Here is a 498,985-nt window from a genome sequence, read left to right as displayed (position 1 = left end):
ACTATGAAAAAGATAAGTCACCCCAAAAAAAAAGAGAAAGAAAAAGAGAACTATAAAAGACTAACTAAAAATTTCATTTTGGACTAGGGTAATCCACTCACAGGTTTCAAACAAAAAATATGAGGAGGTTTATCTCTGTGCTCCCTCAGCTCAGTTGGATTCTTCACAGGTGACACTGTCACAGCTCTCCTATTTACCCTTCAGATAACTTGAAGGCACACATGCGCTAATCAAATGTATCTTCTTTATTTGCTGTTCTTTTGTGAACAATTGGTTGCATACTCTACATCTTCTGCCTCTTGATTTTGCTTTTTCATTTAATACATGTTGGAGATGGAAAGACTGATGACTTTAAAAGAGCACTAGATGTGGACTCTGGAGAATTGTATCTAAATCTTATTACTGTGTTTATTTATAGCATAATAATATTATTGCCTGCTTATATTTTTTACCTATTTATTGTTTTAAAGATTTTTAAAAAAATTTATTTGAGGGAGACACAGAGAGAGAGAGAAATAGAGAGAAAGAGAGGGAGGATGGAGCAGGGAGCTTGACTTGGGCTGGGTCCCAAGCTCCTGGGATCATGACCTGAACAGAAGGCAGATTTTTGATTGAGCCACCAAAGTGCCCCTATCACCTGCTTTTAATAAGTGATGAAGTAAAAAAAAAAAAAAAAAAAAAGGTAAATGCTGGGTCACTACTTAAATGATCTTCAGCCACAGCTATTCAGTTTTCTTCTTGGCAGTTCTCTTTACTTTTTATCCATGTAAGTCATAGTTCTTGTAGAAACATCAGAAAATAGAAATAAGCAAAAAGAAATAAATCATCCATAATTGTTATCTCTCAAAAATATCCATTTACATCTTGGTGTTTAATCAAATCTTTCCTTTCTCCTCTTTGTCTTTTTCTCTGTGTACACATACACACATATTCAAAGATACATGCAGATATAATATTTTAAAAATGAGATCACATTATACTTCTAGTTCTGTAACCTGCTTTTCTTCTTACCTAACAAGTTTCCATGTCAGTGAAAACAGGTCTATATACCATAGGTTTAAGTCACAGCAAACTATTTCATTGTGTGGATAGTCTATAAAATATTTAACCAATCCCCTGTGGTTGAACACTTCACCAACTTCAAGTATTTGCTATCGTAAATGACTCACACTCTGTAACATTTTTCCCTGCCTCATGCCTTATTGAGAGATTTTCAGATACTTTGCTGAAGACGTTTATCATTCTTAGATTTCTTTTCTTTCATTTTCTTCCCTCCCCCACTCTGTGTCTTTCTTTCTTTTTGATGGGGGTGGTGGGAGAGGGGAAAGTTTCCATCAGTGAGGTATTTAGTTCTGTCCTGGTAAGATAATGGGCTGAAATCAGAGTGGGCAGCTGGCAAAGAGTCTAAGAGAAAGCTTTAACAGCTGGTGGAAGAGAAGAGAGGTTTCTGCCTCTGTAAACTTTCCATGAGCAATAAGGCACCATTCAGCCCTGTCAGCACATGCCTTCCATATAGTATTTTGTTTTGCTTTGTTTTGTTTTTTGTTTTTAGATTTTATTTATTTATTCATGAGAGACACACAGAGAGAGGCAGAGACACAGGCAGAGGGAGAAACAGGCTCCCTGGGGAAGCCTGATGTGGGACTCAATCCCGGGACTCCAGGATCATGTGGCTCCACCACTGAACTACCTAGGCGTCTCTCCCATATAGTATTTTTGATACAGTGTTTGATATAGTGGTTTTTCTTATATAATATTTTAATGAGAGTTCACTGGTATCAAAATGCTGCTGTGTGGACTATTTAGCCTTCCAAGGTGCTTCTTTAGAAAGACAAGACTTTATTTGGATGCAGAAGTTCTGAATGTTTGTTTAAATCCAAATGCCTTCCTATCTTATGATGATGTTAGGCATTTCAACAGGGTAGAGTCCATGGGTGACAAAAGGTAGGAGATAGAGTAGGAGGCTGGAAGCTAAACAAAAAAAGTCACATACCTGAACCTGTTGGAGAAGAAGAATACATTTGAATAGGGTGAGAGCAGCCATAATTACATTATGTCTTAATTTGCATCTCATCTTCCAGGCAGGTCATGCAGGATAGCAAAAACAATTAGCATTTCATAATGTAGTAATCCTGTATTCTAGAAAAACAACCCATATGTGAAAACCAAATTAATTCACAGAATTAAGACGCTGAACTCACAGACATCATCTTTGGTTCAGCCTTTGCATGTTTTGTATGTTCTGAAGCAGAGGAAGCAGACAAGATTTTGGCGATAAGGGCTTCCTTACTTTGAGAAAGATAGGCATGCTGTTGTAGCTTTCCTTCTGCTCTTTCACGGTGGTGTTTTATACATGTGTGAGTTGCATCAAGGCTCCAGGCTTTCTCAATTAAGTCACAGTTTCCGTGAGCACAAGATCACAGAGGAATGAGACTGTCACAGACAGTGAGGTGCCAGGGCAGGTTTGGTCCGATTGTGATAACTGACTTCTTCATCTCCCAAATCACCCAGGCTTAAGGTTCAAGAATTGGGATGTTATTTCCAAGCTGCAGGTTGTTAAAGTAAAAAAAAAAAATCTATATCTATATCTATATATCTATATCTATCTATATATCTTTCTTACCTCAAATGCAATTAGTATATGTCTTTCTTATTAAGTAGTTCAAAGTTCTCCATAAAAAAAAATGAAAGAAGTCCTAGGTTATATATGTAAGAGTCATTGATATTCAAGATCTTGTCTTTCTAGCCATTTTATTTTATTTTACTTTGTTTTTTTATTTTTAAAGATTTCATTTATTTATTCATGAGAGACACACAGAGAGAGGCAGAGACATAGGCAGAGGGAGAAGCAAGCTCCCCTTGGGGAGCCCGATGCAGTACTTGATCTCAGGACCCTGGGATCATGACCTGAGCCAAAGGCAGACGCTCAACCACTGAACCACCCAGGGATCCCCTTTCTAGCCATTTTAATATGGCATCACATTTCCTAAACTACACTTGAGCCTAAGAATTTTCTGGAGTCTGATTTTAAAGGTTTTCAGGACATTCTGGCTAGATAGTTTGTGTTTGCCTCTCTGGACCACTTTCTTTGGCTCTTCTCCATTTAGCTCCACATCCCAGGAGGGTGTCCTCTATTAACATTTTACTGGGCCCCTCTCCCTTCTGGCTTCTGGTTGGGTTCAGTCAGTAAGAGATTGGAAGGAGGGAAGTTGGGGTACTTCCTTCCTACAGGCCTCAGTGAGGGCTGGTAGGTAATGGCTGAGGCTAGTCTGGGGTATGGCACTATCCGTTGTGCTTTCCCTGCCACATCTTTGTGGAAAAAAAGTTATGGGTTGATTTGTATCTCCTCAAAGTCATTAAAAGTCCTAACCCCATAACCTGTGAATGTGTGACTTTTGGAAATTTGGAAGGTCTTTGGAAACAGGGTCTTCACAGATGATCAAGTTAGCTGAGGTTGTTAAGGGTGGGCCTTACTCCAATGTGCCTGGTGTCTTTACAGCAAAGAAAAATTTGGACCCAGAGACATACATGCAGGGAGAATGTCATGTGAAGATGAAGTTAGAAATTCGAGTGATGCATCTATAAGCCAAGGAACATCAAAGATGGCCAGCAAGCCACGAGCGGCTGGACAGAGGCATGGAACAGATCCCACAGCTCAGAAGGAATTTCCCTTCCAGCCTCCAGAACGTGAGACAATACATTTCTGTTGGTTAAGCCACCTGGTTTGTGATACTTTGTTATGGCAGCCCCAGGCAACTCATACAGTTCCTTTATTAAATTCTCCTAAAATTAGCCAATTTGTATGTACAGTCTCTTTTATGGGGGGCTCCATCTGATCCTCCTCCTATAGGTTTCTGAAATTGGGAGGTAGTCCTAGGGATCTGTACATTAACAAGCAGTCAGGTGACTCTTCAGAGCAGGTTTGGGGAGCCTACTGGACTCATTAGGAATATAGGCTTTGAGTCAAACTGATGGGGCGGGGGTGGGGGGGAGGTCAGAAACTGACTCTTTCCAGCTGGGGAAGCTTGGGTATGTTACTTAACCACTCTGAGCTTCAATTTCTTCATCTATGAAATGTTTACTATTTCAATCTAATGTTGTGCCCTGTTCCTTTTGCTTGTTCTGACCTGATCACCTGGCCACTTATCCCTGGTCCTCAAAGGTGGCAAACACTTTCCTGGTTTAGGGTGTTTGCAGATGTCATCCTCCGTCTGCAAATCTCTCTCCCCTGGTTTCCTCCAACTCATGTACCAGGCTTTAGGTCAGATGTCACTCATTTAGAAGACCTTCTTTGATTTTTATAACAGAAATTACATCTTCCACCTCATCTGACTTACTTTCTTACATAATTTATTTTCCTTCATTGCCTTCTCTTTTCTCTTCTTTGAAAAAAAAAATACATACATTATGTATACATAGGGTAGGGAAGGGCAGAGGGAAAGGGAAAGAATCTTAAGCAGGCTCCATGCCTATTTGGAGCCTGACGTGGACTCAATTTTGCCACCCTGAGATCATGACCTGAGCTGAAATCAAAAGTTGGATGCCTAACCAGCTGAGTCACCCACATACCCCAATTCAATCTTATTTAAAACACATGGCAGATTATTTGGCAGATCCAAATAAATAAATTTTTGATTGAATATTTTCATTCACATCTTTAATATGCCAAATATTAAACTCAGCATGCTTATAACCAAACTATTCAGTTTCTTTCCAAATTTAATCCCTGATTTCTTTGAGATTCCCTAGATACACCATTATTTTTTCAGCCAAATGAGTGAGAACCTTATAGTATTCTTTGGTTCCCTCTCTTTCCTCTTATTCCTTCCTACCATTAATTATTCTGATTCCATTACCATCATACTCTTGGCTCTTATTCCTTTCCTCTTTCTTTAATCACATTCTGATATATTCCCTAAATTCTGCCTCTCTTCCCTCCCAAGTGTCCTGTAGTTTCCTAGAAGAGAAATGTGTCTGGAATTCTCTTTAATGATTTTTCATTTCTTACAGAATTCCAGCTCTCTGACCTGATTTTCCAGCCTTCCTCAGGCTGCCCCCAACCCACAATTCCAATCTCATTTCTTCTGCTTTCTTACATGTGCGTCAGATTTACCTATTCACTGTTTCATGATGCTGTGCTTCCTTTCAGTAAAAGTGGCTCACTAAATTCCTTTAATATCTTCTCTTGCCTCAAGGGCACCTGGAAGTCTCCCTTTGTAGATGGCTCTGTCCTAGACCTAATGAAGATTTACAGAATGAGGTAGACATGTTCCTTGACCTTGAGAAGCTGTTGGGAAAATGAGGAGAAATGGATAGAGTTTATCTCTTTGCTTTAGCTGTCTTCATGATCAATATCTGTTTCTACTAAGTCAATTTTATGGAGCCTGGAACTGGTGGTTAAAGACCAGATTGAAAACTGCAACCAGATTATATATGTCCATTCATATTTTCCATGTTGGCTGGGCCAAGGGCCATGCATTCTGTGTGGTACCATCACTGAGTTAAACTTACATAAAAGTCATCCTTGAAATGGATTATTATTCTTCATAAACATTTTTCCATTATAAAGTAAACACTCTGGTTTCATTACAACAGAAGAAAAAGGAATCACAAACTTATGGTCCAAAGACAGTGATCATAAGACATAGGTAAAGTTTCACTAAAATTTTGATACTGTCATTTACTTATTTTTTCATCCACTATAGCAACTAATAAAAACATTAAAGCAACAACAACAACAACAAGTCTCTGTAGTTATCTTTGGGAAATGGTGGTGAGTTGGTACTGATGTTACTAAAGTAGAGCTTCTCATTTTTCTTTTTCATGTTACTTGATTGCTTCTTCACTATTTGTAATATTGTGTTTTCTCAATTCTCCTTTTTCTCTCTCATGTAAATTTCATAAGGGCAGTGGATATATTTGCTTTTTTCCTTGCTGAATCTCCAGAGCCCACCGAAATGCCTGGCTAGGGTGGGTCTCCTAGAAGTTTCCTACTTCCCTTCTTCTTTTCAGTTGTTTTTAGAAAAGTGTAGTAGGAAGAGCTAAACTCTGCACATATTTTTGTCTCTATCTGAAATAAGGTAACATTCTTTATTTTTTCACCAGGATGCTTGTAATCTTACTTGATATCATCTTCATTTGGTTATTATATTTTTCTTTTTAATTACTCTTAAGGGAATGTGTTTGAGATAGTCTTGCACTTAATTTTTATATTTCAGCTTTAATATTAAATATTGCACTCATAATACCTTTTGTAGAATAACATAAAGACTCATTTATAGAAAGGAATAAATTAATTTACTTTGTTTAAATCATACATTATGATTTTTGCATTAATCATACATTATGTATACATGTTTGAGATTGACTCACAGAAGATTATTTCTGAAGTAAAACCCTCAGGAACATACTGTATATTAAAAATATAATTATACTGCTAAACTACAAGCAAGTGTGTTCTCTTCCAATCTAACCATGTATGGCTCTCAGCTTTTATTTTTCATTTTGTTTCAAGATGTATTTGTTTAGTAAAGAACTCAAAGAATCATGATACATAAAAAAATGTATTTTTTGGGTACCTGGGTGGCTTATTGGTTAAGCTCTTACCTCTTGATTTTGACTCAGGTCATAAACTCAGGTTTGTAAGGTTGAGCCCTATAAGCAGCACTGAGCATGGAGCCTGCCTGAGGGTCTCTCTTGCCCTCTGCCCTCCAACTCTCTCTTTCTTTTATTATTTTTTAAAGATTTTATTTATTTATTCATGAGAGACAGAGAGAGAGAGAGAGAGAGAGGCAGAGACACAGGCAGAGACACAGGCAGAGGGAGAGGCAGGCTCCATGCAGGGAGCCCAACGTTGGACTCAATCCGGGTCTCCAGTATCACACCCACGGCCAAAGGCAGCACTAAACCGCTGAGCCACCCAGGCTGCCCAAATGTCTCTTTCTTATTAAAAAAAAAAAAAAAAAAAAAAAAGGTTTTGGTTTTGTTGCTAAAGCACCATAAGGCCAAAAATTACTTGTATCTTAGTGGTGACAGTGTATCTATTCAGGCATTTTTAGAAGCAGGGGATATTAGAATTTCTAAAAAAAAAAAAAAATCCTTGAAAATTATATGAAATATAATTCATCTTAAAAACTGTATTGATACCACTAATTTCACCTGTCATTTATACTATTAACTCCACTGAGGCATGTATGCAAAAAGGCATTTTCTTTTCCTTTTTTAGCCGAGGTATAATTGACTTATTATATTACAGAAATGCATTTTCCATATGAAAATCTTGTACTACCACACTGACAACCATAATGTGGTTTTCACATTTTTTTTTTCTTGAAGATTAGCTCGATGGGTTCATTTTTAATGATTAGCAATAACCTGGGCTGAATTACAAGCTCCCACTGAAATAAGTCCTTTTACACTGGAATCTATTTTTCTTGATACGGAGTCTCTCTCTAATGCATAAGGATTAACAGAGGTAAGACCACTCAAGGCCGGATGGATCAGTATTGCTGAATGGTTAGAGGCACCTAAACAGCCAAGGATGCTCTTGGTTGGCATGAGAAAAACTATGCACAAATCTTCCTCAGCCTGGAGTACTCATCCCTTCTTTGTCTAGTTTGATCCTGCTTTTCTATGCTGCTCGACACCTGCAGGCTCCCAAATATTTGCCTATAGAATGAGTACATTCAATGATTAGTGAGAGAGCAGGTTTCTGAGTTAGCCTTTAGATAATAATAAAAAAAATTGGTAAAAATGTGTTCATTAATATTATACACCAATTATATTTAAATAAAGTTGTCTGGAGAGTAAAGGGAGCTGGCATTATTTATCTTCTCCAGGTTATTGGAGATAGACTCCTATAACTGTCAGAGCCATGGTGGGAAAAATCTAGTATAGTCAAGGAAGTGTTGTGAAAGAGTTAAAAGGATGTGTCTTTCACTTCCCCTTTCTGCTGCTGGTTGTTGGTGCTCATCACTGATACTGATAAGGGCCCTGGCATGGGCCCCTGACAGCAGTGTCTGAGGTGTTATCTCCAAGCCTAGTGGGAGCTTGTTGTAATTGATTCTGTAAATTTGCTTAATCAGATAGAATTTATTCTCTAGTATATTTACTTCGGTAGTTTTTGGGAAATAATAATTTATCTTATGTTTAAAAATGATCAAGATCTAAGGGTGTCTGGGTGGCTCAGTCAGTTAATTGTCTGACTCTTGGTTTTGGCTCACATTGTGATCTTTGGATTGTGGGAAGGAGTCCCATATGTGGCTCTGTGCTTGTGCCAGAGACTGCTTCAGACTTTCTCCCTTTCCTTCCACCTCTCCCCACTCTCATGCACTCTCTCTCTCATAAATAAAATCTTAAAAAGAATGATCAATATTTATATATGAATTCTGATTATAGATGTGAAATTTACTTGGATTTTCACTGTAACTAACAGCAGTAATCTGGGACTGGAGAAAATATTCTTAGAGAGGATTTTAATATTAAACCAGAAAAAAAAAGGTAAGTGACCCCTAGGGTATTAGAAGAGACTTGAAAGTCCCCAGTGGGTTCAGCATAACATGGTTTTTACTCTTTGACTCTACACATAGTAGTTGCTGAACAAATGGTTGCTGTTTTTGTTATTTCCAAGTGCTAAATTTTAAATTGCCTTTGGGCTATACAGTTATGGTCTCAAAAACAATATGGTAAATATTTGTACATTTTTAAAAACAATTTATTTATTTGAGAGAGAGAGAGAGAATGAGAGCATGTATAAGCAGGAGGGGCAGAGGGAGAGGGAGAGAGAATCTTAAGCAGACTCTGTGCTGAGAAAGGAGCCAGACACAGGGCTCAATCTCATGACCCCAAGATCACAACTTGAGTGGGAACCAAAAGTTGGATGCTTATGAAGTGAGCCACCCAGGCATCTCAATATTTGTATATTTTAAAAGAATATTAACATTTCTATTTTTTATTTAAGAGAAGGAACTAAAAACAAGCTCTATTACTTATGCTTATTCTCCCTCAAACCTAGAATCACACTTTGATTACACAAAATACTTTGGGATTATTTGTTAAATTATTCTTCAAGCTCTTATTCGTTGGAGGAGGGCAGAGGGATATAGTGCATCATTTTATTTTTATTTTTTATTTTTATTTTTTAAAAATTATTTATTTATTCATGAGAGACAGAGAGAGAGATAGAGAGAGGCAGAGACACAGGTAGGGGGAGAAGCAGGGTCCATGCAGGGAGCCCAACATGGGACTCGAACCCGGGTCTCCAGGATCATACCCTGGGCCGAAGGTGGCGCTAAACTGCTGAGCCACCCAGGCTACCCTAGTGCATCATTTTAAAAGAAACCATAGAGTGACTTTTGATCTTGGGTTGTGAACAATGGGTTACTCTCTCTTCACTTGGCTACTGCTATCATTAGAAGCATATACTATCTTTTGAATAAAAAGACAATTATAATAATGTTGATGTATATTGATTTGCCCAGGAGATGTTAATTTTTTATAACCCAGATATTGAGAAGAGAGGATACTGTGGAAGCAGAGATAGTATTTAAAATAAAGTTTCTTAAATTCACTGATCTCAACTTGTCATTCTTATTTGAGATAATAAAAAGATACCTTAGGGAAGAATGCAGATTCTGACTAATGATTAAATCTGAAGGCAGCATGGGACAGGGGAGTTTGAAACTCATATCATTTTATTATTGTCAATAGCAGTCACACAGACTGACAAGAACACCTAATAGATACCTCCTTCAATAAACTTATGAGCTAATCTGAATTAATCTTTGTAAAATCCCATGAGCCATCTATACCTGGACACTATACCAAGCAATCCATAAGAGGCCACATGGCTTTCTCATAATTAGAAAAGAGAGTTAGAGCCTAGTGTATTCTATGCAATCATAAAAAAGCCTCAATTCACTCTGCTGTGATTAAGACTCCAAGATATACAGAGAAGGAACAAAAAGCTCTATATTGGAATTCTCTAGCATGTTTAAGAATGAATTGAGTGGCTCAGACCTAAAGCCATCATACACAACATTGATTAATCAAAGCACAAATGTGAACAGGTCCCAGGCTGTTAAAAAGAAGACAGCACTGAAACTTGGCTGAGGGTACTAGGCACCTTGACTCAATTATGAACCAGGCAAAGTGTGAGACTCAGTTTCCCTGTTTCTGACATACGTTTTTTGGATTTAGATGAACTGATAAGCATCTTTTAGGCTTAAAATGTCATGAGGCCATAAATCTAAAATTTAGGGATGGTCCATTTTCTTGCCTCTATACTGTCTTTGGAGCACTTCCTTCATCTACTAGATGTCAGCCTTTTCTTCACAACTCAGACCTAACTAGAGGGCCTCATTCAGCTCTGTCTCTTAGGAGCTCTAGGTGATTTTTCCCCCTTTTGTACTCTTTTCCTGTTGCATATCCTTCTTCAAGACCTCCTAGACCAACAACCTAATTTGTGCAAATGATAATTTTAATATGTTACCTCTTCCCTGGTACATTTGCATGTATAGAGGGATATTTCAAAATATTTATCTATGTCCTTTTACCCTTCCTTATTATCTTTAGCCCTTGCAGCATTAAAATTAAACAGTGAGGTTGAATCTTACAGTCCCAGGGAAGGAAGAATAATACAAGGAAGCACAGAGAGAAGAAAATATTTCATTGAGTTTCTATCTCGACTGAATAATACCACTACTGCTAGAAGCAATAGACACAAAATGCCTGGATTTTCATAGCAAGTGCTAGTTTCTGCTTTTGGTAATTGCTTAGTAACTTTTCTCAGAATAATCCTTCCACAAATAACTGTAAACTTTGCATAAAATAAAAAACACAACCATCTGAAGGCATCAGAAAGCAAAATGAAGTGGGCACATAATGTGTGTATTTTATGTGAACATTTGGAGGAAAAGAGCAGTACTGAGTGGGCTTCCAATTACTTACAGGTTTTAGCCTGAAGGTAAGTCCCAGTTGTCACATTAGGAAACCAAAACATGGGTAGAAAACCCACAGCCTTGCTTAGTATAGAGTTTGAGGCAAGCACAACAGTTGAAATGTAAAGGGGGAATCCTTGAAAAGAGAGAGTCACAGGGAGGGAGCCTAAATTCTTTCTATCAGTTGCCCAAATACCTGAAAGACACATATATAGCAAGACTCCACACTTCCTGGCCAAGCCTAAAAGAACTGAACTGAGGAGATTCCTGCGTTTGAGATCAGCCTAGTTAACTTTTTGTCAAATAAACAAAAATAAAACTCTTTGGAGAAATATAGTAGAATCCATTTTTTAAATGTTGAAATTGAACAGTATATAAAAGTGCATAGAACCTCTTTGTACAGTTGAACAAATTGTCTGGGTTAAGAAATAGGACACTACTAGTAATTGAGAATCATTCAGTATGCTCATTCATGATCACAGATCCCTTCCTTCCTCCTAATGGCAGACACTCTTTTGATGATTAGTTATTGTTTCTTTTTTTTTTTAAATGATTCTAAAAATTCCACCTACTATAAGAGGAATCATGCCATAATTTTTCTTGTATTGGATCACAATTATAGGCACACACATTTCTGTAAGATAAATACCTAGGAATGGCATTGCTAGGTCATAGGATATGTACATCTTTGCCTTTCCTGAATGTCACATTGGTCCTACCAATTTTCATGCCCATCAGTAGTGTATGAAAATTTCTGTTGTTTAATATCCTTGATGACTCCTTTTTTTGTACCAGACTTTAATTTTTTGTCAGTAATGCTCGCACCATTTTGCAGTTCTCATTCTCAACAGGTGACTTTCCCTCCTGTTTCCCCAAGAAAATAAAACAATTGGAATGGACATTCAACAATTCCCAGTTCCCAACTTCCACTTGCCTACTTGCATCAGGGCCCCTGTGCACGCATTTTCTCCTATTATTATGGAGGAATGGTTAGCTGCAGCAATCATCCCACTTTGTGCCCTAGATCTCATTCTTTATTATCTACTCAAGGTCATTGCTCTATTAATTCTGTCCTTTCTCCTGCATCATCATTTTGCCTTTCTCTAGATAGTTTCCATTAGCATACAGACATGCAACTGTTTCTCCCAACTTAAAACAAATCAACATCATGTTGGTTAACACAACAGCTGGCAACTACTCCCATTCTCTCTTAACTCATCCCATCAAGCTTTCTGCCCTATTATTTCACCAGAACTCGTCTTATTAAAGTCATGGATGATGGCTGGATTTTAACTCCAGGGGTCACAGCTCAGTCCTTACCTTACTTTATCTCTCAGCAGTACTTGATATTACTTTATTCCCCAGGGTACCTCCCAAGTTTCCTCCTACTCCCCACTGTTTGTTCTTTCTCTTCAGCCTAAGCTCTTAACATTGGATACTCTGGACTTCAGTCCTTGGCTCTCTCCTTCATTTTTTCCCCCTCTCTATTGATGAACTTATCCAGTCTCATGGTTTCCAACAGTATAATTAAATTTGCAACTCCCAAGTTATATTTCCTTTCTGGTCCTGTTCAGGGAACTCCAGATTTGTTTATTCAACTGCTTACTTGACCAATTTGCTTGGATGTCTAACAAATCCCTTAACATGCCTGAAACCAAACTTTTGATTTTTCTTAGCATTGCCATAACATCTGCTTTTTCAAATTAGAAAAAGACGTCTTTCTCTAGACAGATGCTGCCGGTGTAGGGTGTGTAGCATTGGCTTCTCTTTTTTGCAGTTTCCCTCATCTTCCTCTTCAAACTGTTCCTTCCATGAGTTTTCATTTCGAGTGATAGCAGCTCTATTCTCCCTGTTGTTTCAGTCCAATATATTGCAGTCATCCTTGACTTTCTTCTTTTTCCCAACCATATCCAATTAACCACTTAGTCCTGATGAATATATTAGATTGGTTGAAGGAGAGGATAATTCTAGCTAAAGGAATAACATGAAGATAGGGAGGTCAAAGAGCAGGTGACACATTTAAGGAGACAGTGTAGCTCTTGAGCCTTGCCAACTTTTTTCATGATATGACTTTTGCCTGGAACGTCCATCTTTCCACCTTTCTTTCATGGCCCAGATCATCTTCTATAGCTTAGCTCAACTAGGATTTACTGTCTTGGAATTTCTTTGACACTTTTTCTATTTATTGCTCTTTCTGTAAGTTTGGTTTTGCCTTAGTTTTCTTGTCTGCATCTGGAGATACTATGAAAACTCAGAGTTTTTATGAGGCTAAATTGAATTAATTCTTGTAAGATGCTTAGAACACTGCCTGTCACATGGGAAATACCAAAAAAGAGTTAGCTCTTATTTTTTTTAAGATTTATTTATTTATTTGAGAGAGAGAGAGACAGAGCACATGGGTGAGTAGGGGGAGGGGAAGAGGAAGAGAATCTTCAAGAAGACCCCCTGCTTATGTTAGAGCCTGATGTGTGGTTCTATCTCATGACCCATGAGATCACCACCTGAGCCGAAACTGAGTCAGATGCTTAACCAACTGAGCCACCCAGGTGCCCCTTAAAAAGTTAGTTCAGTGAGGTTATCTGACTCATCTTTGAATACCCAGGATTTAACATAGTGCTGAGCATTTAGTAGATGATCAATAAATATTTATTGAAGGGATGGATTCATACTACCAGTCATGCAGATGTTGTTGGATAGACATAGATATATGGAGGCAGCAGTGGTGCACTGGAAAAAGGGCTGGGATTAGATTTCTTGGCAAAGCCCTGGCTCAGACTTTATCAGTTGCAGGAATTTGGGTAAACCACTTGACCTTTATTGAACTTTGCTTTTTCAGCTGAAATTAGGGATAATAATATTTGAGGATAATGTTTTAAGGATCACTTGAGTCAACCTCGATGAAAGTCTATAGTTCATGTTGCTATAAGGTTGTTTTGGTATTAAGATTTGTAATTCAAGGTATACTTACTATAATTACAAAGCAGTGAGACTTAAATAAGAAAACCAAATTGTATACAAAAACCAATCCTGACATTTTATTGTATTTTTATTATTTATTTATTTATTTATTTATTTATTTATTTATTTATTTATTTATTTATTTTTAAGATTTTGTTTATTTATTTGAGACAGAGAAAGCAAGGGACAGAGCACAAGTAGAGGGGTTGAAGCAGAGGGAGAGGGAGAAGCAGATTCCTCTCTGAATAGGGATCCCGATGTGGGACTCGATTCCAAGACCCAGAGATCATGACCTGAGCTGAAGGCAGACACTTAATGGACTGAGCCACCCAGGCACCCCAATCTGACATTTTATATTTATCTTTGTTTTATATGCCTATGGATCTTTTTACTTTTTGCATGGGAAGGTGATGTGTGATTATCTGTGCATATACAGTGGAGGCGGTGAGAACATTTCTATTGTCTGCTCCTAGAACATCATTTTCTGGCTTGCTTCAGTCATCATAGTTGAAGTCAACAATTTTCTGCAATCAGCTTCTTAGTCTTCTGTCTCAGAAAATCAGTTTGTGAAAGATAATTTAGGTTAAGTGCAATCAAACATTATTTTGAAATTAATTTGTAGAATTAAAATAAAAAAAACAATTATTAGTTGTTAATAGTTTTTTTTTTTTTTCCAAAATGAATTGCTAGGTGATTAAATCCACACTGAAACCCATGACACTTGAATAGCTTTCTCTTGGGTGCATTTTTATTGAGCAGATTGTGTGTAGTGATGAGCGTTCAGTCGGCTGGAAATTTTAAACAGAACCCCATCTCCCACATTCCTCACTACTGTGCACTCCTCTGCCCGTACTGATATTTGCAGTCTAACTCTCAGCTCTTAGGTCTATTGAAGTCCCTGAGCCAAGAGAGGCTGCTCAATCAAAATGTGTTCTTGCCTGTGAAGCTGCAGTTTGTCCCATTTATTAAGGGTTTCTTCTTCCTCTCTCTCAAAAAAGTACAGAGAAGAACTGTTTTTGTATTCTGTGGTTATCCATTTAAACCCAGCCGTGCTGAAATGTAATAGGCCTAGTTTCTATGTTGTAGTATTGATTACATTTCAGGTCCTGGATATTGGTGATCTGTCTCATCACTTAGTGTTTAGCAACATTGATGAACCTGTTCAAGGAGCCACGTGTGTCAGCAGAGGCAGCTGCCGATCTCACAATCATACTGAAACTTGTACATAATTGGTTTGGTCTGAAAGATGTGACCCAAACCTGACTACCTTGCAACTCTGTATTTTAGTGCTTTTAAACTTATTTTTAGACCATCACTATTAGCTGCAGCTAGGACAGTCTCACAAACATCTCAGTGTTGTTAGAATGACTCTCAGTTAACATACATTTATTTCTTCATTTTACCCAGAAAGAATTATATAGAAGGGTCTCTGCTCTTTTTATGTAAGAAAATTGTATTTAATATGACTAAATATGTAATTTTATTTTTAAAAAATTGAGCCTAAGTTCTCTTGTACTCTGAATAATTCAAATTTGTGATTGCAACATGATATCCAATTTCTATTCATAAAGTCAAATGACTCCTTAGTTCCTGTTGTGTGTGTGTTCTGTTTTCAATGAAGACCACTGACTTGGAGGAGGAAAGTTGAGACAGTCAGCAATGAAAACCTTTATTTTCTTTCCAAATTTTAACCCAATGCAAGTGTCATGGTAGGGGTCTGCTTACAGTGCTATTGGAGTACAAAGGTATATCTTGTAAGTCTACTTCATGAGGTGATAGCTTAACCTAATTTTTGAAGGGTGATGAGTAACTGGATGGAGAAGGTGGAAGATGACCCTGCTGGCTGAGGGAGCTGTGTATTTAAAGAAACATAGTGGGAAATATCACATAAAATTGGGGAGTTGCGTTTGGTCTGCTAGGATCAAAAAGAAAAGTAGGGGAGTAGTGGGAATGAGCCTGGACCCACAATGGTCATCGGGGATCGAATCCCACGTTGGGCTTCCGGTGCATGGAGCCTGCTTCTCCCTCTGCCTGTGTCTCTGCCTCTCTCTCTCTCTCTCTCTCTGTGACTATCATAAATAAATAAAAATTTAAAGTGGAATCAGAGAAAATGTCAGTAGTAGAGAACATTCACTTTTTCTTATTTTTTGTGCCTACTTTGTATAGTCATGTGTTAGCTGCTGCAGATTCAGAAGGGATGGGTGGCTATAACACACAAGGCTATACTAGGTGTTATGAGCAATATGAGATGAATTGGACAGAGTCCTTGTTTCTAAGGAACTCACAGTATATTAGCAGAGAGAGACACACAAGCAATAACAAGAAATAATACAAAGGAGAATAAAATAAGGGCTATAATGGAATAGACTACTCTTGACTGGAATTGGAGCAGGCTTCTTAGAGAGGATAACCCTTAGGTGGAATCTGAAAGCTTGAGTGGAATGTTTCTCAGTGGAAAGGGAGGAAAGAACTTTTTGGGCTGGTGATAGTGCATAAGAGTTATCAGGTGAATTGTGTCCCCCCAACCCCAAATTCATATGTTGAAGCCTTAACCACCAGTGTGACTGCACTGGGAAACAGGGCCTTTAATGAGGTAATTATAGTTGAATGAGGTCATAAAAGTGCAGCTAGTCCAACAGGACTGCTGTCCTTATAAGAAGAGTAACAGATACCAGAGCTCACTTTTGTTCTTTGTGCACAAAGAAAAAAGTCCTTGTAAGGACATAGTCTGACATGATGTGTTTAGACAAAGATGAATAGCTCAATGAGGCTGATGGCAAGAATATATGAAGGGTTGTGGTGGGAAGTGAAAGAGTTACATTCATTCTTTGAGTAACTAGATACCATCAAGGACCTGGCCACTTGGCTTACTACCTCTCGGGTTATAAATATTGATTATGGAGCAAAAGGAGCAGAAAGTTATGTGTGTGTGGTGCCTGCGTGGCTCAGTAAGTTGAGTGTCCTACTCTTGATTTTTGACTCAGATCATGATCTCAGGGTCATGAGATCAAGCCCCGCATGAGGCTCTGCACTCAGCATGGAGTCTACTTGAGATTCTCTATCCTTCTCCTGCTGCCCCTCCCCTGCTCACACCCTCTTTCTCAAATAAATAAATCTTAAAAAAAAAGGAGAGGTGGGAAAAAAATCTTTGGACTCCTTAAGAAGGGTCAGAGCTAATGGTCATAGACTTGTATCACAAAGGCTGTCGGGGTAGCCTCCTCATAATGAAGACCTGCAAAATTAAGACTCAGGTAAAACATGAAGCATTTCCCACAATCCCTAATATATCTGTTGCTATATAGACATTAGCTATGTTTCATTATGTGACTTTGGCTTCTTGGTTAGCAGTATTTGAAAATCAGCTTGAATGTAGTGTTGATAGCACCACCTAGATGGTTGTATTCATTAATCTTCTTGCTGTCAATGAGAAAAATGCTTACACAGGCAGCTTTGCTGACCCATTGTGAAAATGTTCCTTTTCCATCTTCTTGAAACAGCAGGCTTCAGCATTGATGTGTTGGTTGATTGATGCTAGTCCGGGCCAAGCCAAAGTCATGTACAAAGCAGCCAGCTTTTCCCTGAATAATCAACTCTCATTTAGAAGGAAATAGAAAGTTGTTTCAAATTAAACAGTAAATGGAAAGTGGTGACAGATGTTTAATTGGTTGCTTTCTTGTCCCTTCTTAATGTGTGAGAAGCCCTCATGGGAAAGGTTAGAGTAAACAGATGGAATGGCAATAGCCACTTAACTATCCTCTGCTCTCATGCTCATGATAATATTCACTCGTCACTTCTTTTCAATATATTTTATACTTCTCAAAATTTTTTTGGTATCTGATTATAAACAAGGAATTATTGCCCCCATGTATCTGTTACTGGTTGGAAAGATAGTTTTGAGTGAACTTTATACTTGTCACACAAGAAATGTGGAAAGCTGAGCTTGGCCCAGCAGTTCAAAGAACTTGTGTCTTTTACCCGAGGCTCTTTGAATACCTTGACTTGCTCATACCAAGGTCTATTACAAACACTTAGCATCTAGGCACCTTCTATAGAGCTCATATTTTGTAGTGATCATCAAGACAGTCACATGTTCTCTTCTTGTGTCTACCTTCCATTTCTAATCTACCCCCATCTCTGAAACCAACCTTTCTGGCTATGCCTTTTGGCATGATTTGGTGGTTGCCCTCTGGCTTTGTACAACAGTGCCTGCTAGTAAGGGGACATTTGGATCTTCCACCTGGCTTTGGAGTAGTGTGAACAGAGGAATGAATGTTCTAAAGGTACCTGATGAATTGGGTCACATATATTCAGTATCAGGCAGAGAATGTGGCACTCAGTCATGACATATGCTACAGTAAATGATAATTCCTTGCCACTTTTCCTTTCTTAGCATTTTCAGATATCAGAGGAAGGACATGATTATGGGGGAAGTTGAGAATTTTAGGCTATTTGCTAGATGGAATCAGAATTGAGAAGGGAGATTTTGGAGTGTAAAGAGAACATTTTTTTTCCCCTTTCCTTTGACTGTCACAAGATCTAGTATCATGCTAGTCCTTCCTCATAGGCATGGCTGCTGAGGTTGGAAAACATGGGTTCAAATCTAGACTCACTAGCTGTGTGGCCTTGGGAAGATTACTTAATACCTCTGTCCCTTATCTGTGAAATGAAGATATGTGTCATACCCAACTGAGAATTATTTTTAAAAGATTTTATTTATTTATTCATGAGAGACACACACAGAGAGAGAGAGAGAGAGAGAGAGAGAGACAGAGACAGAGACAGAGACAGAGACACAGGCAGAGGGATAAACAGGCTCCATCCAGGGAGCCTGACGTGGGACTCTACTCGATCCTGGGTGTTCCAGGATCAGGCCCTGGGCTGAAGGCGGTGCTAAACTGCTAAGCCACCCAGGCTGCCCCCAACTGAGAATTATTTAGAGTAATAAAGACATCACATGTAAAGCACCTAGAAACAGGGGCTAGTGGTTAACAGCTGCTCAATCAAATTAGCAATCATTTTTGCTATGGTTATTTTGTTGTTCTCCACAAAAAAGTATCTGGCATGTAGCAATGTTTTTATTACTATCATTATTATTGTTACCCATGATAGTTATTTCCTTCAGGCATGACAGATTCAGGGTATAGTTTTGTGCATTATTAGCCTTATTTAAATGACATATACACTTATTCATATGCACTTACTAGATTAATAAAAAATGCAAACTCACTCTTATTTGAGATTTATTTTTGGTGTATCTTTTTCAGAACCACCAAAAGCTGTCTCCTAGACAGGTGAAGCCACTCATCTCTTTGCACCTGTGTGCTGAGACTTGGCAGCCAGTATGTAAGAGGCCCTTGGATGAGACAAATCTTGTATCAGGATCAGATTTACAACATGATATGTCTACTGATGCCATGGACTGAGTCACTTTCCTCCTCAGGCTTTGAGTTTTTTAGTTATTGGGACCTCTATTACTTGCTTCTCCCTACCTGTGGATTGTCCATGTGGATTACTGCTTTCCTGCCTCCCTCTTCCTGTGAATTGTTTGATTCCTGACTCTTGACTGATGGAATCTCATCCTCTGTTCCTGGGTTTAGGGAAATGCTTCCACTTCCCTTGCTGACATGGAAGCTGGCCTTTGCGTCCTGACCTGATTCTTCCCTGCCTTTATATTATTGATGACCTCTCAAGTCTAAAACATCTTAAACTGAGCCATCACAACCTATCATGCCCAAGCGACCAAAGCCTTTCCTGAAAAATTGCTGTGGCTGACATATATCACACCAAGGTAAGCTTCTATTTGGTAGTTTGTTCTAGAGGATTCCAAGAACATTCTATGCCTTGACTCCTATGGTTCACATGGTGAGTCAGTGAATATTGTTTAACCACAAATAAAGAGTGGATTTGAATTTCTATCCTTGAGACTGGATCCTTGCACTGTGGGGGTGGGACAAAGAACAGTTCAGAATCACCTGCCAAATCCACACACATTCTTCCTCCCAAATAGTGAGCACTTCTTATTTTGTTTTCTTCAACCACAAATCTGTATAGCCCTGCGTGATTTTCAACTTCTTGAGAAAGTTTTGTGTCACAAACTCAGAGAGTCCTTGATGACATGTTGACAGGTATTGGAAATGATGGGATTGGAGAGCTGACAGGTGACTCATGCATATGGATGTCTTCTGTGATTATACATAGCAATTTATCTGGGGTTATTTATGGTAGCATTGTCACAGCGATCAATGAGCAGTAAACAAGGCTCTCAAAGCCACGGGGAGAGTTTTTACAGCCTCTGCGACCAATTGCATCACACCCATTTTAAAAAGCAAGTTTGATGATAAGCTTATTGAACTTAAGAGTCTTAATATAATGCTTTCTCTCCCCCAAAACTTAAAAATCATGCTTAACTACAAAAAGTCTGATGAGATGGAAAAGTGCTGGTTTTGTGACTGAATAGAAGCCAGAATTTTAGGCCTCACGGACTGATTGTGGGACCTCAGACAAGTCACCCATTTTGAGTCTTAGTTTCTCCATTCTTTATGGGAGTTTAATAATATTTGTTCTAGCATAATTCACAAGGCTGTTGTAAGGAAGAAATAAAATGATGAATATGAGAGTGTAGCCCAGTGTGCCCAGGAGAAATAAGGCTGCAGACAGCATTTTGGGAGAGAGGCTGTGCATCTGGTTCTGCTCATTTTAGGTAGCAGAATCTTGACTTTATTGTTCAGGAATCCATCCATACACAATAGCACTTTGACGGGGAGGTTCTTAGTTCAGATCTTAGAAAGATGACAAAATGATTAGAGGAGAATGATCGAATCTATGCTTTCTAATGAAACTACATACACTTGACTCTATGTTAGATAAATAATGGCAAATGCAATAGTATACAGGCTACAACAGGGATCCCCTGGCAAATCTAGCTCTTTATGCTAAGCACCTGATAAGAGCAAGTCCTCAGTGTGTCGAAGATGATACTCTCAGGTCTGTTCTGGTGTGGAAGCCTCTGTTCAGCTGTCTTCTGGTGATACTTTCTGTGTTCTGGTCCTGCTGGAATTGGCTGGGATTTTGCAATTGATTATTTTTTCAGGAAAGCATTTCTAATGGCATATTTTTCAATCTCTGATGATGTGATTGATCAAAGGCCACTTTAGTCATAATTTCGTTGATATAGAGACTCTATTTCCTTCTCTGTAAAATGCTGCTTTTCCAAGCTGAAGAAACCCAAGGTTTCTGCATGTTAGCGAGTTGGTAGAATGGAGGCTTTTAAGTAGAGAGAGCAAAGGTTATCTTGGTAAAATAGATAACCTACTGTGTGCTTTCCTTAGTCCATGTGAAAGTTCACTGTGGGTCCTCTGGTTCATATGGGTTGGGGTCCTGCAAGGCAGAGGAGCTCTGACTTCCTCATGCTCATATTTGCATTGTCTTCTGTGTTAGGGTTCTCCAGGGATGCAGAACAAATAAGATCTCTCTCTCTCTCTCAATCTCTCTGTATCTCTATCTCTGTGTCAAGATATAGCTTCAGCAGAGAGAGAGAGTGAATTAGCTCTTCCTCTACCTTTTTGTTCTCTCCAGTAGATTGAATGATGCCCAATACTGGACAGGGCCATCTACTATACCCATTTGAACAATTCAAATGCTAATTTCTTCAAGAAACACCTTCACAGATGTATCCAGAAATGTTTTATCAACTATATGGCCATCCCTTAGCCCAGTCAAGTTGACAGAAAAAATTAACCCTCATATCTTTCAATTCAGGAGGCTACAACATTACACCCTAAACCCAGGCTTAAAACATTGCACTTGTCTTGTGACCACTCCAAAATTCAGGCTTAACTTCTGAGAATTAATAGTAGGGTTTCCAGTTGAGTCACAGGGCTCAGGGCTCCTCAACTTTTATTACAGAGTCTAGTTGAGGGCCCTTCGAAGCTGTAGTGCTGGCTCTGACTTTCCACTGTTGTCATGACTGGGAATGGATTTGTTGATTAATTGCATGAAAGGCTACTTAAAATGCATTAGGTAGAAAAGGATGACAAAATGTTATCAGTGATTAACTCTTGAAGACAGAATAATGGTATATTTTATTTTATTTTATTTTATTTTATTTTAATTTAATTTAATATTATTTTTGTCCTGTCTGCAGCCAAACTTTTATCCCCAGGTCCCAGGGCAGGGGATTCAGAGCCCACAAGCTGCAGGGCTTGCTGTGGCTATTTGGCCAGTTCCCACTATGATGGGAATGGGAGCTGAATTTGACTTGACTGCAGTAATGGTAATGGTATAGTTTTATTTATTTATTTTAAAAAATATTTTATTTATTTATTTCTGAGAGACACAGAGAGAAACAGAGACATAGAGGGGAAAGTAGGCTCCTCACAGGAAGCCTGATGTGGGACTCAATCTCCGGACCAGACTCATGCCCTGAGCCAAAGGCAAATGCTCAACTGCTGAGCCACCCAGATGTCCCAATAGTATTGTTTTATAGCTCTCCCATATTTTGTGATTTTTCTCTCTAATTAGAAGAAATTAAAATTGGTATAAAAAGCCTAATTTGTAAACCTACTGAATTTTAGGAAATCATGTACATTGTTGTTTTTAATGGTCAGGAAGAAAAGCAAAGAATGAAACTTGATAGTTTGCTATAATAGAAGGTCTATATTATTAACATATCAGCAGAAGATTATCAAATTAATCATAAAAATTGACAGCAAAGAAAATTGTTAAGGTCAGCTATAATCCCAGAAAAATAACTCCTGAGATGGCAGATGGCAGTGTAGTGCTTTTAAAGAAAAGTTGCTTCATAAACACTGGACAAGTACTCTATTATTATTATTATTATTTTTTTTAAGAGAGAGAGCGTGGAAGAGTGGACCCACACAAGCAAGCCATGCAAGGGGATGGAGGTAGGGGTGGGAGGGGCAGAGGGAGAGGGAGAGAATCTTAAGCAGTCTCCATGCCCAGCTGGGAGCCAGATGTGGAGCTCGATCCCCCCATCATGACCTAAGCTGAAATCAAGAGTTGCATGTTCAACCCATATTGCCACCCAGGTGCCCTTGGACCAGTACTCTTAAAACAAAACCACAGATAATTCAGTTAGGAAACTTCAGTTCTGATTTCCTTTATCCAAGTTGCATTTATTTTCACCTTAAAGTAAATTCAATTTTTGTTTTCTGATTTGAGAAAAATGGCTGATGTTCTTTATGAGACTAAAATTTCTGTTGTGGTGAATGAGACCAAAATTGTACATTACAGACTTTACATACACACCACAGAGTATATGTTTGTAAGTTCTTTTTTTAAAAAAAGATTTTATTTATTGATTCATGAGAGACACAGAGATAGGCAGAGACACAGGCAGAGGGAGAAGCAGGCTCCCTGCAAGAAACTTGATGCAGGACTCGATCTTGGACCCTGGGATCATGCCCAGAGCCAAAGGCAGACACTTAACCTATGAGCCACCCTGGCATCCCTGTTTGTCAATTCTTTACCCAAAAGTGGTCTTTGCAGCTCTTTTGATATTATAATTAAAAAAAAAAAACCCCTCTCATTTGACCAAGGTTAATAACAAAATCATACTTTGTTAGACCACTAGGAATTTATAATATAGTATAAAAATGGTATAAACACAGAAAACAGGATGAGAAGTTTTTTAAATCATGCACATCTCTATGCTTAAAATGTTACCTTTTTTTAAAAGAAAAAAATCTCTGAACACATGGAGAATGGGAAAGGAAAAATAATTTACAAGAAAGAGTGCAAAACAATTTTCTTTTCATAATACATTATTACTGCATTGTATACCCTGAGGTACTAAATATGAAAGAGGCTTGATGTTACATGTTAAATCCAACAGATAATGGCATATCTCTTGATGTACTATACAAGAAGTACAATTCATTTTGATAGTGTCACTGAAGTAATATTACCTCCAGCATTAGAAACATGATGTTTCTCTGAGCATAAGCAATCGTTTTATAGGAATCAAACTACCGTATGTGGATGTTATAAGATAGTTTCTATCATGTGCCTAGAGTCGTTCTTAAGATTCAAGTAAAAAGCTTGTGAAAATGGCTGAAAACACGCATACCATTTAGCTACCATTTGGAAATACAGATCATAGGTATTAGTGATAATGCTTTGGGGCTAATTTAGGTGCAGCTATGGAATTTTTATTGGTATTTATTGTTTTTCAGAACAGCACATTTTGTCAAATATTTATAAAACAATACTAATAGGGCCAAATAGGCTTTCCTACTTTACTCCGTGATATGTCATTGTGGTGTTACATACTTCCAAAGGAACTAGAAGAAATATCATTATAATGGCAAGGATAATAACATGTTCTTAAGGCAAAACTCACATAGCAGACTCGGTCTTTGCTCAATCTTTCCTTCCTCCCTCCCTCCCTTCTCTCCTTCCTTCCTTCCTCCCTTGTTTTCTTCTTTCAGTAGATATTTACGGAATGTCCACTATGTCTTAAGGGCTATATTGGCTTCTGGGAATAGAGTGGGGAATTAAACAGATATGGTCTCTGTTCTCGTGGAGCTTACAAACCAGAAGAAGAAACAATTATTCATTGATTCAACATATATTTATTGGGCAGCTAATGTACCATACACACTACAGCAGTGAAAGCTACAGACAAGGGCAATGAGGTGGAAAGCACTTGGTATGTTCCAGGAATGATAAGTAGGCTGACACAATCGATTGGATTGGGCCAAAGAGAAAACAGAAAGGAGGCCGTAGCAGGCGTACAAGGGAGAGAAGATGGTGGCTGGAATGAGGGCAGTGGTAGAGGAGATGGAGATAAGGGAAGAATTAAGTTCAGTTAGGTGGTAGAGTTGACAAGACATTCAGAGAGAACCCTCAAAATATTAAAGTGTTTAACTGTGCTGATCCTCCAAAGTCTAGTTCAAATCTGATTATCCATAAATCTATCTCTGATTATTTACAGCTAAGAAAGACCATTATTCATCAGATAATGTGATAAGCTTTATGTCCACTGTAACAAATATATACTAGATTTTGTTTTGTAACATTTTCCTTATCCATCGCCTATTTGCTTTTGAACTCTGTTGCATATATATTTATAAATTATTCTAATTATAATAAACATGTTTACTGACATGGGTCAGTAAACTCGTAAGGATTTGGTAATGATGCTGTTCTCCTCGGATTTTTTTTTTTTTTTTTAATAGGAAGTCAGTTCCACTACCTCTTGGCACCACTTTTAAATGGATCATTTGTTAGGACACAAATCGTATAAGAAATAGGACTAGGGCTTCTCAAGTAAATCATTCTATTTCCTCTACAGCTTTTATACTGTAAATCTTTTATTTGGAACTCAGATAAACCATCAGATATCCCTAATATAGTACAGAGTCCTAGCAATAAGTAGACTTAAGAAAAAGAGGCTTTCCTAACTTCATCTTGCTTTTTGCTTTGTTTGTGGACCTTTGCCATAATTCCTTTGTCCTTGAAATCTTTTTTGGATCTTATTCTATACTTTATGGAAAATAACAAAAGAATTATTCCCAAGAATTATGAGAATAATCTCATCAGCTATCAGCAAGACAGTTTGAAAGAGGGTATACTGAATTCTCTGTCTCAGCAACAACATTTTATCATCCGTTGAATCTTCATTTCTGTGATTTGCAATGGTAGTCATTAAATAATATGAAGGAAAAAGGGACATGGCTGGAGATGAGGCCAAGTAGGGATGGATCTTGACAGATTGGAACGAACTTCAAAAAGAGGAGAAAATTGATTTGGGGTTGTATCAAGTGTACTTGGAAATAGAGGGTGTACTCTTTATTATCTCATGAGTATATTAGTCTTCATATATCACTGAGTCCCCTGGGAAAAATGGCTACTACTGCAAAAGTGCTTGTCACATCAGATTTATCTAACATGTTATTTGCTACAGACTTTTATTCTTCTAGGTCAATGTGGCATATGAATCTATCTTTAGTCTGTGTGTTTTAAGGCCTTATCTCAGTTAAAAAAATCGGTATTAAGGTCACAAAGTCTGTAGAGCAAGCCTTGGAGAACAGCGTATATTGTTCCAGGTTGATCATTACTAGAAGGTAGACGTGGGACTTCCTACTGTGAGATTAATGAAAATACCACCTGCCATTGCTCACATTATTGGGCGATTTATTCTCTCCAGAAGGGATGGGAGTAAAATTCAAAGAACAGCAAAGAATGCTTAAAAGGATTCATTTTTTGGAAATGATGAAATAGTGAGATTTATAAATAGAATCATAAAGGTTACATCTGTAAGAAATCTCAGATGCCATTTAGTCCTATCTTTTCATTTTGCTGAAAATTACAAATGGGGCATAATATCCTTTTGATCAGAATCATAACCCAGAATCACCTGTCTTGGGGGTCCCACTGGTTAGCTCAGAATGGGGCTAAAATTCAGGGAGGGGCATGACTCCCTTTCTCCTGTTCTTTGGGTCCCACTGATCAATCTTGCATCGTGAGCCATTACTTATTAAAACTAACTGTAAGGTGCCTCTTTCTCTGACCTATTTCCTATCACTTCTCACTGTACCCTCTCTGCTTTCTGGTGAATCTAATCATCTCATAGAGCCACATATGTACTAGCTTATGTTGCCTCTTCACTTTGTCATGTCATTACTCATTCCTGGAGAACCCAGTGCCCTTTCCGCGGCTGTCCATGTGTAGTCTACTATACTTGACAGTCTACGTGGCTCAGTCAAACCCCACTTTCACCAGTTTTCCCTGACTGCTCAGCCATGACAGATCTATGGTTTCTGAATTTCTTAAGTCCTTCCAGTTTATAACAGTGGTTCTCAAGTCCAGCTACTGTTCAAAGTAACTGGGTAGGTTTTTTTTAAAATTAAAGATATTAAATTTTATTTTAAATTCAGACTCTTGCACCCTACTTTCAAGATTCTATTTTGAGATAGGTCTGGAGTGGAGCCCGGGAATCTATATTAACCACCTCCCTCCAACACAAAAAAACTCCCCAAATGATTTTGAGGAGCAGATAGACTTGGGAACCAATGATCTAAAATACATAAGAGTTTAAAGTTCGAACACTTTCTTTTCATGTGAGTTTGTTTTATATTCCAACGCATAAAGTGACCTGTAATGTGGTTGAGGACAGCGGGAAAAGGAGGAAGGTGGTAAGACTTGCTTGCAAAAAGGAGTAGGGTTTGCTTGCAAAAGAAGCTTGGAGAAGCACATTCCTTGAAATACTAGCTATTCTGGTGAAATTTAAAATGAAGGGAGACTCCTAAAAAAGATATTTGTTCCACAGAGCTGTTAGTTCTAGAAATATCAAGAAAGAAAAAACCTGTGAAATCTAGCATAGCACATAGAGTATAAATGAGTATGTACTCAGTTTGGGTTTTAGCAAATACTTTTGGGGACTATATCCTTTTCTTTCTTGTCATTTAACTGAAGTATAATTAACCTACAATGTTATATTAGTTTCAGGTGTACAATATAATGATTCAATAATTCTATACATTTCTCAGTGCTCATTATAAGTGTACTTTTTTTTTAAGAAAAGATTTTATTTACTTATTTAAGAAAGAGAGAGAGAGAAAACACAAGAGGGGCATGTGAAGAGGGAGAAGCAGACTCCCCGCTTAACAGGGAGCCTGACATGGGGCTCGATCCCAGAACCCAGGGCTCAAGACCTTGAGCTGAAGGCAGACACTGAACTGACTGAGCCACCCAAGTGCCCCTCATTTATTTTTTCTTAAATTCCACATATGAAGCAAATCATATGGTTTTTGTCTTTCTCTGACTTTTTGCACTTAGCATTATACCTTCTAGGTCTATTCATGTTGTTGCAAATGATAAAAATATCATTCTTTTTTATGGCTAAGTAATATTCCATTATATCTTTATCCATTCATCTATTGATGGAGGCTAGAGCTGCTTCCATAATTTGGCTATTGTAAATAATGCTGTAATAAACACAGGAGTGCATATCTTTTTGAATTAGTGTTTTCATATTTTTTGGGTAAATACCCAATAGTGGAATTACTAGATCATATGGTAATTTTTAAAATTTTTTACTTTTTTGAGGAGCCTCCATACTATTTTCCAAAGTGGCTATACCAATTTGCATTTCCACCCACTGCACAAGGATTCCTTTTTCTCCACATTCTTACCAATACTTGTTTCTTGAGTTTTTGATTTTAGCCATTCAGAAAGGTGGGATATGATATCTCATTATGGTTTTGATTTGCATTTCCCTGATGATTAGTGATATTGAGGATCTTTTCATGTGTCTGTTGGCTAGCTGTATGGTTTTCAAAAAATGTCTGTTCAGATCCTTTGCCCATTTTTAATCAATTATTATTATTTTTGATTTTGAATTATAGAAGTTCTTGATATATTTTGGATATTAACACCTTATCAGATGTATCATTTGCAGATATCTTCTCCCATTTATTAGGCTTCCTTGTCTTTTTGTTGACTTAGACTATACTAGTAAGGATGCAGGAACTATTTGCCGAATGAATACATTTGATAACACACATTTTATGAAAGTGAGACTGAATTGGAAGAAAAAGGAAGAATTGGCTTTAAAGATGAAGAACAATAAGGATTAAATTTTAGAGGGGCTCCTGGGTGGCTCAGTATGTTAAGTGCCTGACTCTTGATTTTGACTCAGGTCGAGATCTCAGAGTGGTAAGTTAGAGCCCCACACTGGGCTCTCTGCTCAGCAAGGAGTCTGCTTGAGATTCCCTCTCCCTCTCACTCTGACCCTCCTACCTCTCTCTTTCTTTCTCTTTCAGATGAAATTAAATTTGGAAATAGAGTACATTGACCATATAGATCAAAGACCTAAACTCAGACACTTTCAGTATTAGCAGAACATCTAAAAGAGTGGAGTGCAGAAAAGACTTTAGTCAGTTGCAAGGATTCTGGTGGCCTGGGAAGTATATCTTAGCCTAGAGGTATTCAAATCCATAACAAAAGAACCACAAACACGGTGCTGGCCAAAAAACCCACTTCTAAATGGAGAGCAGAATTCTGCTCCTGCTGTCAGTTTGCAAGTGCCAATACCATACAAATTCTATGGAAATGCAGTTGTAGTCCTTCTAATTACTTTTATAAACATAAAAATGTGTGGTATAAGTCACAGAAAGTGCACTGACCAAAGAAGGGGTTTGGCCTTTTGGGTTCTGGAAGATTCTCTTCAACTGAACCATCTGTGGCCTTGGACCAACTACTTAGCTGTTGTGGGCTTCAAGTCATTCACCTGTTGGTTGTAGATAAAAATTTCACTTCGTGGGGTACAGACAGATCAATGTTTTTAACTCTCTACAGAAAAGATGCCCTATGAAGTTGAAAATAACTGATATGATATTGTAGAGCATTTAGACTTCTTAGAAAAGTCTCTTTATGCATGTATTTTCACTTTCTTTTTTCTGCCTAAAGTAGACATAGCTTCAACCAAATCTCTCATTTTAATCCATGTCCTATCCATAAGAAATGCATAATGAGTGTATTGATGAATTACCATGCAAGCTGAGAAGCTACATGCTGGCTAGCTTGAGGATTCAATTAAAATTGAGCAATATTATTTTGAATAATCAAATGCTGTTTTGAATAAGTAATTCAAGTAAACAAGGCAATTAGTAAAAAGTGATGGTGATGAAGTTGAGTGGGAGCAATTCTTACATATGTATATATGAAATATAATTTATATATACATTTTAAATATAATTTCAGAATTGAAAAACATAATAGCTTGTTGGAATGGAAAAGTTTATATTGGAAATAATAATTTCCCCAAACAGCTAAGAAGTGCTTTAACAGCCATTCTATAATCCTCTTTGATAAAACAGGTTCAATAAAGTTCATAGTACTATATTTAGTACTAATGTAAAAGATGTCCCTGCCCTGTAGCCAGGTCTAGAGCTAATATGAAAGTTTGGACTGTCTCTATATAAACCACATTAAACAACTGTATGAAAAACAGTCCAAGAAAGTGTTCATGTGATAGGTAGGTAATTCAAACACCTATTCTCTTCCTGTCTGTTTCTGTCTCTCTCTTTCTTAGAATTGGCTCAGGTAATTGTGGAGGCTGGCAGGTCCAAAATCTGCAGGGTAGGCTGGCAGGCTGGAGATGCAGGCAAGAGATGATGCTGCAGTTCAAATCTGAAGGCTGTCTTTTGGCAGAATTTCCTCTCCTTTGGGGAGCTTAGTCTTTTTTATTCTATTTTGTTATTAATTTTTAAAATTTGAGTATAGCTGACATACGATGTTATATTAGTTTCAGGTGCACAACATCATCATTCATTAATTCTATATGTTATGCTAGGCTCACCACAGTATAGCTACCATCTGTCACCATACAATGGTATTATAATATCTTTGACTATATTCCCTATGCTGTACCTCTTAGTCTCATGACTTATTAACTTCATAACTGAAGGCCTGTACCTCCCACTCCCCTTCACCCATTTTGCCAATCTTCCCCACCCTTACCTCTCTGGCAACTACCAGTTTGTTCTCTGTATTCATAGATCTTATTCTGCTTTCTGTTTATCCATTTGTTTTGTTTATTAGACTCCAATTATAAGTGAAATCATATGATATTTGTCTTTCTCTGTCTGACTTATTTCACTTATTTCCTAATACTTTCTAGGTCCATCCAGGTCAGTCTTTTTTATTTTTTTTATTTTTTATTAAGGCCTTCAAATGATTGGAAGAGGCACATACACATTATGGAGGGTAATGTGCTTTACTTCTAGTCTGCTGATTTAAATATTAATTTTATTTAAAGTGCCTTTATAGAATAACTGTGTATTATGGCCCAGCCAAGTTGAAAAATTCACGATCATACTATGCCATACATTTTTGTAGCCTTCCTTCAAATCCTTGTTGAAATGAGGTAGGGTACAGTATGTACCTAAAATTAAACACGGTTTTTCTTTTCAGTTATTTGTAAAAGCATTATCTGGCATGACTTTTCGTTTGCTTAAGCCCTACCCTGTCTTCTTTGGAATGGCTACTTTTTCATCAGTCTGGCACTGAAGAGCTGTATGTAGCCAGAGCTGCAAGCCAACCATCCCTGCCATGGCAAACAGATGCTCCCATTTATGCCTTCCACTGGCTATGCCTCTAAATGGAGATTTAAAAAGCCTGAACATCAATTATGTAAGTATTAAGTAAACACTTAAACTTCAGTTTTATAGTTGTCTTACCCAAGACTTTAGTTGCAAGTATTAGGAACACATTTCTAATTCTTTAAGCAAGAAGAAAATTCATAAGAAGGATTCAAGCAAAATTAGGGTGGCTTGTGTTATTCAAACTAAAAAGAAATAAATAATAGGTAAAAAGCCTGGATGTTAACTGCATACTGTGATTATGAAGGTTCTAAGTATCTCAGAGCAACTAGATCAGGAAGTTCTTCTTTATGTACTACCTAATTTCTTGCTGCTGAAATTTTTCTGTCTAATAGTAGAAGAGAAACTTTTCATCCAAGGGTAGGAAGCATCTCTGGGTCAGGTGTTTATCACAGGGCTAAGAGGCTGTGGCCAGGACACCACATCAGTATTGATAGTAAAAGTATAGATTTTGGGAGCCGTGTGTGTGTGTGTGTGTGTGTGTGTGTGTGTGTGTGTAAGGGTGCATGAGGGGAAGGCAGAGGAGAAGGGAAGGGACAAAGAGACATGAAGGTGAGTATTTCTCAGTGAACAGATGCTTGGACTGGGCAGACAGGATAAACCTTGTGCATGATGGCTTTTTCTCTCATAATTGGAAGTTTTAAGCCACTTAGAATACTAATAAAGAAGAAGTCCTAATATTAGGGTGTGGATGTGTTTTTGAAAGATCTACTAGGCAATTTCCTCACCCTACTTTCCTAAGAAATGTTTTTATTAAAAATTGTACTTACTGACTATGAGAAGGAAGAGTAGCAATATATAAGGTAAAAATAAAACTTCCCCATTCCAATATCAGCCCCCACACCATCACCCCAGTACCATTCACTAGAGGTTAAACTTGCTCTATTTGGAAGGTAGCCTTCAGATATTTACTTTAAATATGTAACTATCTTTTTCTTAAAACATCTGTAACAGATACATAGTATCAATCAGGAACTTTTTAACTGTAAGTGAGGGAAAACTTAAATCAAGCTAGCTAAATCTGTGAAGATATTTATTACCTTAGTAGCAGGAAGTCTGAGGGTAGGGTGTCTCTAGGCACAGCATGATTAGGGGTCTGGGTCAGATTCGTGTGATTTTGTTGTTGTTTTGCTTCCTATATGTGTTGGCTGGTCTTTCCTCATGGTGGCTAGATGGATGTCAATAGCATCTGGGTCCCATGCCTCCTTATTCATAGCCAACCAGGAGGGAGAAAATGTACCGCAGTCATGGAATAATTTGGATCAATTTAAATCTTATGTTAGTCTCTGGGTAAGTAGCAATTGTGGAGCACTGCCACATGTGGATTGGTTTAAGGCTGGATTCCTAACCAATCACTGATGAGGGGGATTGGGTTATCATGGTCAGATTAGACTAATCAGAATCCACCCCCTGGAGATAGGATCAATTTCTGCTGGGTTACATGATCTATGTGGGGGAAAACTTGAATACATGTTGAGATGGAGGCAGTAGAGGACAGCTGTCGTGTAGGCAAACAACAATGCCATTTAAATGTTTGTGAACATATGACATGTATGTTATTTTTTACCCCCACTGGAAGACCATACTGTACATCTGGTTTGCCTTTCTAAGTAGGGAATTATTCTGAAAGTTTTGAGCTAAGAACTGAAGATTAGAATTTACAGATTTAAAAGGGATATAGTTGTTAGGATGTTTATGAAAAGTAGAAATAGATATTTTCATAGAGCCTAGAAACAGGGGCCAGGAAAGGATAATATTTTAGGATATTAGTAATTGATAACTACCTCAGGGCAATGAGAGCCACATAGAAAATGTTTGAAGGGAGGGAGGAATTGCTGCTATTGTGAGTGTGCCTTTGAGGTCTCCTCCTTGCCCTTGCTGCTGACTGGCAACTTTCAACTAGTCATTCTTTCACAATTCCTGCTCAGCCACCTCCCCAGGTCTTGAAATGACCATTTATCAGATGGTAGATGATAGTATGAATTTAACTATGTCTTTATTTTACTGATATACTGATACTGAATACTGATAATATTCACAAAAGTCCGTCTAACTTTTCCAAATGTTGCTGGCTATTAGAAACTGGAATCTCTATGATTTATATTAGTCAAATAGAATTCATTCCAGATACTTGACTATATTGTATAGTCCAGTCATTAGCAAACTGGTACATGTACCAAAAGCTGATTGCACTCCAAGATGCAGGTGGTTCCCGGTGTATCCAAGGTGACACCCACTTTTTCTTCTGCATCATTCTTCAGCAGTTGGAGTGGAACATAGTGATCCTCACACTCACCTTTTATGGGTCTGACTTGGAGGTAGGTAGATGACAGGGTCATGGAAAGCCAGGGATAGTGTCTTAGGTGGCATGTACCTCCTAGGGGCAGTGACTTTTCTGTGAGACTGGAGGAGTGATGGTCTAGAAGAGGTGTTAGGAGCAAGGAATTTCCTGTAACATTCTCATCTCCGAGGGATATGGTACAATGCACAGCCTTTACCTGGTGAGTTGCTAGAGAAGTAGAGTCCTTGGTAGTGAGACAGGAGAAGGAGGCAGGGTTCAGAGAGGCTGTTCTTATGTGATTGATTAGAGAAAAGCAAGCCTCAGCTGGGTCTCAGCACACTGGCTGGCGAGGGTGAGGGAAGAGGTTCTCAAGGCAGTCACCAGTAGTCTGGGCTCTTACTCATACTCTCTGGGCATCAGGTAGAGGTGAAAATACCTAACTGGCAAGGCTGTTGTGAGGATCAACTACAATTGCCAACCCTGGACATACCTTTGTTTTGAAGTTGTTGTTTCCCAACCCTGCATCATAATGTAAAAGTTTATTCTCTAAGTGAAGCTGATCTCATCTATAGGAAAAAAAGATTCTTGGCTTCTACCTTTCCCCTTCCATTGCTGTTCTCTTATGATATACCTCTGCTTAAAGAAAAGGTGTCAGTGATTTGGCCACCCCATTGTCAAACTGTTGCCAACTCTTTTTTATTTCTAGGTTCATAATTCATTGTACAAATTGAGTATCACACGATGAGTTGACATTGGCTTCCCCAGGCATGGGAACTTAACAGATGAGTTACAGGTTAAAGTCCATTTATGCTGCTTTCACAGCTGGTGTTTTTTAAGACCTTAATATATAAGACCATCAAAGCAATGCCTCCGTATGTGGCCAGTACACAGTTCATTCTACCTGTGACAGTAAAAGAGTTGAAATATTTTTTGATACTAGTGAAATGGAATTGGGCATTGGTTTTTGGACCTGCCATGATTTCAATCTCGCAAAAGGCACCAATTCCACTGGTTGTCGAACTGTTGCCAACTCTTGGTATATGCAAAGCACTGTGGAGAACTCCCAAGGCTCCAACTGCTTTATAAAACCTTAAAATCACTTAGTGATGCTTATCAACAACTAATATTAATGGATAATGATGAAAACCACAGATGTCTTCCCAGAACTGACAGCATAAAATCAATTGAGACTGAGCCATCTTTTTTTGTCAGGAAATGTCATAAAATTATGAAAGTAGCGTGTTTTCAACTTTGGTCTTATGAAAAGTTTTCTATATTTTTAGTACTAAATTATCATGCCTACCTGTTTTATAGTAATAACATCTAATGCAATTGATTGAACTATCTGAGGAAAAGAAACATATTAGAAAAGTTTCAAGAACTTTAACAAATTTATAAATTTATTTATTTTTTATTTATTTTTAAGATTTTATTTATTTATTTATTTGAGAGAGAGAGAGAGAGAGAGAGAGAGGAGAGAGAGAATAGGAGCAGGGGGAGGGGCCGAGGATGAAGCAGGCTTCCTGCCACATGGGGAGTCTGGTTCGATTGCATAGTCCTGGGGTCATGACCTGAACCAAAGGCAGACTACCCAACTGAATGAGCCACCCAGGCACCCTTTTTTATAAATGTTTTTAAAAGGTAGTCATAATATTGCTAAACAGGCTACTGCAGAGACTATGATAGAAGTTTTTCAGATTGTGTAGGCACCAACCGTTAAACCTTGAGCTTTGACTATGAAGATTAACACTACAGTGTCATCAGAGCATGCATGGTGGGCTTCAGATAACTACGTTGGAGGGGACTGAGAGAAGAAATTTGTGTTCTATGCTCACTGTGAACTTGATAAACCCTCATGGCCACTTTGGTTTTGTTTTTTAGTTGGAGGCAAGGAGATTTTGCTGAACAGCTTTTGGTTGTTTAGAATTGAACTCCATGTCTGAATATATAGCAGTTAATATTGTATTCTTAGAAGTTTTCTGTTGAGGAGAGCCTGGGTGGCATAGTCTGTTAAGTGTCCAAGTCTTGATTTCAGCTCAGGTTGTGATCTCAGGGCCATGAGACTGAGTTGTCGGGGTTGGTGCTGGGTGTGAAGCCTGCTTAAGATTCTCTCTTCTTCTTCCTCTCCCTCTATCCCTCACCCTGCGCGCTTAAAAAAAAAAAAGTTTTCTTTTTAAATTTAACCAATATCTACTGAGCACTTATTACATGCAAAGATTGACATTATGGGCTGGAAATATGGATAGGATAGAACTCTATCCTCAAGGAGCTTAACATTTAGTGGGAGATACACATGTATTTTCAAATTTCAAACTGGATCTCAACAGCATCCTTATATATGTGTAGGTAGCCAACAACAACATACATGTACAAAATGGTAAAAATATAATCTTTTAAAATAGCTAATAGCAGACTTATATTTAAGAGGGTGATTACTGGGGCCCCTGGGTGGTTCAGTGGTTGAGCGTCTGCCTTTGGCTCAGGTTGTGATCCCAGGGTCCTGAGATTGAGTCCCACATCGGGCTCTCCTTAGGGAGCCTGCTTCTCCCACTGCCTATGTCTCTACCTCTCTCTCTGTGTCTCTCTTGAATAAATAAATAAAACCTTTAAAAAAAAGTGAGGGTGATTACTTTCCCCAAAGAGGAATTTACTGACCTTTTTCTGGAGGCATATAAGCCTGTATTCTCAGAGCTGAATGAAAGAAGCTAGAGGTCCCATTGTTTACAGTGCTGATTTCCACTTTTCCCCCCTGTTTTAGTTATATTTCAAGGTAGATTTGCCTGGAGTACAGACCTCCTCCTGTCAGCCTCTCCAGAAGTAAACCTGTCTGCTAGAAGGAGGGGACCTGGGTCTTTAACCACTCTTGATGCAGAATTTCAATAAATCCTTCTATTGTTACTCCAGGGCCATATCCCACCTATGAGGCAGACTTTGTTTCTCATTCCTGAAAATTTCTTGTCCATCTGCTTATCATCTTCCAAAATTTGTTAACCTTATTTACTGTCATTTCCTTTAGCAGGTTTCTTTAGTATTTGGGATTTATTAATGTTACTTCCTTTACTTTTATTTTTTGGGGCTTTGAAGAAGAAGCAGAGGTAATCTCTTTTGGGAAAAAATTGTGTGCAATCACCTACGTTTAGCCCTGTGGGATCTTTGAACATGGCACCAAAACCTCACACCTTTGTGGCATTGCTTCCAGACCACAGCATGTGTTGGTCAGAATGATTCTTGGCATCTCTCACTCATGCTGTATATCGACCCAGTTGGAAGTTTACAATGAAATAGCATATGCCACATTACAGGTCTAAAGGATGTTACATCACTCTCTGGGCATCTATGTGACATTATCATAATTGAACCCATGTCTGTCGGCCTGATGCACAGTAAAGTTAATCACTAAGACGTCAGGTTTGCAGCAAGGAAAGGACTTACTTGAGAGGCAGCCAAAGGAGGAGACAGGAAAGCAAGACTCAAATCTGCCTCCCTGAAGGGGAAGAGAAAAAATAGTTTATAGTCTTAGGGGTTGTGATTCCACACATATTGATGACAAGAGTGGGGAGACTTACGACTGACTATTCAAGAGGAAAGATGGAGCTTGTGCATTGAGCAAACATACATCCAGTGTTGACTTTGGGGTGGAGACTTAATATCAGAAAGGGTCAAAATTCAGCCCCTGATGTCAAGAGTATATCTTAGGACAAGAAGAAGGGGCTATGGGCATGTTCCAAGAGCTAGTATAAACTGGATGGGGTCTTGGGCACATTATCTCTGGTAAGGCGTGCAAGGCCTTGCTTGCTCATAGGCTGAAACCATATTAGTTGACTTTGAATCTAGGCTTCTGCAGAGATACCTGGTAGATTTGTTAGTGGGTCCAAAAACTGCAATAGCTGATTAAGCAGAAACAGTTCTCTGAAAAACAAGCTTTAAATTTTCTGCTAGTTTCAACCTCATTAACCCTAGGGAGCATGGTTTCAATTCCCCCTAAGATATGATCATTCTTCAATCTTGAAGGAATTAGGATGGTGCCCACTCTAGCTATTTTCCTTATCTCCTCTGGTAAGGTAGGTTTCAGGTAAAGAGCGGTTTTGCAAATCTTAGCTGTAAGCAAAATTCCTTTGATGATTAACATGCCTACATGCAGGGCTAAGTGGGGGTGTCTAATCTGTAGATCACAGAAGCAACATGGAGTCACACATGCTAAGCTTCTCCCTGTTACATTATATACCATAGGGCCTTCCTACATTTGGTAAATATTCAAATGGGCAAAGTAGTATACTAAGTGGGATGTAAGATTTGAATAAGACATGCAATTGGACCTTAAGGATTCTAGTCTCCATATACTATGCTGAGGAAGCTAAGAACACACATAAGTAACTATAATACAATAAAGGAAATGCTAAATGCTGTGGTAGGTCCTGAGAAGGCACTCGGAGAATTCAGGTGAGGAAAAAAATAATTGTGATGGAAAAGACAATGAAGACCAGAGATGGAAAAGACGTGAAGATCTGACCTGGCGCAGAAGGTTGAATAAAAAGGGCATCTCAGATAGAGGGGAAAGTATCAAAAAAGGACAGGAAGCATGAGCACTTCAGCACTGCATTTACCAAATTCCATTGATTTTAAGATGCATATATTGGAAAACACTCAACTATTTTATTTATCATAGGAAAAAAAGACTCACAATTAATCCATGATAGGATTTTTTCTTCATAATTTTAATTTTATGCTATTAAGAGAGTTCTTTTAGATTTATGTAATGTGGATTTTATCATATTTTATTCTTGTGCATTTGTAAAAAGGAAAATATAAACAAAATAATATTCCTAATAGGTTTTTAAATTTAGAATCTGACTCTTCTGAATCACTGTTCCATGTATAATTGATAATATCCTTTCTACACAGTGTTATTTATCCTTGTGTTTTTCAGTGTGCTGGTGATGCTGCAGTTCTTAACAGAGTGCTCTACTCTTGTCTTTGGGATTTTATTCCAAACTCCTGGACACCTAATCTGTACATCTTGACTTTACTGGGAGGTATCAAATAGATACCTTGATCTTACCAGAAGGTGTTCTTTTCTGAAAATGACCAGGACTCATACCTTTGTTTAAATCATCTTCATGTAATTTGTTGGCTGAAATGTCAAGGGGTTGCATGTTGTCTGGTCATAACACTAAGGATATGAACTAAGCACAAATGGATAGTGGCTTCTGTCTTGCATGTGAGGCATAACTGGCCTGGCTGGCAGTGGTTGTAAGATGCTGTTGATAGAAGGCACACATCATGATTTTAGAAATGTTAATATATGAAAAAACTAAACATCTTAGAATTGATGAGATGTAGTACTATGAATTGGCATCAAGAAATCATTTGTGTAATTGAGTACTAGCTGTGTTCCTCAACATTCATAAAGAAAGAGTTGTCTTGGGGCCCCTGGGTGGCTCAGTCAGTTGAGTGTCTGACTCTTGGTTTCAGCTCAGGTCATGATCTCAGGGTCCTGGGATGGATTCAGGCTCCTTACTCAGTGGGTAGTCTGCTTGAGGATTCTCTCCCTCTTCCTCTGCCTCTCTCTCCCTAAAATAAAATAAACAAATCTTAAAAAAAAGAGATGTCTTGTTCACCAAGGCATATGTCTGGCTCAAAGTAGATGGGCAATAAATATTTATGGAATAATGAGTAAAGGGTGGGGAAAGGACAATTAGGTTTCTTCATCTATGGTTACCTTGTCCAATTTGGTAGCCACTAGAGACATTGGTTAGTTAAATTTCAATTAATTGTAGTGAAATTAAACTCAAAATTTAGATCCTCGGTTGAACCTAGTACTTACTAGGCACAAATAGCTAGTGGCTACTATCTTGTGTAGTGCAGATACAATACATTTGCTTCATCACAGAAAATTCTTTAGATAGGGTTGGTCTAGAACAAAGGGAACATGAAAGAAGGTATTGGGAAAGGAAGGAATGGGATTTTGGAGATTGGTGGTGATCTTAGGAAATTAGACAACATGATGCTCCTACAATTAGAGCATGAAAATACGTACCTGAGATGAATCCTTGAAATAGAGTGTCTTTTTAACAAAAGTGAATTTATTAGGTGCTGGACCACTGCAATTCTACATGTGTCCTCCTAGGCTTTTCTTGGATTTTTCTATCTAGCAATAAGCAAACAAACACACTACTATAACTGCTATGTTGCCATGCAGTATTGTAGTTTGTGAATGGCAGTTGTTCACTTGTGCTTTCTTCTGTGATTAACTTGAAAGCTTTGAAAACTTCTTGATGCAGAGATGCATGTGTAGTAGAATATTTAGAATCTTAATAGTCAAATTAGAACAAAGAGGAATAGAGTGGAAATTAGAGGATCTGGAAAATTCAGGGAACCAAATGAGTACTTTTATTAGGAAAAACAGTCTCTCCCTCCTGAGTTAGGAAAACCCAGTGCTCCACCTCCTGTGTCTTTCCTATGTTTCTCCTTTACCCTTACACTACCTCCATACTCACAATGCTTCTATGTGTGTGTGGTTTTCCCAAACCAAGCAATTCTCTGACCACTAGCTGGTGTCCTACAGTTAAATTCAATTCTGTCGCTATCTATCTGGAGATAGCATAAGATCCCACAGGTTGAAAGTTCAGGCCCACAAGCCTGCCTCCCATTTCAGTTGCCAATCTTAAGCCCAGGTTGTCACCTGTGCTTCTGACTGATTGGCTATATCAGAGATTCCCATGATCCCTTCCTCTGGTTTAATTTGCAAGAGTGGCTCACAGAACCCAGGGAAACACTTACCTATGTTTACTAGTTTGTTGAAGAATATGATAAAGGATACAGATAAATAGCTAGATGAAGAGATACATATGGTGAGGTCTGGGAGGGTCCTGAGCACAGGAGCTTCTCTCCCCATGTAGCTGGGGGTGTCATCCCTGCCAGTGTGCATGTGTTTACCAACCTGAGAACTCCTCAAAACCTGTGGTACTGGAATTTTTATGGAGGTTTCTTCATGTAAGCCTGATAGTTATTAACTTCATTTCCAGCTCTACTCCCCTTTCTGGAGAAGTGAGGAAGGGGAAGGAGTTGACAATTCCAAGCTTCTCCAGGCTTAGTATTTTGGGTAGCCATCCAGGAGCCAGCTAGGAGCCCACCCAGAGTTGTGTCATTTGAACAAAAGATGCTCCTAGTGCTCTTATCACTTAGGAATTTAGAGTAGTCCCCTCTTATCTGTGGTTTTGCTTTCTGCGGTTTCAGTTATTCAAGGTCAGCCATGGCCCAGAAGCAGATAATCCTCCGTATGTCAGAAGATCAGTAGTAGCATAAGGCTATGTCATAATGCCTGTGTCATTTACCCCACTTCATCTCATCACACAGGAATTTTATCACCTCGCATCATCACAAGATGAAGGGTGAGTATGGTACAATAAGATATTTAGAGAGAGAGGGAGAGACCACATTCACATAACTACTATTACAGTATACTGTTATAATTGTTCATTACTATTGTTAATATCTTACTGTGTCTAATTTATAAATTAAACTTGTAGGTATGTAGGTATAGGAAAAAACATAGTACAGATTTTCCTTGACCTATGAAGGGCTATGTCTCAATAGACTCATCTTAAGTTGAAAATATCATAACTGAAAGCGCATTTAATACCATCTAACCTACAAAACATCAGAACTTAGCCTAACCTACCTTAAATGTGTTCAGAACACTCACATTTATCATACATTTGGGCAAAATCATCTGACACAAAATCTATTTTATAATAAAGTGTTGAATATCTCATGTAATATATTGAATACTGTGCTTGAAAGTGAAAAGTAGAATGGTTTTAAGTGTATCTCTCTTGGTTGTTTGCTGTCATGATTGTGTGACTGAACGGGAGCTGTAGCTGCTGCTGCCTAGTGTCATGAGAAAGTGTTGTACTGTGTATTGCTAGCCTGAGAAAGCATCAAAATTCTAAATATTTCTAAGTACATGTTCTTTTTCATTGCCTTCACGTGAACTCAGAGCTATTATGACCATGTGTTCTGTACATGGAGATAGCAACAAAGCAGAGTTTTATATTATAACCGCTATTTCCTATACCTTTTTTGGAGTATACAGCCTAGAAAGTAGTGGGTTGTATTTTGCTAGTTTTATGTAACAGAATATTATGGTTAATGATGTAGCTCACAGTTTTTTGGGGGATGGTTTGACATTTGTAGAAGTGAGGTACAGGAATATCACTTAGGAGCCCACAGAGTGTCTTTGGCAGAATCTGCCAAATAAAATTCTAGACAACTGGCATAGATACCAAAGGATAGAGAATCTTCCTGGGCAGCCTTCCCATCTTTCTTTATTTTAGCGCAAGAAGTTATTTACATCCAGAGTATATGGTGCTCTGTGTTGATTTGTGGGTAAAAATACTGGAAGGAAAAATATGGAGGCATTCCATTAGAAACGCTGAGCCTAGATTGTACCATCTCCTTGATTTTGTAAGTCTGTCCCTTATACTTAGTGATTATATAATAAAAACTTGTAAAAATATTTAAAACTTCTGGGTAAATTTATCAAAACACACATTTCATAAGTTCTTTATTGAAACAGAAAGCAGATTGGTGTTTGCCAGAGCCTGGGGGAGGCTGTTGTAGGTTGTAATGGCTGAGTGGGTGCAGGGTTTTATCCTGGGGGTGAGGAAGATGTTTTGAAACTAGATAGAGGTGGTAATTGCACACATTGTGAATGTACTGAGAATGCCACTGAATTGTTCATTATGAAATGGTTAATTTTATGATATATGAATTGCACCTTAATAAAAAGAAAGCAAAAGAAAAGAATGAAAAGACTCAATCCAAAACAAACATACAAAAAACTTCAGGTTCCAACTTTCCCAAGCCATGGCCTCACAAAACATTAGGCCATTTGCTTAGATAACAAAACAAATTAAAACAAAAACCAGAATGGTAACCTTGTTCTTTAACTATTAAAATTATTAGGCATCCTTATTACTTTTCAGAAGGAGCATGGTATATTGCTACCCTCTAAGACTTTATGACTACAAGTTTTTACTGACTTAAGGGAGTGTCAACAATCCTCTTCTCTCATGCTATCCATATAGTTTTCACACATCAGTATGTTGTTTGAACTTAATAAAGGATAACTTTATCTTTATGAGGACAGATTTCATTGTACTACTATGTTATCTTAAACTTGGTTTGGTACATGGGCTTTAATAACTCTCATTGTTCATATTCTTCGGTTTGCTATTGTTTCTCCCCTGTCTCATGTTTTGAGTATGTATTTGTTTAATATGAAAAATGCATCAATGGCATTTATCCTTTTGGTATGATGCTCAAACAAGGACTTTTCCTGTAGCAATAGACAATTGTGAAATGAATGTAATAGCTAAATTGATGATAGTGATTTATATTGGCTCATATTTAATTTATGGGAAGATATAATAGTTCATACAAAAGATTTTAGCAACTAAATTAAAAAAAAATCTTGTAAAGCCCCTGGCTCAGGATCCCTGGGCCTACTAAATGGTGCTACACAGATGAATGTTTTTTTTTGCAACCCAAGGATCTCTGTTGAATTTGCAAATTCAGTTTGTTCCCACCCCCCCACCCCCTTTTTTTCCGCAGTTCAGCTAAAAGTATGCTAAGTTTCTGGAAGAGCAACAGGTGTTTCAGTAAAGCATTTGGCCTATTGCCACAGTCCACCTGAGAAGGGGACTATGAACATTTGAGTGTCAGTCTCCTACTCGACTCATGTAATCTAGGGTTAAATTCAGCTCTGTTGCCTCCTGGCTGTGTAATTTTAGCAAGTTACTTAAGCTTAATCCTCAGGTACTACATCTTTAAAACAGTGCTACCAGAAAAGTGCCTCAGACATAGGAGTATTGCTCAAATTTCATGTAATGAAAAGTACTCTGATTTCATGCAATGAAGTACTTTATACTTATTTCTAGTATATACTTAATATATAGTGCTGTTCTATATGCTGGCAAATTGAATTTAAATAAAATATTAAAAAATAGAATATATAGCATATATTCTAAATATATACTTATTTATAAATATAAAGCACCTAATGAAGTGTCCAGTATACAGTTAGTGCTCATATTATTGTAGCTGCTATTGTTATTTCTGGTTTACCAAAAAAGTAGGCCAGGAATCCAGGCCCATCCTGTTGGCCCTTCCCTAGTTGGTAAGAGATATGGACATTTTACCCTTCGCTGTGAGACATTTGGCACTTACCTGGAGGTCTTTCCCTATTTCCAAATGGTCTTTCCATCTCAAAAGGTGAGGTGTTATAATTGATTGTTCTTTACAATGTCACTGTGAGCTAGAGAGAAAATTTATTCTAAATCTGCAGGTGAAACTATTATAAGCAGCAATCACATGCATCAGAAGTTAATCTTACTCTTATCTGGGAAGAATGGAAGAGGAAGCTTTAAAACTCTGGTTTCAGAGGGAGGCAGGGCAAGATGGCAGAAGAGTAGGGGTCTTCAACTCATCTGGTCCCACAAACTTACCTACATAACTTTTTTTTAATTTATTTTTATTTATTTATTTATTTAAAATTTTTTTTTCATTTATGATAGTCACAGAGAGAGAGAGAGAGATAGGCAGAGACAGGCAGAGGGAGAAGCAGGCTCCATGCACCGGGAGCCCAACGTGGGATTTGATCCCGGGTCTCCAGGATCGCACCCTGGGTCAAAGGCAGGCGCCAAACCGCTGCGCCACCCAGGGATCCCCCTACATAACTTTAAAAACATCCTGAACACCTACGAATTCGACTTGAGATTTAAAGAGAGAACAGCTGGAATTTTACAGAGAGAAAAGTTTTTGCTTCTAACAAGTTTTTTCCTTTTTGACTTTTACAGTTCTACATATATTTTTCACTTCTGGATTCCCTGCAATGTATTCAACTTAATTTTGGTAGATATACGAGATATGGGTATTTGTTTTCTGTTTTTTTTTTTTTTTTTTTTTCCTGCCTCGTTTTGTTTTACAGTGGTGGAAGTCAGTACCTTCTAACACATGACCAAAATACACCCAGAACCAAGTGGAACACCATGTTGGTTCATTCTGTGAGATTATATTATCTATTCCTTCCCATTCTGCCCCCCTTTCTTATCTATTTATGTTTTTGTGGTCAATGTTGTGTCTTTATATAAGTATTGCTGATTTATATAGATTTGAGATTGAGCATCTTCTACATACAGAACAAAATACACTCAGAACCAAGAGGATCACCTTCTAGGACCCCTAAGATAAACTACATTCTTCCTCCACTACCAGTTTCTCACCACCACCATCCAGTCTTTTTTTCTCCATTTTTTTAAATTTTATTTTTTTAAATTTTTTCTTCTTCTTTGTTTTTGGCTTTTTATTTTTATTACTTTGTTTTAAAATTTGTTTTCTTTTTTTTTTACAATTTTTTTATTGTAGTTCAATTTGCCAACATACAGCATAATATCCAGTGCTCATCCCATGAAGTGCCCCCTCAGTGCCCATCACCCAGTCACCCCCACCCCCCACCCTTCCACCACCCCTTGTTGGTTTCCCAGAGTTAGGAGTCTCTTATGTTCTGTCTCCCTTTTTGATATTTCCCACTCATTTTTTCTCCTTTCCCCTTTATTCCCTTTCACTATTTTTATATTTCCCAAATGAATTAGACCATATAATGTTTGTCCTTCTCCGATTGACTTATTTCACTCAGCGTAATATCCTCCATTCCATCCACATCAAAGCAAATGGTGGGTATTTGTCGTTTCTAATGGCTGAGCAATATTCCATTGTATACATAGACCACATCTTCTTTATCCATTCATCTTTTGATGGACACCGAGGCTCCTTCCATAATTTGGCTATTGTGGACATTGCTGCTATAAACATCAGGGTGCAGATGTCCCGGCATTTCACTGCATCTGTATCTTTGGGGTAAATCCCCAGCAGTGCAATTGCTGGGTCGTAGGGCAGATCTATTTTCCCCTTTAGTGGTCCTTTTATTTTGTCTTTTCTTCCTTTTTCTGGACTCTGACCTCTTCAGAATCATCTAGGGTGTATTTCACTTAGGTTGTGGCTGATATTTTTGACTCAGCCCACTCATACAGCCACTCTGCACTGGACAAAGTGACTAGAAGGAAGAATTCACCACAAAAGAAAGAACCGGAAGCAATACTCTCTGCCACAGAGTTTGGATTTAAATATGATACCAGAAATTCAATTCAGCAGTACAATTATAAAGCTACTGGTAGCTCTGGAAAAAAGTGTAAAGGATTCTAGAGACTTCATTACTGCGGAATTGAGATCTGATCAGGCCAAAATTAAAAATAGATTAAATGAGATGCAATCCAAACTGGATGCTCTAACTGCTTGGGTTAATGAGGTGGAAAAGAGAGTGAGCAACATAGAAGACAAGTTGATGGAAAGAAAAGAGACCAAGGGAAAAAGAGAAAAACAATTAAGAGCCCACAAGGAAAGGTTAGAGAAATAAATGATATATTGAGAAGGAAGAATATACATCTAGTTGGATTCCAGAAGAGGCCGAGAGAGAGAGAGAGAGAGAGAGATTGAGAGAGCCACAATGTATATTTGAACAAATCATAGCTGAGAACTTCCCAAATCTGGGGAAGGAAACAGGTATTCAGATCCAAGAGATAGAGAACACCCCCCAAAAATCAATAAAAACCATTCAACACCTCGATATTTAATAGTAAAACTTGCAAATTTCAAAGATAAAGAGAAAATTCTTAAAGCAGCAAGAGACAAGAGATACCTAACCTTTATGGGGAGAAGCCTTAGGATAACAGCAGGCCTCTCCACAGAGACCTGGCAGGCCAGAAAGGGCTGGCAGAATGTATTCAGGGTCCTAAATGAGAAGAACATGCAGCCAAGAATACTTTATCCAGCAAGGCTCTCATTCAGAATAGAAGGAGAGATAAAGAGCTCCCGGGAGAGGCAGAAACTGAAAGAAGATGTGACCACCAAACTGGCTCTGCAAGAATCATTAAGGGTGACCCTGTAAAACTAAGGGGGAGCCCAAAGAAACAATCCACAAAAATGGGGACTGAATAGGCAATACAATGACACTAAATTCGTATCTTGCAATAGTTACTCTGAATGTGAATGGGCTAAATTATCCCATCAAAAGATGCAGGGTTTCTGACTGGATAAAAAAGCAAGACCCATCTATATGCTGTCTATAAGAGAATCATTTTAGACCTAAGGACACCTCCAGCCTGAAAATAAAGGGGGTGGAGAACCATTTACCATTCAAACAGTCCTCAAAAGAAAGCTGGGGTAGCAATCCTCATATCAGATAAATTAAAGTTCATCCCATAGACTATAGTAAGAGATGAAAAGAACACTATATCCTACTTAAAGGGTCTATCCAACAAGAAGATCTAACAATAATGAATATTTATGCCCCTAATTTGGGAATCACCAAGTATATCAATCAATTAATAACCAAAGCAAAGAGATACTTAGATAATAATACACTAATAGTAGTAGATATCAACACAGCACTTTCAGCAAATGACAGATATTCTAAGCACAATATCACCAAAGAAACAAGGGCCTTAAATGATACATTTGACCAAACAGATTTCACAGATATATACAGAACTTTCCATCCGAACACAATTGAATACACATTCTTCTCAAGTGCCCTTTCTCCAGAATAGACCATATACTCAGTCACAAATCAGGTCTCAACCAATACCAAAAGATTAGGTTGTCCCCTGCATATTTTCAGACCACTTTGCTTTGAAACTAGAGTTCAATCACAAGAAGAAATTTGGAAGAAACTCAAACACATGGAGGTTAAAGAACATCCTACTAAAAGATGAATGAGTCAACCAGGAAATTAGAGAAGAATTAAAAAGATTCATGGAAACTAATGAAAATGAAGATACAACTTTTCAAAATCTTTGGGATACAGCAAAAGCAGTCCTAAGAGGGAAATGCATCTCAATACAAGCCTCCTTCAGAAAACTGGAAAAAACTCAAATACACAAGTTAACCTCGCACTTAAAGAAATCTGGGAAAGAACAGCAAGTAAAGCCTACACCAAGCAGAAGAACAGAGATAATAAAGATTTAAGCAGAACTGAATGAAACAGACTAGAAGAACTGTAGAGCAGATCAACAAAACCAGGAGCAGGTTCTTTGAAAGAATTAATAAGATAGATAAACTCCTAGCCAGCCTTATTAAAAAGAAAAAAGACTCAAATTAATAAAATCATGAATGAAAGAGGAGAGAGCACAACCAATACCAAAGAAATAAAAGCAATTTTAAAAATGTATTATGAGCAACTATATGCAAACAAATTAGGCAATCTAGAAGAAATGGATGTAGTTCTGGAAAACCACAAATTACCAAAACTGGAACAGGGGGAAATAGAAAATCTGAACGGCCAATAACCAGGGAGGAAATTGAAGCAGTCATCAAAAACTTCCCAAGATGCAAAAGTCCAGGGCCAAATGGCTTCCCAGGGGAACTCTATCAAATGTTTATTTATTTATTTATTTATTTTTCAATTTTTGAAAAAAGTTTTTATTTATTTATTCGAGAGAGAGAGAGAGAGACAGAGAGAGAGAGAGAGAGAGAGAGAGAGAGAAAGACAGGCAGAGGGAGAAGCAGGCTCCATGCAGGGAGCCTGATGTGGGACTGGATCCCGGGACTCCAGGATCACGCCCTGGGCTGAAGGGAGCGCTAAACCACTGAGCCACCCAGGGATCCCTCTACCAAATGTTTAAAGAAGAAATAATACCTATTCTACTAAAGCTCTTTTGAAGCATAGAAAGGGAGGGAATACTTCCAAACTCGTTTTAGGAGGCCGGCATCACCTTAATTCCAAAACCAAAGACCCCACCAAAAAAGAGAATTGTAGACCAATATCCCTGATGAACACAGATGCAAAAATTCTCAACAAGATACTAGCCAATAGGCTCCAACAGCACATTAAGAAGATTATTCACCATGACCAAGTGGGATTTCTCCCCGATATGCAATGATGGTTCCACACTCATAAAACAATCAACGTGATAGATCATATCAACAAGAGAAAAAACAAGAACCATATGATCCTCTCAATAGATGCAGACAAAGCATTTGACAAAACATAGCATCCATTCCTGATTAAAACTCTTCAAAGTGTAGGGGTAGAGGGAACATTCCTCAATATCTTAAAAGCTATTTATGAAAAGCCCACAGCAAATATTCTCAATGTGGAAAAACTGAGAGCCTTTCCTCTAAGGTCAGGAACACGACAGGGATGTCCACTCTCACCACTGATATTCAACATAGTCCTAGAAGTCCTAGCCTCAGCAATCAGGCAACAAAAAGAAACAAAAGGCATTCAAATGGGCAAAGAAGAAGTCAAACTCTCCCTCTTCACAGACGATATGATACTGTACATAGAAAACCCAAGAGACTCCACCCTAAGATTGCTAGAACTCATACAGCAATTGGTAATGTGGCAGGATACAAAATCAATGCCCAGAAATCAGTTTCTTTTCTATACCCTAACAATGAGACTGAAGAAAAATTAAGGAATCATTCCCATTTACAATTATACCCAAAAGCATAAGATACCTAGAAATAAACCTAACCAAAGAGGTAAAGGATCTATACCCTAAAAACTACAGAGCACTTCTGAAAGAAATTGAGGAAGACCCAAAGAGATGGAAAAACATTCCATGCTCATGGATTGGAAGAATAAATGTGAAAATGTCTATGTTGCGCAGGGCAATTTACACATTCAATGCAACACCTATCAAAATACCATGGACTTTCTTCAGAGAGTTGGAACAATAATCTTAAGATTTGTGTGGAACCAGAAAAGACCCCAAATAGCCAGGGGAATATTGAAAAAGAAAATCAGAGCTAGGGGCATCACAATGCCGGATTTCAAGTTGTACTACAAAGCTGTGATCATCAAGGCAGTGTGGTACTGGCACAAATACAGCCACATAGATCAATGGAACAGAATAGAGAACCCAGAAATGGTCCCTCAGCTCTATGGTCAACTAATATTCGACAAAATAGGAAAAACTATCCACTGGATAAAGGACAGTCACTTCAATAAATGATGCTGGGAAAATTGGACATCCACATGCAGAAGAATGAAACTAGACCATTCTCTTGCACCATACACAAAGATAAACTCAAAATGACTGAAAGATCTAAACTGGAGACAAGAATCCCTCAAAATCCTAGAGGAGAACCCAGGCAACACCCTTTTTGAACTTGGCCATGGTAACTTCTTGCAAGATACATTTATGAAGGCAAGGGAAACAAAAGCAAAAATGAACTATTGGGACTTCATCAAGATAAAAAGCTTCTGCACAGCAAAAGGAACAGTCAACAAAACTAAAAGACAACCTACACAATGGGAGAAGATATTTGCAAATGACATATCAGTTGAAGGGCTAGTGTCCAAGATCTATAAAGAACATATCAAACTCAACACCCAAGAAACAAGAAATCCAATCATGAAATGGGCAAAAGACATGAACAGAAATTTCACCAAAGATGATATACACATGGCCAACAAGCACATGAGAAAATGCTCCGCATCACTTGCCATCAGGGAAATACAAATCAAAACCGCAATGAGATACCACCTCACATCATTGAGAATGGGGAAAATTAACAAGACATCAAACAATAAATGTTGGAGAGGATGTGGAGAAAGGGAACCCTCTTGCACTGTTGGTGGGAATGTGAATTGGTACAGCCACCCTGGAAAACAGCGTGGAGGTTCCTCAAGAAGTTAAAAATAGCGGAATTTCACTGCTGGGGATTTACCCCAAAGATACAGATGCAGTGAAACTCTGCGACACCTGCACCCAATGTTTATAGCAGCAATGTCCACAATAGCCAAACTTTGGAAGGAGCCAGGATTTCCCTCAACAGATAAATGGATAAAGGAAATGTGGTCTATAAATACAATGGAATATTACTCAGCCATTAGAAAGGATGAATATCTACCATTTGCTTCGACATGGAACTGGAGGGTATTATGCTGAGTGAAGTAAGTCAGTTGGAGAAGGACAATCATCATATGGATTCACTCACTTGGGGAATATAAAAAATAGTGAAAGGGATTACAAGGGAAAGGAAAGGAATTGAGTGGGAAAAATTAGAGAGGGAGACAAACCATGAAGAGTCTCCTAACTCTGGGAAACAGTGTTGCAGAAGGGGAGGTGGGTGGAGGGGGATGGGGTAACTGGGTGATGGGCACTGAGGAGGGCACTTGATGGGATGAGTACTGGGTGTTATACTATGTGTTGGCAAATTGAATTTAAATAAAAACAAATGTAAAAAAATAAGTAAAACTGGTTTCTGGAGTTCTCAGGTTATTTTTTTGTTCTTGTCATTTTTCAGCTTTTTAACAGGGGATAGAACTTGCAGAAGTCATTTTGTGACCTTGAGGAAGAAAGTCATACACCAAGAAAGGCAGAGCAAAAACTCAGAATGACTGGAGTTCTTGCTGACATACCAGCTCTGGAGAGATTTCCCCCTAGAGAAGAGGCGTGAAGTGAGTCAATGCCCCTCAGATGACTGAAGCATCTTGGAATGAATGCAGTTTTAACTAACAAATTCCTCAGGTGTCTCCTAGTTGCATTTGACAGGTGCTCGGAAGAGGGTACACTGACTTAATTCCATGAAATGACTCTAATGGTGGATATATTGCTGAGAAACTTTGTTAGGCTAGTTGTCCTTCACCCTTCATCTTGTAGCTGACTCCTGAAGGACTGAACTAACCCTCTATCTGTACAGACCCTGTGATTGCCTGTTAACAGAGCTGCATTTCTCTGCTAATCCTAGCTAATGAAACAAGAAGTCAGTTGAAAATTGTACAAAAAGAAAACAATAGACTTTTTTCACACACACAAAATCTTCCTGTGTATTTAAGCAATGCTTTTTACTGAGATATTTAACTAAGTCTATAGAAAGTCCAGTCCTTTGCAGTTAATGACATTAAAATTAAGTGTTCCCTTTTATGACATTTATTTGATGTCAGTGGATCTGTTTCATCAGTGTTTTCTTCGCACTGCCTAGTATTAAGTCACCATTGTGTTCCACGTGACTTGTGCTCCTAGATTTGTACTGTGGCACTGTTGCTTTTTGTGGGAAATGATAGCTCTTGCCTTGAAACCACATATGACAAAGGCTTTTCTTAAAGTATTTCTCTTTTTTGCTTATAAGGCCACAAAACTGTCCAAATCTAGCCTCTGTTGGTTCCACTTATTCATTATTTTTGGGAATGATCTGTTTTCTGACAAGGATGCACATTAATCTTAGGCAAGTGAAGCTTTTAGTATCTGGGCATCTTAACTCTTTAATCATTTAATCAAATGGTTGGGAAGAATATTGATTACACCTTTTAGCCTGGAGAAAATTAGGACTCCGTCATGGTTTTGGGTGGTATTTCTCTTAGAATTGTCTTCCATGCTTCATTTTCAGTGCTTTCATTATTCGCTATTCTATTTCTCATTCTTAAGGTAGACAGATTTGATATATATTTTATTAGACTAGAATGAGACTCAAGTAACTCTGAATTTCTAATTATTGTGAAATTTTTTTATTACCTCATATGATCCTTTTTTTTCTACAGAGTAATTGCCCTAAGTTGTCAAAACTATTGATTCTTTATTAGTATTCTTATTTAACCTTAAATTATGTGTATCATTTCTTGTTCTCTGACAGAAAATTATTCCCCTTGTACAAACTTTGTTCAGCTTGCATTTAACTCTCTCTCTCTCTCTCTCTCTTTTTTTTTTGTTCCTGCCTTCTGAACAAGTTAGTGTAGAGCTATTGGAAAGAACATAATGAGCTATACTCTGTTTCAATTAGAGATTGTTTAATGTGTTATCCGTCTCTACTTTGACAAATTTCTTGCTTGTACAACATGGAATTATTATTACACAAGTGTATAATATGTAATTTTCATATATTTGGAAACTTAATTTTAATATTATGCAGAAATCTCAAGGTAGCTCCATTTAGCATTAAGACTTTTATTGAATGAATCTCTTTTACCTAATAACAAAAGTCTAATGTTTCCTATTTGTCATTTTAAAAAAGTCTCAGAAACAAATTGATGGCTTTTTGTGTGCGTTTTGTATTAAGGACATTTCAGAACTGCTCCTGAAATCCTTATCTTTTCAAGTTTTGTTAATGCTTTAATTTTAATCTTCTTCACGGAGCATCACAGTGGACAAGTCTCTGAGCACTAAGAAAGAATTAACAATTTACATTTGTTTAACCCATTTTGAGCACTAATGCCTTTTGTGTGTGTGTGTGTGTGTGTATGTGTGCGCGCGCGCTATGGCTATGCTATTTTAAGCTCAATTTTTCATACAACTCATTAATACTTATCAATAATAGATCTTTTAAAATAACACATTTTAATTACAAATGCAGCATACAGTTAAAATGCAAACAAAATGAAGAAAAATAAAATACATCTTTAATTCTACTGCTCAGAGATAATGGTAAATTTATTGTATTTTCTTTTAATGTAATATATTAACATAAGTAATACACATATATGTTATATATATTATACATTATATATATAAAGAATACACAGATTTTCACAAAGATAAGATCACATTATTTTGTGTTGGATTCTTCATATTTAAGCAAACGTATATATCTTTTTGACCATTCTTTTTTAAAACTATCATTAGATAGGAATTAAAACTATCATTTCTTTAATAAAAAATACATGTTTAATGTAGAGAAATGAAGAAATAATGGGAGAATATACAGAGACACATTTTGTTTTTTTTTTTTCAATGAGCATATATTAGTAGAGACACATTTTGATGTCATTTTATTCTATATCTCTCTGAGCTTTTAAAAGTCAGTAGATGTATATACGTATATATATATATATAAATGATATGTATGTTTTTATAAACAATATCATATTTTAGATTCTGTTTTATACATGCATTTTCAGTAAGTTGTATCTACACCTTTTATGTCTTTAGAGATCTAAATCATAATTCTTGAAAATATTTAATTAATTAATTAATTTTAAAGAGAGTATATGAGCATGGGGCAGGAGCAGAAAGGGAAGAAGTGGGTGGGGAGAGAATCTCAAGCAGACTCTGCTGAATGAAGACTCTGATCTCAGGATTCTGAGATCATGACCTGAGCCAAACTGAGTCAGATGCTTAACTGACTGAGCCACCCTGAGCATACGTATTTCAACACTTATTCAATTTCTGCATGGTAAATTGTAAGGCTTTTGATGGAGAGTGTCAAATTATTCTTAGAAAGGTTATACAAGCTGAAACCTGATTGATTACACACACTCCATGTGTTTACATAACATCACTCGATTTTTTTGGGGCACAGTACCTTTGACTGGTTGCAATGGAAACCAGAAAGTGGTATGGGTTCAGTATAGCTTGGTTTCAAATCTTGATTCTGTCACTCACTAGCTGTGTAACACAAGCATGTTTTGAAGTTCTTTAGGTTTCCATTTCCTCATCTGTAAAATACAGAGAATAACAATACCCACCTCATAAGGCTATTCTGAGGATTAAATGAGATAGGTATAAATGCACTTAGAACTATCTTTGGCACATAAAAATCAGTAAACAAATACTGGCTATTTTATTACTTATATAGTTAAAATGATGTGGTGACATGTTGGTCTGATGTCATCTTGCTGGTTTGTATATTGTCCCCTTAATTTATTTATAGACCAAGATTTTTTTTTGTTTGATTCTTATCATCTTAAAAAATCATACTATATATCTATTTTGTTTTCAGATCTTGTAACAGCCCAAAACAATAAAATTCTGACTTAAGATATGAAATATAACACTGCTGTAAGGACTAATCCTGAATACCGTATAGAATGAGCTCCTGAGATTAAACATCTTCAGCAAAGCTAATTAATTTAGAGAGAGAAGAGCAGCTGGAGAGCATATCCTTTGTAAAATTTTAACAGCCATACAATGCTTTATTTGCAAAGCATAACTATGAACTCTAGGATCTAACCCCATCATTCTATTTTTTTTTTTAATTTTTTTTTTAAGTTTTTATTTATTTATGATAGTCACACAGAGAGAAAGAGAGGCAGAGACACAGGCAGAGGGAGAAGCAGGCTCCATGCACCAGGAGCCCGATGTGGGATTCGATCCCGGTTCTCCAGGATCGCGCCCTGGGCCAAAGGCAGGCGCCAAACCGCTGCGCCACCCAGGGATCCCTAACCCCATCATTCTAAATATACAGCTGCACATTTTTGAATAACATGATATAGTTGAGGATTGCTGAGAAATAGTCATTGGTAGACTGAACAGGCACAGATGTTGGTGCAGGTAGGGTGACTTTTTTTTTTAAGGTTTTATTTTTTTATTCATGATAGACAGAGAGAGAGAGAGAGAGAGGCAGAGACATAGGCAGAGAGAGAAGCAGGCTTCCTGCAGTAAGCCCAATGTGAAACTTGATCCTAGGACCCTAAGATCATGACTTGAACCAAAGGGACACTCTCAACAATTGAGCCACCAAGGCACGACCTGGGGTGACTGTTTTTATAGCAGATGCAAAACCGAGTCTTAGTTGAAAATATCAAAAAGAAGCAAAGAATAGTCCATTCTTGGGTGCAATATTGGCAGTATAATATTTGGTTTTGCAAGTGCCAGTCCACTCTGCAAGAGTGCCCTGTTATCAGGAGTGCTGCTTTGATGTGGACGAAATGGGATACTTCAGAGAAAAGCAGTCATGAGAACTGAAGTCCTATCAGTCAAGGAAGAGTAGAAGGATCCTGGGGTGTTCAGCTTAGAGAACAGATTTATGGGAGTTACACGAACAGACTTAAAACAGTTGAGGGATGAGACTTGCCCTATTTCCTTGGATGGTAGCTAGACAAATGGACAGAGTTACAAAGAGGCAGATTCTAGTGATTCAGATTCTATTAGCACTATTTTTTTTTAAAAAAAGATTTTATTTATTATTCATGAGAGACACACAGAGAAAGGCAGAGACACAGGCAGAGGGAGGAGCAGGCTCCATGCAGGGATCCCGATGTGGGACTCGATCCCAATACTCTGGGATCTTGCCCTGAGCAGAAGGCAGAAGCTCAACTGCTGAGCCACCCGGGTGTCCCTCTGTTAGCTCTATTACTGTAAATGGCTTTAAATATTATTTGAACAGAGCCACGCAAGCTATGGTGTGTGTGTGTTTGTGCATGTATTTAAAGTTTATTCTTCTAAAGAGGTAATATATTCAAGAGTTCTGAGGTATTTGTGGGTTTGGTAAATTGGGAGCCTGTTTTTCATAATTTGTGAACTGATCAATTTTCTCATTTGAACACAATCTCTTATTTTTTGAAACACAGATATTTCCTTCCTCCTCTTTTTCTCCTTCCTTCCTTCCTTCCTTCCTTCCTTCCTTCCTTCCTTCCTTCCTTCCTTCCTTCCTTCCTTCCTTCCTTCCTTCCTTCCTCCCTCTCTTTCTTCCCTCCTTTCCTTTCCCCTTCCCTTCTTTCCTGCCCTCCTTTCTTCCAACAGCTTTAGGGGGGATTCAGAGAGCTTATAACGACACTGTGACTGCTAAAGCTAATACAAATGGTCCGATGGAACCCACCAGGTGGACCCTGGGGTGGGATGGGAGAATCTGCTGTCAATACTTCTTAAGCACACAATGCTTTTTTAAAAGACCGTTTACCAACATTACTTATTACCAGCATGTCCTAGGGAGACTAAAGAAAGAGTTCTGCCTCAGACTGCACCTATTTGCTTAGGCAAGCCCAACACCTAAGCATAATGTCTTCAGAAAGTAGACACTCAAAAATATTTAATGCTGAGAAGGATGGGGAGAAATAGAGTGGTCATAAATGCTTATTCTTTTTTTTAAAAAAAGGTTTTATTTGTTTATTCATAAGAGACATACAGAGAGAGGCAGAGATGTAGGCAGAAGGAGAAGCAGGCTCCCTGTGAGGAGCCTGATGCGGGACTCGATCCCAGGACCCTGGGATCATGACCTGAGCTAGAGGCAGATGCTCAACTGCTGTGCCATCCAGGCATCCCAATACTTTAATATTCTTATCTAAAATAAGATTTTTTTTCACTTCACAATATTATTTTATCATGTAATTTTCAAAAGTGATGGAATGAAATAATGAGATTATCTATTACTATGAAAGGAGTTGGAGTATCAAAAATGTAAATGCCCAGGCTCCATTATGTTCATCACTGATCAACTGCAGGATGGAGAAAATGTGGTTTACAGTGTCTCAACTCCAAGAGAGACACTTGTATATCTCAGAGAAGAGTATACAAGGGTTGATTTGGAGCCAAGAGACACATAACTTCACAACTGGTATAATTGGAAGCCATAATTTAGAGTTTCCCAACAGACACAATTGTTCAGTTTTCTCCAATGAATGAATTTAGAAGGCAGATGGTTATATTGGTCCAGAGTTGCAAGTTTGATAGATAGGTATGATAGAAAACAGAGGGCAAGGGAGTTGAAAATTCTGGTGAGAGAGTAATTAAAATTATTCACTGGATAACATAGGTTCTAGATAGATTGAAAAAAAAAAGTAGAAAGGGGCCAGGTGGGGGATTATAGACTGAGAGAAAAACTGAAAGGATCAGAGCAGAAATACTAGGAATGAGGTATTTGTGGAGGGAAGACTTTTTGTGGTTGTGTTTGCAAAATGGAATTCTGGTTGTTAAATAGTTTTTTGAGGGTAGAGAAAGGTTGATAAGAGACCTTTCAGCAGTATCTTTAATGGACCTTAAGTGTCATACATTTAAGTAATGATTGCCAAGTATTTAAATGTATTTAGAAAGAAATATATACTATTTTGTTATATATATAACAACTATATATAAAATATATAAATATAAATATATATATTTTTTAGAGAGAGACAGAGGATAGAGGGGCAGAGGGAGAGGGAGAGAGAATCTCAAGTAGGCTCCATTCTGGGCTCTTTCTCATGATCCTGAGATCATGACCTGAGTTGTAATTGAGTGGGACATTTAACTGGCTAAGCCACCCAAGATACCCCTATACTTTTACTTTAAATTGATAGTGTGGTTCAACCAATAAATTAAAAACATTACTTTGTGTTTGATTTTAGGATTAAAAAGATATTTAAATATAGATTAATTTTTAAAAGTTTGAATGAATATTAAACTTTAGAAGAATTGTAAGAATAGAACAAATAACCTTTTCCCCCTACCATCCCAAGAGCAAGCTGCATCATGATGCCCTATAACATTGTTTAGAGGCATCTGAAATAGAAGAAAATGTGTGCATTTAAAAAAAATCTGATGTTTGGAGTTCTTGCATTTTGTGTTTTAAGTAAAAAGCAATTGCTTTATTTTGTATCTTTTTTTGTGTTTTGTTTGCATGTGATGAGATAGAAAAATTTCTGCCTGCCATTTTGTAAGCCCTTCTCTGTAATGCCTTATGAATATGGATGGCCTTTTTTCCCAGTGAATTAGAAAGCCAAATTTAATGTAATTGTCACTCTATTTTATCTTCATAACTTTACTTTCACAGTATTGGAGACATCTTGAGGTCCTATATAAGAACTTTTATCAGATGAATGCAATTTAGAATTCTGAAAAAGATGACTATGAGGTGAAATTTGAGAATTATCATTACTTTTATGCTCCTATTTAAATTGAGTATTAATGTCGATGCTCCTTAGATTGCCTGAACTTATTTTTTATTTTATGTTATAGTTTAAGATTTTATTTATTCATGAGAGAAACAGAGAGAGGCAAAGACATAGGCAGAGGGAGAAGCAGGCTCCCTGCAGGGAGCCTGATGTGAGACTCGATCCCAGGACCCTGGGATTACCACCCCAGTCAAAGGCAGATGCTCAACCACTGAGCCACCCAGGTGCCCCTATTTTTAATTTTTTAAAAATATTTTGCTTATTCATTTGAAAGGGAGGGAGTACAGGGCTCAATCCCAGGACCCTGAGATCATGACCTGAGCTGAACCCAGGTGCCGCTAAACTTCCTGAATTTAACCAATAGTCCATTATGATGTGGATCAAACAGTTGACTAATAAAAATAAAAGTCCTTTACAACTGTTTAGTGGCCATGTGCACTCTGGCAGCTGGCTGTGTTCAGCTGTGTGGGAAACTGGGTATGGTGCTCTTTGGATCTTCACTTGTACTTGAATCATACTTGGAGGTCCCTCAAAATGCTGTCTGAGAGTAGAAATGTTAATTACTCTTTATTAATTTTTTAAAAAGTCAAAATTGAAACATGCCTCTATCGCTTCCTATAAGCCCCTGAATACCTTTTCAGAAGTATCAGGGATTCACTTTCATTTTTAGTTTTTCTTTCAGAAGGAAGTCATGGAAACTGCTTACATCTGAAAACATAGCTTAATTTTGATCACCTTCAAGATGAAAACACTTTGATTAAAATGTTTCAATAAAAACTATTTTAAAAAAGTGATTTTAAATTAGGCTTTAATTTTCCTGTTTTATAGTAAGCCACATAAATCAGAAAGGGCCAATATTTTGGGCTTTAGGGACAGCCAGGTTCTGAATCTATGGGGAACATGCCTTAGTCTTGGGATTAGTTATGGTGCGCATCCTGGCTTTTAATAGTAATAGGGTGATTTGATGGTTATCCAATTTCAAATGAAAGTGACTTTTGAATTCTACCCAGTGAGCTGATCAATCTGAGAAGGGCTCAGCAATCAGGAGAAAAGGCAGATTTCATACTTTGTCCAGAGTGCCTTTTGGGCTTTGTTTTAAGAACCATGTGCAAAAACTAGTCCATTTAGTAGTGTCAGTCCAATTAGAAAACTCAGGGAAAGGCTGATCTCAGCTTAAAAATCAGCCAAGCCAATTGTTGAGTTCAAAGACAGTGAGATAAAAAAGAGCTAATTATGAAACCGAGTCTTATGGATTTAATAATTAATTATAAACAACAGAATGAACTTTAATTAAAAAGGTATAGAATTTTGCAGATCAATATTAAAAATGCAAAATTAGCCTATTTTTTAAATAATAAAAATCAACAATAGATCTATTATGTGCCAAATATTATTCTAGGTTTCTTGCATATATTATTTACTCTGAATTTTATGATAGTTTCTCAAGAAAGCATTGGCTTTACCATTTTACAGATAAAGAAACTGAGGCTAAATTCAGGCAAGATGGTGGAGGAGTAGGGTCCCCAAGTCACCTGTCCCCACCAACTTACTTAGATCACTTTCAAATCATCCTGAAAACCTATGAATTCGGCCTGGGATTTAACGAGAGAAAAGTTGGAATAGTTGGAATGCTACAGAGAGGAGATTGCACTTCTAACGAGGGAGGAAGGCGGAAAAAAATAAAAAAGAATCCAGTGCAGGAGGGGCCCCGCGAGGAGCCGGGCTAAGGCCTAGGGGTGAGAGCCTCTGGACAGGAAAGCCCAGCCTTGGAAAAGCGGGAATTTTAAAAATCTGCACTGGAGTCTTCCGGATGGAAGGGCGCTCAGCAGGGAACTCGGGCAGAACCGCAGGAGGGGCAGTGAAGCCCCCAAGTTTCCTGGGTCACCAACAGAGGAGGTGCACCTGGGGGACAGCGCGCCGCACACTGCAGGCGGATCTCGGTAACGGGCTGGAGCACGTACCTGGCGGGGCCTCGGGGAGAAGCCGCTGGGTCAGGCGGGGGCTCCGGGCGAGGGGGCTGCGCCCTGCTGCCTTCGGGAGCTGCACCCCAGGGAGCGTGATTCCAGCAGCGCAGGCCCCGGAGCCCAGGGCGCGGGGGGACACAGCCCAGGATCCTGCGCTCCCCCCCGGAACAGGTGGAGGCTAGGAGGGCACAGGACAGTGGGGACACCGAGCTGTGCAGATCAGCGCCCCCCGCCCCCCGGAGCATCCAGGCCACAGCAGACTAGGAGCTGCGGTAGTTACTGGGGGAGCTGACTCCAGGGCTAGAGAGCTGGCTGCTGCCAGTGTTGTTCCTCCTGGTGTCACCCTGTGCCTGGGAGGGGCGGGGCCGCCAGGGAACAGGGGCCTCATGGGGTCAACAGCTCCCACTGAGCCTAGCACCGGGGGGTGCGGGGGCGGGGCAGCTCCCCCAGGTGCACACACCTGGGAGTCAGCACAGCAGGCCCCTCCCCCAGTCTTAGATATATTTTCCACTTCTAGAGTCCCTTTAATATACTCAACTTAATTTTGGGAGATATTTGATATTTTTGTTTTGTTTTGTGTTTTTTGTTTTCTCTGTCTCATTTTGTTCTACAATGGCAGAAGTTAATGCCTTCTAAAACATGACCATAATGTACCCAGAACCAGGTGGTATACTGTGCTGGTTCATTCTGTGAGATTCCTCATTCCAATTCTGCCCCCCTCTTTTATCTCATTTATGTTTTGATGGTCAATGTTGAGGCTCTCTACAAGCATTTCTAACTTATATAAATTTGGGACTGAGCATCTTCTAACATACAGAACTTAATATACTTATAACCAAGAGGATCACCCTCTAGAACCCCTCAGGTAGACTACAATCTCCCTCCACAACAACTTCATCACCACCACTATCTTCCAGTCCCCTCCCTTTTTTTCTTCTTCTCCTTTTCTTCTTCTTTTTTCTTTTTTCCTCTCTATTTCTGCTTTTTTCTCTTCTTGGGATTCTTGGCCTTTTATTTTTACTACTTTGTTTTAAAATTTGTTTTTCACTTTAGTGGTCCTTTTGTTTTGTTTTGTTCTGATCTTTGTTTTCAATTTCTGGTCTCTGACCTCATCAGAATCATCTAGGGTGAAATTGCCTTAGGTTGTGGTTGATATTCTTGACTCAACCCGCTCATACAGCCACTCTACACTGAGCAAAATGACTAGAAGGAAGAACTCACCACAAAAGAAAGAATCATAAGGAGTACTCTCTGTCACAGGGTTACAGAATTTGGATTACAATTTGATGTCAGAAAGCCAATTCAGAAGCACAATTATAAAGCTACTAGTAGCTTTGGAAAAAAGCATAAAGGATTCAAGAGACTTCATGCCTGCAGAATTTAAATCTAATCAGGCCCAAATTAAAAATCAATTAAATGAGTTGCAATCCAAACTGGAGGTTGTAACGATGAGGGTTAATGAGGTGGAATAAAGAGTGAGCAACATAGAAGACAAGTTGATGGCAAGGAAGGAAGCTGAGGAAAAAAGAGAAAAACCATTAAAAGACCATGAGGGAAGGTTAAGGGAAAAAATTATAGCATCAGAAGGAAATATCTACGTATAATTGGGGTTCCAGAGAAGGCCGGAGGGCCAGAGGGCCAGAAAGCATATTTGAACAAATCATAGCTGAGAACTTCTCTAATTTGGGGAAGGAAACAGGCATTCAGATTCAAGAGATAGAGAGGTTCCTCCCACCCCAGTCGATAAAAACCATGCAACACCTCGACATTTAATAGTGAAACTTGCAAATTCCAAAGATAAAGAGAAAATCCTTAAAGCAGCGAGAGACAAGAGATTCCTAACTTATATGGGGAGAAATCTTAGATTAGCAGAAGACATCTCTGCAGAGACCTGGCAGGCCAGAAAGGGCTGGCAGGATATATTCTGGGCCCTAAATGAGAAGATATGCATGAAACTAGAACTCAATCTAGTTGAGAAGAAATTTGGAAGCAACTCAAACACTTGGAAGTTAAAGAACACCCTGCTAAAAGATGAAAGGGTCAATCAGGAAATTAGAGAAGAACTAAAAAGATTCATGGAAACTAATGAAAATGAAGATACAACCATTCAAAATCTTTGGGATACAGCGAAAGCAGTCCTGAGAAGGAAATACATCCCAATATAAGCATCCCTCAAAAAAACTGGAAAAAACTCAAATACACAAGCTAACCTTGCACCAAAAGGAACTGGAGAAAGAACAGCAAATAAAGCCTACACCCAGCAGAAGAGAGATAATAGATTCAAGCAGAACTCAATGAAATAGAGACCAGAAAAACTGTAGAATGGGTTAACAAAACCAGGAACTGATTCTTCGAAAGAATTAATAAGATAGATAAACCATTAGCCAGCATTATTAAAAACAAACAGACTCTAATTAATAAAATCATGAATGAAAGAGGAGAGAGCACAACCAATACCAAGGAAATACAAACGATTTTAAAAACGTATTATGAGCAGCTATATGCCAATAAATTAAGCAATCTAGAGGAAATAGATGTATTTCTGGAAAACCACAAATTACCAAAACCTGAACAGGCCAATAACCAGGGAGGAGGTTGAAGCAGTCATCAAAAACCTCCCAAGATGCAAAAGTCCTGGGTCAAATGGCTTCCCAGGGGAATTCTATCAAATGTTTAAAGAAGAAACCATACCTATTCTACTAAAGCTCTTTTGAAGCATAGAAAGGGAGGGAATACTTCCAAACTCGTTCTACGAAGCCAGCATCACCTTAATTCCAAAACCAGACAAAGACCCCACAAAAAAGGAGAATTATAGACCAATATCCTTGATGAACACAGATGCAAAAATTCTCAACAAGATACTAGCCAATAGGATCCAACAGAGCAATAAAAGGATTATTCACCATGACCAAATGGGATTTCTCCCTGATATGCAATGATGGTTTCACACTCATAAAACAATCAACGTGATAGATCATATCAACAAGAGAAAAAAACAAGAACCATATGATATTCTCAATAGATGCAGACAAAGCATTTGACAAAATATAGCATCCATTCCTGATTAAAACTCTTCAAAGTGTAGGGGTAGAGGGAACATTCCTCAATATTTTAAAAGCTATTTATGAAAAGCCCACAGCAAATCTCATTCTCAATGTGGAAACACTGGGAGCCTTTCCTCTAAGATCAGGAACACGACAGAGATGTCCACTCTCACCACTACTATTCAACATAGTCCTAGAAGTCCTAGCCTCAGCAATCAGGCAACAAAAAGAAATAAAAGGCATTCAAATGGGCAAAGAAGAAGTCAAACTCTCCCTCTTCGCAGACAATATGATACTGTACATAGAAAACCCAAGAGACTCCACCCTAAGATTGCTAGAACTCATACAGCAATTGGTAATGTGACAGGATACAAAAATCAATGCCCAGAAATCAGTTTCATTTCTATATACTAACAATGAGACCGAAGAAAGAGAAATTAAGGAGTCAATCCCATTTACAATTGTACCCAAACGCATAAGATACCTAGGAATAAACCTAACTAAAGAGATAAAGGATCTATATCCTAAAAACTACAGAACACTTCTGAAAGAAATTGAGGAAGACCCAAAGAGATGGAAAAACATTCCATGCTCATGGATTGGAAGAATAAATGTGAAAATGTCTATGTTACACAGGGCAATTTACACATTCAATGCAATCCCTATCAAAATACCATGGACTTTCTTCAGAGAGTTGGAACAATAATCTTAAGATTTGTGTGGAATCAGAAAAGACCCCAATAGACAGGGGAATTGAAAAAAAAAACCAGAGACGTGGGAATCACAATGTTGGATTTCAAGTTGTACTACAAAGCTGTGATCATCAAGGCAGTGTGGTACTGGCACAAAAACAGACACATAGATCAATGGAACAGAATAGAGAACCCAGAAATGGTCCCTCAGCTCTATGGTCAACTAATATTCGACAAAGCGGGAAAGACTCTCCACTGGAAAAAGGACAGTCTCTTCAATAAATAGTGCTGGGAAAATTGGACAGCCATGTACCAAGGAATGAAACTAGACCATTCTCTTATACCACATACGAAGATAAACTCAAAATGGTTGAAAGATCTAAATTGGAGACAAGAATCCCTCAAAATCCTAGAGGAGAACACAGGCAACACCCTTTTTGAACTTGGCCACAGTAACTTCTTGCAAGATATATCTATGAAGGCAAGGGAAACAAAAACAAAAATGAACTATTGGGACTTCATCAAGATTAAAAGCTTCTGCACAGGGCAGCCTGGGTGGCTCAGCGGTTTAGCGCTGCCTTCAGTCCAGGGCCTGATCCTGGAGACCCAGGATTGAGTCCCATGTCGAGCTCCCTGCATGGAGCCTGCTTCTCCCTCTGCCTGTGTCTCTGCCTCTCTCTCTCTCTCTGTGTCTCTCATGAATGAATAAATAGTAAATAAAATCTTAAAAAAAAAAAAGCTTCTGCACAGCAAAAGAAACAGTCAACAAAACTAAAAGAAAATCTACAGAATGGGAGAAGATATTTGCAAATGACCTATCAGATAAAGGCCTAGTATCCAAGATCTATAAAGAACTTATCAAATTCAACAGCAAAGAAACAAAGAATCCAATCATGAAATGGGCAAAAGACATGAACAAAAATTTCACAGAAGAAGACACAGACATGGCCAATAAGCACATGAGAAAATGCTCTGCATCCCTTGCCATCAGGGAAATACAAATAAAAACCACAACGAGATACCACCTCACATCATTGAGAATGGGGAAAATTAACAAGACATTAAACAATAAATGTTGGAGAGGATGTGGAGAAAGGGGAACCCTCTTGCACTGTTGGTGACAATGTGAACTGGTACAGCCACCCTGGAAAACAGTGTGGAGGTTCTTCAAGAAGTTAAAAATAGAGGTATTCTACAACCCAGGAATTTCACTGCTGGGGATTTACCCCAAAGATACAGATGAAGTGAAACGCCAGGACACCCGCACCCCGATGTTTATAGCAGCGACGTCCACAATAGCCAAACTGTGGAAGGAGCCTTAGTGTCCATCGAAAGATGAATGGATAAAGAAGATGTGGTTTATGTATACAATGGAATATTACTCAGCCATTAGAAACGACAAATACCCACCATTTGCTTCGACGTGGATGGACCTGGAGGGTATCATGCTGAGGGAAGTAAGTCATTCGGAGAAGGATAAACATTACATGGTTTCATTCATACAGGGAATATAAAAAATAGTGAAAGGGATTATAGGGGAAAGGAGAGAAAATGAGTGGGAAATATCAGAGGTGACAGAACATGAGAGAAGCCTAACTATGGGAAATAAAGAAGGGGAAGTGAAAGGGGAGGTAGGTGGGGGTATGGGGTGACTGGTTGATGGGCACTGAGAGGGGCACTTGACGGAATGAGCACTGGGTGTTATACTATATGTTGGCAAATCGAACTTCAATAAAAAAATATACAAAAAAAAAAAAAAGAAACTGAGGCTAACGATTAAAAACACAAAGGTAGGAGGTGTCGAAGCAGAAATTTGAACCCAGGACATGCTGGTGTGACTCCAAGCCTAGGTGATTTCCACTCTCTGAGTTACCTCTGTGTAAGGCCTGAATGGTGAATTCTTGGCACTTGTATTTGAATTAGTAATGTTAGTAAGTATTGCTTGTGTTGCATTAGTTACAAATCTTAGTGGCTTACCACAATAGTGAATATTTCCCATTCACTGAAAGCTCAAAGGAGGAGATGCTCTAGGTTGCAGTCATCAGATCCATGCTGCTGGTGGCTCTGCTCACCTTCAGCATGTGACTGCCTCTAAGGTATCTAAGGTATCTAGAGGTTGTGTTGGGGTGGTAGGTTTAGCAAACTAAAACACTTGACACTGTTGGAGGAGGTCATCTGGAGGACATGACATCTCCATGTACCATTTGTGTGTACCATTTGTAACAGTGGGAAGCTTTTTCAAGGATACTGCCTTGAGAGACTGATGTATTAAGACTCCCTGGATGGGATATGTGACTGAACTCAGTTAAGGTCTTTATATGAACTTTTAAGGTTCTGGCCTGTTGTTTCAGAAATCTGCTTGTCTTGCAGCTGCCCAAGAGAAGCCTGCAAGACAAGTTCCCTTGCTTATTAAAGCTACCACCTACCTATCTGGAGTGTCCCTTTTTAAAAAGATTTTATTTATTTATTCATGAGAGATACAGAAAGAGAAGCGGAGACACAGGCAGAGAGGGAGAAGCAGGCTCCTCGCAGGGAGCCCAATGTGGGACTCGATCCCCAGACCTGGGATGATGCCCTGAGCTGAAGGTAGATGCTCAACTGCTGAGCAACCCAGGCGTCCTGACCTGGAGTGTCCTGGATCATTTTTTGGTCTCTTCTTGCCCTCTGTGTATGAGGAGCCAGTTAAATTTGAATTCCAGGTAAATGACACATAATTTCTTAGTATAAGTATATCCCATGCAATGTTCGGGACAGTTACATTTTTGATGCATTTTATGTGCTAAATCTGGCAACCCGAATGTCAATGCCCTGATATATGTCATAGGACATGCTTACACTGACACATTTGGTGTTTTTCTGAAACACAAGATTATCTGGGTTTCCTCCATTTTATCTGACAACCCAGCTGACATCAACTGAAAGATGGGATGGTGAGTGAGTGTAGAGAATCTCATGTAGGAGGTTTTTATGGGCTTGGTTCTGAAAGTGATGTACATCAGCTCTGTCCATACTCCGTTGATAAGTATTACAGCCTCACCTAGATAGAAAGGGGATTAGAAATGTAGTCCCTGAGTGGACATTTACCAGCATCAGCATTATGCATGGAAGGATGGCACAAATTATAGACCCCTACCCATCTTAGCCTCAGCACATTGGCAGCTATTACATGCCAGTTTGCAGGGGGGCCTGGATCTGCACACAGAGGCAACATATATCATGGTAACTGAGCATTTTGGATAGATCTACACTCAAACTGTAGGCCAGTTTCTAACTAGCCATGAGGCGTGGGCAAGCTACTTTACCTCTTTGAGTTTGTTTCCTTGTTGATCAAATGGAAATAATATAGAACATCTTTAGAGAGTGTTTGAGGATTAAATCAGATAATCCATGTAAAGTACTTTGCACAGAGTCTGGGAGCACATAATAGCAGCTACTTCGTCTATGAGTCACAAAATAGAAGTACTTGTCAGTCTATTTACTTCATGTCTTTTCTGCTTCTAATGTTTTCTGATGGCTAAAGGAAAATAAGAATTGCTTTTTAAAATGACACTCTGGACTAGTAAGGCCTGGCTTCTAGGTGCTTGTTTTGTGAATTGTGGCTGAAAACTTGGAATAACTATTAAAAATATATAATAGTGGAAAAAGTTAATATATTTTGTGTTGGTAATTAGAAATTATGGATAAACTGAATATCTGGATAGGAAAACTATTAACAATGAATGCTAAATAATGAGCATGCATTACTTATCAGATGTAAATATTTATGTAGATAGTCTATGCACACACACACAAATTATTACCCTGACTTCTCATTGCACTGCCTTCTAACTTCTGAGTACGCTCAGTTCTTAGAACTAAAATTATGTCATTCTTCAGAATGATGGGTCTTATGAAGACTTATCTGTCAAGTAGCCAGCTGTGTTATGACAGGTCATTCAGATTCTTTCTCCTCTCACTTTAATTTACTTTCTGGAGAGAGATGGCTGGCAAGGTTTAAGCAAGCATGATAAAGACTAATTAAAGAGTTGTTCCTCAAATCTCCTTGAAATTAGAGGTTGATTCACTGAAATAATTCATATTTCATAACCTGAAATAAGCAAAACTTTGAATCTTAGCAAGAAAATTGAAGAGCTATATGGATTACCCAATTCTTTGCTGTGGAATTGTGCAATTGAATTTAGAATATAATAGAATTTGTGTTTCCAATAAAACCAACTTAGAACAGCTTCACATCATGGAACTAAATTAGACCGTAACTCCCTCTAATTAGTTTGGATAGTAATGTTTTTAGTCCTTAATCACACCTTTTAGTGAAGAATTCTGAATTCCTTAGAATAAAGTCTATTGTCCTATATCCTTGGGGGTAGACCTTGAGAGGGGTTAGCTAACAGATACAATGACAAAAAAGGTGACCTAAAGAATATATATATATATTTTTTATACTGTTGGAGAGTTATTGGAGCTACTTTATAACTGCTATGTTTAGTTTTTTGCCAGGTATTGGAGCTACCTTGTCACATTACCCCAGAGTGTGAAGACAACAGAGGGAACATTGCCCCGGGGGGCCCAAAGAGGGATGAACCAGGCAGGACTGGGTGGTGTGCCTCCAGGGATTGGCTGACTTGGATTCACTAGAGCTTCCACCTGCTGCCTAGGACAATTGTGTGATACCTTTTCTTTTCATGAAATGGGCCAGAAAAATGGATGCTTTGGTGAACCAAAAGAAGTGGATAGGTGAGCGGACTATTTAAAATTACTAGAATTGAGGCAGGTGGATTGTGCACAAATTACCCAGTTGATTGCATCAGCCATCCATTGTGTTTTCCAGAACCAGTTTGTGAGATGTTTTAAAATAGAAAACTTGGAAGTGTGGTATCCTATAAACTACTCACATCTATTCTGAAGCACCTTTAATGGTAGAACATGTGATAATGATCAAATATATAATTTTCTGGAAACTTCATGAAGGTTCTGGATATCCATTATACAGATATCCTGTGGTGGCAATAGAAGTAAATAGGGGAAAACACCCTTCTCTCAGATAATTTATTTTCTGTATCCACTCTCCCTTTCTCAAGAACCAGTCAACATTTATAAATTCTTCATTGTGTGTAAACGCTCTTATCGCTTTCCTTTATTGTAGTCTTCAAATCTGCCTCCCCATGACACCTCCTGTCCCTAGATTGAGACAAGAAAGGCATTACTGGATATCATTGAGGTTTGGTTATGGCACTTTTAAAAGCAATGAGGAGATGTGGACATGGTAAGGCGGTTGGAACATCTTCAGCCAGATACTCAGATGGAATCTCCAAGATGATGATTCAAATCAAGGCAATGAGAAATGGCACAGAAATTAATTCTTTGATTTCTGTTCAGTTTAAATCTGAGGACAAGCTTATTGAAAGCAAGTTGTTTACTTTGCAGTTAAAGGCCTGAGTGGAACAATGGGACTTAAATCTCCTCAGCAGTGACATTTTCATCGATGACATTAAGAATTTATTGAAAACCTGAAGGGCACATAAAAACAAACTAGGGAAAAGGGGAAGAGAGTGCATCAATGGGATGGGGTGAGGTGGATTTTGAGGATGGGAACAGCTTGGAGACATGAGATTGGGGCTTCTTAGAAGAGTGGCAGTGATCTGTATAGACCTGTGTGGGGGAAAAAACGATTGTGAAAATTAAGCAGGTTGGCTTCTTATTTGATCTTCCAAATATATTTAAACAATAGGTAACCATGTTAAGGTGGGAGGAACCCTGGCTGATAAATGTGCTTCCTCTTTTCTATTTTGTTGTCATTGAAAAGTTGAATTAAATCACACACTCTGGGCAAACCATTTTAGTATGATTAAAAACATTCATTACATTTCCCTCCTGAAAGCAGCTTCCCTAAAGCACAGAAAAATGTTAAAAATGCATTCGCATTAAACTCTGATTCTTTTTTTAAATTGAAGAACATGAAAGCGCATTAAAATTTTTTTCTAGTGAACAGTCATTAGAGTAATAAGGAATTTGCTGGTGATGAATGTCTAGCAGGAACATGACCTACCTCATCCTTTAGTTTTCTTCTCATAAAAACAACTTTTGGTGATAACCCAATTATGGTTGCAATACAAAGTTTACAGAAAGTAAAGTCCATGGACATTGGGGTTGACTTGACCTCAAAGCAATAATTCTACAGTTCTATATTTCACGAAAACAAACAAACAAACAAAACCCCTTTAAGTATATGCCTCCTTATATCTCATCCATAAGTTCTCTTGTATCTTGGTATGTCCTTGTCTCTTTTTGTACCATTTTATTTCTTGGCAGCACCTTTGCTAGAAATCATTCAGGCAAAGAAAGGTAAGATGTAAAATAGCCAATTTTCCCTGAGGTGTTAAAAGTTCTGATTAAAGTTTGAAGATGGGTAAAGTCTCAAGCTATTTGCTAAAATAAAATTTGATCTACTCTTGGTCTATGTCTAGCTATTCTTAACATGATGGCCTTATCATTATTATAAACATTTTTAGAGTATTATAATATGTTATTTGCAGGGCAAATTTTTAGTAACAAAATGGAGTAAGGTGTGGTTGTCATCCTAATTACAATTCTGCTAGAGAAAGACATTGACAGTTGGATTTATAAAGTAATATCAGCTAGTAAGAGATAAACCTCTGAAGTTAATGGATCAACACAATACCTGTTTTTCTCTCACTCATGTGATGTACAAAGTACTTTCTGTTGTAAGCAGAATAATTCCACCCCTCTACCCCATAAAATGCCCATGTCATAATCCCCAGAGCCTGTGAATGTGTTACCTTATGTGGAAAAGGGATTTTGAAGATGTTATTATGTGAAAGATCTTGAAATGGGAAGATTATCCTGGATCATCTGGGAGGGCCCAATGTAATCACAGGGGTTATTAAAAGGGAAGGAGGGAAGTGTGGGTTGAGTACAGAAGCCACGTGATTACAGAAGCAGAGGAACCAGGAGAGATAACGAAATACTATGTTGCTGGTTTTTCAGATGGAGAATGGGTCTGTGAGCCATGGAGGTGGCCTCTAGAAGCCACAAAGTGTGGGAAACAGAGCCTCCAGAGGGAATGCAGCCCTGCTGAATTGTTTTAGGACTCCAGACTCCAAACATGTAGGAGGCTACATTTGTGTTTTTTTAAGCCACTAAGTTTGTGGTAATTTGTTCCAGTGGCCATGAGAAGCTGATATAGCTCCCGTGGTCAAAGAAAGGGACCCAGTTTCCTTTCTTTTTATGTCTCCACCAGATAGTGGGGCCTGGATTTTACTGCATTTAGCCCGTGGGCAGAGAAAGACAATGAATGAAGGTAGTGGGCAGTTTTTACAGACCCAGATAGAAAGTGGCAAACACAATTTTTGTTCACATTCCATTGTTCTCAGCCATGCCAGGATGTCATACTGAAATTCTCCCTTATGCCCTTATGTCACTCTAGCACTTTTCTTTTTTAAAGCTTTTATTTATTTATTCAATGAGGGACACACAGAGGGAGGCAGATACATAGGCAGAGGGAGAAGTAGGCTCTCTGCAGGGAGCCTGATGTGGGACTTCATCCCAGGATCCCGGGATCATGACCTGAGCCAAAGGCAGATGCTCCACTACTGAGCCACCCAGGCGTCCCACGCTAACACTTTTCTATATGTCCTATAGGATCTTCCTGTCCATGCAGCTTCTCATGTCAGATGCCTGACAGTCATTTTTGATGCCACCTTCTCTCCTTAACTTCCACACCCAGTCTGTGACAGTCCTAGTGATTCTCTCTAGCCTCAAATTCATCACTTTTCTCCATCTCCACTGCCATGTGGCCATGTGGCTGCACCCAGTATAGTCGTGCATCCAGGGAGAACACAAAACGTGTTTGGTGAGTAGAAAGTCAGCATTTTCCGGGGATGCCAAACTGAGTAATCAGATAATGGTCATTAGCTCCTCCTCATAGCCATTATCTGCTATAAATAACATTACTTAGTTTTTCAAAGTGCTGAATGTTTTGAGGTAAGAATATGGTGTTTTCCTCATTTTTAATGAGGGAGCTAAAGGCCTGTAGTGACATGGAGCCCTTTGCGATGAAGGGAGAAAACAACGACTAATAATTAAAAAAAAAGTACAGTCATGCCTCTAATGGTAAAACAACTTGACTTCTATGAGCTAGAAAGCCTGGGGTGGAAGTGAACAAATTCAAATAATTAAGTTGATGAGAAATATGAGAATATGAGAAATATTTTTGCCTTAATTTCTCAGCACTATTGATGAACTATGCTGGGCCCTGAACATCAGCCTGGCTTACTGCTTTCTTCAGTATGGAGGAAGTTAATACCATAGGGAACATAGGAGTAGATGTTGTGAGCCTCAAAATATTACTTTGTTACACTTCACCAGATGAATTCGATCTGAATACCAGATGGTGCTACCTCATTTGTATTTTTACAAAAGTGAAATTCTTTTATTTTTTTAAAATAAGAAATAGGGATCATATTGGTCCCAAAACAATGTAAAAATTGTTGTATTTTTGGTACAATCTCACCTCTTCCTCCTATTTTATATAAGCCTTAATACAACATATATATATACACACACATATATTTGCACATATATGAAGATTTTTTAATAATACTTTGTTTAAAATATCCCTATATTTTTATGTCAAAAAGTAGTATGTGTTCATATCAAAATATTTAGAAAATATAGATAAGTCAAAAAGGCCACTATCCTGATTTAGGAAATGTTAACTATTTGGTGCACATTCTTCTGTAAATATATTGATTCATCCTCTCAAGAGCTCAGCTTTTAAAATGTTCTTAGCTGTACCCAAGATGCCATAATGAATAAAAGTTCTCTTTAGGTTTTATGACCTTATGAAAAGCTATTTATTTGAGAAAAAGAGCGAGAGAGAGAGAAAGAGCACATGCATACAAGCGAGCACGAGCAAGCGGGAGAGGCAGAGGCAGAGGTAGAAGGAGACAGAATCTCAAGCAGACTCCATGCTGATCACGGAGCCTGACAAGGGGCTAATTTCGTGACCTGAGCTGAAATCCAGAGTAGGACGCTTAACTCACTGAGACACCCAGGCACCCTAGACCTTATCAAACACCTTTATCCTATGGTCTAGGACTTTTCTGTGCTCATAATCCTCATGCTAGATATCTGGTAGTCATTTTGGTTTCTTCCCCTCCCTCACCTCTCACATCTTTTTTTTTTTTTAATTTTTTATTTATTTATTTATGATAGTCACACACAGAGAGAGAGAGAGGAAGGCAGAGACACAGGCAGAGGGAGAAGCAGGCTCCATGCACCGGGAGCCCGATGTGGGATTCGATCCCGGATCTCCTCCAGGATCACGCCCTGGGCCAAAGGCAGGCGCCAAACCGCTGCGCCACCCAGGGATCCCACCTCTCACATCTAATTTGTTATCGAGTCCTATTGATTCTACCTAGCTTCATCATTTTTCTTCCTCTCCACTGCTGCCACCTGCTGATACCCTGGGCACATATTTCTTCCTCCCTGGACAACTTCTCTTTCTTCATATCCCTACCCCTTGCTCTCCCAAGGCTACTTTCTTTTTTTCTTTTAAAAAAAGATCTATTTATTTATTTTAGAGAGACAGAGAGTGAGAGCAGGGGGAGGGGCAGAGAGAGGAAGAGGGAGAGAGAGAAGCTCCAACAGACTCTTCGCTGAGCATGGAGCCCAACTCCAGGCTTGATCCCACCACCCTAAGATCATGACCTGAGCCAAAATCAGAGTCCACGCTTAACCGACTGACCCACCCAGACACACCTCCCAAGGCTATTTTCTTGCTCATCCACACCTTCCTAATAACTTCTTGCCCTTTAGATTTCATTTTTGGGTATCATTTCTTCCAGGACACGTTTTCTGATAAACCCATCCAGACTGGATCTGATACATCTTCTGTATGCTTTCTTATCACCATGTATATCTTTCTGTTATACTGCTTATCACAATGGTCCCACATCCTGTTTACTTGTCCGTATTCCTCACTGTGTTCCTAATGCTTAGCAAATGCCTGCCCTTGCATATGATTGATAGACAATGTTGAATGGATGAATGCACATAGTAGGAAATTAGGCTAAAAGGGTAGGGTAAATGGGTTCAGTTTTGGCCTCTGAGAGCCAAATATTGATTTTTGATTTTGGAGTAAAGGAGCAATTCACATATACATGATTTTTAGTACTGGTAGTATTATGGAAGACAAATTGAAAAGAGATGAGATAAACCAAAGAGTACTGCTAGGAGATTGTTGCCTGATCTAATGAGAACATTGACTCTTGTTATTGGGATTTGAAAGTTATGACTATGAGGACCCTCACATAAATAAGCAAAGATCTGCTTCTGGTCACTCTGAGATTAGATAATACAAATACAGCTGTCGGGGGCTCACTCCAAATAGCTCAGAGGCAATTTCAGGAGAAGAGGTGTTGGGTACTGTCTGGAAAGAAAGAAAGGTAGAAGATCACTAAAGCTAGCTTTTTTCTCTCCTATCACCTGCTTTTCAGCAGTGGAGTCACTTAGTTGAACTTCTGATTTGGTTATGTGAACATTTTTTTTTTTCCCACAGAAGATCTTACTGTCCCTCACTGCAGCATATCTATTCTCTCAAGAGGTGCTCTTCAATTTTCTTAGTTTGCATTTTAACATGGTGTAGTTGCAGTAGTAATATAAGGAACAGCACATAACACAATCTGTCATCTAAAAGTTGCAAAACAAAGCCAGGGGGTTAATTCTTGGTGTTTGCAAATACTCTAAAGGCAACATATGTATTTGTATGTAGGTCAAACAATGGATCATAATTATAAACAATAACATTTTTTAATATAAAAGAAAAAAGATGTTAACATAGAGCTGTAATTACTGAGCAATGCTTAAAGTGGGCTTACTGTATTGAATATATTATATATTGAACATGTGGTCTGTGCATGTAAGGAGTACAAAGAATAGTCTGCACGAATGCCATATGATTCCAGTCATAAATGGAATCCAAAAAAAAAAAAAAGAAAAAGAAATAGAATCAGAACTATAAATACAGAGAACCAACTGATTGTTGATAGGGAGCTGGGGAATGAGATGGTGGGGAACTTGGGGGGTAGGGGAGGGCGAGGGTGGAGGGATAGTAGTTTGGGCAAAACAGGTGAGGGGGAAAAGGAGAGACAGGCCTCCAGTTATGGAATGAGCAAGTCATGGAAGTGAAAAAGCAGAGCATAGGACTGCAGTGAATGATAATGTAGGAGCAGTGCTACAGGACAGATTGTGGCTGTACTGGTGGTGCACATAGCATAATGTATAAACCTATCAAATTACTAAACTGTACATCTGAAACTAATGCAACATTGTGTGCCAACTATACTCAAGTTAAAAAAATAAAAAAATAATCTTTGCCCTCAGGAAGCTTATACTTTGGATGAGAAGATGAGCTATAGACCATGCAAGTGTAAATAAAAATACAAGAGTAACTAAGTCAATGTATGGCTATATGATTACTTAAGGCTCTGGGTTTTAGGTAACATGCCAACTTAGGGATTTAAACAACACAGAGGAAGTTATTAGAAGGAAGAGGAACGTACCACAAGAGCAGGAATGCAGCAGGGACTCTGAAAAGGAGCTGGAAGGACTAGAAAGCCACCACTTCCCTTGTCTGTTTCCCACGCCCCCAGCCAGTCCCACCACTGACTCCTTTTCTGAGGCACCCTACCGTGCTCAGGTTGGCACGTTGCTGGCTGGTTACTTGGTTCCAATTCCAAATTTTCAACGGAAGAAATGTGATTATGCTAATTGGATTGAGCACCTGTCCTTAGTCTACCAACCATGATTTACACAATTGTGTAATAGAAATATTGCTGTCAGGGCTCAGAGAGGCCATTTTCAGAGAACATGCCTATGATAGTGTAAATGTATTGTTTGGGAGTATCTATCTTTATTTTACCTCCAGGAGGACGGCTGAACCATTAGGTTCTAACTGGATAACAGTTTCCAGGATTATAAAAATACTGAAGACTTGTCATAACAACCCATGATTTTCTATTTGGTGCTGTAGAGATTTTTCTATTGAAAGGATGTTTGCATGTACATTAATCACAGCTATGCCTGGTTGGAATGTCATTATGCCATCTGTCATATCAGCTAATAGTCAGACTTTCTTTCCTGTATTTCAAAGCTTCCTTTTGGCAAAAAAAAGTCTTTGTAGGATAGTGTAGGATTATATTTTTGTTAATAGTAATTAATTTATTAAGTATAACAAAGACAAATCCAACAATAAAGATAGGTCTATAAATGCTCAGGAGCGCACTGAAATTATGTTACTCCTGTGTGGTTCTCTCCCCAATTTAAAAATTATTTGCATGCTCCCTTGTATTCAGCTTATTTTAATGTACTGTGCTCCATAGAAAAATATCAGGAAACAATAGTTCTTCCAAAACATCTATGTGACATGAGACAAAGTGAATACCATGACAGTACAACATGGAGGACGTGGAATGATACACTGCAGTTCAAATGGCTTGAACTGATCTCTGTGAGAAGATTTTGGATGGTTTTTGAAACCGTCCTTGACATCATTTTGATAAGGAGGTAATATGTGCAGTGAAGTGGCATTTGTTCAAATTTGCTTTTGAGAAGGATTCATTTACCGATTTTATGTTAGTTCCTTAACCCTTTTGCTCATTTATTACTTAAATACACACAGCCAAACTTTTTATCAGAAGAGCTTGTGAGAAATACTGAATATGGCTTCATGTAGGACACATAGGCTACAGGGATTTTTTCATATTATGTTAAAAAATGGCAAGGCCTGGGACTAATGAAAATCAAAGAACTTTTTAGAAACTTCCAATAGGGAATTTAAAAATAGAGATGGCTTTTATACCAGAAATATGTCAGAAATAAAGTCAAGCTACTCTTTTTTTACCTGTAAAAGAAATTTTAAGTTATGAAAAGTTGTTAACTATAGGGTTTAAGTGTGATTGGAGAATGTAATATGAAAAACATTTTATGTTACAGAAATCCAGACATGGGGGCACCTTGGTGGCTCAGTGGTTGAGCATTTGCCTTCAGCTCAGGTTGTGATCCTGGGGTCCTGGAATCTAGTCATGCATCAGGCTCTCCGCAGGGAGCCTGCTTCTCCCTTTGCTTATGGCTCTGCCTCTCTCGGTGTGTCTCTCATGACTAAATAAATAAAATCTTTTTTTTTTTTTTTTAAAAAGAAGGAAGTCCAGAGATGTGTGTTGTAATACAACTTATATGTTCTTGGGTAGAACTCTTATTCATTCATTTTTGGCTTGACCTTGGAAATTCCAGACGCTTACTGATCTCATAGTGTGAAAATGAAAGAAGACTCAATGAGGTGTCTAGTGTAAGGGAGTGATTCTTCTCTGCAATGGCTGTCAGGTGAGTGAAGCTCATGGGTCCTGAGCTGGGACTTTGCTATGAAAGTAAGACCTCAATTTACTACAGCCTCAATGGCAGCAAGTAAGTTCTTTTTTGTAGGCTAATATGTATATAAGTGATTTAGCAGTATCTTGCCTGCTTTTCAGATAAGTGGGGAGACTTGAACGAGCTGGAGGAACAATTAATAATCTTAGTGTGGAAATCAATGCCTGGAGACCGAGTCACATAGCTCAGGCTCTTTCTGGTGTCACTGGACTACTTGCTCATGGCATTCTTCATTCATTCACACGATGCATTTTTATTATGACTCTAGCAGTGGCTCAATACAAATATGTCAAGTAAGCTTGGTGTGCATTGATCTAGGATTCTGTCTGTAGATTTAATCACACCAAAAGCTACCTAAAATAGAGGTAATCGGTGAACAGAAGCCTATGAAAAGGCTGCTGAATCTCAAAAACTCATTGTTATGTTGTCTAGATTTTACAGTTTAGATCTGACTCTTACACTAACTTGCCTTTTTTTTCTTATTAGAGACATAAATTTTTTTTATTTGAAACACAAGATTTAATAGAACATCATTATTTTTCTGTTACAACAGGAGACTTTTTAACATTTTGATACTTGAAAATACTAATTTTGAAATCCATTTGCATCACTAATTTTCAGGTATAAATTCATATATAGTAAGACATAGGTGACTAAGAATGTATACTGTATTATCCTAGCCATAAAGCATATCTTCAAGTTTGGGGTAACTTGCCTTTGGTAAATTCATAAAACGTCTTGCCTCAGTTGATTTCAATGTAAAAATTGTTAAATTTGTTTTAGTCTTAAAAGATTTGTGGTGTAGTTACGCTTGAATTATAATTCATTCCCCATATTGAAAACATATGTGTAAGACATTTTATTAAAATTTTCTGAGGACAAAAAATATGTTTAATATAAGGTATGGTCCTTTCTCTCAAGAAGTTTGTGGTCTAATAATGAAATTGAGATGTATATAAATATAGCAATACCTGACAGAATGTGAAAAATGTATATGTTACAAAATTAAGTTTAGTTATGTGAGTTTATAGTTTCATAATGCCATATTTTGGAATAATTTTAAATTTTTTATAATTATTTTAGATGTAGGCTATAAGGAGAGCCTGTGTGCACAGATAAACATATGTTTATACTAGTGTGCAAATGCAAGCATGTTATTATGTTGATTTGCCTTGCTACTTGCTGTGTGTAATGTAGTAGAATTCAGAAGATCTACTGCCATTCTTTCTCTTTACCTTTCTGTGTGATCTTGGGCTTAACACCAAATATCTTTGGGCACAGATACTTCTCCTGGGTAAAGGATTGTTCTTTAGTTTATATGAGTGATCAGGAAAAATATTCTGGAAATGATAAAGCCACACACTGCAACTCTAAGGAATTATTTTCCTTTGATTTAAGGTACTCTCTCTAATTCTTATGTGAGCATTTAAATATTATGAAGACTAGTTGCTTTATGATGATAAAATGTTATAGTTTGCTTTGTACAGATTAAAAAGGCATAAGTGTTTTTAATTGCACTTAATTCTCCATGGCATGTTCATTTTCATTCTTAATGGCTCCACATGGCTTAAAATTAATTTGCATCCTTACCCAATGTCATATTATGGCTCTTTGATTACTTGCAGAAATTCTTCGACAAAGCTTAAGATGCACAAAGATTTTATGTGCATATTAATAACTAATTACAAGTATGACCCAAATTTTATAATCTTTATACCCTACCTCATTCCCAAAGGATAATCATATATAGCTTTCACATAATGACTAACTACTAGATTCAGTTGAAATAAAACTAATTTTTATAAATGAAAAGATTTACAAATTCTAGTTCAAGGACAACTACTCCTTAGTAACCCCTCATTTAATGCCTGGATTTGACTTAATGCAAAGTTCTTCTGTGAAATGAAGATACATTACCTTATGCATGGCTCCCTTTGTGCTGCAATCTGACATTCCTGGCTTGCTGGGGAAGGAGCAGACGGATCTGAGTTTCAGTAGACTTCATTGTGTGGCTTTATTTTAAAATTGTTACATATGTATTATGATTTTAGACTCAGGAGTCTCAAAGACTTAGCAGAAGATTGGATTCTAACATGGCAAAGTCACATGCAAATGGAAGAGGTAGTGAGCAGGTGACTTTGGAGCTGACTGGGAGAGAAAGGGGCTTCAGTTGTGAAGGAGGAGATAGAATGAGAGGGCTCAGAGTGCTACTGAGCCTGTCAAACTCTGGGATAAATTAAAAGTATCTTTTCTTCGTAGGAGTCATTAATTTCGGAAAGGAGAAATTAGATGGTACCAGTAGGATATTAAAAAAACAATTCTTGCCCTTAATCTGATAATCAAACTAGAATAGGAGAAAAGTGATATTAAACTAAGTAGCCAGGACTTGTTCAGGAGTGACTCTGCAGGGTGAAAAAAAAGATACTCACCTGCTTTTAAGAAAGAGGTTTTCAAGGTTTTTCAGCACCAAACTCCTTATTTCCAAGTGGAATCTTTCATGGTTTTCCACATTCCCTCTGAATCCTCTTCATGCATGCAACAGGTTATAGTAGAGCTGTTGCACTTTGAAGCAGGGGTGCAAGCCTAGCTTCGTCTGATTGTCATCCCCATAGTGGCCCCTCAGGGTAACTCCTGGAGCTCGAGGGTTCCACAGACCACAGTTTGAGAACCACTACTTCAGGGTTATGGAATTACTAACTGTATAGTTTTGGTCAATTCACTTAGTGTCTCTGAACCTCAGGGTTTTGTTTTTGTTTTTGTTTTTTTAAATCTGTAAACTGGGAATAGTAATATCTATTTCAAATGGTGGGCGTGAGGATTAAATTAAATGAGCTAATGGATTTAAAGTCCTTAAGATGCTTGACACATTGTGATTATTAAATAAATGCACGCATGATGCAATTCAACTTCATCTAACAAGACGTTCTTGAACCTCTTCTTTCCAACTGGAATAAGCCATTATGTGTCAGTTTTTAAGCTCTTGTCTCTCAACTCCAAACCTCTTATTCTTCTGTACCCTGTTCTGTGGTGCTGAGGCTCAGAGTCTCTAAACCACATTTCTGTTTGGTCAGCAGTCTCCATGTCATATTCCTTTTATTTCACACTAATTTTTACAACTCATTAGTCTTTTGCTTTCTCACTCAATGAAATAGGGTTATAATAATTGCCCCTATATATGTCAAAGAGATATCCAATATATACATGAATTTACACATTAGATAATATACCTGCAAGTTATTAGAATTAAAAGAAATTAGAGGGCAGCCCCGGTGGCGCAGTGGTTTAGCATCGCCTGCAGCCCAGGGCATGATCCTGGAGACCCTGGATCAAGTCCCACGTCCCTGCATGGAGCCTGCTTCTCCCTCTGCCCGTGTCTCTGCCTCTCTCTCTCTGTCTCTATGAATAAATAAATAAAATCTTAAAAAAATTAAAGAAATTAGAACCAAACATTGTGCTAAGTTTAACATATTTTAAAGACCCCCCCCCAATCTAATTATAACATGGGTTCAAAGTACCAACTATAAAGTAAGCTTAAGCTATGTTGAAAATTTTAGAATGTTCCATTTAACATAAAAAATCCACTGTTTCACCACGTCAATAATATTGACTAAAAGTTGAGAGATTTAGAATTGCATTTATTAAATAATTATTTAACATAATCATGTTTTTTGAGAAGCTATTCCTGTTTGCACATAACTACAACTGAAAAAAGGAGTCTTTGGTGTAAAAAGAATGATGAAACCACTCAATCTCACTAGCATAGAGTTTGGGAGGGCATAAAGAGTTATTTTATTCCTAATGTTGAATGAGTGAAGGAACAGATTGGGTAATGAATTTTAAATTATTTCAGTTTTCATGCTGGATCAATGTTTGCTACCACTGAAATTTTTCTTTTTCTTTAATTTTGGTTTTGAGAAAATTAGAATTGATTTACTTGTAATGTAGAATTCAGAATGGAAACAACTAGAAGCCATGCTGAATAATAAGCTAAAATATAGATTTCTTGTTCCAATATTTAAAAGACTTCACTTTTGAAGAAAAAAAAAGTGAACTCTGGTTAACCCAATTTCTCATCTGGGTAGGTATGATTGATATATATAGTGTGGCAAGAAAAACTTGATACCTATGATGTGCCCGGACAGAGTAAAAAAAAAAAAATTTGATAAAATTCCAGTGAAATCCCAGACCATTCTACCTTTTAGATAAACATAGGAATTGAAATACCATCAAAAGAACTATATTCTACATTCAGTGAACCAGTTATTCCTATTGGAGAAACAAATAACTATACAAGTATCTTCTTTGAGCAGATGGGCAGTTGAATTTTGATGATTTAAACAGCTTTTTCCTCAATTAAAACTGTTATAAAGTTTTGAGGAAACCATATAAAAATAATAAAAATACCTTTGTAGCAGACTCAATAAGTTACTTTCAGATAATGAGATACTGGTAGTTTTCTTTACTGAGGTTCTTTGATATAAGCTCCATCTGAATTGTCATACTTTGTTCTCTTGAGATTTTCTAATGTGTAAGGATTTCTAGGAATATGTATTCATCCGCTTGTAACATTTTTAGCTATAAAGAAATGCTAGTCATATAACAAACATTTATGATATCTACAGTATTCTGGAAACTTCCTAGGTCCTAGGATGGGGTTGGGGCTAGAAGATAGGGAGGAGATACAAGATGGTGAAGGCACCCTGGTCAGATTTCGATTGCAATGAAGTGTGAGAACACTAGAATTTCATAGGTCACCATGGTTCTTAAGGGAAAAATGAAAAAATGGAGATAATTAGAGTAGGAGTTTATTATTTGCTGTGTTGATCACATTCTGACTGTAGTCCTATCGATTTTATATCAGTCCATCAGAATATGTCTGGAAGCCATAACTTAGAACACATGTATGAAATTATCTATATGTTATAATACATCAGTAGCAAAGAGAAGATTACCAAATATCTTCCTTTTAGACTAAACTTTATGGAAACAATTGATACCATTTGGGAGAACTAGAACCTAGTAGATGCTGGCAGGTCTCACCACCTGAAGCACACAGCAACCCTAAGGTCACTCCATGATAACATGGTTAGTTGGGTTAGAAATGGTTCTATCCTTACAAAAATACTAATCTGAAGGGGCACATGCACCTAGATGTTTATAGCAGCATTTTCTGATTGCCAAACTATGGAAGCAGCATAGTGTCCAATGACTGATGAATGGATAAAGAAGAGGTGGTATATATATACACCCTGGAATATTACTCAGCCATAAAAAAGAAAGGTTGAAATCTTGCCATTTGCAATGACATTGATAGCTAGAGAGTGTTATGCTAAGCAAAATAAATCAGTCAGAATTATTTATAAATCTCATATATGATTTCACTCATATATGGAATTTAAGAAACAAATAAATGAGCAAAAGGAAAAAATAAGAGAGAAAGAGAGAGACAAAGTGAAAAACAGACTCTTAATTATAGAAAACAATCTATGGTTACCAGAGGGAAGGCAGGTGGGGGGATAGGATAAATAGGTGGTGAGGATTAAGGAGTACACTTGTGATAAGCACTGGGTGTTGTATGGAAGCATTGAATTACTATATTGTACATCTGAAAGTAATATTACACTGTATGTTAACTAATTGGAATTTAAGTAGAAACTTAAAAAAAAAGAGAGAAGTCGTTCTATTCTGCCCCTTTCTGCTATAAAGAGTGGGGTTGCTCTTTATTTTATTCATTTTATATACTTATGTTTAATAATAAAATACAGAAACCAGAAGCCAGTATTTGACTTTAGTATGAATCCCTCAGGGAAATTCATTTGTTCAGACATTCAACACTAGTCAAGTAGTGAAGCATCTCATGCAGGGGAAGACACACTGGTACCAAATACTGAGGACATAATGAAGAAAGACTTGGTTTTTACCCTCTGAGAATATGGATTCTAGTGAGAGGAATACATTTGCAGTATGGTAAGTGCTTATTGCAGAATGGCTTCTGGCTAAATTTTTTCTAAGAGGTATTTAACTCATTTATGTATTTTGATCAAACTGAGCAGTCTTTTTTTTTTTTTTAGATTTTATTTATTTATTTGAGAGATAGAGAGTGAGAGAAACAGAGCACAAGAAGGGGGAAGGTCAGAGGGAGAAGCGGACTCTCCGCTGAGGGGTGAGCCCGATGTCAGGCTCAACCCTGGGACCCCAGGATCGTGATCTGAGCCAAAGGCAGACTCTTTTTTTTTTTTTTTTTTAAGATTTTATTTATTTATTCATAGACACAGAGAGAGAGAGAGAGAGAGAGAGAGAGAGAGAGAGTCAGAGACACAAGCAGAGTGAGATGTGGAGCAGGCAGGGAGCCTGATGTGGGACTCGATCCAGGGTCTCCAGGTCCATGCCCTGGACCGAAGGCGGCGCTAAACTGCTGACCCACCCGGGCTGCCCCAGGCAGACTCGTAACCAATTGAGCCACCCAGGTGCCCCCAAACTAAGCACCTTTTCCACCAGGTGCTTGACAAAGTTGCAAAACAACTAGCTGACTTGATGGTATGGAGCAATCCACCTCTTGTTTGCCCCTCCTGATCATGACCATAAACTTTAAGGGTTACCCAGTACACCCTCTTTCCCCCAAGACAAAAGTATCTGACAGAAGGCAAAGTCTGCTGAGTAATCTCTGTCTCCCCCTCCCCAGACTCCAATTTTAGGGATGTTAGAGGAAGAAGGATTAGAAATAATTTGAATGAGGAATCCCTGGGTGACGCAGCGGTTTAGCGCCTGCCTTTGGCCCAGGGCGCGATCCTGGAGACCCGGGATCGAATCCCACGTCGGGCTCCCGGTGCATGGAGCCTGCTTCTCCCTCTGCCTGTGTCTCTGCCTCTCTCTCTCTCTCTCTCTGTGTGTGTGACTATCATAAATAATAAAAGTTTAAAAAAAAGAAATAATCTGAATGGGAGAAGTTTAAGTGATCAGGATTCAGACTTCTATATAATGCTCCTCATCTCCTTCCTCCACGTACACACTTATGCTAACTCCTGAGTGGTCCTTCTGAGCTCAAGGCCATTATACCAGAGCTCTATGATAGAATGGAGTGGGCTTGTCACCTATCCATTAATGTCTCTGTAATACACAAAAGAAGGAGGCTAATTGCTCAAGAAGATAGAGTTAGGTTAACAAAACCATTCTAATTTATGTTTTGTCAGGTCGTGTTCGTCAACTCAGTATTTTCTTATCAGATTTGTATAATGTCAATGTATCTTTCATTTCTCCTTCAACATGAGTGATATTAGTAGTATATGGTGAGAAAATGTTCGAAGTAACTGACACCTGTTTTTCTTTCCTCACTTCCAAGATGAGATCGTTATCCAAGAGAGCTTTTAAGAAATGCCTATACCTTATTAAAAGAGATTGCAGCACACTTGCTATAGTCTGAATGTTTGTCCCCTCCATCCAATTCATATGCTGAAATCCTAATCTCAAAGGTGATGGTAAGTGGTGCCTTTGGAAAGTGATTTGGTTATGATGGTGGATACCTCATCAATAGGATTACTGCTCTTCATAGAAGAAACCCAGAGAACTCCCTTGACCCTTCTACCATGTGAGCATACAATTAGAAGAGGGCCCTAACCCAACCATTCTGGCTCTTTGATCTCAGACTTCCAGCCTCCAGAACTATGATAAATAAATTTCTGTTGTTTATAAGCTACCTAGCCTGTGGTATTTTGTTACAGTAGCCTCAACAGATTAAAATATCTCCATTATAACGGTAATTAGAAGCAATCTTGGAATGTATACTTTTATTAGTCTTTTTCTCTCCGTATTGCAGAATGTGTCTACTTAACTTTTTTGTCTGTAGATTCTATGCTTCATGAGGGCAGAGACTATGTCCTATTTATCTTCACAATTCCAGTGCTTGGCACAGGGTCCAGCCTATGGCATGTTTCAATAATTATTTAGTGAGCCAATATTTGTAGAATGAAGGAGTGGATATTAATTTTTTTTCTAGTTATAATGGAATTCCATTGTATGATTTTTGTTTGATGCCCAATTTCAAACAAGTTGTTTTTCTTGTCTGAAAGATCTGATAATGTCATTTTTATAATCTTTTGATTAAATCAAATGTACAGCATTTCCTTTCAAATATGTCAGCTTATTATTCTATAGTTCAGTCATCTCTCTCTGGGTAATGAGGAGCTCTGAACTCTAAGGGACAAGAGCTCTACATAATTCAAATGTATTATACTTGAAGCAACGTTTCTTTTCAGGTTAAAAATTATATTGGATTTTTTTTTTAATCAAGTGAAAGTTAACACTGACATTCACAGGAGAGTTTTTGTTCCCATTACAAGTCTTTGACTTTCATTTATTTGTGACCTATTTTTTTCATAACATTAAGTAGATGATGCCCCCTTTCAATGAGTAACTGGGGAAAAAGAAGTAATGAGGCATACATGAAATGAGTTAATACAGATGGAGGAAGTGATATACTTATGACATTGATATTATCACCATGATCCTTCTAAACATAATGATTTGAGGTAATTTATTAGTATTGATGGCATTTACTCACCTACAACCTGCTAATAAACATAAGGTAGTGAGTCATCACTGCCAGTGTGTGAGCTTCCTTAGGGAATTTTATTTAAATGGCCAGTTACATTTACTATATATTGACATGGTTGCACATAAGATTTGCAAGAATTTTTTCACTGTAAAATGAAAAAGAATAAACTTTTTCCAGGTGATTGCAATGGGAAAATCAAGTTAATTGAATTACATACTTGGTATTTAATGTCAGAGATTAATTTTAATGTAAACAATTATTAGATTTATTTTTAAAGATTTTATTTATTTATTCATGAGAGACAGAGAGAGAGGGGCAGAGACATAGGCAGAGGGAGAAGCAGGCTCCCTGTGGGGAGCCCATCCCGGGAAGCCGGGATCATGACCTGAGCAAAAGGCAGACACTCAACCACTGAGCCACCCAGGTGCCCCCAAAATTATTAGATTTAAAAATTATTCCCCAAGTTATAAAATGATACCCATTTGGGAAATTTTCTTTGATTTACAAATGTACTTTTCAGAATAGGTAATCAAAGTGTGTATTTCATATTTTCCCAAAGTGATGGGCCATTTTTTCCCTTAAGCTTCAATAGAAAAGTAGGAAATTCATAACTCACACAATGACTAAGGATGAAAACTGCCATCCATTTAAGATTTATCCTTTTGCTATTATGTTTGTGTATCTAGTCGAATGCTGGACATTCCATAAATGAGTTGCTTCTACTCTAGCTTGAAGAATTATATTTGGGTTAAGGAGAGAAGGGAGGGAATCCTTGGGTCTGTAAGTATCAAGCTAACAGGTAAAGTCTTGCTCTCTATTTCTTTTTCAGACAGTGAGAGATACTATTGGGATAAAAATAATTTCCTTGGAAAGTAAGCATTTTAATAAAAATGTAAATTATTTTAGCATTAGTATTAAACTTCAGATTAGTAAGTATGGCAGTGATTGATGAAAATGTCGAGCACTGGCAAAAGTGTTAGTAATGGAAAATTTTTTTCAACCTGTCTGCGAGACAGCAATGCATTATTACCTAAAAATCATTTCATTAAAGGTAAACATTTATTTTACTCTCAAGATTCATATTTCATGTAAAGTCAAAGTTGAAAATACGGTAATTAGTCTCGGTGGAATTTGTGTCTCTGCTCTCATAAAGGTCATCTAAATTTTCCCAGATGTTATGATTAGTTTTCATTATTGCTTTTAGCTTATCTTTCTTTTTAGTTCCTCATTTTCTTTTTTTTTTTCTTATCTTTTCCTGTTTTACCAGAACAAATTTCATTTCTCATGTAAGGACCAAGGGAAGATTAGAATTACTTATAATTGAAAAGTTTGATTTGAACCTCTTCTCTCTTTCTTTTTTTGGCCGTGTACCTCAATTTTCTGCTTGTTCAGAGCTGTGCTTGGGTTACTTTTACTATTTTCTTTCACACTGAGCTGTTTGGAAAAATGAAATCTCAGCTCCGAGTCTCTCAAATATTATTCTCGTGGCCCTCAAACTTTGAACGTTAGTCTTTGATTCTTTCATGTCCAAGCTTAATTTGTAGCTGATTCTCCCCTGTACTTTATTATGGATGTTAATGGTATTTTTGAAGTGATTTCACGTGAAATTAGGATTATGAATAGGATATTATGTTGAAAGTTTAGAGAGTACACTGACTTTCCTGATTTATGAGATCATTTAAACTGATTTCTGTAAAGCACATGCTTCACAAAACTGGTTTATTATAAGGCAAAGGACCTAGCAGAGCATACTAAGCAGCAAACCATTAGTCTCCCATGTAGTTAATCCAGTATTCTAATGGTGAAGCAAAGGAACTTTTGAGGGAGGGCAAATTAATGTTGTTTCAAAAGATTAGAGAATATATCCAAAATACCAGGAGATTTCAGAACTGAAAATTGACTAAACATAATGATCGATCCAAACCCATCTTGAGTTAATTTGTATTTTTAGGCAATGTCACTCTTGGATTATGATATTCAAGAAGGCAACTTCATGTTATTTATTAGTTTTTTTCTTTTATTTATCTCCAAACCCATTATTCCAATTATTAAGTAAGGTTCTTTTTTTCTTTTTTAAAGATTTTATTTATTTATTTGACAGAGAGAGAGAGAGAGAGAGAGAGAGAGAGCTAGCACAAATAGGCAGAGTGGCAGGCAGAGGGAGAAGCAGGCTCCCTTCTAAGCAGAGAGCCTGATGCGGGGCTCAATCCCAGGACCCTGGTATCACGACCTGAGCCAAAGGCAGACGCTTAATCAACTGAGCCACCAAGGCACCCCTTAAGCAAGGTTTTGTAGACAATTTTGTTAAACAAGTACATATTTATTTTACTCACATCTTGTGATCAAGCTCGGATTCTAGCCTAGTCTGTATATTTATAACATATTTAAAAATTTTCTCAGTAAGAAATACTTTAGACTTACAAACAATTTTAAGTATAGGTCAAAAATGAAATATTTGAAGAGAGCTTAATGAGGGACTGTTTACCAGGGTTTAGGGAAACCTGGATGATTATTTCAATAAGCCAGGGCTGGTAATAGTCCAGTTATTTTCTCTAGGTTTAAAGGGATGTGGTGTGGAATCTCTAAGGTGGCCCCCACTGATGCCCACCTCCCTGGAAGTGTGATGTTGATGCCCTTATCTATTCCCTTCCTCTTTAATGTGGGCTGAACCTAGTCACTTGCTTTTGGTATGTTCTCTTCAAGAACATATTGAAAATACTGGAATGTCACTTCTAAGATTAGGTTATGAAAAGACTGAATTTTGTCTTGCTTGGTGTCTTGATCACTTGCTCTGAGGGAAGCCATCGCCATGGTTTGAACTTTCTGTGGGGAGACCCTCATGATGAGAAACTCAGAGATGCCTCAGTCCAACAACCTGTGACACCATATGAGCGAGGGAAGTAGATTCTGTCTCATTTAAGCCTTCAGGTGAAACCATAGCTTCAGATGGCACCTTGATTACAGTCTTGTGAGCGACCCTGAAGCAGAAGTTCTCAGAATCTGTGAGACAATAAGTGCTTTCTGTTTTAAGCTGTTGAGTTTTGGGGCCACTGGTTATGCAGCAATAGATAGCTAATACAAAGAGTTAGGGGATGGCACAATTACAACAGAGAAGGCTATGTGGAGCTCTCCTGTTGTGAGCTATGTCTTTCAGTCAACAGTTATGTTCAGTTTTTGAGAAGCTGGGAGAATAAATACCCTGACTCCACTTCTTGTCTCTGGGTGTTTTGGGAGCTCCTCATTTGCCACCCAGGTCAGAAGGTGGGAGGCAAAGGAGCCCTTTAATGTGGTCCATTTTAGTTAACCTCTCATGGCTTGGAGAAGTAGGGAGGAAGGGAAGGGTGTTATTTATTTATTTATTTATTTATTTATTTATTTATTTAAGTATTAAGCCCTACAGGAATCTGACTTTTAAAGGGTTTGGGTTGGGAGCAAGAGCCAGCAAAGGAGCCTTTTAAGAAATATACCTGCCCTACGACCCAGAAATTGCACTGTTGGGGATTTACCCCAAAGATACAAATGCAATGAAACGCCGGGAGACCTGCACCCTGATGTTTATAGCAGCAATGGCCACGATAGCCAAACTGTGGAAGGAGCCTCGGTGTCCAACGAAAGATGAATGGATAAAGAAGATGTGGTTTATGTATACAATGGAATATTCCTCAGCTATTAGAAATGACAAATACCCACCATTTGCTTCAACGTGGATGGAACTGGAGGGTATTATGCTGAGTGAAGTAAGTCAGTCGGAGAAGGACAAACATTATATGTTCTCATTCATTTGGGGAATATAAATAATAGTGAAAGGGAATATAAGGGAAGGGAGAAGAAATGTGTGGGAAATATCAGAAAGGGAGACAGAACGTAAAGACTGCTAACTCTGGGAAACGAACTAGGGGTGGTAGAAGGGGAGGAGGGCGGGGGGTGGGAGTGAATGGGTGACGGGCACTGGGGTTTATTCTGTATGTTAGTAAATTGAACACCAATAAAAAATAAATTAAAAAAAAAGATATCAGGAGACAAGGGAAAAAGAGAAGAGGCTGTATCAGGAAGGGAGTAGCCAGTTGGATCACGAGCTGCTGAGTGATCAAATTAAAAGGGAAGAAAGAGAAATATTATTTAACTTTGTTCTAAATGAGGCACTATGCTAAATGCTTTAATATATGTAATTTGTGTAAAATCATGGGAATAAATTGTTATTTTATAGATGAGGAGACAGAAATTATGTATCATACCTAAGGACAAATGCCCAGTTAGTGGTAGCAGTAATCCAAACCAACATCTCTACTCTCTAGGCTACTGTTTCTTCAAAGATCTCCACTGCAATAGCAGTATTTGCATTCTTCTATGGTTGATCAGCAAGTTTTGATAATTTACATTGAAGAAGATTTTAATTCTTAACTCTAATATCTTAGCCTACTGCTGCTACCTTTTGACCTTGTTATTCCTTGATGGAGGGTGGGAAGAGACAAGATATTTCCCATAAAGATTTTTGAGGGAAGACTGATAAAATTATAACTTGTTAAAAGGAGGCTATAAAATTTAAATGTATGTGACTCCATCCTCTATTAACACAGAAAAATTATGGTAAGTCATAGTTCATCCTGAAGTTTATTGCCACAAATATTGAATAACGCATGTTATAACATTATATTGACATCCTACTTCCACTAATAACCCAGGTACTAAGAAATTTATGCAATGCTGCCAGTCAGGCCACAATTCATGGTATAAATCTCAGTAGGTGTTGAAAAACTGATAGACTAAAGCAACATGATATCATTAAATATTTGAGCAAGGAGGAACTCTTTCATATAGTCACACTATTCTAGAAGGGATTTCCAGTTTGGTTTAAAAAATGAGTCTGGGGCACCTCCTCAGGCAGTTAAGTGTCTGATTCTGGATTTTGGATCAGGTCATGATCTGAGGGTTTTAGGATCCAGCCCTATGTCATCAGGCTTCATGCTCAGCAGGGAGTCTGCTTGAGGATTCTCTCCCTCCCTCTTGCCCTCTCCCCCTGGTTGCATACTCTCTCTCTCTCTCAAATAAATTAATAAATCTTAAAAAAAGAGTCTTACCTCTTTACATATTTTTCTTAGGCTATCTAAGATATTGCAATACACATAGTTTTGGGGTGGCCAGATTGACTAGTGTTGGGTATAACTTCTCAATTTTATCATAGGTAAGCTGCAAAGTAAACTATTACCAGCTGGTGATTCCTATGTGTGCATCATCATTTGATTCTACTGTAAATTATTCAATTATTTCTCAGATGGATATATTTGGCTGCTAAGCTGTGGGTTTTTATAGAATAAATTAACTTAAGATCCTACTACCCAGAAGGCTGAATACTAGGGTATCATTTTAGTTTTGTTTTTACAATAAAAACCCTTTGTTCAAATTTCAGGGCAAGAATATGGAAGAAATGAAATTTTGGCTCTACAACTGGTAAGCTGGATCAATTGTTTTAAAATAGCACAAACTGGCACATAGTGGAAGCTCAATAAACGTAGTGATTGATGCCACTGATATTAGGGAGAGCATTTAGAATTTTAGATGCTCATTCATCTTCTACTCTTCCTAAGAAAAATGTCTCCTGATTTTAGCTATGCTACTTATGGCTTCCAGATGCAACTGCTCTCATTCAAGGGGGGAGGCAATGCAGTATATAAAGTTGGGAGCAAGGATATTGCAGCCAAACTGTCTGGGTTTGAATCTTAGCTTTTGTAGAAAAGCTGTGTGACTTGGGCAAGTTGCTTAACCTCTCTGTGTGTCAGTTTCCTCAACTGTAAAATGAGGATGATGATAATAATAGTTCCTACCTCATAGGGTTATATGCCTGGTATATAATAAATGAAGTCTTCTGAAACTTGCAGTCAATATCCAACCTGGAGTTCCTTTATCCAATTCCATTGTCTGTACCTTCACTCTGCTTCTGAAACCCACTCTCTTGGTCTGGTCACCCCTAGGGACTCCTGTTTTTAGACCTTTTGTCTTTTTAGCTCGCTCTTTCTTTCTTTCTTTCTTTCTTTCTTTCTTTCTTTCTTTCTTTCAAGAGAGAGAGAGAGAATGAACAGAGAGGAGGGGCAGAGGGATGAGTAGATTCTCAACTGAGCAGGGACCGACTCTGGGCTGAATCCCAGGACTCTGGGATCATGACATGAGCCGAAGGCAGACACTTAACTGACTGAGCCGCCCAGGCACCCCATAGCGTTTCACTGTCTGTAGTTTCATCATCTGTAGTTCTTGAATTTGTGAAGACTTCCAATCCTTGACATTTTTTTTTTTGCCTTCTCAGTAACATACCTCTGCTGGATTATTTTTTTTTTCCTTCCTTCATGTTACATCCTTTAAAATTCTCTGACCACCCCTTCCAATTCTCTTCTTTATCCACCATGCGATGTCAAACCTTGAATCAGTTCAACAGAGTCTTCTCTGGTTTTATTCTTGGGCTGCTGAACTTCAGTTGAAACCTAGAGCATTATGGCTCGTTGTCATTATAAAAAGTTTGGCTCTCCAATCCTAAGTAGACCAGAAGGCCCCCAGGTGATTCTTCTAGGTTCTTGTTGTTCAGCTCCCTTTCCTACTTCCTGTATTAAGATATTACAACTTTTATGTCTTTCCTCATGCTTCCTACTCTAAACCTTTCTCCTCATTAGAGCTAGGAGGAATGAATACTCTTGACTTCTACCACTGATTTTTTAGAACAGTCCTTATCTGCACCCATATTTCTCTTCTTCCCATTCTCTTTGAGTTCAAGATTAGTTTCTCTATTAACATTGTGGATCTCTCCTGCATTTTGAACCCCTTCTTCTCCTTTAATGCAATGTTTAAGTTTATTTTAAAAAGAAAACCTCAAGACCCTCAGTTCCCTCTAGCCTTAGGTTCTGTGAAGCATGGATGGATTGTCTTTATGTCCTCATCTCCCATTTATTCCTTAGCCATCTGCAATTTGCCCCCTCTCTTATTCTACCACTAACCATTATTTCTCCCTGAATCCATTGAATTTATTCTTTTTTTTAAAAAAAGATTTATTTATTTATTTAATTTATTTAAGAGAGAGAGGAGGGGGTAGTGGCAGAGGGAGAGAGAATCTCCAGCAGATTCCTCACTGAGCATGGAGCTCAACATGGAGCTTGATCTCACCACCCTGAGATCATGACCTGAACTGAAACAAGAGTCAGATGATGAACTGACTAAGCCACCCAGGCACCCCTGAATTTATTCTTTATCTTACTTCACTTCTCTGCTGCATTGTTAAGGATTTTCTTCTCAAAATCCTTCCTAGTGTGTTCTTCCTCATTACTTTCTGGCTTTCTGTGGTTTTCCTCTTACTTTCTGGCTGCTAATTAAAAAGTTCCTCTCAGACTCTTATTTCTCTTCCTGCTTCTTAAATGATGGTGCTCAAAAGGGCTTGTTTCTCTGCTTCTCTTTTAATTCATAAGCTCTATCTATATCATGTATTCTACTTTTAAATTCAATCCATAAATCAAAGACTCCCAAATTTTATACCTCTAATTCCATTCCCAAATTGATCATGTGATTCCTCAGACTAAAACTCAAACTTATCCTTAGTAATGCATTCAGAGCTCCTTGTGGTCTGATCTCTGCTTACCTCTTTAGCCTGATCTCCTGACACAATTTTATTCTAGCTACATCTAATTTTCTAAATGCAATGTGCTTTTCACTACTTTGAAAGTCCTTTTACTCTTTCTTGTTCACCTAGGCTTCCCACCTATCTGATAAGATTTGGTTCAGTTGTTACTTACTTTGTCAAACTCTGACTCATTCTCTTCTGCTTCTAGATAAATCTTGTAATGTTTCTGTTTTGCAATATCCTGTTCACATGTCTCTTATGTACCCATTCTATTGCATGGTAAGTGTTTACATGTCTTCCTGCTCTAAGAAAGCATGAGCAGCTTGAGGCAGGAATCTAGCTTGTGATTATCTTTATTTTTGTCTATCTATATAGCCCCAGTGCATAGCACAGAGCCAGATACAGAGTACGGGGATAAAAATGTTTATTGAATGAACCAATCAGTGATGCCTTTTATTATTCCAAGTATTATCACCTGCATCTTTTGCCCATCATGGCTCGCCACTACCCTTAAGAATAGTGGATTTAGCATTTCCAATGAACTATAGAGGATTTAAACACAAAGGATTTTAAAATTACCTGGATCAAGAGAATAGTTTTGTACATTTTAGGGAGCTGTGTGTATATTTGTGTAATTAGTGTAAAATATAAGACCTGATCCATACACCAAGGTCTTGAAAGACATCAAAGAATGGTTACTAGAGTGAAGGGTAAATTGCCCATCTAAAGAGAATCAGGCAGCAGGCCTAATAAATTCAGCACACCTTTAGCTTTGTCTTCTGATTCTAAATGGTTTCTGTGGGATTGTTTTGGTTTGATGTTGACACATTGATAAATCTGATTTTTTTCTGCGATAGGTGGGGGTCTGAGCTTGTGCACATTGCCAACTTAATGAGGGGGTCAAGGTGCGGGCATGGGCTGGCCATACCTTTAGCATTAGGGCATTGCATAGTGCTTTACACATACTTCATGTCCAAAATGTATGTGCTGAATGAATAAATCAATGAATCTGTGAACATTTTGGTGGTACTTTTGGTAAAGAGCAAAGAGAAAAGTGTGGTGACAGGATGTGACCATGTGTCATAAAAGTTTAGTCCACGTGTGGTCTTTGGCTCACCTTGATATTTGTGAGGATTCTTCCCCATAGCACAGAGCTCTAAAGAGAGCATGACTTGTTGATGACCTTTGGGCTTGCCTTCTTTGGGGGCACAGGTTTTCTCCTGTGTACTCACGTACAGGCTCATAAAGATAATTGGCCACCTGTTGTTTTGTTATTTAGTGTTCTACAATCTAGGGACAATTCCCTTCCCTTCTCACCTTCTCCTGGCCCATTTCTTTTAGAGAACAGGAATCTCAAGTAAATTAAATGGGATATTATCTCAAACAAACTTCAAATACACTGAGCAAAGCACAAAGGAAATGTATTCAGCTTCTAAGATGGTGTCATTAACAATAAAGAAAATAAGCATTTGAAGAAAATAAGCATTTGAAGTAATGCAGTTAGATGAGAGGCTTTATTTTTATTTAAATAATACATGGTTTTGTTAGATTTTAAAAAGTAATCTCTACTCCAGTATATCAGAATAACTGGGTATTAGGTCACTACAAAATTTCCCGTCCAGAAAAGCTTATAAGATTTATAAAAAAACAGAAATATTCAGTAATTAGATAAATTCTTGACTGTATTAAGTGACAAGCAAATTTACTAACACAGGCAATTTACATGGAAATCAGAGAAATAGTCAACCTAACATGCATCTCACTAGTTTTTTTTTAGACAGAAATGATTAAACATGTAAATTCAAATTTAAATTATTCATAACTACAGCAGCAGCAGTATTAGCTTCAAGCATTATTAAAAGTGTTTTGCTAACTTGATAAACCATATATTAACTTTATGATAAATGAAAATGTTTCAAATCTTAATATGAGTTTTACACCCCAAATATTGCCACCTACCAAATATTGCCACCAAATATTCTATTCTTACATGGTCTGTATATAAGCTTCCTGAATTTTTAATAACACAATGAACACTGGAATCTCCCCAGATAAATCTTCCTTTGTGAAGAAATTCTCTCAGAAGGAAATAAGCCCAGAAACAAAATTAATGCCATCTTGTCCATCATGCTTAATATTTTCATACATCTGTTTTTTGTTTCAAAATTTAAAGCTTAGGCTACTTTTTGTTTTATTACAACCCCAAATAGCTTCGGAAAAAATTCCAACTTTATATAATAATCTTAAATTAGAACTGAGGTGCCTAGTTGATTGGCACAGATGCACGGGAGGAGTGCATTCACCCATGTTTGCAGAGTAAAAACTAATCTGTTCAGCATTTAGCTTAGGAAATAAGACTTCGTATTCAACATTTTTTCTCTTTTTTAAAAGATTTATTTATTTGAGAGAAGGAAAGTGTGCACATGAGCACAAGTGGATGGAGGGACAGAGGGACCCCCACTGAGTGGGGAGTCCAACTTAGAGGTGGATTTCAAGATCCATGCCATCATCACCTGAGCTGAAACCAAGAGTCTGAGGCTTAATCGACTGAGCCACCCAGGCGCCCCTCAACACTTTTTTGACATCATCAGGGACTTTGTCTTGTGTCTATCATGGATAAAGTCACATATCAATTTACATTGCTTTCTAATCAGTACATTCTTTAAAAGATTGATTTTGGGTACCACTTCATTAGAAGAGCCTAGCACATCCAGAGGATATTAGTATTAACTCTTAGCATTGGGAATTATGCACAAATATAGGTGATTATTTTGCTATGTTTAACAAAACTATCGATGTACAAACTAGCTGAGGAATGAAATTAGCTATAGATTTTAGAAATGTATCAGGTAAATAAATAAACATGTAAGTTGAAAACAAAAGTGTCAATACAGGCAAAATATAGTGATTTGCCTAATAGCAATGGGTGTTTGTGTTGCAGACATTAAGCCTGACATTTCTGCTTTTACTATTCATGCTATGTTCATCTGAAACATTCAAGTAGTAGATTTTTTTAAAAACAGAATTATGAGGACAACTTTTGCTTTGTATTTCCATACAATAGATCTATTGTATGGACCTATTGTATGGCTTCACAGGTGAACAAATGAAGTGATGGGATAGTGGATAGTGACAGTTTGGACCTTTGCTGAATTATCAGCTTGGGAGCTTCCTTCGGTTTGTAGACGGTTTTCCACCAGCCTGTAGATTGCGTTTTGTGCTGCTGTGGACTTAAGAGAATGACTATCTTTCTTAACTTGCTTGTTGGCTGACAGGAAGTAGACAAAATTGAACTTAACCAACAAAGTGACTAACTTTAAAGAATTCAGAAAGAAATATATGTGTTGAATATTTAGGAATAATAACAGGGAAGAGTTTAGGGGCAGAGTGCAGTTCATGATTATGGAAGTACAAGTTTCCTGAGGAAGAATATGATTAAAGAAAATAAAAGGCTAAGTGGGGAGCATAAAAATTTACAGGGTCTCCTAAGTGTTGAATCAAACAATGATATCTGAGATTTTATTTTCTCAGCCGCTTATGGCACACACAGCTGAAGAAAGCAATGTAGGAAAGTTCATGCCAACATAGCAGGAAAAAATCTTATTCTTTGGGGTGACAAAAGGTGACACAGTTCTTGGCTGGCTGTTTTGGGTTAGCAGAATTTTGTGAAAGGAAGTTTGAGCTGCTAGGAAATCTATTTTTTTTTTCTTGAAAAGCTGATTTTCCCCATGAAAAACCCTGAGGTGAAAATTGCTACTTTCACACTATCCTTTGCAGAAATATTAATAAATGCCATTCTGTTAAGTATTAATTAAAATAGTACTCATTCGATTTTATTTTATCCCATGTTGTAAAAAGAGTGGAAATAAAGCGCTCACCCTGTCTTTTGGATCTGTTAAATCTCTCTACTGTACATGTGAAAGTATATAGGCAAATTGGATTCTGTAGGGGTTGTTACATTCATTCATTCATTCATTCATTCAGCATTTATTTTTTGAACAGTAGGTACTGGGAATACTAAACAAAACAAAATACTAAATAAAAACTTGAAATATAATGTTAGAGCCCTGCTTGAAATATGTACCAGGCAGTTGAGAATGATTGGGAATGATTGAAACTTACATTTTTACAGGAGACTAAAGGTACTGGCAGTCAAACTAGACCTTCAAAATCAAAGGATTTTGCTGGATGAAAAAATAGGCTAAGTATTCTAGATAGCATAAAACCCTGGAAGCATGAAAAGGCTGATGGGCTGAATGCTGGGAAAGGCTCCCTTTCCTCCTTATGGGATTGCTTCCTGAAGGATACATAATTGAAGCAGAACTTAAATTCTGGCATGGGTTTGGTTAAGGAAGAGAGCAGGAAGATTTGTGTGGCTATAGGGACCCATCTGGGAGGGTAAATTTTCACTGGGGACAGCAAGCAGGCACATAAATATTTGTTGTTTTGTTGTTGTTGAATTTTATTTGTCTAAGTAGAATGGAGAAAAACAGTGCAGGATGATGTCTAGGAAGTAAGGGTGAGGCATTCAGGGAGGGTTTGGGTCCTCACTGGTTTGTGAAAGAGATTATCAGGACCACATCTCTAAAAGAGAAGCAATTCAAATGCCAAACATCATAGTGTTTACCAGCAGGAGATTTAGTTTGTACTGCAAGGGAGTGTGGACTTACCCCCAAAGCAAATATACAATTGTGTGTGTTTTACTCGGCTGAAGGCTCTTGAAATCAATTTCTAACCCATAAAATAGAAGTTTCCCAAACCAAATCCACTATAAAATTTATCTCTGTGGAAAGGCCATAGCTGTTACAGGAGGGCAGGATGGTAGATCAGAAGGCTTTTCTGTTTAAATATTTAAATAGATTTCTATTTGAACAGCTAAATGAAACCAAACTCACTTTCTTATCTCAATAATTAAAAAGAAAATTGCTGAGCTTTCTTTGCCAAGTGCTCATGCCATTTCCCCCGTCTTGAGCATTCGTTGCTTATTCAAGTGCCTGTGGTTTGGTTCCTTTTTGGAATAACTCAAGCGGTCTTTCAGCAAACCACATTTCCGGAGCAACCGTGGGTCTGACTTCATTGGCTTCTTAATGAAGAACAGACTGGCTTAATGATTAATTGCCACACAAATGGGGCTGAACCATGCCTCACCCAGCCTGTTCCTCAAGAGGACAGGCTTCTGGGGCTCAGCACACTTCCTGTAATTGACAGCCATAGATCTGTTTCTGTTAGTGATGATTGCATCAGAAGGTGCCTCTTTTACTTGTGCTAGACAGGATAGTTTTAATTTTGACTTCAGATCTTATCTGTTAATATTTCCCCTGCAACATTAGTTGAGTTTTTCGGTCTTCGTTTTCATTACCCCACTAATTCATGATCATTTCAAAAAAATTAGAAAAATACAGATAAACAGAGAAATTAAGAGCAGCTAAAATTTTTGCCATTTACTTACTGATTACAGTCATTAGCATTTTAACGTTATTCCTGATCTTTCTTCCTACAGATCTATGCATATAAAATATGTATCTATATATTTGAAACACTACAATATATGTAACCATATCTATATCAATATCTATACACATACATGTACACATGCATACACATACTGTTTTAACTTTATTATTAATATATTTCAAGTCAATAAGTATACATTTATTTTATAATTTTGTAGAATCAAAGATTGGCATCATCAGTTGCTTGAAACTCTTCACGTTTCCCTGGGATCATGATTTGGTGGTATTAATATACTACGTTTCTTTGATACAGTTATGTGGTCCTAGCAAAGTTGGAATTATGCCACTTAAAATAATGGGCATAATAAAAACAGTACAAATATTTAAAGCAACTCAGGACTTCTATAAACACCTATGAAGAAATTTACCAGTCTTTATTTCCTGTTTGGTATCCAGCCTATTCTTTACGACTATAAAACAAAAGCGAACATTTTGTACCACTGGCCTTCTGTAAATAGTTTATGACCATGTGGTTATCTGCTGTCTGGCGCGACAGGAGTTTAGAACCACCATTTAGAGAAAGGCCAGCCTTCCGCAGCAGGTACTACGTTTGCACTTGTTTAAACGGACACCAGCAGAGGGCAGCGCATGTCCAGGACATAACCCACTCATAGTAAAGGGCTGCTGAAGAGCCGTGGAGAGCCTTTTAATATTGCTCTAAATGCAAATGACATGCTATTTTACTGGAACATTATTAGTTACTTAGTGAAATATTTTAAGAATTCGAAGTCCTGACATTAGAAGATGGAAGTAACACAGCAAACTTGGAAGTTTTATTCATTTAATAAACTTTTATTGGTCACATACAAATGGCACACGGTAGAAATCTATACATAAGGCCAAATCTCTGCTACGGATCAGCAGGAGATGAAGATGTAAATGTATCCAAGCGCCATGACAACACTCATGCTGGATGAATTAATTCTAGAGAAACTCAGAAGAGACCCATCAGAGGAGTTATATTTGAACTGATTCTTGAAGGATGGGAATTTCCTAGATGGGTGTGGTCAGGGAGGAAGGTAATGATGTGGTTAAAATGTTGGGGTAATGGTGGGTGATTTAATTTTCTATTACCACAAAATTAAGACTGAATCTCCAGAAGAGGGTTCCAGAACATAACACAAAAAATAGTGAGGGACGCCTGGGTGGCTCAACGGTTGAGCATCTGCCTACGGCTCAGGGTGTGATCTGGGGCTTTTAGGATTGAGTGCTGTGTCAGGCTCCCCACCGGGAGCCTGCTTCAGTCTCTGTGTCTTTGCCTCTCTCTGTGTCTCTCATGAATAAATAAAACCTTAAAACAAAACAAAACAATAGTGAAAAAGCTGTTATTTGTTAGTAGACTTTTTGCTATTGTTTAGAGCAAGTGGCTGAAATGTAATAAACACATTCAATCCAAATGCACAGTGATATTTATCATGAGCCATCTTCAGGTAGTGACCAAATTCTATTGCTTTCTTCTGGTGGCTCAATGAGTCATATACATATACTGTGATTTCTTCTGACGTTTAGAGGAAAAGGGGTGGAAAATGTGTTTAACCTCTATCTCTTCATTGTTCTTAGGGCTGGTGGGCAATTGTCACAATTGGTGTCTTAATCAGTGGTAAATTCCTGTGACCTGCCTATTTCATGGATTGATTCACATTCCCTGAGAGCCCATGACACCTTTGGATCTGGATGGGGTCTGGTTTTCCTTTGTCTTTTCCCACAGTGTCGAGCCAACATAATATGCTTATGCAATACAGCCTTCAATGTGGACTGACATTCCCTATAAGGCCACACTCTTCTTGTCTTACACAAAAGAAAATGATGCTAGAGGAAAGGACAATGGAGAATACATAGAGAGGCTATAATTAGTGTTCCACATGACGGGACAATCTTCAGTGTAGACCTGAGTTGAAGCCCAGAGGCAGGAAGATAGTGTATAGAACTTTCCACACTTTCCACTGTGTTTCCAGCTATTCAAGCCTTTTGTTTAATTAACAAATATTTGTATAGAGTGGTGAAGACAATCAACTAGAAGAATGAGTTATTATGATTATTTTATATTAAATCCCACTCTTTCTACAGCTGCTTTAAGTCTGTATTTTGGAAAGCATTCACAGAGAACAAAGAAACTAGAGTGGTTTGTGCTCATGGGTCTGTACTTATACAATATTCCTTTGTTTTTCTTTTTCTTTTTTTGCATCAGGAAGTATCTGGCAAGTAGCTATAACCAAGGTAGCAATATTCTCTTTTGACTAGTCTATTTTTTAAAAAGTATTTATTTAGTTATTTGAGAAAGAGGGAGAGAGAGAGCATTTGTGCACACCTGTGCAAGCAGGGAGGGTGCAGAGAGAGAGGGAGAGAAATCCTCAAGCAGACTCCCTGCTCAGCCTGGAACCAGCGGGCCAATCCCAGGACCCTGAGATCACGACCTGAGCTGAAAGAAGGAGTCAGCCGCTTAACTGACTGAGCCCACCAGGCGCCCTTTGACTAGTCCTCCCCTAATTGGATAGTCATCTGCTAGAGAGTTTTAAATGAAATTTAGAGAATCTTCCTAAGTGAAGCAGGAACCTCAGAAATTATAAAGGAAAGATCAACATATTTGACTCCTGAGTTAGGTAGGATAAAACCAAACTGCTATTGCAAAGAATTTCCCCCTCCAAGTGACTAAAAGATACAAAAGTTTATTAACAGTTCTGAGGCAAGCATTCCAGCTGGTGGGTAGGCTGTGGGGGGACCCTGTGGTCATTCAGGAACTTGGGTTCTTTTCTGAGTAGACAAATAGCAGTGTGTCGGTTCGGTTATCATTTTATTGCCTTTAAGCTCCACATTCACTTTCAGTGCATGCTCTCTGGTAGTGAACAAGATTCCTTTAAGCATCTTTCCTTTATAGTGTGCAAGATGTTAGGCTTTCTCAGTAGAGGGTGCTGGAGGGATGTTGCAGGGAGCAGGGGCTTTTCCTACTGTTTCTGGTGGTTGTATGGTGGGTCAGCAGTGTGGGTGTGAGGATGCCCTGTAGAGTTCTGCCCCAAGTGTGCACGCAGAATGAGAGGTTCTTTGGCTACTTTACAGCCTCAGCCAGGTCTGGTGATGATTTCCTGAGGCCTGCTAACATGAAACTTGGTGCTGAAGTCCTCCTGACTGCAGGGGTGCCATAATTTCCTATGCAGACCTGTGTTCCAGGGGCCCGCTCCTGCATGCCTATGCCTGCCTACACTCTGGAGGGCTGCTTCCTTCTTGTCTGATGGCTATGGACCAACTCTTGCTTGGGCAAACAAGCAAAAGTCTGCTATCCAGTGGGCTGAACTCATTGAGGCCTGAACCCAACCCTTAGAGGAGGAGCTCCTCCTATCACACAGCTGTTCATTTATCTGAGTTTGGTAATTCTTTATATTAAATATCCTCCTGGTTTCTATCTCCTGATTGGATCTTGACTAATACATGTGACTTTGTCATCTCTCACAGTATTGTCCTTTCCATGCTTCAGACTGGGCTGTCATGTCCAAGTTCCACTTGGTGGAAGGAGGAAAAGAGCATGGAGAGGTCATGGCTACTTTTTAAGGCCTAAATCTGGGAAGAGGTACACACTGCTCCTGCGGACATTGCATTGGTGAAAGTTAGTCCCATGCCACACCTCACTGCAAGGGAAGTATAGTCTAGTCACGTGTTGAAGAAGAAACCAGAATGGATTTTGGTAGGCAATTGAGAGTCGCTACCACAATTATCTATTTAAAGACCTATATGGCAAAAGACATCACAAACAAAAGTAAAAACTGTGAACTGGGTTTTCTGAGAAGAAAGTTTGTACCACATGTGGAGATCTGTGAGAGAGTTTTGAGAGATATTAGCCATATGCCAGAAAAAGGGTTAATATCCCTCAAAGATCTCTTACAAATTGACTCCAAAAATAAAACTCAAATTAGGAAACTGAAAAGGCTGAACAATCAATAAAAAAACAAGTATAAGATAAATCCCACAGAGAGGATATTTACCCTCAGGAGTGGTTAGGAAAGTGCAACCAGGAGTTAGAAAGTGCAACTACTTTCCATCTATTAGATTGGCAAAATTTACACACTAAAAATATCCAGTGAGAGAATATGCACTCATTTCTTCCTAGTAGAAATATAATTTACTATAACATTTAAGAAAAGTAGGTTATATATCTAAAAATAAATAATACAGTTACCTTTTTACTCAGGAGTCCTATTTTTGGAAATCCATTCCACTGAAATAAAAAGTCTAGTACATATGAAGTTTATGAATGTATTATTTGTGTAGGAGCAAAACTCTGAAAGTAATTTACATGGGCTTCAATAGGGGAAGATTAATTGTATTACATCCATACTACGGTATCATTCAGCAATTAGTAAGAATGAATTCATCCTATGTTTACTGATCTAGAGTTATATCCATAATATACATAAAACTAGTAAAAGTAAAATGTGTATTAAAAAGTAAAAGTAATATGTAAAAGTAAAATAATATGTATACAAAAGATTCCATTAGTGTATAAATAAATAATCAGGAAAGTCCATACATTTGTATCTGTGTTTTAACATATTTGTAGGAAAAAAGTTGTGGGAGGATGTATACAGGGCTTTCATGTGGATGGAAGGAATAGAGAGGAATTGGGAAGGATAATTAAAAAATAATTTCAAAACTATTTGTTTCACTGCCAATGTGAATCCTTTTCTCCCCCAATTACTTTTGCAAACAACAACAACAACAACAACAAAAACTTACGCATCGACAGGTGAGAATTTCCATCACTCCCCTACAAACCACCAAGGCCTAAAAAGAAAGAGCCAGTCAGTTGTAAAGCTACGATGTGTTTAAGGAATGGTTAGCTTCCCAGAAGTCTGATTCATTGAAACCCTCAGTCCTCAGGAAAGCAAATCAATACCTGTCTGTCTGCCTTGGTGACTGGGTTTGTTGATTGTGTTGTAGTATATTATTTTGCTGATAAGGAGAAAAAGTAAGCATTTTCGAAAAGTAGTGATGACCTAATTGCAGATCCAGGAATGAAACTCTCCATCTTCAGTCTGCTTTTTGGCCTGAGTTACTCTTGGTTTCCAAATTCTTCTCTTAAACACAATGTATGTTCTTACAGGTGAAACAGATCATCAAAGGAACCCTGAGTCATGAAAGGCACGTTTGACATTTTTTTTCTTGATATTGTGGTGATTAAAGGCTTTCCTGTTTTCTAGAATAAGAAGGGGAATTGTTTTGTCAAATGTTTGGCTATAAATTGCACACATAATCATAATGAACTTTAGGTCTTACTTGGGTATTAGTTGTGAGGTAGAGAAAACCTCTTCACCTGGGTGTCTAAGAAGGGCAGTTCCAGTTTCGCTTCTTACTTGATAAACTATTGATACATAATGACTAAAAGTAGGATAATGCTTAAGTCTAGGGGGGCTGGGAGAGGACTTTCATCAAATGGGTGTGTAGCTTCTGGGGTGATGATAATGATGTTATTTCTTGACTAGGTATTTTGTAATTTGTCAAATATACATTTATGTTTTATTCATTTTTGTATATGTGTATTACATAAAAGAAAGAGGAAGGAAGGGATGGAAGGAAGAAGGAATGACGGGGAAAAAAAGGGAATAGTTGGCTTTGACAGGCAAGTGTGACCAAAGGGAGAAGTAATGGCGTTAAAAATGTCTGAGAGACAGTGGTTATAATTATGAATATATGAGTAAGCAGTATATGGCAAAAATGAAAAAAGATATTTTTAACCTAAAATATATAGTAGTACTTGATTATCTGTCTTAGCCTGGGGTCCTTAGGAAATAGTCTGAGGCACAATCTTACATATTAATAGTTAATCGTGGAGTGCAAAGCCAGGATCAGGAGTGAGGGCAGAGAGGTAGTGGCAGGAAAGGAGCGATGGAAAATGCAATGGGGCATGTTAATGAGCTGGCCAGAGCTTTGTGATGTGTGCAGAGGATTACTTGGCTTTACGAGACATCTGCACGGAGGCTGTAGACTAACTGTGCCTCAAATTAGTCTCAGATCGGGGAGAGAAAGCGAAGAAAATATGTGCCAATTCTCACATTTCAATTGTCAAAGTTTGCTCCATAGATATTACCTACCTTACACTTCCATTTTGTGCCTCTTAGTCCCTTCAGCACTGGCTTGGGAATCTGAATTCAAGACATCAGGGGCAGCAAATTCTGTATGAACAGTAGCCCTAGGGAATGAGCAGGTGAAGCAAACCCCAGTCGGGGCATTCTGTCTGCCCAGAGTCTTCAGACTTCTGAGTCTTGACTCTGCATTTGTGTGTGTGTGTGTGTGTGTGTGTGTGTGTGTGTGTACTGAGAAAATCCTCCAGTGTTTGATGCTTCAGGGGCAACAGCGAATCAGATGATGGATGGCAAGAGATAAGGTACTATCAGGGCATGTCTACAAGCAATAGGTAGGAACTGGGACAGACACTTTTGCAGCCTGGCCAGCCATGCAGGTGGAGTATCACGAGGACATGGCCCCACAGCAAATGCAGCAGTGGCCCTTCTGTTGGAGAGCACAACTTTGTATCAGTGGTTTTCAACAGTGCAAGATGATCTAATCGAGTCACTGATAGCGTTGAGCAGAAAACCTTGACTGAGCAAATCCAGGGAGGCATAAGTGGAGTCCAGTACATTATCTGTGTTGAAAACTTAATCTTGCTTTTTTTTTGGTCAGCTATTCAGTACCTTTTTTGAGTAATTTGATATATATTCTAAAAATGCAAATTTAGTAACTTAATAGTGATTTATCCCAACCCAACTCTTCCCTGAATTCCCTCCTAAAAGGAAAAAATATTTATTAAGCTTATGAAAGTTGTGTTTGTCAGTACAATTTTTTTGTATTAGTATCAGTAAATGAGAATAAACCTGAATATTTCTATAACCATTAAAGAAACTGAATCAGTAGTTAAATACCTTCCAATTAAGAAAAGTTCAAAAAAAAAAAAAAAAAAAAAAAAGAAAAGTTCAGGCCCATAAGGCTTTACCTATGATTTCTATCAAACATTTTAATCAGGAAATATTCCTATCTTAAATCAACTATTCCAGAGAATAGACAAAGAGCATTTACGTTTCAACTCATTGTGTGCAGATAGACTAACCTTGATGCCAGAAATGGGCAAACTAAACATATCATTAGGTCTGAATATTTAGGTGGTAAAATTATAAAAAAAAAGTAAGGAAATGGTTATCCTAACAGTCAGATAATGCTTAACTCTAGGAGGGTAGGAATGGTTTTGAATCAAAAAGAGGAATATTCTGGTATGTGTGCTGACAATGATAATGACTTTTGGCAGATTTTTCTTCATTCACCTCACTTCTGGGTATGGGAGTTTTCCTACACATTCTCTGGGTGATCTCCTCTATTTCTAAATGCATATGTCCAACCCAGATGTCCTCTCTGACCTCTAGACTCTTAAAAACCAAAATTCAATTAAGTTTTAAAAATTTTATTCACTTTGTTCAGTGATTCATGAATCAGGCAGCATTCAATCTAGTAGATTCAAAGAAGATCTGAAAAACTACATATGGAAAGAGATTTTATAGGCAGAAGGGAGCAGGAGCAAGGAAGTTGTACTAGACAAAAAAGTGGATTAGTTATCAAAAGTTTACTTTCCTTATAGGGGATGGTAGCGTTTTTCAGGCAGATGACCTAACTAATGCTTATCAGGATATTCTTGATTAACTGGATTAACTTTCCATTTCTAGGAAAGTTACAGTGAAACTGTAATTAAGATAAGTCTTGGTTCGGTGACCTGCTTAGCATAAGTGACTATTTTTGTTGTCTTTTTTTTATTTTTAACAACTCACTCTTTGAGCTCTTTAGTGACAGTTTCACAGGCATTACAAACTTGGCATGCCCTAATCCTAGCTCTTGATCCTCTTTCCCAAACCTACTCCTTCTTCTCTAAGTCAAGGATATTGTCATCTAGCCAGTTGCCAAAGTCACCACACTGGGAGTCATTTTGGGTTCCCCCCTTTTCATCGCTTCTCTATTTCAATCTGTTGTGAATTCCTCTCTGTTCTATCTCAACTACTTCCTGAATATAACCACTTCTCTCATTTCTCACCTAGATTACTCAGAGTCTCTTGTCTTCTGTTTTTCCCCACTTACCGAATATCTAGGGTTTGCCAAGCTCTGTGTTTGTTTATTTTAGAGACTACTTAAAATCTTAAATAATAATAATAAAAAAAGATTGTGGCTTGTCGCTTATTCAACCTTCCATCATGACTGCTTTCAGATGGTCTCAGGGAATCTATACAAGTGCCCAACAGACATGTTATCAAACATGTTTTGGGTCCATTTTTCTTTTCTCATTTTTCTCCTTTGCCTTCCCTTAACCCTAACCCTTCAGTGCTATAACAGTTCAGGCTGAGATATGAACTGGCTCTGAGACTTCTCAAGCAAGAATGCAGCATCTTTGTATAGCAGGAAAGAATTTAGTTTAACTGGTTATAAACCAGCTTCTTACTCATGTTTTCCCTAAATCCACCTTTCCAACCTTTTTCTGTTAATGATATGCCTCATAGTCAACCAGGCTCAGTTATTTTTCACTTATTCTTTTTATTCCTACATGAAATTGTCTAAAACTATGAATTCTATCTCTACTATGCTTGCATTTCTGTCTCTTTTGTTCCTTTCCTATTCCCTCTATATAATTTTCTATTTTACTATTATTGTCGTTTCTTGGACTACTGCAGTAATTTCCTAATTGGTATTCGCTTTTTCCCCCCCAGTTTCTCTCCTTTCCCCAAGTCACCATTCAAACACTGACAAATCAAGCCTTCTAAGCATGGATCTGATCAAATCACATTTCGCTTAAAATAGTTAATAGCTCTTTATTAGTTACAGGTTAAGTCTGAGCTCCTTAAGCTGTCTGCTCAATATGGCTATGTCATATTGTAGTCTTACCTGCTCTACTCCATACACACTTGAGGCACACTGAAATAGGATATCCTGGTGTTTCTCAAGCATGATCTGCCCTTCCCCACAGTTGTTCCTTCCTCATGCAGTCTGTTTACTGGGTTGTCCCCCCTCATCTTCCATCATCTCAACTTATTAAAACCTCATCCTGTTGTTAAGGTACAGATCAATGTTGCTTGCTTCATGCTACTTTCTCCAATTCCCTCAATGCAGCACCATCTCTGTTTCCTGTTCCCATTTTCAAAGCAGGTGTTTTAATTTCCTAGGGTTTCCATAGAAAATTATCACAAACTTGGTGGCTTAAAACAACAGAAGTTTATTGTCTTACAGTTTTGGAGGCTATAAGTCTGAAATCAGGGGGGTGCCAGGGCCATGCCCTCCCTCTCAGGTTCTAAGAGAGGATCCTGCCTTGCCACTTCCTAACTTCTGGTGGTTGCTGGCAATTTTGGTGTTCCTTGGCTTGACCTATCATCCGATCACATGCCATTTCTCTGTGTGTCTTTATATTGTCTTCCTTCTTTGCGTGTGTCTATGTCTCTTCATTTCTGTAAGGACACCAGGCATATGGGATTAGGGACCACCCGAACCCAGTATAACTTCATCTTAACTTGATTACATTTGCAAAAAACTTATATACAGGTACTAAGAATTAATACTTCCATGTATCTTTTTGGGGACACAATATAACCAACAGCTGTAGGAGTATGTTGGTTCTCATTCCTGGTTTAGTGTTGACTTTGGAGGTTCAATGAAGATGCATGCTTTAGACAGGAAATCAGAGTTAGTTAGCTCTATATAGCTCAGAGCACTTTGAGCCCAAAGTATTTTCTTTCTTTTTTTTTTGAAAAATATTTTATTTATTTGAGAGAGGGAGAGAGAGAGAGAGAGAGAGAGAGAGCAGGGGGGAAGGGCAGAGGGAGAAGCAGACTCTCCTGAGCAGGGACCCTGATGCAAGGTTCGATCCCAGGGTCCTGGGATCATGACCTTAGCCGAAGGCAGATGTCTAACCAATTGAGCCACCCAGGCACCCTGAGCCCAAAGTATTTTCTAGCTCCATTTTAATGCACAAAGGCACAGAGTTTGACCCACTCCAAATCAGTGCATAGCACAGCTAATTGGCACCCTGTCTTGACTCCAATAACCCTGACCCACCTTCCTCTCCAAGGAGTCCACAGGTCTAAGGGTATTTTATTAGTCTACAGGTTCTAAGGGTTATTAGAACTTGATCTCTTTTCTTTCAAGACTAAATTGCAAAAACCTCATTTTTGCCTTGTCAACCAATTTGTCTTCTTTTTCTCTTAGCAACAATATTTTTATACCAAAATATTGCATTTCTGTGTTCTGTGTTCACTTTCTGTATTGTTCCAGAAACATTTCTCTGGCCATGACAGAAGTATGCAGACCTCATGGCAGCACTAGAGGGGACCCAGGTGGGTGTGTGGCATGTCACACATGCTGTCCTTGGAGGTACAGTCCAGGAAATTGGCTCCTTCAGTAGCTTTGCTTTTGTCATGACTCAGATTAACATTTTGGAAGGAAAACAAACTAGATGCACAGTTTTAGGTGGGCCTTGGATATCAGAAAAAAATTTTTATTAGTATTCTTTGTTATCAATTTTCAAGAACTATTTGTATATCCCATCTTATGTTTGAAAACTTGATAGGATGCACTGAGTAGAATGGATATTGTTGAATAAGACACAGAGTTCCCTTCCTACTACAAAAATGTACGGTTTTATCATTACGTATTCTAGAAGAGTTACACAGAAATTGGGGTATAATCATACACAAGGACACGGAAACATTCCAGTAGAAAATGAAAACGTATGCCTGATGAAAACAGCAGGAAACATGTCATTCCTTTTTAATAGAAAATTGTTTCAAAATAACTAAAAAAGGGCTTTCACAAGTGTAAACAATGTACAAGTTCTGTTAAAATCAATGGCTTGCATTTTTTGTTTTCATGTTCAGTGACAGTTTAATATCAATTTAAGTTAGCTTCCTGCCTATGACAAGAAGAGGAGTCATTTTATTCTGAACTAAGTATTTTCAGTCTCCTCTTTTTTGGTGTGAATCATTAATATTAAATTTGCTGTTGACAAAATAAAAGCAGAAGTAGGAATGGAATACATTAAGGAAAATGCTATGTTGCACGCATGACATGGAATACTTAAATAGATGAAATAAAGCCGCTCTTTTGCAAAAAGCTATTCTTCATGAAGCTTAGTGCCAGGAAAAGATCAATGTCCTCTATTTTTAGTTCTCTCCATTTTGTTCCTCTAAGGAACAAAGATGCTACACAAGTCCTAATAAAGTGATATAGTAAACCCAATGTAGTCATTTTAGTTTTCTTTTGCACCTCTCCCGGGCAAAATGCCCAAATAAAGACGGCTGACTTTCATATGTCTGGGAGGGCAGATGACCTTTTTATATCTATCAGTTGGCTATTCAGAGTTCTAGAGACCCCAGATGTAACTAATGACCTTTATGAAGAAGGACAGGGGAAGACAATAAAGGAGGTAGTGTGGCTGTTCTACTTTTTCTCATTAGAAGAAACAGCACAACTAGGTTTTGCAGGGATAATCAAATTCATTATGAGTTCACTAGCAATTCTGTTCCTTTGGAAAAATGGATGATAATGGGGTTAGTTAGGATTAAAGGAGTTCTTTTGAATTCCTAGTTTGAATTCAGCAGCCTGGAATGCCAGCCTCAGCACTAGAATTCTATGATCAATCATCTTTAGTCGTCCTCTTTGCGGAATTAAATTTTACTCTCAGATTTAGTTAAAAGGTACCAATATTAGTACTATCAAAGGGACTTGAAAATTACTTTGGAGTTTTGGGATCTAATTTAACAGAGAGATAATAGGATCCAAGAGTAAAATATAAGTGAAACTTAACTTTTTATGAGGCACGAGTACATTTGAAATCCTTTTGAAATCTTTTTTTTTTTAAATTTATTTATATATTTGAGAGAGAGAGAGCACGAGAGAAAGATGAGCAGGGGGAGAGGAGAGGGGCAGAGGGAGAGGGAGAGGGGTAAGCAGACTCTCCGCTGAGCAGGGAGACTGATGTGGGCCTCAATCTCAGGACCCTGAGATCATGAACTGAGGTGAAGGCAGATGCTTAACCGATTGAGCCACCCAGGGGCCCTGAAGTCGTTTCCTCTTAATTTGCTGAAAAATGAGGCACCAAAATTAGAAGAGACCATAGATGATTCTCTTGACAAGTTCCTTTGATAGAAGCTTTGGATTTAAAAAATACATATATATTGTTTCCTAATACCACTGTGTAGTGGATACTGGTTATATGCAGTCTCTTCAGGACTAAAGCACTCATTTTCCCAATTGCTGGGAATGTTGGCAACTGATAATGCTCAGCTGAGTCTCTGGGACTTGCCCTTGGCTGAAGAGAGGTATACCTTGTCCAAGGTTACCCCCATCCCCAGGGGGAGGGCAGCCCACATACAAAGATTGGTCCATGTGAGAGAGAAAGGCTCTGTTTTTCCCAACAAAGGATTGTTGGGGGACAAAGGGCCATTCTAGCTCCAGAACTTCTTATGGACTTAGCTGAGGTTTTTTATTGAGATTGCTACAAAATTCATCTTCTTCCTTTGCGCAGTCCTGCTTTCTTCACTCTCCTACAGGTGTTGATCCTCAATAAACCTCGTCTCCTACCCTTTCTGTCAAATCTGTACTTCAGAGTGTTCTTCCTGGAGATGCAATTAAGTGGAATCTTCTAAGACTGAATATCTTTATGCTGCATATGGAAAGAATCAGTGTTTTATTTACCCAGATGGGTCTGGAGTCTATGTCAGCATCAAGATCTAAAATAGTGTGAAGTTCCTACCTGGTAACTTAATACATTATAAAAAGATACTACCTCTAGAGATTATCTTCAGCAACTTGGTGCCTTAAAGTGTGACACCCTCATTACATTCATAATTTAGCATTGAAGAGAGAAATTATAAAAAGGCCATTAATTAAAAGAGTAAACAGAAGAGCACAGGAGAGAAAAAGAGCTCAACAGCTTGTTTTAAATATAGGAATTCACTTGGCTTTTCTACTAAAAAAGAAACATTCTAGTCTCTATTGCCTTATTTGTATAAATTTCACTGTTATAGCTTAGTGGCTAGGAACCTCAATACTTAATAAACACTGATACATTCTTTTCATCTTCACAAAATCTGAAGTCTATCCATATATATTGGGCCAAGACAGAAGTAGTCTGATATGATCCAAACTTCCATTGCCTAGCCAACATTGTCTGGTGGGACTCATTTACTACCTCACAAACAGCTATGGTTAATTTTGATACTCAAAATAAAACATGTGGAAACAACACCAGAAAAGTGGAAAAGAGAAGTGTCAAAGACAAAGCTTCCTACTCACTTTCTTCCATGCATAATTATGCAAATAAAATGATAATCATGGACTGCCCCTTTTATTTTGACCCAGCCCACACTAGCAAAGTGCAATGAAGAATGGAGGCAATTATCTGTATGATCAAAACAACAGATTATTCTTATCTTTAAAAGACAAATTATCATGATTACTGGGATACTTGTTTCAATTATACTGATTACTCTGTTGATGGAGACCAGGTCAAAAGAATTTCTTTCTTTTATTCTGATTTTCCTACAATCAGAGAAATGGTATTTCCATGACTGTGATTCACCACAGCACAAGATCAGGTCAGGGAGAAGAAGGAACACTTGACGGGATGAGCACTGGGTGTTATTCTATATGTTGGCAAATTGAACATCAATAAAAAATAAATTTATAAGAAAAAAAAAGAAGGAACAATGGTTGGCAAAACATCTAATGTGGACATAAATTCATCTTGTTCAATTAGAAGAATTCAACAATGCACCTTTCTCTTCCAAGTACATTTAACATTTCATTTTAAAAGGGGATCTTCCTCATTGATTTATATATCAGTTCATGACTCTTCTAATTTGAAAGGAAAATGTCCCTCAAATAAACCTCCCCAAATTCTATTTCTCAGGTCACTCCTCTGTCTCTTAAAGTTAAATGAATGTAATCTGTGGTGTTATTATTGTTATTGTCATTCCTAGGTATTTAAAACATGTATTTGTTGCTATTATCAAAGAAAACTTTCCCCTTATCAATTGTAAGCTATTTATTTCTGGTATATAGGAATACTATTAATATTTGTATGTGTATTTTTATCTGGCTATTTATTAAACCCTCCCACTAGTTTTACAAAATTCACAATTCTCTTTTTTTCCTGCCTTTTAAAGGATAATACTCATAGTTCCCCAGCAATGACATAAAGGCTTTTATGATACTGTTTCTCAAAATGTATAAGCCTATAACTCAGGATGAGCTCTTATATCACTATAAACCTCAAATTAGCAAATTAAATACATACTCCTCTTCAGAAAAACCAGTAACTTAAAATTAATGTGATTATTTTTTTTTCTGAAATTAAATTGTTGACAAAATGAACATTTTGTCATTAAGCACTGACTTCTAAGGTACAGATTTTTTTTAAGCTTTTATTTGCTTATTTGACAGAGAAAGACCATAATTTGGGGGTGGGGTGGGGCTGGGTGGGGAGAGACAAACTCCTTGCTGAACAGGGAGCATGCCGTGGGGTTGCACACAGGGCTTCCCAGGATCCTAAGATCATGACCTGAGCTGAAGGCAGATGCCTTTTTTTTTTTTTTTAAGATTTTATTTATTTATTCATGAGAGATGCAGAAAGAAGGCAGAGACATAGGCAAAGGGAGAAGCAGGCTCCCCATAGGGAGACAGATGTGGAACTTGATCCCAAAACTTGGAGATCAAACCCTGAGCTGAAAGCAGACACACATTGGTTGAGCCACTCAGGCATCCCTAAAGGCAGATGCTTAACCGATTGAGCCACCCAGGTACCCCAAGGTACAGATTCAAATGATATCAGTATATCTGTACTGCTATTTGCCACATGATGACAATAGACCATATTTTTAAAAAGTTTTATTATGGTAACCTATTCTTGGGTATTATCTTTTACTCCCCCCCCCTTTTTTACAACAAAAGTAAAAGGAAACAAAGGCAATAATAATATTCAGACCTTAGATAGTAAATATACTTTGGTTTAAAACAATAGATCAAATAATTCAAAAGGACCTGTATATACAAATAATCTGATTTATTGAATGTATCTCCTTAAGCTAGATAAAGTAGTTGAGTAGGTAGGAAATAGCAGATATTCTATCCTTTGTCTGGGTCTTAGGAGTAAATAAACCCTGAGGTAGAGGGATCTGTAAGAAGCTAGGTTTGTTCTATTGGACAGGTGTGTGTGTGTGTGTGTGTGTGTGTGTGTGTATGTTTATGTATGTGTGTGTGTGTGTCTTGTTCCCAGCAGGAGACTGCTGTTATTGGCATTATATCTATTTATTATTATGATGTTATATGTCTTGGCCTGTAATGGGAAAGATGGGGAACCAAGTAGCCAAGCCACACTCAGGAAGAGAAATATGTCTGTAGCCATTAAGGATCTCCTTTTCTGAGACCCATAGTGGAGTTTGTAGGATAGGTCAATTGGTGATAATTTCTATTTCATCCTTTTGTCTGCATACCCAAAATATGGACTCCCCCACCCTCACTTTTTTAAGTACCCAATGTGAGAGTCTGTAATTAAGTTAAAGCATGTAAATAGGCTATAGATAACCAAGATATTTGCACAAATACTGGATTTAGCTATAGAAGTCATTCAGCAGCACATAGTACCAAGAGCGAAGTGGACTTTTATAGAATTGTCATAGTCTAGAGTGAAATGTCTTTAGGACTTCTCTTATTAGTGTGATTGTATTTGTAATCCAGATAATTCAAGTCCTAGTTTGAGAAACACTGGAACTGTTTCAATATGCTTTAGTACAAAAGGCATTTAGGTACATTTAGTACCTAATTTAGTACAAAGGCAGTTAGGTTTATTCTTTCAATCAATATTTATTTAGTCCCTACAATAGCTAGGCTAAATATGGCTTCCAAATGTTGGGGATATAGTAGGGAAGAAAACAAAGTGCCATACCTAGTGGACTTATAGTCTAGGCAATAAACAAGGAGACATATGTAATATAATTTCAGACAGTGGTAAGTGATATGAAGAAAATATTACAGAATGAACACCTGAAACTAATATATGTTAACCAAAGTGGAATTATATAAATTTATATATTATATAAATAATACAAGATCAGAATAGAGAATGGCAAAGATAGTAGTTGTTGTTGTTGTAGTTGTAAGGGAGGTCTTTTTGGGGGGTTGTTTTCCAGCCTTAGTTTTTGGGTAAAGCATGAAAGTTCACCTTTTTCAAGGTTTTCAGTAGTCATATAGAAAGAATTGAGGGGTATATTAAGACCTGGTAGACATTTAAGAAGGGAAATACTTGAACTCATTTTCATGAGTGACTATGTGACTCCTTAATTAATGTATGAAAAATATAAACACGGGATGACTTTATCATGTGTTGTAATAGTAGCAGAGTTAACCCTGGAACTGAGAGATTCTAAATTTCTTGTGTACTCATTTGAACCACATTTTGTCCTCTTCATTTGTCTCTTTTTCATTAAGATCTTTAAAGTAGTCAATGTCTCTTCTTCTTCTGAGTTAGATGATTTCTTCTCATATCTTCCTTGATTCTTTTCTCTGGGCCATTGCTGAGTGGATATGTGCACTGGAATTTGCTGGACCATGAGTTTACACCTTTTGGGGTGCTCTCATGAAGAGCACTTGGCCAGGAAGAAAGATTTCCGTGGGGATAAGAATAGGGCAGATGTTTTTGTCCTAAAGTTAAGATATGTTTTACTTCTACTTCTACCAAAAAGTAGATCAGAGTTATGAAGTTAGTTTCAATTTTCAAAGAAATGTCTGCCTGCAGCTCACATATTTTATGAGCTCTTTGGATATTGTCACATAAAATTGATGTTTCTACAAAATTGCATTTTATAATGGTGATATAACTTATGATATGGGATTTTTGAGATTCACAGTTTTGAATTTTTGTACTGTGTAGCATGAACACATGGATTCAAACGTAGCAGGCAGTTCTAATTCCTGCTTAAATCTTGGCAGTGTCCTTTCAATTCTAATTAGCAGACATCAATCTCTTATGCTACCTTTTAGTTTGGTCATGCCAATCCTGGGCATGGTTATGAATTTTTTATCTTCCAGGATTTCTAGAAAATATTTCCCATAAATGTACAGAATCTTCTCGTGTGTTAATGTGCTCTCATAATTGCTCTCTTTTCCTTTTGCAGAGAAGAGGGGGAAATTGGACAATGAAGTGAAATGAAAAAATTTTCCTTTAATCTTATATTTATCTATTTTTAAAAGTGTATTGATTAAAGGGCAATATAATACTCATTTAAAGACATGCAAAAGGGGGCAGCCCTGGTGGCTTAGTGGTTTAGCACCACCTTCAGCCCACGGCATGATCCTGGAGACCCTGGATCGAGTCCCACGTCAGGCTCCCTGCATGGAATGGAGCCTGCTTCTCCCCCTGCCTCTCTCTCTCTCTGGGTCTCTAATAAATAAATAAAATCTTAAAAAACAAGACATGCAAAAGATGTAATTTTTATTATTAATTTTTTAAAATTTAAATTCAATTAGCCAACATACAGTACATCATTAGTTTCAGATGTAGTGTTCAAGAATTTGTCAGTTGTGTATAACACCTGTTCTCATCTCATCACGTTCCCTCCTTAATACCCATCACCCAGTTACCCCATCCTCCCGCCAACTTCCCCTCCAGCAACCGTTAGTTTGTTTCCTGTAATTAAGAGTCTCTCATGGTTTTTCTCCCTTTCTGATGACTTCCCATTCAGTTTCCCTCCCTTCCCCTATGTTCTCTGCACTGTTTCTTATATCCCACTTAAGTGAAACTGTGTAACCGTATAACTGTCTTTCTCTGGTTGACTTATTTTGCTCAGCATAATACCCTCCAGTTCTATCCATGGCAATGTAAATGGTAAGTATTCATTCTTTCTGATGGTGAATAATATTCCATTGTATAAATTACCACATCTTCTTTTTTCATTCATCTGTTGATGGATATTTCAGCTCTTGCCACAGTTTGGCTGTTGTAGACATTGCTGCTATGAACATTGAGGTGTAGGTGCCCCTTCATATCACAACACTTGTATATTTGAGGTAAATACCTAGTAGTGCAATTGCTGGGTTATAGGGTAGCTCTATTTTTAACTTCCTGAGGAACCTCCATACTCTTTTCTAGAGTGGCTGTACCAGCTTGCATTCCTACCAAGAGTGTAAGAGTGTTCCCTTTTCTCCACATCCTCACCAACATTTGTTGTTTCCTATCTTATTAATTTCCCACTCTGACTGGTGTGAGGTGGTATCTCATTGTGGTTTTGATTTGTATTTCGCTGATGTCGCGTGATGTGGAGCATTTTTTCATGTCTGTTGGCCATTATATATCTTCTTTTGCAAAATGTCTGTTCCTATCTTCTGCCCATTTCTTGACTGAATTCATTCATTTTTGAGTGTTGGGTTTGATAAGTTCTTTGTAGATCTTGAATACTAGCCCTTTATCTGATATGTCACTTGCAAATATCTTTTCCCATTCCATAGATTGCCTTTTAGTTTCGATTAATGTTTCCTTTGCTGTGCAGAAGCTTTTAATCTTGATGAAGTCCCAATAGTTCATTTTTGCTTTTCTTTCCCTTGCTTTTGGGGATGTGTCTAACAAGAAGTTGATGCAGCCAAGGTTGAAGAGTTTGCTGCCTATATTTTCTAGGATTTTGATGGATTCCTGTCTCACATTTAGGACTTTAATAATTTTGAGTTTATTTTTGTGTATGGTGGAAGAAAATGGTCCAGTTTCATTCTTCTATGTGTGGCTGTCCAGTTTTCTCAGCACCATTTATTGAAGATCTTGTCCTTTTTCCATTGGATATTCTTCCCTGCTTTGTTGAAGATTAGTTGACTGTAGAGTTGAGGTCCATTTCTGGGTTATCTATTCTGTTCCATTGATCGATGTGTCTGTTTTTTTTTTTTTTTTTTTTTTTTTTTTTTTTTTTTTTTTGTGCCAGTACCATACTATCTTGATGATTAGAGCTTTGTATTCTAGCTTGAAGTCTGGCATTGTGATGCTACTAGCTTTGGTTTTATTTTTCAACATTCCTCTGGCTAGTTGGGGTTCTTTGTGATTCCACAAAATTTTAGTATTATTTATTCCACCTCTGAAAAATGGTGGTATTTTGATAGAGATTGCATTGAATGTGTAGATTGCTCTGGGTAGCATAGACATTTTAACAACAGTTCTTCCAATACATGAGCATGGAACTTTGTTCTATTTTTTTGTGTTTTCCTCAATTTCTTTCATGAGTGTTCTACAGTTTTCTGTAGATCCTTTACCTTTACCTCATTGGTTAGATTTATTCCTAGGCATCTTACGGTTTTTGGTGCAATTGTGAATAGTATTGATAATGCTTATTCCTCCAATTCATGAGCATGGAATGTTTTTCCATTTCTTCATGTCTTCTCAATTCTTTTCATAAGTGTTCTGTTAGACCACAGATCCTTTTCCTCTTTGGTTAGTTAATTCCAAGGTATCTTATGGTTTTTGGTGCAATTGTAAATGGGCTCTAGTCCTTAATTTCTCTTTCTTCTGTCACATTGTTAGTGTAAAGAAATACAACTGATTTCTGTACTTGATTTTATATCTTGCCAGTTGCTGAATTCCTGTATGAGTTCTAGCAATTTTGGTGTGGAGTCTTTTGGGTTTTCCACGTAAAACATCATGTTATCTTTGAAGAGTGAGAGTTTGACTTCTTCATTGCCAGTTTGAATGCCTTTTATTTCTTCTTGTTGTCTGATTACTGAGATTTTTGATTACTGCTTCAATTTCCTTGCTGGATATGGGTCTGCTCAGGTTTTCTATTTGTTCATGTTTCAGTTTTGGTAATTTATAAGTTTCCAGAAATGCAACCATTTATTCCAGATTGCCTAATTTGTTGGCATATAGTTGCTCATAATATGTTCTTACAATTGTTTGTATTTCCTAGGTGTTGGTCATGACCTCTACTCTTTCATTCATGATTTTATTAATTTGATTCCTTTCTCTTTTCTTTTTGTTAATTCTGGCTAGGGGTTTCTCTATCCTATTAATTCTTTCAAAGAACCAGTTTTTAGTTTCATTGATCTCTTTTAATGTTCTTTTGGTTTCTATTTCATTAATTTCTGCTCTAATCTTTATTATTTCTCTCTCCTGCTGGGCTTAGGCTTTATTTGCTCTTCTTTCTCCAGCTCCTTTAGGTGTAAGGTTAGCTTGTGTGTTTGAGACTTTTCTAATTTTTTGAGAAAGGCTTGTATTGCTATATGTACTTACTTCCCTCTTAGGACTGCCTTTGCTATATCCCAAACATTTTGAACAGTTGTGTTTTCATTGTCATTTGTTTCCATGAACTTAAAAAAAATTCTTCTTTAATTTCCTGGTTGACCCATTCTTTAATAGGATGTTCTTTAACCTCCAAGTACTCGAGTTCCTTCCAAATTTCCTCTTGTGATTGAGTTCACATTTCAAAATATGCAGGGAATAATCCCAGTCTTTTGGGCTTGGTTGAGACCTGATTTGTGACTCAGTATGTGATCTATTCTGGGGAATATTCCATGTGCACTTGAGAAGAATGTGTATTCTGTTGCTTTAGGTTGAGATACTCTGTATATATCTGTGAAGTCCACTTGATTCAGTGCGTTATTCAAAGCCCTTGTTTCCTTGTTCATCTTCTGCTTAGATAATCTGTCCATTGCTGTGAGTGGGGTGTTGAAGTTCCCTACCACTATTGTATTATTATCGATGTGTTTCTTTAATTTTGTTAATAATTGGTTTATCTAATTGGCTCCTCCCAAGTTAGGGGCATAAATATTTATAATTGTTAGATCTTCTTGTTGGTTATGCATGATATAGTGTTACTCCTTATCCCTTACTACAGTCTTCGGTTTAAAATCTAATTTTTCTGATATGAGTATTGCTACCCCAGCTTTCTTTTGAGGTCCATTAGCATAATAAATGTTTCTCCACCCCCTCACTTTCAATCTGGTGGTGTTCTTAGATCTAAAATTAGTCTTTTGTAGATAGTATATGGATACGTCCGTTTTTTTTTTATTCAATCTGATATCCTGTGTCTTTTGATTAAAGCATTTAGTCCATTTACACTCAGAGTAACTATTGAAAGATATGAATTTAGTGCCATTATATTACCTGTAAAGTGTCTGCTTCTGTAGATTGTCTCTGTTTCTTTCTTGTCTATGTTACTTTGATATTTCTTCTGCACTTATAGGAGGATCCCTTTTAATATGTCTCGTAGAGCTGGTCTGTGATCACAAATTCTTTTAGTTTCTGATTGTCCTGAAACTCTTTTACTTATTTTTATTTATTTATTTATTTAATTATTTATTTTTTGTATAGTTTTTTTAATTGGAGTTCAATTTGTCAACATACAGCATAACACCCAGTGCTCATCCCATCAAGTGCCCCCTCAGTGCCCATCACCCAGTCACCCCAACCCCCAACCCACCTCCCCTTCTACCACCCCTTGTTTGTTTCACAGAGTTGGATGTCTCTCATGTTCTGTTACCCTCACTGATATTTCCCACTCATTTCCTCTCCTTTTCCCTTTATTCCCTTTCACTATTTTTATATTCCCCAAATGAGTGAGACCATATAATGTTTATCCTTCTCTGATTGACTTCCTTCACTCAGCATAATACCCTCCAGTTCCATCCACGTTGAAGCAAATGGTGGGTAATTGTCATTTCTAATGGCTGAGTAATATTCCATTGTATATATGCACCACAGCTTCTTTATCCATTCATCTTTTGATGGACACTGAGGCTCTTTCCACAGTTTGGCTATTGTTGTCCTGAAACTCTTTATCTCTCCTTCCATTCGGAATGACAGCCTTGCTGGATTAAGTATTCTTGGCTGCATATTTTTCTCATTTAGTACCCTGAATATATCAGGCCTGCCACACATATCTGTGGACAGGTCTGCTGCCAGCCTGATGGTTCTACCCCTGTATGTTAAGAAACTCTTGTCTCAAGCTGCTTCAGAATTTTTTCTTTATTTCTGATATTTGCAAGCTTCACTATTATATGTTGGGGGCATTGATCTATTTTTATTGATTTTGAGAGGGGTCTTCTCTACCTTTTGGACTTGGATGCCTCTTTCCTTCCCCAGATTAGGGAAATTCTTAGCTATGATTTGCTCAAATATACCATTTCTCTCTGTCTCTCTCTCTCTCTCTCTGTCTCTCTCTCTCTCTCATCTTCCTCAGGGATTCCAGTAATTCTAATATTGTCTTGCTTTATGGTATTGCTGATTTCTCAAAGACTTCCCTCATGGTTGATTAGTTGTTTTTCTCTTTTCCTCAGCTTCCTTCCTTCCCATCAACTTGTCTTTTATATCACTGACTCTTCTGCCTCATTTACCCTAGCTGTTAGAGCATCCAGTTTATACTGCATCTCAGTTAAAAAGCATTTTTAATTTCAGCTTGATTTGATTTGATTTGATTTCTGCATGCATAGATTCTCTAGTGTCTTTTATGCTTTTTTTCAAGGCCAGTTAGTAACTTTATAATCGTTATCCTGAATTCCAGCTGTGACATTTTACTTATATCTATATTGGTTAGATCTGTGGCAAAGAGTACTACTTCTGGTTCTTTCTTTTGTTGTAAATTTCTCCTTCCAAAAAAAAAAAAAAAAAAAAAGAGGGGGCAGAAGAGAGAATATAATCTCCCAGGTGGACAAAGCAGGGTGATCCACTTTGTCCTGGGTGTATTTTGATCTATTTGTTAGAAAACACTAAATTCTAATATTGTAAAGAAAGCAAAAGTTATATGTGTACAAAAATAAAATTGAATACAGTGAAAGGAAGCCAAACATGAAGAATATATCTATATAATATAATGTAAAAAATTAAAGTTAAAAAAGACTTAAGAACAATTGATAAAATAAGAAACTAGTTGAAAAAGGAAAAAAAGAAAAAGAGAAAAGGAAAAAAATTTTTAAAAATTTTATTTATTTATTCATGAGAGACACACAGAGAGAGAGAGAGAGAGAGAGAGAGAGAGAGACAGAGACACAGGCAGAGGGAAAAGCAGGCTCCGTATGCAGGAATCCTGATGTGGGACTTGATCCCAGGTCTCCAGGATCACGCCCTGGGCTGAAGGCAGCACCAAACTACTGAGCCACCCAGGCTGCCCGAGAAAAGGAAAATTTTAAACTGAAAGATAAATGAATCATGAGAAAAATTTCAAATTCTATATACTATTTTTCCCTAGCACTGAAGTTTTGTAGTGCTGTGTGCTCTGTAAACTTGGTGTTCCTTGTTCTTCCAGCTGATCTGGAGGAGGGGCCTGCTGTGCTGATTCTCAGGTGTCTTTGCCTTGGTGGAGTTGTACTGCCCCTTACCAGGTGGCTGGGCTGGGTATAATCTGCTTCTGGTTGCTCTATGTGGCTTTTGTTCCCTGAGGGCTTTCCATGCCTCTTTATAAGATGAAAATAAAAATGGCTGAGCCTGTGTCCAGCCCTGGAGCTGAAAGATCTCAGTCTCCTTTCTTTAGTAAACACTCAAGGATAAGTGGTCTTCACTTCTGTGTGTGCCAAACTCCGCAAACTCCAGAGATGCACACCACACTGATCCTCCCTGTGGAAGGCAGAGGGTTTTCCTGTTTCTGCCCTTTGTAGGACCCTTGCATGGAGAGTGGTTGCTTGATCATGTCAGGGTTCTCAGTTTATGGTGAACCGAGCTGAGAGTCCCCTCCTGGTCTCATTGACCATAACTGGTTTTCTGCTCCAATGCTTGGGAACTCTGTTGGCTCAGGCACTTGCATTATATGACCCTGGGGATACTGAGATCACACTGTCCCACCTAGGATTCTGCCCTCTTTACCACCTTAGCACCTTTCAGGCAGGGACATGTTTCACCAGCAGATTTCTAAAGGTTCTGATTTTGTTTTCTGGGGTTGTATCACTTTCCAGTAGCTGGCTTACAGAAGCTCTGTCCCACTACCTACCATTTATCTTCTGATATATCCCCTCAGATCCACTTCTCTATACCTCCTACTTGCAAAAAGTGGTCACTTTTCTACTTGTAGAGCTCCAGCAATTCTTTTCTTACATCTCAGGTTGAGTTCATAGGTGTTTAGAATAATTTGATAGTTATCTAGCTAAATTCAAATGAGGTCCCCTGCTCTTCTTCCTTCTACCTCTCCTCCCAAAAGATGTAGTTTTTAAAACCCATTAACGGAAATGATGTGTATCTTGGTACCAGATCCTTTTGTGATATGGTTGGGGTTGGGGCAGGTAAGGGGAATAACACAATAAATTTTGGAAATCTGAGTCAAGCTGTAGAATAAAAATTTTTTTCTCAAAATTATCTTAGAATCTTTGGTTATTCTTTCTGGTAATGGCGGTGCAGCCTTATCAGGCTAATTCTTCTGCAGTTAACGATTGAACACTGAATAAGATATGAAAAATAGAGATTTAAAGGCATGGGAGAGCAACTAAGTACAGACAGAAAAATCATTGTTGGAGATTTTTTATAATTGTCTTTTGATAATTGATAGATCAACTAGACAAAATGACTAAGAATAAAAAAGATATAAAAACATTATTAATCAGCATGATCTAATTGACATAGGACACTTCACCCAACAGTAGTAGGGTATGCATTCTTTCCAAAAGCACATATAATAGTTACCACGATAAACCATATGCTAGACCTTAAAATAAGTCTCAATGAATTTGGAAAAATTGAAATTTTACAGCGTATATTCTCTAACCACAGTCAATTAAGTTAGAAAGCAATAGCAATAAGGTTTCTGGGAAATCCTCATTATTTTAAAATTAAATAGCTTCTTCTATGTAACCCATGAATCAAAGAAAAAAGTCACAAGAAAAAATTTAAAAACAAACAATTATGAAAACAATATATTAAAATGTGTGTGATGTGGCTAAAAAACTGCCCAGAGGGAAATCTATAGCTTTACATACTTATATTAGAGAAGAAAAAAACAAGTTTCTACCTTATGAAGCTAGAAAAAGAAAAGAGATTGAAGCTTGAAGTAAATAGAAAGAAAAATAAGATTAAAATTAATTAAATCAAAAGTTGGTTTGTTTAAAAGATTAGTAAAATAAATTAATAAAATTTCTAGTAAAAGTTGCCTGGAAAAAAAGAGAGAAAAAAATCAAAGTAATTGATACCAGGAATGAAAAAGGGGGTATCACTACAGACATTTCATGCATCAAAAGGATACTAAGATAATATAGTAACTAGTTTATTTTAGTGAAGTACAATCTCCTGCATCTTCCTGAGAATGATACATAGAAGGTAATTTATTTTTTGAAAACTTAACGCATTTGAAACCATATTCATGGTTATTATTAATATTTTGGCTCGGTATAGAATTCCTTAATGAACACGATTTCCCAACATATTTAAAAGCATTTCTTCATTGTCATCTAGCTTCTGTTACTGTTAAAAAGTCTGATGGTATTCTTTTTTTAAATATATTTTTTTAAGATTTATTTTTATTTATTTATGATAGACATAGAGAGAGAGAGAGAGAGAGAGAGAGAGGCAGAGATACAGGCAGAGGGAGAAGCAAGCTCCATGCCGGGAGCCCGGGAGCCTGACACGGGACTCGATCTCGGGACTCCAGGATCATGCCCTGGGCCAAAGGCAGGCGGAAACCGCTGGGCCACCCAGGGATCCCCGTCTGATGGTATTCTGATCCTGAACTTTTGTAAATTATTTCTTTTAATTTGGGAGCTATCAGTTTCTGGAAGCTATGCGAGAACTAAAGTCACAAAATGGTGCTCCTTTGTACCAAGTATAATCTTTGAGTTTGAAAATCCATATTCTCAGATTCTGGGAAATTATCTTATTTTTTTGAAAGTTTTTTTTTTTTTTCCCCTGTTCTAATTGTGGATAGTTCCTGATGGCCTTCTTCCTATTGTTCATGTCTTCTTTTTCAAACTTTCTGGAAGAAATATACAAACCTCAAAACACTATCCTTCAGTTTTTTTTGTTTGTTTGTTTGTTAAAACTTAAAATTTTATTTTTTAAAAAAATTTTAAGAAATGCTTTATTATTCTCTGAATTTTTATTTTTTGAAATATATATAGCCTCATGATCTTGTTTTGTGACTGTAATGTTATCTTTTATTTCTCTGAGATTATTCATTATAAATGGTTTCTTACTCTCTTTTTTATTTTTATTATTTTTATTTTTTTTTCTTACTCTCTTTGTATTGTTTCTCTCTACTGAGTTTCTTTCTGAAAAAAAAAAAAAAAGAAACAACCCTGTTATTTTTAGGTTTTTGTTTTTCCTATTGATGGTTTCCTCAAATGGCTAGTGATGCGTGGTTTACTGTTTGCCTCTAAGAGTGAGGCATTAAGAAGCTGATGGTGACATCAAAAAGTTGGCTAAGTTTGCTTATTGGGCAGGGACCTGGTAGTTTACTTGGGGGAAACTCTAGATCTCATAATATCAACTTTCTTGAGTTGATAAAGCTCTCCAAAAAAGAATTCTCCAATTTCGTGACTTGTAGTATTCTAGAAGTTGCTAGCAAGAGGGAAATCCTTGGTTTGATTTTTCTAGAGTTAATCTCTAATTTCCTGATGAAATAGGATGGAGAAAATTGTCTGGCTGAATGGGGCAGGAGAAGGATATGGGAAAATAACTGCTCTCTCAATAGATTTTCAGCCAATACTTTTATTTTCAGTCCCACTGCTCATCTTCCACCCTCTGTACTAAGAAGTGCCTCAAGTTCCTTATACTTTCTGGGGTTCTGGAACACCAATCGGCTTATTTCGTACTGGCTTCCCAACTTCAGGCACTTAGGTTTCATTTGCTAAGTCAGTTGCCACTGATTCATCTACTTTCCATCTTCCAAAATTATAACGTCTCTTATCTGTTATTTCTTCTATTCTTTTTGTTCTATTGTTATTTTGGTGATATCTTAGGACAGAACAGATGTAACCATGTGTATTCAAGCCACTATGTTTGATGAGTAGCCCTACTAGTAAGTCACAAAGAAATTATTACTTAAAAAGCCTCAAGGACCCATCAGTTGTGCATGGATGACATGCAGTGTAGGAATCTTATTTCTTATTGCTCATTTCACCCTCCCTTAGGTACAGATGTGCTAATACTTCTCTCTCTTTACCAGAGGTCTAAGGTCCCACCTTCCTTTTTGATACCCTTTTGGGTACTTGTTATTGGGGTTTAGGGAAAACTGTCCTCACAGAGCCACATGTGGTTAAGGTGCTAGATAGTAATGAAGTGAAACTGGCCAGATGTCAATAGGATCAGTTGGTGCCATGATTGGGCCCAGGCAACAGGACATTTTTGCTGAGAAAGGGTTGTCTGTTGTGTCTGAGCAACCCACCTCCTAGTCAGCTTCTGGGCATCATGGTCCTTTGTCAGTCCACCAGCCTAGCTCCTATGAGGCTGTGGTCCTTTATCTTTCCTGGATAGCTCCTCTGGGACTATTTCCAGACTTTTGAAGTCTTCTTCAATTTACCTGACCCTCACCCCACCTTCTTCCTTTTAATCTAGAGATATTCTTTGTTTCTCTAAAAGTACTTCCTTATTTCTACTGTCTCTTCAATTACAATTCTCTAGATTTTTAGCATTTGAACTAGTGGCCCATTAAATCTGGAACCCAAATTATTAGCTACCTTAAAACAAGCTTTCTTCCTAGGCAACTGTTCTGATCTTTAAATTCTAGGAACTGACGGATATAAGTGCATGCTATTGCCCCCACCACCACCCCCCACCCAAAAAGGGAAGGAAATCCATCAGTTAAGCTCCTATCTTGAAGTGGTCTGAGTGTATACCTGTTGCCATGGGCCTTTGATGAGTTAAAAATCATATTGGATAATATGGATACTCAAGTCATTTGGAGGTCTTGCAACACACAATCAATTATTCTTCAAGTACTAATGTGCCACACTCTGAAAATACGGAAGTGAATGGGAAATGAAGAGTCACTTTCCTTTTTTTTTTAATTTATTTTTTTATTTTTTTATTGGTGTTCAATTTACTAACATACAGAATAACCCCCAGTGCCCGTCACCCATTCACTCCCACCCCCCGCCCTCCTCCCCTTCCAACACCCCTAGTTCGTTTCCCAGAGTTAGCAGTCTTTACGTTCTGTCTCCCTTTCTGATATTTCCCACACATTTCTTCCCCCTTCCCTTATATTCCCTTTCACTATTATTTATATTCCCCAAATGAATGAGAACATATAATGTTTGTCCTTCTCCGACTGGCTTACTTCACTCAGCATAATACCCTCCAGTTCCATCCACGTTGAAGCAAATGGTGGGTATTTGTCGTTTCTAATAGCTGAGTAATATTCCATTGTATACATAAACCACATCTTCTTTATCCATTCATCTTTCGTTGGACACCGAGGTTCCTTCCACAGTTTGGCTATCGTGGCCATTGCTGCTATAAACATCGGGTTGCAGGTGTCCCGGCGTTTCACTGCATCTGTATCTTTGGGGTAAATCCCCGGCAGTGCAATTGCTGGGTCGTAGGGCAGGTATATTTTTAACTGTTTGAGGAACCTCCACACAGTTTTCCAGAGTGGCTGCACCAGTTCACATTCCCACCAACAGTGTATGAGGGTTCCCTTTTCTCCACATCCTCTCCAACATTTGTTGTTTCCTGCCTTGTTAATTTTCCCCATTCTCACTGGTGTGAGGTGGTATCTCATTGTGGTTTTAATTTGTATTTCCCTGATGGCAAGTGATGCAGAGCATTTTCTCGTGTGCATGTTGGCCATGTCTATGTCTTCCTCTGTGAGATTTCTCTTCATGTCTTTTGCCCATTTCATGATTGGATTGTTTGTTTCTTTGGTGTTGAGTTTAAGAAGTTCTTTATAGATCTTGGAAACTAGCCCTTTATCTGATATGTCATTTGCAAATATCTTCTCCCATTCTGTAGGTTGTCTTTGAGTTTTTTTGACTGTATCCTTTGCTGTGCAAAAGCTTCTTATCTTGATGAAGTCCCAATAGTTCATTTTTGCTTTTGTTTCTTTTGCCTTCGTGGATGTATCTTGCAAGAAGTTACTATGGCCGAGTTCAAAAAGGGTGTTGCCTGTGTTCTCCTCTAGGATTTTGATGGAATCTTGTCTCACATTTAGATCTTTCATCCATTTTGAGTTTATCTTTGTGTATGGTGAAAGAGAGTGGTCTAGTTTCATTCTTCTGCATGTGGATGTCCAATTTTCCCAGCACCATTTATTGAAGAGACTGTCTTTCTTCCAATGGATAGTCTTTCCTCCTTTATCGAATATTAGTTGCCCATAAAGTTCAGGGTCCACTTCTGGAGTCTCTATTCTGTTCCACTGATCTATGTGTCTGTTTTTGTGCCAGTACCACACTGTCTTGATGACCACAGCTTTGTAGTACAACATGAAATCTGGCATTGTGATGCCCCCAGATATGGTTTTCTTTTTTAAAATTCCCCTGGCTATTCGGGGTCTTTTCTGATTCCACACAAATCTTAAAATAATTTGTTCTAACTCTCTGTAGAAAGTCCATGGTATTTTGATAGGGATTGCATTAAACGTGTATATTGCCCTGGGTAACATTGACATTTTCACAATATTAATTCTGCCAATCCATGAGCATAGAATATTTTTCCATCTCTTTGTGTCTTCCTCAATTTCTTTCAGAAGTGTTCTATAGTTTTGAGGGTATAGATCCTTTACATCTTTGGTTAGGTTTATTCCTAGGTATCTTATGCTTTTGGGTGCAATTGTAAATGGGATTGACTCCTTAATTTCTCTTTCTTCAGTCTCATTGTTAGTGTATAGAAATGCCACTGACTTCTGGGCATTGATTTTGTATCCTGCCACGCTACCGAATTGCTGTATGAGTTCTAGCAATCTTGGGGTGGAGGCTTTTGGGTTTTCTATGTAGAGTATCATGTCATCGGCGAAGAGGGAGAGTTTGACTTCTTCTTTGCCAATTTGAATGCCTTTAATGTCTTTTTGTTGTCTGATTGCTGAGGCTAGGACTTCCAGTACTATGTTGAACAGCAGTGGTGAGAGTGGACATCCCTGTCTTGTTCCTGATCTTAGGGGAAAGGCTCCCAGTGCTTCCCCATTGAGAATGATATTTGCTGTGGGCTTTTCATAGATGGCTTTTAAGATGTCGAGGAATGTTCCCTCTATCCCTACACTCTGAAGAGTTTTGATCAGGAATGGATGCTGTATTTTGTCAAATGCTTTCTCTGCATCTAATGAGAGGATCATATGGTTCTTGGTTTTTCTCTTGCTGATATGATGAATCACATTGATTGTTTTACGGGTGTTGAACCAGCCTTGTGTCCCAGGGATAAATCCTACTTGGTCATGGTGAATAATTTTTTTAATGTACTGTTGGATCCTATTGGCCAGTATCTTGTTGAGAATTTTTGCATCCATGTTCATCAGGGATATTGGTCTGTAATTCTCCTTTTTGGTGGGGTCTTTGTCTGGTTTTGGAATTAAGGTGATGCTGGCCTCATAGAACAAATTTGGAAGTACTCCATCTCTTTCTATCTTTCCAAACAGCTTTAGGAGAATAGGTATGATTTCTTCTTTAAATGTTTGATAGAATTCCCCTGGGAAGCCATCTGGCCCTGGACTCTTGTGTCTTGGGAGGTTTTTGATGACTGCTTCAATTTCCTCCCTGGTTATTGGCCTGTTCAGGTTTTCTATTTCTTCCTGTTCCAGTTTTGGTAGTTTGTGGCTTTCCAGGAATGCGTCCATTTCTTCTAGATTGCCTAATTTATTGGCGTATAGCTGTTCATAATATGTTTTTAAAATCGTTTGTATTTCCTTGGTGTTGGTAGTGATCTCTCCTTTCTCATTCATGATTTTATTAATTTGAGTCTTCTCTCTCTTCTTTTTAATAAGGCTGGCTAATGGTTTATCTATCTTATTAATTCTTTCAAAGAACCAACTCCTGGTTTTGTTGATCTGTTCCACAGTTCTTCTGGTCTCGATTTTGTTGAGTTCTGCTCGAATCTTTATTAACTCCCTTCTTCTCTTGGGTGTAGGATCTATTTGCTGTTTTTTCTCTAGCTCCTTTATGTGTAAGGTTAGCTTTTGTATTTGAGTTCTTTCCAGTTTTTGGATGGATGCTTGTATTGCGATGTATTTCCCCCTTAGGACTGCTTTTGCTGCATCCCAAAGATTTTGAACGGTTGTATCTTCATTCTCATTAGTTTCCATGAATCTTTTTAATTCTTCCTTAATTTCCTGGTTGACCCTTTTATCTTTTAGCAGGATGGTCCTTAACCTCCACGTGTTTGAGGTCCTTCCAAACTTCTTGTTGTGATTTAGTTCTAATTTCAAGGCATTATGGTCTGAGAATATGCAGGGGACAATCCCAATCTTTTGGTATCGGTTCAGACCCGATTTGTGACCCAATATGTGGTCTATTCTGGAGAAAGTTCCATGTGCGCTTGAGAAGAATGTGTATTCAGTTGAGTTTGGATGTAAAGTTCTGTAGATATCTGTGAAATCCATCTGGTCCAGTGTATCATTTAAAGCTCTCGTTTCTTTGGAGATGTTGTGCTTAGAAGACATATGGAGTATAGAAAGAGCTAGATTGAAGTCACCAAGTATAAGTGTATTATTATCTAAGTATTTCTTCACTTTGGTTAATAATTGATTTATATATTTGGCAGCTCCCACATTCGGGGCATATATATTGAGGATTGTTAAGTCCTCTTGTTGAATAGATCCTTTAAGTATGATATAGTGTCCCTCTTCATCTCTCACTACAGTCTTTGGGGTAAATTTTAGTTTATCTGATATAAGGATGGCTACCCCTGCTTTCTTTTGAGGACCATTCGAATGGTAAATGGTTCTCCAACCTTTTATTTTCAGGCTGTAGGTGTCCTTCTGTCTAAAATGAGTCTCTTGTAGACAGCAAATAGATGGGTCCTGCTTTTTTATCCAGTCTGAAACCCTGCGCCTTTTGATGGGGTCATTAAGCCCGTTCACATTCAGAGTTACTATTGAGAGATATGAGTTTAGTGTCATCATGTTATCTATTCAGTCCTTGTTTTTGTGGACTGTTCCACTGAACTTCTTCTTAAAGGGGAATTTTAAGAGTCCCCCTTAAAATTTCTTGCAGAGCTGGTTTGGAGGTCACATATTCTTTTAGTTGCTGCCTGTCTTGGAAGCTCTTTATCTCTCCTTCCATTTTGAATGAGAGCCTTGCTGGATAAAGTATTCTTGGTTGCATGTTCTTTTCATTTAGGACCCTGAATATATCCTGCCAGCCCTTTCTGGCCTGCCAGGTCTCTGTGGAGAGGTCTGCTGTTACCCTAATACTCCTCCCCATAAAAGTCAGGGATTTCTTGTCTCTTGCTGCTTTAAGGATCATCTCTTTATCTTTGGAATTTGCAAGCTTCACTATTAAATGTCGAGGTGTTGAACGGTTTTTATTGATTTTAGGGGGGGATCTCTCTATTTCCTGGATCTGAATGCCTGTTTCCCTTCCCAGATTAGGAAAGTTTTCAGCTAGAATTTGTTCAAATACATATTCTGGCCCTCTGTCCCTTTCGGCGCCCTCGGGAACCCCAATTAAATGTAGGTTTTTCTTTCTCAGGCTGTCGTTTATTTCCCTTAATCTATCCTCATGGTCTTTTAATTGTTTGTCTCTTTTTTCCTCAGTTTCCCTCTTTGCTATCAACTTGTCTTCTATGTCACTCACTCGTTCTTCCACCTCGTTAACCCTCGTCGTTAGGACTTCTAGTTTGGATTGCATCTCATTCAATTGATTTTTAATTTCTGCCTGATTAGCTCTAAATTCTGCAGTCATGAAGTCTCTTGAGTCCTTTATACTTTTTTCTAGAGCCATCAGTAGCTGTATAATAGTGCTTCTGAATTGGCTTTCTGACATTGAATTGTAATCCAGATTTTGTAACTCTGTGGGAGAGAGGACTGTTTCTGATTCTTTCTTTTTTTTTTTTTTTTTAAAGATTTTATTTATTTATTCATGATAGTCACAGAGAGAGAGAGAGAGAGAGAGGCAGAGACACAGGCAGAGAGAGAAGCGGGCTCCATGCAGGGAGCCCGATGTGGGATTCGATCCCGGGTCTCCAGGATCGCGCCCTGGGCCAAAGGCAGGCGCCAAACCGCTGCGCCACCCAGGGATCCCTGATTCTTTCTTTTGAGGTGAGGTTTTCCTTCTAGTCATTTTGCTCAGTGCAGAGTGGCCAAAAGCAAGTTGTATTGGGAAAAGCAGTCAAAGAGAGGAGAGAAAGAAGGAAAGAATAGAGAAAGAGAAAAAAAAGGAAGAAAAAAACAAAAAAAAAAAAGAAGAAAAAAAGAAAGAAAAAGAAAGAAAGGAGGAAAAAGGGGGGTGGGGGAAGGAAACAAATCAAAAAGCAAAACAAAAAAAAAGAAAAAGAAAGAAAGAAAGAAAGAAAGAAAAAGAAAGAAAGAAAGAAAGAAAGAAAGAAAGAAAGAAAGAAAGAAAGAAAGAAAGAAAGAAAGAAAGAAAAAAAGAACCACCGGGGAGTATCTTCTGATTCTGTGTACTTTAAGTCTCTTGACTTCCCCTGGACCTTGTCCGTCTAGCTGGTCTTCTGGGGGAGGGGCCTGTTGTGCTGATTTTCAGGTGTTAGCACTTGGGGGAGCTGCTCTGCCCCTGCCTGGTGCAGGGCTCAGTGGGGGTTGTTTACCCCGTGAGGCCCCAGGAGAAACCACCGCAGTGGCAGGGCCAGCTCTGGAGCCCTGGAGTCAGCCCCCGCAGGAACTCCGGAGCTCTCCGTCTGCAGGGCCTGGAGGCTCCGGGCGGGGCCGCTGATCTGCTCAGCTGGGGCAGGAGCGTCCTCGCTGTCCTGGGCCCTCCCGGCCTCTGCCTGTCCCGGGGGAGGCGGGATCCTGGGCTGTGTCCCGGCGCCCTGGGCTCCGGACCCTGCGCTGTTGGATTCGCGCTCCCGGGCCGCGCAGCCCCCTCCGCGGAGCCGCCCCCGAGCCCCTCCGAGCTGCTCCTGGAACCGCGCAGCCCCCTCCGCACGGAGCCTCTTCCTCTGCCCGAGCCCCTCCGAGCTGCTCCCGCCCCGCAGCCCCCTCCGCGGAGCCGCCCCCGAGCCCCCCGGAGCTGCTCCGGGTCCCGCCGTGCGCGCTGCAGCCCTTAGGGAGCTCGGCGCATCTCCCGGGCGCAGGTGTCTGTTAGTGTCCCCGGGAACCCGAGGTCACCCCCTCCCTCCTGGGTCCTGCTCCAACTCCCTGCGAGCCCCTTTCCGCCAGGAAGGTTGGTGCAGCTCCTGCGTCTCCGGGACGGGGCTCTCCTGTCCTGGGGACACTCGCCCCGGCCTCAGCCCGGCTCCTCGCGGGCCCCTCCCCCTTGGAGGCCTTTTTTTCCTTTATTTCTTTTTCCCCGTCTTCCTACCTTGATAGAAGCGTGAACTCTTCTCACTGTTGCATTCCAGCTGGTCTCTCTTTAATTCTCAGGCCGAATTCATAGATTTTCAGGATGATTGGAAGGTTTTCTAGGTAATTTGGTGGAGACAGGTGATTTGGGGACCCTACTCTTCCGCCATCTTGCCCCTCCCCCAAGAGTCACTTTCCTAAAGGAGTTGGTGTGTTGGTGTTCTAGAGTTAAACAATGAACATCCAAACCAAAAAAGTATAGAAGAAGCATTTTGTTTATTATTTCACAATATATAAGGGTATCAAATCATCATATTGCATACCTTAAACATACACAATGTCATATGTCAGTTATATCTCAGTAAATCTGGAAAAAAAGTATATAAGCAGAGGAGTTAGGTACCCAATATGGGAGTTTTTAGAGTAGACTTACAGGCCAGAAACCCTAGAGGGGGTAGCAAAACAGCTCAAAAAGAGGAACAATAGAAGGTAAATACAGAAGGTGAGTATTACAGCCTGAGAGATTCAGGTGAAGCCATAGATGCTGACTTTCTTTTCGATCATATCAAATAAGTTGATATATACATTTTTTTCCAAGTCATATTGCTGATATTTCTTGCTGCAAATACAAGGAAATATTGAATTTTTTCCCTATAATAAATCAATTGTTAGTAAAAAATAGAATGAAGAGCTGGAAAGTTCCTCCAGATAGCATATAAATGTCTTTGCAGGAAAGCGCCTTGCTATTAAATCAATCTACGCAGTTGGGCCAGGTAATTCTCCTTTCTAAGTTGATTTTTGGCTGAACTTCCATTATATCTTGAAGCTGATATGTGAGTAAAGACAAATGAAAGACAAGTTTGGATAAGGATGGCATTTGGCATTATGTTCATTTTATGCAGTTAGATTTTTTTTTTCCATTTTACAGTCCTATTCTTATTTGTTCTAACATTCATTTCCTGTCTTCAGAATTTTATTAGGAAACATTCTTGTAACAGATGTTTTACCAAGTCATCTTGTCAAGGTGTTTGTGTTGTAGTGGTTTTTCTAACTGTGGTTAGGTGTGATGTTAAATAATTCTTCATATTAATAATGACATTTGGTTCTCCAGCTTATCTTTTGATATAATTATCCTAGATTTGGCTCATGTTCACTTATCCCTATTTCTCTCATCCTATGCTATTTTTAGCCACTTGCTTCCCAGTGGAGCATCAAAAGAATTATCTTCTGAATCACCTGTGTGACTCAGTGAGATCAGTTTTGATTTGGTCATCTGAGGACAGTCCATAGAGCCAACTCAATACTTTGGGCCAATAACCCCAATGTGTTCTAACTGTAACAAAGGGATTATGTCTGACTGAAGTCTGGAGGAAGACTCTGAGCCAGTGGGAATGCAATTGCTGATAGAATGGCATGGGAACGGGCTTAATGCCTGTCCTCTGTAGAGGAGGGAAGCTTTGGAGTTGCACTCAGTTCAAACTCAGTCTTTGCGATTGGCCAGTTTTGTGACTTTGGGCCAATCTCTCTGAATGTCAATTTCCTTATCTATAAAACAGAGACCTTAACAGAGCCTCTGTACAATGCTGCTGTATTTTTTTTTTTAAATATGGATGACACTAGATCTATAGAATGGTATAAAGTAAGTGCTCACGAAGACAAAAATGGAAAGAGATAGATCCTGTCCTAATATTTTCTGGTTTCCACACTTTCAGTTGTTAATAATGAAAACACTTCAAGGATATTGGCTGAAGGAAACAGGGCTCAAGGCAGGTTAGGCCATATAGCCTCATCAAAGGAGATACAGGAAGACAGCGAACAGGGCTGTATCATACAAGCAGTCAGGGAGCAACTTTTTCTTATAGTCTAAATTGGATTTACCAACCTAAATATCTGGATATTTTCAATACTTCCTTATAAATCAGGCATCTGTAATCTATTATTAGTACTTCAAAGTTGTGTCAATAAAGAAAAAATCAAAATGGAAAGTTCCAGAGGAAAAAAGTTATTCACGGGTTGACATAAAAGACATAAAATCTTATAATGCATCAGATTCAGCTGTTCCCTTTTTTTTCACAAATCACTGAAAGGGCTTTTATTCTGATTTCATAGACTATTTTTCCTTTTGCTTCTCCATCTCAGGCTGTCACAACACTTTGTGGTGTTCAGTGAATATTCATGAAGACCAGTTTCTTCCCAGTGGCAGCACTACCTGTAGACAGAGAGGTTCACACAGAACACTTGTGGTCTGTAGGCCAGAACTTTAAAAAACAGCTTGGTTAATTAACAAACTGAAGAATAATGTGTTTACACAAAACATTGTATTCATCTAGATCTACAAGTCCTTTTTTTTTCTTTCGAAAAAAGAAATATTAAAAAGGAATTTCCTGAATAATGAAAGTAGCTCACCTTTTTTCCCCTGGATATTTATTAGGATGTAGCCTTATATGCAAAAGGGCTGTGTTTATTTTTTCCCAATTTACAGGACAGGAGAATTTTTAGATAAAGTTTCTTTCAGAACTGTTCACACATTAGAATTGTACTTTATACTAAGGTTGAGTGGAAGCGCTGCTGACAGATCTGAAAAAAACTGCATGATGCCAACCTGACAACTAAGAAGATAGTTAAATTAACAGCCAATTATATATTCCAACTACTTATTTGACATGGTATAGATTTTAAAATGCAGATAATAAAAGAATGTCGTAATCCAGCCATTTATACCTGCAATATGAGCTCTGCCTTGGATTCAGAAATGTTCCAAGTAAGAAGAGATGCATCTCTCTCTCGGAGCTCAGGCACACTGAATTTGAAGCAGGTAAAAAGAGGAAAAAGATTTAGAGATACAACTGGGGAGACTAAGCAAGACTGCGTAGGAAATGTGAATGCCAACAAAACCAGTGTGTTTCGTTGAGGTGAGATGTAAATGTCCAAAGAATTTTAGATTTCTTGGTGAATGGCACTATTGCAACACAAAGCTAAAAGGTGTGAAATATGTTGATATTGACATGATGAACATTTGTAGTTCTTTTTCTTTTCTTTTTCATTTGTAGTTCTTTTAAAAGCTTTCAAAATGTCCTACCTCCCAAGGCTTTTTAGTTTTAGTTTTATGTGTGTGTGTGTGCATGTGCATGCATGCATGTGTGCCTGTGCGGGAGTGTATGTGTGTTGGCAGGGGCCAGGAGGTTGGGGAGGCTTTGTCAATAAGTTCCCAGTTCTTTAATTGTAAACAAAACCACACCAGAGCAATATGTTTCAATTAAAAACCTGGAGCCAGAGAGGATTATCTCAGGAAAATATTTATTTTCAGCTCTGTAAGGCTCATAGATCTTACTGGAGAAAACAGGGAAAGACAGAAGAATGTAACAGAAGTATCTAATACTTCTAATACTTCATTTGGAGTAAGAAGAAAGGTTGGAGAAAGTTCTCCAAATCAAAAGTTGATTGTTGTTTGCAAAATATATCTTGAAAACAAATCTTATTAATATTGAGTTTGGAGATTTCATAGCATTTCTCAGATAATAGGCTGAAAGAAATGTATTACCAGTCTCTGATTGAAATAGTGTAGCTTGTAACTATTTTTATTTCTTACCAATAACTTGCTTTTACAAGTTACAAGGAGAAAGAGAACCCACTGATTTAAGTCTGATTTTGTAATAATAAAAATATAAAATATTATAGGCAGTATAGAGAATAACACCCATGCCTTTTTTATATAAATTTAATACATGCCTGATTTGCCTTAATTATCTTTACAGAAATCCATACTGTTAACCCTATTTTCACCTGTATCCATTCCTTTGTCCTTTAACACAGACTAAAGTTGCTGGGTATCATCCATCCATGCTTTTACATTATCAATAAATACTATTTTTTGTCTCATATGCTTTACATCAATGCTATCATATTATGTAGATCATTCTACAGCTTGCTATTTTCACTCATTCTTATGCTTTCATTGTATATGTTAATGCACATGGCTCTAATTCATTTTATTTTTGCATAATATCCCAGTGCATGATTAAACCACAATTTGTTTGTGCATTCCCTTACTGATAGCATACATCTCTTTAGTATGCTAGAGTTCTTTAGGGTATATTCCTATAAGTGTAATTATGTCCTAGGATATAAGCATCTCCAACTTTAGTAGATACTGTCCACTGCAATTGAAAGAAATAATGCCAGCTTATACTCTCTCCAACAGTGTTGGCAAGATTGGGAGTTCCTCTTTCCCCACATCGTTGCCAACACCTGGCTGACATTTATTCTTTTAGCAACAGTTTATTGAGTAGCTTATGTGGTGATATAGCAATAAAGCAGTCCTTTCCCTCATGAAGCCTCATTCCAGTGGGAAACAGACACTATACAAACAAATATGTTTGCAGATGGTTATAAATAAGCAAAGCAAGAGATAGCAAGCCACAGGGATGACATGGGTTGGGTATGGGGAGTTTTTCTGGGTCAGGCAAACCTTCCTAGATGAAGTGACATTTAAACAGAAAATTAATTGAAATGTGGAAGAAAGTCATGTGGACTTATGGGCATAAAAGAAATGGTAAGTACAAAGGCCCTGAGGTGGGAGAATTTTTGTCTTTAAAATTTTTGTCAGCCTCATAAGGTATGAGATAGTATTCTGTTGTTTTGGTGTCTATGTCCCTTATTATGAAGTAATATTGGTCATGCAATTTCCTCTTCTGTGTATGGCCAGTTGCATTTTTCGTTTTTTTCTTATCGTGTTTTTCTTATTGTGTATGGCCAGTTGCATTTTTCGTTTTTTTCTTATTGATCAGCAGAAATTCTTTAGATATTTTGGATACTATTTATCAGTTATATAAATCTTTTAAAATATTAAAATTATTATTTCTTTGCATAGGCTCTATACTCAAAAGAGTTTCCAACAATTTACTTCTGGAAACACACAAATTCCAATAAAGCAAACTTAAATGTAGGACACAGTGTTTCTGTGAAAAAATTTGAGTATAGAACAAAGGTAATCACCTAGATAATTTTTGGACAAACTAGTAATAAAAAGAATTAGTTTTTGGAAAAAATCTGAATTATTTTGAAAATTTTTGTTAATTCTCTACTTTTCAGTTTACATGTATATTCAATCTGTAGAAAGAGTTTACTTAGTCACAATTATCTAGGTCAGCACAGTCCAACAGAAATATAATGTAAACCATAAATGGAAACCACATATGTAATTAAAAATTTTTCCAAGGGCCACATTAAAAAAGGTAAGAAGAAACAGGCAAAATTAAATTTAGTTATTTATATATTTTATTGAACTCACTATATTAGAAATATAGTGAGCTCAATATTAGAAATTTTATAGATTTAAAATATTAGAAATATTTGAAATATTTGATTAGTTCAAATATTAGAAATATTTGGTTTCAACATATAATCAATTTAAAAATTGAGATATTTTATATTATTTAAAAAATACTAATTCTTTGAAATCTGATGTGAATTTATAGTTACAGCATATTTCAGTTGGTATTAACTGGATTTGAGGTGCTCAGTAGACATATGAGGTTTATGGCTGCTGTGTTGGACAGTGTTGTCCTGTATCATTTGACATGATAGAGTGCCCTCTACCCCCAGTTGTCTATGAAGTTGAATAGATCTAAAAGCCCAGAGCTTAACGGGACTCTAAAGTAGGTAGGCTGAAATTTTCTCCCTGTAAGGAGTGATATATACTGCTACTCCAAAAAAAGGATTTGAAATCTGAACTGTTTTACACTGCTAGATAAAAGTGGTTCTTGCCAAGTAAACCAAAAAAATATGGTCTTTTTAAAAAAAATATATTCCTATGATATCATTTGTAAAATTAGCAATGAATAAAGTAAAAGATTGCTTTAAGGACTAGAATGTACAGATGACCAATAAGCGCATGAATAGATGCTTAACATCACTAATCATTAGGAAAATGCAAATCAAACCACAATGAGATACCACTTCACATCCGTTAGGGGGGCTATTATCTAAAAAGTAAAGCAAAACAAAACCCAGAAAACAAGTGTTAAGAAGGATGTGGAGAAATCGGAACCTTTGCACTGCTGTTGGGAATGTAAAATGCTGCACAGCTGCTATGGAAAACAGTCTGGCAGTTTCTCAAAAAAAAAAAAAAAAAAAAAAAAAAAAGAATTACTGTAAGATCTAGCAATTCTACTTCTGGGTACAGACCCCTAAGAACTGAAAGCAGAGTCTCAAAGAGATATGTGTGTACCATATTCAGAGCAGCTCTATTCACAATGGCCAAAAGCTGGAAGCAGGCCAGGTGTCCATCAACAGATGAATGGATAAACAAATAAGATATATCATATGATGGAATATTATTCAGCCTTAAAAAGGCTGGAAATTCTGACACATGCTATAACATGGATGAAGCTTAAGGACATTATGTTAAGTGAAATAAGCTAGTCATAAAGGACAAAATACTCCTTTTACTCTTGAAGTACTTAGAGTAGGTGAATTTAGAGACCGAAAGTAAAATGGTGGTGACTGAGATGGAGGGGAGGGGGAAATGGGAAGACAGTTTTGAATGGGTCCATCATTTCAGTTTTGCAAGCTGAAAAACATTCTGTGGATAAGTGGTGGAGATGGTTACACAAGAGTATTAAAGTACTTAATGCCACTGACCTGTACAATTAAAATGGTAAATTTTATGTTGTGTATATTTTACCACAATTAAAAATAAGTAAACAGTTTTTAAAAAGTATAAGGTTACTTTGAAAACATTCTACATTATTATCTTTTGTCTCTTCTTTGTTTTCTTTTTCCCTCTGTATAAACTCATTATCCTAATTTTCTTAATCCATTGGTCAGTAAGTGATATTTCATAAGAGGAAGGGGTTACTCCTAGAAAATTCTAGGTTTCTTTCCAATAATTCATCTGATATAAAGTCTAAGTAGAAAGGCTTCTTGAAAACATGCACAGAAAGCTGTATGTTCTTTGACATCTTTACTAGAATTACTCTTTGCCTGACATTAGTAACTTATGAATTTCAAAAGAGGTAAATTACGCAGGTTCAGAAAACTTAGAAGTATCAACATGCTAATAACTGATTTTTCTTCTTTTCTCAATATTTTAGGCCATAATTTTGGTATCTTGAAATAATTATCTGAGTTTTCATAAGAAGTGTGGGTTTTTTTTTCTAGGTTATTTGTTCTTTGGTAAGATAAATTTCACATTTTCTTTTTTAGGTCCCGAATTTCCCTGAAAATTTCCCTTATTTCATGTATACCTTGATGTCATTCTTGGGTTCTTAATCTACTTGGTTGAGTACACACTCAAGCAACATTGAGGTTTAGGGCCCTTTTATAAAACATTCTGAAAAGTCCAGATTTTTGGCGTGCAGCTCAGGGCAGTTTCACAAAGTTTAAAGCAAACATGAAAAGATTAAATGTGTAGAGGGGCTCTCAGTTTAAACAAACTTCAGTATAACTTATAACATGAGTAAGTACAAAACAAGTTAATTTGTTATCCCTCATGCTTCGTTAAAATATACAACCTGGAAGTGGATTTCTTCCCTGTGAATGAAATCTGAGCAGGCTCCAAAACTTTTCTGGTGACTTTAAGTAATAAAAAGTCCTAGAGAACATTAAGCTCCAGATAGTCTCAACTCAGCAAATAGAATGCTGATGTCCCAATAATCATCAAAACACGTAATGTGATTTAATATCAAATCTTTTCCCTTCCCCCTGGAAGGACCTAAGGCAGCTGCTGAGGATAGAGGGCAGGAAGCTTTTTGCTTTCTCACATAGATCCTTTTCCATATGCTAGTTTTGGAGTGGAGAGGGAAGAGGGGGAGGAGGCAGTGGAGCAGGATGGTGTTGTGCTATGGTGTAAGAGTCTGGCAGTTAGCATTTTTGATTGTAATATAAGTACCCAACACTAAGCTTTTGGTTCCCAAGGCATCCCCTTCAAAGATATTCATCTCAAATAAACACATTACCAACTACACACCTAGATGAAGAGCCAGAATGCCTCACCCATGAAGTCCTCTTTTGGGAAAGAGCTGGTTGATTTGGATAACTGACCATTTGACTGCTTGTTTTTCCCTTTCTGCTTTTTAATTCCATTCTTATGTTTTAAATTTACCAGTGATGGGACACCTGGGTGGCTCAGTTGGTTAAGCATCTGCCTTTGGCCTGGGTCATGATGTCAGGGCCCTGGGATTGAGCCCTGCATGGGCTCCTTGTCCAGCAGGGAGCCTGCTTCTCCCTCTCCCCTGGCTTGTGCTCTCTCTCACTCTCAAATAAATAAATCTTTAAAGAAATAAATTTACCATTTAAGAGTGAATCTGTGAAGCTCTAGGTACTCCACCCTTGACCCCAGTAAAGGCAGAACTTCAGGTCTGTGCTTTCTTTCTCTATCTCCCTCTCTCTCTCTCTCACCTATGATGACCCCTTTGTGTGGCTCTGGCCATGGCATATTGTGTTCCTTCCAGGACCTGTGTATAAATAAACCTTGTTTTTTCCAAAGTTCCCTGATAGTTGTTGCTAAAGTGTGCTTGCAGTCATAGTAAGAGTTACAGAGACTGGTCCAGTCATACATTGGCTCTGGTTAGGGATGTGTGTGTGGGCTCTCCACAAGTACTGTGGACCCAGGTGAGTGCCTCCGGCATTTTTAGCTGATAGCATCTCTATCAGTAGACTGAGACCAACCTAAAACTTGTATTCTCTGTGCCTGGCAAACATTTAAAGCTGCCTTTGTCCTGTGGACACTTTTGTGAACACTTGGAGCCTCTCTCATGGGCTCCTGTGGCTCTGGGATACTGGAAGGAACCACTCGTCCAGCCCCTAGTTCTCAGGGGCTCCCATCAACACCTCTATTGCTGGCTCATTGCCCCTCCTTTCAGGGTAGTATTTTCTTGGGTTGGACTCAAAGAATTGCAGACTATTTCATCAGAATGGTCCACATCTGGTTCATAGGAAGTGATCTCACATTCATGGACCCATTGTGGGAAGGCAGAACCATTTCTTTCTAGATTTTCCATGTTTCTAGCTATGCCAAGCAGCAGATCTTCACTTTCCAGTAACCAGTGTTGGACCAGCTTGTCACTCCTGCTCCACATATTTTCTGGCAGCAGTGCTGCTGTGTTTCCCAACAAAACAACAAAATGACAGTATTTTGTTGCAGGCAGCAAGGACTGAGGATGCCACGAATCACTCTTTGTACATAATTAATTGTTATTAACTCAATAAAGACATGGATTTAAGATTTTATGAGATTTATCTTAATTATAAATATCTAGGACTCCGCTTTTGTTTAGTATGGGTTGGTGGATACATAAATAAACTATAAAACAGATGATCTTTACAAAACTGTCCATATTAAGCTGATGTCCGACTTTGGTTTTGAGTGTGCCAAGATGTTGGTCTCCTCATTCCTCAGGGTAACTAGGAAGGACCCGGTACAAACTTTATCATCTTCTGTGTGTGAAATAGAAAATGTAGGGAATCTCTCTACTATACTTCATGTTAATGAAAGAGACATTAACATGAGGGTTGAAAATAAATGTAAAAAAATTGAACTTAGTGAAATTTTATTATGGGCTTTGGATATGCAAATTGCTATTAATAATTGCTATAATAAGTGATATCTAGTGTCAACTCCATATAAATGTCAGAAATTAACAGTGCATATTATATGTTTTTGCCATTTCCAAAGCTGACTGGTCTCTACTTGTTTTGAAAATATGTCACTCTTTGAAGACTTTTCAGAAAGGACCTATAATTTGTCAGCATCAATCATTTTTAGATGTGAGTACCAGGGTTTTATGTGATGAGTCTCACAGTGCTAGCCAAAGTTTAAAGTCTTTTATTTGATGCCACATAAGCCCACTCATGTAGATGGCTTGTAATGATCATGTACCTTGGGTTTACAAGCCTTTGCAACCGTATTTCCTCATCTGATCATGTTTCTGTATTAAATATTGGGCTAAGTTTCAGCAACCATGTCTAGTGTCCAGTCAAAATTTATTTATATTTTATAGAAATGAAATTTGTCTTCATTTTGTTCAAGACAGTGTATGTAAAATATATTTCTTCCCTTGACATTTTATTTGTTCAAAGAGATGGAAAAGGTAGTAACTAAGTATAATCAAAGTGCTTGTGTCTTCCAGTAGATCAAGCATAGGAATAATTTTTATTTTTTAATGTACCGTTCTATTAAAAACAACTCTACATTTCTCTTACCATGGAGACCATTGAATTACCCTGCTGGAACCCAGACTTGATTCTGCCTAAAATATTTCATCAGGGCTGTGAAGTTAAAAATATTTCTTCCTACCTGATTCTTCTAAGGAGATTGAAGGAGCATCTGACAGCCTCTAAAATTTTAGAGAGGGATTAGAGCTCCAGAATCAGTGATTTCACTCTCATTAAGAATTTTTAAAAATGACAAAAGGTGGAGAATCCACTTAGCTTGGTTTGTTCATTTTCCCTTCTGATTCAGAATTACTTCCTGATGGAGACTTGGCTAAGTAGACTGACAGAAATAGCAAACCCCTGTCAGGTAGAATGCATTGAAAGTAAAAGTAAACATGATTTCGATTTTCTTTATATTCTTAAGAGTGGCATAGAGTTTTGATGCACAAATGCTAAAATGACATTTGTTGATGGAATGAACTCAATTTTGAGAATCCCAAGTATGCTGCCTTTAGATAATAGACACTTAATGAAGTACCTGGCTAGTAGTCTCATGACATCAAATATTTCCAAAGTTGTGCCATTTGACTTAAAGAAACATTTTGATGATTTTAAATGTAATTAAAGTAAAAAAAATGTAATTAAAGTAGTATAATTTGTGTTTATGCCTGTAATATAGTTTAAGATCAGTAAATAAATTACATTCAGTAAGCCCCATTACTTTATATAAATTGTTTTCCTCAGAATACAACAAAAATTACCTTCTTTCACCAATTTTAATAGTTATTCAGTGAATAAGGTGACAAAGTCCAAATAATTCAGCTTGGAATAAATAGTGGAAGTTTCACAGTTACATTCCAGTGGTCCAAAGAGATAGTGTGAAAAAGATACCAGAAACCTGTTCTTAATGATCAGCAATTGCATTTTCACACTGTCCTGATATAGAGCAGTAATAAAATTCAGAATTTGAATGACTTCTAACATGTATATATGAGTCATGATATGAAAAAATTGAAGGTTTATGAAAGCTAAGCTTTCTCAAAGAGGTGTATCAAAAGTTACTATCTTTCTCATATAGTCATTAGGTTAATGACACAGAAGGCAGGTCTGGTTTTCCAGTATGGTTTCATACTTGAGAGCACTTATCAAAATGCATGTGTCTCATTGATGTGTTAACTTTATTTATAGGAAGAGTAGGTGACACAGGTGAGTTTCGCCCAGAAACTGACCCTGAGACATTTACATGGACAAAGCTTATTAAAAAGTGATCTGGGCATCAACAGTCATGGGGTAGTGAGGAGGCAAGGTTGAGTAAAAGGAAAAGTTGAACTCCAATGTGGTTGTCTGATGATTTATTTTATGTATCAATTTGACTGGGGCAGGGGGTGCTCAGAAACTTGGCTAAACATTATTTCTGAGTGTGTCTGTGAGGGTGTTTCTGGATGAGATAGCACTTGAATTGATGGGCTCAGTAAGGCAGACTGCCATCCCCAACGTGGGGTGTATCATCCAATCCATTGGGGACATGAATAGAATAAAAGATGGAGGACGGGAGAATTCATTTCTTTTCTGCCTGTTTGAGTTGTGATACTGGACTTCTCCTGCCATCAGACTGAAATTAGCATCAGCTCCCCTGGTTCCTAGGCCTTTGGTCTGAGACTGAATTATGCCACAGTTTACCTGGGTCTCCAGCTTGCAGATGGCAGATCCAGGGACTTCTTGGCCTCTAAAATCATGTGAGCCAATTCTTCATAATATATTGCCATCTCTCTCTCTCTCTCTCTCTCTCTCTCTCTCTCATGCCTATTGAGTTTGTTTCTCTGCAGAATGGTTAATAATATAAGCTACAACAAGATCCTCAGTTGATCCCACAGACAGCCCTAGAGCAAGGATGGTCCTCCAGAATTGGCCCAAATCAAGACACAAAAACTAGGCCATTATGCCCCTGAGGAGTAGATATAATTTTAGGCTAGGTGGCTTTCTTTAGTGAGAGCAAGGCCAGAAAAGGGACTTCATGGTAAGTGCTTCAGTCTTGGAGTGGGGACCTGGGTGTCACACTGCATGTCCACTACTGTAGGTAGCCCTTTAGAGTCAGTAATTTACAAAACCTCAGCATATCTTCTTTGGCAATCTAGTTGGAATTTAAACTTTCATTTCTAGAGATATAGACCCTTTTCAATGGACATTCAGTTTTCTTTTGATCATTTACTCTGTTTGGCATTATGCCACATACAATAATAAATAAGACCTAAGACTTGCCCTAGGGTGCTGGCAATATTTTAGAGGAAAGTGAATCTTCAATGGTGGAATATGAGTATTTTGATAGACTAAGGGTAAGGATAGACTTATTTCCTTTATGGAAGACTTGGTTTTCAGTGCTTTCCATATCCCACTACATAGATAGTTATCCCACTCTTCCAATTCTAAAGGTTATCTCTAATGCTTTCATAGAAATCAAATATATCTCTTTTGAACCATGTGAGCTAGCAGACAGTTATAACAACTAATACTTCTCTAGCATTTTCAGTTTACAAAGTACAGCATCCCTTTGTCATTATTTAAAAATAAGAAAACAGAGGCCCAAAGAGGTTACATGGTTTGGTCAAGTTCTATCACCAGAATATGATAGAACCAGCATTCAAACACTATTTTGTTTCCCTGTATGACTCTGGTTGCCTTGTGGAACTGCTAAGGAACCTAAAGAGGCCATTTATTGAACATATAACCGCCAACCAGGTAAAAGTCTTCTTTCCAAGACAGATGGGTAGTTCTCCTATACTGTCGAAGTTTTTAGTCCCATTGTGAGAGAGATTGTTAGAAAAATTTTCTTTATTTCTTAATTCAAGTACATTTCCTTTGGATTTATTTTTTAGGTGGAGAAAATTTATTCATACCTACTCCACTCCCCCTGTTTTCTCTTATTTCTGTTTTCACAAAGTCCTATTTTCCAATCTTGTTGCTCTTACCATATCCTGTTTTTTCTCTTAAAGTGTGAAGATCAAACTGGAAGCCAGAAGGTTTATCTTTTTACTTAAAGCACACAAAAGAAAAACTATTGTTAAATATGGTTGGAAAAATTACTGTCTTAAAACCTTTTTATTTTGAGCTATTGCAGATACATATGCACTTGCAAGAAATAGTACAAAGAGGCCCTGCGTACCCTTCATCCAGTCTTCCTCAGTGGTAACATCTTGTGTACCTGAAGTCCAGTATCACAGCCAAGATCACTTTCTATAGCTTGCATATGATGTTCTTGCTAAAGAATCTCTTTATTTTGTACCTCGTGGCTAATTTATTCAGTAGTCAGAGGCAACAGGATGATTATGGACTTTGGAATCAGAAATAAGTCTGAATCTGAAATCACCATTTGCAAGTTGGAAAAGTTGGTTCACTTTAGTTTCCTGTCTTGTACAATTTGTGTCAAGGAAGGATCAAGTGAACTATTGTATGTAAAATCCCTTTGTAAATTATAAGGACCTAGGCAAATGACTCCTTTTATTGGTATATTATTGCATGCTGTGTTTAACAGGGCCACAAAGACAACAACTTCTTGCCCATTGTTTTAACAGGAAAAAATTAAATAATATTCTTTTCATGATTTCTTTCAAAGTCATGCTGGTTATTACCTATTGCCTTGTGCATTTTCCATTTTATGAATCAATTATAAAAGAAATATTTCAAGGAAGTAACAAAGAATCAAAGTTAAGATCACTATTTTGCAATTTCCAGAAAAAAATCACTGTTTTTTTCTATTTTTAAAAGATGAACAAGATATTTTTCTTTTAAATAATCAGGTAAATTTTCACCTACACAAGTGATCTTAGGTGACACAGTTGGCCATTGATTTAGACATTTGTCCATAAGTAGTATCCTTTCTGTGAAGACCATGTGATAAATATCTATCATCTCCCTATTAGTTAAGTTTATGCTGTTTCTATGTTACTGGTTTGTTTTTACCAATAGGACATTGATATTGAATTTTACAATAGAACATGACCTTTCTCTTTGAATTACCTGTTATACAGGTCAGGAACAGATATGTAACTCATATTTAGAATTCTGTGAGGAAATTGAATTGCTTGGTGTTCTTTCTTTCTTTTTTTTTTCTAACCTTACCATTCATGGCACCAGTTTTCTTTCCTACCCACATTTTGTTTTTATCTCCATTTCTTTCTTGCTTGCTTTATCTAGTATTTTTTTTAAATTTTTTTGTTTATTTATGATAGTCACAGAGAGAGAGAGAGAGAGGCAGAGACATAGGCAGAGGGAGAAGCAGGCTCCATGCACCAGGAGCCCGACGTGGGATTCGATCCAGGATCGCGCCTTGGGCCAAAGGCAGGCGCCAAACCACTGTGCCACCCAGGGATCCCTTATCTAGTATTTGTAAAGCCTCCTTAAATCTATTATGGGACAAGGTAGGGTCTACATAAATGAATAATACTAAAGTCCTAACTTCATCCCATGAAGATGTACAGAGAACTCACTGTAACTGTGGATATGTGAGGTAGTGACTATGCATAGGAATTTAGTATTGTTCAAACTTGCTGTCCACAGAGAGTTTAAAATTCATGTGCCTGGAATTAAATTGATGCCCTAAAATTCCTCTCAAAGGAAATATATATTTTAAATAGCTATAGTTATAAATAAGGTAACTAATTGTTGATAATAATATTATGGAAAGTAAATAATTATGTTAAAGTATTATAATGCAATTTTACAATGCAAGGGGCTCAGCTCTATGGTAGCAAATATTAAAACTTAAAAGTCTGAAGCAAACACTGAAAGATTTGTTGATTTTATATGTTTCAACAATCAAGTTTGCCACTCACTGTTTCCATAGCAACCAAGCTGCCTATATGAAGTAAGCAACTAAATTTCATTGCTCCTTGGTGTAAAAATAGTCACTGTTAATGGTTCTTCTCTGCGTTGGAGCACATAATAAAAAAATAAAACATACCCCCCCCCCAACACACACCTTTATGTCAATCCCAAACTGAAAATGGTCAGTGAGGGTGACTAACCTTTCCAGTATTCCTGGGGCTGAAGGGTTTTCCAGCACATGGGATTTTCAAAGCTAAAACTAGGGCAGTCCGAGGCAAACTGGGATGGCTGATCATCCTACCAGCCCTCCTCAGTAGTTAGAATGACATTTTATTTTGCCCATAGATGTACTTCATTTTGTGGAATAGAGTAAGTTTTAAGTAAGAAAATAGCATGATAAAATGCTATTTGGGGTGATATCATGCTGCCTACAGGAAAGTATGGAGGCAGGAAGGCCAATTGGAAGGCTACTCCAGCCATCCAAACATGAAGTAATATTATGGAGCCTGGGTAGCTCAGTTGGTTAAGCATCCAACTCTTGATCTCAGCTCAGGTCTTGATCTCAGGGTGGTAAGTTCAAGCCCCAAATTGGGCTGCATGCTGGCCGTGGAGCCTACTTAAAAATAAATAAAAACCAAAAACCAAATATGAGGTAATATGGATCTAAAGTGGACCCTCACCTAAATAATGTGCCATGTTACACATTAGTGTCTGATTATAAAATAAAGCTGACCTTTCTTTTTTCTAACTAAAATTAGGATGGCAGAAGGCCCCATTAACTTGATTGGATGTTCCCCAAAGTTGCCTCATGTAGTAGGCCTACAAGTCCGCTTATCAGTTGCCACATGACACCTATTCACACCTCTCTGGTGCTCACTGTTCATGCCTACTACCTACCTATAAAGATATTTTGCCACTGCTAATCATGAGATGTCAGTGCCCATCCTGAGCAGTACCTTTGAGTGCTTCCAAAGCCATTGCTTCTTGGAATAGTGAGCACTGGCATTCAGAGTAGCTTGCTGTCCAACTCTCAACCGCATTTGGTCACTGACCCCAGTACAACTCTACTTGTTCCAGAGTTTCACAAAATCTCTAACCTTCTTCTTCAAAGGAGGCTCAAGGTCAGCTCAAGAGATTAGGTAAGAATGAGATGCCATTCTATCCTCTTTGAGCTCTTGTCTTTCTTCCAACCCCTCTCCACTGAAGTCTCCACTGAGACTCTTCTTTATTTATAAACCCAAAGCTCTCAAACACAGCAGTGCAGGCAAACCGCTTGGAGTGGGAGGAAGGAAAAGAGAGACATGAGGTGTTGTTCACGATTTTGGAGTGATAGCTCAGTCTGCCAGGATCGCCCTGCTTCATAGATCATGAAGGGTAGAATGGCAATGGGGCATTGGTGTGATTCAGTCAGTTGAACCTCCAACTCTTGATTTGCTCAAGATCATGATCTCAGGGTCCTGAGACTGAGCCTCGTGTGGGGCTCTGCACATCGGGTTCTGAGTCTGCTTAGCTTGGAGTCAGCTTATCCCTCTCTCTCCTCCTGCTTGTATGTGTTCTGTCTCTCAAGTAGTTAGATAGATAGATAAACAAGTAAATAAATAAAATTTTTTAAAAATACAAGGGTAGAGGGGCACAGCTCATGGCCAGCTGTGGGGTGGCCTTGGGATATATTGTTGTAGCAACTGCTTTTTAAGAAATACACACCATCCCCTAATTCACCACTACTAAATACAAGCTCTGGTGTGGGTCAAGATACCAAGGACCAAATAAAGGTATAGCATAAGGAATATAGTCAGTGTTACTGTAATAATGTTGTATGGTGACAGATGATAGCCACACTGTGGTGAGCCTAGCATAACACCTGAAAGTAATGTAACATTGTGTGTCAACTATACTGTGATAAAAAAAAAAAAAAAAAGAATCCGGGGTGCCTGGGTAGCTCAGTTGGTTAAGCATCTGACTGGATCAGGTCATGATCCTAGGGTCCTAGGATGGAGCCCTGCGACGGGATCCCCCCTCATTGGGGGGTCTGCTTCTCTCTCTCCCTCTGCCCCTCTCCCTTTCTCATGCTCTCTCTCTCTCAAATAAATAGATAAATAAATCTTTAAAAAAATCCAAGGACACTAAGAAAGTGTTGCCTTTTGTAGAAGTGGAGATTAGAAGTAGTCTTGGACAGGTTTACTCTGCTTGCTTGACCCATTTTGGATCTTTGCTTTTCCTTTTGCATCATTCCTTGCTCTTGGAATTTGTCTGTCATATTGCTGGCGTATTTAATGGCTTCTTCTCCTCTCTACCAGTGCTCCTTTTTCCTCTCCAACAAGATGCAGAGCAGGGGATGGTATGGGGCCAGCTGCTTAAGCCTTTAGGTGCCAGTCCCTAAGGAAGTGAAGAATAGTGTCTAAAACCCTGGGTGCAGACTGCCTGGTCATACACTCTGATTTCTAACTTTCAGGGCCTTGATTTCCTTCTCTTTATTTTTAATTTTTATTTATTTTTATTTTTTTAAAAATATTTTTATTTGTTCATGAGAGAGAGAGAGAGACAGACAGACAGACAGAGAGAATGAGAGAGAGAGAGAGAGAGGCAGAAACACAGGCAGAGGGAGAAGCAGGCTCCATGCAGGGAGCCCGATGTGGGACTCGATCCTGGGTCTCCAGGATCAGGCCCTAGGCTGAAGGCAGTGCTAAACCGCTGAGCCACCCAGGCTGCCAGATTTTCTTCTCTTTAAAACAAGAATTAAAAATAGCAACTTCTTAATCAAGCCATAAATAAGTTATTATGCGTAGAGCAATTAGAACAGTGTCTAGACATAGTGAACACCATGTGTTTGCTGTTGCTATTGAGCTAGTGAGGAGCCATGCAGTTCACAGGCAGCGGAGACCAGTCACCAGCACAGGGCATGCCACAGATTTTGAGACAACAGAGGCTGGCAAACAAATGTCTTCTTCTGAGTGGAATCATTGGAGACTTTAACAGGAATGGCTACAGCTGATGGTATGTAGGAGTGATTCTTGTGTTAGTATTTTGTCAGCACTTTTTGATTGGAAACACAAATGAGGAACAAGTAAGAAATCCTCTCTTCGTTTAGTAGCACCATGCTCTAATACTGAATAAATTGAACAAAAATTCTCATTATACAAATCAAAGTAAAGTTTTCAGTTCTCCAACATGTAATTTAGGGTGGAACCCAATATCCCAAAGCCTTACTTATCTGCGAGTACAAAAGAAATTCACATTATGTAATATATAATTATATAATTCACAATAAAACATATTTTAAAAAAGTAAAATAAAAATGATTTAATAATAATAAAATAAAAATTCACATTGATAACTTAAGTGCTGCTGGCAGTCTAGCCCTTTCTGCACAGGATGTCTAGTTCCATGCAGTGTCTTTTCTCAAGTATTTCTAGGATTGTGCCCACAGAGTGCCTCTCCTGGATTTATGAATGCGTTTCCTCATGTTTTTTAACTTGTTAATATTTGCTAATCTAAAAGCATTTGAAACAATATTTGATCCTTTTCCTTGCCCTGCTGTCTTTCCTAAGAAAAATAACATCCATGCCAACAGTGTTGGTTTTTTTGGCATTCCCCAACCCTCAAATTCTTACAGTTGGAGAACGGCAGTAATGTCCCTTCTGCTGTCACTGGGGAGAAGTCAAAGCAGAATAGATGAGAAGTATATCTACCCACAGGGAAAAGGCTGCTATATGGGGCGGGAAGAAGTGAGACTCTGTTCACAGGAGGCTCTTCTAAGGGGAGGCAGGCCTTTAAATTGCATGCTATATTCTGCTGGTTCTATTGTCCTTTCCCCTTTTATTTCCATGCAATGTGAATATTTAGCTTACTTAAACCCAAGGTGAAAAGGAAACTCAAAATTGACCCAAGATGGCCACCTTGCCTGTTCCTGTCCTTATGTCTATTTTTAAAACTATTGCTTATCTCCACTGTTAGAGTCATTACTAGCTCTTGAGTAAGTCCATTTAATGTCCTAATTAATCCCAGAGGAGAGATGTTCTTGATATGGAGAGAGTTTTTTCTTTTCTTGATAACCAATTTGCATTTAATTCTTCTTAATTTCTTCCATTCTTTTTATTTAAAATCGTTGTGGTGTTTACAGATCACAGAAAGAGTACTTGTTAGGCGCTCTTTCCTTAGGCAAGCCAAATGTGTTAAATGATGTTATTTTTCACACAAACATCAATTCTTTTTTCCAAATTAATTCTGATGTTCTCGTTGGAGCTTTAGGCAATCTGTGTATATTGAGGTATACCTCAATTTTACAAAATAGATGTATTGCTGAAGATTGTGTTCCAAAATTTCAAATTGAATCCTACTGTTCCATTGACTGAGTTGTAAAATTGGAATTGTGCTTCCCTGTGGGTGGAGGGAAATCCCATAATGGTCTTAATTAAAACTTTTGTTGGAAAAAAGGTGAACATCAAGGTTAGCTTCATGTTATTGTACTGCAATGTTTCCCGGGATTATTAGCCCCAATGGTGGTTTATTTTGAGGTTTCACAATAAAACTGGGATGTCTCTAAACATTCCCTATGGCTCTTTGGCATAGCAGAAAGGCTCTGGCTGCCTTTCTGAGCTATTTTTATTGCAGGGGCTGAGAAGGGGCTAGTTGCGGGCAACCTTTGGCCTCTGGCCCAGGGGAGATGGTACCAAGGACCGTGGCTTTCTTCTTCCTCCTCCTCCTCCTCCTCCTCCTCCTCCTCCTCCTTCTTCTTCTTCTTCATTTATTTAATCATGAGAGAGAGAGAGAGAGAATGAGAGAGAGACAGGCAGAGGGAGAAGCAGACTCCATGCGGGGAGCCTGATGTGGGACTCGATCCCCAGGACTCCAGGATCATGCCCTGGGCCAAAGGCAGGCGCTAAACCTCTGAGCCACCCAGGAATCTTGGACCATGGCTTTCTTTACCAATCAGGCATGGCGACTACACATTCTGGAATTTTGAGGACAGTTGAATCTTAAATGTCCTGTTTCATTGTTTCCATGGGATTATTCAGGCTTTCTACTATTGCTCTGCTATTGGTTTCTGAGAGGTGTTAACAACATAAGTGGAAAAAAGACACCACTAAGTGAATAATATTTATTCATAAGTCTGGAGGATATAGATAGGATTTTTCCCTAACTTCATTAATGTAGCTTTAGTAAATTTTGTAGCTAGTTAATTGATTTTTGTTACCAAGAGACTGTTTATTTCTCTTGTGTGCATATGAAGAGAGAGGAAGTAACTACATACTTAGACATAGAGGGGAAGCAGACAGGAGCTAAACATAACAACTGATAGGAGTGAGAGGAAAAACTGAATTTAGAGAACATTCTCACTGGAACTGCTTGATGGAAATAAGAAAAAAAAGTGGCTGTTACTTTTCTATAAATAACTTTCTAGTCACATTTCTCCTCCTCTAACATTTATTGTTCCCCACCCACATTATTTTCTTGTTATTCATCTTTTTTTGTTTGTTTGTTTTCAGTTTTCCTGTTCTCTGCCACATATCTAACTTCCTTGACTAATAGCCATTCTAAGGGCTTGTTTGGGTTATGTTGGGGATATTGCACCATTCTGTATTTTATGTTTTATATTTATGTAGGGTCTTAAATACATATTCCTGAGTATGGTTTGTGATGTTTCTTAGAAACCTGTTCTGGGGATAAAATAGTGTTCACAAAGGAAAATGAAAAGGAGAAAGTATGAAGGTGAAGGGATGACTTGGCTTGGAAAACAGAAACCTGATGATAAATGAAAGGGAAATAAATAAGAAATTCCAGTAGTTTGAGTTAGTCATTATGGCAGTGAGTCTGACTCTGAATGGACATAGAGCAGAGTCAGAATGATCTCCCTCACTCAACTGCCATGGGACTTGGCATTCCACCAAGATAGACTGGTCCCGTGTGTCCACTCCATGGGCACACAAATTTAAAATGCAGAGTTCTTACAAGGCTGGTCCTTACCAGGAAGGTAGCCATCATAAAACATAATTTAGCGTGAAGTGGTATGTTAGGGTTATTTTTCTTAGGTAGATAGTTAGCATCCAGGCGCTGAAGGAAATGAAGGTCTGAATAAAGCAATCTCATCTAGCCCCATGACTTTAAATACCATGTGTGTGCTGATGGCTGCCATTGCATATCTCCATTCCCAGCTCTGGAGTCTTTTTTTTTAATAATAAATTTATTTTTAATTGGTGTTCAATTTGCCAACATACAGAATAACACCCAGTGCTCATCCCGTCAAGTGCCCCCCTCAGTGCCCGTCACCCATTCACCCCCACCCCCCCCTCCTCCCTTTCCACCACCCCTAGTTTGTTTTCCAGAGTTAGGAGTCTTCATGTTCTGTCTCCCTTCCTGATATTTCCCACACATTTCTTCTCCCTTCCCTTCTATTCCCTTTCACTATTATTTATATTCCCCAAATAAATGAGACCATATAATGTTTATCCTTCTCCGATTGATTTGCTTCACTCAGCATAATACCCTCCAGTTCCATCCACATTGAAGCAAATGGTGGGTATTTGTCGTTTCTAATGGCTGAGGAATATTCCATTGTATACATAAACCACATCTTCTTTATCCATTCATCTTTCAATGGACACCGAGGCTCCTTCCACAGTTTGGCTATTGTGGACATTGCTGCTAGAAACATCGGGGTGCAGGTGTCCCAAAGTTTCATTGCATTTGTATCTTTGGGGTAAATCCCCAGCAGTGCAACTGTTGGGTCATAGGGCAGGTCTATTTTTAACTCTTTGAGGAACCTCCACACAGTTTTCCAGAGTGGCTGCACCAGTTCACATTCCCACCAACAGTGTAAGAGGGTTCCCTTTTCTCCACATCCTCTCCAACATTTGTGGTTTCCTGCCTTGTTAGTTTTCCCCATTCTCACTGGTGTGAGGTGGTATCTCATTGTGGTTTTGATTTATATTTCCCTGAGGGCAAGTGATGCAGAGCATTTTCTCATGTGCGTGTTGGCCATGTCTATGTCTTCCTCTGTGAGATTTCTGTTCATGTCTTTTGCCCATTTCATGATTGGATTGTTTGTTTCTTTGGTGTTGAGTTTAATAAGTTCTTTATAGATCTTGGAAACTAGCCCTTTATCTGATACGTCATTTGCAAATATCTTCTCCCATTCTGTAGGTTGTCTTTTAGTTTTGTTGAACGTATCCTTTGCTGTGCAAAAGCTTCTTATCTTGATGAAGTCCCAATAGTTCATTTATGCTTTTGTTTCTTTTGCCTTCGTGGATGTATCTTGCAAGAAGTTACTGTGGCCGAGTTCAAAAAGGGTGTTGCCTGTGTTCTCCTCTAGGATTTTGATGGACTCTTGTCTCACATTTAGATCTTTCATCCATTTTGAGTTTATCTTTGTGTCTGGTGAAAGAGAGTGGTCTAGTTTCATTCTTCTGCATGTGGATGTCCAATTTTCCCAGCACCATTTATTGAAGAGACTTTCTTCCAGTGGATAGTCTTTCCTCCTTTATCGAATATTAGTTGCCCATAAAGTTCAGGGTCCACTTCTGGGTTCTCTATTCTGTTCCATTGATCTATGTGTCTGTTTTTGTGCCAGTACCACACTGTCTTGATGACCACAGCTTTGTAGTACAACCTGAAATCTGGCATTGTGATGCCCCCAGATATGGTTTTCTATTTTAAAATTCCCCTGGCTATTCGGGGTCTTTTCTGATTCCACACAAATCTTAAAATAATTTGTTCTAACTCTCTGAAGAAAGTCCATGATATTTTGAGAGGGATTGCATTAAACGTGTATATTGCCCTGGGTAACATTGACATTTTCACAATATTAATTCTGCCAATCCATGAGCATGGAATATTTTTCCATCTCTTTGTGTCTTCCTCAATTTCTTTCAGAAGTGTTCTATAGTTTTGAGGGTATAGATCCTTTACCTCTTTGGTTAGATTTATTCCTGGGTATCTTATGCTTTTGGGTGCAATTGTAAATAGGATGGACTCCTTAATTTCTCATTGTTAGTGTCTAGAAATGCCACTGACTTCTGGGTATTGATTTTGTATCCTGCCACACTGCCAAATTGCTGTATGAGTTCTAGCAAACTTGGGGTGGAGTCTTTTGGGTTTTCTATGTAGAGTATCATGTCATTGGCGAAGAGGGAGAGTTTGACTTCTTCTTTGCCAATTTGAATGCCTTTAATGTATTCTTGTTGTCTGATTGCTGATGCTAGGACTTTTAGTACCATGTTGAATAGCAGTGGTGAGAGTGGACATTCCTGTCTTGTTCCTGATCTTAGGGGAAAGGATCCCAGTGTTTCCCCATTGAGAATGATATTTGCTGTGGGCTTTTCATAGATGGCTTTTAAGATGTTGAGGAATTTTCCCTCTATCCCTACACTCTGAAGAGTGTTGATCAGGAATGGATGCTGTATTTTGTCAAATGCTTTCTCTGCATCTATTGAGAGGATCATATGGTTCTTGGTTTTTCTCTTGCTGATATGATGAATCACATTGATTGTTTTACGAGTGTTGAACCAGCCTTGTGTCCCGGGGATAAATCCTACTTGGTCATGGTGAATAATCTTCTTAATGTATTGTTGGATCCTATTGGCCAGTATCTTGTTGAGAATTTTTGCATCCATGTTAATCAGGGATATTGGTCTATAATTCTTTTTGGTGGGGTGTTTGTCTGGTTTTGGAATTAAGGTGATGCTGGCCTCATAGAACGAATTTGGAAGTACTCCATCTCTTTCTACTTTCCAAACAGCTTTAGTAGAATAGGTATGGTTTCTTCTTTAAACGTTTGATAGAATTCCCCTGGGAAGCCATCTGGCCCTGGACTTTTGTGTCTTGGGAGGTTTTTGATGACTGCTTCAATTTCTTCCCTGGTTATTGGCCTGTTCAGGTTTTCTATTTCTTCCTGTTCCAGTTTTGGTAGTTTGTGGCTTTCCAGGAATGCATCCATTTCTTCTAGATTGCCTAATTTATTGGCGTATAGTGTTCATGTTTTTAAAATCATTTGTATTTCCTTGGTGTTGGTAGTGATCTCTCCTTTCTCATTCATGGTTTTATTAATTTGAGTCTTCTCTCTCTTCTTTTTAATAAGGATAGCTAGTGGTTTATCTATGCTATTAATTCTTTCAAAGAACCAACTCCTGGTTTTGTTGATCTGTTCCACAGTTCTTCTGGTCTTGATTTCGTTGAGTTCTGCTCGAATATTTATTAACTCTCTTCTTCTGCTGGGTGTAGGATCTATTTGGTGTTTTTTTTTCTAGCTCCTTTAGGTGTAAGGTTAGCTTTTGTATTTGAGTTCTTTCCCGTTTTTGGATGGATGCTTGTATTGCGATGTATTTCCCCCTCAGGACTGCTTTTGCTGTATCCCAAAGATTTTGAACAGTTGTATCTTCATTCTCATTTGTTTTCATGAATCTTTTTAATTCTTCCTTAATTTCCTGGTTGACCCTTTCATCTTTTAGCAGGATGGTTCTTAACCTCCACGTGTTTGAAATCTTCCAAACTTCTTCTTGTGATTTAGTTCTAATTTCAAAGCATTATGGTCTGAAAATATGCAGGGGATGATCCCAATCTTTTGGTATCAGTTAAGACCTGATTTGTGACCCAGTATGTCGTCTATTCTGGAGAAAGTTCCATGTGCACTTGAGAAGAATGTGTATTCAGTTGAGTTTGGATGTAAAGTTCTGTAGATATCTGTGAAATCCATCTGGTCCAGTGTATCATTTAAAGCTCTCATTTCTTTGGAGATGTTGTGCTTAGAAGACCTATCGATTGTAGAAAGCACTGGATTGAAGTCACCAAGTGTAAGTGTATTATTATCTAAGTATGTCTTAATTTTGGTTATTAATTGATATATTTGGCAGCTCCCACATTTGGGGCATATATATTGAGGATTGTTAAGTCCTCTTGTTGGATAGATCCTTTAAGTATGATATAGTGTCCCTCTTCATCTCTCACTACAGTCTTCGGGATAAATTTTAGTTTATCTGATATAAGGATGGCTACCCCTGCTTTCTTTTGAGGACCATTCGAATGGTAAATGGTTCTCCAACCTTTTATTTTCAGGCTGTAGGTGTCCTTCTGTCTAAAATGAGTCTCTTGTAGACAGCAAATAGATGGGTCCTGCTTTTTTATCCAGTCTGACACCCTGTGCCTTTTGATGGGGTCATTAAGCCCATTGATGTTCAGAGTTACTATTGAAAGATATGAGTTTAGTGTCATCATGGTATCTATTCAGTCCCTGTTTTTGTGGATTGTTCCATTGGACTTCTTAAAGGGGAATTTTGAGAGTCCCCCTTAAAATTTCTTGCAGAGCTGGTTTGGAGGTCACATATTGTTTCAGTTCCTGCCTGTCTTGGAAGCTCTTTATCTCTCCTTCCATTTTGAATGATAGCCTTGCTGGATAAAGTATTCTTGGTTGCATGTTCTTCTCATTGAGGACCCTGAATATATCCTGCCAGCCCTTTCTGGCCTGCCAGGTCTCTGTGGAGAGGTCTGCTGTTACCCTAATACTCCTCCCCATAAAAGTTAGAGATTTCTTGTCTCTAGCTGCTTTAAGGATCTTCTCTTTATCTTTGGAATTTGCAAGCTTAACTATTAAATGTCGAGATGTTGAACGGTTTTTATTGATTTTAGGGGGGGAATCTCTCTATTTCCTAGATCTGAATGCCTGTTTCCCTTCCCAGATTAGGAAAGTTTTCAGCTATGATTTGTTCAAATACACATTCTGGACCTTTGTCCCTTTCGGTGCCCCTTTTCTTCCTCAGGCTGTCATTTATTTCCCTTAATCTATCCTCATGGTCTTTTAATTGTTTGTCTCTTTTTTCCTCAGTTTCCCTCTTTGCCATCAACTTGTCTTCTATGTCACTCACTCATTCTTCCACCTCATTAACCGTCGTTGTTAGGACTTCTAGTTTGGATTGCATCTCATTCAATTGATTTTTAATTTCTGTCTGATTAGCTCTAAATTCTGCAGTCATGAAGTCTCTTGAGTCCTTTATGCTTTTTTCTAGAGCCACCAGTAGCTGTATAATAGTGCTTCTGAATTTGGCTTTCTGACATTGAATTGTAATCCAGATTTTGTAAATCTGTGGTGAGAGAGGACTGTTTCTGATTCTTTCTTTTGAGGTGAGGTTTTCCTTCTAGTCATTTTGGTCAGTGCAGAGTGGCCAAAAAAGTTGTATTGGGAAAAGGATAAAAAGAGAGAAGAGAAAGAAGGAAAGAAAAGAGAAAAAGAAAAAAGAAAAAAGGAAGAAAAAAAGAAAAAAAAAGAGAAGAAAAAGAGAAAAAAAAAGAAAGGAAAAAAGCGGGTGGGGGAAGGAAACAGAAATAAAAAAGCAAAACAAAACAACAACAACAACAACAACAACAAAAAAAAACAAAACAAGGGGGAGTATCCTCTGATTCTGTATACTGTAAGTCCTTTGACTTCCCCTGAACTTTCCAGTGCTGCTTGGTCAATAATTTGTTTTTTCCTGTCCATCTAGCTGGTCTTCTGGGGGAGGGGCCTGTTGTGCTGATTTTTAGGTGTTAGCACTTGGGGGAGCTGCTCTGCCCCTGCCTGGTGCAGGGCTCAGTGGGGGTTGTTTACCCCGTGAGGCCCCAGGAGGAACAACCGCAGTGGCGGGGCCAACTCTCCAGCCCTGGAGTCAGCTCCCGCAGTGACTAGGTAGCTCTCCGTCTGCAGGGCCTGGAGGCTCCGGGCGGGGCCGCTGATCTGCTCAGCTCGGGGCAGGAGCGTCCTCGCTGTCCTGGGCCCTCCCGGCCTCTGCCTGTCCTGGGGGAGGCGGAATCCTGGGCTGTGTCCCGGCGCCCTGTGCTCCGGAGCCTGCGCTGTTGGATTCGCGCTCCAGCCCCGCAGCCCCCTCCGCGGAGCCGCCTCGGAGCCCCACCCCCCAGCTGCTCCCGCCGTCCAGCCCCCTCCGCGGAGCCGCCGCCCGAGCCCCCCCGAGCTGCTCCCGCCCCGCAGCCCCCTCCGCGGAGCGGCCCCCGAGCCCCCCCGAGCTGCTCCCGCCCCGCAGCCCCCTCCGCGGAGCCGCCCCCGAGCCCCCCCGGAGCTGCTCCGGGTCCCGCCGTGCGCGCTGCAGCCCTTAGGGAGCTCGGCGCACTCTCCCGGGGCGCAGGTGTCTGTTAGTGTCCCCGGGAGCCCGAGGGCATCCCCGCCCTCCTGGGTCCTGCTCAGCTCTGGAGTCTTGATGGACTATAGGACATCTTCATTTGGGAGTTTGTTTATTAGTATCTCAAACTCAGGTCCCAAGATGGGATTAGAGGTGTGATCCCATTTCCTGGGGAAAATGCCTGTGAGAAAAAATGGATGGAGGGGAGCTGGACAAGGCTGGGGAGCTGCCAGACTATGCTGCAGGGCTGCCCCCTGTTGGGACAGAGGGAAGGAAGCAAGGGTGGTTGGGAATCTAGACCTTGGTGCAGTTCTAAGAAATTATCTGCAAACTTGATGTGGAGTCATTGAGCCAAAGTTGGCATCAGAGGAGTCCTGTATCTCCCGTGAATGGGCATGACTTAGTATCCCTGGTAGTTCCCCACCGGGAGCTGTCCAGAGGAAATATGACCTTGGCGTAAACTTGCTCCAGCAGCTGGGGTGTTGGTCAACACGCTCTTTGCAATGGAGATCTCAGAGGCGTGTTTTAATGGCTGCCACATGTTCCTAGACAAACTTTTGATTCTTTCTCACATCTGCTCCTCTAAAAGTTCTCTAGGTTTCATTTTGGTCCATGTTGGCTAAACTCTAGATCTACTCATCAGCTCCACCACCACTTACCCTATCATCTTGCTTTTGCCATCCCTAACATCTGTTCTCTACAAAGAAGCTACTGTCCCTTTAAAAATATAAATCAGCTCGTGCCACCCATCTGTTCAAAATGCTGCCATGGTTTCCCATCTCATTGAAAATTAAGTCTGAATTTTCTGGCATGACCTTCAAACTTCTACATGATCTGATTCTCCTGCTAGCTCCCTCATGGGATCATTTACCATTCTTTTGAATTAACTCTGCTCTTTCAAAAATATAAGACCATTCTTGCCTCAGGGCCTTTGCACTTTCTTTGCCCCTGCTTGGAATGCTGTTATCAAAGATATTCTTGGGGCTCACTTCTTTAGGATCTCTGCTCAACTGTTACCAGATCAGAGCTTACTTCTCTGGCTAATTTATATTACTCCATTTTCTCCATAATATTCAATACTATGTGATATATATTTATCATTTTTGTTCCTTATGTATTTCTTCTAATTGCAATGTAAGTCCTATAAGGTCAAAGCCTTTATCTGTTTTGTGTATAGCTGTTTTCTTAGGGTCTGTCATGTAAGAGGTTTTCAATAAATATATGTTGAATCAACGAACAAATGCAATTTTAAAATCTGCAAAATTTGGACTGTACTGAACATGTCTTCTGTTTCATATTTTATAATCTACTTTTGCATAATGTATCATGAACGATTTCAAATACCATAAGCATTCTTCTACTGCATAGTATTTTATTTTAAAGCTGCAATATTTGATCCCTATTATCTCCAATTTTCTGGCTCTTACATGAATAATATTATAATGAGCATCATTACCCTTACACTGAATGGAGACATTGACCAAGTATATCTCGCAGACCATTCTATCCCAGGTGCCTGGCAAATACTTATTAACTAAGTGAATGTATAAATAAGTAGATAGAAAATATTTGGCTCATTTTGATTATCTCCTAAGGTAAAAACTTAGAAGTTGAATTGTTAGTTTTATATATTCATTTTGTCAGACCAATTTATATTGTAAAATGGTCCTCTCAAAAGTGGTCAGTTTGTGCTTCCACTGGCAGATATGAGAGCCTACTATTTCGTCAAAAAATGTTCAACAAGCTAAGCTTCCCAATTTGATTGATGACAAATATCTCATTTTAATTTACATTCTTTTATACTGGAGAAGTTACATTTGTATCATAGATTTATTGGCCACTGCTTCTTTAATGCTCGTGTCCCTTGATTTTCAAAAAAGGTTAAAGGTATAGTTATGAGGTCTGGTCCTGCCATTCACTGGCTGTTTTGTTGTTGTAAGTTACTTAGCTTCTCTGAACTTCTATTTCCTAACTGTGATGTGGAAAAAATAGTGATGCCTGCCTTCTTGGGACTCCACTGTGCAAGTTGACAAGGAATCTGGAGTCAACCTCACGCGTATGGTACTCTCCTTACCTTTGATGTGGCCCAGGAGAGTTGAGCTGTAGGGGGGTGGAAAAAGAAAGACTTCTGGGTTGTGGTAAGGCATAAGTGAGAAAAGCCATGTAAAATGCGCAGTGCTGTATCTGGAACAGAGTAAGTGCTAATAAATGAGAACTCCAATTGCTGGTACTTTATCTCTGTGTTACACTGTGTTGTCCTGGGAGAGATAATCGTATTTCATCTATCTTTGGGATCCTGGGGTCTAAGAGAGTGCCCAGGATACCGGTATATATTAGTAGTGGCTTAGCTGCTCAATCAATGTTTGTTATAAGATGAAAGATTGTATAAACGTTTGGTAACAATGGGATTCTTGTTTTAGCTAACGTTTCCATCTCTGATTCAGCTCCCTGTTTATCTGGCCTTAGAGTATCTGCCTCCGTCTTAAAGCCTGCATGTTTTCCTCCAAACCTTGACTGTGGGTCAGCCAGGTTGTGGTATAACAGTTTCATATGCCCAGACAGAGTTTTCTGACCTGAGTTATGAGCTGCTGCTGCCAATAAGCTGTCTAAATGGGGAGACAACGGAGATGTCGTTTCATCTATTTTTTTTCTGCCTCAAAGATATTTCATTACACGTGGTTTCTGTAAAAATATCTTTGCTATATTTTATTTAATCACTTGGGGGAACACCCAGGAGAAAACAGAATCGTATTTATCCATAAATAACCAGGAGAGGGCTTTCTTTAGAAGTCAAGTGCTCTAGAGGGACTGATAACTGATGGCATTTTCTTTGCCTCTCCAGATATCCTTTAGAGAGATGCCCTAGAGAGATATATGATAAAGTATGAATAAGATGGGTAAAAAAAAAAAAAACCCTTAAAGACCTCAAATGTACCTTGAAAAATAAGTCAGAGAGAGGACCTAAATTCATGAAATCGAATGTTCCATTAAAACATTTTCCTCTCCCTATTGCCATTACCCATTTAATTTCACTGTGGGCTGGTCTTTTGGGGTTTCTGGAGGTCTCAGTTTAATTTGAGACTTTGCTCTGGAACCAACTAGCAGAAAAGAAAGCCCAATACAATGAATGCTCTGACTGAACTAATTATATTTATTGAGGCCGTGTTGAAATGGTGGTCAAGCTTCCTTTTGGGAAATACTTACTTGATGGGAGAGTTAACATTTATAGTTGACATTCTGGAATTAACATAACTACAGCTGAAATCATTTTTCTTTTTTATCATTCTTTGCCATGCCTTACTTAATCACTAAATGCTGTCTGCTCTGAGCAACCTTGATAGATGAGGGAACACGCTAGTAAATAACAGATATATTTGTAGTGCTTGCCAAATAAAAAAGAAATGCATCTTTGCTACTGCAATGTAACTGGAACAGATGTGTGAATATTTTAAAACATGGTTGATGTTGTAAATTAAGATTTTGGTCATTAGAATAAATTAAAATTTCTACCTAATCATTTTATGATGTTGTAAAAAAACAGTGTCTTTCACATGGTGACCCTCTTGACAAGTCACCAACCATCTGGAGAAGAAAACAAACACCCTTTTGCAATTAATTATTCAGCTCTTTTAAAAAATAGGCAATATAGAAATATTTTGTCTTCACAATGAATAATAAGTAAATTTGGTAATCAAGTGACATTTACTCTACCATAGAAAATATAAACTTATTGTACAATAGTTCACAAAATAATAGCACAAAAGTGAACCCAAGTGGTTTGTTTTTTTAATTAGCTGATTTATTTGTAATGTGTCTTTTTTTTTTTTTTTGGTCTGGTTTCAAGAAAGTTTTAAGGGTATATAGTGGTACATTTAAACACCAAGATCAGATAGCTTTTTAAAAGTGAAGAAATAGGGGCAAAGGGGGAAAGAGAATGGAAGTAGCATGAAACTCCTGGTAAAGGCACATATTAAAGGTGTGCTGTGTAGTTTTTTGCCAAAGGTGGCTTACAAACTGAGCACTAAATTTCCTAGTAGCCAAAGTTGAGGGAAACATGATTAGTTGCAGGATTCACAGGGTTTATGAGATGAAAATCAAACGTCTTGCCCTGGAAAAGTGTAACTATTCCTGAAATTGAGCCCAGAGATAATTTTCCCCAATTGAGCCTCATGAGAGGATTATATGTAATTAGGGAACAATATTTCACTTTCAAATATATCCTTTCATTAAATACAAGGAGTCATTTCATAGAACATTTTCTTGTTACCCCTAGTATAGGCCAAAGGCATCATGCTACTCCATAGGGACCAGACTTGCACAGTGCATGTACAGTGTGGTGAGAAGATAGCAGTGGGGGCCGGGGTCCTGAGGCCACCAGACGTTGGGCTGTGTGTGTGTGTGTGTGTGTGTGTGTGTGAGAGAGATTCAATTCTGCTGGTGAGGTGTGATCATGCAGTGCTTCCTAAAAGACAGGCTTTCAAACGAGTACTGAAAGCAGAGTAGGAGCACCCCATGGAGACAGTCTGGCATGCTACTTTGTAATACATCTAAGTGATAAAATATTCATTTTGCTTCAGTTTTCTTTTATTATTTTAGGTAAATATTCCTTTCAAAATATTTACTCTTCTTTTTTTGAAATTAATAACAGTAACATACAGCTGTTTAAAACATTTAAAAAGATAGGAGTATAAAGTAGAAAATAAAAGTCACCCAGAAATAAACATGGCTAGTATTTTCGTATATTTTCTTCCAGGTTTTTGTTTGTATGTTATGTACGTACGTATGTGTCTTTCAAAACTGAGATCATACTGTATGCATAACTTTGCATCCTTTTAAACATAATATTATGTCTTGTCCCGGAGTAATTAACACTTTTGAAAACGTTAAATAGTTGCATATTATGTACATTTTGGTTCATTACAGTCTTTTAGGTTGTTTCTATTTTTTCCTAATTGGAAGTGTGTTTCAGTAAACATTCTAATACATACTTGTTTGGATAACTTTTGACTATTTACCGAAAAGTTTTTCTAGATGTGTAATTATTGAGTTGAAGAGTTTAAGTATTTTCCAATCATTTGATAACTAATTGAAGTTATATTGAAGTGTTTCTACTTTAGTTTACTAAAACTATGTGCTTATATATTTATGTAATTACATACTTATATTTGTATATTCGGCAGTTTATTTTATTCTTATAATAATCAAATGTATTTATTAGTGAGGCCAGATATTTTTTTGCAAACTAGAAAGCCTACACAGTAATCCCCGCTTATCCATGAGGGATACATTCCAAGACCTCCAGTAGGTGCCTGAAAGTATGGATAGTACGAAACCGTATAATACACTATGATTTTTCTTATCCAGATATACCTATGATAGAATTTAATTTATAAATCAGGCATGTAAGAGATTCACAACAGTGGCTAATAACAAAATAGAACAATTATAGAACAATGTACTATAATAGAAATTATATGAATGTGGTCTCTCTCCTTCTTTCTCTCAAAATATTATACTGTAGTCACCCTTATTTTTAGGATGATGTAAGATGATCAAATGCTTAAGTGATAATATGAAGTGGGATACATGAGGCAGGCAGCGTGACATAGATCGAGACTACTCAGATTATGATGGAAAGGGGAATAGCCTGCTTCTGGAGAGTGGTTGACTGTGAGCATCTGGAACTCTGGAAAGCAGCGCTGCAGATAAGGGGAGGGGCTACATCCACAAAACAGATGATTGCCCTAAATTACGCAAATTGTGTATGTGTTTTACCTGGATTGAGTCATGCTTTATTTTTCTCCTTCATTGTGCATGAGTAGTCATTCCAATGGCATTTTAAAAATTGTTTTCTTCTTACGTGGAAATCATCAGATGGCTTGATGATTTGTTCTGGTGTTATCTTTTTATTGTTAATATCTTGTCTTCTAAGTGGTAAAGCTGTAGCTGAATTATAAAGTTCCCCTTGGGAGAATGGAATTGCATAATGGAGATAGGTGTTTATCTGCATGATACATTTTCAAGGTGAGCTAACAACAATAGGACAATAATCTCTTCCAAGACTGTCCTGAAAGGAGCTAGTATATTTTAGGCACATTTGTTGCGTGGCAGTGATGTTGGAAGCTTCATTTGGCCAGCCCAGGTGGTGATAATCCTGATAAAGAAAAATAGTGAAATAGGGCAGATGAATGATTCAGCTAAATGTACGTTTCCATTTCGAACATTGCATCATCACAGCAAAGCCTACTTAATCCCCTTGCACTAATGTATCTCATAGTTTTCCACAAATTTTATTTCAGTTTTGACATGAGGCAAATATTGAAAGAAAAATTTTGTTCCTTCGACATAATCAAAACGTATGAAATGGCAAGGTCATAAATTCTGCCTATCGTACTTTCCTTGGTTCTTCACAGGACGTCCTCCTCCTCGTTCTCCAGGACATGAATATGCTGCACCTAAGAATTTGGCTCAAGAGTCAAGAGAGATAAACAGTAAAGTTCACTTCTGCCCTGTTGATCATGAAAGGCTTTGAAAGTGGAAATATTAAATTTTGGGGGGGAAAAGTAGGGCTATGGATGAGGACTCGGATCTTATATTAAAAATATGAATCAAAAGAGTCTTGATCCATCAGAAATTTATTGCCTTAAAGTAAAACATGTTGCAATCCACAGAATTTGGAATATAATTGCTTTCAATTTGAGAAAGTACAGTTTTTCTTTTAGTCTCCTATGCAAATTTATTCCAATCAGATAAGGGGGAGAGCCTATTTGTGCAAGTTTAATTGTAACAATACATCTTCAATAGTTTATTAACACTTAATAGAACTATCAGCATATGAGGAACTAAAAATCCATCTGGAATATCTGTTTGATCATGTATAAATGATATCAAAATACAATATTTCTCTAAATGTAAACTTGCTGGACAGCGTCCCAAGGGGAATTTACAGCCCAGTGACTTTAGTGTGTGAACTCATTAGAGCATGGCTCATTACCTACTGGGCAGTGGAAAAGCCAGCTACAAACATCCCTGTCCTGAGTCCATTATAAGCAGAGTTTTGGCTGAATTGTCTTTGTGGCAAAGGTTATTAGTGAACCTTGTGATTCCCAACTCAATGAAACTGCTAATCTGTTCCTGTCCCTCCAGGGAGCTGCGCATGAGAATTATGTGAGGTCCACCTGTTCATGTTTCAAGTCTGCTTGGCAATTAATGCCAATGCATGTGAGTTAATGTTTTACCTAGTTCTTAAGAAGTATGCTTTGTCCTTCCTCAGTGAGTTCCACTTTTTCCAGTAAAGCCTAGGGTTTCACTTCTGGGCAAGTCCACACATATATTTTAATTTTGTTTGGGATGTACACTGATCCTTTCTCGTGGGAGTCAAGCCTGTGGTTTATTTGTGAGAAGAAGCTTTTGTTTGAAAAAACAAATCCTCTGTTTTATGGAGGCATGCAGAAGATCTTGTTTTTAAGTAATTTAGAATCTTTTAATGTCATTTTCCACTTTTGCTTTGATGCATCCTTGTTATTTTGCATTTATTGCTGTTGTGAAAAGTCATAACAAATTAGCACAAATTGTCTATGTATAAGGTATTCAGAGTTTGATGGGCATTGGAAGGCAGGTTGCTTCATTTCAAGAGGTGGTGATTAGTTAATGAGTGCAGAAAAGAATTTTTTTTTATTGGAGTTCAATTTGCCAACATAGAGCATAACACCCAGTGCTCATCCCGTCAAGTGCCCCCCTCAGTGCCTGTCACCCAGTCACCCCATCCCTCCGCCCACCTCCCTTTCCACTACCCCTTGTTCGTTTCCCAGAGTTAGGAGTCTCTCATGTTCTGTCACTCTCTCTATTTCCCACTCGTTTTCTCTCCTTTTCCCTATAATCCCTTTCACTATTTTTTATATTCCCCAAATGAATGAGACCATATAATGTTTGTCCTTCTCCGATTGACTTGCTTCACTCAGCATAATACCCTCCAGTTCCATCCATGTTGAAGCAAGTGGTGGGTATTTGTCGTTTCTAATGGCTGAGGAATATTCCATTGTATACAGGGCAGAAAAGAAGAATGCATGTATATACACAGTACTAACTGGAAACTCATCTATAATCAAATACTGAATTATGTCCACACTAAAGTATTGTGAGACTTAAGAGACTGTCGATAGGAGGAAGAGGTTGGAAAGAACACAGTGTGTGGGGTGAAGAGACGAGTTGATCAGGTGGAATGAGAATAGCAAGGGTGCACTTTGGATGGGAAATACATGTAGAGTTGGTGAGGCCGTCAGTGCTAGGGTCAAAGACTTTGGTTTTGATTTTAAAATAGTAGGCATATATTATATTTTCTGAATTAGGGAGATGATATGGTTTTAGAAAGATTTATATGGCAGGGTTGTATAGACATAATTTATAGAGGAAGAATGTAAAGGCAGAGTGAAATTTAAAAAAATCATTATTCATCTATCTAATGGTCTTTCTAAGGTGTCCTAACTTGCCATTTGGTTTATTGTATAATGGATTTTTTAGGGTATAGATATTAATTAAACTTGGATATTTCAGAGTCTAATGACTGGACTTATTGCTTTGATTATTGCTTTAGGTGGTCTATAATAATTGCCAAAGTTGATCTATGATACTCTGTACTTATCAGCTTTACATCATATTTATGATTTTACAAGTATTCATTGCTTTAAAGAATCTTAGATGTCTTCCACTTGCTCCATGGGTGAATTTCGAGAAATTTCTGGAATTGTTAAGAAGCTGTGTAAGTCAGAATAGGCTAAGTTTGCTGAAGTAACAACTGCCAAATCTCAGTGGCTCAACATCATAAAAGTGTATTTCTGGTAAATGTTTATTTATGCTAAATGTCTATTGTGAGTCATTGCAGTGACTGCAGTCATTTGGAGCTCTTATCTCAATATGTTATCCCATACTTGCCAAGGCAGGAATAAAAGAACTTGGCAAATTATATACTGTTTCTTAAGGCTAGAGGGACACATGTAATTTTTAGTCATATTTTATTGGCCAAAGTAAATGACCTGGCTGTGCCTAACTTCAAAGTAGTTGGGAAGTGCTATGCTAACATATATTCAAAACGGGAAAACAGGGTATGTGTGAACATCTCTAATGACCACTACAGGGAGATAGTTCCTTTTCAAAGCACTCATGAGCATAAGTCTAGAAAGAATAATATCTTTCAAATGAAATTATTCTACTGAGAATTATTTCATCCACTGCTTAGGTCTATAGGCTCATAGGCCCAGAGCAAATTAGAATTTAAATATAAATGGACAAGGTGACCCACAACATGACTAGAATATGACTCTCTATTATGAATTGGTAAGTGTGAGGAGAGATTGTAAAAACTTCTTGTTATGGAAGTTCAGTATTAGATTCATACTTGTGTTCTGTACATTTTTAATGTGATTGGTGAAATAATTTGGAAATAATTTGTATAATATATAAATAATCATAAATATTTATTACAAAAATATATGCTATTTATGCCTATATACATAGACTCATATATTACTTAGCTGACAACTGAAGGTTGAATGGTCAATGGTGGTGGCTCATGGTGACTATGGATCTCTATACAGTTAGCATATACCCTGGATGACCTCTGAGAGCACAGTATGTGGATTTTTTTTAAAGTTTTAAGTTAGAGTATTAGAGTATTAGAATAGGAACCACATTTAAATTTATTCTATAGTCTTCAGTTATGTGCAACATAAGATTTACCATTCCTATGTAATATTTAAGTTTTATCTGTTGTATCTTGAAATTTCAAATTGCGTGAAAAATAATTTTATTTGATGAAGTTAGTGTGGTCCATAAGGGCTGGCTCAGAAGACAATCCAAGTGGTAGACTATGGGCTCTGCATATTCAGCCACATTCTTCTCTGGTAATGTCAGTACCTGGATCTCCAGTGTTGGAGATCAATTCTTCAATTCTTCAATTCTCTGCATCCTTACTCCCAGGAAGCTCCTTGAACCCTTCTATGAACACATGTAGTGTATGAGATTGAGCTTCTGCTAATGGGTATGAAAAAGTATGAACTTGTGATTTTCAGCAATTATTTGCATATGCCAAGATATTGTAAAATACGTCCTATTTCTTTGATATGATTTGGGTAGCCTTAAGATGTATGCTTACATTTTAGATTCCAGAGGTTGAGGTTAAAGTTGCTAAGCACTATTGCTGCGAGTGGAAGGGATGGCCTTTCAAGATGGTGTATAGAAGTGGCACTTGTGTTGCTATTGTTCTAATGTCAGTACATTGATATTAATAGTACTAATCTCAGTATGAGTCATTCTATTTTGTTAACAATAATGAGTTGGCGATGTTTATAATAGTCATGAGTTAATAAATGTAATTGTATTGTCTATTGTATAATAATAATAACTGTTAAAAGATCTTTTTATGCCAAATTTCAGAAGGAAACTGAAATATAAAATTGTGAGTTAATAGCTATTAAGAATGTAAAATAAAGGGTGTTTGGACCGGTAATAGATCTGATTTCAGCTTCCCTACTTAACCTGACTAAAAATGATTTTCAGATACTGAGTAATCGATGGGAAGATAGTATCTTAGAGCTCTCAAAAATTGTAAAACATCAGTGGCACCAGAAAGGTGTTATGTTACTGGTAACTTTAGTGTTGTATTTGAACTGATGAACTCAGATGTCAAATATTGAAGTATGCCACTGTTACCTAGACTTTTCTGATTCTTCATAAGGAACACAGAAAAATGATATTTTTCAGAATTGTTTAATTAACTTAAAATCAGGTGTGTTCTGTATACTTTCACAAGAATTGTTAGTAATGACCATCAAATAATATATATTCCTGCATTTATAAGTGCGTGTAAGGATGAAATTTTTTCAATCAATTCATGTTAAGATACCAAAGTTGATTTTCTTGAGAGTTTATACTGTGACATATCTGAGTTTGTTTTGATAGCTTGCAGGTAGCCTTCACAGTATGGTCTTCTACCAAACCTTTTTTTCTTTTCTAGGTTACCGTCACATAAGGATTCATCTCAAGGGGTCTCCTATTGATGATCTCAGCTCTTGCTCTCCACTTATTCCCCTTTTCAGATTTCTTTCATCCTCCTATGATACACGGGTTTTCTGGTAAGTTGCTTTATTTTCATTCTCTCTCAATTCTCTGATGTTACTTAGAAGGCAATTCAGGGCAGCCTGGGTGGCACAGCGGTTTAGCGCCGCCTTCAGCCCAGGGCGTGATCCTGGAGACCCATGATGGAGTCCCACAACCGGCTCCCTGCATGAAGCCTGCTTCTCCCTCTGCCTGTGTCTCTGCCTCTCTCTCTCTCTCTGTCTCTCATGAATAAATAAATACAAATCTTTTTTTTTTTAATAAATACAAATCTTAAAAAAAAAAGAAGAAGGTAATTCAGCCATCTCGATGTTTTGATGAGGAAGTGGGTGGGGCACAGAATCCTAGGCATGTCTTGGTGCTCACAATAGCGTTGCTGTACTATCTATCCCCTGTCATATACATACGTAAAAATGGGATAGATAAGGAAGAGAGGTGTTAGAGTAACTAGATTAGTCCCAAGACAAAGTTGCCCATGCTAAACCCCATGCTAATAAACTAAAACATTTTGCTAAGCTCTCCCAGAAAAGGAAGGTCAATAGATCAACACTTGCCTGTTCTACAAGGCTTACTTGACCTGGGTTCAAAACTTTCCTTTACTCCATATAAAGAAAGTTACCCTGCTTTAACCAATCTGCAAATGCCAAGAATAACTTCCTTATTCCTGCTCACTTTAGTCTATAAAAATATGTTGCCCTGTACAGCTCTTAAGTGCTCCTTTCTACCTGCTAGAGTGGATGCTGCCTGATTCATGAATCATTGAATAAAAGCCTATAAAATCAGTAAATTGTGGAAAAACTTTCTTTTAACAGAAGCAAGGACTTGGAAGTGTTATAAGGGAAGTGGGGGCAGCCAAGGACTTGGATGTGAAATCAAAATGGTCCAGAATGAGGGTATACTAGGTCACACCTCTTTTCTATATATTGCCAGTTAAGGAAATGTATCATCTTACTGTCACATATATTAAGGGTGAGTCAACTTGCATTCAAGCAGAATATTGAGGCACTTATGCAAATAATTTAAAACAAAAAGAAAAAAATTCTCCCCATTTACTTGAATTTTCAAGATAGTGAAGGGAAACATGTATTTTAGGTCATGAATTATGCAGAAAATTTCTTCAATTTGTCATTATATTTTGTCTCTGAGCTTTTCACAAATACAACTTGTGAGTGAAATATAAAAGGCATAGAAATATGTGTCAGAGATTTAGATTTCTTTTAGATTTATGTCTTATTATTTGAGCTCCCACCTAAATTCCTCTGGGGTATCATGGTTTTGTATATTCCCTGCACACATAGCCATTTGTTTATTTTCTTTGGTATTGTGTCTGGTATTTGTTGTACATTTTGGGAAACCTCCTTCATACTTAAGAAGATCACTGGTCAATCTAAAAACAGATAATACTTATAATCTTTGACATTTTTCGTCTAAGCCATTTAAGCCTTTGCTTTTAGAGTAGTAGCTTGTAGTGACTGAGGTACAATGTCAAAAAAAGCCTAGATCAGTCTCCATTAGCTATGGAAGTTAAGAGAGGATATTGTGGATAATATAAAGGAACCCTACTTGACCGAGTCTGCATTTTGTGTATTTGTGTTATTAATTATTTACTTATTTATTTATTTATTCTAATTTATTTATTTATTTATTTATTTATTTATTTATTTATGACTATTTATAACAATAATGTCACATTATAGAAACTCAGAAGAACATGGGAAGTTGTCTTATTTCCTAATTCCTCCCTTTGATTCTATAACTCCTCCTCTACAATGTGGAGAACGTTGGAGTTATTCTTCTTAAACCCAATTAACCTTTGCCTTGAATTCATTGATTGTTTAGTGTATGTGTAGATTGGGAAGGAGATGGGAGCTAATATTTTTATTTTTAAAGGTTTTTCATGGTGATTGGACCTGGATATGCAAAGAGAAGGCAGATTACTCAGTTTGTTTACCCTTCCAGCTTCAGATAAGCTGTACACATTCAACACATTGAGATGAAAAGCCAGGGAGTACTTCTGGTACTTCCCTGTAAGCTGTATACTCCTCTGGGGGAGCATTGAGGTTTTAGCCAATAAAGATCAAGTGATTCCCACTGAAGACTTTTAAAAAGAACTCAAGCAAGAAGTCTGGTAAACTCACACACTACTTTTTTTTTTTTTTTTTTTTTTTTTTTACTAACAATTCTTCATTGTATGCTTTGTTAAAGGTACAGATGTCTCCTGATACCTAGTACCACTTTTTCTGTTCCACTTGCTGTGACAAATAAGCTGGGGAGGGGAAGGAGAGTACCAGGGCAAGACCTAATCAGAAGTATTTACATAGAAGTGAGTAGAGATGATATCACTGTAAATAATACTGTGTCCTCTGGAAGAAGTCAAGGTCACAGACAAAGACATGATTTAAATAAGAAGGAAGGAGTTAACACAAAGTAAGGTTAGGCTGGGACCCATCAATGCTCCCAGTTACCTTTGGATTATGTAGAGGCTGATTAATATCTCTTCAAAGGCCCTTCCTACATCTCTCTCTTTTTCTTCTCTGGATCCTAATTTTAACTCTTCCCCAAGCCAGTGAATTTTCTTCAATTTCCTCAGAAAGGCTTGCTCCCTCACCTCTAAGTCTTTAGCCACATGCTCTAACTGCTCTAGTTCAGGGAAGAAGCACTTTGTTTAGAGAGAGAATCAAATGCCAAGGAGAAATGTGGAAGAGGCTTTAGCACCCAACTGAGCTTTTCTGGTTGATACCATTAGGAACATTTAAAGGATATAGATAGAGAAAGAGAGAACCTTGAAGGAACACTGGGTAATTTCCTGCAGTGTTGTTATATGGAAATGAATGCTTATGATTTTTCCTACTTTTAATTGACTGCATAGTTAGTCTCCACTTAAGATTCCTGACAGAAGTGAGTTCCCTACTACTGAACTCTTCCCTAGAGCTTCTTCACTTCTTCTATTTCTCTAGATAAATATTACCCTTGGATCAAGTAATGTTATCAGAAAGCAGTGAATGGCTTTAAGTGAATTATACTTTGATGTCCTGCTCTTTATGTACTATGTGAAATTTTACCCCTTATGAAGCATTTGTATATAATCGCCATATTTACTAAGGAAATATTGTTAAATATGATCCATACTTGATGACTCAGCAATTTCACTTTTAGATGAAAGTCCTGTAGATTTTCAACAGGAGACATGAACATATTATTTATAGTACCACTGTTCACAATAGCAAAACCCACAAGATAACTCAAACACCAACGAGAGAGTAAATGAACAAATTGTGTCATATACTAGCCCGATGGAGGCTATAAAAACAAATGAATTACAGCAACATACAATAATATGGATGAATCTTTTTTTGTTTGCTCTAAAATTTTTGAAGACTTAATTTTTTTAAAGCAGTTTGATCCGTAACAGAATTGAAAGGAAGGTACTGAGATTTCCCATATGCCCTCACACTTACATAGTCTCCCTTCTTATCAGCTTCACTCCCCAGAATGGGGCATTTGTTTCCAAGGATGAACCTACATGATGCATCATGATCACCCAAAGCCCATAGTTTACTTTAGGGTTCACTCTATGTGATGTACATGTAATCACTGCCTTAAAAATTCTCTGTGCTCTAACTATTCATCCATTCCCTCCATTGCTCCTGGCAATCACTGGTCTTATTGATATCTGTGTCTTCATAGTTTTGCCTTAATATGGCTGAATCTTAGAAACATGATATTAATTGAGAAAATAAATCCTAAAAATTACATACAAAATGATACTCCTTTAAATAAAGTTGGAAACAATTAAAGTAAGAAAAAATAGAATTTTAGGAGTACATATGAATGCAATACCCTTATATAAAAAGGAACCTAAGGAATGAGGAATATGTATGTGATTCAGGATGTGATTCCTACTGTTGGTAGGAATCTGGCGGTTGGGCTATGTTGGGACTATAGAATTGGTGTAGGTTAATGTCAAGGTCCTAGCTTGGGTTATAAGTGGTAGATTCATAAACACTTATTGCATGACTAAAACTAACTAATCAACTAACTAGAAGTGGGAGGAGAAGAACAATGTCCAGCATAACTTATAGAATCTTCTTAATGGAGGATCTGTGGGAAGATTTTTTTCCCCCCAGATCGTGAAATCTGAGTTTCTCCTTAAATATTGCTGTTTTTTTGTTTTTAAATCATATTAGCTCTAAGAATTTTCTGATTGCATGTTCTTCTTTGCTTTGACTGCTAGAAAGCTCAGATTCAAATTTATAAGATACCTTTAGTAATTGTATAGGAATTTATGGTATACATTTGATGTCTAAGTTGAATCCTAGTTTCATCTTAATATTTCACCTAGTTTCTCTTAATTTATATTTTTTGTTTTTTTTAAATACTTTTTTGCTATTTTTTAATATGAGGTGCCATAAATTAGGAAGAGAATATAAATAAATGAAAATAGATTTGCCTGTTATTTTGGACAGTATCCAGCACCTATTGCTTAAGAATGAGGATGACATTTGGCAATGAGTTGGTACATTATTCCAAAGTATTGGTATTTATTGTATGTCACAGTTTGTAGGAAATGAAGTGGGCCTATTTGTGAAGATCAGTCTGGAGAAATCTACTTAAATACACATTTTATAATAATTTTAAGTAGTTCTCTGGAATATCCATCATTCTATCAAGGTCATCTCTTAGTTGCCCCTAGTTATATAGGTTTTAAGTTAAAAAGACAAATTACACTCTAATCTCAGAAAATAAAGTGAGATATTCAAGACTTTGAGAAGTAGAATTGTCTCTTTCCAGGGCAGGCATATGGTCACGGACAAAGCCAAGATCTAAGTTACAGAAATAATGTTTCCTTGAGTCTGGAGCACTGGTCCATTGAGAATAGACTTGACTATGTGAATGAGAAAGTTTTTCACACAGGGGTAACAATCTCATCAGAAAACTATATTATCTAGGGTTGCTTGTATTCATGGTTTTCCCTGTAAAAGGTGTATGTTTCCCTATCTAGACCCAACACCACTTTGTATAAAATTAAGAAAACCACCTCCCATTATACTATATTTAGAAAAAAATGCTTTGGATTAAAGATGCTAGTTAGCAATATTACATTCACATTCTTTGAGAAATTTATAAGCTTTGGAAAAAATATTTGTAAAAATTTGCTGATGATCAGTTATAATCTGTCCACTGAATATGGCAACTCCAAAATCATCAGCGAATTAAATTTATCTTTGATATATCCTTATAACCTTATTTTCATTTGGAATAAAAGAATTTAGTTATTTCTTGAGTTCCTCGATTGTTTGCCATATAAACAATATTAGGTGGAACAATAATTCTCGAAACAAGTAGAAGCATAATTTTATTTTTAAATAGACCAGAGTTTCAGGAGACAATTTCCTATAAGGTGTTTATATTAAGGAGAAATTAAAAGCTTAGATGTCCCTTTCTTCTTCATTAGCACAATATATCAGAAATCCAGTGCAGAAAGAAGAAAGCATTTCTCTAGATTCTAACATGTAAATTCTTGGCATTTCAAGACACAATTCATTAAGATTGGTTGAGAACATTTTGCTGATTAGACTAAAATCTATAAGTAGTATCATTTAAAGAATATTTAGTTTTGTTTCTTCACACTGCCATAAATGGTACCATGCTTATCAGCTGTTCTAGGTGAACATGTATTTTATTTTAAAATTTCATTTTTAAAAGTCTTTTTTAAAATACTTTTTATATGTGAAGAAATATGGTAACTGTATAAATAATACAAAGATAAGTAAAATATAATTCCTGTTCTTGAAGAAAGAACATTTTAGTAATAGGGATGAAACAAATGTACATGAGTATATTGCAAGGATGCAATGGCATAAGAGAAGTATAAGGTAGAAAGGCTCATCTCCAGTTTTCCTAGTCATAAAGGCCTTCTGGATAAGATGAGCTTATGTCCTGGTTTGCCTGGGATAGTCCTAATTTCTATTTATTGTCCTGAGCAACTATATATAAGACAACCCTTCATTCTCAAAGGCATTCCAGTTTGGAAGAAAAATGATATGATCATTCTATTTATGGATAAATCTGCATTTAAGTCTGGCTTTGAAGATTGGATAGGTTTTCAACAAATGGAGCTCCATACTATTGATGAACTGATCAATTCATATCTGGAGGGGTGTAGACATCAGGGAATATGCCAAAGAAAGTGTTGCTTAGGCTGAGTGTTAAAGATGATTAGGTTTTCATTTGGGGGCAATGTGAAGGAAGCAACATCAGGAAGATATCACAGATAGGATATGCATGTCATAGCTGGAGAAGTGCTAGTAATGGATATTAATGGGTAATAGTGAGAAATGAGTCTGAGGAAGTGGTCAGAGGTCAGGCCTTGAAGGGTTTACATATATGCAGTGGAACTGGGACTTTATCTTGGAAGCAATGAGGATAGTGGTAGTGGGGTGTCATTGAAAAACTTTAGTCCAGGTGATCCCTGGGTGGCTCAGTGGTTTAGCACCTGCCTTCAGCCCAGGGCGTGATCCTGGAGTCCTGGGATCGAGTTCCACGTTCGGCTCCCTGCATGGAGTCTGCTTCTTCCTCTGCCTGTATTTCTGCCTCTCTCTCTCTGTGTCTTTCATGAATAAACAAAATCTTTAAAAAAAAAAACAAACCCCAAAACTTTAGAGAGTGTCATACTGAAGTTTGCATCTGAAAAAGTGGTGAAGGCATGGAAAAGAGATTGGAAGGGTATGACCTTGGAGACATTAAGAACAATTAAAAGACCATCACAATAGTTATAATAAGAAAAAATTAAAAAAATTAAGGTGTGAACCAAGATAATGACAATAGAAATAAAGCCATACATCAAAGGGTAAAATAGAAAATGTTTTTCCAAACAAATTTCTCTTAGCTCTTGACCTACATTTACTTCTGCTTTTAAAATTTATTAAATATAAATATAAACAAACTTCAAACCTCAAAACTTTTAGAATTGTATAAACTTAGTTTGAATTCATGAATTTAGAAAAATAGAATTTTCTATTTATTGATCAGAATGGAATTCATCTTGCCATGTCAATGACTTTAAGAAACTTTATTAAACACTCATCAGAATATGTGGATCTTTGAAGAAAGGGAATCCTTTTCCTACTGACATGAATTATCTAAATGATTCTCGTTAATCTTTCATTTTTCTTGGTGTGCATAGACACACCCAAAGTGCTTACTATGGCTTACCTTGGTCTTGTTTGCAAATCTCCTTCATTGCTTTCTGACCATCTTTACTTTCTTGTGGGATACAGGTTGTTATAAGCCTTAGATGCTATGATTTTCCCCACCAATCTTAGATTCTATCTGACAATATTTATTGAATTCTTCTTAATCTAAACCTCACTTTAATCTTATTGAACGATCCCAGGGATTAATTTAATAATGCATGCACTTGCCTCATTTAAGCAATAAATAAATTGAATACAAAAAAGATTTCGCTTAAAGAGGGATAAAAATTTATACTGTTTACTGAGCATGTATTATGCACAGGGTTTTTTTACATGAGTTATCCAAAGTGATCTTTACAGGAAAATAGGTACCCCTATCACCATTTTATGTTGAGAGAGTAGAGGCTCTCATAACAGTGATTGAACTGATGACCTACTTTGTTTTTACACCCTGCAATTCCAAACACAAGGCTATACCTCAAGCAGGCTTTTGAATCTATGAAATGTGATGAAACTGGTTTAAAAGTGTAGTTTGTGGAGTTCATCTTATATAATTGTTTTCTTGAGAGGTTTCAGTTCTGTTATCATTCATTTATTCCAATATATCTTCAAAAGAGACATAATAAACCTTCAGTTCTACAGTGACTAATATGGTAGGATTGCCATTCTGATCCTTTCATATACCAAACATAGAATTTATTTCATTTTATGGGATGGCCCTTGAAGTGCTTGTCTAGCAGGCTGGCTGTGGAAAGGAACCTGGCTTTTGTTACTTCAAAGAATGAATATAAATAAGAATAACGTTAGATTTCTCTAACTATTCCTTTCTCTCTTTATAAAACAGGCTCTCTTAAGTGTTAGGTTCTTACTATGAGTCTGATACCTTACACCAAAATTGCCCTACCAATAACCAACGTTCTATAGAACTCAGAAAATTTACAAAATCAAATCCAGTCAAAAACCCACTATATAATAACATTTTTTGTCTTGTGTCTCCAGAGTAGATTAATTATCAATTCAGCACTGAAAAAGATATCAGAAACTTGCCTTAATTAACATTCTGGTCCTGTTTACTTGACAGTAGACACATGAGCATTTTGGAAAAGGCTTAACTGATGCACGGGACCGTGAAGTATTAGTTTTTAAATGGGAGAGTTAGTACCAATTCTGAAAAACATGACCAGAATCTTGGTTTTAAAAAATATTGATTTTGGTCAGATTGGAGAGAATTGATTAGACCATGACTAGTTGTCAGTCTCATAAATCAGGTTTGTGATAACCCTTTGTTTTAAACCCTTGCTGAGTGGATTAACATTACAAAAGAGGAAGAAAGGAGGTGCAAATAACACAGTGGAGTTTGGAAGGTGCTTGTCTTGGTACATACAAATATGTGGACTTAATATTTATTTCTTTTCCCTGAGCCTACAGATACTTCCCATATTCATTTCAAATATTAGTTATTTTGGCCTGGGAGTCTGCCCTACAAAATGATAAATGTGAATCAAATCAGCTCATTCTTGCTTGCAGTCTCTCCAGACAGAGCAGCTCTTGACTTTTTACGGTTTTGAAAGTTAAATATAATTTTTATATCCCACAGCAAAACCTACTCATTTTTTAGCATGATCCTACAAGATAGTCTTTATATAATTGAAAAATTTTAGACTTGGAAGTTTTTGTAACTTATATAAACTTATAACTTGTATAACTTAGAAGTCTTTGTAACTTGTGTGAGAATAAGGGGGCCAAAGAGCTGAAGATATCTGAAGATGGTCATAGAAGGTGAAGAGACCAAAATTAGTGTTATTGAAGAGGAAACTGTCATTACTGTGGCCAGGAGCACAGGCTTACCAAAGGAGAGACAGGAGAGTCACTTACAATCTCTATCCCATATGTTTTATGCTGACATACTTCTTAGTTTAAGAGGAGACATCAAATAATAATAATGATAATAATAATAATAATAATATTATTATTATTAATAGAGCACCCTGCTTTATTATTAGTATTATTAAATATTCGCTATGTGCTCTGTGCCAGACATCAAAGAATGAAGATGATGATGATGATGATGATGATGATGATGATGATAGTAAAAACTATGTGTAGTAAATACTATGTGTTCTTTGCCAGGCATATTTCTTTTTTTCCATTAAAATTTTTAAATTCTAATACATTTAATGTATAGTGTTATATCAGGTATGCAATATAGTGATTCAACAGTTCCATATGTACTCATTGCTTATCATGGTAGGTATACTTTTGATCCTTTTTGTCTATTTCACCCATCCCCCACTCAATTCCCTTCTGGTAACCACCAGTTTGTTCTCTATATATAGTTAGGAGTGTGTTTTCTTGGTTTACTTCTCTTTTTCTCTTTTTTTTTTCCTTTCTCATCTATTTTGTTTCTTAAATTCCACATATGACTGAAATAATATAGTATTTGTCTTTCTCTGAGTGATTTATTTCACTTAGCATTATACTTCCTAGATCCATACATGTTTTTGCAAGTGGCAAGATTTCATTCTTTTTTATGGCTGAATAACATTCCATTCATATATATATATATATATATATGTATATATATATATATGTATATGTATATATACATTCCATTTTATATATATATAAAACACCTCTTTATCCATTCCTCAATAAACATAGGGATTAAAACAATTAGTGAATCATAGGGTAGTTCTATTTTTAATTTTTTGAGGAACCTTCATACTGTCTTCTGCATTGGCTGCACCCAGTTTGTATTCCCACAAACAGTGCACAAGGATTCTTTTTTCTCCAATCTTTGCCAACACTTGCTTCTTGAATTTTTTATTTTAGCCATTCTCAAAGATGTGAGGTGATATCTCATTGTGGTTTTGATTTGCATTGTCCTGATGATGAGTAATATTGAGCATCTTTTCATGCATTTGTTCGCTATCTGTATGTCTTCTTTCGAGAAATGTCTGTTCATGTCTTCTGCCCATTTTAAATTGGATTGGTTTTTTGTTGTTGAGATGTATAAATTATCTTGTATACTAACCCTTTATCAGATAAATCATTTGTGAATATCTTTTCCCATTCAGCAGGTTGTCTTTTAGCTTTATTGGTTGTTTCCTTTGCTGTGCAGAAGTTTTTTATGTTATTATAGTCCCAATAGTTTATCTTTGCTTTTGTTTCTCTTACCTCAGGAGACATATCTAGAAAGATGTTACTGCAGCCAATGTCAGAGAAATTATTGTCTGCTCTCTTCTAAGATTTTTATGATTTCAGGTCTTAATATTTGATCCTTAATCCATTTTGAATTTCCTTTTGTGTATGGTGTAAGAAAGTGGTCCAGTTTCATTCTTTTGCATGTGGCTGTCCAGTTTTCCCAACACCATTTGTTGAAGAGACTGTCTTTTTGCCTTTAGATATTCTTTCCTACTTTGTCAAAGATTAATTGATCATATAATTGTGTGTTTATTTATGGGCTTTCTATTCTGTTCTATTGATCTCTGTCTAATTTTGTGTCAGTACCATACTATTTTGATTACTACAGCTCCTGTAGAGCAGGTTTGGTGGTCTTGAACTCCCTTAACTCTTGTCTGGGAAACTATCTCTCCTTCTATTCTGAATGATAGCTTCATTGGATAGAGCTTTCTTGGCTGCAGATTTTTTCCTTTCAGCATTTTGACTATATCATGCCCCTCTCTTCTTCCCTGCAAAGTTTTTTGCTGAAAAGTCCCCAGATAGCGATATGGGGTTTCCCTTGTACATGATTGTCTATTTTTCTCTTGTTGCTTTTAAAATTCTCTTATCAAAACTTTTTGCCATTACTATGTGTCTCGATATGGACCTATGTGTCTCAATATGGACCTTCTTAGCTTCATCTTGTTGAGTGTTCTCTATACCTCATGAATCTATATATCTGTTTCTTCCATTAGGTTAGGGAAGTGTTCAGCTATTATTTCTTCAAATAAATTTTCTGTCCCTTTTTCTCTTTCTTCTCCTTCTGAGATTTCTATAATGTGAATGCTATTAAGTTGGTTGGAGTTGCTGAATTCCCTAAGTCTATTTTCATTTGGCATATTATTTTTTTTCTCTCATCTGTTCATCTTGATTACTTTTCATACTCTGTCCTCCAGGTAATTAATTTATTCCTTTGCTTCCTCTAGCCTGCTATTTATTCCATCTAGTGTGTTTTTAATTTCATTTATTCATTTATTATGTTCATTTATCATGTTCTTCATCTCTGATTGGTTCTTTTTTATGTTTTCTATCTCTAGTATAAGAGTCTTGCTGATGTCTTTCACTCTTTTTTCAAGTTTAGTGAGTATCTTTTTGATCATTACTTTAAATTCTCTATCAGATATATACTTATCTCCACTTTGCTTAGGTCTCTTGCCGTGGTTTTGTCCTGCTCTTTCATCTGGGACATATTCTTCTGTCTCCTCATATTGTCTAACTCTCTGTGTCTGTCTTTGTGTGTTAGGAAAGCTTGCTATGTCTTCTATTCTTGAAAGTAATGGCCGTAAGAAGGAGATGTCCTATTGTGCTATGCAATGTAATGTCAGCTGTTCATCAGAACTTGGCACTTCAGGAATGTCTTCTATGCGTGTTGCATGCACCCTGCTCTAGCCTCTTGACCACTTTTTCCTTTAGTCCAGTCATCTTCAGGGGCTCTTTTTCTGTTGTGGGCAGTAGAGTGTTTTGTCCATGTGGTGTTAGCAGACCAGTCTGGGGTTGCCTTGGTCTTGAGTTGAGTCAGACCAAGTGTTTGCCAGAGATGCAGTAGTACCAAGCTGCAGGGCACTTACCCTGTGTTGTCTCCTGAGAAGTTTTCATTGATAGGGTGAAGTCTGTATTCAGACCAATATCTGTTCCCAGTTCACTGCTAGAGCTGCCATTTGATTGGTGTGTATGGTTATCTTCCCCTCACCCCAGGATAGGGATCATTTGGAGTGGTGTTGGTCCCTTTTGGAGCTGCTCGCACACTGCCAGGCTTGTGGCACTGCTTTGGATGGAGTCTGGCCAAAGGCATATTGGAGGGAACATGGTGCTACTGTTGGGACCAGCAGGCATGGGGCATGCGGTTTTAGCTCAGTGCATGCCATGGCACTGGGGTCAGCCTGGGCAGGTCTGCAAAGGGTGGAGCGCACAATTTTAACGAAGTATATGTGGGTCTTCTGAGGGGCAAAGTGCATGGGTGGGGTAACATGCTGTTGGCAAGGTTTATTCTGGTTTTGTGATGGAGGGGACCCATGGTACCCCAGTACTGAGGCAAGCATGGCTGGGAAGGGAAGATCTGTTGAAGTATGATGGGTAGGGGTGTTAGCAAGTTAAGTAGTGAGTGCTGGCATTGAGTTGGTTCCCATAAGATGATCAAATGTTTGTGCTAGGGGGTTGGGGAGGGAGATGGCACCTGCCAAATCCTTTGTTCCTAGATGGGTCTTTCTGTGATTCTTGCCCCTCCAGGACAGTAAATTGAGTGGACTACTCTTGCTCCTATGTGTTTCCCAAACTGCTGCTTCTACACTAAATCTCCATGGACTGTTTTTTGTGCTGTCTCTTTAAGTGTGGGGACCCAGCTTCCTCTTACCCTCCAGGATCTCCCAGAGAGGAACCCATTGATTTTTAAAGTCCCAAGTTTTAAGTACTACTGGTTATAAGAACTCATGAAATACAGCTCCTTTTGCCTTCAAAGCCAAATATTATGGGCATTCATGTTCCTTGTGTGGGATGCCCAGTGTGATAGTCTGTTTCTTCCCTTTCTCTGTGCCTGTGTCTTCCTCCCACACTGCCCTTCCTCCCACCCCCCACGTCCTTGGTCTGTTTAGCTTCTCCCCATGTCTCAGCCCTTCTTACCCTCTTCAATGTGATCTCTTCTCTACATTCAATAGTGGAGGAGTTTGTTCTGCCAGGCTTCAGGTCATTTTCTGGGTTTTTTATGCTGCTGTGAGTATTATCTAGTTATATCCATGGGACATGGTGAGCTAAGGGTCCTCTGACTCCACCATCTTCCCAGCCTCCTACCAGGCATATTTCTAAGCCCTTTACCAGTATTATCTATTACAAATAAGAACCATTATCATCCCACCTTCATAGATGAATATATAAAGCACAGAAAAGTTAATTACCGAACATCACAAAAATTAGTGGAATCACCATTAAAATCCAGGCTTTTGAGTCTACAATTTATATTTGGAACCTGTAAATGTTAACTGTGAAGAACAGTTTTCATATGAGCATCTCTTTTCAGGGTGCTTTATGTGGAGCTGATCCTGTTAACAGCTTCCTATAGTTTCTGTTTCAAGTCTTGACTTTTATTTTTACTCCCATGTCCTTTTCTGCTTACTTACTGGATTGCCTCCTTTTTCCTATTTGACAAGCATCAGGGAGAATGTGTGGGTGTTTCTGGTCCCAGGAGGGAGTGTGATCTGACACCAGCAGACTTCATAGTACACTGCAGCATACTAGCATTGTTGCTGGCAGGTTCATGGGCTCCTCCCTTCATGATAGTAATGTGACCTTCTTATCTGAATCAAGGATGTGCATATGATCCTAGATAATCCTGTTTCTTTATTTTTTAATTGAAGTATAATTAATGTATGACATTATATTAGTTTCAGTGTACAACAGAATGATTTGATATTTACATACATCATGAAATGATCACCATAAGAAGTTTAGTTATCACTACAAAGTTACAATTCTTTCCCTTGTGATAAGAACCTTTAATATTACTCTCTTGACAACTTTCAAGTATGCACTACAGTATTATTGATTATAGTTACTGTGCTGTATAGTACATACCTATGGCTTCTTAATTTTATAACTGGAAGTTTGTACTTCTTGACTCCTTTTGCCTGTTTTGCTCACCTCCTCTAACCCTGCTCATGTCTAGTAACCACCATTCTGTTTTCTGTATCTATGAGTTGGGCTTGTTTTGCTTTGTTTGTTCATTTGTTGTTGTTTTTTTAATTCCACATATAAGTGAAATGATATGAAATTGTCTTTCTCTAACTTATTTCACTTAGCACTCAAGGGCTGAAGTTTCATCCATGTTGTAGCGAATGACAGGATTTCCTTCTTTTTTATAGGTTAGTAATGCTCCAGTGTATATATACACCACATTTTCTTTATCCATTCATCCATTGATGGATACTTAGTTTTCATATCTCAGCAATTATGCTGCAATAAATATAGCAGTGTACGTGTCATTTTAAATTAGTATTTTCATTTTCTTTGGAAAAATACTTAGTGGAGAAATTGTTTGTATCACATAGTAGTTCCATTTTTAAATATTTGAGGAAACTCCATGTTCTTTTCTGCACCAATTTACACTCCCACCAATATTTCTCAAGAGTCTTCGTTTCTCCACATCTTTGCCAACACTTGTTATTTCTTGTCTTTTCGGTAATAAGCTTTCTAATAGGTGGGAGGTAGTACCCCATTGTGGTTTTGATTTGCATATCTCTGACATTTAGTGTTTTTGAGCATCTCCTCTTGTACGTTGTGGTCATCTTTATGTGTTCTTTGGAAAAATGTCTATTCAGATCATTTGTCTAATTTTTAAAAAATATTTTATTTATTTGAGAGGGAGAGACATAGTGACCAAGATAGCACAAGCAGGGAGGAGAGGGATAAGTAGGCTCCTCACTGAGCAGGGATCCCAACGTGGGGCTCCATCCCAGGATGCTGAGATCATGACTTGAACTGAAGGCAGACACTTAACAGACTGAGCCACCCAGGTGCCCCCTTTATCTACTTTTTAATTGAATTGTTTTTTAAAAATTTTTTGCTATTGAATAACAACAGTTCTTTATGTATTTTGAATATTAACCCCTTATTGGATATATGAGCTATAAATATTTCTCCCATTCAATAGATTGTCATTTAATTTTGTTGATGGTTTCCTTTGCTATGAAGAAACTTTTTAGTTTGATATAGTCCTATTTGTTTATTTTTGCATTTGCTGTCTTTGCTTATTAGAGTCAGATCCAAAAAATCATTGCCAAGACTGATGTCAAGGAGCTTATTGTATTGTCGATTTATGCAAGGAGTTTTATGGTTTCAGTCTTATGTTCAAGTCTTTAGTCCATTTTGAGTTACTTTTTTGCATGGTGTAAAATAGTAGTCTAGTTCTCCCTCCCTCCCTCCCTCCCTCCCTCCCTTCCTCTTTCTTTCTTTCTTTCTTTCTTTCTTTCTTTCTTTCTTTCTTTCTTTCTTTCTTTCTTTCTTTCTTTCTTTCTTTCTTTCTTTCTTTCTTTCTTTCTTTCTTTCTTTCTTTCTTCTTTCTTTCTTTCTTCTTTCTTTCTTTCTTCTTTCCTTTTCTTTTCTTTTCTTCTTTTTTTCTTTTCTTTTCTTCTTTTTTCTTTTTTTCCCATGTAGCTGTCTAGTTTTTCTAGCACCAGTTATTGAAGAGTTTCTTCTTTCCCCAGTGTGTATGCTTGCCTCTTTTATTGTAAATTAATTAAGCATATATAAATGGGCTTATTTTGGGGTGCTCTATTTTTTATTGATCTATGTGTCTATGTTTATGCCAATACCAAACCATTTTAATTACTATAGGTTTTTAATATAGTTTGACATCAGGGAGCATAATGTCTTCAGGCTTATTTTTCTCAAAATTGCTTTTCCTTTTGGAGTCTTTGTGATTCCATACGGATTTTAGGATTGTTTGTTTTAGTTCTATGAAAACTATCATTGGAGTTTTGATGGGGATTGTATTAATCTGTAGATTGCTTTGGGTAGTATGAACATTTTAACAATATTAATACTTTCAATCTATAGGCATGGAGTATCTTTTCATTTATTTTGCCTTCAATTTTTTTGATTAGTATCTTATAGTTTTCAATGTACAGGTCTTTCATCTCCTTGGTTAAATTTATTCCTATGTATTTTATTCTTTTTGACACATTTATAATGGGGTCAGTTTTTAAACTTTTCTTTCTGATAGTTTGTAGTTAGTGCATAGAAACTTGACAGATTTCTGTATATTGATTTTATACCTAATTTTTACTGAATTTGATTATGAGTTCTAACTGCTTTTTGGTGGAGTCTGTATGGTTTTCTTTTATTTATAAATCATATTTAATGCTTGAAATAAAAATTATAACATCATTTGATATTCAAGACAATGACATATACATATCTTTTAAATTTAAAATTTAGGTAGTTAACATACAGTACAATATTGGTTTCTGGAGTAGAATTCAAAGATTTATTACTTACATAGAACATTCAGTGCTCTTCAGGACCAGTGACCTCCTTAATACACATCTAGCCAACCCCCACCCCCCACCACCCACCTCTCTCCATAAACTCTTCAGTTTGTTCTCTATCATTAAGAGTCTCCATAGCTTATTTCTTTCTTTTTTGTTTTCCCCCTTCCCATATGTTCATCTGTTTTGTTTCTTAAATTCCACATCTAAGTGAGAGCATATTGTATTTATCTTTTTCTGACTGACATATTTCACTTACCATAATACACTTTAGCTCCATCCATGTCATTGCAAATAGCAAGATTTCATTTTTTTGATGCCTGAGTAGTATTCCATTGCATATATGTCACCTCTTTTTGATCCATTCCTCAGTTGATGGACAATTGGGCACTCTCCATAGTTTAACTATTGTTGATAATGCTGCTATAAACATTGGGGTGTATGTATCCCTTTGAATCTGTATTTTTGTATCCTTTGGATTAATACCTAGTAGAAGTCTACAAACAGTGACATTTTTTACTTTTTTCCTGTCCAATTTGTATGTCTTTATTTCTTTTTCTTTACTAATTTCTTTGGCTAGGACTTAACAATACTATATTGAATTTCTCTGGTATGATTTCCAATACTGTATTGTGTACTATGGGAGAATGGGCAACCTTGTTTTGTTCCTGTTCTCAGATGGAAAGTATGATGGAAGCTGTGGACTTGTCATATTCAGCCTTCATTATATTGAGGTACAATCCCTTTTTATTTACTTTGTTAAGAGTTGTTAATCATAAATGGGTGTCAAATTCTGTCAAATGCTTTTTCTCTTTATCGATGTAATTATATGATTTTTAGCCTTTATCTTGTTAATGTGGTATATCATATTGATTGATTTACGGGTGTTGACCCATTCTTGCATCTGTGGAATAAATCTCACTGGATTGTGGTATATAATCCTTTCAATGTAGCATTGAATGCAGTTTGCAAAAATTTTATTGAGTTTTTGCATATATGTTCATCAGAGTTATTGCTATAATCTTCTTCCTCCTTCTCTACCTCTTTTTGTTCATCTTTTCTCTCTTTCTTTTTTCTTTCCGTAGTGTTTTTGGTTTTGGTGTCAGGGTAATGCTTCATTTGTAATAAGTTTGGAAGCACTCCATTGCATTCCATTTTTTGAAAGAGTTTGAGAAGAATGGGTATTAAATCTCTGAATCCTTGGTAAAATTTGCCAGTGAAGCCATCCAATCCTGAACTTTTATTCTATGAGAGGTTTTTGAATACTGATTCCATCTCCTTAGTAGTAATCCATCTATTCAGATTTTTAATTATTTCCTGATTTAGTCTTAAGAGCATATGTTTCTAGGAATTTATCCATGTCTTCTAGGTTATCCAATTTGCTGGTATATCATTGTTCATAGTAATCTCCTATAATCCTTTGTATTTCTTTAGTATCAGTTGTAACTTCTCCTTCTTTTTAAAAACTTTATTTATTTAATTTATTTATTTTAGAGGGAGAGAGAGCACATGTTGGGGGGGCAGAGGGAGAGGGAGAATCTCAAGCAGACTTTGCTGAGCACAGAGCCCGACACAGGATTCAATCTCCTGACCCTGAGATCAAGTCCTGAGGGAAAACTGAGTGAGACACGTAACCCACTGCACTATCCAGGCACCCCTGTTGTAACTTCTCTTTTAATTCTGATTTTATTTATTAGAGCCTTCCCTTTTTTTTTCTTGGTTAATTTTATCTTTTTGAAGAATCAGCTTTTAGTTTCATTGAACTTCTCTATTGTTTTCTTGTCTCTATTTCATTTCTTTCTACTCTGATCTTTATTATTTCTTTTCTTCTACTAACTTTGGGGCTTTGTTCTTTTTCTGTTTTTAGTTTGGGGGGTAAAGTTAAATTGTTTATTTGAGTTTTTCTTTTTGCTTGAAGTAGGTCTCTATTGCTTTAAATTTCTTTCTTAGAACCAATTTTGCTATATTTCATAGATTTTGGTATATTTCTGTTTTCTTTTTTTAAAATTTTTATTTATTTATGATAGTCACACACACACAGAGAGAGAGAGAGAGAGAGAGAGAGAGGCAGACACAGGCAGAGGGAGAAGCAGGCTCCATGCACCGAGAGCCCGACGTGGGATTCAATCCCGGGTCTCCAGGATCCCGCCCTGGGCCAAAGGCAGGCACCAAACCGCTGCGCCACCCAGGGAATCCCTATATTTCTGTTTTCATTTGTCTCCAGGTATTTTTTAAATTTTCCTTTGATTTTTTTTTTGATGACCCATTGATTGTTCAGGAGCATATATTTTTTAATATTTTATTTATTTATTCATAAGAGACAGAGAGAGAGAGAGAGGCAGAGACTTTGCCAGAGGGAGAAGCAGGCTCCCTGCAGGGAGCCCAATGTGGGACTTGATTCCTGACCCCAGGATCACACCTTGAACCGAAGGCAGATGCTCAACTGCTGAACCACCAGGTATCCCTGTTCAGTAGCATATTGTTTAATCTACACGTTTTTGTTTTATCCCCATTTTTCTTATAATTGAGTTCTAGTCTCATACCACTATAGTCAGAAAGATGACTGATATGATTTCAATCTTTAATTTATTGAGACATGTTCCATGGAATCTGGATGTGTCTATTTTAAGTTGATAATAATTTAACTTAATTTTTTAAAGATTTATTTATTTATTTGAGAGAGAGGAACAGAGAGAGCATGCAAGCAGGGGGAGGAGCAGAGGGGAAAGAGAGGGACGAGAAAGTCAATGCTGAGCTTGGAACCTGATGTGGGGCTCAATTCCGGGACTCCAAGATCATGACCTGAGCTGAAACCAAGAGTTGGATACTCAACTGACTGAGCCACCCAGGCACCCTGATAATATTTTAACTTTATACTCATTGCCAAATTCTACTTTTTTTTACTTCCCTCCCCCTTATGTTTTTGATGTCACATTTCACAACTTTTTATTTTGTTCCCCTTAATGAATTATTGTAGCTTTGGTTAATTTTACTATTTTTGTCTTTTCACCTTCATAGTAGCTTTGTAAGTGATTAATCCACTACCTTTACTATGTATTTACTTATGCCAGTGATATTTTTACTTTTGTATCTTTTCTTGTTATTAATTAGTGCCATTTCTTTTCAGCTCAGAGAAGTTTAACTTTTCCTATAAGGCTGATTTAATTGTGATAAATTTCTTTAGCTTTTACTTGTCTGGGAAAATCTTTAGCTCCTCTTCAATTTTGAATTATAACCTTACAGAGTAGAATATTCTTGTTTGAAATATTTTTCCTTTTGGTATTTTGAATATATTATGTTACACCATTCTTGCAAAATACTGTTGAAAAATCAGCTGCTAGTTTTATGGTGTTTTCCTTAAAGCCTAAAGACAAGTTGTTTTTCACTTTCTGCTTTCAAGGTTCTCTTTTTATCTCTTTATCTTTAATTTTGAATATTTTAATTGTAATGTGTCTTGGTGTGGATTTCTTTGAGCTCATCCTATTTGGAATTCTGTGGGTTTCTTGGGCCTGGATGTCTGCTTTGTTTTCTAGATTAGGTATGTTTTTGGCCATTATTTCTTCAAATAAGTTTTTGGCCCCTTTTTTTCTCCCTTCTCCATCTGTGAGCCCTACAGTGTAAATGTTAGTATGCTAGATGTTGTTCCATTGCTCCCTTAGGCCACCTTCACTTTTTAAAATTCTTTTTTCTTTCTTTTGCTCTTTTTGAGTGAGTTCCATGGCCCTGTCTTCCAGATCACCAATCTGTTCTGTTTCATCTAATCTGCTCCTGAACCCCTCTCATGTATCTTTTAGTTCAGTTACTATGTTCTTCAGTTTTGTGACTTCTGTTTGGTACTTTCTTATATATTCCATCTCTTTGTTGACATTTTTAATGTGTTCATTTATTCTTTTTCCAAATTCAGTGAGCATCTCCATAATCATTACTTTGAACTCTGTAGATACTTCTCTTTTTCATTAAGGTTTTTTCCTGAGATTTTATCTTGCTCATTTATTTGAAACATATCCTCTGTTTCCTTACAATGCTTAATTTTTGTGTTTGTTTATATATACTGGGTGAAAGAGAGATCTCTTCCAGCCTTGAAGGAGTGGCCTTGCCTAGGAAATGAAACTTTTGTTCATCCTTATTCTAGCTTTTGGTTGGCTCTTTAAACTTTATGTTTGTAAATCAGCAGCCTGATTTATTCTTGATAGGTCTCAGTTGAGGCTGTGCTAAGACCTGTCAGTGCTCCAAAGGGAGGAATCTCAGTCAGCACTTAATTTCAGACTTAATGGAAGCCAGACTCTCAGGTGACAGCTTTTAAAGTACACAAATATGGACAGTCCTTTGGGATCACAATTGTAAACCCTGCTGGCCAGCAGACAGGGCAGTCTGGAGGTGTCTCCTGGGTAATAGTTGAAAAAATCAGGGTCTCAGATGACTATAAACTCCTTCCTGGGAAGTCTCATTGAGCTGTAGCAAGGCCTATAGAGAGCACACAGAATATCCTTTGGCCTACTTCCCTGAGAGCATCTATGCCTCCTCTAGGTATTTGGCAATCCAGAATCCTATCCTTCAGACTACAGTTATGGTACAAGAAAGTAGGCCTTTTTCAAAGGAAGATTGGAGCTTTGCTTTAGTCTGCAGTTTATTTAGGCCTAAAGGGTGGTAGCCAGCCAAGAACATTCTTTCTGACTGTTACAGTCCTGTAGGACTCAGGAATACAATGACTCTGGGCCAACAGATCCAGGCAATCAGGGATGTCCTCTCTGTGGTCTTCATATACCTGGCAGCTTTAGTGAGGAAGCTGGATGGTACAGGGGTAGGACATGCCTACCAGCTTTAGCAGAGAAGCAGAAGCACGCAGAAACTGCGCATGTCTACCAGCTTTAGCAGGTCAGTGGGAGATGCATGGGCTGTATGGGCCTGCCAGTCCAGCATGGTAGAGGGAGAGTAAAAAATTGGCACACATCAGTACCTACATCCTAGAATGTCCCAAAAGATCCCTGCCCATTTGGCAGGCTCTTTAAGATTAGTAAATGGATATTCTTCACAAATAATCTAGGCACTCCTCACTTTTTAAAAATATTTTATTGATTCATTTGAGATAGATACAGAGAGAGAGAGTGAGAGCATGAGCTGGGGGGAGAGGCAGAGGGAGAGGGAGAAGCAGACTCCCTGCTGAGCTGGGAGGCTGATGTGGGACTCTATCCCAGGACTGAGGTATCATGAACTGAGCTGAAGGCAGACACTTAACCATCTGAGCCCCTAGGCACCCCAGTCTAGGTACTTTTCAAACTGCTGCTTTTGTGCTGAACACTGGGCTAAACATATCTGTGTGCCAGTCCTTTAAAAGTGATACCTCAGGGGTGCCTGGATGGCATGGTCGTTTAAGCATCCAACTCTTGGTTTCCACTCAGGTCATGATTTTGCGGTCATGAGATCGAGCCTTACTTCAGATTTCACATTCAGCACAGAGTCTGCTTAAGTTTCTCTTCTTCTCCTCTGCTCCCCCCCTTCAAATAAATACATCTTAAAAAAAAAAAAAAAGAGTGACATCTCAGATACTTACAGCCTCTTGGGTATCCTGAACATAAGCCCCATTGTTTTTCTTGGACATTAGCCTAGATACCTTGGGGGCTTTTCCCTACAGTGCAGGTCTCAAGGGCTCAGAGTCCTTGCTGTGGGGCATGAAACCCTTGCTCCTCAGAGAGAAGCTCCTGCTTTGTGAGATCCCTCTTTGTGGGTTACTGCACTGAGGTGGGGTTTTGGCAAGACTGTGACTGTGCCTCTCTTACCTGTCTTGATGTGGCCCTTTTATCTTTTGTTGTAGAGGAGTTGTTCACCTAATTTATAGGTATTTTTTCAGAGGGAATTTTTTCATAGGTAACCATAGATTTTTATGTCTGTAGGAAGAAGTGAGTTTAGGATCTTCATATGCTGCCATTTGGACCATGCCTTTCTTTATCTTTATCCCCTATTGAGATTGCTAAAGTTTAATTTTATTATAAGACAGCAGTAAATAAAATTTACAAAGTCTTTGGGGTTGTACAGCTTATGGCAGTGAAAGTAAAATATGCCTTAAGAGTGACTTCCTTGGCAAACTGATAATCAAGACAGATGCTGATTCTTTCCAAGGGCAGAGGCTGAACCCTGAATATAGTCATCATCAAAACCTAAAACATTTCACATAGCTTGCACATGTTCTGAAGAATGTAGACCATCTATTCAACATATATATGACAGGAAAAGAGAAATAACATTCGGAAGCCTCTAATGAGGGTGTGTATGGTGATCCATCTGTAAATATGGCTTGTGTACAGTATAATCGCTTGGATTTGGAAGGAAAAGAAGGATTATTTACAGGCCTTTTTTTGCAGATGGTGCCTGGCTGGCATATGGATGTATTTGCATGCTATTCAGGCTATGACTTCATTGGGTTCATGTTTTCATGACAATAGGTTTTGAGCCATCTAAAGGCTATGATTAAAACAATAGTGAATTCATTTAGAAAAAATACGTCTTGTCACATCCACCTGCTGATTCCTTAATTTTGAGAATTATCTCTGGTAAAGATCAATAACATATAAGAGACATGCTCATTTTATTGCATACTTCCCCCCTTTCAGAAGTGCTTTAGTGAAGATTATGTTCTGTAGCCCAGCATTTCAGTATCTTGAAAACAATGATTCCTCATGTCACTGCAGGATGGAGAATTGTAACTCTCCAAAGGACTGTAAGGAAGTTCAGTAAGAACTCTGAAGCCAAAGGATGCCTTTTGAGAGGCATAAATTCTGGCCCAGAAGTGTTAGTGGGGAGATCAGATAAAGGGGGTCTTTTAAATAAAAGTGGGAAGACTATAGAAAACTGCATTCCAGGTGGAAGTTAGAGGGAAGGAGAAGCAGTGATGGAAAAATCTCTGGGTTGGTGGTTTAGGTTTTGCTCTAATTAGTGGTGAGAGAATAGGTCAGTTATCCTCTGTGAGCTCTATTAAAAAATGATAATAATCTGCCTATTTCAGAGGTTTGTGATGAGGACTAAATGGGTTGATATTTATGAATGGGGTATTGAAATACATTCTCATTAGATTCCGTGTGCATGACACTGTGCTAAGCACTTCAGGGGATGAAATATGAATAAAATGTGGACCCTCACTTCAAACTAATCAGATAGATAAAATAAGCACCTAAATAAATATAACTCATAGATTTGCAAAACCAGCAAATTATTTTATGTAAGTTAAAGAGTGATTTTCACCATTTAAGACTGGATGCCTCCAGAGCAGTGACTCTTAAATCTGGCTGTGCATTAGAATTACCTGGGAGCTTTTAAAACATAGGAATGCCCAGGACCCAGTCCCAGAGATTTTGATTTAATTAGTTTGGTATGCCCTGCCTCCCTCCCTTGCACATTCTCATTAAAAAAAAAAAAAAAAAAAAAAGTGCCCCAGGTGTTTTTTAATATTCAGTGCTTCTCAAACTAACTTCATCAGAATCTCCTGGAAAGCTTGTTCAATCTCAGCTTGCTGAGCCCCTCCCCCAGGTATTCTGATGCACTAGATCTGGGGACTGAGTGAGAATTAAGTTTCTACAAGCTGTCAGATGCTACTGATTGTCTGCAGATCCTATTTCAGAGCCAGTACGTACATTCGATTTTACTACTAACGTTGTGTATGCAGTCTATACATTTATTTCTTCAGGCTGAAGAAAGCATGTTGACACAAAAGTCTATCTTTTGGTCAAGCAGTAAGACCAGTGGCATAGTTGGAGAAATTAACACTGTGTGGCTAAATGAATGCAATATTACTTGATCAGAGAGATAAACTCTTTGACAAAAAGAAGTCTTCATACAAAGGATGCTTGCTTCTAAATGTGCCAGTTTGAAATTTCCTCTGTGAAAAGAAGGCATTATTTAGTGGACACCTGGTAAGCAGTGGCATGTTCAACAAAACAGATTTTGAAAGAAAGTAGATTGGGAAAGCAACTCAGATTTCTTTTCTCTGGAAATATCTTCCAAATCAACAGAATGAATGTTTTACCTTTCCAAATCCTTGGGTATTAGAATAGCTAAAGCAACATAGCATAGTTTTCAGAAATAGAACCCTATTAAACTTTCACAGCCCATGTAAGATGCCAGTGAGAAAATGTGCAAAATTGATCATCATGTCTTTATTACTTGAAGAAGGATAGAAGGGCACTCAAGGTTGATTTGAGTGTTAAAATGTATGAATTGTCTATTTCCCAAAGAGTGTAAATCCTAAATGCCCATGAACAGCAGTTATAGGGGACTCTGGGGCTTCAGTCACCTTGAAATTAGGAAAATGAGAAATCTGCCTTGCCGAATTCTTCCTGAGGGTGGATAGTTGAGAGCTGAGGCTTTGCAGATGTGTGAATAGAATGACATCAGTGACTGGGATGAGCTCATACTGTCCTATTTTATCACTTTTTTCCATCATAAATATGTTTTATGAGTAAAAGACATGAGGCTTTTTGCCAGGACATCCTTTTTGCTTGTCATGCTTCACCAATCACAGACTGGGGCGGGGGGGGGGGGCTTTTTAAAAATACCTATTAAAGTCAAAGTAAAGGGAAATTTCAGAAGAAAAATTTATATCTGGTTAACTTAGTTTTATAATGAAAAATAAAAGCAACAATGTATGAAGTTGCCCTATGGGATAGATAAAATTTAAGTAAGATTTTACAAACTTTGGTTTCTCCATTTGGTGCTGGACAGATGGAACAACTCTAGTCTCTCCAGATCTGCATCATATTAGTGCAAGATGACATTGTTTAAGACAAGAATATTATTAAGGAAGACTGGAGATAGCTTAATAAGATATAAATGGGGATTGTATTATATTATAAGGCAGGCATGGTAATATAGTTATATAGTCTATAATGTTCAAAAAGCCTTTAAAAATACATTTAAGACAAAAAGAGGACTATATAAATTATAAAGCAAACATTAAGTCGACATCACAGATAACAGTCATATTTTATCTCTGTAGCAAGTTTACAATGAAAACTTGCAGCAGCAACGTTCTATTTTTAAATAGGGACTTTAAAAATACTTTTGAATCTCTTTCTCTGGGTTGGATGGATACTGAATCAGACAAGTTGACATGTGAAGTTTGGTAGTCCCTAGCAGGTCTCTATTCCTCAGACCTGGATTGCTGTCTTAAACTTATATGTATGTTGCTTGGTTAGTGTCTGGTTAAGTCTCTTCTGTGGGTAATTGAATTAAATGCTCTAACAATGAAAGTTTATTACAATTTCTGCTTTTCCTGTTTTGATTAATGGTGGATGATTCTTGCTGCTTAAGCCCAAAACTTGATAATCTTTTAAAGGACTGACCCTCCTTTACTTCCTTCAAATGGCCATTAGCTTCTGTTGGATTCTACTCAAACGTCTCTCAAAGCTGTTACCATTATTCTTTCTTTTAAAATGTTAATTTTGTTAAATTTAAAAATACAAGAAAATAGAAGGAAGACTTAATGATAATAATTCATCCTATTTTGTTCTCATTCACCTCCACTACTTCACCCTGGTTCCTTTATCCTTCATATGGATTATTCCAATAGTCTCCCATTCTTCCATTTTTACCCTTGCTTCCTGTGGTCTAGTTTTTACACAGGAGCCAGATTATTTTAAAATATGTCACTTCAAATAATTTCTTCCTTAAAATCCTCTCAACTTCTTATCTCACTCAGGGTAAAAGCCAAACGAGCTTATTTTATTTTAATTTTTTTTAAAGATTTTATTTATTCATGAGAAACACACACACACACACACACACACACACACAGATAGAGAGGCAGAGACACAGGCAGAGGGAGCAGCAGGCTCCATGCAGGGAGCCCGACGTGGGACTTAATCCCCAGTCTCCAGGATCACACCCTGGGCTGCAGGCGGCACTAAACCGCTGGGCCACCAGGGCTGCCCCATTATTTTAATTTTTTTAAAATGACTATCTCACTCTCCCTTCCTTCCATTTTCAACCCCTCTGAACTCACCTCCTACTCCATCCCCCTGGGATTTCTTTGTGGTCTTGGAAGATGCCAGTCATGTTCTGCCTAAATGTCTTCGTTCTTGTTGCTCCCTTTATCTGAAGTACATCTTCCTTTAGATATATCCATGGCTTCCTCCCTCCCTTTGTTATCATGAGGACTGCTCTGGCCATCCTCTCGGACTCCCATGCTAGAGCATTTCATATCATCCTTGCTAGGGGTGAACATATATCATCCATAATAGGAACTTTTGAGTTAAAAGGAGCTCCAATTAGATAGGAAGTTGAAACAAGAGTCATAAATTGGGACCGGCCCTGGCACCCTGGAACATATGGTCATCTTGCTCTTATACAGATTATAAGAGCAAGCTTATCTTACAGCTTATTTTATAGCTCTCTGATATAGTATATGCTCACTTTCTTGGTGTTTCTGTTCTCCTCTTCTTGCAAACTCCTTGAAGAAGGGGATTTTGTTTCTTTGCTGTTGTATATTCAGCACCTTAGATAGTCTCACTACATATGGAGTACCCAGTAAAATTATTTCTTTTACTTAAAATCCAGTTAACATACAGTGAAATACTAGTTTCAGATGTATAGTAGATTCAACACTTCCATACAACACCCAGCGCTCATCATGAGAAGTGCTCTCCTTAACCCTATCACCTATTTGTTCCATTGCCCCCACCTACCTCCCTTCTGGTAACTATCAGTTTGTTCACTATAGTTAAGAGTCTGTTTCTTGTTTCACCTTTCTCTCTTTTTTTTCCCTTTGCTCATTTGTTTTGCTTCTTAAATTCCACATATGAGTGAGGTCATGTGGTGTTTATCTTTCTCTGACTTATTTTGCTTAGCATAATACTCTCTAGTTCCATCCATATCACTGCAAATGGCAAGATTTCATTCTTTTTTATGGCTAAGTAATATTTCATATCTTCTTTATCAGTCATTGGACACTTGGGCTATTTCCATAATTTGGCTGCTATATAGATAAAGTTGCTATAAACATAGGAGTGCTGTATCCCTTTGAATTAGTACTTTCGTTTTCTTTGGGTAAATATGCAGTAGTACAATTGCTGGATTGTAGGGTAGTTCTTTTTTTAACTTTCTGGGAAACCTCTATACACTTTTCTAGGGTGGCTGCACCAGTTTACATTCCCACGACCAACAAGAAATTTCTCCTTTCTCTATATCTTCACCAACACCTGTTGTTTTCTTGTTGTTGATTTTAGCCATTCTGACAGGCATGAGGTTATGTATTTCATTGTGATATCTCATTTTGATTTGCAATATTTATCTCATTTTGATTTGCATTTTCCTGATATCAGTGATATTGAGCCATGTGTCTCTTGGTCATCTGTATGTCTTTGGAAAAATGTCTATTTATGTCTTGCCATTTTTAAATTGGATTATTTATTTTTGAGTGTTGAATTTTATAAGTTTATTTAAAGTTTATAAATTTTGGATATTAATCTTTTATCAGATATGTCATTTGCAAATATCTTCTTTCACTCCATAGATTGCCTTTTAGTTTTGTTGATAATTTTCTTTGCTGTGCAGCAGCTTTTTGAGTAAGTCCCAATAGTTTATTTTTGCTTTTGTTTCCCTTGCCTTAGGAGACATATCTAGAAAAATATTGCTGTGGCTGATGTCAGAGACGTTTCTGCCTGTATTCTCCTCTAGGTATTTGATGGTTTCATGTTTCTCATTTACATCTTTCATCCGTTTTGAATATATTTTTGTGTATAGTGTATGAAAGTGATCTAGTTTCATTCTTTTGCATATAGCTATCCAGTTTTCCCAACACCATTTGTTGAAGAGACTGTCTTTCCCATTGCATATTCTTTCCTGTTTTGTTGATGAAAAATTGACCATATAGTTGAGTTCATTTCTGGATTTTCTATTATGTTCCATTGATCTATGTGTCTGTTTTTGTGCCAATACCATCCGGTCCTGATGATTACAGCTTTGTAATAATGACTTGAAGTCTGAAATTGTGATGCCTCCAACTTTGGTTTTCTTTTTCAACATTACTTGGTTATTCAGAATCTTCTCTGATTTCATACAAATTTTAGGATTGTTTGTTCTAGCTCTGTGAAAAATATTGGTAGTATTTTGATAAGGATTATATTGCATGGGAAGATTGCTTTGAGTAACATAGACATTTTAACAATATTTGTTCTTTCAATCCATGATCATAAAATGTTTTTCCATTTCTTTGTGTTCTCTTTAATTTCTTTCATAAGTGTTCTATTATTTTCAGAGTACAGATCCTTTACCTCATTGGTTAGGTTTATTCCTAGGTATCTTATGGTTTTGGTGTAATTGTAAATGGGATTGATTCCTTGATTCCTTTTTCTTTTGTCACATTGTCAGTGATAGAAATGCAACTGACTTCTGTGCATTAATTTTATATCCTGCCATGTTGCCAAATTCCTATATGAGTTTTAGCCATTTTTGGATGGAGTCTTTTGGGTTTTCCATATAAAGTACCATGAAAGTTTGACAGCTTGTTGATTTGGATGCCTTTTATTTCTTTTTGTTGTATGATTACTGAGGCTAGGACTTCCAGTACTAATTTTAACAATAGGGTTGAGAGCTGATATCCCTGTCGTGTTCATAACCTTATGGGATAAGTTCTTGGTTTTTTCCCTGTTGAGGATGATATTAGCTGTGGGTTTTTTGTATGTGGTATTAAGGTATGTTTCCTTACACTGTAGAGAGTTTTAATCAAGAAAGGATGCTCTATTTTGTTAAATGTGTTTTCTGCATCTATTGAGAGGATCATATGATTCTTGTTCTTTCTTTTATTAATGTGGTATATTCTGGATGTTGAACCACCTTGCAGCCCAGGAATAAATCCTACTTGGTCATGGTGAATAATCCTTTTAATATACTGTTGGATCCTATTAGCTAGTATCTTGGTGGGAATTTTGACATCTATGTTCATCAGGGATATTGGTCTGTAATTCTCCTTTTTGGTGGGGTCTTTGTCTAGTTTTGGGTCAAGGTAATACTGGCCTCATAGAGAGAGTTTGGAAGTTTTCCTTCCATTTCTGTTTTTTGAGACAGCTTCAGAAGAATAGGTATTAATTCTTTAAAAGTTTGGTAGACTTCTGCTGGCCATAAGGTCCTAGACTTGTTTGCTGGGAGATTTTTGAATACTGCTTCAATTTCTTTGCTGGTTATGGGTCTGTTTAAGTTTTCTATTTCTTCTTGTTTCAGTTTTGGTAGTTTGTATGTTTCTAGGAATGCATTCATTTCTTCCAGTTTGCCTAATTTGTTGGTATAGTTGCTCATAATATGCTCTTATAATGTTTGTATTTCTTCAATGTTGGTTTTGATCTCTCCTCTTTCATCCATAATTTCATTTATTTGGGTCCTTTCTCTTTTCTTTTTGATAAGTCTGACCAGGAGTTTATTGATCTTTTATATTCTTTCAAAGAAAAACAGCTTCTAGTTTCATTGATCTGTTCTACTGTTCTTTTGATTTCTTTTTAGTTGATTTGTGCTCTAATCCTTATTATTTCTCTGCTCATGCTGTATTTAGGCTTTATTAACTCATCTTTCTCCAGCTCCTTTAGGTGTAAAGTTAGCATGTGTATTTGAGGCTTATTCCTTGAGAAAGAGCTGTATTGCTATATACTTTTGTCTTAAGACAGCCTTTGCTGCATCCCAAAGGGTCTGAACTGTTGTGTTTTCATTTTCATTTGTTTCCATAAATTTTTAAAATTCTTTAATTTCCTGGTTGACCCATTCATTCTTTATTAGGATGCTCTTTAACCTCTCTCTGTGTTTCTTCCAAATTTTCTTTTGAGATTGAATTCAAGTTTTAAAGCATTGTGGTCAGAAAATATACAGGGAATAATCCCAGTCTTTTGGTATCAATTGAGACCTGATTTGTGACCTGGTGTGTGATCTATTCTGGAGATTGTTCTATGTGCACTCGAGAAGAATGTGTATTCTGTTGCTTTAGGATGAGATGCTCTGAATATATCTGTGAAGTCCATCTGGTCCAGTGTGTCATTCAAAGCCCTTGTTTCCTTGTTGATCTTCTGCTTAGATGATCTGTCCATTGCTGAGAGGAGTTAAAGCCCTCTACTATTATTGTATTATTATCAATGTGTTTTTAAAATTTTGTTAATAATTGGTTTATATAATTGGCTCATCCCAAGTTAGGAGCATAAATATTTACAATTGCTAGATATCCTTGTTGGATGGACCTTTTATTATGATGTAGTGTCCTTCTTCATCTCTTATTATATATAGTCTTTGGTTTAAAATTTAATTTGTCTGATATAAGAATTGCTACTCCAGCTTTTTTGGATTATCTATTAGCATGATAAATGTTTCTTCACCCCCTCACTTTCAATCTGGAGGTGTCTTTGGGTCTAAAATGAAACTCTTGTTGACAGCATATCAATGGTTATTATTTTTTTTAAGATTTAAAATTTTTTTTTCATGAGAGACACACAGAGAGAGAGGCAAAGACATTGGCAGAGGGAGAGGCAGGCTTCTTGCAGAGAGCCCAATGTGGAACTCGATCCCAGGACCCTAGGATCACACCCTGAGCTGAAGGCAGATGCTCAAACCACTGAGCCAACTGGGCATCCTGGGTCTTGTTTATTTTTAATCCAATCTGATACTCTGTGTCTTTTGATTGGAACATTTTGCCCATTTACATTCAGGGTAATTATTGAAAGATATGAGTTTAGTGCCATCGTATTACCTGTCAAGTCACTGTTTCTGTAGATTATCTGTGTTCCTTTCTAGTCTTTGTTACCTCTGGGCCCTCTTTGCTCAAAGAATCCTCATGAATATTTCTTGCAGGGCTGGTTTGGTGATCACAAATTCTTTTAGTTTCTATATGTCTTGGAAACTCTATCTCTCCATTTATTCTGAGTGATAGTCTTGCCAGATAAAGTATTCTTGGATGCATATTTTTTCTCATTTAACACCCTGAATATATCATGCCAGTCCTTTCCGGCCTGTCAGATCTCTGTGGACAAGTCTGCTGCCAGCCTTATGTCTCAACCTTTGGAGGTTATAGACCTCTTGTCCTGAACTGCTTTCAGGATTTTCGCTTTATCTATCTCTGAAATTTGCAAGCTTCACTATTATATGTCAAGATGTTGACCTATTTTTATTGATTTTGAAGGGTTCTCTATGTCTCCTCGACTTGAATGCCTCCTGCTTCCTTCCCCGGCTTAGAGAAGTTCTCAGCTATAATGTGTTCAAATAAACCTTCTGCCACCCTTTTTCTTCTGAGACCCCTATTATTCTAATATTATTTTGCTTTATGGTATTACTGGTCTCTTAAATCCTCCTTTCATGTTCCAGTAGTTGTTTTTCTCTTTTTCTCAGCTTCCTTATTCTCCGTTATTTTGTCTTCTATATCATTGATTCTCTCTTCTGCCTCACTTATCCTAGTAGTTAGAGCCTCCATTTTTTCCCATCAGTAATATTGTTTTTGATTTCACCCTGATTAGATTTTAGTTCTTTTATTTCTCTAGAAAGGGATTCTCTAGTGTCTTCTATGTTTTTTTTTCAAGCCCAGCTAGTATCTTTATAATTGTTGATTTGAATTCTAGTTCTGACATCTTACTTATATTCATATTGAGTAAATCTCTGGCAGTGAATATTGGCTCCTGTTCTTTCTTTTGGGGTGAGTTTTTCCATATCATCACTGTATCCAGAAAAGAATAGATGAAACAGAGAGAAAATACACACATAGCAACTATACCGGAAAAATACAAACAAAACAAATCAGAAGAACCGCCCCTCAAAAAAAGAGCAAAAAAATCAAACACGAAGTAAAACAATAAGCTAGATCCTGTGTGTAATTTGGTCTGTTAAAAGAAAATGGATCCCAAAATGGGAAAGAAAAAAAAGAGATATATTTATACAAAAATAAAATTGAATACAATGAAAGGAAACCAAAAATGAAATATATATAATGTTAATATAAAAATAATAATTAAAAAGGACTGAAAAATTGATAAAATAAGAAAATAACTGAAAAGAAAAAAATAAAACTGAAAAATTAAAAACTGATTTTAAAAAACCCACTAGGGCAGCCCAGGTGGCTCAGCGGTTTAGCGTCGCCTTCAGCCCAGGGCCTGATCCTGGAGAAGTGGGATCAAGTCCTACGTCGGGCTCCCTGCATGGAGCCTGCTTCTCCCTCTGCCTGTGTCTGTGTCTCTGCCTTTCTCTCTCTCTGTGTCTCTCATGAATAAATAAAATCTTAAAAAAAAAAACCCACTAATGCTATGTACTAAAAACTAAATATTTGCGGACAGCCGCAAATATTGTGGGTGGCTCAGCGGTTTAGCGCTGCCTTCAGCTGGGGAGGGGGGGGGGGGCGTGATCGTGGAGTCCCGGGATCAGGTCTACATCAGGCTTCCTGCATGGAGCCTGCTTCTCCCTCTGTCCCTGCCGCCCCCCCCCCTCCGTTTGTGTGTCTCTCATGAATAAATAAATGAAATTAAAAAAAAAAGATTTGCAGTTCTGTATGATTGGTAAACTTGGTGTTAGCTGGAAGTTCCTACTGGTTCTCTTGGGGAGGAGGTGCTGATTCTGAAATTGCTTTGCCCTGGTGGAATTGTGCCCCCTTTGCTTAGGGGCCGGGTTCCTTGTCAGCAGCTCTGGATTGCACTATGTGGTGCTGTTTTGCTTTCTGAAGGCTTTTGGCACTGTTGGGGGGTGGGGGTGGGGGATGAAAATGGGGAATGCCCCAGTCGCTAGCCCTGGTGCTGAAAGTTCAGGCCCCTTCCTATTTAGTGATCCCTTATGGAAAAACAGTGAATCATTCCTGTCTCTCTGGTTTATTTCAGAACTCTGTGTTCACCCAGTCTGTTACTGAGCATTTTTATCTCAGGCACGACCGTTTAGAGTCTCCAAACTTTATGGACTCTTGTAGTGCAGACCCGAGCCATTTTGGGGGGGAGGGGTCTTGCCCTTGTTCTGCCACTTACTGGGCCCCTGCTCAGAGAGTGGTTGCCCAACCGTCCAGTGGTTTTTGGCTTATGGTAACACCAAGCAGAAAGCGAGTGCCTGGACTCACTGTTGGCAGCTGGCTTCCCTGATCTGGTGCTTGGGAACTCTGCTGCACTCAAGGACCTCCATTCTTTGTGACCCTGGGGATCCTGAAACCATATTGTCCCACCTGGGATTCCACCCCACTTTGCCACCTGAGCACCTTTCAAGCAGGGATGTCCCTCATCAGAGCAGACTTCTGAAAGTTCCAATTTTGTGCTCCACTGCTTATAGCACTTTCCAGTAGCCAGTTTAAGGAAGCTCCTTCCCTGCTGTGGTTTATCTTCTGATATATCTCCTCGGACTCACATCTCCACACTTCCTACCTTGCAAGAAGTGGTCACTTTTCTCTTTGTGGGACCACAGCGATTCTTTTCTCATATCTCCAGTTGAATTCACAGGTGTTCAGAATGATTTGGTAACTATCTAGCTAAATTCAGGGACCAGACGAAATTAGGGTCCCTTACTCCTCCACCATATTAAGTACTCCAGTTTGCTAGTATTTTATCGAGAATTTTTGCATCCATCTTCAGCAAGGATATTAGCCTGTAATCTCTTTCTCTCTTCTGTGGAGTTTTTATCTAGTTTGGTATCAGGGTAATACTGGCTTCATAGGATGAGTTTGGAAGTTTTCCTTCCTTTTCTATTTTTTGGAATAGTTTAAGAAGAATAGGTATTAACTCCTCTTTAAATGTTAGGTAGAAATCCCCTGGGAGGCCATCTGGCCCTGGACTTTTATTTGTTCAGAGTTTTTGATTACTGATTCAGTTTCTTTGCTGGTTATCAGTCTGTTCAAGTTTTCTATTTCTTCCTGTTTGAATCTTGGTAGTTTATATGTTGCTAGGAATTTATCCATTTCTTCCAGGTTGTAAATTTGTTGGCATATAGTTTTTCACAATATTCTTTTATAATTGTTTGTATGTCTGTAGGGTTGATTATTTCTCCCCTCTCATTTGCGATCTTATTTGTGTTCTCTCTCTCTCTCTCTCTCTTTCTCTTTCTCTTTGATAAGTCTGGCTAGAGGTTTATCAGGATTTTTTTAAGATTTTTAAAATTTCTTTAGCATGAACAGGGGGAGGAGCAAGGGTGAAGGAGGGAGAAACCCAAGCAGCCTCTGCACTGAGCCCAGAGCCTAAAGTAGGGCTCGATCTCATGTCCCTGAGATCATGACCCAAGCCAAAATCAAGAGTTGGGTGCTTAACCAACTGAGCCACCCAAGCATCCTCAGATTTGTCAGTTTTTAAACATGTTTTCAAAGAACCAGCTCATTGATCTGTTCTGTTTTTTAAATATTATTTATTTATGCTATAATCTTTATTATTTCCTTTCTTCTGTTGGCTTTAAGTTTTATTTGTTGTTCTTTTTCTAGCTCCTTTAGGTATAAGATTAGATTATTTATCTGAGATTTTTCTTGTTTCTTGAGGTAAGTCTGTATTGCTATATATTTCCTCCTAAGATTACTTTTGCAGCAGCCCAAAGATTTTGGATAACTGTGTTTACATTTTCATTTGTTTCATTTGTTTTCTTCGTTGATTTTTTGGTTGAACAATTAATTGTTTAGGAGCATGTTGTTTAAGCTCCATGTATTTGTGGTCTTTCCAGATTTTTCTTGTGGTTGGCTTATAGTTTCAATAGAATTGGGCTATTTGTATTTTTTTATTTTTCTATTTATTGAGGCCTGTTTTGTGAGTTAATATGTAATCTATTCTGGAGAATGTTCCACGTGCACTTAAAAAGAATGTGTATTCTGCTTTCTGTTTTGGGATGGAATATTCTGAATATTCTGAATATATCTGTTAAGTCCATCTATTCCAGTATGCCATTCAAAACCATTGTTTCCATATTGATTTTCTGTTTAGATGACCTATCCATTTATTTAAGTGTGATGTTAAAGTTTCCCACTGTTATTGTGTTATCATCAACTACTTCCTTTATGTTTGCTATTAAGTGCTTTACGTATTTGGATACTCCCATGTTGGGTGCATAAATATATGCAATGGTTATATTATCTTTCTGGATAGTCTTTTTTATGATTATATAATGCCCTTCTTTGTCTCTTTCTACAGTCTTTGTTTTAAAGTCTTGTTGTCTGATATAAGTAGTGCTATTCCAGCTTTCTTTTGACATCCATTTGCATGCTAAATATTTCTCCACCCCCTTACCTCCAATCTGTAGGTGCTGGTAGGTATAAAATGAGTCTCTTGTAGGCAGCATATAGATTGGTCTCATATTTTGATCCATTCTGCTGGAATGGATGTCTTTGTCTTTTGATTGGAGCATTTAATCCATTTACATTCAAAGTAATTATTGATAAATACAGATTTATTGCCATTTTATTACTTGTTTAATCATTATTTCTGGAGGTTTTCTCTGGTCCTTTCTTGTCTTTGTCACTTTTGATCTCTTCTTTGCGCTCAAAGAGTTCTCTTTAATATATCTTGAAGGGCTGATTTAGTGGTCACAAATTCCTTTAGCTTTTGTTTGTCTGGGAAACTCTTTATCTCTCCAATTCTGAATGACAGCCTTGATGGTTGAGTATTCTTGGCTGCAGAGTTTTCTTCTTCAGCACTTTGAATATATCATGCTACGCCCTTCTGACTTTCCAAGTGTCTATTGAGAAATCTCAGCTAGTCTTGTTGGTTTTCCCTTGTAAATTAAGACTTGTTTTGTCTTGCTCCTTTTAAGATTTTTTCTTTATCACTATATTTTGTAAGTTTCATTACAACTTGGCCTACTTTTGTTGATTTTGTTGGGAGTGCTCTCTGCCTCCTGAGTCTGGATGTCTGTTTCCTTCCTCAGATTAGCGAAGTTTTCTGCTATTATTTCTTGAAATATTTTCTGATCTCTTTTTTCTCTCTTCTTCTTCTGGGGACTCCTATTATACAAATGTTACTATGTTTGATGGCATCACTGAATTCCCTGTCTATTCTTGTATTGCTGAATTCTTCTTTCTCTCTTTTGTTCAACTTTATTGGTTTCCACTATATTGTCTTTGGGGTCACTAATTCATTTCTCTACTTCTTCCAGCCTATAGTTCATTTAAAAAGCCCGTTTCCAATGTTGTTTATTGCATCATTCATCTCTGATTCTTTTTAATCTCCTTTTAAAGAAAGATTTTATTTATTAAAGAGAGAGAGAGAGCACGAAAATGGGGGTAGGGTAGAGGGAAAGGAGAGGCAGAATCCCTGCTGAGCAGAGAGCCCGATGCAGAGCTTAATCCCAGGACCCTGAGATCATGACCTAAGCTGATGTTGGATGCTTAATTGACTGAGCCACCCAGGCACCCCTTTTATCTCTGTGGTAAAGGTCTCACTTATATTTTCTTCTTTTCTCAAGCCCAGTGAATGTCCTTATGATTATTGCCTTAAATTCTCCATCAGGTATGTAACTTATATCTGTTTTGCTTAGATCTCTGGCCATGGCCTTATCTTGTTTTTTCATTTGGGGTAAATTCCTTCATTTTGGTATTTTGTCTAAGTCTCTGCCTTCTTCTTTGTGTTGAAGAAGCTAGTTATGTCTCCTGCTCCTGAGTGTGCTGCTCTTATGAAGAAGAGATGATGTAGTGACCAGGCCTGGCACTTAAGGGAGTGTATCTGGCGTGTGCTGTAGGTGCTCTGCTATTGTGTTCTAGCTGCTCTATTCTAAGGCCAGTCCTCTGCAGAGGTCTTCTTGCCTGCTTTGGGCAGTATTTGGTCCCTCACCTGAATGTGGTGAGTTTTAACCAAGTGTGTTCTGGTCTGCTTGTGAAATGAGACCTGATGCCAACTCCACCAGAACTGAGGCCCTGCAGAACTCTCTGATTGGAAGACATGATGTAGGCAGGGGTTTGATGTGATCATCTGGCAGAGAGGCCTGCCACACTGGGGCTAAGGCAGGCTTAACTGAGAAGGGTAATACCATAAAGCACCAGTAGGGCTTGCTGTAAGCAAGTTAGGCAGTCAGTGTCTGTGCTGTGCTGTTTCCTGCAAGTGGCTCTGTGTTTACGCTGAGGAGTTAGGGAGGGAAATGGCACCAGTCAGCTCCTTTGTTCCTGGAGAGGCTTCTCTGTAAACACTGCCTCTCAGGGATACACTCTGAGAAGAATGAATAATCTCCATTCTGTGTGTCCCAGACATTCTTTATTGCTGTTGCCACACTGTCTGCCCCATGAGTTGTTTGCCTATCTTCTCTCCAGGAGTAGCACAGTGTCCTTTGGGCTCTATCTCAGAATGTTGGCTGACCTTTAAAAAAACTCCAGGCTTTAAGCCCTGCTTGTTGTAAGAACTCACAAAATTCAGCCCCTCTCAAGTTCCAAGCCAATAACTTTGGGGAAATATTCTCCTTGTGTGTTTTCCTGTGTGCTCTTCTCTTACCCTTGGATCATTTTTCTATTCCATTTCTTTTAGATTTTGCCTAGTAGCTTTATCTTTTTTCCTCTAAGAAGTTGCTGTGATGGGCCACATGGGTGGCTCAGTCAGTTAAGCATCCAACTCTTGATTTTGGCTCAGGTCATGATCTCAGGGTTGTAAAATTGAGTCCTGCATCAGGATCATGCACTGGGAATGGAATCTGCTTAAGATTCTCTCTCCTGCTCTCCCTCTGCCCCTGTCCCATCCTCTCTCTCTCCCTCTCTCTGTGTCTCTCTCCAAAAACAAAAAGTCACTGTGATTATCTTATGTCTTTTCCTATGTTAACGAATATGATTTTCAGCAGTGTCTATCCTGTTCCTTGTTTCATACTTAATTATATGTTGTCATTCTGTTTTAACAACTAGTCTTTGGGTTCTCTCTTTTTTTTTTTTAGTTGATATTTTTGTTTTATGGTGTGAAACAATTAATTGCACTATTTTTCTTTTATTCTTTGAATTATGATTTTCTTATATCTTGGTTTCTTTCTTTGGCTTTTGCATGCATGTCACTTGTCTGTAGCAAGTTTACATAGTATCCACACCATTTTTTTTTTTAACCTTTGTCAAGCTTGGTGCTCTGACTAGATGGTCTATTTCTTTTGATAAGGTATGAGCAACTTGATCTTCTTCCCAGAATATCTTTTTTAAAAAAGATTTTATTTATTAATGAGAGACAGAGGGAGAAGCAGGCTCCCTTTTGGGGTCCTCAGGACCCCAGGATCATGCCCTGAGTCAAGGCAGATGGTCAACTGCTGAGTTACCCAGGTAGCCCTCTTCCCAGAATATCTTGAAAGCAATTATTTCTTTTTTTCTCTCCAAGTATAGTGAAAAGGATGAAATTTCATCCTTTCCACTTCCCTGTCATCTGAGGGAATGACAAGGAAGGGAGGGAACTCAGCATTCTTAGAATACTCAGGCTTTGCTCTTTCCCCTAAAAGAGTGTTAAAGGCCATGAAACAGTTCATCTTTTTTTTTCTGGCAGGGGGTGTCTCATACTAGAGGTTTGGGGTCACTTTTACATTTAGTGAATTGCTCTGGAGCGTTCACTTCCAAGAGGACATTAGCACCATTCCTAACTTTTCTAGTTTCACTGGTTTTCACTATTCTCAGGAATAGTTTCCATAACATCTCAGAAAAAGAAAGTAGATAAGTATATCCATTCTGCTTTTTTGTTTCTAAATTTGTGAGTATAGTGGAGACTTTCTCCAGTCAGCAACAGACTTCTTGCAGGAAGATGCTATTGAATTTTCTTCTTACCTATACTCTTCCACAAGTTATTTCTTTCTCTCAGTCTTCTTCTCGTTCCCTCCTTTTCCATTCCCTTTTGTGTCCAGGGACTTTTATGTTGTTTTAAAGAGAGAGCTCAAATGCAAATATTTTTCTGGGATCTAAATATTTCTTTTTCTTTTTCTACATTCCTATAGAGCTGATATATGGATTTTATCACATTGTGATGGTAGTTTATATGCATATTCTTTTCCATATTGAATTCTGATTTTCCCCTCGCTACTGAAAATGTACTTAAAAACTGCTTGTGAAGTAAATAGACAAATATCTAGCAGAACATCTAGCAGAGGGCAGCCCGGGTGGCTCAGCGGTTTAGCACTGCCTTCAGCCCAGGTGTGATCCTGGAGACTCAGGATCGAATCCCATATCAGGCTCCCTTCATGGAGCTTGCTTCTCCCTCTGCCTGTGGCTCTGCCTCTCTTTCTCTGTGTGTCTCTCATGAATAAATAAATAAAAAATCTTAAAAAAAAGAACTTCTAGCAGAATGGAATATTTTCTAAAGTCTTAAGTGTTGAAATACATATTTTAAAAATCAACTGAAATAGCAAAGTACCTTAGTTTATTGGTCATGATTCTCAGCCTCCATCTTCATGTCACAACCACCTTGAATAAGTATTTATTGTATACATCTAGGTGTGGTAGATCAAAATCTAAAAATAAAGAGGTTCATAGATGGAGAACATATTTTCCATTATCATTGCCTTGTCTTTTAGGACAATTATTACTTTCCAAAGAGGCATTTACAGGGCATCTGAAATAATTCCACCTTGTACCAGGATCTTCATGGAAAATATCTATGATTTACTTGGTTTAGCCATAGTGCTTGCTCACTAATGACTCTGAGAAAACACATCTAGAGAATGGAGAAGCTCTGTGTCTCCTTCAAACAAAATACCATATAATGTGTGAAAATTTATACTTTCATCTCTTCTCCTACGAACAACATAACTAAATATTTATTTCCATTTAAAAAATTCCAGTGTAATTACTTTTTTAAGATTTTATTTATTTATTCATGAGAGACATAGAAAGAGAGGCAGAGACACAGGCAGAGGGAGAAGCAGGCTCCATGCATGGAGCCCGACATGGGACTCGATGCCAGGACTCTAGGATCACGTCCTGGGCCAAAGGCAGGTGTTAAACCACTGAGCCACCCAGGGATCCCCAATTCCAGTGTAATTAACATAGTTTTATATTAGTTTCAGGTGTACATTATACTGAGTCAACAACTCTGTACATTACTCAGTACTCATTACAGTAGGTGTACCTTAATCCCCTTCACGTCATTCATCCATATCTCCATTCACCTCCCCTCTGGTAACCTGTACTTTGTTCTCTATAGTTAAGAGTCTATTTTTCTGCTTGTCTCTATTTTTCTTTTTTCGTTTGTTTTGTTTCTAAAATTCCACAAATAAGTGAAATCATATGGTGCTTTTCTTTCTCTGATTGATTTATTTCACTTAGCATTATAACCTCTAGCTCTACCCATGTCATTGCAAATGGCAAGATTTCATTCTTCAGTAATATTCCATTGTATGTATATCAAATTTTCTTTATCCGTTTATCTATTGATGTACACTTGTACTGCTTCCACAATTTGACAATTGTAATGAATACTCCAATAAACATAGGGGTGCATATCCTTTTGAATTAGTGTTTCATATTCTTTGGGTAAATACCTAATAATGGAATTATTGGATCATATGATAATTCTATTTTTAATTTTTTGAGAAACTTCCATAGTATTTTCTACACTGGCTGCATCGGTTTGCATTCTTACCAACAGTGAAAGAATGTTCCTTTTCCCCTCACATCCTTACCAACACTTGTTGTTTCTTGAGTTTAGCCATTCTGACAGGTATGGGATAATATCTCACTGTGGTTTTGATTTGCATTTCCCTGATGATGAGTGATGAGCATCTTTCCATGTGTTTTTTGGCCATCTGTATCACTTCTTTGGAGAAATGTTTGTTCATGCCTTTTGCTTATGTTTTAATTGGATTATTTGGGGCTTTTTTGTGTTAAGTTGTATAAGTTCTTCATATATTTTGGATATTAACTGTTTATGGGGTATGCCAATTGCAAATATCCTCTCCCATTGAGTAGATTGTCCTTTAGTGTGCTAAAAGCTCTACAGAAGTTTTTATTTTTATGAAGTCCCAATAATTTATTTTTGCTTTTATTTCCCTTTCTTCAGGAGACATATCTAGAAAAATTTTGCTATGGCTGATGATAGAGACATTTCTGCCTGTGTTCTCCTCTTATTTGGGTCTTTAATCCATTTTGAGTTTACTTTTGTATGTGATATAAGAAAGTGATCCAGTTTCATTGTTTTGCATGTAACTGTCTAGTTTTCCTAGCACGATTTGTTGAAGAAATTACCTTTTTCACATTAGATATTCTTGCCAACTTTGTCATACACTAATTGGTCATGTCATTGTGGGTTTATTTCTGGGCTTTCTGTTCTGTTCTATTGATTTATGTATCTGTTTTTGTGCCAGTATCATACTATTTGATTACTACAGCTTTGTATTATATTTTATGTCTGGGATTGATACTTCTATTTTGTTCTCCTTTTTGAGATTGCTTTGGCTATTTGGGGACTCTGGTGGCACCATACAACTTTTGGGATTATTAGTTCTAATTTTGTGAAATTGTTGGTATCTTAAAAGAGGTTGCATTAAATCTGTAGATTGTTTTGGGTGTTTGGACATTTTAACAGTATTTGTTCTTCCAGTCCGTGTGCAATGAATGTCTTTCCATTTGTGTTGTCTTTAATTTGTTTTATCAATATTTTATAGTTTTCAGAGTATAGGTCTTGCACCTCCTTAGTTATCTTCCCTTTTTTTAAATGAAATTATTCATTGAGTTCTTTCTGAAACAACTATAACAAAAAAAGAAGATATAAGAAACAATGACTGAAATTATCCCTACAGGGGCCCCTGGGTGTCTCAGTAGTTGAATGGCTGCCTTCAGCTCAGGGTGCAATCCTGGGGTCCTGGGATCAATTCCTGCATCGGGCTTCCCACAGGGAAACTGCTTCTCCCTCTGCCTATGTCTCTTCTTCTCTCTCTGTGTCTCTCATGAATAAATAAAGTCTTTAAAAAAAGGAAAAGCTTTAAAAAATTATTCCTGCAGTGCCTTTTGACTACCAAAGAAGAATGTAAGTTAAAAAAATATGTGGTTAAATAGAGATCTTCCATACATGGAATGAAGTGATGCTCAACTTATAATAAAAGATATTTTAAAAACAAAACAGCCATTTCCATCATCCTGCAGTGTGCAAGACCACAATGTTAGACCACAAAAGACACTGTCTACTTTAATCATAAATGGGAAATTAGTATAAAATTTCTTTCAATTGGAAAGTTCTTGTACTCCAATGACATTATTTAATGTTGTCTATAAAATGGTAAAAGTGAGGTTTGCTTAAAACATCTGACCTAAAAAGAAAAAACAACAACAACAAAAATCTGACTTAGGTCAACCAGTAGACACTACTGTGACATATAATTAGATACAAACTAAATTTTTTTCTAGGAGGTGTTCAGAGTACATCAATAAAAATCTGATTTGAATTAATTACATAAAAATACTAGATAAAGAACATACAGAATAAAATTGAGTTTCCAATAATAAAATGAATCAGAACTGCATTTGTTATCTTTATATGATTAATGTAGTAAAAATTAGTTAAGGGTTTGAGTTATAAATTTTGATTACAGTGTAGGTTAGACTAGTAATTACCAAACTTGATACCAAACTTTTATCTTTTGTCCTATGGAGATAGCCTAAGATCAAAGTGCATAAATATTTTGATTAACCCAGTTTTCCTAATGATATCTGGAGCATTTTTCTCCCTCAATAGTATAAAAAACAGTTAAAACTCTTCTTTTCTGATATTGTAATATATCTTACATGATCCAACATTATTATTTTTAAGCATCATTTTGGGCTATCTTTAGGATAAAAGGAAGCAAGACTGATACATAAGTTTACTTCTTTGTTGTAATTTGGTTGTCATAAATATGCTGCTTGATATTCAACCTACTATTTACAGTTCAATCTTTAGGAGACAATAAGATTCATCAATAGCTCTCATTTCTTTGGAATGTCCTCACACTTATGCTAGAATGCTATTTGCAGTGGTAGTTTCTGCTGACTAATAACTTTGCTGTCAGTAACAGATGTCATAAAAATAAACTTACAAATCTTTAAGCAGCCTACATTGGTTGTGTAGTAAAACATCATTTGGTGTAATGCAAGTGAATTTCCATTTGGAGATCTGATTTCTAAACCTTTTATTAATTCACCTTCTTAAGAAGACTTTTTGTCTTTTATTAAAGGAGTTCTATGCTTTTTAATGTTGTGTTTAATGTACTAATAGTTTTTGGCTTGTGGTTTAACCATCTTTGGAATTAAAAAGAAGAATAATATCTTGCCATAAAAATAATATGGAACTAAAGAATCTGCTAGGCCTTAAAAACACATAGTTTTTTCAATCTCTGACACTGTGCTTCCATATGGACATCGTATTACTCACCCTGAATGCTGCTCAAATCTGATTTATATATCTATGGAAGTTGGGCATGTTCCCATTGCAGCCATGAATAATGAACATTGTGAAAATTTAGCCAATGGCATCAAGCTGTTTGGTTATACAAGCAAGGGTAAAAGAGACTTTGAAACAAATAAGCTTTTTTATTATCACATTATATATGTATGTTGTAACATAAAATATCTCAAGGTTTTACAATGTACATACACAAGGCCCTGAAGATGTCTCTTTATATAGTACAAAACCTCATAAACTGTTCATCTGACCAAGGAATATCCATCTTCCCTTTGCCATCCAGGGCGAGAACTGAGTGTGGTCGTGTATAATGCAAATGGTTCTTTCCTCAAGGCATTGTTCTCTGAAATAGTTCACCTTAATGCCTGCCTTCATTGATGTACTCACTGTATTTTCTGTGATGGATCATGATGACACTGAGCTGCTCTGGGAAGGATGAGGATATTGTGGCAGAGCAGTTTAACAAATGAGAAACTTCTCCATCACAGAATTGGTGCTGGATTCAGGCTGTGTCTACATGCTCAGGTCAATCTGTAAATTTTGATTAACTTGTTCAGTGAAATTGGAAATTCACCCTCATCCCAACACATTAAGACAAAAAAGGCTTCTTTTGAGAAAATCTAGAAAGAATGCTTTCTTTGTGTGTTTAGACAGAGCCTTGGGCTACCAAGGATACCAAACACTTTTCTTATTTCTTTATAGAAATCTATGAAAGGGTGTTTTATAGGTATTTTATTTTAAAGATCAGGTGAAATTTGATTTAACAACTTTCTACTACTACTCTTAATTAGGTTTAAATTAGAATTTTAGTAATAGATAGTAGTGGAAAAGGGTCAAAATTAATTTATGTCAAAATGTTAGCTGCCACTACTCACTGCAGAATTAAAATTACCTGAAATAGGACAATGTCCATTTGTCTGATTTAGCTAAACTGTAAGAAGAGGGTTAAAAAAAAATAAAGGCCATAATTTCTTCCTGAAACCTGGGCTGATTTTTCCCTAATCCTGTGATAAGTATAATTCTATGATTATTCATAGATAGGGGTAAAGCAAGCTGATAAAGCTAGAAAAAAGAATAAGAATAATAATAGAGTATATCTGTAAGAAAACATACAAAGTGCTTATTGTTTCTTTTTCTAAATAATGTCAAATGACCAACTTGACTGATTAATTACCTCTTTCCCTGGCCTCAGTCCCAGCAACTTAGTTTGATAAATTTGAATAATTGTTTTGTTACACAAACATTGTCTATAAGAAAGTTAATGCTGGGGAAGCAAGATGTAATGCCAGTGTATTTTAATATTTTTATATACACATATGTGCTTTTATAAACAGCATATAGAATTGTTTTGCCTGTGTTTTGAATGTTTGAAAAGGTCTACATACTTACTTTTTCCATCAATACTGTTTTTAAAAATGATTTACTTATTTATTTTGGAGAGAAATGGAGTATACATATGAGTCGGGAGACAGAGGAAGAGAATCTCAGGTAGACTCCCCGCTGAGCATGGAGCCTGACACGTGGATTCTATGTCATGACCCTGAGATCATGACCTGAGCCAAAATCAAGAATCCTATGCTTAACCAACTGAGCCACTCAGGCACCCCTCAATATTAGGTTTTTAAGATCTATCCTTGATACATGTTACTTTTACTCTTTCTTAAAGAAAGGGTTAAGAAAAAAAAGAAGAATCAGTGCTTCCTTTCTGGAAACTGACGTGCCAAAGTTCCTATCTCATTCTAACAGTTACTTTCTCATCCCCCATGTAATGAAACAGATGCTAAGGTCAGTTAATTCTTTAGGGTAAACAGTCAAATTGTTTGCAACAACCAGATAAAAAGCTGTGGCAGGCCTTGAATTGTGTATTCAGGGCAAGTTTGAGCACTCCTGCCTGTTCCCACTTCTACACATCTTGAGTTTGCTTGTTCTTCTAACCTCCTATTTGGGCTCATAATTCACTGCCTGTTACTGATGGGCAGTTTGTTTTAGACTAGCTTTAGTTTCATCGGCATGGCAAGAGCTGTTCTCTTCATTCCGTGCCCTACTTTGGGACTCGGCAGACTCAGGGACTCCTGGGCATCCTCAGACCTTGTTGATACCCTCTTTTCTGCTTAAGAGTTCCTACCCCAATATAAAAGTACCAATCACTTACAGTCATACAGTAATTGCTGGCAAAGTAGTTTGGATACTGGTAAGCCAGTATTTCTGAATTCTCATCAATTCCTCAATGTAAACCAACTTTAAGTGAACAGTTTTGCATGTAAAAATGAAATCTAGAGAAGGAAAGAAGCAGATGACCCAAATGAGATGTGTGTAAAGCACCTAACAGTGCGTGGCACATAGAAAACTTAAAAAATGACAGTTATTATGAAGATCTAAGTGAAGCTAAATGGTAAAGTTTATTTTCAAGTTTTTAAAAAAAAATATATTTCCAGCTTGGACTCAGGCTAAGAAAGACTAAGACATTTAATTTTTGTTAGGCTAATAAAGAATAGGGCACTGTTTTCCGACTCACTGCTCTCTCTTCCCTTTTTATTGGAGGCAAACAGGAGATAGGAGAGCACAGTGCCATTAAGTCCAAGAGGACAGAGTGGATAAGAGACAGAGTCAAAAGAGGGGAAGGAAACTGACTTCCTTGCTACAAAAACATAGTGGGTCCCATGACAAAGAGAGTGGGTCCCATGACAAATAGCAACTGCTGTTTTGAGAATAAGAAAGGCTGCTGGGAAAAAATTATGTAAGGAAAATTTGTTCTTGATTTTTCCTTTAAAAAATGTGTGAGACATAGAGAAACACACAGTAAATACAATAAGTTTAACTCATATTCTATGATTATTCTTTAAAGAATAAATATTAAAAAAAGAATAAATATCACCTGGGACCAGGTATAAAAAATGAATTAATTTTCATAACTATCAAAAAATTTTGTTATAATTGCATACTTTCCAACTGACCTTTAAGTTAGGATAATGTTTGAAGTTGGCTTTCCCAATGGATGAGTTGCAATTATAAGGCGATAGTTTTAATAGCTCAAGTCACAGGTGGAATAATTGAATATCATTAACAATGACATTTGATTATGTTTCTTCATTTTTTTCCAATGATGTGTCAGGTTCCTCGTGAAATCAGAGACCATAGGGATTCATTATAGCCAGGGTTGATGGTACTGCAATTTTATAACTATCTAATAAATTAGCATTTAATACTGAGAGATTTCGTCATGAACTCGGAAGGTTGCTTTTGTCTTAAAGAAGACTTTTGCAAGGAGAGGAAAAAAAAACGATGACAACAACAACAACAAAAACCCCATTTAGAATATCCAGGAGGTGAAGATGCTATCCAAGCAAATGAATCTTGGATCTTTGCAATCATTTGGTTTATCAGAATATCATTCTGTGGCCAAAGAAGGAGTAGGGAGGGAGAGATTATGTGTTGAAAATTACTGAGTCAAAATTCTTATGATCTTGCCAGTTTGGTAGTTCTTTTTCCAGTTTTTTCAAATATTGCTCTCTCTATTGTGGTTATCCTTGTTCTTTTCTAGCTCATTTCCTACACTAAAAGAAGTCATACACATGAAGTTCTATATAGAGTCAGAATTCTCTCAGAAATGCAGATCTGCATAAGCATCAAAGAAAAAATACATCTATCACATCTTTCTTATTAACTCAATGATTATTTTATTAGATCAGGCATTGTTTGGGTAAAGACCTTCTGTTTTTTTTTTTTTAAATATTTACTAAGTTAATATGTTGACATAATCTTGTCAGAATTCCAGATTTTGGCTTGCCTATCAACCAGTCTTTATTAGGTGTGGGGGGAGTGTATTTTAGGGTGTTGTTTCTATTTCAAATGAAAGGAACATGTGAATCAGGTTCAAACTGCAAGTGTTTATATGTATGTGTGTGTATACAGACCTACCTCAGAGATAGTGTGGATTCACTTCTAGACCACTGCAACAAAGTGAATATTGCAATAGACTGAATCAAACAAATTTTTTAGTTTCCTAGTGCATTTAAAGTTATATTTACACTATACTGTAGTCTATTAAATGTATAATAGCAGTACATAAAAATGTACATGTCTTAATTAAGAAATACTTAATTGATAAAAAATGCTAAAACTCATCTGAGATATCAGTTACTGGTAATCTTTTTGCTGGTGAAGGATGTTGCATCAGTGTTAATGGCTATTGACTGATCAAGGTGGTTATTGCTGAAGATTGAGATAGCTGTGGCAATTCCTTAAAATAGGGCAACAATGATGTTTGCTGCATTTCTTTACTCTTACTTTCACAACCAATTTCTCCATAGCATGTGATGCTCTTAGATAGCATTTTACTCACAGTAAAACATCTTTCAAAACTGGGGTTGGGGCATCTGGGTAGCTCATTTGTTTAAGTGGCCAAGTCTTGATTTCGGCTCTGGTCATGGTCTCGGATGGTGAGATTGAGCCCCTTATCAGGCTCTGTGCTCAATGGGGAGTTAGAGCCTGCTTGAGTTTCTCTCCCTCTCTTTCTGCCCTTCCCCCTGCTTGTGTGCATGCACTCTCTCTCTAAAATAAATAGGTAAACCTCTTTTGTGTTTGAAAAAGAAAAAAACTAGAGCCAGTCCTCTCAAATTGTCATTGCTTTGTAAACTACATTTATGACATATTCTAAATCTTTGTTGTCATTTCCACAGTTGTCATCTTCACCAGGAATAGATTACATCTCAAGAAATTTAGTGGCTATGTAGGGTTATTAATTGGCCTAATTTCAATATTGTTGTGTCTCAGGGGATAGGAAGGCCTGGGGAGAGGGAGAGAGATGGGGAAATGGCTGGTTGGTGGAGCAGTTAGAACACATACAACATTTATCCATTGAGTTAGCCATATTATATAGACACAGTTCATGGTGCTTCAAAACAATTAGAATTTGTTTTTAGTGATTGAAGTGATCAAAGGGTTGATGGTACTGCAATTACCATCGAAGATCACTAATTGCAGATAATCATAATAAACATAATAATGAAAAAATTGAAATATTGTGAGAATTATCAAAACATGACATAGAGACATGAAATATGCAAATCCTATTGGAAAAATGGCACCAATAGATTTGCTCCACACATGGTTGTTACAAACCAGTTTGTAAAAAAGCTCACAATAAAGAGTAGTGCAATAAAACAAGGGTATGCCTGTATTACTATTTTCAGCATTACATGAACCAACATCTTGCTGTCATGAAGGTTTTGGAGTTTATCCTTGATGAAACATGAAATTCCTGACTTTATGGAAGCAATTACAGAATGCTTTGCATTATTGTTGAATCTAATACTTTAATCTAATGCTTTGCATTATTGTTGAATCTAATACTTTAATATAGAACAATGTATTTCTCGATCTTTTAATACATACTTGTGATTCATTTTCCTTCACAAAAAAGGGAAAAAAGTCAGTGTCATCAAATATGTGAATGAATATATAATGTGACATTTACATTTTATTTATTGGCATTTAGTACTCTGAAAAGCCTGCTTAATTTGCTATTAAATGAAAATGGGCTGTTTCCAGAACAGCTACAACATTGTATTGCACTGATATAGCTTCATACTTGTCTTATCAACAGCAAGTTATTAGGGGGATTTATACACATATGGAAATGTCAACTATGGTGTTCTGATGTTTTAATGAATGTTTATTACTCTAATCATTATTCAATGGTTGCTTTTGGTTTAGGATTAGATCTTTAATATTACCAAGAAAATTTAGACAAAATCTTGACAAATTTGACAGCAATTCCTTATGGCTCTTTTGGAATTCTAAGTTCTGATTTATTTGCATACCTGTCTAATGGTCCACATTAAAAAATTGTTTTTGATTTTTTAAAAGATTTATTTATTTATTTGAGAATGTGTGTGTGCATGCACATGGACACATGCATGCATGAGGAAGGGGGAAGGGTAGAAGGTGGGGAGGAGTAGACTCCCCCTGAGCAGGGAGCCTGATGTAGGGCTCCATCCCAGGACCCCAGGGTCATGACCTGGGCTGAAGAGAGACACTTAACCGACTGAACCACTCAGGTGCCTTAAATTTTTAGGCATTCCCTGAATTTTTATAGATTCACTGCTGCTATTAGTGTGATCACCATATTCAAACCAGTCAATTAGGTTGATTTTAAAATGAATTTTATCAGATTATGATCTCAGGGTACTGGAATTGAGTTCCGCATCATGGTCCTTGTTCAGGAGGAATCTGCTTCTCCTTCTGTCCCCTGCCCATCCTCCCACACCCCCTCCCCTGCTTGCGTGTGTGCACACTCTGTCTCTGTCTCAAGTAAATAAATAAAATCTTAAAAAATAAAATGATTTTTAAAAGAGAGTATAAAGTTAACTATGTTTTTTTCTATATGAAGCCACATTTTTAAAGCATGTTCTTGTTTGATCTTGAGTAACACCACATAAAGGTGAAGGTGATTCTGAAGTAAAATTGTAATAGGTAATATAAGTGGCAATGTTGGGCTACTTGTAAATGGCTCAAAAGCATTCCTATCTATACCAGTAGGCATTTTTAAGGCAGCTGAAGCCTGGAACTGCATTTCCAGAATGTGTGCACCTTCATTGTAGGAACACTGCTCTCATTGTAACTTTATTTTACTTTATTTTTTTCAATGTAACTTTAAATATCTCTATTGTCCATCAGACAGTTGTACCAAGATAGAGAAGGCATTAAAATATTTTCACAATATTTGTTAACTTATGCATTTGTTAACTCTTAACAATTTAGGGAGAAAAAGAAAAAGGCAGATGAATAATAGTGACACAATTCAAATACTAGTTATTAATATGGTGTTTTAAGCATATAGTTTTCTGGAAATAAACATTTGTGGTACAAATCTCCTCTCATGATGGTATGGTAATAGACCTATTTGAAACAATTTTTAAAAACATTTTGCCAAAATTGCTGTTATCTATCTATCATCTATCTATCTGTTGCTGAACTGTTTGGATACAAGTTGCAGACATCATGACACTTCACCACTAAATACTTCAGCATCCTTCTTAGGTACCATAATGACATTTTCACACCTAAGATGATCAGAAGTAATTCAGTAATATCATTAATATACATTTTTATTCAAATTTTTGCAATTGTGGGATGCCTGGATGGCTCAGTGGTTGAGCGTCTGCCTTCGGCTCAGGTTCTGATTCTGGGATCCGGGATCGAGTCCCGCACTGGGCTCCTTGTGGGGAGCCTGCTCCTCCCTCTGCCTATGTCTCTACCTCTCTCTCTCTTTTTCTCTCATGAATAAATAAATAAAATCTTTAAAAAAAATTTTTGCAATTGTTTCCATAATGTCTTTTAGAACAGAAACAAATATTTTGATATAACATTTTGTCCAGTGAATTAATTTCTCATATCCATATGTCGTAATTATATTTTCTCAGCATAGTCATTGGCCATTGAATAGGCTTGGGTTTCCATGGCCTCAAGCCACCAACTGAACCCACTAGAGTAATTTGTTGGAATGAGAAATGTTAACTGCCAAGACGAAAAATGTTAATCAGCAACCAGCCTGACTATGATTTCCAAGGTACTAATCATTTGGAAAAGTTGCCTCTCATTGGCTCACTTTATAGATAATCACTAATTGAAAAGCAGCTAGAATAGTAAGAAGGTGTATTAGCATGTTAATAGGTCTTTGTGCCCAAAGGCTTTGGATTATAAATTATAAAGACTACATTAGCCAGATGGACAGGATTGATTAGCATGCTGGTATCACCTTGGCATCCTGTGGTGGTTGAGTGTAAACAAAGTGACCATAACCATTTTGGCATAGTTTATTTGTTATTAAGTTTCTTGCTCTCAGTAGTTAGGAATAGAGTTTTATTTTGTAGTTAGTGCAGTAAATGAATCAGTAATTCTGTATGTTAATAACTAGAAAAGCATTTTGTTCTTTTGTACCTTGGCTAAAATCAATCTTCTTGTGCTCCGATTTACTCCATTTCTAATAAATGTAATGGGCAACCATTAATTTAATGGTTTAGCCATTAACTTAACCATTTAATCTCTTCATGCATTAGTTTCATCATCTGTAATATAAACAGGCCAAACCAGAAATTCTCTAGGATTCTTTCCAAATTTGAGTTTTATGGGACTGTGTAGATTCATGACCAGTAACAGATCTGGAATGGAGGGAAAGTATGCCAAAAGCAAATGTGTTTCACTAAGGCAACTGAAACCAGTATTTCCAAATGGAATCAACCTATACACAAATATACTAGAGATGACTTTATATTTCCCACATCATGCATCTGGCTTATTGATTGGCCTCCTATGTGGATATTCTTCCCAGGTAAGTAGATGATTATTTTGTGTTTTTCTTCCCTAGAACTGTCATTTCTATACTGATCTGGGAATCCAGGGAGGGAGAGAGGGAGAGATTACATCTCAGCTCCTCTTGGAGTGGGAACACTCATGAACTCAATAGGAGGAAGTGATATTACTTTCAGATTTCTTTATGTCAATAGTTTCAGTTGTAATAAAGTAAAACTATTTGACAGTAAAATTTTTCTGCTATTGTGATACAGAGTCCAGTTTGTGTTATAAGAATCCTTTCCTCAACATACATGTGGTTTTGATCAGAGTTATTTCTACTACTGAACACAATTACAATAGCATTTAATGAATGCTATTTGGTGGGCATAGGACTAAGTGCCTTACAAGGAGTATTAGTATAATTAATCCTCACAAAAACATGATGTCACACTCTGAATAGCCTTGCGTAAGGGTGAAGAAACAAGAATGTAGAGAGTTTAGGCCACCCTAGCTAAGTTAAGGGGCAGAGCTGGAGTTTTTTTTTTTTTTTTAAGATTATATTAATTCTTGGGAGATACAGAGAGAGAGAAGCAGAGACATAGGCAGAGGGAGATGTGAGACTCGATTCCAGGACACTGGGATCATGACCTGAGCCAAAGGCAGACACTCAGCCACTGAGCTACTCAGGCATCCCAGCAGAGCTGGAATTTAAATCTAGGGCATGCTCACAAAAGTGCTCACCGCTGTTCTGATTCTGTGTCTCAGATTACAGAAGGTTTGAAGTCTGCTCAGAAGCACCTAGAGCTCCATGTCTCCTAGAAGTGACTGAAAAGTATCAGGAAATCCTGACAGTTTTCTTTTGTCATCCTTGCTTTTTATTATTCCTCTTGCTTGCAGCATATGCCTCAGCAGCTTCTTTAACTTCCCAGGCAGGATACTTGGCAGTTTTGTTGTAGAAGGGACTTAATTAAGAACTGGGGAGCTGGCTGCCAAGGTCGATCTTATTTTTACTTTATTTATTATTTTTTTACACAGAGAGATAGTGAGTGTGAGAGCAGGTCGGGGAGGGGCAGAGGGAGAGAAAGAATCTTAAGCAGGCTCCATGCCGAGCATGGAGCCTGACTCAGGGCTTGATCTCATGAGTTTGAGATCATGATCTGAGCCAAAATCAAGAGTCAGATGTTTCACTAACTGAGTCACCCAGGTGCTCCACTAAGGTCCATTTTAGTTCTGAATGTCTTTAACTCATCTGGTCTCTACAGCATACATTTGGATTGTGATTAGTATCTTAGTGCTAGCATTTAGCCTCATCTCAGTGTGATACTCCTCACTAGTCACTTTGATATTCAACAGTTAATAGGTGGCATTGATAAAATATTTAAAAATCAAGGGTATTGATGTGTTAACTTCTGTGGAAGGTCCGTGTTTCTCTTTTACAGTGGGATAAGACACCCTACTGCTTATGACTTTGGTTTGGTCAGTAGCTCAATATTATATTCCTGCCATGTTTTGTTGGTTCTCCAAAATACCTTTTTCTCCACTTTGTCTAACAATAACTCAATAGATAGCAATACACAAATAGCAGAATTCAGTTACAGCTTTTGATTTTATTTAAAATGCTTTTTTTCTTCTCAATCAAAATTTGTTCAATCAGCCAAAAAATGGAGAGAATTTGGGAGTTGCATTTAATTATTTTGATATTATACTAATGGTGTATGTATAAAGTACATGGGACTTCACTGTTTATCTCAATCAAAGTACTCTAGGATCTGCCCCCAACATATCTCTGATTCCATTGCCATATAACACTGATAACCTAATGTATTACTTGGTTCTGGCTACAGTAACAGAAGACTGGGTGGCTAAAAGAACAGAAATTTATTTCTCACAGTTCTAGATTCTGGGAAGTTCAAAACTAAAGTGCTGGCAGGTCCCATCTCTGGTGAGGTTCTGCTTTGTGGTTTGCAGATGGCCATCTTCTTCTTCTACCTTTGTGTGGTAGAGAATAGAGAGGGAGTAAACTCTCTCATGTTTCTTCTTATAAGGGTACTAATCCCATCACAAAAATTCTGTCCTCATGAATTAATAACTTCTCAAAGGCCCCAACTCCTAATACTTTCTCACGAGGGGTTAGGATTTAAAAATATGGATTTGGAGGGGACATAAACATACAACCCTGGTTAATACATCTGGTTACTAATTATTAGTAATAATAATGGTACCTTGCATGTATCAAATACACATGGCCTGTGTCCCAGGCCACGCACCAAATGTTTCACAAATATTATCTCACTTAATCTTCAAATAATCTGATGAGATAAACACTAAATTTTAAAAATTCTTTGTTAGAAGGAAAAATTATCAGTGATCAAATTATCAATTAATTAAATTTAATTAAAATGATTGATTAATACATGTGTTGACCGTTAAAGAACTCAAAGCAAAAAAGCAGCTTTGTGTACTATTTCTCTCTACTCCACATTTCACTCTGTCTCCCCAGGGATGATCTCTTTTCATTGTTTCTGATTCTTTGGTTAGTTATCTTCAAAACTTTAGATATATGCTAACTATTCTGCTTAACAAATTTTGTGAGCTCTCTATTGTAGGACAGAATGTGGATTAATGGTTGCCAGGGATGGGAGTGGGGAAGATTGGAGAGTCACTGCCTGACTTCTTAATGGGTATGGGGTTTCTCTTTGGGGTGATGAAAATTAGGTAGGATGATGGGTGCTCAACATCATGAATATACTAAAAGCTATGAATTGTACAACTAAAATCGTTAAAATTGTGAATTTTGCCTCAAAATATTAAATGGCTCTCTGGTTAGAAAGTTACTTACCTTTAAATTTTCAATGTTTCAGTATTTATGTTATTATTTTTGATTTTTAGCATCTTCTTTGTAGAATTGAAAAATGGAGGCAAAAGAGGTTAACTTTCCCAACATGATACAAACAGTAAACCCGGGGTTTGACCCCAAGTGGTATACCTGCAATGGACTATACATGCAACCACTATTCAATACTTCCTTCCAAAATGGCAGTTTGGGTGGCTGAAACTCTATGAGTGGAAAGGAAATCAGACTGAGATTAACTGTTGTTTCATCTTGCAGTTGTGTAGAGACAGAAACGTTTTCTCATACGTGAGAAATTTTACCTGAAAAAATGCTTTTATATCTACCAGCATGATCACCCAAATTATCATTAGACTGATAAACTTTACTGCACATGAAAACAGGAGCCCCACCTGTAGATTGAAGAAATGATATGAAATTGAGTTAGGGATTTGTTAAAATAGAACCAATCCAGTTTGGTGCATGAAGGGTTGCAGTAGCTTCTTTCTAATATCTGTTTAAAGAAGTGATTTGGAAACTAAGCAGTTACAGTTACATTTATACATGATCCTTAACTGCTATAGTATGGGTTAACTGAATTTCATTAGTGATCTTAGCAGCAAAACAAAGATGTACAATTGATTGTTGGTGTTGATTGAATATGTCTAATAAGCAGCTGGAAGTAAAGTGTTTCTGTTCTGTTTTCAAATGTGATAGAAATAGCCTCCTTTTATCATTGCCAAGGAAGGATGTGGGAGTGGTGAACCACCCTTTCCTTCCAAGGCCAGGGAAACAGTACTAGGAAATGGTATCCAATATCACCAAAGTGCCAGATATTTAAGCAAGGAGTGGAAATAGTGTCTCAGAAAGGACTATGTTTTTTCAAAGTCTCTGTACTTTAGCCCTGGCTTTTTCTCTGTTTCAACATTTTATTTAACATTCAGTAATTTAACAAGCAAATATTTATTAAGCATTAGTGAGACTCTTGCAGTGAAACCACTGAGCTGAATTTTGTGGGGACAACACAGGGGTAGAATACATATCTCTACCCTTGAGAAGTTTATAGTCAATCATATTGGCAGGCAAGATATACATACAACATGAAACTCCTAGAGTCCTTAACTCAATATAGAATTTAACTGAGATCTGTACTCTGTAATGCTGCTGATAAATGTTAAGAGAGTCTAGAAACACTTTCTTCTTTTGCTATTAGCAGAGAATATAGTCTCTTTCTTGTTTTTTCCCCAAGTTGAACAAAATAACTCCCCTTACTACATCCCTTCTCATATATTAATATAGTTTGAAAAGAGATTGTGGCAAACACCCCAAAACCAAATAATCCAGTTAAGAAATGGGAAGAAGACGTGAATAGATATTTTTTCAAAGAAGATATCTAGATGGCTAGTAGACTCATGAAAAGATGTTCAATATCACTCATCATCAGGGAAATACAAATCAAAACCATTATGAAATACCATCTCACACCTGTCTGAATGGCTAAAATTAACAACACAGGAAACAGCAGATTTTGGCAAGGATGGAGAAAGGGAACCTGCTTACACAGTTGGTGGGAATGCAAACCAGCGCAGCCACTCTGGAAAATGGTATTAATGTTCCTCAAAAAAGTAAATAATAGGACTACCCTAAGATACAGCAATTGTGCTAGCAGGTATTTATCCAAAGGATACAAAAATACAGATTTGAAGGGGTACATGCATCCCAATGTTTATAGCAGCATTACCAACAATAGCTAAATTGTGGAAAGAGCCCAAAGGTCCATCGATGGATGAATAAAGAAGTAATATTCCATAATGTGGAATATTACTCAGCTATTAATACAATGAAATCTTGCCATTTACAATGATGTGGATGAAGCTATTAAGTGTATTAAGTCAGTCAGAGAAAGAGAAATGCCATATGATTTCACTCTTAAGTGGAATTCAAGGAACAAAAGAGATGAACCTGTGTGCAGGGGAAAAAAAAAAAAAGGGAAGCAAACCATAGAGACTCTTAATGATAGAGAACAAACAGGGTTGATGGATTACTCCTAAATCTAACTCCCAAACTCAGCAATTGTTACCATTTTGGTGTATTCCCATTTCTGACTATATGTATATAAATCCTTTCTTTTTCTTTTTTTTTTTTTAAGATTTTTTTATTTATCTATTTGACTGAGGGAGAGCACAAGCAGGGGGAGGAGCAGAGGGATAAGCTGACCCCCCACATATCAGGGAGCCCAAAGTGAGGCTGGATCCCAGGACTCCGGGATCATGAGCTAAAGGCAGCTGTTCAACTGAGCAGGCCATCCAGGTGCCCCTAGAAATTATTTCTTAAAAAACATAATTGTAATTTCTCTATTAGGTCAAAATATTGGTCTTGCCAATGGCAATATTTCATCTAATGTACTTCCTCAGCCCTTTGTGCACACGAGGAATTAAATAATTGTTGACAAAATGAGTCCTCTCTTGACTCTGTCATCTGTTAGCTCTCTTCTGCCTTCACAGGTAAACTTCCATAGGGGTTACTTGCACCTGTGATTGATCTTTGGTCTTACCAAGGTCTTCATGACTTCCCTGTCCCTAAGTCTGAAGGACACTTTCAGTTCATACCTTATTTTTGCCTTGGAGGAGGAACTTGGGTGCTGTTAACTCCTCCCTCCTTCTGGAAATACATACTCTGGGTTTTACTGTCACCTCTCCTTCCTTCAATCCTACCTTTTCCAGGGCCTTCTCTACTTTAATAGTCAAGTGGCAGTTATGGGGTAAATTGTGTGCCCCTCCAAATTTTTGTGTTGAAATCCTAACCCATAGTACCTTAGAATATGACTGTATTCGGAGACAGTCTTTAAAGAGGTCATTAGGTTAAAATGAGGTCATTAAGGTGGGCCCTAATCCAACTTGATCGACATCCTTATAAGAAGAACAGATTAGGACACAGACAAGCACAGAGGGAAGTCCACATGAAGACACGTGGCAGCCATCTGTAAGTCAAGCAGAGAGGCCTCGGAAGGAGTTAATCCTGCTGCCACCTTGTTCTTGGACTTCTAACTTCTAGAACTGTCAGAGAATACATTTCTGTTATGTAAGTCACCTAGTCTGTTGTACTTTGTTATGGCAGCTTTAGCTGACTAATGCAGAGACTTCCAGAAAGTGAATTGGATTGTGTAACTCTCCAGCTTAAAACTCTAACCATTCTTTATTAAGCTATATTATAGATCAGTACCAGTGTTCTTTCAATGACTTACCTGGCATTGCTGACCTGGGCCCTGGTTTCCCAGTCTCACCACACATATGCATCTTAGTGCTCCAACCATCCTGTAGTGTTGCCGTCAGTACGCAAGGCTCCTTCTGTCTGACACACCCCTGCTCTCCCTCCTCCCCTTCCCTCACACCTTTGCTTGGCTTCTTCAGGTCCTAGCTTGGAGAAGGCTTCCTCCCAAGTGCCACTGGGTTCTCCCAGCCTTGGCATTTACTCCCATCCAACACTTATTGTATTGCTATAGTTGCCTGGCTACTTGTTTATATTACCTCCAGGCTTTAAGCTTCATGAAAGCAGGGAAAACATGCCTTTTATTGTATCTCCAGAGACTGTCTGAGTACCTGGCATACAGTAGGGTCTCAAGATTTGTTGAATGAATGGATGGGAGTATATTGTTTAGCAGAAGAGAAAATTATTTTTTTAATTCTGATGGTTTGTTTAATAACATTGGGTGTGGATACAAATATTAAGGATACCTTAATTCTTTAGATATGTCTGATTTTGAAAATTGTCTATTACAGAAGATATTTATTCTCAAAGTACAAATTTACCACTTTGCCTACTTCTGTTGGTAAATTTGTCAGGCTCAGGCCTCTTTGTTCTATGAGGTATCTGTAGCTGCATGAAAAATAAAAAAATAGATACCATATATATGTAAAAGACTATTTTATTATATTTCCTCTGTCACCCTCTCCCCTCCCTCCATCTTTTCTTTTTCTTTCTTTCTTTCTTCTTTTTCTTTCTTCTTTCTCTTTCTTTCATGTTTGGTTTTCATAGGGTAAATATAACTGGTATTTTGAGCACTTGAGGAATCAACAACTCGTGTTTTTTACTGGTGAAAGAGAGTGGGTTACTTTGTGCTTAAGAAAACCCTGGAAGAGTGCTTGTGTGAATGCCAATTCTGCAAAATTCTTTGGAGCCCAGGAAATGGGACTGTCAGCTCCTTGGCATTAGAAGTTTGGCACTGTATGCCCTTCAGAGGTCAAGAGAGCTCTGCATTAGGAATAGCTGCCTGGCTTTAAAGAAATAGTTTTGGTTCTGGCAGTAGGCCAGAATGGGAAATAATTTCATCCACTATTGATTAACATGTTTAGAGTTAAAGCTGATTTTCTGTAAAATACAGCAGAAATGCAGCTCAGGGTTTCTGGTTCAGGTTTAAATATATATATAAACCTCCAGGCACAGTCAAAATTTAAATTTTTTAAGCATCCCACACATTGAGGCTATTCATAAGCATCTAACTAAAGAGAATCAAAATTAGAATTTAGCAAAAATATGCAGACCACTGGCATATTTTATATTTTAAATAAAAAAATGGAGACCCCAAGTAAACTCCATGGTATCACAGGTTACTTTACATTTTTTTGAAATAACAATAAAAAGGGGGAAGGAAAATAAACAGTATCAGGAAAAATCAATTGGTTCTCCAGTTTGAAATTAAATCAGAACCTCTAAAAGCTCTTTAAAAATATACTTCTCTTTATTAAAAATATCTGCCTAGCTGAATTTTCTTTGATTTATTTTGTTGACCATGCTTGACTTATGATACCTATAAAACCTGACACGTGCTTTGGTGTTGGTGTGTTCCCAGAGCAGAATTATATCAGGGCCTGATGGTAAAGCACTCTGTAGTTACTATTATCAAATGCTGAATCTCATTTTAGCTATGATAAAAGGCCCCTAGTATTAAAACACTGGGTTTATAGATGATAGATGAAAAATGTATTTTTCAAACCATGGCCTTTGTCGTGGAACATGACTTGCTTACTATGGAAATATCTCCAGCTGCCTAGAAACGTTGCCTAGCAACCCCTGGAAACACAGAAAATCTAATATCATCCCTGAGTTGCTTGTGGGTAAAGGGATTATTAAAAATATCAGTTAGTAAAAACGGACTACCAAGTTTGTTCTTGGGCACCACCACAACTAATACTTTCTGGTCTGATAGGGCCTCTGCACCCCTCTCCCAGGAATGCTCTAGTTTTTAAGCCCCAACACTGCAGAAAGGAGGGTCATTTGAAAAGATCACACCCTTGCCATTAGAGGATTCAGCTCTACTTCCCCTAGTCCACTGACTCCCTGCTGCTTTCTGCTTTGGAGAACAGCAGTGAGCCAGCAGTGGCAGCCAGCTTTAGATGCTGCGGATAGCCACGGCTGCCAGCTTCCTTCAGCCCCAACAATTTCTGGGTTGACCACAGTGATTTGTAGTTGGCTGCTGCCTTGACTCTGCTCTGCTGGTCAGCCAGGGCTGTGGGCAGCTTGCTCCTGGAAGAGCACCCCACACTCCAGCCCCCTGGTCCACTGCCCTCGCTTCTGCCCACACGTTCCACTCAAGTGATGGCACACAACTTGGGAAAGCTCTTGTCTTTACAGCAGGGAGTTATGTGTTCTGTGCTGTAAGCAGAGTAAAATGCCTCACTGAGCTCTGACTTCACTCAAAGTCCTTTTGTTGTCCGTAGGATTTGAAAATTGTTTAGTTGGATAAATGTGTTGATGCATTTTTTGGTGTGACAGGAATGGATCTTCCGAAATTCATTTGAACAAATGAGTTGTATATAAACTGCCACTGAGTATAGCTTTGAGTGTGAATATTTTCTCCTGGTCAACTTCTAAAAGCCTATCTCCATGAGAATTTGAGCTACTTTTAATAATTATGATGGCAATAGCAATGATAAAGCCAGTGCTTTAAACTTATGTAGAGTTGTAATCTATAGAAGACTCGGACATCTGTACTGTCACTTGATTTGTCTGTCTCTGAGAGAGGTAGTGTTATCTCCATTTCATATCCATAGAAACTGACGTTTAGGAGGTAAAATGGCTTGTTCAAAGTAGCAAGGGGAAGGAGTGTTCTGACTTCCAGTTCACTGTGATTGCTAATAGGCATTAGGTTGAGGCTTGTCTATAGGGGAAAGTGCATAAGTGAACAGTGTGAAGGTCCCTGCATTGAGAGGGCTGTACTGAAATTACTGGTTGATTTTGGTGAAATCATAAGCTCTATGGACATTAATTTCTTTATTTATTGTGTTAAGAATTAAGCCAAATCCTGTTTACATTTTAAAATTCTTTTTTAAAAAAATATTTATTTATTTATTTGAGAAAGAAAGTGCAGGCATGCTCAGGCAAGAGTGGAGGGAGGGGTGGGGGAGGGAGAGGGAGGAGGAAAGAATCTCAAGCACATTCTGTGCTGAGAGTGGATACTAACTTGGGGCTCTATCTTAGGACCCTGGATGCTTAACTGACTGAGTCAGTTAAGTAGCCACCCCTACATTTAAAAATTCTTAATAAAGAATGAAAATGGAATGCATAAAGCCACAAACTAGTCTCCATTGCTGTGAAAAACTTCAAAAGAAGTAGTCATGGTACATCGATGTTTCATTAAGGAGGCAATTCCTGGTTTCAGAATTAGTCTTCATTTAATTTCTTTTCTCCTGGAGAACTAATTTTGCTTTTTTGGCAAAAGCCTGAAAGAGTGAGAATATTAGTCCCAACTTTCTGTTCTTTCATGTTAATTGAGTGTTTACAGTTTTCCTACCCTGTACTAAGTACCTCACAGGTGTTACAGAGTTAATAATTTCAACAACCCTGGCTTCATTTCATAGAAGGCAGAGTTGTTTGGATTTGCCCAGAGTTACACAGAAGAAAGCTTCAGAACCAAGCTGAAGCCAGGCTGACCTACTGCCATGTAGGGCTTTAAATCACAGTACTTCACTGTCTCTAGTGCATGGCTATGAGAGGGACACTGGAACTGACCCATTATACAAAGATGCCTTCTTTTAAGAGTTCATTTGGGCTCAATTTCTTTACAGTTAGGGTGAATTTCGAATGTATTTACATGGATTTGACTGTACATCATTAAGACCTGAACCACATTATATCTCTTCCTTTTTGTTCCCAAACTTCCCCTAATTAAAGCAGGCCTTCTCCTTGTTACAAATACACCCGTACATTTATGCCGTTGATAAGCAAGACTGTGACATGGACCCCTACATAGGTGACACGATTATGTTTTATTCCTTGACTGGACCCCTCAACTAGGAGTCTGCTCATCTGTTTTGGCTCACTCAAAGATGACTCATTTTAGTTTCATGAAGTCCTCAAGCCAAGTGACTTTTACTAGATCACCAGTATCTAACTATGTGATTTATGGACATCTGCATCATAGTCACTTGAAAATCTTTTTTTCAGTTAGATTTCTGAGTACTACACTTAAACCTAATGAGTCATAAGGTAGACCACTGGAAAATGGATTCTTTTTGTTAAAATTTTTATTTATTTATTTAATAAGCTTTTACTTTAATTCCAGTTAATTCCAGTGTTATATTAGTTTCAGGCAAACAATATAGTGATTCAACATTTCTATATATCATCTGGTGCTCATCACAAATGCTTCCTTAATCCCCCTCACCTATTTAACCCATCCCCCCAACTACCTCCCCTCTCGTAACCATCAGTTCTCCACAGTTAAGAGTCTGTTTCTTGGTCTCTCTCTCTCTCTCTCTCCCCCCTGTGTGCTATTGGCTTCTTAAAATCCACATATGAGTGAGATCATACGACATTTGTCTTTATCTGACTAATTTTGCTTAGCATTATATTCTCTAGCTCCATCCGTGTTATTGCTAATGGAAAGATTTCATTTCTTTTTTAAGATGTTAAAAATTTATTCATGAGAGCACAGAGAGAGGCAGAGACATAGGCAGAGGGAGAAGCAGGCTCCCTGCAGGGAGCCTGATGTGGGACTCAATCCCAGGACCCCAGGATCATGATCTGAGCTGAAGGCAAATCTCAACCACTGTGACACCCAGTTGCCCCAAGATTTCACTCTTTTTACAGCTGAATAATATTCCACCGTGTGTGTGTATATAAGCTCTTCTTTATTCATTTATCAATAGACACATAGGTTACTTCCATAATTTGGTTATTGTAAATAATACTGTAATAGGGGTGCATGAATCCCTTTGAATTAGTGTTTTTGTATTTGGGTAAATACTCCAAGTGCAATTGCTGGGTCATAGGGTAGTTCTATTTTTAACTTTTTGCAGAACCTCCACACTGTTTTCCAGAGTGGCTGTACCAGTTTGCATTCTTACCAACAAGAGGGTTCCCTTTTCTCTGCATCCTCGCCAACACCTGTTGTTTCTTGTGTTGCTGATTTCAGTCATTCTGACAGTTGATATCTCACAGTAGTTTTGATTTGTATGGAAAATGCATTCTAGCAAACTGCTGCTCAGGGAATTCCTGAGCACCCTGAGGCTGGAGAATCCTTGAGGGGCATTTTAGGCTTTTACAAAAAGATTTATTGCATGCATATCACCTGCTCCCTCCCTCCTTCTCCGTTTCACATCTTCCCATCTTTTCTACCTGGAGAGGAAATCTGAAGGGCCTCCCAACTCTTTTTCTTCATTTATCTATTGCTTTTTGCTACTCCCACCCCTTGCAGCCTCCTTTCTTCCTCTCATATTAGGAAGAACCACAGCTATGCAGAAAAGAGCTATTTGTTCCTTGAATATTTGCAAAGTTTACACAGTACTTCTGTATTTTTCAACTTGGTAATTGTCCAATGCAGACATTGAAGAGGTGCTGTGCATACTTCACACGCCACTGAATTTCAATTCCATGGAAATCATCAGTCATTCTCCCTTCTGGGCTGGATGTTTGCATCTCTGTCAGGGAGAGTCACCAGACCTTGAAAGTGAACACTCAAGGAAGAAGGTGTTCCTATCAATGTTGCTACATGGAGTACAGGTTTGCAGAACTTTGAGCCTCTGTCAAACCCGTCCTTGATTTTTCTCTACTCATTTCATTCCCCCCCATCCTTTATTCCCCAACTCCTATAGGCACTACCCTTACTCATCCATGAGTAATTCCTTTCTTGCATTCTTTCTCTAACTCTTCTGATATCCATGGTAACTCGGCCAGAGCTAGAACAAGCACCACAAAGAGGTCTGCTCATGAAAGCCCTTGAAAGGAGGTAATCTTTTTTTTTTTTCTCTGTGTGTGGCTGTTTGCATAAGAAAGAGAGATATAGGCAAGGTGCTATGTACAGGCTCTACTCTTCTGCCATCATTTTGGTTCAATCACTTCATCTCTGGTTTCACTCAAAATCCTCATGCCTTGTAGGGATGAACTGCATATTCAGAAACACTGGGGCATTACCCTCTTTCTATCTACTCAACAATGTAAACAGCGTATCCTAGAGTGTGTTCTTAAAGTTCCTTTAGACTCTTCTGGTAGATGAGGGTGGTATAGGGAAGGGTACTGAGGACAACTCCGACACATTGCATATTCTCTTCCTTTGGAGCATCCCAGTGAGGAGTCGTTGAAGGGAGAAATATGATGAATTTAACTTAATCTTATAGTTATTCCATCATGAAACACTTATTAACATAGGGTTCTGGAACAAAATCCTTTAGAATTCTCTGGGTAATGTAGCTGAAGAATCAAGGGATTTTGTTATTAAACTGGTAGATTAACCATACTTGTTGCTTCTTTGGATCTACTACTGGGCATTTGCATGTCTATTAGAGGAAGGATAGAAGAAGAAAGGTTAAATTAACTTGGCTTAGAAAGGTCTAACAAGCTTTTAAAGTTCCCTCCTAAATACAGGATTTATTTTTTTTTACCTCACCCGGACATTGTAGGTCCTCTATCATGTTATACTACCTTTCCAACCATTGCCTCTCCTGTGTTTCTGAACATTCTTTCTGCTCCAGCCACTTGCTGCTTTTTGCTTTCTTACCTTTGTGACCTTATTTATGCTGTTCCCATGCTTAGAATGTCACCTGCTTTCATCTCTCTTTTATAAAACTTTTCCTGACTGAACCTCCTCTTTTCTTGCTGCTTGATTAACCAATGAATTTATTGAATGTATGCCAATTGAATTGTATGTGAAAGACTAAGTTATGGTGGGAAAGACTTATTGTGTGAAGGACTAGGTTGGGCTCTCATGATACAGTAATAATGAAGACAGACCTGGTCTCTATTACCACAGAGATGTGGTACACAGAGAGTGATTCTCTATCTTTTGAATCCCACCTTACTTTGTTTATACTGCCCTTATAGCAAGTGATTTTACTCATTGCTTCTTTTCATAATTTTTATTTTGAAACAATTTCAAATTTGTAGAAAAGTTAAATAGTATAAATGGCTCATGTATATCCTTCACCCAGAGACTCCATTTTAATTTCCCTCATAGCAATGGAATACAATCAAGGACTATACACTTGTCATGTTGCTCAAATCTTCAACCCAGAACAGTTCTATCTTTGACTTTCCATGACCTTGAAGAATTTAGAAGATTATAAAGCTTGGGTTTATTTGATGTTTCCTCATGATAATACCCAGAATTCTGAGCCAGAATTTCACAGAATTGATACTTTGTTCTCATTTTATCTTATCTGGTAGCAGTTGCTTGTCTACTTGTCTTATTGCTGGTGATGTTCTTTTGATCCTTTAGTAAAGATGATGCCTTCCAGGCTTCTTCACTGTAAAATTATCTTTCTTTCTTTTTTGTGATAATAGATATTTTGTAGAGAGACACTCATCCCACATTTAAATATCTGCCAGTTTTAGCATCCATTGATATTTTTTCCAGAAATAATTATTACTTTAATGATGGCCAAAAAGCAATTTTCTAATTCTACTGTTTACTAGTTGGCATTCTATAGTATTTAAGTGTGTCTATGTATATGTATGTATTTATATCAGTATGTACTCAGAGACTTAATTTTATTCAGTAAGTTATAACTCATTATAATCATTATATATTTTAGATCTCAAATTGTTCCAGATTTAGCTAGCAGCAGCTTCCCACTGCTGGAACTACAGGAACACCTTCTTTCCTTGTCTCAGCCTGGAATTAGCCATTTGTCTAAGTCCTGTTTGTTATTTGTTTTAATGGAGGAGTGGCATTTAAAAGTCAAATCTATACTTGGTGCCCTTTATTGTGGCTAAAATGTTATTGATCCTAGGGCCTCTTAGTGGACAGAGCAAGGAAATCTATACAAGTATATATATATACACACATAATACATGTATATCTGCATACATATATGTATCATACCTATGTATATATACACACATTTACATCTCTCTATATCTTTCTAGATATACATTAAGAACTGTGAGTACCCCATACTTTCAATTCCAATCTAATATTGTTGGGTTCATTCCTACTTCTTCCTTTTCATATCTGTACCTTCTTTCTCTGACAGTGAAAAGCCAGGCTTCCATTATCTTCCATATACATACTTACTTACTAAATTTCCCGATCTCTTGATCTTAGTGGACCGCCACCCTGCTCTGCCTCCTTTTATATACCTTGGCTGTCACTGGACTGCCTCCCAGACTTCCTGCCAGGCTTATTACCTTGTGCTGTGGGACAGGGAGAGAGGGAAAAAAAAAGTGCTTTTTAAAAGAATAATATCTTGGCAAATTGTAAAATGAATCCCTCCCCTATCTCTTTTACATAGCTAGATAGAGATACGTGTATACTTGTGGCTTCTTTTAAAATCAGCCAACAAAAGTGATGACCTTGAGTAAATGTGCTTTATAGGCTTTTTGACAAAAAAGGGTTAGTTTACCTTCTTGGCTTAACACCACAGAGCACCACTTAGAGTCATTTATGTACATGTTTTTTTCCTACCCCAGGACTCTAAGCTCCTTGAGGTCAGAGGCTGACTTTTGTTGGTTCTTGAGTCAGTGGGACACCTTACACAGTGTCTGGAGTGGAATATGTGTTCAATTTGTTAAATTAATTATTTTCCTTCTCTCAGAACTGACCAGCTTACTTTGCAGAATTGATTGACCTTATCATTCCAACACTGCATACAGGTAGCTTCAGTCTACACAAATATCTCCCCTGCAATGTCTTAAGAAGCTTGTGGGAAATGTACAGGTCAGAAGTTTATGCACTAGAAAATCTTTTATAAGCTGAATAATGTCTATAATTAGGAAAACAAGAAAAAATTGTGTGAATGAAAAAAGGAGGCATTATAAAGATGCTCAGTTACATAAAATTATTGGGGATATTTACTTTTTCTGGCACATGAAACTCTATGCAGTGAATAGATTCTGTTTAAAATAGAAATAATCAATGAAGGGAGATATGTGTAAAATTTTTATGTTGGAAATTATAAAATGGAATAATAGTGCATTGTAAAAAGTAAGTTTGAAGCTTAACAGTGGATTTGTTTTAGGTATAATTTCACACTGTTGGCATCACGCCTGGTGTGTGGTGGTCTTACCAGACTTTGAGTGCCTGCTTACACTATGTTCAAGTTACAACAACTTTAAGCTCTGACTTGATTGCAGAACTATGTCTGCAAATCAAGTGTCAAACCTATTGCCACTGCCATTTTAGGATGACTTCAGGAAGGGTCTGTTTTCACCCTTCTGCTGGCCTAATAAGTTAGGTTTGGAGTCAACTTAATTTATAGTCTAGTTGGGATAGATTAAAGAAATGATGATGACACATCAGCCAAAGTTAAAAATGCAATTTTCAGTTCATTAAAGCCCAGAAAAAAGGTCAACCTTTAATAATTGTATAATCTACTAAGCTAAGTTCTCAAGAGGCTTCTGGTAGACTAGCTTGTGACAGAGATGTACACATTTGAGAAAAGACTTCATTATGCATAAAATGCATTTACATGTAAATGTATTTACAAGTAAATACATATAACTATATATATATATATGTCAACTTGAGATTTCCTGGAAGAGACTCACCTAGAAACAAGTTTAGCCTAACAAAATATGAATTAATTTTCTTATTTTCACTGTCATTAATGGGACTCTCTGAAATTGAAGATGGAGGCCAATCTGGTCTGTAGGATTATAAAAGATGATTTATTTCATGGTGTTCATGATATTATGGGAGTAGGCAACACATTTTTAGTCCTGCTTACAGGAATAAGCTTTCTCAGAAGTTATATAGATGAAATGTCTCTCTAATATAATAGCACTTGCCACTCTCTCCCAATTCAGCCTTTTCTGATTACCATGGCAACTCACATCTTACAATATACAGTTGTGGTCACTATCTGCTACAGTGGAGAAGTAAGCTGTAGGTTTGTCCTCAGTTGTCTGTTGTAATGGTCCTAGTTTCTTCTTTGTTCTTAACATGCTGGGATACACAGCCTGACTGTTGAGCATTTAAAATTCCCTATCTGGATTAGTGACCAAGAACAAGTATTCACCTCAAAGTCTAGCATTCATACATTAAAGAATATGATTGAAAACTGGATTAATTTAGTTGTGAAAAGAATGTTCTTTTAGTATGAAAAGGATGGAGATTGGAATCTTGGCTCTGTTACTTTCTAGGCAAGTTTCTTTACCTGTCCAAATCTTAAGTCAATCAATTGAGGCTAATAATACCACAGAGAGTGGATGTAAAGATTACATGAGATCATCTCTACAAAATATTTATAGCATAAGCATTTAGAAGTGATAGCAATTATTAAAATTATATAACATGTTTGTGGAAGAGGAAGAATTTCAATTATTATTTTCTGCTTATACCCCATTATCCAAAAGACACTGTAAAAGTCTAACTCAAAGGATAATACAGGTTATTTATAGGGCAAATAATAAAGTGATATGCAAAAATATGGGAAGTTAGTGGTATCAACTAATCATCTTTAAAAGGGTCAGGAGAGGAGAGGGATGCAGGGAGATAGTGAAGTGCGTTTAGAATATGAACTGCTTTCCTTTTTCCTCTATTTTAGATGGCCAGCAGAGATTTTCCCTTTTAATTGAGGTATGACTTCTTCTGGTCCTCCTCTGAATCTTTTATGGGGGATTCCTTAGGATAGTGATTTTAAGGCCTAATCAGCCCTCATTACTAAAAAACTGAGCAGAAGTCTTCAGTGTACTATGCAGAATGTCATATTTTCATAATCGGATCACTCATTTAAAGTTCCTCTGAGTTTGAGTTCTGGGATATTTGGGTAACAGGATCAAGCAAATCAAACTGATGGCTTCAAAATGCTTCCCTTTTTTTTTTTTTAAAGAAACTTTCTCTGGTTACTTGGAAATCTAAATAGAAGACGATAATTTATAATTGTAATAATATTAAGAACACACTTGGCTGGAATATGCAATTTTGGTCAAACTGGTGCCTGATAATTTAAAAAACTAGCATATCATTCCTTTGTGGTGCTACAATTTAAACACTAAAAGCCTATTGAATAGAAATCTTAGACACAGTAGATGATAAAGTTAAAAACAAATAATTTAAGTTATTGAAAGAAGTTATGAATCAATGTACTCTAACCAAGGCCATACTTGTTAGTAGGTCTGCTGAGAGCTCAAGAGGGGTATAGAATATACCTTTATATTTCCAGATGGCCAGACATTTCCTAGATCCTCCACATCTCCCTGTTCCATTTAAATCACACATCCAGCTCCTCAGAGTGGGTTGTGCCCTACAGAGATTACACAAAGAAAGATGTAATTTGCCAAAAGTGTATTGTCTCTTTCCCTTGGCATCCCATAGCTCTTGTAACACCTCATTTCCTTTTATTAAAGAAAGAAATATTTCACTGTGGTCAATACTAGTAAAACTCATTCATATAAAAGAAGTAGATGGTATTCAGATATACAAATGCATATCTCAGGAATTGTAAAGAGAGAAGTCAGAGAAATGCAGTGTCCTGGAGTCCAAGAGAAGAAAGTATTTTGAGAAGGAGGTGGTAATCACTGATGTTGAACAGAGCAGTCAGGCCCTGGAAAGTAAGGGTTAAGAAAAAGCTACTGGATTTGGTGAGGTCATTGGTGACGCTGAGGGATTTCAAAGGAAAGGTGGTTTGGAAAGTTTGATTTTTAAACAATGAATATGGGGTGGTGGTGGCTGGTTATGATGGGAATTTTAAGGTGTGTGAGTCAGCACTGTAAGGATATTCTTTTAAAAACTTTGTGAAAGAAAGGCTACATTGAGGATATTGCTAGAAAGATCAGTTGTAGCATCAAGGAAACAGCCTTTAAGTCAGTTACACCTGTGTATCTTTGAAGATATGGAGCTCAAACCTGGGAGAAGAGGTTGCAGATTTTGAGAAGGGAATGGATAGATAGAAGAACTAGATCCCCTAAAAGTAAGGAATGAATCTTATTTTATACTTTCATTTCCTAAACATTGAAAATAGTATCAGCATTTATTATAATAGTGATATAGACTTTGTAAAATGATATCATGCATGCAGAGGACTTTTTTCCCCAAAATTTATGACTAGAAATTAATGCTGACAGTCATGCGTATGACTTGTTCTACAACGCTTTCTGGCCAGAAACACTTTTTAGCAGACTATAGGTCAATAGAAAGAATGTGTCAAATGTTTAGGTTATATTAGTTCACTGAGGTTGGGGGTGGTTATGGATAGTTTACACCGACTTGTCACACTCTGTTGCCCAAATATAGTAAACACTCTCATCAGAATGCAGAACTTAAAAATGGTGCCATAAATGACAATTCTAGCCAGTCAGTAAAGAGTGATTGCTGCTCCCAACACCCCAGTTCTACTCTTTCATTCTAAAGGGCAAATGAGTTCTGAGAGTATTTATGTTCTGTTCAGATTAACTAATTGAGATTTTGGCCTTTTTCTCTAGTTGCCTATTCCTTTACTTAAAATTAATTTGTTACAAGGCACAGCGAGTTAATTAGTATGATTAGCTCCCTCATCTCCATGCTTGCATTTTTAAGAACCTGAAAGTCAAGGTACTGCTTACACAGACGATTATTTGCAGACAGTTAATTCTTGAGTTATTGTCTTGGGATGGGCATTATCATATTATTAGCATGTCTTTTACATTTCCTGATTCTTTAGGAAGAAGCATCTCACTTTTACATCTCACTTTAGAACTTTTATTGTCAGTGAATATTAACCATAAGCTTCTGTTCTGTCAATAACGTTGTTGTGAAACCCTGCAGAGAAGATGGTGGCATAGGAAGATCCTCAAGTCACCTCTTCCCATAGCCACAATAGATTTACATCTATATATGGAGTAATTTCCTCCGAAAAATCTTAAAAAACAGATGAAAAACACATCCCCAGCAAATGATAAAAGGGCTGCATTAACATGAGTAGAAGTCCACTGTCACATGCAGAAAATCCCATGCCCCACGTGGTGACAACCACAATGGGGAGGTATCTTAAAAATATGGAATTTTTCCCCAAGGAGCAAAGGATTTCTGCAACACATCAGGCACTCCAACCCTTGGGCCTTACACTGAGAGGGCAAGCCACAAAAATGTAAAACCAATGGAAATTATGTCCAGGAGATCATAGAACTGCAGGGAATGGAGAACTTGTTCTTAATGTGCTCACATGAGGACTGTCACCCTGGACCTAGTGCAAAGCAGCAGTTTAAAAATGCTATACCATACATGAAGGTGAGCCAGTTATTACTAATCTTAAAGCAAGCACTGAAGAGAGGTAGAAACCTGTTGGGACTCTCTCCAGGGATGTGGCATTTTTTCCGTCTCATGCTACCTTGCAAATGCCAATGCTGGCAGGTGCCATTTTAACCTGCTAGCACAGGTGGGCACTCTCGATCCCTGTGCTACAGCTATGTCACAGGTGGTGAGGCACCCTTCCCCTGCCAAGGTGCAACTGTGGCACCCCCAAAAGCTGGCAGACACATACAACCCACACAGGGATATCCCTGGAGCAGTTGGTTCCAGTGGGCAGGGAAGATTGCACTTCTTAGCATCAAGAGTCGTCTCCTACATAAGGACACTTTTTCAAGACTAGGAGAACATAGTGCTTTGCCTAATACACGAAAACAGAGAATCAGTCAAAATGAAGGGACAGAGGAATATGTTCCAAATAAAGAACAAAATAAAACCTCAGAGAAAGACCTTATGAACAGAGATGAGTGGTCTACATGATAAAGAGTTCAAAGTAATGATCATAAAGATGCTTTCCAAACTAGGGCAAAGAATGGTTGTATACTGTGAGAACTTCAACAAAGAAATGGGAAATATAAGAAAGTACCAAACAGAAGTCACAGAGCTGAAGAATATAATAACTAAACTGAAAAATATGCTAGAGAAATTCAATAGAAGACTAGATGTAGATGAAGTAGAAGAATGAATCATCAAGCCGGGAAACAAAACAATAGAACTTACCAGACGGAGCAGCAAAAAGAAAAAAGAATTTTAAAAAATGGAGTACCTAAACAACATCAAACAGAATAATACATGCATTATAGGGATTCTGGAAGGAGAATAGAAAAACAAAGGGCAGGAAATGTATTTGAAGAAATAGTGGTTGAAAAATTCCCTACTCTGGGGAAGAAAACAAACATCCAGGTCCAGAAAGCCCAGGATTCCAAATAACATGAACCCAAAGAAATACAAAGACACATTATAAATAAAATGTCAAAAGTTAAAGATAGAGAATCTTAAAAACTACAAGAAAAAACTCCCACAACTTGTTACATACAAAGGAAACCCCATAGGGCTAGTTTATTTATTCACTATTGAGAGAGAGAGAGAGAGAGAGAACAGGAGCAGAGGCAGAGGGAAAGGGAGAAGCAGACTCCCCACTGAGCAGGGAGCCTGAGCCTGATGCAGGGCTTGATCTTAGGACCCTGGGATCGTGACCTGAGCCAAAGGCAGACACTTAACCAACTGAGGCATCCAGGTGCCCAAAAAATAGACTTTAAAACAAAGACTGTAATAAAAAACAAAGAGGGACAGTCTCTTCAGTAAACAGTGTTGGGAAAACTGCATAGCTACAAGCAAGAGAATGGAGTTGGGTCACTACCTTACACCATGTAAAAAATTAACTCAAAATGGATTAAAATCATGAATGTAAGATCCAGAACAGTAAAACTCATAAAAGAAAACATAGGTGGTGAACTCTTTGACATCCCTTTTAGTTATGTTTTTTGGGATCTGATTCCAAAAGCAAGAGCAACAGAAGCAAAAACAAGCAAACAGGACTACATTGAACTCAAAAACTTCTGCACAGTGAAGGAAACCATCAATAAAATGAAAAGGAAACCCACTGAATGGGAGATATTGTTTGCAAATGATATATCTGATAAGGGGTTAATATTTAGCATATGTAAAGAATTCATATAACTCAATAACAAGAAAAACCAAACAGTGATTAAAAAATAGGTGGGTGATCTGCATAGATTTTTTTTCCAAAGAAGACATACAGATGACCAATAGGCACATGAAGAGATCCTTAACATCGCTAATTATCAGGAAAATGGATACCAAAACCATAATGAGTCACCACCTCACAACTGTTAGAATGGCTATTATCAAAAAGACAAGTATTGGAGAGGATGTGGAGAAAAGGGAACCTGTTAGCATTGTTAAATGAATGTAAATTTGTACAACCACAATGGAAAACAGTACAGAGCTTCCTCAAAAAATTAAAAATAGAGCTACCATATGATTCAGCAATTCGATTTTTGGGAATCTATCTGAAGAAAACAAAAACACTAATTCAAAAAGATATACACATTCATATTTATTGTAGCATTATTTATAGTAACCAAAATATGAAAATAATCCATGTATCCATTAATATGTGAATCGATAAAGATGTTACACACACACGCACAAACACACACACACACACACAATGGGATAGCACTCAGCCATAAAAAAATAATGAAATCTTGCCATTTGCAACAACATGGATTGACTTTGAGGATATTATGCTAAGTGAAATAAGTCAGACAGAGAGAGACAAATACTGCATGATTTCACTTGTAAGTGGGATCTAGAAAACAAAGCAAGCAACCAAACCAAACCAAAACCAAACTTATAGATACAGAGAATAGAGTGATGGTTGCCAGATGGGAGGAGGTTGGGGGGGGGGAAATTGCTGAAGGGGATCAAGCGGTACAAATTTCTAGCTTTAAAACAAATAAGCCATGGAAATGTACTTTATACCATAGAGAATACAGTGAATAATATTGTGTTAACTTTGTATGGTGACAAGTGGTGACTAGACTCATGTGGTGATCATTTCCCAATGTATACAGATGTGGAATCACTATGTCACTATGTTGCACGCATGAAACCAATATACTATTATATGTAAATTACACTTCAATAAAAATAAAGAAAATAAAAAACCCCCAATATTTTTGTGTTATACATTTTGAAAATATGAGTTTGTAACTCTAAAAGAATTGATTTCCTGTACGTATAGGTTTAGGGAGGTGGCTGTAGTCAGTTTTCTCATTCATTGTCATCATAATGAATAATCAATGAGTTTTCAACTATTCCTGTTGAAAATTTGAAGCCAAGCAGAAAGTGTACCACTAGGTGACACTCTGATCTTAAAGCATAAACCAAATAATGACAATTACAAAAATGACAATAAAAGTGAAATCAATAGACTATTTATGGTACCATGGAGATAGTGTGAATTTAATATTGTAAATTTGGGACATCAATTTTTAGCTCAATGAAGATTATTTTGTTACAAATAATTTTTTAAAAAAATGTTATGCTATGCAAATGCTTTGTATTAATTTATAGTACTAAATCATTCTCCATATCAGCAAATTTGGAAATACTGCTAACTTTCATGAAGGAGAAAGATATAGTTTGATGATTCTAAGATAGGGAATCGTCAGTTTAGCACTGATACCAACTTTTACTACCACACAGGGAAAGGTATTTAACTGTTCTTTTCTAGCTTGATTACCCATAAAGAGGTAATAAGCTTATCTGCCTCTCAGGAATGTTGTAAAGGAGAATTGGTTAAAATGTGCAGTGTCTTGATCACTGCAACTATTAAATATTATGTAAAGCAATGTAAGGATAGTAAAATCAATAAAATGCTTGAATGGAGTTGTTTGGTGATCAAATCTACAAATTAAAACTTCAGTAATGTGTGGTACATAAAATTTGTCTCTGTTTAGTGTTTCCATGAAAAGAAGGTGAAGAAAATTTCTAAAACAAAAAAAAAAAAAAAAAAAGGAAAGAAAATTTCCCTGAATTGTTGATTATTTGGCTTTAAATATAGTCACTGTTTCACAAAAAGCCACTTGATGATCAGACTAATCCAACTGACCTTGGGTTTGTGGTGGGAGAACTGTGAGGGGCTCTTTTCACCTAGAAGAATTTGCTGGGGGAAATCCTTGAAATTAATCATCAATGAAACGTAAGGGTATATATACATATGTGCAAGCTAACTTAATATATGTGCTTAGAAGTCCATGGCTTTCATAAACATCTTAGGGAAACCCATGACCCAAAGAAAGGTTATACCTACCGTTTATGGTTGATAGTGGCAATAGCTAGCATCTTATCAAAGCATCTAGTTTCAGGCAAAATGCAGTGAAAATGAACATCAAAAGCACTGTAAAATGTGGAAAAGTGACAAAAGTTCTGCCTGGGGTCTGAGTAGGAATTTTGGTCATCATATGCGTTACATACATGGTTTTACATATATGAAGGGGCTCAGGATTCTTGCTTTAAAAAAAAACAATTTTTAGAATCATATCTTCCTCTAAGTGCTGTTTTTTTTTCTTAATTTCTGCCCAATCACTCTCAGAATTGTGGTTCATTTTCCTCTAGCTTTTCAGAAAGCAAGAACCTATGATCTTTGACCCAAGTTACCCTGCCTATCATAGTTATAATGTATTGTTCTGTGATGTCTGAGCCAGTGGGAGGACTGTAGGTATAGAATAATTTTTCTTGGCCTAGAAATGTTTCAGGGAGAATGAATGGAGAGACGAGATATGAATATAGAGGAATAGGAAGAACTTGTGAACTCGATTAAAATGAAGAGGCATTGTCTCCTCGAGGCCCATGTTGGGATGGCCACAGTGCAGTGTGGGTAAATGAATTGGCTACATTCCCAGTCTAAAGGCAATCTGAGCTTTCTCCATTTCTGGCTGGAGCATGTATTGAGACACACCTATGAGAAAATTTATACTTTCTACTTGACTGACATTGAAAAAATGAATGCTTCTATGCTATTGTAACTAAGAAATTTTGAGCAGTCATCTCTATTCACATTTGAGTAAGATACTGTTCTATGACTGGCTTCAAGGTCATTCAGCCAGTCAGTTTTGGGGCCCAAACTGATGCTTCTGGCTCTCTCCCACTCAGGTGGAGCAACTTTCCTGTGCTTGTTTGTTTGTTTTTTAAAGATTTCATTTATTTATTTGAAGGAAGCAAAGAGTGAGCAATAGAGCACAAGCAGGGGGAATGGCAGAAGCAGAGGGAGAAGCAGACTCTGCTGAGCAGGGAGCCTGATATGGGGCTCAATCCAAAGATCTGGGATTATGACCTGAGCAGAAGGCAGATGCTTAACCCACTGAGCCACTGGGTACCCCCTTGTGCCTGTTCTTGTTAGGTGACTCAGCTTTACTTCTCCTGGGCTTTTCTTCTGTTATGAGCTCCAACACAGAAGAGAATTACAGGATCTGTGGTCCTTGGCACCTAATTATTTTCCTGTCTCTCATGGTACATTGATATATCCAGGTTTCCTAACATGTTCAATCACAGTTTCACTATGAATTTAATTTATTTAAATCTTATTGTTTTTTTAATAAACCAAAGATTTAAAATGTTGATAATAATAGCACGTAAGTACTGTACTTCAGATTATATTTTGAGAGAGGATATCTATGTAGATGATGAAATTGTCATTAATCCTAAAGAAAATTACAATAACAAGAACACATACTTAACTTGAATTGACTACATGCTATGTACTATTCTAAGCATGTTACATATATTTACTGATGTGACCACCACAACAATAATTTGATGAAGATATTGTAAAGGATAGAATTTAGATATAATCCAGTCTTATTTAAAACAAGAGAGGCAAATATGTAGATATATATTTAGGAATAGCACCTTTAGTGTGAGCTGTTGAATTTCTTTAGAGTCTCAAGTTAAGGTCCTCTGGGCTTGTAACTGTCACTTTATAGCTGACAATGATCACACCTGGTATATTAGGCAGATCCAGAAAATAACATAAATTGCGAACAATTTATTTAAAAAAATCAGGCTTTAGGAAGTGAACTTCCATACTGGGAATAGCATTTGTTTAATGAGTAAGGAAAAGAGGATTTGAGAGTCTTGATGAGGAAAAAAAAAGGAATTAAGTGAAAAAGTGAATACAATTAATTCTGAAATAGGAAGTATCTACATTATAGTAAGTAGCCTTAGGCATGCCTAATAAGGATCAAATGATAACCTGTGAAAGAAGTGTGACATATTCTATGACTCCCTAAAAGATTTGTGTGTGGATATAGATATATAGATATAGATATAGATGATATAGATATAGATATAGATAGATATAGGTAGATAGATAGATAGATACAGACATAGATGTAGATAGAAATATAATGGGTGCAGAGAATGAAGAAAGAGAGGATACAGGTAGTGAAGGCCTAAACTCAGTTTTGAAGCTATCAGATGCCACAGAACTTCTAGTATAGCATTTGTCCGTCATGTAAATGAATTGTAGAGGGGAGGAACTCAAGACAATATTTGAATATAGTAACTGGTTCTGGGTATTCAAGAGCTACAGTAAAGTTCAAGAACCACGGAATTCAATTGGAATACTTTTTGAGTGAGATTTTTACTTTATTTCACCACTTTTAAAAGAATGTAAAGAAATAGGAATGAGCCAAGACAAAACCCACAAGATTTATTCGTTAATTTATTTGTTCAACCTACTTTTTGCCACACATTGTTTTTGGTATTGGCGATACAGCAATAAACTCCTACAGAACTTACATAGTATATGGAGTTCATGGAGTTGCCATGAACCGAAATGGAAAAACTATGAGAGAAGAATGTTTGATTTGGAATGGGGAGAAGATCAGGAGCTCAGTTTGGAGGATGCCGTTTGAAGTTTCAATTAGATGTCTAAATAGAGATGTTGAGTAGAAAGTTGGATATTTGAATCTAGAGCTTAGGGGAAAGCTAGGCACAAGATACAAACTTAGGAGCTTTGGTAATCAGTGCTATTTACCAAATATTTCCATATCACCTTCTAATATGGTTTCATGTTAGACTAGCGCTTTTCTGCTCATGGTGATCATATGACTTGCTCTGTCCAATTGAAATAGAGTGGAAATAATATGTGTTACTTCTGGATGGAAACTCTAGCAATTGATGCACAATTTGTCACAGCAACTGGCAATGCTCCAGTGGTAACTGCTTTATCAATTAGTGTTCCAGAGAGAGGACAATGTAGAGCAGACTCCCAGGAAACCCACAATAAATGAGTAATATGAATAAGAAATATTTATTAAGCTGCTGACATTTGGGGGAAAGATCATTGGAGAGCTTGGCAAGAGTTCTGATGGAGCAATCTGGCAGAAACATAATCTGGGTTTAAGTGTAAACAGGAAGAGAGAAATTAGATAGAGTAGGTTCTGTTTCAAGGTTTTGAGTGGGACCATAGTTGGAGAGGGAGAGTGGGATCATTGATGCTATTTTAAAAAGATGGTAAAAATGCTGCATGACAAGTACAGATGTGAAAATGAATGGTTTTGGAGGGAAGAAAGATTGTGGGAATGCTATCCTTTTTTTTTGAGATTTTTTTTAAAATTTTTATTTATTTATGATAGTCACAGAGAGAGAGAGAGAGAGAGGCAGAGGGAGAAGCAGGTTCCATGCACTGGGAGCCCGACGTGGGATTCGATCCCTAGTCTCCAGGATCATGCCCTGGGCCAAAGGCAGGCGCTAAACCGCTGTGCCACCCAGGGATCCCCCTTTTTTTTTTTTTTTTGAGATTTTTATTTATTTATCTACTTGACAGAGGGAGCACAAGCTGGGGAAGAAGCAGGGTCCCAGCCAAGCAGAGGGCTGTACAGAGAACACAATGTAGGGCTCGATCCCAGGCCCTGGGATCATGACCTGAGCCAAAGGTGGATGCTCAACCTACTGAGCCACCCAGGCACCCCAGGAAGAGCTGTCCTTGAACAGGAGAGATGGCCTTAGATCTAGTGCTCAAACGGAAGGGTTAACTTTGTTGTGAAATTGGTGGCCATGAATTTAAAGTGAGATCAGTGTTTTTCTCCAGACACATTCAGTTGTGTGGGTGTAGGTATAGAATAGAATTGAATTCAACCAGGCTTGGAAATGTTTGACTTGATCACAATTTTTTTTTATTTAAATTCAATTAGCCAACCTATAGTACATACTTAGTTTCAGATATAATGTTCAATACTTTATCAGTTGCGTATAACACCCAATGCTCATCACATCACAATTTTAAAGTATTTTAGTTCCAGTGTTTGTGGGAAATCAAATAAGAGGAGTGGGTTTTAATAAAAGCAAACCAACCAACTTACCAAGGGCTGTTCCTTGCATCCCCAACCTGAGATATTTGAAAGAAGACATTCATGGCCGTTTTAGAACCAAAGAAACAATAGCAGCCATGAAAATTTATTCCTGAAGAAGGTTGGGTGCTTTCCGTTTCTACTGATCTTCAATAAGAGAGCAAATATTCACTGCTCAGAAAGGGTTATAGATCCTTAAGAAAAGTATGAAATTAGATTTGACAATCCAAATACCAGCTGATGCCAGTTGTTTTACAATAACTAATAGGTCTTTGTGTCCTAGTTCCTTTTATTCCTATAGCTCCCAGCATATTTAATCACTTTTTATCAGTAGCCTTCTAAGAGGACATTAAGTAATGAGATAGCAATACAAGCAAGGGGATTTTGAGCCCAACTCCAGCTAGTCATTGGCATGTTTTATATGGCATCTGTATGGGAAATCCATAATGAGTGAGATTAAGGCAATGAAGTGAGAAAATGAAAAATTTATCCAGGAAGTAAATGTCCATGGCCAAATTACCAGTGTTTATATACATATATAACAACTGAGCATCAATGAGTTGGTTGCAGTAGTTATAACAAGCCTTTGCAAGGAGTTTTAGGTTAGAAGAGGATTTGAGTTTATTATAAAATGGAGTGTTGTGATGTTTTCTTCAATTTGTTGGGGTTTCATCTGGAACCCTGAGCCATCCCCTCTGATGAGAAGAAGAGATATGACTGAAATTAGGAAATCCGGGTCTAGTTGGCTGTACCAGCATAGAGGCCAGCTGTGCCACACTTGTTCAGAGCAGTGGACTGTTGACATGAGACAATAACAGGCAGAGAACGCTGAAAGAACATTTTTGAAACCTTGCAAAGCCAAGTGTTTGAAATGTGTCTTTGAAAATGGCTCATTTGGTAATGACAATAAAACGTGCTTACAAAAGGATGTTAAGTGAAATAATCCAGGTAGCAATTTTATTATAATATGCTCTCAACTATTTTTGAAAAGACATAAAAAGAAAAAAGGCTAGAAGGAAAAGTATGTTAACAGTGTTTATGTGATTGGAGTCTGGAGCATTAAAAATATTGGGTCAAATCTTGGTCAGACATTTAGGGGTATTGAAAGTAAAAAATATTTCTGGGTTTATTTCCTTTTTGATTGCATGTTTTGTTTGTGTTATAATCTGTACATATGCAGTCTGCTAATAGAGATTTAATATATGGCTATTGCCTCCAGTACTATATTAGTGATGGCAGGATATACTTTTAGATATAAATACTATGAATTCTGTTCAGAAATCCAAAGATATGTGTTTATATAACATATGAGTTATTATTTGAACAACTGTTACGTGTCACATAGTCAACTAGGTTTTGGATATATCAGATATAGTTCCTCACCTCATGAGGCTTGCAGGGTATTGGAGGGTATATCAGTTTTCTATGACTCCATAAGAAATTACAATACATTTAGGGACTTAAAACAGTTTATTATTTAACAGTCTAACAGTTTCTGTGGTGAGGACAGTGACATAGATTGGCTGGGTCCTCTGATCAGGGTCTCACGTGGCTATAATAAAGCTGTGTGCTCATGTAGAGGCTCACCTGGGAAAGAATTTTCTTTCAAGTTCACTTGATTTGAATCCATTTCCTTGTAGCTGCATGATTAGAATCCATTTCCTTGTAGCTGCATGATTAAGGGCACTGGCATCTAGCTGGCTGTTGGCTTGAGGCCAGCTCAATTCTTAGAAGCTGCCCTCAGCTCTTTGCCATGAGAGCCTCCCAACATGGCCACTCTTCTTCAGAGCCAGCTAAGGAGAGAGACTCTCTAGAGTGAGTCTGCTGGCAAGCCGGCGTTGTATATAATGTGATGTAATCACATGAATGTCATGTCATCATCTTTGTGTATTCTGTTGGTTAGAAGAAAGCCACAGATCCTATAAACAGCTAGCCACTGCTGTTGGCTACTGGGACTTATTCTGCCAGGAGTGCTCTATAGAATCCACCTCAGAATTGACTGCAGCTGCTATTCAGGGTCAGTCAAGGTTAGCCTTATGGGGGGAGAATTCTCAAATTAAAGGCTGTTGATAGTTCAGAATGACCAATTAGGTTCCTGAAGGTATGTCTCCTGGAAGCAGCAGAGAAACCCAGGGTGGAAAGACACAGCTACTTGAAACAGCTGAAGTCAGGTGTTGTCAGGTTACAGATGTGCAATGCTGGTTCCCACCGCAATGGCAATGGCTGGAGTTAAAAAGGTGGGTCCAGAGGATGCGAGTTCGGGAGAAGTATTTAATGCACATGGCCAGTGAGAGGCAGAGCTGGTGGTTAAGTTTTTCAGACTCCCTGGCCCCAGCTGCCATATCACATTTTCCTACACTTTAACAAATACATCTCTGTGGGGGCATGTGGGTGGCTCAGTCAGTTAAATGTCTGCCTCCAGCTCAGGCTGTGATGCTGGGATCCTGGAATCGAGCCTTGCCACAGGTTCCCTGCTCAGTGGAAAGCCTACTTCTCTCTCTCCCTCTCCCTCTCCCTCTGCCCCTTACCCCTTTTCCCTTCCTCGAGCTCTTGTTCTTTCTCTTGTTCTCAAATAAATAAATAAATAAATAAAATCTTTTAACCATCCCCCACACACCTTTTTCATAAGCATTGTATTTCTTTTTGGCACTGAAATTCTCCATTTAATTTTCACTGCTTTTAGTAAAACTACAGCACTGCTTCTCAGAATTTAATGTGCATACAAATCACCTGGGGAATCTTGTTAAATGCAGATTTTGATTCAGAACACTGAGATGTGGACTTCTAGTCTGCATTTCTAACAAGCTCTCAGGTGATGCTGCTGCTGCTGGTCTGCACACCACAATTTGAGTAGCAAGGTCATAAAGGCATAACTAGGTTGTATATTTGAATGAATTGAATAAAAGACAGGTGTTGTGATGCTTTAACGTCAAACAGAGCCTTTGTCAAACTTATTTCCCTTCTTTGTGGCCTTAAGTTTTATCAGACCCTCTAAGTATATTTTGAATGATGGCTTGAATAATATTGTTAGAGAAAACCTTCTCCCAGAGCAGTTCAAAGTGCTTTTTATAATGTTAGCCATCTGGTCCTCTCTATCCGAGGGTGCTAATTTCCTTATGGAAAAATACTAATAATATGCTAATAATGGGAAAAATCAAATACATACTCCCCACTGAACAGTATTTCCTTGTTCTGCAAGTGCCTCCTCATTGCAAACTGCATTCCCTAAATCAAAATAACAATATCTTTAGGGTGCCCAGGGTCTAGAGCAGTTTTGTCTTGCCTTCCTAAAGGGACAAATGTGGAATTTCAAACTCTTGCACCTGCTAGGAAGTTTTGTTCTGGGAACACTGTATTTACTACTGACTGATTTAATTTGATTAGATTTTCATGCATAGTATCCAAAATTTCAAAGAAGAAATAAATGAAGTAAACGCTGAGATCCTATCACACATTTATGAAGTTCTCTAAAAGATGTGATTAACTTCTGCAATATGGTTTCTGAAGAAGCACTTTGAAAGGAAATATGTAAAAGAAAACCTCTAAGATTTTAAGCTAAACTGAGATTTGATGTTGTAATAGGATAGAGCAGATAAGGAATGGACTTGAAACGGAGCCTTGACAAACCCAAGTCCCTACGATGGTTTTTAAAATTACTTAGATTCTTTTTCTTCTCTTGGATTTATTATTTATTCACTTAGCATTTAACACACATCTATTAAGCATCTACGGTGAGTACTGACCTATATCTAGGTATGCAGTGGGAGATAGAACAGTTCCTGACCTCACAAGGGGGAAGGCAGACATAAAACAGATAATCACACAAATGCATATATGATTACTTACTGGGGTAAGTACGATGAAGGAGAGTCCCTGTGTAGAGTCCTAAGGTCAAGAGAGGGTTCATCACATTTGAGGAATTAAAAAAGTCAAGTGCTGCTGGAGCACAGAATGAATGGAAAAAATCAGTAAATGCTTACAATAATGTATGCAAGGTACCAGGCAGGGTGCTGAGAGCCCAACAGGCCTTAATGCATTAAGTCCTTACTACAACCTTGTAAGTCAGTGCCACTATTTTCATTTCATTGGTCAGAGGCACAGAGAGGGTAAGCAAGTTGCCCAGTGTTTCATGGGTAGAGTATTTGAACACAGGAGGTCTTCATCACTGACCGGTATTGCCTCTGAGGAGAGGAAAGGGCACAGGGATCATACAGCTTGAGAGCTTGATGTTCCCTCTCTTCATAGAACATGCAGCTTCAGAGTTTTAATCACCATGAAAGAATAGGAGGTTAGCTGACTTAATCATGTAACAATAACAGGGAAATAAAATAATAATGCTTCACTATAAGACAACTTATAGCCCTGGTAAGTAAACCCTCAAAATGCATAGCCATGTTGTCATTTCCAAAAATTTCTCCATGAGAGGCTACCTGGAAAAGAAAATAGCCATAAACTGTATCCACATCTCAGCATGGATGATTCAGGTCCTCATTTATGCCCTTTCTATAATTATATTATTATGCCCTTTCTATAATTCATGGAGGATGTGTAACTAATAACTTAACTAATAGTTAAGGTCTTCTTAAATTCTATGGTTTATGCTTTTCAGGGCTTTACTTTTTGTGGCTGGGTTTTAACAATGTCATGGTTCATAGTGGCAGAAAGAGAAGAAAAAAACATGAGAAAACCACAAGCTGGGTAAAAGTCTGTGAGAAGCTAAAAGTTGCTCATTTGGAGTTTTGATTATCATAAAGTGATGGGAGTCTTAGAGTAATATCACTTGAATTTTTCCCTTTAAGAATGGAAAACAAGGCTGAGACATCAAGTGAATTTCCCAAGATCATCTATCAAACTGGTAGTAGCAGAGAGAGAGCTAGAGCCCAGCATTCCCAACTCAGGCAGTGCAATGGGGGTGAGGCATGTGTGTGGGACATTGTGTTAGGGTTTCCTCAGACAGGGGCATGAAATTGGAAAAATTTCACAATATGAAATTTTTAAGGACTATGCACACCCAGAGAACACAGAAAATCCAAAACTTGTGTACGTGGCTTACAAAGCAAAGATAAGCCACTAAAGATATGCTATTGAGATAATATGTGAATATTATCCTAAAATTGGTTTTAAAAATAATGAAACATCTTAACCTTGAGAAGATGACACCTATGGTCTTTTTTTTTTTTTTTTTTTTTTTTTTTTACTTAACCAGTCTTTTTAAAGATGAAAACACCTTACAAATAGATTTGGAAAATATTAGGGTCATTTCATGAATTCATGCCCCTATCTACTCTTGGCCATTTTGATCTCCCCTCTTTCCTATGAGAATACAGAATGATCTTCTACTGGTGTTCTATGTGAAGCCTATTCAAGCCCTTACTAGAGCTATGACCACCAAGTAGCAGAGGTTTGTGTAGGGTGCAGGGACTAGGTGTATCTGCTTTTTACTACTGCTTTGATTCTGAAATTATAAACAGTGTTGGTGGTAAAATACTTTTCCCTGATGAGGCTGATTGCACTGCCTCCTATGTATCTGGGAAACTGTGAACAAACCCAAGAGCAGGCAAGAGGAGAAGGGGTAGGAATTTTCACCTGGATAATTACATTTGCTTCTCTACTAATCTTCAGATTGGCATATAGAATATCCACAAAAATCAACTAAACAGTGAATAGTACTGATATGAGAAATAATTATAATTTTCTGCTACAAGTTAAATATTAATGAAAATAAATCATAACTAAAAAGCTTTTTTTATATAATAGAAAATTAGATATAAAACATTATGGAGAGGCACCTGTGTGGCTTAATCAGTTAAACATGTAACTTCAGCTCAGGTCTTGATCTCAGGGTCCTGGGATCAAGCCCTATATTGGGTTCCATGCTCAGTGGAGCCTGCTTGACCCTCTCCTTCTGCCTCTCTCCCTGCTGATGTTCTCTCTCTCTCTCTCTCTTGAATAAGTAAATAAAATCATTTAAAAAGTATAATGGAAGAAGTCACTTATATAGTAATAACAAAAATATAAAATATCTAGAAATAAATTTTATCCCCAGTGCATAAGATCTATATGAAGAAAAACTATAAAAATATTGAATTATAGAGAAAGACAAATAAATAATGGGACATGCCATATACATTTTTGTGGGGAGGGCATACCATATTCTTGGTTGAAAGATTTTTTTCCTTTAAGCAAGTCTATCCGTATAATGTAATTCCAATAAGAGTCCAATACAATTTAAAATAGTTCTTTTTAATTTGACCTTGGACATGATGGTAACCTCTTTGGACTTTACTGCAAGATTAAAGTGATCAATGTTTCTTGAAAACATTTTGGAAATATGAATAATGGCCTTAAAATGGTCATGTATCTTAACCCAGTAATTTCACTTGGAAGATTTTGTACTAGATAAGTAATTGGGAGAGGACTATAAATCTCTATGTTTAAGAATGTGAAAGTTTTACAAAAAAACAAAATTGGCAAAAAAACAATGCTTAAGTACATTATGACGTAAACATAAAGTGAAATATTATGTAGTTATTAGTATTTAAAATACTAATTACTGAAATTAATGGGAACAAATAAATGTAAGATTACAGAAAGTATTTCCATTAAAATATACACATATACAAATATGCAAAGAACATATGAAGGTGAAGAAATTATATGGAAATGTTTCTAGTAGCTATCTCAGAGTGGTGACATTGTAAAATGTGGGTTTGAATTTCACTTGCCAGCTGTGAGATCCTGAGTTAAGTGGTGCTCTTACTTCAAGCTTAATTTCCTCATGTGCAAAATGAAGAAAATAGCAATAACGTTTCTGTGAAGGTTAAAATATTTAATATATGCAAAGCATTTAGCTTAGCATTTACCAAGTGTTCAATAAATGGTGTATATTATCAATAATATTATAGATTTCTCTCTCTCTCTCTCTATATATATATATATTTAAATATTTAATTTATTTGAGAGAGAAAGAGAGAGAATGAGTGGGGGAAGGGGCAAAGGGAGCGGGACAAGCAGTCTCTGTGCCCCTCCCCACACTCTGTGCTGATGGGGAGCCAGACTCAGGGCTTAACTTCAGGATTCTGAGATCACAATCTGAGTGAAACCAAGAGTAGGCACTTAACTGAGCCACCCAGATGCCCCTATAGATCTCTCTCTCTCTTTTTTTTTTTTTAAGATTTTATTTATTCATTCATGACAGAGAAAGAGAGAAAGAGAGAGGCAGAGACACAGGCAGAGGGAGAAGAAGCTCCATGCAGGGAGCCCAACGTGGGACTCGATCCGGGGTCTCCAGAATCATGCCCTGGGCTGAAGACAGGCGCCAAACCACTGAGCCACCCAGGGATCCCCTCTATAATTTAAAAATCTATTTTTATTATTTAAAAAATTGAGTCATATTTGACATACAGCACTGTGTGAGTTTAAGGTGCACAATGTATTCATTTGATGCATTTATATATACAATAAGATTAATAGTGTAGCATCTGTGGACACTTCTATCACCTCAATTATTTGATTTTGTGGCAAGAACATTTAAGATCTAGTCTCTTAGAAACTTTGAAGTATATAATGCAGTAATTGTTGATCATAATCACAATACTGTGTATTAAATCTTCAGAAATTACTCATTTTCTTTTTCTTTTCTTTATTTTTAAAGATTTTATTTATTTATTCATGAGAGACAGAGAGAGAGAGAGAGAGAGAGAGAGGCAGAGACACAGGCAGAGGGAGAAGCAGGCTCCATGCAGGGAGCCTGATGTGGAACTCGATTCTGGGTCTCCAGGATCAGGCCCCGGGCTGAAGGTGATGCTAAACTGCTGGGTCTCTGGGGCTATCCCCGGCTGCCTTTTTTTTTTTTTTTTTTTTTTTTTTTTTAGATGTATTTCTTCTCTTAGAAGAATGGGGCAGAGGGAGAGGGAGAGAGTCATAAGCAGCTTCTAAGCTGCATACTGCCTTCAGCATCTGTTTATGTCACATTTAGACATTGAAAATTTATTAATTTCATGATCAGAAACAGATGATGAATATTACACATTTTAAAAAGAGGACATTAAGAAAGTTGAGGCAAAATAAACACCAATTGCAAGACTTGGGAAATGAGCAGAAAACACAAAATATATACCCCATGAAGTAGTAGCCTTAGGTAGACCAATTTAAAAAAGAAATAATATCATTGAGTTTTTTTTTTTCTGTGCTATGGGTATTATGTATGTATAATTCATTTATTTCTTGATATCAATCTGTGAGGAAGTTTCTGTCCTTAATATCATTTTACAGAGGAGGAAACTAAGGTACAGAGAGTTTAATGCATCTAAGGATATAGAGCTAGTCAGCAGCAGAACTGGGCTAGGAAGCAGTTTATATCAGTCTAGCCACTATGCAGACTACTTTCTCAAGGATGAACTCTGCATGATTCATGTAAGATAAAAAGCAGATGAATTGCTGAGGATAAACACAATTCTTAATGTTGAGAGAAGAAATACATTTCTCCTGAATGGTCTCATGAAGATGACACTGCTCAATTTCATGATGAACATCCTCAAAGCCATCTTTACAGCAGATATACTGACAAGTTTCATAGGACCATGTATTATAGTGTCCCTCAATGTGAGCCTGTGGCCTTGCATTATAGCACAATTCACTAAAACCCTTTTTGTCTTACAAGAGCTCATAAGTGGAGAGTGGACTAGACTGATGGATGGACAGGCACTGACACACTGAAAAATCACTGAAATAATTCTCTTTTGTACTGAAAATTTTCAAAATAGTTTAGAAAAATCAAAGATTGGAGGCTTTTCCATAAACTTGAAAATCAAACAGGACTTTAAAGGGATAAGATATCTCATAAGACACAGGAATAAGATCACAATTAGTGTCTACTATTCTGCCACAAATTCTGAAAAAGATTCAAAATGAAAGATGTTGACTGAAATAACTTATAAGAAATTGCATGTATTTGTGAAATTAGAAATGGCCTTGTTGGTTTGTAGTTGTAAAAAGGATAGTCATTAATTTGGGGGTAGCATATTGAATAATTGAATAGTAAATTGTCATACATAGAGATTAGGTCTTTGTCACATGTCACTCTCTAGAAGCAGACTTTGAGATGGAATTTGGGTGCAAGATGTGAAAGGAATGGGGATGTAGAAGTAAGTCCATATTGGGACAAAATGCCCTGAAATTTGTATACACACCTTGCTCATCTTCTGGGTGCAAACTGCCCTGGGAAGGATATGATCTGGGAAGAAGCCTCTCTCCTCAGCTCAGGCTGATTCTGAGGGAGCTGGCACTTGGTGCTGTCCACTGTCTGCATTTCCCATAACTGGGCATCAAGTTTTCCCTTTAAGGAGGATCTGAATAATACGTTTCCATTCACATACACATATGATAAAGATGCCTCTTGAATATTTAAACAGATAATGGAGCATTAGATTTTTGCACAAGTTTTGAATCTGAGGTAGGAGGTGACCTTGAGAAATTTGGGCCTTTATTATTCCTGCTTTATAATTATAGCTAATAATCTATTTCTTTAATCTCTTAACATGTATTCAAACTGAATGAAGAATCCTGCTTATTGTAGCTACCTAGAATTATGTGTATGATTTCTAGTGTGATTAGCAGATGTCTCAGTCTGCTTGGGCTGCCATAACAAAATGCCATAGATTGAGTGGCTTAAACCATGTAAATTTATTTCTTACATTTCTGAAGGGTACGAAGTCCAAGATCAAGGTTTTGGTGAGGTAGTCTCCATTCTGAGACTTCTCTTGTCTTGCATGTAGCCACCTTATCTGACTGTGTGCTTACATTGCCTTTCTCAAAGTGTATGCATGAGAGATAGGGTGAACGAGCAAGCTCCCTTCCTCTTTTATAAGGCTACTAGTCCTATTGAATTAGGACTCTACTCGTATGACCTCATTTAATCTTAATCACCTCCTAAAGATCCTATATCCAAATACACTCACAGTGGAAGTTAGGGTTCCAAAATATGAATGTAGGAGAGACACAATTCAGTCCATAACAGTTGGTAGGCATTGGAAGAACAATGGTAGAACAATGATAAGCAAACTTCTAAAGGATTATAAAAAAACCCCCAAAGAATAGTATGTGACAGGCATTGTATATAGCTCACATAGCCTAAAATATTTACTGTCTGATTCTTTACAGAAAGTTTGCCAATCCCTTGCCTAGGATCATGACCAGACTAACTTTTAGATAAATTTTCTGGACCCAGTTTCTGCAGCTTAAAAAAATGAGAACTAGATTATTTTTATTGCATTCCTTAGAAGGAAGGGATTAGTCTGTATATCAGTTGAACAGGAAATATTTTCTAATTGGACAATCAAATTGAGAGTTCTACCCAGGTGAGGCCTTTTGAATTGGTTTTATGGTCACCTTTTGTTCTCTCTGCCCTGGAAAATGATGCCACATACACTCAATCAACAGCGTGATGGAGATAACTTGAAAGGGCTGGTTAGGGTGAGTACCCAAACCAAGTTAGATTCCTAGGATATTGGTAATAATGAGTAACAGGAATGCCAATGAATGATGGAAGTTTAGATGATATTAGAATAGAGAGACTAGATGGTGTCTAGTTAGGTGACCACAAGAAAAGAAGGAGGCCATGTGATGAGAAAAGTTTGATTGTGCTGTAGCTGACAACTATAGAAACCCAGATATTTCTTAGTGCTTTGGGATGAACTGTGTTGGTGAAATTTTACTTTGTTCCTGCAAGTCAGTCAAAGATTACTGGAAGATTATATGTCACTCACATTCAAAAGGCTTTACTCTGTGGCCTCAAATGGTCAGTGCTATGCCAGACTTTAGGATGTCCAGTCTCTAACATCTTGCTATCCTAGAAGTAATGAGTAAATATATGAGATAATTGGGACTCTCTAATAAAGAAAAAGAGTCCCAATCCAAATGATAGGATAAGATAATTTATGAATGGTGGTATAATTGTAGGCTGGGCCATGAAATCAAGAATAAAGGGTGCCTGGGTGGCTCAATTGGTTAAGCGTCCGCCTTTGGCTCAGGTCATGTCCCAGGGTCCTGGGACTGAGTCCTGCATCAGGCTCCCTGCTTGGCAGGGAGTCTCTTCTCCCTCTACCCTTCCCCCTGTTCATGTTCTCTCTCTCTCTCTCAAATCAATCAATCAATCAATCTTTAAAAAAAAGAAATCAAGATGAGTTCATCTATAAATTTAAAGCATACTCAACAAAGGCATAATTTCAGATCTTGTTTGTTTAAAATACATCTCTTTAAAAAATTTCAATTATAATTCCTAGTTCTCTTTAGGCTATTAAAGGAACCAGGAATTTGAGACCATGACTACAACTTAGCTGAACAAAAACTTCAATCCTGTAAAAATATAATTTTCTTCATGGTAGAATGGCAGGGTTACAGCTCTGAGTTTCATACCAGTTTCACTGAACTTCAACTTATATAAGCAGAAAGAATCCTGCTGAAATCCCTGTTGCCTGACAACCCCATAAGTACATGCTGAGTGTTGACTGTTACTTTAGAGAGAACTCCTTGCTTGATCATTTGGTTCAGTGACCTGTGTTATAATTTTTTCTCTTCTCATGCCTTATTACCCATTTAAAATACTTTCATTAGAACAGAGAACTGTGTACATTTTGTTCTTGGGTTTTTACTCAGCAAGACTCACTATTTTCTCCTAGAGAAAATTTCACATAAAGGAAAATGAAAACAAGCACGATAAGTTTTATTTATAAACTGGTATTTTTTACCAATTGAATTGCAAGGGCATTCACACAAAACTTACACATTTACACATTAACTACGTGAAAGTTAAGGGGCCAGAAAAGAAGCTAGCATGAACTATCAACGTAGGGGGAAATGTACTGAATATTAAAGGTCATCCAGCTGCCTGAAGAGTTGTATAGAAAAGGTCAGCTCCTCTAAGAAGCAGAATATAGAGGGTACTTCCAGTTGTCTAGATGTTTCACCTTTATATCCTTTACAGGATGGCAGACAGTAGACAAGATTAAAGTAAAAGACAAAATATATCTTGAGTATTTTGTCAGAAGAACAGACTTATCCCTGCTTGTTGAACATAATAGGACTGGAAAGAGCTTTTATAACTGGGCTCTGGTCAACCATGGCAGGTAAGAAAGATTTGGTGCTCGTGGTTGATGCTGAATCATGCATCATCAGTTGTTTTCTTACAATGAAAGGAAATGGCAGTTTATGAATTCTAAAACAAAATCACAGGGGATTAAGGAAGAAATGTCTGGCCAGGGGCTTTGGTTCTTAAAAAATTAAAATGTAATTTAAAAATATTGTTATCTTGTGTTGGCTCAGATAATTTTTAAAAATTTTTTCCTCTTTTTATATAAGCAATTCTCGATTGTCCATGATATTGGGGTCAAGGAAAACTTGGGAAACAAATCCAAAGATGGGAGTGTTTCAGTCCTTACTAGGCCTCATTAATCCTGCTTGTCTAGCATTAGCCTCTGAACCTCACCTGGTAACAGTTGTGTTTCATTTCTTTTTTACTTCTTTGTTCATTTCCTGTTAAAGATTATGGTGGATAATAAAATAGCCAGAAGAATAGGGACAGAGGGCCTGTATGATTATCAACTAAATGGGTAAATAGCCCTTGCCATTGAGAATTTACTATGCTTTTTAAATACTGACTATTCATTTTTTAAGTCACAATCCAGTTTTAGAAACTAACTCAATCTTTATTTTCTCTAGCAAGTTTGTACTTGAACAATGTAAACTCTTATCCAAGGAGAGGCTATATTTTTAAATCACACAATACATTTCATGAAAGTACAGATTAACTTTAACTTTAGAAAAGGGAAAAAACTAGTGCCATTTCCACCTTCTTTCAGTGGGGAAATATTTATTGAGGTGTCTTCTAAAAGAGTAAATGATGTTTCAATGTCTATCAACATGCAGAAGAGAATTTGCCATACCCTGCATGGATGTTGTATGTGTTTTTATGCATTTAACAATAAAAAAGGGAAAGACTCTCCCACCCTCACTCTGAAAAATTGCAGAACTGATGCACAAATTCAATAAAGTTGCAGGATGCAAAATCAATGTATGGAGATCTGTTGCATTTGTAATATAACTTGAAGTCTAGAATAAGATATCTAGGAATAAACCTAACCAAAGAGGTAAAAGCTCTATACTCTGAAAACTATAAAACACTGATGAAAGAAATTGAAGATGACATAAACAAATGGAAAAACGTTCCATGCTCATGGATTGGGAGAACAAATATTGTTTTTGTTTTTCTTTTTAATTTAAATTCAAGTTAGTTAATGTATAGCATATTACTGGTATCAGGAGTAGAATGTAATGGTTCCTCACTTACCTTTAACACCCAGTGCTTATCCCACCAAGTGCCCTCCTTAATGCCCATCACCCATTAAGCCCATCCCCCTACCCACCTCCCCTCCAGCAACCTTCAGTTTGTTCTCTACTGTTAAGAGTCTGTTATGATTTACTTCCTTCTCTGTTTTCATTTTTCCTTCCCTACCCCTATGTTCATTTGTTTTGTTTCTGAAATTCCACATATAAGTGAAATCACATGGTATTTGTGTTTCTCTGACTGACTTATTGCGCTTGGCATAATACTTTCTAGCTCCATCCACATGGCAAAGGGCAAGAACTCATCCTATTTTATGGCTGCATAATATTCCACTGTGTGTAAATATATATTTAAATATATATAATATATTAATATTGAAATAAATTATATATATTATAAATATATAATATATATATTTAATGACCTCTTCTTTATCCATTCATCATCCATTGGTGGACATTTGGGCTCTTATTGCTGTTGGTATTCTGATAGGGATTGCTTTAAATGTATAGATTTATTTAGGTAGAATAGACACTTTGTTCTTCCCATGAAAAGACACTTTTCCAAAGAAGACATACAGATGGCTAACAGACACTTGGAAAGATGCTCAGCATCATTGATAATTAGGGAAATGCAAATCACAACCACAAGGAATCAATCTCATTTACAACTGCATCAAAAACAATAATAATACCAAAAGCATTTTTCACAGAGTTAGAGCAAACAATCCTAAAATTTGTATGGAACCACAAAAGACCCTGTATAGCCTTAATAACCCTGAAAAGCAATTTTGAAAGGAAAGCAAAGCTGGAGGCACCACAATTCTAGACTTCAAGTTATATTACAAAGCTGTAGTGATCAAGACAGTATGGTACTGGCACAAACACAGACACTTAGATCAATGGGATAGAATAGAAAACCCAGAAGTGGACCTACAACTATATGGGCAACCAATTTTCCACAAAGCAGGAAAAAATATTCAATGGAAAAAAGACAATCTCTTCAACAAATGGTGTTGGGAAAACTGGACCACTTTCTTATACTATACACAAAAATAAATTCAAAATGGATGAAATACCTAAATGTGAGACAGGAAACATAAAAATCGTAGAGAAGAACACAGACAGTAACCTTTTTGACATTGGTTGTAGCAACTTCTTCCTAGATACACTTCCTGAGGCAAGGGAAACAAGAGTAAAAATAAACTATTGGGACTTTGTCAAGATAAAAAGCTTCTGCACAGTGAAAGAAATAATCAACAAAATTGAAGGGCAACCTATGGAATGAGAGAAGATATTTGCAAGTGACAGATCTGATAAAGGATCAGTATCCAAATAGTTGTCAAACTCAACAACCAAAAAGCAATCCAGTTAAAAAATGAGCAAAAGACAGGAATAGATATTTTTCCAAAGAAGATATACAGATGGCTAATAGACATGTGAAAATGCTCATTATCACTCATCATCAGGGAAATATGAATATAAACTACAATGAGATATCAGGTCTCACCTGTCAGAATGGCTAAAATTAACCACACAGGAAACAAAAGATGTCAACAAGGATGTAGAGAAGGGAGAACCCTCTTATACTGTTGGTGGTAATGCAAACTGGTGCAGCCACTCTGGACCGCAGTATGGGGGTTCCTCAGAAAGTTAAAAGTAGAAAATACCCTTAGATCCAGCAATTTGTACTATTAGGTATTCACCCAAAGAATGCAAAAATACCAATTCAAAGGGATACATGCACCCTGATGTTTATAACAGTGTTATCAACAATAGCCAAATTATGGAAAGGGCCCAAATGTCCATCAACAGATGAATATATAATGAAAATATAATATATATATAATATATAAATGTTATTCAGCCATCAAAAAGAATGAAATCTTGCCATTTTCAATTATGTGGATGGAGCTAGAGAGTATTATGCTAAGATAAATAAGTTGGTTAGAGAAAAACAATACCATGTGATTTCACTTATATGTGGAATTTAAGAAACAAGTGTGCAAAGGTAAAAGAAAAGAGAGAGGCAAACCAAGAGACAGTCTCTTAACTATAGAGAACAATCTGATGATTACCAGAAGGCAGGGATGAATGAGGGGATGGGTTAAATAGGTAATGGGGATTAAAGAGTCCACTCATTGTGATGAGCACTAGGTGTTGTATGGAAGTATTGTATCACTACTTTGTATACCTGAAATGAATATTGAACTATATGTTAACTAACTTGAATTTTTAAAAAATACTTAATTTATTCATGAGAGACACAGAGAGAGGCAGAGACATAGGCAGAGAGAGAAGCTGGCTCCTCACAGGGAGCCTGATGTGGGACTCAATCCCAAGATCCTGGGATCACAACCTGAGCCAAAGGCAAATGTTCAACCACTGAGAGACCCAGGTGCCCAACTAACTTGAATTTAAACAAAAATTAAAAAAATAAAGGGAAATTAGCACAGTAAAAAGAAAAATTTGCTGCTATGGTTGAAGGAAATACTAAAAAAGGAAACTGATTATTATGTCTAAATCTCTGTGGAATTTAAACAGATAGCTGAACTATAAAATGATTAAAATGAAGTATTCTGGGAGCACTGGTTAAGAAATATTAATTGTTAATAAGGATTAGTATTTATTATTAGTATTATATTTAGAGTAGTTAGTTCTAGAGTCTTCAGCATGACATTTAAAGTCCTACAATATATCAGACTCATCTTTCAGACCATGTGCAAATGTCTGCTGCTACCTCCATATGAGTTTTGTTAACTTCAGTTGAAATTCTGCTGGATATGACTTCTAGGATTCCTGGTATGTAATATACAGAATAGGGCACCAATGGAATGATTTTGTCTTCTTGATCAAGCTGATTTGAAACTCTTTGTTGGATGAAAAGTTGCTCTGGATGAACTCCTATGTTTGTAGCTGTTTCTACCTTTTTTGGTAAAATTGTAATCATGAGTTCTGGGTCATTTTGAGCTGATGTCTCTAAGATTTGGGTGTACTAAACTAGACTTAAGTGTACTAAACTGGACTTCTACTTTCTGATGAAATAGTTAATGCCAACTAGTCTGTTTACATTAGACAGTCCATAAAGAATGTGTTGTTATCCTGCAAAAGACATACTTGCCCTAACATCAAAAATATTTTCTCCCCTAACTGTGGCTATCAAAATTTTGTAATAAAGATAAAAAGTAGAGGTGAATAAATATAGCTTCTCAGATCTTTAAGCCTGAGTGATATCTACTGAGCCTACTCCTCCATTTCAAGAAGTTGAGGAGGGAAATTCAATTGCAACAAACTGATAGCAATACTCCCTCAACAATTATAATCCTTGGCACTTGCTACTCAAAGATCAAGGACATTTCAATTGGCATCATTGTAGTTTGTAAATTAAAGAGGAAGTAATTCAGGAATTTCTCCCCTGGATTTTTATTTTTCTTTTAAAAACCACATACATGGGCAGCCCGGGTGGCTTGGCGGTTTAGGGCAGCCTTCAGTCCAGGGTGTGATCCTGGAGACTGGGGATCGAGTCCCATGTCAGGCTCCCTGCATGGAGCCTGCTTCTCCCTCTGCCCATGTCTCTGCCTCTCTCTCATGAATAAATAAATAAAATCTTAAAAAAAACCCCAAAAACCACATACAAAATAGAAAGACTAGTATAATGAACTTCCAGGTACATCTCATCCAATTAAAACAATATTAAACCCATGGGTGAGTTTCTTTCACCCATTCTGGGTTATTTTAAAACAAATTTCAGACATAAATTAATTTCATTTTTTAAGTATTGCAGTATGTATATCTAAAAACCCATTCCTATTTTATATTAAAGGGTTATTACTTATTACAGGTTATTAGTTCTTTAAAAAAAATCCAAGAAAGTGTTTAACATTAGCATGTTTTTATTTCTCTTGGGTAAATACACATTAGTGGGATTCCTGAGTTTTATGGTTAATGTGTATGTGTAACTAAGAACCTGCCAAATCTTTTCCAAGTGGAAGTACCATTTTGCATCTTTATCAGCAATGAAGAGTTCTGTTTTCTTCATATCTAGGTCAATTTGTTATTAGTGTACAGAAATGCAACATATTTTTATATATTGATTTCATACCCTAAAAATTTACTAAATTTATTAGTTCCAACACTTTCTTGATGGTGGTTAGGGTTTTCTATATATAACATCATGTCATCTTCAAATAGTGACAATTTTACTTCTTCCTTTTCAATTTGGATGCCTTTTCTTTTTCTTGTTTAATTACTCTGGCTAGGGCTTCCAATATTATGTTAAATAGAAGTGGGGAGAGTGGGCACTCCTGTCTTATCTTTTCTCTTGTTCCTGATCTTAGAGGAAAAGATTTCACCTTTTACCATTAAGATGTTAGCTGTAGGCTTGTCATATATAGCCTTTGTTGTGTTGTGGTATAGTCCCTTTGTACTCACTTTATTGAGAGTTTTTTTTTTTTATTATAAGTGAATGTTGAATTTTGTCACATGCTTTCCCTACATCTATTGAGATACTCATATGATTTTTATCCTTCATTTTGTTAATGTAGTGTATCATATTGATTGATTTTCAGATGTTGAACTGTTCTTGCATCCTTGGAATAAATCTCTCTTGATCATGGTGTATGATTCTTTTAATGTATTATTAAATTGAGTTTGTTATTATTTTGTTAAATATTTTTGCTTATGTTTATTAGGGATATTGACCTGAAAATTTCTTTTCTTGTCCGGTTTTGGTATCAGGGTTATGCTGGCCTCATAAAATGAGTTTAGAAGTATTCCCTCCGCTGCTGTTTCTTCTTCTTCTTCTTCTTCTTCTTCTTCTTCTTCTTCTTCTTCTTCTTCTTCTTCTCCTTCTCCTTCTCCTTCTCCTTCTCCTTCTCCCTCTCCCTCTCCCTCTCCCTCTCCCTCTCCCTCTCCCTCTCCCTCTCCCTCTCCTTCTCCTTCTCCTTCTCCTTCTCCTTCTCCTTCTTCTTCTTCTTCTTCTTCTTCTTCTAAAGAGTTTGAGGATTATTGTTATTTTTTCTTTGACCATTTGATAGAACTCATCAGTGAATCTATATTGTCCTGGACTTTTGTTTGTTGGGAGTTTTTTTAAATTATGGATTTAATCTTCTTACTAGTATTCACTCTGCTCAGATGTTCTATTTCTTCATGTTATACTCCTGGTGGGTTGTATGTTTCTAGGAATTTATCCATTTCTTCTAGGTTGTCAATTTTGTTGGCATATAATTGTTTTAGGAATATTTCTTGTGCTGAAATATACTTTTTCTGATATGATATAACACTGTCAATGTTTTCCTGATATACCTTTTTCATACTTTTGCCTTAAATTTTCCATGTTTAACTTCTCTATATTTAAAGTACATTTCTTGTAACCAACCTACAGTGGGCTTCTTCTATTTTAATTTAACCCAGGAATCTTTACATTTTGATTAGAGCATTTAGATCATTTAAAATTAATGTAATTATTAATATAATGGGTATATATCTACCAATTTGTGATTTTTTTTATTCGTCCCATCTGGTTTTTGTTAATTTCCCCCTTTTATAGCCTAATTTGCCCTGAATATTTTAAATTATTCTATTTTCCTCTACCATCATCTTATAGTTATGCCTCTTTATTTTTCTTGTAGGAGTTGATCTAGGGTATATAATGTATATCTTTATCTTAGCACCATCAACCTTCAAATGTTATTCCCCTAATATAAAGAGCCTCATAGAGGAATATTTCCATTTACTGCCTGCTATTGTTGTCTTTTAAGGTGACTAAAAATGAGAAATATGAAGAAGTTGCCCATATACTAACCATTTTAGATTCTTTTTATTTCTTTTTGTAGGTTAAATTTTCTAAATAGCATTCTTCTCCTTTAACCTCAGGAATTTTGTTGACATTACTTGAAGTGCCATGTCTGCTGGCAATAAAGCCCATCAACTTTGCTTGTTGGAAGTGTTTATTTTGCCTTTATTTTTAAAAGATATTTTTCCTATTTTTTCTTTCAGCACTTTAAAAATATTACTTTATTATTTTCTAGCTTGTAGAGCTTTTTTAAAAGATTTATTTATTGGGATCCCTGGGTGGCACAGCGGTTTAGCGCCTGCCTTTGGCCCAGGGCACGATCCTGGAGACCCTGGATCGAATCCCACGTCGGGCTCCCGGTGCATGGAGCCTGCTTCTCCCTCTGCCTATGTCTCTGCCCACCTCTCTCTCTGTGTGTGTGACTATCATAAAAAAAAAAAAAAAGAAGATTTATTTATTTTAGAGAGAGAGAGAGTGAGTGGGGGTAGGGTCAGAGGGATTTAATCAAAGTTATTTTTGATAAAAGGAGAGAGATAATCTCAAGCAGACTCCACACTGAGTGTGGAGCTGATGTGGGACTCCATCCTACAACCCTAAAATCAAGAGTTGGATGTTCAACGAAGTGAGCCACCCAGGTGCCCCTGGCTTGTAGAGTTTCTTATGGGACATATTCAGTCAATCTTAACTATATTCTGCTGGATATAATGTGCCTTTTTATATTACTGCATTTAATATTCTCCCTTCATTACTAATTTTCATCAATTTGAGTATGATCTTCCATGGTGTGGTTTTATTTTTGATTCTTTTTTTTTTTTAGGATATGTTGAACTGCTTGGATCTGTGTGTATATGTCAAAAACTGTGAATGGTCTGAGATTTTACTCAACTTGCAAACTAATAAGTATTAAAGAGTACTTTATTATTTACAGTACAGGTAGCTAGAGTATGAGTACATTTTCCTCAGTTCCAGTTCTCACAAAATTATTTGAAGAAGTCCAGATCATGTCTGAATATTCAAGGGAGCAGTGTTATAGACAAGGATCCCAAGCTTAGGGAATCCGATCTTTTTATCATGGACAGCAAGCATACCTTTCCTTTGTTCTAGAGAGTGATGCTATGTCTGTCTTCCAAGACAGTAAACAAAGCTACCCTTTTTTCTGGAGGGAGATACTATATCTTCTAAGGTTGTTTGCTATACAAATATGTTTCAAAATATAGTTCAGAACAAAGATAATGCCTCTGAATGTAAGGTGTGCAGGAATGTGACAGACCCATTGACGATCATTTCCCTATGATATATAGTTTTAGTTAATTTTAGAATTTTCCACCCATTGTTTTTTAAAATATTTTTTCTGACTCCCTATTCTTTTTAGAATTCCAATTAAATATATTTTAGAATGCCTGATATTTCTCTGCAGGTCATTTTGGCTGTGTTAATTTATTTTCAGTCTATTTTTACTCTCTGATTTATTTTGGGTAATTCCTATTTCTATATTTTCAAGTTTACTAGTCTTTTCTTCTGTAAGATCTATTCATTATCAATCCCTTCTAGTGTAGTTTTTATTATAGAGAGTTTTTTAATCTCTAAAAGTTCACTTTTGCTGTATTTTATATTTTACATTTATCTCTTCATAATATGTATGTTTCCCTCTACCTTCTTGAACATTTAGAATATATATATATATATATGTAAGTATATATGTAGAATATATATATATATATATATATATAATATATATATATAGTAAGTGTTTTGAGACCTTTATGAGTTAATCCCATCATTTCTGTCATTTATGACTATTTCAATTCATTGATACTTTTTTTCTGGTTATTGCTCATATTTTTCTCCTTCTTTGCTTGCCTCATAATTTTTGGTTGAATGCTAAACATTGTGAATTTTACATTTTGGAGTGCTAAATATTATTTTATCCCTTTAGGTAGTGGATTCTTTTTCCCCTAACATACAGTTATTTGGAATCAGTTCGTCCCTTTTGTGGCTTTAGTTTGTTAGAATGGGTCCAGAACAGCCTATCGTCTAAGGTAATTTTAGCCTCATTCCTAAAGTGATACCCTCCAGAAAATCTTATCTGATGCCAGTGTCTTGTGAGGTCTTTCCACTGTGACTGGTGGGGACATAAACAATTCCTAATCCTGGTGAATTGAAGCTTATGACTTTCCATTGGTTCTTTTACTTCTCTCATCTTCTCTTAGTCATATGTGTGTGTATGCCAGTATTTGTCTAAAGATTCAAGGGGATGGACTCACTGCAGATTTCTAAAGTTTCTCTCTGTCTGCAGCTTCCTCCTCCCTGACTGTGCCTCACAAACTCTGGCTGCCTTGGCCTTCCTGGACTCTGATTCCTGTCTCCTCAACTCATACAGGCTTCAGGGCTTTATCTGAGTTCTCCCTCCCTGCAAGGCATGGACAATCAGGCAGTCAACTGTGGGCAATGCTATAGCTAACCTCATTAATTTCTTTACTTTTAGAGATAACTGCTCTTTACTGTCTATAGTCTAATATCAGAGAAAATCAAATCCTTATTACTTTATCATGTTTGGAAACAAAAGTTTGCCATACCTTCTTAATTTATTAGCTTGAATAATTCTAAAAGAGTAACTTCTTTTCATCAACTTGGTTATCCTGAGTACAGTTTATATAGAAAAGTTTAGATTCTTTACTAGTTTATGAAATGACAGATTTCTTAGCACATTCCAAAGGGCAAGAGTGGGTTTTAAAGTATTATGTATTCATAATTATAGTTCTGGTGTATTTTAATATTGCAGTCATTATTGTGGATGCTCATATTACCTCCTTTTTCACCAATGGTAGGCTTTTCAATTTGACTCTTATATCCTTTTGACACAACTTTAGTAGTCTTTGAATACTACCTGCTTTTCTGTTATGACAAGATGCTAAGAGACTCCTCGATTTCTGAAATCATACTTCCATGAATTTTATTCAATCGAGAACTGCTTGTATAAGAACAATTTGGAGATAGACAAAACTACCATCATTGTAGATAATTATTCCATGTGTTCAGAAAGTAGCAGTACATTGCTATTTACCAAGTTCTTAAAAATGACTGGGATATTACACAAACCAGAGGGCATCATTGGTAATGAAATTATACAAGTTTGACTGGATAATTCAGATATGAATTATTTTTTTTTTAGATAAAACAAAGAAAAAAGATGAAGTTCAGGGTACAATTGAAATGGAGAGATACTTAGAGCAATGATATGGAGCATCTGAGAAAAGTGGCAGAAGCCTAGTTTGAAGTAATAAAATTAAAAGCAGAGACATCTAGGGATGCCTGGGTGACTTAGTGGTTGAGCGTCTGCCTTCCGCTCAGGGCATGAGCTCGGGTTTCTGAGATCGAGTCCCTCATTGCACTCCTCAGAGAGACTGCTTCTCCCTCTGCCTATGTCTCTGCCTCTCTCTGAGTCTCTCATGAATAAATAAATCTTAATAAAAAATAGAGACATTTTATGCAAAGGATATGTTTAAAGTGGTGGATACAGGGTGGTTTAGTGGGTTAAGTGTCTGCCTTTGGCTTAGGTCATGATCCCAGGGTCCCAGGATAGAGCCCCACATTGGGCTCCCTACTTAGTAGAGAGCCTGCTTCTCCCTTTTTCCTCTGCTCGTACTCTCTCTTGCTATCTCTCTCTCTTTCAAATGAATATGTTAAATCTTAAAAAAATAAAATGGTGGGGAGAAGGCAGAGCCTGAAGGTCCCCAAGGCCCTGGAACTCTTAGAAGGAGGGAGCCATAACTGTACTTGGGAAACCTCATTATATTTATAATGGCACCATAATAAATGGATTTGAGTAAATGAGGCTGATGATGAGTGATATGAAGCTATATTAATCTGACCCATGTTTCTTTATTATATATCTATAGCTACAAGAGAGAGAATATTCTTCTTTGGTAATCAAGATGTTCTCTGAATGGTGCTGGAATTTCATTGCTCTAATTTCTCCTTTTATACTATGCAGTACTTTTATGATAGTGCACTCTTCAGACAGGGTACCACATAATTGTTAAGGTTAAATGGCTAGAATCACCATTCGGTCATATTTCCCTGAATTTAAACCTACATAATTAGGCTTTTGGATGCACTCGAAACTCTTAATCTGAGATTGAGAGTCTCTTGGATGGTATCATTGGTATACATAGCATCTTATGATTCCAGTATGATTCTTTTAATTTTTTCAATTGAAGTATAATTGACATCACATTATTTCAGTTTAGGTGTACAACATAATGACTCAACATTTGTTTATATATCCAAAATGATCACCACAATAAGTCCAATTAACATCATCATCATACATAATTTAAATTTTTTTCTTGTGATGTGAACGTTCAAGATCTAGTTTCCTAGCTACTTTCAAATATGCAATACAGTATTGTTAACTATAGTCACCATGCTTTACTTATATCCCCATGATTTATTCATTTTATTGAATGAACATTTTTAACTTTTGACTCCTTTCACCTATTTTGCCCTCTCTCCATCCCCACCACCGATCTGTGCTCTATATCTATGAGCTCATTTTTTGTTTCACTTTGTTTTGTTTCTTTGGGTTCCACATATAAGCAAGATTGCATGGTATTTATCTTTTCCTGTCTGACTTATTTTACTCAGCTAAGGCCCTCAAAGACCATCCATGTTGTCACAAAGGACCAGATTTTTCTTAATGGCTGACTGATATTCCTTTGTGTGTGTATGTGTGTATACATATATATGTATACATATATATACATATGTATATGTGTATATATATGTATACATATATAACCATCATTTTTTTATTCATTCATCAATGGACTTAGGTTGCTTCCATATTTCGGCTATTGTAAATAATGCTATAGTGAGCATGGAGGTGCATATATCTTTTCAAATTAGTGCTTTTACTTTCTTCAAATAATACCCAAATGTGGAATTTCTGAATCATATGATAATTTTATTTTTAATCTTTTGAAGAACTTCCATAATGTTTGTTTGATTTTTTCTAATTGCACTCTACAATGGTAACTTAAAGGACAGATGGAGGAGTTAAGGTTTTTTGTTCTATATACTTCCATTATAGATATTTTAGAGTCAAATAAATAAATATTTGTAAGGTGTATGTTGTTTTCAATGCATTTAATTCTGATATATGCCTAAATGGGATCCATGCTGTAAACATCAAATAAGTTCCATTGGTTTTATTTGATTATAACACTTAGCTTTGTCTATAAGGTCTTGATTATGTTCTGATGTTTATGTATTACCTTTGCCACATAGGTATACTATATGGCATAATTTCATTCTCTGTACTTAGTTTTTTCTCAGTATTGGAAAAATCAGTTGAAAAAAGAAAGCTAAAATAGCTAAGGCATTTTTTGTAGTTATTTTGTATTAATTTTCTTTCTGCCTGTTGTATTGCTTAGTATTTAAAGGGTTCTTCCATAAATAGAGGATGTTTATGAAGTGAACCCATTTAATAACATAAATTTCAAAATCTGAGCCCAAAGTCTGACTACACTCATTTTTAGCTACATTTTCAAAAATCATTTTACATTACTACATTTGCATTATTTGAATACATGGCTTTTCCTCCTATTTATACTTTCCTTTGAGGATAGAGCACTTATTTTAATTATAACAATTTAGGTGCATTGAATGCTTACTCCTACCACACATTATGGTAAGCATTTAAAAATTATTTAATTCTTGCATCAAGAATATCTTTATCTCATAAAGATAAATATTTTTATGACATTTGCTTAACAGATGTGAACACTTAGAAATATGCACTAATGTAACTTTCCCAAAAACACACATATGCTGTCCAAACCTGAGCTTTCTGATCTCAAAGTCCATAATGTTCTTCACTATGCCAAAGTGATAGGTATATTAGTGTGAATAATAACACTTGTATTTAACGACTTATGGGTTAAGTGTATTGATAAATTAATGGATAGATAGAGGAGCTGATAGTTATAAGGAGTGAAAGAGAAAGATTATCATTATGCTTTTAAATGAATCTTAGAAATTGCTTTGTTTGTAACATTTATATGGGGAACTACATCAATCTCTGATTTATGAATTTGAATACCTAAACTTATTGGCATTTTATTCTACTTTCCTTTTAGGATAGGGGTTCTATTTTAATTATAGCAATTTAGGTGCACACTCCTTCTTACTTTTAAAAGTTACATTGAAACCTGCTTGTAATGCTTAGGAAAGCCTGATGTATGTAGATACTGAAATCCTCTACATTTACAGAGAGACTGATTTAAAAAAAAGAAATATGCCAGTGAATTTGTAAAAAATGAAATGATGTCATTTCTTTTAAGTCACGGTTAATCTGGAAAATTGCTATATAACCATACTTTTTAGATATTTAATTTTTATATATTATCTATCATATTAACATAAACATAGAAAACAGTCTAGAAAGATATACAACAAGTTATTAACAGTGGTTATTGCTAAGTGGTGGGATTAAGAATGTTTTAATTTTTTCTTTTTTTTCCTGAGTAAATACAATATATATTGGTATGGTTGTAGGAAGAAAAAACAAAATAAGTTATTTTTTTTATTTTAAAGAGCCATCACATTAAACATGATCCTTCCCTCTGGCAGAGAAATTTAGGATAAGCCCTGTAGAGGTCATGGTTAGGGCTGGGACCATTTGGTGAGTATGGTATTTGCCTAGGTGAAAGACTTAAGGGCAAGCCAAAAACTCAGTAATAAATGTAATAATAGTAATAATAACTTAATAATAATATATATATCTCATTATTATATATATATATATTACTGAAGTATAGTTGACACACAATATTACATTATTTCAGGTATACAACATAGTGATTTGACAAGTCTATACATTATGCTATGCTCACCACAAGCATAGCTGCCAAGATGATAATATTTTTAAAAAATCAAAATTAATACAGAAAACTACAATGAGCAAAATATCAACATTTTAAATAAAGACAGGCTCAGACAGAGTTGGCATCAGGGTGAGGTGAGTGAGTTGAATTGTGCAACTGTGTGGTATTAGACCCTGTGTTTAGGACGCCTGTTTATTGCAGAGCTTTCTGTAAATTCGGTTTCTACAGGGCAAGAAAATGATATAATTAATCCTCCAGGAATATTTCTTGGGCTGGACATGGCTCTACAATGTTTACTAATGTACCAAAAGTAATATTCACTGATTTTCCTGTACTTCTTCAGTTAAATGCTTGGAGGTGTTGTAGAAACTAACTGTGGAGGAACAGACTTGGCTGGTTATTTCTTAGCATATATAAAGTACTATTCCTCAGGCATGTTTTTCAATGAGCAACTTACTTTATAATAGCTTTGTACAAAATAATTTCTTGTAAAGGAAAGAACAGAAGGCATTAAAAAGTTTAAAAAAGCATTTGGAAAAGGATACATGTGGCTGAACAGTACATGTTTGAAGCGGTCTTTGGGGAGTTTATGTTCTGTCTGTCTCTTTAGTGCTTTTAAATGGAGATGACAAAATAGATGATATTTCCCATGTTTCTGAGGTAAACATATTTAGTAATTTTGAGTAGCAGAGGATTATAATCTTTAAGAATAATTCAATATAGTGCTCCTATAAAATCTTCTTTACGATGCAAAGAAAAGAATCTTAAATGGCCAGTGTTTTCATTTGGAAGGAAAATAGGTGGAGGGAAAAAAAGTCATGACAGAAGGTGAGAATTCACATTTCAAGGATAGTCTTTAGATTCATTTTTTAAAAAAATCAGAACTGTATGAAAATTTCTGCAGTCACCTCAGCATGGAGGTGTCTATATTCTTGAACAAGTATAGGCTATTTAGAGGTAGTTATTTTTACTTCCTTCTTACTCAGGGTTTATTCTTTTCTGGACAGAACTCCAAAAATGACATCTTTTCTCAGCCATGTTTACATGACATAAAATGACTAAAACATGAAAAATATTTCAGCTGCCCTTATGGCAAATAACAACAAAGAATTCTTGGTTAAGGTAGGGAAACAAGCCAAGTGTCCAATCGGTGGATGAATGGATAAAGGAGATGTGGTATATATCCATACAATGGGATACTACTCAGCCACAAAAAAGACAAAAATCTCGCCATTTGTGACAACATGTATAGACCTTGAGAGTACTATAGTAAGTGAAAAAGCCAGACAAATACTGTACAATTTCATTTGTATGTGAAATCTAAAAAATAAAACAAATGGTCAAGCAAAGCAAAATAAAATCCATAGATACAGAGAACAGATTGGTGGTTATCAGAGGGGAAGGAAGTTGAGGGGTATGTGCAAAGGGTGAAGGAGGTCAATGGTATGGTGATGAGTGGTTACTAGACTTATTATGGTGATCACTTTGTAGTGCATGCCAATATCAAATTACTATGTTGTACACCTGAAACTAATAAAGTGTTATATACCAGTTTTACCTGAATTTAAAAAAGAATTTTTGGTTAGAAATCCCTTTCCTGTAATAAAATGAAAATCTGGATTTATTTTAATAATCTTTTTTTACAACTCACTATTCCTGTGGTGATCTAATCAGCAATGCAGACTACCAGTTTAGTAATTCAAAGGTTGTTTCTATTAATTAGTTTTACAACTGGATGGCTTGACTCTCTTGCTGCCGTATGAAAACTAGCAGAGATGAATATGTTGTGCTTAGCAAAATAAATAACTCTGCTGAATTTGAAAAATGGACTCAATTTGTCTTCTCTGTTTTCAGTGGCAGACGCGAGATGACAGCTAAATGAGTGATCAGTCCATTTAAGAAGAAAATGTATATCAATATTGCCAACCACTGCCATCGAACACATACATAATTTGATAGGCTGGCATACTTCTGTAGGCAAGTGATATAAATGCCACTAAAATTATGGCAATCTTGATCTATGGTGAGGAACTCTGAGCCCTTGATCATTCATTTATAGAAGTATTGGGGGAGATTTACACATAACTTCTGGGGAGAGTTTGGGCCTTTGAGCACTTTCTTACCCACTGTCTATTCAGAATCTCTTGGGTAAGATCTTCAACTGTCCTCAGGCCAGGTGGTTGTTAAAGCCACAGAGAAGGTATCACTTCCAGGTCTTTCAGCCATTGTGGACACTCTCTCCTATTCAACTTTTATTTACCTCAAACAGATTTATTGAAAGCCTATGTCACACCAGGATCCATGCTGGGGATGCAAGCCATGTGAGTCAACAAAAACTATCAAATCTCATTTAAGAGGAAGTAAATTTATAGGAAAACATACAGACTGTATATTCTTTGATAACAGTGATTCCAAGCCTTTTCTTGAATTGCAAACCTGAGAATCCGGTAGATCTACATAGGCATTGTTCCCTGAAAATTTCAGATATGCACAAACAACTGAATTTCACATTCACTTTTTTGTACATAATTTTTCTGTGAGGGTTGCAGTGGGAGGATGCAGACTCCAGGTCCAGGTTGTGGACTATGCTCTACCCATTCTCCTATCCATCCATTCAGCAGCAGACAACTTGGCCCTTAGGCTACTTTTTTTTCTTTGTCTTCTTGTGAATTCTTCCTTTATTTAATGTTATTTTAAAAATATTTTTTTCCAGTTATATTGAGATATAACTGATATACATCACTATATAAGTTTAAGGTATACAGCGTAATGGTTTGACTTACATATTTTTTTGACTTACATATTTTTTGAAATGATTGACACAGTTGGTTTTGTTAGCACCCATCATCTCATATAGATAGAATAAAAAGAAAAAGTGAAAAACGGAAAGCTTTTTCTTTGTGATGAGAATCCTTAGGATTTACTCTCTTAACAACTTTCCTTTATATCCTATAGCAATGTTAGTTACAGTCATGATGTTGTACATTACATTCCTAGTACTTATTTATCCTATAACTAGAAGTTTATAGACTTTGACCAGCTTCCTTCAACTAATTCCCTTCCCCCTAACTCCCACTTCCAGTAACCACAAATCTAATCTTTTTTTCTATGAGTTTGTTTTTTTAAGTTCCACATATAAGTGAGATCATATGATATTTATTTTTCTCTGTCTAATTTCACTTAGCATAATGCCCTCAAAGTCCATCCATATTGTCACAAATGGTAGGATTTTCTTTTTTTTTTATGACTGAACAATATGTGGGATTCTTTATAACTGAGCTGCTCTATAATGTTTTGCTACCATAACTTTGATGGACACTGACAATCCACCCTGTGAAACTATGTCTATTGTTTGGATGTCTTTGCTTTGCTTCCTGTAGTTGAACTGTTTTGTCAGGAACACAGGATAAATGTTTCCTTAAAACTAGTACTACAAAAATCTGCTTTTTTGGCCAACTGGATTGATTTTATTTGTAATTACAGACATGGTGAATAAAAGCCCTTAGGCTTATAGAAACTAGTAAAATAACCCACGGACAGAAATGATAATAGTTAGGATCAGGGATGAAAACATCTGTCTGTATTTTCCCTAGTAGAGAGCTAGATATTTCCATCACAAAACTGACCCTAAAGCCTAGACATTGTATAGAAAATGTCCTGAGGGGTGTCCAGGGCTCCTGCTGACAAGCAGTAGATCCAACATTCAGCATTGATTTAGTGTCCCTATTGTCATGATAGTTTAGTTAAAAATATTATCTTCTTATATGAGATGTGGTTGAGATTGTTACTTTTGCTTTTAGAAAACCATAACAATAAAAAGTCGTGTGTGTGTGTGTGTGTGTGTGTGTGTAATATATCAAAGAGTAAATTAAGGTGCAAAAATCCCATAACCAATCAACTCTGGCTGCATCTGGGTGGGATTCTGGGTAATTTGTTAAACATATGTAGGCCTTGGCTCTACATCCAAGAGATTCTGGTGTGCAGCTAGGATTGAGAACCACTGTCTGGGTTAGGTGAGAATTTGTCCAAAAGCCACTTCAAGAATATATTGATTAAAAAAATATATATATATGAAGATCCTTGATATTCCATACATCTATAATTAGTGGTAATTCCCTTACAATGGGAAAATGCTTTGAAAATATTTTAACTTGTGTGTATGTAAGACAGAAGGTAGGGATAGCTTGGTATGATGGGAATATTATAGATTTGAACTTAGAAGAACTTGAGTTTGATTAAATCTCTGATGTCCTTCTACCTAGCTAAGTAATTTTAGGGTCCTCCTGAATGCAGTTATTTCTTCTGCAAAATGAAAATATTAGCACCTCAATGACAGAGTATGACTATCAAATGGGAAGATGATGATCATATGTGGAACTGCTTTGTTAGCTAAAAAGCAATCTGCTAATGCATGGAGAAGAAGTCTGTGTGAAGACCAAGACAGAAGCTAGAGTAATGCTGTCACAAGCCAGAGAAGAGTAGGAGCTACAAACTGCTGCAAAAGGCAAGGGAAGAGCTTTCTCCTTTAGAGTATGGCCCTGAAATCCTTGATTTGGGGCTTCTGTCACCAGAACTGTGAAAAAATAAGTTTCTGTTGTTTAAAGACACCTGGTTTGTGGTAATTTGTTATGGCAGTACTAAGAAATGAACACAGAACTCAGGAAGAGAGCTTTTGGGAGGGGTAGCAGTCAGTGTAGGCTGGCCATTCCTTTTTCTTTTCTTTTTTTGAAATAAACATCAAAGTTTATGCAAGTAAATTGAATCTTTGGACAATCCAGATATGTTCAATATTTGTTGTTATTGTTCTTATCAAAATTCAATAAATTAATGTCTATAGTCCTTTGAAATGACTTAATCAGTGTGGGAATTAAAAGCATACATTTCATTTTAAAAATAATATTTAGTTAGTTTTCTCATAAAACCATTAGTTACATTAAACTTTCAAAATTCTAATACTGATTTATGAATTAGATAAACTGCCATTACTAATAAATGCTAAGATTATAAAATTGAAAAACTATATTGAACACAAAAGAATTATGACAAAATGTGTGATATCAGTCAGTACTAATTAGGTCTTATAGTGGGTCAGATAAAACATAATTTTCAAGATATTTAGTGAAGTTTAAACCTTTGAATAATATATTCAGCTCAATAATTCTTGGATATTTGCCTGATTTCTCTCTTTTTATTTTTATTTTTTTTAATTTTTTAAAGATTTATTTATTAATTCATTCAGAGCGAGAGAGAGAGAGGCAGAGACACAGGCAGAGGGAGAAGCAGGCTCCACACAGGGAGCCCGATGTGGGACTCCATCCGGGGTCTCCAGGATCACGCCCTGGGCCGCAGGCGGCGCTAAACCGCTGCACCACCGGGGCTGCCCGTGATTTCTCTCTTTTTTTAATACAGGTTTTTTTGCTTCTGACTTTAACATGTTCCGAAGTACCTATTATCTTTTAGTTCTGTTAAGGATTGTATCCATTTTGCTATCTTATTTAGTTTTTTTTTTTTTAACAAAAATCACAAGTGTAATTTTATTTTATTTTTCCCCCACCCCACTCCTCTAGCAACTCTGTTTGTTTCCTATGATTGAGAGTCTTTTATGGTTTGTCTCCCTCTCTGATTTGTTTTATTTTTCTTTCCCTTGTCCCATGATCCTATTTTGTTTCTTAAATTCCACATATGAATGAAATCATATGATAATTGTCTTTCTCAGATTTATTTTGCTTGGCATAATACCTTTTGGTTCCATCTATGTCATTGCAAATGGCAAGATTTCATTTTTTGATGGCTCAATAGTATTCCATATATACCACATCTTCTTTATTCATTCATCTGTTGATAGACATTAGGGCTCTTTCCATAGCTTAGCTATTGTGGACATTGCTGCTATATACGTTGGGGTGCCTGTGTCCCTTTGGGTCACTACATTTGTATCTTTGGGGTAAATGCCTAGTAGTGCAATTGCTGGGTCATAGGGTAGCTCTATTTTCAACTTTTTGAGGAACCTCCATACTATTTTCCAGAGTGATTGCACCAGCTTGCATTCCCACCAATAGTGTAAGAGGGTTCCCCTTTCTCTGCATCCTTGCCAACATCTGTAATTTCCTGATTTGTTAACTTTAGCCATTCTAACTGGTGTGAGGTGGTATCCATCATGGTTTTGATTTGTATTTCCCTGATACCAAGTGATGTGGAGCATTTTTCATGTGTCTGCTGTAGGCTGGCCATTCCTCAAGGGCAGGCTGCTCTGGGGTCTGACTCTTTACTTCTCCCAGTTTCTTCTTTTCCTGTAGTTTTGGATTCAGAGTTTTCTACCTGATTCCCATGGGAGCAGGAGCTGGAGCTCTTATGTTGCTGTTGTGGTTGGGGGCAAATATACGATGAGGGAAGGAGTCATAGGCATAGTGTGTAGGGTTCAACATGGAGGGATTTAAAAGTGCACAGGCATGAGAACTAACAAGTTGTGGTGAAAGTTGTTCAGTGCCTAATTATAAAAATAAATAAGGCCCATTTGCTATTGGGAGTATCATTGGCACACAAAGAATTAATATAATAATGTGCTTAAAAAGTGTCTTATAATTGTGTTTGCACTATTGATTTGCTTAGTAAATTATTTTGTAGAGATGGTACAAACTTCAGTCCCAACCTGGCTAATTTATGGGAATCTAATTTAGTTGAGTCTAAATTGTTGACATTTTATTGTACACAAATGCAAATCATATATTTGCTTATCTGCTTGCACTCAACTTTATTGTAGGTCACATAAATAGAATAAATTAAGAGAAAATACCTTGGGACAAATAATTATGTGCTTACATATACTGATATGTAGCTAACTTGAAGAATCACTTTTGATAATCTGAAATTTTTAAATCTTTTTCTGTCTTTAGGGGAAATATATACCCCTCATTACTAATTGGAATGCTTCTTCTTGTTTTTTTAATGTCGAATTAGTTTATTTTAGATGTGTTCTATATTATATGTCATTATATCCTTTTAAGAAGCAGACCCAACTCTAAATGAAAAGTAATCAGAACATCCATGAAAGACGTCAATGTTCCTTTTGTTTCACCGTGGCATTCTGTGAACAGCTCTACACATTTAGGGGCTATCTCTAAAATGCATAGTCCCTTGGGCAGTAAATCCTTTCATCTGTAAGAAAAGGGACTTCTGAAGCTCTTTTCCACGTATTTACAGAACTGTTAATGTCCCTCTGTAAGAGGAAAAGTCTATATGAGTTTTTAATGGCTTTATTATTGTTGTTGTTACCTTTAAATATGTTTTTCTTTGTTCTCTGTAGTAAGGTCATTTTTGTCATCTACCTTCTTATTTTTATTCTTCTTTTTTTGTCCTTGGTATTCCACTTTCTTTTTTGACACATGACAATTATTTTTTAGTTTGGTCTTACCAATACCATTGCTGAATTTAAAACCAAGCTCAATGAATTAAGATCATTGTTCATAGAGTGGGTAAAGGGTAGATGGTAGATAGATAGAAAAAGATGCATAGGGATAGAGTCTTTTTGATGATGGAAGGTCTTTTAGTTTTGTTTTGTTTTGTTTTTGGTCTTTTCTCCCCACCAAATCAGATGATATAGTCTCTATTGTGAGGGTTTCCCATTAGCTGCCCTGTTCACTTTTATTGATTCAGTTTGATAAGACAAAAAAGATAACATGTAGTACTTTATGCTTTATGAAACATGAGCCCAGCTAAAGTTTAGCTGAGCTGTAACATGTGTGTCAAGGTCAATTAATCAATATGGGAAATATTGATTAAGCTTCAAATTTCTCTTTTTGTTTAAATCAACAATACAAGATGAGGCTTAGATATACAGAGACCTGTTATTAGTGAGAGACTGTGAGAAAAATGTCTTGTATCGTTTGAAGTTAAGATCATCAGAGAACCAGGAAATGATAGAGTAAAGATTGGCATTAGCAGGGGGACAATTAGAAAATTTGATTTCTACAAATTTTTGGAAACAATATTGTAAATAGTTGTGAAAGTGATAGCTTTCTTTTAGCTTTATATAGCTTCATTACAATGTAAGAGTTCTTAAAAAGTCTTATAAAGCACCAAGACACTTGAGCACCTTTTTTTTTTCAGTGAGGCCTAAAGACTTAATAGGCCTTAATAAACAATTCAAAAAAGATCAACTATAATAATATTGGAGGTAAGGGAGTGACTCCTGTCGGATACTTGCCTAAGGCTTTAACTTGGATGGATAATGGTTGGCAGCTGCCAGATGCCACAGTTGTGCTTGATGGCAGGTGGATCTGATCTAGGAGAATTCCCCCAGGTTGCAGTGAGGTATATTGTCTTGGGAGGGGACAACTCAGAGTAGCTTAATAGCTATATTTATATTCCAGACAGGCCAGACTCCTTATGTTAACTCCATCATCTATGGTATTGCTTATTCTACTTCCTTAATCTTCAATGGTCCATACAAGTGGTTCTCAAAGAATGGTTGCTAGATCAACAGCATAGGCATAATTTGGGAATTTGTTTAAAATGCAAATTCTTGGGCCTCACCTCATATCCACTGAATCTGAAACTCTGGGGTGGACCCAGTAATCTATGTGTTGATAGCCTTCCCAGTTATTTTGATCCATGCTAGTTTGAGACCATGGATCTTTATTATTCTCTCTGCCTAAGTTACTTTCAAGACTTAATCAGATTTTTCCCTTTTCTTAGTAGCCTCCCACATATATTATATAGCATCTAACAAAATACCTAATGCATAAGAAGTACTTGATAAATAGTTGTTCTATGAATGCTCAATACTCCTACAGTTTTGGAAAGAAAGAAGAATGTCAGTCCTGCTCTTTAGCATGCTCCCAGCCACTGTACTTCTGATTGCCTCTGCCAACCTACCACTAGAAGTGCTCTGGTGTTTTTCTGTGCAAAGTTACAGATGTTCCACAAACAGCAGTAAAATAAAATCTGCCCTAAGGGAAGCACAAGTAGAATGTGCCAGTCACCTAAAAAACAATTATACTACAGTGTGCAGGCGATGTTTATACTGAACTTTCTTCCAGAATTTCTTATAATAGTATCAATCATCATTATTTTATATCCTCTTCCTCATAAATACCTGTGTTTTTCTCTGATCACATGTCCCAAATTTGGGTTCAGAAAATACAATGACTATAGTCATAATGAAGCTAAAGAAAGAACAGCAATAGATTTATAGAGAAAGAAGGTAATAGAATCGATTGTAATAGAATCGAATCTGTAAATTGAAGACAAGACATAAACCATTCAGTTGTTTTGGCTTGAGTAGGGGTGGGACAATTGATTTATAGTTTGGAGGATTGTGGGATCCTTTGAATTAAATAACAATTATTTAAGATAAACTCAGGTGTGGTGGGGTGTTAAGAGTCTGGGTTGAAGTCCCAATACCTCTATGTATTTGCTGTATAAAATTCAACTTATTTATTTTCTCTGAGCCACCTATAAAATAAAAATATTAACATTCAGGTCAGACTCTAAGAATTTTCCAACATTCGACCTTTATGACCCATAAAAATGGAAATTTCAATGACTCAAACCAATATTTGCCTCAAAGAATTGTCATGAGGATTTAGTGAAGTCAATATGTAGAGTGCCTGTTACATAGTGGGTGCTCAATAAATATTAGATCTAGTCTCATATGAAAATGATTGGCACACAGAGTTCAATAGAAATTTTTGAATAAAATAATCACAAGAGGTAATTATCTTCACTATCAAAATATAAAGCCAGTCTTTGATATTCTCACTTCAATAGCCACTTCCATGCCAAGTAACTGTTTCCATTCTGATTACTAAATTATTTTCTAGAATATTCATAGTTTGGAAGGAGTCTATTTTTTACCCAATATTTACTACTTTTGTGGGCATGAAAGTAATATTTTTATGCATGTTTTCATTATTTAAAGTATTCATAATTTAGTGTTGGTATGTCTTGAAATGGATTTTGAATTGCATAAAATACTTACCCCTACTGTGATTTGGTTTGAACACGGAGAAAAACAACTTAAGGCAGTCAGCCTTTGGTATATTAAAAAACATTATTCATGTTTTCATTTAGGCTCTCCTGTATATCACAAAGCCTGAGAAATGACTCGAGACTGGTTTTAACCCCTCACTAACATGTTGTTTCCACTATGGGGCATCTCTGATAGGTAGGGGATTGTCAAATGTACGTCAGTGGGATATATTCCACATTGAAGCTTGGTCTCCAAATATCAGCTAATAATGAATAGCCAGTTTCAAGGAGAAGGCAAGAAGCAATGATAATGTTATAGAGAAAACAATGTCAAAATGTAGGACTAGCTGCATGTTTAGAAAGGAAAGTACAAAAAAGATTGTACCTGTTGCAGGTTTTTGTTCTCTAAAAAAATACTCATTGTAGCATAGTTATTATTGGGTGTCAACATTGACCAGGGGCACTGGAAAGCCTTTCCATTGTTAATCTTGATCTTGGAGTCAGGGTTCTGTTAGATTTTCCACAGTTCAGAAACAACAACCAGTTCTGGGTCAAAGATCCTATAACTTCTTACAGTTGGCAGCAGAAACCAATCAGATTGTATCATGCCTGCCATTTGCTCAGGCAGTGGTTCTTTAATCCTGTCTTTTCATTTCTTTCCTTTCTCAGCCAACATAAAAAAACCTTTGTTGTCAGAAGAAGACATGTAGTGTCCTCATGCTTCTTTCTCTTCTGATTCATCCTTCTTCCCCAGATGAAACTTGCAAAAAAGTCTCTGTGATTGGGAAGCATGGCATCTTAGAATCTCATACTTTTTCTTTATTTTGAAAAATTTGTTTTGCTTCCAATCAGAAGAAGGCAGAATGCACAGATGTTGCGGAAAGAACGTGAAACCAGGTAGCCTCACTGATTCCTGTTGATTTCACTGGTAATATAAAAGGGTTTGAACTATCTTATGAATATATGAATAAATATTTCATGAAGGCCTTGTCTGCTCCAAAAGTTCATATTCACATCTAACTCTATTGTAAAAGAAAGAGAAACGTTGCTCTTCTCAAAGAACTTTCTTGGTGTGACTCTGAAGACATCACTTTTTTTTTTTTAGCAGCTGAGGATGTTCTCATCATAAAAAATGTTTATAATCTGACTCTGACCAAGAAACAGAGTAGAAAGCGCACTAGATTTTATGTTCTGTTTGTACCCTCAGTCCCTAATATATGAAAAAGCACCTGTTAAATTTTTGCTGAATAAATCAGATAGGAAGTCAGAAAATCTGTGCCTTATTGCTGGAACAAACTGTGAAACTGTAGGCAGGTCACTAGAGCTCCCTGGACTCTATGGTGAGGAGGAAATACCAGGTGACCACTAAGATCTTTCCTACCTTCAAAATTCTGTGAACCTGGATTCCAAAACAAATTGCTCTCTAAAAGCACTATTTATACTTTTCAGAGACTCTCACATTGTGAACATTGGTGAAATGGAAAATGGTTATGGTTTAGTATGAAAGTTTAAAGTGGTTGTAGTAAGAACACCAATAAGGATTAATTAGAGTAACTAACTTTCACCTGGAATCTCCCAGGACAGAAACACTACCTTACTTTGTTTCCTTTTTGAGGGGCAGATCTGGTGCAGGGGAAGGAGAAAGAAAGGTTGGAAGAAGGAGTATGATGTAGTGGTGATGAGCATTGAGCAGCTGGATAAACTGTGAAGGCAGACCCTGGCCCAGGGAGGGAGAAGAGGGTCAGAGAAAAGAGCAGGATATTTCTGATGGCTTTAGCCAAAGGCAAAGGCCTAGAACCATGCTTCACAGGTACCTATGGGCTGCTTAATTTTTCCTGTGGGTCTGTGGCCAGCAATTCTTAGCAGTCATGTTCTATTTAACACTTTCTCATTTTGAGTCCCAGTTCTTTGGAAGCATTTTTCATTTCTTTGTGTTTTCACTATCTTCATCTTTAAATGGGGAATAACAATGGGGATTACATGACAATGCATGCAAAATGTTTAGATCAATGTGCAATGCATGTTAGTCTATTAACATTAATAAACATCAATATGTTAGGTATTATTATTTTTATTCCTACTACCTCTACCCATTCATTAGAAAAGATGGACAAAGCTAACTGCTAAAAGAGGAAATAGTGGGATATTGAAAAGATAGTTTCTACTATGAACACTGAAAACTCCTCAAACAACTCTCTCCCTAAACAAACAAGCAAGCAAGCAAGCAAACAAACCTTTCCTCTCATTTGATTTTAACTCCATTTATAGTAACCCGCTCTCAGCAAAGCATTGCCCTCTTGCTATTGTCCTCTCTTAAAATGGAAATATTCACCAGGGACAGCATACTAGGTCCCCAAAATCTTATTATGGAATAATATCTAGAATTTCTTTTCTTTATGACAAGAGAGGTGGGGGAATGGGTGAGATTCATAGAGGGCAAAGGGAAAGTGGAGATGGATAGGAAGACTAAGAGGGTAACAGGAATGAAGAAGGATGGGTACCCCCCTTTTCAGGATTCTGGCCAGCAAGGAGTGTGCTATACTCACCAGTTGTGAGAATTTAGATACAGGATCATTTCTGGTTCCCATGGTAATATCTTGGGGGCTTAGAATTTTGCAGTTAAAGGAAGAAATGGTAAGAGAGATGGGGATGGGGAGAGTGTCTATTTTAGATAATGAAATAATGATGTTTGTCTACAAATAGAAATGAAATAGTGGTGAGAAAAGACTTGGTAAGTGCAGGGGTGGGAGTATATTGAGTATATGAGTGAAATATTGGCTTTGATCTAAGTAGACACAGTCCATTTATAAAGGTACCACAAGGAAAGGTAGGGCTAGAAGCAGTAGTTGGTTGAATATATTAGAATTTTGTAGAAAGTCTCTTCTGATTGCTTTTATTTTCTAGGTAGGAGCCAAGGTTATCTAATCCTATTTGATGGGAGTGAAGAAGGGAGAGGAGGTGTTAGAGGTTTGAGAAGTGGTGGTGAGTGGGAGGTATATAATCATCCAGAAGGGCTGGGGAGTGACAATTCTGAGGAAATGCACTAGGGTTCCCGGGTTAAACTAGGAACTTAATTGAGGTTATTGATTATAAGCTTAAAAAGAGACCAGTCATCATTTGACATATTTAATGTGGTTTATGTTCATACATATTTAGTTACTTAGGTGCAGGTGAGTAGTAGGTGGAAAGTTAGATCTAATAAGCAGGGTTGGGGTTTTCCAAACAGGTACAACAAAAGGACAGAAGACCAGGAGAGCTGAGAGTATATATACCAGGGTGAAGGTACACATCATCATATATAATGTTGGAAAATAAGTTGGATATAATGGGAAGTGAGGATAGGAAAGGAGTGAAGGACAGAGAAGTGTGGAAGACAAATGAATGGATTCTAGGTCCTGGTGGTGTTGTCTTCAAAAACTGCTATTGAATGACTACTCTGGCTAGCGAGCCTCTCTGATAGTACTGGCACAAAAATAAACACCAGGGCTTCATAGAACTGTAAGGTGGCCTGATCAGTGAGATGATACAAAGGTGAAATGGTAGTATAGGGAAAAGAATAACCAAAGTCAGGCTCTGAGGGCAATGCTGCCAAATATAAGACTGTTGATCTCAACAAGAACACCAGGATTCTGCCTGCAGAAACACAGTAATCAGGATAAAAAAAAGGTCCTTCATCTAAACAGAACTAATCTGTGGGAGAGCTAAATCCACAAATGCCTACCCAGTGTTACTGAACACAAGGCATTGCATTAAGCTCTGTGGCAAATATGAAACTATAAGGAATTCCATGTCCCAGGGGTGCCTGGCTGGCTCAGTTGGTTGAGTAACCCACTGTTGTTTTCAGTTCAGGTTACGATCTCAGTGTGGTGGGATGGAGCCTCACATTAGGCTCTGTGCCTAGCGAGAAGTCTGCCTGGTATTCTTTTTCTCCTCTCTCTCCCTCCCCCTGTGCTCATCCCCCTGCTCTCTCTCTCTCTCTCTCTCTCTCAAATAAATAAATACATATATACATACATACATAAAGTATTTTTTTAAAATAAAAGGACATACCAGCAATTTTGCCAGGCTTTTATATCCAGAGAGAGGACATATCTGCAAAGCTGATGTTAGTAAATGAGATGGTTAAGAGAAGAGTAGATGAATCTGATTGGGAAAATCAGGGAAGGTCTCGAGTGGAGGTGCCTTGAATCATGAATCATGGTAGCTCACTAAATGTGCTGTGCATAAATGAGAGAGCTGATCCATTCTGCTGTTTTCTTTGTTTTGACTGAGGAAACATGTCTCCTTTCTTTGCTCTGTCCTTCCTTCCTGTCATCTTCCTAAGGACCTATTCATGACTTAAGTCCTTCCAAATGCGAGTTTCCACCTCTAAAAAGATCGTAATTTTGAATAACATTTATTTAAATGCTATTAAAGTAATATTATTTATCTGGCTTATCTTAGCTGTCATTCTGTTATTATTTTTCATTAGCAGCATGGGAACTTCATACCTGTCCATTACATGTTTGTTGTTGGTGGTGTTTGGTGTTATCCCATGTGAGAAAAACTACTTTAGCAAAATAGTATCCTAAAGCTGTTAAAGCTCTTGGACACTGTTTTATATATGGAGAAATAGTTTGGGAAGAGTGAAGTCATTTATAACCTTACTTCCTGACTTTTACAGGTAAATAATAGTTTATGTCACACACTCTAGTTTTCAATTGTCCTAAAATAAGTCACTATCTGAACAGACTTTATTTTTTGCTTTGTTTTGTTTTGTTTTTCTTGAGGTAAGATTCCCTGTATATTTTTAGGGCATGAAAGATATCTCACAGTGGGAGGTTAGCTATGACAATATCATGTCTCCAAAATTCACTTTTGATTCCATAGACACTAGTTCACTCCTTTCCTTGTGGAGGAGGCATTTCTTTATATCCCAACCCATTTTGCTGCTGTTACTGCACTTTTGTTTTATTTTCCTGTAGGCACAGGTGGAGATGATGCTGAAGTTTACCTCTTTTTTTTTAAACAGTTGTGAAATAGGTATGAATAAGCTCAAACTCAAATACTCTATGAAGGGGAAAATATATTTTCCTTGCCAGAAGATGTTATTAAGAGATTGAATATATCCAAAAAGCATATTTCTTTTAATAAAAAATTGTATTTAGTTCCTAAAAGAAATGTATGAAAAAAAAAAAAGAAATGTATGAATTTGTACCATGCACTACAGAAAAATAGATGGCACAACTAGCTCTGAAGGGATATTTGATCATTCTTCTGCTACATAAAACTCTGTAAATGAGTGACAAGCAGCTGGTGTCTCATTATCTCCAACAGAGTCTTGAATGCAGTTTGCAAGCCTTTGAATAGTCTGTTTTTGTATCTAAGTGAAAAACTTTTGAGCTCAGCCTTTTTTCCCCTTTTTTTGCATAGACATGTTACTAGTATTAACTCTGAAAATCAAATTGATTCCTATTTCTATACTTGGAAAAATTCTCGCTTTTGGAATAAGGACATATATTTTACATTGTGGATTTAAAGTCGTAATAAATGAGTAAGAATTTGAAAAATGGAGTCAATAATGAATACGTCTATAATAGATGTAGGCAAATTAATTATTGCAGAGGCTTATTCAGACGCATATTTTATGGGTTTTTGGATGTAAGGGATTAGATCCATTAGTGGTGGAGTCCATGCCTTACTTATCACACTGATTTCTTATTCTCATTGCATACATGCATTTAAATAGACAGCATCTAGTACCACACCTAGATAGAAGGAATTTCATTAAATTTGTTGAATGATTGAAAATAATTGTTTTAATTAAATTAATATTACATTTGAACTTCTTTGCATTGGGTTCTTATGGTTAATCTCCTAATGCATCATGAAACTGGCTCATACTTCAGTTTATGATGACTACAGCTTAAAATTTCTAAGACAATTCTGTTTTTGATGTAATAAGAGTGTCAATTATAGGCATTTCCGAGCATAGCATAGCTTCCATAATTCTGTAAGATTTTACATATAAATGAGCAAATAATTCCGGACATCCTCCAGTGCTAATGGAGGACCTAGAATATTAATGATTTACAATGATATTCAGATAAATAGCATCAGTTCTATTCCATGCTGTATTAGTCATGCTGCCATAATAAGATACTATAGACTGGGTGGTTTAAACAACAGAAATTTATTTCTCAAGGTTCTGAGGCTGAGAAGTCTAAGATCAGGGTGCCGGACAATTCACTTTTTCCTGGTGAGGACTCTCCCTGGCTTTTAGATGACTGCCTCCTCTTCATGTCTTCCCATGGCCTTTTCTTGATGTATACACACACACACACACACACACACACACACACACACACACAATATGTGAGCTCTTTTGTGTCTCTTATAAGAGTACTAATTGCATCATAAGGTCCCATCCTTATAGTCTCTTTCAATCCAAATTATCTTCCTAAGGTCTCATCTCCAAATAGTACCACACTGGGGACTGGGGCTTCAACAGAGGAACTTGGAAGGGGAACACAAACATTCAATCCATAAAACATACAGAACTCATTTCTTACTCATCACTGCTTGTCTGTAGCCATTATCCCCACTCCTTCCAATCAGCCTCTTTTTTGATGTTTATCATTTTAGAATTTTAATTCCAGTATAGTTAGAATACAGTTTAGTTAGTTTAGCTAACATTTAGTTAGCATAGTTTATAATATAGTCATCCAACAATTCCATAGGTCACCTAGTTCTCATCACAAGTGCACTCCTTAATCCCCATCACCTAATTCACCATCCCCCACTGCCCCTCCCTCTGGTAACCATCAGTTTATTATCTACAGTTAAGAGTCTGCTTGGTTTCTCTTTTTCCTTTGCTCATTTGTTTCTTAAATTCCACATGAGTGAAATCATATGGTATTTGTCTTTCTCTGACAGACTTATTTTGCTTAGTTCCATTTCTCTAGCATCTTCTATGTTATTGCAAATGGAAAGATTTCATTTTTTAAAAAATTTTTATTTATTTATGATAGGCACACAGTGAGAGAGAGAGAGGCAGAGACACAGGCAGAGGGAGAGCAGGCTCCATGCACCCGGAGCCCAACGTGGGATTTGATCCCAGGTCTCCAGGACCGCGCCCTGGGCCAACGGCAGGCGCCAAACCGCTGCGCCACCCAGGGATCCCAAGATTTCATTCTTTTTTATGGATGAATAATATTCATATATATACATATATATGAATATATGGATATACATATATGTATATCCTTATATACCACCATATATACCATACATATATATGAATATATGTATTCATATCAAACATATATACATGCAGTATATGTGTATATATATCCATATATACCACCTCTTCTTTATCCATTCATCGATGGACACTTGAACTTCTTCTATAATATGGCTATTGTAAATAATGCTTTTATATACATAGGGTACATATATGAATTGGTGTATTTGTATTCTTTGGGTAACTATCTAGTAGTGTGATTACTGTAATGTAGGGTAGTTCAATTTTTAACTTTTTGAGGAACCTCCATAATATTCCACAGTGGCTGCACTGGTTTGCATTGCCACCAATAGCACACAAGGGCTCCTTTTTTCCCCATGACCTTGCCAGCACTTTTTCCTTGTGCTTTTGATTTTAGCCATTCTGACAAGTGTTAGGTAATATCTTATTGTGGTTTTTATTCTCATTTCCCAATTATAAGTGGTGTTGAGCATCTTTTCATGTGTCTGTTGACAATCTGGATGCCTTTTTTTTTTGAGAAATGTCTCTTGACCAGTTTTTTTTTAAAAGATTTTATTTATTTATTCATGAGAGAGAGAGAGAGAGAGAGAGGCAGAGACGCAGGCAGAGGGAGAAGCAGGCTCCATGCAGGGAGCCCGATGTAAGACTTGATCCCAGGACTCCAGGATCACGCCCTGGGCCAAAGGCAGGTGCTAAACCGCTGAGCCACCCAGGGATCCCTCTTGCCCAGTTTTTAATTGGATTATTTGTGATTTTGTGTGTGTGTGTGTGTGTGTGTGTGTTGAGTTGTGAAAGTTCTTTATTTATTTTGGATATGAATCCTTTTTTGGATAAGTTATTTGCACATATCTCTCCCAGTCCATAGGTTGCCTTTTAGTTTTATTGATTGCTTCCTTTGCTGTTCAGAAGCTTTTTATTTTGATGTAGTCCTAATAGTTTATTTTTGCTTTTATTACCCTTGCCTTAGGAGACATACCTAGAAAACTGTTGGTACAGTCAATGTGCAAGACATTTCTGCCTATGTTCTCCTCTAAGATTTCAATGGTTTCAGGTTATTTATTTATTTATTTATTTATTTATTTATTTATTTATTTAGAAAATATTTTATTTATTTATTTCAGAAAAGATTTTATTTATTTATTCATGAGAGACACACAGAGAGAGGCAGAGACACAGGCAGAGAGAGAAGCAGGTCCATGTAGGGAGCCCATGTGGGACTCAATCCCGGGACCGTGGGGATCATGCCCTGAGCCAAAGGCAGACACTCAACTGCTGAGCTACCCAGGCATCCCTCAGGTCTCATATTTAGGTATTTGATCCATTTTGAGTTTATTTTTGTGTATGGTGTAAGAAAGTGGTCCACAGTTTCATTGTTTTGCATTTAGCTATCTAGTTTTCCCAAAATCATTTGTTGAAGAGACTTTTTCCTATTGGATATTCTTTCTTGTTTTGCTGAAGATTAATTGACCCTATAATTATGGGCTTATTTCTGGATTTTTTATTCTATTCTACTCATTGATCTGTGTATTTTTGTGCCAGTACCATGCTGTCTTGATGACTACAACTTTGTAATATAGCTTGAAGTCTGGAATTGTGATGCCTCCAGCTTTGCTTTTCTTTTTCAAGGTTGCCATGGCTACTTGGGGTCTTTCGATTCCTTGTAAATTTTAGAATTTTTTACTCTAGTTCTGTGAAAAATGCTGTTGGTATTTTGATGGGATAGCTGTAAATGTGTAGATTGCTTTGGGTATTATTGACATTTGAATAAAGTTTGTTCTTCCAATCCATGAGCATGGAATGTTTTTCCATTTCTTTGTGCCATCTTCAATTTTGAGTCAGCCTTTTTTGACTGAAATTTCTACTAATCCAAAAGATGAGCTAAGAGAAACAAAATAAAATAGGGGGAATGGAGTCAGACCACTGTTGGGAGGAGAACCATCAAAGCAGTTAGAATGTTATTTTCACCACTGAAAACAAATTTAAAGTAAAATTCAAAAGCATATAAGGCTTAGTCAGATAAAATATGACAATCGGTTTACTGAAGTGATAGTGAGATGCCTGCTGAGGGACTTCTGGAGCAGCCTGTCTACCTGTCTCCTGAGGTAGATGCCAGCCCTGGAGTTGATGGTCATAGCTACCCATGGCACTTCTCTGGGAATATGTGGGGTCTGGGTGCTAGGAAGTGTCTGCCCCTAAAGGATCCCAAGTCTGTCTCTGTGGTTATTCACTATTATGATAGCCATGATACTCAGTAGCTGCTTTGTTTAAATAATCCAAGCAAATAAAACCTAGGAAGCTTCTTAAAGCCCTCAAGTCACTCTATCTGGAATGTGAAAACAGCTCATTAGCTAAGATATTATACCCTAACTCTGAAGTGATGACTTGGATACTGAAATCCTAAAGTGTGGCTGCAAGGATGTACCTCATCATTCAATGGGGGAAATAGTAATATGATAATAGAGTTAGTGCAACAATGTTTCCACTAGATCAAACCTCGTTGTCACTCCTAATAGACCCTCCAGCTGTCATAGGACACTAGAATACCATTTCTAGGATAATTTGCCAATCAAGATTTTTCTTTTCTAAAAATATTTGTCCAAGTTATGGTACCAGAGAAGTCCAGCCATAGGACAAACATCAAAGAATAAGTTAGTGAGTCCTACCCTTGAGGATCTTCCTGGAGCCAGTCTTTTTCTATCTGATTACTCTGTTTCTGGAATTTAAAGCCTTCAGTAGTGAAAAGGCTACTGATTATTTAGCTACTGTGCTATTATCCACATTAATAATTACCTCTGTTAATGGGTGATTCTTTAGATCAGGAATCATGTTTTATTCACCAGTGTAGCTTGAGCATTTAGCATTTTAATGAATGGAATAATTATGAGTGAACTAGATTTTTCTGAAAGCAGAGGCAAGATGAGTATTAAGAAGAAAAGTTACAGTATTCTTAATGTATTCCCAACTTTTGAGATGAATGAAAAAAACCTTATCCTTTTAAAATTGTGATCAGTGACATGCTATGTTCACATCAAAGTTTCAACAAGAGGGTTGCTTTCCCCCATCTCATTTCCCTGAAATTTCCTGGGATACGATGATTATGATAAAAGTAACAGATATCATCGTTGCATGCTCATTAGAGTTTAAGAATTGCAATATGCACTTTATTTTATTTATTTTTAGATTTTTAAAATTTATTTACTCATGAGAAAGAGAGAGGGGCAGAGATATAGGCAGAGGGAGAAGCAGACTCCCTGTGGGGAGCCCAATACAGGACTCAATCCCAGGACCTCGGGATCATGCCCTGAGCCAAAGGCAGACGCTCAACCACCGAGCTACCCAGGCATCCCTGCAATGTGCACTTTAAATTACAATAAAGATAATAATAAGAGCAACAGCTAATATTCATTAATTGTTATGCACCAGGTATTAAGTGCTTTATATATTAACATCTAATAATTATTTAAATGATGTCAGTCCCACATTGCCAATGAAGAAACTAAGACAGAAGGGAGGGCATGGACCTATCAGCTAATAGGTATGAAGCTGGCAACTAAATTTAGGCCTCAGGGCTGGCTCTTAATTCTTTTGCAGTGCTGTCTCCTGTGTACTATGCTACCTCCAAGGCTCTTTTCCTGCTTTTGTGCAAATTAGAAAAAAATTGCATCTTCCTCAATAATAAGAAATATTACAAACATAAAACCATTCCTTAGGACTTAATGCAAATTGAATTTTAAACATAAAATAATAGATGTTTTTAATTTTAAAATTAATTTTATTTATTTTTAATTTTTTATTTAAAAAAATTTTTTAATAATAAATTTATTTTTTATTGGTGTTCAATTTGCTAACATACAGAATAACACCCAGTGCTCAGCCTGTCAAGTGCTTATTTAAAAAAAGTTTAAAGATTTATTTATTAATTTATCTGTATTTTTGTTGGGGGGTGGGGCAGAAGGAGAGGGAGAGAACAAGAATCTCAAGCAGATTCCCCTCTGAGTGCAGATCCCAACATGGGGACCTATCTCATGATCCACGGAATCATGACCTGAGCTGAAATCATGAGCCTGATGCCTAATTGACTTAGCAACCCAGATGCCCCAGTGTTTTGAATTTTTAATCAAACTTGGGAAAAATATAAAATTACTTCAAAAACATCTTGCTTTCATTGAAATTAAATTATGATAGATGGGATGCTTATTTTCACCAATATCTCCTTTTCTACTTTTTTGTTTGTACTTTTTGGTTTTGGTTTTTTCTTTATCAAATTATTATTTAAATTCTAGTTAGTTAACATATAGTGAAATATTGGTTTCAGGAGTAGAATTTAATGATTCATCACCTACATATAACACCCAGTGCTCATCATAACAAGTGCCCTCTGTAATACTTATCACTCACTTAACCCATCCTTAACCCACCTCCCTCCATCAACCCTCAGTTCTCTATCTTTAAGAGTCTCTTATGATTTGCTTCCCATTCTCTTTTTTTCCCCTTCCCATATATTCATCTGTTTTGTATCTTAAATTCTACATATGAGTGAAATCATGCGATATTTATCTTTCTCTGACTTCTTTCACTTAGCATAATACACTCTAGCTTCATCCAAATTATTGCAAATGGCAAGATTACATTTTTTTGATGGCTGAGTAATATTCCAATTCATACACACACACACACACACACACACACACACACACTCACACGAATATATACCACATCTGTATCCATTCATCAGTTGATGGACATTTGGGTTCTTTCCATAGTTTGGCTATTGCTGATAATGCTGCTATAAACATAAGGGTGTATGTAACCTTTTGAATCTGTATTTTTGTATCATTTGGGTAAATACCTAGTCATGTAATTGCTGGATCATAGGGTAGTTCTATTTTAACTTTTTGAGGAAACTTCATACTGTTTTACAGAGTGGCTACACCAGTTTGCATTCCCACCAATAGTGTAAAAGGGTTCCCATTTCTCCACATCCTTGTCAATGACTGCTCTTTCCTGTGTTGTTGATTTTAGCCATTCTGACTGGTGTGAGGTGGTATCTCATGTTTTTGATTTGTGGTTCTCTGATGATGAGTGATGTTGAGCATCTTTTCATGTGTCTGTTGGCCATCTGTATGTTTTCTTTGGAAAAATGTCTGTGTCTTCTGCCCATTTTCTTAAATGGATTATTTGTTTTTTTGGGTTTTGAGTTTGATAAGTTTTCTATAGATTTTGGATACTAACCCTGTATTAAATATGCCATTTGCTAATATCTTCTTCCATTCTATAGGCTGCCTTTGAGTTTTGTTGATTGTTTCCTTTGCTGTGCAGAACATTTTTACCTTGATGAAGTTCCAGTGGTTCATTTTGCTTTTGTTTCCCTTGCCTCTGACAGCATGCCTAGTAAGAAATTGCTATGGCTGAGGTCAAACAGGTCGCTGCCTGGGTTTTCTTCTGGAATTTTTTTTTCTTCTAGGATTTTGATGGTTTCCTGTCTCACATATGGGTTTTTCATCCATTTTTAATTTATTTTTTTTATATGTTATAAGAAAGTGCTCCAGTTTTCCCACACCATTTGTTGAAGAGATGGTCTTTTTTTCATTGGATATTCTTTCCTGCTTTGTTGAAGATTAGTTGACCATATAGTTGTGGGTCCATTTCTGGATTTTCTATTCTGTTCCATTGATCTTGTGTCTGTTTTTGTGCCAGTACTATACTGTCCTGATGACTACAACTTTGTAGTGTAGTTTGAAGTCTGGAATCATAATGCCTCTAGCTTTGCTTTCCATTTTCAAGGTTGTTTTGGCTATTCAGATCTTTTGTGATTCCAAACAAATTTTAGGATTTTTTTTTTGAAGCTCTGTGAAAAATGCTGTTGGTATTTTGATAGGGATTGCATGAAATGTGTAGATTACTTTGGGTAATATAGACCATTTAAATGTTTGTTATTCCAATCAATGAGCATGGAATGTTTTTCCATTTCTTTGTATCCTCTTCAATTTCTTTCATAAGTGTATTATAGTTTTCAGAGTACAGATCTTCTACTTCTTTGGTTAGGTTTATTCCTAGGTATCTTACTGTGTTTTTTAAAGAATTTATTTATTCATGAGAGATACAGAGAGAGAGTTGGAGACCTAGGGAAGGGAGAAGCAGGCTCCCCATGGGAAGCCTGATGCGGGTCCTGGGATCATGACCTAAGCTGAAGGCAGACACTCAACCACTGAGCCACCCAGGCATCCCTTGTTTTTGATGCAGTTGCAAACGGGACAGATTCCTTGATTTATTTTTCTGCTGCTTCATTATTGGAGTATAGAAATGCAACACATTTTTGTATAGGGATTTTACATCCTGTGACTTTGCTGAATTCATGTATTATATCTAGCAATTTTTTGGTGGAGTCTTTTGGGTTTTCTACATAGAGTATCATTTCATCTGCAAATAGTGAAAATTTGACTTCTTCCTATCCAATTTGGTTTCTTTCTTTCTTTCTTTCTTTCTTTCTTTCTTTCTTTCTTCTTTCTTTTTTTCTTTCTTTCTTCTCTCTCTCTTTCTTCCTTCCTCCCTCCCTCCCTCTCCCTCCCTCCCTCCCTCCCTCCCTCCTTCCTTCCTTCCTGATTGCTGGGGCTAAGACTCCAGTACTATGTTAAATAGTAATGGTAAGAATGGTCATTCCTATCTTGTTTCTGACTATAGAGGAAAAGCTCTCAGTTTTTCACCATTGAGGATGATATTAGCTGTGGATTTTCATATATGGCTTTTATGATGTTGAAGTGCATTCCCTCTATCCCTACTTTGTTGTAGGGTTTTTTTTTAAAGATTTTTAAATTTATTTATTCAGAGAGAGAGAGAGAGAGAGAGAGAGAGAGAGAGGCAGAGACACAAGCAGAGGGAGAAGCAGGCTCCATGCAGGAAGCCCGATGCGGGACTCGATCCTTGGTCCCCAGGATCACACCCCGGGCTGCAGGTGGCCCTAAACTGCTGCACTACCGGGGCTGCCCTGTTGTGGGGTTTTTAATCAAGAAAGGATGCTGTATTTTGTCAAATGCTTTTTTCTGCATCTATTGAGAGGATCATTTCTTTCATTGAGTAGTATACCATGGTGATTGATTTGCAAATATTGAACCACCCCTACAGCCCAGGAATAAATTCCACTTGATCATGGTGAATAATTGTTTTAATATACTGTTGGATTCGATTTGCTAGTATCTCTGAGAATTTTTGCATCCATGTCCATCAGGGATATTGATCTGTCCTTTTTAGTGGAGGTCTTTGTCTGGTTTTGAAATCAAGGTAATGCTGGCCACATAAAATGAGTTTGGAAGTTTTCCTTCCATTTCTATTATTATTTTTTTTTTGGAGCAATTTTAGAAGAATAGATATTAACTCTTCTTCAACTGTATGATAGAATTCCCCTGGGGGGATGCCTGGGTGGCTCAGCATCTGCCTTTGGCTCAGGGCGTGATCCCAGAGTGCTGGGATCAAGTCCCACATCGGGCTTCCTGCATGGAGCCTGCTTCTCCCTCTGCCTGTGTCTCTGCCTCTCTCTCTCTCTCTGTCTCTCATGAATAAATAAATAAAATCTTTAAAAAAATTTAAAAGAATTCCCCTGGGAAGTCGTCTAGTCCTGGAGATCCATTGGGAGATTTTTGATTTAAATTCTTTGCTGCTTATGGGTCTGTTTAGGTTTTCTATTTCTTCCTGTTACAATTTTGGTAGTTTGTATGTTTCTAGGAATTTGTCCATTTCTTTCAGGTTGTTAGATTTGCTGGCATATAAATTTTCATAATATTCTCTCATAATTGTATTTCTGTGGTGTTGGTTGTGGTCTCTCCCCTTTCATTCATAATTTTATTTATTTAGGTGCTTTCTCTTTTGTTTTTGATAAGTCTGGCTAGAGGTTTACCAATTTTTTAAATTCTTTCAAGGAACCAGCTCTTAATTTTATTGATCTTAATTTTATTGATCTGTTCTATTTTTTTGTTTGTTTGTTTCTTTTTATTGATCTCTTCTATTTTTTGCTTGTTTCTCTATTGTTTATTTCTTCTCTAATAGTTATTCTTCTTTTTGTGGCTTTAGGCTTCATTTGCTGTTCCTTTTCTAGCTCCTTTAGGTGTAAAGTTACGTTGCATATTTAGGGCTTTTCTTGCTTCTTGAAGTAGGCCTGTATCACTGTATACTTTCCTCTTAGGATGGCCTTTGCTGCATCTCAAAGGTTTTGGATCATTGTGTTTTCATTTTCATTTGCTGCCATGTTTTTAAAAATTTCTTATTTAATTTCTTGGTTGACCCATTCATTCTTAAATGGGATGTTTTTAGCCTCTATGTATTTGTAGTTTTTCCAATTTTTCTTGTGGTTAACTACAGTTTCATAGTGGTGTGGTCTGAAAATATGCATGGCATGATCTCATGTTTTTTGTACTTCTTGAGAGATGATTTCTGACCCAGTATGTAATCTACTCTGGAGAATGTTCCATGTGCTTTCAAAAAGAATGGGTATCCTGAGGCTTTAGGATGAAATATTCCGTATATATTTGTGTCCATCTGGCACAGTGTGCCATTCATAACCATTGTTTCCTTGTTGGTTTTCTGCTTAGATGATCTGTATATCACTGTGAGGTGTTAAAGTCCTCTATTATTATTGAATTGTTATAAATGAGTTTCTTTATATTTGTTATTAATTGATTTATATGTTTTGGTGCTCCCAAGGTGGGGGTGTAAGTATTTACAATTGTTAGATCTTTTTGACATAATTAAGGGGTTTTGGCATAATTAAGGGGTCTTATTGTAAAGACCCCTTAATTATGTCATAGTGCCCTCTTCATCTCTTGCTACAGTCTTTGGTTTAAAATCTATTTGGCCTAATATAAGTATGGGTACTCCAGCTTTCTTTTGACATCCATTAGCATGATAGATGGTTCTGCATCTCCTCATTTTGAATCTGCAGGTATCCTTAGGTCTAAAATGAGTCTCTTATAGGCAGCATATAGATGGGTATATTTTTTAAAGATTTGTTTATTTATTTTAGATTGAGGGGAGGGGAGAGGGAATGGGAGAGAGAGTCTCAAGCCGACTTCATGCTGAACCCATTGTTGGGCTCCATCTCATGACCCTGTGATTACCACCTGAGCTAAAACCAACCAAACACTTAATACACTGCACCACCCAGGTGCCCCTGGATCTTTTTGTTTGTTTGTTTAATATGTTCTGACACCCTATGTCTTCTGATTGGTTTAGTCTGATTATATTCAGAGTGCTTATTGAAAGATATGAGTTTAGTACTGTTGTGTTACTTGTGAAATCGGTGTTTCTGGTGATGTTCTCTGTTTCTTCCTACTCTTTGTTGCTTTTGATCTTTTTCTCCCCACTCAAAGAGTCTCCTTTAATATTACTTGCAGGCCTGGTTTAGTGGTCACAAACTAGTTTTTCTTTGCCTGGGAAACTCTTTCTCCCCTTCAATTCTGAATGACAGCCTTACTGGATAATTTATTTTTTTGACCTCATATTTTTCCCATTCACCACATTGAATATATCACGCCACTCTCTTCTGCCTTGCCAAATCTCTGTGGACAGATCTGCTGCAAATATGACCTGTCTTCCATGGTAGGTTAAGGATTTTTTTTCACTTGCTGCTTTCAGGATTCTTTCTTTGTCTGTATATTTTGGGAATTTGACTATGAAATGTCTTGGTGATGACTGGGTTTTATTGAACTTAATGGGAGTTTTCTGTGCTTTTGTGGATTTTGAAGTCTGTTTTCTTCCCCTGATTAAGGAAGTTTTCAGCTATAATTTGCTCAAATAAACCTTTTGCCCCATTTTCTCTCTCTTCTTCTTCTCAGATTTCTATGATATGAATGTTATTATTTAAGGAGCTGCTGAGGCTGAGTTCCTTAAGTCTACATCTGTGATCCAATACCCTTTTTTCCCTCTTCTTTTCAACTTCATTATTTTCCACAATTTTTATCTTCTATATCATTGGATTGTTCCTCTGCTTTGTCCATCTTCATTGTCTTTGCATCCATTCAGTTTTGTATCTCTTTTATAGTATTTTTTATTTTGGCCTGACTAGTTTTTAGTTCTTTTATCTCTGCAGCAAAGGATTTTCTAGGGTCTTCTCTGCTTATCTCAAGCCCAGCTGGTATCTGTATGATTATCGTTTTAAATTCTGGTTCAGACATCTTACTTGCATCTGTATTGATTAAATCCCTGGCTGTGACTTCTTCTTATTCTTTCTTTTAGGGTGAATTCCTCCACCTTGTCATTTTGCCTGGGTCACTGTTTTTTTGTGTGATTGTTAAGAAAGCGTGTTATATTCTTGCTCCTGAGAGTAATGGCTATGTTAAGAAAAGGTCCTATGCTTCCTTGGGGCTGGTGCTTCAGGAGGTGTTTCAGAGTGTGCACTCTGCTGTTGTGTTTTGGCTGCTCCTTAAGTCAGTTCTCTATAGACTTTCTCCTTGCCTGTAGTGGTGGGTGTTTGGACCTTGTCCATTGTGTGGCAAGAATTAACTAGGCATTTTTTGGTCTGCTTGTTAAAAGAAGTAGATAAAAAAGATAGGAAATCAGACCCTATTTCCCCTAGAGCTGAAGCTTTGCAGCACTCTATAATCAATAGATTTGGTGTGTGCAAGGGGTTTGTGCTGGTCTTCTGGGGGAGGGACCTGCTGCACTGATTCTCAAGTAGACTTACCCTAGTGGAGATGCACCTAGTGGGGGGCAGAAGGGGTGTCAGTTGGTATAAGCACCTCAGGCTTCCTCTGGGTGGTGCCATGTTGCTCACTGAAGTTGGTCAGTGCCAATGGGTTGGGAGGAAAATGGCATCTCCCCACCCTCTCGTCCCAGAGCAGGGAGTTCACATCTGCTACTCTTTAGGAAGCCCTCACATAAGAGCAAACAATCACCCCACTTGTGTACCCTACTTTCATCAGATCCCTGCCTTCACCCTGTCTGTGTCTGAGCTGTCTCCCTGCCAGGTAGCACAGTACTCCCATGTTTTATCTAAGGTGCATGGCTTAGTTTCAAAATATGAAATTTTAGGGACCTGCTCAGCACAGAACTGCACTGATCCTCTGGAAGAGGGTCTTACTGAGCTGTGGCCAGAGCCAGTTTGTCCCCCCAAATGGTAGCATGACTGTGCAGTGGTTCGGAGTTTATGGTAAAGCACAGCAAAATGCTGGCACCAAGACCAAGGTTTGCTGCCTCAGCCAATATTATTTTTTCCTTTTTTTGTTGTTTTTTGTTTAAAGATTATTTATTTGAGAGAGAGAGAGAGCACAAGGAGAGGGGCAGAGGGAGAGGGAAAGAGAATCTTAAGTAGATTCTGCACTGAGCCTGGAGCCAGACCAGGGGTTAATCTCACGACCCCAAGATCAGACCCGAGCCCAAACCAAGAGTAAGATGCCTAACTGTGCACCTAGGCACCTCATCCCATCTGGTGTCTTTGTTCCTATGCTAGTGAACAAGTCAGCACACTGGCACCACTGGTTCTTTTATCACCAGAAAAGCCATGCCATCACTTCCAAATGCGCTCCAAGAAGGAAAATAGTTTCTCCTCGTGTGATCCAGGGGATCCTTAGAACATGCTGCCTGCTCCTAGGTCTCTGTCCTCCCTCCTCATCTGAGCACTTCTAAGCCTGCTGAGCATGACCCTGGCAATGGCATGGACTTTTACACTTTTAAACTTTGAATTCTGCTGCCTATAAAAACTTGCAGTAGTCTGCCTCTCTTATTTTCCCAGTCAGTGGTTTGGGGGAAGAATTTTTCTTGTGTAATCCCCTATGTGTACTTTCATTCTCATTCATTCTCATTCTCTCTCTGTCTCTCCTCTTTCCACAATCAGGGCTCCCCTCCACTGTACCTGCAGCTCTTTTCTCCCCACAAATCAACTCTCTGCAGCTTTTACCTTTCATGGTGTGGCTATTATTCTACCTTTATATGTGTAATTTGTTCTCTTAGTCCTCAAAACAATTTCTTGTGTGTTCATAATTATTTGATATTTATTTAGCTGTTCAGGGGACAAGCCAAGTGTAGGGTCCCCCTACTCCTTTGTCATTCACTATCCCAATATCTCCTTTTCTATAGAAAGGGTTCCTAGACTTGTGTGGCATCCTTTTTGTGACATTTAAGGCCTTACATAATTTATACATTTTAATTATAAGAAGATATTTTCTCTACTGCTGACTAATATTGGAAAGGTTAGATATGTCCCAAAGTATTTGGATATATATCTTGCTGAAAGTATAGTGTTCTATACACACATTTGATTTTTGAGATTTCACTCTTCTGCACATAATAGCTTTTAATGAATAGTGTAACCATGCTGTTGTAAAACTTTAAAAAATTGTGGTAAGAACATTTAACATGGGATCTACCTTCTTAACAAAATTTTAAGTGTACAATAGAGTATTGTTAACTATAGTCACTAAGGTTGTACAGCAGATCTCTAGAACCTAATCATTTTGTATAACTGAAGTTTTATACCTGTTGAATAACAACTCCCTACTTTTCCCTCCCCCTAGTCCTTGGCAACCACCATTCTATTTTATGTTTTTATGTGTCTTACTATTTTATATTACTTATATAAGTGGAATCATGCCATATTTGTTCTTCTATGACTGGCTTATATCACTTAGTATAATGTTCTCCAGGTTCATCCATACTGTTGCAAATAACAATGATTTCCCTTTTTAAAGCTGTTTAATATTCCACTGTGTGCATTTACCATGTTTTCCTTATATATTCATCCATCAATGGACATTTAGGTTGTTTCCTCATTTTGGTTGCTTTTGAATAATGCTATGTCTTGCAGTGAGCATGGAAGTGCAAATGTTTCTTCTAAATCCTAATTTCATTTTTTTAAATAAAAACTTAGCAGTAGAATTGCTGGATCATATGGTAGTTCTATTTTTAATTTTTTGAGAAATCTCTATACTGTTTTTTATAGTGGCTGCACCATTTTTCTTTACCACCAACAGTATAGGAGTGTTCCAATTTCTCCACATTCTCACCAACACTTATGATCTTTTGTTTTTTTGTAATGGCCATCCTGACAAGTGTGTGGTAATAACTCATTGTGGTTTTGCTTTGCATTTCACTGATGATCAGGGAAATGTAATACTTTAATGAGAGATATAACTGATTTTTCAAAAGCAACTTAAAGTTATTGATATCACAACAATATCTTATTCTTTACTATAGTCATCAGTCAATATTAATTATAAATTTTTACAAAAGTGTAGTAATTCATATTCATAATAATTTTCAAATTATATGTTATCTGGAACAGTACTTCTCAAACTCTAGTGTGTGTTCCAAATATCTGGAGATCATGTTAAAATGCAGATTGTAATTCAGTAGGTCTGATGAGGCCCTAGGGTTTACAATTCAGCCATCTCCCAGGTAATAGTGATATTGCTAGTCTAGGAACTATATACTTAGAGTAGCAAATATCTAGAACAATGAAAAGGCAATGATATTCTTATCGTAAGTTTTTCTTTCAAAGGCAATATTATTATATTCTGTACAGGAAAAATTGATTGTGAAATTTAGTTTTAGATCATAGACCGGGAGTGAGACTTACAGGTGGATGGAATCTTCTTCCTCTTTCTGGTAATTCAGCATTGGAAAAGTTGGTATCAGAGTCAAGAAACTGCAATTGTTTTAACATTGATGATACAATTTTAGCAAACAACATTATTTCATGTTTCTTCACAGAATTTGTTACTGCCTTTGATTTTTTCAAGGACACTATTGATTGAATTTTGGTTCCTGTACATTTGGCATATAGCATTAAATGATATCTATGTATCAGGAGGTTGCAATGTTTTAACAGTAGTTAATTTTTGTAATGCCAGAACTTCCATAACAAAAAATAATCAATTGCCATATTAAGTGGATCACATGTAATCTCTAATTTATGTCTAAGTAATACTGACTTTGTATATTTTTAATGGAAAATGAATATTTGCTGTTACACAGTGATTTATATTGTGAATGTATTTGTACACTTCAGTTTGGAATTCAGAAATATTAGCAAACAAATAACAGATGATATGAACTGTGCTATACAACTTTACATTTAATCTGAGCACTATTATCAATAGAGGACTTTTTGCTTACATTTTCAGATGTTTATCTGTCAGTACACTAGACAGAAATGTAATTATTTGTGTAAAAGCTCAAGTTCTTTAGATATTTGACCAACAAGGCTTTTTGATTATCAGACTTGTTTGTCCTTTGTTAGAAAATGGTGGAAATATTCTGATTTTTTAAGAACAAGCTATAGAGCTGCTCTATGCCAGAAAACTGTCATAATAAATAGACAAATAGCCCATTTTTTGAGTCAAGAAAGTTATAATCAAAATTTGACAATAGTTCAAAATGGTAAAGCTGTCTATGAAGTGAATGTTGCCTGTTGGATATGGAGCCCCTGTGTAAGTCCATATATGAACAACTCTCTGAGTTATCCCTGGCTGCTCCCCTCAGCATGTTTTACCCTTCATGTTGTCCTGTATTGAGACTGCAGTTGTACTGGTTTCATCTCTCCTGCCATCTCCACTTTCCAAAATAACCCAAGAAGTAAGTTGTAAACAATTAGGTAGGATACTTGATGTATAATATAGTTACCACAAACAATAATGATAAGATCCATTTGGGTTTCTATATGGAGGTCTCTTGGAGAGGGAGCTGATGTTTGTAGGTTCTCCATCCACAGAGTTTGTAGGTCAGCTCTTGAGCAAAAAGAAACTGTTGAGCAGGTCTTTACACAGTGATCATTGCATTTAACAGTCTGTTTGTTGGTAGCAGAAACAGGTATGTGTCTTGGACTCCATAAGATTCATCCCATCACAGGATCACCCAATATTCTACACAAAGGAAGTCAGACAGAGTTCTTCTTTGCCTTGGTCACATCCCCCCAACATTTGGGCCACATTCCAACTTAATTTCCATGTTGCTTGACTAGAAATACAAGTGCATGATAAAAATGGTGTATTTGGAAGGGACCTGTGAAGCCCAAACTCCTCTCCAGTGCAAGAATCCTCTTACTAGCTTCATTGATCACTTACCTTCTATCTCAGAGTTTCCAGTAGCCCATTTCATTTCAGCCCATTTCAGGAGCCCAGGTCTAATTACTGATTCTCCATATTTTAGGTTCTCTTAATTAAGAGTTAATTAATGGTTTCTTTATAACTTCATTTATTCAAATTATTTTTTCGGGAACAGCACAGACTTTGATTTTCTTCAAATATATTTTCAAAATTGATATTTAAAGCCCACATATACGTATAAAGAAATGTATAGGGGTAGATTATAGGATTACAGAATTTATAACTGGAGGAAATTATATAATAATTTATATTTTATTTTCTTCATTTATCCCTTTTCCACAGATGTCTAAGTATACTTAAATCCCTTGCATACTTTAAATATCAAAAAAAATCTCTTTCTAGCATGTAAGATAAGAGTTGAATTGCTCTCAGATACCACTGAAAATAAATGCTCTGTAGAATGTAGAATGATTGTATAGAAATACTCAAGGTCATTTAGTCTAATTAACAGTAAAGTCAATCAATACATACTAAATGCAGTGGATGCCCATGGAAATAATTAAGCTAATTGTCTTTGGGAAATCCATGTTGCAGATTTCTTTTCCAATTTGCCATGCTCTGTCCAAGGCTATCTTTCCCCCTCCTCCTTATAGTTCTTTTCACCTGAGATCTATAAAGATCCAGTCAGAATTTAAATTGGAATGATTCTTGTGGGAAATTTCCTTCTTCCCTTTAGCCAGGCCCATTTTTTTTTTCTTCATAAATGAGTTGGCCTTAACTTGAGTAAATCATGATCTCTATGATCTTCCAGCATACAAACAAGAGCAAACTGAGAGTTTGTGCTGGTTGGACAGTTTTGATGGCAAGTTGCATGTGGGTGAGCCATGCTGCAGAGGACTGCTGTATGCTGGACATCCGTCTGATAAATTTGGGCCCACCCTGCCCCTCAATTATTTTTAGTGGGGAGGATTATTGGCAGAGTATAAAAGGACAATCTCAACACGGCTACATAGGGCCCATGGATGTTCTCAGAGCATTCTTTCCAGAGGACACACAGAGATACCAAGGCCTGGGATATTACTCACAGATTTCTCAAAGAGTTTTATCTACCTTTCAAATGCATAATCCAGAATAATTCTCATGAGACATTTAGTAGTAAAGCTGGAATCATAGTGAAAAGAAATACTCATGGTTCTACAATTTCTGTAATATTCCTTTCAGCTATCTGTGCCTGTATACAGAAGCAAAAGGAACAAATACAAATACAAATAAGTGAACATCTCTGGGTGATTCTTTCAGGGAAATGACCAAGTGAAGAGAAAATCTGTACTTTCTAGTAATTTATAATTTTAAGAGGAAATGTGAGAGAATCATGTGCAAAAAAATTATTCTGGTTCAAGTTTTTTGAAAAGGCAAAAAAAATGAGGGTAGTTATGTCAGGTTTTATGTGCATTATGATAATATATTTTGAATAGTCCCAGCTGTAAATATTTTATCCTTATTAACTTATTAACTCTATCAATCATCTAAAGGTTCTGATGATACCATTTTTTGAAACCTCTAAATGATTTTTAAATGGTCCCCTTCTCCTGAAATGATACCTTAAGTCAAATCATATGTTCTGTTTATGGTTTAGAGATTTTGGTCACTACTAACTTAGAGATCAGGATGCTTTTCATTTTAAATTAGAAAATGAGGGCAGCTCTAGTGGCTCAGTGGTTGAGGGTGTGATCCTGGAGACCCGGGATCGAGTCCCATGTCGGGCTCCCTGCATGGAGCCTGCTTCTCCCTCTGCCTGTGTCTCTGCCTGTCTCTCTCTCTCTCTCTCTCACTCTCTGTGTGTCTCTCATGAGTAAATAACTAAAATCTTTTAAAAAAAATTAGAAAATGAGTTATATTAGAAATGCAACATAGAAAAATAAGAAAATCCAATGGAATGCAAAAGGCCCAACTGCCAGGACAACTGAAGATTCATATATGCTTCCCTTTCCACCTGTGCCCCATCCCAATTTAGTCCAGGAAAAAGTCCTGGTCCTAGATATGGACAGCACATCTGAGGGGATATTACCATATACTTCTAATCTTAAGAACATTTAGGGTTTAATTTGTTCTTCTTTTTATAGTTTATTAACATGAAATCTTATATCATGGATTTCAGATCTTTCTTTTCTAGAAGCACGTATTTTCTCCCTCTAAACAATTCATTAGATGTATCCCACAAATTTTGATATGTTTGTACTTTTAAAATTTTCATTCACTTTAAAATATATTCTACTTTTTTTGGTGTAGTTTCCTCTTTGACACATGGCTTATCTTTAAGTATATTGTTTAATATCTAAATACTTGGAGATTTCCAGAAATCATGTTATTAAAATTTCTAGTTTAATTCTATGATGGTCAGAAAAATACTTTGTATGGTTTCAGTCTTCTAATATTTTCAAGATGTTATGGTAAATAATACTGTTTTTTATTTATTGTTAAAGAATACACACTTAAACAGAATGTTAATTTGTTATTTTGGTATAATTTTCTATGAATAGTAATTAGGTCAAGTTGTTTATAGTAGCATCAAATCTTCCACATCTCTACTCATTTGCTATTTATTCTACTATAATTGAAAGATGAGTACTGAAATTTCCAGTTTTTTGTTTTTTGTTTTTTTTTTTTGAAATTTCCAGTTTTAATTTGGATTTATCTCTTTCTTCTAGAAGTTCTATCGAGTTTTGCTTCATACATTTTGAAGCTCTGTTATTAGATGCATAAGCATTTAGGACTATTGTATCCTCTTTTTTTTTTTTTTTTTATCGTATCCTCTTAATGTTATTGTATGACAGATATCTCTTTATCCCTGGTAATATTTTCTTTTCTCAAGTCTACTTTTCTGATGTTAGTATAGCCATATTACTTTTGTTGTGATTAATTTTTGCATGCTAAATCTTTTTCCATCCTTGTAATTTTAATCTATTAGCATTTTTATATTTAAATTGGGTTTCTTATAGATTTATAGTTGGGACTTCATTTTCTAGCCAATTTCACAATTTTGCCTTTCAAGCAGTATTTAGACTATATACATTTAATATAATTAGTTATAGGGCTGATTTTAAAACAACCTTGCTGTTTGTTTCCTATTTGTCTTTTCTGCTCTTTGTTCACTTTTTCTTGTTTTTATGTTTTCCTTTGGATTAATTGAATTTTCAAAAAAACTATACATACCAGTCTCTTAGATAAATCACTATTTTATTTTTATATTTTAGTGCTTACTCCAGGGATTATGATATACATCCTTCATTTATCACAGTTTACTTTCAAATACTGTTACAGCATGTCTTTTCTACTATAACACCCTTACAAAAATGTACTTCTATTTATTCTCTTCTATTTGTTGTACTGTTCAGTCTCTTCTATAGTTATACATTTTAATTTTACATTGGCTATAAACCACACAATCCAGTGTTATCTTTGTCTTACAGTGTCAATGACCTTTTAAAGAGATTTAAAAATGAGATAAAATATATTTTGGTTTACACATATGTTTATCATCTGATATCCTTATACCTTTGTGTAGAGTTAAATTTTCCTCATTTGTCTTCCACTTAGAGAACGTTCTTTCACATTCCTTTTTTAAAAAAAAAAAAGATTTTGTTTATTCATTTCACAGAGAGAGAAAGAGCACAAGCAGAGGAAGAGGAAGAAGCAGGCTCCCCACTGAGCAGGGAGCCCTACATGGGGCTTTATCCCATGCCCCTGGGATTATGACCTGAGCCAAAGGCAGATGCTTAACCAACTGAGCCACCCAGGTGCCCCAAACCTCAGCTTTTAAGATGGTATTACAGCAAAAATAGAATATGAAAAAAATAAAAGTTTTCAAAATGCACAAAGTTTTATCAATTACTTTTAAAAACAAAAAAGCTGCAATTCCTCAGATTCTTCTTATTCAATGCTAGAACTTAAAAGGATTTTTAACACCCTCAAGAGTAAAAAAATAAACACTTAATTTTCTTTTAATGTTAAAATTACAAAGAACTTTCTTTTTTTTGAATTTATAGAAATTTACATTTGAGAGCTTCTAGAGAAGAATCTCTAATATTAATATTTTTTTCATTGAAATGTAAATAATTATATCTGGGGATCACTATTAACTGTTAAAAGAAAGTTAACAATCTCTGGCAAATTCCCAAAAGAGCTCAGGCTTTAGCTTTTACAAATAAGCTCTCAAAATCATTGTTCTGAAGAAAAACTTACACTGCCAGCCTACTGTACTCACATTACTCATTCATTTATTTATTATTTGTTTTTTTATTTTTTAAGAGAAGTAAGCCCTTATTTCCTTGTTTCACAAAAACTCATTCATTTAAAGTGAGATTTTGTAGTCAGTGATGAACATTTTTATTGGATTACATTTTCTAAACATAGAAAGATGCTAGGCAGAGATGTAAATGCCTGTTTATATCTAAATAGTTTCAAACTAGTGAACTGGGGTTTTATTTATTTAACTTGTCAAAGTAACTGTAGGCAATGTATACATTGTTTTTCTAAAATTGTGTGCAAATTTCACACATTAATTAGGTTATAAAAAGAACTTCAATATGATTAATATGCACTAAAAGCTATAGTCAAACCCAAAACATCACTTTGACGAATAATCATCCTATTTAAAAAGTGACTCACAAATATGCTATTTTTCTCCATTTCTGGTAAAAAAAAAATTAGAAAGCATAAAAAGTATAAAATGCATAGAATGACTCTCAAAAAATTACTCTTAGAAGTGCACAATGAGAATGTTGTGTTAGAAAGATTTCTTCTAAGAAACTAGCTACAAAACATAATTGTGTGTGTGTTTTTTATACCGTTTCTTGTCAAAGACTTTCCTTTGCAATTCCTCTACTACAATTTCAAATTCTAATTCTAATAATCTGGAAGATGGAAAGGATAAGTATTTTATCATTATTCAGTCACTCTCAGGCAGGGAAATTTTAAGGTGCACCTCATATATAGTGGAAACGAAACTGAAATTGCAGAGTATCAACACACACACCGAACAGACACAACAAAGTTTAAGGAGATTTTGATGATACAAGCAAGTAGTCATGTAATCAACATAAATTGGTGGTAATAGATTAAGATCTTTTATCATGATCTCAAAGAGAAACTCAGGATAAATACTGCAGAATCGAAAGCATTTGAGGCACCTCTGTGATGTGACAAGCCTGTTGTTAGATTTACAAATCGGAGCCTGAATTCTTAATTCCAGTTGCTCATTATCTTTAACTTTCTTGATTCTTCTATGAATGTAACAAAGCACTTTGGTGAAAAATCCTACCACCTACCATACTTGCTGTATGTTGCTTCTTAATGTAACTTTGTCATTAAATCTTTCATTTCTTATGGAATGAACTAATCTGCTGCTACTACCAGCTCATATTTTCCATCTTTACTTTCTGAGGAATTACAATCAGGAGAATCATTGCCAGGGTCTTCTAAGAAGTCCCTATCTGTGCTGTTCTTTTCCAGGATATAAGAAGTACTAGCTTGAATGTGATGTGCTTTTCATAATGAATTCTTTGAAATGGTTCATGAGTGAACTGGGACATTCCACATATCATCATAGCACCTGTGTATTTAAAAAAGTAAATATATTCTTTGAATGCTTACTTTCCCCCAACAAATTGGTTTATATCAACTCTAATAGCTGGAGACCATGGTGGCCCCAGATCCTTAGCAGAGAAACTTTAGCCAGGCAAGTAACTTCTTTCCTGTGAACTCACAACTTTTGGACTTTTTGACTTTTTTGTTTTGTTTTGTTTTGTTTTGTTTGGACTTCTTGACTTCTTGAATAGATTTTCTTAATCACTGCTTTTTTTCTCCCTTTTAGTTGGAAGTGTTATGCTCTTTATCTTTTAGCATTCATCTTAGGAATTAAAGATGTATCATTGACTGATAAATATCTAATATTAATCAATAATTTTACTCTTCTCCTGGTTAATACAACAAGCTTAAAACACTTGCCTATATTTCCATCATTCCCAAGCTACATCTATATTTTTTATGAGTCAATGTGTATTGAGATTTACTCACATGTTTGCAACTTTCTTCATTCTTTAGTCTTTGGTATTTTTTTGCCCCCTTGATCTTCTCCAGTGATTATTTTTCTTTTTCCTAGAACACATCCTTTGCAAATTCCTGTGGGTACAGGTCTCCCAGTGGTAAATTCTTTTACTTTTTTATTCATCTGAAATGTCTTGGTTATTACTATTATTTTGGCTACAAATTCTAGGTTAGCAGTTTCTTTCTGACTTCTGCTGATGCTGTGGAGAAGTCTCCTGTCAGTCTCTGACTCTCTTTAAGGCAAGTTGCTCTAGTTGCATTAAATATTTCTGTGATTTTATCCAGTTTCACTATGATGTGTTTAGATACAGATTTCCTTTTATTTAGTCTTCTTGGTGTTTATTGGGATTCCTGAATCTGAAGATCTGAACATTGGCATTTCTCATCAGTTTTGGGGAATTCTAAGCCCAAATCTCTGCAAAAATTGCCAGTGTCTACTCTGTTTTCTTCTTCTAGATGCCAGAACTTATCTCTTGTCTTTTACAGTCTCCTCCATGTTTTCCACCTTTTTTGCTGCTTGCATGCTACATTCTGGAGAGTGTCTTCTGCTGTTTTCAGCTCACGGTCTCTTCAACTGTCCAATGTGTTGTTTAGTTCCCAGTAAATTCTTAATTTTGTTTGCAAAATTTTCAGCTCTAGAATTTCAATGTATTTCTTTTTCAAACCTGCTAAGTCACTTCTTATAGTTGGCAGTTTCCTGCTGAAATTTCTGGAGCTTACTTTTCCTCAAAAATGGTAAGCATAGTCGCACTGTGTCTGATAATACCTATTGCTATTTTGATGATTTCTATCACTGCTGGTTCTTGTTCATGATATTTTTTTTCTTTATGCTTCAGTGAGTGCTGGGCATTGTGTTTGAAAAAGAAGTGCTTGTTGGAGCAATATGAGGCTTAGGTTGACATTCTCTTCCTCTACAGCGGGATACTAACAATCTAGGGTGTACTCGCAAACTCAAAATCTGAGATTTCATGGGCTATTGAGATACAAAAAAGAAGTGTGTCGACTATTCTTGACAAAGCTTGGTTTATTTTTGTTTTACTACTATTTTCAGAGTATAGCCATTTGGGGTCCCAAGTCTCTGTGTTGGGTGGGCCCTGAACTCTTGAGTTCCCCCTTTCTCTAAGAAGCTTTGAAAGCACGTATCAGCTACCTCTTCCAGATCAGCAACTGCTCAGAAGACAAACCTTTCATCAAGTCTTGGATTTTTGTTCTGTAATTCCTCATTATCTTGATATATCTTTGATACTTTTAAGACAAAAATTTAATAAATTTAACCAAGATTTTATCTATATCTATATCTAATCTATATCATCTATATATCTATATCTATATCTATCTATATCTGAATGTGGTTGGCTTTGGTTAAATAGTCTTTCATTACCCAAGACAAAAATTTCAAGCACCCATTCCATTTTCTTGCTATCCATTTCTTTCCCTCTTTCTTTCCTTCTCTTTTAAAGTATTTATGTACTTTTTTCAGAAGAGTATATGAAAGATAAACCTTCAGAGTTCTTGAATGCCATTCTTTTGCTTCATATTTGATTAGTTTGATTATTTATAGAATTGCTATAAAGTCATTTTATATTGGAATTTTGAAGGCATGATTTCATTATTTTCAGCATTTATTGTTCCTGATGAGAAAACTAACACTATTCTGTTTTTGTTTTTATATATATATGTAAAAGAAGTCTGTTTTCTAGGAAAATGGGCACCAGAAAACCTAGTTATATTTTACTTTCTAGTACAATCATAAAGATAGTAATTTCTACAAAAATATTGTAAGACTTCCCTCCAGGAGCCTATCTTGGATTCTTTAATTTTTAAATGATTCTTCTTTGAAACTCCTTTCATGTTATTTTCCTGGCTATTTTTCTCTTCATCCATCATTAACTGATCTTATTCTGCTAATCCTCATTTAGCAATGGCTTTGTTGGTGATTCAAGAAGTAACCAGCACCTTCATCAACTCTATGAAATCTAACATATTTTCAAGATTTGCAATTTTATTTTAAAACCAACTTATGCTATATATGTGTTATACATTTATTAAGATATTTATTTTATCATATATTTATTAAAATTTCAGTGGAAGATTGATCAAAATAGACTGTGATGTGATTGATGAGAACAGATGTCAAAGTGACAGGGGAATGGGTATTTTAAATAGGACTAATCTTATAAGTGGCCAGTCCATTGGTGATATTTTTGAGGCATAACTGTGTTTCCCTATGCAATCTCATGACTATAAGAAAGCAGTAGTGAATCTATCAGACCTCAAGGATCTTATATAATTTGATTCTATAGCCTTTTCCTGGAAGCTTCTAGGATATTCTCTTTATATTTAGTCTGTTACAAAATATCATGTGAATATTTTTAGGCACTGGTCCTTTTCATTCACTGTGCTCAGCATCTACATCTTTCAGTTTGAAACCAGGTGTTTTCAATGCTGGGACATTTGCCTCTTTGCTTTTATTTTATCTCACAATGTTATCCATCTACTTGCCATCTTCTAGAGATTTTAATAAATCTTTGTTCTACTGATGGCTCTCTCCCTTCCCTTTTTGGTGCTATTATGAGCTTACTATCTTCTGTATTTCTTTATTGTAATTTTTACAGGGATTTTGGAGGAAGGAAGTTAAACATCTATGTTAATAGTCTGCCAAGTAGAACCAGAAGATTCAGTATCATTTATATTAGATGCAGAGGACTTTATTGAATGGAAATAGCTACATCAATCTATTTTCATCTATCCATCTAGACCAACTCCCTATTACTGGATATTCAGGTTGTTTAAGATTTTTTCAAATGTCCATAATTTTTGGTGTTTCTGACTTTAAAAATCTCATTTTTCTCTGGATGGACATAGAAATTACCGCAAGCAAAATACTGTTTTAACTTGAATAAATTTATGTTCTGTATCAGTTAAATCTTCCATTCTTTTTGAATGTGACAACCATTTGAGGACAAATTAGGAGAGAATGGCTCTTTTGAGGGCCACATAATGAGAAGATTCAGTGTAAAAGGCTTTTGACAGCCAGTCTAGAGAGATATGAATACTCAGAGATAAAGGCCTCAATTTTCCAGCACAATGCAAACTAGACCCAGGGGAGAGAATATGGCAACTGCTGATATTGAGAGGCCCATATGCTAAAAACAACCAAATTTTCCCCAGCACTAGGATTAGGCAGCCATTCTCAAGAATAGTTGGAACAGGAGCAAAGGGAGGCATTTCTGTTAGGGATAGATGAAATTCAAAGTCAGTAAAAGAGGTTTTTGGCTGCCTATTAGGAAAAAGATACATTTTAGGACATGGGTAGATGAAATATTTTGAATATGAGCCCTAAATCAATTATGCTAAACAATCTAAAATTCATTCATTTTTTCAAGTTTTTTTTTTTTATCATTGATTTACATGATAAAAAAAAAGATGAACCTGTGAGTATATGTCATTTTCATGGTAAAGTCATATTGGTGCTAATTACTAATCTAATGAAATCCTTATTAGTGAAGTAACATTCAGAACTCAAAGATTTAAAAAATAAAACCAGGGCCTAAAGAAGGGCTTCTCAATGAGATGTGGGACATTAATCCTCCAAATAGCACCTGTTTTTTAAAGTGCTCCACTATTCCAAATTAATCAGAAGGGTGGATGTAGTGAACTTCAAGTTGTGGCTGAGCTCTTTCTCCCAGGAGATCTTGATGTGTATCCCAGAGCAAGAAGTGGCCAAGATCCCTGTGTGCCATATATGTTTACAGTTCAAATGAGCTATGTAGAGAAACTCTTATTAGAAGGTAAAAATTATCATCACTCTAAATTAATCATTAAAATTATTAAAATTGGGCACCAGGGTGGCTCATTCAGTTAAGCATCTGCCTTTGGCTCAAGTCATGATCCCAGGGTCCTGGGATTGAGTCTCACATCAGGATCCCTGCTCAACAGGGAGTCTGCTTCTCCCTCTACCCTTCCCCTCTGCTCATGATCTCTCTCTCACTCTCTCAAATAAATAAATAACATCTTTAAAATGATTAAAATTAGCACAACTCCATCTTTAATTTTTTCTTCAACTTTGTGGATTTAATGCTTCTCTTGAGCAATAACAGGTAATTTTACTTATCTCTTAAGAAGTAAGAGATACTTTTTGAGTCTTGCTTCTTTTCCTTGGACCAGTGTTAGGCTTCCTGGAGATCTTCTGAGCTGACTCAGGAATTGGAAGATCTCTAAAGCTACTCTAAGTCAGATAAGGTGGAGTAAAAGAATTTTGGGCTAGGAGTCAGAAGCTCTAGGTCTAATTTTGGCTTAGCTGCATTCCACCTCATCTGTAAAAGGGGATTAATAGTGCTAGCTCTTCCTACCTATAAGATTGCGAAGAATTAATAGGACTACAGTGAGTGAAGGCAAGATATTAACATTTTTATATATACTTGGTATTCAGATGAGGAAAATCTATCCACTGATAGATTCTTGGGTATATGTTGACTCAGATTGTCATAACAAAATACCACAGACAGAGTGGCTTGAACAGCAGAAATTTACTTCCTCACAGTTTTGGATGCTAAGAGTCTAAGATCAAGATTTCAGTCAATTCAGTTTCTGGTGAGAGTCCTTTTTCTAGCTTGTAAATGGCAGCCTTTTCATGTCTTTATAGGCCTTTCATTTTCTATAGTTTTCTTTTGAGGACACGAATTCCATCAGATTAGGGCCTCATCTTGTGACCTCATTTAACCGTAATTACTTCCTTACTCCAAATACAGTCCCATTGGGGGTTAGGGCTTCAACATATGAATTTTGGGTGTGGGGTTGGGGGACATGGACATTCAGTCCACAACATTAGGAAAGATTACATTGATCCTGAACCTATGGAGTCCTCAGTTGTGGACTCACATATACCAGTGCCTCAGATGAGGCATTAACAGAGAAAAAAGGACCTCATGTTAAAGATATGCTTTCCAGAACCATTCAATTAGATCTTTTATGGAGACTGTTCTGCTCTCAGATGGAGATGTCCTGCCAAATATTTCATGCAACTTTGGATATCATCAAGATGTTTTGAGAAATACTGGATTCAGGACATCTGCACCAGAGTCTTAGCACTTCATTGTTTTTATTGATTATTCCACTGCAAATTTCTTAAAATAACATCCATATCTAATGTATTTGTGGAATCTAAGCTATAAAGATAGGAAAATAATGCATTTTTAAAATTTAAATCAGAATAAGGCAACCCTATAAAGCACTAGAGAAAAATGTATACTACTTGGAGGTAGTATCACTTACTGCTTAAGGGTTTAGGTTCTGGATTCAGAGAACCCCGGGTTCAAATCATAGCTCTTCCATTATTTATCTCTGTCATTTCAGACAATTTTGAAGTTTTTCTGTACTTCAGATTCTTATGTTTAATATAGATATAATAGTTCTACCTCACTAGTTTTTTCAGAATTATATAAAATAATATAATAGGAGATAAGCACATGGTATGACCCATTAAGTGCTTAATATATAATAGATACAGCTTATTATATTATGTAAAATGTCATTGCATAGATTTTATTACTCTCTCATAAAGAGCTTATACTCTGACACGTTACTGATTTAATTTGAATTTTAGCAAAAAGAAACATGCTTTTAAGAGCCAATTAAAATAATTTCCTTGTCCCTTGTTTCTTCTTTTTTCTCTTCCCTTCCCTCCCCTCCCCTCCCCCTTCCCTGCCCTCCCCTCCCTTCTCCTCCCCTCTCCTCTCCTCCCTTCCTCTCTCCTTCCCTCCCCTTTCTTTCCCTTCCATTTTAACAATATTACCTGGGGTGAGATATGGGGAAACCAGAACACATCAAGAGAGAGAAATCAGGAAGAGTGTCATAGTTTGTTGTACTCACAGTTCTCTGGGGGAGAACAGAGCACACAGCACAAAGCCACTCAGGGGAAGCACCAGATCAGTCAGGAGGCAGGAGGGGAGAGAAGAACTATGGATAAGTGCCTTTATCCTTGGTTCTGGGGAGGGAAAAGGCAAGGCAGGGCAAGCAGGTTTAAGATTGGCTAATTTGAATGATTTCAGTGGGCTCTGGAACTTAGGGGCTGGCCTTGTTATCGATGCGTGGCCCTTGGCCAATCAGAGCAGGTGTATAATGGCCCGGGGTGTGTGTGAGCTGATGTGGGAGGTTGTTGGGGGGTGTGGACTTAAGTAGCTGTTTGAGAAGGGGAAATGACCAGCCTCTCATCAGGGCCTCAAAACTAGGTCAAGACATGTTTGAGGGCAGCCTAGGTGGCTCAGTGGTTTAGCGCCGCCTTCAGCCCAGGGCCTGATCCTAGAGACCTGGGATCGAGTCCCCCGTCAGGCTCCCTGCATGGAGCCTGCTTCTCCCTCTGCCTGTGTCTCTGCCTCTCTCTCTCTCTCTCTTTCTCGTGAATAAATAAATAAAAAAATCTAAAAAAAAAAAAAGATATGTTTGAAGGCCTATTATTTCACTACTTAGAGTCAAATGTTAGCAGGAACTGAGGCTGAGGTTTTTACAAGGTAGAAGAATCTGTCATGTGCACACTGTAAATACTAAGTGCCACAAATGCATCTGGTAGGCCAAGGCGTGAGCAGCCTAATGCCATTATCCCCAATTCTTTTAATATGTGAAAATTTCTGCCTAAAGGGAAAGCAAAAGGATTATTGCTACTTAATATTTGTTTAACATAGCATATTTGGGGAATGTTTCAGAATGTCTTATGAATGAACCTCGAAGTACCTGAAAGTTGTAACTATGCCCATTGTTAACCATTATTGAACATTTTTATTCTCTTTAAACCATTGAATTTGGGTAAACCATAGATTGGCCCATAAATATTGAGTCTCTTAGTTTTTCAAGTCAGAGTCTCTTTACTGACCTGCTAGAATGTATGTCACTGAGTAAAGAGGGCGTTGAGGAAATATGGAGAGACTATTATATGCTGTTTTTCTTTTGTTTCTTTGTTTTGTTTTTTGGGAAGAAAGGAGAACAAAAGGAGACAGATGTGGGGAGTGAAAAGTTTAATATAGTGTATAGATTTGTATTATTTACTGATTACAGCAGAAAACATAAGTTTTCTGGCCTATTATTTAAAAATAGATCTCTGAATGTGTCTCACACATTGCTGTAATGAATAACAACCACATTAGTATTCTAAAGAAAATCCTGGTTATTAGATTTCTGTAGTAAAGAATTGTTTCAAAAGATCTTACTTTACATTTTAAGACTATTTGCAATCTTGACACATTTTTATGTTACTGGCATCAAATTATTTTTAGTTCAACTGGCCACAGTTGGGAATAAACCTAGATTCTATGTTGAATATTTATACTACATCTGATAAAGTAGCCAATGTAAAGATGTGGTCTATGGTTTTTACACACACTGTGGTAAGAAGGAAATTCAAATATTATAAGACCTATCTTACAAGCTTCCTGGTATCAGACAGATATGTCAAGGCTCATTCATATAAAAAAATGTATTTATTAAGGTCACTAAGTAAATACTGTTTCAGTAAGTGAGCAATTTAGATACAAATGTATACATTTAAAAATATACTTACCTACCAAATTAAAACATAGAATGAGCTGCAGGAGTAGTTGTTAATAGTATATATGGTTTGTGTATTCATAGAGAACATTTTATTCATAAGGTATGAAACACTGAAAGGATCATGGAATACAAAATCATACTAACCAAAGTCCTTCCCTGGCTGTTACAGATCATGGTACCCTGGGAAGATCAGCCTCACTGGGATTCAAGTTCCTCAGCTAAAAAAGAGGGGGAGACATTAAATAATCTGTAAGGTTTCTTCTATTACAAATTGCCATGATTTCTTCTTTACAACTTATTTCTCATTTAGGAAGAAAATGGGTAAAACGCAAGGTATAAAATATGAATTGCATCGTATAGTAGGAAATCATGAACTTTGTCTTGGCATGTTTTTTTCTTTTCAGCTAACATTGTTGAAATTCAGTTAATACTCAATAAACTGTACATATTTAAAGTGTACAATTGGAAAAGTTTTGACAATTGGATCCATCTGGGAAGGCATCACCCCAGGTGTTCTTAGGGATTTGGTATAACCCCTCCCTTTTCCCCCTCCTTGTCCTTTTCTTGCCCTGTGTCCAGGCAACCATTGATCTACTTTGTATTCTTAGAGTTTAGTTAGCATTTTATAGAATTTTATATAAATGGGATCATATCATATGTGTTCTTTTTATTTTTGGTCTGGCTTCTGGTACTTAGCGTAATTATTTGAGAATCATTTGTTTTCTTGCATGTATCAATAGTGTGACCCTTTATATTGTTGAATACCATTCCATTGTAAGAATGTCACAGTTCATCTATTCGCTGGTTGGTTCACATTTGCATTGTTTCCAGTTTGTATCTATAACAAATAGAGCTTCTCTGAAGATTCCTGTATGTCCCTGTATGGTCATATGCTTTCTTTTGGGTAAATATCTAGAAGGGAATGGCTAGATCTTATGGCAGATGTCTAATTTTTAAGAAACCACAAAAGTATTTCCTGAAGTGATTGTACCATTTTCTATTCCCGGCAGTGGTATATGAGAGTTCCAGTTGTTCTACACCATCACCAGCCTTCTATGGTCATTTAACTACATTTTAGCCACCCTAGTGGGTGAAAGTATTTAGAATACTAATATTGTGTTTATTTTTCTTTTTTAAGATTTTATTTATTTTAGAGAGTGAGAGAGGGCACAAGTGAGAGTAGGGAGGAGGAGAAGGAGATGGAAAGAGAGAAAGAATCTGAAGCAGACTCCACACTGAGTGCAGAGAGAGCCCCATGTGGGGCTTGATCTCACCAACATGAGATCACAACTTGAGCAGAAACCAAGAGTCCTATGCTTAACCAGCAGAGCCACCCAGGCACCCCTCCCCCTGTGGTTTAGTTTGCATTTTCCTAATGACTAGTGATACTGAGCATTTTTTCATATGCTTATTTGGCCTCTGTAGGCCTCTGTAGGGTCCAGATTTTTTTCCTTCCATTTTTAAGAGGATTGTTTGTTTTCTCACTATTAAGTTTTGAGAATCTATAATTCTTTATATATTGTAGCTATTCTTACTTTTAAGGCTTATTAGATGAGACCAGAGCAATGCTCAGTCTCGGGCTAATTATCCTCCAATATTGAGGTAAGACTCTTCTGTATTCTCTACCCAGGGCCCTGTGAATCATGACAATTTCCTCTGGTTTGTGGGAACAGGGCTATTCTTGTACCCATGTAAAACCCAGGGACTATTACCTGTAATTCTTTTGAATAGTTCTTTGTTTGTCCTTGGGTAATTTCCATAAGAACACATGCTGATCAACAATCAGTTGAAAACTTGAGACTCTCTGGAGCCCCTGGAGTCCTCTCTTATGCAGTTTTCTCCTTTCTGAAACTCTGGAGAATTCTAGCTGCTTTGATCTCAAATCAGGGAATGTGTTGAGCACTTCTTGGTTTCTCCCAACTGAAAGTGTGGTTGGAAACTCAATACAATAAACTGGGGCAATTTTTTTTTTAATTTATTTTTTATTGGTGTTCAATCTACCAACATACAGAATAACACCCAGTGCCCGTCACCCATTCACTCCCACCCCCCGCCCTCCTCCCCTTCCACCACCCCTAGTTCATTTCCCAGAGTTAGCAGTCTTTACGTTCTGTCTCCCTTTCTGATATTTCCCACACATTTCTTCTCCCTTCCCTTATATTCCCTTTCACTATTATTTATATTCCCCCAATGAATGAGAACATATAATGTTTGTCCTTCTCCGACTGACTTACTTCACTCAGCATAATACCCTCCAGTTCCATCCACGTTGAAGCAAATGGTGGGTATTTGTCATTTCTAATAGCTGAGTAATATTCCATTGTATACATAAACCACATCTTCTTTATCCATTCATCTTTCGTTGGACACCGAGGCTCCTTCCACAGTTTGGCTATCGTGGCCATTGCTGCTATAAACATCGGGGTGCAGGTGTCCCGGCGTTTCATTGCATTTGTATCTTTGGGGTAAATCCCCAACAGTGCAATTGCTGGGTCGTAGGGCAGGTATATTTTTAACTGTTTGAGGAACCTCCACACAGTTTTCCAGAGTGGCTGCACCAGTTCACATTCCCACCAACAGTGTAAGAGGGTTCCCTTTTCTCCGCATCCTCTCCAACATTTGTTGTTTCCTGCCTTGTTAATTTTCCCCATTCTCACTGGTGTGAGGTGGTATCTCATTGTAGTTTTGATTTGTATTTCCCTGATGGCAAGTGATGCAGAGCATTTTCTCATATGCATGTTGGCCATGTCTATGTCTTCCTCTGTGAGATTTCTGTTCATGTCTTTTGCCCATTTCATGATTGGATTGTTTGTTTCTTTGGTGTTGAGTTTAATAAGTTCTTTATAGATCTTGGAAACTAGCCCTTTATCTGATATGTCATTTGCAAATATCTTCTCCCATTCTGTAGGTTGTCTTTGAGTTTTGTTGACTGTATCCTTTGCTGTGCAAAAGCTTCTTATCTTGATGAAGTCCCAATAGTTCATTTTTGCTTTTGTTTCTTTTGTCTTCGTGGATGTATCTTGCAAGAAGTTACTATGGCCGAGTTCAAAAAAAACTGGGGCAATTTTTGAGCTTGTCTTGTTTGCTTCTGTAGAGATCACTGTCATTTGTTATTTGATATCTAGTGTCTTGAAAATGGCTTTTACATGTTTATTTCCTCTATCCTTTTTTGTTGCTTCAGGTGAAAGGTAAATTTGGTCCCTTTTACTCCATTTTGGCCATAACTGGAATGGTTTTGAATTTTTTTCTTTAGGGTTTGGATAAAGTCCTAATGAGAGCCACTGGCCATTTGGGCATTGTATCTGCTTGCTCATAATCTCACTGTTATTAACATTTTGGTTTATATTTGTCTAGTTCTCTTTTGCTCTTTTTCTTAAACAGCTTTATTGAAATATAATACGTCCATCACAATTTATTCATTTAAATTATACAAGTCAGTGTTTTTTATATAATCATAGCTATGTGCAACAATTACCACAGTCAATTTTAGAATATTTTTAACACTGTAATAAGAGCTTCAGATCCTTTATCAATCACTCCCATCATTCCCCTCCCTCCCCTACCCCAGTTCTAAGCAACCACTAATCCACTTTCTCTCTTTCTGTAGATTTGTCTATTCTATACACTTTATATAAATGGAATCATATACTATTTGGTCTTTTGTGGTTGACTTCTTTCACTTAGCATAATTCTTTTAAGCTTCATCTATGCTGTAGCATATATCAGTACTTCATTCTTTTTTATGGCCAAGTAATATTCCATTGTATGGATATATCAAAATTTTTTATTCTAGTCATCTGTTGTTGATAACTGGGGTTTTGTTACTACCTTTTGACTATTGTGAGTACAGCTGCTGTAAACATTACACACTTGTATTTGAGTACCTACTTTTAATTATTTGTATATTTCTAAGACTGAAATTGCTGTGCTGTATGGTAATTCTATGTTTAACTTTTTGAGGAACTGTCAAATTGATTTCCACAGTGGCTGAATTACTTTATATCACCAGCAGTGTACAAGTATTCTAATTTCTTCACATTCTTGTAAGCACTTTGTTATTTTTCATGTTTAAAAAATATATAGCCATCCAGGGTACCTGGTTGGCTCAGTCAGTTGATCATCCAACTCTTGGTTTTGGCCCATGTCATGATCTCAGGGTTGTGGGGTCCAGACCTACATTGGGCTCCATGATCAGTGTGGAGTCTGATGGCGATTCTCTCCCTCCCTCCCTCCCTCCCTCCCTCCACCCCTCTTTTTCTCAAATGAATAAGTAAATATACAAATAAAATCTTTAAAAAATGTATATAGCCATCCTACTAGGTATGAAGTGGTATCTCATTGTGGTTTTGATTAGCTTTTCCCTAATTACTAATGATGTTAAACATCTTTTCATGTAATTGGTGGTTATTTGTATGTCTTCTTTGAAAAAATGTCTATTCAAGTGCTTTGCCCATTTTAACATCAGGCTGTTTGTTGTTGAGTTTTAAGAGTTCTTTATATATTCTGGATACTAAATTTTTGTCAGATATATGACTAACAAAATTTTTCTCCCTTTCTGCAGATTGTCTTTTTACTTTTGTTAACAGTATCCTTTGATGTACAAAAGGTTTTAAAATTTGATGAAATTCAACTTGTCTTTTTTTATTACTTGTGCTTTTGGTGTCATATCTAAGAAAATGCTGCCAAATTTAAGGCCATAAGGATTCACCCTATGTTTTCTTCTTATAATTTTATAGCTTGAGCTCTTTCACTTAGATGTTTGATCTATCTTGATTCAATATTTGAAACTGCTGTGAGGAAAGGTCCAACTTTATTCTTTTGCATCCAGTTGTTCTCAGCAATTCTTTGAAAATTCCACTCTTTCACCATTGAATAATCTTGGTACCCTTGTTGAAAATTAGTTGACCATAGACATATGGATTTATATTTGGACTCTAAATTCCATTTCACTTGTCTATATTTTTATCTGTATGCTAGTACCATACCATACTAAGTTTTGAAATTAAGAAGTGTGAGTTCTCTTACTTTGTTTTTCTTTCTCAAGATTGTTTTGGCTATTCTGAATTCCTTAAAATCCCATTTAATATTGGAATCAAATTGTCAATTTCTACAAAGCAGTCAGCTGAAACTTTATGGGGCACTGCTTTAAATCCGTAGGTCAATTTGAGGAATATTGCCATCTTAAAATATTAAGTCTTTTAATTCATGAGCATGGGGATGATTTTGTATTCATTTAAATTTTCTTTGATTTCTTTCAATAATATTTTATAGTTTTTAGCATATAAGTTTTATATTTTTACTAAATTCATTCCTAAGTATTTTATTCTTTTTTGGTGTTGTTATAAATAGAGATTTAAAAATTAATTTTCAGATTGCTCATTACAAATGTGTAGAAATAGAAACAGTATTTGTTTATGTATTTTATATCTTTCAAACTTGTGGAATTTCTGGTGAATTCCTTTTGTAAAAAATATTTTATTTATTTATTAATGAGAGACACAGAGAGAGGTAGAGACATAGGCAGAGGGAGAAGCAGACTCCCTGTGGTGAGCCCGATGTGGGACTGAATCCCAGGACCCCGGGATCATGACTTGAGCCCAAGGCAGACTCTCAATAGCTGAACCACCCAGGCGCCCCTCTTCTGGTGAATTCCTTAGGATTTTCTATATACAAGTCCATGTTACTTGTGATAGAGATAGTTTTACTTCTTTTTCAATTTGAGTATTTGTTTATTTATTTATACCTAATTGCCCTATCTAGATATTGAATAGAAGTGGTGATAGCAGACATTCTTATTCTTTTTTTAAGATTTCATTTTTAAGTAATTTTTATACCCAGCGTGGGACTTGAACTTACAACCCTAAAATCAAGAGTTGTGCATACTCTATTGACTGACCAGCCAGGTGCCTCTCTTATCTTGTTATTTTATTTTATTATTTTATTTTATTTTATTTTATTTTATTATTTTATTCATTCATTCATGAGAGAGAGAGAGAGAGAGAGAGAGGCAGAGACACAGGCAGAGGGATAAGCAGGCTCCATTCAGGGAGCCCTACCTGGAACTCAATCGGAGGTCCCTAGGATCAGGCTCTGGGCTGAAGGTGGCGCTAAACCGCTGAGCCACCTGGGCTACCTCTTATCTTGTTCTTGATCTTAGAAGGAAAGCGTCCAATTTCTCACCATTAATAATTAATTATGTAGCTGTAGTTTGTTTGTTTGTTTGTTTTTTGTAGATGCCCTTTATCAGGTTGTGGAAGTTCTCTTCTATTCTTAGTTTGTTGAATGTTTCTATTATGAAATGGTGTTGAATTTAATCAAATTCTTTCTACTTTTATTCAGATGAAGTGTTTTTTGTTTTATATTATATTGATAGAATGTGTCACATTAATTGATTTTCAGATGATGTATTTGTCTGGTTTTGATACCAGGATAATACTGGTCTTATAAAATGAGTTGAATATTGGTCACTCTTAAATTTTGGGAGAATTTGTGAAGAATTAGTATGCATGCTTCTTTAAATGTTTAATAGAATTCCACAGCCATCTACACCTGGCTTTTATTTGTAGGTAACTTTTTAATTACTCATCAATCTCTTTATTTGTTATAGGTTTATTTGTATCTATTTTTCTTGAATCAGTTTCAACTGTTTGTATCTTTCTAGGAATTTGTCAATTTTATCCACGTTAACTAATTTGTTGGCATACGACTGTCCATGGTATTCCTTTATACTCCTTTTCATTTCTTTAAAGTTGATAGTAATGTCTACTTTCATTTCTAATAATTTGAGTCTTTTCTATGTTGGGCAGTTTAGCTAACATTTTCTAAAATTTGTTACCTCTCTTTTTCAAATAAAAATAATTTAACCTGTATTTCCTTGTGTTCCTGTGTGTGCGTGTGTGTGTGTGTGTGTGTGTGTGTTAACATTAAACTTTTTAATCCAACTGGAATTCATTTCACTATATAAGGGATCTTACTTTTAATTTTAAAATAATTAACCAATCATTCCAGTACCACTTGCTGAATAATTTATCTATCTCCAAAGATTTGAAATGTTCCTTAATTATACACTGTATTTTTACATATACTATAGATTATTTCTAGGCTTTCTCTTCTTTTGTGTAATCATATCTACCAATTCTTATGATGGATATCATACTGCTTTTATTTCTTACTATTTTATCATTTATAAAATAATAAGAAAAAAACTTATTATTAACTAGAAAAAAAACTACCCTCTCACTATTTCTTAAATTTTAGCTATTTCTATCAACTTATATTCCAGCTGATCATTAGAACAACTTTATCACATCACCTCTGTTCCCTTTGTACCGCCTTCCCCAAGGAATGTTTGAGTTTTTTCAAATGCTGGGCCAAGTTTATTTGATCTGAAATCAATTCATATAATATTCTGAGAAAGATAGACATTATAAAATATTGAATGTACACATCATAGGTGCTCTCCTACTCTTTGACCTATTTTTAGTGTTGCTGACCACTAGACTCCTGAGCTTCTTCAAATGTAACTATGCAATTATTCTTGACTCTTTCCTTATGGTAGTATATCTCAGGTCTTCTTTTTCTTCTCCCTTTCTTTTTCCACTAGGACTTTCTTAACAATCCTTTATCAATCTTTCTCCTCCATACTGCTTCATAGTTAGAAAAATTATCTTTGTCTATTTTTTTCTTAGAAGTCACGGGGACTACCAATTGCTTAATTCAATCAAATAGGCCTTTACTCTGAATTTAAAAATGTCTAATTGTCATCTAGAATCTCACTCCCACCCTAAAGCCCACATTCTGTTCTCAGACCCTCAACTCAAAATTTGTATTCCTCTCCTACTACTTCTTGTTTTGTAATTTCTACTTTAGCAAAACAAAGCTATTCATATTTCTTTACTTTGGCAAAGTAAAATTCATTGCCATATATAATTCACCAACATTTACCTACAGACGATCGTATAGATACACTGTTTTTTTTTTTTTTTTAATTTTTTTTATTTATTTATGATAGTCACACAGAGAGAGAGAGAGGCAGAGACATAGGCAGAGGGAGAAGCAGGCTCCATGCACCGGGAGACTGACGTGGGATTCGATCCTGGGTCTCCAGGATCGCGCCCTGGGCCAAAGGCAGGCGCTAAACCACTGCGCCACCCAGGGATCCCTAGATACACTGTTTTATGGTATTTATTCCTTACCATCTTCCATAAAAATGTATATCCTCTCCTCCTTTCAGCCCCTGCTCAATACAAACTTGAGACAAGAAGTGTGTCTATTTTAATGCTACTCCAGTCATTCCAGCAGCTTTTCTTGATGGTATTATTTAGTTATAATTGATTATACAGAGATGCCTTATTCAAGAAAGTACAGTGTACAAGCCTGTATAATATATATGATTATGATTAGTTTTATAAATTTGATTCACCATTGATTCATTTAAATGTTAGATTATATTTTTTGGAAGCTATAAAAATTTAAACTGGGAGTTATTGTTTCCAGCAGTGTGAAAGCTCTATGAACTTATAAATCAATAATTACAAATAAATAAAATGAATTGCTTCAAACACATGAAAGAATATAAAGCTTAGTATAACTTAAAACATATAAAATTTATTATTTAATGCTTCTTTTTTTTTTTTTTTAAAGATTTATTTATTCACGATAGACATAGAGAGAGAGAGAGAGGCAGAGACGCAGGAGGAGGGATAAGCAGGCCCATGCCGGGAGCCTGACGTGGGACTCGATCCCGGGACTCCAGGATCGCGCCCTGGGCCAAAGGCAGACACGAAACCGCTGAGCCACCCAGGGATCCCCTCTAATGCTTCTTTGTAAAGCTATTCCTGGGTATTCATATTTGTTAAATACTTACTGTGGACATAGTTTTTAAAAATCTCTCTGTAAGTTCAGTCCATGAGGGATAATGAATTCAAACCATTGTGCAATTAGAGGATTTCCTGACCTAAACTCACCCACCTTGGGCATTAACATAATGAATGCAGAGGACAAATATGAAGAGAGAGACCTTTTTCATCTTTTGGAAACTGGAGACTTCTAGTAGAGGACGGTTATATTGAGTCTTGCAGGAGAAATAGAAGTTAGCTAGATAGTGGGGTGGGAGGGGTGATCATTCCAAAAATAGCAATGGATGTATGTGCAGAGACCTGCGAGACTGTGACAAATATGAGAAATTGCTAATATTCCATACTAATGGAACAAAGGATGAATATGTGATCATGGGGAGATAAGACCAGAAAGCTAAACTGAGGCTAAGTCATGAAGAGCTTTGTAAATTATACCAAAGAGTTTGGCCTTTCTTCTACAGGCAATGGGAACTTGCTTACAGAAAGAAATACTTCTATCAGTATATTATGAAGTTCCTGTTAATGTATTATGAAGTTCCTATCAATATATTATGAAGGAAAAAAAAACCCTCAAATACTTCTTATCTAATGTGCAAGGCAACCTTAAAAAAAAACAACAAAAGAAGAAGAATAAAAAGAAGGAGCCCTGGCCTCCTCTTACAAAAAGAGTATCAGCAAATCAGGTTCACAACTAACTTCAGATTTCTGTTTCTTAGATTTTGTTTGTTGTAAAGTGCTTTTATCTTGTTTTCAAAGATCCAAAGTATAGAATTGTTTACTTATTTCTAGCAGCTATATTTTTCCCTTCACAGATTGTCCCTGTCTTTGAATGTGCCTTTTGAAATGGTATTTTCCAATTTGATTTTCAGGAGTAAGGCCTCGAGCATGAAAAACATGAATTTTTTTTCTTAGAAGCAAGTGAGCTTTCCTTCTTTCCTGATGTACACAGATGGTTTCAGGATGTATCAATGCTGAGAGCCATTTACAGTCAAAAGATTTTTTGATCTTTGGCAAGCCCTAGAGGGAAGAGGAGATTAATGTTACATGTCCTTCCCAACATCAGACTGGAGGAAAGGTTGGTAACTGCGATGAATGTTTTAGTCTTAAGAGAAACTTGCACCTTTGGCAATATCTGCGCAGGTGGCAGTGATGCCTGAGAAAGCATGTGGGGCTTCTAGGAGGGGCTGGGAGGAGGCACACTGCTTGCACTGTGATGTAGTGGGAAAGGAAGGTTAAGTGGTCTCCAATTTTTAAAATCTATGTAATTTTTAAAAGTCACTTTTATATAATTGTGGAGTTATTTCCTGAGGGATTTTTGTTGTTGGTGGTGGTGGTTTGTTTTGGGTACAAAGTCAAGAAGACCAAAATGATGAAGTTATGAGGAAGTGGCTCCAACCACTGGGGAATGAGGGATAGAGAATTCAGCTCCCAGAGTTCACTGCTGAGCTCTTAATCAGAATATGAAAGTTGCACTTCACATCAAACCACTGGATGGTCATTTCCTCAGAAGGTCTGGATGGTTTTCACTCTGACACCACATTGTGACTTGGGAAGAAAGGTGACAAAGAAGGGAATAGAAGGAAGTGAACCTAATGTTCAAAGGGTGATTTTGTGTTTCCAACAGGTGTAGATTGGAATAGGCATAGGTGATGAATAAATGAATGAGTTAGCTAGTTCAGAAGAAGAAATGTACACTTTGAAAAGTGGGCTATGCCTTTTGATTTTTTCCCTTTTGATTGTTTTCTTTCAATTTTTTACACAAAGCCCTTTTCAAAACAGCAGTTTAATATGTCCCAAAGAAGATAAGGGAAAGAGATTTTGTTTGGATTGAAATCTGGGATAGAATTTAAAAAGGGGAATGGTGTATTCTTGGGATTCTGGCAAGGTGAAGGTTATGGCAGTGAGAAATATCTCAGGACGTAGTGAAGTTTCACAAGTGAGTAAGGGTCATTTGTACGGTCATGGTTCCCAAACAGAGATTCTCCTGAGAGCTCTTCTCTGCTCAAAATTGGAAGGAATTTGCATTACGATGAGAGGCTATTTTCTTGGAAAAGCCTCTTAGACCTTAAGTAGCTTGCAAGAGACTCTTTTGACAAGGTTCATGAAAATGGTGTCAGGAAAAGGAAATTACTTGCTTTAATAACTCTGACATTATTGGTGTTAAGTGTTTTGCATTCTGTTTGGTGATTTGCATACAGATGGGGCTATGTGGACTCAGAACGGTGTTCCTTTGTGTTTCTTCCCATTTCTAGCACTATAAAAAAATGAGTCAGAGATGCACATCAAGTTGTCCTAAAAGAGCCAGTGATTTTAATTAGTTTTGAGAGAGAAGTTAACCTAAATACAGCATTGGGATTAGAATTGGAAGAATTTTCTACTTAACTGTTTTTATTTTGGCCTATCACCTACAAAACTATCACACTGCCATGGGATTTTAAAGCTGATGGGGCTTAGAAATCATATAGACCAGTAGGTCAGTACTTCTGGTCTCCTGGCTTCAGGTCAGCTTTTTCCAGCATATTGTGCTTACTCTCTTTGCAAACTGTAAAATACAATGTTGTCAGTTAAGTTTAGGGAATTTAATGACGAAAGAGACACATCCTTGCCAATTTAGATTTTGTTTTTACTACAGATGTGGTAGTCAATTTATGTATTGTTACCCGAATGTAGAAGTTGCACTGGGCATCTCTGAACCTCCCCTCCTAGACTTGAGAATCCTTCAATCTTTGAAGCCTTTTAGGAACATCTCTTGATATTTCAAAGATACAGATACAGAATCATACCACTGTTAATGTTTTTGGCCTCAAATTCCTATCTTTAAAATGGAGTATTAAAATTGTTCTTTTGTCTTATAAGAGTCCAAGCTTTTTGTTCATCATTCCACCTGTCTAGAATATTCTGCTTCTTTTTTTTTCACCTTTCTTTCCTTGAAAAACTCAGTTCAAATTCTCATTCCTTTAGGTTTAATGATCTCTTCAGCTTCCTTCATATTACTATTCAATTGTTTTGGTAAGTAGTGTCACTATATGGGATTTTTTTTTTTACACTGTGGTTATTTATTGTTATGTACTTATATATTTTGACAGCTTATATAAACTCCAGATTGCTTTTAGAGAGTGAAAACCATGACCTTTCCAAATTTACATTCAGCAGAATGCATCTCAGAGTGTTTACTATATATTATATATTTAGCAAATAATTGTAATTTTGATTTTACATTATTTGTAGTTTTCTGTTTTTAACAAAACCATTTTTTACAAAAGCTTAGCAAATGGAGGTGTACCTGAAAACATTTATTTTTAAAGTGCAGCATATTAGTTATTTTCTTAACTTTTATTTCTTAGTGTGAAAAAAATGCAGTGTCCCAGCCCAGCATCACAAAAGAAAAGTATAGAAGAGAGAGTTTGAAACAGAGAGATGGGGACACCTGGGTGGCTCAGTGGTTGAGCATCTGCATTTGGCTCAGGGCATGATCCTGGAGTCCTGGGATTGAGTCCCACATTGGGCTCCCTGCATGGAGCCTGCTCCTCCCTCGGCCTGTCTCTGCCTCTCTCTGTGTCTCTCATGAATAAATAAATAAATAAAATCTTTTTAAAAATTAAAAAAAAAAAAGAAACCGAGACAAAAAATAGTAAGTGATACAGTTAATTGTTGGAGCTTCTAATTTCTTTTTAAGAAGAAAAATAAGATTAATAGAAAATATATTTTGAAAACATAATTTCCCAATAATATTTTTTCAGCCAATGGATTAATTTGATAAATAAGTGATTATTCTTTTAAAGATTTATGTGTTAGGCCCTATGCTGTGGATTCAGTACCCTATAAGACAGAAAGGGCCCCTGTTCTCAAAAGAATACATTTTACTAGGAAGGCATTTTAGCTAATGTGTATCATGATATGCAACTGAAACTCTTATCACCTATACTATTCATATGTGTGCATTGTGATTAAAAAAATATTATAAAGTTAAATGCAAAATAACTTGGAAACAAAAGCTGATAAAATACTGTAACTACTGTCTTGATTTCAACTGTGTGATGATCAGTGAGGTTTCATTGTTTTTACTGATTTTAATAAGTGGCATAAATGTATACACATGTATAACTTAATAGTAAAAATATTAACAGTACAGCAGATGGATGCTCTGTAGGGCACACCTAGTTATGTGACCTTTCTGGTAATTGTCTGGTCCACATACCACTTAAGTTCTTGTAAAGATTCTTTAGTGAAGAACCAAAAACAGACTTGGAAATAAGGTGCTCACATTTCACAGTCCCTTCATAAAGAAGCTGGAGACTTAACACAACAGTGTTATTCCTGTGGCCAATTCCTCTGTGAGGAAGATTAGTTTGACTGAGGAATTTGTGGGTGCAGAAGGTTTTTAGACTTTGTTTATAAATAAGTGGCTTCCTAGGATTTGGCTTGAATTTACAGTGTATGTTTATCTGAAGCCCCCGAAGACAGATGTATATGAACACTTATCTATCATCTTGTAATCAAGGGGGAAATGAGCTACAGATTTCCTGATTTCTTTGCCAGAGGCAACGACTTTTCTCCAGTAACATAAACACAGATGCAGGGAAGTGTTCCATTTAAACCTCTTCCAAAGTTCATGGGTATTTTCCCTTGGTATGACTAGTTCTGGTGCTCAGTTTAGGTTTAAAATAAGTTATTTTTCAAATACCTATTTTGATACAGTGGACTTGTTTAAGAGTAAAGTCATCATGGGTAATAAACAATGGACTTGAACCTCCACCTACAATAAACTATAATATTATTACCTTAAAATGATAAGGCACTGTGATATTCAAAGCACCTTTTCATGCAATGTCTTTCTTGTTACTCAGATAATCCTATAAGATAGAAAGGGCAGCCATTATCACCATCACTTTACAGATGAAAAAACTGAGTCCTCTACAGTTTAAGTGATTGCCTAAGGACATAAACTGATAAATGGTGGATTTAAAACTAGGGCACTGAGATAACTCTTAAATACAAGTTAGGATTTTGCATTTCAGCATTTTGCAATGGTATTCTAATAAAAAAATATAAGAAAAACTGAACACGTTCTTGCTTCAAGATAGGATGGAATCAAAGAAAGAACAATGAACCAGAGACCTGGATCCAGTTCCAGTTTTGCCAACTGACTCAGTGATTATGGACAACCTGCTATTCTTTCAGGGTCTGATTTTATCACCTATACAAAGAAAGCATTGAATTAAATTATCTGTAGTGTCTCTTTCAGACCTAACATTGTATGAAATAGTTGGTGTTCAACTATCTAAGTTCTAGATTTTTCTAAGCTATTTATTCCCTTTTACCTTCCCATATCTGTGCATTCCTCCTGCCCCCATCCACATCTGACTAACTGAGGAGATAATCTCAGACATGTAAACTGTGCAGACCTCAAAATCCCAACTGCCAAAATATCTCCATGAGCTTGCCCCCATGCTCTTGCCTTATCACTTTATCTAATGTTGCCTGAAATTCCCAGAATAGAGCCTCTTTTTGAGGGACCATGAGAAAGTTTGCAGATTTGCTAGGGCTGCAATAACAAAATATCACAGACTAGATAGCTTAAATATCAGAAATTTGCTTCTTCACAGTTCTAGAGGCTAGGAGTCAAGATCAAGGTGTTAGTAGGTTTAGTTCCTTTTAAAGCCACTCTCCTAGCTTTGCAGATGGCTTTCTTACTGTGTCCTCATATGTTCACCCCTGGGTGTGTGTGTCTCCTGTTTTTTAATTTCTTTTTCTAAAGACATTAGTCATATTTGGATTATGTCTCACCCTAAATTGCTTCACTTAAACTTAATTACCTCTTCAAAGACACTGTGTCCAAGTGCAGTCACACTCTGAGGTACCAGGGGTAAGTTCTTTAACATATGAATTTGGAGGGAGACATAATACAGCCTAAAACATACTTGCCCTAGAAAGATTTCTTTAAAACATTCTCTAGGAGTTAGGGAATAAAGCCATAACATAGATCACTAAAGTGGAGATGGATGCAGCTGGAGGAAAGGGTATAAAATCTGGAAGGGATAATTGCTGATGAAGTGGATTGATTGGGGCACCCAGAAGACATTCTTTGCTGAAAGTAGGCTGTACTCACTGCTGTCTTTATAGAAGTGTGGAGGCTGAGAAAATTAAGGCCATTCCACTTTAAGTTCAGCTTTATCACAAGTACAGCCATTCCAGGCCCCTGTGAATAAGAGCTGAACTTTACCTTACTTCAGTTACAGGAAGAAAACAGTTTACAGCTTAACGTCCTAGAAAGCCCCATATTAGAATAAAAACAGAGCCCAAGGGCAGGAAGCACCTATTAGAATGAGAACAGAGCTCAATGCCCTTGAAGGCCCCATATCAAAATGTAAACAGAACTTGAGGAATTCCTCCACCCCTTCTGGAGGTCCCCTAGACTAGTCCTTAAAACTAAGCTGAAACCCACCTTGGGGTCCAAGTCCCTGCTCCGCATTGTCGGGTACACTTGGACCCAAGCTCGAGCTTGTAAATAAACCCTCGTGTGTTTGCATCGGTGTCGGCTCCTTGGCGGTTTCTCAGATTCGCAATCTTGGGCACAACAGAAGTAATGACTTGGATGAAAGGAAATGAATTTAACTTATAATGTCTCTTACAATAATTACTCTTCTGTGTCAATGCTTTGGAGAGGCCCTATCAGAAAAAAAAAACCCAAACAATATTCTGTGTTTTCAGCCTCAGAATTTGCTGTTTTCTCATATCCAAAAGACACATACTATAACCATGCTTTAGTTCAAGACTACAAGCAACTTTTCAGCTAAAGATTTCTCTCTGGTAATAGAGACAGTCTACTAAACACTACTAAAACACTTGGCTACTTTTTATAATTATTGAATTATTGCTGTATATTTTTCCATGTTCAGGCTGAAAACAGATAATTCATTTGCCTCAAGTAGGTTTGTGCAAATTTTCAGTTTTTTATCCCAAACACAGACATGACACATGTCAAGACTCACAAAATGTCTAGATGGCAGTGTCCAATATGTTAGCCAGTAGCCATTTAAATTTAAAGTTGAATTGATTAAAGTTAAATACTATATAAATTTAGTTCCTCAGTTGCACTGGCCATATTTCAAGTGCTCAATGAGCATGTATGGCTACCATATTCAACAGTGCAGATATAGAACATTTCCATTATCACAGAAAGCCTATTGGATAACACTGATGTAGATTATTTTTCACATTGATACCTACTGATAAAATACATTCTCATTTAATAGAACCAAACTTATTCTGTAAAATATTTTGTTCCTTATCAGTTAGAATGCATTTAGCTATAAATAACAAAAACTCAACTTATAGAGGCTTGAACAAAAAAGGATTTATTATTCCTATTGTAGATTCAGCTGTTCACCACTGTCAGGGCTCATATCACCATGATTTTCTTAGTCTTTCCTTCATGGTTGAAAGGTGCCTACTCTGGTTCCAATCATCTCATCCACATTTAAGATAAGAAGAAGGTGAGGAGCCTCTGGGTGCCTCAGTTGGTTAAGTGTCGCACTCTTGATTTTAGCTCAGGCCATGCTCTCAGGGTCATGATCTCAGGTCGTGAGATTGACCCTTGTGTTGGGCTGTGCACTGGGTGTGGGCCTAAGATTAAGATTCTCTCCCTTTTCCTTTCCCTACTGGCTGTCTCTCTAAAGATTGAAAGAAAGAAAGAAAAAAAGGAAGAAAGAAAAAGGAAGGAAGGAAGGAAGGAAGGAAGGAAGGAAGGAAGGAAGGAAGGAAGGAAAGAAAGAAAGAAAGAAAGAAAGAAAGAAAGAAAGAAAGAAAGAAAGAAAAAGAAAGGAAGAAAGAAAGAAGAAATTAAAAGGAAGTATGTGGCATCCATATCAAAAAAGAAAAGGCTTTCCCAGAAATCCCTTAGCTGACTTTGGCATGTATGTAAACCACAGGATTTTCTATGCCCACTCATGGAATATGGTTAGGAATCATGGATTAGGAGTCGTGGTTAGGACAGCCAAGCAACAAGCAGTGTCTTCTATAGCTTTCTAATAGGATTTGTGAAAAATATATCCCTGATATCCCTGATATCACAGGGACGTTAGCAAGAAGCAAGAGATTATATCCCATCATTCCTCTAAAAGAACAAATATTGAAGATCTGGGTTTTCTTTCTATTCAACAATCCATATTTCCAACGTTTACAAAATAGGAAGGAGTGGCAACCTCTATCTGAATTATATCTATACTGATTGTGATAACGATTGTGAGCACATAGAACAACTGAGAAAGTATGTCTGTTACTTGAAAGCCGTGTGATGAAGTGGAAAGAAGATAGATTTTCTTTCACCTGTCCATGTAATTACTAAATTGAGCAGGTCACCTATCCTAAGTTTGATTATCTGTAGGATGGAGATTATTGTGAAATCAAATGAGCCAACATGTGCTAAATGTGTCTGGTGTGGAATAGCCACCTCACAAACATTACTTCTTTATCCTACTTCTTTTCCTATGTTGTGCAGAGTAGTCTCAAACTGAGCTTTCAGAAATGATCACATAAAGTGTTATAAAATTTCCAAATACAGATTGAAGTATTAACATGAAGTAATAACTTGATCATATGTACTCAGAAAAAGTATCTTAAGGGACGTTTGGGTAGCTCAGTGGGTGAGTATCTGCCTTTGGCTTAGGGTATGATCCCGGTCCTGGGATCGAGTCCTATGTCAGGCTCCCGGTGAGGAGACTACTTCTCCCTCTGTCTAGGTCTCTGCCTCTTTCTGTGTCTCTCATGAATAAATATATAAAATCTTAAAAAAAAGAAAAAGTATCTTAAGTCCTTTGTTTAAATCTGGTGATGTCACACTTACCACAATGTGTTCTTTAATTTCCCTGAAGTTAAAAGTTACTAAGAAGAACAAAAGATTTTTTTTCCCTTAAATTTCTTTTACTTAGTTAACTTGCAGATCTGGACATAATTTGCAATAAAATTGACCTTTGCTTTAGTGAGCTTCAGAACTTAATTGTCTCAGAGAGGAAACACACATGGAAGGGGTAGTGATCAGGGAGCAAATGTGGGGAATGATGACAGGCAGGTTTTCTGTATCCTGAGAAACTTCTAGGGTGAAAGATGGTTGTCACAAGAAACCAGCTGGGCCCCAGAAGAAGCCATTTTGGAGAAAGATGAAGAGGCTTACAAAGACTTAACAAAAGAGTAAAATCTTATCTAGTATTAACAACGAGAGCCTTGGAGCCATATAAGCACTCTCTGAGTGAGCAAGGCGGAGAGAAAAGCACAGTTAAAGCAATCATTTTGAATTGCTACTGGGTTTTTTCCTTGGATATAGTGGCCATCGAGGCCTGCAATCAGCTTAATTATACCTACAACAAAAGGAGTAGCACAAGGGAACAGGTATAGCTGAGGAAAAGCTACTGTAGATACTTGCCCTGATGGAGAGGAATCTGAGAATCCTAGATTTCCTCTGTGAAATTAAGTGGGTCACAAATTCTACTGGCTCTTGCAACATAGGGAGGATTTAGAAGGTGGACAGAGGAACTTTCTCCTTTGTTGCTGTTATTCAAATTGAAGTCTTCCCAAAGCCTGTCTCAGGCACCCCACTTCTGTGATGAAACTCTTTACTTGGAACGCATGGCACATGTAAACAGCAAAAAAGAATTTGCATGACTGAACAAAATGAGATGAAGAGGCTTGAAAAGTAAGTTTGGCTAGACAGCGAGGAAGAGGATGGCAAGCATTTTGTTCCATATTTGGAAAGCAGCAAACAGTGAGGGCCAAAGGGAATTATTTGCTGTGTTACTTGGGGGGGCGGGGGGCATAATGAAGCATCACAAGGTAAAATGAAAGTAAGGAGAATTTAGTGAACATTTGAAATGCCTTCCTCCAGGAGCTACTACAGGTTAGCATTCTCAGAACAGGCCTAATTTAGCACAACAGGCCTTCTCTGGGATTGAATGCGATCCATTTCATTGTAGAATCCTTTCTTGCAGAGAGGCACTGTGAACACCCATGATTTAAGACTATTTTAGGCTGTAGGTAGAAATAATGTTGTAAGAAGCAATTCTCTATTGTTTTGCATATTTGACCATTGAAAACTGCTTGCTTTTCCCCCTTCTTTAACACTGTCTTGGTTTGGGAACCCACAAAATTGGAGCTTGAAATAAGGATTTAGTGCACACAATTTATTTGGGAAGTGATTTCAGGAAGTAGGAAGAAAAGAGGAAGGAATGAAATGGAAGTAGGAAAAGCCAATAAAGGCTGCATTCTAAATTCTCTACTGTGATAGGCAGTGAGAGTTCAAATCACAGAATGCTTTCCAAAATTCTCTTTGGCCTGGGAAATGGCAGCATTTGTCCATTGGCTTCCATTGTCGTTGGTTGAGGGTAACTCTCAGAGATGTTAGCTTCCCAGCACTTCCAGGTACTGGGTTCCCACAGATTTGGCAAAAGTTCCTAAACAGAAAAGCACAGGTTTCATGAAGTGGGAAGCTATACGTGTCCACTACAGATGTGGCTAAAATCAGAAGTAGGCTGAGCAGATAGATCCAAGGCTCTAGGAACATCTGCTACAAACCCAATTTACCTCCCTGAACACCTAACTCATCAGATTCAGATTTGTTAGATGAAGGACAGCATTTTACATGGTAACATTGACTCTGCAATGTTAGAGATGGTGCCCTTCCTTTGAAGCCTACCTTTTTCCATACTCACAACATTTGCGTACTCTTTCTTATTATGCCCTCTTGGGACTTCATTAACTACTGACCATTTTTCCAGTTTTACACAAATTATAATTCTCTGTGTTGCCATCAGCATTTTCAAACTTGTCTCATTTTTTGCATTGCCAAACAAGCAGCTACTCCATGAACTTTTGTGCAACTCCGTACCTAAGAAAGTGGTTTGCTTTCAGTATATATTCAGTATGTAGGTTGATTAGTTTGTTTTTCATTTATATTCATTTTTCAAAAACTGGAAGTACAATATGTGCACATGATAAAAATTCAAGCAGTGCAAGCATTTGTACAATAAAAAGTCATTCTTCTTTTTACTGTGGACTTCCAATGCCCCTTTCTCTGATATAGTCATTGTTAATAATTCCTTATTTATTATTCCAGAAAGTGTCTGTGGATATACAATTTTTATATATCCATTAAAATGCAAATGAAATCATGTTGTATACATGATCTGTACTTTAATACAACTAAGGTTTCACTGGACAAATATGTCAAATATTATTTGATAACAGCACATACAGACCTACATCATTCAATTTAATGGCTATCTAGAATTCCACCATACAGATGTGTTATTCATCAATATGATTTTTCTGATTTCCTAAATATTTCTAGCACGATAATAATCATAACATGGCAGTTAATTTCTCCCACTTATCAGCTGTGATAGACTCAGATATGCTGTGGCAACAAATTAACACAAGTTTAGCAGCATAAAACAACACAAATATATTATCTCTCAGTTTCTGTGGGTCAGAATTCCGGATATGCGTTTGTTTGGTCCTGTCTTCAGACTGACCAACCTGAAAATCAAGATGCCAGCTGGGACTATAACCTCATCTGTGGCCTAAGGTTCTCTTCCAAGCTTACTGGTTGTTATCAGAGATCATTTCCTTGTGGCTGCATGACTGCAAGTCATTTTCTTGCTAGTCTTCAGTTGAGGACTGCTCCCAATTCCTAGAAACTGCCTTTGTCCATAGACAATTAATAATTTGGCTGTTTGCTTCTTTCAAGCCAGTTGGAATACCTGATTCTGCTTTTTGTCTATTTTAAGGGCTCACCTGATTAGGTCAAGCTCACCTACGATAATCTCCTTTTGATTAAATCAACTAATTAAAGTCAACTAATTGAAGGTCATAATCATATCCCCAAACTTCCTTTTGTCCATATCATGAGAGTGATTATTTCACATATTCACAAGTTTTGCCCACATTCAAGGGGAGGGGACCAGGGGGCCATTTTAATAGTTTACTTACCATCTGTAGTAACAAGCACCTCCAAAATATCAGTGGTTTACAACAATGAAGGCTTATTTTGCACTCAAGCTACATGTCCATCCTGGGATATCAAAGGGGCTTTGCTCATAGTTGTCATGCAGGGACCTATACAGATGGAAGACTTGCTTTTTGAACATTGCTGATGGCCATGCCAGTGGGAAATGAGAGATCTAGAGGGTCTTACATTGACAATGCTTTACTCACAATTTTCTGGCACAATTTACTCACAGAATTACATGAGGTTATATCTAACCACATGAGGACCAGCAAGTGCAATACTACCAAATGCCTAAGAAACTGAAATAGCTGGCCAACCACTTTCAACTATTTAAAATAGATCCGGGTTGTCACAGGTAAGCTAATGTGGTGCTCAACTATCTTCCTCAGAAGATCCTCTGAAATATCATCCTTTCAAATGTAATTAAGTTTGGATCAAGGGTGATCCTCTCAAATTCACATTTGATTGCACTGGGGCTCTGTTTTGAGACCTAGCATGATTATCTAGTGGTAGATTTCTTTCTTTTTCTTTTTTTTTTTTTTAAGATTTTATTTATTTATTCATGAGAGACACAGAGAGAGAGAGAGGCAGAGACATAAGCAGAGGGAGAAGCAGACTCCTCGCAGGAACCTGATGAGAGAGTGAATCCCAGGACCCCAGGATCATGACCTGAGTCAAAGGCAGACACTCAACAGCTGAGCCACCCAGGCATCCCTAGTGATAGATTTCAAAGGGTAGTTATAAGGGAGGTGAAATATTTTGATTCTCTATTCAAATGATAAGCTATTTTAATGTGTGAAAGTTTCATGTTTGAGAAAGTTGTCAGTTGAAGGCTGTTTGACAGCTTTGTACCTTTTAGCTACAGGATTTACTATGAGAGTTTCTGTTGTGTAGGAATCGACCTTGACAGCATCCAAACCACCAGGGAGTGGAATAGGTAATCCAGAGAACCAAACAAGATAGCATGTAAGAGACATGATGAACAGGCAGCAAAAATCTGTCAATAATAAAAGATGCTGGTTAGGGGTTATCTTCCTCTCCAAATTACTTCCCATTTGAGTTACCTCTGTGAATTGCTAGTTTCCTTTTCAGGATCAGAATCTTAGAAAGACCCTTAAAGTCCAACATTTTGTGCACTCTGCACATCCTATTCAAGTGGACATCCAGTTTTTGTGTGACCATATCCAAAAATGGGAACTCACTATCCACTGAGGCAATGTATTCATTTTGTGTAAGTAAAAATTTCAGTTATCTATAGTGTAGAAAGAATTATATAAGTAAGCTCCGAGTGTTCTATAGTGATGAATAAGCAATAATAAATATTTTTTTATTCTTGTTTCAGCTATCTTCCATCCACATTTTCTTTGCTGTACCATTTTAAAGTAAATACTATTCATCAGCTTTTTAAGTTCTAGCGAGTGTATCTGATGCATATATATTCTAGCAAGTGTATCCATTATATAAAGATTACTTGTATCCATTACTTATCAACCATTTAATTTTTAGATGACTCCACTTATGAGAAACTTCTTCCTTGAATGTTGTCCTGAAAGTTGGCGTCCTATAAATTTGGTTCTTTGACTCTGGTTTGTCTTTTTGGAACAATGCAGAATAACTTCTCTATCTTTCATAAGACCATCTTGCAATCAGCAAATATTTAAATTCTGTTTGTGTAGATTCTGATATCTATCTTTCCACTCTGTCCATCTCCAAATTTTTTGTCATCAAACATAATATATTTAATTTAGTCATCAGGCCTATGATGAGATTTCATACTATCTTAGTCATGCTTCTCTGAACACATTCCAAATGGCCAAGTATCTTTCTTAAAATGAGGTATCAGAATATAACTCAATCTTCTAGAGATGCTCTGACCACTGAAATGTACAATACTATTTCCCTTGGTCTGGAAACATATGTAGCATAAATTTCTTAATAGGAAAACTGTTGATTTATATTGAGCTTTTAGTCACCTGAGACAACTCAGTATTTATTTTTTTTACATAAATTGTTACAAAAAGACTTATTTTTATATGCATTGTATTGATTTTGCTGAATTGAAATGCAGGCTTAACATTTTTATTGTTTGAATGTTATCTTATTACTTTTTACTTGTCTCAATCCTGTCATTCAAGAAATTAGCCAGTTCTCTTGGTTTTATGCCATATACAGGTTTAATAAGACTGACTTCTGGATCTATGCATAGTTGGTAGAGAGTCAGGAAAGCTGAGTGGAAATAATTCTGGGCTCTGAAGTCAGTCTAGGAAAAATCCTGGTTCTACACACGAGCTATATTATCATGAATGGGTGCCCTTACCTTTTTCACCCTTAATTCCTCATCTTTACAATGAAGGATATAATAGTACCTACTTCATAGGGTTTTTGTAAGGAATAAATCAATTAATATCAAAATTCCTACCCCTAGCCCAGAGTAAAGATTCGATATATATTACCTATTATTGTTAATTAAATATGTTAATAGAGCTGGATCAATGTCAGATATTAGAGATCATGGATCAACAACACTATTTGGGAAGAGTCATTCCACCAGCCAAGAATCTACCTAAATGTTTTATTATCCAAATGTTCCTGTCTTTTTTTTTAAGGCTACCATATAAAACTTAAAATATGCCTTGTTTATATCAAGATACACTATTTTCCTGTCTTTTGATTAATTTTCACATTAGTGAGTTAATTGTTGCTTAATGAGTATAATAGCTATAACAAAAAAAATCAGAAGTCAGTTTGTTCCTTTTCTTTTAAAAATCAGATTGTAATCACAATTTTGGGCCAGAAATTAACACTACTCTAGGCCTCAGCAGCAGCAAAATGAGGTGTAGGGTTGGGAAGAGGATGATTGCTTTGGTAGTTTATGTAGGAATGACCTGAAATAAGTTGATAGAAATTAGTTGGTAAAATAGTAGTTTATAGGAATTCATAAGCCAAAGTTGGTGGGTTTTCCTGAAAAACGTGATCACCTTAAACTAAGAAAGTAATATCCTATGGCAGATGGCTTGAAAAGAGCAGCATAAGACATGTGGAAGAAAATCTGTAAAACATGTTCAATAAAAAGAAGAATATAAATTAAACCAGATAAAAGTCAGACTGCTAAAGGTTATCAGCACTTCCTTTGGGAGTGACAGGGCTCAGAATAAGTATCCCAAGAATGTGCCAATTTGGCATGCTTGCTATTTTGAGCTGAAGGCAATCAAAGCCCAGAAGGCTCAGACAAGGCTTTTACTTTCTGTTTAACTGCCTAAAGGAATTTTGGTAGATGGCATGGTCCAGGAAGACAGCTATTATCAAAGATAACTACAAAGAATATGGGCTAGGAGTAGTAAACTGGGGGGAAGGGAGGGGTTGGTAAGCAGGGTCTGTTGTTCAAAGTCCTCTCCATGTCCTATCATCTCGGCAGGTTACCACATTTATTTACCAAACATTTGCTCTTCCCATCTTCCTGTAGACTGAAGTCCCCTACTTTGAAGTCCCAGACCCGTACCCCCTCCTTCTTAACTCTTAATAATGGCATATTAGCCTCAATTGTCGGACTACCTGTGGGTCTCATATTCTTATGGGACCCTGTACATGCAGAATTAAATTTGTTTTTCTTCTGTTAATCTGTCTCATGTCAACCTAATTATTAGATCAGCCAGAAAGTCTAGAAGGGTAGAGGAAAGTTTTTCCTCCCCTACAGCTGGCATAGTCGGCAGGATCAGCCGTACTGGTTGGATATTGCTTGCTCTGAGGTTGCTGTAGCTGAGAGATCCTGGCACCTCTGACAAAAAGCTGGCAGAAGGTAAGAATTCTTACTCTGTATCCTGGGTCTCTGCCTGCCAGCATGAGTGATGAGAGTCACTTTTTTTCTTTTCTAGATTTAGGTATGAGAAAATATTTGTGGAACTAGTTCCTTCGGTATAGTAATTCCGGTAAAGATTTGTTATGAGTACTCTTGATTTTTATTGATCATTTTCTCCCTAGAGATGGTCACGGTTTGTCTTTGTCTGTTGTGCTGTTTGTCTTAGGGAGGAAAATCATAGGCAAAACTCAGACATAAGCCCTATAAGCTTGCTATTTGAGCTGGCTTGCAGGTTGGTGAGTTCACAGTTCTCATCAGACCAGTGTCTGTTTCAACAAATTTTGCTGTAGGTTAATGTGTACATGAGGTGACGGCTGTTGCTAAGGGACATCTTGGAAGCCAAAGTGGCAAAATTGGTGAGCACAGATCAAGCACTTAAGAGCTAGTAGAGTGCTTGTCCCCCAACCCAAAGACTTCTGCATTAGAATAAGTTGGCCAGAGAATGAATTAGTCTGACACTAGGTCATCTGCCAAACTTAAGAACATTTCTGTGCAATGAGATACACTAAAATACCACACAATTCCCAGTACAGCCACACATTCTTCTTAGGTATTAGTTTGGCTCTGAGAGACCCAAGGCTTAGATAAAGTTGTTAATGTGCATATAAGAAAAACTAGAGGAGGTTTTCCTGTCATCTTGGTTTATGTCCTGAGAACTTGGTTTTGTGACCAGTGAGAACATTCTTTTTTGGTCTTCACCAGCCAGGAGGTGCACATATCAGTGTATATCCTCGTGGACAGTTAGAGAGACATGAAATCACAAGCTGTACTCTCTTTGTCCCACTGTGCCAGCAGTCAGGGGAGTTTGTTACAAGAGGTCCCAGTCCATAAGGGGCTTTGTCATCTCAACTTTCATTGTTTGGTTAGTGCTGGAAAAAATCCCATTCCAATAGCACCTGCCTGGTGTCACAGAATAGAAAGCCTGTAACTGGAGGTGTTTCACTTTCTTGTTGCAAATCAGAGATACTGTTTTCATTATACCATACTTACCACCTGTAGCAATGAAGGACTTTTACTTTCTTAGACTATCTTTGGGAGTGAACTTTCTGGATCATGGGAGCTGCAGCCTTTGCATCCACTGCAGGGATGTCTTTTGTATCCATAGTAAAGATTTATTCTAAGCCTGGGAAGTTACCCCTGGGTCTTTCCATGAAATAGTTTATTTTTTAAATTTTTTAAAAGATTTATTTATTTATTCATGAGAGACACAGAGTGAGGCAGAGACATAGGCAGAGGCAGAAGCAGGCTCCCCAAGGGAAGCCTGATGTGGGACTTGATCCCAGGACTCATGCCCTGAACCAAAGGCAGACGCTCAACCACTGAGCCATGCAGGTGTCCCATCAATGAAATAGTTTATTAAATTGAGTTGCTATTGGAATAAATATACCATCAAAGATTTTACCTGTCAATAGTCAAACAATTGAGCTTTTGAATTGGAAAACCTTTTTTATTTGAAACAATTTTTAGAGAGTTTTCATCCTAAATACCTATCCCATTAGTACCTGTGGGAAGATCAGATGGAAAAAAGATACAAAGAAGCATAATGGCTAGCCTTAGCCCTATTCCCTCAATAGAGTGAAAGAACAGAAGAAATTAGACTTAGAACAAAAATTTAAAGTCACATCTAACATAACTCCTGTTTCCTTCCTCCTATATGTCCTTTACTCCCAACTCTCTGCTCCTGTCCTTGCAGAAGATCTTTTGGATCTCTAGATTGCCAGCTAAAACCAGCCTCTCAAAACCCAGCTCCATCTTCTCAGCCAGTTCTCTTAGATTCTAGAACTCTTCCAACTTTCCTGAGAAATCCCTTAAACACCCAACTGCATGTTTTGACTTCCCTTTGAAAATAAGATTTACTGAGAGCACTCAGACTGATCTCCAGGTTTGGGATATACAGGTTACTCCTATACATACTACAAGCCAGGAAGTGAATTTAGCAGAAGTACCTATGGCAGGCAAATAGGGTTTGCTTTGTGGTCGCTTACAATTTCTTTTACCTTCCAGGGCTCTGCAGTCAGGCTCTACTAGCTTCAGGCATCCCTACACAATGTCCTTGGTGGGTGTATCCTGGGCCTCCCCCTTGGAGAATCCATGTCCCCTGGACAGCGGCAGATTTTTAAAATTCTAAAGCCCTTTATCTCTACGTTTAGAAGATCCTTCCAAATTTGGAGAAGAGTTAGAAAGGTTAATGGCCATTCGCAATTCCACTCACAGGCACCTAGACCGGTTGCTAAGAGCTGTTCTTCCTGTCCAGGGTGGTGCCGTGGTTATCAGACAAGTCAGACGGCCCCCTGGGGGAAAACCCCCTTCACAGAAAAAACAGGTGGCTGGAATTTCTCCCAGGTCTTCTTACAAATGTCCAGGAAGTAGCTCAGTTGGAGGCTGATATTCAAGGTTTGGTAAGAGCAATAGTAGAAGCTTTCCTCCCTAAAGTAAACTGGTCTAATGTTGAATTTCATGCTCAGAAAGAAGGATAGCATCTGAAGGTCTTTGTGTTGAGAATTTTATACAGACTTCTTAAAGGTACACTGCATTGAACCTGGAAGCTCTAGAACATAAAAATCTTTTAATTTCTCTTCTAGTGGGAAATTTTCTTCTTGGGGGATATATATATATATATTCTATATATATATATAGGATATAGGATATATATATATAGGATATAGATCCTTCAATATCTATATATCTATGTCTATATCTATATACCTCAATTCAAAATAGAATGGGCTGTCCAGCCAACCTCTCAGTGTCATAATAGAGGCAGCCACTCATTTTTTTTGGAAATTACAAGAAAGCAGGAAAAAAAAAGTTAACTGCAAGAATTCTTCTTTGCAGCTTGAATCTTTAGAAAGGCAAATAAGCTTAACTCTGAGAGTAACTTAAGGCCCACTTGGACCCCTCCCTATTTGTCTCCAGACAATTGCAGATATCACAAAAAATCAGGACACTGGAAGAAAAATTGTTCTACACTTAGGAGAAAGGAAAGTTAAAGGAACAATCTCCTTAGATCCCATCACTCCCAGAAGGTTTGTTGTTTTCCCCCTGTGGGACAGTTCCCTTTGAAATGACATGGTTAGCTGATCCTCAGGAGCACCCTGGAGCTCACCATTAACTTAACATGGAAGATTGGAAACTAGATGTCTTAATTGACACTGGTGCAACTTTCTCTATTATCTGCTCAGATTTATGGTTACTTGTCACCTCTGATTCTATTCAAACTATTGGAGTCTCTGGGCAACTCATTTCATTGGCCATATCTCAGCCAACTCCAATATCCTTAGACCCTCTTTAACACTCATCATGGCTTTCTAGTGTCCCAACTCCTTTTGGTAGAGATTTTTTTAATGTAAATTTAATGCCACTATAAACTTCAATGAGTAAGGCATTTTTGTTTTCCTACCCTCAGATTAAACTTCAAATTTCTACTTTCCTTATTGGAAACTCATCTTGATTTAAATTCCTCTGAAGAGGATGAGTCTTTAAAAGATTTCACAATTAGTCTCTGGGATACACATGCAAATAAAATTGGATTGTCACTGAGTGCAGAGTCTGTGTGCCTAGTGCAGAAAAAGAATAAACTGTTTCTATCAGTGGTCCTATATTCTCTCTCCAGAGATGCAGAAGGAGGAATTGAACCTCTTTTGCAGCAGGGTGTACTTGTCTTTTCTTCCTTACCCTCTAGTTCTCCAATATTGTCAATAAGAAAGAAGATAAATTTGATTCAGATGGGAACCAAATCTATTGATCTACATAAAACTAAGAGCCATAAACTCTTGTGATTCCTTGCCATCCCATGGTCCCTAATCCAGCTACTATTCTTGCCTCAATTCCTGATGCTTCAGTTGGTTTATAGTGATTGATCTTTGCTCACCTTTCTTTTTTATCCCATTGCATCTGACTCTCACTTTCTTTTTTCATTTACATTTAGGAGATGGTGACCATGGACTTGCATACTTCAGAGGTATAGTGAGTCTTCCTCAATCTTTTTCCAAGTCTTTAAGCTGATTCGAATTCTCTAGCCTTTACCAAGGCTCCACTGTTGTTCAGTTTGTACGCAAACTAAGCAGAGAGCTCTTATAGACACTCTCATTCTCCTAAAGCCACTAGCTGAACAAGGCCATTAAATCTTCCAGATCTAAATTTCAATGGGTGCCAACACCTGGTACATTCTTATCTCAGGGCACTCAAAAGCTCACCCCAAAATTTCTTGAGTCAACTTTGTCAGCCCCTATTCCCCAAATGAGAAAACAGTTATGTAAATTTCTAGGGACAGCTGGCTACTGCCACCAGTGGATTCCTAATGTTGCTGTCCTTGCTAGACCTCTGTATACTCTCTTCTCAGATAACATCCAGGGCCATTACTTGGCTTTCAGAGGCATTAGTCTCTTAGAAGCATCAAAATTAACATTGTCAACACCTCCAATTCTTGGTTTACCTAATTTTGACAAACCTTTTCTATACTGCCATTAAAATAACAGGATTGCTACAGGTGTTCTAGGACAGATTTTTGTCTTTTAGATACATTGTATAGCATATTTCTCATGCCAGTTTAACCCTGTGGTATCAAATATGCCCTCATGCTGTGTGTGGTGGTAGCCACAGCTGCCACCTTGATTGACAAAGCTGTGCTCTTACATTAGGTTCCCACATTCACTTCGGTGTTCCCCAAGCTGTTTGCTTTCTTACAAGTTCATAAGCTAGCACCTCTATGTAACTGTACGAATAGGCTCTCTTGACTAACCCTTCCATCATTTCACATCGTTGTTAACACTTTAAATCCAACTACTTTATTATCCCTTCCTGATAGTGGAGAGTCCCATTCCATTCCACATGATTGCCTGGCAATTATAGAAATGGTTTCAAAGCCACAGGAGAATCTCTTAGACACCCCTTTGGCCAACCCAGATTTACGTCTATTTTGCCATAGCTCCTATAAGAGAAATTTCTAGGGAAACATAATAACTGGTTATGACATAGTTTCTCCACTTGAAACACTTAAAACATATTCTTTGCTCACTGTAAAATCAGCCCTAGCTTCTGAAAAATAGTTCTTACTAGAGCTTGCACATTGGCAAAAAGGAAAACTGCCACTATTTATGAGACTCCAGGCATGCTTTTGGAATCTGCCATGCTTTGGGCACAATTAGGAAATCCTATGAACCCTTAACTTCTATGGGAATTCCTATTACCAATAGACATATAATTACTGCCCCACTGCAAGCTATTAACTTCCTTTCTAAAATTGCTATTCTTCACTGTTCATCCAATGCTAAGGCTGATAGCATAGGAAAGATAGGGCTGGCAAGGCTGCTAAATATGCAGCCCCAAATAGACCACACAGTCTTTTCTCTATCCAATTTTTAAACCTGCCTTTATCCTTGACTGACATTATTAATTCTCAGGCAAATGCCTCACAATCTGAAAAAGACAAATGGATACAAAAGGGTGCCAAACAATTATCAGATGGATTATACAGTGGGCCAGATGGACTTTCCATAGCCTCTTCTTTTGACCTATTGTCTTGCACTTATCTCCCATCAAATGAGACATAGGTGCAGGTGGGGGATAGTTAAGGAACTAAAAGACAGTTGGTTTTGTCCTGACATCCATGGAATTTCTAATCAAATTATTTCCCAGTGCACTACTTGTAAGTCTCACCAACTTTTTGGAGGAAATATGTATACATCAGGAAGTTCTCCTAGGCCTACACTGTCCTTGGCAGTACTCCAAATAGATTTTATAGATTTGCCCTGAGCCTTAGGCTATTCTCACTGTTTGGTTATTGTCTGTATGCTTAGTGAATGAACCAGATAGTCTCTGACTAGACAGACCAATGTTACAATAGTGGCAAGGAAATTAATAACGAAGAATATTCCTCATTTTGGTGTTCTTTTATGGATTGAATAAGACGAAGGAACTCATTTAATAGCAGAGATAAACTACTTGCTTGGAAAAACTCTGGGGTACTCATTAAAATTTCATACCCCATATCATCTTCGATCATTAGGGCAAGTGGAATATAAAAATTTTTGATGTAAAAAGAACTATTAAAAAGATCTGTTAAAAAACTGTACTTAAAGCCAGAAGCATTACCTCTGGAAGCTCTGGAATACTCCAAAACCTTCTATTTGTGGAGTAAGTGAGCACTATGAGAACTTAAGTGAATAGTTTGATGCTATGACTGACTATATACAAGAATTAACTATCATACTTGAAGCATATCACCAACAGATGAAAGAGTCATGGCCTCCACTGACTGACAAGTCTTGCCACATCTTTCAACCAGAAGACTGGGTGTACTTCAAGATCTTTATAAGAAAGCACTCACTGTCACCTCAATGGGAAGTATTGTACGAAGTACTGCTAACCACATATACTTCCATCAAAATAAAAGAAAAAGCTTCCTGGAGGGGCACCTGGGTGGCTCAGTTGGTTAATCATTGGACTCTTGGTTTCAGATCAGGTTGTGATCTCATGGGTCATGGGATGGAGCCCCACATCAGGCTCCATGCTCAGTGAGGAGTCTACTTGAAGATTCTCTCCCTCTGTCCCTCCCCCTACTCACATGCTTGTTGTAAACATACATGCATACACATTCTTTCCCTCTTTCAAACAAATAAATAATTCTTTAACAAAAATGAAAGAAAGAAAAACCTTCCTGGATTTACACATTCCATGTCAAAATAGACCCAGGAAGATTGCTCTCAAAACAATTGGAGACAGTCCTTATAGGTGACCTTAAATTAAGGATTTCTAGGGCCAATTCCCAGAACCCATAGGCAGTCCACATCTAAAAGTGAACAGCTTTTTCCAAGATCATGGATCAAGATGATCCTTTACTTTCACCTGTTTCCCATCTTTTAAAAGACTTTGTATATGCATACACTAAATAAATAAATAAAACAAAAGAGCAAACAAAAAACAATCAAATAAACAAAAATCCAAAACCAGAAACCAAAAAGCAAATATCTGCCTTCTCTTATTAATGAATCTTTTTCCTGCATTTATTAGTCTTTTATTAGAATACTCACTGGAGAGGGCTTGTCTCCTCTCTTACCTACTTCTCTCTAGGTTTCCCCTATTGGCTCTTTTTCAACTGTGTCTTGTTCTTGTTAACCATTACCTTTTCAACAAATGAAGCAGAGACCAAATACCTCCCTTATGCTAGTTTACCAGATTCTGGCCACACCAACTGATCAATCTGATTGTTGGCTATGTCAATAACTAGATAGTATGAAAGAACCTGAACTAGTCTTTGTTCTTGCTGATGTGAACACCTGATGAACTAAACATGGAAGATGGATGAGCAACAAGATATGGTACCCATGAGTAGAAAAAGGTCACTCTACCTCTTCTTCTACTGAGTTATGTAGGCCCAAGAAAATCTTTATAGAAACCCAAGGACTGTCTCTTGACCAGGTAAAGATAATAGATGGAAATTTTCCTCTTTGTATTGAAAGCAGAGATGCCACTGGACTTTTCCTGGGCCATATACCAGACAATATTGCAATCAAATCCTGTGGTTTGATTCTATAAACGGCATCTTTATACCTGTCAAAGAGATTAAGTGACTCTAGCACTACCTTCCATAGCACAGATGTTTGCCAAATCACCATATGTCTTGGATGGCTCACAGGCCATCACTGAATGACTTGGGGTATCTCAGCTGCTTCCCTGATTAGACTGCCCAGTACCCCAAACTACCTATGGGTTGACATAAAATCTGGACTAAGTTGGCCAGATGACAAAACTGACCCTTATAGCTGCCAAAGCCAGATTGCAGACCTCCTATATCAGATATTTTGCAAGCTGTTTTTCCTCTTTCAAACTGACAGGACTAAATGAAAAATGGAGGTGTATGGATGCTAACAGTAATAGTAGCAAAGGTCATAGAATGCCCAAGATCTGGGCATTCTTTGAATCACACTGGACTTCTTGTCTTATGTGGTGACAAGGTATATAAAGGGTGCCCACGTAAATGGTCAGGGATGATATTTTCTTGAATGCCTGCTCCTTTCACAAGACACTTCACCTTAAATGCTAGCCAAATTACAAACTTGAGCTCCTTTGTTTAAAGACTTGGGCTATATAAACATGTTGGATGAGAGGTCATAGAAAATCTACTTGTGTGTCATCACTCCAAGTCCCTTCAGCATTGAGGACCTGATTTTCAACCTTTGGAAATGATGAATTAGAAAAAGCAATTTTTTTTTTCTATGGTTATAAAACAAGAGCTCAACAACACTATGCAAGCTTTGGAACTACTCCAGTCAAAAGTTAACAGTTTAGCCTCTGTGTACTCCAAAATTGTCATGCTCTAGAAACCCTGACTGCCCAGCAAGGAGGAGCTTGTACAGTTGTCAGTGAAAAATGCTGCTTCCGTGGAAATCATACAGGACAAATAGTGTCTAACTTACATCTATTAAGAGAGAAGATTAATACTTTCCATAGATAAATGAAGCACAGCCATTGTTTTGGACTGATTTTTTCCTAGGATTAGGAAGCTGATTTAATAGGGTGTGGAAAATGTGCTTCAATTTGCTCTTTTCTGTTTGTTCACCCTCATTCTAATCTATGTTCTCTTCTCTCTGCAAATCTATTGCCAGTTGGCTACTAACCCAATTCTTCTTCCACAGCAACCAGTACAGCTTATAAAATATGTGAAACTTCCAGGGAAGTTTCAGAAGAAGGACCTAAAAGGATTTAGAATGAGTGTCCTCAGAATATAGCACTTTGGCATACAGAATATTTTAAGCTGAAAACAATCAAAGCCCCAAAAACATCGGAAGAGCTTTTACTTTTTCCCCTTAACTGCCTACAAGAATTTAGATAGATGGCTAGGTCCAGGAAGAGAGCTATCACCAGAGATAACTATAAAGAATATGGCTAGGAGTATTAGGGTCAGGGGAACTAAGCAAGGCCTATTTGTTCAAAGTCCTGTTTGTGTCCTATCATCTCTGCATGGCATCACAAACATTTGTTTCCCACACATTTGCTCTTCTCATCTTTCCATAAATTATCTTTCTCTCTTTTGAAGTCCCAATTACCTATTCCTTTTTTCTTACCTCAGAATGGCATATTAGGGGTGCTTAGATGGCTCAGTCAGTTAAATGTCTCCTTTTGACTCAAGTCATGATCCTGGGGTCTTGGGATTGAGTCCCACATCAGGCTCCCTGCTGAGTGGGGAGCCTGCTTCTCCCTCTTCTTCTGCTGCCCACTGCTTGTGTCCTCTTGTTCTCTCTGACAAATAAATTAATAAATAAATAAGTAAATAAATAAATAAATAATAGTTTTTCTCCTGTTAATTGCTGTCGTGTCGATTTAATTTTTAGACTAGCCAGAAGAACCTCGAAGGGTAGAGAAAATTTTTTCTCCCTTCAGGAGGAAGAATTGTACATTTATAGTAGAATTCTCATCATATGCTTTGCAATGTGAAACAAAATTAAGCATCTGTTGTGTTTCCACAGAATACCAAAAGAGTTGAACGGTTTTTTGCCAAATATGAAGGATAACCATAAAATAATCATTGTAAATTTTGCAAAGGCTTGACTTAAAAGGGGCCAAACAGCATACCAAAATTCACTTTTGGGAGAAGCTGGGTATTAAGAAAGGACTGCAACTCAAAATACTGAAAATTAAGAGAGGCAGGATTTTTCTTTTCCACAAGCAGGTATAATAAAGTCCAGCTACAGTAATGTTTGGCCATCAGTTGATAAAGACACATAGTATCTATTAAAGCGTTGACAAAACAAATGTTGAACCCTACATCAATTATGTTATTCTATTTCTGGGCTTTTGCCCCTACTGATGAATTCTGAAATGTAAAACTGGACCTAAATGGACATACTGTTTTACTCTAAAATCACATTGGAATGCAATACATTGGAGATGACAACAGATTAAAGAAATCATTATTAAGAGTGTAACATTTAGTATGCAGACAACTAAGATGCCAACAGTGGTATAGCCCTCTGCATTTCAATGAGTTTTGGTGATAGCCTGGCTTTGAATAACATCAATTCTGTTGAATGTCTTTTCTTGCAAATATCTGCAAATCCTAGAGAGAATCTGTTTTATTATGACTATCAGGAAGTAAAAAAGGCAGATACTTACACCAAGTGACTTCTTACTGGGGCAGCTGTCTGTAATGTTTCCAGGATGAAGTAGTAACATGGTTTTACTCATTTGTGTCCTGGATATCATAAAATGTGGTGGAACAAATAATTTATTACAAAATTAAAAATTATTTCAACCATATAGTAACTATTACAATTATAAGAAATTACTGAAATATCAACATTAATTTTTAATTATTTTTACTAAACTCTATTTAAAAGTGGTTGATGATTCTTTTAATTATGGCAGGTACTATAGCTAATATAGTATGGCAGGTACTATAGCAAATATATGTATAATAGGATGCCTACGATTCTTAATTTTTAGTGAAGGAGTGTCCGTTTTCAATTAACTTTTATAGTATTTTAAATTTAAGGAACTCTTTAGGTATTGATATTTAGATAAATGAATTGTGAACTCTCCTTACTGCTTAAAACAACTTTCTGGTGCAGAGTGACCAAACCAGGTAAGCAGTACCTTTTATTGAATTAACAGTGCATATTCTAGTTGCTATGAGATTGAAGGACAACTCTATCCTCTAATACATTTCTCTATCCAATGATTTCAAAAATTACCATCAGACCTTCTGTAATTCTGTTTTTCAGTACTCTGTGTGATTTCATTCATTAGAATCCAGGGACTTGAACTTCATTATTATCTCTCAGATGCAATAGGTAGAGAGAGAGCATTAAAACAGGAGCCAGGAAGACAGCTCTATCCAAACATTGCCATAGACTTATTTATGACTTTGGGCAAGGCTTTTTTTTATCTGTAAACAAAAAACATTGTTTATATGTTTTGGTATGTATGTATTTATTTATTTATTTATGGCTCCTTCAAGTATCAATTCTATTTTAATTTTTGGTTTTCTCGGGATCCCTGGGTGGCGCAGCGGTTTGGCGCCTGCCTTTGGCCCAGGGCACGATCCTGGAGACCCGGGATCGAATCCCACGTCGGGCTCCCTGCATGGAGCCTGCTTCTCCCTCTGCCTGTGTCTCTGCCTCTCTGTCTCTCTCTCTCTGTGTGACTATCATGAATAAATAAATAAAAATCTAAAAAAAAAAAAAAAAAAAAAAAAAAAAAAAAAAATTTTTGGTTTTCTCTTAATAGTACTTATTCTACTCTTTCCAGTTTGACAATTATTCTTGTTGATGGCATATAAAATAGTTGACTATTTCTATCCTTTTTCTGTCCTTAGTTAATGTTATACCATCTGCTTTAAGATTTAAGCCAAGTTCTGCTTATTTTTTCTCTTTGCCCTAAGCCTAGTTTTGTTTTGTTTTTTAAGGTCTTGTGGGTGACTTTGGAATTTTTTGCTAAGCCTCACCCATAGGGTTTATGAATCAGACAGAACCAGAGCTTGAATCTCAGCTCTATTTTATGTTAGTTGTGGGAAGTTCACAAGGCTATCTTAATTCTCTAGAATTTAGTTTCCTCATTTAATAAATTGGGATAACATCAGTATTTATCTCATGTGATTGTTGTGGGAATTACCTGAAAAAAAACAAAACAAAACATGAAAAGTGCTTAGTATAATACCTGGCACAAAAAGCCCTAGAGAAATATTTTTATTTTCTTGATGTTATTTTTTGTTGCCATCATCAACTTTATCATCATCACTAGGAGGTTATTTTTGAAATACTATTACTGGTTTGTCATTGCTTCTTTCTATTAAAAAAACAACATCAATAATACCTCATATGAGTAGGTAATTTTACAGCTTATGATACTTTTACATGTCTTATCTAGTCTTTACAATAACACTCTGAGTTGAGGATTAGAATTTCTACATTCCAGATCAGAAAGTCTCTAAGACGTTTAGTAACTCCTCCAAAGGCTGAACACACGGTGCTTGTGATGTTCACTTCCTAACCCCTGTCATCCAAGAAGAAGAGGTTGTAGAGCAACCAAAAGCATTTATTTGGTGTTTCAGGGATTACAATTTCAGAAACACAGATTGGACAGAAATTGAAAGTGTGCAGGTGAAAACTACACAGTTACATAACTTATTGTGAAAGAATTGTGATTGGTACTGACAGAATTAAATTATCTAACACTATTGGCTATCTAGGTAATGGATGTTACATTATCTCTATTTCAGTCCATAGTAGAAGAATGTGTCCCAGAGGATGATTCAGGTGCAATTAACTGACAAGTTGCAATTGACAAAAATCAAAAGTCCATAGTGTTCCAAATGATACAGGAGACTTGCATAGGCCTTGCTTCCTCAATATCCTCCCAATCCTATTTTGAATGATTCTCTTAGCAAGGCTTACCTCACTTGGGAATCTTCTTTCTCACAGAAATAAATGATTGAGGCAACTTGTGTGATGGTAGCATGACATGGTGATAAACAATATCAGGTGACTTTGTGACAGAGTTGTCTGTGATGAGTATCAGCAACGGAGAGATCAAATCTTCTTTATTTCATTTTACTGTTTTTACTTTTTATTATTTTATTTTGCTGTTTAAAATTTTTTATTCCAGTATAATTAACATACAGCATAATATTAATTTCAGGTGTACAATATAGTGATTCAACAATTCTATACATTACTTAGTGCACATCACAATAAATGTACTCTAATCCCTATCACCAGTTGCACTCATTCTCCCACACACAACCCCTCTGGTAAACATCAATTTGTTCTCTATACTTAAGAGTCCTTTTTGTTTGTCTCTTTTTCCATTATTCATTTGTTTGTTTCTTAAATTCCACATATGAGTGCAATCATATGGCATTTGTCATTCTCTGACTTATTTCTCTTAAAATTATATCCTCTAGATACATCCATGTTGTTGCAAATGGCAAGATTTCATTATTTTCTATGGCTTAGTATATACTATATATATATACCATATATATATAGATGGAATAGATATGGAATAGATATTCCATATCTATCTATCTATCTATCTATCTATCTATCTATCTATCTATCATCTATCCTCACCTCTTCTTTATCCATTTGTCTATCAACAGACACATGGGTTCTTCTATAATTTGGCTATTGTAAATAATTCTACAGTAAACCTGAGTGCATATATATATCTTTTTGAATTGGTGTTTTCATATTCTTTCAAAAAAGATTTTATTTATTTATTTAAGAGCAAGAGAAGGAGAGAGAGAGCTGGAGTGGATAGGGGGAGAGGGACAAACAGACTCCTGGGTGAGTGTGGAGCCCAATGCAGGGCCCAATCCCAGGACTCTGATATCATGATTTGAGCCAAAATCAGATGTATAACTGACTGAGCCACCCAGAAATCCCAGAAATTTATTTGGGTAAATACCTGTAGTGGAATTATTGGATCATATGGTAACTCTATTTTTAATTTTTTGAGGCCATTCCATACTGTTTTTCATAGTGGATGCTCCAGTTTGCATTCCCACCAATAGTGCACAGTTTCCTTTTTTCTACATCCTCACCAACACCTGTTGTTTCTTGTACTTTTCATTTTAGCTGTTCTGATAGGAGTGAGGTGATAATCTCATTGTGGTTTTGATTTGCATTTCCCTTGATAATTAGTGATATTGAGCATGTTTTTTTTTTAAATTTTTATTTATTTATGATAGTCACACAGAGAGAGAGAGAGAGAGAGGCAGAGACACAGGCAGAGGGAGAAGCAGGCTCCATGCACCCGGAGCCCGACGTGGGATTCGATCCCGGGTCTCCAGGATCGCGCCCTGGGCCAAAGGCAGGCGCCAAACCGCTGCGCCACCCAGGGATCCCTTGAGCATGTTTTCATGTGTCTATTGGCCATTTGTATGTCTTCTTTGGAGAAATGTCTGTTCCTTTTTTCTGCCCATTTTTAATTGGATTATTTGTTTTTTGTTGTTGTTGGGTTATATAAGTTCATTATATATTTTGGATACTAATCCTTTATCAGAGATGTTATTTGCAAGTATCTTCTTGAGTTCAATAGGTTGTCTTTCAGTTTTGTCAATTGCTTCATTGTGCAAAAGTCTTTTATTTTGATATAGTCCCAATAGTTTATTTTTACTTTTGTTTTCCTTGCCTCAGAAGACATATAGAAAAATATGGCTATGGCTGATGTCAGAGGAACTACTACCTATGCCCTCTTTGAGGTTTTTTTTTTTGACTTCAGGTCTCACATTTAGGTCTTAAATTTACTTTGAGTTTATTTTTGTGTGTAGTATAATAAAGTGGTCTAGTTTCATTTTTTTGCATGTTGCTGTCCTGTTTTCCCAACACTATTTGTTGAAGAGACTTTTTCCAGTGGGAAAAAGACAGTCCTGCTTTGTCAAAGATTAATTGGTCATATAATTGTGGATTTATTTCTGGGTTTTTTTTTTATTCTATTCTATTGATCTATGTGTCTATTTTTCTGCTAGTACCACACTGTTTTTATTACCACAGCTTTGTAGTATCTCTTGAAATCTGGGATTCTGAGACCTCCAGTTTTGTTCTTCTTTTTCAAGATTGCTTTGGCAATTTGGGCTGTTCCATAGTTCCACGCAAATTCTAGGATGTTTTGTTCTGGTTCTTAGAAAAATGCTGTTAATATTTTGATAGAGATTACTCTTCAGAGATTTGATAGAGATTTCATTGATTTGCACATTGCTTTTTTTTTGTTTGTTTCTATATCATCTATTTCTACTCCAATCTATATTATTTCCTCCCTTCTACTGGTTTGGGGTTTTGTCTGTTCTTCTTTTAGCTATTTTATTTTATTTTATTTTATTTTTTTAAAGACTTTATTTATTCATGACAGAGAGAGAGAGAGAGAGAGAGAGAGAGAGGCAGAGACACAGGCAGAAGGAAAAGCAGGCTACATGCGGAGACCCCGATGTGGGACTCGATCCCGGGGCTCCAGGATCATGCCCTGGGCTGAAGGTGGCGCTAAACTGCTGCGCCCGTGGGGCTGCCCTTCTAGCTCCTTTAAATGTAAAGTTAGGCTGCTTAATTGAGATTTTTGAGTTAAGCCTGTATTGCTATACCTTTCTCTCAGAACAGGTTTTGCTGGATCCGAGATTTTGGAGTGTTATGGTCTCCTTTTCATTTATTTCCATGCTACTTTTTATTTCCTCTTTCATTTATCTTTTTTTATATATAAATTTATTTTTTATTGGTGTTCAATTTGCCAATATATAGAATAACACCCAGTGCTCATCCCATCAAGTGCTCCCCTCAGTGCCCGTCACCCAGTCACCTCCACCCCCCGCCCACCTCCCCTTCCACCACCCCTAGATCGTTTCCCAGAGTTAGGAGTCTCTCATGTTCTGTCTCCCTTTCTGATATTTCCCACTCATTTTTTCTCCTTTCCCTTTAATTCCCTTTCACTATTTTTTATATTCCCCAAATGAATGAGACCATATAATGTTTGTCTTTCTCCGATTGACTTATTTCACTCAGCATAATACCCTCCAGTTCCACCCACTTCGAAGCAAATGGTGGGTATTTGTCGTTTCTAATGGCTGAGTAATATTCCATTGTATACATAGACCACATCTTCTTTATCCATTCATCTTTCGATGGACACCGAGGCTCCTTCCACAGTTTGGCTATTGTGGACATTGCTGCTATAAACATCGGGGTGCAGGTGTCCTGGCGTTTCAGTCTCTGTATCTTTGGGGTAAATCCCCAGCAGTGCAATTGCTGGGTCATAGAGCAGATCTATTTTTAACTCTTTGCGGAACCTCCACACAGTTTTCCAGAGTGGCTGCACCAGTTCACATTCCCACCAACAGTGCAGGAGGGTTCCCTTTTCTCCACATCCTCTCCAACATTTGTGGTTTCCTGCCTTGTTAGTTTTCCCCATTCTCACTGGTGTGAGGTGGCATCTCATTGTGGTTTTGATTTGTATTTCCCTGATGACCAGTGATGCCGGAGCATTTTCTCACGTGCTTGTTGGCCATGTCTATGTCTTCCTCTGTGAGATTTCTCTTCATGTCTTTTGCCCATTTCATGATTGGATTGTTTGTTTCTTTGCTGTTGAGTTTAAGAAGTTCTTTATAGATCTTGGATACTAGGCCTTTATCTGATATGTCATTTGCAAATATCTTCTCCCATTCTGTAGGTTGTCTTTTAGCTTTGTTGACTGTATCCTTTGCTGTGCAAAAGCTTCTTATCTTGATGAAGTCCCAATAGTTCATTTTTGCTTTTGTTTCTTTTGCCTTCGTGGATGTATCTTGCAAGAAGTTACTGTGGCTGAGCTCAAAAAGGGTGTTGCCTGTGTTCTTCTCTAGGATTTTGATGGAATCTTATCTCACATTTAGATCTTTCATCCATTTTGAGTTTATCTTTGTGTATGGTGCAAGAGAGTGGTTGATTTCTTGATTGACCCATTCATTTTTTAGTAGCATATTATTTAACCTCCATGTATTTGTGGTCTTTTCAGACTTTTTCTTGTGGCTGACATCTAGTTTCATAGCATTGTGTTTGGGCAAAGAGGTATGGTATGACTTCAATCTTTTTGAATTTGTTGAGACTTGTTTTGTGGCCTAATATGTTATCTATTTTGGAGAATGTTCCATGTACTTTTGTTTTTGTTGTTGTTGTTTTTTGTTTTTCCATGTACATTTGAAAAGAATGTATATTCTGCTGTTTTAGGATGGAGTATTCTGAATATATTTGTTAGATCCACAATATCCAATGTGCTATTCAAGCCCACTGTTTCCTTGCTGATTTTATGTTTGGATAGTTTATCCATTGATGTAAGTGAAGTCTTAAAGTCTCCAACTATTATATTATTACTATTGATTACTTCTTTATGTTTAGTATTGGCTGCTTTATGCATTTGGGTGCTCCCATGTTGAGTGCATAAATATTTACAATTGTTATATCCTCTTGTTGGATTGTCCCTTTTATTATTATGTAGTGTCCTTCTTTGTCTTTTCAGTCTCTGTTTAAAACTCAATTTTGTCTGATATAAGTCTAACTATACTGGCTTTCTTTTCACTTCCATTTGTATGCTAAATGCTTTTCCATCCTTTCACTTTCAATCTGTGTGTGTCTTTAGATCTGAAATTAGTCTTGTAGGCAGCTTATAGATGGGTCTTGCTTTTTTATTCATTCTGTCACCCTATGTCTTTTTATTGGAGCATTTAGTCCATTTATATTCAAAAAAGTTATTGATAGTTATTGATTGGAGCATTTAGTCCATTTATATTCAAAAGTTACGTACTTCTTGCTATTTTATTTCTTGTTTTGTGGTTGCTTTTGTAGTTCTTCTCTCTTTATTTTCTTATTTTCTTCTCTTTGTGTTTGCTGACTTTGTTTAGTGATGTGCTTGGATTTCTTTTTCTTTATTTTTGCATATCTGTTACTGGTTTTTGATTTGCAGTTACCATTAGTTTGTATATAACTTCATATTCATGCAGCAGTCTATATTAAGTTGATGGTCACTTAAATTTGAAACCATTCTTTACCCCTCTCAACCCACATTTTATACATATGGTGTCATACTTTATATCCTTTTGTTTTATAAATACCTTGATTTTATAGATATGCTTTTTACTGCTTTTGTGCCTACTTTTCTTACTTCTGCTTATAGTTTTTCCTTTCCACTCAGAGTGCCCTTTAACATTTATTGTAGGACTGATTTAATGGTCATGAATTCCTTTAACTTTTGTTTGTCTGGAAAACTCCTTATCTCTCCTTATATTCTGAATGATAGTCTTGTTGGATAGAAAGTTCTTGGTGCAGATTTTTCCCCTTTCAGCACTTTGAATATATCATGCTACTCTCTTCTAGCCTACAAAGTTACTGGAAACTCCCTATGGAGTTTTCCCTTGTATGCGACTGCTTTCTTTTCTCTTGCTGCTTTTAAAATTCTCTTTTTATGACTACCTTTTTGCCATTTAAATTACGATGTGTCTTGGTATGGACCTCCTTAGGTTGATTTTGTTGGTGGCTTCCTGTACCTCCTGGATCTGGATTTCTGTTTCCTTCTGAAGATTCAGGAAGTTTTTAGTTGTTATTTCTTTTTTTCTTTTTTCTTTTCTTTTTTTTTTTTTTTAGTTATTTCTTCAAATAAATTTTCTGTCTTCTCCTTCTCCCTCTCCCTTTCCCCCTCCCCCTCCCCCTCCTTCTTTGATGGCCCTGCTGGGAAACCGGGGCTCCAAAATGGCGGATCACCCCGCCAACCCTCTCCAAGATGGCGGACTTTCCCCGCCACCTTCCCTGCGGCCTCCAGGTCACCATCAGGAAACTGAAACTGTCCACCCAGGAACTTCCCAATTGGGAACTGTCCATCACGGGCTTCTCCCACCCATGCCCTCCAGACCTTACCTTATGTAGACACAAGCCTATGCCCTGCTTCAACCCGATAAAAGGACCCTGCCAACTCCCTCCCAGCGGTTACTTCCCCGACTCTCTCTCTCTCTCCCTACCCCCCCGCCCCGTGAGTTGTGGAACCTCCCCCGAGGGTGCTTGCAATAAAGTTCATCTCTCGGATCCACTTGCCTCTTTTCTTACCACCGTCAGCGGGAGCAACTTTACATTTGGTGCCGAAACCTGGGAGGTAGGTCGAGCCCTCGCCAGGCACAGAGGCTCCCTCCTCCTCACCGGCAGACTGCAATCTCCCGCTGCCCACCTCGGGAAGGCTTACTTCAGAACCGCGTGTGGGGAGTGCTCCCTGGCCCCTGATCCACTTCCGGGTTGCCCTGTCCTAGCCTGGGCAAACCCCCAGCCACCTGGTGGCCCCATCAGTCCCAAGGAATCAGGAGACGTCCTCATTCCGCGGGAACTACTGTCCCTCCGGTGACCCAGTGCACGGACGAGGGAATGCTCGCCTCTGTAATCTGAGTCGGTTGGTAAAGGGGACCATGGGAGCCTCCCAATCCAAATTCGACTCCAGAACGCCCTTGGGCTGCCTTCTGGCCAACCTCCGTACATTAGAGTTGTACCAGGACTTACGTAGCAGATGCCTTATACATTATTGTACTGTTGCCTGGCCTCAATACAAATTAGACAACCAATCGCAATGGCCTCCCGAGGACACATTTGACTATCAGGTGCTCACAGATCTCGACAATCTATGCAGGCGTCAGGGCAAGTGGTCCGAAATTCCCCATGTCCAAGCTTTCTGGACCCTACGGTCTCGGCGTCCTTGTGCTCCCAGTGTTCAACCTCTCAAGTCCTCCTTGCTCGGGCTCCTGCCCCCACTCCGCGCTCTTCCTCTACCGCACCTGAAGAACCAGACTCTCCTCTTCAGTCCTCTCTTTCTGAACCGCTGGAAAACCTTTCTGTACCCCCTTCTCGAGCTCCCACCTTACCCCCTCCTCCTCCTTATCAGCTCCCTCCTCAACCCACTGCGACCCCAGCACCGTTGCAGACCCCAAGAGCTGTTTCCGAGGTTGAGCCTCCACCCCTGACAGGGGCCGAGTCTCTGTCGGACTTCCCATCTTCCCCTCCCATTTCGGCCCAGACGGGTTCCCAAAACCCTCGGTCCAGCTTAGTCTGCCCCTTAAGGGAGGTGGCTGGAGCCGAAGGGGTTGTTCGAGTGCACGCGCCCTTCTCCCTACAGGACCTCTCCCAAATTGAGAAATGCCTGGGTTCCTTCTCCGCCAGCCCAGACAATTTCATAAAAGAGTTCCATTATCTGGCCCAAGCCTATGATCTTACCTGGCATGACTTACACATGGTTCAGACCACTACCCTCACCGAGGAGAGGGAACGCATCCAGGCCGCCACCCGAGAACGTGCCGAGCAAGTCCATCTCACCGACGCCACCTTGCGGGTAGGTGCTCAGGCGGTCCCGGCTGCAGAGCCCGGATGGGACTATCAGAATGGCCAAGATGGCCGCCGCCGGAGAGCCCGCGTGGTTCAATGCCTTATCGCCAGCATGGGGGCAGCTTCCAATAAAGCAGTTAACTATGATAAGATCAGGGAGGTTATCCAAGCCCCAGATGAAAACCCTGCCCTGTTCCTAAACCGGTTGACCGAGGCTCTAGCACAGTATACTAGATTAGACCCGGCCTCCCCGGCGGGAGCCACAGTCCTGGCGACCCACTTCACTTCCCAATCGGCGCCGGACATCAGAAAAACCTAAAAAAGGCAGAGGAGGGCCCTCAGACCCCCATCTCTGACCTGGTGAAAATGGCCTTTAAGGTTTTCAACTCCCGAGAGGAGGCAGCCGAACTCAAACGGCCAGCCAGGCTCCAGCAGAAGGTCCAACTACAAACGCAGGGCCTGGGGGCGGCCCTGCAGGCGGCAGTTTCCGGAAACAGCAACAAGGGGCAACAGTACGTACCCCTCTTTAAGGGCGGTGCTGAAGGGCACTGGGCCCCTCAGTGTCCTAACCCGAAGGCACCCACAAAGCCGTGCCCTCAGTGTCACCTGATGGGACACTGGAAGTCGGACTGTCCTAGCCTCGGGGGATCCTCGGCGCCTCTACGCGGGGGAAACCCTGAACCGGCAAGTCCTGTTCTTCAGCTACTCGGGCTGGAGGACGACTGACGGAGCCCGGACCCGGACACCCCCTCACCCAAGCCGAGCCCAGGGTAACGCTCCAGGTAGCGGGTAAGTCCATCTCCTTTCTGCTGGACACGGGGGCTACCTACTCAGTCCTGCCATCCTACTCGGGACCCACATATGCCTCACTGGTCGCGGCGATGGATATCCACGGTACCTCCTCTTCCCCAAGAATAACCCGACCTCTTACTTGCAGCCTGGATGGTTTCCCTTTCTCTCATTCATTCCTCATAATCCCCACCTGCCCAGTGCCTCTCTTGGGAAGAGATATCCTCCAAAAACTGCGGGCCACCGTCCATCTCTCTCCTTCTCCTTCAGCCTCAGAGTGTCTTCTACTGCCACTCCTCCCTTCTCCTCCAACTCCCATCCCTACAAATCTGCCCACCGTTAATCCCCAAGTTTGGGACACATCCAAAACCACCGTCGCCTCCCACCACAGTCCTGTTCATATCTGGTTAAAGAATAACTCCACATACCCTTCTAGGGCTCAGTTCCCCATCTCCGTTACCCATCGTAGGGGTCTCAAACCTATAATAGACCGCCTAAAGCAGCAGGGCCTTCTCATTCCTATCAACTCCCCCTGCAATACCCCCATCCTGCCTGTACGAAAGCCATCAGGGGCATATCAGCTGGTACAGGACCTACGGCTCATTAATGAAGCTGTTGTCCTACTCCACCCGGTCGTCCCCAACCCCTATACCCTACTGTCTCACATCCCTCCTGGCACGTCTCATTTCTTGTTCTCGACCTAGAGGAAGCATTCTTTACTATTCCTCTGCATCCTGACTCCTATTTTCTGTTTGCTTTTACCTGGAAAGACCCAGACACCCATGTTTCTGGACAACTTACCTGGACAGTCCTACCACAAGGGTTTCGTGACAGCCCCCACATTTTCGGCCAGGCCCTGGCAGCTGACCTCCAGGAATGCATCCTGGAGGCCAGTACCCTGCTGCAGTATGTAGATGACCTGCTTCTCTGTAGCCCTTCCTGCCTGACCTCCCAGGAAGATACCTCTACCCTACTAAACTTCCTGGGAGCTAGAGGGTATAGAGTCAACCCATCTAAGGCCCAGCTTCGTACCCCATCGGTCATGTATCTAGGGATCACTCTGACCCCTACCTCTAAATCCCTTACTGGGGACCGTATTCGCCTCCTCCAAGAACTGCAACCCCCTCAGAGTGCAGATGAGATACTTTCCTTCCTAGGACTCGTGGGGTTTTTTAGACACTGGATTCCAAACTTCTCTATCCTGGCCCAGCCTTTATATCAAGCAGCCAACGAAGCCCCTCAGGGTCCCTTAAGTGATCTTGCCTCAATCCAGCATGGATTTTCGAGGCTCCGAGACTGCCTCATTAAGGAACCGGTTCTGGCCCTCCCGGACCATACTAAACCGTTCCATCTCTTCACTGATGAACGATCTGGGTCGGCCACCGGCCTTCTAGCCCAGCCCACCAGGCCTACATATAGGGCAGTAGCCTACCTGTCCAAACAGTTAGACCCCACCACCCGGGGTTGGCAACCCTGTCTCAGGGCCCTGGCTGCTGTGGCCTCCCTCACTAAGGAGGCCCTAAAACTGTCCTTAGGACAGCCTCTTACAATCTACTCCCCCCACCGACTCACGGACCTCCTTGGCCTTCAGTCTCTGGCCCAGCTGACTCCCTCCCGGGTGCAGTTAATCCATTTGTTATTCGTCGAAAACCCTCAGATGTCTCTGTCTTCCCCAGCTTAAACCTTGCGACTTTACTGCCTGCACCCTCGCCTACCCCTGACACTTCTCACTCTTGCCCTCAACTTCTGGAGGACTTTACCCCCTCTTACCCTGGACTCTCTGATCAACCTCTGGCTAACCCTAATCGCATCCTGTTTGTAGATGGCAGCTCCCTTCTGACCTCAGATGGCCTGCACCATGCTGCCTACACCGTAGTTACCTCTGAGGTGGTTGTTGAAGCAGCCCCCCTTCCTCTTGGGACTACTTCCCATAAGGCGGAGCTGATAGCTCTAACCTGGGCGCTCCACCTGTCCAAGGGACAACGAGTCACCATTTACACTGACTCCAAATATGCTTACCTCATATCCCAAACTCATTCGGTTATTTGGCAAGAAAGGGGATTCCTGACTATCAAAGGTACCCCTATCGTAAATAGGCCGCTCATTGCCAGGCTCCTCAAGGCCCTATGCCTACCCACCGAGGTCACCATCGTCCACTGCCGGGGACACCAAACTACCCCTGACCCGGTCTCCCTAGGCAACAATAAAGCTGATACGGTGGCCAGGCAGACGGCCCTTAGCGCCACTCCTGCCCCTGTACTCTTCCTCAACACTGCACATCAACCTTGTTACACCGAGGAAGAGACACTAGCACTCCAAAAGTTGGGGGGCAAACTAGGGAACAAAGGGTGGATCCACATGCAGAACCACATTGCCATACCTGAAAACCTGGCTCACACCCTGGTCACAGAAATTCACCAGTTGCTCCATATTGGCCCCAAGGCGTTGTTTCAATTCTTACAACCTCTCTTCTACCACCCTTCTCTGTCCAAGGTCATTGAAACCGTTCACAGGGCATGCACCGTCTGTTCAGCTGTCAGTGCACAAGGTGGGATCCGCAGGCCAGGACCTAACCACCAATTGCGAGGCCACCAGCCAGGAGAAGACTGGCAGCTGGACTTCACCCACATGCCCCATCATAAAAGCCTCCGCTACCTACTAACCCTGGTGACATGTTCACAGGTTGGATAGAGGCCTATCCCACGGCCCGTGAGACGGCGGACGTCTTCGCTGCAATCCTTACTGAACACATCATTCCCCGTTTCGGAATGCCCCAAACCCTCCAGTCAGATAACGGACCTGCCTTCATCATCTCTTCATCATCTCAACATCTCCTGGAGATTGCACATCCCTTACCATCCTCAGTCCTCGGGTAAAGTAGAAAAGGCCAACGGCCTACTTAAAGCCCAACTCACCAAACTTACCTTGGAAACCCATCTTTCTTGGCCTACCCTCTTGCCTCTAGCCCTCACTAGGCTGAGAGTGGCCCCCCGTGGACCCTTGGGACTAAGCCCGTTCCAACTCCTCTAGGGTCGTCCCTTCCTCATAGATCACAATCTCCCTGCTGTTCCTCCACCCCTTCTCTCATATCTGCCTTACCTCACTCTGCTCTGGGCCCTCCTGAGAGCTCATGCTGACTCAGTCACCCCAGCCCCGAACAACCCCGAAGATGATGAGACTCCTCCCCAGAAACTGCTCCCGGGGGACCAGGTTCTCCTCAGGAGTCGCAACCCCGGTCCCTTACAGACGCGGTGGACTGGGCCCCATACTGTCATCCTCAGCACCCCAACTGCAGCAAAGCTATTGGGCCACCAGCCGTGGGTGCACATCAACAACCTTAAACGGGCCCCTCTGACAGTAAGTGGGCCTCCCAGATGGTGGGCCCCACCGAACTCTGCTTGGTTAGGGCTCCTTCTCGTACTCCTCCTGAGTCCCCAGATCCAGGTGGAGTCATGTGACTGCATGAGGGGCTCAGCTACCTCACGCTATTTCTCGGCCTATACTTCTATGCACAGGTCCTGCTATCAGGGAAAAACACCTCCACTCTCCACTACTGCACCTCCTTGGGAATCTTCCTCTCCTGCCCAAAAGGGATCTATTGCTGCCTAACCGCCAATGATTCCTTGGATTGTATTCTCATCCTTCTGTCTCCTACCACCAGCATCTACTCATCTGAACAACTCTTATCTGAACTGTCCCCTACCTCTCGGAGAAAGAGGGCTGCCTTCCTCCTCTTTTTTATAGGGGCAGGACTAACTGTCGGTGTGGCAACTGGGGCGGCAGGGCTGGGAACCTCCATTAACTTCTATTATAAGCTCTCCCAGGCACTCAATGAGGACATGGAACGAATAGCAGACTCACTCACCGCCCTACAGACTCAGATCACCGCTTAGCCGCCGTCACCCTACAAAACCGACGCGCCTTAGATCTCCTCACCGCCGAAAAAGGGGGAACATGCCTTTACTTAAACGAAGAGTGCTGCTACTTCGTCAACCAGTAGGGCATAGTCAGCTCCAAGGTCAAAGAACTCAAAGACGGGATCCGAGCGAGACGCCAAGATGACTCCATTTGGGGCTTAAGTCCCCAAGCCTGGGTAACTCGGCTCCTTCCCCTCGCAGGGCCCCTCTGTATACTCCTCCTGTTCATCTCAATCGCTCCCTGCCTTATACGTTGCTTACAGGAGCGCCTGCAGGAAATAACCAGGGTATCAGTCAACCAGCTCCTCCTGCAGCCCTATTCACGCCTGCCCACATCCGATGGCCTCTACGATGACGTCCTACTGCCCGCAGGAAGTAGCCAGAATAGAGTCCACGCCCCCTGACACCAATATGAATATAAAGAGGTCGGAATGATGGGCGGGCTGGGAAACCGGGGCTCCAAAATGGCGGATCACCCCGCCAACCCTCTCCAAGATGGCGGACTTTCCCCGCCACCTTCACTGCGGCCTCCAGGTCACCATCAGGAAACTGAAACTGTCCACCCAGGAACTTCCCAATTGGGAACTGTCCATCACGGGCTTCTCCCACCCATGCCCTCCAGACCTTACCTTATGTAGACACAAGCCTATGCCCTGCTTCAACCCGATAAAAAGGACCCTGCCAACTCTCCCAGCGCGACTTCCCCGACTCACCCCCCACCCCCCCAATCGTGGAACCTTGCCCGAGGGTGTTTGCAATAAAGTTCATCTCTGGGATCCACTTGCCTCGTAGCCTCTTTTCTTACCACCGTAAGCAGGAGCAACTTTACATTCTTCTTCTTCTTTTCTTCTGGGATCTCTACAATGTGAATGTTGTTATGCTTGGGGGTGTTGTTAGGTTCCCTGTCTATTTTCATTTTGTCTTAATCTTTTATTTTTTCCTGTTCAGCTTGATTGTTTTCCATTACTCTGTCCTCCAGATCACTAATTCATTCTTCCAATTCCTCTAAGCTATTACTCATTCTCTCTAGTGTATTTTTAATTTCAGTTATTGAGTGCTTCATCTATGTTTGGTTCTTTTTTATGTTTTCAATCTCTAAGGTCTCCCTTCTCTTCTTAAGGCCAGCAAGTAACTTTATGACTATTGCTTTAAATTCTCTATCATGCATATCACTTACCTCTGTTTCATCTAGCTCTCTTGCTGTGATTTTATCTTATACTTTCATTTGGGACGTATTCCTCTGTCTCCTCATTTTGTCTAATTCTGTCTTTTCTTATGTGTTAGGAAAGTCAGCTATGTCTCCAACTCTTGAAAGTAGTGGTCTTGGGGCACCTGGGTGTCTCAGTGGTTGAGCGTCTGCCTTCGGCTCAGATCATGATCCCGGGGTCTTGAGATCGAGTCCTGCATCTGACTCCCTGCAGGGAACCTGCTTCTGCCTCTGGTTGTGTCTCTGCCTCTCAATGTGTGTCTCTGTTGAATAAATAAATAAATAATCTTTAAAGAAGAAAAAAGAAAGTAGTGGTCATACGAAGAAGAGGTCCTATAGTGCCCTGCGGTACAATGTCCTTTGTTTATCAGAAATTGGCACTTCACAGTATCTCCTTTGTATGTTGTGTGTGCCCTATTGTGGCTGAGCCATGTTTGCTTTCAGTACTGTCATGTGCAATGGCTGTCTTTTCCTGTGTGGGCCTTGTGTTTGGTCCTTGTGTTATTAGTGGGCCAGTATGAGGCCTCCTTGGCCTTGATTTGAGTCAGATCAGGTGTTTTCCAGAGCTACAGTAACACTGAATTGCAAGGTACATTCCCCATGTTGTCCCCTGATAGCTTTCATTGGTGCATGGGGCCTGCAGTTAGACCAGATGTCTGCCCTCAGCCCACTAGTGGGGCCGTGGTCAGACTGGTGTGTGTGGTTATCTTCTTCTGTCCCCAAGAGTCACTTTGGAATGGCACTAGCCTCTGTCAGCGCTGCTTGTATACTGCCAGGCTGTAGCATAGCTTTGGATGGACTCCTGTTGAGGGCAGGTCTGCAGGAGAAGGTGGGGGGCAGGGTAGCTAGTGCCAGCAAGGTCTGCTGTGGTCTGCTGTGGTCTGCTGTGGGAAAGGACCTGCAGTTGCTGTAGAAAAATCCTGCCCTAGCCCTGGCTGGAGGGGGCGGTTTTCAGAAGAGCACAGGGGCAGGATACATGGTGTTAGCAAGGTTTGCATGGGTCGGCTGTGGGAGGAGACCTGGACTGGAGGCCTGGCTAGAGGGCACCAGTCAGTGGAAGTGCACAGGGGTGGGTGGGCTGTTAGCAAGCTAAACCAAGGGTATTCCTGCTACCCTGATTGCTGTAGGCCTCTGTGTATCTAGTCTGGGGGGCAAAGGAGGGAAATGATGCCCATCAGATCTTTTGTTGTTGGAGAAATCTCTCAAAGATCCCTGCCCCTCCAGCATTGCTCATAGGTTAGTAAATAAATCTCCTTCCCACATACCCCAGGCGTTTTTCAAACTGCTGATTCTATGCTGTATCTCCATGGTGCTGTTTGTTGTGGATAGTCCTCTGGGTCAGTTTTACTCTTCAGTGAGTCTCTGCCCTTCCTTCCCACTTCAGTGTGGCCTCTTCTCTAGCTTTGGAGAGTCTGTTCTGTCAGTCTTTGGGTCATTTTCTGGGTTATTTACACTGACCTGGGTGTTACTTACTTGTATCTGTAGGATGAAGTAAGTTTAGGATACTCCTACTTTGCCATCTTCCTCAGAAGTGCTTAAAACAACAACTACTACTACTACTACTTCTTCTTTTTCTTCTTCTTCTTCTTCTTCTTCTTCTTAAGATTTCTTTATTTTGAGAGAGAGAAAGAGAGAGAGAGAACAAGCAAGACAGAGCAAAGGGTAAAGGGAGAGGTAGAGAAAAAAATCCAAGTAGACTCTGCACTGAGTGGGGAGCCCAATGCAGGGCTCAATCTCACGACCCTGAGATCACGACCTGAGCTGAAACCAAGAGTCAGACACTCCACAAAACTTCTTTAAAGAAAACTTTACATTAATTTTGAGAGAACACAGGTATTTTATTATATGGTATAAATTTCTTGAAATAGAAACAGTATAGGATTTCTTATTGTGTCTTATATACATTGTTTTTTTTTTTTAATAAAGATTTTATTTATTTGAGAAAGATAGAGCATGCATGAGTTGGCAGGGGCAGTGGGCAGAGGGAGGAAGAGAAACAGAATTCCTCACTGAGCAGGAACCCCGGAATAGGGTCTCAGTCCCAGGACTCTGAAATCATGAACAGACCTGAAGGCAAACATTTAACCAACTGAGCCACCCAGGTGCTTCTACATTGGTTTGTAAATAGAGTTTTCCTCTCAAAATTCATTTTCTATTTTGAATATCATAAATGGTACTTATTAAAAAGACTGTGTGGAGTGTGGGGTTTTAGGGACATTCAGAAGGGGTCCTGAGGTGGAGATTAGGAAATAAAGCATGGTATAGGACATAGAAAAGTTCTCTAGTTATGCCTGGGTGCATTTCCTGGAGAAGGACACAGACATTTATTGCATTTCTCTCATTTGTCTTCCTTGAATCAGGAGGAAAACAGTTGCTCTTGTCCTCTAGGGCACTTTCATGTGAGAAATTTTCCAGCAATTTAAAGAAAAATGGAAAAAAAATAAAGACAACATAATGAGTTTTTCATAATGCTAAGTTTCTGCTTCAATTTAAACAAATTCTTTAGTTGAGAACTTCTTGTTTTGTTGTTTAAAAAATGTCCCTTTCTGAAATGACAGAAAGAGTAGATGGCAGCTGATTTTCTTTAATCTGCTGAAAAGGGAAACAAAAAAAAAATGGCAAATATACCTTGGCATTTAATTTTTATTTGTTCATGGAATCCAAAGCCCGAGGTCACAGACACCCATGGCAGAGATGCATCTAAAGCAAGGTTTATCCTGCAGTGTGGGAAGCCCTTGGGCTTGTGCTTGGCCAGCCTCTCTTCACTAACCCAGGTTCCCTGACGGCTGCACTTCTGAATTAAATATCCATCCCAATGAATGGAATGAGATTTAGTTAAATTCCTCCTGATAAGCTGTCTGAGGGCCTGTGAAATGTGACTGCTTTGACTGACGCTCCCATTTTCTCTTCCTCAAAATAAGTCAGATTGACAGGATTCAAAGGGGACATGAAATTAGTTCTTATTGCCTGATTCAGCAATAAAACCAGGAAGCAGAATCTGCTAAATGAAAAATATTCTAAGACTAGAAATGAGAGATTGTAAGGCAAGCCTCAACTAGCTGAGGAAGTTTTTCTGTGCCTGCAGCTGATAAACTGCTTTTGTAACTAGATCAAATGTTGGTCCTGGTCAGGACTCCAGTGCTGCAGATACTTTCAGCCTGACTGCCATGTGGGTGAGCAGATAGCATTCAGCCAGGAGGACTTAGGAAAACATCCTTATTAAAAGAATTTTCCAAATAGCTACTGAAGCATCAGCCGTGAGAGTAATCTGATGATAATTTACAGTTTATAACACAATGAACACTCCCATACTTTCTTTTTTTTTTTTTAAATATATCGCAGATTAAAAAAAAACAAATATCAAGTGAGCTAGAATTTTCGGAAAGGTACGGTCCAGGTTCTTCTATTCCTTTTCCTTATGGGACTGCTGCTGTGCCAGCCAAGTCTCTAATAATGCCAGTTTCACTCCAAGGATCTACAGAGTGAGGAACTGGATGTTTTATTTGTATTAATACTTAGATTATCAAGTCACTTTTACATCCAGGAACTGATTTGGGGTGGGCAGGATGGGGGGGCCAAGAATCTGTCCTTATCTTTCCTGATGCAATTGAGCCCTTGTTCATTAGTACATTTAGAGCATTTAGATCTGCTTACCCTGGTGGTAACTGGATGCTGATGGATAAAATGGAAGGAAGCTTTCAGGTATTCCCAAAAGGAAGTTACCTGGCATCTAGTCTGTCTTATTCCATTCCTGATTATAAACGTCTGCCCTCCTACCCCATCACCTAATGATAAAGCCAAGCAGTACATCAAAGCCTCAGACAAAAGGTCTATTAGGTATGCCTATGATTAAGGTTGATTAGCTAGAAGTCACTGGGAATTTTAGTCCAAGATCAGTGGTGAATCACATCCAATTTGCATAAACTACGAGGTACTTCATTAAGGCTAATCATTTTCCTCTGTCTTTCAGTAATAAATCATCCTTCTATGGGGTTCATTTAGATTGAGCTTGAAGATTTTGCCTTCAGAATTCTTCAACACTATTAAGATCACTTTAGCTATGCTCTTTGGCCTCATTTGCTGGGATGGTACCTTTTTGGATCCCCATCTCAGAGCTACATCCTTGAAAAAGCTTCTTAGAAATGTAAGCAGTGATTCATTAGAGTCCCTGTGCCAGCAGCCAAGACCCATACAATAATGAATTGTGTATCTTTTAAAACATTGGTAGAACAAATCATACTTGTTTCAACTGATAAAGTGCTCAGGCCACATAGTGCACTGTGTTGAGCCAACTGATGATTAAATAATTTTACATACTCTTCTTGAAATGAGTCTATTTAAATCCAGGAAAATTGACCAGGTTTAACATTCCAGAGCTCTTGTGTGGATGATTCTTTCTTTGCGATTACTTGTGAGAGTGATGAGATGCTGCTTGTGCTACCCCAAGGATTATTCCTTTCTATTGCTTGTAATTTGTACATTTGCCCCATGTGCCTTGCACCTTCCCATCCCCTTCACAGTCCTCTTTGCTTGTGCCTATTGAATATCCTTTTATAAAAAAAATTTGGGGGGCCACCTTGGTAGCTCAATGGTTGATTTGGCTCAGGTCATGATTCTGGGGTCCTGGGATTGAGTACCACATCAGGCTTCCCACAGGGAGGCTACTTCTCTGCCTATCTCTGCCTCTTTCTCTGTGTCTCTCATGAATAAATAAATAAAAATCGAATAACTAAATAAGTAAATTTTTAATTTAAATTCAATTAATTAGCATATAATGTATTATTGGTTTCAGAGGTAGAGGTCAGTGATTCAAACTTTTTACTTATTTATCTCTCATGCTCCTTGAAAACAGGGATTCCATGCCCAGCTCATAGCTTACAGTAAATATGTATTGATAAATTGTTGTGAATTATGAGATAATGGCTATAATGGAATATTATAGAGCCCATGGAAAGAATGATATTAATCGCTATACATAGATATATAAAGATTCCCATCTATTTCATAGTATAGTTACTAGAAGAAAGCAAGCTGAAAATCATAATGCATAGGATGATCCCATTTTTTTTTGAATAAAATAATGCTTATGTGTATATTCATAGAAAAGGTAAAAAGTGTAAGTACACAGGGGCTGGATATAGGGTAAAAAGGTAGGGCTTTTGCTTTTAACTTAATAAATTTCTATGTTTTAATCTGTTAGATTGAATCTGTATTACTATTATAAATTAAAAACCCAGTAAAGAGTTTTAAAAACCATAAAATTATAGATTCTGGTTGCTAAATACTATTATTTAAAAAAAAAAAAAACACTCATTCATTTTGTAGGGCTACTATAACAAATTACCCCAAACTGAGTGGTTTAATAAAAGAAAAATGTATTCTTTCATAGTTCTGGAGGTTAGAAGTCTGAAATGAAGGTAGAGCCATGTTCCCTCCAAAGGCTCTAGGAAAGAATACTTACCTCTCTAGCAGTAATTAGTAATTTTGGCATTCCTTGGCTTGCGGACACATCATTGTAATCTCTGCCTCCATTTTCACTCGGGCTTTTCTTCTGTGCTTCTCTAGACCTTTACATATCCTTCTTATGAAGACACCAGTCATTGCATTTAGGGTCCACCCCAACCCCGTATGACCTTAACAAAACTAATTATGTCTGCAAAAACCATATTTTCAAATAAGGTCATATTCTGAGGTTCTGGATGGAGTTGAATTCTGGGGGGACACAATTCACCCCAGTACAAATATTAACAAGGGCCAAAACCAATAAGTTCTATGTGTCAAGACTTCTTTTCTGAAGACTGTTGTCTGGGCAGGTAGGTTATCAGTACAGTTTGCTATCTCTCATTGAACAGGTGCAGGAGTGCAGGATGGAAGTTCCGTGTGATAGTGCAGTTGCTGCAGGTTTGGAGAACCTAACAAGCCTTCAGTTTATCTCTCCTCCAGTCTTAGACCCGAATCCACTTGACCCTATCACTCCAGTTCTGGGATGAAACAGCTTTTAGTTCCCTTTTTAATCTCTACTTTTACTTTTGATGTGAGGTTTTGCTTAATTTACAAATTTAGTTTCTTTCCTTCCTTTTCTTTCTTTCTTCCTTTTCTTTCTTCCTTTTCTTTCTTTCTTTCTTTCTTTCTTTCTTTCTTTCTTTCTTTCTTTCTTTCTTTCTTTCTTCTTTCTTTCTTCTCTTTCTTTCTTTTGTCTTACTATAGACGAGGCTCTGCAAGGTACACAAAATGAATTTCCTTAATTTTGAGGATCTTGTAGTTTGGATTATGAATGTGAGTACTGTACTTACTGATTTAAAGAGACACATTTTAACATTCCTAAAACTGGGACTTTTCTACTGTTGATGGTGTGACATAGTTTGACAGCATTAAAAATTTCCTAATGGTAAAAAAAAATTACATGCCCTATAGTTAATATCTTCAGATTCAATGAGATATGGTAGCATGAGAAATTGGGCAAGTTACCTGCCATTGATAAGCATTTGCTGTGAGGGATTGTGTGTTAGGAACAGGAATCTATAGTTTATTTCTTTAAATAGTTTTTAAAAATAAAAATATGTTTATAGGTTTATTATGGCTATTACTTTTTTTAAAATAAATTTATTTTTTATTGATGTTCAATTTGCCAACATACAGAATAACACCCAGTGCTCATCCCGTCAAGTGCCCCCCTCAGTGCCCTCCTCCCCTTCCACCACCCCTAGTTTGTTTCCCAGAGTTAGGAGTCTTTATGTTCTGTCTCCCTTTCTGATATTTCCCACACATTTCTTCTCCCTTCCCTTATATTCCCTTTCACAAGTATTTATATTCCCCAAATGAATGAGAACATACACTGTTTGTTCTTCTCCGATTGACTTACTTCACTCAGCATGATACCCTCCAGTTCCATCCACGTTGAAGCAAATGGTGGGTATTTGTCGTTTCTAATGGCTGAGTAATATTCCATTGTATACATAAACCACATCTTTATCCATTCATCTTTCGATGGACACCGAGGCTCCTTCCACAGTTTGGCTATTGTGGACATTGCTGCTAGAAACATCGGGGTGCAGGTGTCCCGGCGTTTCATTGCATCTGTATCTTTGCTCCCGACAGTGCAATTGCTGGGTCGTAGGGCAGGTCTATTTTTAACTCTTTGAGGAACCTCCACACAGTTTTCCAGAGTGGCTGCACCAGTTCACATTCCCACCAACAGTGCAGGAGGGTTCCCCTTTCTCCACATCCTCTCCAACATTTGTGGTTTCCTGCCTTGTTAGTTTTCCCCATTCTCACTGGTGTGAGGTGGTATCTCATTGTGGTTTTGATTTGTATTTCCCTGATGGCAAGTGATGCTGAGCATTTTCTCATGTGCGTGTTGGCCGTGTCTATGTCTTCCTCTGTGAGATTTCTCTTCATGTCTTTTGCCCATTTCATGATTGGATTGTTTGTTTCTTTGGTGTTGAGTTTAATAAGTTCTTTATAGATCTTGGATATTAGCCCTTTATCTGATACATCATTTGCAAATATCTTCTCCCATTCTGTAGGTTGTCTTTTAGTTTTGTTGACTGTATCCTTTGCTGTGCAAAAGCTTCTTATCTTGATGAAGGCCCAATAGCTCATTTATGCTTTTGTTTCTTTTGCCTTCGTGGATGTATCTTGCAAGAAGTTACTATGGCCGAGTTCAAAAAGGGTGTTGCCTGTGTTCTCCTCTAGGATTTTGATGGAATCTTGTCTCACATTTAGATCTTTCATCCATTTTGAGTTTATCTTTGTGTATGGTGAAAGAGAGTGGTCTAGTTTCATTCTTCTGCATGTGGATGTCCAATTTTCCCAGCACCATTTATTGAAGAGACTGTCTTTCTTCCAATGGATAGTCTTTCCTCCTTTATCGAATATTAGTTGCCCATAAAGTTCAGGGTCCACTTCTGGGTTCTCTATTCTGTTCCATTGATCTATGTGTCTGTTTTTGTGCCATACCACACTGTCTTGATGACCACAGCTTTGTAGTACAACCTGAAATCTGGCATTGTGATGGTCCCAGATATGGTTTTCGTTTTAAAACTTCCTCTGGCTATTCGGGGTCTTTTCTGATTCCACACAAATCTTAAAATAATTTGTTCTAATTCTCTGAAGAAAGTCCATGGTATTTTGATAGGGATTGCATTAAACGTGTAAATTGCCGTGGGTAACATTGATATTTTCACAATATTAATTCTGCCAATCCATGAGCCTGGAATATTTTTCCATCTCTTTGTGTCTTCCTCAATTTCTTTCAGAAGTGTTCTATAGTTTTTAGGGTATAGATCCTTTATCTCTTTGGTTAGGTTTTTTCCTAGGTATCTTATGCTTTTGGGTGCAATTATAAATGGGATTGACTCCTTAATTTCTCTTTCTTCAGTCTCATTGTTAGTGTATAGAAATGCCATTGATTTCTGGGCATTGATTTTATATCCTGCCACGCTACCAAATTGCTGTATGAGTTCTAGCAATCTTGGGGTGGAGACTTTTGGGTTTTCTATGTAGAGTATCATGTCATCGGTGAAGAGGGAGAGTTTGACTTCTTCTTTGCCAATTTGAATGCCTTTAATGTCTTTTTGTCATCTGATTGCTGAGGCTAGGACTTCCAGTACCATGTTGAATAGCAGTGGCAAGAGTGGACATCTCTGTCTTGTTCCTGATCTTAGGGGAAAGGCTCCCAGTGCTTCCCCATTGAGAATGATATTTGCTGTGGGCTTTTTGTAGATGGCTTTTAAGATGTCGAGGAATGTTCCCTCTATCCCTACGCTCTGAAGAGTTTTGATCAGGAATGGATGCTGTATTTTGTCAAATGCTTTCTCTGCATCTATTGAGAGGATCATATGGTTCTTGGTTTTTCTCTTGCTGATATGATGAATCACCTTGATTGTTTTTGGGTGTTGAACCAGCCTTGTGTCCCGGGGATAAATCCTACTTGGTCATGGTGAATAATTTTCTTAATGTACTGTTGGATCCTATTGGCCAGTATCTTGTTGAGAATTTTTGCATCCATGTTCATCAGGGATATTGGTCTGTAATTCTCCTTTTTGGTGGGGTCTTTGTCTGGTTTTGGAATTAAGGTGATGCTGGCCTCATAGAACGAATTTGGAAGTACTCCATCTCTTTCTATCTTTCCAAACAGCTTTAGGAGAATAGGTATGGTTTCTTCTTTTAATGTTTGATAGAATTCCCCTGGGAAGCCATCTGGCCCTGGACTTTTGTGTCTTGGGAGGTTTTTGATGACTGCTTCAATTTCCTCCCTGGTTATTGGCCTGTTCAGGTTTTCTATTTCTTCCTGTTCCAGTTTTGGTAGTTTGTGGCTTTCCAGGAATGCATCCATTTCTTCTAGATTGCCTATTTTATTGGCGTATAGCTGTTCATAATATGTTTTTAAAATCATTTGTATTTCCTTGGTGTTGGTAGTGATCTCTCCTTTCTCATTCATGATTTTATTAATTTGAGTCTTCTCTCTCTTCTTTTTAATAAGGCTGGCTAATGGTTTATCTATCTTATTAATTCTTTCAAAGAACCAACTCCTGGTTCTGTTGATCTGTTCGACAGTTCTTCTGGTCTCAATTTCGTTGAGTTCTGCTCGAATCTTAATTAACTCTCTTCTTCTGCTGGGTGTAGGATCTATCTGCTGTTTTTTCTCTAGCTTTAGGTGTAAGGTTAGCTTTTGTATTTGAGTTCTTTCCAGTTTTTTTTTTTTTAATTTTTTTTTTAATTTTTATTTATTTGTGATAGTCACAGAGAGAGAGAGAGAGAATGAGGCAGAGACACAGGCAGAGGGAGAAGCAGGCTCCATGCACCGGGAGCCCGACGTGGGACTGGATCCCGGGTCTCCAGGATCGCACCCTGGGCCAAAGGCAGGCGCCAAACCGCTGCGCCACCCAGGGATCCCCTCTTTCCAGTTTTTGAATGGATGCTTGTATTGCGATGTATTTCCCCCTTAGGACTGCTTTTGCTGCATCCCAAAGATTTTGAACGGTTGTATCTTCATTCTCATTAGTTTCCATGAATCTTTTTAATTCTTCCTTAATTTCCTGGTTGACCCTTTCATCTTTTAGCAGGATGGTCCTTAACCTCCACGTGTTTGAGGTCCTTCCAAACTTCTTGTTGTGATTTAGTTCTAATTTCAAGGCATTATGGTCTGAGAAAATGCAGGGGACGATCCCAATCTTTTGGTATCAGTTCAGACCTGATTTGTGACCCAGTATGTGGTCTATTCTGGAGAAAGTTCCATGTGCACTTGAGAAGAATGTGTATTCAGTTGAGTTTGGATGTAAAGTTCTGTAGATATCTGTGAAATCCATCTGGTCCAGTGTATCATTTAAAGCTCTCGTTTCTTTGGAGATGTTGTGCTTAGAAGACCTATCGAGTATAGAAAGAGCTAGATTGAAGTCACCAAGTATAAGTGTATTATTATCTAAGTATTTCTTCACTTTGGTTCTTAATTGATTTAAATATTTGGCAGCTCCCACATTCGGGGCATATATATTGAGGATTGTTAAGTCCTCTTTTTGGATAGATCCTTTAAGTATGATATAGTGTCCCTCTTCATCTCTCACTACAGTCTTCGGGGTAAATTTTATTTTATCTGATATGAGGATGGCTACCCCTGCTTTCTTTTGAGGACCATTTGAATGGTAAATGGTTCTCCAACCTTTTATTTTCAGGCTGTGGGTGTCCTTCTGTCTGAAATGAGTCTCTTGTAGACAGCAAATAGATGGGTCCTGCTTTTTTATCCAGTTTGAAACCCTGCGCCTTTTGATGGGGTCATTAAGCCCGGTCACATTCTGAGTTACTATTGAGAGATATGAGTTTAGTGTCATCATGGTATCTATTCAGTCCTTGTTTTTGTGGATTGTTCCCTGAACTTCTTCTTAAAGGGGAATTTTAAGAGTCCCCCTTAAAATTTCTTGCAGAGCTGGTTTGGAGGTCACATATTCTTTCAGTTCCTGCCTGTATTGGAAGCTCTTTATCTCTCCTTCCATTTTGAATGAGAGCCTTGCTGGATAAAGTATTCTTGGTTGCATGTTCTTCTCATTTAGGACCCTGAATATATCCTGCCACCCTTTCTGGCCTGCCAGGTCTCTGTGGAGACATCTGCTGCTACCCTAATACTCCTCCCCATAAAGGTCAGGGATTTCTTGTCTTTTGCTGCTTTAAGGATCTTCTCTTTATCTTTGGAATTTTCAAGCTTAACTATTAGATGTCGAGGTGTTGAACGGTTTTTATTGATTTTAGGGGGGGATCTCTCTATATCCTGGATCTGAATGCCTGTTTTCCTTCCCAGATGAGGAAAGTTTTCAGCTATGATTTGTTCAAATACATATTCTGGCCCTCTGTCCCTTTTGGTGTCCTTGGGAACCCCAATTAAATGTAGGTTTTTCTTCCTCAGGCTGTTGTTTATTTCCCTTAATCTATCCTAATGGTCTTTTGTTTGTCTCTTTTTTCCTCAGTTTCCCTCTTTGCCATCAACTTGTCTTCTATGTCACTCACTCATTCTTCCACTTCGTTAACCCTCGTAGTTAGGACTTCTAGTTTGGATTGCATCTCATTCAATTGATTTTTAATTTCTGCCTGATTGGGTCTAAATTCTGCAGTCATGAAGTCTCTTGAGTCCTTTATGCTTTTTTCTAGAGCAACCAGTAGCTGTATAATAGTGCTTCTGTATTGTCTTTTTGACATTGAATTGTAATCCAGATTTTGTAACTCTGTGGGAGAGAGGACTGTTTCTTTCTTTTGAGGTGAGGTTTTCCTTCTAGTCATTTTGCTCAGTGCAAAGTGGCCAAAAACAAGTTGTATTGGGAAAAGGAGAAAAAGAGAGAGAAAGAAGGAAAGAAAAGAGAAAAAGAAAAAAGGAAGAAAAAAAGAAAAAAAGAGAAGAAAAAGAGAAAGAAAAAGAAAGAAAGGAAAAAAAGGGTGGGGGAAGCAAACAGAAATCAAAAAGAAAAAAAAGAAAAGAAAAGAAAAAAACCACGGGGGAGTATCTTCTGATTCTGTATACTTTAATTCCCTTGACTTCCCCTGGAACTTGTCCGTCTAGCTGGTCTTCTGGGGGAGGGGCCTGTTGTGCTGATTCTCAGGTGTTAGCAGTTGGGGGAGCTGCTCTGCCCCTGCCTGTTGCAGGGCTCAGTGGGGGTTGTTTACCCCGTGAGGCCCCAGGAGGAACAACCGCAGTGGCGGGGCCAGCTCTGCAGCCCTGGAGTCAGCTCCCGCAGTAGCCCCGGAGCTCTCCGTCTGCAGGGCCTGGAGGCTCCGGGGAGGGGCCGCTGATCTACTCAGCTCGGGGCAGGAGTGTCCTTGCTGTCCTGGGCTCTCCCGGCCTCTGCCTGTCCCGGGGGGAAGCTGGATCCTGGGCTGTGTCCCGGCGTTCTGTGCTCCGGGGCCTGTGCTGTTAGATTCGCGCTCCCGCCCCACAGCCCCCTCCGCGGAGCCGCCGCCCGAGCCCCCCCCGAAATGCCCCCCCCGCCGCAGCCCCCGAGCCCCCCGAGCTGCTCCCGCCCCGCAGCCCCCTCCGCGGAGCCGCCCCCGAGCCCCCCCGAGCTGCTCCCGCCCCGCAGCCCCCTCCGCGGAGCCGCCCCCGAGCCCCCCCGAGCTGCTCCCGCCCCCCAGCCCCCTCCGCGGAGCCGCCCCCGAGCCCCCCGAGTTGCTCCGGGTCCCGCTGTGCGCTGCAGCCCTTAGGGACTTCAGCGCACTCTCCCGGGGCGCAGGTGCCTGTTACTGTCCTGGGGAGCCCGAGGGCATCCCCGCCCTCCTGGGTCCTGCTCCAACTCCCTGCGAGCCCCTTTCCGCCCGGGAAGGTCGGTGCAGCTCCTGCTCCTCCGGGACGGGGCTCTCCTGTCCTGGGGACACTCGCCCCGGCCTCAGCCCGGCTCCTCGCGGGCCCCTCCCCCTTGGAGGCCTTTTGTTTCTTTATTTCTTTTTCCCCGTCTTCCTACCTGGTAGGAGCGCGAACTCTTCTCACTGTAGCATTCCAGGTGTTCTCTCTTTAAATCTCAGGCCGAATTCGTAGATTTTCGGCATGATTTGAAGGTTATCCAGGTAATTTGGTGGGGACAGGTGATTTGGGGACCCTACTCTTCCACCATCTTGCCCCTCCCTCCACCTATTACTTTTTAATTTGAGGTACAAATTGACCTATAGCATTACATTAGTTTCAAGTATATAATATAGTGACTCAATCTTTGTATATATTGCAAAATAATCATAAGTCTAGTTCACATTTATTAGCATACATAGTTACAAAAGATACTTTCTTGTAAAGAGAACTTTTAAAATCTATTGTTAGCAATTTGCAAATATGCAATATGATATTATTAACTATAGTCATCCATGCTGTACATTACATCCTTGGGACTTATTTTATAACTGGAATTTTGTATTTTTTTTTACTCCATTCTCTCATTTCACTCCACCACACTTTCTGCCTCTGGCAAACACCAATATGTTCCCTGTATCTATGAACTTAAAGATTTTTTTTAATTCCATGTATATATGAGATCATTGTCTTTGTCTGACTTATTTCACTTAGCACAATGACCTTAAGGTCCCTCCATGTTGCAAATGGCAAGATTGCATTCTTTTTTATGCCTGAGTAATATTCTTTCTATCTATCTATCTATCTATCTATCTATCTATCTATCTATCATCTATCACATTTTCTTTATTATTTCATCCATTGGTTATTTAAGTTATTTCTGTATCTTGACTATTGTGCTATGAATGAAAATGGGGATTTAGTTTTTTTTCTTAATGTTTTCATTTTCTTTAGATAAATACCCAGAAGTAGAATTGCTAGATCATATGGTAATTCTATTTTTACTTTTTTTTTTTAATTTTTTTTTAAATTTTTATTTATTTTATGATAGTCACAGAGAGAGAGAGAGAGAGGCAGAGACACAGGCAGAGGGAGAAGCAGGCTCCATGCACCGGGAGCCCGACGTGGGATTCGATCCCGGGTCTCCAGGATCGCGCCCTGGGCCAAAGGCAGGCGCTAAACCACTGCGCCACCCAGGGATCCCTATTTTTACTTTTTTGAGGAACCTCCACACTATTTGCTTTAGTGGCTTCTCCAATTTACATTCCCGAGAACAGTACACATGGGTTTCCTTTTGTCCATATCCTTGCTAACACTTGCTATTTCTAATTACCTTATTGCTTAAATTTATTCTGTAAATATGATCCTGCACTGCTATTTGCAAGGGATAGAGAATATCCAAATGCTCATTTAAAAAAATATTAGAACTTAAATTTACTAAGCAAGATATCTGGATAGCATTAAAAATCTTACAAGGCAAAAACATTTGTGAACTAGGGCAGAAGGCAAATCCATGGTCAGTAATGTCCAAAATTATGAACATTTTACCTTTCTTATTAGTAAGTTTCTTCTAAGAAACTGGGTTTTTGAATTTATATCAATTAAACCAAGTCTTTAAGGTGGAAAATTCATTGGTATCAACTGAACTGTTTTGCTTTTTGCTAAACCTCCATTCAGTTATCAATACTGAATTCTGTTTGCACAAAGTATCTTTTGTGTAATGCAAATTTCTGTCACTATTCCCTAGGGGATAAAATATCACATGGAAAAAGGAAGAAAATGAAAGATGAATTATGAATCTAATTCATGAGTTTTTTTTTCTTTTACATAGTATTTGTGTCAGAGTCAGAAATAAAATCTAATTGAGAATATTCACCAACTAAAAGAAAACAGTTTTATGTGGCAAACCTACTGCCCCAGAAAACAAGTAATTAAAGAACCTCTTAAAATAGCAGCCATAAAATTGACATTCTGTGGGAGACCATGTGTTCATTACTGTTCTTTTTATTGAGGATCCTCCCTGGGCACTGTTCTGAGAATTGAAATCTGCTGGCAGAATGGGAACTTTAGCCAAGGACTTTGCATCCTCTTTGAGGGAAAAAGGTTAGTGCGTTTCTGGTGTACACAGGATAGTTGTATCATGTCAGGTGGAAATATGATCTTATCTTTCTTTGGAGCTTGGTTATGACTTAAGGAGATCTGTATGGGTGCCAAATTGACAAGCCGTGGACTTGTGGTAATTAATTGTGAGTGTCACCTTTGTTAGGTCGTGGTTACTAAATAGCCGAACATTATTCTCCATGTTTCAATGTAAGTATTTAAATTTTGTTTCTATTTGAGTATAGCTGACACAATGTTCATTAGTTTCAGGTATAAATGAAAATATTTTTTTGGTTGAGATTAATATTGAAATCTCTAGGTTTTGAGTAATATGAGTGAATTATCTAATCAATTGAAGGTCTTAATAGAAATAGAACTGACCTCTCTGAAAAAAGAGAGATTTCTACCCAGCAGACCACCTTTGGACTTGAAGTGCAAAATCAACTCTTCTCTGGGTCTCTAGCCTGCTAGCCCAACCTGCAGATTTTGGACTTGTCAGCCTCCACAATCATGTAACCCAGTTCCTTAAAATAAATCCTTATCTTATCCATTATCTATCTATCCATCATCTATCCATTTATACATATATACATCTTATTGGGTTTTTTTCCTTTGGTGAACCTTGATGTATACAGATTGTATGAGAGACAAAGCTTGGATAAGCAGAAGAGACTTTTTCCTGAGTTTAAGAACTCCAGGCATGGCAGACACTATTCCCTTACTACCTACTATTTTTCTATTTAGGCAAGGAATTATATGGAGAGTCTGTGATATTTCTTTGGCTGAAAGAAGTTGGAGGAAGTTTCTACAGAAAGGCAAAAGGGTCTTCCTTTATATTTTTACTCTATTGCTGATGGAATCTCATATTTCCCCCAATTTCCCCAAATGGGAATTGGAGCTAGATGTTGGAATCATTTATTGGAGCCAGTAACGAAACTTTGGTTGTTACTACAAATTTTACATTACATTTGCTTAGATCTCCTAGGGTTTGAGAGGGAATGTGCCCTCTCCACCATGTAAATAAAGAAACAAATATGATGGCCCACATCTTCCCTTAAAGACAGGACACTACCACTTCAAGGAAGGAAGCTCCAGCTCAAGGCTGCTGGGAGAGGGAGACTGGCTATATTCAAGTAGGTCATCTGTTTTCTCTCACAGAGTCCTCCTGTGGTCTGGCTCAAGCATTGCCTCCTTCATGAGCCTTTCTAAACTTTAATAGATTTCTTCCTACTCCAGAGTGTCCATCTCTATTCTCCTTCACAGCAAAACTTCTTGAGTCACCATCTCTGCAGCCTCACTTCACTTTCTTCCATACCTGACTCTATGCAGGCATTAGTCCTCATTATGCTACAAAGACCACCCCAGTCAAGGTCCCCCTTGACCATCATGTTGCCACATTCAAAAGTCACCTCTAGGTTCTCATCTTCTTTCACACCTCAGTGGCACTGATGATTCAGTTCTCCTCGAAACATGTTTTCTTTAGGTTTCTGTTGAGTAGAATTAAAATGAGATTTCCTCCTAGCTCGTTTCCTAATCCTTCTCAAATATCTTTGCAGATATCTCTGCTACTTAAACTTGAAAACCTAGAGTATCCAAGGGCTCGGTCCTGTACTCTATCTGCATAACCAAGCCTATGGCTTAAAATGCCATCCATATGCCTCATAAATCTACATTTCCATTTGTGGCCTTTGCCCTGAAATCCAGGCTTGTATATTCCAATTTCCTACTCCAATTTCCTACTTCACATCTCTGCTAACTATTCCCTATATTTGTAATCCTTAATCTATTCACAGATAGTTCCTTCTTATTATTTAAATTTCAATTTATACAGTACCTGTATAAACATTATCAGCTATATATCTGTCTATTTCTCATCTATCTACTGTTTATCATCACTCACTTACTTTTAATTTTATGCATAACTTGTGCCAGTGTGTATCCTTCTTTCCTTTAAAAAAAAAATCCTAGTTAACATACGGTGTAATATTAGTTTCAGGTGTAGAATATAATGATTCAAAATCTCCATACAACACCTGGTGCTCATCACAAGTGTACTCTCTAATCTCCATCACCTATTTTGACCATTTCTGGCCCCCTCCCCTCTGATAACCATAAATATTTTCATTATAGTTAGGAGTCTATTTCTTGGTTTCTCTCTCTCTCTCTCTCTCTTTTCCACTTTGCTCATTTGTTTTGTTTCTTAAATTCCACACAGGAGTGAAATCCTATGATATTTGTCTTTCTCTGACTGACTTATTTCACTTAGCATTATACTCTCTAGTTCCATCCATGTCATTTTAAATGGCAAAATTTTATTCTTTTTTAAAAGATTTTATTTATTTATTCTTGAGACACAGAGAAAGACAGAGTCACAGGCAGAGGGAGAAGCAGGCTCCCTGAAGTGAGCCGGAAGCAGGACTCAATCCCAGGATCCCATGATCATGACCTGAGCTGAAGGCAGATGCTCAACCACTGAGCTACCCAGGTGTCTCAAGATTTTATTCTTTCTGATGGCTGAATAATATTCTATTGTATATGTATATCACCTCTTCTTTATAGATTCATCAATCAAAGAACACTTGAGCTATTGTAGGTAATGCTGCTATAAACATCGGGGTGCATGTATCCCTTTGAATTTGTGTTTTTGTATTTTTGGGGTAAATACCCTGAGTGCAGTTGCTGGGTCATAAAGTACTTCTATTTTTAACTTTTTGAAGAACCTCCATACTGTTTTCTATGGCTGTACTAGTTTGCATTCCCACTAGCAGTGCATGAGGATTCCTTTTTCTCCACATTCTCAATAATACCTGTTGTTTTCGTGTTGTTGATTTTAGCCATTCTGACGGGTATGAGGTGATATCTCGTTGTAGTTTTGATCTGCATTTCCCTGATGGTAAGTGATGATGAACATCTTTTTATGTGTCTATTGGTCCTCCGTATGTCTTCTTTGGAGAAATACTCTTGTCTTCTGCCCATTTTTGATTGGATTATTTGCTTTTGTGTATTGAGTTGTGTAGGTTCTTTATATAATTTGGATAATACCCTTTTATTGGATGTACCATTTGCAAATATCTTCCCCCATTCTGTAGGTTGCCTTTCAGTTTTGTTGATTGTTTCCTTCATTGTGCAGAAGCTTTTTATTTTTATATAAACCCAATATTTTATTTTTGCTTTTGTTTCCCTTGCCTCAGGAAACACATCTAGAAAATGTTACTTTGGCCAATGTCAAAGACATTACTGCCTGTGCTCTCTTCTAGGACTTTTATGGTATCAAGTCTCACATTTAGGTCTTTAATCTATTTTGAACTTATTTTTGTGTATGGTATAAGTAAGTGGTCCAGTTTTATTCTTTTGTATATTGCTGTCCAGTTTTCCCAGCACCATTTGTTGAAGAGACTGTCATTTTCCCATTGCATATTCTTTCCTGATTTGTCAAAGATTATTTGATTATATAATTGTGGGTTTATTTCTGGGTTGTCTGTTCTGTTCTATTGATCTTTTTTTGTGCTAGTACCACACTGTTTTGATCACTACAGCTTTGCAGTATAACTTGAAGTTTGGAATTGTGATGCCTCCAGCTTTGCTTTTCTTTTTCAAGATTGCTTTGGCTATTCAGGTTTTTTTGTGGTTCTATACATATTTTAGAATTGTTTTTTCAAGTTCTGTGAAAAAAATGATATTTTGATAGGGATTGCATTAAATGTGTAGATTGCTTTGTATAGTATGGACTTTTTTTTAAAGATTTTATTTATTCATGAGAAACACAGAGAGAGAGGCAGAGACACAGGCAGAGGGAGAAGCAGGTCCTTGCAGTGAACATGATGCGGGACTCGATCCTCAGACCCCAGGATCATGACATGAGCCAAGGGAGACACTCAACCACTGAGCCACCCAGGCATCCTTACTATGGACACTTTAACAATATTTGTTCTTCTAATCCATGAGCTTGAAAAGTCTTTCCATTTTATTTTATTGTCTCAAGTTCTTTCATTGGTGTTTCATAGTTTTCAGAGTAGAGGTCTTACACCTCTTTGGTTAAATTTATTCCTAGGTATCTTATTATTTTTGGTGTAATTATAAATGGGTTTTATTAATTTCTGTTTCTGCAGCCTCATAATTGGTATATAGAAATGCAACAAATTTCTGTACATTGATTTTGTATCCTGCAACTCTACTGAATTTGTATTTCAGTTCTAGCAAAGACTGGTGGAGTCTTTCAGGGTTTTGTTATATAGTATAATGCCATCTGCAAATAGTGAAAGTTTTACTTCTTCTGTACCGATTTGGGTGCCTTTTATTTCTTTTTGTTGTCTAATTGCTGTGATTAGGACTTCCAGCATATGCTGAATAAAAATAATGAGAGTGGACATCCATGTTTTGTTCTTGACTTTAGTGGGAAAGCTTTCAATTTTTCACTATTAAGGATGATTCAGCTGTAGGAATTTCATATATGGCCTTTATTATGTGGCACTATGTTTTAAATCATGAATGGATATTGTACTTGTCAAATACCTGTTCTTTGTCTCTTGAAATGATCATATGGTTCCTATCTTTTCTTTTATTGATATGATGTATTTCATTGATTGATCTATCAACATTTAACCCTCTTACAACCGAGGAATAAATCCCACCTGATCATGATAAATGATTTTTTAAATGTATTGTTGATCCTCTTTGCTAGTATTATGTTGAGGAACTTTGAATCTGAGATATTGCCCATAGTTCTCTTTTTTAGTGATGTCTTTATCTGGTTTTGGTACGGGGTAATGCTGGCCTCCTAGAATGAATTTGAAAGCTTTCCGTCCTCTTCTATTTTTGGGGGGTGATTTGAGAAGAATAGTTATTAACTTTTCTTTAAAAGTTTGATAGAATTCTGTGAAGTCCTCTGGTCCTGAACTTTTATTTTTTGGGAGTTTTTAAATAAGTGATTCAGTTTATTTGCTGGTTATTGGTCTGCTCAAATTTCCTATTTCTTCCTATTTCAGTTTTTTTTAGTTTATGTTTCTAGGAATTCATCCATTTCTTCTAGGTTGTCCAATTAGTTGGCACATAGTTTTTCATAACATTCTCTTACAATATTTGTATTTTTGTGGTGCTGGTTGTTATTTCTCCTCTCTCATTTGTGATTTTATTTATTTTAGCTTTTTCTCTTTTTTCTTGATAAGTCTGGTTAGAGGATTATCAATTTTTAAAATTTTTTTTCAAAGAACCATCTCCTGGTTTCATTGATCTGTTATATTGATTTTTGTTTTCATTTCTATATCATTTATTTCTGTTTTCATCTTATTATTTCCTTCCTTCTGCTGATTTTAGGTTTTGTTTGTTGTTTATATCTTTCTTGTTTATTTACTTTTTTAGTGTATTTTAGTTTCTACTACTTAAATGAAAATTCCGAGATTATTAGATTACCTGACAGAATAGAAGCCTAATAAATATTTTTCAAATTACTTGATTGAGAAATTATCATTTATAGCTCACCATTTAGCATTTAAGTTTCTACTACCATAATATTTTGCTGTTTTCTTTTTTTTTTTTTTTAATTTTTATTTATTTATGATAGTCACACAGAGAGAGAGAGAGAGAGAGAGAGAGAGAGAGAGGCAGAGACACAGGCAGAGGGAGAAGCAGGCTCCATGCACCAGGAGCCTGACGTGGGATTCGATCCCGGGTCTCCAGGATCGCGCCCTGGGCCAAAGGCAGGCGCCAAACCGCTGCGCCACCCAGGGTTCCCTATTTTGCTGTTTTCATGTATTTGTCTGGATAGCTATAGATTTAATATTCTATAAAGAGTGAGGTTAAGTCCAAATGGTGTTTGAAAAGTGTTCCCATTTTTAGGCAGAAACATGAGGTTTAGCAATAGAAGGTACCAGTTGCAAGTTGTATACTTAGTCTAGCATACTTGGTCTGTGCATTAACTCTCCACCCCCATGAATAATTCTCTTATTTTGATGTTCCTGTCTTAGGGACTCTTTCCTAATGTAGTCCTGATCTCTGTCACTTCCTCCTCCTGATATTTCCAGTAAGGATGACCAGCCTCCAGGCACTTGGTTACTCCCCTTTGAGGGTAAATAGAGCTAAAAGCAACTGTGAGAGCAGGAACAGTATGTATGTTTATTCTTCCTGGTATCTATCTTCATTTCTCCTTTACTTTTGAAGGATAGTTTCACTAGATATAAAATTCTAGTTTGATAGTTCCCTTCTTTTAACATGCCTTGCCTGCATAGTATCCAACAAGAAGTCCTCTGTAATTCTTATCCTTGTTTTTCTATGGGTGATGTTGTTTTGTTGTGATGGTGGTTGTTGTTTGTCCCCTCACCTCAGCTTGCTTCAATAATTTTTTCTGTGTCTTTGATTTTCTGTAGTTGGATACGGAATGTAATATACATAATATGTGGTTATATATGGTTAATAATATATATATAACCCAGCTCTTCTAACTTTTTTCTTCTTCTGGCATTTCAATTATTCATATGTTTTACCTTTTGAAAGTATCCTACAGCCCTTGGATGTTGCATTCTATCCCCTTTTCCTTTTTTCATTCTATTTTCTCTTTATAACTCAGTTTTGAAAGTTTCTATTAACCTATCTTTAAGTTCACAGATTCTTTCCTCAGATACATTCAGTTTACTAATGCACCTGCCAAAGGCATTGTTCATTTCTGTTAGAGTGGTTTTGATTTCTAGCATTTCCTTTTGATTCTTTACTAGAATTTCTATCTCTCTGCTCATATTACCCACTTGTTCTTGTCTACCTTTTCCATTAGAGCCCTTAACATATTAATTACAGTCATTTGAAATTCGGGATCAGGCCTGATAAAACCAACACCTGTGTCATACCAGAGTATGATTCTGACACTTGCTTTGTCTCTTCAGACTGTATTTTTTCTCACCTTTTAGTATACCTTGTAATTTATTTTTGTTATTGAAAGGTGGACATGATATATTGAACTGGGATAAATAGGCCTCTAGTGTGATGTTTATGTTAATTTGGCCAGTGCTTGGACCATGCTTAATGTTTGCTATAGCTGTAAGTAGCAGAGACTTCGATTCCTCTAGCTATTTGTTGTTGTTGTTAGGTGCCCTGTTATCTTTGGGTTTCCCTAAAAATTCCTTCTTAAATAGAGTCTCAGTCTTGCAGCTTTTTTAGCTGAATCTACTGGTACTACAGTGTTGGTGTGGTGGTAAGGTATGGAAGAGGGGAAGCATCCTATAATCTTATGATTAAATCTCAGTCCTTTAGTGGCCCTGTGTCTCAAGGCTGTGACCTTTACTTGTGTTTCTTAGCTTTCCTCCCCTTTCCTTTGTATGAAATCAAGGCTAGAAGGGACGGTAGTGGAAAAATGCCCCATCACTATCTGTGATAAGGCTCTAGTGAGTAGGCCTTGGTTATGAACACTCTGGGAATATTTTACAATGGTTACACTTGCCTTCCCCTCACAGTAGCCACAAGGTGATCATTCTTGGCTCTTAACCATTAAAACCCTCATGTTCCTGGAGGTGAAATCCATGAAGGTGTGAAGGTCCTGTAATATCTGCAAGCCTCAGGATCTCTCACTGTCAAGCTAGTTCATACACAAGCTCCAGCAATTTGTCAAAATTTCCATTTAAATGTTTCTACCAAATTATGGCCCTGGTGGCTTCTGCCACAGAGAAGCAGATCTTAGCTCTAGCTCTGCAGGATTTGATTGGTGGTATGCTTTGCAATCTTAATTCTTTGATGTTTCCAGAAAAATCACCGATTTTCAGTCTGTTAAACATTTGCTTTTCCTAAGAACGAAAGTGATGATTTCCAAGCTTTTAACACATTGGACTCTGAACTGGAAGTCTAAATATCCTTTATAGGATCTAGTGCTGCATTAAACAGGCATCAGCACAGCATGTCTTGGCTTGTGTTTCCAGCAGTTCTACTTGGCCCATTTCCCCACCACTTCCCACAGCTGCATGGGACATTCTTCTTGATGAAAGAAAAGAGTTGGAGCTTTGGCAAGTTGTATTTTAATGACTGCCAATCTCTGAAATATAGTCACTAACTTAGTACTTAAAGTGAGTCATGGATGACAGCCAAGATGAAGTCAGGGATTATCTTAGCTTCTTGTTTTCATGTTCCAGACATGTATACTTGCATAGTGTCCAAAAACCCTTCTCTGTTGGGCTGGAGCCTTAGCTTCCTCAGGTAAGTCCATTTTTATAGCAGCAATGTCCACAATAGCCAAACTGTGGAAGGAGCCTCGGTGTCCATCGAAAGATGAGTGGATAAAGAAGATGTGGTTTATGTATACAATGGAATATTACTCAGCTATTAGAAATGACAAATACCCACCATTTGCTTCAACGTGGATGGAACTGGAGGGTATTATGCTGAGTGAAATAAGTCAATCGGAGAAGGACAAACATTATATGTTCTCATTCATTTGGGGAATATAAATAATAGTGAAAGGGAATAGAAGGGAAGGGAGAAGAAATGTGTGGGAAATATCAGAAAGGGAGACAGAACATAAAGACTCCTAACTCTGGGAAACGAATTAGGGGTGGTGGAAGGGGAGGAGGGTGGGGGGTGGGGGTGAATGGGTGACGGGCACTGAGCGGGGCACTTGATGGGATGAGCACTGGGTGTTATTCTGTATGTTGGCAAATTGAACATCAATAAAAAATACATTTATTATTTAAAAAAAAAAAGAAAGTCCATTTCTGATGTTTCCCTGAGGTCTTGGTTTCTGGAAGGTAGAGAGCCTTTAGTTTTCTTATTTGTGGTTTTGTTTTTACTCAATGGCAACATGTTTCCTCTCCTTTCTATCCTTCCATCATTCATTCATTCCTTTCATCTACTCTTCCTTCCTTTCTTCCTTTTCTTTTTAATATTAGTATTTAGCATGTTTGTGTGAGGCTAAACATTTTACTCCTTAATGATAGCTTTTATCAGAATAAGATAGTTTAGCTGAAGATGGCTGCCTGGTGAAACTTTTTGATACTGATTTGAAATGCAAATTAATATAAGCAATTACCAGATACTATACATGGTCTTAAAATGGAAGACTTTAAATGACATTTCCCTGGCACTCTGTGTGAATCTCAAAGATTAGGCATTCTTTTATTCAATAAATTAAATATGCACCCAAAACCCAGTTTGAAGTTACCATCATATAGTCATTCTTATTGTAGCCAGTTCTAAAATAAAGATGATTTTACCAAATAACAGTTACCTAAAGAATCACTTCCCACTTGGGAATATATGTTTAGAAAGTGAGATATTTTGTGTGGGTGGGTTCTGATGGCTTCAGAGTATGAAGACCAATGTGACATTTTTAGGGAGATGGATTTTTTTCTACTCGGTATGAAATTAGGAAACTAACATTTATTGATTCTTTTTTGTATCAAATTATTTCTATTCATTCAGTATTCAATGAATATTTATTGAGTGCTACCATGTTTTGGCCATATATTTTAATTGCTATGGGTACAGTGGGATGGGACACTCAGTTCCTTCTCTCATGAATCTCATATTTTGGTTGGGAGCATAAAATGAATACAGAGAATAATATGTACCCTGATTGAGATAGAAAATGGCTGGGTGAGTGGTAAGAAGAGGGTGTACATTAGATAGGGTAGGGAATCAGGCCTTTTGGAAAGGTGACATTCTCATTGAACTATTAGAGAGTCAGCCAACCACTCATTTTCTAATTTTTACAACAATGGGAGACCAAGGTAACATTTGCTCAGGTGGTACAGGCAAAGAAATAAATTACTTAACTAGATTAAGTAATTTCTTTAAAGTTACACAGACTTCCAATCTTAATCCATTTGCCTCCAAAGCTGTTCACTGTCACATCCTGCAGGTGCTTGTTTTCCAACTGCCTCAGGGATGGGCAGACACAAGCTCTTTGTTGACTCGATCTTGGACATTAGACATGGAACAGAGAATTTCTTAAGAAAACTAATGTGGAGTTACCTAATTGTTTTGGTAAAAACCTAAAAAAGGAAAGACAGCCACTTAATTATAGATACTTTTCATAAAAAGGGATTTTTAATATCAAAAGAGTTGAAGGGGTATTTTCTGAGATTAAAGGACATGAATCCAAATTAAATGAAATTAGCTTTATGAAACATCGTCTTTATTTTACTTATTTCTTTTTTTTCTGATCTTATTTATTTTATTTGTCACTCTTAGAAAATCTAATTTTTGACTGGACTCAGACTTAGAAGTAGAAGCTCTCAGAGAGGACAGCTTCCATCTCTTGGCAATCTGTTCCTGCCATTTTTCGTTGGCCTCCTTCATTCTCTTGGCCACAAGTTTAACATATTCTGCAGCCTCTTCCTTCTTTTTCTTAGTATGCTGTTTCTTCAAAGCAATACGCTGATGTTTGTATTGGAGGACATGTGGAGGACACATGGAGTAACAAGATGCTGAATCTTAGGCGCCTTGGTTCTAGGTTTCTTACCTTTTTTTGTTTAGGGGCTTTCTAACAACATACTGGCGGACATCGTCTTCTTTTGACAGATTAAAAAGTTTGCAGATTCTGCTGGCCCTTTTGGGCCCCAGGTGATGAGGCACAGAAATATCAGTGAGTCCAAGAATATCCTTCTCCCCTTTTTTCACAATAACCAAATTGAGAACACTGAGATTGGCATCCACCATGCAACCCCAGGTAGATTTGTGTTTCCTCTTTCCAGTCCTCCTGGGTCGGTAGCAGGAATGCCCCTTACTCAGCAGCAGGCGGACACAGCCATGGGTCAAGACACCCTGCTTCATGGGGAAGCCTTGCTTGTCATTGCCACCACTGATTTGTACTATGTAACCCTTCCATTCCTTGCCCAGAGCATCAGCAGCAATGTCTGTGGTCATATCCTTCTTATAAAAGGTACACAGTTTTTCACTGATCATCCACTTCAATGAGTTTCTGGCAGCCCGTGGCTGGGAAAGAGATGTTCAGCTTCATCCTGAAGGAACCAACTGCCTTGGAGGTGCGATGAAAAAGAGCCATTTTACTTATTTCACAGAGAATCACTAGAACCACAACATAAGTGGATCTGTTTGAGAACTGATGGACTCAATGACCTTGGAGGTTATCTCCAACCTTGAGAATCTTAGGTTGATATAAACCTCCTAAGCTTGATGTGTGGAGGGGCAACATAGGGAAATGGTCTTCTGTGAGGACATAAATTTTCTGTTAATTGAATCAATCCAGGAAAGTGTAGGTCATCATGACCTAAATATTTTTGGTTTGAGTCTTTTCATTTGAAATGTTTATCTATTTAAGGAAGAAGAGATACTCTATTCACTAAAAAGTTCAAACACAACTTAAAGCTAATTACAAAATAATTTACAAATTGTTTTTCTATAGGCAGTTGCTCATATTGCCTTGAATAATTTAAGAGATTAGATTCATTATTTTTCCTATTAATTAAATAGAGTGTTAGAAATGACCATTTGGACTTCTTTTTTTTTTAAGACACTTATTCAGCATCATGATCAGACTATTACATTTAGCGATTAATAGCATGCATGCATGCAAACAAGAAATCTACTTTAAAACCCTTTGTTGGAATGCTTTACACTTTCCACAGAACAGAAGCTAAAATAACCCATTATACAATTAGTCACAAATATAGTCCTTGAGTTTTCTGCCCATACACATGAGTATTGTCTAAAACATGTCTTCTTTGTAGCAGCTAGGCTCTGCTATCACTGTGCTTGGCTGAGTTTGCAAATCTTTGCAGTGTATAGCTTCCCTGTTACTTCTCTGGCTCTCTTCTCCTGTTAAGGCTTTTTTTCTGGCAGTAATTAAAACTTTCTGCCATTACCATAGCTCTCGATGCTGCTAGAACTGCCAGAGCCACCTTGGTTTTGTGGTTTGGCAGAGTACTGGCTTCACCATCACAGGGGCCAGAGTTTCTGCCTCTAAAATTTTCTCCTTTCATGGGTCCAAAATTTGAAGATTGCTGTAGTTGCCAAAATAGTTATAGCTTCCGCCACTTCCAAAGTTGCTTCTGTCATTACCAAATCAGTTATAGCCATCCCCACTGCTACCGCATCCACCACCATCTGGTCTGCCACCAAAGCCACCTCACCCACTGAAGTTTCCTCTATGACCAAAGTTGTAATTCCTACCAAAACCACCTCCACAACCACCAGCAAAATTTCCAGAACCACTTCAATGTCTTTGGCTGGATGAAGCAGTAGCCATCTCTTGCTTAGATTGGGCTTTCACAGTTGTGGCCATTCACAGTATGGGATTTTTAAAGGACAATCTTCTCTGTAGAGTCATGGTCATCACATGTTATAAAAGCAAAGTCTCTCTTCTTGCCAACTGCCTTGGTCAGTCATGATTTTAATCACGTCAATTTTCCGACACTATTCAAAATAATCTTAGATGATGTTAGATGATGTTCTTCAGTTTCTTCTTTAATGCCACCAAATAAATCTTGTTCACAGTTAAGTGGGTACCAGGTCTTTGCAAATCTTCTCTTAAGACAGCTCTCTTTGGTTCCACAACTCTTCCATCCACCTTGTGTGACCTTGCATTCATGGCTGCATCTATCTCCACCACAGTGGCACACGTCAAACCCCAAGCCTCTGGAGCACTTGGTGTTTGGATCTTTCATTACCACGCAGTCTATAAGTGTTCCATTGCTCAGAATGGCTCCTCAGACTCTCATCAGTTGTTTCAAAGCTCAAACCTCTGATAAAGAGCTTCTGCAGCTGTTCAGGCTCTTTGGGAGACTCTGGCTTCAACATAATGGCAGTGGGAGGGGAGATTTTAACGATGCCTATTCAGTGGCATCCACAGGCAGAAAGCAACCAGTTGGACTTCTATGAATAGGAATGTATGTGTGTGCATCTTTGTCATGAATATTCAAGTATTGATCAATTTATGATACTGATATAATGTATCTTTTGCCTAACCATGAAACATAAACAGAACTAGAAAATGTAAAAGAATAAATCCTATTTAAAATTCTGTGAAAACATAATAAAAATTACAGAAGAAATAATTACGTGCAACAGCAGCAATAGCATCCTTGAAACCATTTCTATAGTGTTTCAAGTATCTGAATGTGTCAGTTATGCCAGAGTTCATCTCCTAGAGAGGCAGGATAAGAAGTGTTGGGCTAAAGCCTCAAGGATCAATTGAAATTTCAGTTCTGTACATAATAAAAATAGCAAAGGTACAGGCTGTTTGAGTGTCTGGCTCTTTTTTTTTTTTTTGGTCAATATAACCATTATTACCTTCACACTATTTTATCTCCTTCTTTTAGGCTTGATAGCATGAGCTAAGAGCAATTGATTTCACAAAGCAATTGAAAGGATAAAGAGAAACACAAATTATGGAAAATGTACCAGGCACAGGTGAATAAATACTACAATATTAATAAAGCTCTAAAATGCTTAGAATTAGTTTGAAGCTTTCTCTCTGATTAATGTTTAACGTGTGTGTCTGTGTTTTTTTTTTTTTTTAATTTCCAAAGAAGTTAAGGATAGTATAAGGAAGAAGTGGGAAACATATAAAGAAGCTAAATCAGGGATGCCTGGGTGGCTCAGCAGTTGAGCATCTGCCTTCAGCTCAGGGAGTGATCACAGGGTCCCGGGATCCAATCCCGCACCAGGCTCCCTGCATGGAGCCTGCTTCTCCCTCTGCCTCTCTCTGTGTGTCTCACATGAATAAATAAATAAAATATTTTTTAAAAAAGAAGCTAAATCACTTGTAACCCCACTACTAGGGTCAGCACCATATTAATGTTCCCCCCAATTCCTTCTAGTCTTTAAAACATATATGTAATATATATTATGTGCATAATATATAATTCTATTTTAATTAATAAATGTATAGTCATATTATAATAAATAGTATACTATATTTATTGTATGTAATATATTTATATATTTACTTTTTATATATTTATTACAACATAATTATAATTTTCTATCCTTTCATTAAATATTATGAGGTATTATACAAACCAAGTAATTTTTTTACAAGAAATATTTTTCATACAGATGCTTTGTATGATGACCTAATATTTTTCATATAAAAATATTAAACTTTTCATAATTAGTCCCCCACTCTTAGATATTAAGGTTGTTTCCAATTTTCACTTCTTCAAAGTAATGCTACAATGAACATGATCAAACATCATCTGTTTGAAATTTTGAAATATTTCCTTAGGTTAGATTTCCATAAGTAGAATTGCTATGTTAAAGAATGTGAACTCTACTAAGAATCTTTACAGCAGAAAAGTACAAACAGTCCATCAGTGTAGCCTAATAATTCCCACATTAGCTGTACCTTCACCCCTACAGGTGTTACCATTGAAAAAAATGTGCTTGATAACTTGATAGATGAAAAAAATCTCATCATTCTATCAATCTGAATTTCTTTCCTTTTTTTTCTTTCTTAGTGAGATTCATCCATGCCTTCATTCATTAAAATATCCACAAAACATTGTTTCGGCAGGGCTGGTTTCACTGGAATGTGACCCAGGCAGTTGCATGAGACTCCAATGCTCAGAAGAGTCTTACGCTTGTTTCAATGCTCTGCTGTTGCCATCTTTGAATCCTTAAAATTTTTATCTTTGTATATATGTTTTGTAAGTGAAGTCTGATGGGACAATGGAATATGTGTGTGAGCAGAGGAAATAAATGCAGTATGCATGATACATCAACAGTTGGATAAGTAGGGGAGGTGCTGACAGCTCTTAGTGTCCATGCTTACTTCCAATGCAGAAAGAAGGTAATAGTTTTTTAGGAAACATGAACAACCAAGGAATCCTATTATATCCTTTCTGTCATGTTACTTTCTTGTGTTAGCCAGCCACTATAATCATAATATAATGACATAGAAGGAAAGAAAAAGATAAGACAACCCATAGTTCCTTTTTTTTTTTCTTTTTCTTTCTTTTTAAAAAAGATTTATTTACTGAAGAGAGAGAGAAAGCACATAAACAGGGGAGGGGCAGAGAGAGAGAGAAAATCTCTGCTGAACATGGAGCTGGACAGGAGGCCAGATCTCACAACACATGAGATCATGACTTGAGCTGAAATCACCAGTCTAATGCCCAACTGACTGAGCCACTCAGGTGCCCCATTTCCTTATTTTTTTTTCTTTTTTTCTCTTTAGTCTTTTCTTGCTCATGATATTGTTAATGAAATCTTACCATTGCAACAACATGGATGGAACTAGAGTGTATTATGCTAAGCAAAATAAGTCAATCAGAGAAAGACAATTGTTATATGATTTCACTCATATGTGGAATTTAAGAAACAAAGCAGAGGATTGTAAAGGAAGAGAAGGAAAACAAAATAAGATGAAATCATAGAGGGAGACAAATCATAAGAAACTCAACTAAAAGAAACGAACTGAGGGTTGCTTGAGGGGAGGTTCGTGGGAGGATGGTGTAACTGGGCTATGGGCATTAAGGAGAGCATATGATGTAATGAGCACTGAGTGTTATTTACAATTGATTAATCACTGAACTCTACCTCTGAAACTAATATTACACTATATGTTAATTTAATTTAAATAAAATAAAAAATATTTAAAAATTTACTTTCTTCAATTCATATGGGGTTATTCAAATAATATGAAAAAACTGGATGGCTCTTTGATGGAAAGTCTGGGAAAATTACTACTTTGTGTCTTGGCTACAGTATTGCGGGGCCTTCCTCAAAGGGAACAGGCTCTTTTTTCTGTAGGAGAGTTCATGGCCAGAGAGCTGGTTTAGGTCTGGAGATGGGACAAGGGATTTTGACTTTTCATGGATGCCAGATCTCATCCCTTGGCTCATCCTTTCTTGATTTTTTTTTTTTTATTATGTATGCAATACTTTTGTTGTACTATGTTGGCTATCCAACATCTTGCCTTTAGAAATATGTAAGAAGGGTGTGTGAATCATGTATAAATCATTTTGAGTCAGGATCTCCTGGCTGCCATTCCGATTTGTTCTTCATTTTAAATAATTATGTCCACCTCATCTATGAGGGTTAAGTACTACCTTTTGGCTTTTCCTAGTTTGGATTCCTATTATCCCTATTGCTATTGAGGAGCCCTATTGCTATTAAGTGTCTTTGACTCTCAGTACTGGTGGGCAGAGAACCACCACACTTGAGCTTTTTGAACTTTTCACTGAGCATTCCTTATTGCCTTGGCAAGGGAGTGTTTTCTGGCTGTCTCTAGGAACATAGTCAGCTGGTGGGTTTTTTGATTATATGATAGTTCTGTTCGAGCATGCCTACTTCTCTGAGCCTGTTGATTTCTTCCTCCATAGCTTGTCACAGCAATTCTGGCATACCATATGTGTAATGTGGGTTTATAAGTTTCACTTTCTTCAATCTTTTAAGAACCATCCCATCAGCATATTTAAACCAACTTGAGAATCTCTTTCATATTATTAAATTGAGAAACATGGAAAGGGTCCATTATTAAAAATTTCTCCCTCATGCAACTTTACATTCTTTATCCCCATTAGGTCTACTTCTAGTACCAACTGTCTTAGGTTAAGTTTCTAGAAGCATAAGATTCTTGTGCAAATGCAATGAAATGCAGGGACACCTGCACCCCGATGTTTCTAGCAGCAATGGCCACGATAGCCAAACTGTGGAAGGAGCCTCGGTGTCCAACGAAAGATGAATGGATAAAGATGTGGTTTATGTATACAATGGAATATTACTCAGCTATTAGAAATGACAAATACCCACCATTTGCTTCAACGTGGATGGAACTGGAGGGTATTATGCTGAGTGAAGTAAGTCAGTCGGAGAAGGACAAACATTATATGTTCTCATTCATTTGGGGAATATAAATAGTAGTGAAAGGGAATATAAGGGAAGGGAGAAGAAATGTGTGGGAAATATCAGAAAGGGAGACAGAACGTAAAGACTGCTAACTCTGGGAAACGAACTAGGGGTGGTAGAAGGGGAGGAGGGCGGGGGGTGGGAGTGAATGGGTGACGGGCACTGGGGGTTATTCTTTATGTTAGTAAATTGAACACCAATAAAAAATAAATTAAAAAAAATAAAAATGATCAAGATAGTAAAAAAAAAAAGATTCTTGTGCAAATTATTTACAGAGGGAGTATTCTCGAGAGAAATTTGTAAGGGAGTAAGGGAAGCATAATAGAGCAGAGGAAGCCAAGCAAAGGTGTGTTTCAGGAGAAGTATAATGGCTTAATCCCACAGGAGCTCTGGAGTGTGAATATATAGAAATTGTCCTTCCCAAAGACAAAGGGCCTGTTACATCCTTATATCAGCCACCCATCCTGACCCTAAGGGGGGCAGGTAACGTCCCAATCATCTTAAGGCAAAGTGAGTCTCATCAGGTGAGGACAACTCTGCTGAGGAGGGTGCCAACAGAGGGGGAATGGGTACACTGACCCAGTAAAGTGCCTCCAGCTGGCACATCAAATATAGAGTCAGTTCTTATGAATATTCTCTGTATGCCTGGAGAGAACCTCTATACTCTGTTTCAGTACTACCTACAATACATCCATTTGTGATTTAAGAATAGGCATTTAAGAGGAATTTCTTTTAATATTTTCCACTTTAGTTTATAAGGCATTTCATTGGATGTATAAGGACCAAAATGAATTTGGCCTGCTTTGTAAATAGCTGAGCCACATGAGAGGAGACCCATTATGCAGATTTGTGAGGCTAGTGAGAATTTTGTGCATCATAAAAATGCATTGATTCAAAGATGTCTCTTGTCCTAGATTTTTAAAATAAGATGTTGAATTGCACAAACATTAAGTATTATATGTATTTTATTACTGCACAGTTTGAGGGTAAAACATCTAAGCTCTAAAAAAGCCCAAGGATTATTTTATTATCATGCTTATAAATTAATCCATGCTTTTTGTATATAACTCTAATCCATTCATTTTCCTTGCTGTGCAGTATTCTATTGTATGGGGATGTCAGTTTATTTATTCTTTCATAAGTGAACATTTGAGTCATTTCCAATTTTAGGTTAATATAAATAATACTGCTGTGAATATACATATATATACATACATACATATATATATATGTGTGTGTGTGTGTGTATACACACATACCTTGGTGCTTTTATCTTTATCTAAGGTATATTATATTATATGTATGAGAGGGATTGTTGAGACATGGGAGAAAGTATTTTTGGTTTTGCCAGATAATACCAAATTGTTTTACAAAGTAGTGCCTATTCCTCAACAACACTTAGTTTTGTCATAATTTTTAATTTCTACTTTTGGTACATAGAGACATCAGATTTTTAAAATTCGTTGATATAAAATATGTTTATTAGCCATTTGGATTTTTTCTTTCATGAAGTGTCTGTTTAAATGAATCTACTTTATTAGCCAAGTAGATTCAAATAAGAATAGGGGAGGATAAATTTTCCCTTCTTTCTTTCTAGGTTCTTTGGCTGGTCTATTAATTAAATTGAAATAAGACAAATTAACAGGAGAAAAACAAATTTAATTTTGTATTTATGGGAGCTTCACATAGCTATGAGAGGGTCAAAGACAGACATTTGAGACTTATAAACCGTGAGGAGCTAAGGAGGAAGGGTAGGGGTCTGGGTTTTCAAATGGAAGGAATACAATTCACAGGAAATGGGAAGAACAAATGTTTCATAGACAAATATTTGCCATGCCATATGGAAAGTCTTTCTTGTGTAAAAAAAAAGTTATATTTAATAATAGCTCTCTTTCAGGTAGAGTCTCCCTATCTAAATTCTTTCAGGTAATTAAGGGGGAGCTAAAAAGGTCTTCTTGAGCCTGTCAGGACTTGATTGCCTTTAACTCAAATAATCCACATGTCAAAATAGCACATTCTGGAACAGCCCACCCCAATCCCCATCACAAACCATGTCTCAGTTTCCTCATCTAAGAATGGGGTAATAACATCTGATATCTTAACAAAATAGTACCCACTGAGCATCTCTTCCTCTGTTCAAGGTGTAGGACTACATCTGCCTGAATCACGTCTCCTGCATGGTTCCAAGTTACTGGGAATCAAAAGAGAAACTCACATGGAATTTGAAAGGCAGAAGTGAAGTAGAGATATTTTGGAAGATTGAGAGAGACAAAGACAGTGATGGACAGACCACAAAGGTGTTTGGTGAGTATCAGGGTGTTGTTCTCCTCCTGTTTTACATTCAGCTCATTTTCCTGGCTACTGGCCCAGCTGATCAGCAACGGTCCCAAGCCTCCTACAAGGCACTAGGTTCCAGGCCCACAAGTATGATTTCCACAGAGGCAGAAACTTCCCTAAAATGGACATTTCCACAGAAGAGGTAGATCGTAAAATCTGTATAATTGTTGAATTTCCCAAAAGTTCCTTCCTGTCTACATGAGCTGGCACTTCTGGCTGACATGATTAGTGATTATTCTACTCAATCCTCTTATTTCCTACTTCCAGACCTTCATTTGCCAGCTCCTATCACTTCTGTGTAGACTTTCATTCCTATATAAAATTTATTTCTAGGTATCCCTGGGTGGCGCAGTGGTTTAGCGCCTGCCTTTGGCCCAGGGCGCGATCCTGGAGACCCGGGATCGAATCCCACATCGAATCCCACATCGGGCTCCTCATGCATGGAGCCTGCTTCTCCCTCTGCCTGTGTCTCTGCCTCTCTCTCTCTCACTGTGTGCCTATCATAAATAAATAAAAAATTTAAAAAAAAACTTATTTCTGTATAACTTGTAGCTCTCATATCCTGATTTAACTCTGCTAGGATAGTTTTGACAGTGAAATAAAATAAATATGCAAAAGTTCTTTCAAAGGTCTAAATTGCTATTTGAATATAATTATTGGGTTGAGCTAAATAATGCATTGCTGAACTTCTTACATAGAAAAACAGATTAGGTGACATTCAAAATGGGAAGGAAAGCAAGCCAGCATAGACCGTTATGGGCAGCATGGCTCATGAAAATATTTTATTCTGTCATTTGTGTGATGATTGTATTTGTTTTTATCACATTGATGACAAAATATTCCATCTAGCCTTCCTTTCCAGCTAGATTGCTTGATAAGAAAGAGGTTGCAAAATAGACCTTAGAGACTTACAGAAGCTCTGAAACACATCAGGTATCCACAATTAATAAAGTGTAGAATATAGTCAAATATCCAGAGACACATATCAAGAACACCCGAAAAGATAAAAGTATAAAGTAAAAGTGAATTTTAAAAATATGTAAAAGTATTCTATTGCAAATTGCCCATTTTTGGCTGCTTTTTTCACATATTAAGATTGATCTTGCAATGAGTCATTTTCAAAGTTTGTCAAAGACTCAGACATTTTGGTTATTTGTGATGGTTTTCTTGAACTTACAGCTTTATGAAGATAGTAGTTTTCTGGTTATTAGATCAATAATTGATTAGCCAAATAGTGGATTTCAGCATTTGTTTTCATTACTTAATGGCCAGCATAACAGTAACAGGGCTATTCAACCACTCAAGATTTCAAAATTGACACTTCTATGATCATGATGTATCTTAGGGACATATAGAGAAGATTGTGAGCAGAATTATTACTTTCAAAACATAACCCCACTCTTCCTTTTTTAAGATTTATTTATTTGAGAGAGAGAGAGAGAGCGCGCACATACAAGCAGGAGGGGGAGAGAGAATCTCAAGCAGACTCCATGCTGAGCCTGGAGCCCAACATGAGGCTCAATCTCATCACCCTGAGATCACAGCCTGAGACCAAACCAAGACTTACACCCAGGTGCCCCATAACATCACTCTTCTAAATAGACTCTGTTAATAAAAATCTTTCAGGATAACTTACATCTGCTTGTATCTTCAGTTTCTTTTTCCCCCTAATTATGTACATCTCAGTTAATTTAATATTCTATGTGCATGACCCTGATCTTTTCCCTATGGGTGATTCCAGAATGATTTCTATCACTAAAAAGCTTATGGCAGTATAGGAGAATAAAGATCTACATGATTGTAAGAACTTATAAAAGGAAACACCGGTGATAAGAATGCAGATGAACAAAGCAGGAAAAAGATTTAGATAGAATGACATGATTTGTACACAAATTGAATGTTGAGGACAAAGGAGTCCAAAGTGGCTTTGAACTTTCTCATTTGCTTTATTTAGAAGAAAATATTTGCCACCAATGGAGTTATATTACTCAGGAATTGAGAAATGAGTTTTGAAGTACAGATGGCAAGTCTGACTTTGGGCATGCTAAAATTTTAATTAATATTTGCTCAAGGAGTAATTTTGGAATGTCTAAGGAGTTGCAAAAGTATGCACCAAATTCAGGAGAAAGGACAAGGTCTTAAAGGATAACTACCCAGGTGATTGGTTTTTATACAGAATTTGTACTTATCATTAGTACCGGGACTGGTATTAATAGAAAATATTTCATGATGGATCAGATAATAACTTTAATGTATGCAAAAATACAGGTGTGAGCCTTCATTTTGTACCTCAATAATTTGATACCCCTTTGATATGAAGAACAAAAAAATAAGTACTGTCTTATGGATGGTGAGAAGATCTAGAATGCAAATAGGTGGAAACTAATTACCATTGATTGTAGTGATTAGAAAACATTTCCAAGAGCAGGTGGAAAAAAATTACCTGAGGAGTGGAAGGTCAAGAGAGAAAGACAACAGAGGAAATACTTAAGTGACTCAACCTAAAGACATTGGTTTAGAAAGTATTCCTGTAGTTAATGCATCAGTTTTCAGAATTATTTTCAGAAGTATTCTAAGCAATACTGTTACCCTATGCTCATTTTCTCTACGCTTGTGTTATGGGTAGGGAACTGTGTCCCCTAGAAGGTATATTAAAGTCCTAACTCCTGCTGCTTGTGAATGTGACCTTGGAATTAGGGTCTGTGTAGAAATAATTGAATGAGGTGATCAAGATGGGCCCTGATCCAGTGTAACTGGCATCCTTAGAAGAAGAAGAAAATGCCATGTGAAAACAGAGACATACAAGAAATAAGACTATATGACGTTGGAGGTAGAGACTAGAGGGAGGTAGCTGCAAGCCTAGGGACATCAAGGTTTGATGAGCACCAGCAGAATCTATAAAGGGGCTACCTAGGGTCTCAGAGAAAACATGGCTCTGCTGACACTATTATTTTGAACTTCCAGTCCCCAGAACTGGGAGAGAATAAATTTCTGTTGTTTGAAGCTACCCAATTTGTGATTCTTTGTTAGGGTAGCATTAGGAAATTAATACCTCTCTTATAGCATCTCTTTACTTAATCAGCAAATACTCATTGAACATCTATTCTACTCAGGTCATTCTGTTCCTCCGTACCTCAGCTTTCTCAATAGCCCTCTTAAGTCAACATTTGGCATTTGGAAGATTAATAATTAAGAAGGCACAGCATAGTGCAGGCTACTTTGCTTGATCTTTTTCCCTCAGTTCTATCGAAGATGTTCCCACTGGTGTCATCTTTGACAAAGAATAATACATATAGATGAATATTTTCCAGCATTTATGGGTTCTTGGCTCCAAAGGTGTGCTAAAAGTGTCAGGTTGCTACAAAACCCTTAGATAAATGATATGCCTGGTACTAAGCCCGGAAGGCTTGTTTCTACAGAAAGTGGTAAGTCCAACACTGGAAGTTATCAGTAACTTGAGATTAGAGTTGGATGGCATAAAAGACTTCTCAGAGGAATGATAAAATCTGAGAAGACCTCAAATCCTATCTTTTGTTTTGTTTTTAATTCTTTTTTAAAAAAAGATTTTATTTATTTATTCATGAGAGACACAGACAGAGAGGCAGAGAGACAGGCAGAGGGAGAAGCAGACTCCATGCAGGGAGCCTGATGTGGGACTTGATCCTGGGACTCCAGGATCACGCCCTGGGCCGAAGGTGGCACTAAACCGCTGAGCCACCCAGGGATCCCCTTGTTTTTAATTCTTATAGGTGCATTATACCTGTGATAGAATGAGTAATGTACCACTGCTAGACAATGAATATGCCAGCTGGATGAATAACAAAGGCTGTGCAGTTGGTGAATAAGTAGTAAAGATATACTCCACTTAGTGTTTGTTAGTTTTTTTTTTTTGCATTAGCGTGTCAAAAGTTCTAGCTACAAATTTCTCTGGTAACTTAATTCTTATCCTGAATTTGTTGTCCATGAGCATGCCCTATCTTAGGACTGAAAAAAAAAAAAAAAAGGTTAGAATATTGGAAAATACTATGTTGAAGTTATTTCCCCTAAAATCCAAAAGTGACAGGAATCAGTCTCCATAAGTGACTTCATACAGAATCAATCAGGAAATTTAGGAATGAATTAAATGTGTGTTTTGGTTAGGCTTTCTGTGTCACATAGTACTCTTATTTTTTTTTTTTAATTTATAACAACAATAGATCAATGATTTTGGCATTAGAAGGATTGAGAGCCAAGGGAACACAGATATCATTTCCCAGGCATCAGCACACCAAATGATATAAGACTTGTGTTTGTAAATTACTTTGTTGAAAGCCTCCTTGTTATCTACTCAGCTCTTCCTATAGTTGGACAGTTCAATAATATGCTAGGTCCATTTCCTCTGACAGCGTTTTGATGAGTCCAGTCTACCCAGCACAATTTATTTAGACACGTGTCTTCTCAGACTGAAAATTACAAAGATATGCACCAGGACTTCATTACATGGAAGGAAACAGGGACTGGAATGTGGAAGCATTTTTCACATTTCTGATTTCTAAGTCTATTGTATTTCCTTGGAGTCAAATGCTGCTGCAATATTTTGGCAAAACAAACCAGATGGCACTAAGTGTATCTTTTAAGAGAAGGTAGAATATGTCAGACTTGAATGTGAATGAAAAATTCTGAGTTCTTTTTCAAAAAAAGTCAAGCCATGATCAATTTAATCTACTTAAAACAACTAATTTAATTTCTGAACAGAAACCCTTAAAAATAGTTCTAGTTAGAACATAGTGAAATCTAAAATCTAGAAATGACAAATTATAAATCACAGCAAATGAATCAGATCTGTTTTGTGTTAGGTACTGACAGATAAATATGTTCCAAAGATTTGTCTGGACTATCTTCTCAGTGGTGACCCTAAGTCAGCCCAGATAATATAACATTAGGGCATAGCCATTGGCCAGAATGGTGTAGTAAAGGGACAACTAGTACAAAGTTTTTTTTTTTTTTTTAATATATAGAAAGTAAAATATTAAGTAATAGACACATGAGGGACACTTTAGGATTTCTAAAACCAGTGTTGGCTATTTAGGCAATCCTTTCTCTGGTATATCTTGATCCTGGTATTGACCACGACCTTGGAGGGAAGCATCTGATTTAAGAGATGAGGTAGAAAAGCCCTAATGAGGGAGGAGGCTAGCCTTTTGAACATATTGGGGGTGGGGAGTAGGTGTAAGCCAAGGTCATGTGCCTGCAAAAATCAGCAATAAAATCTCCAGGGTCAGTAGTTTCAAGTGATCCAAAAGTCCTGGCTAACTAGCTAGTCTCCAGTGTGCTAAGGATCACCAGAAGTCTAACATAACTGGATTTGAAATGACATATCTAGTACCTAGATTGGAGATTTGACTGTTGAAAGGACAGTCAAATGGACATTTGGTAGAATGAGGCAATACAGATAAGCATAATGGAGGCATTGTATCCAAGGCAGATGTCATTTATCAGTCTTGAAAATCTTTCTTAGTGAACCTGGCATGCCTTCATACACTTATGCTACCAACCTACTAGAGTTGGCACATATGATGAACTGATTTTATATCCTGTCTTAAGTTGTTCATAGGCTGTACATGCATGGGGGAAGGCATGAAGAACTTCACAGAGGAGATCATACTTTGGTGCAGGACAATTCTATTCTTAATGAACCAAACTGGAGTGAGACTGACATCATTTCTGGTTGATGTTTCTTTACCACTGAGCTGAGCTTTGTTATTAGTCAGAATCCTGTCAGGAAAGAGATGCTGTGTTCGAAGTGTTGATTGAAGAAAGAGTATAGGGACAAAAATGTGGCTAGATGAAAACAACAACAACAACAACAACAACAACTAAGTAATAAAGAATGGTAACATATCTAGCAACTAGCAACAGGATTCCATCTTGAGGCCTAATGGGGCCTAAAGAGGAGGAATGGCTACTGGACTGTGGAAAGAGCCATAGTCCTGGGAAAGGGACCACCTGAAATATGCGATAAGCAAAGGAACCAAGCCACTACTAAAATCATAGCTGGGCAATGAGGGTGTGAAGGATATAAATACCTATGTTTTCTTTACCCCTGCTTTCTCATCTTCTGGTGTCTTGGCTGGAGCCATCCAGAAGTCAGAAGGCAAGAAAGTCTAGGAATATACTCCATAGAATTAGCATCCTGGGGCAGAAGTCACAGTAAGGATGGACAGAAATTGGAGCTGGATGGGACAAATAGAGAGCAAGTAGCACAGACTCCATTTTAGGTGTCTCAGACTACCAAGCTACTCATAGCTACCACTGGACTTTAGCATGTTCAAATTAGGATTGAATGAGAAGTAGATTAAAGCTCAGCACTCAAGTGAAGCATTTGAGGTTCTTTGCAATTGACTCTCTATATTTCTTTCTAATTCTATTTGCTACTATAGAATTATAGTAAGAGTAAGATATAAATCTTACTCTGATCAGGTAAGTCCACCCCCAACCATCCTCAGGGCCTGTTCTATACATTCCTGCCTCCATGTCTTTGTTGCCATTCTTACTACCTGAAACATTCTCCCTCATTCTCTCTAGCTAAATTCAAGTTATTTTTTGAGGCCACTTAGTTGAGGTTTTAAATCCTTCAGAAAGATTTCTTTTTCCATCCACAATGGTCTCTTCTTCCTTTGAAATTTTATGGCATTTAATGTCTGTATCATTCATTTAGAGTACATCTCATACTGTCTCTTGGTTGTTCTCTTTAATATCTATTCATTTCCCCATTTGGATTATCACTGGCAAATAAGTTTCATTTTTCATACTAGTTTCAGTCACTGAGAAGGATTCTGAGGTCAACTTGGAGATCAGAAAGTTTTGTATTCAAATTGACTAGAGATGTGAAGACTGGCCCAAGAGAAAAGAATAATGGCTTGTGTGCCACAAATTTGACATTCTTGAGTTGGGATATAAGAAATTAGAGGGGTGAGAAAGTGCTTTATTTATTCATCTTTGTGCCTTCTGTAGTTAGCACAGTGCCCAGAATAAAGCTGATTCTTAATAAATGTGTGTTGATTGGATTTTTTTGGGGGGGAAGTATCTAACAACTTATGCAAATGAAGGGACTAGTGTCAGTGAAAAATGTTGACCACTTAAAAGAATTTTTATTCCTTTGGCTTTCTTCTTTGAGAACATTCTTTGACATTATAGGGCAAAATCAGAGTTGGAGAATGTGCAGCTAAAGGTTGAATCTGCTTTCAAAATATCATCTTTGTAGTAGTAAAATAGAGCATTGATACTGAGGTCAGAAGAGCAAAGTAAAATAAAATGATGGCTGAGAAGTACTAAGGGAGATGGCTGTGAGTGGCTCATTATCATAGGCTGCTTCTAAAAGCTGGCTCATTGATTTAATGATCATGCCATATACTGAGCTGCTGAATGTTCACTGCAGTTAAAAAGAGATTTGTCCTCATCAAAGAAATGGAGAAATGCAATTCCAGCATACAGTTTGTAAGCCAAATTTTAAGTTGTAAAATTCAAAGTGATTTATTATTTATGTCCTCATGCTTTTGTCCTACTCTTTCCTTAAAATGTAAGCCCCATGTATTCTTTTTAGAACTCTCTTTTTTTCCTGTATTCAATCTTATCTCCCTTTTGCACGAATTACTCGGTAGAATTTAGCTTCTTCCAGAACCCTGCTAAGACTTTTTGGTTCCTGGAATGTTACTAAGAGTGATATTTTGTGGTCAACAATAATTACTATCTGTGAGTATTTTATTAAGAGGTCCTGCCTAAAGCAGGGGATTTTATTGTTTTTGTTTTTGTTTGTTGTTGTTATTGCTGTTGGTGTTGGAGTGGGAGGTGAGTACCTAAGGGATTTGCATATTTAGTTCTTGACCAGGGAAATGACATAAAATTGTTTCCCTGGATTCAAAGGAGAATGTAATCTCACTCTATTTCGTGGAGAGCAGGCGTCCAGGGCCAAAGCACATTGCTAAAGGATTAAGAATGTTGTTTATGTTACACTGACATTTGCTGTGTTTTTAATGCTTTCCCCAAATGATTTCTTCTTAAGTAAAAAATGCCAAGAAAAATTCAGAAGGTTTGAATATCAAAGTGCCTGAGGGAAAGTTCAAAACACCACCACAGTCTCCCCTGTGTGTGTGTGTGTGTACATGTACATGTGCATTCCAGGTTAGCTTTTGCTATTAATGACTAACATGGGGCTGGGCTATTTGCCACAATCAAAATTGAAAACTTAGAACTCTTGACACTTCTCATCAATTTGATCTTTCCAATTTCCTTAAGCTAATGAGGGTGGTGGTTTTATTTGACACTAAAATATTTAGGAAATGTCTTTATCTAACAATGTGACAAGATAAATTGAGTTTAAGATAGGAAATGAATGTGGTCCTTTAATGGAAGCAAATGTATTTCTCAGACAACCAAACACAGTCCATCTCGTTCCCCTATGTATTTATGTATGGATGCCCTGTAATAATTAATATTTAAGAGCATAAAGGTCAGAAAAATTGAACTCTTAACCCTTGAGGAATTTTGTTTCTGTGAAATATTTTCTTATGCTACTCATCTCTTGATTTGAATGTGAAATTGAGTGAGGAATTTCAATTCTCTAAACCAAGGTGCTTGCTAGCCTCACTAGGGTGAACTAAACATAAAAACCATAAGCTATGCAATTTGCAACTTTGTGAATATCTGTACAATGCATCTATAACATTCCCATATGTTACTATCATCTAATTATCATTTGGTGGGCAAGACCCAATGTTTGTCCTTAGGAATGAACTTGTAGTATAAACTTGGCTAGGTTTGTAGACCCAGATCTTGAGTATTCATACTTAGCTGAGACAACAATTCAAGATATTTTCTTTTGGGAGATAAGAATGTATATTAGTTTCTTTGGCAGGTTTGAGGCAAGAACATCTTCTCAAGAGTGAACTATTAATCTTAAATAATGATTCCTAGACTATTCCTGACTTTGGTCAGAAATCTAATACTCTAAATAACAGTTAGCCTTTTGAACATGTACAGTTAAAATGTTGCTTGATAGCTGTTGAATGACTTTGAAAATAAAATAAATTGCTTGTAGCAGCTTTTTTAGTCTTTTTTTTTCAACATGGAGAGTACTTTACATTTAAAATTTTAAATAGTGTTTTATAAACTATTCATTCATTTATTTATTTTTCAAATATTTATTCAGGGCCTACCTCACACAAGTTATTATGAGCCATTATAGAAAAATAAGTTCTATTACTTCCTTTATAAATCTTATTTTTAACTGATAAAGAAATAAAGATACACATGTATTCATACATGAGGGCAAAAGTAATGAGACAATATACTATAGTTATAAAAGAAGAGTTAATCATGGATAGCTTTGACAGATATTTATTAAAATATGACCATATGTTGCTATTTGTCCTTTAGCTCCCTGAGATAACCAGATCTTTTAATGATTCTTTACCTTGGTAAACTCCTAGTATAGGGCTGGCTATTGGGTACTTGCCTACTGGCTTTCTTTGTGCTAAAGCATGAGCTCATTTAAGAGAGAAGTGTGTGTCAATGAGAAAAGAATGAGTAACTTCTTTGTAATAAAAATAAGCAGTTGGATGTTGGAGTAGGAGAGAGTCTGGGAAGCTGGGCCACATGTGATATGAATCCCTCCAGGGAATGGTAGGCTCTTAGAAGGGATATCTGTGTATGTGATTTACTTGAGAAGACAGGAGCCCAAGTACTGAGCTTCTGACTTTGGTAAAGATTACTAGATTCTATACAGGCACAGAGACAGAACCATCTGATCCATGGGAACTGTATGGAGCCTGTGTGAACCAATGACATCAATGGAGGAGTTTCCCTGGCCCCATATCCTTGAAACAACCAAGGCTGGGGAGTTCCAGCAATATTTGAGAGAAATGGGGTCTGGATTGAATTTAAAGGAAATGAAATGATAGAATTGATTGGATTTAAAGGAAAGAAAATGAAATGTTATTTCTTGTTCATGTGAGTTTGTGAACTAAATTTTATATCTGCTACATAGAGATTTACTAGGCTTAACTATCAATCCCTGCACAGCCCATATCTGCTCCATGGACTGATTGTAGTTTGTCACAATAGGACCAACATATTTTCATACAATTGCTGAAAACTTGATTGTTATTCAGGGAAGATTGTGGGCTCTCAGAAGTTACTGATATGGGGTAAACCACTCTATTGCAATGGAAATGACTTTGCAAACTTTTGGCAAGTTATAAACTCTTGACAAGGAGAAGGAAAAGAGGGAAAATACAATTTCTAATGCCATGTTGATAGGATTTGTATCTCTTTTATTCACAAAATAATAATTTGAACAGGAGGATCACAAAAGATGGACTTTAAATTCCTTATGTTGATTTTGATTTTCTAAGGAAGGAAATGGTACCTGGCAACCACAGTTGCTGAACCCCATAGTAGAAAAACACTTACACAGAACACCTACACATGGCACCTGAGCCACAGACTAATGCAATGGGACAGATGGTAGGGAAGGCTATTTTATTGAAAAAGGCAATTACAAAATTTCAGAGGTAGAATTTCTGGGCATGAAAATGACACTTAGAAGAAACCTTTGAATTCTGGATCATACCTGGGAGGTACTGCAGCAATGACAGGTGGGATTCAGGTCTGAATCCTAGTAATTGTCTTCAGAAAGCCAGATGGATAGGAGAAAGGATCAGGGAATATTACCAAAATTGCATGCTTTCTAATCAGCTACCTAATATGGTACCCCAAGACTGAGAGAATGGGACTTGAAATTGGACATAAGACTCCAAAAGGAAACTTAGAATATGGTTCCTTAGTCTTAAAAGGTGAATGTTTCCAAGATAGTTAGCTTCCAAAAGTTTAGGAAAGCCCAACAAACCCCTCTTTTTGTTTTGCTTGTAGGGAAGATGGATATTTCATGGTAGACCATGACTGAGGAGTTATTTCTAATAGCATGGGAGTTAAGGTATTCTCAGAGCGTCTTGGGAGACCAAAGAAGTACCAAGACTGGAGCCAAACACCAAAACTAGAAGAGTAAAGAGAGAGAAAAAAGAGAATGAAGCACTCACCAGTCTGCCCATGGAACCCCAGGTGGGGAAAGCCTGGGTGCTTACATAGCAGAAACCCTCCTACTTTATCTTCTAAAATAGATGTCTAAAAATTGGAGCCAAGAGCTTGGGGAATGACTCATATGGTGACCTAAGTCCTAGCTTTCTCAGGGCATTCTCAGTTTATGCCTATTGCCCAGCATAATTATTTATAGCCTTAACTTTCATTCTTCCAAGTGTCTGAATTTGAATAAGTTAATATGGGCATTCTACCAAGTGATGACCCAGAGAAAGTCAAAGCTATGGCTGGGGCCTGAATAGAAGGACCATCCTCATAATTTTCCAGAATTGGGTTGCCATACAGTTGCTCTTGGCTAATCACATAGTAATATAAGACCCATAGGTTAACAGCCTTTTCTAGGCTTGGGGGATATTCTGTGGTCAAAATTGGGAAAGCAGGAGACTCTTCAAGGAGGGTCAAGAAAATTGTCCATTTCACAGACTCACCAACTTATCCCCTGGAGAAACTGGGATACCATCCACACAGTTATTATTCTGTGTGTTAGAACAATGAATGTGAAAATCCTACTCACAACATAGAGCCCTATCCAACTGGTGAATGAAAATACTGCAGGGTAACCATACTTTCATTTTTCTTATTCTTCAGACCTTTCAGTGTCTAAGTTAGGGGGCCCAGAGCAGAGGTGATTATGAAATGTGTGTCTTTCCAGCTTTGCTTTCTTAAAGCCTGGATTTATTGAGATCATGCCAAGGACTTTTGAGGACAATGCAAACAGGGGTGAGGGATGGTAGGGGTGACTTAATTAAGACCAATAAAAATTTGGGGGAAAAAGAGGGTTCAGAAAGAAAGGATACCCCAGATCAGCTGATAAAAATACCCTAAGGAAACTGATGAACCTTAGAGAAAATGTCTGAATGGTATGCATAGGAGGTCTGGACTTCCATGAGTTTCTAGATTTCTGAGGTGCAGGTGCTGAACTGCTCTGAGGAACAATGTGGTCAAGGTAATAATCAGAAGCCACTGGGGACTGGAGGGTATTATGCTGAGTGAAGTAAGCCAGTCGGAGAAGGACAAACATTATATGTTCTCATTCATTTGGGGAATATAAATAATAGTGAAAGGGAATATAAGGGAAGGGGGAAGAAATGTGTGGGAAATATCAGAAAGGGAGACAGAACGTAAAGACTGTTAACTCTGGGAAACGAACTAGGGGTGGTGGAAGGGGAGGAGGGCGGGGGGTGGGAGTGAATGGGTGACGGGCACTGGGGGTTATTCTGTATGTTAGTAAATTGAACACCAATAAAAAATAAGTTAAAAAAAAAAAAAAAAGAAGCCACTGGGGACTGAGGACCAGAGAAGCCCCTTCCTACCTTGATGTGCCCAGTTTTAAGGAAAATGGATTGGTTAGATGGAGAACATAGCACATGAAGTTGACTTCTCAGGATAAATCATATTTAGAAATACAGAGAGAGAGGAGAGAAAAGGGTGTGCAAAAGTCCAAAGCAGGAAATTTCATTGATATAAAAATAAAACGGTCGGGGCAGCCCCAGTGGCGCAGCGGTTTAGTGCCACCTGCAGCCTGGGGCGTAATCCTGGAGACCCTGGATTGAGTCCCATGTCGGGCTCTCTGCACAGAGCCTACTTCTCCCTCTGCCTGTGTCTCTGCCTCTCATTCTCTCTCTGTGTCTCTATGAATAAATAAACAATATCTTAAAAAAAATAAAATGGTCAAATACTTAAATTATTTCACAAATCCTACATGATTTGGCCCTTGACTAATTCTTCAGACTTAATTGCTGATACTGCTCAACTATATACCAATCTACCACATTTCTTTTTCCCATTTTACTTTCACCTAACTAAACCCTCTGAACCTTATAGTCAGGATTATATGTAATTTTCATAAAGTTTCATGTCTAGAGACTTTGGAAGATGCTCTGTTGTTATACACTGTCATTGCATACTTTATATTTGTGTTGTGCTTATCACAACTGTATTTAAAATTTCAAGTAACTTATTTTCTTAATATCTGACTCTTTTGCTAGATTCTAAGTCCCACCAGCTCAGGTACTGTGCCTGGTCATCACTGGGTCCTTAGTACCTAGTATAGGGCCTGGCTCAGAGTAGGTATAACTGGATCTTAGAGGAATGAATGAATAAATTAATGAATGAGGCTGAAACATGAAGTATGCCATAGGAAGTTCTGGAGATAAGATTCAAAAGAGCCTGAAATAAAATTTTTGTGTTCTGAATAGAAGCAAGGGGGAGTTTGGCCTTCTAGGTTCTGAGGGACTTTTGAAAATATTCAGAGCACAAGGTATCCTATTCAATTCAAACAGTTGGTAGGAGAGTTGCTTTTGGTAAACAATTTCAAATTGTGCATAAAATATGCAAGGGATATTGGTAAACATATGTTTATAAGAAGGAAGACATTGACTTTTATAGAGTCACATTTCTTTACCTCAAGCAACACATAAAGAAAAAAAAGGAAAGAAAAAAATGTCTATGGAGAGTTTCTGTGAAAGAACTATTATGTCTGAAGTTAGCTCAATCTAAAACTGACAAATTTCAGCAAAATAGAAAAAATTTAGCGGATAATTTCCTGTAGCAATGGCTCGGCTTTTAGTACAGCATATGGAATAGAAGGTTACTCTGGTCTTTTTGAGCAGGAGTGATTCTGTGTCCTCAATGCCTGCACAGTCTAGTTTCAGTTCTTTTGACCTTATCTGCTGGTGGCTTTCAGTATGCTAATATCTCATTAACAAGATCCTGACAGTGCTCACCACGCATGAATTACTATGACCTAATTATTGCAAGTACCTCATCCAGTGACTTTTGTGGTAGTACCTACGTGGTTCTATAGCCCCAGATTAAAGCACGGAAAAGCTCTGCTTTTTCTTTTTGTGACTGAAGTCTAACCCTGAGTGTCATATCTTTTCAATCCTATTGGTATGAACGGCCTCAAAGAAATTGATAGAGAAATGTGGAGAGCAAGGAAAAGTGAGTTATGGCCATTGTCCCACAGCCAAGTATGCCTTGGTCTCACTTTTGGAAACTGTCTCCAGACCTTTCAAAGTTGGACAGAATAAAAAAAAGAAGAAGTGGTGGTAATAAAAATAAGACAAATAATAATACTAGCTGTTACTGAGTGCTTATTGTACAGTGACTGATACTTCAAATATCTTTTATAGATTTTCCATTGATCCTCAATAATTATATGAGTTGGGTGCTGTTATTAGCATATAATTACCTGAGGTGGGCACAAGTTCCATTTCACATATGATGAAGCTATAGTTCAGAGAAGTTATTACGCCTTGCTTACAGCAGACCTAGGCCTCTTTAGCTCATAACTTTGTGAATGGGAGAGGGAGAAGAAAGGGTGGAGCGTATGGCCCTTGAACACTGGTCATCTTTAAGGAAGATCAGTGATATGATTAAGAGAACAACTTTTGAGATCCCCAAATACAACTTAAACTCTGAAAAACTTTGCCAGAGTTCAAATCTAATGTCCAGTATTATTGAGCCTGAGACATTATGTGTGTCCAAGTGGGTGGAAAAGAGGAAACACAGAATCTGCTTTCCACAGGGGTTGGGATCAGAGACAAGAAGAGAACTACAGGACAAAATAAATATGTCTGGCCGGGGTGGAAGGGACAGGCACTGAGGTGGCAAAGTTACTAAGTAGAAGAGTTGGGTTTTCAATGTGAGGCTAAAGAATTTGGCATATATACAGGAAATTACCTGAGTGGCTAAGATAATTTAAGCAAGGAAGTAAGTGATGAAGGAAATGTGCTTGGAAGAATAATTGGCAGTGCAGCTTGAAATGGGCTGTGGGACTTAGGGAAACAAAGGAGCTAGCTCTTGTAGCCATCCAGGAGCCAAGAGGAGAAAGAATGGAATAAGATGCTGACAGAGGAAATGAAAAGGAAGGGAGGAGTGGAAGAGATGTTATGAATCATTTCTTTAGCTTGAGAATTCTGCAAATATTATATAATTACCACCTTAAATTAATGCTAGGGAACTAGGTAACTTATGGATAGAAATAACACCTTTGATTTGCCAAGTAAATTTTTCAAATTGTTACTTTCTTTAACAAAAATCAGTATTTAATTTTTATAAGCTGCAGTGTGCTAAAAAGTTTCTAGGCACTCCACAAATCATACAATTCAACATGATTGCTACTTGCATGGATTGCAAATGAGCCAAGCTTTTTGTTCTGTATTTTGTATTCTTTACTCTCAATCAATAAACCTTTGAGAGAGATAAATTTATCTGGAGGACTCATGTCTTCCATTACTTAGAGACTTATGATGATGAAAAAAAAGAATCAAGGTCTAAATGATCATTTAAAAATAAAATTGCATTCTCTGGTTAAAAGATTTATTGAGAAGTATGCTGGTATTACTTGAAGCTGGTACAAGTAGCTGTATCACCACTTGCATCGTTTCTTGTGCAAAAAGCTATGGTTCAAATTCTGGTTTAAATAGCAGCCTAGAGAAACATGTTTAATTTATTAAATGTAAACAAAGGCCAAATTATAGGGAAGCTTAAAGGAAAATAATAAGCTCAACTAGAACACATGTAGACCCTAGAGAGGATGAAACTGTCTGTTTCAGCAAATCTGGTCAGGGATATCTTAGGAAGGGGCAGTGGCTGAATCACCTCAGAATTAGTTTTTTCTGCTTATTCTTTAAGCAGTGTGAGCACCCCTTTCCATTGCACACATTGACCTGAAGTCCCTCTGAATTTTCACAAACCCTACTTTTTTTTTTTTAACTAAGTGTTCATTTATTCAATAGAAATTTTTGAGGCCTCTGCCATTTGTAGAGCTCTATTATGTATAGGCAATGGATGGATATATGAGGAGTAGGAGAAACCATTCCCATGTATAGAAAACTCCAAGAAAGCAGATATTAAAAAAAAAAAAAAAAAGCCTTAAAAGAGTAAAATGAAAATAGCATGGACCATGAGACAATAATAAGTAAGGACACAAGGAACCAAAGGGATACAGAGTGCTTGATGAGGAGCTGGGAATTCATATCCTCCCTAGTCTGGGTTGTGACTTGAGATAAGATGCTTATACTAGCTGGGCCTTAAAAATATCATCTAAAATACTACATAATCTTGAACCTCCTATCTAACCCTATGTTTTGTAAAATTATCAATTTGGGTTAATATTCAACATAGACATTTTTAATTAACATAATTACTTTCTGAAGATGGTGAAAATTCATGAGTTAGCATTATTTAAAGAACCCTCAAAGATTTTGCATTGTTCATCCAAACAACGAAGTTTAGTATTGTTTTTTTCACTTTCTCCTATTGCAGCAGAGGCTGGAAATGAATATGTATTATCTATATACATTATAAACCCCGTAATGCAATATTATAATTTTGTTTTAAATAGTCATGTATAATTTAAATAAATTAAAACAAAAATACTCTATTATATTTACCCATCTATTTATAATTTACAAAATTCTTCATTCATTTTTAGAGATTCAAGCTTCCTTTTAAATCATTTGTCTTCAGCTTGATGAATTTCCATTAGTATTTTCTGTAGTGTATTTCTGGTGGCAATGAATTCCTGTTTTCATTCACTTAAAATGTATTTATTTTGCCTTCATTTCTACATATTTTTGTTGGATATGGAATTTTAGGGTGACCATTCTTTGTCTTCTATCAGTCATCTTGAAAAATTGATATTTATAGAACTCTAAATGAAACCAACAACTGCAGAACTCACATTATTTTCAAGCTCATATGGTAACAGTCACCAAAATAAACTAAATGCTGGTGTGTAAAATAAATCTAAATATATTTTAGATGATAAAACTAATGCAGATTATGTTTCCAGATGATAAAAAATAAAAACAATAAGCTATCCATGAAATCATGAATGTATTTGAAAATTGAACAACACAAATCTAAATTCATCTATCAGAGAAGGAAACAAAGAAAATTAGAAAACATTTTAAATTAAATGATAATAAAAATATAACCCATAAAAATGTGAGGAATGATGAAAAAATAGTGGTTAGAGGGAAATTTAATTTATTTTAAATGCCTAAATTAGAAAAGACTAGTCTAAAATTAGTGAGCTAATGTTTCATCTGAAAACATCGGAAATAGGAGGCTCAAAATAAACAAAAGTAGGGAAATAATAAAGGTAAGAACAAAAATCGTTAAAGTAGATAACAAACAGTAGAGAAAATCGACAATGCCAAGAGATAGTTCTCTTAGATCCATCAGAGAATCGAGATTGTAGAGCAAACCCATGTCCCTCAATTTGGAGAGACAGGTTGAGAGATACAGAAATCCTCAGCTTACCAGAGCAGAAGCCCAACAATGAACAATTGGAATTTGAAATTAAAAGCACAAGAGAATAAATACAAAGTCTATATGAAGAAAACTACAAAACTCTGATGGAAAAAAATCAAAGAAAATCTAAATACATGGAGAGATATTCTATATGAAGATGGATAAAAGGACTATTATCTGGATGTCAGTTCTTTTCAAATTGCTCTATTGATTCTCTGTAATGCTAATAAAACATCCAAGAAGTCCTTTTGTGGATGTCAACATGATTCTGAAGTTTATATGGAAAAGTAAAGGAATAAAAATATTCAACACATATTGAAGGGGAAGAACAAAATCATAGTACTGACAATCCCCAGCTTTGAGACATAATTTAAACCTATGATAATCAAGACAGGGTTGTATTGGTAAAGAATGGACAACTATATCAATGGAACAGAACAGAGAGCACTGATGAATACAGTTAATTGTTCTCTGACAGGAGCAAAGGCAATTCAATGGAGAAAGGATAATAATTTCAATAAATGGTGCTAGAATAACTGGACATCCATGTGCCAAAAAATGAATCTAGACCAGACCTTATACCCTTCACAAAAACTAACTCAAAATGTAAAATGTAGAACTATAAAACTCCTAAAAGATACTATAGGAAAAAATCTAGGTGTCCTTGGGTCTGACAGTGACTTTAGATACAATACCAAAAGTATGATCCATGAAAGGAAGATGTGATAAACTGAGCTTCACTAAAATAAAAAAAAAAAAATTTCCTCTGCAAAAGACACTGTTAAGAGAATGAAAAGACAAGCCACAGACTGGAAGAAAACACCAAACACATATTTGATAAAGGACTGGTATCCAAAATATAAAAACAGCTCTTAAAGCTCAGCAAGAAGAAAACGAACAACTCAATTTAAAATGAGCAAAATATCTTAACAGATATGTCACAAAAGAAGATATACATACATATGACAAATAAGCATATGAAAAGATGCTCAATATTATATGCCATAAAGGAATTACAAATTAAAACAACAGTGGGATACCACCTCACACCCATTAAAAATAACTAAAATTCAAAACATTGACAATATTAAATGCTGGTGAGGATGTGGAACTATATGAACTCACTCATCGCTGGTAGAAATGCAAATGGTATAGTCACTTTAGAAGACTATAGTAAGTTTAGAAGTTTAGTAGTTAATTACAATACTAAACATACTATTAAAGATGATGCAGCAGTTATGTTACTTGGTATTTACCTAAGTGAGATAGAAACTTAAGTCCACACAAAAACCTGCACGTGGATGTTTATAGCAAGTTTATTCACAATTACCCAAATTGGAAGCAACCAAGATATTCTTCAATGGGTAAGTAAACCATGGTTACATCAATACGATGGAGTATTAATGAGCAATAAAAAAGGAGCTATTAAGCCATGAAAAGATGTGAAGGAAGCTTAAATGCATAGTGCCAAGTAAAAGAAACCAAGTTTAAAAGGTTACATACTGTATGATATCCTGGAAAAAGCAAAAACTATAGAGATAGTAAAAAGATCAGTGGTTGCTAGCAATTTGGGGAGTTGGAAGGGGGAATGAATAGGTGGGGCACAGGAGAATTCTAGGGCTTTGGAACTATTCTGTAAGATACAGTAATGTTGGATATATGTTACTATACATTTATCAAAACCCATAGACTATACAACAGATAATGAACCCAAATATAAGCTATACAATTCAGTCAATAATAATGTACTTATATTGGCTCATCAGCTGTAGCAAATATACAACACTAATGTGAGATGTTATAATAGAGGAAACTAAGGATGGGAGTCTAGGGAATTCTGTGCTTTCTGCTCACTTTTCTGTAAACCTAAAACTGCTCTATAAAAATCCTAAAACTGCTTTAAAAAACTAAGTCTATTAATAAAATAGAAATGGAAATATCCCTAACAAACATTATTGAGACAAAGAAGAAAGAATATAAATCAAAGTATCAGTAATAAAAGATGGGTGATCGATACAGATTCTAAATATATTAAAAGGATAATGAAAGTATTATGAATAGCATTATGCGAACAGATTTAACAACCATGATGAAATGGAAAAATCCCTCAAACAACACAAACTAGCAAAGCTCACTCACGAAGAAACAGATATCCAGAAAGGACCAATATCTAACAAGGAAATTAAATTTTTATTATAAACTTTTCCAGGAAGAGAATTCCAGGCCAAATGCCTTCCTTGTTAAATTCAAAATTCTATTAAACACTTAAAGAAGAAATAATATCATGAAATATTTCTCAAAAAATCTTTCAAAAGCAACCAAGATATTCTTCAATGGGTAAATAAACCATGGTTACATCAAAAAATCTTTCAAAAAGTGACAGAGGAGGGAATATTTATCAAATAATCTTATGAGGTTAGAGTCACTATAATACTCAAAATAGACATTGGTATTAAAGGAAAAACTAACTCTTATGAACTTATACACAGAGATTCCTAATACTTAAAGATTGAACCCAGCTGTATATAAAAAGGATAATACATCATGACCAAATGGTGTTTATTCAAAGAATGCAAAGTTGGTTTAGCATTCAAAAATAAGTAAGAATACAAAAATGGGGAAATTCATATGATTATGTCAATAGATGAAGAACAAACACTATACAAAATTCAACCTCTATTCATGATTTTAAAATGAGATAACTAAACAAAAGTGGAACACCAGGAAACTACTTAAATCTTCAAAACGGCATCTATGGAAAAATCTGCAGCTAGTATTATACTAAGTTAAGTATTAAGTGCTTTCCCCTTAAATTCAATGGGTAGGTCTACTCTTGCTACTTATTTCAAAATTGCATTTGAGGTTGTAGCTATTGCAATAAGGAATTTTTTAAAAAAGGCATGGACAGGAATAGAAGAAGTAAAACTGTTTCTATTGGCAGATGACAACACCCTTATGTAAAAAATCCTCAGAAATCCATAAAACAATTATTAAAACTAATGAATGAAGTTATCAGGTTTGTAAGATTAAAGGTTAGTAAAAGAAATTCAATTGCATTTTATCATGTGATAGCAAACAATTGGAAAGTGAGATTTTTGAAAATAAAAGTGATTAATTTATAGTAATACCAATAGATAAATTGAACTAAATCCATCTATGACTTTTACATCAAACCCCAAAAAATATTGCATAGAGATATTATAGAACCTCTAACTAAATAGAGCAATATACTATGCTTTTGTACTGAAAAACTCCATAATGTTGATATCCATCTCCCCAAATATCAGTTCTATGAAATTCTAATAAAGTATAGAAAGATTTTTAGAAATTGGTAACTTATCAATTCTCAACTTATGAAAATTCAAATGACCAAGAATAGTCACAATAATTTTTTAAAGGGCAAATTTGGAGGTCTTATATTTCCTGATCTAAAGACCTATGGTAAACTATGGCAATTAGAACATTGGGGTAATGTCAAAAGGATAGATACATGCATCAAATAACAGAATAGAGAGTATAGAAATAGTGTACACATGTACGGTCAATTGATTATCTTTTTTTGAAACTAAGTTTTTTTTTTTTAATTCCAGCATAGTTAACACAGTATTATATTAGTTTCAGGTGTACAATATAATGATTCAACAATTCTATGCATTACTCAGGGCTAATCGCTAAGTGTATTTTTTATTTTTTATTTTATTTTATTTTATTTTATTTTATTTTATTTTATTTTATTTATTTTATTTTTTTAGTGTAATTTTTAAAAAAGATTTTATGTACTTATTCATGAGAGACAGAGAGAGATAGAGAGGCAGAGACACAGGCAGAGGGAGAAGCAGGCTCCATGCAGGGAGCCGGATCTGGGACTGGATCCCGGGTCTCCAGGATCAGGCCCTGGGCTGAAGGTGGCGCTAAACCGCTGAGCCACCCAGGCTGCCCTCATAAGTGTATTCTTAACCACTTTCACTTATTTCACCCATCCCCTCCACCCACCTCACCTCTGGTAACCATCAGTTTGTTCTTTCTTTCTTTCTTTTTTTTTTGTATACATTTTTTCTGGAGTTCGATTTGTCAACGTATAGTATAACACCCAGTGCTCGACCCGTCAAGGGCCCTTTTCAGTACCCGTCACCCAGTCACCCCATCCTCCTGCCCACCTCCCCTCCACTACCCCTTGTTCGTTTCCCAGAGTTAGGAGTCTCTCATGTTCTGTCCCCCTCTGTGATTTTCCCCACTCATTTTCTCTCCTTTGCCCTATGATCCCTTTTGCTATTTTTTATATTCCCCATGTGAGTAGAACCATATGATGATTGTCCTTTTCCATTTGACTTACTTCACTCAGCATAATACCCTCCAGTTCCAACCACATTGAAGCAAATGGTGGGTATTCATCATTTCTAATGGCTAATATTACATTGTATATATAGACCACATCATCTTCTTTCCATTCATTTTTTGATGGACATTGAGGCTCCTTCCACAGTTTGGCTATTGTGGACATTGCTGCTATAAACATTGGGGTGCAGGTGTCCTGCCATTCCACTACATCTGTATATTTGGGGTAAATCCCCAGTAGTGCAATTGCAGGGTTGTAGGGTAGTTCTGTTTTTAACACTTTGAGGAACCTCCACATAGTTTCCCAGAGTGGCTGCACCAGTTCACATTCCCACCAACAGTGCAAGAGGGTTCCCCTTTATCCACATCCTCTCCAACATTTGTTGTTTCCTGTCTTGTTAATTTTCCCCATTCTCACTGGTGTGATGTGGGATCTCATTGTGGTTTTGATTTGTATTTCCCTGACGGTAAGTGATGTGGAGCATTCTCTCACGTGCTTGTTGGCCATGTCTATGTCTTCCTCTGTAAGATTTCTGTTCATGTCTCTTGCCCATTTCATGATTGGATTGTTTGTTTCATTGCTGTTCAGTTTAATAAGCTCTTCATATATCTTGGATTCCAGCCCTTTATCTGATATGTCATTTGCAAATAATTTCTGCCATCGTGTAGGTTGTCTTTTAGTTTTGTTGACTTTTTTTTTTTTGCTGTGCAGAAACTTCTTATCTTGATGAAGTCCCAAAGATTCATTTGTGCTTTTGTTTCCCTTGCCTTCATAGATGTATCTTGCAAGAAGTTGCTGTGGCCAAATTCAACAAGGGTGTTGCCTGTGTTCTCCTCTAGGATTTTGATGGATTCTTGTCTCACATTTAGATCTTTCATCCATTTTGAGTTTATCTTTGTGTATGGTGTAAGAGAATGGTCCAGTTTCATTCTTCTGCATGTGGATGTCCAATTTTCCCAGCACCATTTATTGAAGAGACTGTCCTTTTTCCAGTGGATACACTTTCCTGCTTTGTCAAATATTAGTTGACCAGAGAGTTGAGAGCCCATTTCAGCGTTCTCTATTCTGCTTCATTGATCTATGTATCTGTTTTTGTGCCAGTACCACACTGTCTTGATGATCACAGCTTTGCAGTACAACCTGAAATCCGGCATTGTGATGCCCCCAGCTCTGATTTTCTTTTTCAATATTCCCCTAGCTATTCAGGGTCTTTTCTGATTCCACACAAATCTTAAGATGATTTGTTCCAACTCTCTGAAGAAAGTCCATGGTATTTTGATAGGAATTGCATTGAACGTGTAAATTGCCCTGGGTAACATTGACATTTTCACAATGTTAGTTCTTCCAATCCATGAGCATGGAATATTTTTCTATCTCTTTGTGTCTTCCTCAATTTCTTTCAGAAGTGTTCTGTAGCTTTTAGGGTACAGATCCTTTATCTCTTTGGTTAGGTTTTTTCCTAGGTATCTTATGCTTTTGGGTACAATTGTAAATGGGATTGGCTCCTTAATTTCTCTTTCTTCAGTCTCATTGTTAGTGTATAGAAATGCCACTGATTTCTGGGCATTGATTTTGTATCCTGCCACTTTGCCGAATTGCTGTATGAGTTCTAGCAATTGGTGGAGTCTTTTGGGTTTTCTAAGTACAGTATCATGTCATCTGAGAAGAGGGAGAGTTTTACTTCTTTGCCTATTTGAACGCCTTTTATTTCTTTTTGTTGTCTGATTGCTGAGGCTAGGACTTTTAGTATTATGTTGAATAGCAGTGGTGAGAGTGGACATCCCTGTCATGTTCTTGATCTTAGGGGAAAGGCTCCCAGTGTTTCCCCATTGAGAATGATATTTGCTGTGGGCTTTCATAGATGCTTTCAAGATGCTGAGGAATGTTCCCTCTATCCCTACACTCTGAAGAGTTTTGATCAGGAATGGATGCTGTATTTTGTCAAATGCTTTCACTGTATCTATTGAGAAGATCCTATGGTTCTTGTTTTCTCTCTTGTTGATAGGATCTATCATGTTGATTGCTTTACAAGTGTTGAACCAGCCTTGCATACTGGGGACAAATCCCACTTGGTCATGGTGAATAATCTTCTTAATGTACCGTTGGAGCCTATTGGCTAGAAGAATTTTTGCATCCGTGTTCATCAGGGCTATTTGTCTATAATTCTCCTTTTTGGTGGAGTCATTGTCTGATTTTGGAATTAAGGTGATGCTGGCCTCATAGAACGAGTTTGGAAGTATTCTGTTCTTTTCTATCCTTTGGAACAGCTTTAGTGGAATAGGTATTATTTCTTCTTTCAACGTTTGATGGAATTCCCCTGGGAAGCCATCTTGCCCTGGACTTTTGTGTCTTAGAAGGTTTTTTTTTTAAGATTTTTTAAAAAAATTATTTATTAATGAAAGATACAGAGAGAGGGAGACAGAGACACAGGCAGAGGGAGAAGCAGGCTCCATGCAGAGAGCCCAATGTGGGACTTGATCCGAGGTCTCCAGAAACAGGCCCTGGGCTGAAGGCCGCGCTAAACCGCTGAGCCACTGGGGCTGCCCATCTTGGGAGTTTTTTGATAACTGCTTCAATTTCCTCCCTGGGTATTGGCCTGCTCAGGTTTTCTGTTTCTTCCTGTTCCAGTTTTGGTAATTTGTGGTTTTCCAGAAATGTGTCCATTTCCTCTAGATTGCCTAATTTATTGGCGTATAGCTGCTCACAATATGTTTTTAAAATCATTTGTAGGGCAGCCCCGGTGGCTCAGTGGTTTAGCGCTGCCTTCAGCCTGGGGCATAATCGTGGAGACCGGGGATCGGCCCCACATCGGGTTTCCTGCATGGAGCCTGTTTCTCCCTCTGCCTGTGTCTGTGCCTCTCTCTCTCTGTGTGTGTCTCTTGTGAATAAATAAATAAAAATCTTTAAAAAAATAAAATCATTTGTATTTCCTTGGTATTGGTTGTGATCTCTTCTTTTTCATTCATGATTTTATTAACTAGAGTCTTTTCTCTTTTGTTTCTAATAAGGATGGCTAATAATTTATCTATCTTATTAATTCTTTCAAAGAACCAGCTCCTGGTTTTGTTGATCTGTTCTACATTTCTTCTGGTCTGTTTCATTGAGTTCTACTCCAATCTTTACTATATCTCTTCTTCTGCTTGGTGTAGGTTTTATTTACTGTTCTTTCTCCAGTTCCTTTAGGTGCAAGGTTAGCTTGTGTATTTGAGTTTTTTCCAGTTTTTTGAGGGATGCTTGTATTGCAATATATTTCCCTCTCAGGACTGCTTTTGCTATATCCCAAAGATTTTAAACGGTTGTATCTTCATTCTCATTAGTTTCCATGAATCTTTTTAATTCTTCTCTAATTTCCTGGTTGACCCTTTCATCTTTTAGTAGGATGTTCTTTAACCTCCACGTGTTTGAATTTCTTCCAAATTTTTTCTTGTGATTGAGTTCTAGTTTCAAAGCACTGTGGTCTGAAAATATGCAGGGGACAATCCCAATCTTTTGTTATCAGTTGAGACCTGATTTGTGACCCAGTATGTGGTCTATTCTGGAGAAAGTTTTATATGCACTTGAGAAGAATGTGTTCAGCTGCATTCGGATTGGAAGTTCTATATATATCTGTGAAATCCATCTGGTCCAGTGTATCATTTAAAGCTCTGTTTCTTTGGTGATGTGCTTAGAAGATCTGTCATTTGCAGAAAGTACTGTGATGAAGTCTCCTACTATTAGTGTATTATCTAAGTATCTTTACTTCAGTTATTAATTAATTGATATACTTGGCAGCTCCCACATTAGGGGCATAAATATTCATGATTGTTAGGTCTTGTTGGATAGACCCTTTAAGTATGATATAGTGCCCTCTTCATCTCCTACTACAGTCTTTGGGATAAACTTTAATTTGTCTGAAATGAGGATTGCTACCCCAGCTTTCTTTTGAGGACCATTTGAATGGTAAATGGTTCTCCAACCTTTGATTTTCAGGCTGGAGGTATCCTTAGGTGTAAAATGAGTCTCTTATAGAGAGCATATAGATGGGTCTTGCTTTTTTTATCCAGTCTGAAACCCTGCACCTTTTGATGGGGTCATTAAGCCCATTCATGTTCAGAGTTATTATTGAAATATATGAATTTGTGTCATCATAATACCTATTCAGCCCCTATTTTGTGGATTATTTCTTTGGGCTTCCTCTTTCTTTTCCAGGGTCCCCCTTAATATTTCTTGCAGAGCTGGTTTGGTGGTCACATATTCTTTCAGTTTCTTCCTATCTTGGAAGCTCTTTATCTCTCTTTCTATTCTGAATGAGACCCTTGCTGGATAAAGTATTCTTGGATCATGTTCTTCTCATTTAGAACCCTGAATATTTCCTGCCAGCCCTTCTGGCCTGCCAGGTTTCTGGAGAGGTTTTCTTTTAATCCAATAATTCTCCCCATGTAAGTTAAGAATCTCTTGTCTCTCACTGCTTTAAGGATTTTCTCTTTATTTTGGAATTTACTAGTTTCACTATTAAATGTTGAGGTGTTGAACAGTTTTTGATTTTGGGGGGGGCTCGCTTTATCTCCTGGATCTCAATGCCTGTTTCCCTCCCCACATTAGGGAAGTTCTCAGCTATAATTTGTTCAAATATGCTTTCTGGCCCTCTGTCCCCTTCGGCACTTTCTGGAACCCCAATTATATGTAGATTTTTCCTTCTGAGGCTATCATTTATTTACCTTAACCTTTCCTCATGGTTTTTAATTGTTTTTCTCTTTTTTCCTCAGCTTCCTTCCTTGCCATCAACTTGTGTTCTATGTTGCTCACTCTTTCTTCCATTCATTAACCCTCATTGTTAGGACCTCCAGTTTGGATTGTATCTCATTTAATTAATTTTTAATTTCAGCCTGATTAGATCTAAATTCTGCAGTCATGAAGTCTCTTGAATCCTTTATTCCAGAGCTACCAGTAGGTTTATAATTGTGCTTCGCAATTGGGTTTCTGACATCAAATTGTAATCCAAATTCTGTAACTCTGTGGCAGAGAGTACTGTTTCTGATTCTTTCTTTTGTGGTGAGTTCTTCTTTCTAGTCATTTTGCTCAGTGCAGAGTGGCTGTATGAGCTAGCTGAGTCAAGAATATCAACCATGACCTAAGAGAATTTCACCCTAGATGATTCTGATGAAGTCAGAGACCAGAAATTGAAAACAAAGATCAGAACGAAATAAAACAAAAGGACCACTAAGTGAAAAACAATTTTTAAAACAAAGTAGTAAAAAATAAAAGGCCAAGAATTCCAAAGAAGAAGAAAAAAAGAAAAGAGAAAAAAAAGAAGAGAAAAAAGCAAAAGTGAAGAGGAAAAAAAAGAAAAAGAAAAAAAAAAGGGGGGTACTGGGAGATGGTGGTGGTGAAGAATTTGTAGTGGATGGAGAATGTAGTCTACCCGAGGGGTCCTAGAGGGTGATCCTTTTGGTTCTGAGTGTATTAAGTTCTGTATGTTAGAATATGCTTAGTCCCAAATTTATATAAACCAGCAATACTTGTAGAGACCCCCAACACTGACCATCAAAACATAAACGAGATAAAAGAGTGGGGCATAATGGGAATGAAGAGAGCATATAATCACACAGAATGAACCAGCACGGTATATCACTTGGTTCTGGGTACATGCTGGTCATGTTTTAGAAGGTATTAACTGTCGCCATTGTAGAACAAAATGAGGCAGAGAAAACAAAAAAACATATCTCATATACCTCTCAAAATTAAATTGAGTATGTGAAGGGAATCTAGAAGTGGAAAATATATCTAAGACCTGTAATTGTAGAAATATGAAAGTCAAAAAGGAAGAAACTTAAAAATGAAGAGGTGCTAAAATATTGTCATTAAAGTGGGAAAAGAGAAAAAATATTGGAAATTTTTAGTCTATAAAAATGAGTTGTACTGGTAAAAGGGCAATAATAAGGAGGGGTAGGTACCCTCTATTCTATATACTGTAAATCCCTCGACTTCCTCTGTAGCTTTCCAGAGCTGCTGGGTTAGGACTTGCTCTTCCCTTGTCCTTCCAGCTGGTCTTCTGGGGGAGGAGCCTGCTGTGCTGACTCTCAGGTGTGTGCACCTGGGGGAGCTGCCCCTCCACCTGCCAGGTGCACGGCTCAGTGGAAGCTTTTTATCCTGTGAGGCCCCTCTTCCCTGGCGGCTCTGCCCCTCCCGGGCACAGGGTAACACCGGGAGGAACACCACCACTGGCAGCGGCCAGCTCCCCAGCCCTGGAGTCGGCTCCTGCAGTAACTACTGCAGCTCCCAGTCCGCAGGGGCCTGGATGCTCCCGGGGCGGGGGTCCTGATCTGCACAGCTCGGGGTGCCCAGGGCAGGAGTGTCCTGCTGTCCCGTGCCCTCCCCACCTCCGCCTGTCCCGGGGGGAGCCCAGGATCCTGGGCTGTGTCCCCCGGTGCCCTGGGATCCGGGGCCTGTGCCGCTGGAATTGCGCTCTGCGGGGTGCGGCTCCCAAAGGCAACAGGGCACAGCCCCCTCGCCCGGAGCCCCTGCCTGACCCACCGGCTTCTCCTCGAGGCCCCGCCAGGTACGTGCTCCAGCCCTTTACCGAGATCCGCCTGCAGTGTGCGGTGCGGTCTCCCCCAGGTGCACCTCCTCTGTTAGTGACCCGGGTAACCTGGGGGCTACACTGTCCCTCCTGCTGTTCTGCCCGAGTTCCCTGCTGAGCGCCTTTCCCTCCGGGAAGAATCCGGTGCAGATTTTTAAAGTTCCCGCTTCTCCGGAGCTGGGCTTTCCTGTCTGGACGCTCTCACTGCTGGGCCTTAGCCCGGCTCCTCGTGGGGCCCCTCCCTCACTGGATTCTTTTTTATTTTTTCCGCCTTCCTCCCTTGTTAGAAGTGCAAACTCCTCTCTGAAGCGTTCCAACTGTCCCAATTCATAGGTTTTCAGGATGATTTGAAAGTTTTCTAGGTAAGTGGGTGGGGACAGGTGAGGTGAGGACCCTACTCCTCCACCGTCTTGCCCCAATCCAGTTTGTTCTCTATAGTGAAGAGTCTATTTCTTGGTTTCTCTCTTTCTTTGTCTCTTACTCATTTATTTTGTTTCTTAAATTCCACATATGAGTGAAATCGTATGATATTTGCCTTTTCTGAGTGGCTTATTTTGCTTAGCATTGTAATCTAGAGAACTCCATCCATGTTGTTGCAAATGGCAAGATTTCATTCTTTTTAGAGCTGAATAATATTCCAATGTATATGTATACCACCTCTTCTTTATCCATTCATCAGAAAGCACTTGCCTGCTTCCATAATCTGGCCATTGTAAATAATACCACAATAAACATTGGGGTGCATGTAGCCCTTTGATTTTTTTTTTTTTTTTTTTTTTTTTTTTGTATTCTTTAGATAAATACCCTGTAGTTCAATTGCTGGATCATAAGGTACTTTTTTTTTTTTTTTTTTTAACTTTTTGAGGAACTTCCATGTGTTTTCCACAGTGGCTGCATCAGTTTTCATTCCTACCAACATTGCATGAGAGTTCCTTTTTCTCCATATCCTCTCCAACACTTCTTGTTTTGTTGATTTTAGCCATTTTGACAGATGTGAGGTGATCTTTCATTGGAGCTTTGATTTGCATTTTCCTGATGAGTGATGTTGAGCATCTTTTCATGTGTCTGTTAGCTATCTATATATCTTCTTTGGAGAAATGTCTGTTCATGTCTTCTGACCATTTTTAATTGGATTATTTGTTTTTTCAGTGTTACTTGTAAAAGTTCTTTATATATTTTGGATACTAATCCTTTATTAGAGGTATCATTTGCAATATCTCCCCCCATTCTATAGGTTGCCTTTAAGTTTTGCTGATTGTTTCCTCCATTGTGCTGAAACTTTTTGTTTTGATGTAGTCCCAATAGTTTATTTGCTTTTGTTTCCCTTGTCTCAGAAGAGATATATCTAGAAAAAAGTTACTATGGCTGATGTCAGAAAGATTACTGCCTGTGCACTCTTCAATGATGCTTATGTTTTAAAGGCCTCATATATAGGTCTTTAATCCATTTTTATTTTATTTTTGTGTATGTTATGAGAAAGTGATCTAGTTCCATTCCTTTGCAAGTAGCTGTCCAGCTTTCCCAATACCATTTGTTGAAGAGGCTTTTTCCCATTGTATATTCTTCCCTCTTTTGTCAAAGATTAATTGACTGTATACACGTGAGATCATTTATGAGCTTTCTATTCTATTCTATTGATCTATGTGTTTATTTTTGTGCCAGTACCATAACTGTTTTGATTACTATAGCTTGTAGTATAACTTGAAATCTGGAATTCTGATACCTCTGGCTTCATTTTTATTTTTCAAGATTGTCTTTGCTTTTGAGGTGTCTTTTGTGGTTCCATACGAATGTTATGATTGTTTGTTCTAGTTCTGTGAAAAATACTGTTGGAATTGCATTAAATATGTAGATTGCTTTGGGTAGTATAGACATTTTAACAGTATTTGCTCTTCCAACCCATGGGTATGAAATACCTTTCTAGTTGTTTGTGTCATCTTCAATAACTTCCATCAATGTTTTATAGTTTTCAAAATACAGATCTTTCACCTCCTTTGTTAAGTTTATTCCTAGGTATTTTTTTTTCTTCATTATTAGTATATAAAAATGTCACAGATTTTGGTACATTGATCTTGTATCTAGCAACCATACTAAATTCATTGATGAGTTCTTGTATTTTTTTGTGGTGCAGTCTTGAAGTATTTTTTATATATAGTAGCATGTCATCTGCTAATAGTGAAAGTTTTACTTCTTTCTTACCAATTTGGATGACTTTTATTTCTTCCTCTTGTCTGATTTCTGTGGTGAGGCCTTCTAGTACTGTTAAGTAATAGCAGTGAGAGTGGATATCCCTGTCTTTTTTTCTGACCTTAGAGGAAACAGTTTTTCACCATTGAATATGATGTTAGCTGTGAGTTTTTCATATATGGTCTTTATTATGTTGAGATATGTTTCCTCTAATTCTACTTTGTTGACAGTTTTTATTATAGATGGTCAATTGATTTTCAACAAAAATGTCAAGACAATTCAATGGGGAAAGAAAGTCTTTAACCAAATGGTGTTGGAAAAATTAGAGACATACTTTTTAGAAAAGGAGCATTTGCTCTTACTTCACACCATATATAATAATTAATTCTAACAGAGTAATAAGTCTAAATATAAACCTAGTAGTATAAAACTTTTTAAAAAGTAGGAAAAATCTTTATAAAAATGAAAAAAAATTGATAAATTTGACTTTATAAAGATTTAAAACTTTTGCTCCTTAAAAGATATACTTAAGAAAATTAAAAGGCAAGACTTGGAATGGAAAAAATGTTCCAATATATATATTTGACAAAGGACTTGTATCCAGAAAAAAGAACAATTATAGCTCAATTACAAGAAGAAAAGCAACCCAGTAGAAAATTTGACAAAACTACTTGAATTTTGATTTCAAATTAAGATAAACAAATTGTCAATTTATGTATTTTTTATATCCTGTTGATGGAAATTTAAAATTGCAAATTACTTTGGAAAAATTATAGGTGTCTTGAAAAGTTAAATATACACAGACTATTTGACCCAACAAGTTTGATTTTATGTATTTATATCAATGAGAAATGAAAATATATGTCCATTCAAAGACAGCTGCTAGATTGCCAATAGTCTCAAATTGCCAATAGTTAGACCAAAATGTCTAACAAATGATAAATGATAAAATGTGGTGTTTCCATACATTAGAACACTACTTAGCAATAAAAAGAACTGCTCATGTACATAGCAATACTAATGAATCTCAAAAATGTTATGCCAAGTGAAAGAAGACAGACACAAAAGAGTACATACTATATGGGTTGTTAATGTAAAATGCAAATTTATCTAAGTGAAAAAAACGCAGATTAATGGTCGACTCAGGGGGAAGGTAGAGAGGGAGAGGTGAATTACAAAAGAGCATGAGGAATCTTCTGGGGATGTTGGAAACGTTTTTGTATCTTGAGTGTGGCCTTGGTTTTACATGTGTATACAGCTATCAAAACTCATGGATTTATGTTCTCTGATTTAGTTTATTGTAAGTAAATTATTTTTTGAAAAATAAGTTGATAAGAAAAGAAAGGACATAAACAATTCATTAATAGATCACTTCTTAAATAGAAATGGGAAAGTAGGGGGCTAGAGGAACATGAGTGAGTTTTTGAAGAAATCATTTGGAGGTAGACACTAGTGATTATTAATGTCAGGTTTATTCAGACCTTTCAGATCTAAAATGCCATCTTGAACACTGTATAAATCCATAATCCCTTAGCCACAAATTACAAAATCTCCAAATCAATAGAACCAAGAGATTTTTGTTAAGTTGGGTGTAAACTCATTTGGCAGCAAATCCTGACCTGAAATGATTTGAAGCTATTACAGTCTTTATTTCTCCCACTTAATATATGTTTTACAGTAGACATATTAATGTACTTGTTTACAGGATACTCCTCTTGGCACTGCTGCAATATATCACCTAAAATATATGCACTGGATTCTTTCTTAAATCTAAAATACATCTAGGGGATCCCCAGCTGGCGCAGCGGATTGGCGCCTGCCTTTGGCCCAGGGCGTGATCCTGGAGACCCGGGATCGAATCCCATGTCGGGCTCCCGGTGCATGGAGCCTGCTTCTCCCTCTGCCTGTGTCTCTGCTTCTCTCTCTCTCTCTCTCTCTCTGTGACTATCATAAATAACTGGAAAAAAAAAAATCTAAAATACATCTAATCCTATGGATGTCAGACAAAGGATGTGGAATTCTAATAATTGGTCAAGAGTTTTCTCCTGCTGTGCTATGAATTCAGTTGAGAATTCAGCTTTCTGTTTCTTATAGATGGATGATATGCAAATCTATAGACTTTTTAGGTAAACCTAAGCAACAGTAACTAGTAAAATAAATGTATTATAAAGGATTAATTAGTAATTAATATTTAAATGAATGTTGTCATATTATTAAAGAAATTAATTAAAGTACTCCATTAATGCATGTTACTGTTTGGCAAGTTCCATCATACAAGCATACAAACAGATAGATGCAGTTTCTGAAATTTTAGGAAAGAATGCTTTGTGCAGCAGTAAATCATCAGTGTTACCTTGACTTGTTTAATTTTTGATTGTGCTCCTCTTTCTAACAAATTACCATTGTTTTGTCTTCATTATTATCAACACATTTCACAATAGATTATTTGGTTAGCCCTATGGTGAATAATGAAGCACATTTTAGGGCTATAATCTCTTAGTATTTGACTTTTAAAAAAATATTTTATTTATTTATTCATGAGAGACACACAGAGAGAGAGAGAGAGAGAGAGAGAGAGAGGCAGAGACATAGGCAGAGGGAGAAGCAGGCTCCATGCAGGGAGCCTGATGTGGGACTTGATCCCAGGATTCAGGATAACTCCCTGGGCCAGAGGCAGGCATCAAACTGCTGAGCCACCCAGGGATTCCAGTATTTGACTTTAAAATATGTATACATGACAATTCAAGCATGAATTACCCATATTCCTCTACTAAAGCCGATATGTGAATATAAACCTTAAAAAATCTTACACTTCATTGATCTTTCATTGTGTTTTTTTTCCTGCCAGAAAGTGGGGACCAATAGAGGAAGTAGGTCATAGTATCTTCCCTACCCACAAAATCTTCGTGGTAAAGCAAAATAAATAAATTTTAAGAACATTGCTTTGGAGATGTCAAATGCTAACATTAGGTTAGAACTTAGAATTAAGTTTCACCCAAAAGGCAGAACCAGCCTTAGCAACTTGGTAAGAGCTATGGGGCACCAATCTGAATAGGACTGAGGGGTTTCTAGGGTTCCAAGTTATGGAAGTTCCTCGGAGCACTGGTGAAAGAGATGGTGATGTGCCAGTGCAGAAAGGTCTGACACAGCGAAAGATCTCTGGAGGAGAGAGTGGGAAAGGTCTGGAAAAGGTCTATCTTGGGAAAGGCAAGAATGAAGGATTGAGGTATGGTGGGAGATGAGGTGTGGGTGGGCATTAAGGCTAGTAATAAATTATATGAAGCTCAGATGAGTATATTCAGAAAAATTCCTATATGTATGTAGGAAAAAACAAACAAACCAAAGACTAACCCTACAGGTTTACATTAGGGGACCGTCAGGGGATAAATTGGGAAGCAGGTGAAGGTAAGGCCAAGATTTCCTTCATTTCAAATCTAGTTTCAGTGCCAGTGTGAGCAGCATAAACTGATATTAAGAACCATAAAAAAGACTTCAAGAATTATGTAGTAGAGATTTCAGGTACTATTTTCAGAAAGGAGTCAGGAACTTGAGCCCAGGAATAATGGCTAAGAGAACAATAAACACATCTTTATACCCTGTGAGAGAATGGCAGTTATGACTTGAAGATGAAGAGACAACAGGGATGTGAGACACAGGTGGGAGAGAGTGCTGGGGGTGGTGGTGCAGAAGGCAGTCTCTGCGATGGACCTTAGTGATCTTGCTTCCAGGTATTCACACCCATATGTACTCCCCTTTGCTGGATTTGTGACTTGGTTCTAGGAAAGGGAATACAATAGAAGTAATGAGATGTCACTTCCAAGATTATAACAAAGCTGTGGCTTCTGACGTGGGGCCTCTCTCTCAGATACCCCTTCTGGAAGAAGCGAGCTGTCCTATCACCAGAAGGTCTTGTGCAGAGGTCTTTGTGGCAGGGGACCTAGACTTGCCAACAAATGTGAATGAACTTGGTAGCAGAACCTCCCACTTCCTCTACCCCTGGTCAAGCCTCCACATAGAACTGTAGGCCTGGCTGACAGCCTGACTACAATCTCATGAGAGACTTTGAGCCAGGGGCACCCAAGTAAACCATGCCTAGATTCATGACCTCCAGAGACTCTGAGATAATGTTTGTTTTAAATTGCTAAGTTTCAGAGTAATTTGTTGTGCAGAAATTAATAATACAGCCAACTTTAGGTTTTTTTTAAAGCTCTATGATAAATATGAGTGCAGGACTTTATGACCTTGGTGTGGAGATCATGGACAGGGTAGTTTAGTTAGGAATGGGGACTGAGTTTAGGTATTGATATATTCAGTATAGAAATTAGATAATAGTGGACTACAGTGTTAATGTACTGGAGTCAGATCAAAATTTGAATATTCCTCAATGTTTTTATCTGTCAGATGGGCCTGTGTTTAAATTAAATGCAATTAAAAGTATTTTCATAATGCCTGGCTTCCAAGTACTCAAGAAATCATGACTCTTATTATAATGGCACAGTAAACCAAACCTGCTTATTTCTGGTTCTAAATTTAAATTTGTAGTGTCCAGCTAAAGGTGAACTGAGACAGAAATCCTCTAGAACCCTGATTATTAAAGTTAGGTATAAGTTGTCACAAATTGACCATAATGGTATCTGGAGAGGTGGTGGAGGATGTCATTGAGAGGACATGACCACCTGCTGATCTTCAAGCTTGATCATGGCAAGCAGACCTTCACTCCCTTCCCTGTTCTTGGAATGTGTACTCTGCTTACCTTTCCCATGTTAGCAGCTGTCCCAAGAACACAGCTTTGAGATACTGATGTCTTATTAAGATCATCTGAATAGTATATGTGTTTGAACACTGTAAGGCCTCTATATAAGTTTTAGGCTTTTGGCAGGTAGGTACAGAGATCTAATCTTCTGCAACATGCAAGACAATCCTGGTAAGTAAGTTCCCTTGCTTTTTAAACCTGTCACCTACCAGTATGGAGTAGGCTTATCTCCCTACAGTCTCTTCTTGCTGTACACCATTCGTGTACAGGGACAGTTTGCTAATCAACAACAGAAAGATGAATGAAGCTAAGAGAAACACTAAAGACCAAGAGAGGAGGTCTCTGTCAAGAGAGGAGGTGCTATAACAAAGAGATGGTTCTATGTATATTGGACTGGGATTGCCATTTTGAGATGTATCAGAAATTTAGGTAGTATGGTAGAAGGAGAATGTGGTGCTGTGGGATTTAAAATTTATGATTTAATTTTAATTTTGGTATGCAGAAATCCCTCTGTGGGGCTAAGCTAGTAAAAAAGTCAAACTCACCCACTTCTGCATTGTGACCTTCAATTTTAAGAACTCTGGGAAAGATGAGTTTTCCTTAGTCTGATAGCCAATGAAACATTTTTATGTAAGTGTGTTGTTGACATTCTCCAGTTGCCCTTTTACTTTCCTTTCTAGTTATAGAATCAAAATAAAGTCAACATATACATGTTTCCAATGATACTGATGTTTTTTAAGCTGAATGCACTTGAAATTCTTGGTGGACATGTGTGTGTGTGCTTGTTTTCTATTGATAATGTCATGAAAGATTGCAAAGGAACCATGCCCTGTGCATAATTAATAGCATGATGTTCAGAACACAATTTGAATAATAAAAATATTTGCTCTTACCTGAAGGAAACTGAGTGAAATTCATCAGCTGATAGCACTTGCTGGCTAGGAAGAAATGGGGGAATCAGATGAATCTTAAGCATAGGATGCTTTAATAGGGGGATTTATGTTCCACAATTAGGTGCTTAAGACATGAAAGGCGATTGATATTATGACCTTCTACAATTTGTTTGGAAACAACATCCGTGAATATCTGTTAATGATGGAAATGGTCACAGCTAAATATGAAGACATTAAGTTTATTCTTTTTACTTGAGAGCATTATTACCAAATTGAAGAAGATATTAAAATAAGCCACTTCTAATCCCTTTATGCAAACACAGCTTTTCATCATTGGCACATTGCTTTCTGAGCCTTGTCTTTAATCATTTTATTTATAGTTGTGATACACATGCTTTCTCATTCAGCCTTTTTATACATAACATTATAAAAACATTTTTGTTATTTCTACGTAGCATTTTAAATGTCATTTTAAATGGTTACATAATATACTATTTGGGTGTTTGCTCTAATTTACTAAAGCAATCCTGCTTTATAGAAAGTGTGTTACTTTCAAATTATATGTCATCTTAAATGAAGTATTTGAACTGTACATGAACTATAGAAATGCAGCAGTCCTAGGTTTTCACAATAGTATCATTATTTCAGTGAGACAGAATGGAGTGACTCCTATAGTTTTAATCAAAATTTAACACTCTTCAGTTGCAGATATAGATAGATAAGAAGGAACATTGGACAAATGGCTAGATAGAATCTCTATATGATAGGTCCCATTTACTAACACTTCTGTGTTCCATGGAAAGTTTTTTAGTGTTAAAAAGAGAAATGAGGAATCCCTGGGTGACGCAGCGGTTTGGCGCCCACCTTTGGCCCAGGGCGCGATCCTGGAGACCCGGGATCGAATCCCACGTCGGGCTCCCGGTGCATGGAGCCTGCTTCTCCCTCTGCCTGTGTCTCTGCCTCTCTCTCTCTCTCTCTGTGTGACTATCATAAATAAATAAAAATTAAAAAATAAATAAAAAATAAAAATAAAAAGAGAAATGATACTAGAAGTGAGTTATAATGTTCCATTTTGAATTTTTGGCTGTCTGTGAAACATAAAACCTCTATATTTCAAATTAATTTATTCCCTTGATTCAATTTTTATTGTGCTCCTCTAGTATATATATATATATATATATATATATATATATATATATATAGCAACAATATATATAGTAAAATATTGTAAAAATATATATTTGTGCAGATATTTGAGTCGAATTTGCACAGAGGAAGTAGTTTTTAATAATGTGTATATGTGAGGGCACCTGGGTGGCTCACTTGGTTAAACTTCTGACTTGATTTCAGCTCAGGTCCTGATCTCAGGGTAGTGAGATTGAACTCCCTGTAGGGCTCTACACTCAGCACAGAGTCTGCTTGAGATTCTCTCTCTCTCTCTCTGCTCCTCCCGTACTTGCGCTCATGTGCTCCCCCCCCAAACTCTCTCTCTCTCTCTAAATTAAAATAAATCATTAGGGATGCGTGGGTGGCTCAGTGGTTGAACATCTGCCTTCAGCTCAGGTCGTGATCCTGGGGTGCTGGCATCTTGTCCCACATCGGGCTCCCTGCAAGGAGCCTGTTTCTCCCTCTGCCTATGTCTCTGCTTCTCTCTCTGCGTCTCTCATGCATAAATAAATAAAATATTTTTAAAAAGTAAAAAAATTAACTAATTGAAATTCAATTTAAAAAAATAAAAAATAAAACAAACCTTTAATATATATATGTCTTAAGCTATTGTTTGTATATTTAATTTGAACATCCTAAAATCCAAGTTTTATAAAAATATGTAAAATATATACATATTACACACATGCGTGTGTGTTTACGTGTGTGTGTATATGTGTACAATTTTGCTTAGCTAGCCTGCTAAGGTGACAAAAGTTTTACCCATTTCTTTTGGTTAGGTTGCTGACTTAGAGAAATAAAAACATTTTCTTCCTCAGAAGAAAAAAAAGTAATATTTGAACATTTTTTAATTTTTAATTTTAACCTAGCATAATTTATTTGATCTTTCAGGAGCAGGATCTGAAGAAATTGAACTGGGGCTGAAAGCAGAGTAGCATGGGGCTCAGGGTTTAGGTTAGAATTTGGCCAAAAGAAAGCAGGCAAGGAAGAGATATTCTAGTCATCCAGGATAAGCAGGATGGAAATCTGCTTATTTAGTGCATTGTGGACTAAAAATAAATGTAATTTACATTGTTAATTATACTATGCCAAATCTATTGCCCATTAACTGGAGTCTTAGTCCATGGTTCTTATATAGTGAAAGATCTTCTTAAGAATTCCTTTTAAGAACTGAACAATGCTCTTTCAATCTTGAAAGGAATCTCATACAGTACATGGCATTGATAAACAATACTTAGTCAAAATTAGTACTGTTAAGGTTACTCATTAAGCCATAGATTTGCTTTGGGCACACAAGATTTTTCCTGAATTTATAATTAACTTTATCCTTTTGTTTGTCTCAAAGTTTATGTGGAAGGTCTATACTTAGAAGCATCTTTTAATCCTGCAAATAATAGCTGCATGTAAAACAGAAAAAATAAGGGAGTCTTCTCTGCAGAACAAAGAAGTATACCACTATGTCCAGGATCTTTTGTTACCACAACAAGCATATTTTAAAGCAAGTTGTCTCATGCCTGCCTGTCTAGTGGCTTTCATGCAAAAATTATTTTTAGCAGAATTAAAAATGGCCTGGATCAAAAGAAGTCTTTTGATTTGTAGCATAATGTGTGAAAAATTGAGTAGATCGAAGATCTATTTCTCTAGAACTGAGTGAAATACGTTCAAAGATAGTAACATCATATATCATCCAAAAGTGAAGTGAATCAGACCTTTTGCTTCTCCTTTTTTCTTCTCTTTTTATAAATAATGTCTTCATTTTTCTTTTTTAAAATTATTTTTATAAATATTTTTATTTATTTGAGAGAGAGAGCACGAACAAGGGAGAGGGGCAGAGGGGGAGGGAGAAGCAGGATCCCCGCTGAGCAGGGAGCCCCATGCAGGGCTAGATCCATGAACCCTGAGACCATGACCTGAGCTGAAGGCAGCCACTTAACTGGCTGAGCCACTGAGGTACCCTGTCTTCATTATTTTTTAATAAAAAAAATATCACATATTATTGTAGAAAATTCAGAATATATAGGAAAAATATAGAAAAGAAAATAAAAATTAACTACAATCCCCAAGGAAGCACACTATTTCTTGACATGATTAAAGCAATAGAACATTTTCCCTAGAATTACTGGTTGGTTCAGGAGTAACTATATGACTTAAGAAGGGTGAATTAAATAGTGAGACACTATCCTTTTTTTTTTTTTTTTTTTCCCTGAAACTGTTAAGGGAGCCTAGAACTTCCAGGGTTACTATGTAGAATCCCCTGTAGTACTACTACTACATTCTACTATGTAGAATCCCATTCCCCATGAAGAATGGGAAGCTGAGTTGGGAATAATTCATTCATGTAAGTCAGTAATTTTTACCTCTTTTTTCCCTCCCTAAGTTAGTTTGAGGTTTTTGTCAACTGCTCCAAAAGGCTTCTGGTTGATAAGCCCATTGACTGAACCCCTGTGCTATGGAGCTACCACAAGTAAAAAACTATCACAGTTCTTTATTAAACTATTCTGTGTACCTAACACTTTGGCAAGAAACTTGGGGGAAAACCAAAGAAAATAGATAATTCTCATCCAAGATTGTAGTTAGAACTCATTTCTATTGTTCCTGTCAATTTTTTGACTTCTCTGGTTATGGGGTGTGTCAAATATAAAAAGAACATTAGAGATCCTCTAATCCGGAGATGTCAAATATGTGGGCTCTGGTGCTACTAAACCTTCCTCCCCTGACCAAGGAAGACACTTCTAATTGATCGTGACACTCAGTTGACTGAGCCTAAATTTGGCCTTAGGATCAATGCATTCCAGAAAGTCACAACAATCAATTGGAGTCAGTTCTCAAGATAAACCTATTTATTACTCCTGCTTTGTCCATTCCCCTCAATTAAAGATAGGAAAATATAGTACCTGTGGAGTTAAGTAACTTGTTCATGATCAGGTAGTTAGTGACAGTGACCTGTTTTTCTGGTTATCACTAACTTCTCCCAGGTAGTTAAAATCATCATCTGTAAAAATCACTCAGTGGTTACCTGTACAATTCATTGTACTTTATTGGCTTAGACAAATAGGGTGACATATCTTATATTTCCCATTTTAAAACAGTTCATTCCTGTTACAAGTTACATCAGTTACTTCTGTGTAACAGATAATTACAAAAATCTCTGACATATTCACGATGAAAACTACTTTGGTATGGTTGCATGGCTCTGCTCATCTCTGCTGGGCTTAGTGGAAGCACCTTAAGGTTGGATCTGCTCTACATGTTTCATTCTTCTCAGACCAGTGGGCTAACCAGAATGTGTTCTTTCTATAGTGGGGGCCATCTAACTACAAAAGAAGTTTCCAAGACCCAGCTTACTTGATGTCTATTAATACCTCCTTGGCCAAAGCAAGTTACATCACTAAGTCCAAAGGCAAGGAGTAGAGAACCACACACAACTTCTGTAGCAGGAGCTAAAGTGCTGCATGGCAAAAAGTTTGGACATAAGGAAGAATGAAAAATTGGGGCCAATAATAAAATCTACCATATAAATAAAAAAGGAAAAGTACAGGATGCCATTAAAATATATAAATGGAGAAAGACCCAATCTAATTGGGGGTGCTTTTTTCTTCACCAAGTTTCTCTTTATGGAAACCATATATGGTTACCAGCTGAGGTTATAAGAAACTTCCCTGCAGGGATAACAGCTTGTATAAATGTTCTCTGGAGGAACAAAAAGGCCAGAGTATCAAGAAGCATTGAAGACACCCGGGAGAGTAGTGGGAGATGAGATTAGAGAAGTGAGTAGGGCCTGAGATTAGAAGTGAGTAGAGAAGTGACATAAATGTAATTTGTGAGATTAGAAGTGAGTAGAGAAGTGACATAAATGTAATTTGTATTTGGAAAAGATCACTGGCTAGAACACAGAGAATTAATTTTAGTGGGCAACAGTGAAATACTAAGAGCAAATAACAGATCCTACTTTCAGGTAGGGCGGTAGGAGTGAGGACAGAGAGAAATGATCACAATTAGAAATAGCTTGAGGGCAGAACTGATAGATAGAAATTAACTTCAAACATATCAATTTCTATCATTTTCTTTTTTTATAAAGATTTTATTTATTCATGAGAGACAGAGAAAGAGAGATTTTTTACAGAGAGAGAGAGAGAGAGAGGCAGAGACACAGGCAGAGGGAGAAGCAGGCTCTATGCAGGGAGCCTGACATGGGACTCGATCCAGGGTCTCCAGGATCAGGCCCAGGGCTGAAGGTGGCACTAAATCACTGAGCCACCCGGGCTGCCCAATCTATCATTTTCTTATACCAAAATCTCTCTTGTTCTCTCTGTGTCAATTACATGTACTTTCTTTCAATTCCTGTGCTTACAAGGTACCTTCTACTAGAGAGTCTTCATTACCCCCCCGTTTGTTACACCTAGTACACTCCCCTACTCTTTGCCTACTTTAACTCTTAATCATCCTTCAGGTCTAAGTTTCAACATTACTTCCTTAGGGAAGAATGATCTGATCTTTAAAAAAATATTATTTTGGACCCTCATAGCATGAAATGACTCTTTTGCATAACACTTGATGTAATTGAAATTTCACATTTGTTTTATGTTTATTTGCTTAGTGCCTAAATCTACCCACTAAGCCTTGAACTCTATAAAGACAAATACTATATTTGGTTTTATTTATCTTGATGTTCCCAGTTCTGAGCTCAGTGCCTATGTTTGCAGTAGTTACTTAATGTGTGTGATTTGAATGAAAGCTTCTGAATAGAACATATTGGATACATAAATATTTAAGTTGGTCAGTTGTAATAGGTGTTAATATTTTTTGAAGTTAATTTCTATCTAGGAAAATCAAGATGAAACCAAAAAAAAAGCTGAAAATGAAAATCAGGAATATTTTTCAGAGAGAAGTATGAAATAACTAAGAATTGAAACAGAAACTAAATATGCTTCTCTAAAAAGCTTCAATGCCTAGATCAAGGGCACCTCTATGACCTGATGAATATGATCAATACATTCCAAAGATTGAAGATTAAAAGTAAGCCAGAGTTGCAATAAGAACCATATTAAAATTCATAGTGCCGTTAAGTGACAAGAAGTCTGTCGGAGCAGAACCCAGGTAAAATTTGCATTTGCTCTGGGGCATCACCTTTGTGTCATGTTTCCTCCCTGCAGTCAGTGAACAGAGGCCCCAAAAGCCCTTGAAAAAGGGTCACTTTTGAGTCTTGAGAGTATAAGAAAGAGATTAAGCAGAGCATCCTGAAGTAATCATGGAGCAAAAAATAAATTGCAGACTTTGCCATCAACAACAACAAAAAAAAATCACAGCAAACTGGGCCTTCCCAGAGGCCATTTAAATCTCCATAAACTTTTGCTTCATTCTAATCACTATACCCTAAAGATTTGTGAGTTTGTTCTTTATGGTTTATAGTTTTCTATTCCAGAAAACTCCAAAAGAAAACATGAGATGGCAGGAAAGAAGAAAAGAGACTGGAAAATAAATTTTATTTATAATTTAGGATTTCTTAAGGGCATTTTTTTTGTATGTGTGTGTTACCATCATGGCAAGAAGTATAGACTATATAGGCTTGTCGAGTAGATGCTGGGTGTTCTGTGCCTACTATCTTAGATCTTTAGTTACTGCCACTGCTGCTGCTGCTACTACTACTACTACTTCTTGCACTTATAGTTAGAATGTTATACTGGAACTACAGCCAATATCTTTAGGTTACAATGAACCTTTCAGAATATTTTCTTGGGTAGTACAGTTGTAGGCAAATAACACAGTCTGATGAATCCTGTGGTCTGCTATTCTTTCTGCCTTGACTTGGCTTATTCTTAGGTTGGCATAGGGGATTTGCTTTCTCTCTAGGTAACCATGCAATTCAGAGTTCTGAGAACTTCAAACTACGCATTTGGACTCATTGCAAGTGAGATTTTTTTTTCTTGCATTCAAGATGAAGACACTTGTAAAGTTGTTCACAGTGGCCTTTTCATGGAAGACAGTGCATATGGCAGTTTTCATCCTTGAGTATTTTTAGCAGTTTCAGGCTCTCCACTCTTACCTGTTTTTTTTTTTTTTTTTTTTTTTGATAAATATTTCCAGGCGTGTAATACTTTGAGATTTAAAAAAAAATATTTATTTATTTGAGAGAGAGAAAGTGGGAAAGAGAGTGAGCAAGATGGAAGGGCAAAGGGATAAGCAGAGAGCCCAACAAGGGGTTCAGATCCCAGGATCCTGGGATTTTATATTCCATTTGAATTCATGTTCTTCTAATTTGAAATGCATGTTGTTTGCAATAAAGTATATTTTTTAGATTTGAAAACCAGAAAAAATGTGATGAAAAAACTCTGGATGTAATTTTTGAGACAAATTGAGTAAGTATCAAGAAAATGAACATTCTACCAATGATGAAAACTTACTGAATGTGAAATATGCCATTTCTAAGTTACTGTACCTAGAATGACAAATTGTAGGTGATTTGAGGTGTGAAAGTGAAGGCTTTTAGAGCTGCAACTTTCTGTAGAATATTTTTCTTCTCAAGTTGTGCTCAGTCACCCAAATTTCTAGATTCTATTCCAAGCAAAGGCTTTAATAAAAAATGTAGTTTCCTGAGTCTGCCCTGGTAACTGAGACTATAGCATCATTTTCTGAACAAGAATTCTGATTGCTGATAATTTCCTCATGAAGCCTAGAAATCAAAAACACCAGTATTTATTAAGTTTTAAATATATGCCTAGTGGATTCTAGAAAGCAGAAGTAATGTCAGCTGCTTTTGGGGAGCTTCAAGTCAATGAGAAAATAATATAAGAAAATAGATAATCAAGAGGTAGGTCCATTTATAATCTATAAGTGTTATGAGATGCTAGTGATGGGGAAGATGACAGTCTTTGGAGTTGCCTGAGGGGGAGGTAGAACTTGAGGCAACTGTGAATAATGTGTCAGCTTTGAAGACATGGGTATATGAAAGGGAGGGGGGATGCTCATAGGGAATGAAGAGAGGAACATCTGGTTACAGAAAGATATAGCAGTGAGTGAAACATGTGTGAAGGGGGTTAAGGCATAGGAAAAAGGAAGAAGTAACGGCATCAAGGAAGAAGGTAGTAAAATATGGCTTGTGAACTGTACACCACTGCATCCTTCTTTAAAGCCTATACTTCTTACTTTTTGTTTTAATAGAGAGTTTGGTCACCAGAGAAAGGAGTTTGATCCTATCTCGAGCAAGGAAATTCATGATGAAATGAAGTATGTTTCAGTAGGCTTAACAAGGCAGTTATCCAAAGGTGGCAGGAGACAAGAACTAGAATTAATAAGGCCAGGTAGGAAGTTGCTGCAGCCATTTAGTGTTAAATTGTGAAGACATAGATCAGGGATTGGTAAACTTTTTCTGTAAAGAGTATGGCAGTAAATATTTTAGACTTTTGAGACCATGATTTCTGTGGCAACTACTGGGCACAGTATGTAAACTAATAAGCATGGCTGTGTTCCAATTAAACTTGATTTACAAGGCAAAGGACTGTATTTGGCTTGTAGGCTATAGTTTATTGACTTCTGGTCTAAACCACAATGGTGACATGGAAATAAAAGAAGGAAACAATTTGAGATGTTGGAAAAAATTATTATATTCTAATATCTGCTTGAATAAAAGGGGTCAGGAGAGGAAGGAACCAAAGATTTCAAACAGTGCATCAGTCCTTGAAATAACAATATGAGATTCATCAATACAGAGGTCATAAATTAATTCACAAAAGTTACTTGTTGAAGGAGAAGAATAAAGTTAAGGACTATTAGGATCGCTTGGGATAGAGTAGTGATTGGCCTCTGGGGTGGTGTAGATATTCTGTTTTTTGACTTGGATGCTAGTTATATTGGAGTGTATACTTTGTAAAAATTTTTTATAAAGATGTACAATTGTACTTTTTGTCTTCTGTTTATACTGTACTTCAATAAATCATTAAGGAGGTTGAAAAAGGGAGTAAAAGCAGTGAAAGGACAAAGAAATCATGATCATAAATGTAGGAGAAGAACCAGAAGAATGAAATATCACAGAAACCAAGAGAGGGTAGAAGGGGAGCAACTGGTCAGTAGGACCAAAGAAGGGAGCAAGGTTAAAATGAGGGTAAAAAATGGGCTTAAGTTGAAATAGGAGGTAAGAGATTGTCTCCAAATGGTAACTTCAGTGGAGGGTACGGTCAAAAATTAGACTCCAGATTTTAAACAGAAAGGAAGGGATAAGGAAATGCAATAATTTATTAAAGCACTCAAGGACAATGACCATAAAGGAAAAGAAAAAAGTAACATGTATTGAAAGAGATAATAGAACAGAGTGCAGGTTTTATTTCTTGTTGTTTTTAATGAGAAATATTGTATAAATTTGAGAAAAAGGGGAAATCAACCAGTGTAAGAGATTAAGGATGTTAATAAGAGATGGAAAACATATGGGACAAAAATATAGTGGATAAGAAGTATGTTTACCTCTAAAAAACAAATGGCATAATTATGAAGAAAAACAAGATAAATTCAAATCAGGATTTACTCAGGAGAAGATCAGATCTATCCATGGGAGGGGGCAAGAAACCATCTGCCCAGTTTTGTTTGCATAAGTATGAAGGAGTTAATTTGGGGGTCAAAGGAAGGAGGAAAATCACTTTAATTTTAGGAATAAGTTAGTAAAAATTGATTGGAGATGATTGTTAAAGAATAAGGTGCAACTTCAGGATATTCCCAAAAGAATTTTACTGAATAATCACCTTATGTCCATGCAACTATGACTATGAATGTGGTTAATCAGCGCATCATGTTACAAATTCCTATAAGCAGTATCATTATTGTATTATTGTGTTACAAGAGAAATCTCACTTCTTTGAAGATCCATCTTGATATTGCAATTTTTCCTTTTAGTACACTCTACTTTGTGGAATTGGTATAATCAAGTTGAAAAAGGAATCTGGCATAACTAATTTATGAAACAAACTTCCTAATATTAAGATCAAAGCTCTAAGTGGTTTAAATTTACAAAGTATTTAACCAAATGAACATATATAGTATACACACATAAACTTAAAAGCTCAGTGGTATTCCTTTATGTAATCTTGAAGAGGGTTATGTTACACATATATATAAAATTAAAATCAGACTTCTAATTTTAAGGACTCTGGATATTTATTTAAATGTTTTCATCACTTGTAATTCACTTTGAAAATATGCCAAACTCCATCAAATCCACTAAAATTAAGACCATGAAGTAATAAATAAAAATCAAATCACTTTGTGAAATCGTATTATATGGGTATAATTGGATACACCTAGCTGCCTCATCCTGATACTTAATAAACATTTTTTCACATTGCAATATAATTATCAGTCCTCACTGAACTATGTATGCAAAATTGATGAAACAGTTGAGCCTTAATGAACAGAGATATTTGCATTTCATTACTAGGTTGTATAATTCTGCTCATAAACTTTATGAAATATTTTTAATGTTCAATTTATTTTAGATGAGAGTGAAAAAATTTTTAAATATCTATCCTGAGGTCTTTTATTCCTCAGTAATGTCCTTTTACTAATATTCTTTCATTTCAATAAAGTGGATTGAACCAGGCTGAGATTACAAATGTCAAGTTCCGTAACTTTATGAATTATTCTGTAAGGTCCACAAAATATTTATCAGTCATTTGGATCAAGGCAACATTTTACAACATGCACATGCTTAAGTAGCTTTATGGATAGTGGACCTTAACTATTTTGATTGGTATTAACTATTCTAATAAAGACCAATGTTATTTACAACTCTGGAACTTATAGTTCATGACAGTATTGCTGAATATTAAAATATTAACAATGACTACTATTATTATAATTTTAATATTTGTAGTTGGTGGTTGAATTTTTTTCAATTGTTATTTTGTTTTTTTACTTTAGGGAGACTGAGGTCCCTCAGTCCCCCTCCCTTTAGGGAGACCTCTTCTTTGTTCTCATTATGCTCTCTGAGGAAGAGAAGTATAATGAGATACTCTCATTAGATCTTATTTCCTGAGAATGGAATTCCTTTTCCGGTTTAAAGGTCAGCACATTGATGATTAAATCTCTTTTCTTTCCCTACTCCCAAAGAGACGTGGGTAATCCCTATTTTTGGGTAATCCTTACTCCAAAATAGATTTGGGAGGTCAGCGTAGTCAAGCAGAATTTAGAAACTAGGGCAAGTTTTATCTCTCAGTCCTTTGTTTTTGGAGTAGAAGGCATGCTTTCAATGAGTCTTTTCTTGTTTTGCAGCAAGAAGCTACTACCAACTAGAGGTAGTACTGAAAGGAACAGCATACAACTTCTTCATGCTTTAGATTGAAAAAAGTGAGTCTTCTCCTAGGTCTGAACTTAGTCAGAATGCCTTTAATTGGAATCTGAGGCCCAACTTTCAAATGGTCATCTAACGTTTGTCTATTTGCCTTGCTCTGTTGGATTATGTCTTGTGCATATATCCCCTCAGGAAACTGATGGAGTTTTGTCTTACTATCTGACTTAAAATAGCCAACCTCTCTTTCTCTATATATCCTTGTCTTACTATGCTTCCTTCATAACACTTATTACACTGAGAAATTATATATGTGTATTTATATGTCTGTATATTCTTTTATCTGTCTTCCACAATTAAACACATGCTATGTGAGATCAAGAACTTTGTTCTGTCTTGATCACCTGGAACAGAATGGACACTCAAGAAGTACTCATTGAACAAGGGTATATACCCTACAAAGACTCCCAGTGAGTCATAACTTTGTGTAATTCCCTCTTCTTGAATATAGACAGACCTGGTGATTTGCTTCTAGCCAACAGAATATGGTAAACATGAAAGGATTTTTTTAGATTTAGTTAAGATCCCAAATCAGTTGACTTTGAATTAATTAAAAGGAAGATTATCCTTGGATCTGACTTAATGAGGTGAAATTCTTAAAAAAAATCTCTATGTCTTATTAATGTCACTACTTAATAGCATCCTGTTCCATTACTCCACATCAGATATTTATGGATGTAAAACAAGGAATTAAGGTTAATGGGGTTTCTTTATACACACATTTACACTCTTAATTTTTAATATTTAACTGATAGTTACTGTAAACTTCTTCAAGGAGTACCCATCTAATTAGTATAGTAAAACGTTTGAATGAGATTGAAAGATGCTTTCAAAGTTACATGCAAGAGTCGACAGCAAATTGAATTGATGATAAGTGATTGGACAGACTTAAGGTAGAAGTAAAAGTTAATTAAAAGATGGCAATTTTATCTTTTTTTCCTGAGTCTTCTTGCAGAGTTATTCCTACTATATTTTATCTTCTGTATGTACCATTTATAATTTGCTTTCATGTTATATAACATACAATTTCATTCAAACCCTTGACTATAAATGCTATATACAAAGATGATTCCAAAATCGTTGTCTGATTGGCAAATTGAACACCAATAAAAAATAAATTTATTATTAAAAAAAAATTGTTGTCTATCCCAGCTCTCCTTCCTGAGTTCTAGTCTTATAGTTATTTGCAGGAGTCGTATCCTTGGGAATCTTAATCTGTACTTCTGGGTGATCTCAGAAAAACCTTTCTATAGCATAAATCTGCTCATGCTCAAATTCTTTAGTCCTGCAAGCCTATCTGTAAGCTCAGCACATACCACCATATACATAATAAATTCTCATTAAATATATGATAAATTAAGGATTGAATAAGGGTGGTATGCCCTCTTTTTTGAAGGAGTTTGAAAAAGTTATCTATGTCAAAAAGATTTTTTTTTACTAAAAGATATTTTCATTCTTTAATAGACTATCTCAGTCATTCTAGAAAACATCTGCCACAGTCAAATGAGTAGATATGTACTTTGGACCCATGCAGCCTCTTTCCTGGTTACGTTATCATGGAGACATTTACCCATAGGCCCATGAGGGGACATGTAGAATCTTCATTAGTCTTATTTGTAGTAACCAGGAGTTGAGAGGCCACGTGGCTGTCCATTGCTAGGGGAATGGATAAGGAGCATAATGTCAAAGCTCGTTATGGACTATTATTCAGAATTCAGAAACGATGGATATATGTCCAGAAATATGGTTGTATCTTTTAAAAATATATAGTTCTGAGTTAAAAAGTAGTACTCAGAATGGTATCTACAAATTGATACTATTTATTTAAATTAAAATGCACACACAAAACAAGACAAAACTTACAGTAGTTCATACATATAAACAATATACAACAAACAGTATTTTCTTGTGAGAGGAAGAGAAATGGTAAGGAGAGTGAATGCAATGGATTAAATGAATCAATATCAAATTAGAGAAACAAACCATTAATTGTAATACATCATGAAATGAGGATTGTGATTAACTCAATATTCTGAACCACAAACATAAAAAAATAGGAAAGTAGTATAAAGGAAAATTTATCCTGTTATTTAAAAATACAAATGACCTCAATAGAATAATCAAGAATATATAACATTATAAAAATTGACCTAAGTGGAAATGGAAGTCAAGTATATCAATGTTAGAAAAAATTAAATTGTCAGAGAATTAGTTCTGAAAACGACCCATAGGTTTTTTGTGTAAGTTCTAGCAAAGCTTTAGGGAATAGATAATTCACATACTCATTAAAATATGACACAGAATAGAAAAATGTAGGAAGCTTCCAAAATCCAAAATCATCTCTCCTTTTTTTATACAACACTGATCTAAAACTCTAACAATAATGGGACAAAAAGGAAAATAAATGCTATGATGAAGACTCTGACTCCGTTTTTGATGTTTTTAACAGATGACAGGGACGTCTGGGTAGTTCAGCAGTTATGCATCTGCCTTAGGCTGGGGAAGTGATCCTGGAGTCCTGGGATCCAGTACCTCAGTGGGCTCCCTGCATGGAGCCTGCTTCTACCTCTGCCTGTGTCTTTGCCTCTCTCACTGTGTGTCTCTCATGAATAAATAAATAAAACCTTAAAAAAAACAACAACAGATGACAACTTTCTGCTCTTGCCTCATATCTAGGCAAGGTGATAAGAAACTCTGAGCTCTATCTCCTCTGACACTGAAGAAGTTCAAGCCGCAGGAACCCGGAACCAGACCCCACCCCTTAATCACAATAAAAACCTGTGTCTTCCTTCACTCAAGCCATTTTGCACCTGCTTTGGTACCTGCCTTGCTCTCCCCAAAAGTCCCCCTATATGAGCAATAAATCTGTTCATGCCCTCTTATTGCACTGGTCTGTCAATATCTGAACCAATATTAGGTTGAGGGTTGAGCCCACCCTTTGCAGGGCAACTACAAAACAGTTGGCATTGTGAGGTCTCTCTTCTCTTGTTTTTTGCCTGCTGGTGAGCATGCAGATTGAGCTGCTGCCTGCTGGCTAGCATATGTTGTGAGTTGTATTACTGTGTGCTGGTAAGCTTGTATTTTGTGGTATTTTGATTGTGCTGTGCTGTGATGCATTCTCTGAGTCCTACCAAACATCTGTTATAAATGTACCATAAAGTTGGAAGTTTGGATAAGCATTTAGGGACAGGAGTTTGGGATTTGAGGTCCTCTTGAAAGTGGCCCTGGGTTATGGGTTTTGACCTGGACCTATTTATGTGTCTCATTTCCAGCAGAAACTGTGGCTGATTCTAGATTCAAGGGAGTAACTCTTACCCTGTGACCATTGGTTGTGTGTCTCAACCAGGCATTGACCCCTGTGCAACATATGGGTCCATTAGTTGATTGCTTGTGTGAGGAAGAGTAGTCACTATATTGGATATGCAGGTCCACATTCCTAAATTCAGAGGGATCACTGGAACTCTTAAATGCCTTTGCTGCTGCTACTGCCCATGCCTCTGTTATCAACAAAGATTTTGATCATCAAGCTTGTAGGGAGAGAATTCTCCCAAGGCATGGACAAGTAACACCATCATTTCATTGGATAGCTATAAAATAAACTGATAAACACTAGACAATACCAGACCTTATCAACATATCAAGTGGTTAATTCAAAGTCAACTTAATTTCAAGGTCTCTCAACCCAAACAAATAACTTTCACTTTGGGAAAGGCCTGTAAGCTCAATATTACTGATTTGAAATACTTTGGATAGGAGACATAATAAATACTATCAGGATAGAGAAGACTCCTCTCTCCCTCAGTATATCCAGCAATTAAAACCTAAAACAAAACAAAACAAAAAAACCAAAATGATCTCTTTATGCAGTGGAAAGGAACAGGAACTGTAGCAGGAGTTTGTGATTTGACCTAATTGGAAATTCAAAATTCACTAAAAGAATTTATGCAAAAGAAAGATAAAAGGATTACTCACTGGCTTTATAGATAGTAGAGGTTCTAAATTAACTTTACCATCTGCTGCGATACACTAATTAATGAACCTTTGTGGCCTAAATTGATATTGGGGTTCAAATTGTAATTATGCCTTGAGGATCCTATTAAATTTAAACAAGGCATCCCCTATACTTTTAGGGAAATTACTGAACGTAAAATGGAGGACAAACTGATATGCCTCACCTTAACCACCAGAAATACTGCCTTACCTAAATTTCTTATGGTCTCAGAGTTCAGTGCCTTAAAATATTCCATACTTAACATGTATGTTCTGGCCCCAAAAGTCATAAAATAAAATAGAACTCCTCAGTCCATTCCTTCTTCTACTCCCAGGCTAAATAGTTAATATAGTCCAATATAGACTCAAGCAAAACCTATAGAAATTAAGACCCACCATTCAGGACCTACTGAAGGAAAGAGTCATAGTTTCTATTGCTGATTTTGCTAATGCTAATTCTGATAAAAATGAATAGCACCAAACAGTGGATCACCTCAAGCAGTTCATTTTAGTGTAATGAGAACAGATTATATAGTAGGAAAAGAGTTATATCTCTATCTCACATTCTATACCAAAATAAATCTCAATGACTTTATTACGAAAATGAAATAATAAAAGTTCTAGAAGGTCATATATTGCTTTGAGGAAAGATTTTCTTAGGATGACACTAAACCAGAAACCATAAAGGAGAGAAATATTGGATTTGCATACCTAATAAATAATAAAATATAAACCAAATTATCTTTTTTCATTCTTTTTTTAATTTAAATTCCATTTACCAACATATAATGTAACACCCAGTGCTCATCCCATCAAGTCCCCTCCTTTGTGCCCATCATATAAGCCAAATTAAAAGAAAAATAAAGCAAAACAAAAAATCCCTGAGAACATTTGTGGTATATATAGTGTATATGACAAAAAGTTAGATCTGTGACTTATAAAGCTTCTTTACAAATATTTATATATAAATAGAAAAATAAAGAAATGAGAACATAGTGAAGAAAAAAATGGAAATGTTAGGAATACGACAATATTTTTAATTAATAAAGATACAAACTAAATTTATAATGTAATAGTATTTTTATAATGGCAAATTGGTAAGTACAGAGAATTAGGAACATATAGCATTGGCCTTGTGCTGGCTGATGGGAACTTTGATATGGGTTGGTGGCAGGACAAATTTATATGCACTTCTTAAAACCTATCTATTAGTGTGAGTGTTTCTCCAGAGAAACAGAATTAATAAGATGAATATCTATCTATATATGGGAAGAGATTTGTTATAAAAAATTGGCTCACAAGATTATAGAGGCTGATAAGTCTTAAGATCTGTAGCTGGCAAGCGGAGACCTGGGAGAACTGATGATATAGTTCCACTCTGAAGGCTGGCAGGCTTGAGATCCAGGGAGAGCTGTTCCAGTTCAAGTCTGAAGGCAAGAAAAAGCCAGTTTTAGCTTGATGTTTTAGTTCCAGTCTGAAGGCAATCAGCCGTGAGGAGTCTTATTCAGGCCAGGGTCAACATTTTTGTCATGTTCAGGCCCTCAACTGATCAGATGAAGCCCACCCACATTAGGGAGAGCAATCTATTTTACCAAGTCTATCAGTTTAAGTTAAGCTCATCTAAAAGCACTCACAGAAAAGACCCAGAATTATGTTTGAATATCTGAGAACCCTGTGCCCAATAAAGTTGACACATAAAGTTAAGTGCGTGTTTGTGTATTTATATATGTAACTATATTTAAATGTGTGCACAGTGTGAACCACAAAACCTACTTGTAAGAATTTATTCTAAGGAGGGGCCCCTGGGTGGCTCAGTGGTAGAGCGTCTGCCTTTGGCTCCCCTATGGGGAGCCTGCTTCTCCCTCTGACTATGTCTCTGTCTCTCTTTCTCTATCATGAATGAATAAATAAAATCTTTTTTAAAAAATGATTTATTCTAAGAAAATTATTAACAATAAATGCAAAGATTTAGTTCAATACATTACTATTGTTTACAATAAAATTTGGAAATTATAAAAATAATGTTAGAAAAGTATATGAAACATGATAAACTTTTATGAAAAAAATACATACATATATATGTAGGAATAAAATCAGATGTAGGTATGCATCATCTGTTAACATTGTTCTCTCTTTGATAGACTCATAGGTGGCTTTCTCTGTCTCCCTCTCTTTTTTTTGCTTATCTCTGTTTTCTGGTTATTATTACACAATATGAACTAGATGTATAATAAAACATTAAAAAAATAAACTGTCATCTTTTGATGCATTACTATACTCTATGTCTATTCAACAAATTGGCTGAATACTGTGTTTATATACTACTTTGTTCCTCTTAATATTTTAATTATATATTACATTTTGCCATGCTATTTAAACCATTTGAAAGCATAATTTTAAATGTCTGCATGAAGCTTCATTATTTGTATGACCATACTTCATTTAATCATATTCTATTGTTAAACAATGGAAGTATTTATAATAGTGAAAAATTGGAAACATGTTGTGTATGTATTTTGATCCATAGTTCTGAATATCTCCTTAGCACAGATCTCTAAAAGTGGAATTAATCAATTTATTTTTTTATTATCTTTTTTGTAATTAATCAATTTAAATTGTTGAGGTTTTAGCAAGTGTTTTATTTTTTTATTTTTATTTTTTAAAGATTTTATTTATTTTTTCATGAAAGACACAGACAGACAGAGAGGCACAGACACAGGCAGAGGGAGAAGCCGGCCCCTTGCAGGGAGCCCAATGCAGGACTCAATCCCAGGCCCCCAGGGATCATGACTCAATCCCAGGCCCGCCGCAGATCATGACCTGAGCTGAAGGCAGATGCTCCAAGCAGGTAGCCCAACGCGGGACTTATCCTGGGTCTCCAGGATCAGGCCCTGGGCCAAAGGCGGCACTAAACCGCTGAGCCACTGGGGTTGCCCTTGGTAAGTGTTTTAAAATGTCTCTTAACCCAGCTGAATGAACTTTTTTCCCCGCCTTCTGCCAAAAATCCTAGGTTCATCACATCTGAGGTAAATATGACTTAAACAAATAAACACAAAACGTTTGTCAATTTGAGTGCCTAAATATGGTATTACATTCAGTTTTCATAATTTTCACACCTTAGTTCTAAGTATCTAGTATGTAAGGTTGAATATTTTTCACACTTATATTCGCCATGCATATATCCCATTTTTTTCATTTTTTAGTTTTAATTTAAATTCCACTTAACATACAGTGTAATATCCTATTTATTCCCTTGATTTTTCTGTATGTATAAGTCAGGAGAGGGGAATCTCATTCAGTATAAATCTTTACATTGTAAAAAATTAATCCTTCACATATTTATAGCTAATGCTTATTCCCAATTTGTGGTTTGTGAGTATTCTTTCAATAATAACTATATTTATTTAGAATGCACTATGTGACAAGCATCATTAGGGGCTTTAAATATACGATTTAATTAGGTTTCATAATAACTTTAGGCTTATATATTATTACCCCCATTTTATAGATAAGGAAAATGAGGGATAGAGAGTAAGTGTTTTGTCTGGTGCCACACCCTGGCATTATATTGCCTAGATAGAATTCTGGCCCTGCACATTGAGAAGATGATGGGTTGCCATTGTCCCAGGATCTGTCCCAGGTGGACAATAGGAAAAAGCCACATATGGGAGTATCTGGGCACACAATAATAATAATGGCATTTTCCTCCATAGAGTGAAGTTCATCACCATGTTGAGAATTTAATGTGCTTCAAAGATTTGCATCTCCATCAAGTTTGATGTCGTCCTGTGCTAAAACAAATATAGGTTGCTATCATTTGTGCTTATTTTCTTAGGTTTTTACTCATTACACACTTGAAAAAAAGCTGTGAATATTTACACACCTCAGAGTTAGTCCTATACCAAATGAATCCTCAGGCCCTTCTTGCTTTCACTTGTTCAAGTTTTGAAATTTTAAAATGGTATTTGTGGCTCATTTTATGATTTAATGCATAATTTGCATTGATTTATCTCCATCAGAGAAGGAGATAAATTTGTCTATGCACTCACGACACAGAATTAGCAATTAAAAAATGTTAACGTTTGATCACATTTACCACATGTACACAGGATTTTCAGTAAGGAGTTGAAATCCATTTTATTCTTGCTTTCTGGGGTTATTCTCCTGTCTTTACAAGCAGCCAATTATTAAGAATTTTGTGTGCTCTTTCTGGTTCACTTTTCATTTTCTATTTTGAAAATATATATTTTAAACATATGCATATATACAGACAGATACATATCTGAGACATATACCATTTCATGTTTTTAAAACTAAATCAATGCCAAAGCAACTGCAATGTTTTATTAAATGCAAGGTAAGTATTGAATGTACCTGTATTTCTCATATGTCTTATTTTTTTTAAGATTTTAAAATTTATTTATTCACGAGAGACACAGAGAGGTAGAGAAGCAGATACATAGGCAGAGGGAGAAGCAGGCTCCATGTGGGGAGCCCCATATGGGACTCCATCTCAGGACTCCAGGATCACACCCTGAGCTGAAGGCAGACACTCAACCACTGAGCCACCCAGGCATCTCCTCATATGTTTTACTGATTCATTTCAGAAATCGGCTATTATTTATTAAATGTATTTACCCTAATTTAATTATTACCATAATGAACATTAGGGTTTTTTTCATTTTTTTCCTTTATTACAAAAAGACTGGATATGTAGCAGTTTTCCAACTTACATAACCTATATCAGTACTTCATTCCTTTTTATTGCAAATAATATTCCATCGTGTGGATATAACACATTTGTTTATCCATTCCGCAGTTGATGAACTGGGTTATTGGCACTTTTTGGGTATCCTGAACAATGCTGCTATGGACATCACTGTACAAGTTTTTGTGTGGATATATATTTTCATTTCTAAGTACATACCAAGGCGTGAAATTGGTTGATTATTGGTAAACTTATGCTCAATATTTTGAGGAATTGCCAAACTGTTTTCCATAGGGCTGCATTATTTTAAATTCATATCAGTAATGACTGAGGTTTCTAATTTCTCAATATTCAGTACTTATTGGTGTCTTTTTGCTTATAACCTTCTTATTGTGTATGTGAAGTGGTATCTCATTGTGGTTTTGATTTGCATTCCCCCAGTGATGAAAGATACTGAGCATCATTTCATGTGCTAATTGCCCATCTTTATATGTTCCTTGGAGCTATGCCTAAACAAATCATTTGCCCATTTTTAATTGTATAATTTATTTTTCTATTGTTGAACTGGGAATTCTTTATATATTATTGATAAAAAATCTTTATCAGATATATGATTTGAAAATATTTTTCCAATTGTGTGAGTTATCTTTTCACTTCCTTGATGCTATTCTTTAGAGCATGGAAATTTTTAATACTCATGAAGTCCAATTTATCTTTTCATTTGTCACTTGTGCTTTTGGTGTCATATCTAAGACATCATTGCCTAATCCAAAGTTATAAAGACCTTACTCCTGGTGATTTTTCTAATATTTTAATAGTGTAGCTCTTATATTTAGGAATATGATGTAGTTTTAATGAATTTTTATATATGATATGAGGTAGGCGTCCAAGTTCTTTCTTTTGTATGTTTATTTATTAGTTTATTAGTTTACATCTTGTTTAAATATATACAAATAGGGGCCATGATTACATTGAATAGTATTTATATGTATTTGAGATGGGAAAGGTAGTTTTCCATGTTATCCCAACTGCTACAGTGACTCAAAGAAAATTCTAAAAACATTGTCTAATATCAAGAGAGGCTATACAAAAATCAGAGACCAGAGCCATATGCTAGCATTTGATGTAGTAGTCTCAATGATCACAAACCCATTCACTGGAATGTTTATTAAATGAATGAATGGTTTTATGTTTAAAATAAATAGGGGGGATCCCTGGGTGGCGCAGCGGTTTGGCGCCTGCCTTTGGCCCAGGGCGCGATCCCGGAGACCCGGGATCGAATCCCACATCGGGCTCCCGGTGCATGGAGCCTGCTTCTCCCTCTGCCTGTGTCTCTGCCTCTCTCTCTCTCACTGTGTGCCTATCATAAATAAATTAAAAAAAAAAAAAAATAAAATAAAATAAAATAAAATAAAATAAAATAAATAGGGGCCCCTGAATGGCTTAGTTAGTTAAGCATCTACATTTGGCTCTAGTCATGATCCCAGAACCCAACATAGGGCTCCCTGCTCCATGGGGAGCCTGATTCTCCTTCTCCCTGCTGCTCCCCCTGCCAGTGTTTGCTCTCTCTGTCAAATAAATAAAATCTTTAAAAAATAAATAAATAATAAAATAAATAATAAAAAAGACTACAATATCAATGTCCTTCACTGTTTTATAACTTTAAAATTTGAATCTAATTAAACAGAACTTTCTTTTAAATCAATTCCTTGACTGTGCAGAATGAGAACTGATATTCATAAAGATAATCCCCTTGTTGTACATGTACTTATTATTTTCTGAATCTTTTCCCTCCTTTCTGTTGAGTTATAATCAACATAAAGCACTGTATAAGTTTAAGGTGTACAGTATAATGATTTGACTTACATGTGTTGTGAAATGATTGCCATAATAGTTTTGGTTAACAGCTACCATCTTCTATAGACATAAATACTTTCCTAACCTTAAAGATAAACTTTTTTTCTGAAACTTAGATTGAGATCTACATTGAAAACCAGATCTTAAAACTTGTCAGCCCTGATCCCATTATTTCACAGATCAGAAAGCCGAGGTCAAGAGTGCTTGAGTGACTTGTTCAAAGGCATCGAACTAGGTAATGAGACCACAGAGTTGAACCCAAAGGTGCTGACTTTTTTAAAAGATCAGTGCTTTCTCCACTCACATCGTGTTGTCCTTCAGACAATGAGAATAATATAAGCTTGGAGAATACCTGTTGGGTTTATGATTGACCTAGGGCATGCTCACATAGCTATACTAGAAAGAGATTATGAAGAGGCACAAAGACTATCATAAAAATGATCAATATTTATTCCATAAGTGATGTAATCATAAATGAGTACCTAAGAAATTTTATTTTATGTTTGTTTTGTTTTGTTTTATTTTTTAATTTGTGAGAGACAGAGAGAGAGAGAGAGGCAAAGACATAGGCAGAGGGAGAAGCAGACTCCTGAAAGGAGCCCGATGCGGGACTCAATTCCAGGACCCTGGGATCACGACTGAGTCAAAGACAGATGCTCAACCACCCAGGTGTCCCAAGAAATTTGATTTTAATTAAATATTCTTCCCTTATTATTTATGCTTGGGTTTGTTTTTTAAAATTTCCTTTCATAGACCTATAAATAAAAAACTGTGTAGGTAGATGTTGGAATCCATGTATCTTAATGTCCCCACATTCCTGAGGGCCAACATGTGAAAAGTGTAGGTTGAATATTTGCCTTTCTTTCAGCTAAATAGCATATTTTTAGGACAAAATTTAGAATGAAAGGGGTCACTTTCTATTGAGTATTTGTTTATATTGCAGTTAAAATCTAAAAGAAGCCATTAGTAAAAATTTTTAGGTGGGAGATAGTATAAATGAGAAGAGTCTAGAAAACTAGCTGTCTAAAATAGAAATGTATTTTTATAATTTGATTGTTCAAAGTGGTTTTTTTTTGGTGAGTTTTAAAAGTTTTACTTGCACATATAATGAGGAGCTAATTAGTAATATATTGGCAAAAAGTTTCAGTTTTGTTCAGAAATGAATAGAAGGAATATCTCCTTATATTACTAAAAACACTTTTATTCTGCTTAATTGCATTACATAGTGATGGTTTGAAATTGTGAGAAAGTGTTTATGTTATCCTGAGAATATTTTAGTTATTGTTGCTTTTTTTAAAATCTCAAGTAATGAACCATCGATATTTTTAAGTAAAAACTTAAGAAATATAACCTATACTTTTTTGCATAAAATAAAAAGCATAGGGATCCCTGGGTGGCGCAGCGGTTTGGCGCCTGCCTTTGGCCCAGGGCGCGATCCTGGAGACCCGGGATCAAATCCCACGTCGGGCTCCCGGTGCATGGAGCCTGCTTCTCCCTCTGTCTGTGTCTCTGCCTCTCTCTCTCTCTCTCTGTGACTATCATAAAATAAATAAATAAATAAATAAATAAATAATAAATAAATAAATAAATAATAAAAACCATAAAAAGGTTACCTTTGTTTTACAGATTTTTTTCCCAAGAAACTTTTTGTACTAATCTTCATGAAATCCTCAGGCAAAGGGAATTGGTCATCCCCAGTGAGGCGGTAGAAATAGCAGGAAAAAATTGGTGTCTTTTTAAATACTAAACTGTAAGTGAAGTAGGTTTTCTGCATTTTATTTATTTAGGTAAGGACTGGCTTAGAATTAAGGTAATGCTTAATGTCTTTTTCTTTATTCATTTCAGTTATTAAGCACCAATCAGGTATTGCACCGTATGTTGACAGGCATTGGGCAAAGAATCAGTGATATCAAGATAAAAGACAAAACATTTCTTCCCTCAAATTATTCACAAAAATGGAGAACAAAGAAAAGAAGGTGTATGACTCTAGTTTAATATAAGTTAAATTCAGGGAATTTGAAAAACAAATAGAGGGCATGATGTCCTGACAAGAGGATTAAGGAACACAGAAGACCTTGCTGTAAAGTCTGATTTACTGCAGTGCCTACCAGTTCCAAGTTATTTTTCAAGACCCTCCAGAGGAGACATTACCTAGAAAGCATCATAAGGTCCAAGATCACAATGTTCTCATTCCATGATCTGTTCTTATATTAGTATTTCACTCATGGGTAAGATGCGAAGTATAAGGGAAAGAACATGGACCTTGGAGTGATCACTCCAGGGTGCAATCATAGCTTACCCATTCAATTGGAATTATGACTTTATTTTAAAAAAAAATTTTTTTTAAAGATTTTACTTATTTACTCATGAGAGACACAGAGAAAGAGAGAGGGGCGGAGACACAGGCAGAGGGAGAAGCAGGCTCCATTCAGGGAGCCCAACATGGGACTCGATCCCGAGATTCCAGGATTATGCTCTGGGCCAAAGGCAGGCACTAAACTGCTGAGCCACCCAGAGATCCCCTGGAATTAGGACTTTAAAAAAATGACTGTATTTCCTTGGAACTCTGTTGCCTAATTTTTAAAATGTCAATAATAATGAGGTAATTTGTATGTTTAAATGAGGCAACATTTAATATGTTGATACAATTCCTGGCACCTAACAAATATTTTAAATCCTTGAATGTTCATTATCATCCATTACTTTTTAAAATCATTCCATAACCAAAATTATTAATGGTAAAATTTAAAAACTTGAAATTTTAAATAATGTTCTGTTGAGCATTGTTTTAAAGTAGATAAAACACTCAGGATAGTAAGGGAATTTCTCAAGCAACGAATAGGCTTTATTTTAAAAATTAATGTGTAAATCCATTATTTGTATCTCATGATCACATTTTCATATATATGTTATTCATCAATAGAACCATAATCAAGCATATATTCAATACATATTTTTATGTTGGTGTTTCAGGATAGAGCACGAAATCCTATTTAACCCACAATATAAGTTAAAGGCAGAGTATTCACACATTGCAACTGAAATCACTTGATGCATAGGAGTTGATGGCCATTTTTACCACTTGCATCCACTCTTGCAAGAGCATTAACGTGTGGTTTTTGCACAGTGTAACGCAGACAACAAAATGTACACAAGTATGTCTACACTGTGTAGTTTCACTATACATAATAAATATTTTACTAGCCTTCACATTGGTCGTTTATATTGACTTGGTAATTGGTATAGTGAATTATCAATAATTCAAGAAATGGTCTGAGAGCTTTCACCAAAGTCTTAAATAATTTTATTCATTTCATTCAACAAACATGCCCATTATGATTTAGTTCTATGCTAGGTATAACTAACAAAAGCATTTTTCATTTCTGCATTCCTCTAAAATTACAGAAGAAAATACACTGCCACAGCATGCATGTGCTACTTAGTGGTTAACAAACACCAGCCTCTGCTTGGCTGATGTTCACAGTGTGCAAGCTCGCAAGTGATGTAGTAAAAATACTTTATACAGGTTATGTGTGTATAGTATTATGCACAATGTGTAGATTAATATAGTATATATTGTTATTATAGCTTAAGTTTGATTCATTTTCTTTTTTTAGCAAAAGGAGTCTAACTAGTTTTCCCTCAAGTTTTTGAATAAGTTCAATTTTTAAAATCCTGATATTATAATCTATTACTTTAACTATTGGTATTTGCATCCAATTTTTTTAAAAAAATATTTTATTTATTTATTTATTCATGAGAGACACAGAGAGAAAGAGAGGCAGAGACACAGGCAGAGGGAGAAGCAGGCTCCATGTAGGAACCCGACCCGGGACTCGATTCCGGGACCCCAGGACCATGCCCCAGGTGGAAGGCAGGCACCAAACTGCTGAGCCATCCAGGGATCCCAAGCATCCAATTTTATTAGTATTTTCCAAATATTGCATCTCCAGAAAAATATCACAGAAATTAGTTAGATGCTAAAGTTGTTAGAGAAGTACAACTATTATTAACTGCTTTTGTTTCCACATTGTTGTGTTCAACTGAATATACCTAGAAATATCAGTGATTGAATCTCTGATGAGTAAAAATACATTTCTATCTATAAAGTAGCCAGTTATTTTACCAGCAAAATGGTCTACCAAAAACTATTAAAGATTGCAATTCAGGACATGCAAGCTAGGGCAAAACCATAGGCAAGTCCAAACAACAGAGAAGGAGAAGGAGGAAGCTAGAAGGGGGTGTTTTGAGTGAAAGTCCCTTGGAGAAGAGCAAGAGTTCTGGGTGATGACAGTTTCTCAATGGCTGAGTTGCAGGGATGGTTAATTTCCTGGAGATGCAACATACATCTTTTCCAATTTGGCCCTGTAATTGATTCTTTCCCTGTTGAACATTCTTCTGTTGGGGTCTGTAATTCACAATTCTTCCTGTAATTGGCATAGAGTAGTATGCTCCCCTTGTGGCATCACAATTCCATTTTAGTGAGGTTTCCCTTTATTGATTTTCACATTACTAATTAATTTTTGCATGTATTTTTAAATGTTGGGATTACCTGTAGGTTTTAAAAGATCTTTTGAGGGAAGTCTTCTGAAAATCCAAATCAAGAAGATAGGCCCAAAACAGGCTTTTTTCATCAAAATACAGCAAAAAGAAAAATATATAGGAATTGGACACCTATGTAGTCTTTGGGAAAGTGATGAGGTCAAAAGGAATAGAGAATGTTTTTGCTTACTAAATGGAAAATCTTCAAAAGGAAGCGTTGTATTGATTCAAACCTTTGTGAGATATTACTTGAGAATTTATGTCATCCAAATTATAGCTCCCTTAAATCTGTTCTTCTTTTTTAAAATTATTTTATTTATTTATTCATGAGAAACACACACACACATAGAGGCAGAGACACACAGGCAGAGGGAGAAGCAGGATCCATGCAGGGAGCCTGATGTGGGACTTGATCCCAGGACTCCAGGATCATGCCCTGAGCCAATGTCAGGCACTAAACCACTGAGCCACCCAGGGATCCCCTCAAATCTGTTCTAAATGCTAAGTCAAACAAAATTACTAAAATTTAATGTAATCATTACATTAATTTTGGGTCAGTTTTATGATATGTTTTGTTTAGTTACATATACCTGGGGGGGATGTAGATACAGATGTATTGAGGTCCTTTGTATAGTTGTCATATATATAGATATAATTATTGTATCTTATCTTTATGCCTATTTTATATGACTGGAAGTACAATTTTACCATGAAAGCAGGCATAAAGTTGTATTTTTTATTTTTGTCACTCTAAATTTTTCATTATTACTATGATTTATTAGGTGATATATTCTTCTCCCCATTATGATATTATTCTTATGGAAACATATGATCCCCTTGAGGGCAACCTGCCTTATGTTGTGATTTCCAGGCATACACCATATTGAAAGTATTTGTAATGAAAATGGGAAATGATTTTTTTGAAATATTAGTAATTAAAAAAAGGATTAAAATGAAATAATAGTTTTTGAAAACATAGGATGCTGACACTTTAGACAAAATAATTATCTAACCTGTTCCATGGGAGTCATTGTTAAAAATAATGAAGAACAGTTACACCAAACAGACGATTTTGTGTGAAAGTCCTCCCTATATCTATTCCTATTTCTTTCCAATGCACTGAATATCAGATGGTTAGAAATGATAAAAATTTCTCATCAGAAAAACCTGTTACAGGTATTCTAAACTACAGCTGAGCTCACAGTCCTGCCTAGGAATGGGAGGCTACAGCTGACTGGTACTGTGTGTTTGAACAGGGCTTGAGGTCACATGCCTCAGATTCTGCTACCCACAGGGTATTTGTTGAAGAACAGACTTCTGGCCTTGCCCACTTTCCCATGTTTCCTGTGGCATTGTATTTGTCACTGCTGTGAGTGATGCATGGAGGCATGTATTGCTCCTAGATTTGCTATATAGTAAGGCTACCACTAAGGGCAGGGGATGACCCCAAAGATAGTGGTTCTGAAATCTTGAGGCAAGTCTCAGAAATTTCTCCTCAGAGAAGTTTCATGTTTAACCTCTACAGAAGCAATAATAAATTTTGCCTTCTCCCATTGAGTTGCCATATATGTATGTGTGTGTGTGTGTGTGTGTGTGTGTGTGTATAGTGACTTACCATATTTACCCTTCCAATCATATAAATGTCATTGATGGCTCAGTACATTTTTCTGGAAAGACATTTCCTTTCTACCATTTTTTGTAGCTGTTGGAAATCCCCCAGGGAAAAGCTATAATACATGAGTCATGCGTATGCATTCAGCATTGGAACATGCATTGCATTTTAACGGAGTATGCATTGCACTTACTTAGTTAGGAAACTTGAACTCCAAACTCCAAACATGGCACTGAGAAAAGCTTTGCTAGGTTACATCCAAAGAGATGAGTCTAGATCAGTTAGATAAATTTCTATGGAGGATAAATGGATATATGAAAGGCTTAAATCTTTTTCCTGACAGACTACAAAAGCTACCAGGCTAAGCAAAACACCTGACAAATGTTAGTTGGAACCACCTCATTTTTCCTCAGCAGCTCTGTGGAAAGCCAGTGGGTAGGGAGGAGAGGAAGAGAAGAGATGTACTTTCACAAAGGGGTTGTGAAGTAATGTCAGAGCCATAATTCTAGGATTTTTATTGACTGTATTTTTCCAAAATTAAGGACAACTGTTATGCAAAATTGAAAAAAAAATTAAAAGGAACAACCCAGCAGGATACTTGTCTTAAATACAATTCAGCTACTAAGAGTTTTTCACAGATGTTTGCAGGGTCCAGACATAATATAAATGCATGAAGCTCAACAAGTGGGGACTGTGGTGAAATGAAGTACAGAGCACAGGTTCCATCTAAAAGTGGCAGCCACTACACAGTTCCAGGTGACTGCTGACAGGTAGACCCATGGGCCATGTTGCCAGGTTTCCTGGTTTTTCAAAGGAACTGAGACACCTTTTTCCCCCATGAAATCAACTAATTTTAAAGAGAGAGTAACTACATTTTTAACAGCATGTAGACAAAACAGAACATGTCTATGGGTCACCAACTTATGCCCTTTGAGTTGTCATAAGAAATGTCAAATATTGCCACATGTATGAGTAGGGATACTTTAAGCTGCAAACTGATGAACAGCAGGAATACCAACAGTTCCCTTAGCAGACCCAGGGTTGAGTCAGGGGCTCAGTGATGTCTTCTAGAAGTCAAGCTGTGTCTATCTCCTGTTCTTCCATTCTCAGCATTTGGCTTTTTATCTCTGGACTTGTTACCTCATGGCTGAAACATGGCTGAAAGCATCTCATCTTCACACATCCATGTCTGAAGAGGTGAGGAAAGAGCTTTCCTGCCATGCCTCCTTTCCTTTATCAAGGAAGAATTTTTTTTTTTCTCAGAACACCCCAAAGGCCTAGCTCTCATCTCTAGGCAAGTCCTAGATCACCTGAAGAGAAGCTGGGAAAGTGAGTAGCTGGCCTTTTTGACTCCAAAGTAGGAGGTGGGCAAGATGAAAGAAGGCTAAGAATGGATGCTGGGTGGCCAGTCTGACTGGTATCTGTTGTATCATCCAGTCATTATAATTTGTAATTCTTGCAGTTATACTTCTGTAGCCATTAGGACTCATACACTGAATGGTATCAATAAATTTCTCTTTCAGAAAGAGAGAGATAATGTCACTGCTGAGGAAAAGTCACAACTGCAAGATTCTAAGTTCTTGATGGAAAAGGTCATGGAAGCCTTGCTGACATCATTTTATTATGATACACTGAATTAATTAGGAGGTGGGGTCACAGGAAAAATGTTTCAAAAGCCTTGAGGGCAATCTATTAATTTTGTCTTTAAGAAAATAAAGTGGGTGTTCTGAAAATGGCACTTTACCTCTATGGGTTTTGTTGACAAAAACTCTGACACTGGCCTAAGCATTAGAAAAACATCAGACAAAATAAAATTAGGGACATTCAGAAAAAACAAAAAATGAAAATAAGTAAAAAAGCACCTCAAAACTGTGAAAGTCAGCAAGAACAAGGAAATTCTGAGAAACCCTGACAGCCAAGAGGATGGAGATATGATGACTAAATGCAATGTGGTATTCTGGATGGAATCCTGGAAAATAAAAAGGATAGTAGGAAGGAACTAGTGAAATCAGAATAAAATACCAAGTTTAGTTAATTGCAATACGCCAATGTTGTCTTAGATTTGAAAAATGCACTATGGGAACATAAGATTTAATAATAGGGTAAAATGGGCAAAGGGCATGTGGAAATTCTCTGAGCAATCTTTGCAATTTTTCTTAAATTTTGTAGGAAAAAAACAATATGTTTTTCCTCCCAAATTCCCAATAGAGCTCAACTGTCAGCATCTCTATAATGCAAGAGTTTGGCATCAGCTTCATTCTGCAGGAAAACTTCCGATCAATGAGTGTTTATGTCTTAGGTCATATTTATTGGTAACTGGTATTTTAGAGCAACAACTTCTATTATCTGTCTAGATTATTTTATTTTAAGAAGTTTTATTGATATTTTTCTTTCCTATATCTCACTCTATTTTGAATTCCCATAAATCCCTTTAGCTGCTCTGTTATTTTCAAGCCTGGAAAACACACCCTGAATTTTAACTAGTTCACCTCTTCATCCTTGGTCCTCACTCCCATTCCCTTGCTCTTTTGATTTCAACCATGGTCCAGGAAAAGCAAACCCTTTTCCATGATTTGTATATTTGGAAGCTTATTTGAACAGTGACTTTGGATTCTTGCCTGGAATTCTTAGCTTCCTCTCTCTAGTGTTGAACAAAACAACAGATACTGAAGGAATTAGACACTGTGAACTTGTAGGGTGAACTGGAGCTCTAATAAACAGACAGCATCAAAATAGGAGGATGTCCTGATATCTGAGGAAAAAAGAATCACTAAGTCAGGGAAGAGGATCTATGTATACAATTAAATATAGAATCTAAGGATTCTGAAGGACTCCAAGTTTTTAAAAAATCTCAATTTCTCCTTTGCTTGTGTACATCATCATTTCTCTTTCTTGGAAGAAATATTTCTTATTTTCGTCTAACAGGCATAAGTGGACATCATTGAAATGTGTGAGTAGTCAGAGACCTCAAAGTGTGATTAATAAAAATTACTCCTCCAGGCTCCTGAGCCCTATATTTTTTTTCCAAAGGATATTTACCAATCCTCTACAAATGGACAGATATCACATAAAGATATGAGAGGTAAAACTTCTGATTTTTTAATCACTATAATCAGATCCAACAAATCATTTTTTTTTCCTGCCATGCACAGAAACCAGTGAATGTGTTTAGAAGGTACTTTTTTTAAGTTCCCCAAACTGGTAAGAATTCTGAATCTGTTGCTCTCTTCTTTCTGGACCACGTTCTCAGAGATCATGTTTTCACTGCTCTCATTCCCTTCTCGTGGATATAGCTCCTATTGTATTCAAGATCTTTAAGGGGAAGTACTCTTTCTCACTTTGCATATTGGGAGACTAGGATAGTTCATACTGCATTGATTCCTTTTTCAGTGCAGCTTGGATTGTAACTCTTGAGGTCACCAAGAAAAGGGCTTTCAACATAGTGAATATCTCTTAGGAAAGCCTGACTTGTTGATGGTAGGAAACACTAAACTCCGTTTTCATTAGCTATAGCAAGTCTGCTGATCTGAGACACATGCCCAGACACAAATGTATTTTGATTCTCTGTATACTTCACATACCTTAGTTGTAGCTTGGAAATTTCTAATCTTTTTGACATTGACTTTTTGGCCTTTTAAGTATATAATATTGTTTCCTATTAGCAAGAATACTAGTGGTCATATAGCCTGTGGAAGGAACATATAAAAATAATCTTTGGGAAGATAATTTAGCAGTATCTATTGAAATTTTAGAAAGTATATAGTTTTTGAGTCAACAACTTCATATGTAGGAATTTATCCTAAAAATAAGTATGGATGTATATAATCTTTAGCAATGGAAAAAATGTTTCTAATGGCATCATTTATAATAGTGCAATATTAAAACAATTTAATTTTCAAAAATAGAGAAATATTTAAATAAAATGTAGAATAGAACAAAATAACAGTCAAAATTTTGAAATGATTTGTAAGATGGATACAAATTCACATAAAAATATACCAACTAAATATGCAGATTAAAAATGACAATATAGTGGGGCACCTGGGTGGCTGATTCAGTGAAGTGCCCAACTCTTAACTTCACCTAAAGACTTGATCTCTCAGCTGTGAGTTCAAGCTCCGTGTTGGGCTCTACACTGGGCATAGGGCCCACTTAAAAAAATGGCAACATAGAATAATGCATAAATAGATAGATAGATAGATAGATAGATAGATAGATAGAATTTTTAAATCTGAATAAAACAATCAAATGATAGGAAATTTCAGTATTTTTTTTCTTTTTTTATACTTAATTTTTTATTTTGAAATGAAATTTCAGTATTTTTAAAATATAACTGAGAAAATGCTATTAAGCGAGTATATTTTTTATAAGTCACAATGGCTTTTGAAAGATGGTAGTTTGTATTTACAGGTGATATGATTTATTAATGCTATTGCCTGGAAACACATTACATTCATGGATTGCTTGCAATAATTCTGTGATCCCTCCAGGGGTCTGAAGTTCTCAGGTGATGAACCACTAATTTATTTTAGAAATTGCTGCATGTTCTTATTTCAAGTATCTTGGTTTAATTAATTCATACATATCTCTTAACTATAAATTCATTTTTAGCATTAGGTTTCCTCTTTGTATGTGGATGGGTTGAAGCCATTGTTTTGCTGGGCCTTAAATAGCTGATTCTTTTTAAACTGACTGATGTACTCTTTTTCTCCCAGCCATGGCTCTTAAAATGTAAAGAATCCTTCAAAGTCCAGTTCAAGCTCTACCTTCTCCATAACACCTTCCCTGATCACACATTTCCTGAATATTCCTTATTAGATGCTAAGCTTCTTAAAAACAAGGGCTGAACTGTAAACTTCATTTCTCATCCCTGCGTCTATTGCAATGTCTTACATACATTAATTGTTCAATAATCACTGTTTGAATTATATTCTATAGTGTCAATGATATAGGAAACCTGAGTGATTTAAAACAAACTCTTGAAGGGGAATCTAATGAATTATAACATTAAGAGCATCCAAATGTAGTTGCTACTACAAAACTGTAATTTTTAAAGGTGCTTTAATTATTAAAAAAAACTCTGAGGGCCCCCTGCGGATTGAAATAGTATTCTGTATTTTTGATCATCAATTAGATCAGGCTATCTAGGCTATTTAGAATGATTTATTGTGCAAGGACTCTGTCTCTATTAAAGGGTTATGTATTTTTCTTAAAAAAAAAATTCTGGGAGGGAACTCTGTCAACGTTTAGTAAAATTACCAGCTGTTATTTCTTGGAGAAGGTCCAATGACTGACTTTACAAACTTTGTTCCAAAACTCTCTACTTTTTATAGCTTCTGGGCTGAAATTACTCATGTCTGAGACCTACGTTAGTATTCATTCACCAAAAATGAAAGTTTAAAGAAAAATGAAGGGGGTTGTAGAATCTAGCTGCTTAATCATAAAAGTCAGAAAAATGTGTCCCGATACTACTCTGATTTCCTTTTTTAAAAAAATAACAGATGCCTAATCGCATTTAATTAAGAGAATCCCTTTTGTCTCTCTGAATCCTTTCATCTCCTGTTTTCTCCTCTCACACTTATTCTGTCATTTTTAATTTTGTGTTCTCGCCACTAATGTGCAGTTTCCTTATCCACCAATGTCATCTCCCCATTTCCTTCAGGAGAGCACAGCCCAATCCAAGTCTCTCGCTAATAACACCATCTGAACAACCTATTATGAGATTCTTAATTTGGCAGACAGGCTGCATTATTTATGCAGAGCTGATAAGGCACAGAACACATGGTTGAGTTTCCTGAGGAATTTCACTATTTAACACCTCCACAAGGCTGCATCTGAACATAGTTTCTTCCATTTGTTTCTAAGCTTTCTTTATTCCATTAATGTTTTTGAAAATCGTATAAATACATGGAAAGCAGAGAATACATTTGTAGCTTTCAAGAATTTAGTCTATTCTGTAATGTAATTGGTGCTCATGGGTTCATGTCAAATTTGTCAGCATCCTTCTCAGAGCTAAAAATGAAACAATAATCCATCCTATTTTCCTCCTCTGATCTTTCTGTTCCCTGCAGATTGTCCAGGAAAGTTTGAATTCCAAAGATCATAGACTCTATTTCAAAACTCATAGTTCTTACTTCTGTGTCATTTGTTTGGAAACAGATTTATCTTAGAATTACTGTGACACGGCAGCCCCTGTGGCTTAGCGGTTTAGTGCCGCCTTCAGCCGGGGGTGTGATCCTGGAGAGCCGGGATCGAGTCCCACATCGGGCTCCCTGCATGGAGCTTGCTTCTCCCTCTGCCTGTGTCTCTGCCTCTCTCTCTCTGTCTCCATGTCTCTCATGAATAAATAAATAAAATCTTAAAAAAAAAAAAAAAGAATTACTGTGACAGTAAGCAAATCATGATTTGATATTACTCCTAGAATAATTTTTTTCTGCAAATCCTGTGAAACAATGGCAGTATTTGTTCCCGTTTTAAATGTGTGAATTTTAACATTGTATCCTTTAATGTCACATGGATATGATATGCTTGATATTGTTGTAAAATATGCTTTCATCTTAGTTTTATAATGACCATTTACCACTCTATACATGAATGTAACTTTCAATTATTGTTATAGTTGATCATTCTGTTGAGTAAGTTGCAACTTCCCAATATAAACGTTTACATTGATATATGGCTAATTTATTTAAAACTTTTTTGTTAAGACAAATTTAATTATGGATTTTCCTATGTTAAATGCTTTAATTATATATCATATTTTTGTGATGTTTAAGATTCTTCCTGGCTGAATGTTAAGCATCTTCTAAAATTTATTTTAGACCATGCCATCTAGGTACAATTCATGATGTGTTTGCTGACAATTACTAAATTGAATTCTAATAAAATTTAGGCACTGGAAAAATCTGATATTTACCAGGAATTTGCTCCTCACTTCTTTAGATGGAGTTGAGGATGTCACAAATGGCCTTAGCTAGGTAGTTGTGTTTGATAGTAGTTTTTTTCAGGGACGATGATAAGAGAAAGCGAGAACTGTATTTCCTTGGTTGGAAAGGGAGAAATGAGAGAACACATGTGCTTTATAATGTTGTAACTAAGTGATTAATGTACTAATAACAAGATATAACTTGATTCTAGTCCTAATAGGCCAGCGGACTCAGATAATTATATATATACTCAAATGGAAAATATATGTGGAGGCATTTAATTTCTTTTTCTACTTACTTTTTAATAAAATATTTCAGACTAGCAAAAAGTAAGATATTTCTGTTTCCCAGATTTAACAAATTTTAACATTTTTTCATATTTGCATCTGATCTCCCTCTCTCAAAATAAATTTTTATAGATAGGCCTAAATTCTATTTTTTTCATCTATTTTATTCCCCCCTGTCCAACAGTTAATTACTGTTCAGAAGTTGGAGCATGTCATTCCCATATATATTTTAATACCTTTTCTATTTGTGTTGTTATCCCTAAACAATACATACTGTTGCTGTGTGTTTTATATATAGTATTCTATATGTATCTTTTTTTATTTTCTTGATATTTTTTACTTGACATTATGTTTTTGAAATTTATCCATACTGACATATTTTAGCTACCATATAGTATTCCAAGGTGTGAATAAACTCTAATGCATTCTTACAGATGGGCTATTTCCTCTTTTATTTCTCAGTACTGCAGTGAACAGTTTTGCTCATGTCTGTTTTAGAGACATCCAGAGCATCAGGGATAGGGAATTTCACTTCAAGAGACTGTCTATCTGCAGAAAAATCAAAACACATTTCTCTACACACCTGTTTCTGTTTGAATCTCCTACTTTAATTTCATCCCATGTATACCTCAGTTCATTATGTCTATATTAAGCTTTGTCTGCTTAAGATGAAGACCATACATTTTTCAATTAAGTGCTATATTGCTACTCTAAGCACTTACAACGATAACCATGAAAAATGACTCTTCTAAAAGTTAATGCTTTAGAGCACTATAGAAAGGCATCTACTAAGTTAAATTCACTATTTTAGATAACTTGTGTTTTCATATATCTGTACTTTCCTTAGCTTATTTTATGACCTATAGTGTTGGAAAGAGAGTGGAAAACATTGCTTTTCTCTCCTGTTTTAATTACGATTTTCTAATATTATGTTGCATCAGTAAAATTTGTTCCTATTTCTTACAAACTGTGATGAAGCAAAGGCATTACATGGTTTACTTGTAAGAGAAAGCTATTTGTTTGTGAAATTTATTTAAAGGGCTTAGAAAAATAAATTAGCTTGAGGTGATTTTATGCCATTTAATATGGTTGATCTTAACAAGAACTAAACTAAACAATTTATCATTGGATAAATTTAAGATATCTTCAATCCAACTATTTTCTCATAGACTAGAACATTTTAAAAAATGCATTCTATCTGACCATCACACTGCTGGCTGCTGCTGGTGTGCGAAGGGCTGCTGCAAAACCCCAGGAGCATGGACATTGCCTGCTCCTTGTGCTGAGAGAGAGTAGCTCTAACCCAGCTCGCTAGCCCTCCCAGGAGCCCAGTCCTGAGATGGCAGCAAGCTATTGCTGTTTTACCAGCAACCTCTCAATGGCCACTGTGAAAGTTGTAAATGAAGCGCAGTTGTCAGTAGTCTGGAGTGCTAGGTATAAATATTTCTTCCAATAAATCTGGCCTGAGTAGATGATATGGGATGTTTTTGAAGGAAATAATTGACTTGCCATTCAAATTGAAGTTAATGCTAACCACTTTTCATTATCCCGTGAATCTGCTGCATACACTCTATCCTTCCCTTTGCACTTCAGAATGTACTTTTAAGAAGAGTGGCAACAGGAGACATTTGGTGGTGTATCCTGTGGTTATGTAAGAAGTAGAAAAGTCGTTGATGACCTCAATCCAAACTGGAAGGATGGTTCTTTTAAGACAGACTTTTAATTAAACTCAATCACTTCTGCCATATGGGAAGCTATTCTTTAAACTGTGGTACATGTAATCCATATGGAGCTAAGAAATTATATGGCATAATAACAAATACCAGGAGGAAGAAAGGAGTGGGGTTCGTGGTTCTCCTGATACTGAGGCACCAATGAACAAGTTTCCTGTATCCATGGATAACAGTACCAGATGAACTGTGGTTTTTAAGTTTCGAGAGAGAAGACTCAGTGATTGCTCTCCTAGAATACACCTAAGGCATAGGGGTTCTTAAAAAGTGTTCTGGATGTCACCCACTCCCTCCAAAAAGCAAAATAGCTACAAATCCATTGATTCATTAGAATCCCAGTGTAATAGGGATTAATTCTTTTATTGCACTATTATCATGTCCAGGCAAAGAATATTTAGTAGCATAAGACCAATACTTACAGATGACTGACTCTGGGCAGAATCTTTTTTATAAAAGCCTTCTTAGATACATTTTATAAAAAATTTTGAAGAAATAATACATTGGAATAAAACATGAATACATATTTAGTTATTAAAATACCTATAGTTTCAAAAAAAAAAACCCTGTGGTTTCATTTTTTCCATTTTTCATGTGTAGACCGTATTACATAAAATCCCTGCACTGAGACAAATATTACAGCAGTTAGAGTAAATATCACTCTTCCTAAGAAGACCAAGTTCAGTAGAAGTCATTTTTCATCTTCAAGTATCTTAATTACTCAGCCTCATGGGTTCTTCGAGGCTTACGGCTGATATGTTCTGCTCTCCTGACTTGACAGATGAGCTTAATTTCTCACTTTTGCCTCATTTCTGATCATCAGAGCAAGAAGTCATGACTGTCAAAAGTCCAATTAGTTGTCAGAGTTAAAGAACTCACCTTGATGGTGCCAGGCAAAATCACCCCAGTGAGGACTAAATGAGTAAACATCTGTAAAAGGCTTAAAGCTGCCTGACATTAAGTAAATGTTAGCTATTATTAGAATTATTTGATATTCTGAATGATTCACAAAACAATGAGTCAAATCAATGAAATGCATTTTAATAGGAATGTAGGAAAAGTATTCCCCAAACCAATCCTGCTGCCTCAGAGTGGGTAGAATAATTTCATAATCCTGGACAACCAATGGCTTGGAAATGTTTGTCTTCCTAAAGCTATAAATGTATGTCTGAACTGCTCCGGATATCAAAACAAAACAAATGCATTTGTTTGTTCATCCACACAATGGTTGGCAATCCGTGAGTAGATAGTGAAGATGTCTTTAGTTTTAGAAGTTTAGGATAAACTAAACTTTCTAGACCAGCAGTTTTATTTCAGAGAGTCTGTTCAATTTGCTCATATATAAATAGTCCTTCTTCTACTGAATCCCAGAGGGGCTTGATTTCAGCAGTACCAGCAGCTCCATAGAAGTGCATAGAGGAGAGATTGTTCTAAGAAATGAGCTCTCTGAAAATGTCACAACATCCTACTGCAGCATGGTCATTTGCTGACTATTTTTCATGTTATATCTAGCCTTCTTAATACCAAGGGCCTTTTTAAAATGCCAAAGATACTCCTCCAAAAATACACATGAATCAGTCATTTGCATTCGCTCATAAAGTTCTTTTGCCTTTTCAAAGAGCACGGGGTTGGAGACAAGGACATTTCTATCTTTTCACTGAGAACCAGTCACTCAGAACACCATATAGTTTCCCTAATTTATTTATGTGAGTGCCTCATGGAGCACTGCTCCCGCCATACTTTCAGAGGCCAAAAATCTATTAAGCCTTAAATATCAGTCATCCTACTCCCTGATATTTTATATAATATGTGAAAGAATATTGTGCTTATCTACTAATACTTTCCTGTGGTCAGCCCTATACAGTGTTAGTTGGGTGTCATTTTCTCTTTAGCTGATCATCGACTTGCCATGCTTCTACTAGTTGATTTTTAGTAGAGGAAGACTCCCCCGTCTCAGTTTTAATCATCATCACTACAGCCCCTTTTATTACCTGTCTGGTTTTCTTATCTCTAATTGTTACCTACTTCTTCTTTCTCTAATTGACTTCTTCTTGCTTTTTCTCTCCCTTGTCTCTTAGTTCATGATTCTCCATTGTTCCATTACAAAAGGCTGTTGTTTTGTGGACATAAAGGAGTTTATGTTCCATTTGTGACATGTTCACTGGGCATAGCACATCAGGTACAAATCTTCATGACTGTGTTTTCTTCTTCCTGAACATTTAAAGCCCTTTGAGGATAACCGCTTCAGGACAGAGCAGTCCTGAAAAACTTGTGTGTTGCATAGGATTGGTGCCTGGATCTCTGCTATTGGGAGCAGAGGTGGTGTAGAGGCTGGGACTTACAGAATTTGGCGAGATAACAGGCAGATCCAGAGCTGAGGTTTCTAGGGCTCAGTCTGAGACCCATGTATTGACACTACTGAAATTAAGAGTGAGATGAGGAGCACAGATGACAATAAGGCCAGTATAGGACTGAGACTTCTCAGGATCCATGGACCTCCTAGAGGCCCCAGCAGGCAATGGAGTCAAGGTACGTGTCCCACAATTTAAGGGCTTGCTTATGTATACTATATTCTCATTTAAGAACTAAAATGAATCTTACTTCAAGGTAGGGCTCAGTGGTACAGGGTTTGCAGCCATAGGTAAGCTGCCTGTGGGACTAACACTCTTCCCTGTGACATCTTCTGAAATATAAGATCCTGGGCCATGAGTCACCCCCCCCATACCAAAATTTTGCATTGTCAGCAGAGCAAAGTTTAGCATTTGCCTGAGTTCTGGTCCTGAAAAGTAGTCACAGTTCCCTCAAGAGGGTTGGATGGGATTAATGAATTCTCACTTTCTTTCTCCCACCTTGCCCATGTTATTCCATACATATTAGCTACTAACCCACACTATGCTGACTGAACAGGGGAATGATAAAGGTGACACTCACAAAAGTTGATTACAAGGACCTTATAAAAATTTACCAAATTATAGCCATTCATAAAAGTAAATGCTAAATCTTAAAGTTTTTTAAATTTAATGGTCATTTGTTTCAGGGATACATCTATGATATGAGATGAGATAGACTAGGCCTCTGAAAATAATAATTCTAATTTATGTGTGATTGTATTGTTTTTGTATAGTAACTTATAATATGCAGACACCAAGACTTATAGAATTCTGTCACTATACTAAAAGAGGAAAAAGTGAGACCATTTTAATTTTATTCTTCATCATTTCTGCATTTTTTTCCCAGATGGTTCATTCTTGTCAGAGCCCATAATTTTTCTTAGGAAAAAATGCTTACCTTGGGGAGGCACAAACTCCACAGTGAATCTTATGTGACTCTTTTCCTGGCCATGGAATGTTTAAAATGAGCTCAGAGGAGGGATGAGTATTTTGCATTTTACTGCCTTATGCTCTGCATTTCAAGAATAATCCAAATATCTCTCTAGGTGGCTGGGTGGCACAGTTGGTTAAGAATCTGACTCTTAATTTTGGCTCAGGTCATGATCTCAAGGATCATGAGATTGAGCTCCATATTAGGTCCTGTGCTAGATGTGGAGTCTGCTTAAGATTCTCTCTCTCCCTCTGCCTTTCTCCCCTCGCTCTCCCTCTCTCCCTCTCTCTCATGTATTCTCTCTTGCTCTCTAAAAAGAAACAAAGAATAATCCACATATCTAAAATGTGCTTGCAGTAAAGCAGCCTTTGCTACTTGCAGTGTCCTTGAATACCACTGACTGTATCATCAGTTTTCTAATATCTGCAGCTGATAAGAAATCCAACAGTCATGAAGCTGTAAAACATAAGTACTCCCCATAGTAATAGTAAGATAAATGCAGATTCATATTAGTGATACTGCCCTGGAGGTAGAACTCTCTGCTGGAGCATATCGTGCAGTTAATGAGAGGTACAATCAGACATATTAAACTCCATATTTTTATTCCTATCAGTGTAACTCTTCTTTTAGTCATACTTTTCCATAAGACCATGTTGCACCACCGCTGACCCTTGGCCCACCCTGTCCATCCTTTTTCTCATGAACATGAGCACAGGCAGCCCAGCCCAGAGAATCCATGGCAAAAGGAAAAATGCTACTGCCTTGGAGACAGACCAATTCTTCCATCCTTTATAATGTATGAGTTATCATCTCTAAAGACTTTCCAGTTTTAACACAGTGGTTTAAACCCTGTGTGGTTTAACATTGTGGTTTAGAAAACCCTACATAATCTAAAAATGAGGAGTACAGGGCTATTCGTGAATAAGATCAAGTTACATCAGATTCATGGATCTATTTTATTACTTCTTTATTATTAATCATTTCCTTTTATGCTCTAATAATAGCAAAGTTTTTCTTATATTTAGTTATTAATTCAGCAAGTATATATTGAATGTCCATCTTGGAACTGTATACAGGCCCATGAATCTACTTTACTATTTATTAGGAAATTGATTATTATATCTGGTTTCTTGTTAATGAGCCAAAACATATGTGAAAGGGGTCTACTTTTTATGAATGAACTTAAAGTACCCTCTGATTAATTGAATTTCTCTACATGCTGGATTTTCTTTCCTCCAGTGAAGTCTCTGTTCATAGAAGAAACTGGGACTTGCAAAAAATATAGCTCTTAAAGAAGAGAACATGATAGCAAATATCTTCAAGGATTTTAGTGATTTGCAGGCCATACACAAAGTCCTATTTAAAACCATAGTTCAGAATCAGGTTTTAGCTTTGGAAGAATTCTATTTAATTTTTGAAGGAAATTTCCTTCATTCCAACAGGACTCCATTGTGGCCCAATGAGTCTGAAAAATCCTGGATTTTAGTGCTGCTACTATTGCGTTTTGTAAAACGTAGAGATTTTGGTTTTCTCACTGCTAGGATGACTAGACAGCCCCAATCCCAACATTTCTCTGTTTGCCCAGCTCTAGAAGCTAATCCTCACACGAGGCAACAAATAGAAATCACCATTCTAAATCTCTGCAGGTCAGAAGTCTTTATTCCGATCTTTGAGTCTCACTTATAGCTATCTGGGGGTTGCAGGATAGCCCTCTCTATTTCCAGTGAAGGCAATTGTGACAGATGATGAGAAGATCAGAGTTTTCTTCTTGGAGAGGAATAATTTTTCGGAGTTGACTTTAATATTTTAGAATATTGAAAGGACCTGTGGTAGGAAACTTTATCTCTAACAGAAGTGCATCCTGAAACATCTGGAGGCCTGTTCTGAAACTTTACTAGGATTAGGGATTCCTTATTACATTCACGTGAAGTGTCATCTCCCCCTATCAGCCTGTCATATGGCAGATTGGCTGTTTCATAAGGGCAGAGACCCCATCTTACACTCACTTTTCTTTTCTTCCCATGACTTATGCCCGACATGTGGCTATTAAACATTTGATTAACTGATGTTTCCTGCTAAACATTGTGTTTCCTCTAAGTACAAAAAGACTTCTACTTGACATCTTTTTAAAGGATTTCTAAATAAGGAAAAAAATCTATTAGGTATTTTCCTGGGAAGTATTTAAGTAAGGATGTGGAGCTTCATGTCTGTAATAATAAGTGTCAAGCCTTCCTTGGATTGGAGAGAATCACAGTGAAATAGATGAGTATTTGTTCTGAATCCTTCCCCCTCCCATCATCTCACCCTTTTCCTTAGGATTTTGAGGTTCCTCTTAGCAGGAGCAGAGTGTATTTCCCATTGCATTGGATTTATGAATTCCTTTGACCAATGGACTGTGGATGGGAATGCCAGAGTGCCAGTTCTGGGGCAGGTATTATGAAGCAGTGCAATGTTTCTGCTCACCCTTCTGGTGCCTCTGCCATTGCCATGAGAACAGGCTTCAGATATTGTGCTAGTCCCAGAACAACAAGAAAGTGTGATGACGAAGTGCCCCCCTGGCCTGCAGATCAGAAACTATGATTATATTTGCTTATTATAGTCTGTCATTGTATTTTGAGAGTAGTTTATAATAGCGGGCATTATTGTGCAAACGCTGAGTGATTCAGGCAAGAAACACAGAAAAGACAATGTTATCTCTTGAGGTTCATTTTAACAGAAATCCCTTTCAGATATGATGATATACAGGTCAAGCAGATGAAGAGCTTTCTAGCATGTAACAAAGGCATTTTCTCCATGCCATATACTAAGTATTCATTTTATTTAAAAGTAAGTGGTTGCATGACCCCTTTGGAGATCTCCTAATTGTTTAGTTCACTCAAAACCAGCAGGCAAAGATCTGTGTGTGTTTAAGACATACACATTCTATTATAGTTTTCTACAAAGATACAAAAACAATATAGTACACTTTGTAGGCTATAAAACTATGTCTCAGAAATCTCTATGGGCGATCTGACCATTCTAAGTGCAGAAGATAGACACAGATATAATGAATAAAACCTAAAAAAATACTTCCTTCTGTTGCGGGCACTATAGAAAAATATGTGTGTGTGTGAGAAACAAAAAGGGGACAGACTGATTTTTAATAGAGGGATATAGACGAAATTCGGCATAATTTAAGAAATAGTACTGGGGCAGCAAGGTTGCAGAGGCAAAGAGGAATGTAGAACAAATTGAAAAGAAACCATTGACAATCTGTTGATTGATAGACATACACAGGAGAGAAAGAAAAGATGATAGAAGTTGCAAGTAGCTGACTCCCAGTACAGAGACAGCACATAAGCTTTCATTTTCCAAGGCCAAAGGTAGGAAGCAAATAAACTTAACTGTGCAGATGAAGAACATCAAAAGGGTCAAAATGTGCTTTGATATCCACTTGAAAGAAGAGGTGAAGGAAAGGATAAGGTGAAACATGATGGAGTCAGAAACTTAGAGTGCTACAAGAGAGGAACATTGATGGGGAGGGAGACATGGAGGGAAAGATACAGGATGTAACTTGTGTTCCCCATCTCAGCAAGGACAGTCATTCAGCAATATTTATACAGGCAGGGAAGATTACAGAGTCCTGCAGAAAAGAGCAAGAGAGCAAAGGTCTCGGTGGGCAGAGGTGAGGAGTGTTTAGAGAGCAGGCAAGATGTAAATAGCTGTTCAAAGCTTTATAAGAATGGAAGATGCCTGGGTGGCTCAGTGGTTGAGCCTCTGCCTTCAGCTCAGGTCATGACCCTGGGGTCCTGGGATCGAGTCCCCCATCAGGCTCCCCACAGGGAGCCTGCTTCTCCCTCTACCTACGTCTCTGGCTCTCTCTCTGTCTCTCATGAATAAATAAATAAAATCTTAAAAAAAAAAAAAAAGCTTCATAAGAATGGAGGACAAACAAAAAAGGAGAAAAGCGAAAACAAATCCAAACACAAAACTTTGTTATAATAGGAGCAATAAAAATATTAGCAGTTGTGGAGAGTTTGATCTTTTATTTTCCCAGACTGAAGTTAAGTTCTTGAATCTTTATGATGTATGCTTTCCTCTCCAAGGGATAACTGTGTTTGTTTCTCTTTTTAAAAACTCATTTTCCACATTGATGTCTTTTGGAAATGTTACACTTAAAAGAATTTTGGTATCTATGCACAAACATAGGAATTACAAAGAACAATAGCAATGTGAATACTCATGGACATGTCATCTAGACTAAAGTCCTGGAATGTCATAATAAGTATGCATATACTAATGTGCTGTGCCCTGTTCCTTCCCTCTGGCTCCCTCTTCACAGATAATCTTTATCTTTAATTTTCATGTTACTGTTCTGCATAATGTGCAGACAATGAGATTTTATAAAGTTCCAGGACTTCCTTACCAAGTTGAGTTGAAGATATTGCAAAACTTGTTTTCATTTTTTTAAACATCGGGAAAGAATAAAAAACCTGAGTCAACTCAATATTTTCACATTTCTCAGGCAGTCACTCTCCTGTGTCTATTGAATGTTACTGACCTCCTGGCTCCTAAGAGGCAGTAAAGCATGTTGGCATGGCTTCTCTATTCACTTTAGCACAAAAGGAGTGCACATTCCAATGCTCTAATTGGCAGTGCTCAACTTGTCAGGTAAGATTTCCTCCCTCAATGTTATCCAGGTAAAGTGGGTCTGAGAATCAAGAATATTTCATTATGAAAACAAAATGAAAGCTGTTTGTTAAATTGAGTATGTATTTGAAAAAAGAATGTGTTATTACTCCTTATAACATATTTGCAATCATTGTATATAAATGCTAGCAGATCCACAGCCCCTTTGTGCCTGGTGTACCCACATTTGCTTAAGTTTTGCAGATACTGGCATTTAAAACCACCATTATTTCAGCTTTCTGTGACTTAACTGTTATTGAATATTACATATTAAATAACTAGCTTCGATAGTCCTTTAATAAAGACAACAGTGACGTAGAGCTGGGAAAGAACTTCCCTAATGATTATAAAACAAAGAAAAAAGGAAAAGGGAGACAAAGATGGTGTGGGGGTGTCTGTGTTACTTTTCTGTAAATAATTCTTCCACTCTTAATTCAAATTACTTCATATAATACAACCGACCTACTTTGTGCAAGGTCAAGGTTCCTAACTTATATGACCCATTCTTCTTGAGCAAAATAAAATAGTTTCTCTTTTTATTTATAAAGTGTCTCCACCGAGAGTAGATCTAAATATTATGTTTCAGGACTTCACATCTGATAAATGATCACATTTGCTATATTTAAAAAGAAGTCAAACTGTACCTAGTACAAGTTAATACAATGTATTGTTCTTAAGAGTGATAGTAAATTTCTGAAAGACACACGGTATGTCTCCCACATTGCCTCTGAACTCTTGTCCACTGCACAATGCTAACTTCATCTTCATCGAACAGAGAATATGAATAATGTAGAGGTGGGAAACTTTTCCTGCCTCCCTTCTAGGGTTCTTTGTCTACAAACCAAATTGATGTAAGATAAATTATCAGGAGAAAACTTTAATTTCATGCATACAATAGCTCCAAAGATATGAAGTGACCAACACAGGAAGCTTTTATCACTTTTAGACAAAGAAACAATAGGGCAGCCCGGGTGGCTCAGCGGTTTAGCACTGTCTTCAGCCCAGGTGGTGGTCCTGGAGACCCAGGATCGAGTCCCATGTCAGGCACCCTGCATGAAGCCTGCTTCTCCCTTTGCCTGTGTCTGTACCTCTCTCTCTCTCTCTGTGTCTCTCATGAATAAAGAAATGAAATTTTTAAAAATGCTTAAAAAAATCCCCAAACAATAAATTGGTGAAGAATTGACAAGACAAAGAAGTTTGGGCTTGAAGTAGAAAATCAGTGAGGAAGTAACAAGTTTTAGCTACATAGCCTTATTAGTCCCAAATTCCCTATCTCTGGCAGTAAGAATGACTTCTACCATCCTAGTGTAGGGAAGATACTTTTATATGGGAACAAAAGGAAGGTCAGTGTGTCCTTTGGGCATCCTAGTTCTTAAGTAACTTTAATTCAAAATAATATACCAAGGTGGCATATTTTGCTCCCCTTCTGTAGTAAGTGCTTATAAATTAATGTTTTCCTTGGAAAGGATCAAATTATACGATGCCCATGACAGTGCTTAGAAATTCTAATACAAAAAAAAAAAAAAAAAAAGAAAAAGAAAAAGAAATTCTAATACATAAATATATTAGGAATAAAATGAATTGCTCTATCTAAATGATCATCGGGAAATTTCAAAAGTGGATATTCTGGTAAAGTTCTAAATATTAACAGTATATTTTTGGTTCAAATCATTAGAAACAATGTTAGTGAAAAAATATATTCTCCGTTATAAGGAACTTTTGGAGTCTTTTTCCTATGGAAACATAGTCATTGAAACCTAATGTTAGTGAAATACATAGTAAATAGTACCAGATATTCCACAGCTATTACAGTGACACACACCAAGCTAAGTTTTCTAACAACCTAGATATAAGGCCTCACTATACTGCCTGGTTAAATGTAGAATGGATCCTGATTTTCAGGGATGATATTTCAGCTGATTTTTAAAAAACAAAACTATTTCCCCCTGTGCGTCCATTTCAACCAGCTGTCACGGCAGAGATTTTTCCTATTCACCTCCATGATGCTCTCGATAGCTATGTTCCTTCCCCACCTCCTTGAAATCTCCTATAGCTACAACAAATCCCCTATTTCATTGGATTGCAGAATTTGTATTATTTTGTGAAGCATGTTAAATCACTTGTTCTCTAAATTACGCTCCAGATCATCCAACAGTGAGCTTAAATATCTTAAACTTTCCAAAAGGCAATTATAGAATACATTATCTTGAATAATCAATACACCACCAGAAAAATCAGCTCCTGATCTTGTTATATAGGAGCTAATGTAATTCAGAAGGAAGATCTTTATTATTTGCTTTTGTGCTTTCAAAGCATTATGGAGATTCATAATTATAATAATTACCTTTTAAATAGCCTTTTAAATAGTATTTCATTTTGAAAGCACAAAATATATGATTTGAGTTTTTCCAGATAATCAGTAAAAACTGACATAGAATACTGCTACCTTTTTTGTTTCATTTGTCAGAATGTTTTATCACTTCAGCTTTTCATTTTATATTCAGCACATAATTGAATAAAATGTAGTTTAAAATGAAATCTATTCCCTTTTATGAGAACATTCACTTATTAAAGGTTAAATAAAAGTTGAAGAGCATTTAAGTTATCTTGAATACAAATGACTTAGCTTTGGCTATTTAAACGTTTAAATATTTAATGATTAATTTTCACCAGTAACAAAGATTTTCCATATTCCTAAATATGTAGGTAGATATGTCTTTAAAAAATTAAGTGATGTGAGACTTACATTGATTTTTTTAGTATTTTCAAATTATTTATATATTTATTTATTCTTAGTATTTTCAAATAATTAAAAAAATAATTTGGATAATCTCTTATTAGTTCAGCAATATTTATGTTCAAATACATATGTAAAATATTACAAAATCTATTACTCTATTTTATATTTGTACTATTATATTTTAGCTAAATTAATGCAATATTTTCTTGCTTAGTGTTTTTTCTAATTTTAAAAACTTAACTGAAGGAAGATTATTGGATGATATTTAAATTCCTAAGGAAAAACATAATGGTAAACTTTCATTGAGAGCTAATATTTCACACTATGAGGAATTGAAATCTATTTATCTATGTACCTTATGAATTTTCCTTCTGATAGCTTTACATGAAATTGATTTGGGGAAAAATATAATTAATCATTTGTATAATAATCCAGAAAGAAATGAATGACATTCACATAGCTGAGTAGTAGAGCAAATTAAAATTGCAGAACTTGTTTTATTGCTGTGCACCTCCTAGAATACTGTGGCCTGAAATAATTTTCACATTTAGTCAAACTACTGCATAGAGAGCAATAATTAAAACATGTGAGTGCATCATCTTTAATTATGCCTAATTTGCTTGTTGCCTGTAAACATGGTTGAGCTGATCTCAGTTGGGATAAAGTAACACATATTTAAAGTATTATCCATGATTTCAGAAATTTTGGCCTATGATAGTACTTGTGACATGGATAGTATTTACTAATCAGTCTGATTTAGAGTAGGAACATATCAGAATATCAGTAAATAATGTGGGTTGAGAAATTTTCCTGAATCAAAAGCAAAGAATCATCTCTTAAATATATTGGTCTAGATTTTTTTCACTGACTTTCATAAAACTGCTTAGAATTAACATGACATTTTCCTTTTTTTAGAACTCAAAAGCCTTGCTGATGTTTCAATAAACTTGGAGGTAGGGAAATTTTAAATGTATAGAATTCAACATTTTATCAATAAATGATTTAGAATCAGAGCCAGTGTTCAAAGGAAGCTTAAACATTATCATTGCTGTTATTCCCCCTCAACTTCTCTAATGGAAGGGCATTCATTCTCGGTTTAAATATGAATCATGACAGGGAACTTACTTCTCCATAAGGCTGTCCATTCAGTTGTGATTTGGGTTGATTTTAATTACTCCAAAAAACCTCTCTGTTGAGACACTGTCTACCACTTGATGATTTTTCACCCATTGATCTTAACTTTGACTTTCAGGTAACAAAAATAAGAATTACCTTCCATGCCTCTCTGAAGCTTTGTGCTCTGTGGAAAGAGACCTGGACTAGAAGATGGCACATCTGGGGTCAGCTCAGTTTCACCACATTCAGCTGTAGGATATTAGGCAAGTAACAACTCTGCGCCTAATGAGGGTTTAACAAGTCAAACTATAATGTGCTTTCAAATTTTCAGTCTATTTCTTCATCTATAGACTCAGCAGTGATGCACTACTCTCCCTTCCTAAGTTGTACAACTACTGTGAAAATCAAATGAAATAGCAAATGGAAACTTAAACTGAAATATAAAATGCTAAGCAACTAGGCTCCTATTATTTGCATTAATAACTTCGACTATCATGTTTCCTTCTAAATCTTCCCCTTTTTCGAGCAAGTATTTCAAGTATTCTTACCTATGCACTATATTTGAATTTATGTTTCTTCACCATTCTACACTCTTTCTTTAAAAATTTTTTTTAATATTTTATTTATTCATCTGAGGCACAGAGAGAGAGGCAGAGACATAGACAGGGAGAAGCAGGCTCCCCACAGGGAGCCTAATGGGGGACTCCAGGACCCTGGGAACACTCCTTAAGCCAAAGGCAGATGCTCAACCGCTGAGCCACCCAGGTGCCCCTACATTCTCTTTCATTAATCTTTCTTTCTTTCTTTCTTTCTTTCTTTCTTTCTTTCTTTCTTTCTTTCTTTCTTTCTTTCTTTTCTTCTTTCTTTCTTTCTCTTTCTTCTTTCTTTCTTCTTTCTTTCTTTCTTTCTTTCTTTCTTTTCTTTCTCTTTCTTCTTTCTCTTTTTTTTTTCAAGAAAGTTTTACTCTATGCTTTGAAAGGGCTAAATTCTTATACTCAGTACCCTGGAATACATCCACCCTAGCCAACCAAGGAAAGCTCTGAGCATTTTCCTTTCCACTGAAGGTCTTCAGACTGGCTGTTTATTTGCAATGATTTCAGGGGTCCTGGGAACCTTTTGCCTGGATCTAAGGCAGCGGGCTTGAAATGCATTCCTCTACCTCAGTATTTGACCTGGCATACAGATTTGGTTGATTGGTTATGCTTCTACTCCTGGTCCAATCTCCTGTGAGGGTCTGTCCCTTCAAGAGATGAACATGGGACTTTTTTTTTTTTTTTTTTAACATGGGACTTCTTAAAGTAAAAGGGGTAGAAGGGAGAGATAGCTGTGGGAGGCAGAAAGGAGTAACATTTCAGTCTAGAGTCTTACTACTGAGAGAGTGATCTGCTGACCAGCAGCAGCGGTATCAGCTGGAGATTGTTAGAAATGGGGATTCTCAAAAAAAAAAAAAAAAAAGAAAGAAAGAAAAGAAAAAGAAATGGGGATTCTCAAGCCCCAGCCCAGTTGGTATTTCTGTTCCTATGATTTCATTGAGTACTTTGTGCTAGATAATGGGGATACAAAGGTTAATAGGGCAGAGATTCTGCCCTCAAAGCATTCTCAGTATAGTAGAGAAGAAATAAGGAAGTAAATGATATCTTCTCTGATGAAGCTGAAGATGATTTCATTTTATTTTAAAAATTTTCTTGCCAGCTAGCATCTGGTTGACCAAGTTGTGGCAGTGTTCACACAGACAGCAGAATGTCCCTTACCAGGCACATGGTGGAGGAGACTAGTGAATCATGGAGAGGGTTTAACAAGTCGAACTATAATGTGCTTTCAAATTTTCAGATTCTCTAAGCATGAGCTAGAGTCAAATAAATCCTGAAGTCATATTTACCTAAACTAATATTCCACAACCCTACATATCTGCAGTTGATTGTTGAGAAGCTAAGTGCAAAACTTGACATTTTTCCCTTATAAAATTCCTTCCTGTCAGATGCAATTTGATGTGCTTTTGGAAACTGCTTTTATTATCCAGCATGACTGCTCTCAAGTCCAACCTTGTGTCTTCTGTAAATGTTATCTGCATGCCCTCTCTGTCCTCATTCATCCAACAGAATTTATTAAACATTCACTCTGGGCCAGGTGCCAGGTTGATGCAGGTAGGAGATGGACTCTCAAATTGGTTAATGAAAAAGCACAGTGTCACGGTCAATGCCATGATCGAAAGATGCACAGGGATCTAGGGGAGCACAGAGAAGTGGTGCCTAATCAAGGCTGAGAGTGAAGATGGGGCAAAGAGGGAAGATTGCATAGCTTGGTCTTGAGATACATGTAGAAGTAGGGAGAAAGGAGGTGAAGCAGAGAAGCAGTGTGTGCACAGTGGGGAGTGTGAGAAGGATGGAATCCAAGGAAGTGTGAATTTGCTCATTAGGGCTATAGTGTGGGATGTAAGGGAGGTATGAGAATGATGCTGGATGGATCTTTCTAGAGCCACTAAATGGAGAACATCCAGCAAACTGCTCTTGATAACTCACACCAGAAATTTATCAATGAGCTTTGTCGGTTAGACCTGGTCTTTCATCCAACAGACTATACTGTTTACTCATCCTCAGTGCCATTGTATGGGTCAAGAAGAAGGGGTGAGGAGATGAATATGGGGAGAATGAGAACAAGGAAAAGAAAAGGAACTTCTGACTACAAACTAAAAATGCCAAACCACAAGAGAAATACTTCAGGCAGGAGGAGGAGCACATCTTAAATGTCAAAAATGAGAGAATTATCTAGAAGGATGCCAAACTCTTAATCTTGAAGCAACAGCTGACTTATGCTTCTAAAAGGCCTTACACTTTTGTGTATATTTAGTTAAAACTAGAAACAGATCCTCTATGGCAACTAATCCACTCCAAGGTAGAAACAAATTCCAAAGACATTCTCTTTTATAGGTAATATTGCTCAATTGACAAGATTATAGGATGGTCAGTCCTGTGCTAAGCCCAGTTAATTTTTTGATTATGGGACAATCTTTAGAGAATGTGTAAAAAAAGATAGGGACAATTCTCAACATTGACCATTTACCTTAAATTCATTACATACTATGTACCTCTAACAATAAATTATCATCAAGGCATCTTGGTTTATTTAAGTTTCCCAAGCATTGTGACAATTAAATAGAACCAAAATTAACTGAATAGTAGTTTAACCACTTCAGTAGATTCATAATGAACCTAGCTTCTACCATTACATAACGTGCCCAAAATTTTTTTCAAAGGAAATAAAGAAATTAAAAAGCTTTAGGAATTCCTTATCTCTTACATATTTGATTCTTTCCAAAGGTACTAACCTCCTTCAGGAATTCCATGCAATTTCACTTTCCTCTTAATAACTGTATACTTGGCACATTATAGTGTGTGTGTGTGTGTGTGTGTGTGTGTGTGTGGAGAGAGAGAGAGAGATAGAGAGAGAGAGAGAAATTTTCATCTTAAATATGGGCATAGACATTTTATTTCCCTCTCTAGATTTCAAAAATTATTGGAAATTGGGCAAACACCCTGGACAGTGTTAGGCCTCTTTTCTCTGACTGAACATCAGCCAAAAGAGTATGTAAAAAGTACTTTGCAGTGAAATTGAAGCTCTCTTTCTGTAATTAGCTCTCAAAATGACAGAGCCAAATGTGATCAACCATATCCTTTTCCATAAAGACTGTTCCTGAAACCCCAGGGGATATGTTTTCTGCCCCTTTGCCTTCTTGCTACCAGTTCACAGACCCATCATTACCCAGTCTTCTGTTATCTCTCTGGGTTTCTGGTACAGGTGCCATCATTCCTGAAACAAAATTTCAGATTCCTTTTAGCTGGCCTTTTGCTATGTAAAGTATATGTATAGTGACTCTGCTTTGCCCTGATAATTCTCTTTCCAATGGCCTCTTAATTTTTAAAAATTAACAAAACAAAACAAAACCTTTTTTCTACATCCTGCTTCCATGCCTTTCTTATTGAATTGCTATCATCCACATTACCATCTTCTTAAGCACATTCTACTAATAAGTTATCCTTAAATGTTTTGACTTTTGGTATGCATAGGGATATTTCACATTAATCCATATATTTATGATTGAGATGTATAAGAAAATATGAAGATGTATAGTGGTAGCAAACACCACTAGCTTGATGCTTTTTACACAATTTTGGAGGGTTTAACTTCCCATTATTCTAATTTTGCTTTCTTCCCCATCAGAGGATACTGAAGACATCTGATCATTCCATCTTCTATCTTTAAACAATCAGTATAAAGGAATCTCCCTAGGATTCTCCTTCTTCTGGGTTAACTTTTTATTTTTTTGCCTTTTATCTAAATTGCCTGGCATGTATTTACACCCATGTTATATCTGAACGTCGCATCCTTTATATGTCCCTGTTGCACACTGCACACATATTCAGCACCTAGTACGCTTTCCTACACAAAAAGTGAGCATTGTTCTCACTTACTTTTTTATTCTAATGACCTACCTAATCCACAGTGGCTAGCACATAACTATAATGCATATTTACTGAATAAATAATACATACTTGGGGGCAAGATGGTGGAAGAGTAGAGTCCCCAAGTCACCTGTCCCCACCAAATTACCTAGATAGCTTTCAAATCATCCTGAAAATCTACGAATTCGGCCTGAGATTTAAAGAGAGAACAGCTGGAATGCTTCTATCAAGGTAGGAAGACAGGGAAAAAAGAAATAAAGAAACAAAAGGCATCCAAGGGGGAGGGTCCCCGAGGAGCCGGGCTAAGGCCGGGGCCAGTGCCCCCAGGACAGGAAAGCTCCGTCCTGGAGAAGCAGGAGCTTCACCATCTTCCGGGGCGGAAAGGGGCTCGCAGGGAGTTAGAGCAGGACCCCAGGAGGGCGGGGATGCCCTCAGGCTCCCTGGGACACTAACAGAGCAACTGCGCCCCGGGGAGAGTGCACCGAGCTCCCTAAAGGGCTGCAGCGCGCTCCCGGCTGCACCTGGGAGTAGCTCGGAGGGGTACGGGCGGCGGCTCCACAGAGGGGGCTGCGAGGCCAGGAGCCGAATCCAACAGCGCAGGCCCAGGAGCACTGGGCGCCCGGACACAGCCCAGGATCCGGCCTCCCCCGAGACAGGCAGAGGCCAGGAAGGCCCAGGACAGTAAGGAGGCTCCTGCCCCGAGCTGAGCAGATCAGCGGCCCCGCACGGAAGCCTCCAGGCCCTGCAGACGGAGAGCTCTGTAGTTACTGCGGGAGCTGACTCCAGGGCTCCAGAGCTGGCCGCTGCCACTGTGGTTGTTCCTCCTGGGGCCTCAAGGCATAAACAACCCCCACTGAGCCTCACAGTGGCCTCATCAGATAAACAGGATAAACATTATCACTGAGCCCTACACCAGGCAGGGGGCTGAGCAGCTCCCCCAAGTGCTAACACCTGAAAATCAGCACAGCAGGCCCCTCCCACAGAAGGCCAGCTAGACGGACAGGGGAAAAACAAAATATTGACCAAGCAGCACTGGAAAGTTCTAGGGGAAGTCGAGGGATTTACAGTATAGAGAATCAGAGGATACTCCCCCTTGGTTTTTTTTTTTTGTTTTGTTTTGTTTTGTTTTTTTGATTTCTGTTTGCTTCCCCCCCCCCTTTTTTCTTTCTTTCTTTCTTTCTTTCTTTCTTTCTTTCTTTCTTTCTTTCTTTCTTTCTTTCTTTCTTTCTTATTCTTTATTTCTTCTCTTTTGTTTTCTTTTTTCTCTTTTTTCTTCCTTATTTATTTTTTCTTTTTTCTCTTTATTTCCTTCTTTCTCTTCTCTCTTTTGCTCCTTTTCCCAATACAATTTGCTTTTGGCCACTCTGCACTGAGCAAAATGACTAGAAGGAAAACCTCACCTCAAAAGAAAGAATCAGAAACAGTCCTCTCTCCCACAGAGTTACAAAATCTGGAGTACAATTCAATGTCAGAAAGCCAATTCAGAAGCACTATTATAAAGCTACTGGTGGCTCTAGAAAAAAGCATAAAGGACTCAAGAGACTTCATGACTGCAGAATTTAGATCTACTCAGGCAGAAATTAAAAATCAATTGAATGAGATGCAATCCAAACTAGAGGTCCTAACGACGAGGGTTAATGAGGTGGAAGAATGAGTGAGTGACATAGAAGACAAGTTGATGGCAAAGAGGGAAACTGAGGAAAAAAGAGACAAACAATTAAAAGATCATGAGGATAGATTAAGGGAAATAAGTGACAGCCTGAGGAAGAAAAAAATCTACGTTTAATTGGGGTTCCCGAGGGCGCTGAAAGGGACAGAGGTCCAAAATATGTATTTGAACAAATCATAGCTGAAAACTTTCCCAATCTGAGAAGGGAAACAGGCATTCAGATCCAAGAAATAGATCCCCCCCCTAAAATCAATAAAGACTGTTCAACACCTCAACATTTAATAGTGAAGCTTGCAAATTCCAAAGATAAAGAGAAGATCCTTAAAGCAGCAAGAGACAAGAAATCCGTAACTTATATGGGGAGAAGTATTAGGTTAACAGCAGACCTCTCCACAGAGACCTGGCAGGCCAGAAAGGGCTGGCAGGATATATTCAGGGTCCTAAATGAGAAAAACATGCAACCAAGAATACTTTATCCAGCAAGGCTCTCATTCAGAATGGAAGGAGAGATAAAGAGCTTCCAGACAGGCAGGAACTGAAAGAATATGTGACCGCCAAACCGGCTCTGCAAGAAATTTTAAGGGGGACTCTTAAAATTCCCCTTTAAGAAGAAGTCCAGTGGAACAATCCACAAAAACAGGGACTGAATAGGTATCACGATGACACTAAACTCATATCTTTCAATAGTAACCCTGAACGTGAATGGGCTTAATGACCCCATCAAAAGGCGCAGAGTGTCAGACT

General features: G+C 37.3%; 1 protein-coding gene, 4 long non-coding RNA genes, 1 other non-coding gene and 2 pseudogenes across 15 annotated transcripts; 2 read left to right on the top strand and 6 right to left on the bottom strand.

The window, feature by feature from the left end:
- Positions 1–22,026: 22,026 nt before the first annotated feature.
- LOC140640782 (small nucleolar RNA SNORA5) lies at positions 22,027–22,161 on the bottom strand. The gene has a single exon (XR_012037415.1). It is a non-coding gene; the product is annotated as a small nucleolar RNA SNORA5 (small nucleolar RNA).
- An 11,946-nt stretch (positions 22,162–34,107) lies between these two features.
- Positions 34,108–34,279, bottom strand: LOC140640658 (ATP synthase membrane subunit K, mitochondrial pseudogene; annotated as a pseudogene).
- Positions 34,280–38,128: 3,849 nt separating this feature from the next.
- Positions 38,129–40,574, bottom strand: LOC140639861 (uncharacterized). Its single transcript, XR_012036504.1, has 2 exons — positions 39,340–40,574; positions 38,129–38,873 (listed from the first exon to the last, which is right to left on the bottom strand). It is a non-coding gene; the product is annotated as an uncharacterized lncRNA (long non-coding RNA).
- LOC140639859 (uncharacterized) lies at positions 40,536–455,601 on the top strand. 5 transcript variants are annotated; one of them, XR_012036502.1, is made up of 8 exons: positions 40,536–40,693; positions 50,676–50,829; positions 91,056–91,096; positions 171,184–171,301; positions 262,589–262,730; positions 322,685–322,764; positions 406,801–406,963; positions 407,330–407,493. It is a non-coding gene; the product is annotated as an uncharacterized lncRNA (long non-coding RNA). The 5 variants fall into 5 exon arrangements; XR_012036500.1 differs by lacking the exons at positions 262,589–262,730; positions 407,330–407,493 and adding an exon at positions 454,543–455,601; XR_012036499.1 differs by lacking the exons at positions 262,589–262,730; positions 407,330–407,493 and adding an exon at positions 417,905–418,100.
- LOC140639860 (uncharacterized) lies at positions 322,006–338,032 on the bottom strand. Its single transcript, XR_012036503.1, has 3 exons — positions 337,819–338,032; positions 336,155–336,226; positions 322,006–322,733 (listed from the first exon to the last, which is right to left on the bottom strand). It is a non-coding gene; the product is annotated as an uncharacterized lncRNA (long non-coding RNA).
- On the bottom strand, positions 341,528–366,891 carry LOC140639858 (uncharacterized). Its single transcript, XR_012036497.1, has 4 exons — positions 365,773–366,891; positions 357,344–357,422; positions 356,296–356,470; positions 341,528–341,818 (listed from the first exon to the last, which is right to left on the bottom strand). It is a non-coding gene; the product is annotated as an uncharacterized lncRNA (long non-coding RNA).
- On the top strand, positions 366,157–372,515 carry LOC140639857 (uncharacterized). 6 transcript variants are annotated; one of them, XM_072838373.1, is made up of 4 exons: positions 366,157–367,048; positions 367,420–367,830; positions 370,513–370,702; positions 371,646–372,515. In XM_072838373.1, the coding sequence occupies exons 1-2, from the start codon at positions 366,347–366,349 to the stop codon at positions 367,765–367,767; spliced, it is 1,050 nt and encodes a 349-aa protein (XP_072694474.1). In that variant the 5' UTR covers positions 366,157–366,346; the 3' UTR covers positions 367,768–367,830; positions 370,513–370,702; positions 371,646–372,515. The 6 variants fall into 6 exon arrangements, with proteins under 6 accessions (XP_072694474.1, XP_072694470.1, XP_072694473.1 ...); XM_072838369.1 differs by having other exon boundaries at positions 371,346–372,515; XM_072838372.1 differs by having other exon boundaries at positions 371,077–372,515.
- Positions 397,988–398,807, bottom strand: LOC140640606 (small ribosomal subunit protein eS6-like; annotated as a pseudogene).
- Positions 455,602–498,985: the final 43,384 nt, after the last annotated feature.

Source organism: Canis lupus, chromosome 9 (assembly GCF_048164855.1).
Source record: "Canis lupus baileyi chromosome 9, mCanLup2.hap1, whole genome shotgun sequence".
Lineage (NCBI taxonomy): Eukaryota > Metazoa > Chordata > Mammalia > Carnivora > Canidae > Canis > Canis lupus.
This window is presented reverse-complemented; position numbering and strand designations above follow the sequence as displayed.

Coding starts and splice junctions, on each gene's coding strand:
- LOC140639857 (XM_072838373.1), top strand. CDS start 366,347: ATGCAGGCGTCAGGGCAAGTGGTCCGAAATTCCCCATGTCCAAGCTTT. Junction 367,049..367,419: donor TCACCGACGCCACCTTGCGG/GTAGGTGCTCAG, acceptor ATGGCCTTTAAG/GTTTTCAACTCCCGAGAGGA.